This window comes from Globicephala melas, chromosome 14 (genome assembly GCF_963455315.2).
Source record: "Globicephala melas chromosome 14, mGloMel1.2, whole genome shotgun sequence".
Lineage (NCBI taxonomy): Eukaryota > Metazoa > Chordata > Mammalia > Artiodactyla > Delphinidae > Globicephala > Globicephala melas.
Window position 1 is genome coordinate 39952395 of NC_083327.1, and position 504813 is coordinate 40457207.

Sequence of the window (504813 nt, forward strand, 5' to 3'; positions counted from 1 at the left end):
AAGACCCATATATGCTGCCTACAAGAGACCGACTTCAGACCTAGGGACACATACAGACTGAAAGTGAGGGGATGGAAAAAGATATTCCATTCAAATGGAAATCAAAAGAAAGCTGGAGTACCAATTCTCATATCAGACAAAATAGACTTTAAAATAAAGACTATTAGAAGAGACAAAGAAGGACACTACATAATGATCAAGGGATCAATCCAAGAAGAAGATATAATAATTGTAAATATTTATGGACCCCACATAGGAGCACCTCAATACATAAGGCAAACACTAACAGCCATAAAAGAGGAAATTGACAGTAACACAGTCAGAGTCAGGAACTTTAACACCCCACTTTCACCAGTGGACAGATCATCCAAAATGAAAATAAGTAAGGAAACACAAGCTTTAAATGATACATTAAACAAGATGCACTTAATTGATATTTATAGGACATTCCATCCAAAAACAACAGAATAGACTTCCTTCTCAAGTGCTCATGGAACATTTTCCAGGATAGATCATATCTTGGGTCACAAGTCAAGCCTCGCTAAATTTAAGGAAATTGAAAACGTATCAAGTATCTTTTCCAACCACAACGCTATGAGACTAGATATCAATTACAGGAAAAAATCTGTAAAAAAATACAAATACATGGAGGCTAAACAATACACTACTTAATAACCAAGAGATCACTGAAGAAATCAAAAAGTACCTAGAGACAAATGACAATGGAAACACGACGACCCAAAACCTATGGGATGCAGCAAAAGCAGTTCTAAGACGGAAGTTTATAGCAATACAATCCTACCTTAAGAAACAAGAAACATCTCAAATAAACAACCTGCCTTACACCTAAAGCAATTAGAGAAAGAAGACCAAAAAAACCCCAAAGTTAGCAGAAGGAAAGAAATCATAAAGATCAGATCAGAAATAAATGAAAAAGAAATGAAGAAAAAAATAGCAAAGATCAGTAAGGCTAAAAGCTGGTTCCAAGAGAAGATAAACAAAATTGATAAACCATTAGCCAGATTCATCAAGAAAAAAAGGGAGAAGACACAGATCAATAGAATTAGAAATGAAAAAGGGGAAGTAACAACTGACACTGCAGAAATACAAAGGATCATGAGAGATTACTACAAGCAACTCTATGCCAATAAAATGGACAACCTGGAAGAAAATGACAAATTCTTAGAAATGCACAACCTCCCGAGACTGAATCAAGAAGAAATAGAAAATATGAACAGACCAATCATAAGCACTGAAATTGAAACTGTGATTAAAAATCTTCCAACAATCTAAAGCCCAGGACCAGATGGCTTCACAGGCAAATTCTATCAAACATTTATAGAAGAGCTAACATCTATCCTTCTCAAACTCTTCCAAAATATAGCAGAGGGAGGAACACTCCCAAACTCATTCTACGAGGCCACCATCACCCTGATACCAAAACCAGACAAGGATGTCACAAAGAAAGAAAACTACAGGCCAATATCACTGATGAACATAGATGCAAAAATCCTCAACCAAATACTAGCGAACAGAATCCAACAGCACATTAAAAGAATCATATACCGTGATCAAGTGCAGTTTATCCCAGGAATGCAAGGATTTTTCAATATATGCAAATCAATCAATGTGATACACCATATTAACAAATTAAAGGTGAAAATCATTGGATGATCTCAATAGATGCAGAGAAAGCTTTCGACAAAATTCAACACCCATTTATGATAAAAACCCTCCAGAAAGTAGGCATAGAGGGAACTTTCCTCAACATAATAAAGGCCATATATGAGAAACGCAAAGCCAACATCATCCTCAATGGTGAAAAACTGAAACCATTTCCACTAAGATCAGGAACAAGACAAGGTTGCCCACTCTCACCACTCTTATTTAACATAGTTTTGGAAGTTTTAGCCACATCAAGCAGAAAAGAAAAAGAAATAAAAGGAATCCAAATCGGAAAAGAAGAAGTAAAGCTGTCACTGTTTGCAGATGACATGATACTACATATAGAGAATCCTAAAGATGCTACCAGAAAACTACTGAAGCTAATCAATGAATTTGGTAAAGTAGCAGGATACAAAATTAATGCACAGAAATCTCTGGCATTCCTATACACTAATGATGAAAAATCTGAAAGTTAAATCAAGAAAACTCTCCCACTTACCACTGCAACAAAAAGAATAAAATACCTAGGAATAAACCTACCTAAGGAGACAAAAGACCTATATGCAGAAAATTACAAAACACTGATGAAAGAAATTAAAGATGATACAAACAGGTGGAGAGATATACCATGTTCTTGGATTGGAAGAATCAACATTGTGAAAATGACTCTACTACCCAAAGCAATCTACAGATTCAATGAAATCCCTGTCAAACTACCACTGGCATTTTTCACAGAACTAGAACAAAAAATTTCACAATTTGTATGGAAACACAAAAGACCCCAAATAGCCAAAGCAATCTTCAGAAAGAAAAACGGAGCTGGAGGAATCAGGCTCCCTTACTTCAGACTATCAAAAGCTGCAGTAATCAAGACAGCACGGTACTGGCACAAAAACAAAAATATACATCAATGGAACACGATAGAAAGCCCAGAGATAAACCCACACACATATGGTCGCCTTATCTTTGATAAAGGAGGCAAGAATATACAATGGAGAAAAGACAGCCTCTTCAATAAGTGGTGTTGGGAAAACTGGACAGGTACATGTAAAAGAATAAAATTAGAACACTCCCTAACACCATACACAAAAATAAACTCAAAATGGATTAAAGACCTAAATGTAAGGCCAGACACAATCAAACTCTTAGATGAAAACATAGGCAGAACACTCTATGACATAAATCACAGCAAGATCCTTTTTGACCCACCTCCTAGAGAAATGGAAATAAAAATTAAAATAAATAAATGAGACCTAACGAAACTTCAAAGCTTTTGCACAGCAAAGGAAACCATAAACAAGACCAAAAGACAACCCTCAGAACGGGAGAAAATATTTGCAAATATTTGCAAATGAAGCAACTGACAAAGGATTAATCTCCAAAATTTACAAGCAGCTCATGCAGCTCAATATTAAAAAAACAAAAAACTCAATCTAGAAATGGGCAGAAGACCTAAATAGACATTTCTCCAAAGAAGATATGCAGATTACCAACAAACACATGAAAGAATGCTCAACATCATTAATCATTAGAGAAATGCAAATCAAAACTACAATGTGATATCATCTCACACCGGTCAGAATGGCCATCATCAAAAAATCTAGAAACAATAAATGCTGGAGAGGGTGTGGAGAAAAGGGAACCCTCATACACTGTTGGTGGGAATGTAAATTGATACAGCCACTATGGAGAACAGTATGTAGGTTCCTTAAAAAACTAAAAATAGGGCTTTCCTGGTGGCGCAGTGGTTGAGAGTCCGCCTGCCGATGCAGGGGACATGGGTTCGTGCCCCGGTCCGGGAAGATCCCACAGGCCCCGGAGTGGCTGGGCCCGTAAGCCATAGCCGCTGAGCCTGCGCGTCCGGAGCCTGTGCTTTGCAATGGGAGAGGCCACAACAGTGAGGGGCCCACGTACCGCAAAAAATAAATACATAAATAAATAAAAATAAAAAACTAAAAATAGAACTACCATACGACCCAGCAATCCCACTACTGGGCATATACCCTAAGTAACCATAATTCAAAAAGAGTCATGTATCACAATGTTCACTGCAGCTCTGTTTACAATAGCCAGGACATGGAAGCAACCTAAGTGTCCATCGACAGATGAATGGATAAAGATGTGGCACATATATACAATGGAATATTACTGAGCCATAAAAAGAAACGAAATTGAGTTATTTGTGGTGAGGTGGATGGACCTAGAGTCTGTCATACAGAGTGAAGTAAATCAGAAAGAGAGCAACAAATACCATATGCTAACAGATATATATGGAATATAAAAAAAATGGTCATGAAGAACCTAGGGGCAAGATGGGAATAAAGATGCAGAGCTACTAGAGAATGGACTTGAAGACACGGGGAAGGGGAAGCTGGAGCAAAGTGAGAGAGTGGCATGGACATATATACACTACCAAATGTAAAACAGATAGCTAGTGGGAAGCAGCTGCATAGCACAGGGAGATCAGCTCGGTGCTTTGTGACCAGTTAGAAGGGTGGGATAGGGAGGGAGGGAGGGAGACGCAAGAGGGAAGAGATATGGGGATATATGTGTATGTATAACTGATTCACTTTGTTATAAAGCAGAAACTAACACACCACTGTAAAGCAATTATACTCCAATAAAAACGTTAAAAAAAAAAAAAAAAGCCTGGAACAAAAGGAGCTCCTCAGATAAGGTGAGACAAAGTTTTCCCACGAGGGGAGTCCCAGGGACCTTTAGTAATGTGGTATATGAAGTGGGCAGAAGGGAGGCCTCCCTTGCATGGAATGGGGCTTGGTGAGCTTAATGTTACAGGGACTTAGGTTCGGTTTACCCTTCTCACCACAGCATTGGGCACAGTTGATTGCTGCCTCTGTCCTGAACCATGTCCTCCATTTGACTGGAGAACTCATTCCTGTTTACCTGCCACCTCACTGGCTGCTCCTGATCCCTCCTCTCTGCAGGATCTTTCTTCTCTTCCCCAACTCTGGATGACCTAAGCCTTGGAAGTTCTCCCCTCCTCTCTACCCTCATTCCCTATGTGATCTCATTTACTATCAGGGTTCTCACTATATCTGCAGGCTGATGACTGACGTAGCCAACCACCATCTCAATGTGACCACGTGGATGTCTAACAGGCACCACACACACAGCATGTCCCAGACAGTCCTCCCGGAGTAGATGGTTGGTCCCACCATCAAAGTACATCCCAAATGTGAATGCTTCTCAGCCAGTCCTCTGCTCCCTGTCAAGGCACTGGCACCCCTGCCTGGATTGCGCCAGCGGCCTCCTGAGTTCTCTGCTTTTTGCCCTTGTTCTTTCCTACAGCCTGTTCTCCACATGGCAGCCAGTTATCCCTTAACACCACAAATCAGATCCTATCACTACCTTGCTCAAAACCCTCCAGTATCTTCTGGTCACAGAACAGAAGCTGGAGCTCTTGCCAGTGGCCTCTGGGCCATGATCCGGTGCACCCTCCCCTCCAACGTCCTCTTGACCACCTTCCCTTTTGCTCACTCTGTTCCTGACACACTGGTTTTCTTTCTTTCTTTTTTTTTTTTTTAATGTGGAGCATTTTTAAAGTCTTTATTGAATTTGTTGCAATATTGCTTCTGTTTTATGTTTTGGTTTTTTGGCCGCGAGGCATGTGGGATCTTAGCTCCCCGACCAGGGATTGAACCTGCACCCCCTGCAATGGAAGGCAAAATCTTAACCACTGGGCCACCAGGGAAGTCCCTACACTGGTTTTCTTTGCTGCTTCAAACGTGACCTCAGAGCCTCACACTTGCTGCCACTTCTGCCTGGAACACCGGAAGAGCTCGTTCCCTCTCTCCAAGTTTCCTCTGTCTCATTAGAAACATCCTCCTTGTCTATATTAGTTAACAACACTCACTCCATCCATTCTATCCCTTTGTCCTGCTTTACTTTTCTTTGTCACACTAACCTCTACCTATATTATCACAGGAAGTTGTCTCCCTCAGTAGGATGTGAGATTTTAAAAACAGGGACTTTTTGTTGTAGCTCACTGCATTTCCCCCAGGACTCAGAACAGTACCCAGCACATGGTGGGTGATCAGCAGATATTTGTAAACGAGTGAATAAACACATGCATAAAGGAAATAACCATAATTTGTGTAACATGTTGGCTGTGACATGTAGTGGTTCAATGGTTTTTAAACTACTTTTGATTTTGTTGCTAAATGATCTGGCTCCTGAAACAAAGCAGGCCGTAAAGTAAGTCATTCTGTTGGAGAATTAAACACATCTGGGGTCAAAACATGGTGCTCTCCCATGTCTCTGATATAAAATGGATTTCAGAAATCTAGCTAACAGAGGAGTCTGGATAGAATTAGAATAGGATTTTTGAGCTAGAAGAGACTTCTCTCCTCAAAGGAGATATATACCCTCCTCCTCCAAGAGCAAACACCAGCTGTTCCTCCCACCGTGTGTCCTGTGGGCTCACCTGCCCCAACCTTGCTCACCAAGGCATCCTCCCAATATATGTGCCTCTCCCAGAGGAATCCCTCTTCTAGTTTTTAAAAAAAATTCCTCCATATCATTACAGAATTACATAAGTTTTGTTTTTTTTTGTTTTGTTTTGTTTTTTTTTTGGTACGCGAGCCTCTCACTGTTGTGGCCTCTCCCGTTGCGGAGCACAGGCTCCGGACGCGCAGGCTCTGCGGCCATGGCTCACGGGCCCAGCTGCTCTGCGGCATGTGAGATCTTCCCGGACGGGGGCATGAACCCGCGTCCCCCGCATCGGCAGGCGGACTCTCAACCACTGCGCCACCAGGGAAGCCCCAGAATTACATAAGTTTTAATAGTAGCCACCATGTATTGGGCCTTAACTACTTGCCACACATTTGACATTCACTTGTTTACTCCTCAAAGCAACCTGGTGATGTGGTATTGTTAGTAGTCTCGTCTCACAGATGAGGAAACCATAGCAAGCAAGGCTAAAGGACATGTCCAAGGTTACAAAGCTAGTGTATGGGATACACTAGCTTTGTATGGAGCCAGGGGATATGGAGCCAGGATTCAACCTGAGGTTCTGATCTCAGCATCCATGCTCTTAATGGCCTGCACAGTCTCTGCTCTTAGCTAGAAGAGGCCTTAGAGACCACCTAGTTCAAGTCAAGTTGGGTGACTTGGCTAAGATCAAACAGCAGGTAATGGACAAATGGGGAGGAGGGCGGGTCCAGGTGTATGTTTCCTGTTCTCTCCAGTTGGCTTGAAAGATTTCAGTGAGCTACATCTGCCCCTGGGGAGTGGGCAGCAAGGAAGTTGTACGATGGCACCAGTCCTAACTACTAATTGCTAATTTAAGACCAAAGGAGGAAATTGTCTTGTGTACCCTATAAAAGAGGGTAGGATTTAAAGTAAATATCTGGAACTTTATCTCAGTTTAAGTGGCAGAGTATGCCTTTTGTATTTGAAATATTTTTTCCTTTTTAATCCTTTCACTACAAGGTATTGTGTGATGTCTACCTAAAAAGTACCTTTAATAAAGTTTTTCTGTTGTTCCCAATTAGTAATTATGCTTATCTTAAACCTGGTGCAGACTGTACCCTCTATGTTCCTTAATTTTGCCACATTCAAAGACTACTGTGTGCACCCCTGATGGAGTCTTGGTGGCTAAACAGCATTGCCAGGACTCATCGTAATGTCCCAATCCCCAAGCACGCAAGGTGAAATATATGACCTTGAGCAAGTCAGCCTCTCTGAGCCAGTTTCCTCATCTCTAACACAAGGGATGGGCCTGGCTGGTCTCTATCTTACTGGATGGTGCCTTCTGATTCTATACCTAGAATAATAACAGTCATTATTTCTTTATTACCAGGCACTGTGCTAAGTGTTTTATGTGCATTTCTCATTAACTCCTCACAACATCACTATGAAATAGGTACTATTATTATCTCATTTTTACAGATGAGGAAACTAAAGTTTAGAGGTTAATAAACTTGACCAAGGTCACACACTCAGCAGGTGAGGGGCAAGGTGGGATGCAAAGCCTGGCACTGTGCCCAGATCCTACAGTCGTAACCAGCATGAGGAAGTAGGTGCTCCCTCACAGAATCACAGAGAGCAGAGGTGCCACAGAACATCTCCCCTCACAGTACAGATGGAGACACTAGGGCCAAGAGAATCTGAGTGACGTCCAATGTCACATTACCAGGCAGTGGCAAAGCCAACATGAACTCTCTTCTTGGCCACTTACTGTGGCTGTTCCATCAGGTAGATTCTGGAGAATGGACGTCTCTCTCATCAGCAAGCTTTTGATTAGACTCTGGGCCTGGTTTACTCACCTTTTATCCAGGAATACATTAAAAATAGTTTGGGGAAATGGTATGCATCTACCATGCATTAGATTTATACATTTTCATGCTAGACTTAAGCCAGATCCTATATATCTATCCTTTTTTTTTTTTAACTTTATTTGGAATTTGTTTTCAGAATCCAATCTGGGTTTCACAAGGATGCTATTGGTTGTCAATGTGCTGTTCTAATCTTTCTCCACAGGAACTTTCTCCACAAATCCACTGCCAGATGGGTCTGCAGAAGGCTGAGGCTGGACTGAACTTGAAGTTCCTGCACCTTCTCCCACATGCTAAGCCCTAAAACAGTGTTCTCCTTCACGTCATCTACCGACTTCTGACCTTTAGGTTGCTTTTATTAGGGCAATGATTCTCAACTCTGCCTGTACATTAGAATCATCTAAGGGAATGAGAAAAAAACTCATAATTTGGGACCACTGAAACCTTTGGAAGCCCCAAACCCACTGAAGGTGTTTGAGCAGCAACACGATGTGGGGAATAGTATGTTTCAGGAAAGTTGTGGTCAGGTTGCCATTTCCATAATTAACTGGAGGGAGATTTTTACATATTTTTTGGAAAGAGCCAGGTCTTCTGTTCTTAACCTCCCAGTTTTGGATTAATCTTGAATCATAGGTTTCCCACGCACCCTATTCTTTCTTCTCATGGTTCCCTGGGGGATTTATCTGACTTTCATTTTGCAGTTCTCACTCCACACAGAGCAGCTTGTGGAGGAGCATGTACCTCTATACTGTTTTCTCCCTACTTTATTATTAATTTTGAAAATATATTTTGTTCACATTACAACATTCAATACAGAGTAAAAAATGAGTCTCCCTACTTTCCTACCTCTTGGCCTTGGTTTTCCTCCCTGGAGCCCAGTTTCCAGCTCTTGGGGTATCCTTGCAGAGACGGTTTCTACATATACAGGCAGATATTATGCATATGGATTTACCTAAATGGCAACCTTCTAAACACTGATCAGTAACTTGCTTTTTTCCCCTTTCTCTTTCATCTCCAAAATTAAGCATGCAGGCTCTTCTTCTAGGTATCTTTTTTTAGGGAAATAAAAAGGGCAATGACAAGGCTCCTAGAGGATCCAGAACCTTAAAAGTTGTCATCATCATATTTCTGAGTTCCTTGCTCAGTAGTACTTGGAGCTTCCCGCTCTCTTCCTTTCTCCTCTGTACCTGACGGTGGAGCTCTCCAAATCTTATTGTTGCTCCCCCAACCTCCTGGGTCCCCGACCCCATTCAGCAATGTTTCCTGTCCTTCCTTCATGAAAGTTTCTTTCACTAGGAAGTGGCCCTGAATTTACAGTTGAGGTGAAAGAAACAATGCTTATGAATAGGAGGCCATTCAGGGGCCTGCCTAATTTCATTTGGGAATTATACATCTCAGGGGAATTTAGGATCCATGGTCACCCTGAGCAACCTTTCTCTTAGTAATTTAGGCAAGTGACAAGGGTCTGATTTATGATGTTAAAAGCTGGAATTCAAAGGAAGGGGTAAACAGAAGAGACCATGCAAAGAGAAATGTGATGCAACTTGATAACTGACTAGGTTCAGGGAGTGGAAAGAAAGTAGTGAACAACTTTCTATGCCTTAGAATTTAAGATTTTAAGCTCAAGCAACCAGAAGAATGGTGGGATCACTGTTAAACAAGACATTCTTTGTAAAGGCTTTCAAAAGCCTTGTTTTTTTTTCTAGGTTGAATACAGTACTCATCAAATTTCCGAGGCGGACCAGACATGGGAAAATCTGTGAGGTAATGGGGTTTGTCTCTGACCCTTCTCTGCACCTTTTCTCCTTCACTCTTCTGCCTGATTCCGTGGCCTATTCTTCCATGCAGCTGCCTGTCATATAACCCTGCCAAAGTGATGAACAGTATCAGGTGTAGGCTGATAAGGCAAAGCTGTGCCCTCTCTCTTGGGAGTAGCTACATTTTAAAAGGAGACTCATGAAGAGATAAAGCCTTAAGACAAAAAAAGAGTGCACCTACAAGAGCGAAATTAATGCGTCCTAGGGTGCGTTTTTTTAGATAAGCTGGTAGTCTTCAAATCACACCAGTGGTTAATCACAAGGTGAATTCTGTTCCATTGGAACTACTTATGTCAAAGCTTTTCTTGCCTGAACAGACTACTGTATACTGATGGAGCTTTAGATCTATTATTGTGTGAGGTACAAAGTTACTTTCTAGCCATCCATTTATTTACTTTAAAAGATAAAATAGACATTGAATATGTTTCTTCCATATTTTCTGACAGTCTGTTTTGGTGGGATTTTTTTGTGGTCCATAATAGGTCTTTCCCTACTGGGATTATGTAATGTTTAATGTCTTGTTGAAGAACAATGATACCTCCATCACCACATCCAAAGCTTTAAGAGAGATACGTTGCTCTTTTTCAAGAGACAATTCCCCACATCCTCAGTTAAGTTGAATGCAACTGAAACAGCTGTGTGAGCGAGCAACTCAGACCAGAGCAGAAGCTCAATAATGCATGCATACAACCAACAGTCACCAATTCCAATCCAGCTGGGTTTACCAGAGGTCCAGCTAAAGGAGATACTGCTTCACCTTCTCCAGGCATCTGATGTTGAAAATATTCACACTGTATAAGAAATAGAATGGAATAATGGTGAAAAGCAGGAGCTCTGGAGCCAGGCTATTTGGGTTCAAATACTAGCTCTGCCAATCACTACTTAGGTGACCTCAAGACATTTATTTATTCTGCTGTGCCTTGATTCTGTAAAATAGGGACCATACTAATACCTATCCTACAGAATGGCTGTGAAGATGAAATGATATAATACATGTACAGCACTTAGAACAGTAAGTACATGGCAGATAGTTAATGCCATATGAGTGTTAGCTGTTAGTGGTTTTACTTACTAGTTCAAACATTTCATATTACTTCAGATTTTGCAAGCATTCCATTTTGCAATTAATTTTAGTTTGTTAAAATGAGACAAAAGAAAAAAAAACAGTATCTGGTTTCTGTCTTTAACCACTTCAAGTTTCTCTGATGTCCTAGGGTCTAGTAATGGCATCCACACGTGGCAAGGGACTATAGCAGTTAGGCCACACACTAAATGGCAGAGATGTCAGGGGACCCTTCAGAGTCATCTCTAAATTCTCATTGCCTGTCAGCATAGATAAACCCTTTTATACCCCTTTACTGTCATACTGTCCACTGGCAGGAGATCCAGTTTCAACTGAATTCAGCCAACAACTTTTCACTTCTGCTTCAAGCAAGCACCCCTGACAATGGAGACAAGGCAGTTAAAAAAGAAATATATCCTACATTCATGTCTTTTTCTTTAAAAAAATAATGTATATGCCAAAGTAAGATTTTTAAAGAGGTGACATGCCAATATTAGTTTCTTCAGCTAAAGGAGATACAAGGTCCATCTGAATATATAATCTCAACGAAAGGCAGATCTGTGATACCTAGAGGTTTGGAGAAAACTGTTACCATCAAGGACTTGGGAACATCTGAAGATATACTGAACGAATGGGTCGTTTCATCATGATGTCTTATTATTATTACACTGTGGAGCTACACAAATATTTGTTGAATATTTATGCTAGGTGGTTTGCCTCTGTATGAAATGCCTTTCACATAAATGTTCATTAATGTTTTTGGTGTGTTGAAAAGTAATGGTAATCTAAAGCATTTAAACTGGATGGTTGAAAATATTTTATTTAGAATTATTATTATTTAGATATCGCATCCTCTATGTTTTGGCCTTTAACTAGGGTATCTTTTTCTACAATACCATAGCAGGTCAATTTTCTATTCCATATTGTTTAAAAAATTCTCTATTTGTGGAGTTCAACAGGATTCCAGAAAAGAAACAAAGTGAGTTTAGTACCTTTACCTTTTAGCTTAGCTAACAAACACCAAATTAAAGCCACAAATAACCTCCAGACAGTTTGTACTGCTATTGATAAAAAATTCACTTTGATAGCAGTATCTTTAGGTATGAAAATGGAGCATATTTGAAAGAACCTCAGAGATTGCACCTTTTCTTTGAGAAGACATATCATTTCCTGCTGGAAATATAAGGCTGAATCAAATACTGATGTTAGAGGTCTAATAAATCTTGTTGATGAATTACACAGAAGCACATATAATATGTCTAAAGGGTAGCTCATGCTAGGAGAATATATTAAATAAAGTTACATGCATAATATGTATTTTCTTCCTTCAATCAACTTTCCAAGAAACTGAATGAAGTATTTTAATTTAAACCAGCCCAGAGACGGCTCTGTTTCATATCCTATTCCATGTTACCTAAACTTTTATTCTTTTCTCCTATTTCTAGAAAGACTAGCACTTATACTGGATAATGGGATACCTGGCACAATTTAATTTATCCAAAGATCTCAAAAGGACATACACAGAACAATGTGAGTTTTACCAAAGAAAAATAGGGTTCTTCAGAGTCACATAACATGTAACACGAGGGCTGGAACAGCTCAGCAGGTAACAGCTAGACTAAGAATGATGTTCCTTACTCTACAGCTGTGTTTGCTGAGATACCACTTAGAGGCTCTCTCTCAGTATTGAAATCACAAAACAACTAAAACATCTCAAGCCATAAAAATCAAACCACAAGCTCAGCTCTTGGGTATGAATTAAGAGGCATCCAAACTTTAAAGATTCTATGGGTAATAAAATAAATTATTCATGATAAACTTTTTCATGATTAGCTTGTTAGCTTACTGATAGTGTATAATAAGCCCATTGGGGAATGGAAGAGAACTGGTGAAGTTTTGGTGAGACTGGGGGTAAAGCATTATGGGTGGGACACAGCGACATTAGGGAGCTGCAGCATTGCCAGCACAGTGGACAGAGGTAGCACTGAGGTAGTTGGGAAGGAATGTGTGGGGTGGGATAAGATGGAAGGGGCCTTGTGAGTGAGATGGAAAATGTATTGTGGGAGCAAAGAATATAAAACACTCTCTCTCTGCAGATATATATGCATGTAGGGTGTGTGTATATCTTTCCTTCTCTCCTACCCCAGGCTTGCTCTGGCTAGTGATCCAACCCAGCACTAGTGTGGTCTTTGGTAGATTTTTTAAAAACTCTAAAATATGGTTTTTAAATAAACTAAATCTTTTTTTGAAATAATTTTTTATGTAGAAAAAATAATAATTTTATGATCTAGAGATCTTTTGACAAGTTTCATCCAAGTGTTCTCTATGTTTATTGTATTTCCGTAACTGGGATTATGCCTATAAGATTTTTAAGAATGTGAATATGTTTCTTTAACTACAAAAAAAAGCATTAAATATTCCCTTCCTAAGGACTATCTTGAATGCTGTTTATTTCCCTGTGATAAAAACTAAGTCCTATAGCATGCCTTCTACTTCCCTCAAACTCCTGCCCTTTTGTCATGGTTTAATCATTTGCTTTGTACTTTTAGCTGTTATTCAGAAGTCCTTCTCCCCTGATCCCCCCCTAAAAAATGGGGACAAGGAAATTTCACCTGAATAGGCCGCTCCCTTGTGTTCGTGATTTTTTACTCTCTTCTTTCAGAGTTGAACCCCATCCATCCCCTTTCCTGTAACACAGCATGACTGTTGTTGGTTGTAATCTTTACTATAGCACAAGACAAATCTTAGTAACTCAAGTGGTTGACACAGACTAAACTGTCTTGTTCAGACCACCCTGTAAATCCCTTCCCTAGTTTTTAGCTCTTGGGCGTAGAAGGGGGCAAGGGATGGGGGTGCTGCCTGCCTGTCCTGAAGGCTTTTATTTTATTGTGGTAACACTGGTTTTTAACATTCTATAAATTTCATGTGTACCACATTGTATTTTTACTTCTAGATACACAACAGCTTGCTCACCACCAAAAATTTAGTTTCCATCTGTCACCATACAGTTGATCCCCTTTACTCATTTTGTCCAGGGCTTTTTAATCCCATGCTGGGTTGACTTCTTCTTTCAGACAGGCTGTTCTTGTTTCTGGAGAAAGAGGATGTTTTCCCATCTGGGTCCAAGTCCATCCATCTCTTTGACATCAAAACTGCCTTACCAGTCTCCTAAGACCAACCTGCCTGCTGTCTTCTGGGCTCTACCAGGAAATCAACAACATGCCTTTCTCTCCTGGCCCTGGGCCTCCAGCTCCTTATCCAATGTACTAATCAGAGCCAAGCATCTCCATTAGCAGATTCAAGTTTATTCTTCCATGTCCTTGCTGTCAAGTTCTTACATTAGTGAGCTGAGTGACCCCAGCCTCTCCCTCTATTCAGTTACCTCACTCTGGTTCCCAGGAGTGTATTTCTACACCCACATCTTCTTTGAAAAGCCTCCTTGTTGCTGCATATCTTACCCCTGTCCTTGGAATATCTAAGTCACAGCAGGGAAGGTCATCCTTCATGAATCACATTGTTCATGTACTCATAGCATGTTAGAAAGTTAATCGTCTTTTCCTGGGGAAACAGAAATTTCATATGGTTCAACCTAATAAATGTCACCAATAGGAAAATAAATAAATTAGTCATAATCTATTAATACTCTGGCTTAATACTGTGCGCAGTGAGAATGAATGAGCTAGAACAACATATATCATCATAGGTAAAACTCACAAATATATTGTTGAAGAAAGAAGGAGGAATATACATAGTATATCATGAATACAAAATTTGAAATCCAGGCACAACAGTGACTTGCCTGGGAGTCCAGTGGTTAAGACTCCGCTCTTCCACTGCAGGGGGCACAGGTTCGATCCCTGGTCAGGGAACAAGGATCCCACATACTGCGCGGCATGGGGGTGCTCCCACACATAGAAAATTTATAAAAAAGAAAGCTAGGCACGACGATACTATATATTTCTTGGGGATATATATACACACACATACACACACATATACATATAGTACAAATATATTTATATATATACATATAGTATGAATATATTTATATATATACATATAGTATGTATATTTATATACATATGTATGAATATATAGTGTGAATATATACAAACATATGTAATATGTATACATATAGTATGAATATATATATACATATATAATAAAAATATAAATAAGTGCACGGAAATAATAAACACACTGAATTCATGGTAGTAATTACGTCTAGCAGGAAGAACACAAGTAGCTTCAACTGTATTGGTTAATGTATATTTCTTAAGATGGGAGAAGATATGTGGGTTTCATTATATATTTTATAATTTTATGTATGCATAACAAATAAAAAGAAAATGCCTTCCAGCTTTTGCTGTAAAAAGGTAGTTAAAATATTTTATTAATGTTAGTTGAAATTTTGATAGAACCATTTATAATTTGCCTTCCCACAATGTTCTGTGTTGGCCAAAAAGTTCATTCAGATTTTTTGTAAGATGTTATGGAAAAACCCAAACGAACTTTTTGGCCAACCCAATAAAATTCTGGTAAGAAGTTGCTGGCTCTATTTTCTTAGGAAGATAAACTTTATGTCATTTTAAGTTAATGTAACACTCTTTCTCTTATTCCAAGCACAAGCCACAGTAGGAATCTTCAATCCTAATTAAAACCAGCTCCTCTCTTTCCTAAAACTAACTGTGGAATTAATGTGGACCTGGCACTAAGTTTCTTAACTGGTACAAGCAAACTGGCTATGATTTCTGCTTATCTCTACTCAGGTTTCAGTGTTATAAATCACCATTGGCCAAAAATAAAATCATATTTTAATGAAATATAACCACCATTAATATTATTCCTGAATTTATGAATTTTTCATTAAGATATTCAGAGAGTATCTTCCACCTTATTTACCTGGCATCAGAGTGGTGCCAAGACCATGGGCACAGCTACCCAGATAATTAAAAAATTAATCTCTGTTATGAGCTGGTTCACGTGTACCTTTTCTTTTTCTTTTTTTTTTGCGGTACGCGGGCCTCTCACTGCTGTGGCCTTTCCCGCTCCGCAGCACAGGCTCCGGACGCGCAGGCTCAGCGGCCATGGCTCACAGGCCCAGCCGATCCGCGGCACGTGGAATCCTCCCGGACCGGGGCACGAACCCGCGTCCCCTGCATCGGCAGGCGGACACCCAACCACTGCGCCATCAGGGAAGCCCGTACCTTTTCTTTAAGTTTCTTTTCTTACACATAATTCTGGTACCATGAGTAGTCACTACAAGCCATAATTAATAATGTTTATATATATGAGCATTTGCAAAGTGTTTTCAATCTGAGATAATCAGTCAGAATTCCTTTGTTGTAATTTTCTGTAATATAAACCATATGCCACCAACATATATAAAATTCTGGAGAAAATTATTAAGTAAATATTAAAAAATCATACATTTCCAAATAACAGTAGAAACCATAAAACTTAAAATTATATCCTATCCTAAGGAAGGAATGAAATAAAAAAACATCTTTAATGGTACCTCTAAAAATATCACACTTTGAAGACAATAACTTATTATTATATATACATATAGAACTATGACATAAAATAGCATAATATTCCTGTGAGGTGAAAATAGTCATGTTTTTAGAGAAATACTAGGTGCCCCAACTCTCAGCCACCAAGTTCCTCATTAAGTTCTCAAGATAATAAAGGTGTCTGAGTACATAGCAACTTCAGGCCAACATTTTATTCACAATAGAATGGAATTTGGGAAAAGATAGATCTCAAGTGTAAGGTTAGATATAAAACTAATAGCCTAGGGGCTTCCCTGGTGGCACAATGATTAAGAATCTGCCTGCCAATGCAGGGGACACGGGTTCGAGCCCTGGTCTGGGAAGATCCCACATGCCGTGGAGCAACTAAGCCCGTGTACCACAACTACTGAGCCTGCGAGCCACAACTACTGAAGCCCGTGCACAGCAACGAAGACCCAACGCAGTCAAAAATAAATAAATAAATAAATAAATTTTAAAAACCTAATAGCCTAAATGTATATAACTTACTCTCAAATGGTTCATTAAAAAGTACACATACGGGGGCTTCCCTGGTGGCTGAGAGTCCGCCTGCTGATGCAGGGGACACGGGTTCGTGCCCCGGTCCGGGAAGATCCCACATGCCGCGGAGCGGCTGGGCCCGTGAGCCATGGCCGCTGAGCCTGCGCGTCCGGAGCCTGTGCTCCGCAACGGGAGAGGCCACAGCAGTGAGAGGCCCGCGTGCCGCAAAAAAAAAAAAAAAAAAAAAAAAAAAAAGTACACATACAAATACACACAAAGTAAATAATAAAGAAAATTCAGTAAAATGTTAATAACAAGTAAATCTGGGTAAGAAGTATCTGGGTGTTCTTTGTATGATTCTTATCCTTGCAACTTTTCTATAAGTTTGAAATTATTTCCAAATAAAATATGTGTAAAAAGTTAATTGCCCTATTTTGGGGTTTAGGGGAAGAGAGCGGACAGGAGGAGGGAAGGAGAAGAAAAGGGGGCAGATTTTAAGTTTCCAACCAAGCACACGGGAGTCCCCTGAGGCCTAGACCCTATAATAAGCTACAGTTCTGTTACTGATTGTCACATTTCATTAATTACAGGAAGAATGATTTTAATATGGCCATATTTTCAGGGAAGAAATTGTCCCTTTCCGGCCTTGGTTCAGAATTCCAAACCTTGGTTTTGAGAGTAAGATCCTCTCGTATCTTAGAGGAGAGCATATCTCCTCTAAGATATGCCCAATTTTCAGAATATTCCTGGAATGATGTAGAGGCTGATAGCAAAAAGGGAAAATGTAATCATTTCTGATGGTTTCATTTGCAGGCAAGTCCCAGACAACTTGATTGGTAGGACAGCCACGGTTAGAGTTCAGTCTGTCAAAACTCATAAAGGGCCTAAGACTGCATCTTACTTGCAAGCTAGTTTCCTGGATGCTGACAGAAGACATGAGATTCCTGAATAAGAAATGAAAGCCTATTACAGCAAAAGCAGTGGCCAGAGTGTCAGAGGTTCGCAGTGGTTCCCTAAGCTCCAATTCCCACAGGTGTGATGTGAATGGGCCTCGATGTAGACGGAGCTGTAGTGGGTTGCATTACAGGAGAGCAACAACAAGCTTGGGGTACCTGCTGTTTTAAAGAAGGAAGCAGGCAAGTTTGCTCTTTGCCAGGGAGGGAGACATTGCCTTATCCTTCAAGGTTGCTCACTGCAAAAACAACCCTGAGAAACAGCCCAGATAAAGAGTGGTCAGGGCCTTGCTGGAGTGCAAGAGTCTTGGAGGACTGTTTTGCAAGCATCTTTTCTCAATAATAGATAGCTAGTGAGTAGCACAGTGCAGGTTATCAGTCACAGCCAAAACATTTTCAGGACGGAGCTAATGGCAAGTGGACTGTGCAGGAAAATAGTAGACAGAAAGGATGGATGGGCAGGCAAGATGTATAGCTTATCTAAGGTCTTATATTTGATTAAGAAGTAGAAGGGGTAGAAGAAGAGAGCAGGTGCCTACCAAATAAGGAGGCTGGAACATTCCAAGGAGGATGGGAAAGGTCTCTTTTACTTGTATTGTCTGTCTTTTTCCCTTAGCAGCTGCTTCCTCCTCCCGAGCCTTCCCTTTTGCCCTCTATGGGATGGCACTTTGGTGGCTGGCCCCGCTTTGGACAGCTTTCCTCTGAGATGTCCTCCAGTCCTAGATATTAGCCGTAGACATTTGCATCTTGACCCTCTTTTGCATCCTAGGGCTCACTGAAGGTTCTGGTTTTACAATAAAACTAACAGAATTTAATTTCTCAAATGTCTAAAAACCTCTCAGTCCCAATATTTCAAAGGAACAGAGACACTACAATGATCAGTTTTATTATTCTTTTAATTGAGAATATTTTACTTTTTAGTTATATATGGCTTCCATCCATTCCACATTTATGTGTCCTGGTACTGTGTTCATGCTAGGGATACCAACTTCAACAAGTCAGTGTGCCTATTTCCAAAGATTTTACAGTCTCTGCCTAGAATATCCAAGAGAATCCATAAACTATTATAATTCTTAGGCAAGTTCAGCAAGGTTGCTGGAAAAGTACCAATATTTGAAAAATATATGTACTAGCATTTAGAAAATATAATAAAAAGACACATTTAATTATAACCAAAAAGATAATAAGGTATCTAGTAATAATCTAACTGTAAACAGGATGTTGATTTGAACTCTTCTGTTTTGTTTCCCCAGAACTGTTAAGACCCAAAGAAAGGACAAGTGACAAGTACACCACCTACAAGAACACTACCACTAACCAACCACAAATGGGACCAGACTCCTCCCTCTAGGGAATGCAAAATTACCATCATCCACATCCACTCCTGCCCAGTGTATAAGGTAGAGCACTGACAAGGACAAAGAAGAAGTGGTCAGAGTGGACTTATGAGGCATGTGGTAATTCATGGTTAACTGAGTAGGGGTAGATAGGGCAGTTGGTTCAAGAAAGAGACTAATAAAGATTGGAGGTGCCTAACAGTGGGTTCTGTAGCTGGTTGTTGGCTCAGCTGCAAAATTTGTAGGCCAACGCTGATTGTCATCTAAGTGTGGAAAGGGAGCTTTTGGGAGTGGCTTGACATTTGCTCCCTGAGATTGGGGTCATATTCTAGGTATACAATCTATGCATAGTCACCAACCCATGGAATTTCAATCAAAATCTCAAAAAAGTATTAATGGGATTTGATAAATTGGTCCTAAAGTTCATGTGGAAGAATACAGGACCAAAAAATAGCCAAGATTTTTTTTTTTTAATCAAAAGAAACAGTCTACCAGAAATCAAGACTTAGAAATCTATAGTAATTAGGAAAATGTATTGTTGTTGTAGAGAAAGACTAATATACCACCAACTCATTCACACATGGGGATGTGATATATGAGAATGGTGGCGTTACAATTCAGTGGAGATAGGAAGGACTGTATAGTTTTTTATTCATAAAGAAAAATGATACCATATTTCCTATGTCATACCCTAAACAAAAAGAAATTCCAGATGGTTAAAGACTTACTGTGAAAAAGCTAACTTCTATAGCTTTCAAAAGAAATTATATGAAAATATATTTTGACCTCAGGGTACAAAAAGATGTCTTTAAAAAGCCACAAAAAGTACAAACCATAAAGAAATATAATAGTAAATATGAATGCATATTAAAATTTAAAACTTCTGTATGGTAAAACTCAAAGTTAAAGGCAACCTACAGATTGGGAGAATATATTTATAGTTCATATTATTAATATAAATCAATAAGAAGAGAAATATTCTAAACAGGCAAAGGATATGAGCAGACAATAGATGAGGAAACTTAAATGGCCAATAAAGATATGAAAAAAATGATAACCAAAGAGATAATTGTTTCACACTCATGTGTGAACTGCAAAGATTGTCAGCATCTATTTTTGTTGGAATATTAGACAGAGAATTTTAAAACAACAATGATTACTATGTTAAAGGGTCTAATGGAAAAGGTAGACAAGATGCATGAGCAGAACAGGAATTTCAGTAAAGACATGGAAATAAGAAAGAATGAAATGGAAATGCTAGAAATAAAAAGCCCAGTTATAGAGCTGTAGATGCCTTTGCCATTAGTAGACTCAACAGAGCCAAAGAAAGAATCAGTGAACTTCAAAGATAAGGCAATAAAAATTATACAAACTGAAACACAAAGAAAAAAGGAATGTGTGTGGGGGTGGGTAATAGAACAGAATCATCCAAGGGCAGTGAGACAATATTAAATTATTAAGCATGTATGTAACTAGAATCTCAGAAGAAGATGAGAAGGAAAACAGGGCAGAAGAAAAATTTAATAATGACTGAGAAGTTTCTAGAAGTTCCACAAATGAACCTGATGATCAGTCAAGTTTAATAACCACTGGGTAATTGGTAGGCAATTCCTCCCCAATCCATGAACTAATAATGCAAGTGAACTGCAAGAGTGGATAGAAGCTTATCAGAGGTATCTGCTTATTCATTGTTTAATGAGGCATCAATCATGCTGACAAGTCAACATAGTAGAACACTAAAGAAGAGGATTTTGTTTAGAGCCAGAAAATTCTCTATGGTAAGGGTGTTTCAGTCTCTGATTTCTAATAAATTTGGGGGGGGGGGAACAAACCATCTTACTCTTCCTAAACCATCTTACCCTTCCTAAAAGAGGTACAGCTACACCAGCTTCACACCTTTATCAGAAAGTGACTGTAAGCTACGTTGTATCTATGTGTTCCTTTTCTTTACAAGCACATAATAGTCATGTGTCTGACATACAACAACTATTTATAAATATTTGTTGAATGAATTTAAAAAATGAGCAAAGAAGAAAAAATGACACCTGGAACTTTTCTCAAAAGAAGCAAGGTTTAAGTACAAGAATGGAAACACTACGCTTTTAGGTTTATACACCACAATCTACAACTATATATGCTTCTATATCTGCTTTTTAGTACCTCACAGCAACTAATAACACTAACTAGTAAAACTAGTAACATTAACTCACTCATTCTTTCATTATTTTAACAAACATTTACTGATAGCTTCCTATGAGGCTAGGGCCTATACTGAGGATGCAGAAACAAAAATGAACAAAATATAGTTCTCAAGATGCTCACACTCTGCGTCCCCTGGCATCAAGCAAGTACTAAATAAACATTTCTTGGTTAAAAAAAAAAAAAGAGGCTCACACTCTAATATAAGGAGATAGTAATATAAACAAATAATTACAATATATTCATAAGTGCTATGTTAGTATCACATTGTAAATGGAAAGAATGCCCAGAATATTCTTTTTTAAAAGGTAGAAAAATTCATAGTAGCTTTCAGTAATATTAGTGATTAAGGACATGGGTTTTGGAGTCAGACAGACCTGGATTCAAATCTAGGCTTTACTCCATATATGCTATGAGACACGGGCAAGTCATAATTTCTCTGAACCTCAGCTCCTTCCTCTGCAAAATGGAGATAATGCCAGTTCCTACCTCATCCTGTTGTTAGGTGGATTAAATGAGATGAAGAATGTAAACTACTTAGGACAGTGCCTTGCACAAAAACAACAGATGGTTGGTGGGAGGGTGGGGTGGAAATGGTAGTAACATTAATACTTCCTTTATAATATATAAAATTTTAACCCTTAATTACCTGTAAAGGGGATTTATCAAGAACTATTTACTTCTTAAGGATCCTAGATAGCTAATATTTTATTTTAACAAACTTATTATACCAAGAACTGGGAGTAAAAAGATAAGTAAGACACAGTGTCTATCCTCCAGCAGAGGTATTATCAGTGATACCTGTTAGGGCACCATTTGTAATCAACAAAGATGCTACAGTCACCAAACAGTTAAAATAGAAATGGAAGTATAAATAAATGCTTCAAACACACTTGCCCTCCCTTAAGCAAGAATGCTTCAAAGTAAAGTGCCACTGGGGAATTTTGATTTATGATGAAGTTTTTACAACTTGTATAACTTCAGATAGCATCCTGTAAGTCCCCAAGCAGTAAACTGCGAGCCATTTGACAGGTCTGTCATTTGCTTTTTCTCATTCTTCAGAAAACTCCAGGGATGCACTGTCTCCACTTATGTAAGCCTTTGTAACTACGCTTTTGAACATTTCCCTTTGTTAGTTAAAAATAACCCGGATTGTTCACAGTTCTTTTTGTTCTGATGTGTCTTTAAATGCAGCTGCATGCAGTTTCACAGCAAACAGTTTAATTGTGAGCTTAAAGAACTCACTTAAAATTTGGAAATTGTGCATTTTATGTAACGCATGTTCAGGATGGAAAATGCTGGTTATTAATTTTTACTTTTTATTAGTACAAAAAATGGACTTAACACTAATTTCCTTTTAGTTGATAAAGGAGGAAAAAAAAAACAGAGAGAGAGGGAGAGAGAGAGAGATTAGGCTGGCCAATCTCTTCTGGTAAAGAGGTACTAGGTAATTTGGATCTACCTTCTTACTGAGGGTAATAAGAAAGTTGGACAAAATATTAATATAAAGATATATGCTTGAAACCACGTGAAAGACAACTAGACCGTAAAGAACTGCCAGGCCAAGATCTGGGGAAACTTGATGGCCAAGTTACTTTCTCTTGGATGACTTTAATGATTCTTGAGGGGATTACTGAGAAAATAAGCAGTCCTTCTGACACCCTCATGGTGCTAGGAGGATAGGAACTGGAGTCTGGGACTGGCCATAGAGGAAGGCCAGGTGAACCTCCTCACTTTAGGTTAGGACCCTTAAGGGCTGTATCCTAGGAGTAAGGTCAAATCAAAAGTAGACAGGGTCTATAAGGCCTGCAATGCAACTTTGAAATATCTCCATTCCTAAAACTGGACTGAAGTAATCCCATTCTGATTGCTGGGCCAGAAAATAGTAAAAACAAATCCTCTCTGGAAGAAGGTATCATTTTTTTTAAAAACCTTCAAATTATTTCTATAATCACAAATAACTAGGTACATAAGGGAAGAAGACAACATAAAGAAAACCTACAGAAATAACAGACATTAGAAATAGGGAATACTTGATCTTTCCAGATTTATTCCAGATACTGGAATTATCAGACAAAGACTATAAAAGAACTATCCTTGGGCTTCCCTGGTGGCGCAGTGGTTGAGAGACCGCCTGCAGATGCAGGGGACACGAGTTCGTAACCCTGGGAAGATCCCACATGCCGCAGAGAAGCTAGGCCCGTGAGCCACGGCCTCTGAGTCTGTGTGTCCGGAGGCTGTTCTCCACAACGGGAGAGGCCACAACAGTGGCCTCTGCGTACCGCAGAAAAAAAAAAAAAAAAAGAACTATCCTTACTTTTTTTTTTCCTATACATCTTTATTGGAGTATAACTGCTTTACAATGGTCTGTTACAATGGTCTGTTTATAACAAAGTGAATCAGTTAAACATATACATATGTTCCCATATCTCTTCCCTCTTGTGTCTCCCTCCCTCCCACCCTCCCTATCCCACCCCTCTAGGCGGTCACAAAGCACAGAGCTGATCTCCCTGTGCTATGCGGCTGCTTCCCACTAGCTTTCTATTTTACGTTTGGTAGTGTATATATGTCCATGCCACTCTCTCACTTTGTCACAGTTTACCCTTCTCCCTCCCCATATCCTCAAGTCCATTCTCTAGTAGGTCTGTGTTTTTATTCCCGTCTTACCCCTAGGTTCTTCATGACATTTTTTGGCCCCTTAAATTCCATATATATGTGTTAGCATACAGTATTTATCTTTCTCTTTCTGACTTACTTCACTCTGTATGACAGACTCTAGGTCCATCCACCTCATTACAAATAGATAAATTTTGTTTCTTTTTATGGCTCAGTAATCTTCCATTGTATATATGTGCCACATCTTCTTTATCCATTCATCCCATGATGGACACTTAGGTTGTTTCCATCTCCTGGCTATTGTAAATAGAGCTGCAATGAACATTTTGGTACATGACTCTTTTTGAATTATGGTTTTCTCAGGGTATATGCCCAGTAGTGGGATTGCTGGGTCATATGGTAGTTCTATTTGTAGTTTTTTAAGGAACCGCCATAATATTCTCCATAGTGGCTGTACCAATTCACATTCCCACCAGCAGTGCAAGAGGGTTCCCTTTTCTCCACACCCTCTCCAGCATTTATTGTTTCTAGATTTTTTGATGATGGCCATTCTGACTGGTGTGAGGTTATACCTCGTTGTAGTTTTGATTTGCATTTCTCTAATGATTAATGATGTTGAGCATTCTTTCATGTGTTTGTTGGCAGTCTGTATATCTTCTTTGGAGAAATGTCTATTTAGGCCTTCTGCCCATTTTTGAATTGGGTTGTTTTTTTGTTATTGAGCTGCATGAGCTGCTTGTAAATTTTGGAGATTAATCCTTTGTCAGTTGCTTCATTTGCAAATATTTTCTCCCATTCTGAGGGTTGTCTTTTGGTCTTGTTTATGGTTTCCTTTGCTGTGCAAAAGCTTTGAAGTTTCATTAGGTCCCATTTGTTTATTTTTGTTTTTATTTCCATTTCTCTAGGAGGTGGGTCAAAAAGGATCTTGCTGTGATTTATGTTATAGAGTGTTCTGCCTATGGTTTCCTCTAAGAGTTTGATAGTTTCTGGCCTGACATTTAGGTCTTTAATCCATTTTGAGCTTATTTTTGTGTATGGTGTTAGCGAGTGATCTAATCTCATACTTTTACATGTACCTGTCCACTTTCCCAGCAACACTTATTGAAGAGGCTGTCCTTTCTCCAATGTACATTCCTGCCTCCTTTATCAAAGATAAGGTGACCATATGTACATGGGTTTACCTCTGGGCTTTCTAACCTATTCCATTGATCTATATTTCTGTTTTTGTGCCAGTACCATACTGTCTTCATTATTGCATCTTTGTAGTATAATCTGAAGTCAGGAAGCCTGATTCCTCCAGCTCCGTTTTTCGTTCTCAAGATTGCTTTGGCTATTCGGGGTCTTTTGTGTTTCCATACAACTTGTGAAATTTTTTGTTCTAGTTCTGTGAAAAATGCCAGTGGTAGTTTGATAGGGATTGCATTGAATCTGTAGATTGCTTTGGGTAGTAGAGTCATTTTCACAATGTTGATTCTTCCAATCCAAGAACATGGTATATCTCTCCATCTATTTGTATTATCTTTAATTTCTTTCATCAGTGTCTTATAATTTTCTACATACAGGTCTTTTGTCTCCTTAGGTAGGTTTATTCCTAGATATTTTATTCTTTTTGTTGCAGTGGTAAACGGGAGTGGTTTCTTGATTTCACTTTCAGATTTTTCATCATTAGTGTATAGGATGGCCAGAGATTTCTGTGCATTAATTTTGTATCCTGCTACTTTACCAAATTCATTGATTAGCTCTAGTAGTTTTCTGGTAGCATCTTTAGGATTCTCTATGTATAGTATCATGTCATCTGCAAACAGTGACAGCTTTACTTCTTCTTTTCCGATTTGGATTCCTTTTATTTCCTTTTCTAATCTGATTGCTGAGGCTAAAACTTCCTAAACTATGTTGAATAAGAGTGGTGAGAGTGGGCAACCTTGTCTTGTTCCTGATCTTAGTGGAAATGGTTTCAGTTTTTCACCATTGAGGACGATGTTGGCTGTGGGTTTGTCATATATAGCCTTTATTATGTTGAGGAAAGTTCCCTCTATGCCTACTTTCTGGAGGAGTTTATCATAAATGGGTGTTGAATTTTGTTGAAAGCTTTCTCTGCATCTATTGAGATGATCATATGGTTTTTCTCCTTCAATTTGTTAATATGGTATATCACATTGATTGATTTGTGTATATTGAAGAATCCTTGCATTCCTGGAATAAACCCCACTTGATCATGGTGTATGATCCTTTTAATGTGCTGTTGGATTCTGTTTGCTAGTATTTGGTTGAGGATTTTTGCATCTATGTTCATCAGTGATATTAGCATGCAGTTTTCTTTCTTTGTGACATCCTTGTCTGGTTTTGGTATCAGGGTGATGGTGGCCTCATAGAATGAGCTTGGGAGTGTTCCTCCCTCTGCTATATTTTGGAAGAGTTTGAGAAGGATAGGTGTTAGCTCTTCTCTAAATGTTTGAAAGAATTCGCCTGTGTAGCCATCTGGTCCTCGGCTTTTGTTTGTTGGAAGATTTTTAATCTCAATTTCAGTGCTTGTGATTGGTCTGTTCATATTTTCTATTTCTTCCTGATTCAGTCTTGGCAGATTGTACATTTCTAAGAATTTGTCCATTTCTTCCAGGTTGTCCATTTTATTGGCATAGAGTTGCTTGTAGTAATCTCTCATGATCTTTTGTATTTCTGCAGTGTCAGTTGTTACTTCTCCTTTTTCATTTCTAATTCTATTGATTTGAGTCTTCTCCCTTTTTCTCTTGATGAGTCTGGCTAATGGTTTATCAATTTTGTTTATCTTCTCTTGGAACCAGCTTTTAGTTTTATTGATCTTTGCTATTGTTTCCTTCATTTCTTTTTCATTTATTTCTGATCTGATCTTTATGATTTCTTTCCTTCTGCTAACTTTGGGATTTTTTTGTTCTTCTTCCTCTAATTGCTTTACGTGCAAGGTTAGGTTGTTTATTCGAGATGTTTCCTGTTTCTTAAGGTAGGCTTGTATTGCTATAAACTTCCCTCTTAGAACTGCTTTTGCTGCATCCCATAAGTTTTGGGTTGTCGTGTCTCCATTGTCATTTGTTTCTAGGTATTTTTTAATTTCCTCTTTGATTTCCTCAGTGATCACTACGTTATTAAGTAGTGTATTGTTTAGCCTCCATGTGTTTGTAGTTTTTACAGATGTCTTCCTGTAATTGATACCTAGCCTCATAGCGTTGTGGTCGGAAAAGATACTTGATACGATTTCAATTTTCTTAAATTTACCAAGGCTTGATTTGTGATCCAAGATATGATCTATCCTGGAGAATGTGCCATGAGCACTTGAGAAGAATGTGTACTCTGTTGTTTTCGGATGGAATGTCCTATAAATATCAATTAAGTGCATCTTGTTTAATGTATCATTTAAAGCTTGTGTTTCCTTATTTATTTTCATTTTGGATGATCTGTCCATTGGTAAAAGTGGGGTGTAAAAGTCCCCTACTATGAATGTGTTACTGTCGATTTCCCCTTTTATGGCTGTTAGTATTTGCCTTATATATTGAGGTGCTCCTATGTTGGGAACACAGATATTTACAATTGTTATATCTTCTTCTTGGATTGATCCCTTGATCATTATGTAGTGTCCTTCTTTCTCTCTTCTAATGGTCTTTATTTTAAAGTCTATTTTGTCTGATATGAGAATTGCTACTCCAGCTTTCTTTTGGTTTCCATTTGAATGGAATATCTTTTTCCATCCCCTCACTTTCAGTCTGCATGTGTCTCTAGGTCTGAAGTGGGTCTCTTGTAGACAGCATATATATGGATATCATTTTAGTATCCATTCAGCCAGTCTGTGTCTTTTGGTGGGAGCATTTAGTCCATTTACATTTAAGGTAATTATCAATATGTATGTTCCTATTCCCATTTTCTTAATTGTTTTGGGTTTGTTATTATAGGTCTTTTCCTTCTCTTGTGTTTCTTGCCTAGAGAAGTTCCTTTAGCATTTGTTGTAAAGCTGGTTTGGTGGTGCTGAACTCTCTCAGCTTTTGCTTGTCTGTAAAGGTTTTAATTTCTCCATCAAATCTGAATGAGATCCTTGCTGGGTAGAGTAATCTTGGTTGCAGGTTTTTCTCCTTCATCACTTTAAATATGTCCTGCCACTCCCTTCTGGCTTGCAGAGTTTCTGCTGAAAGATCAGCTGTTAACCTTATGGGGATTCCCTTGTGTGTTATTTGTTGTTTTTCCCTTGCTGCTTTTAATATGTTTTCTTTGTATTTAATTTTTGACAGTTTGATTAATATGTGTCTTGGCGTGTTTCTCCTTGGATTTATCCTGTATTGGACTCTGTGTGCTTCCTGGACTTGATTAACTATTTCCTTTCTCATGTTAGGGAAATTTTCAACTATAATCTCTTCAAATATTTTCTCAGTCCCTTTCTTTTTCTCTTCTTCTTCTGGAACCCCTATAATTTGAATGTTGGTGCAGTTAATGTTGTCCCAGAGGTCTCTGAGACTGTCCTCAGTTCTTTTCATTCTTTTTTCTTTATTCTGCTCTGCAGTAGTTATTTCTACTATTTTATCTTCCAGGTCACTTATCCGTTCTTCTGCCTCAGTTATTCTGCTATTGATTCCTTCTAGAGTATTTTTAATTTCATTTATTGTTTAATAATAATTTAAATGTTTCTTGCATTTTCTCTATTCTATTTCCAATATTTTGGATCACCTTTACTATCATTATTCTGAATTCTTTTTCAGGTAGACTGCCTATTTCCTCTTCATTTGTTAGGTCTGGTGGGTTTTTATCTTGCTTCTTCATCTGCTGTGTGTTTTTCTGTCTTCTCACTTTGCTTATCTTACAGTGTTTGGGGTCTCCTTTTTGAAGGTTGCAGGTGCGTAGTTCGCGTTGTTTTTGGTGTCTGTCCCCACTGGCTAAAGTTTGTTCAGAGGGTTGTGTAGGCTTCTTGGTGGAGGGGACTAGTGCCTGTGTTCTGGGGATGAGGCTGGATCTTGTCTTTCTGGTGGGCAGGTCCACGTCTGGTGGTGTGCTTTTGGGTGTCTGTGGACTTATTATTTTAGGCAGCCTCTCTGCTAATGGGTAGGGTTGTGGTCCTGTTCTGGTAGTTGTTTGGCATAGGGTGTCCAGCACTGTAGCTTGCTGGTCATTGAGTGAAGCTGGGTGTTGGTGTTGAGACGGAGATCTCTGGGAGATTTTCACCATTTGATATTACGTGGAGCTGGGAGGTCTCTTGTGGACCAGTGTCCTGAAGTTGGCTCTCCGTCCTCAGCGGCACAGCACTGATTCCTGGCTGCAGCACCAAGAGCCTTTCATCCACACGGCTCAGAATAAAAGGGAGAAAAAGTAGAAAGAAAGAAAGAAAGAGGATAAAATAAAATAAGGTAAAATAAAATAAAGTTATTAAAATAAAAAATTATTATTAAGAAAAAAAATTTTTTTTAAAGTAAAAAAAAAGAAGGATAGAACGCTAGGAGAAATGGTGAAAGCAAAGCTGTACAGACAAAATCTCACACAGAAGCATACACATACACACACACAAAAACAGGAAAAGGGGAAAAAATAATAAATCTTGCTCTCAAAGTCCACCTCCTCAATTTGGGATGAGTCACTGTCTATTCAGGTATTCCACAGATGCAGGGTACATCAAGTTGATTGTGGAGATTTAATCTGCTCCTCCTGAGGCTGCTGGGAGAGATTTCCCTTTCTCTTTGTTCACACAGCTCCCGGAGTTCAGCTTTGGATTTGGATCCACCTCTGCGTGTAGGTCGCCAGAGGTCATCTGTTCTTCGCGCAGACAGGAAGGGGTTAAAGGAGCTGCTGATTCGGGGGCTCTGGCCTACTCAGGCCAGGGGGAGGGAGGGGTATGGAGTGCAGGGCGAGCCTGCAGCGGCAGAGGCCAGCAGGATGTTGCACCAGCCTGAGGCGCGCCGTGCGTTCTCCCAGGGAAGTTGTCCCTGGATCACGGGACCCTGGCAGTGGAGGGCTGAACAGGCTCCCGGGAGGGGAGGTGTGTATAATGACCTGTGCTCACACACAGGCTTCTTGGTGGCGGTAGCAGCAGCGTTAGCATCTCTTGCCCGTCTCTGGGGTCTGCGCTGTTAGCCGCAGCTCGTGCCTGTCTCCGGAGCTCCTTTAAGCAGCGCTCTTAATCCCCTCTCCTCACGCACCAGGAAACAAAGAAGGAAGGAAAAGTCTCTTGCCTGTTTGGCAGGTCCAGACTTTTTCCCGGACTCCCTCCTGGCTAGCCGTGGTGCACTAACCCCTGCAGGCTGTGTTCACGCCGCCATTCCTCTCCCTTCGTTCCAACCGAAGCCCAAACCTCAGCCTCCAGCCCCGCTCGCCCCGGCAGGTGAGCAGACAAGCCTCTCGGGCTGGTGACTGCTGGTCGGCACCAATCCTCTGTGTGGAAATCTCTCCGCTTTGCCCTCTGCACCCCTGTTGCTGCGCTCTCCTCCGTGACTCCGAAGCTCACCCCCTCCGCCACCCACAGTCTCTGCCTGCGAAGGGGCTTCTAGTGTGTGGAAATCTTTCCTCCTTCATGGCTCCCTCCTACTGGTGCAGGTCCCATCCCTATTCTTTTGTCTCTGTTTATTCTTTTTTCTATTGCCCTGCCCAGGTACATGGGGAGTTTCTTGCCTTTTGGGAGGTCTGAGGTCTTCTGCCAGCATTCAGTAGGTGTTCTGTAGGAGTTGTTCCACTTGTAGATGTATTTTGATGTATCTGTGGGGAGCAAGGTGATCTCTGCGTCTTACTCTTCCGACATCTTCCCCCTCTCTCCTATCCTTACTATTTTTAAGGAGATAGAAGACAAAATTAAAAGTTCTGACAGAAAACTGGAAAACTTAAAAAGAAATTGGAAAATCTAAAAATGATAAAAATATAACAGAAATCAGGAACTTATTCAATGGGTATAACAGCAGATTAGACAGAGATTAAGTGAATTACAAAGGAGGACAGAAGAAAATATCCAAATTAAACACAGATAGACAAAGAATGGAAAATAGAAAACAAAAATAAAGAGATAAAAAGAAGGGACTTTCCTGGTGATGCAGTGGTTAATAATCCGCCTGCCAATGCAGGGCACATGGGATTGATCCCTGGTCCAGGAAGATCCCACATGCCGCGGAGCAACTAAGCCCATGTGCCACAACTACTGAGCCTGTGCTCTAGAGCCCACGAGCCACAACTACTAAGCCCCCACGCTGCAACTACTGAAGCCTGTGTGCTCTAGGGCCCGCGTGCCGCAACTTCTGAGCCCACATGCTACTGAAGCCCGTGTGCCTAAAGCCCGTGGTCTGCAACAAGAGAGGCCACCACAATGAGAAGCCTGTGCACTGCAGTGAAGAGTAGCCCCCACTCGCCACAACTAGAGAAAGCCCGTGTGCAGCAACGAAGACCCAACGTATACAAAAAAAATAAATAAATAAAGGGAGAGAGTCAAGGAAGAGACACTGAGACAATCTAATATGTAGGTAATTGGAGTTCCAGGAGGAAAAGAAAGAAAACAGACAGGAAGAACATTTTAAAGAAATGATGACTGAGAATGTTCCAAAACTGATGATAGATATCAAGCCACAGATTCAAGAAGCCCTTCTGGATTCCAAGGAAGATAAATTCTAAAAAACTCATAATATCACCGCATAGTCTAAAAACATTAAGAGGACAATAAAGACATATTATGAACAACTTTATGTCAATACACTAAATAATTTAGATGAAAAGGACACAATTAAAAATCTGAATAACTCAATGTCTATTAAAGAAGTTAAATCTCTTATAATAAACCGCCCCACAAAGAAAAGTCTAAGCACATATAATTTCATGGGTGAAATTTATGAAACATTAAAAAAAGAAAATACCAATCTTACCTAAACTCTTTCAGAAAACAGAGGAGGAAACACTTTCATAAGGCCAGCATAAACACATATCAATATGTGAAAATCTGACAAAGACATTCCAAAAAAAGAAACTATTAACCCTCCTGAACAGTGATTACAAAAATCTTTAACAAAGCACTAGCAAATCAAATCTAACAGTATACTAAAAAAAAAATCATGATTAAGCAAAGGCTTATCTAGCAAGGTTGATTTAATGTTCGGAAATCAATCAATGCAATTCATCAAATTAATAGAAGAAAGAAGAAAACTCATCAGTTCAACAGGTAAAGAAAAAGCATCTGACAAAATTCAACTCCAAATCAAGATGAAAAACTCTCAGCAGGGGCTTCCCTGGTGGCGCAGTGGTTGAGAGTCCGCCTGCTGATGCAGGGGACACGGGTTCGTGCCCCGGTCCGGGAAGATCCCACATGCCACAGAGCGGCTGGGCCCATGAGCCATGGCCACTGGGCCTGCGCGTCTGGAGCCTGTGCTCCGCAACGGGAGAGGCCACAACAGTGAGAGGCCCACGTCCAGCAAAAAAAAAAAAAAAACTCTCAGCAAATTTGGACTGGATGAGAACTTCCCTCAGTCTGATAAAAGGCATCTACAAAAACCTTGCAGCTATCATACTTAATGGTAACATCAAACTTAATTAATGCTTTCCTACTAAAGACAGGATCAAAGCAGGGATATCTGCTCTTACCATTCCTATTTAACATTGCACTGGAAGTCCTAGCCAGGGTAATAGAACGAGAAAAAGAAATAAGGGGCATACATGTCAGAAAAGAAGTACACTGTTTCTATTCACAAATAATATGGTTGTTTACAGAGAAATTTCTATGGATTCTACAAAACAGAACTAATAAATGAGTTTGGCGAGTTTGGAGGACACAAAGCAAATACACAAAAAATAATTGTACTTTCATAGATTAACAGCAAACTACTGTAAAGTAAGATAAAAAAATTACTGTCAAAAATATAAGCTACTTTCAGTATAAATTTGATAGAAAAAAATGCAAAACCTCTACACTGAAAATTACAAAATACTGCCAAGAATTAGAGACACAGACCATGTTCACCACTGAGACATGGGAAGACTTGATATTGTTGTCAATTCTCCCAGCTGAGCTATAGATTCAAAGCAACTCTAGTCAAAATTCCCAGAAAAAAGTTTTTGTACAAATTGACAAGCTTATTCTAAAATTCACGTGGGACTATAAAGGACCTAGAATATATAAAACAATGTTGAAAAAGAACAAATTGGAGGGTTTACAGTACCTGACTCCAAGACTTACAAAAGGTACCAGTAATCAAAGCTGTGTGGCACTGGCAGAGGACACACAATTAAAACAGTTAAATAGTAGAAAGCCTAGAAATAGACCTCCACTCATACACTCATTGGATTTTGACAAAGGCAATAAAGCAATCTCTGGTGGCCATAAAAATGCACCATTCAGATCTCCTGCTGGGGGAAGCATACTTGACTAAGGTAAGGCCCCAGCTGCTGCCCTTCTGGATCTACTACTATGTTCAGGCAAAGGCCAAGTTTACCTTTCACTAACCCTAGCCAATGATTTAGCACAGCAGGGTTAGTAATACTGGTCCATTCCTCTAACAAGGCAACTTTGGTGTGAGGAGTCCCCATAGGCCTGGCCAAAACTTTCTTAGAACAGCACTGCAGTTCAAGATACTTTTCAACCAATCATCCTTTCCCCTCCTCTCCTTTTACCACCCAAAGGCCTTCTCTGGCCTCCCTCCCCTTTCTCCTTCATAGGCATTACCCTCAGTAAATATCTAGTACATCTAATCTTGTCTTGGCATATGCATCTCAGAGGACCCTAAACTAACACAGGTGGTAATGGAAGTGATCTAAGAACACAAGTGGTAGGATCGAGTTGTAGACTGGCTTATTAATTACCTGGTAGGCAAAGAGGAATGTCATTCTGAGTAGTATGTGGGGCATGGATAGTCCCTGGCACAGGGTAGTGGCCAAACAGTTAAAGATTTCACCAATGGTGACCTGGGAAAACATGCTGGGGAGGTGATTGCCCTTGCCTGTGTATCGATTCAGGCATCTCAATGAAATGGGGAGAACAATGTCTAAAAAGACAGAGGAATTGGCTGATTACTGCCAAGTTACTATGATGCTCTACAGAGGGAGGGTGAGAAATGAGGGCTGTTGATGAGCAGTTAAAGTCTATGGGTGAGATATTAGTTTGGTAGCTTATAAAAAGGCCCTTATTTCTAGCTGTAGAAGATCAGATACAACTGAGTGGCTGACTGAAGGTCTGTTCATTAGAGCCACAGAGTTCTAGAAACATTTAAATGCTCAGATGGAGGTCTGCTATGCCAAGACCAGGAGGAGTGGCATAAGGGCACATGAGCAGAGTGGCCATGGTGGCAGAAATGAAGACCATGTGATGGGCTTCCACTTACCAAGGCCAATCAAGCCACTTCTGCCTCTGAATGGCCAACATGTTAGCAGCCAATCTGATTCTAAAATTTATATAGAAATACAAAGGGCCAAGAATGCTAAAGGTTATCTTAAAGAAAAACAATAAGGTGAAAGGGTTTGATTTCTTGGCTATCAACACCTTCTATAAGGCTAAAACCAATAGAAAAAACTGTGATACTGGTATAAGAATAGACTAGTAGAAAAGAATAAAGTCTATAAATAGACTCATTTATTTGTACCTATACTGTCATCATTACACAGTCATATCATAAATCATATATCAATATAAATATATATGTATATTTATTTTTCATCTATGTTTATGTATTTTTAATAAATTGGCCCTGTAGAGCAGTGGGGAGAGGACAGTCTTTTCAATAAATGGTGCTAAGTTGATTCCATATCCATATGAAAACAAAATGAAACTTAACCTCACCTCATATGGCTCACAAAGATCAATTCCAGATGGATTACAGATCTAACTGTGAAAGGTAAAATAACAAAGCCTCTAGAAAACAATATAGGAAAATCATATAACCTCGGCATAGGGAAATATTCCTTAAATACGGCACAAAAAGCACTAACCATAGAAAGATTGATAAAATGAACTATATTAAAATTAGTAACTTATTTTCAAAGAGCACCATTAAAATGAGAAGACAAGCCACAGATAAGGAGAAGATATATCTAATAAAAACATGGAAAGATGCTCAACCTTAATAATCAGGGAAAAGAAAACTTAAACCATGAGACACTGCCACAAACCCACTAGAATAGCTAAAATTAAACAGTAATATCAGAAGCTGGCAAAGATAAAGAGCAACAGGAATTCTCAGACTGCTGGTAGGAAAATAAATTGGTACAACTTTGGAAAATCATTTGGCATTACTACTAAAGCTGAAGATAGCATATCCTGTAATTTAGCAATTCCACTCCTAGATATATACTTAACATAAATGCCTGCACACGAACAAGAAATATATGCAAAAATGTTCACACCAGCGTTACTTCTGAAAGCCCCAAACTGCAAACTAAAATATCCATCAACAGTAGAGTAGATAAATTGTGGTATATTTATACCACGGATCACTATTAGCAATGAAAATAAACAAAGCAGTTTACATACAATAATATAGTTGAATTTCACAAATAAAATTTTAAGTAAGAGAAGCCAGACACTGAAAAATTCAACTTATGTAAAGTTCAAAATATAGGCAAAATTATTACATTCAGAAACACATGCTTAGGGGGTATAAGTCTATATAGAAGCAAGGAAATGATTACCATAAATTAGGATAGTGGCTACCCTTGAGGGAAGGGGTGGTAATTAGGAAGGGCATGAGAGAGGTTTTCGGAAGTAATGACAATATTCTATTTCTTGACCTGGATGATGGTTACATTTGTATTCACACTGCAGTAAGATTACTGAGCTGAAAATTTTATGCACTTTTCTGTATGCATGTTTTGCAATAAAAAAGATTAAAAAACCAAACAAAATGAATGGTCTGGTCTTTGATATCAAGATGAAAGGATTAGTATTTGCTTCATATGCCCTTATCTTTGAGTTATTTTATTGACAATGGTAAGTAGTTCACATTGAATTATTCAGATTCTTTTACTGAGACCCTATGCCACACATTTCTAAGATGTTTGGCTAAGGGTAAAAAAACAATTTATTGCCAAAGAGTTGTGGAAAATTAACCAACCCAGTAATCAAATCTAAAAATATGGACTCATTTTAATACGCTCTAAAAAACAAAATTAATAGAATCACATCACACATAGTACTTATTTTTTGAGCTGAGTGTCTTCAAAAGAAAATGGATTCTTACCAACAAAGTAAATGTGGCAGAAGAGATAATATAGACATGAAAGGGGTAGATAAAAAGTCAAATTCCCCAAAGCCTCCCCCCTTGTTGCTGCTTTGTTTTGAATTAGAACCTACACGGCAGAATTATCTTTGACAAAATCCTTAGAAGAAGATTTCTAGATCTGAAAGATAACAGAATAAAGGGTAGCTGAGCATGTTAAAATGGGAATAGAGCAGAGATTCTGCAGATGTAACAGGATAAAAAGGAGAAACTGCATAATAAACTGAGGTAGAAAGAAAACCAAGATGGTGTTGAGCCTAAGGGTGGTGGAATGTAAGGTCTTAAAGACAGAAGATTCATCTGCATGATTTGACAATCCAGGAGAGCCTACTAAGTATACTTAATGAGAAAAGGAGATCAAACTAGTATTATGGTAAATTAGATGAGAAGAACTTCAACATGGAAGTTTAAGCATGGGATTAAGATACTAAGGAGATGGTTCTTCCATCTCACAATACAGTCAAAACCCAACTCTAGATAAATCCAACTGTCTCTTTTTGACAATTGCCTTCAGACTGCTGGGGAAAAAAATTACATATTGCAGACTGGAACCACTATAAATTCATGGTCACCAATCTCAACAATATTTCAATATTGCATGACAATTTCCTATTTCCCTGGAAAGCTCTCTCCCATTTTTCACATGACTACTTCAAACCTTCTCTACTTTTCTTAAAACTGCTGTCACTTCTCCTGCTCCCCATTTACCCTGAGCAGTGTTGTCATCTACTTCAAAGAGAACACAGATGCCGTTAGAAGGAAACTTTCTCAACTTTTTTGGCACCAGAACTTCAAATCTTTTTTACACATTCATCCTTTTCTCCTTCCTGGAGGCAAGGTTTCCTTTTATGAATGTAAGATTAATCCCTCCCTCCAATCATGTCAGTAATCCCTTCCCTGCTTTATGTCCCAAACTGCATTACTCATCCTCCCAGACCTGTTCTTCCTCTTAATGGTCTTTATATCAGTAAGCTAGGACTCTGGAAATTATCCTTTACTCCTTCCTCTCCAATTACCAAGTTCAGTGTATTCCACATCTTAAATATCTCCTGAACCTATTTCATTAACTATCTCCTCTGTCACCATCATCCCCAATTATTATCTGTCACCTACTGTACCTGCCTAACTGGTCTCGACCTCCAAGTGTACTTCTAACTCATTTACCACTTTGCAGCTGCCAATCATCTTTCCAAAATGCTACTCTGATGTCACTTCCTCAATTTTACTGCCCACAGAATATAATGCAAGCTCCTTAACAGGAGCTCCTATTACCTTCTGAAGGTAATATTACCTATTACCTTCTTAGCTCCTAAGACCTTCTCATGGTTTGCTCTTGCTTACCTTTCTAATTTATTTCTAGTTACTCCACTCCTTGTATGCTTTGCATCAAGCATTGCCAGACATGCACACTCCTATTTCCTTTGCCTGGGAGACTGTCCATCCTCACTTCAACATTCGCCTGCCTAGGCCACCTCAAACTTTAAATATTATTTCCTTTTGGAGGCCTTTCCTGACTTCCTAGACTAGGTTTGGTGTCTGTGCTAGGAGCTTCCCTAACATAACATTCATTGTTCTTTGTTAATTTATCTGTATGCTCAGAAAGTAGGACTCTGTCTATTCACTGTTGTATCCCCAATACCCAGCAGAATAACTGCAGGCGTCAAAAATTTTTGCTGAATAAATAGAAATATAATAAATGTAAAAAGAAAAAGAAAAACAAATCATTAATAATAGATGTGCTCCTTTATCTGGTGTGGTCTAGATAAAAAGTTGCTATAGGTTTTCTTTAAAGTCAAGTATAACATTTCATGGCTTTCATAGGTAAGAATGAAATAGATACTTTTAAGTAATATTGGAAGCTGTTACAATAGAAGACAGATTGTGATTTGATGACTCTTGTGTCTTCTGTATTGCTTCCAGGCCAGAAAGCTGTAGTTTTATTACTCCTGGAGACATCAATGTCCTATATCAAGAGAGTAGTATTGAAACAGCTAGCCTAAAGGCAGGATGGATAAATAAGAAATTTATCAAGAAGTCTTTGAGTATTACACAGACACATACACAAGGAACATATTTATATAGACGATAAAATATTCAAAATCATTATCACTAAACAAATTTATCTATTATAGCAAAAAGAAGAGAGTATAAATATCCTGAGGAAAATGACTTCAATACATGCTCAGTTGTCTTTAAAATTTTTTTTTCTAAAGAAAAAAAGTCAGGGCAGCTGGCCTTACAATAATGAGAAAAGATATTGATAACTAGTCTGTAAAAAAAAAAAAAAAAAGTGCCTGAAATGTTCATTCAAGGCTGGTATTCATTCTTTATTCAGAGCCTGGCTGTCAGACTTGAAAAGCAACAGAGATTACTGATGCATTCTACAGCCAAGTCATGGAGAACATAAATAAATTTGTTCTTAGTACAGCAATGAATAAAGGGAGGAAAAGACTTATTCTTTGTATTACAAGGGTTCTATGCCTTCTGTTTGGCTTCAGTAAGATGATTTCTATTAACTACAGTTATATGACACAATTTAGAAATACCATAATTTGATATTTCATTTTCATTAGTTCAATGCAGCAAAGCCACCTTTAAATCCTGATATTGCATGATTAATATCCTGCATTTGTTTATTTGCACTTATTTATTAAGTAGTTAACATAGAGATCATGAATTCCAAAAGGAATTTATTGGACTATTTAGGAGCTTTCAATAATTTATGCTTGCTTCAGTTTAGGGAGGTAGTTTTCAGAAAAATAAAAATATGGGGTCAAGATAAATGTAGTAAAGTGAAAACCAACAAAAAACCCAGCAGCGGTATGTTTACTAAAGTCAAAGTCAAAGCTATGTTTTGAAAGTCATTCATGAGAATTCCTATTAAATTAAAACATTTGATCAATTTTGTTCCCTGCATTAATAAATTACTTCAGAAATATTAATAACTCACCTTTTGGCCAGAAGGGGCGATTCTATGCTTTCCATTTCTTAAATTACACACACACACACACACACACGCACGTGTGCGTGCATGCACAGAGTTTTTATGAAGCTAGGACTAGTTTTATGTCAACTCCATTACTGAGATCAGCAGAGGAAATTTTTTTAAGCAGGAGCAGTGTCTAGGAAGATATTATTTTAAGAGTCTTAGTGGACAGAACAAAAAAGATATTTCCGAACCCGTTTACAAGAAGAGATATTGTGAGTTGCCTGTTTAAGACAGGCAAGATATTGTGAGTTGCCTGTTTAAGACAGCTGTCTTGTGAGTTACTGATTTGGCAAGCTCGAGTAGTTAATAACTGTGATGCAAAATGGCTTAAGTATCACTTGAAGAAAGCCTATAAAAGAATTAGAGAAACTGAAAAGGAATATGAACTGTAGTTGTGGTGATCTGAGAAGACTTCATGAAAATATGGATGTGAGATTGTTGTTGAAGAAAAAGGGTAGGGATTTTTAAAAGTGGAAATAAAGGGTAGTGTCTCATAATTTACAGAACACAACTGAAATGAACATTTTTCTTATTTATCTTTAATACATATTTATAATATGAAAATGCTTCAGAAGTCATCTCATCTGCCCAAATAGATTATAAATTATGAAAAGTAGTAGTTATAGCTTAAAACACCTCATAAATCTGCAGCTTACAAATATCCCTTACTTAGGAAAAGTTATAGACACACTTCCTTTCCCTCCATAGTGACTGAATTTCATCCCAAATTCCACTGCTGCTAAGTATTTTCCTCCCCTTCTTTTGTCCCACCATTATTGGGAAGGGGAAGGAACAGTGTTACAAAAAAAAAAAAAAAGAATGTCAGAGGGACTGACAGTTTCAAGGAGGTAGAGTATATGCAGAAAATGAAGATCAAATAAATTAAGAACTAAACAGTGTTTGTTAGATTTGGTAATATGGAGGTAAATGGGTGACTTCAACCGTAACAAGTGAAGCCAATTATTTCTTCACAATATGTAATTAATTTTTTCTGACTCTATGCTTATGCATGACCTTGTGGAACAGTAACATAATTCAATAAGAAAGAAAATAGTCATTACCCAGTAACTTTCATTCTTCTTAGGGTATTAAAATTAACTACTGAATGATTTGCTCCAAAAGTCTCTCATCAAGGTAAGTTGAATACTAGACTGAAAAGTTATTTTGATTTTAAAATAAATACTACATGTATGGCCTCTTCAGCCTGTGGGCACTTTCTTATCTTCTAGAATGTTCTGAAAAACAAACAAAAAAAACTATCATAAACTATTTAGGATATACACTTCCAGGCTTTACAACAGATCCACTTCTATTGTTAAGTTTGGGACTGACATGTACACACTGCTATATTTAAAATAGATAACCAGCAAGGATCTACTGTATAGCACAAGGAACGCTGCTCGATAGTCTTCAATAACCTAAATGGGAAAAGAATTTGAAAAAGAATAGACACATGTATGTGTATAACTGAATCACTCTGCTGTACACCTGAAACTAACACAACATTGTTAATTAACTATGCTCCAATATAAAATAAAAATTAAAAAAAAAAAGACAAAAAGAAATCCTCAACCATTTCCTTTTGTATCTCCCTTAACTGCACCAATACCAGTATCATTCCCTTTTTAGTTACCTGGCCACAATTGAGCTTTACAAAAACTATCTACTAGCTACTGCTTTTTGATCATAAGCACCTTGGAAAGACAAACTTTAAATTTTGGTATATTTTCTGGAGTTAAGTTCAACAATATACAGTTTTGTAAGGTGGGAAGGAAACTCAAATGGCTATCTAATCTCTTGTTCTAGGTCTAGGCAAATCTACCTAAAAGCAAATCTTTTTTTAAAGCCATTGGGAAATGTTTTTTATGTTCAAACCGTATTGCTATTGGAGGACTTAGTTCATCATTCCTCTTCTACAAGGATTACAGATCATTAGTTAGCTACCTAAAACCCCCTCAAATTAGCAGGTTACCAATGACCTCATGTTTCAGCTATCCATTGCCACAATGCTATGCGAAATAATCCACCTCAAAACTTAGGTGTAAGACAATAAACATTTACTTTTACTCATGAATTTATAGGTCAGCTGAACAGTTCTTCTGGGCTGGGCTAATTTTAGCTACGCTTGCTCATCTGTCTACAGTCAGCCAGCAGGTGAGCTTGCAATTGGCTCATCTAAGTTGGCCTCACTTGGGATAGTTCTCTGCATAAGGTTTCTGAACTTCTAGCAGGCTCGGCTGAGCTTACTTTTTCCACATGTTTTTGGCTAAAACAAGTCTCAGGACACTCAGATTCAAAGCGGGTGGTAACAGAACCCATCTTTTGATGGGAGTAGCTGGGATAGAGGGATCCCTCTATTGATGGGATAGAAGCAAGGATGAAGATTACAGTCACTTTTATAGTCAAACTACCAAAGCCTCATTTAGTCTTTTCTTCATACTAAATAATCTGATATTGATGCTGCTTCTCGTTCATCCCTGAATCTGGACTGTGTAAACATTAACAACTAATTTTATCATTGCAAAACATAATTTCAAGAATGCTGTTAAACTGAAGTCAAGATGTGCTGCAGTTAGAGAGCAAGTTGAGATTTTAATTTAAGAGCATAAGGAGTTGAAAAATACTGACTTTTGACTTTAGGAAAAAATGACATAAAAGCTACCTTATGCACTAGACAATATGAGTCTGTACAATTAAGAGGAAATTATACAGCTTAAGTACTTTTTAACTTTTTCATTGACTATTTAGAGCCTACTTTATATTATTTGATAAACTATCAGAAAGTTTTATTCAAAGAGGTAACACCCATGAACCTTTAAAATGAACCATTTATTAAATCAGACTGTTATTCTTAACAGTTATGTAAGTTACATGGTTTATGTCAGAGTATTTCACATGGAAAATTTTTAAACTCTTATAGGCAAGCAAAATTGTACCACACAATATATAAGTAGGAAGGGGATACTGCTAAACATTCAAATAAGGCAAGTATTTTAAAACAATAAAACAATAATTAAAAATTCAAGCATTCCTTTAAGAGAATTCAATACTACAAGCTAAATGTACTTTCTGAGTGTATTCATATAAAGGTAGTGTTTCTTCTTTTAAAACGTCAGGAAATGGAATAAGGCTCATTAACAGATACAGCTGCCCTCAAGATTTTTAATCTCAGTTGCTCTCTTTAAATTAAAATTCACAAAGTGCACAATTAAGATATATCAAAAAACTGAATCAGCTACTCTAATAACAGCTGTCCATGCTTAATACTTAGTGGTTTATTTGACCAAATGATGCCTTTTCAGGGAAAAATAAAAAAAGATAAGCCACTGTAAAACATTTAGTTTGAAATGTATGCTAATATTTTTCTTAGAAATCAAAAATTATGGAGGAAAAGGGTTATTTACCTTAAGGAAAAGAAAGCAAAACACTGGAATGACCAAACATTTTCAAAGAACAAGCACCACAAAGGACATTTGCATTCGGTTTTGTAATATTTATCAATGCATTTTTTCTTACTCCAACCAATCTACTTCATCAAATTCTGAATCATCTTCTGAATCACTGTATTCCACAGCAATACGGCGGGACAGGATGGTGGCAACATCATTTTCAATGCGTTCGTGTTTAGCTTCCTGTTCACGCTGCTCTTCGACTTTTCGTAGCTGAATACCTGATATAGTAAATCCAAACCATTCATTGTAAACCAAAATACTAGATATTATTAGATATTATTAATCGAATAAATTCAAATACACATGAGAAATACTAACAGGAAAATAAAAAGCAAGATCTATTAAAAAGAATTTGAAGATTTGATGAAACTTACCACATACCCCAGTGGATGTCTATAGTTTATTTAGCCATTATGGTCTATTGTGCTTCCCTACTCACCACCTCCTAAAGTTAACCAGGTGATACATTTCTTTTGTTTGTTACCTCTACGGTCAAATAAATTAAACATCGTTGAGCATATTTTCTGTGGCTTTGTTCTCCCCAGTACTTGAGGGAAAGGCACTATTATCCATTCTATACTGTTACTGCCTGGCATATAGTAGGAAACGTTGGCTGAATAAATAAATGAATGTGACAGGTTGTTCCTTTGTTACTAAGGTAGGAACCTTAATCCTTTAAAGGTATTGGTAAAGCAAGTATCACTTACATATCAAATGGACAGCCTTAACACTGAAGAAAATACCATTTTAAAAGGAGTTATATATATTAAATATAATATTTACAAAGGGTTTTAACTAAATTTTCTATAACATTTAAGTCTGATACTTTTAATTTCTCATTCATTCAATAAACATTTCAAGAACACCTACTAAGTATGAAAATAAAATGATTAATGTGACATATTTTCTTGAAAAAGACTTAAAATATAAATTGAACATAGCTTTACTTTCTAAAGATCACTTGTACAAAAACATGAGCATCTAAACTTTTATAAATGAAGAAAACATTATTGTCTCCAATATTTAGAAAAGTTCTAATGCTACCATTGCAATGCTTTTAACGGCTCTTGAGAAAATTACCTTTTCGTATTGCTTCCAGAAGTACACTTCTGGCATCACTGATTACAGGTAGGGTTGATGGATGACGCTTTGGCTCAGAAGCAGGTATAATTTGTGATGGAGGAGATGGAGGCATTAATGGAACATGGGGACCTGGGGCAGTAGATGGAGTTGGATGTAGCCCAGAGGGAGGATGAGCAAGAGCTGCGACTGAGACAGGTGATGATGGTCGAATGCCAGGTGGAGGCAGAGGAGGCGGTGGTGGGGGCGGAGGCAGCCCCTGGACTTCTCCTTGTGGGAGTGGGTGAACTGGTACAGTCTCGCATACTGGGGCAGCTCTAGCTACCGGTGGAGAGGGCTGTACTAGAGGAGGTGCAATTGGAGGAGGAGCTGGGTGAAGAACTCCAGGGGCAATCTGAAGAGGAGCTGGAGGCGGTGGTACTGCTGGAGCTTGCAAAGCAGTGGTTGGAGGTGGAGGTGGGGGAGGTACTGGTGGGGGGGGAGTCGAAGTCATTGAAGCTCTTAATGAAGAAGTTGACAAGGCAGATGGAAGAGGTGGTGGAGGAGGTGGTGGGGCGGCGCTCACAAACACAGGTGTCCTGCCTGTAGCTGGTGACTGAGGACGATTTTCTATCAAACCTGTAGCAGAACTGAAATGATAAAGAGATCCCAGCAAGTTACTTAAAGAGAAAAAACTAACCACACAAAACATAAATGGCTACCAGTAATTCTATCAAGGTAGAGGCATTAACATGTTCCTATAAAAATTAAAAATTCTTCAGCAATATTTAGAATGAAATGAGAACTAAAAGTACACTAACAAGAAAATCAATACGTGGCGCTTTGATTTATAATATTCTAAACGATCTCATCCTCTCATGCAACTTTCATATCCACTCGAGCATTTTATCCTTCCTTTGATAAAATGCTCAGTTTTACACTGGGATATGAGTCTTCATAATGACTCAACATTTATCATATTACAACATTTGTATTGCTATACCTGTGGCCAAAACAATACTGTATTTGTATTGAAGCTATTAAGACTCATTATATGTCATTTCAGTTAAATCAATGACAACTAATTACAAACCACAAAAGGAAATTTATGCCCCTCTTCCTTGCTGAGGATGGAACATCAAATGAGTCAGTAATATAAGATTGATCTTTTTAACTGGAAATTGTAAAGCTGATCTCTATTTCTCTATGAAAAAAAATTATAATGTGGATAACAGTGGACAAAATGAAACTTCAAAAAGCTTTACTAAAAGATTATTATGAGCAATTGCCTATTCTCTCTCAAATTCTTAGAGTATTTCCCCTAATATTAAATTAACATTTATAATCAAGTCTTTGGTTCCCATTTCTTTGTCCCTAACCACATACCAAAAATTCTTAATTTTTATTAATATATTGCAGATCATGTGCTTGATAACAAAGCTATAATAAAATGAAACACACTTTAATCTTTAAGTTATCATTAGCTAAAATTTCCCAAGAGAATGTGTCAGCTCTTATGAGAGGCTGGCAAACTACGGATCAAATCTGACCCGATCCCTGTTCTTGTAAATAAAGTTTTGTTGAAACACAAACATATTCATTTATTTATGTATAGTCCATGGCTGCTTTCATTCAACAATGGCAGAGTTGAGTAGTTGTGACAGAAGCCATATGTCCTAAAGCCGAAAACATTTATTATATGGGCCTTTAAAGAAAAAGGTTACCAACATCTGAGATGAAACATCATGTGCTTGTTCTGACATACCTGATACAGGTGGGTATGGGTTTTGCATCTCCTGCTCCATGCACTGGTGGAGGTGGAGGTGGTTCATGTGGTCTGACTAAGACCCTTTCCTCAGCTCTCGTCAGAAGCTCACTCATCTGACTAAACGGCAAGGCAGAAAGCGAGTAAGATCCATCCATATGATCCACATATGTCTGCGGTCTAAAAAATACATACAGTATCAGTGTATTTTTCTTGAATTATTGGTGAAGTAAAATGTTCTACATGAGATATTGAAGGTTTATCCTTTGAATGCCAATATTTTAACTACTTTAAGAAACTTCTTTCAGAAATTTATTACATTCATCCTGCTTTTAAAACACAGAATGCTGCTCACAACGCAACCTTTCCTTGCTGATTCAGGTTATTATGATGACCTTCAGTTATTTTATTATTTTATAATATAATACTAATTCAATTCACAAGGGTGAAAAGTATTACTTTCATAATCTGATAAACAAGAAAAGAAAATAACTTTCAGCCAATTGTGTTCAAAGCTATCTGCCTCTATTTAATTTTTTTCTTTACAATAAGATGCCAATGACAACAAGCTAGAATATGAAAACTGGAATTTTCTACCACCAGAATATCCTACTGTTCTTTTAAACCTAAATGACTTCCAAGTGTCTGGCACCCAAGGGAGATAGGTCTGTGATACCAGTAGCACAGACATGGCTAACTACATTGTTTTTGTCTTTTTGCTGTTTTCAAAGGTGCTAGGGTACTCAGAAAATAGCTGCGTAACATAATAACATGTGACTTAAGTCAGATTTAAGCAAAATTTTAGATACCTTGAGCATGTGAAGACATAAATATTTACTGACTGTAGTGCATGCTGGAGACAAAGCTGGATTTAAAAGATGTGTACAAAGCAAGTTAGAAATTATTATATTTACACAACTGGGTAGGCTCAATACCTCAATCACTTAACAGTGATTAGAAATAAATGTCTGTCTACAGATTATTAATTTTTTAAAAAATCAATCCTTTCAGTCTCTTTCTTTCAGTACTACATATGGATAGTACCTTATATGTATATTACTCCTAAAATAGGCCAAAATAATTTACACTTATGACCCAATAATTTACATGTATTATTCGAAAGAAAGTCTTAAGTTCTTTTCCATTCAAAAATCAGTAACTATAAAACATATAATAATAACTATAATCAACTGTACACAAATCTCTTCACAGAGAGATGCTAGTATAATGTTTGTTAGGGTTGCATATTAGTTAGATAGGGTCCCTGGCCACTGAGAGAGGAAAAGGACCTATTGCATATTTCTGCAAAAGGGGATGAGTAATTTTGTTTTGAAAGTCCTGATATATCTGAGGTGGAAGATGTGGCATAGAAAGGAAGTCAGGGGAAAGAAAAAGGAACAAAATATAACCCCCTTCCAACTCCTATTTTATCTGCAGTGAATCAATAATACTTCAAAAAAAAAATCCAGACCCCATTACTCTATTATGAAATTCTAACAGACTCTGCCTGAACTACTGAGAGTGAGCTGAGACCTCATATGAAAGTTAAAACATCGAAGATCATCTACTCCAACCACTTCTTTCTACAGATGAGAAAACTGAAGTCCGGGTACAAAAATGATCTGCCCAAGATCAGACTTCAATAGGCTCACAATGGTCAGGGTTTCAAAATCAACTCAATACTTATAGAACAGAGTCTGTCAATTCAACAGTTCAGGACCTAAGACTTAGACATATAGATATTAGAAATAAAGCCAGTGTTTTACCATTAATTTTGTTTAAAAAAACAAACAAAAGAAAATAAACCTTGTTTCAAAATGAGAGGCTGGGCCATTAGCAACTTCAATATGCTTATGTAAGAGATTAGCATCATCTTCAGCCAGCTCTGGACCTTGGGCCAGCTTCTGCCATTCTCTCCGCCTGTCATGAGGTGCTCTTGGCACTTTTTCTGGTTCATGAGGACGATCTAGATTTTTCTGCTATAACAGATGTATTGAAACAAAGCCAAATGCTGAAGTACTACGTTTTTAAAAAGAGGTTATAACAACGAAAATAGAATTCTAACATCATTATTGAAAAAGACAATGTCATCATAATATAGTAAAAGTAACAGAGATACAGTTCATTTGTGCATTCAGAGTTAAATCTTAGCTAGTTTGTTTGTAATCCACTTTCGAATGCTTTTTTAACCTTTAAATGAAATTGATGTATCAGATAAAAATAGTATGTCTACATAATAAAACTTGAGGTCAGAAAGTCCTTTCAGATGAAAACAGATTCATCAACTCTGCTCCCACATTATTAGTTTTTGCTATAATGAGTGAAATTTCTACAATTAAAGGCACTGCCTACCTCTAGCCAAAACCTGAAAATTTACTAAGGTTATATTATCTGAGAAACGACTAATTAGCTAGCCAATACATTAGAAAAAAATCCAATTACCCAATTAAACCATAATAACTGTCACTCAACAGAAAATAGGGTATTTGAAAAATAAAACAAAAAGTGATTCCAACTGTGGGAGAAAAAGTATAGAAAGAAACCAAAGGGGCCAAGCAGGTAACATATGTGAATAAAAAGAGCCAGATATAAGATGAGGCCTGCACTGAACTAGACGGGTATGTCCATCTAAGGCATTCCAGTTCAAAAATTTAAAAACCACTGTGTTTGTCAAACAAAACTGCTTGCAGGCATAGTCTGGGCTACCAGTCACCAGTCTGCAAACTCTGGCTAGAACACTGGTACACTGTCTAGTGCAGAAAATAATAACATGTAGGCATTTTGGGGAAGAGCAGGGAGAGCAGAGATAGCTATAGAAGAAACAGAGGGATGATAAAGACAAACTTTGCCACCTTCATAATTCTGCCTAAATCCAACTTTGCTTCCTCCTTCTATATTTCTAGTTATCATTAATATGGAATAAAACAGATCCAAGTGAATTTTATTAGAAAGTAGAAAATGATAATACAGCAGACAGGTAACAGGAATTTAGTGAGACTGTTATAAGCTTTCCATTTAGGATATGCTCTGTGGTAAGAAAATATTAACTTAATCTACTTTACCAATATCTGTACAATATTCCTTTGTTCTGCTTTAGCAGAATGCCTTTCTCTTCCCTGGACCACTTAGTTCTTATTTGTTCGTCAAGATTCATTATAAGCTTTGTTGAAGTGTTTATCAGCCCCGTCCTCCCTAAAGCAGGTGCTATTTTGTGCTACTCAAACCCTCCATGCATACCTCTCTGTTAGGTGGGTATTTATCACACCATATTATAATAACCTAATTGTTCATTTGCTCCCCATTAGACTGTGATCTTTCTGCGTGGTTATAAAGACTTCAGTATTTGACCATATGGACCAAATAAAATAAAACTGTCAAAGTACAGAATTAATAAAGTCCCACATATGCAACAAATCACAAATACATGAAAACTAACTTCAATTTTTTGAAATACCTTCTGCTTCCTCTTTTCCTTCCTCTTATCCTCTGTATCTTGTAACATTTTTTCTTTCCATAGATCAAAGAAATATGAAGGATTGGTATAAAACTTCAAACCTTCTTTACCATCATCTCTGAAGTATAAAATATCAATTAAAATATACATTAGTAAGACTTAGAGAGGCAATAGGAATAGAAGTAATTTTACTAAAATTGTTTCCTCTTACATTAACAAAATATAGCATGTGTAAAAATATTGGCAAAATAAATGAGAATATGCACCAATAGAACATTTCTCACAAATCAGACAGGAAACTTCTGGAAAACCAGAAGTTTTTCAGAGTTGGTATTAATAATTTAAAGGTACAACTGGACAATTTTCATCCCTAACTTCCGCTGAATGCCAAGTTTTCTATAAGTCCTGTGGGAAATTCCAGTAATTACAAATGATTCTGCCAAAGAGAAAAGCCTGAAAGGACAACAGAACAGAGAAACTATACAGGGTTTCTGCCAATACTCTAATTTACTTATCATCTTACCAAATCCAAAAAATATCACCAAATAGTCATTCTAATAGTAATAGTTATATCCAATGCCTTGCATACTGACAAATAGTTTCAAATAACTATCCAAATACCATTTTATTCAGGACACGTGTTGTGCCTCTTAAATCACCCATTTAACAATTCATGTGAAAGACTCCAAAGAAAGGCTGAATAAGTCCAGAGTTTTTAAATGGTAAAAAAAATTTAAAAACAGATACTACATATTCAATACACAGATATTTAATGCAAAGATCAAGAGTAGACAAGAACCAGAAAAAAACAATATTTTATTAATGTGGTGGGATTTTGAACTCTTTATTTTTTCTTTTCCATCTAATTAGAAATTAAATTAAAAAGACAATAACAACTCCTTGTCTCTTCATATTCATGTTTGCCATTGGCTTTTCTTAAAAACACCTGTCAAAACAACTCCTTTGAGTAAGTCTTGTTTTTTGTATGCCCAAACCTTGGGAACTCACCTAGTGAATAAAGCAAAGGTTTTCTAAAGGTGGTGGATAAGGAGGGTTCTCTGCATTGCTCAGGAGACCAGTGAAATAAAAAATGTTTGGGGATTTAGCATTTAAAGGTAGACTGCTACATATCTGAACTTGAAGTCTGAAATAAATAAACGGCCTTCTTACTTATTAGCGTACTGACCTGTAAGGAGTGAGTATATTGAGCGGTGGAGGCTGTTCACAAACATCGTACGTCTCCTGTAATGGAACAGGCAAAGTCCTGCGGTCGAAAAGCTGCTGATCTTGAACTGTAGAACTTCGGAAAGCTTTTCTCATGGTTATATCTTGCAAAGACACTAAAACAAAAATCCAAAATGTATTGTTTTATTTTACTAAGATGATTTAACATAAGGACAAATTCATATACCGTATTTGTTTAAAAGTCAGAAGGTCATGACTGTTAGTGGCTTATGAATCAGGAACCATATTTTAAATGTTCTATCACTATATGCCACATCATTTTGTGCTTTATTTTTCCAATTAGATGGGTTTTAATGCAACCTCTGATTTCTAAGGCTCTAATGACACCTGAAGCATATGCTACATTTCCCATCAAGTGCACCTTTTCCTTTTCTCTCCTTGCCATCCCCAGTCCCCACCAACCTACATTTTCCTCTTTTTTTCTATAATCTTTTTTCCATCTCCCTTTATTACTTTTATTTAGCTTATACCAATAACACTGAAGGAACTACTTAGTTATCAGTGGCATTCTGGGCTAAATGCACTATTGCCCTCTATGCTTTAAGTATGCTATAAGTATGATACATGGACTATAAAGTTAAAACAAACTTATTGTAAAGAAAATTAAGTTTTCAAGTACTGGGCAATCTGTACTGTTGTCTATTTCACTTATCTTTTATCTTGTTCTATAAGGGTCTTCAATTAACTACAAGTTCTTGAAGACTGAGGCTATCTTGTACATTAGTTTCTCCAGTAAGTTAACACAGCCCCATCATACATACGAGGATTTAAAATAACTTCATTTGCTCAGTTTCTTTTGGACTGTGCAGCATGTTAAAATAAAAAATTTACCAAAATACTAGATTTTTAACTCTTAGAGTGATTTCTTGATATTAAAAAACTAGGTGATTTTTTAACATATCTAATATGGGTTTTAGTACAAATGCCTTATACCACAGAAAGGTCAGTATTAAATAATCATAACAATTCTTAAATTATTTTTCTCCCTAAAATAGTATCTCTTTCATCCTTACAAATAAAATTCACTCAACATGAATGTTTGGGTCTATGAAATAAGTGGAGCAATGAGGCTGGCTATGCAATAGCCACAACATGACTGCATTCCCAGCAATTCCACTTCTGACTTAAAAACACCAAAATAAAATTCAGAGCAGGAAAAAAGTTTTTTTCCCACTATCACTAAAGAGTAGTATGAGAGATACTTAATGAGTATAAACTATAGTGTTAGATGCTTTCACTAATTTTTACTTAAGCTTTATAACAATTTAATGGGATAGGAATTATTATTCCATTTTTAAACATAAGAAAATAGAAAATATTATATAACTGGCCCAAGGTAAAATGGTTAATAAGCAGTAGAGCCAGAACAGAAAACGCAGATCTGTCTGCCTTTGAGGCTAATCTCTCTGCCACAGTACCACATGCTGTTCCTCTGGCTCCTATCAGAAGTGGCCTCTGTTTTCTGCAATCAAAATGGATCAATTTTTGCCACCCTCCTACCCCACTTATTAACTGTAAGTATGAAACCTAGTGTTTGATTTCCCAAAACTGTCTTAGTAAAGGATATAAAGAACATGTAAAGTAATAAGCATTTTTCTATCTTCAGCTCCTTTCATTTATCATTTCTCTCATTTGTTAACAGACCAATGTGACAAAGCCCCTTCCAGTTGCCAACAATGACATCTGATATTACTTAGTGTTATATAACACAGTAAGTCAGCACAATATGTTTGTAAACATAACTGAATTAAAGATAATGGTACAGAGCTTTGTTTAAAGACTCAGTTTTTTAGCCTTTCTAAATTACTGTTACTTACTATTTAATGGTAATTAAAAATCCCAAAATATTGATATTACATTCTGTAATTTATTATTCTACTCATAATGTTATTTTATGTGAACTTTAACTGAGTTAAAAAATCTAGGTAAAATAACTTTGAAAATTCCTCTATTCAACATCCCCATGACAATTTCAAATTAAGTAGTTCAACGTTTTAGATTCTGAATTCTTTCCCAATGCTCCATATAATTTTAAAGGAAACTGAATAATTCTGATAGTTGTTGGCACATTAAGAATTTTTTAAAACACTTAAACACACCTTAAGTTATTTACTAGTATCTGTATTTTCATTTTCAATTTTAATGGGAATGCTAAAATACCTGTTAAAATTTAACAGTATTTTCAAACTAAATATTAATTTTTATTTGTTACATAAAAGAACTGCCTGTATATTTCTATATTTTTAGATGAAATGTACTTGTAACTTACATGTTTAAATTATTTAAAAAAGAAATTTTGGATATAAATGACATATTTGAAAGTATGGCCATAAATTTTTTTTTAATATTAGCAATGATTTTTATCTCAAGAATTTCATGACGTATAACAATATACATTGTATACATTATAATATACACAAACATGTTTCAAGGGATACCACCAGTAAAAAACAACCGACAGAATGAGAGAAAATCTTTTCAAATCATAAGATTTGGGACTTGGATCCAGAATATATATAGAATTTGCGTAACTCAACAATCACAAGAAAAATAATCCGAATTAAAAATGGGAAAAGGATCTGAACAGATATTTCTCCAAAGAAGATACACAAATGGCCAGTAAGTCATTTAAACCCTGTTTTGTTTTTTTTCTTTTGTTTTTTTAAGTTAAGTTTTATTATTCTTTTTATTAATTTTTTTTTTTACATTTATACATCACTGTGAATTACATTTGACTGTAGTTTTATTAAAGGAAGAAACACATTTTTACTATCTATTTCTGTTAGATTTTTGGTACAATGTAAAGTCAGGTTATAGATCCAGCCCTTTGCACAAAAATAGAATCATTTTTGTCTTAGTTGCTTTTAACTGAACTAGTTGCAGTTGTCAACATTTAAAAACAAGAGGTAAGAGATAAAAATCTAGATACCTGGCTTCTTGGACAAAAGAAAGATCTGGCATGACTACACTGACTTCACCTCATTTCATGTCACCCACATGCCAACAATCTGCTCCCTGTTTTGTACACAGTCTCAAAATCGCGCACTTGGTCCACTTCACTCAGAGTAACCTGGGTGTAAATCCTGGTTTTAAGTCCTAGCTCCACCACTTTCCTGCTTGGAGACTCGATTCTAAGTGGCTTATAAGCCATGAGAAGATGCTCAACATCATTAGTCATCAGGCAAATGCCAATACATTCTACAAAATGAACCAATATTGAAAACATTAGGCTTAGAAAGAAGCCAGTCACAAAAGACCATATATTGCATGATTCCATTTATTTGAAATGTCCAGAATAGGCAAATCCATAGAGACAGAAAGCAGATTAGTGATTGCTGGAGGCTACGGAGAAGGGGAGATGGGAAGTAACTACTGTTGGATATAGGGTTTCTTTTTGGGGTGAGGAAAATGTTCTAAAACTGACTGTGGTGATAGTTGCATAACTCGGTGAGAATACTAAAAACCACTGAATCATACACTTTAACTTCAGACGAGTTAATTGTAGGGTGTATGAAATATATTTCAATAAAGCTGTTTTTTTTTTAAAGTACTGTCTTGGTTTTTTCTCATATCCAGACCTATGAGTTTATATCTTTGCATGTAGAGGAAACTTAGCATAGTTAAGTACTCACCTCTCCTTATTCAGGCATTAAATTATGTCAGAAGTTGGTTCAATCACTAAAACAGCCATCATTATATTCTACCTTTTGCTTTTTTCAGCGATATCCTTTAATTTTTTTTTTTTCGGTACACGGGCCTCTCACTGTTGTGGCCTCTCCCGTTGCGGAGCACAGGCTCCGGACGCGCAGGCTCAGCAGCCATGGCTCACGGGCCCAGCCGCTCCGCGGCATGTGGGATCTTCCCGGACCAGGGCACGAACCCGCGTCCCCTGCATCGGCAGGCGGACTCGCAACCACTGCGCCACCAGGGAAGCCCTCCTTTAATATTTTTACTGTTCAAGTTTAGATCTATTATATAACTTACATTTATAATAAAAATGTTATTCCACAAAAAATATTTTGAACAGAGGATTATAAGAGATTCACATTAAATAATACTCTAGGGTAGATAAGTGAAAATTATGTTCTTAGTAGTTTCAGTTTTCCTTCTTAAAAAATAAACAAAACACAAAGAGGCATTTGAGAAACACCACCACTCAATGTTTTCTATCAAGGCATGAAATGTTTTACCACTAAACTTTCTACCATTATTATTTTTTTAAACCTAATATCCCTAGCTTAATATCTCAGCATAGAACACTTTTGTCCTATATACTGGCAATTTGGGAACTTTTTTTTTCTTTTGGAAATGTTGATTTAAATTGGGAAGTAACATTGAAAGAACGAGATCAGATTCTAGCAGTTTAGCAATATGCACACACACAAGTATATTAAAAGGAATTGCATTCTTAAACAATCAAACCTAAGAATTTCAGGTAATTTTCAAATTATTTCTAAGACAAATGTATACAAACAAATTATAAGAGAGAAAAGACAAAGAAACTGGAGGAAGAGTCTGGCCAAAAAAATTTTATGTCAAAAAATGAAGAGCTATTTAATATACAAAAAGAAGAGGTAAAAAAGGGGAAAAAAAGCTTCCCTGGTGGCGCAGTGGTTGAGAGTCCGCCTGCCGATGCAGGGGACACAGGTTTGTGCCCCGGTCCGGGAAGATCCCACATGCTGCGGAGCGGCTGGGCCTGTGAGCCATGGCCGCTGAGCCTGCGTGTCTGGAGCTTGTGCTCCACAACGGGAGAGGCCACAACAGTGAGAGACCCACGTACCGCAAAAAAAAAAAAAAAAGAAAAAAGAAAAAAAGAGGAGAAAACCCAGGAGACTCATGCTAATGGCATTTATACATAAGCCATCAATCTATTACAACATGTACAACAAAGGTCGTGGGTAAAAAAGTTGTGTAGTAAATTCCTTTTTTTTTTAACATCACTATTGGAGTATAATTGCTTTACAGTGGTGTGTTAGTTTCTGCTGTATAACAAAGTGAATCAGTTATACATATACAAATATCCCCATATCTCCTCCCCCTTGCATCTCCCTCCCACCCTCCCTATCCCACCCCTCTAGGTGGACACAAAGTACCGAGCTGATCTCCCTGACTACGCAGCTGTTTCCCACTACCTATTTTACATTTGGTAGTGTATATATGTCCATGACACTCTCTCACTTCATCCCAGGTTACCCTTCCCCCTCCCCATGTCCTCATGTCCATTCTCTACATCTGTGTCTTTATTCCTGTCATGCCATTAGGTTCTTCAGAACCGGTTTTTTTTTTTTAGTTTAGGATTCCACATATATATGTGTTAGCATATGGTATTTGTTTTTCTCGCTGAATTACTTCACTCTGTATGACAATCTCTATGTCCATTCACCTCACTACAAATGACTCAGTTTCATTTCTTTTTATGGCTGAGTAATATTCCATTGTATATATGTGCCACATCTTCTTTATCCATTCATCTGTCGATGGACACTTAGGTTGATTCCATGTCCTGGCTACTGTAAATAGAGCTGCAATGAACACTGTGGTACATGACTCTTTTTCAACTATGGTTTCCTCAGGGTATGTGCCCAGTATTGGGATTGCTGGGTCGTATGGTAGTTCTAATTTTAGTTTTTCAAGGAACCTCCATATTGTTTCCAATAGCGGCTGTATCACTTTACATTCCACCAGCAGTGCAACAGGGTTCCCTTTTCTCCACACCCTCTCCAGCATTTATTGTTTCTAGATTTTTTGATTTTGGCCATTTTGACTGGTGTGAGGTTATACCTCGTTGTAGTTTTGATTTGCATTTCTCTAATGATTAATGATGTTGAGCATCCTTTCATGTGTTTGTTGGCAATCTGTATATCTTCTTTGGAGAAATGTCTATTTAGGTCTTCTGCGCATTTTTGGATTCGGTTATTTTTTTTTTGATATTGACCTGCATGAACTGCTTGTATATGCTGGAGATTAATCCTTTGTCAGTTGCTTCATTTGCAAATGTTTTCTCCCATTCTGAGGGTTGTCTTTTGGTCTTGTTTATGGTTTCCTTTACTGTGCAAAAGCTTTTAAGTTCAATTAGGTCCCATTTGTTTATTTTTGTTTTTATTTCCATTTCTCTAGGAGGTGGGTCAGAAAGGATCTTGCTGTGATTTATGTCATAGAGTGTTCTGCCTATGTTTTCCTCTAAGAGTTTGATAGTTCCTGGCCTTACATTTAGACCTCTAATCCATTTTGAGCTTATTTTTGTGTATGGTGTTAGTGAGTGTTCTAATCTCACACTTTTACATGTACCTGTCCAGTTTTCCCAGCACCACTTATTGAAGAGGCTATCCTTTCTCCACTGTACATTCCTGCCTCCTTTGTCAAAGATAAGGTGACCATATGTGCATGGGTTTATCTCTGGGCTTTCTATCCTGTTCCATTGATCAATATTTCTGTTTTTGTGCCAGTACCATACTGTCTTGATTACTGCAGCTTTGTAGTATTGTCTGAAGTCAGGGAGCCTGATTTCTCCAGCTCCAGTTTTCATTGTCAAGATTGCTTTGGCTATTCGGAGTCTTTTGTGTTTCCATACAAATTGTGAAATTTTTTGTTCTAGTTCTGTGAAAAATGCCAGTGGTAGTTTGATAGGGATTGTATTGAATCTGTAGATTGCTTTGGGTGGAAGAGTCATTTTCACAATGTTGATTCTTCCAATCCAAGAACATGGTATATCTCTCCACCTGTTTGTATCATCTTTAATTTCTTTCATCAGTGTTTTGTAATTTTCTGCATATAGGTCTTTTGTCTCCTTAGGTAGGTTTATTCCTAGGTATTTTATTCTTTTTGTTGCAATGGTAAATGGGAGTGTTTTCTTGATTTCATTTTCAGATTTTTCATCCTTAGTGTATAGGAATACCAGAGATTTCTGTGCATAAATTTTGTATCCTGCTACTTTACCAGATTCATTGATTAGCTCTAATAGTTTTCTGGTAGCATCTTTGGCATTCTCTATGTATAGTACCATGTCATCTGCAAACAGTGACAGCTTTACTTCTTCTTTTCCAATTTGGATTCCTTTTATTTCCTTTTCTTCTCTGATTGCTGTGGCTAAAACTTGCAAAACTATGTTGAATAATAGTGGTGAGAGTGGGCAACCTTGTCTTATTCCTGATCTAAGTGGAAATGGTTTCAGTTTTTCACCATTGAGGACAGTGTTGGCTGTGGCTTTGTCATATATGGCCTTTATTATGTTGAGGAAAGTTCCCTCTATGCCTACTTTCTGCAGGGTTTTTAAAATAAATGTTGTTGAATTTTGTCGAAAGTTTTCTCTGTATCTATTGAGATGATCATATGGTTTTTCTCCTTCAATTTGTTAATATGGTGTATCACATTGATTGTTTTGCATATATTGAAGAATTCTTGCATTCCTGGAATAAACCCCACTTGATCATGGTGTATGATCCTTTTAATGTGCTGTTGGATTCTGTTTGCTAGTATTTTGTTGAGGATTTTTGCATCTATGTTCATCAGTGATACTGGCCTGTAGTTTTCTTTCTTTGTGACATCTTTGTCTGGTTTTGGTATCAGGGTGATGGTGGCCTCGTAGAATGAGTTTGGGAGTGTTCCTCCCTCTGCTATATTTTGGAAGAGTTTGAGAAGGATAGGTGTTAGCTCTCCTCTAAATGTTTGATAGAATTCGCCTGTGAAGCCATCTGGTCCTGGGCTTTTGTTTGTTGGCAGATTTTTAATCACAGTCTCAATTTCAGTACTTGTGATTGGTCTGTTCATATTTTCTCTTTCTTCCTGATTCAGTCTTGGCAGGTTGTGCATTTCTAAGTATTTGTCCATTTCTTCCAGGTTGTCCATTTTATTGGCATAGAGTTGCTTGTAGTAATCTCTCATGATCTTTTGTATTTCTGCAGTGTCAGTTGTTACTTCTCCTTTTTCATTTTTAATTCTATTGATTTGAGTCTTCTCCCTTTTTTTCTTGATGAGTCTGGCTAATGGTTTATCAATTTTGTTTATCTTCTCAAAGAACCAGCTTTTAGTTTTATTGATCTTTGCTGTTGTTTCCTTCATTTCTTTTTCATTTATTTCTGATCTGATCTTTATGATTTCTTTCCTTCTGCTAACTTTGGGGGTTTTTTGTTCTTCTTTCTCTAATTGCTTTAGGTGGAAGGTTAGGTTGTTTATTTGAGATGTTTCTTGTTTCTTAAGGTAGGCTTGTATTGCTATAAACTTCCCTCTTAGAACTGCTTTTGCTGCATCCCATAGGTTTTGGGTCATCGTGTCTCCACTGTCATTTGTTTCTAGGTATTTTTTGATTTCATCTTTGATTTCTTCAGTGGTCACTTCATTATTAAGTAGTTTATTGTTTAGCCTCCGTGTGTTTGTATTTTTTACAGGTCTTTTCCTGTAATTGATATCTAGTCACATAGCATTGCAGTCAGAAAAGATACTTGATACAATTTTAATTTTCTTAAATTGACCAAGCCTTGATTTGTGACCCAAGATATGATCTATCCTGGAGAATGTTCCATGAGCACTTGAGAAGAAAGTGTATTCTGTAGTTTTTGGATGGAATGTCCTATAAATATCAGTTAAGTCCTACTGGTCTAGTGTGTCGTTTAAGGCTTGGGTTTCATTATTTATTTTCATTTTGGATGACCTGTCCATTGGTGAAAGTGGGGTGTTAAAGTCTCCTAATTTTATTGTGTTACTGTCGATTTCCCCTTTTATGGCTGTTAGCATTTGCCTTATGTATTGAGATGCTCCTCTTTTGGGTGCATAAATATTTACAATTGTTGTATCTTCTTCTTGGATTGATCCCTTGATCATTATGTAGCGTCCTTCTTTGTCTCTTGTAATAGTTTATATTTTAAAGTCTACTTTGTCTGATATGAGAATTGCTACTCCAGCTTTCTTTTTATTTCCATTTGTATGGAATATCTTTTTCCAACCCCTTTCAGTCTGTATATGTCCCTAGGTCTGAAGTAGGTTTCTTTTAGACAGCATATATACGGGTCTTGTTTTTGTATCCATTCAACCAGTCTATGTCTTTTGGTTGGAGCATTTAATCCACTTACATTTAATATAGTTATCTATATCTATGTTCCTATTATCATTTTCTTGATTGTTTTGTTGGTATTTTCCTTCTCTTGTGTTTACTGCCTAGAGAAGCTCCTTTAGCATTTGTTGTAAAGCTGGTTTGGTGGTGCTGAATTTTCTTAGCTTTTGCTGGTCTGTAATGGTTTTAATTTCTCCATTGAATATGAATGAGATCCTTGCTGGATAATCTTTGTTGTAGATTTTTCCCTTTCATCACTTTAAATATGTCCTGTCACTACCTTCTGGCTTGTAGAGTTCCTGCTGAAAGATCAGCTGTTAACCTTATCGGGATTCCCGTGTATGTTATTTGTTGCTTCTCCTTTGCTGCTTTTTTTTCTTTGTATTTAATTTTTAATAGTTTGATTAATATGTGTCTTGGCATGTTTCTCCTTGGATTTATCCTGTATGGGACTCTCTGCACTTCCTGGACTTGACTATTTCCTTTCCCATGTTAGGGAAGTTTACAACTATAGTCTCTTCAAATATATTCTCAGTCCCTCTCTTTTCTCTTCTTCTTCTGGGACCCCTATAATTCGAATGTTGGTGCGTTTAATGTTGTCCCAGAGGTCTCTGAGACTGTCCTCAATTCTTTTCATTCTTTTTCTTTATTCTACTCTTTGGTAGTTATTTCCACTATTTTGTCTTCCAGGTCACTTATCTGTTCTTCTGCCTCAGTTATTCTGCTACTGATTCCTTCTAGAGAATTTTTAATTTCATTTATTGTGTTGTTCATCATTGTTTGTTTGCTCTTTAGTTCTTCCAGGTCCTTTTTAAACATTTCTTGTATTTTCTCCATTCTATTTGCAAGATTTTGGATCATCTTTACTCTCATTACTGTGCATTCTTTTTCAGGTAGACTGCCTATTTCCTCTTCATTTGTTTGGTCTGGTGGGTTTTTACCTTGCTCCTTCATCTGCCGTGTATTTATCTGTCTTATCATTTTGCTTAAGTTACTGTGTTTGTGGTCTCCTTTTTGCAGGTTGCAGGTTCGTAGTTCCTGTTGTTTTTGGTGTCTGCTCCCAGTGGGTAAGGTTGGTTCAGTGGGCTGTGTAGGCTTCCTGGTGGGGGGGGACTTGTGTCTGTGTTTTGGTGGATGAGGCTGGATCTTGCCTTTCTGGTGGGCAGGACTGAGTCCATTGGTGTGTTTTGGGGTGTCTGTGACCTTATTATGATTTTAGGCAGCCTCTCTGCTAATGGGTGGGGTTGTGTTCCTGTCCTGCTAGTTGTTTGGTATAGGGTGCCCAGCACTGTAGCCTGCTGGTCCTTGAGTGGAGCTGGGTCTTAACGTTGAGATGGAGATCTATGGGAGAGCTTTCACTGATATTATGTGGGGCTGTGAGGTCTCTGATGGACCAATGTCCTGAACTTGGCTCTCCCACCTCAGAGGCTCAAGCCTGACACCTGGCTGGAGCATCAAGATCCTGTCAGCCACACAGCTCAGAATAAAAGGGAGGAAAAAAAAAAAGAAATAAAGATAAAATAAAAATAAAATAAAGTTATTAAAATTAAAAAATTATTATTAAAAATAAAAAAGCAGGGCTTCCCTGCTGGCGCAGTGGTTGAGTCCGCCTGCTGATATAGGGGACGCGGGTTTGTGCCCCGGTCCGGGAAGATCCCACATGCCGTGGAGTGGCTGGGCCTGTGAGCCGTGGCCACTAAGCCTGCGCGTCCGGAGCCTGTGCTCCGCAATGGGAGAGGCCACAGCAGTGAGAGGCCTGTGTACCATAAAAAAAAAAAAAAAAAAAAAAGTAATAGAAAAAAGAAAGAAAGAAGAGAGCAACCAAGCCAAAAAAACAAATCTACCAATGATAAGTGCTAAAAACTATATGACAAAATAAAAACAAACAAAAAAAAAACGGGCAGAACCCTAGGACAAATGGTAAAAGCAAAGCTATACAGACAAAATCATACAAAGAAGCACAGACATACACACTCAGAAAAAAAGGAAAAAAAATACATATATTAAGAAAAAAAAGGAAGAGAGCAACCAAATCAATAAACAAATCTACCAATGTTAATAAGCTCTAAATACTAAACTGAGATAAACATAAAACCAGAAACAAATTAGATGTAGAAAGCAAACCCCAAGTCTATAGTTCCTCCCAAAGTCCACTGCCTCAATTTTGGGATGATTCGTTGTCTATTCCGGTATTCCACAGGTTCAGGGTATGTCAAGTTGATTGTGGAGATTTAATTTACTGCTCATGAGGCTGCTGGGAGAGATTTCCCTTTCTCTTGTTTGTTTGCAGAACTCCTGGGGTTCAGCTTTGGATTTGGACCCGCTCCTGCGTGTAGGTCATCTGAAGGCATCTGTTCCCCACCCAGACAGCATGTGGTTAAAGCAGCAGCTGATTAAGGGGCTGTGGCTCACTCAGGCCACTGGGAGGGAGGGCTACGGAATGCAGGGCGAGCCTGCGGCAGCAGAGACTGGCATGACGTTGCAACAGGCTGAGGCATGCTGTGTGTTCTCCTGGGGAAGTTGTCCCTGGATCATGGGACCCTGGCAGTGGCAGGCTGCAGAGGCTCCTGGGAGGGGAGGTGTGGATAGTGACCTGTGCTTGTATGAAGACTTCTTGGTGGCTGCAGCAGCAGCCTTAGCATCTCATGCCCATCTCTGGCGTCCGTGCTGATAGCCGCGGCTTGCGCCCATCTCTGGAGTTCGTTTAGGTGGTGCTCTGAATCCCCTCTCCTCGCACACCCCGAAACAATGGTCTCTTGCCTCTTCTGCAGCTCCAGACTTTTTCCCAGACTCCCTCCCAGCTAGATGTGGCGCACTAGCCCCTTCAGGCTGTGTTCACGCAGCCAACCCCAGTCCTCTCCCTCGGATCTGACCTCCAAAGCCCAAGCCTCAGCTCCCAGCCCCCACCTGCGCTGGCGGGTGAGCAGACAAGCCTCTCAGGCTGGTGAGTGCTGGTTGACACTGATTCTCTGTGCGGGAATCTCTCCGCTTTGCCCTCTGCACCCCTGTTGCTGCATTCTCCTCCATGGCTCTGAAGCTTCACCCCCCCGCCCACCCCCCATCTCCTCCAGTGAAGGGGCTTCCTAGTGTGTGGAAAGTTTGCCTCCTTCACAGCTCCCTCCCAGAGGGGCAGATCTCGTCCCTATTCTTTTGTCTGTCTTTTCTTTTTTCTTTTGCCCTACCCAGGTACGTGGGGAGTTTCTTGCCTTTTGGGAGGTCTGAGGTTTTCTGCCAGCGTTCAGTAGGTGTTCTGTAGGAGTTGTTCCACATGTAGATGTATTTCCGATGTATTTGTGGAGAAGAAGGTGATCTCCACGTCTTACTCCTCTGCCATCTTGAAGGTCTCCCCCTGCCCCCCGAGGTGTAGTAAATTCATGTTTTGTGTGTGTGTGTGTGTGTGTGTGTGTGTATGTTTCTTTCATTAATTGAAGCACATTTCTCCCAGTTGTTTTTTTTTTAATAAATTCATGTATAATAGTGTTCTTAAATATATCACTCATCCCACCTAACCAAAAACATACATATGAAAGAAAATATAACATGAATAAACTTACATTCTTCTTCTTTAGGATCAAGCTGTGTAACACTAACAGATAAACGGTCCACACGTTCTTGTAATGAGTTAACTCTGAAGGAAAAACTATGTGCCTCATTGAATAATTCTCCAAATATATCTTCAGCATATTTACCTAAGCAAAAATGAAGCATATACCATAAAAGTTAATGTTATCTGAGATAAATATCAAACAATTTAACATTTAAAAACGCTGCCCCAATGAATTTGGTATTTACTTGAAAGTAGTTTAAATTTTAAACCCATCCTAAAGTAATCCAACTGTGACACAGTGAGAAGAAAACACAAACCCTGGGAAATACAGTTTTAGATACTAGCTCTACCACTTCCTGGTAGGTGACTTGTGGCTAAGGAAATACTCTCCTGCTTTATCCCTATCTACACCTGTTGAGGGTTAGAGAGGTTATAATGTAAAGTACACATAAATAATACATCTCTAATCCCAATTCAGCAGTCATAAACAGACTGTACACTAGAACCGAATTTCAGGCCAAGTGGCAGAATCCAAGATATTTCATAAACCTAGTAGATGACCTAATCTCAGGTACACCCAAAATACAGATCCTGAAAATTTATGAGAGATATTTTATATTTTCTCTCATTCTAGTTTCTTATAACATCATAAATCTAAAATCACTGAATTCCTCTAGTCATGTAAATTTCCATTACTGTAAAGAATAAGCCAAAATAATCCCATTTTAAAAGGAGAAATAAAAATTTCTATCTAGTAAATAAGCCAGGGAGAAGTTTTAGATGACCTATAATTTTAAAATGTTCAAGTGTATTTAGAACATATAAATAAATGCTCACAATATAAAGATAAGTCAATCACTATCTATACCTTTGAATAAAAAAAAAATTGATGGTCTTCCTAAATCAAGACATTTTAGACCCAAGCGTACAGTCTAGGTTAAATGTAGCTCAACAGTAAGCTCTATAGAGTCCTGTAACAGGGTACTAAATACTTATAGAATGAATTCATTAATCTCACCAGTTTACATTTGAACAATGGCTGTCTTTTTTTCAAAGCACTTCAATATATTATCAGTTAAATCAACAAAGGTTTACTGAGGGCTCACCCTGTGCCTGGTAGGTGTATTTCTTACTGAAGACACCAAGAAATAAAACATAAAATACCTGTCCTAGAAGATTTTATAATCTTTAGGAAAAAAATCATAACTTTAATCTCTCTATAATAAATTAAGAGAAAAAGGATAATTTTGTATATATTCATTCGCTCACATATATTCTTTAAACCAAAATGACTGGGAATGTCTTATGTGCCAGACTGTGTACCAGATCCTGGAGATATAAAAATGATTGGACGAAGTTCTCTGCCACTGACGGGTTTTGAACAGAGGGAGAAACAAATATTTAAATAAACGTGAAAACCAATTTAATAAATAAGTCCAAATCTTTGTTCCATTCACTTTGAGGCCTTGACATCAATTTCCTCACCCATAAAACAGGAATAAAAATATCTCCTTCAAAGAAGTTATAAGAAAAGGAGAAAAAAGAAGGAGAGGATGGGGTGCAATTGTAGAGTACCTGATACAGGATAGGGGCTCAACAACAGGCAGCTCTTACTATAAAACGACGTAAAAGTCACAAAGCACAGAGAAAGAAGCATCTAAACGTTTGAGTGTGGGATGGTATTAGAGACACTTCCAGAGGCACAGAGTTTCTCTGGCAGATAAGGGAAGCATTCCATACATTTATTCATCAAATGTTAGGGATACAGAGATGGAAGAGACAATTTTAAACCTAAAAGAACTTAGTTTAATACACGGATCTTTAAGTTATAGTCTGTATACCACCTGAAATTACATGCAGATTTTTAATGCATTTGCATTTTTCTGGAAAGAGGGCCCAAAGATTTTTCTTTTTTTAAACAGATTTTTTAAAAAGAGTTTACACTTTCCCCACCTCAGGTTTAAGCACCAAAGCACTGCAGTGGGTAAGATAAACAACCCCATCTGTTCTCTTTTCATATTCCTTCTTACTTTCCACATCTACCTCCTCCTTCCCTCCCAGAGACAGGTGAAAGGAATAAAGTTCACAATGTAAAACTAATTGTGTATGATCTGAATTTCAACTAACCTTACATTTATTATACTATGTCTCTACTCAAGAATCTATGAGGTCTCATTACCTCTGATGTTAAAATCTAAATCCTCTCAGCTAACACTGTCCTCCATAATCAAGCTCCACCTTACATGTCTAATATCATTTGTCCCTTTAATCCCCCTCATATATTTATTTTTGCCTCCATTCATCTGCCTACTTCTACATGCAAGTTGAAATGCCCTCCTTCTTCATTCATCTCCAGTTTCCAAATTCTTTTGTTCCTTAAAGGCCCAATTCAATTCATATTTCATTCAGCAAGCCTCCTCTAATGACTTCACCTATGCCTATCTCCCTTTTCTCAGTTCCTATAATCTAAAACTCCTGATTTTAATTATATACATGCTCACACTGTTTGAAACTCACAGAATTCATAATATTAGACTCTTCAACTAAATGGGGTATGTTCTTTTTGGACAAGAAACATGTACCTTTATCACACAGCAAAATATTCAGTGTTATCTGTCCATTGTCTATCTATTATCTAATTAGTCTTATAGAGCCAATCTATTTATCCACCCTCTCACCCATCTACTTTCCTATCTATCTGTCAAATTTTCTATGATTGAGAACAAGAAGTAGGCTCTATCAGCTCATCTTGGTAGCATGAACTGACCATATTCAATAAGAGAAAGGCCTTGGGAAAAGAAAATGTAAAAGATCTCTCAGGTAATTAGAGTCCCAATGGTTGTTAAATAAGATGGCAATAAAATGGGGAAACTTTTGGTATAGCAAAAGAAATTTAAATAAAGTGAATTCTATGTTTTCAGTAATTATCTATTATAAAACAGAATTGTGTTCCACTAGGAAAAACAACTGAACCAGACGCATATTTTTGCAAGGAAGAGGTCAGGACGATGTGCAGCTCCAAGCAATGATGAACTCTGGAGATGACCTTCACTGCTGTGTGCAATAGCACTTTTGGTGTTAGGAATAGTACCAAAGTGAAAATCTGAATTACCTAGAACCATTCTGAATAGCCTAGCTTTCTAAGTAATTCAGAAATTATTTAATGCATTAATTATTATTTTAACTATTTTGGATGGAAACAAATGTAAAATCTACTCTAAGCTTCCCTGTCTTCTTAAATAAAAATTAAACATAATTTAACCTTTTATTGAGGACTTATAGTCATGAATTGATTATGAGAAACAACAGCTTTGAAATGTATAAGAATATTTGCTTTTACATTAAATGGCCTCTTTCCAGTTTTTATGTTGCTTTTTCCCTTATGTCACTTCTTCCTTTGCTATAAACTATATCTTTTGGTTGGCTTCAGTACTGCTTGCTTCTATTATCTCCCCACCCCCCACCCCCGCCCCGTATCTCCTCTTTTAATGCTCTGAAACATTAACGTTTGGAAACCACCTCATAAACCCTGTCTGAATTACCAAAGTAAAAGTAAACAAGTTGGGAGAGGGATCAACTGGTTATTTTATGTGCATGGTCTTTAGTGCTTGGGCTTGTTTATTCTGGCTATCTAGAGGTCTTTTAAATTTAATTCCAGGTTCTCAACTATGTCACGTGGGAAAGCTGCCAGAGAGCTTAATTCTGGAGTGGTAAACTATTGTTACACCTTGCTACAATATTTTATGCTTTTTCTTTTTTCTTTTTTTAAATCTCTACAAACTGCTTAGAACATGCCTCTATAGTCTCTGATTCCAAGTTTGAAGTACCCAAAACCTAATTTAGTTATATCTTTACAATGTATTTCTATTTTCAGTCTGGCTACAACATGACCATGTGCTTGCTGACAGATGTTGCTTATATGGACTTTCTGTATCAAACTTGAAAATTCCTTAAATTTTCACCTTCAGATTATGTAAGAAACAGGTTAGTACTGCAAAACTGACACACATTAGTTCTAAATTCTACATTGAAAATATACCTAAAAGAAGTTGTTTATATTAGATCTAATATTCATTTTAATTTAAAGAAATATTTTAACCAAATTTATTAATGTCATTTCTATGCTCTTAACATGTATTCTAATATTAACAAGCTGATGTACCCATATACATATAGAATATATGAATTTTATATGAAGTTATGTTACGTTAATAGAATCTAACAGATCATAAAACCGATTAGTGCTAGCAAATGACTTTAAACAATATGGATAATCATATATTAATGTACTTTCTAGGCCTTTTCTTTTGACTTGTCTCCAAAGTACACTTTATATTGAATTTCTCAAGGAAGAAACAAGTAAACAATACATTAATGATTCACTGCTGATAACTAACCTGAAAAAAAAACCCCACCAAATGAGACAACAAATACACTTAAACTCAAAGAAACAGTCTTTTAATTTACTCCTACAACTATTTCATAGGCAATGTAGAAATTTAGTGCTCTCACCAAGAATATTCAAATATAACTTTTTATGTTGCTCTGACTACAAGTGTATGTCCAAATGCTCTCACTTGAAACACATCAGATTAACAACATCTTTTTACCTTGTGCTAAGTAGTCAATTATAAAAAGAAAGGACAAAAGTTAAAAGGAAAAGAAAAGAGGAGCTAATCCTGCCTATAAAGCCAACCTATGTGGGTGGGTATGGCTGATAAATCTAGGACTACTTAGAGAAGATATGTAGACTAAAACCATCTTGTTTTATCTTTAAAATGAAATATAAATGTCTAATAAAAAGCTAATCCTTCAATTCAAAAGATAAACTATATTTAAAAAATTTTTTCTAATATTACATTTAGAATAAATGGGAAATAATTTATTTAATTCCTTAACCTAGTAGCTCTGTTATGTAATCTTATAATGGAAACATACTGTCTGTCTCCTCCTCCCCTAACCTGTCCCTTCCACTGGCCTTTATTATCTGACCAACCTGCTTGCCTTCTGTCTGCCATCATGCTGCACTTGACTGATATCCTAATGTCCTTTAGACAACTCACCTGACTAACCTAAATCCTCTGACTAGTTAGTTACTATTCCACATCTTTCACTTTTAGATATTTGGTAATAAAAAAATACTTCCCTATGCTAGTAAGATATATATATATGTATATAAAGAGAGAGATACTAGCAACCCCAAACACAAATAATTTAAGCCTCAAAAAAAGTAAATAGCGATAACAAGCAAGCAAAAGTACAACTTGAGCACCACCTTTTACAGACTGAATTATATTTTAAAAACAATCTCATTAATTCTTAACCATCATGTGATTCTGTTCCTAAAGATTCTATCCTTATTTCCCTTTCCCAGAGGAAACATGCAGGGGAAGAAGAAATGATTCTAAAACGCATTAATTTTACTTAAAATGACTACATTTTTCAAGATAACTTTGTACTCTTCTCATCAACTATCCCCCCCCCTCCAAATTAATCACAAGAGTATCATCTTAATACCCTAAAGCATAACATTCTGGTTTACGAGTAGTATTTTTTTGCAGTACGTGGGCCTCTCACTGTTGTGGCCTCTCCCGTTGCGGAGCGCAGGCTCCGGATGCGCAGGCTCAGTGGCCATGGCTCACGGGCCCAGCCGCTCCGCGGCATGTGGGATCTTCCCAGACCGGGGCACGAACCCATGTCCCCTGCATCGGCAGGCGGACTCTCAACCACTGCGCCACCAGAGAAGCCAGCGAGTAATATTTTTAATTGATGTAAAAATACTTACTTAGGCTACTTAGTTGTCTAATTATATTTGCCAAGGAAATATTGGTTACACATTCCAGTTCATTCTTAATTCCTCTAGGCAGTGCTGTGTGGCACAAGTGCCTAGGATCGATGTTTCTTTTCACTAATGGCATCTTGAGATCAACCTCTATGGCAGTTCACCTGTAGGAAATCAAACAATAAATTAACACTTCAGTTTCGGCCAACACAGAGTGAGACCTTATCTTTTTCATTTAATAATAAAATATTTGCTAGTATGAAGATGGTGAAAATGGAGTCACCGGGCTAAATGAATCAAAGTTGATTTGTTAACCATTTTTATCTTCAATTATTAGAATGTCAACATTATGTAAAATTTTTTTTTAAAAACTTACTTTCAATGTCAATTGCTTCATGGTGAATTCATAATCATCATCACTATTATTCTCCTAAAACCACTGATTTTACTTACTATACAACTAGGGGTTTTGTTCTAGAGAGTTAGTATGAAAGGTCCTCTGTAAGGAAGTATCTAAAAGGATTAAAGAAACTGCAAGAGTAGTATCAAAATTACACTTCCACATAAAATGTATCAGGCATTCAATAGCTCAGAAATCAGATAGTCCAAGTAGCCCTACATCCTCAATCTAATCAAAACCAACCAAATATTTAATTAATCAAATGGCTCAACCTTCTATGTATTACAGTCAGTCCTCACTTCCCAGGCTTCCCATATGCACAAATTTCAGCTTCCACAATTCGTTAAACAGTCCCCCAACAACATGGCTCCAACTTCACTTACCACAGTATACTAAGTGTGAGTAACTACATAAATACGAACTTCTTTGCTGGCACTTCACAGTTCACAGGTCACTATGTTAATAAGAGATGCACATCATTTCAGTGACCAATCACATCACTTCTTTTCAAAGTCTGTTGGTGATAGGTCACTTCTCATCTGTTACTCAGTTCACCTACAGACAGCAAAGCATGTAGCTGGTTTACCTTCTTGCCTCCCAGTGATAAACTCATATGAAATTTTACAAAATGGTAACTGAAAGAGGGAACTGGCCAACAAAGATAAAAGTGTGGCACAGAAAGGAAAAATGATGACACTGGAGTGAAATTCAAATTGAATATAAGTTGAGTAACAGAAAAAACAGCTGATTGCAGGAATGCTGTCACTGCCACTGTTTGAGAGACACAGATATGCAGTCAGAGGAATTTAGTGAAGGTGATATTATTGATGTAAATGAGGAAAGTCGTTGTGACAAAAAGGAAGATGTCCCAGAAGAAGTGACAACAGCAAAAAACTTCACAATAAAGGAATTCTTGGAGATATTTCATGACACTGAAAGTGCAAAGGATAAAGTGTTGGAAGCTGATCCAAATTTAGTAGAGAAGAGTAAGAAAATTTACCATGGGACAGAAAAGATGCTTACTCTACTAGCTCTGTTTTTTTAAGTTATACAAGGAAAAGGCAAAGCACTGTTCAAGCTACTCTTGGTTAAGGTTTTTACAAAGAAATAAAGCACTATAATTCTAATTGTTTCTAATGTTTCATATTACATTATACTAAATTAATACTAGCTTTACTAATTTTTTAATTTCCCTATATATTTATAACCAACATAGAAGAATTTTTAATGTTTTGACAAAAATTTTTAAAGATTATGGAACAACTGTTATTTTTTCCCCACTGATCATTAAGATCATTTTGTACAGTTTTACCTTGTATGGTCATCTTTTCTTTTTGGTCCCACACTACCATACAAAGTGAGGACTGCCTGTACTTACCTATTGGTAAACAATGTTTACTGAAGGAAGGCATTTAGTATTTACTGAGTTTTAATCACTACCAAATGGAAAGTTTTGGATAAATCTCATTGCATTTAAGTGTTACTCATCACCATTCTTTAAAAACAAACTTTTACATGAAATCTGTCCTCTTTGACCTGTTTGCTCAGCATTCTCTCTACAATTTTAAACCTTTTTACAATTGTACAACATGAAACATGTAGGAAAAAAAGTATACAAAATTGTGCAGCTCAATGATTTAAGCACCTAGCAAGCTAACATAAGAAATAAAAACCCCAGAACCGTCCCACTTTGGTCTCCTCCCCAGTCACCCTCGCTTCCTTTCTCCCCAAAGGTAACCATTATTCTGACTCTTACAATACATATTTCCTTGTTTTTCTTTATACTTTCACACCTTAAGCAGATAACTCTAAACACTGTAGTTCTGTTTTTATTGCTTTTTGAAGTTTATGTGAATAGAACCATATGATATGTATTATTATTTTGTGTCTTACCCTTTACAGTCAACATATTTGTAACATTCATCCATGTTGCTTTGTGTAACCGTAGGATGTTCATTTTCAATGCTGTAAGATATTCCACTGTATAACTACACCGCAATTTATTTACACATTCTAATGTTGCTATTATATACATGAGTGTTTCCAGTTTGAAGCTATTATGAATAACATGAACATTGTACATGAACATTCATGTACAAGTCTTACAAATGTGTCTTACTCTACACATTTCTGTTGGAAATATACTTAGGAGAATAGCTTGGTTAAGGATATGCACAGCTTGAACTTTAGGAGACGATGTCAAACTGCTCCAAGAGCGACTGTACTAATGTATACTCCTTTCAGCAGTGTAAGAGGCTGCTGCTGCTCCACATCCTCACAACACTCGGTACTGTCAGTTTTAAAAAATCTAGCAATTCTTGTAGGTAAATTGTGATAACTTACTGCAGTTTTATGTTTTCCCCAGTTACTGAGAGTTTATGCACCTTTTCACGTGTTTATCTTTTGGATTTTTCTCATCTGAGAAGTGCCTAGTCAATGCTCTTGCCCACTTTCTATTTACCATTTGTTGTGTTAGGGTTGATTTGTAGGAACACTGGATATGAGCCATTTAAAGGTTATATATGATGAAAACATCTTCTCTTGTGTCACTTGCTATTTCATTCTCTTGATGTCTTTTATGAGAAAGTGATGGAATTTATCACTCTTTTTCTTTTTGGTTTAGTATGAAAGCATGGGTTTTTAAAAATTTATTTATTTATTTATTATTATTTACATCTTTATTGGAGTATAATTGCTTTACAATGGTGTGTTAGTTTCTGCTTCATAACAAAGTGAATCAGTTATACATATACATATGTTCCCATATCAATTCTCTCTTGCATCTCCCGCCCTCCCACCCTCCCTATCACACCCCTCTAGGTGGTCACAAAGCACCGAGCTAATCTCCCTATGCTATGCGGCTGCTTCCCACTAGCTATCTATTTTACGTTTGGTAGTGTATATATGTCCATGCCACTCTCTCGCTTTGTCACAGCTTACCCTTCCCCTTCCCCATATCCTCAAGTCCATTCTCTATTAGGTCTGTGTCTTTATTCCTGTCTTACCCCTTCATGACATTTTTTTCCCACTTAAATTCCATATGTATGTGTTAGCATACGGTATTTGTCTTTCTCTTTCTGACTTACTTCACTCTATATGACATACTCTAGGTCCATCCACCACATTACAAATAGCTCAATTTCGTTTCTTTTGTGGCTTAGTAATATTCCATTGTATTATATGTGCCACATCTTCTTTATCCATTCATCCGATGATGGACACTTAGGTTGTTTCCATCTCCAGACTATTGTAAATAGAGCTGCAATGAACACTGTGGTACATGACTCTTTTTGAATTATGGTTTTCTCAGGGTATATGCCCAGTAGTGGGATTGCTGGGTCATATGGTAGTTCTATTTGTAGTTTTTTAAAGAACCTCCATGCTGTTCTCCATAGTGGCTGAACCAATTCACATTCCCACCAGCAGTGCAAGTGTTCCCTTTTCTCCACACCCTCTCCAGCATTTACTGTTTCTAGATTTTTTGATGATGGCCATTCTGACTGGTGTGAGATGATACCTCAGTGTAGTTTTGATTTGCATTTCTCTAATGATTAATGATGTTGAGCATTCTTTCATGTGTTTGTTGGCAGTCTGTATATCTTTTCTGGAGAAATGTCTATTTAGGTCTTCTGCCCATTTTTGGATTGGGTTGTTTGTTTTTTGTTATTGAGCTGCAGGAGCTGCTTGTAAATTTTGGAGATTAATCCTTTGTCAGTTGCTTCATTTGCAAATATTTTCTCCCATTCTGAGGGTTGTCTTTTGGTCTTGTTTATGGTTTCCTTTGCTGTGCAAAAGCTTTGAAGTTCAATTAGGTCCCATTTGTTTATTTTTGTTTTTATTTCCATTTCTCTAGGAGGTGGGTCAAAAAGGATCTTGCTGTGATTTATGTCATAGAGTGTTCTGCCTATGTTATCCTCTAAGAGTTTGATAGTTTCTGGCCTTACATTTAGGTCTTTAATCCATTCTGAGCTTATTTTTGTACATGGTGTTAGGGAGTGATCTAATCTCATACTTTAACATGTACCTGTCCAGTTTTCCCAGCACCACTTATTGAAGAGGCTGTCCTTTCTCCACTGTACATTCCTGCCTCCTTTATCAAAGATAAGGTGACCATATGTGCGTGGGTTTATCTCTGGGCTTTCTATCTTGTTCCATTGATCTGTTTTTGTGCCAGTACCATACTGTTTTGATTACTGTAGCTTTGTAGTATACTCTGAAGTCAGGGAGCCTGATTCCTCCAGCTCTGTTTTTCATTCTCAAGATTGCTTTGGCTATTCGGGGTCTTTTGTGTTTCCATACAAATTGTGAAATTTTTTGTTCTAGTTCTGTGAAAAATGCCAGTGGTAGTTTGATAGGGATTGCATTGAATCTGTAGATTGCTTTGGGTAGTAGAGTCATTTTCACAATGTTGATTCTTCCAATCCAAGAACATGGTATATCTCTCCATCTATTTGTATCATCTTTAATTTCTTTCATCAGTGTCTTATAATTTTCTGCATACACGTTTTGGTCTCCTTAGGTAGGTTTATTCCTAGATATTTTATTCTTTTTGTTGCAGTGGTTAATGGGAGTGTTTTCTTGATTTCACTTTCAGATTTTTCATCATTAGTGTATAGGAATGCCAGAGATCTCTGTGCATTAATTTTGTATCCTGCTACTTTACCAAATTCATTGATTAGCTCTACTAGTTTTCTGGTAGCATCTTTAGGATTCTCTATGTACAGTATCATGTCATCTGCAAACAGTGACAGATTTACTACCTCTTTTCCGATTAGGATTCCTTTTATTTCCTTTTCTTCTCTGATTGCTGTGGCTAAAACTTCCAAAACTATGTTGAATAGGAGTGGTGAGAGTGGGCAACCTTGTCTTATTCCTGATCTTAGTGGAAATGAAAGCATAGGTTTTTAAATCATTTTATACACTAAGATCGTAAGTATGATATTATCTCTTGGCTTCGTTGTTTTGCCTTGCACTTTTCTTTTTTTTTCCTTTCAGTACGTGAGCCTCTCACTGTTGTGGCCTCACCCCTTGCGGAGCACAGGCTCAGGATGTGCAGGCTCAGCAGCCATGGCTCACAGGCCCAGCCACTCCACGGCATGTGGGATCTCCCCGGACCAGGGCACGAACCCGTGTCCACTGCATCGGCAGGTGGACTCTCAACCACTGCGCCACCAGGGAAGCCCTTGCCTTGCACTTTTAATCTATAATTGACATGGAATTAATTTTTGTGAATGGTGTTAGGTAGCAGTCAAGTTTCCTACATAATATTTCAACACCATTCACTGAAAAGACTGTTCATTCCTATTGCTCTACAGTGACGCTTTTGTCTTAAACCAAGTGTCTATGTATTTTTAAGGTGGAGCTTTACAGTAAGTCTTGATATTGAATAGGGTAAGTCCTCCTACCTTGTTCTTCAAAAATGCTGTCTATTCTTGGCCCTTTGTACTTCCATGTGAATTTTAGAATCAGATTATCAGGTTATACACACAGACACAAACACACCTATTGGGAATGTGACCAGAACTGTACTAAATCTATAGATCGTATTGGGAAGTAGGGATATCTGTACAACACTGCATATTCCTATCCATGAATATAGTGTATCCCTCCAATTATTCCAGGTTTTTAGAATGTTTCTTAATAATGTTTTATAATTTTCAGAATAGAAGTCACACATCCTTTGTTAGATTCATTTGTATGTATATGATTTTTTTTTACAATACTAGAAATGGCATATTTTGTTTTCTCTTTATTGTATATATAGAAAATAAGTTAATTTTTGAATATTGACTGCATATCAGGAGACTTTCCTAATCTCCACTAACCTATCTAAAATTATTTTGGATTTTTAAAATGTATACAATCTATTATATATGATTAATGATTGTTTATTTCTTCCTTTCTAATCTTCATTTATTTTTAATTTTTTCTTCCTTTTTTTTCCTTATTGCATTAGCTAGAACTTTTAATACAATGTGAAATAGAGTATTATTGTCTTTTCCCTAAACCAAAAGGGAGAGCCTTCAGTATTTCACAAGATGACTGATATAGGGTTTTTGTTGTTATTGTTGCTTTGCCTTGTAGACACTTTTTTTTTCCTTGAAGTATAGTTAATTTAAAATGTTGTGTTAATTTCTGGTAGACAGCACAGTGATTCAGTTATTTATATTATTATATATTATATTATATTATATTATATTATATTATATTATATTATATATACATTCTTTTAAAAATTCTTTTCCATTATGGTTTATCACAGGATACTGAAGACAGTTCCCTGTGCTATACAGTAGGACTCTGTTATCTATTCTACATATAATAGTTAACATGTGCTAACCCCAAACACCCAGTGCCTTTCTCCCCCATCTCCCTCCCCTTTGGCAACCACAAGTCTGTTCTCCATTGTAGACACCTTTTAATAGATTAAGGATGTTCCTATATATTCCTAATTTGCTAAGATTTTTAAAAAATAATGTTGATTCTATAATTTTTTCCTACATCTATTATAATTATGAGACTTTCTTCTTTTATTGTTAATGTGGTGAACTACATTGATTGATTTTTTTTATGTTAAACAGCTTTGCATCCTTGGAATAAACCCAGCCTGGTTGAGATGTATGTGGCAGGGCAAAATTATGGCCCTCCAAAGCAATCTATGTTCGATTCCCCAGAATTTGTGACTGTAGTACATGGCAAAGGGAAATTAAGATAGCAGTTGGAATGAAGGTTGCTAATCAGCTGATCTCAAAATAGGAAGGTTATATCATTTTTATTGTATTGCTGGATTTGGTTCTGGTTTGTTACTAAGTTTATTAATTTTTGCATTTATGTTCATGAAAGAAATTGGTCTATTATCTTCCTTTCATGTATTGTCCTTGAGAAGTCTTTTGTATTAAGGTTATGCTAGTCTAATAAAACAAGTTGGGATATGTTCCCTCTTTCAACTATTCTTTGGTAGAATTTGTATAAGATATGCATAATTTTTTTCTTAAAAGTTTGGTATAGTTCAATTATGAAGCCATTTAGCCTCAAGTTTCCTTTGTGGGAAGGTTTAATATTATGAATTCTTAAGGGAACTCTCCTACACTGTTGGTGGGAATGTAAACTGGTACAGCCACTATGGAGAACAGTATGGAGGTTCCTTAAAAAAATGAAAATAGAGCTACCATATGATCCAGCAATCCCACTCCTGAGCATATATCTGGAGAAAACCACACTTTGGAAAGACACATGTGCCCCAATGTTCACTGCAGCACTATTTACAATAGCCAGGACATGGAAGCAACCTAAATGTCCATCAACAGAGGAATGGATAAAGAAGATATGGCACATATATAGAATGAAATATTACTCAGCCATTAAAAAGAATGAAATAATGCCATTTTCAGCAACTTGGATAGACCTAGAGATTGTCATACTGAGTGAAGTAAGTCAGACAGAGAAAGACAAATATATGATATCACTTATATGTGGAATCTTAAAAAAGGCTATGGGACTTCCCTGGTGGCACAGTGGTTAAGAATTCGCCTGCCAACGTATGGACACGGGTTCGAGCCCTGGTCCAGGAAGATCCCATCTGCTGCAGAGCAACTAAGCCCATGTGCCACAACTACTGAGCCTGTGCTCTAGAGCCCGTGAGTCACAACTACTGAGCCTGGGTGCTACAACTACTGAAGCCTGTGCACCTAGAGCCTGTGCTCCTCAACAAGAGAAGCCACCTCAATGAGAAGCCGGTGCACCGCAATGAAGAGTAGCCCCCACTCACCGCAACTAGAGAAAGCCCATGTGCAGCAATGAAGACCCAACGCAGCCAAAATAAATAAATAATAAAAATTTTAAAAGGCTACAAAACAGAAAAAGAGTTACAGATGTAGAAAATAAACTTACGGTTACTGGCAGGTAAAGGAGTGGAGGGATAAATTGGAAGATAGGGATTGATACATATACACCACTACAGATAAAAGAGATAACTAATAAGAACCTACTATAGCACAGGGAACTCAATACTTTGTAATGGCCTATATGGGAAAAGAATCTAAAAAAGGGTGGATATGTATATATAACAGATTCACTCTGCTGTACACCTGAAACTAACACATCATTGTAAATCAACTATATTCCCAATAAAAATTATTAAAAAATATGAATTCTTTAATTGTCATAGAATTTTTGACATTCTCTATTTCTTTTGTTAATTTTTGGTAAGCTGCATTTTCTAGAAACTTATCTACTTCATTTAAATTTTCAAATTTATTGACATAGATTATTCTTATGACTTTCCTATGATCATAAGGTTGTAAAATATCCTCGCTTTCATCTACTATATTAATTTTGCATGCTCTTTTTTTTAAATCACAGAGGGTTTATTGATTTTATTAATCTTTCTAGAGAACCAATTTTTGGCTTCACTAAATTTCATTATTGCTGATTTATTATTTCTCTCCTGCTTTCAGTGGGTTTAATATGATGCTCTTTAAAAAAGTTTCTTGATATAGATGTTTATTGATATTCAGCTTCATTTCAGACATATGGTTTTAAAGCTATAAATTATCCTCTAAGCATATATTTAACTGTATCCCTCAAATTTTTTAAAAAATAAATTTATTTTTGGCTCCGTTGGGTCTTTGTTGCTGCATGCTGGCTTTCTCTAGTTGCAGCAAGCGGGGGCTACGCTTTGTTGCAGTGCATGGGCTTCTCATTGTGGTGGCTTCTCTTGTTGCGGAGCACGGGCTCTAGGCACGTGGGCTTCAGTAGTTGTGGCTCATGGGATCTAGAGCGCAGGCTCAGTAGTTGTGGTGCACGGGCTTAGTTGCTCTGCGGCCTGTGGGATCTTCTTGGACCAGGGCTCGAACACATGTCCCCTGCATTGGCAGGCGGATTCTTAACCACTGCGCCACCAGGAAAGCCCCTATCCCTCAAATTTTGATATGTAATAATTTTGTTATGGTTTACTGCAAAATATTTTCTAATATGCACTGTGATTTATTTTTGCTCCATGGGTTATCTAGAAGTATATTATTTTGATTAACAAACATATGGAGATTTTCCAATTATTTTTTGTTACTAATTTCTAGCTTAATGGCATTAATAGTCAGAGAGCATATTCTGTATTATTTCAATCCTTTAAAATGTATTTGTGTTTACAATAGAACTACCATATGACCCAGCAATCCCACTACTGGGCATATACCCTGAGAAAACCATAATTCAAAAAGAGTCATGTACCAAAATGTTCATTGCAGCTCTATTTACAATAGCCAGGAGATAGAAACAACCTAGGTGTCCATCATCGGATGAATGGATAAAGAAGATGTGGCACATATATACAATAGAATATTACTCAGCCATAAAAACAAACGAAATTGAGCTATTTGTAATGAGGTGGATGGACCTAGAGTCTGTCATACAGAGTGAAGTAAGTCAGAAAGAGCAAGACAAATACCGTATGCTAACACATATATATGGAATTTAAGAAAAAAAAAAACCTCATGAAGAACCTAGGGCTAATACATGAATAAAGACACAGACCTACTAGAGAATGGACTTGAGGATATGGGGAGGGGGAAGGGTAAGCTGTGACAAAGTGAGAGAGTGGCATGGACATATATACACTACCAAACGTAAAATAGATAGCTAGTGGGAAGTAGCCGCATAGTACAGGGAGATCAGCTCGGTGCTTTGTGACCACCTAGAGGGGTGGGATAGGGAGGGTGCGAGGCAGGGAGACACAAGAGGGAGGAGATATGGGAACATATGTATATGTATAACTGATTCACTTTGTTATAAAGCAGAAACTAACACACCATTGAAAAGCAATTATTACTCCAATAAAGATGTAAAAAAAATGTATTTGTGTTTACTTTATTGCTCAGCATATAGTCAATTATACATAAAGAATGTATACTTTGTTGTTGGTGGTTACAGTGTTCTACATATGTCAATTAGTTGGATTTGCTAATTGTGCTCAAATCTTCTATAGTCTTAATGATTTTTTTGTGTTCTGGTTCTGTCAGAGAGATGTGTTAAGATCTTCCACTATGATTACAGATTTATCGAATTCTCCAGATGATTTACACATTTTGAGACTATGTTATCAAGTACATTTATCACTATAAAGTTCTCTTTATCTCTAGTAATACGGCTTTTGTTTGCATGATATAGCTTTTCCCATCCTTTTCCTTTCAACTTTCTTGTATACCTACCCCTATGGTTTATACATGTCATTTCATAGCATACAGTTGTTTCTTTTTCAATCGTTATTTTTTTAACTCAGTTTGACAACCTTATTAGTATGATGCTGATGTTCCCTCTGCCCGGGATACTCTTCTTGCCCACATTCCCTCTCTTCCCTACTCCTACTAGTTCTTCAGATTTCAACTCAAATAAGAGCATTCCCTGATGCCCCAGCCCCAGACTAGATCAGGCCCTTCTGTTAAAATTTTCTCATAGGACCTTATAATGTTTCCTTATAGCATTTGTCTCAGTTTGTAATGACATATCTTCATGACTGATTTCTGTTTCTCTCCTTTATTAGTTTTAAAGCAGATATCGTGTAGTTTGTTCCTCACAGTATGCTGGATGCTGGGTACATCACTGGCACATAAAAATTCAATATATATTTATCGAAAAGCTCAACAATTCTTAACTCCAACTCAAATCTCTCTCCTAACCTGTAGATGCATTTATGCAACTATCTCCCGGACATCTGTACTTGGAAGTTCTGTAACATCCCTCAAATTCAATATGTCCAAAACTTAACTCATTATATTTCCTCTTCAAATCTAGACATCACCGAATTAACTGTCCTACCACCACAGTTCCCAACTATATCCAATAGGAAATAAAGCCTTACTAATTCTATCTCATAAACATCTCTCATATTCTATTGTTCCTTTTCTATTCTAACTTCTGCTGCTTTAATTCAAGCCCTGGTCATCTCTCACTTGGTTGAACTAGACTTTCTGTCTTGAGGCTTACAGCTTTTTCCTGCCATGCCATCTATATCAGCACTCCCATCACAGCATTAAGAATATTGTCAAAATTTTGAAGCTGGTAACGTCACTGTCCTACAGAAACAAACTCTTCAATGGTTCATTGCTGCCAGGATAAAGTCCAAACATTAATATACCAAGTTCTTCAGGATTTAGTCCCTCCCAATGTCTCCTAGCTTCATTCATACTACACTCCTTCTACCTCATGCTCTAACACACCTTGCTGCCTTATAGTCCTGCCTTTTCTCATGCTGTTCTCTGTCTAGAATGCTTTTCCCTTTTTATCCTCACAGAGAATAGCTGTTCAAGACTAGACTCAAGCATTACCTCTTTTCTGAAGCATGATTTAAGCCCCAGGCAGATGTAACTACCTACTCTTTGGTGCCCTCAACTCTGACCCACATATGCATCTATCCAAATACTACCAATTATACTCTTCTGTATTATACTTATATGTTTACATGTCTATGCTTGAATAAGAGCTCCTAGAGGACAAAAAAATCTTGCCTTACTCAGCTTGTGTTTCCAAGATCTAAGAAATGGAAGATGTTCAATAGTTGATGATAAATAAAGGGAAAAAGGAGAAAACCATTAACTGTAAGGAGGCAAAAAAAATTCTTTAGGTTACTGAGTGGAGAGGACACACACACACACACACCTTTCTAAAGCAACTATTTAATTATGATTCTAGGGAGGTGCTCTTTTCTATGTGCATGGAAAATACATTTGAGAAAAATAATATCTTTCTATTCTATTTGTATTGTGGAATCACAGGCTTACTTGTTTCACCCTCCCAAGAGAAAGCATGGACCACATAGACCAGTTATATATTTTATATATATATATAATATATATATAATACACACACACACAGACATGCACATAAACACATACATATACACAAAAGTATAAATATGTAAAGTGTTAAAAATAACCCAAGATCAGGTATCATAGCAATTTTATGGCTTTAAATATTAGAAAAATAAATTATCATTTTCAGAACACAAAAATAGCCCATAAAATTTATTTTAAATATTTAAAGGACTCCTTCAGTTAGCAATTCCAAGGAAAATAAAATAGCTGCTTTTTAAAAGACTGCCATAAAGTAATTACAGTTAATAATTGTTTTGCAGGTTATAGAAAGAGCATAAGAATTAAAAGTATTTTATTATGTCATCAATGACAGGTATTAATTCCTTATATTCACTAATATATTAATGAAACAACTAATCTATGATTGTTTAAGGGTATTTCTGATTTTTTTAAATGACATATTAAATAAGAAAAGCTTTATGTTAAATCATGGAAATATAATTTTCAAACTTTATAAGGATTCAAACTAAAGGATTATATTGTATTATGTAACCTAAGGGAACAGGTTAGAATAAAATGACCATTCTAATAAAAATAAATTTCAGTATTTTAAATACTTTAAGAATTTCTGAGGGTGCAAATACTTTTTAAGAAATTTCCTACCTCCTTAAGAGTAGAAGCCACTTAATTATGCATAACAGAAGAATTAAATAAACTTTATATATTCCTTGGGAATATATAAAAAATAACAAATTTCCCCTTTGTTATGAGCAGTAAACTTTAAAACTACTCACTACTCATGAATCTCTAAAATTCTACACACGAAGAGATGACAAAGCCAAACTAGGCACTCACAGGATTAAAGAACTATTGATCATGCAGAACATCTACAGTTATTTGACTGTTTTGAGGTGCTCTGGCCCTTGCTTAAAGAATGTGCCCTAAGAAGAGTGCTATCTTTACGAAAAAGAAAGTATATTTTTCACCTCAAGTCACAATAGCAAAGTATTAAATTTTGGTTGAAAAGAATACACTGCTATATGAACTAAAGCAAAAAAGAAATGAAGAAATAAGCTACACACTGCAATTCATTACTGACGTTACTGTTAGATTCAAAAAGAAAAGTGGATGCTAATGAAATAATTAATATTGTTAAACACCTCTAGAGTGGAAATGAGATTCAGTGTAGTCAAATTTGATTCCATGTTACTCTCAAAGAAAATATGTATTTCTTTTAAATTAATACAACCACTACTGAAACTCACTTGGATAAATCATACAGGCATAAAATCGCTCCAAGGTTATTTTTAGTGTTTTAAGAGATGTTAATTTGAAATTTGAGGTATGTAAACCACAAATGCAGATTAAATTATTTGAAAAACGAGATCAGGTGTTCTTTATTCTATTGGAAAGTAATACCTCTAAAAGCAATAATTACCTATATGTTGTACTTTATATGAAAATGGCAATACTGACACACTGCCATCCATCCATTCATCTAGACATTCAATTACTGAACACCAATGGCTCAAGCACTATGCTAACTGCTGAAGATAAAAAGGTAAGCAAAAACAATCTCCCAGGGATTAGCTAGAATTTAGTATCTAATTATACTTATGATAAGTGCAATGAAGTAAAAAGTACTAGGTATTATAAAGAGATCTATTTCCTCAAGAAAATGACATTTAAGTTGGCACCAGAGGATTATTAGGAATTAGCTAGCTAGGTTGGGGGAGTTGGAGCATGTGTGTGTATGTTTTTATTCTAACTTAGAAGGTGCATCACACGCAAAGGCCCTTAACCGCTAAGGGGTTTAATGTACTGGCAGCTATGAGAGCAGGACAGTGGACAAGAGTACAGTGAGCATAGACTGAGAGTCAGTAGGGGGTCAGATCAAGTAGGATCTTGAAGGTAATGTCAAAGATTTTCAATGTATCCTAATGGGAAGTCACTTAAGAATTTTAAGTAAAGAAGTGCCAAGATCAGGAATTGCTGTTCATTCTAATTGCTGCATGGAGACTTGGGGGGGTGAGTGATAGCAGAATAAATGCAGGTGGACCAGTTAGAAAACCCAGGTACAAGATGACAGAAGTTGTCCTGATAACAGAGATAGTAGTCATTTGGACTAGATGATGGTGACATAGAAGCATGTCAATTCAAGATATATCCTGAAAGTAGAATCAATAGGACTGATGATGGATTAGATGTAGGGGTGAGGCCCAAATTCTTGGCTTAAGAAAATTTCTATGTCAGCCAAAACTGAAAATTATTTCTAAATCACATCAATTATATGATATATTATTCCCTATCTACAAAGTCTACGAGATTAGGAAGAGATTTATGACCAATACTAGTAATAAATATAACCAGGTAACTGGGATCACAGAGAGAGTAATTTCATGGTATTTGCGGCATAGGGTTATGGGGGAATGATGGTTTTTAAAACCAAAACTAATTGAGAGGATAAAGGAGCATTTAGTGACTTTCTTTTTCCCTTTTTATTTCTTTATAATTCATTATTCTCCATATGTCTTCTTTTATCTATTTCAGCCCCAAAGGAGAAATCTTAGATACACTTAACTCATTTTTTTTCCTACACTGTTCCCATCTCCGTACCCTGTAACTTGAGTTCACTTGATTTCTAGAGTAGAGAGCCTGGGTAAAACAATATTCCTAGCATTTCACCTTCCAGTTTCCCCACTCATATGAAATTTCCAGCCATCTTCTTTCTGTAGGGAACAGCACAGCAAAACATGGGTTTCTGCGTTAACAATTTAATTTCTCCAATGTTGAACTGTACCTTTCTCTTCATGTGTACTATGAAACAGAATGGATGATGACCATTGACAATAACAACAGCCATATTATTCTGTGGAACTGTATATCCATAACGGGACGAATTTCATTTCTCTGTTTTGTTGAAATTTACTAAACAAGAGTTTAAAAGATCTCCTTAAATATCTTAAAGTTAACAGTGAAGTGATATATAGTATAGGGAAAATTTTAACGTTTACACATCAAAAACTAAATAATGTATTAGCCATTTTTTTTTTTTTTTTTTGGCCGTGATGTGTAGCATGCGGGATCTTAGTTCCCTGACCAGGGATCTAACCCATGCCCCCTGCACTGGGAGTGCAGAGTCTTCACCACTAGACCACCAGGGAAGTACCACCTTAGCACTTTTTTGGAAGAGAAAAAAATCTTTCAGACGCTTGATATTAGCTTAAATTATTTTTAATGTAATGTTACTTAGCAGTATATGGATGTACAATCAGATGTAAAATCCTTATGCTTATAACTCTTATGCCAAATATATATATAAATCTATGAAACCAAAATAGATTTAAAATAAATTCAAGAAAAAACCAATAAAATTCAAAATAACAGTATTAAATACAATGAAACCATTTTGCTTTAATTCCATCCTGCTTGCTATATGAATCTTGTACTGACTGCTCCAAAAACCTCCTTTATTTTGTTTATGCCTATCCTACTATGTATAAGAGCCTTTTCTCTATTTAAACTGCTGTGAAATTTTATTCATTCATTACCTGATTGACACTATTTAGGCTTTACTATTTACAAATACAACATTTATGTAGCAACTGTGCCCCTGTGATATCATTATTAGATTGAAATAATTAAAGCTGTACTATTTGGCAACAAAATTATGCTAAACATAATCATAAACAGAGATACTAAAATTACTTGACAGGACTCACTAATTCCTTTTTAAAATAAAAATAAAAAATTATAATTCTCATAGAAAACTCACAAACATCCAAAAATATTCAGACTGAGAACCATAGGCCAAGCCAAAGACATGACTCAAAGAGGTGGAATGAGTGGCTCAAGAGTCAGGGCCAGGGGTATTATTTAAGAAGAGACCTGGAAGATGGCGGAAGAGTAAGACGCGGAGATCACCTTCCTCTCCACAGATACACCAGAAATACATCTACGCGTGGAACAACTCCTACGGAGCACCTACTGAACGCTGGCAGAAGACCTCAGACCTCCCAAAAGGCAAGGAACCCCCCACGTACCTGGTTAGGGCAAAAGAAAAAACTAAACAGAGACAAAAGGATAGGGACGGGTCCTGCACCAGCGGGAGAGAGCTGTGAAGGAGGAAAAGTGTCCACACACTAGGAAGCCCCTTCACGGGTGGAGACTTCGGGAGGCGGAGTGGGGGAGCTTGGGAGCCGCGGAGGAGAGGACAGCAACAGGGGTGAGGAGGGCAAAGCGGAGAGATTCCAGCGCAGAGGATCGGGCCGACCGGCACTCACCAGCCGAGAGGCTTGTCTGCTCGCCCCAGCGGGCGGGCGGGACTGGGAGCTGAGGCTCCGGCTTTTGTCGGAGGGCCGGGAGAGGACTGAGGTTGGCGGCGTAAACACAGCCTGCAGGGCGTTGGTGCGCTGCGGCTGGCCGGGAGAGAGTCCGGGGAGGGGTCTGGACCTGCCGAAGAGGCAAGAGACTTTTACGTCCCTCTTTGTTTCCTGGTGCACGAGGAGAGGGGATTAAGAACGCTGCTTGAGAGAGCTCCAGGGAGGGGCGCGAGCCGCGGCTAAGAGTGCGGAGCCCAGAGACGGACATGGGACACATGGGACGCTAAGGCCGCTGCTACCGCCGCCAGGAGGCCTGTGTGCGAACACAGGTCACTAGCCACACGCCCTTCCGGGGAGCCTGTGCAGCCCGCCACTGCCAGGGTCCCGGGATCCAGGGACGGCTCCTCCGGAAGAACGCACGGCGCGCCTCAGGCTGCAACGTCACGCCGGCCTCTGCCGCTGCAGGCCCGCCCCCGCACTCCGTGACCCTCCCTACCCCCCGGCCTGGGTGAGCCAGAGCCTCCGAATCAGCGGCTCCTTTAACCCCGTCCTGTCTGAGCAAAGAACAGACGCCCTCCGGCGACCTACACGCACAGGCGGGGCCAAATCCAAAGCTGAGCCCCTGGGAACTGTGAGAACAAAGAAGAGAAAGGGAAATCTCTCCCAGCAGCCTCAGAAGCAGCGGATTAAAGCTCCACAATCAACTTGATATACCCTGCATCTGTGGAATACCTGAATAGACAACGAATCATCCCAAATTAAGGAGCCCTGTGGATGAAAGGCTCTTGGTGCTGCAGCCAGGAGTCAGTGCTGTGCCTCTGAGGTGGGAGAGCCAACTTCAGGACACTGGTCCACAAGAGGCCTCCCAGCTGCACATAATATCAAACGGCAAAAATCTCCGAGAGATCTCCATCTCAACTCCAGCACCCAGCTTCACTCAACGACCAGCAAGCTACAGTGCTGGACATCCTATGCCAAACAACTAGCAAGACAGGAACACAACCCCACCCATTAGCAGAGAGGCTGCCCAAAATCATAATAAGTCTACAGACACCCCAAAACACACCACCAGACGTGGACCTGCCCACCAGAAAGACAAGATCCAGCCTCATCCACCAGAACACAGGCACTAGTACCCTCCACCAGGAAGCCTACACAACCCACTGAACCAACCTTAGCCACTGGGGACAGACACAAAAAACAACAGGAACTACGAACCTTCAGCCTGCAAAAAAGGAGACCCCAAACACAGTAAGATAAGCAAAATGAAAAGACAGAAAAACACACAGCAGATGAAGGAGCAATATAAAAACCCACCAGACCTAACAAATGAAGAGGAAATAGGCAGTCTACCTGAAAAAGAATTCAGAATAATGATAGTAAGGTTGATCCGAAATCTTGGAGATAGAATGGACAATAGAATGGACAAATCGCAAGAATCAGTTAACAAGGACCTAGAAGAACTAAAGATGAAACAAGCAACGATGAACAACACAATAAATGAAATTAAAAGTACTCTAGATGGGATCAATAGCAGAATAACTGAGGCAGAAGAACGGATAAGTGACCTGGAAGATAAAATAGTGGAAATAACTACTGCAGAGCAGAATAAAGAAAAAAGAATGAAAAGAACTGAGGACAGTCTCAGAGACCTCTGGGACAACATTAAACGCACCAACATTCGAATTATAGGGGATCCAGAAGAAGAAGAGAAAAAGAAAGGGACTGAGAAAATATTTGAAGAGATTATAGTTGAAAACTTCCCTAATATGGGAAAGGAAATAGTTAATCAAGTCCAGGAAGCACAGAGAGTCCCATACAGGATAAATCCAAGGAGAAATACGCCAAGACACATATTAATCAAACTGTCAAAAACTAAATACAAAGAAAACATATTAAAAGCAGCAAGGGAAAAACAACAAATAACACACAAGGGAATCCCCATAAGGTTAACAGCTGATCTTTCAGCAGAAACTCTGCAAGCCAGAACGGAGTGGCAGGACATATTGAAAGTGTTGAAGGAGAAAAACCTGCAACCAAGATTACTCTACCCAGCAAGGATCTCATTCAGATTTGATGGAGAAATTAAAACCTTTACAGACAAGCAAAAGCTGAGAGAGTTCAGCACCACCAAACCAGCTCTACAACAACTGCTAAAGGAACTTCTCTAGGCAAGAAACACAAAAGAAGGAAAGGACCTACAATAACGAACCCAAAACAATTAAGAAAATGGGAATAGGAACACACATATCGATAATTACCTTAAATGTAAATGGACTAAATGCTCCCACCAAAAGACACAGATTGGCTGAATGGATACAAAAACAAGACCCATATATTTGCTGTCTACAAGAGACCCACTTCAGACCTAGAGACACATACAGACTGAAAGTAAGGGGATGGAAAAAGGTATTTCATGCAAATGGAAACCAAAAGAAAGCTGGAGTAGCAATTCTCATATCAGACAAAATAGACTTTAAAACAAAGACTATTAGAAGAGACAAAGAAGGACACTACATAATGATCAAGGGATCGATCCAAGAGGAAGATATAACAATTGTAAATATTTATGCACCCAACACAGGTGCACCTCAATACATAAGGCAAATACTGACAACCATAAAAGGGGAAATTGACAGTAACACATTCATAGTAGGGGACTTTAACACCCCACTTTCACCAATGGACAGATCATCCAAAATGAAAATAAATAAGGAAACACAAGCTTTAAATGATACATTAAACGAGATGGAGTTAATTGATATTTATAGGACATTCCATCAAAAACAACAGAATACACATTTTTCTCAAGTGCTCATGGAACATTCTCCAGGATAGATCATATCTTGGGTCACAAATCAGGCCTTGGTAAATTTAAGAAAATTGAAATTGTATCAAGTATCTTTTCTGACCACAACGCCATGAGACTAGATATCAATTACAGGAAAAGATCTGTAAAAAATACAAACACATGGAGGCTAAACAATACACTACTTAATAATGAAGTGATCACTGAAGAAATCAAAGAGGAAATCAAAAAATACCTAGAAACAAATGACAATGGAGACACAACGACCCAAAACCTGTGGGATGCAGCAAAAGCAGTTCTAAGGGGGAAGTTTATAGCAATACAATCCTACCTTAAGAAGCAGGAAACATCTCGAATAAACAACCTAACTTTGCACCTCAAGCAATTAGAGAAAGAAGAACAAAAAAACCCCAAAGCTAGCAGAAGGAAAGAAATCATAAAAATCAGATCAGAACTAAATGAAAAAGAAATGAAGGAAACAATAGCAAAGATCAATAAAACTAAAAGCTGGTTCTTTGAGAAGATAAACAAAATAGATAAACCACTAGCCAGACTCATCAAGAAAAAAAGGGAGAAGACTCAAATCAATAGAATTAGAAATGAAAAAGGAGAGGTAACAACTGACACTGCAGAAATAAAAGAGATCATGAGAGATTACTACAAGCAACTCTATGCCAATAAAATGGACAATCTGGAAGAAATGGACAAATTCTTAGAAATGCACAACCTGCCAAGACTGAATCAGGAAGAAATAGAAAATATGAACAGACCAATCACAAGCACTGAAATTGAAACTGTGATTAAAAATCTTCCAACAAAGAAAAGCCCAGGACCAGATGGCTTCACAGGCGAATTCTATCAAACATTTAGAGAAGAGCTAACACCTATCCTTCTCAAACTCTTCCAAAATATAGCAGAGGGAGGAACACTCCCAAACTCCTTCTACGAGGCCACCATCACCTTGATACCAAAACCAGACAAGGATGTCACAAAGAAAGAAAACTACAGGCCAATATCACTGATGAACATAGATGCAAAAATCCTCAACAAAATACTAGCAAACAGAATCCAACAGCACATTAAAAGGATCATATACCATGATCAAGTGGGGTTTATTCCAGGAATGCAAGGATTCTTCAATATAAGCAAATCTATCAATGTGATAAACCATATTAACAAACTGAAGGAGAAAAACCATATGATCATCTCAACAGATGCAGAGAAAGCTTTCGACAAAATTCAACACCCATTTATGATAAAAACCCTGCAGAAAGTAGGCATAGAGGGAACTTTCCTCAACATAATAAAGGCTATATATGACAAGCCCACAGCAAACATCATCCTCAATGGTGAAAAATTGAAAGCATTTCCACTAAGATCAGGAACAAGACAAGGTTGCCCACTCTCACCACTCTTATTCAACATAGTTTTGGAAGTTTTAGCCACAGCAATCAGAGAAGAAAAGGAAATAAAAGGAATCCAAATTGGAAAAGAAGAAGTAAAGCTGTCACTGTTTGCAGATGACATGATCCTATACATAGAGAACCCTAAAGATGCCACCAGAAAACTACTAGAGCTAATCAATGAATTTGGTAAGGTGGCAGGATACAAAATTAATGCACAGAAATCTCTGGCATTCCTATATACTAATGATGAAAAATCTGAAAGTGAAATCAAGAAAACACTCCCATTTACCATTGCAACAAAAAGAATAAAATATCTAGGAATAAACCTACCTAAGGAGACAAAAGACCTGCATGCAGAAAATTATAAGACACTGATGAAAGAAATTAAAGATGATACAAATAGATGGAGAGATATACCATGTTCTTGGATTGGAAGAATCAACATTGTGAAAATGACTCTACTACCCAAAGCAATCTATAGATTCAATGCAATCCCTATCAAACTACCACTGGCATTTTTCACAGAACTAGAACAAAAAATTTTGCAATTTGTATGGAAACACAAAAGACCCCGAATAGCCAAAGCAATCTTGAGAACGAAAGAAGGAACTGGAGGAATCAGGCTCCCTGACTTCAGACTATACTACAAAGCTACAGTTATCAAGACGGTATGGTACTGGCACAAAAACAGAAAGATAGATCAATGGAACAGGATAGAAAGCCCAGAGATAAACCCACGCACATATGGTCACCTTATCTTTGACAAAGGAGGCAGAAATGTACAGTGGAGAAAGGACAGCCTATTCAATAAGTGGTGCTGGGAAAACTGGACAGGTACATGTTAAAGTATGAGATTAGATCACTCCCTAACACCATACACAAAAATAAGCTCAAAATGGATTAAAGACCTAAATGTCAGGCCAGAAACCATCAAACTCTTAGAGGAAAACATAGGCAGAACACTCTATGACATAAATCACAGCAAGGTCCTTTTTGACCCACCTCCTAGAGAAATGGAAATAAAAACAAAAATAAACAAATGGGACCTAATGAAACTTAAAAGCTTTTGCGCAGCAAAGGAAACCATAAAGAAGACCAAAAGACAACCCTCAGAATGGGAGAAAATATTTGCAAATGAAGTAACTGACAAAGGATTAATCTCCAAAATTTATAAGCAGCTCATGCAGCTTAATAACAAAAAAACAAACAACCCAATCCAAAAATGGGCAGAAGACCTAAATAGACATTTCTCCAAAGAAGATATACAGACTGCCAACAAACACATGAAAGAATGCTCAACATCACTAATCATTAGAGAAATGCAAATCAAAACTACAATGAGATATCATCTCACACCAGTCAGAATGGCCATCATCAAAAAATCTAGAAACAATAAATGCTGGAGAGGGTGTGGAGAAAAGGGAACCCTCTTACACTGTTGGTGGGAATGTAAATTGATACAGCCACTGTGGAGAACAGTATGGAGGTTCCTTAAAAAGTTACAAATAGAACTACCATATGACCCAGCAATCCCACTACTGGGCATATACCCTGAGAAAACCATAATTCAAAAAGAGTCATGTACCAAAATGTTCATTGCAGCTCTATTTACAATAGCCCAGAGATGGAAACAACCTAAGTGTCCATCATCGGATGAATGGATAAAGAAGATGTGGCACATATATACAATGGAATATTACTCAGCCATAAAAAGAGACGAAATTGAGCTATTTGTAATGAGGTGGATAGACCTAGAGTCTGTCATACAGAGTGAAGTAAGTCAGAAAGAGAGAGACAAATACCGTATGCTAACACATATATATGGAATTAAAAAAAAAAAAAAAGTCATGAAAAACCTAGGGGTGAAACAGGAATAAAGACACAGACTTACTAGAGAATGGACTTGAGGCTATGGGGAGGGGGAAGGGTAAACGGTGACAAAGCGATAAAGAGGCATGGACATATATACACTACCAAACGTAAGGTAGATAGCTAGTGGGAAGCAGCCGCATAGCACAGGGAGATCAGCTCCGTGCTTTGTGACCGCCTGGAGGGGTGGGATAGGGAGGGTGGGAGGGAGGGAGACGCAAGCGGGAAGAGATATGGGAATGTATGTATATATATAACTGATTCATTTTGTTGTGAAGCTGAAACTAACATACCATTGTAAAGCAATTATACTCCAATAAAGATGTTAAAAAAAAAAAAAAAAGAGTCAGGGCCAGGAACATAACCTGTCTGTATGCATGTGTGTCTTATCATACTCTATTGCTTCTATTATATTAAGATGAATTTATATAACACAGACTTTATAAAACCATTCTAACAGTTCACTATTCAGCAACTGACCAAAATTTCACTTAAGAGGAGAAACAAAATGATTCTTTCACCAACCGAAACAGATTAACACATTTTTTTTAAAAGTATAAAAGTACATCAGTATGTACCATGGATGAGAATAAGCCCACCCAGCCTCCTGCATGTGATTTATGCCAAGATATGGAAAATTTTATTCCCCCTTCCCACTGTCTTTCTCTCATTCTCGGGCCAGTGTTTCTCTTATCTTCAGATATGTATTTTCAGATACTGTTTACTCCCTATGAATAAACCTCAAAATCAACAAGCCCCAAACCAAAGCTGCTATTTTTCCCCAGCAAAAAAACCCTATCTCTTTCTTATTTTAATTAACAGTTCCATTGGAGAGTAGAAGGTTAGAAACAGATTTTTCTTTGACTCCTTCCAGTCTCACCATATCCAACCTGTACAAGAATATCCATTAAATTCCTAGCAGAAGACTTGTTGACAAAAAACTTTTGGTATATTCCTTAATTTGTTGAAATATTGACCAATAACCTTCTAAAAATTTTCTACAAATTATATTTCCATATCCTCGCAAACACCAGGGAAAAATGCTTTCTAATGCCCACATTATAGTCTATAAGATTTATCATAATTTATTTGGATTCCCCTAATGCTGGACATTTTGGTGACTTTAAAAGTTTTACTATAATACATACTACTGGAAAATTTTTCATTATATAAATCTTAATGCAAGTTTCAGGTTATTTTCTTAGAATATGAAAAATTCAATGCCTTTGAAGTATTTATTTCCAAATTGCCTCTAATAAAATTATGCCATTTCCATTTTCATCACACGAGGCTATTTTACTACTTTCTCAGCTCCATTATTTACTGTCTATGAGACCACTTGTACTTCAAGTTTCTCATCTTTAAAATGGAGATAATAACAACACCTACCTCAAGGGTTGTTTATGAAGGTTAAAATGGTTATTACACATAGAGCTTTTAGAAAAGTCCTTGGCACTCCTGAACCACCAATGGGTCAAAGAAGAAATGAGAAAATATCTTGAGCAAACAAAAAGGAAAACAAAACAAAGCAAAACTTAAGGAATGCAGCAAAAGCAGTTCTAAGAGGGAGGCTTAAAACGATAAATGTTTGCATTAAGAAAAAAGAAAGATCTGAAATAAAAAACTTAACTTTACACCTCAAGAAATGAGAAAAAGAACAAACTAAGCCCAAAGTTAGCAGAAGGAAGAAAATAATAAAGCTTAGAGAAGACACAAATGAAATAAAGACTAGAAAGACAATAGGAAAAAGTCAGTAAAACTGAGAATTGGTTTTTGAAAAGATAAAATTGACAACCTTTTAGCTAGACTAACCAAGAAGATAAGAGAGAGGACTCAAACAAAATCAGAAGTTAAAAAAAACATTACAAATGATACCAGAGAAATACAAAGGTTCATAGGCAGCTACTATGAACAATTATACATGAACAAATTAGATAACCTAGAAAAAATGAATGAATTCCTAGAAATATATAAACTACCGAGACTAATTTATGAAGAAATAGAAAATCTGAACAAATAAGTAACAAGTAAGGAAATTAAATCAATAATCAAAAACTTCCCAACCAAGAAGAGCCCAGGACCAGATGGTTTCACTGGTGACTTCTATCAAACATTTACAGAAAAATTAAAGCCAATCCTTCTCAAACCCTTCCAAAAAACTGAAGAGAAGGGAACACTCCCAAACTCATTTTATGAGGCTAGCTTTACCCTGACACCAAAGCCAGATAAGGACATTACACAACACTTAGTAGTGTACACCAATATCCCTGATGAATACAGATGCAAAAATTCTTAACCAAATACTAGCAAACCAATTCAACAGCACACTAGAAGAATCATATATCATGATAAAGTGGGATTTATCCCTGGGAAGCAAGGATGGTTCAATATATGCAAGTCAATAAGTGTGATATATCACATTAATAAAATTAAAGATAAAAATCATATGATCATCTCAATAGATGCAGAAAAAGCATTTGACAAAATTCAACACTCTTTCATGATAAAAGCTTTCAACAAATTTGGTATAGAATGAACATATCTCACATAGTAAAGGTCATATATGACAAGCTGACATCTAACATCATACTCAACAGTGAAAAGCTAAAGCTTTTTTCTAAGGTCAGGAACAAAACAAGGATGTCCACTCTTACAACTTTTATTCAAGAGTACTGCAAGTCCAATTAGGCAAAAGAAAAAAAAAATGAAAAGAAATAAAAGGCATCCAAATTGGTAAAAAGGAAGTAAAATTATGTCTGTTTGCAGATGACATAGTATATCTAGAAAACCCTAAAGACTACCAAAAAAATTTGTTAGAACTGATAAATTCAGTAAAGTTGCAGAATACAAAATCAACATAAAAAAATCAGCTACATTTCTATACACTAACAATGAACTATCCAGAAAAAAAATAAAGAAAATAATCCCATTTACAATAGCATCAAAAACAACAAAATACTTAAGAATAAAGTTAACCCAGGAGGTAAAAGATATGTACACTGAAAACTATAAGACACTGATGAAAGAAATTGAAGAAGACACAAATAATGGAAAGATGTCTCATGTTCATGGACTAGAAGAATTAATATTGTTAAAATGTCCATATTACCCAGAGCCATCTACAGATTCAATGCATTTTGAATGCACTGAATTCCTATCAAAATTCCAGTTGCATTTTTCACGGAAATAGAAAATGCAACTCTAAAAATTAATATGGAAACACAAAAAAACCCAAATTGCCAAATCGATCTTGAGAAAGAAGAACAAAACTGGAAGCAACATACTTCCTGATTTTATACTAAAAGGCAATAGAAATTAAAACATTATGGTACTGACAGAAAAATAAGATATACAGACCAATGGAACAGAATAAATAGCCCAGAGATACATGCATGTATAAATGGTCAACTAATATTTGACAAGGGAGACAAGAATACTCAATGTGGAAAAGATAGTCTTTTCAATAAATGGTATTGGGAAAAGTAGATATTCGCATGCAAAAGAATGAAATTGGACCCCTATCTGACTCCACTCACAAAAATTAACTTGAAATGAATTAAAGATTTATATGTAAGACCTGAAATGTAAAACTCCTAGAAGAAAACAAAGGGGAAAAGCTCCTTGACATTGGTCTTAGCAATGATTTTTTTGGATACAAGACCAAAAGCACAAGTAACAAAAGCAAAAATAAACAAGAGGGATGACATCAAACTAAAAAGCTTCTGCACAGCAAAAGAAACAATCAACAAGTGAAGAGACAACCTCCAGAATGGGGGAAAATATTTCCAAACCATTTATTTAATAAGGGGTTAATATCCAACATATATAAGGAACCCACACAATCCAACAGCAAAAAACCCCCAAACAATCCAATTAAAAATTGGGCAGAGGAGGGGCTTCCCTGGTGGCGCCATGGTTGAGAGTCCACCTGCCAATGCAGGGGACGCGGGTTCGTGCCCCGGTCCGGGAGGATCCCACATGCCGCCGAGCGGCTGGGCCCATGAGCCATGGCTGCTGAGCCTGCGCGTCTGGAGCCTATGCTCTGCAACAGGAGAGGCCACAACAGTGAGAGGCCCGTGCAAAAAATAAATAAATAAAAAATAAAAATAAAAAAAAATTGGGCAGAGGAGTGAACAGACATTTTTCCAAGATGACATACAAATGGTCAACAAGTAAAAAGATGATCAACATCATTAATTATCAGGGAAATGCAATTTTTTTCTTATTTAAAAAAATTTTTATACAATTTTAAAGGTTATTTTCCATTTACAGTTATTACAAAATACTGGCTATATTCCCCGTGTTATACAATACATCCCTGAGCCTATCTTACACCCAATAGTTTGTACCTCCCCCTTCCCCATCCCTTTATTGCCCCTCCCCTTCCCCACTGGTAACCACTAGTTTGTTCTCTATATTGGTAAGTCTGCTTCTTTTTTGTTGCATTCACTAGTTTGTTGTATTTTTTAGATTCCAAATATAAGTGATAGCATGCAATTTACAACCACAATGAGATTATCACCTCACAACTGTTATAATGGCTATTCTCAAAAAGACAAGAGATAACAGGTACGTCCCTGGTGGCTCAGTCGGTAAGAATCCACCTGCCAATGCAGGGGACATGGGTTCGATCCTTGGTCTGGGAAGATCCCACAGGCCACGGAGCAACTAAGCCCGTGCACCACAACTACTGAGCCTGTGCTCTAGAGCCTGCGAGGCACAACTACTGAGCCAGCACGCCACAACTACAGAAGCCCGTGTGCCGCAACTACTGAAGCCCATGTGCTCTAGGGCCCGCGTGCTGCAACTACTGAGCCCATGTGCTGCAACTACTGAAGCCTGTGTGCCTAGAGCCCGTGCTCCACAACAAGAGAAGCCACCGCAATGAGAAGCCCACACACCACAACAAACAGAAGCCCCCACATGCCGCAACTAGAGAAGGCCCGCACGCAGCAATGAAGACCCAACATAGCCAAAAACAAATAAAGTGGAGAAAAGGGAACCACTGTATACTGTTGGTTGGAATGTAAATTGGCACAGCTACTATGGAAATGGTATGGAGGCTCCTCAAAAAAATTAAAAATAGAATTAACACGTGATCCAGCAATCCCCCTTCTGGGTATATATCTGAAGGAAATGAAATCATTATTTTGAAGAGGTATCTGCAATCCCATGTTCATTGCAGCATTATTCACAATAGGTAAGACATGGAAACAACCTAAATGTCCACTGACGGATGAAGAGATAAAGAAAATGTGCTATATACAGTATTTATAATGAAATAATATTTAGTCATAAAAATAAAGGAAATCCTGCCATTTGAGACAACCTTGATGGTATTATGCTAAGTGAAATAAGCCAGACAGAGATGAACAATGTATAATCTCACTTATACATGGAATCTAAAAAAGCTAAACTCAGAAACAGAAAGTAGAATTGTGGTTGCCAGGGAATGGGGATTGAGGGAAATGGGTACAAAATCTCCAGGTGTAAGATGAATAAATTTGGGGGATCCAATGAATAGCATAGTGACTATATTTAACAATACTGTATTATACACTTGGAAGTTGCTAAGAGAGTAGATCTTAAATGTTCTCACAATAACAAAAAAGTAACTATGTGAAGTGATGGATGCAGTTAACTAATCTTATTGTGGTAATCATTTCACAATACATACTTGTATCATATTATCACATTGTACACCTTAAATTTATACAATGTTCTGTCAATTATATCTCAGTGAAGCTGGTGGGGAAAAGGCCCTGGCACACAGTAAGTGCACAATGGATACTAATTTATTTGAATTTCTCACCAACATTAATGGTTAGAAGATAGAATTGATAGAGATGGAAGGTTTAAGTTTGGAGAAGAGAATGAAAATGACTATACATAGAAAAGTTTGCAGGTCACAGAGACAGAAGTTCTCTGGAGCACAATGGGAAGATTTGAGAAAGATGGAGAAATGGGTCAAACGAGGAGCTATTCAAAGCAGTATGAAGATGTGAGTTCAGAAGATAACAGAAAACAAGGCCTGTATTTCTGCCAGTTGACACAGGTAAACAGTGATATGAGGCATAGTCAAATTATTTCTAGGTCTTTTGAAAGAGTATGGGTACACTCTTTGGTTTATGCGATGGTCCTGAAGATATCAATAGAGGATGCTATGGCATGCAGAAGTAAATATCCTTTCAATTTTACCACATGCTGCCATATAGCTAACTATCGGCATTGCAGGGATAATAATTTCAGTTCTGGCTTCCAATTCAATGGTTCCTTCATTACAACAAGTTGACACTTTCTCCTAAATCTTATTCCTGGATTTGTAACTAATTACTTGGAATACATAATCATTTAAACATAGTTTTATTTTTCCTTAGTTGTATTCAGTTTGCTACAAAGAAGCTCATTTGCTATTTTCTTGTGCATTGTCTCATTAGATCTTCACATAATTTTTCACTACACAAAGGGATGTACTGGCATTTCAACATGTGCTTTCTCCTCTTGAACATTTTAAACATATAAAACCAGTATCAACATTAATCCCTACTGTTAATAGTTTTCAATTCAAAATAGACCTCTTTAAAGAATCTTAAGGTGGAAGAGATATTAAAAACCATTTAATCTCTCATTTTTTTGGATGAACAAACTTACCTGAGAAAATATTAAAGCTTGTCCAAGTTCACAAAATTAACATCAAAGTTAATACTAGATTTTAGGTTTCCAGATTTTTAATCTACTGCTCTACTCTTAATCTGTTAGTATTTTTTAATTCCATTTTATGTTCTTGACAAATCAGCCTTCAAATTTCACAATACTCTAGAAGATTTTCGATGGTGTTTTGAAGCTCCGCAATTCCCAGGTGACTACCTCTTCCAACAAATATTTTAAGATTATATATTATGATCAAAACACAGGTGGAAAAAGAGATATAAATGAAATAAAATACCTTCACTACCCAGAAGCTTACAAGATAATAAGGAAACAAAGATACATGTCAAAAAATTTAAAACAATAAAAATTAACATATGGCTATGGTCTAAAAGTAGGATAAGACAAATTATTAGGTATGTAGAGAGAATGAAATCAAAACAAGGTAAAGAGATAAGGAAGACAATATTGATATAGACCTGTGCTATCCAATATATTAACTGTTAGCCCCATGTAGCTAAATTAAAAGTAAATAAATAATTTCAAGTTCAGTTTTTCAGTCACACTAGCCACATTTCAAGTGCTCAATAGCCCCATGTGGCTCGTGGCTGCAATACCGGACAACATAGTTATAGAACATTATACCATAACTGCAGAAAGTTGTACTGGACAACACTGATGTCTATGATGGATAAAATGGCAAGGAGACAGGATATTTCAAGTCAAGAATAAGAGAGGAAAAGTAAGGAAACATGCCTGAAAGGAACACAAAGGTATCAATAGAACTAGAAGATAAAATGTAATCAAATTGAAAAATTTGAACTTTGATATTCAATAAAGAACATACGAGTCTTCTTAAAGAGCAAAAGATCACAAACATTTGCCTTTAAAGAATTTTAAAGAGATCTTATTGTTTATTATGGAACATATGTGAAATGACTGGAGGCAGTAAAATGCTGGGCCATAGGGTATATATACACATACATAAGCAGAGCTTTAGTAAATATTGCTAAATAGTTTTCCAAAGTGCTTGAACCAATTTATACCCCACCAGCTCTTTATGAGCATTCCAGCTGTTTGACATCCTTGCTAACACTTGGTATTGTACACTAATAATTTGATGATCCAACCAAGACTAATCACATTTTATTCTAAAGCTTCTAGTCTACAATATTTTTTAAATTTCTAAAATCTTTGGCCATTAAATAATAAGTATAATAAAATATTAAATATATTATTCTTGATTTAATCCTTGTTAGAAAGTAAATGATGAATACATAAAATCTCTTCTATGATATACAAACAGTATTCCCTACATTCTGTAATATAAGAATTCTGTAAACTCAAGAATTCCAAGATTGGTCTAAATAATAAGATCAACAAAATTCATAGCTACATTAATTCATCTATCATACAAGTTTAAATAATGAATAGGGACTTTATTAAATTTATATTGGTAGACATACAATTAAATTATAATATTCATTAATCACAATTTTGAGTCAAGAACTTGTAAAACTTTCAAAATCACCTCTTTTCTATTATGTTTGATTCATAGTTACATCCTCAACATTCTAGTTTCCTCTCATTACAGGTGAAAAAAATACAAATACTGAAAAGGTGCTAGGCATATTATTAATATTTTAGTTCTATTCCCTGGCTTTGACATGGAAATGCTATGCAAATGCTATGCTGAATCAGTGAGAATAATCAATCTACATCTTTTCTAAGTCTCACAATCATCCCTCTGCAAGCATTTATTATAACCATTATTATTATTAGGTCTTTTGTCTTATTTTTAGAAAAAAACCTCATATACAAACTTTATTGAGGTATAATTGAAGTACAGTATACTGTCCTATGTGATAGGCAGAATTCTAAGATAGCCCCCAGATCTCCAGCACCTCCTCCTACTACTCCTGTGATTACATTACATGTTACAAGAGATTATGAAGATGTAATTATGTTTGCTAATCAGCCAACCTTAATATACAAAGATTATATGCATGGGTTTAACCTAATCACATGAGCCCTTTAAAAGCAGAGTGTCTTCTCCAGCTGATAGCAGAAGAGGAAGTCAGAGATTCAAATCATGAGGGAGATACACCATATCATTGCTGGCTTGAAGACAGAGGCCACTTGGAAAGGACCTGAGAGTAGTCTTTAAGACCTAAGAGCAACATTTGGCTGACAGCCAGGAATAAAACAAGAATTTCAGTTCTACAACTGTAAGGAACCGATTCTGCCAATTTGAATAAGTGTGGAAGCTGATTTCCCCCCCAAAGCCTCTGGAAATGAATGTAGCCCAGTTAACACCTTGATTTCAGCCTTATCAGACTCTAAACAGAAAACCAGCTGAGCCCACTCAAACTTCTGACCTACAAAACTGTGAGATAATCAATAGATGCTGTTTTAATCTGGTAAATTTGTGGTAATTTGTTAAGCAGCAACAGAAAATTAAGTGTACATATTTATAACTGTACGATTTAATTAGTTTTAAAGCAGTTTTAACAATTTAACACTGTGAAATCACTACAGTCACTCCTTACATTTTCTTTGTGCCCCTTTGCAATCCTTTCCTCCACTCATGCCTGCAATCAACCACTGACTTGCTTTCTGTCACTATAGATTTGTTTGCTTATTATAGAATTCTGTATATATGGAATCATATTTATACATTTTGCCTGTCTTCTTTCCATTAGCCTAATGATTTTTTTTAGATTCATCCCTGTTGTTGCATGTATCAACAATTCATTCATTACTATTATTGAATTTACTGTTCATGGTATGGATGTACCCTAATTTATCCATTCATCTGTTGATGGACATTTGGGCTATTTTCAGTTTGGGGCTATTACAAATAAAATGACTATGAACATTTTGTGCAAGTCTGTGTGTGAACATATGTTTTTGTTTTTCTTGATAAATAACATACATAAGTTTGTTTTAAGAGCCTGAGGTGGGGCAGGGAGAGGATAAGTGGCAGGCAAAGAGTTACCTTTGCTGCAAAAAACGAGAGGAACTCTTTTGAGTTCCAAAAGTAGATTTCAGGAGAAGCTGTGAAGTCTCCTCTTCTGTACCTGGAAAAAACCTTGGAGGAACTAGGATTCTACAAACAGTTTGAATGATAACAAGGACAATGGGCTAACAGGCAAAGATCTAAGTCTCTTCTAAATTCTACTTTTTTTCAACGTATCTTTCTTTCCATGGTTTTATTTTGTTGTCTATATGCCTAATAAAATACAATATCACACATATTATATACAATGCATTTTCAATGCATTATTACAAAGATGCCTGCATTCCAGATTTCTCATTTACTGTGATGAACAATGTTACTTTGTCCTCTGTCAACAGGCTATGTGACAACAAGAACCATGGCCCAGCCTTAACCTGACCTCTATGGAAGGACCACAGTTCAGCAAGAACTCAGCCTCTATGAGTAGTCTTCAATTAAGAAGTATTACACACATAAGCAAATAAAGAAAAGAAGTCTAAAACAAAACACATAATGGTGGACTTGTTACCGCCAACTAACATTAATAAATCTGAAGTTGATTAATAAGCAATTTTGAAAGAGCACAAGTAAGCGGTGAAATTCATTCTAGCTCTCACGGACATATCTGAGTGATTATTGGGCATTTCAGTGAATATATTTTAGGAAATATATTCAAGTGTTTTTAAAGAGTAAAAGGAATTTGAATTTATTGAGAATGATTACTTATGAAAAATATTTTCTTTTTGGGGGGACAGGTCCTAGAACATAGAGAGCTAAAATCTGCTCCAACTCCCCTTTTTTTCCATGATTCCTCTCCTGTGAGTCTACTCTGACCTAATCACATTTTCACTTTTTCATTGTATAGTATTCTCAAAACAGGTAAAATATAAACTAAGATATATCAGGCAGATAGCACTTGCTTGCTTCAAAAGTCATAAAACAAAGACAGAAGTAGAAGGAATACTTCCTAACTCAATGAAGTTGGCATTACACTAATACAAAAGCCAGACAAAGAAGTATCAGGAAAAGAAAACTACAAATCAACATCTCTCATGAATATAGATGCAAAAATCCCCCACAAAAATTAGCAAAATCAATCCAATAAGATATAAAAAAATTACACACCATGACCAAGTGGAATTCATTCTAGTTATGGAAGACTGGTTCAACAGTCAAAAATCAATCAAACGAATCCATCACATCAACAGGCTATAGAAGAAAAGTCACACAATCATATTAATAGAGTAGAAAAAAACATCTGACAAAAATCCAACACCCATTCATGATAAATTCAGAATGGCCAGCAAACTAGGAATAGAGGGTAACTTCCTCAACTTGATAAAGAACACCTAATAGTTAAAGCTGTTACCTACAGCTAACATCATACTTCATGGTGAGAAAATAGAAGCTTTCCTGCCAAGATCAGAAACAAGGCAAGGATGTTCCATATCACCATATCCTACTCAAAGTCTTAGCTAATGCAATAAGACAAGAAAAGGAAAAAGTATACAGATTGAGAAGGAAGAAATAAAACTGTCATTATTCACAGATAACATGGCTGTCTATGTAGAAAATCCAAAATAATCAACAACAACAAAAAAACTCCAGGAAGTAGTAAGTTATTATAGCAAGGCTGCAGGATACAAGGTTAATATATAAAACTCAACTGTTTTTCTATATACCAGCAATAACAATTGGAAATTTAAATTAATAACACATAATTTACATTAGCACCCCAAAACCCAAAAATACTTAGGTATAAATTTAACAAAATTTGTATGAGAGCTATATGAGGAAAACTATAAAACTCTGATTTTAAAAAATCAAAGAAGAACTAAATAAATGGAGCAATATTTCATGTTCACAGGTAGGAAGACTCAATATTGTCACAATGTAAGTTCTTCCCAACTTGATCTATAGATTCAATGTAATCCCAATCAAAATACTAGCAATTTATTTTGTAGCTACTGACAAACTAATTCTCAAGTTTATGTGGAAGCCAAAAGACCCAGAACAGCCAATGCAGTACTGAAGGGAAAAAAAAAGTTGGAAACTGACACTACCTGACTTCAAGACTTAGTATAAAGCTACAGTAAGCAAGACAGTGCAGTATTGGCAAAAGCACAGGCAAACAAATCAATGGAACAGAACAGAGCCCAGAAACAGACCTATATAAATAGAGTCAACCGATCTTTGACAAAAAAGCAAAGGTAATAATAGACATACCTCAGTTGTATTATGCTTCACAGATACAGCATTTCTTACAAATTGAAGGTTTGTGGCAACACTGTGTTGTCAGATGACAGCATATTTTAGCAATAAAGTATTTTTTAATTAAGATATATACTTTTTTTAGACATAGTGCTACTGCACATGTAATAGACTACAGTATAGTACAAACATAACTTTTATATGCACTGAGAAACAAAAAAATTCATGTGACTAGCTTGATTGTGATATACATTTTATTGGGGTGGTCTGGAACAAAATCCACAACATGTCCAAGGTATGCCTGTACAGTGGAGCAAAGACAGTCTTTTCAACAAATGGTGCTGGAACAACTGGACATCTACATGCAAAAAAGTGAATACAGACACAGACCTTACACCCTTCACAAAAGTTAACTCAAAATGAATCAAAGACCTAAATGTGAAATGAAAAACTATAAAACTTCTAGAAGATAACATAGGAGAAAATCTAGATGACCTTGGGTTTGGCAGTGACTTTTTAGATCCACGAAAAGAATTGAAAAGCTGGACTTTATTAAAATTAAAAATTTCTGCTCTACAAAAGACATTATCAAGAGAATGAGAAGACACATCACAGACTGTGAAAAAATATTTGCAAAAGACTGGAAAAGGGCTGTTATCCAAAATATACAAAGAATTCTCAAAAACAGTTTTAAAAAAAAGGAACAATCTGATTAAAAACTAGGCAAAAGATCTAAGCAGACACTTCACCAAAAAAGAGATATAGATGGCAAATAAGCATATGAAAAGATGTTCAACATCATCTGTCATTAGAGAACTGCAAATCAAAACAATGAGAATTCCCTGGCAGTCCAGTGGTTAGAGCTCCACGCTTTCAGTGCCGAGGGTGCAGGTTCAATCCCTGGTTGAGGAACTAAGATCCCACAAGCCACGTTGCACAGCCATAAATAAATAAATAAATAAATAAATAAAATAAAAAACAACAATGAGATACTGCTATATACCTATTAGACCATACTGACAACAATACCAAATGCTGACGAGGATGTAGAGCAACAGGAATCTCATTCATTGCTATTGCTGATGAGGATGCAATATTTGTACAGCTACTTTGGAAGACAGTTTGGCAGTTTCTTATAAAACTAAATAAACCCTTACCATATGATCTAGCAATCAAGTTCCTTGGTATTTATTCAAGGAACCCTATAGTTGAAACCCTATGTCCACACAAACACCTGCACATGGATGTTTATAGCAGCTTTATTCATAACTGCCAAAACTTGCAAGCAACTAAGATGTCCTTCGGCAGGTAAAAGGATAAAGTATGGTACACACATCCAAACAATGGAAAGTTATTCAGTGCTAAAAAGAAATGAGCTATCAAGCCATGAAAAGACATGGAGGAACCTTAATTGCATATTACTAAGAGAAAGCCAATCTGAAAATATATATTGTGTGATTCCAACTATATGACATTCTGGAGAAGGCAAAACTATAGAGACAGTAAAAAATCAGTGTTTGTCACAGTTTGAGAGTAGGGAAGAGGTGCATAGGCAGAGCTCAGAGGATTTTTAGGGCATTCTTGGATGATACTAAAACAGTAGATACATGCCTTCAGACATTCATCAAAATCTACAAAACATATAACACCAAATGTGAACACCAATGTAAACTATGGACTTTGAATAGTAATGATGTGTCAGTGCAGGTTCATTGATTGTAACAAATGTACCACTGGTGCAGAATGTTGATACTGGGGTAGGCATACCTTTGCAGAGTGAGTGTGTATGTGGGAACTCTGTACTTTCTACTCAATTTTGCTGTGAACTTAAAACTGCTATAAAAATAAAATCTATTTTAAAAAGTCATACAACATGTGAATGTACTTAATGCCACAGAACTGAACACTTTCAAAATGCTTAAAATGGTAAGATGTTATGTATATTTTACCACAATTTTCAAAAAGTCCTAAGAGAGTTCTAGCAATATTAGGAACTTAGAAGGTATTCTATTCAGATGTCTGTGTCTTCTCCATCTCTTCTTACTCAAACCACTGCCTTACTGTTCAGACTATTGTAACAGAATAACACAGACTGGGTGGCTTGTAAACAAAGAAATTCATTTCTTACAGTTCTAGTGGATGGGAAGTCCAAGATCAAGATATCTGGTGAGGGCCGGCTTCCTAGTTCACAGATGTCTGTCTTCTTGCTGTGCCCTCACATGGCCAAAGGGGCAAGGGAACTTTTATAATAACATAATCATTTAAGAATGAGTCTCCTTTAAGGCGATATTTTTCCTAACTACTTCCTTCTGGCTTAGACTTTCCATAGCAGCACTAATTCAAAGTGTGGTTCTTAAACCAGCATCACCTGGGAACAAGTAAGAACTGCAAAATTTTAATACCACCCTGTAACTTCTGATCAGAATCTACTTTTTTAACAAGATCCAGACCCAGGTAATTAGGATGCACAATAAAGTTTGAGTACAGTGTTCTAGAAGACTTAGCTCTTGTGTACACCCCCTTTTACCTCTTCCTTTAGACTCTTGGCAAGAGGCATGAATTCTAGCAATAAAGGAAGCAAGGAACAACAAAAATTTAAAGTTTTTATAAAAGGAGAAAGGGTAGGGATGCAGTCGTGTCAACTTGAATTTAAAAGGGAACCAAGCGTGTAGCTGGGAAAAGAGAAACATTTATGAGAAAAATCAGTGGTATACCAAGCCAAAATGGAATGTCAGTATCAGGGACTAAGCGTAATGGGAAACAGATGAATGCATGTGAAAAGAAACAGTTCGATGGACCAGGAAATTAGGGCAAAAGACTAGGAAGAGGGTTTAATAATGAGAAAAAAAAATGATACCCAACAATAATTCTCCTATTCTAAATTCTCATTTTGACCAAAATATTTCTGAACCCTTTTATCCTGAACAGATTTAAAACTGTAATGTTTTTAAAATACCAATGTCATTCTCAGATTGCATTTACACACCAAAAGTAGAGTTTTTACAGAGAATATTCAGATTACAATAGCATCCTCATTTTATGGAAAGCAAGGCTCAAAGAATGAGCAGAGACCCCAGGAAAGCCGACATGAGATGAAACCTATTTCAGTTTTAGTATTACATACATTATTAAAACAATAAACTAATATTGGCATTTTATACTCCAGCAATAGATGAAACATTTTTATTCGTCCTCTAGCAAAAATATTGCTAGTTGAACTTAATTTGTAAAATTTAAAGGCAGTTTCCTATAATGTTTAGGAATACAGAGTTTGACAACAGAGGAGATGGGGTTTGAATATGGTTCTGCCACTCACAAATTGTGCTAAAGACTTTAACCTCTCTGTGCCTCTGGGATTAATAGTACCTACTTCACTTGGTTGTTTGTGAGGATTAAATAAGCTAAAATGACTAGCAGAAGACCTGGTACATAGCAAATAAGAACTCAAAAATGTTAATTATTATTTCTGTGAAAAAATTCTATAAGTATTTCTTAAAGAAAAATCTTCCAAGGATAAAGGGCTACCCTATCTTATTATAATTGGAATGACTTTCTTTCATTTTAAAGAACAATATTTGAATGAAAGGAACAGTAGTAGTCTGGATTTCTGCCACCTTCCCTTTTATGAACTATTATTTTGCATGTCCACAGAATCCACTATGTATATGCTTGTAGAAAAGTGCTTTGTTGAATCTTCAGACAGACTGGTCTGGTCTTTAACATAATCAATAATCAAATCTGAACGTTAGTTTTAACAGACTCAGAAGAACAGAAGTACTGTGATCTGTTTTTACGCACACCTCACTTCTGACAACAGATGTGTAGATTTTTCCATACCAAGGAGTTCTCCAATTCTCTGTGGACATCAACTGAGTGTCCTACACGTCAATTCAATTCTGACATTAACTACCCAGAGACTGCGCAACCCCACAGGTTGCTCACTCCCGTAAGACTGCCGCAACTTCAGAAGCCAGTCAAAAGTCTTAGGCCTTCCATCCTTCTCACCAACAGGCTATAAATCAGGGTTCCCATGACCCCCTCCTCAGATTTGCTAGAACAGCTCATGGAACTCGGGAAGGCACTTTACTTACTATTACTGGTTTGTTACACAACTCAAGAACAGCCATGTTCTTGAACAGCAAGGTATTGGGAGTGGGTAGAAATCAGGGCAGAGCTTCCATGCCCTGTCTGCGCACATCACCCTCCCAGCAGCTCAATGTGTTCACCAATCTGGAAGCTCTCCAAACCCTGTAATTTAAGAGTTTTTACAGAGGTTTCATTACATAGGCATGGCTGATGAAATCATTGTTCATTGGTGATTAACTTAATCTCTAGCCCCTCTTCCCTTTTTGGAGGTTGGGGAGTAAGCCTGAAAGTTCCAAACTTTTTTTTTTTTTTTTTTTTTTTTTTTTTGCGGTACGCGGGCTCTCACTGTTGGGGGCCTCTCCCGTTGCGGAGCACAGGCTCCGGACGCACAGGCTCAGCGGCCATGGCTCACGGGCCCAGCCGCTCCACGGCATGTGGGATCTTCCCGGACCGGGGCACGAACCCGTGTCCCCTGCATCGGCAGGCGGACTCTCAACCATTGCGCCACCAGGGAAGCCCCCCCAAGCTTCTTAATCAAGGCTTGGTCTTTCTGGTCCCCACCTAGGGGCTATTTAGGGGGCCCCTTGTCACTAGTCATCTCATCTGCATACAGAAAGACACTCAAAGGTTTTAGCAACTTGTGCGAGGAACCAGGGACAAAGACCAACTATATGCTTCTTATTATATCACAATATCACAAGAAGTAATTCTGCAGTTAAAAATGAAGATTAAAAGAAAATTTAAAAAGATAAAAAATAAATTAAAATCAAAATGAAGGTATATCTTAGTCATTTATCCTTGTGTCTATACTCCTAATAGTCCAAAAGTACATTCAATTAAATTGCTTTAGAGGCTATTAAGTCAGAAGGCAGTAATACATTTTCACCTCCTTTTTATATCAAAGGATGAAGAAGGATAGAAAAAAAGAGATCCAGTTTTCAGATTTCTAAAAGTCTAGCTACATGTAATTGTCTTATAAAAAAGATAAAAACTGTGAAATTATTCTTTTTGTGAGGATCCATTCCTTGCAAATAACATTTCTCTTTGCTATTCCATGCCATTTAAGGAAATTACCTTAGACTCCATCTTCTTATCACCTCCCACATTTCCTCAGACCTCTGACTCCCTAGCTTATTCTACCAAATAACATAGGTCAAATTTGTGTGGTAATTTTTTAATAATTGTGTATTATTACCCATAGGTATTGTCCAGTTCATGCAACCTTAAGTGCCTCAGGACCTATGGTAAATTATAAATGACTGCAAATTCTTTGCAACTCTTTATTACATTATTTCCATACTCCTTGAATATGGGCTGGTTTTGTGACTTGTTTTGACAATATCATGTGGTAGAAGTGACACTGTGATTTCCAAGTCTAGGCCTCAAGAGACCTCACAGCTCCTATAAATGCTCTCTTTGAAGTCTTCCACAGATAAGCTCAGATAGCCTCCTGGAGATCTATGGCCCATCCAATATCCAGAACCAACTGCCAGCCACATGAATGAGGTCTTCTTAGACTCTCCAACCCAAACTGGGCCACCAGATAACTGCAGTCATATAAGTAACCTTGACAAGATCAGCAGATTAATTGCTCAGCTGATCCCAGCCCAAATTACTGGCCTACAGAATCATGAACAAATAAAATAGTTGTTTTAAGCCATTAAGGTTTGCAGTGGTTTATTATCCTGTGAGAGATAACAGACACAAGCCCACAACCCCCTTCTAAATAAATGAAATTATCTTTTCGTAGAGTAAAACTGAGTTGTACTACTTTGCCTTCAATTAAACCAAACCTGATAATATGATCACAACCACTGGATTGGTATTTGATCTAAAAGCAGCCACATATTACAAGACATAGGAAAAGCTAGTCATCTATAAAGTGACATGGCACAAAACTCTGCCCTGGTGGACAATTCCATGGAAGGTAGTGACAAACAAATTCACATCGTTTATTAGGTAACAGGAATGCAATATAAACACTGAAAAACTGGTCACTAAAGCTATTATTGCATCCTGAAAAACATAATGTAAATCCTTATCCTGTAAGCACTAGGACCCAAGGGGCTGTATGTCTACTCAGCCTCTTTGTGATCCTACTCTGGAGTGAGCCTCCATTGGCTAAGGAAATCTGAGCATTTTTCTTTACAATCTTAAAGGACCTAATACACTATATTAATTTCATCTATAGTAACATTTTATAGTGTTTTTTTTAAGTTTATAAAACATTTTTAAATAATCTCATTTGAAAGGCAGCATGGCTTACTGGACAGAGCACAAACTTTGGGTCAGGGAGACCTAAGTTCGATCATACTAATCAAGAAATCACTACGAGCAGTTTTAAGGATTAGAAACAAGAAAAATTCATGTAAAAATTTTAAATTATCTGGCAAATAACAGCACCTCAATAAATTCTATTTTTCTATAATTTAGTAAGATTTATTAAGGACACTGATCTTATCAATTGGCTTCTGTTACATAAAAAAATGCCTCAAAAACTAGTAGCTTAAAATAACAACCAATTCTGAGTCAGCAATTTGGGCTATGCTCGGCTGGGCAGTTCTGTTGATCTTGGCCAGGCTCACTCATGTGCTGTGGACACATGCCAGGTAGACTGGCTGGTCTAAGAAAGCTCAGCTGGTATGGTTGTCTCTGTTCTAAATGATCCCTTGTCATCTATCTGGCTAGCCTAGATTTGATTACATGTGGAAACATTCCTCTTAATGCCCAGGCTCAGAACTCATAAAACATCACTTCCACTGAGTTTACTGGCCAAAGCATATCACAAGGCAAGCCAAGACTTAAAAGGATGGAGAAACAAAGTCAAGGAGCTGCTTATTGTGGTCATTTTTGCAATTTACCCAGAGACCTATATATCAGGTATTGTTAAGGTCTTTTTATACATGTAGATGTGAATGTTTTATGTATTTAATCATTACATTAAATCATTATAAAAAGTCCTCAAGAGAGATATAGACTAATCCTATTTTTCCATGTGGGGCAACTGAAGTGTAGAGAGCTAGTAACTAGCCCAAAATATTATTACTTATACATGGCAGAGTCAAAATTGGAAATCAGGCTTCCTAGGTTCTACCTAGTTCAATGTTTTTTCCCTTATATCATCCTATTTGTCTAGAAATTGATTGCAAGATCCTAGTGGTCCTATAACACCTCTATAAAATAGCCTCTAAATAATGTCACATAACAAAATATTTTATAATTTGAGATGTTAGTTTAAGTCATATTTGCTTGATTTCTTTGTCACAGTCTACCTAACCTAACAAAACACCTGTGGGCAACTTTAATGAAAACCAGTTTACATGGCACAGGAATCATCTTGTTTCAGTTTGGTTCTGGGCACATTATTTTTCTTTCAAACAGAATTCATTCAATGAATCTCTACTGAATGCCTGTTGCCTATGTCAGTCACTGTACTAAATACTGAAGGTACAGCAAGATAATCTGCTCTTATAAACTTTATTAAAAGTTTCTCCCACATTATGATGCCTTCCTTGAATCATGAATAAGAAAGAAGTATTAATAAGGGAAGTATTTATTTTCGGAGAAATTTCTGGGATATACTATTTTAATGGAAATATATTCCTTTTTACAGTCAAACCCTGCAATAGCTAATAGGAATACCAAGTTCAATAAATTGTGTCACCTGTATGTATAAACAGATATTCACAAATATGCATTTAATTACCCAAGTCAGAAGCCTATTAATCATTCTGACTCCTATGTCTATTCATCCCCCTCATCTTGGTTGATTCTACCTTCAAAATATATATCAAGTCCATCTACTACTCTCCATTTCCACTAACACTACCTTGAATCAAGCTACTACTGTCTTTTGCTCAAACCATAACTGACACCAATTTGGTCTCCTTGTGTCCATTCTTGCCTTCTTAGAGGAGCTAAACATATTCTTTTTTTTAAAAAAACATATTCTTAAAATATAAGTCTGATCACATTATTTCTCCTGCTTAAAACCCTTCATGACAGCTTCCCTATTCTAAATGTAATCCCTTCAGTGTAGCCTACGAGACCCTGCTTACCTTTCCATCCTCACCTTTAACCCTTCTCTTTGTTGCTCCAGTCACACCACCCTTTTCCTTTCGTACCACGCTCTTTTCACTGTAGGGCCTTTGTATGTACTGTTCCCTCTTGACGCCACTGGCCTCTTTTCATTTCTCAAGGCTCAAACAGGCCTTTCCTAACTCCTCTCACATACATCCCCTTCTTGTCCTATTATAGTGCCCTATTTGTTTCCTTCATAGCATGTTTTCAATTTATAAATACATACTTACTTATCTACTTGTTATATCTTTCCTACCTGGCTGTAAGTTCCCCGAGAGTACAAACTATGTTTCATTCATTACTGTATAAATACTTAGCATACTGCTTGCTACATAGTAAGTGTTCAATAAATATTTTTTAAAATAATCAATATTTAATTTTTTGTATGGTACCATATTGGTTTATTCTCCAATAACTGCAGATAATAAAAGAAGGATGGACAAAACTAAATTTACCACAGGGAATGAAAATGAAAAGATTTCCAAGGTCAACACCCAACATGAAAATAAAATTTATTGCCTAAAATAAGTACCTGTTACCATCATCTTACATTATTAATTGTCCAACAAATAAAACCTAATTCCTATGTGCCCAGAGTATCTACAGGGATAATCATATTACTGCTAGTGTGACTCTTCAGAATAGGCTTTTCTCACCTCTTCTATTTCTCTATAGGAACACTTCTCAGGTTAAATACTAGGTTGCTGAAATATACAGAAATGGAATTTATACATTAATTTCAAACACAGTACAGTGTATTTCCAAAGACAGAATTACACTGTTTCCAGCATAAAAGGAATAACTAATGTTGAAACAGATTTTTAAATAATGATTCTCTGCAGGCAGTTGAAAGAGGGAATTTCTAAGGTCAGTTACTTTAAAGTGGAATAACATATCTATATGGCATGTAAGTTAGTACACTATAACAAACTAAATAAGTTTAGATAGCTCACTAATTTAAAAAAATATATATCAAATAGTAGTTAGCTTCAAATGAAGTGTTTTCCCAACTATATTCAGAAACAACATACCTGTCTTTTTTTTTTTTTTTTTTTTGCGGTACGCAAGCCTCTTACTGTCGTGGCCTCTCCCGTTGCAGAGCACAGGCTCCGGACGCGCAGGCTCAGCGGCCATGGCTCACGGGCATAGCCTCTCCGCGGCATGTGGGATCTTCCCAGACCGGGGCACGAATCCATGTCCCCTGCATCGGCAGGCGGACTCTCAACCACTGCGCCACCAGGGAAGCCCCCATACTTGTCTTTTAATCATGTGAAATAATGTTTATTGCTGCCAGTTATATAATCAGTACATGTTTCTTGAAGACAATTTAGAAAATATTCACATACATGAAAATAAAATTATCTCAAATCCCAGCAACCAGAGAGACTAACAGTTAACATTTTATTTAACAGATAACTATATTTTGGATCAATTACAGTATTATGTAGATAAACTCTTAAAAGAATCTAATTCTCTGAACTTATTCTGTGACTTCTATACAACTACTTCCAGACTTCTGCTCATGCCATTCTCTCCTCAATCTCCCCAATCTCAATCTACTCACCTTTAAGACTGAGTTATTTAACATCCCTGAGCATCTGTTTTATTATAAGATTTTTGTGGGGATTTAGTAATGCACATTAAGAACCTAGTACAGAAGGTGCTATACAAATGGTAGTCATTGTTACAGCTAAAAAGTCCCCTCTTTAGAGGAACTTTCACAGATTACTTCAGTTCTTCTCTGATGCTATTTGTATGTCACTTACATTGGAATGCCTCATCATGAGCCAATACATGTCTTATCTCCCTCACTAGGATCTGAGATGATTTTGGCAGGTCTCCTACAACTTTATACTCCCCACAGTGTATACAAATATTTAAGGTCAATTCAATAATATTTTTTTCACACATATTACCTGTAAGTCATTGAACTGGAGACACAAAGATAAATCTCAATTTCTGCCCTCACTTAGCTTATAGTAATCTTTTAGAGGGAAAGAGACATTATTTAGTGTAAATGACTTTAGGTCCACAAACTCTTTTTTTTGAAACCCTTTGGGGGAAAATGTGTTTCAGAATTTAGAATTTCCCAGATTTTAGAAAGGTAATACAGTATATATACTATATATTAAGAAACCACTCAGCAAGGTCTAGGTCAGCACCCTATGATCCAACATTGTTATTTCTATGATGAAATATATAAATATTTACTAACTGGTATAAATATTGACTATAAATAGCCTCCCATCAGTTCAGGTCAGGTTTTATCACTGTATTAGCTTCCAACTGCTGCTGTAGCAAATTACCACAAAACGTAGTGGCTTACACAATACAAATTTATTATCTTATACTTCTAAAAGTCAGAACTCTCACTGGGCTAAAGACAAGGTGTCTACAGGGCTGGGTTCTTTTTAGAGGATAAATGGGAGAATCTGTTCTCTGCCTTGCCTGACTTCTAGACGCTGTTTGCATTCCTTGGCCCCTGGCCTTCTTTCATCTTCACAGTCAGCAATCCCATTACTCTAACCTCTACTTCTGCCATGACATTTCCTTCTGACTCCCTTGCTTCTCTCTTCCTCTAATAAGGACTCCTGTGATTACACTGAGTGCATCTAGGTAATCCAGGCTAATCTCCCCATTGCAAGATCTTTTTTTTTTTCCTTGTCTATAAATAATGTTTTATTGAAACAGTTATACTCCTTTATTTACATTTTACTGTGGCTGCTTTTTGGCTACAATGACTGAGCTGAGTAGATACAACAGAGATCATATGGCAAATCTAAAATATTTCCTCTCTGGCCCTTTATACAAGTTCCATTCCAAGTTCTTTAATTTAATCATCTCTGCAAAGTCCCTTTTGCCAAATAAGGTAATATGTCCATAGGTTCCAGGGATTAGGACATGGACATCTTTGGGGGGCCATTATTTTGCCTACCAGAGCCACCAATCTAGTCTTTTTTTTTTTAAAAAAAAAGAAACTTCTAGTTTTCAGTCTTTTGAACTTTAGAACTACAGGTAAGGAATTTTGGACCTGTATAACCAAAGGTAGTACAAGGCCAGTGATATAAGAAAAGCACAGGAGAACTGCAGAAATATGATGAATGGAAAGACCACAACCAGCTAAGTATCAGGAAAAGCTCAATGAAATAGATGGAATTTGATGAGAGCCTTCAAAGATGCAAAGGATCATGACAGGTGAACACTAGTACAAGAGGTAATTTTCAGACATACTTGCTCTCAAAATTTTATAGAGACATACAAAATAGCAACAACAAATTTGGAGTCAGGAAACTACAGTATATATTTGGAGAATATATACTGACTGAACTATACAGAATAAAAGTAGAAGAATAGTGAAGGAAAAGAAGGGGAAAGATAAATTGAAGACAGATACAATGGGCTATGTTGCTTGTCAGTATGAAGAGTTTGTCCTTAATTCTGGAGGAAGTGAGCAGTCAGGTGGAAATAGTTTTGAACTGAGAAATGATGTGATATGATTGGTGTTATATTGGAGAAAGATTAACTTGGCAAGAGGAATGATTCAAATTGAGAAAGGCAGAACAGTAGCAGACAAATGACTAATCTAAAGAAGTAATAATGGGGCCTCCCTGGTGGCACAGTGGTTAAGAATCCACCTGCCCATGCAGGATACACGGGTTCGAGCCCTGGTCCGGGAAGATCCCACATGCCGCAAAACAACTAAGCCCGTACGCCACAACTACTGAGCCTGCGCTCTAGAGCCCATGAGCCACAACTACTGAAGCCCGTGCGCCTAGAGCCCGTGCTCCGTAACAAGAGAAGCCACTGCAATGAGAAGCCTGCGCACCGCAACAAAGAGTAGCCCCTGCTCGCCGCAACTAGAGAAAGCCTGCACGCAGCAACGAAGACACAACACAGCCAAAAATAAAAATAAATTAAATTAATAATTTATTTTAAAAAAAGAAGTAATAGGTACTTTAGCGTGATAGGAAAAATAGAATGATGTCAAGGTAGCTAGAATTCGTTAAGAGATTTTCATCAACATGATTTTTAATAAAAGTAGCTACGAATTATAGTTTACTGTATGTCAGGCACCATTCTATGAAAGAGTTTAACTCCATTTTATAGATGAGAAGACTAAGGCATAGAAAGTGTAAGCAATCCTACACTGAGTAAGTATCATGGCTGGGATTTGAATCCAGGTGTATATGACTCCAAAGTCCAAATGAATGTGAGCCTGTAGTGACAATTTGAAAGCTGAACAAATTGATCTGTGAAAAATTCACCATTCCACTTAAAAGTAAACTATGGTAAGTTAAAGATGTATACTATAAACTCTGAAGTAAACACTAAAATATCACAAGGAATTATAGCTATTAAGCCAACAAAGGAGAAAAAATAGAATCATTAAAAAAATTAATCTAAAAGAAGACAAAAAGGGAGATAAAAGATTGATGAACAGTTAAGACAAAAAGAAAACAAATAGCAAAATGGTAGATTTAAACCCTACCGTATCAATAATCACATTAACCATAAATTATCTGAACATGCCAGTTAAAAGGCAGAGACTGTAAGACTGGATTAAAAAAATGAGACCCACCCACACGCTGCCTACAAGAAACATGTTTTAAATATGAATACACAAATAGGTTAAAAGTAAAAGGACAGGAAAAGATACACCACGCTAAAGAAAAAAAAGTTGGAGTGACTATATTAACATCAAAGCTGATTTCAGAGAAAGAATACTACCAGAGATAAAGGGAATCATTCGTACTAACATACAGTTAGAAATTTCAACATATCTCTTTCAATAACTAATACAATAAGTAGACAGAAAATCAATAAGCATACAGATGTCTAGAAGAACACCATCAACCAACTTAACCTAAGTGAACTTTATAGAACATCTTATCCCAAAACAATACACATTTTTTCAAGTATTACAAGTATATAAATAACATTTACCAAGAGAGACCACTTCTGTGTCATAAAATAAGTAAGACTAAATTTAAAGGGATCCAAATCCTACAAGGTATGTTTTCTGACCACAATCTAATTACGTTAGAAATCAACAACAGAAGGATATATGGAAAATTCTCAAATATTTGGAAATCAGGAAGCATATTTCCAAATAACCCCAAGTCAAAGAGGAAATAAAAAGAAAAAAACTTGTTTTGAATTGACTGAAAATGAGAAAAATGTATCAAAATTTGAGAGAAGCAGCTAAAGCAGTACATAAAGGGAAAATTATAGCACTAAAATTTCTATATTGGAAAAGAAGAAAGGTCTCAAATAAATGGCCTCAACTACTTTCGCCTCAAGAAACTAGAAAAAATAAAGCAAATTAAACTGGCAGTAAGCAAAATAGAGGAAATAGTAAAGGTGAGAGCAAAAATCAATGGAACAGAAAACAGAAAAATAATGGAGGGGGCAATAAATCAACAAAAACAAAAGCTAGTTCTTTGAGAACATCAATAAAAATGATAAACCACTAGCCAGGCTGAGGGGGGGAGGGTGGCATTTGAGGGAGATACAAATTGACAATATCTGGAATGAGAGGAGTGCTATCATCATAGATTCTACAGATACTAAAAGAATAGTTAGGAAATATTATAAACAACTTATACCAATGAATTCCACATCTTAAATGAAATGGAAAAAATTCCTGGACAACCACTAAAGCTCACTCAAGAAGAAATACAGAGCCCTCTGAAAAAGAAAAACAATATTAGAGGATTTATATTACCTGACTTCAATACTTGTTATAAAGCTACACTATTCTAGGTAGTGTGGTATTGGTATAAAGACAGACAAATATCCAATGGAATAGAAAAAACTCCAGAAATAATCCAACTGATGGATTATTGGGTCAACTGATTTCTTACACAGGTGCAAAGTTAATATTCTTTTTTTTAATGGTGCTACAACATTTGGATATCTGTATTAAAAAAAAAAAAAAGAACTCTGATCCTTACTTCATACCATGTACAAATAAGTCATAGACCTAAATGCAGAATGTAAAACTATAAGACTTCTAGAAGAAAACAGCCTCGGGTTAGGCAAAGATCTCTTAGATATAACACCAAAAGCACAATCCATAAAAGAAGAAATTTTTGAATTGGAATTCATCATAATCAAGAACTTCTGCTTTTTGAAAGATACCATTAAGGGAATGAAAAGACAATCCACAGGCTGAGAGAAAATATTCACAAATCACATATCTGATAAAGCACATGTATCTAGAATAAAAAACCCTCAAAATTCAATTAGAAAACAAATAATCCAAAGCTAAACATCCAGAGATTTAAACAGATACTTCACAAAAGAAAATATACAAATGGCATATAAAAAGATGATCAACATCATTAGTCTTTAGGGAAATGCAAATTAAAGCCACAAGGAGATACCACTACACACCTATTAGAATGGCTAAAACTAAAATGGTGAGGATGTGGAGCAACTGAACTCCTACCTTGCTTGTAGAAATATTATAAAATGACATAACCACTTTGAAATAGACTTTGGTACTTTCTTATAAAGTTAAACATATGCCTACTATATGACCCAGCCATTTTACTTCTAGGTATTTACTCAAAGGAAAGCATATGTCCAAACAATGACTTCTACATGAATGCTCACAGTAGCTGTATTTGTAATAGCCAAAACCTGGAAACAACCCAAATGACCACCAACAGACGAATGAATAACAAATTGCTTTCCACTGGAATAGTGTTTACAAAATAGAATAGTATTCGGCAAAAAAATGAACTAATGATGGATGTGACAATACAGATGAACTTTAAAATCATTATGTTGAGTGAAAGAAGCCAAACAAAAAAGACTCTATACTGTGTGATTCCATTCATATAAAGTTCTAGAAAATACAAACTAACCTATAGTGTCAGAAAGTAGATTAGTTGTTGCCTAGGGTAGGGATTGGGATAGATGAAGGAGTAGGAAAGACAGGATATAGGAATTACAAAGGAAGAATAGGAAATTGAGGGGAGGGGTTTATTATCTTGATTGTCATGATGGTTTCAAAACTTATCCAAGTGTACAATTCATTGTATGTCAGTTATATTCCAATACAGCTCTCAAAAATCCATTTAATCAAATAGCAATAACCATTTATTCCAATATAGTCAATACTCATATCCTGCTATACAATGATTATTTTCTACCACCTATTAACAAAAAAATGATTTAAATTTATAGTAGTAATATTATACTACTCAACTTCAGTGTGCAGAAGAGTACATTTCTTTCTGGAAATGTGCAAGCAAAAAAATCTTGACTAATGGATTAAAACATAGTGCAAATTCAGTGTACATCAGTGAGATTGCTTAGCTATCTTCTGTCAGCATATTACAATCCTATTCCTGACTTGAAAATAAATGCAGTTATCACAATGGAAAACTGGTAGGTGGCTTTAACAATTTCCATCCCATCACTAAAAATAACCTACAAGTGGGCTTCCCTGGTGGCGTAGTGGTTGAGAGTCCGCCTACCGATGCAAGGGACACAGATTCGTGCCCCGGTCCAGGAGGATCCCACATGCCGCGGAGCGGCTAGGCCCGTGAGCCATGGCCGCTGAGCCTGTGCGTCCGGAGCCTGTGCTCTGCAACGCGGGAGGCCACAGCAATGAGAGGCCTGCATACCGCAAAAATAATAATAATAATAATAATCTACAAGTATAAAATGGTAGATGAGCTGGATTACTACTCATTTGTAATCTGCCTATGTCGAAGTGAAAAATTTCTCCACAGAAACCATTTCACATGGTGGGAAAGTTCCAGGCCAGTTCCCAAATCTTATTTACACAGTAAGGATTAATTATCCCCTCTTTCTCTTCTGCACCACTGTTTTCCCTCTACTGGATCACTGTCATCAACAGAAGGACATGCTATAATTTCATCCATCTTAAAAAAAAAAAAAAACAGAACAGCAACAACAAATACAAACTTCTCTTGGTCCTACTTCTGCCTCTAGCCATTCAACCCCCCATTCCCTGATTTCTCCACCCTCCTTTTTGGTAAAATTCCTTGAATTAGTTCCTGATTTCTCTCCTGCAATTCTCACTTAAATCTGCCCCATTCGGGCTTTCATTTCCAGCACTGTATCAAACCATCTGACCAAGGTCAGTTATGTGCTATATCCAGTGGTTAATTCTGAAGTCTCTTTTCACTCAGCCTCTTAACAGCATCTGACACAGTTGTTCACTCCTCGAAATCACTTAATGTGGCTTTCAGGAAACCTCAAGTTCCTGGCTTTCCTCCTACCTCCTTCTCCTCATCTTCTCTACCTCTAAATATTAAGAGTACCCTAGGACTTAGTCCTTGGGCCTTTTTTCTTATTTTTATCTATACTTACTCCATTAGCAGTTTCATATTAAATTTCCTTAAAGTAAGATACATCTATACCTAACTTAAAGGATTTGATTGCTTCACTGTAATCCTCAAATAAGGTCAGTTATGGCTAATTCTATCATTTGGAGAGGCAGCTGCAGATGAAAAACAAATACAAAAAAATTAAAAAGAAAATAAGTGATTTAATTTTCAATAAATCATCACCATCTTTCTTTAAAATTCAGTATTACTAGTATAGTTACTTAAAAATTAAAAATAATAAAGCTAAATTGATGAATATCAAAACAAACATTATTTATTCTAGTCATTTATTACATTGGAAACATTTAAATACCACATTAAATATTTCATTAAAAATGTAAATCATGACCTTATCTATGGTCCTAGTCCCATATGGGCCTATAACAGTAACAACTTATATTAATATAGACTTGTTTCAAAAGTCTTTTTTATAACAAGTATCTCATTTTACCCTAAAAAGACTCCATAAGAATATTACAGTAAATACTATTTAAGCCAGCAGTTTCTGCTCTTACCATGACTTCTCACATAACAGTCAGACTTTTTTTTTTTTTTGCAGTATGTGGGCCTTTCACTGTTGTGGCCTTTCCCGCTGCGGAGCACAGGCTCCGGACGCGCAGGCCCAGCGGCCATGGCCCACGGGCCCAGCCGCTCCGCGTCACGTGGGATCCTCCCGGACCAGGGCACGAACCCGCGTCCCCTGCATCGGCAGGCGGACTCTCAACCACTGCGCCACCAGGGAAGCCCAACAGTCAGACTTTTAATGAGCAGATTTAATTAACTTAATATTAGTTGGAGGGCTTCCCTGGTGGCGCCGTGGTTACGAATCCACCTGCCAATAGATAGCTAGTGGGAAGCAGCCGCATAGCATAGCACAGGGAGATCAGGTCGGTGCTTTGTGACCACCTATAGGGGTGAGATAGGGAGGGGGGGAAGGAGACAGAAGAGGGAGGGGATATGGGGATATATGTATACATATAGCTGATTCATTTTGTTATACAGCAGAAACTAACACATTGTAAAGCAGTTATACTCCAATAAAGATGTTAAAAAAAAAAAAAAAAGAATCCGCCTGCCAATGCAGGGGACACGGGTTCTAGCCCTGGTTTGGGAAGATCCCACATGCCCCGGAGCAACTAAGCCCGTGCGCCACAACTACTGAGCCTGCACTCTAGAGACCGCGAGCCATAACTACTGAGCCCACGCACCACAACTACTTAAGTCCGCGCGCTTAGAGCCCGTGCTCTGCAACAAGAGAAGCCACCAAAATGAAGAGTAGCCCCCACTTTTGCCGCAACTAGAGAAAGCGTGCACGCAGCAATGAAGACCCAACGCAGCCAAAAATAAATAAAATAAATTTTTTTAATTTTTAAAAATTAAAAAAATTAATTGGAGAACTCATAAATCCATCTCTATTACATGAAATATATATTAAAATTCATGTTCAACTGATGACAGGTCATTAATGTCATCTTTCTGTACTTAGCATAAAATTACAAAAAGAAATTTACATTTTCTTTTTAATGTTAATGAAACTAAGTCCTTTATATACATATCCATTAAGAGATATTCTTTATTTCATTTACTTCCATGACTACACTGATGATAAAAATGATATTAACACTGATCTCCTATATATTAGGTACACAATTGTTGCCTGTCTCTATCACAATGAAAAGACTTATTTTTGCAAGCAAGAAGGGGAATATATTTATAATTGAGCATTCACAAGTAATGCACGATGCTTTTTCTCCCTCCAAAATTCCCACTTCAAATAATGTGGCATGCACTGCCTACTAACCCCAGGGCAACGGTTAGAGGCATAAAGACTAGAGCAAAGCTGTGTAAAGTATACCTCATCTCTCTTGAGGGCTCAAACTTCAATCCTTCCAGTCCTGAGGACTGAGGAGTAGCCCCTTCCCCTCTGCTACTGAGCATACATCAAGAGTCAGTATAGACTCTTACAGTTCTGCCTCTAAGATCTCCATCTATGAAATGTCCCTTTCTGACCTAAATATTCTATTCCACCCCTCCAAGTCCTCATTGTTAAATTTCTTTGTCCTTACCCAGTCCTTGTGATCCTTTCATTCTCCTCTGTTTTCAAAACCATCAACATACTTTGGCTTTGCTTCCCTTCCTACCTCACTAGCATTTCAGATTTCTTTTCAAAGGAGAATTGCCCCAGACCACAGGCCTTACTTTATCCTCTGGTTCCTACTGAACAGTCATATCAGAATGCAACACATTACATCTTCTCTGATCACATCTTCAGCATCCTCTTCTGGCTGTCCTTTTAATTTCCACTCTGTAAATAATGAGTCAGGAATCAACAGTTTTGTTATTCCCCAGTTATACCCCAGTTCATTCTATACTATACATAAATTCTACATACATTCTATACATACATTCTATACATAAATCCATCTATATCCAGATCTTGAACTATCATCTCTAAATTACTGATACAAACAACCCTAACATCCCTGTAAACATTTAGACCTGTGCCGTCTGCCAGACAGCAACACAATAATGTCTCATTAACTCATTTTCAACATATCCAAAATCATATTCATCATCAGTGACTCCCCACTCTCCCCGCAAAGAAAATTTACTCATTCTTTGGACTTCTCTATTTCTAATAACATCACCTAATCACCTAGCATTTGAGGTCATCTTTAAAGCAAAGTACTGGTTTCTTTACAATATCAATTCAGTAAACTTTTGATTGTATGCAAATTGCTGGCAAAATAACTGCATTTTCATCAAAAGGATATGATACAGCCATTTTCATTCAACTCTTTTGATGGTTCACTAATTTGGTACACGATTTTTACTCTGCGCGTGGCTTGAACTCTGGAACCAATCCCCAACACATACCTCCAATTTTGCCACCTAACAAGTTAATCAAAATAATCCCATTTTTCCCCTACATCTAGAGGACACCTGAGTCAGGAGTAAGCATAAGAGATTGGGCAGTTAGATTTTGGCTAGTATTGTGAAAGACTGTAGCTGTCTATGCTTAAACCTTAGTTTCCACCTGATAAAAGTGAGAATTATACCTCCTCACTGGGTTGTTTTGAAGATTACACCATACATATGCCTAGAACAGTGCCTAACACATAATAGGGGCTCAAAAAATGGTGCTACTGTGATTACTGGTGTCACTATTAAGTCAAGAGCAATACAGCCACATGGGAAGCCATTCTGCTTCTCCAGGGGACTGCTTATAGCACATCTTTATTTTAAATCAATCTATGTCTTAAATTTTAGAACAATTCTAATTTTGATCACTGTATTCTAGTCCACTGTTCTTTTAAACCATTCAAATGTTCCAAAAATTCCAATATTCTGTCAATTTAAACCTCATCTTTCAGCCCACTTTTCATTCCCAGAAGTAACATAAAAATCCTTAGAGAGCGTGATGGTAACCATACTTTTGGTTGCCATGTTCAAAACTGCAGAAATACTTAAGATTTATACCTTAAATAAACACCTGAGGATTCTAGGCAAAGTGGAAGCCATAGTCTGTACACTACATTTATGTACCCTTTTTTAAAAAAATATTATACATATCTCAATTTACTTCATTCAGCTCTCTGCTCCCTTCACTCTCCCTTACAACCCTATTTAAAGTAGTGGCCCCTCCCATTACTTACTATATCTATGCCTTGCTTTATTTTTCTTCATAGAACTTACATCTATTACATAGGTATTTATTACTTATGTATTACACAGGTATTTGTCTATTGCCTATCTCCCCAACCAGAATGTAAGCTCCACATGAACAATGATTTTGTTTTGTTCTCCACTGAATACTCAGTACTTAGCAGAGCCTGGCATTTAATAAGTGCTCAATAAATATCTATTAATGAATGAATGACTGGAGAGGTCAAGACCGTCATGTGATATATAGTCTCATCTGGTTTCTTAGAGTGCAGTTAGAAACAACAAATTAAAGGGGGCAGCTGAGAGAAGCAGCCATATAAACACTGAAAGCTGACAGAGAAAGATAGGGAAAGTTCAAAATTGCAAACACAGTAATGTAGGCCAGCAATGCAGATCATTTGTTATATGGATAAATAATCCTATATCCTTTAATAATCAATATCACTGTATTACAACAAACTGCAATAACAGAAGGTCTTCATAATAAGTCAATTCATCAGTTTAATTGAGCATCTATACAGGTAAGGCTTTGGTAGGAGCTAGGGGAATCTTTATTACTAAGAAAAGGTTAAATTGTATTCCATGCACTTTGTTTAAGGAGGCAAAGTCTCCTTAAATTTTAAAACTTTTAAATTTTTTTTAAAAAGTGAATTTTAAAACTATTTCCATGGAAAGTAATTAAAACACAAATTTTACTTTTAAAAGGAAAAGATATAATTTTTTGGAAAAGACATGTAAATGGAATCTCTCAATTCCCAATGAAGTCAGATGAAGAAATCATTACCACATTTGACAAGTTTAAAAATTAACTTAATTTTTCTTTTTAAGAAAAAATTCATTATTGACCTATAGATCATTAGGCTTGCAACAGCCTATCCTCACCTCTGTTAGAAGTGTGTAAGATTTTTAAAATAGATTAGTGCATTCCTCTGTTTAGCATAATTTCTAACAATACTGGTAAAGTTACACTTAACCCAATACCCATTTCTCTCTTTAAATCATAAGCTATTCAGAAATACTACGTAGTTGAAAACCTTGACAAAGGTCTTTCTCAACTGCAAGATTTATGTATACTAAGTCAGAGCTTCTCAAATGTAAAGGTGCATACCAGTCATCCAGGGATTTTGTTAAAATGATTCAGTAGATTTGGGGTAAGCCTCATATTCTGCATTTCTAAAAAGCTCTCAAGATGATGCTGACACTACTGGTCCACAGATCATACTTCTGAGTATCAAGGCACTAAAGACTATATGACCTCAAAAATTACTAAGTCACTTTGGAGAAGAATATTGAAATAAATGAAAAATCAAAATTCTATCTGATTAAGTCTTACCAAAGTTTTAGAACAACATATTGAATGCATAATTGCAAAGCTAAGTTAAAATTAGCTTTGCTTACTTTTCTTAGCTCTTATCTTCATAAAACCTAACGTGGGCTTCCCTGGTGGCGCAGTGGTTGAGAGTCCACCTGTCGATGCAGGGGACACGGATTCGTGCCCTGGTCCGGGAAGATCCCACATGCCGCGGAGCGGCTAGGCCTGTGAGCCATGGCTGCTGGGCCTGCGCGTCTGGAGCCTGTGCTCCGCAACAGGAGAGGCCACAACAGTGAGAGGCCCGCGTACCTCAAAAAAAAAAAAAACTTAATGTATTCTATCATAAGTTTAAGAGTATACTATATCAGCTTCCACCAACATATTATTTCCTCAATTAAGTTTTCAAAGTGTACTTGTTACTTAGCTATCTCACTCAGAATCAACTATGACCCCTGTCTCAGAATCAACTATGCCCCCTTTCTCAGAATTATCAATAAATCAAAGTATCTTCTTTCAAAATACTGTACTAAGTAGCCTGGTCTAAAGCTATTTAATTAACAGAGTGCTTTATTAGTAAGACTCACAGTTTATATCACAACTGGATATACCTAAACTACCCAACTTTTATATAGTGCTTTATAGTTTACAAATGCCTTCTATTATATTATTTAATCCTCACAACAACTCTTCAAGGTAGTTTTTATCATTTACATTTCATAAATAAGGAAACTTATCAGAAGTAAAATGGTCCAAGAGTACATAATAAGTGAAAGTACTAAGAATTAAATTCAGTCTTCTGATTTAAATACAGTCAATTCCTGATTAATTTCTACGTAACTGCAGGAGGCAATATAGATAACTGAAAATAGCCATTAAAATCAAAACAACAGTTTATTCACGGACAGTTACTACATCATGGCTTGTCATATGACAAGAAAGGAAGCAACCTAAACATCTACCAGTGAGGAATAAGTGAAATAAATTTCGGTTTACCTATACAATGAAATACTATGCAGTTTTTTAAAATACATATGATAACTTTCAGGTTCCACTCCAACATGTAAAGAGCTTGGAAGCCATCACTCTTTCTCTCATAACGAAACAAAAGCTGAACGAACTGAAAACCAATGGACTTTTCTTAGATCCATCAGAGACTGAAGTCACAGGACAAAGTGCCACCCAAGAAACTAGAGAGAACAGTGAATCCAGAGAATATAGATTAGCTAACTGAAGCAGAAGCCACGGGAGCCAGGAATTGGTATGAACACTTAAGTTTAAAACTCCTGTTTAAGTTTAAAACTCCTGTGGGTCTCCTCTAAGGAGGTATGGGCTGCTATACTTTCCTGGGCTTTATGCCCCACAAGGTTATCATAGTGAGGATCAGAGAAAAATCACCTCCTGTTTGGCCAGAGGAGGGGGAAAGTAACCATTCTGATATAAGTCCAGAGATTTCTCCACAACAAAAGCCTATTCAGCAAAGGAAAAGACTTTGCCAGAGCTTTATCCAACTTGGGGAGAAGAAAATTACCCAATTCCTGCCCACTCTAGCCTTACTGACATACCTACAGAAAGAAGAGCGGAAGCTGAGAAGCATTTGTGAAGACTCAGGGGCACAGACCCTGCAAAACACTGATATCTTATCATAGGGTTATAGACCACTTTCCATCCCCTACACCTTACCACCACATGAATAGGGCTCCTACACAATAACAGGGTTATGGCTGAAAAAAAAAATGTAACACTCTAACTCTATTTAAGAAGGTGTTTCTAGGGAAATCCAAAGACAACAAGGGAAAGAAAAACAAGGACACTAAAGGAAATTGAAACCTCTGACACCTACTGCTACAGCAAACAGTAATCACAGCCTAATTCCCAGTCAGATAAATACAAAAAAAAAAAAAAAAATTAAAAGTCATGCTAAAAGGAAAGAAAAAGCATAGTCAGAAGAGTCAAAGCAAGCATTAGAACCACACTCAGATATAGCAGAGGTTTTATGATATCAGACTGGGAATTTAAAATCACTATGATTACTAAGGGCTCTAATGGAAAAAGTGGACACCATGCAAAAGCAGATGGATAATGTAAGCAGAGAGATGGAAACTCTAAGAGCCAAGAAATATTAGAAATAAAAAATACTGCAACAGAAATGAAGAATGCCTTTGATAGGATCATCAGTAAACTGGACACAAATGAGAAAAGAATCAGCGCACTTGAAGAAGTATCAACAGAAACTTCCCAAACTAAAATGCAAAGAGAGAAGAGAATGAGAAAACAGAACAGAATATCCCAGAACTGTGGGACAATTAAAGAAGGTGTAACATATGTATAATGGAAATACCAGAAAGAGAAGAGAGAAAAGAGTAGAATAAATACTTGAAGTAATAATGCCTGAGAATATTCCAAAATTAATGATAGGAGCCAAACCATAAATCCATGAAGCTTAGACTACACCAAGAATGAAAAACTGCAGAAAACTAAAAGACAAAGAGAAAATACTGAAAAAGCCAGAGGAAAAAACACTTTACGAATAGAGAAACAATGATAAGAATTACACTGACATCTTGTCAGTAACCATGAACAAGAGAGTGGAGTGAAATATTTAAAGTGTTGAAAGAAAAAGCACCAACCTAGAGAAACTACCCTTCAAAGTGAAGAAGTAATGACTTTTTTGGACAAGTAAAAACTGAGGGAATCTGTCACCAGTAGACATGCCTTGAAAGAAAAGATAAAAGAAGTTCAGAGAGAAGGAAAACAACATAGATGAGAAACTTGGATCTACATGAAGAAAGGAAGAGCAACAGAGAATGAATAAATAAATGTAAAATAAAATATTTTTTTCATTTCTCTTTGATTTTAATAGACAACTGTTTTGTTCAAAGTAATAATAGCCACAAAGTATTGGGTAATTATAGTATATGCATAAATTAAATGAATGGCAGCAATGATATAAGGAATGGATGGAGGAATTGGGAATATTCTGGGGTTTGTTTTGTTTTTACTTTTTTTTTTTTTTTGGCCATGCAGCAAGGCATGCGGGATCTTAGCTCCCCGACGAGGGAACAGACTCGTGGCCCCTGCAGTGGAAGCGTGGAGTCTTAACCACTAGACTGCCAGGGAAGTCCCTGATATATTCTGTTATAAGATACCTGTGCTACTTGTGAAGCAGCATAATGTTATGTGAAAGTGGACTTCGATGAGTTGTAAATGTACATTGCAAACTCTAGGGCACTAAAAACATTTTAAAAAGAAATATAATTGATATGCAAGGAAAGGAGAGAAAAATGAAACCATATAAAATGCTTAATTAAAGCCAAAGAAGGCTGAAAGAGACAAAAGTATTAAAAAAAGAACAAATGTAATGAATACAAAATAGTTACAAATATGGTAGATAGTTATCCAACTGTATCAATAACCATTTTAAATGTGAATGGTTCAAATACAGCAATTAAAAGAACATCTGAGTGCACTAGAAAAAAAAAAAAAAGACCCAACTATATGCTGTCTACAAGAAACCCACTTTAAATATAAAGACACAATTTCAGAGAATGCAGACACTTTTGAGCAGAGGAATATCCCAGGGATAAAGAGGGGCTTTACATAATGATAGGGGTATAAATTCTCCAAGAAGACATAACAATCCTCAATGTATATACCTAACAACAGAGCACCAAAATATGTGAAGCAAAATCTGACAGAACTGCAAGGAGAAATATAGATGGATTCACTATTACAGAGACTTAACACCTCTCTATCAGTAACTGACAGATCCAACAGGCAGAAAATTAATAAGGATAGGGTTGAACTGAACAGAATCATCAGTCAACTGGATCTAATTGACATTTATATAGTACTTCACCCAACAACAAAGAACACACATTCTTCTCAGGCTCACACAGACCATTCACCAAGATAGACCATATTCTGGGCTGTAAAACACCCTCCCCCTAAAAGAACAGACATCATACAATGTATACACTCAGACCACAATGGAATTAAACTAGAAAGTAATACCAGAAAGGTAGCTGGAAAATCCCCAAATATATGAAGACTAAATAACACACTTCTAAATAACATATGGGTCAAAGAAGTCTCAGATAAATTTTTGAATATTGTGAAGTAAGTGAAAATTAAAATACCACTCATCAAAATGTGTGAGATCTATCAAAAGCTTAAAGGGAAATTTATAGCACTGACTGCATATATTAGGAAAGAAGAAAGATCTAAAATCAATCTCAGCTTCCACCCTAGGAAACTAGAGAAAGAAGAGCAGTATAAGCCTAAAGTAATCAGAAGAATTTTTTTAAAAAAAGAGCAGAAATCAATGAAATTGAAAATCAACAGAGAAAACCAATGAAACAAAAAAGGGTCCTTTGAAAATATCAACAAAATTGATAGATTTCTAGCCATGTATTATGGTGTATCACACAAAGCTTTTATTTTGGTTTTCAAAATAAATGAGTGCTAGTTTTCTTCTCCAACTAAAATATAAAATGCTTCTCATATTCCTCCCATTTTGCTTAACCTTTCCACAATTCTCTGGCTTTATATAGAGCACATTTATGTTACAAAAATTTACCAAAAAACAAGCAAACAAAACCCAGATATAAGACAACATACGTCTTATCAAAGAATGGAAAACAAAAAAGCTTACTTTTGTAGCATAACATGAAAACATAACAGACTTCACATTTCTCAGTAGAGGAATCAAATGAGTTAATCCATTCCCTGACACACAAGCTTTTTCTTTCTCTTTTTCTTTTCAAATGAGTTAGTCATTATAGAAAGGCTAACTTTTTAGAGTAGACCTGAGTAACTGTTACTCAACGGAAAAGAATGCCAGGAAGTTTTACCATTGCAAAACATACCCCAAATAAAGCACTGCTGCCATCATCATCCAACAGGTGTCATCACACCCAACACCCACCTCCTTAGAATCACTTTAGAATCATTAATTTAAGGAGTGGTGGCTTGGCAGCATATGGTTATAGGAAAAAATGGGACTTTGAAATCTCTATTCAAGTTCCACCTCTACCACTTTTATTACCGTTGTGACCTTGTACAAGTTACTTAATCTAGGACTCAATTAGTTGGTTGCCAAGCACCAAAAATATCATTCCAACTAGTTTGTGTAACAAAGGACAACTTATAACAAAGATACTAGGGTGCCTCTTGCAACCCAATCTCAGGACCATGGACAAAGTCACTTGAACACAGCCAAGACTCTGTATCTGCTTCTCTTCTTGTTCTTTCTTCAAGATGCCCCTGCTTATCTACTTCACAGGGCAAGAAACAAGGCCATTAACAGTTTCTCAGTTTTGTGTTTTATAGCTTCAGCCACTGGAGAGAAAACAAATTATTCCACCCTCTGGGCACTTAGGACCCAGGAAAAATTGAGTAGCCTGGCTCAGTGCGGGCGTCTAGAACTGGACCAATAAACTACAGAAATGGGCAGAACTGTGATTGGCCTCCCTGGCCCCCTCTAAGCCAGAGCGATCTTTTTAAAGGACAGAACTGATTCAGGATTAACCTGGTTAAAATTCCTCATGGCCTTCCCCAATACACTTAAAGTAGAAATCCATACCTCTCACTGAGCCAGAGCTAATGCGCCTTGCCTGGTCTGCCTCCCGTTTACCTCCAAAAGCCCTCCTGCCCACTACACAGCTCAGCTTCATCTACTCTGGCCTTTCTTTAGTCCCTTGAACCTGCCAAGTTCTTTCCCATCTCAAAAATTGTTTTCCACGCATTCATTACCTTCTATTCTTTTTTCACATAGGTAATGTCCACCAATCTTTCCTCAAAGAAGCTGTCCCTGATTTCCAAGGTAAACTAGGTTACCTGTTCTTGTCCTTTAGAGCGCTCATCACAATTTCTAATGATAAATGTGTGCCTTTCTCTAGTATCAGTCTCTTACCGTGCTGCTTAAGAGAATCAAGACCTCTATTTTACTCTTTTCTGTATCTATCTAGCACCTAGTTGGCCCTCATTAATTATGTGCTGAATGAATAATTGGCTTAGCATGGGACAATCACCACTAGATTATGCAAATGCAGATGAAGGAGAGGTAGCAGGCAGGCAGAATTACTATTATCAAGTTATTAAAATGGCTGCTTCAGCAGTAAAGGGAAGAGAGTGGTGCCCAGGGAACCTGTGCTCCTGCTGAGCAGGATGAACTTGTTTAATTCAGTTAACCCCCTTCTTCCATAAAATCCTCATAAGACTATGATATCAAATAAGTAAGACAATAAATATAACAGTACCTATACAGTAGCTGGCACGCGGAGCAAGCATGCAATGGTACTTCTTTTCCTCTTAGGAGACCACGTTACCCTGTTACCTGTTATTCTTGAATATTATTAACCTCCAAATAAGAAGTTAATTAAAAACCTACAAAATACTCCAGTGTATATGACAAACACAGCTGTGTTTCATAACCCCTTTTCTCACAGCATCTTGATCTTACCACCTTCCTAAGAGATTTACCTGCTCTTCCGTCGTAATTATATCAGCTCAAACATCCATTTAGCTTAAAGAACAAGTACTAGAAACACAAAAATGAATGAGGGCAAAACAAAACAACCAACCAAAACAACAACAACAAAACTGCCCTGTCCTCAAGGAGGACTTTCTCCCTGTCTCCCTCTGCCTCCAACCACCCCATCACCGTACTCTTGCCCGGCCAAAAGATCCACAGCACCCAAGGCAAGGCTGCCAGATTTAGCAAATAAAAATACAGGATACCCCGTACATTATCTGACAACCCTATTCTCAGGTCATATTCCAACTTTTTACCTTCATACACCCACTCCACAACTTTAGTTACAATATTTTTGCCTTCTAAAACAATTTCTCTGGAGATATCTTAATTCTGTTTCTTGGTGGTGCTGGGAGTTTAAAAAAAGAATAAAAACAAAAGCAAACAAAACAGCAACCGTAACAACAACAAAAATTCCTTTAAAAACCTAAAAAGTCTTGCTCCCACGAATAGGCATGTGAGAAAAAGAGTAAGACTATACTCTTTCCAGAGGTAGATCCAGAAAGGAGAAATTTTCTGACAGGAAGTATATAAGCAGTCACATTAGAAAGGGAAAATGAACTCTCAGAAAAAAGGGTTACACTTAGCTTCAAAACGCCTTTGAATTTTATTTGTAACCAGAAGGAACCTCAGAGATCATCTACTTCAACCTTCTCAATTTATAAATGAGAAAACCAAAGACCTTAAGAGGTAAAATGACTTGTCCAACGTTACAAAACAGATCTTAGCTCCTTCCAATTTCTCATTCTCTGACCTCTTGCCCCAGATGATGTAAGGTTGCACCACTCACTGAACTGAGGAAAATCTTCCTCTTCATGTCCAGTGGGTGTCAGAGGACAAGTTCCTAATAACGTTGTTATGTCTAGCACAAGAGAAACGTATTCCTAGCATTTCAAGGTAGATTCTGAATTGATTTTCCCACAGAAAGATTGTTGTACACATTATTTTCAATATAGGTATAGGTATTATACCTATAGGTATTTTCAATGTAATAGGTATTTTCAATATAGTATTTATATTAACTAATAATACAATTTTACAACTCTCTAATAGTATTAGTCTACTCTTAAAATTCAAGTATATTATAGGTTAAATTTGGTGAGTTGTCTGCAAATCTAACCAAGCATATTGTTTCTGAGAACGTAAGTTCCAAGTTCTAAACCATTTTACAAGTTTTAAAATATAATTAATCCTATTGTAAGTTAGGAACTACCACTACACAAAGATTCAAAATTATAAACTGAATATGATAAACTAAAAACACAAGATTCTTCATTTTATAAAAATCTCCACCCTAGAGGTCACTTATTCTTAAAATTAGGTACTCAGGCACATTTAGCACAGGATATACTCTACATACACATTTTTATTAATATTTTACTGGAAAAATGAAAAGTCAAAAAGAATCAAACATATATCTACACTCATCTAATTTAGGGAAAAAAACCTTTAATGTACATTTTCATGAAGTGACCTGTAAGAAATAAGGAGAAAATTATTATCATTTCATAAACGAAAGGTTGACAATGTATGCATTATACAGTATTTAGTGCTAGTTCAAAAAATGTGTGGCTAAAGGAATTATGCCTGAACAGGTAAATGAAGTTCAAAGAACTTCCAAATACATTTTTTTTCTTTTCTCTTGAGATAAAGCTATAAGCTTTATGAATTAAAAATTTATTTGATAGATCTTTTAAAAAATGTCTATATGGTACATTAAATCAATGGATAGTCTTCATTCATTCATTTTATTTGTCCAATAAAAAATTAAACCTATACTATTTGCTAAACACTATGCTAGCAATTTCAGATTTATGACAATAAGCACTGGGTCAGTTCCTGTCCTCAAGAAGCTTAGAAAAACCTTGAGTAAACTGTACTTATCCAAGTAATAATGACAGCTAAATTTTAGTTGGTCATTTAAGAAAACATTAAAAATGTCATCAAATTAATTCTCAAAAATAGAAGCTATACAATAGTAACTTTAAAGACATTTGAATAGTCTTATTTATATGAAGTTTACCCACAAAGTAACTAAAAGCACTGTTTTGGTAAAAGTAATAATAATATATTTTAATAGTTTTTGCTATGAAAATTAACAGTTAATCCCACGATAATAAAATCAAAAGCTACTAGCTACTGTGATAATGAAAATCAAGCACTTGGAAATACCTTAAATTATTCTGACAATAAAGCAAAATGTATAATTAAATATAGTATTATATTTATACACCGTCTCTGAATATATAAATGGTTATTTACAAACCTGAATAATAAACAAAGTAGCTCCATATCACACCTCACAAATGATCAACGTATTTTCAATGTATTACAAAGTCAATGTATTATATTACACTACAAAAATCAATGTATTACAAATTCAAAATGTATTTTGAATTGTGTCATCTGCAAATTTTTCAATGAAAAAGGCCTTAATATTTTCTGGAGATTTTCTTTTTCACAAACTTAATTCAATATTCTACTTGTTTACTACCAAGTCATATAACTTTTTCATGAATATTAACTATACCTATATTTACAACTACATATATGTATTAACTATAATACCTATTAAATTTTCAATTATTAAAAACTTGATAGATGAGAAACATTCTTCAATTTACAGCCATATGTCTCCAAAGCAAAATTCAATGTAAATCATCCATTCTAACATGCCACAGAAATTCCTAATGACATTTTTCACTGTATTTTACACTGAAATATTTTCATCGTTCATTAGCTAAAATATTTAAATTTTCTTTGAAAGCGTCATGAAAACATATTTACTTAATTTATACATACTACTTAGTGGCATAAATGGGTTTATTTCCATTTACATATAAAGAAACCAAGACAAGGTGTCCATTTTGTAAACTGCAAGGTCATTTCCTAACAAGCAACTGATGCTACACCATCAAGTTATATTATATGTGCGCCACTTCCAAGTGCCATAAAACAATTACTGTATCTTAAAACAACTGCCTCTGCAATGTCTATGTGCAATTCCGTTTTACCAAGAGGGTTATGGCAACAATCTTAAACAAGAAAAGCTGGAAAGGGAGGATCACAAAAAGAAAAATAAAACACTTATTTTTGGTCGTGAATCGTTTATTTTTAAATAGTGGGATGTAAACAGTTTTTAACATAATAAATAACCAACAGTTGTTTCTTCCATGTTCAAAAAATATTTCATTTTCCAAGTAGATCGTGCAAAATTGTAGCCTACCCATCCTTGTAGACAGAAGTTGGAAAAATGAGAAGAAATTCTATAACAAGTAATTAAATACATGATATTGCAAAGAAAAGAACTGAATAAAAAGTAAAATTTAGATAAATTTAGGAAATGTTATGGCAGTTAAAACCCCATCTTAAATATTAAGTGCTTCCTTTCTTTCAACCGAAGGCTAGAACTGGCAATCAAATATTCCGCTACTGAAAAACAAATACAAAACTTCCCTTATTCAAAACTTGAGAAATTTTATATCAAATATTGGACATTAAAAAATACACTTTTCCTAACAGAAACTTAGAGCATAAGGGAAAAAACTGTTCCTGAGAGTTCAAAGACTGAGACTGAATCTGTAATTATGATACAGTGCTACCAACAATTAGGAAAATGAAAGTTATCTCCTATACAAATTAAATTTAAAACATTAGACGGGTTGAATAACCAATAAATCAATTACATCAATTACCGGACAGGAATAAGACTTAGCTAATACATGGATCTAACACCGACAACAAAAAAACAAAACAAAAAAACCTATATATAATCCTAGGCACACTTTACATAGAAAAGGACAGAATTAGACTGAGTCGTATTCAAGTATCTAGTCTATCTGGGGATTAGTTAATTAATCGGCTATAGGACAGGTTATGAATGTTCATGTCAGATGTGCTTTCTTTTCACCATTATTCCAGTTCATCATCCGCAAGTGCAAGAGAAGGCGTCAGAGTACCGAAGCTAGGGGGCATGCTACAGCAAGGGGAAAAGAAAAATGGGAAAGGTGCAATGGATGCTGCAGAGTTGAATAATTATCCGGGTGGCACAATGGGCGAGTCCTGCTGACATCGGAGCTGGGTGAGCAGCTCCCTAACTCTGCTCAAGGCACCCCCCTCCCCATAGCAGACATCGGAGGCTAGAACCGCGCTTGGCCTCCTCTTCTAGCGAAGAAAGAGATCCCCGCACTCGCTTTACCGTTGTCTCTTTAGACACAGACGCGCGGCGCAAAAACGCAAACGCACCAGCTGGCTTTACAGAGCCTCGGGCACGTATCTCGAGCGGGGCTTCTCCGGCACCGGGTGCCGCAGCCTCCCCCAGAGCGAGGAGGAACAGGGGCAGGCCGCGGGGGCAGGGGCTCTCAGGCGGTGGCACCTAAGTAAGACCCGCAGTCTCCCCGCCTACAGCAGCCTCGGGGCGGTCCCCGCAACCGAGCCCCAGGTGCGCCCGCCGGCCGCCGTGTCCCTGGGTACCCAGCCGGGCCGGCGGTCTGGCTGCCGAAGCTCTGGAAACCCGCGAATGGGGGTGGGGGCCGTCGCGGTGTAGGCGCGCCCATCCTCGCAACCTTTGCTGGGTTAGTGCTCCACGCACACCTCTCCGTTCTGGCCAGTGAGGAAGAGTTCCTCTCCTGGCACCCTGTCCCCCCCAAAAAAACAATTCCTAAGAGACTCGCGCTCACCGAGGAATCTTGAGGGGCTCTAGCCTTACCCCTTCTTCATGCTTCGGCGGTGGCCGCCGGTCCCTCTCAGCTCCAGGGACTCCACCTAGAGCCTCCAGGATTGTCAGGCTTCCCGGTGGAACCCGCTGTGGGCAGTGGCCGAGGTACCGGGCCACAAGGAACGCCGCCTGCGACGACCGCCGGTCACCGGACCCACCGTGTGCTCGACGCGCGAGCGAACAACACCGCGAGCCGCCGCCGCCGCCCCCCAGCTGCCCCCTCCCAGCGCGCGACTCTCCACAACCGGGCTCGAAGACCCGAGCCTGAAGCAGGGGGAACCGCAGGACTCTCGCCACCTAATCCCCCATCTTTCCCAAAAGGAGCTATTCCCCGCCAGTCAAGGTCTTCCCACTTATGATTCTCACTTTCCTCTTCAGCTCCCAGTGCCCAGGTGCATCTGTGGTGGGAAACTCAGCCCCCACCCACTCACTCATCAGTGGGGGAAATGAATATCTCTCTTCCCCCCCCCCTTTCCTGAGGCTTTATGGTATTGCCCAATCCTCAGTTTGGGGGAGGGGGACGGAGAGAACAGTGCTCGGCCAGGGAATGAGGAAAGATGATAGCCAATTGAATGAACCTACCATTCAGGGGCGGGGTCAAAGAGGGGCCTGCCCACCCCGCCACGCCCCCTTGACCTAAACTACAGTTCCCATCGTGCCTCTCCCACTTCCCGCCGCGCGGCACGCCGGAAGCGTAGCACTTCGAGGCCTCAAGGCATTTCGGAACTCGTAGTCTTTAATCTAGCCGCAAAGGTCCCGAAAGTTATAAGCTATTATAATTCTATTTCCCTAAGTAAATGTTTCAAAATTCCAAGTCCTGTTGTTCTTATTCTAATACTAATTAATCTACTGTAATGATTGTTTTAAAATATAAACGATTTCGTAGGAAAGGAGCTAAATAATGTGTGTCATGGCAATCTGTCAGGACCTGAAGCTACTCCTTCTTCCGCTAGGGCCTGGTCTCCGCAGAGTGTCTGTTGCCGTCATGTCGGCTGCGATCGAATCTCTGGCTGCTTCGTATGGTTCGGGTTCAGGGTCCGAATCGGACTCGGACAGTGAGGGTGGACGGTGTTCGCTGCCAGCCGCGGACTCCCTTATGCACTTGACTAAATCGTCTTCAGATAAGTCCTCTCTGGCAGTGGCGGTGGACTCCGCTCCGGAGGTGGCAGTTAAGGTAAGCGTTTTGGCTACTATTGCGGGGCTGGAATTGTCGGTTTCTGCTCCAGAATCCGACAGTAACTTGTTAGGCCCCGGGTCACCTCGTCCTCAGTCCTGAAAGGTAAGTGGCTAACGCTTGGATCTCTTCTTCTCCCTACATGCATCCTCCTTGGGAGAAGCTGGGAACTGGAAGTTCAGGACCGCCCTGCACTCCCTGCTCTCGCCTCCCACCTTCAGAAAGCAAGCGGGAAGAGGGGGTGAAATTTGAATTTATGGATTAGGATGTGGCCTGGATGGAGTAGGTGTAACAACATAAACAAAGGTAAATAAGGACTTCCCAAACTAGAGTATGTGCCCACACTTGAAGTGAGCTGTGGCCTGGCTTTGTTTTGTTTTTGACGTCAGAACTAAATTCTGATCCCGGCTCCACCACTTGTTTGAACTTGGGCAAGTTGTACAACGTCCTCAGTTTCCTCACCTGTACAATGGAGATATAATTTTAAAAGGACCTATCTATATGAGAGGACTATTGTGACGATTAAATGAAATGATAAAAATAAAGCTTGCAGCAGAGATCCTGGTATCTAATAAAAGTGCATATATAAGTCAAGACAGTGAGAAAAGGCCTTAGATTTAAGAAACAGTGTGCACGATCCCAATTGAGGAAAGTGACAGACGGAGAAATTGAGTTATATAGTTCCTTTAACAAATATTTATTGAACACATGTTACTTGCCAGGAACTGTTCTAAGGGCTGAAGACACAGAGGCAAACAAGCCAGACATCTTTGACATCATGATTGCGTACATTTTAGTGGAAGAGGCAGCCAATAAAATATGAGCAAATAAAGTGGTTACAGATTGGATTGAGTACTGTAAAGGAAAAAGAATTCCGTGAAATAGAGTTCAGTGATGAAGAATAAGCTAGGAGTATGACTTCTGTAGATTGGTCAGGGAAGTCCTCTTGCAAAAGCAGCTTTGAGGAACAGGAAAAAGCCAGCCAAGTGCACGATAAGGCAAGAGTTTCCCAGCAAAAGGAGACAGCAAGCCTTGAGATGGCAAAGAGCTTAGTGTGTTTGAAGAACTGAGGAAAGGTCTGTGTGTCTAGAGCTGGAGAAGAGCATCCACCAGTTGGTAGTAGAGGCCCAGTAGAGCCCAGTGGGGGTGATCAGGAGCTGAAGATGTGGTGACGGGAGGCAGTGTGCAAAAACTCCTTTGTATTTAAGATGTTTCCCAGTCTAGTGATAGTGATATACCTGAGTCTTTTACAGGCTTTTAGTGAGCTATTCATGGATTTTACTTTTTACTAATGTATATCGAGTATGAAAGAATGCTTAGGATCCTCCTACTTTTATAACAAAACAAACTCCCCAAACTTACACCCCTCCTCTAGCAGCCTCCTGAGTCTTCATTCTTTTCACAGCTCAGCTTTTTGGAGCTCTCTCACTTTATCTCATTTTCTCCTCAACTCAATGCAGCCTTGCCCTAGCCTCTTGGGAAACTTACTCTCCCTGAGTAATGTCACTGCCCTTCCAGTTGTCAAGTTCTGTCATCTGAGTTGAATATTTGCATCAAGTGACACTATTAAATAGTTCTTTTTTGAAACTTTCTTTCTTTTTGGCTTCCATGGGGCCATCCGCAGTCTTCTGATCCCCTGTTCTTCTGCCCTCCCTTTCAATATTAGTGTTTCCTGAAACTCTGTCCTTAGTCCCCCTTTTCACCCCTCATACCCTCCAGGCCTTCAACCTGCAGTGCTCCTGATGACTTACAGGTGAACACTGTGAAGTGGTTCGCACAGGCTCTGGAATCAAGACCGCCAGCATTCAAATCCTACCTCCAGCAGTTACCCAGATGGTGACCTTGGATAAATTAGGTGCTCGTGTCTAAGCTTTTTCTCATCTGTGAAGTAGGGATAACACTAGTAACTATCTCATGGAGTTCAAGACTTGTCATAAAGCATGTGCCAGGCACACCATCCTTATCCAATTCTAAACTCCTTGCTAGCTTCAGAACTATTGCCGTCTCTCCCAGAATAGCTCTCAGGCACTTCCAATCCAATGTGCTAAAAAATTGACATTTTCTTTCCCTCAGGATCTGCTTCACCTGTTTTTCCCATTTGGATTAATGACCCCACAACCCACCCATTAGTCCAAGCCAAGAACAGAGGGGTCTTCCTTTTCTCTTCCTTCTTCCTCAGCCCCTGAAGCTAGTCATTCAGCTGGTTCTAACATTTCTGCTTCATTAATTTCTCTCAAATCAACTCCTTCCTTTCCATTTTTACTGACACAGCCTTACTTCATATCTTCCTTACTTCTCTCAGGAGTCATTCTTGACTCCTCTTTCTTTCTGAACCCCTGCTATTGGGTAATGGGTCCTGTTCATTACCAGGACCCATTACCCAATAGTACCAATGATGTTTATCAAATCTCTCTTTCCTCTCTTTCCTCCTGCCACTGTTCAGATTCTTATAATTTTTCTTCAAGACAATTATAATAACCTTCTAACTGGTCTTTCTACTTCCTCCATTCTTGTCTCCCAGTTCCATACCCACTTTTCCCTTCACAATGCACTCAGAGTGGTCTTTCTAAATTACAGTGTTATCATATCACTTCCTTGCCCCAAGACATCCTATTGCCTGCTGGGTAATTTTTGAGTTCCTTATGAGACCTGCCATTCTCCCATGCTGAACACTCTACAAAGCACCCAAAGCCTATTTTCTTTTTTTCTCTCAAGTTTTTGCCCACGCTAGTCTCTCTGCATGGAGATCCCTTGCCTCATGCCTCCCCTCATCCCACCCCCGAAAACTCTACTGTCCTTCAGTCTCAGTGCACATATTTCCTCTGTCTACCGTAGCCCCCTTTCCACATCTCAGTTATAGCACTTGCCACATTGCTGTGATTTGTTAATTTTTTTCTTTCCCCTGGACCAGACCCTGGTGGCCAGAGATTGTTGTGTATATTTGTTTTCATGTCTTCAATGCCTAGTACACAAGATTAAGAGAAATACATTAGGTGAGAAAATGAATGAAAGAGTAAGTGAAAACCAAAGTCTTGAAAAAGCATGTATGTTGAGATTCAAGGTACATTGATTGGGTGGGAGTGAGAGGAAGTCTCTAAAACTCAGTTCAATCACTTCAAGTTATAAGTAAGATAATCCAGGAGGAAAGACTGAATAGGTATCAGAGGTCCATTAGAAGCAGAGCTGGGGCTAAACCCCACAGTGATCTGGTTTCTGTGATGAGAGAGTAAGGGATATTGATCATCGCTCGTTTGTTAATATGCTTTTTAAAAAGCTTACACCCAGTAAATTTAATGACAGAAAAATGTCCAGGGGAGGAGATGTGAAGCATACAAATAAGTTCATCTGTATTTGTCAAATTGTACTGTGACTAATAGCAAGCATTCTGGCAAAGTATGAACTTATGTAATGTTTTTAATCCATATCACTGAATACTAATGAGATTTCACGTACCTTATAGGTGATTTGATTTTATTTTTTGAAGTTATTGTTGGGTTGTCTTTTTCCTTTTGATCTGTAGGAGATCCTTATATATTCTGGATACTATCCCTTCGTCAATTATGTGTTGCAAATTTGTGGCTTGTTATGCATTGTGGTTCCTTTTCCTTGTTGGAGAAATTCTTCCTTTTCCCAAAGTCATAAAAATATCCTCCCATTTTGTCTTTTGAAAGCACTGTATTTTTGCTTTTTCCATTTAAGTCATGACTCCACATGGAATTAAGTTTTGTGTATGGTGTGAACATTTTTAATAATATAGCTCGATCTTTGGTAGGGCTGTTCTACCTCCCCCACCCCCACCCCACCTCCATCCTTTTTTGTTGTTATTCAAGAATGTCTTGGCTATTCTTGTCCCCTGTAACTCTGTATACGGTTTAGAATTAACATGTAAATTCTGCTAACACCGAGGTGGGATTTTGTTTGGAGTTGGGTTGACTCCTAGATCAATTTGAAGACAGTGTTATATCTGTTCATTCATTTAGGTCTTCTTTAGGTTTTTAATTTCTTTGAAAGTTTATAATTTTCTCTATCAGTATCTTGAACAGTTTTGTTGCAGATATTTCTAGGTGCATCTTAGTTTTATGCTATTATAATAATAAATTGTGTTATTTTTTCCATTATTTAATTTTTTGACTGATCTTACTACTTAAATAATGGTATCAGCTGCAAACATGAGAGTATTTTTTTCTTCCTTTCAGTCCTTTTTTCTTTTCTTTTTTTTCTTGCCTTGCCATGATTGCTAAGATCTCCAGAAAGATCAAAAATAAAAAGAGGGGAAAAGAATATATCAGGCAAATTCCAAGAAGAAGAAAATGGCATTGGTTGTATTAGGGTCAATAAAATAGACTTTAAAACAGAAAAAGGATCACTTCATAATGATACAAGGTTCAGTTCACAAAGAGGTACATAACAATTTTAAATTTATATGCACCTAATAATGTAAGCGCAAAATATTTAAGCAAAAGTTTTTATAGGGGCTTCCCTGGTGGCGCAGTGGTTGAGAGTCCGCCTGCCGATGCAGGGGACACGGGTTCGTGCCCCAGTCCGGGAAGATCCCACATGCCGCGGAGCGGCTGGGCCCGTGAGCCATGGCCGCTGAGCCTGCGCATCCGGAGCCTGTGCTCCGCAACGGGAGAGGCCACAACAGTGAGAGGCCCGCGTACCGCCAAAAAAAAGTTTTTATAACTATGAGAGAAACCGACAAATCTACAATTACAGCAGAAGATTTTAATATACCTCTTTCAATAATTGATAGAATAAGCAAAACAATATCAATGATGACACAGAAAATTCAAACAACGAAATTAGCAAACTGTATCTGAAGGGTATAAAGGACATGGCACTCAATGCAGAAAACTGTTTTCAAGCAGTAATAAAACATTTTTAAAAAACTGACCATATACTAGGCCAGGGATTGGCAAACTTTGGTAAAGGGCCAGATAGTAAATATTTGGGGCTGTGCAGGCCACATACAGTCTTTGTCACATCTTAATGTCTGTCTTTCCCTCTTTCTTTCTTTTTTTAAACAACCCTTTAAAATGTAAATATCTTACATTTACTTAGCTTGTTGGTACAAAAGCAGGCTGTGGGCTGGACATGGCCCAATAATTGTAGTTTGCCAACCCCTGTACTAGTCCATAAAATAAATCTCAATACATTTTAAGTCATATAATCACATTCTCTGACCACAGTGCATCTAAGCTAATCAGTCACAAAAAGATAAACTATAAAATTCCCACATTTGAAAATTATAAATTGTACTCAGTAAACCATGGGCCAAATTTTTAAAAACTAGAAAATATTTTGAACTAAACAATAAGAAAACAATGCTCATCGGAACTTACGAGGTGCAGCCATAGTAATAATTTTTTTTTCAAGTATAGTCTTAAATACACATAACAGTATAGAAGAAATGAGCATAGAATATCTTTCCATTTTTTGTATCTTTTCAATTTTTTTCATGAATATCTTATAGTTTTCAGTGTATGTATCTTTCACCTCCTTGTTTAAATTTGTTCCTAGATGTTTTATTGTTTTTCATGCTATTGTAAATTGGATTGTTTTCTTAATTTCTCTTTCTAGTGGTTCATTGTTAACATATAAAGCAACAGACTTTTGTATATTGATTTTGTACCCTGCAACTTTACTGAATTCATTTATTAGTTCTAATAGTTGTTTGGTGGAGTCTTTAGAGTTTTCTCTATATAAATGATGTCATCTGCCAGTAGTGACAGTTTTACTTCTTTTCCAATTTGGATGCTTTTTATTTCTTTTTCCTGCTTAAATTGCTCTGACTAGGACTTACAATACTATGTTTAATAAAAGTGGTGAAAGTGGGCATCTTGTCTTGTTCCTGATCTTAAAGGAAAATTTTTCATCTTTTTGCCATTGAGTATGATGTTAGCTGTGGGTTTGTCATATATGGCATTTATTATGTCGAGGTACATTCTGTCTATACCTGCTTTGTTGAGACTTTTTATAAGGAATGGGTATTGAACTCTGTCAGATGCCTTTTCTATGTCTATTGCGATGATGTTTATTCTTTGTTAATGTGCTGTATCACGTTGATTAATTTGCAGATGTTGAACCATCTTTGCATCCCTGGAATAAATCCTACTTGATCGTGGTGTCTGATCCTTTTATTGTATTGTTGAATTTGGTTTGCTGACATTTTGAGGATGTTTGCATTTAAGTTCTTCAGGAATATCGGCCTGTAATTTCCCTTTTTTGTGGTATCCTTGTCTGGTTTTGGTATCAGGGTAATGCTGGTCTCATAAAATGAATTTGGGAGCATTCACTCTTCTTCAGTTTTTTGGAAGAGTTTGAGAAGGATAGGTGTGAAACGTTTCAATATTTGGTAGCATACTGAAGCCTTCTGGTCCTGGAGTTTTATTCTTTGGGAGTTTTTTGATTACTGATTTCAGTCTCCTTACTAGTAATTGGTCAGTTCAGATTTCCATTTCTTCATGATTCAGTCTCGAAGATTGTATGTTTCTAGGAATTTATCCATTTCTTCTAGGTTGTCCAATTTGTTGGCATATAGGTGTTCATAGTAGTATCTTATAATCTTTTGTACTTTGGTATCAGTTGTAACTTCTCTCTCGTTTCTGATCTTATTTATTTCATCCTCTGTTTTTTCTTAGTGAATCTAGGTAAAGGTTTATCAATTTTGTTTATCTTTTCAAAGAACCAGCTCTTGTCTTTTTCTTTCTGTTGTCTTTTTAGTCTCTATTTCATTTATTTCCACTCTGATCTTTATTATGTCCTTCCTTCTACCAACTTTGGGCTTCATTTGTTCTTCTTTCCTAGTTCCTTTATGTGTAAAGTTACGTTGTTTATTTGAGGTTTTTCTTGTTTCTTGAGGTAATCCTATGTCTCTAATTTCCCTCTTAGAACTTCTTTTGCTGCATCCCATAGATTTTGGTATGTTGTATTTCCATTTTCATTTGTCTCAAGGTATTTTTCTTTTTAATTTCTATTTTGATTTCTTCATTGACCCATTGGTTGTTCAGTAGCATATTGTTTAATCTCCAAATATTTGTGGTTTTTCCAGTTTTCTTCTTTTAATTGATCTCTAGTTTCATACCATTGTGGTTGAAAAGATGCTTGATATGATTTCAGTCTTCTTAGGTGTATTGAGACTTATTTTGTGGCCTAACATATGATCTATCGTGGAGAATGTTCTGTGTGCATTTGAAAAGAATGTGTATTCTGCTGCTCTTGGATGGAATGTTCTGTATTTATCTATTAAGTCTATCTGGTATAATTATTGATTTTCTTTCTGGATGATCTGTCCATTAATGTAAGTGGAATATTAAAGTCCTCTACTATTATTGTATTCCTGTCAATTTCTCCCTTTAGGTCTGTTAATACTTGCTTTATATATTTAGGTGCTCCTGTGTTGGGTGCATAGATATATACAAATGTTATACCTTTTTGCTGGATTGACCCCTTTATCATGATGTAATGTCCATCTTTGTCTTTTATTACAGTCTTTTTCCTCTGTATTTGTTAAGGGCCAAACTCAAAAGATATCTTTATATGAATTTCTATTTTTTTCCTCAGCCAATTAAACTCCCATTATAGAAAGTCTGTTCATTTCTATTTTTTGGCAAAAAACCTGTAACATAAATTGATAGTTTGTAATAATGGTTGATATTTATGTCTTGTTTATAGTTTACGAAGTGCTTTCACATCCATTTTCTTATTTGTATAACAGTAAGAAATGTGAAAAGGACTAAAAGGTAAATATTATATGATTTTATTTTCAAATTACTTTGAATCAACAAAAGGTAACATATATAAACTTATTTGACTCATAGGGTACACTTTACTTACTGCATTTTAATTTTTATGGATAATGAAAGCTGAATAGAAATCCTTTGTAATTCTCTGGTAATTTCAATTGCATGCCTAATTGTTATTGAACTCCTCATGGGTATTAAAACAAGGTTATGGTGTTGTCCAACTTTTTCTAATTAAACATAAAATTAATAACTCTTCATTTTCTGAGGAGTTGTCCAGTTTGTTCTATAATTTTAGGAGGAGCCAGAGATGGGGACCTAGTTATATTTTCATTAGTTGCCACATTGCTTTTTAAGAGTAGTTCTTTTAAAATTGTATTTTGCATTTAAAACTTGATGTCTTGTGGTACTCTGTTCAAAATAATTCAAATTTAGAATATTTAAAATACCCTTAATCAGAAAGATCTGGTAAACCATATTAAAAAGTGGTTCTAACAACTGTATTCTAAAAAAGCCATTGGGGAAGTATGAACACGGCTAAGCCTCTTGTTGTTATAAGCAGTTTATCCTTATAAAAGAGAGAAAAGCATTTAATTTAGTTTTTATGCAGTTTAACTTTGTGGTACTTGGTTTTGCTACTGAGCCCTAGGTAGATACTCTAATCAATGAAGATTGGGGTATGCTTTCTAGGGTAATATAGGTGGCCCAGCATTTGAACCCCCTTCCTTAATAGTCTTAATGTAAACAGCATCCTTCCCTGCCTCCTACCTTCAGAAGCTGGAAACCCAGATTCTATCCTCCCAACTCCCTTTCAGCTAAGGTTTAGGACTATAATTTGGGCTCTCAGGCAGATGCACCCACCTAAATTCTAGTCTAAAGCTAATCCACAAAGAAGCAAAGAAAAAGAATATTTTAAGTGGCAGTGATGACTCCCAACACTAAAAGATTAAAAGAAAATTAAAAGATCATCTATGATCTTTGCTAGCTTCAGATCTATCATCATCTACTCCCAACATCTCCCACCAACTCCAAAATCTATCACCCATCACCCATTCTTGTCTTTGTAATCTCTGTTTCATCTCAGGGAGGATTCTCCTTCTCTTTTCAGAGGCTAGTTGGTTGTATCCTGGATTATCTCCCCTCTCACCTCTTCCAGAATGACCATACCTTTTTGATCATTCCCTCATTCTTATCGTATGTTTCTCGCTACTTGCTCCTTTCCTGTAGCTTATGATTGACTAAATCTTTGGCTTAGCCTTTTCTTTAAAAAGGAAAAAAGTAAACTGAATTTTACCCTGAAAATCCTTCAATCTGGTACCCCATCTTTTCTTCTTTACTGCCAGATGTCTTGAAAGAGCAAAAATATTGATGTCTTTTTTTTTTTTCTAAATCCTCGGTTATACCTCTGCCCCTTGCAACTGGCTCTCCATACTTCACCCTGCTACCAAAATTGCTCTGGCAAAGGTTTTCTGTGACATAATTGCCAATTTCAGTGATCTTTGGTCAGCCTTCATCCTCTTTAATTTCTCTAGGAATTTGACATATCTTTCTTCAGTTTAATTTAACAAATATTTATTGAACATGCACTTCATGCCCTGCATTCTACTGGGCAGTAAGACTATAAAATATAAGTAAAAGTCATGTGCAACAAATAATGTATCACAAGGGCTATTAGGAGTTATGTGTAACATCTCTTAGGACTGTGGATGAAAAAGCATTTTTCCTGAGCCAAGAGGCGGGGCGGTATCAGGGAAAAGAAGAAGATGACATATTATCAGATAGCAAAGGGAAATGCATAAGGAACAAAGTAACATTGCCAACAACACAGGAAGCATGAAAGTGCTTGATATTTTAAAAAGTCAGCAATTAGTCTAATACAGCAAAAATGGGGGTATGTTAAAGCAGATAAGGACATACTATAATAGACCAGGCAAGATATGAAGTCTGAACTAGGATGGTGGAGAAGGGAAGGTGGGAGTAGGGTTGCTAGAGAAATATTTTAGGGGTAGAATCAGTAAGACTCAGTGCCTAATTTGTTCGTGTGTGACAGTGGAGTCATGGGGAAATGGTATCTTGTGTTTTGGACATACCAAGGTGTTTGATGCTGTGGAATATCCATATAATGAAGTTCAGTAGGCTGTTAGATATGTGGATACAGAGGCTAGGTATGGTCAAGGCTGCAGATAAAAATTTGGGCTGGAAATTGAAGTCAAGAGATAAGATAAAGATGTGGAAAAATCTGAAACAAGAGAGGAAGGAAGTTTAAGAGAGTCAGACCTGAAGGACTCTATCTTTGTAAAGTAGAGAAACTAAGTCACCTGCTTTGGTGGGGGGTGTTTTAATAGTGACAAAATTTTGGAACAATAACTGTGTGCCTATAGTATTACTTTTCCTGTCAGTTTTCTATCTTTGGTCATTACCTGGTCTAACTCTATGAGATCTTCATTTGTCAGTGGCATTGCTTCTTCTCCAGCATCACTGTCAACTTCATGCTTTTCTACCTGTTTTGCAAAATTTGCGATGTTACTTTGCATTATCTTTGCATTATGTTTACAGATATATCCTACATCTGCAAGTGGCCAACAAAGATGGTGACATGATAGGAATAGTTCTAGGGGGTTAAGGCCACATTCGTGCATACAAAATCCAACTTCTATAGCTTTTCTTTTTTTTTTTTAACATCTTTATTGGAATATAATTGCTTTACAGTGTTGTCTTACTTTCTGCTATATAACAAAGTGAATCAGCTATATGTATACCTATATCCCCATATCCCCTCCCTCTTGTTCCTCCCTCTGACCCTCCCTATCCCACCCCTCTAGGTGGTCACAGAGCACTGAGCTGACCTCTCTCTGCTATGCAGCTGCTTCCCACTAGCTATCTATTTTACATTTGGTAGTGTATACGTCAGTGCTACTGTCTCACTTCATCCCAGCTCACCCTTCCCCCTCCCCGTGTCCTCAACTCCATTCTCTACGTCTGCATCTTTATTCCTGTTCTGCCCCTAGGTCCATCAGAACCATTTGGTTTTTTTAGATTCCATATATATGTGTTAGCATACGGTACTTGTTTTTCTCTTTCTGACTTACTTCACTCCGTATGACAGACCCTAGGTCCATCCACCTCACTACAAATAACTCAATTTCGTTTCTTTTTATGGCGGAGTAATATTCCATTGTACATATGTGCCACATCTTCTTTATCCATTCATCTGTCGATGGACACTTAGGTTGCTTCCATGTCCTGGCTGTTGTAAATAGTGCTGCAGTGTATATCCTGAGAAAACCATAATTCATAAAGAGTCATGTACCACAGTGTTCATTGCAGCTTTGTTTTTTTGATATTGAGTTGCATGAGCTGCTTGTATATTTAGGAGATTAATCTTTTGTTAGTTGCTTTGTTTGCAAATATTTCCTCACATTCTGAAGATTGTCTTTGCATCTTATTTATGGTTTCCTTTGCTGGGCAAAAGCTTTTAAGTTTCATTAGGTCCCATTTGTTTATTTGTGTTTTTATTTCCATTTCTCTGGGAGGTGTGTCAAAAAGGATCTTGCTGTGATTGATGTCATAGAGTGTTCTGCCTATGTTTTCCTCTAAGTTTTACAGTGAGTGGGCTTACATTTAGATCCTTAATCCATTTTGATTTTATTTTTTGGGTATGGTGTTAGGAAGTGATCTAATTTCATTCTTTTACATGTAGTTCTCCAGTTTGCCCAGCACCACTTATTGAATAGGCTGTCTTTTCTCCATTGTATAGTCTTGCCTCCTTTGTCAAAGATAAGGTAACCGTATGTGCGTGGGTTTATCTCTGGGCTTTCTATCCTGTTCCCTTGATATGTATTTCTGTTTTGGTGCCAGTACCATACTGTCTTGATTACTGTAGCTTTGTAGTATAGTCTGAAGTCAGGGAGCCTGATTCCTCCAGCTCCGTTTTTCTTTCTGAAGATTGCTTTGGCTATTTGGGGACTTTTGTGTTTCCATACAAATTGTGAAACTTTTTGTTCTAGTTCTGTGAAAAATGCCAGTGGTAGTTTGATAGGGATTGCATTGAATCTGTAGATTGCTTTGGGTAGTAGAGTCATTTTCACAATGTTGATTCTTCCAATCCAAGAACATGGTGTATCTCTCCATCTGTTTGTATCATCTTTAATTTCTTTCATCAGTGTCGTATAGTTTTCTGCATACAGGTCTTTTGTCTCCTTAGGTAGGTTTATTCCTAGGTATTTTATTCTTTTTGTTGCGGTGGTAAATGGGAGTGTTTCCTTAATTTCTCTTTCAGATTTTTCGTTGTTAGTGTAGGAATGCAGGAGATTTCTGTGCATTAATTGTGTATCCAGCTACTTTACCAAATTCATTGATTAGCTCTAGTAGTTTTCTGGTAGCATCTTTAGGATTCTCTATGTATAGTATCATGTCATCTGTAAACAGTGACAGTTTCACTTCTTTTCCGATTTGGATTCCTATTATTTATTTTCTTCTCTGATTGCCTTGGCTAAAACTTCCAAAACTATGTTGAATAATAGTGGTGAGAGTGGGCAACCTTGTCTTGTTCCTGATCTTAGAGGAAATGGTTTCAGTTTTTCACCACTGAGAATGATGTTGGCTGTGGGTTTGTCATATATGGCCTTTATTATGTTGAGGTAGGTTCCCTCTATGCCTACTTTTTGGAGAGTTTTTATCATAACTGGTTGTTGAATTTTGTCAAAAGTTTTTTCTGCACCTGTTAAGATTATCGTATGGTTTCTTTCCTTCAATTCGTTAATATGGTGTATCACATTGATTGATTTGCGTATATTGAAGAATCATTGCATTTCTGGGATAAACCCCATTTGATCATGGTTCATGACCCTTTTAATGTGCTGTTGGATTCTGTTTGCTAGTATTTTGTTGAGGATATTTGCATCTATGTTCATCAGTGATATTAGCCTATAGTTTTCTTTTTTTGTGACGTCTTTGGTTTTGGTATCAGGGTGATTGTGGCCTCGCAGATTGAGTTTGGGAGTGTTCCTCCCTTTGCTACATTTTGGAAGAGTTTGAGAAGGATAGGTGTTAGCTCTTCTCTAAATGTTTACTGGTAAAGCCATCTGGTCCTAGGCTTTTGTTTCTTGGAAGATTTTTAATCACAGTTTCAATTTCAGTGCTTGTGATTGGTCTGTTTAAATTTTCTATTTGTTCCTCGTTCAGTCTCAGAAGGTTGTGCTTTTCTAAGAATTTGTCCATGTCTTCCAGGTTGTCCATTTTATTGGCATATAGTTGCTTGTAGTAATCTCTCGTGATCCTCTGTATTTCTGCAGTGTCACTTCTCCTTTTTCGTTTCTAATTCTGTTGATTTGAGTCTTCTCCCTTTTTCTCATGAGTCTGGCTAATGGTTTATCAATTTTGTTTATCTTCTCAAAGAACTAACTTTTAGTTTTATTGATCTTTGCTATTGTTTTCTTTGTTTCTTTTTCATTTATTTCTGGTCTGAACTTTATGATTTCTTTCCTTCTGCTAACTTTGGCATTTTTTTGGTTCTTTTTTCTCTAACAGCTTTAGGTGTAAGGTTAGGTTCTTTATTTGAGATTTTTCTTGTTTCCTGAGATAGGATTGTATTGCTATAAATTTCCCTCTTAAAACTGCTTTTGCTGTATCCCATAGGTTTTGGGTCGTCGTGTTTTCACTTTGTTTCTAGGTATTTTTTGATTTCCTTTTTGATTTCTTAAGTGATCTCTTGGTTATTTAGCAGCATATTGTTTAGCCTCCATAGGTTTGTATTTTTTACAGATTTTTTCCTGTAATTGATATCTAGTCTCATAGGGTTGTGGTCAGAAAAGATACTTGACATGATTTCAACTTTCTTAAATTTACCAAGGCTTGATTTGTGACCCAAGATATGATCTATCCTGGAGAATGTTCCATGAGCACTTGAGAAGAAAGTGTTTTTTTAGGATGGAATGTCTTGTAAACATCAATTAAGTCCATCCAGTCTAGTCTGTCACTTAAAGCTTGTGTTTCCTTATTTATTTTCATTTTGGTGATCTGTCCATTGGTGAAAGTGGGGTTTAAAGTCCACTACTATGATTGTGTTACTGTCAGTTTCCCTTTTTATGGCTCTTAGCGTTTGCCTTATGTATTGAGATGCTATGTTGGGTGCAAAAATGTTTACAATTGTTATATCTTCTTCTTGGATTGATCCCTTGATCATTATGTAGTGTCCTTCTTTGTCTCATCTTTATTTTAAAGTCTGTTTTGTCTGATATGATTATTGCTACTCCAGCTTTCTTTTGATTTCCATTTGCATGGAATATCTTTTTCCATCCCCTTACTTTCAGTCTGTATGTGTCCCTAGGTCTGAAGTGGGTCTCTTGTAGACAGCATATATACAGATCTTGTTTTTGTATCCATTCAGCCAGTCTATGTCTTTTGGTTGGAGCATTTAATCCACTTACATTTAAGGTAATTATCAATATGTATGTTCCTATGACCATTTTCTTAATTGTTTGGGGTTTGTTTTTGTAGGTCTTTTCCTTCTCTTGTGTTTCCTGCCTAGAGAAGTTCCTTTTGCATTTGTTGTAAAGCTGGTTTGTTGGTGCTGATTTCTCTTAACTTTTGCTTGTCTGTAAAGGTTTTAATTTCTCTGTGAAATTTGACTGAGATCCTTCCTGGGTAGAGTAATCTTCGTTGTAAGTTTTTCCCCTTCATCACTTTAAATATGTCCTGCCACTCCCTTCTGTCTTGGAGTTTCTGCTGAAAGATCAGCTGTTAACCTTATGGGGATTCCCTTGTATGTTATTTCTTGCTTTTCTCTTGCTGCTTTTAGTATTTTTTCTTTGTATTTAATTTTTGATAGTTTGATTAGTATGTGTCTTGGCGTGTTTCTCCTTGGATTTATCCTGTATGGGACTCTCTGTGCTTCCTGGACTTGATTTCCTTTTCCATGTTAGGGAAGTTTTCAACTATAATCTCTGCAAATATATTCTCAGACCCTTTCTTTTTCTCTTCTTCTGGGACCCCTATAATTCGAATCTTGATTCATTTAATATTGTCCCAGAGGTCTCTTAGGCTGTCCTCAATTCTTTTCGTTCTTTTTTCTTTATTCTGCTCTGCGGCAGTTATTTCCACTCTTTTATCTTCCAGGTCACTTATCCGTTCTTCTACCTCAGTTATTCTGCTATTGATTCCTTCTAGAGAATTTTAAATTTCATTTATTGTGTTGCTCATCATTGTTTGTTTGCTTTTTGGTCCTTCTAGTTCCTTGTTAAACGTTTCTTGTGTTTTTTCCATTCTATTTCCAAGATTTTGGATCGTCTTTTCTATCATTACTCTGCATTCTTTTTCAGGTAGACTGCCTATTTCCTCTTCATTTGTTTGGTCTGGTGGGTTTTTACCTTGCTGCTTCATCTGCTGTGTATTTCTCTGTCTTCTCATTTTGTTTAACTTACTGTGTTTGGGGTCTCCTTTTCGCAGGCTGCAGGTTTGTAGTTCCCATTGTTTTTGGTGTCTGCCCCCAGTGGGTGCAGTTGGTTCAGTGGCTTGTGTAAGCTTCCTGGTAGAGGGGACTCGTGCCTGTGTTCTGGTGGGTGGGGCTGGATCTTGTCCTTCTGGTCAGCAGAGCCATGTCCAATGGTGCATTTTGGGGTGTTTGTGAACTTAGTATGACTTTAGGCAGCCTCTCTGCCAATGGGTGGGGTTGTGTTCCTGTCTTGCTAGTTCTTTGGCATGGGGTGTCTAGCACTGGAGCTTGCAGGCCGTTGGGTAGAGCTGGGTCTTAATGTTGAGACGGAGATCTCTGGGAGAGCTCTCGCCGACTGATATTACATGGGGCTGGGAGGTCTCTGGTGGTCCAATGTCCTGGACTTGACTCTCCCACCTCAGAGGCTCAGGCCTGACACCCGGCCAGAGCACCAAGACCCTGCCAGCCACATGGCTCAGAAGAAAAGGAAGAAAAATAGGAAAAAAAAAAGAACAACTAACAGATAGAACCCCAAACCAAATGGTAAAAGCAAAACTAAACAGACAGAAATCACAGAAATAAACATACACACACACTCATAACAAGAAAACAAACAAATAAACAAAAAAAACAACGAACAGTCAGAACCCTAGGACAAATGGTAAAAGCAAACCTAAACAAACAATATCACACAAAGAAACATACACATACACACTATAGACCAGGGCTTCAGAATATCTGGTCCTTTTTCAAACTTCTCTCTGTTCCTCTGTGAAAGGACTTCATGGTCAATTTGCTTAGACTTTGGTTCTCAGCCTGCAACTTTGGAATCACGTGGGAAGCTTGAACCAATGCCGGGCCTCACTCGGGAGGAATTAAATGAGAAAATATGAGGTGAGGCCTGGCATGAAACTTCTTTAAAGCTTCCTGCTGGACTCCACCAGTCTATGGAGGCCAGCTTATACTTTAATAGAGGGAGGTAGACAATTAATACATGTCAGGTGATGATAAATATAATAGAGAACAATAAAGCAAGGTAAGGGGAAAGTAGGAAAACTGTGCAGAGACCTGAAAGGAGAGAGAACAGTCATGTGGGTATCCAGAGAAAGAACATTCCAAGAAGAGGAAACAGTAAGTGTGGAGACCCCAAAGCAGGACTGTCTTTTGGTGTATTCCTAGAATAACAAATGAGCCAGTGAGGCTGGAGTAAAGTGAGCACAGGCACAGGGCTAGGTGAAGACAGAAGTTAGTAGGGGCAAGGGACATATTTGGAGGGTAAATTCTCTCAACCAGTTAGATTCAGACTTCTTCAGTTTATAATAGTGATTTTGTAACTTAAGCTTTCCTGAAATACAACCCATAGATGATATATAACTTCCTTAAGAATTTCAAAATATAACTTGAATACCCTAAATTAAATTTTGTAAAGCAACTTTATATCATGTTTGATATGTAAATTAAACATGTACTAATAACATGTTTTTATTAGTAAATGCTCAGGCAGGACAATACAGGAAGATAAAAATGGCTTATAAAACTACCCTTGGGAGCCATACTTTCTGAAAACAACTGGTAATGAGCCCTGTAGTTCTTTGTAAGGCCCCTACCCTAAATGGGGAAGCTACCGGAGGGTTTAGAGTGAACGAGTAACATAATTGGACTAATATTTTAAAAGAATCACACTGGCCTCTGTGTGGAGTGAGGCTGTGGGTAGACAAGGGCAGAAGCAGGGAGACCAGTTAGGAGGCTATTACAGTAACAGGTGCAAAATGATAAACTGGACTGAGGTGATAGTGAAAGAGGACTTGAGAAGTGGTTGAACTCTGGGTGTTCATAGAAGGCAGAGGATTTGCTGATGGGTTGGATATACAACGTGAAAGAAAGAGGAGTCAAGGATAACTGTGGCAGTTTTCGCCTGAACACATGTAAGGGTGGGATAGTGGTTAATTTAGAGGAGGGTAGAAGGAGTCACTGGGGAAGGGAGAACAGAAGTTCCCTTTTTGGATATATTAAGTTTGAGATGTCTGTTAGACATCCTGGGAGAAAAGATGTTGAGTTGAAGCTCAGATATATAAATCCCTAGAGTTCAAGGGAGAGATCCAGGCCAGAAAATTGTTATATTGTATGTATTGCATGTATTGTTTATGTGGTGGGGCTACACAAAAGATAGACTACCAGTGATTCTCTAGTGGAGATGAGATTTTTATGTTCATTAAGTTAGGGGATGAATTTAATAGTCGATGTAGATTGTTAGACTTTAGATTTAGAAGATTTGGGCCCTGCCACCTCCTTTTGTTTCTTCTGCAGTCCCTAAGCAGGTCCATCTGGGTACATATCTAATACGGTCTGCTGAATAAAGGAGTGCTTCTCCTGAATTTGGAACCAGAAGATCAGGTCTTTTGAGTTCATAAAAAAGAGCTGGACTCTCTTACTTTAAGGCTTTGAGTAGTATTAACTTACTTAGAAATTTTAATTTGTTCAGATGGAATAAAGTCAATGTTTTGGGGGGGGTTTTTTTGCGGTACGCGGGCCTCTCACTGCTGTGGCCTCTCCCGCTGCGGAGCACAGGCTCCGGACGCACAGGCTCAGCGGCCATGGCTCATGGGCCCAGCCGCTCCGCGGCATGCGGGATCTTCCCGGACCGGGGCACGAACCCGTGTCCCCTGCATCGGCAGGCGGACTCTCAACCACTGCGCCACCAGGGAAGCCCAAAGTCAATGTTTTTGAAGGAAAGAATTTTTGTTATGCATTCTAACCTCTATAACTGTTTATATTACTTTTATTAGTCTTCGATTATTAGACCTATATATAATTCTATACATTAATATATAGAATTTTATACTAATCACATAGCACTAGTGTAATCTTCATAAAAGTGATGTTAAAATGGCTAGTGTGACCTTAATGTAGTTTCTAAAATACAGTAAATACTTGTCGTATCTTTCTCGTTTGTTTGGTTTTCTTGTAGGAAGATTTGGAGACTGGAGTTCACCTTGACCCTGCTGTCAAAGAGGTTCAGTATAATCCTACCTATGAGACCATGTTTGCTCCTGAGGTAAGAAAACGTATTATAGTTAAGAGTGTCTTTTGCTTTACAGTATTTAAATTATACATACGTAGATAAACAGTTGGTGAATTTTTCAATGTTTTCTGATGAAAGTATACTACTTAAACTGTTAGAAAATATATCCTGTTATATGTTAGTTATATCTCAATTAAAAAAAGAAAGGAAAAGATATCCTTCTCTTCTCCAAAAGTTGAATAGTATGCTTTTGTAAGAATATCTAATTCTTAGATGCAAACTTAATTAACATCTTCCTCTCAATTTTGATAAGGGAGTATTACAAGTTAACCATGAGGGAAAAAATTTAGGTTGATTAGCATCATTAATGCATAGTATATTATGAAACATCTAGTGACAAATGCTGCTGTGTTAAACACTAAAAAGAGGTACCATACTGACGTGGTCACTGCTCAAAAATAGTCACACGGTTTATTGCTTGCTCTGAGTCAGACATCTTATGGATTCTTTTTTCTGATGATGATAAATGGTGATGGAAGCATTTAAAAAAGCTGAAGAAGAAGAAGAAAAAAAGCAGAAATAGTGAAAATTGTCCATTTAGGAAAGTCTTTGTAGAAAAGATTAGATTTCTAGGTATTTAGCCTTTAAAAAGGAGAAAAGAATGCTTGACTGACAAGATACAGATATCAGAAAAAGGTCATTATAAGAAATAATAATATGGTTTCAGTAGCAGCATCTTTAAGAGCACTTTAAAGATAGAGATGAGGAGCTATATCTTATTGCACCCTGGTGGAGAAAGAAGTACTTTTTAATATTTTTCATTTTTTAGCATATAGTCATGGTCTTTTTTTTTTTTTTTTTTTGATAAAGCTGTTTCATGTAATTTTTACCTGCTTAGGTTTCCATAGTCACTTAAAATATGGCAGTGGAAATGTATAGCACAGCCAAGGATGTCAGTGCTAGTGCTCTAGCTGTTCTCCTAAGTGTACAATAAGCAAAAAATTCATTCTCATGCTCTGAGACTGGTACATTTTTTATTTTATTCCATTATTTCCTAAATCCTTATAACCTGTTGAATTATAGGCTGTTTTATATCCCTTGGCACCATTTTAGCGCTGGCACGCTGCATGATTTTTTTTTTAATGTAAAGTACTTCAATTTAAGCCACTAACTTTAGAAAATAAGAAAATTTGGAAGTGGCATGGTGTATGACATTCCTGTGTCAGTGTATTTTCTATGAAGCCTGTTTTTCTTAAATTTTTAGATCCTATGCATAACTAATATATTGCTGTATGATTAGTTTTCCAAACTTTCAAGAAAAATTCAAAAGGTCAAAAAATTTTTGGTGCTATTGACGAGGCAGTAGGTTTATCATTCTCTTTGGGGGATTATCAGTCTAATTTTCTGTTCTTTTTTTTCCCGTGTTAGGGAAGCTCACATTAAATATATCAACTAGTTTATGTCAGGAACATTTCAGTGCTTATTGTCAATTTAAGGAAAGACTGATGGGACTGAAAAGTGAAGAAAAATTACAATTTTTCTAAGGAATTGTCTGTGACATAATAAATTATCAACTTTGAACTTTATGACTAGGGTCTGTATAACTTGGCAAAGTCTGGAAGGGTATTACCAGGAACTTTGCTGGATGAAATTCAAGTTCTCATATTTTGAGAATCCATCATTAGAGACAAGATTTAATCCTTCTTCTTAATCTAGTGTTTACCAGAGAGGACATGCTAAGTGCTTTTTAAAAAAAAAAGATGGAGACCACACTATTTCCTATAGTGCCTCTAAAGCACCAGTGAAGTTTAAGGAGAGACTGCATCTCGTTATAAAGATAAAAGTTCCATGAAAGTATTTGTAACTGGCAAATGTTTTTTGAAATAAGTGATACAGTCCAGGTTAAGAACATGAGATGTGGGGCTAAACAGACCACTTATTAGCTCTTATGTGACCTTAGATTATCTTAGTTTTTTCACAGGTAAAATGAAGATAATTTCTACTTGACCAAATTATAAGGATAAATGAGATAATACGCGATGTGCTTAGGAAACTGTCTGGCACAGAATAAGCATTTAATAAATTATAGCCTTTACTGTTATTTATGTTAATATTATTGGCATTGATGGCGAGATAGGCCTTTGTGAGGAAAGAGTCCAGACAGAGGGGAACAGCATGAGCCAAATCATAAAATCTAAAGAACAGCAGTGTTTTAGTCATTATCAGTAGGGGAGAACGGGATAAGGCTAGAATAGTACTTTGTACAATCGGTATTGCACAGGCTTTAGGGGCCAAGGTAAAGAGTTCGGTCTTGATTTAATAGATGAATTTTTAGGAAGATTAATTTTAAAGGTTTGCATGATGGAAAAGAACAGGGATGGAGACTAATAAAACTACCATTTAGTACACTATGCCAGGTACCACACTGAGGGATTTGTATACCTTATCTCCTTTAGCCCTCACTACAACCCTATGAAGTAAGTACTTTTATCCCTATTTTATAGTGAGGAATTCAACTGTCAGATTATACTGCCAGCAAGTGCCATATTTGAGGCTTTGAGTCCAGATCATTCTTAACAATCACACCATAACTGTAAGACCATTTAGAAGGTGCAGTTTTGACTTTATTAGTTCAGTAAACTAACAAATTGGCTATTTTATTTTATAAATTACTGTTTCCCTCCCAACCAAGGACTTTTCCTAGTTGATCTACCTAGTTATCCAGATAAGCTTTCTCAAATTACAGAAGGAACTTGAAGACATAAGAGCCATTGTTTTAGTCTAGTGATTTTCTTCATTTCACTCAATCCTGTTGGATCCGCTTAGAGAAAAGTCTGTTTGTTAGCTTCTCTAGACTCATATAAAACCCATAAGCCTCAGAGAGAATTTCAGACTCCTTAAAATAATATTACTTTAGGAATAGAAAAACTATAAAAGTTTAGAGGGGGAAAATGCCAGTTACTGTTTAAAATCTGGCCAAAAGGGCTGCTATAAATATTAATGTTAAAATGGACTTTAGAAGTCATATAGATCAGCTCTTTTATTTTATAGATGAGGGAACTGAGGCGCAAGGTCATAGAACCACTAATAAAATATACTATCGTAATAATTAAACTGTGCTTATGTCTTACAAGATTGAGGTATTCTGCCAATAAAATTGAATTGTGGTGATCTTTTCCAAAATTATAGAAAATAACAATTAATATGCTCTTCTCACCTTAAACTTTGTTTATAAATGTTTTATACATTGATTACTTCAATGAATATTAATGGAAAACTTAATACAGCAACTTGAGTATATGATTATTTGTTCAGTAACTTGGGGTTTTTTCCCTATATGTGAATTTATGGTTATGATTTCATATAGTCAATTTTTACTTATATGAATTTTCTTAATTCCTGTGATGTTATACTGCTAAGGCATCAACCCTCAAGTACTCTGCCTGTTGAAGACTTGAGAACCACTGCCTTATAATACATGGATCTCTTAGATTTATCAACTAATGTCTTAAATTAAAAGTGCTTTTCTCCCAAGTTTATAAATAAATCACTACTTCACTGAGATGAAAGAGGTAAGGTTACTTACCTCAGAAACATTTTCGTTTTTGGTGCAATGTCTGAATTAATACTTAAATATGTATATTTTATATAGGAGATTTACAATTGTAATTGACTGTGATATACTTCAATATTATATTAGCCAAAAACTATTAAATACTCATACCTAATTAACTTGAATATGTATTTTAAAAAAATCACTTGTATACAAACTTAGGCTTAACTACCAAAAGTCGAAAAGAAGCATTTAGAAATCAGTTTTGTGTATTTTTAAATATGCATCCTTTTGTTTTTTTAATGGTTAACCCAGAATTAAGAGTTGCATATTCACACAGACCAGGAACATCTCAGAGAGTAATTGGTAAGAGCTGAGTCCTGCTGAATAACATTCTCTGCCTTCCTCTGTTGACATGTAACGTCTTTGAGGTCAGCTCCAATAGCTGCCAGTAACCAGAAAGTTAAGGTGAGCCAGAAGTAGATGAGCCTACCCCAGGCAGCTTCCTATATCAGTGGAAGATTTTTTTCTTGTCTCAGCTTAAATATGTATAAAATATAAGCACGTTTAAATTTTTAGACAGTGTTAGGAAGAGTACCACAAGATATACTTTGCTGTAATATATGGATCTATATTCTTACAGAAATCAAAGTTCTTAACACTGAGAATTTTTCTTTAAAAGATGGAGGCAGGGCTTCCCTGGTGGCACAGCGGTTAAGAATCTGCCTGCCAATGCAGGGGACACGGGTTCGAGCCCTGGTCGGGGAAGATCCCACATGCCGCGGAGCAACTAAGCCCGTAAGGCCACAACTAAAGGAAGCCCACGCGCAGCAACGAAGACCCAACGCAGCCATAAATAAATAAATAAATATTTATTTAAAAAAAAAAAAAAAAGATGGAGGCAGTTTGATATGTATGACCTGTAGAAGAATTATTCCCTTTTTGTATAATTTTAATAGAATTAGAATATGGAAATTATACTTTCCTTTTTGAAATTGGAAATTATAAGCATAACGATTGGTAATTTATTAGATGTGATAGGAGTAACAATATAGGCAATGGGGATTTTTATCATTTTGGAATTTTTTTACCCCCAGAAATATCACATGCTGCTTTGCAGATGTTAACTGACTATAGCAATTAGATCATCTAGTCAACTTAAGTCATTTTATTTTCTTTGATTTTATGGATGTTTTTGTAATAAATTTCATGTAATAAATTTCATGACTGAATGAAGTTAACTGTAACTTCCAGCATTCAGCAATCTAGATTTTTTTCCCTACATTTCCACCCGTCAGCTCAGGAAGAACTAATACGGGCTATAAAGTCTTGCCCTATCCTTTAATTTAGAATAAATAGTAATAAAAGCTTTATATATGAATTAGATATCTTAAGATTGAATCATTTTAAACCTAGAAATGGAAGCTGTCAATAGAAAGGAATATTAATTTATTTTCTTCTAAAGCAGAAAAAATTATAAGGCAAATTAACGTTTAAATTCAGATTTTTATGCATAGCATAATGTTGATATGTAGAGAAGACAACATTCTGGTTAAGGAAAGGTCAATAATTTATATTTATGGCTCTGGAAGTGTATCATGGAAAAGGTGGTTTCAAATGGTAGTGACCTAAGATGTTCTAATGTCAAAATATTTATTATGACAGTCGACCTTCCAGAATTCAAATAAAAATATCCCGTCTACTTCCACTGTTTCCAAAGTGGGAAGTTCATTTTATTCTTTATTTTTAAAACTGTAAAGAAAAGAGTTGGATCTTCCCAATACCTTTTCTAATAGCATTAGTGACTTTAGGCAGGCAAGGTATGTCATCTTGACCTTTTTCTCCATTTCTAACATGAGAAAGAGAATACCTCTTTAACTTTCCAGAATTTTTGTACAGATCAAATTAAATAACATTTGGAAAGCCATTCTGGAAACTCAAAACATTGTAAACCTACAGATAATAATGGCACTATTTTGTGTAAGATTTTCATAGTGTGACTTTTCAGAGTGGAGAAGTTTTATTTACATTTGTAATGTCTTTTCCTAGGGACTTTTTCAAGGACTTTACTTTTACTGTCTATTTCCTATCTTCTGCCCCCAGTGAGACTGATTAATCTTTCCTTCATTAGTTCTTTCTATATGCCAGGCACTATGGAAAGTATTGACGGTTCTAAGTCTCCACCTTTGAGGAACTCATAATCTAGTAGCAGAGAAACATGTGTTTTTTAAATTACATCATGGTACCATTCCAAAAATCCCCCAAATCATCGTTTAGACAAAACTATAGTGTGTCTCAATTATCTAGAGCAACACTGTCAAACAGAACTTCCTGCAATAATGAAAATGTAGTAGCCAGTAATTGTATGTGGCTGTTGAGTTCTTGAAATGTGGCTGGTATGGCTGAGGAACTGAATATTTTAATTAATTTAAATTTCAATAGCCACACATAGGCTTGGGTGAGCTGGTTCCTCTCCAGTCCTGGTGGCTGCCAAACAGTGCTAACCAGCCATTGTCCAGTTGTACTAAACCATGGGAGGTAAGCATGTTCCCACACAAGTTAATGGGCCCCTGATGATTTAGAGTTAAAAATACATTGTACAATAATTCTACTCATTCTAGCTTTATACACTGAGAATTTGGGTTTTTTTGTTTGTTTTTTTCTTATAACATTGTAGTTTGGACCAGAAAATCCCTTCAGAACACAGCAAATGGCTGCCCCTAGAAATATGCTTTCTGGATATGCTGAACCAGCCCACATCAATGATTTTATGTTTGAACAGCAAAGAAGAACTTTTGCCACATACGGTAAGATGATACGCGAGTTTCAGGTTAAACCTTATTAGAAGTGGGGTGTGTGTGTGTGTGTGCGCGCGCAATGATCGATTTTATCTTCTGGCTTTTTAAATTTATTAACCTGGATTCCTTAAAAGGGTAGTATGTTTTCTTATACACATCTATAAATATTTATACAAATAGGAAGGTGCACTAATATTTTTAGCTGTCATTCTAAATCTGTTCTGATTTCTGAGTACTAGAAATATTCTGTGGTCTTAAAAACAGAACATTCTCTGTTGTACTTTTTTTTTTTTTTGCGGTACGCGGGCCTCTCACTGTTGTGGCCTCTCCCGTTGCGAACACAGGCTCTGGATGCGCAGGCTCAGCGGCCATGGCTCACGGGCCCAGCCGCTCCGCGGCATGCGGGACCCTCCCGGACCAGGGCACGAACCTGCATCCCCTGCATCAGCAGGCGGACTCTCAACCACTGCGCCACCAGGGAAGCCCTCTCTGTTGTACTTTTTAATGAACACTTGTTATTGAATAACTGTTGCATGTAGACTGCTATTGAAATTGGTAAATAACCGGATAGTGTTAAGAGGTATATTTTTATCTTCTTATGTACTAGTTGACTTAACTCTCTTTCTCAGATTTTATCTCTGAAAAGTTTTCTGTTGATTACTGAGAGTTATCAGGAAATGGAATGGCCACAAATTCATTGCGTAAAATAATTATATCCTATCGGTGGGATTTGAGAAAGTTAATGTGCATACAAGGCTGGGGATCCCCTCTACAAGAAGATGGTCTTTATAAAAATGTCCTTGCTCATGGTTCCACAGACCATAGGTCTGGTCACTTATATCAGCTTTGTCCATATTTGGTAGTGCCTTTTCTTTCTCTTCCCATAATCTACATCTGTAGGTTGACAGACACACTGATCACCTTCTGCTTTGAAGAGCTTTTTGGTAGGGTGGGTGAGCAAAGTAACTGAGAATGTTTTTATGCCTGTTGTAGTTGTGATCTTTATGAATTAATTATTTATGCTGATGTTCTCTTCCCCAAAGAGTAACTGAAAAAGAAAACTTTGAACTTTTTTAACAAGAGATTTAATAATCACATTTTTAGACATCAGCAACATTGTCTCTCTTATTTTCATTTAGTTTTCTTTGCAGTTAAAATTCTAATACCTCCTCCTTTTATTTCTTATAGGATTTTTTTAAAGTTCTAAACAGATTTTTCTGTCCTATCTATGATTAACTTCCATTATTATAAGATAGCACCCAAAATAAAGTTAAGAAAGCAGTATCATGGGAAATGTTATGTATTCGGTAATGCTTTTTAATAGCAATTGTTTTCACTAAAAAATAACATAAACCAATTTTAAACATTTAGGAAAGAGAAGAAAAAGGTTACCTATAATCCCACTATACTAAAATATCTACTTTTAGTAGATATTTTATTCCTCCAAGTCTTTTTTATTATACATATTTGTATTACAGTGCTGTAATCCTTCTAAACTGAAAATTTTGCAACTTTTTAATTCAATATTCTATCATAAGCATTTTTCAGTGTTACTTTATAATCTCAAAGCTTATTATTTTTAAGCACTATGTAACATCCACTGATGGGTTTATATTACAATTTACATAATTATTCTAATGTTAGAAAATTACTTTTTTCTAGTTTTTAGTGAGCCATGCAAACTGATTCATCGTGAATTAGTTTAGAGGTTTAGTACAGATAGTCTTATTTATTTATCCACAATATGTTCTTGGAAACTGGTTGTAAAATGATTGACATATATTAAATTATATTTCACTGTGGCTAGGTTATAATTGACTTAACAGGTGCCAAAAGTCATAGCAAAGACTTTATACCTCTGAAATCTCCTAAAAGAGTTCAGTGACACTTCCAGTCCAATAAAATGGTTATAAATGCATTGTACCCATTGATTGTATAAGGGATCCCATGTAAATCTAAAGTATATGTGCATTACATAAAAATCAATTCTATTGCATCATGAATTTATTATATCCTAGCCTATAATAAAATGGACTTTTAAAGACTCTGCAGGGTTATTTTTAGACTTTAGAAGGAAAGGCCTTAAGCAATATTTTAGGTAGCTTAAATCTTTAAAACAAAATAAAACAGGTGAAAAAACTATCCTATCGCATTGAAAGCTATTCAGTTGGCTTTAGACCCAGGTTCAGAAACAGCTTACTTGGAAAAATAATAGCTGGTATTTTTTGCCTCTTCCATTAAGAGGGCGTGGACTAGAACAAAGATTGAACTATTTAGTGAGTCAAAGACATAAAAAAGGAATGTGGAGTATATACTATGTTAGGTGGCCTGGAATAAAAGGAGTAGCCACTTGCAAATTAAGTAATGTATGTCTGTCTCCCTTATGAGAATCTTAGAACTGAGAACCATTTATCTGAACTTAAATAAACAAGTTAACCAACCTCAAGTTTAGCAGTCTTTTTTTCTTTACCCCCAAGTACTAAGCAAGTATAGCTTCTGTTAATTTAAAAGTCTTATTTTCTCATAGAAAGTTCTTGTCTAGCTTCTGATAGTAATTCCTATCTGAGTTTTTCCTCTCACTCTTACACTTGGAATGTAATGCTATGAGACCTTTCTGTTACCTTCTGATTTGCAAAGTACCAGGGAGCAAACCTTCCTTATATCTTGTATAAGACACAAGACATGTCTCTCTTACCTACGAGACATGAAGGAGATGGCACAGGAATTCAGCTTTTTTTAAATTATTTTATTTATTATTTTTGGCTGCGTTGGGTCTTCGTTGCTGCGCACGGGCTTTCTCTAGTTGCAGCAAGCCGGGGCTTCTCATTGCGGTGGCTTCTCTTGTTGCGGAGCATGGGCTCTAGGCACGCGGGCTTCAGTAGTTGTGGCACATGGGCTCAGTAGTTGCAGCTCGCGGGCTCTAGAGCGCAGGCTCAGTAGTTGTAGCGCACGGATTTAGTTGCTCCGCGGCATGTGTGATCTTTCCAGACCAGGGATCAAACCCGTGTCCCCTGCATTGGCAGGCGGGTTCTTAACCACTGTACCACCTGGGAAGTCCAGGAATTCATCTAAGTCTCATATTTATCACTCTATAACTCTGCTGGGATATAGAACACTGATCCTACTTTTCTAACCATTTTTAAATGGTTATAGCAGTGTTATAATCTAAGTGTATTATTTTACTTAGTTTATCACAGCCACCTCTATTCCTTAATCTGTAAAGACAGTCTCCTTTACTGTATCATCCCATTTACTTATGCTACAGTTTTGCTTTTAGCTCCCATTTATCATGTTTGTCCTGAGTTCTTAGTCTCTCAATGGTTTGTATGAATTCTTTTGTCCTGTTCTCCTCCCTTTTTGTCTTGGGTTTCTGGCCTGTTCCCTTACTGGTCTTCCTTGGGGATTCTCAGTAAGGTTTCTCCCCTTTGTCCTCCTTTCACTCATGATTTTCTCCACACCAGTCTATGAAAGTGGAAAATTTTAAATAGACACGTTTAAGCTGATTCACTTCATTGTACAGCAGAAACTAACACAACATTGTAAAGCAAGTATACTCCAGTAAAAAAAATTTTTTTAATTAATAAACACATTTAGTTTCACCACACTCATTATTAACTGAGTTTTAACTTCAATATTAACTCTTTATTAAACCCTTTTATTAACATTTTTTAACATCTTTATTGGAGTAGAATTGCTTTACAATGGTGTGTTAGTTTCTGCTTTACAACAAAATGAATCAGTTATATATATACATATGTTCTCATATCTCTTCCCTCTTGCGTCTCCCTCCCTCCCACCCTCCCTATCCCACCCCTCCAGGCGGTCACAAAGCTTTTATTAACATTTTTAAATGATTTTTTAAAATACTCTGCTGAATGAAGATGTCATAATTTATGAAAAAATTCTTGTATCATTTAGATTGCAAGTTGGTTCTAGTTTTCATTATTTAAAATGTGGTGATGTATATTTTAAGCTGCAGTAAAATGCTTTTTAAAATGTGGTAGTGAATTTGTTTGTGCATAAAACTTTATGGGTTGTTTTTCGTTATTAAGATGAATCTCCAGAAGTGGATCTAAGAATGTAAATGTTTTTAAAACTTTTGTTATATATTGTCAAATTGTTTTCCAAAAGAATTCTCCCAACTTTTACTGCCACCACCATGTATAAAAATCCTACTTTTCCTTACTCAAGATCCATATGATTGTTTTTCCTTTGTTTATTTGATAGTCAAAATATTGTATTTCTTTATTTTAACTTTATCCTTTTGGATTACTAGTGAGGTTTGAAGGTTTTTTCATATATTTGTAATCATTCTTTTGCAAATTGTTTACAGTCTCTTCTCATTTACCTATTGAGACATTAATATTACTAATCTTAAGAATCTAACAATAAAACTAATATTATTAGAGCCATTTCAAGTAAAACTACAAAGAAAGAAAGTAAACACTGGGAATTCCCTCGTGGTCCAGTGGTAAAGAATCTGCCTTCCAATGCAGGGGACACAGGTTCGATCCCTGGTCAGAGAACTGAGATCCCACATGCCGCAGGGCAACTAAGCCCATGCGCCACTACTAATGAGCTTGCGCACCTCAACAAGAGACCCCGCATGCCACAAACTACAGAACCCACGTGCTCTGAAGCCCCCTCACCACTACTACAGAGCCCACGTAACCTGCAGCCCACACGCCACAACTAGAAAGATGCCTGCGCACCACAATGAAGAGCCAGCACGCTGCAATGAAAGATCCTGTGTACTGCAACTAAGACCCGACACAGCCAAAAAAATAAAGAAAATAAATTTAAAAAATTTTTAAAAAGTGAACAGTAATTCTATTAAAAAGATAAAATGGAAAATAAGCTTCAGAAAGATAGATAAGAATATTTCAGAACTTAAATATAGATATATTCACTTATTTGAGACATAGGTTGGTAGAAAACTAATTGGACTAAAATTCTGTAGTGTTAGAGTTATATCTTGTTCTGTTGCTGGCTAACTTCTAGTAAGACATTTATCAATAGATAAATATTTAACATCCCTTATTAGTAAAGGGAAAATACTATTATCCCCTAATTACCTGGGTGGGAGGCAGTAGTGGTAATGGTGACAGTGGCAGTAAAGATTTTACCGCAGAGGATGTGGAGAAGGAGGAGAACATAAGTTCCTTTCCTCAGAAGAAGAGGAAATTCCAGGCCAGATGAGCTGGCAATTGGTGCTTACACAGAGACCATAAGAAGAACCAGAGTTCTCCCTTCCCTCTCTGCCTCCTACACCATCTCCCTAAACACATAATGCAACGCCATTTGTGTAGATATATATCTCCTTCAAGACAGAATTACATTTTAGATAAATTTTTATGGTTGAGATGGGGATTTTTAACTTAGGGTATGTTTAAATTTTACATGAGCCTTATGAAGTCTCATTTTAGAAAAGTAATTTATAGAACACTAAACACTATTCTCTATGTCAAAGAGATGAAAGATAAAATAACTCATGGGATTTGAACCTGTGATTTCAGAGGTTGCAAAGCTGCTTTCTGCCATCAAGCTCTCTCCTCAGGCCAAGAACATATTTTAATACTAAAAAAAAAAACTATATGCAAATGAGCTAATACCTAGGTGGTTGGTTCAGTGTTAGCGTATTATGAGGGTGAGTTGAATACCTACGTGCTTAGCTTGTCTGAAAAGTATGTTTAATGACAAATCTTTTTCTTTTTCCCAGAATAAGTTCCCTTTAATCTTCAGCTGGAAAATTAAAATGTAAATAAATAAATAAGAAAATTTAATTGTTAGCTACATTCACTAGAATGTACCGCTAAAGAAAAATGCGCAAGTACTCTTATGTAGTATTTCATGCTTGTTCACGTGGGTTGTAGGCCATAGACTGATTTAATGATCTAGCTCTCTTTTGTGAATATACTGGATTATTACTAAAACTGATTTTACCAAACATTTATTGAAGAAAAACTGATTTCAGTTAATACAGACTTTCTTTCCTGTAGAAAGAAAATTGAAGAAAATTTGAAGAATTGAATTGAAGAAAAACTGATTTCAGTTAATACAGACTTTCTTTCCTGAAGTTCCCATAGACCACTGAAGACTACATTTATATGTAGCTACACACTCTAGCTGAAGGAGTACATAAATATGCTAATAGATATCCTTACTGCTCTTACCAAAGAAATATAAATAATGATTTATGAAGTAGAAATATACTATTTTTACATTGGGAGGGAAGACTATCTTTACTGAGAATAGCATTTGCAAAATAATAGCTAAATTTTATGTAATTCTTCTTACCCTATTTCTTTTTTAAATTATTTAAAAGTTTATATAACTTGATAAACTAAACCATGCATTATCTGTTACCAAAAATAAAAAGATTTCTAAACTCCTGAATGTATGATATACGTATATTTTTAAGCTCTTAGAAAATTTAAGACTAAAGTTTGATATTTTGGCCTAACGGGCTGTTAGTAATGTAATGTCAATATGCTAGATTCATCTGTTCTACTGAAGTCATTCATTGTCCAGCCTGAGATTTGGGTTAATGATTCTAAATAGAAACATAGCTCATGAAAGAAGGATTAGTCCTCAGAGTAACAGTGGACAGTTGAATGTGATAAAGTAAAGTGATAACTCTTTTGGAGATAAGCTCAGAGAGATCCAACACAATGAAAGGTCTTTGAAATTATCTTGCACAAGCAACTTTACAATCGAAAATTTGGTTTGCTTGTGATAGAATTATTGGTGTGTACATCCTGATGATAAAGGAAGCTGTAATACTTTCAGAACATAAGGAAGAAATAAAGTCACAAGAAAACAAACAAAAAAAGAGACCATTTTCAGCATCTGGGAAGGAAAATGTAAAATGAGTAAATGTGTATAGAATCAAAATGAATTGTAAATGGAAAAAAATGGAGTCAGTAATTTGTACTTTGCTCCTTTCAGGTTATGCCTTGGACCCTTCATTAGATAACCATCAAGTGTCTACTAAGTATATTGGTTCTGTAGAAGAAGCGGAAAAAAATCAAGGTAATTTATTTGAAATATCAATATTTAATATCAAATATATATACCTATACTTATTGGTTGTAGATTGACTTTGGACAGTAGGGAAAAACTAGTATGTAATTTATCTCTTGATTTTTTTTTTTTTAAGTTGAGACAATAGTGGGATATAGTTTAGAGCAATGTATAGAAATATTAGTTTGGAGCTTGCTTTTGCCACTTACTAGGTGTGCAACCTTGTAAGGAAGATAGTCGTACCTGTAGTGGCGGGGTTGGGGGGTGGGGAGTGATTTCTTGGCACAGTTCCAGTCCTGTGGAAATCATTCAAGAAATGAAAACTAATGTATATCTGATTTTAGCAGTTTATTTCTCAACACTAATGTCAAGCTCCATTTTAAGAGAGCAGAAAAAAATCTCATCGTGCATGTCTGTGGAGATTGTCTTTCAAGGGTTGCTTTGAAGTCTGAGTTTGAATATGTGTTTTAAAACATATGTTTATACTTGTATTCATTTTGTACTTATTTTAAGACAAAGCATCATACTCTAAATGCTAACTTGCCACAAAGCTCATTGGCCCCTTGGAATCTTATCCATAAAATGTTCGATAGAAAAAGAGTATGCTGTTTGTACGAAGGCACTTAGTAACTCTAGAGCCTATATCAGGGGTCCCCAACACCCAGGCCACAGACAGGTGCTGGTACGTGGCCTGTTAGGAACCAGGCTGCACAGCAGGAGGTGAGCAGTGGGCGAATGAGCAAAGCTTCATCTGTATTTACAGTCACTCCCCATCGCTTGCATTACCACCTGAGCTCCACCTCCTATCAGGTCAGCGGTGACATTAGAGTCTCATAGGAGCACGAACCCTACTGTGAACTGCGCATGTGAGGGATCTAGGTTGTGCGCTCCTTATGAGACTCTAATGCCTGGTGATCTGAGATGGAGCTGAGGCAGTGATGCTAGCGCTGGGGAGCGGCTGCAAATACAGACTATCATTAGCAGAGAGGTTTGACTTCACAGAGACCATAATAAATCAACTGCTTGCAGACTCATATCAAAACCCTATCAGTGAGTGGCAAGTGAAAACAAGCTCAGGGCTCCCACTGATTCTGCATTATGATGAGTTGTATAATTATTTCATTATATATTACAGTGTAATAATAATAGAAATAAAGTGCACAATAAATGTAATGCACTTGAATCATCCCCAAACCATCCCCACCCTCCCACCCCCCGGTCCATGGAAAAATTTTCTTTCACAAACCAGTCCCTGGTGCCAAAAAGGTTGGGAACCGCTAGCCTATATGATGGTTTATGAGCTAGATTGTTGTTAAAATAGGATTTTAACAACCTTTTGTTATAACACAGCTTAAAGGAAACTGATTTGAATTAATATAGGTTAAGCTTTTCTCTTTGTTAGACCTCTACAAGCTACATCTTTATGTAGCTAGATTCTCAGTTAGCAGTTAAATTTTGACTGACTCCCGTAAACCTTTCTTTTTCCAATTTAATGACTACACACAGCATGCCACCTCCTACTGATCAAATGAGAATCCCAACCAGAAACATCCTCTTTCCTCTTTTCTTCTTACTGTTAAGATTTACGGTATTAGAGGTCAAGTTTAGATTGAGATCACCTGGAAGAAGTACCAGATTCTTGTGAAACCTTCTTTAATTTATATTGTTGCATTACAATACAGTGAAGCAAGTGAAGCAAGGAAAAGTTATTAATTATTTAATGTAATTTTATCTAATTCAGCTTTTGAATGAGAAATTTTAGCTTGTTCTTGCTTTCAAAGGTAACTTTATCATTATTCAGCATTATTAAATTGCTATGTTTCTTTCAAAAAGTGGTAAAATCTACTGATAAAGATCTGTGATTAATTAAAAAGATTGTGTACCACTGCAGGATTACATACCTGGGTCTTTTCTTCCTTCACATATACTAGAATTTTCAACATATTGCAGTGTTAGAAAGCTGCTTTGCCCAGAAGGTTGAGTCTCTTTTTATATAGCATGAGTTGGTGTATCTTGATTCATGTAGGTTTCGTTTTGTGTTTTAAATATTTTGTGTTTATAAATATATATAAATATATACATTGCTGTTTCTTTAGAAAATATCCATATTTATGATCTCTGCTTTTTTGTTTTTAATATAGGTTTAACTGTGTTTGAAACTGGTCAGAAGAAAATAGAAAAGAGGAAAAAATTCAAAGAAAATGATGCATCTAATATTGATGGTTTCTTGGGACCGTGGGCAAAATATGTGGATGAAAAAGATGTAGCCAAACCTTCAGAAGTAAGCTGTGATGTTTTTCATTGCCAATTCAGGTGTCTGCTATGTCTCTATGAAGGATACCTATATTAATAAACGAGGTTTCCTTAGAGAACCAAATGACTCATCAGAATTTCTCTGCCTTAGATAGAGAAAATACAATAATTCCTTTGTTTTTCTTTGGAGTAATTTTTGTTTATATTTTTCTGATTTATTATCTTCCATACTTTTTAATTAAAATATAATATTGAACAATTTTTAATAAAAATCACCTTGATAATACTATTAAGGTGCTATGGTAGCTGATTTTCTGATGCCAGATATTCAGATAGTAATTACAGAATCAGCCTTTCTATGATTTTAGAATTCATGATGGGTTTTATTTATTTTATTTTAAAATTTTAACAAAGTAGTATGTCTATTTTTTTTCATAATATTATGAAGTTTATAAAGTAAAACTATAAAACCCTACTTGCCCCTCTCCACCTCCTAATCCTACTGTCTCTATGAGCCAGTCACTGTTCTAGGTCATAGGGATATAGCAGTGGAAAAGATTAAGAAAATCGCATCCTCATGAAGCTTACATTCTAGCTGTATCTCACATCCAATTATCTCAGTAATACATATATGCTGCTCTTTATTTATTTTGACTTCTCAGTTATTATAAGGATTTACTACTACCCCACCTTGCTTTTACTGCTTCTCCCACAAAAGTCGTGTCACAAATCTGTAGTCACTGCTTATATCCTTATGACTATTAAAAGCTGTTTACTGAAGAACATCATCTGCTAAAATTCACTGTCTTTTCTGGTACTAGATTTTCTAATTGCCTCATTTTTTCACTTACATAATTAGCGTAATACATCAAATTACTTTCTAGGTGTCCCAGAAGGATGGGTTTTGTATACAATGAGTTTAGAAGTATTAACTAGTACCCACTGTGTGTTTAGTGCCATTTTGTAGTCTGCCAAAGAGTTGAGATTGTTATCCTGGGAGACATACTTGCGGCTATTGCCTCACCAAAAAAGTGTGCCTCATTATAAAGAATTTACGACCAATGTTGGCCAGGATGGGGTTCTAGAACATCCATTTTAAAAGTTCACTCCTTAATTCCCTTAGGAAGAACAAAAAGAATTGGATGAAATTACAGCAAAGAGGCAGAAAAAAGGCAAACAGGAAGAAGAGAAACCTGGAGAGGAAAAGACAATCTTACATGGTAATATATTTTTTATGCCTCCTCATTTTTATGATAAACTTTCAGATATTTACTCTGTTCACATAATATATGTATTGCCTTTACTAATCAGCTGCTAGAATTCATTTTATTAAGAATTATATTGGACAGTTTGCATCCCAAAGAAATTATAGCAAACCTCTTCTATGTTCTAATTAAAGAGATAGCCACAGATGATTTTTTTTGAAGTGCTAATGAATTTTTTTTTAAAGGTAGATAAAGGAGATTATGGTTCACAGTCTGTTCTTTCCTAAGATAAAGTTGACTCTTTTTGATGTATAACTAGTCTCCCAGTCTTTTTTTTTTTTTTTTTTTTTTTGCGGTACACGGGCCTCTCACTGTTGTGGCCTCTCCCATTGCGGAGCACAGGCTCTGGATGCGCAGGCTCAGCGGCCATGGCTCACGGGCCCAGCCGCTCGGCGGCATGTGGGATCTTCCCGGACCGGGGCACGAACCCGTGTCCCCTGCATCGGCAGGCGGACTCTAAACCACTGCGCCACCAGGGAAGCCCTCCCCCAGTCATTTTAACCTTTTGTTTTTAACCCAAGCCAAATATTCTCCAGGTATGATCACAGTTCGTAACTGTTACTAAATAATACTTTAAAAGAATAAACTTTGTTTTTCATGTAAGTGGACTGGAGATTAAGATTCTCATACTTACTTTGATTTGTAGAAGGAAATGCATATTCACCAAAATAAATTATATTCTAAACTCTACCTGGTTCATTAGTAACTAGTTATATTGGGGAAATTATGTAGTGACTACCAGACTAAAAGAATAATTCAGTTCTGATAGTATTGATTATTCTAATGTTATATCACTTATCAAATATATAGGTTTCACGAGGTCACGTTTAGCTTCTCAAGCTCCAGTTTTATCTCCAAGGAGTCTATTTAGTACTGTGGTGCTTGTGGCCATAATAACAATAATAGCCAACATTTATTGAGTACTTACTCTGTGCAGCATGCTACTAAATGCTTTATATATACTATGTCATTTAATTCTCACATGTGACTTTATTGTAAAATCTGGGTTGAAAGTAGAAAAGAGATTGGAAAAAGAACCTGGAAGGACATAAAGGAGGAAAGCAGGGAAAAGGGTAGTTGATATATTTTTGTTTTGTTTTAACTTCCTTCTTATCCTGTTTTGCTTCTGATTCTTTGCCAATGACTCACAAGGCCCAAGTGTTATCTTTTCTTCTCTCGCTGTAATTGTACTGCAGTGGAGTCTTTGTATATGCCACTAAAATGTGTAACTGGATAAAGAAGTAAGAGCTTATTTAAAGGTCTGATATTCTCTCGATATTTAGGGATTCTAAAATACTACCACTAATTGTAAATAATAGCTATGATTTCAGGCAGTTAAATTTTAGCTGACTCTTGGTCTTAACATCATCAGAGTATTTTTACCAAAACCTTGATATGCAACAATATCCCTATGAATAAAATGTTTGTTATTATTTTAAGAATGTAGATTTCATGACTATGGCTTTTATTTGTTCACTGCTTTCTTTTGCCTTCTTGTTTCAGTTAAAGAAATGTATGACTATCAAGGCAGGTCCTATCTTCACATACCTCAGGATGTTGGTGTTAATCTGCGGTCACCTGTGCCACCTGAGAAGTGTTATCTTCCCAAAAAACAAATTCATGTGTGGTCCGGACACACAAAGGTAAGCAAATTGGTTGTTTTTGTTTGTTGTAATGTATAACAGTGACACCAGCATAACTTTTCAGCTATTGATGTGGGACATTCAATATTTCTAGTAAAGATGTAGAGAAGTCAAGATAGAACAGGGAGGTCAAACTGAAGATAAACCGGAGTCAGACTCTGGCGGTACCAACACATATGAGTCACAAGTGAATACTCAGTCTTCAAGGTCATCTGATTGGGCCGTGACATAAGCATTCATGATTTGGTGTCCTATCCCCTTATGGTAGCCCAGGCCTTCGCCTCCAAGTTCCTGCCATAATATTCTTCCTCTTGGGCACCAAGTCAGTGAGTAATGGGCTGATACTAGCACAAAAGCCTCAATAATTTTACCTTAGCAATTAGAGTTATCACACTTCAAAGAAGATTAGATGCTCCCTGGTTTATACACTATGATATTCTTAAACTGATGCAGAGACAAAGACACTTGAAAATTTTGATGTTACTATTCTTTGTCATCTGCACTGTTCCAACTGATAATTTCCAGCTCTTAGCAAAGAGCAAAGGTACTGAGTAAAAGAAGGAAGAGGAGTGAGGGCATTAGTAACATGATTGACCAAGAATTCCCTTGGGTGAGGAAGTCGGTAATGAAGGTTAAAAAAAAATCTTGAAAAGCTTAGCGTCCAAAGGGCTGCTCTTAGAATACTAACGAAGGTTATTCTAGGGTATGATTTTTAGAATGAAGAAAAATAGTAAATTAGGTGGCTTAAAAATACACTGTCTTTCCCTTCTGTTTAATTTTAGCTGAGATTTCAAATGCTTCTGACATAATTTTAATTCCTTTTTACAGGGCGTCAGTGCAGTCAGATTGTTTCCTCTCTCTGGCCATTTGTTGCTGTCTTGTTCCATGGACTGTAAAATTAAGGTGAGTTTTCAGTAACAGAGTAGGAGTGCTACAAAGCTAGTGCTTTGGTTAAATCTATTCGGTTATTATAGATAAATCTGGGTTTGTTAGGCAATTAGAGGCTAATTATTTTCTCTTAAGCCCTGTGAATGCAGCAGTTTATGAACTGCTTCCAAACACGTTGATTCAGATATGGCTTTGTGGTCCAATTGGCTAGGCTCTTTTTTTTTTTTTAATTTTTTAAAATTTTTATTTATATTTTTTGGCTGCGTTGGGTCTTTGTTGCTATGCGCAGGCCTTCTCGAGTTGAGGTGAGTGGGGCCTACTCTCCGTTCCGGTGCACGGGCTCTAGGCGCACGGGCTTCAGTAGTTGTGGCACACAGGCTCAGTAGTTGTGGCTCACGGGCTCTAGAGCGCAGGCTCAGCAGTTGTGGTGCACGGGCTTAGTTGCTCCGTGGCATGTGGGATCCTCCCGGACCAGGGCGCGAACGCGTGTCCCCTGCATTGGCAGGTGGATTCCTAACCACTGCACCACCAGGGAGGCCCTTGGCTAGGCTCTTTGTAAGCTTAGATAGCTGATTAGGACATAATCAATCACATTGGCTTTAGGCACGTAAATATTTAATCACCAATAATGCATTTTTATAGAGGTTTTAGATATGTAACTGAGTTCATTTGTTCCTTAGTACCTTAAAGGTAGAGAGGACATGTGATAGAAAACCCATTTTTAGAGAGCAGATAATGTAATTCACCCTTTTTCTTCTAAATGCTAGTAGCAGAATTGCTCCCAGCCTCTTCTCACACTTTTTATAGTCTTGGGAAGGTCCAACTTTAGTTGATGTTCAGCTGTAGAATGTGTGGTAGAAAAACTCACTTGCCAATACATGTCAACTTGAATATGGGAAAGCCTTTTAAAAACTTAAATCTGGAAGCATGGTTTTTATCTTTTTTATGTCTTCTGTGTCTGGATCATTATACTGGTCAATAAATATCAACCCTATAGTGCTCTTGAGTCTTGGAAAGTTGACTCATGAAAATTTTATTCTTTGTAAATAATTCATGGGTAGTAACAACATATAAAGGCAGCTTTTTTTGATGAGAGCAACCATTTAGGCATTTACCTCAACTTAGTGGCTTAAAATGACCGGACAACAGTTTGGAGTAAAAAGACTTATTTCCTTTAACTTGCAGTTTATACAGACTATGTTAATTGAGATTAAGGTCTTCTGTTTGACCAGCATAGAATTTAATTTGTTCACGTCTGTAAACATTTATTAGGTACCTATTATGTGCAAAGGACTGAGGATGAAAAATTGTTTAGGGGCTTCCCTGGTGGCGAGGGGTTAAGAATCCTCCTGCCAATGCAGGGGACACGGTTTCAAGCCCTGGTCTGGGAAGATCCCACATGCCGCAGAGCAACTAAGCCTGTGAGCCACAACTACTGAGCCTGTGCTCTAGAACCCATGAGCCACAACTGCTGAGACTGCGTGCCACAGCTACTGAAGCCCACACACCTAGAGCTTGTGCTCGGCAACAAGAGAAGCCACCACAATGAGAAGCTTGCGTACCGCAACGAAGAGTAGCCCTGCTCACCGCAACTAGAGAAAGCCCACGTGCAGGAACAAAGACCCAATGCAGTCATAAATAATAAATAGATAAGACAGATAGATAAATAAAATTTTAAAAAAATTGTTTAGGCACTGTCCCTGCTCTTAAGGTGATTGTTTCGTTATGATGTAAATGATCATTGTAGAGGCAGATGCAAGGTATTCTGGTTTCAGAGAGGAAGCATACCTCAATAGGAAGGTAACTAAGTAAGCAGGGGAAGGGCATAGGGAGTAGAGTATGTCTGAGAGGAGTAAATAGAATGAATCAGCATGGTATGTGCTGAAAACCGCAAGTGGTGTGACTGCTAGAGTCTAAAATCTGAGAGGCATAGAATGACTACAATCAAGGCAAAGGACCAGGACCTAGGGTCCTTTCCTGGTATGCTATGGGAACTGAGACTTTATCCTGTAGGCACTGGGTGGCCAGGAAATGCTTTCTATTTTAGATCATTAGCAACACTGTCAAGGATTGGATTTGAGGCAGGCAATAATAAAGGTAGTTTCAAAGCTATTGTATTAATTCGCTTTAGATGTGATCAGAATTATGAACTTGTTATATTTTAGTCTAGATTATCATTTTCATAACAGCTTTTATAAGTTAATACTTCAGAAAAGTTAAAAAAAAAACCTCTCAGTACCAAAATGTTATATTTTAATAACATAATTCTTTTAAAAGTAGTTCATAGTATTACATAAGTAGAAACTTTTCATCATAGAAAATATATCAAATACAGAAAAGAACAAGAAGAAAATGAAAACCACCTGTATAAGCTCCATCTAAGTTCTCTTGATTTCAGAGTTTAGCTTTAAAGTGTGTGTGTATGTGTGTGCACATGCGTATGTGTGTAGTCCAAATAGTGCAGGTCACTAACAGCACTGAACAATATGTTTAATGATATATAATGCCTTTGGTTAAATAACCTGTACACACACAGATATGCACATACATAGCTGGCATACGACTATTGTTAGTGATTGATAGTTGTCATTTTATCAAAGTCTTGTATTAAATTTAATGTTTCTGTGTGTTGTTTTTTCTCCAGCTATGGGAGGTTTATGGAGACAGGCGCTGTCTGCGAACATTTATTGGTAATACTTCTTTTCTCTCTGGCTATAAATCTGTTTGGAAAGACTTTTTAAACTACAATAACATTAACAGTAATTTTACTACACTGATATGAAGGAAAGCCTTCATGGACTTGAGCTGAGTCTTGAAGGAGGGGTAAGTCTCCCCATGTAGACAAAGAACTAGGAAGAGACAGCAGCAGAAGCTAAAGCAAGAGTGGAATGAGAAAGCATACTGCTTTGAGGGAACCACTTATACTTCAGAATTGTTAGCCTGAGGGATATAGTACGAGATGACAGTGGAGAAAAGCAGTAGAGGAGGGCAGAGTATGGAAGACCTTTAGACTGTCCTGGGGGCCTTGGGAAGCCAACCACTGAACTGTTCTTGCAGGAAAGCAACGTGATCAGATTTGAAGTTTACAAAGATCACAGTGGCAGTATGGAGGATGCTTTGGTGGGGCAGGCCTGGAGGCAAGAAAGTGATTTACAAGGTTATTTCATTGGTCTGGGTTAGAGATAATGAGAGCCTGAACTAAAGCAGCAGAGAGAGAGGAAAGAAACAAGAGTTAGGGAAGAGATATGGGAACATATGTATATGTATAACTGATTCACTTTGTTATAAAGCAGAAACTAACACACCATTGTAAAGCAATTATACTCCAATAAAGATGTAAAAATAAAAAATAAATTTTAAGATAGAAATTAAAAAAAAAAGTTAAAACCAATGGGACTTGGTTAGCAAGTGAGTGATAAGAGTGAGGCAGGAATCTAGAGTGACTCTCAGGTGGCTGGAAGAATGGTGGTGCTACTCATCATAGGAAGATGATGAGATTTCAGACTAATGGAATTTGAGCTGCCTTTGAGATACTGAGATAAAAATGTCCAGTAAGCAATTAGATAGCCAGATGTTGAGCTTTGCAGAGAGGTTAGGAATTGGCAACAAAAACAGATAAAGAGATAAGGTTGAGAGAATTCCTTGAAGGAAAGAAAGCCAAAAAGAGGACAGCCTTGTTGGTAGATACTAGTTTATTGTCTTTGTCAGATTTTGTGTGAAGGCTAGTTATGTTTTGAAATTTAACTGTACCAAATTGAAATGGTATTTGTGTGAATTACATTGGCTTTGTTTTTAGATTTAAGTGGGGGTCCATTTGCCAGTGCTTTGTTACGATTTTAGGGCCTCACTGCACAAATGCGGCCTGAGATGCCAGGGCAGCCCAGAAGAAGACTTGTGGGAAGGCTCTCAGCAGTGTACAGGGAACAAAATGTCTCCTGCGACACAGGGGATTTGATCTCCATCTGTCTCCCCTGCACTGGCAGTTTTTCAGTGGAAAACTGAAAATTTCCTACTTAGAAAGATGATAGCAGCTCTGACTGGGACTCCTGCTGTACAAAAGAATGCCTAATTGCCATGACTGGAGGTCATCGGTGGTAGTGGTTCAGGACCCCTGGGTACGGCTGACAATTTGTGCCATGCACATCTTGCACAATTGTGCTTGGCAGTCTTTGTCATGGTGGGATGGTAAAGAGTAGGAAAGTTTCTGCTTTCATTTAATCATATTTTATTTGCCTCTGTAACTTTCAGAAGAATTCACTGGTCAGGCAAGATTGATTTCCAAGGAAAGCACCTTAACATTATTGTCAAATGCCATTTTAAAACTAAATAATAGTTAATATTTGTTTTCAAAAAGGTTTAGTTTCTGAGATTCTGAATCCATTTCTATGAAATTCGGGAATGTGATCACAGAAATAGACAATTATTGAACAAAGGCCACAACTTCATGAACCTTAGGTTTAGGTCACTTTGTTTTCACTTCCAGCTTGGCAAGTAATTCTCAGAGTGAACCTTCAAAACGTCACCAGCCATTTCTCTTTCATTGGCAATAACTGGACTATTATGTTTCCTTAAATTCTTTTGACTGTTTAGTCATCAGCTGTATGTATAACATATTAAGAGAGTGCATGAGAGACTTTTTAAAACAAAGTTACATCTTTTCTTTTGGTTCTTACCTAAATTTTATGCATCAGAATCACCAGAGGAGCTTTTCAAAGGGGAAAAAAACCACCTACATTCCCAAGCCCACACATAACATATTCTGAGTCAGTAAATCAGCATGTGGGGTTCCAGTGATTTTGACTCACAGCATGGCTTGAAAAATACTGTTTAATGCTGTTTCTCTTATGGTGCTTATATTTTAAAAGAACATACTTCACCTCACCTCCATTTCTATTGTTTCTGCCTTTAGGTCACAGTAAAGCTGTTAGGGACATCTGCTTTAATACTGCAGGAACACAGTTCCTCAGTGCAGCTTATGACAGGTATCTTAAGCTCTGGGACACTGAGACAGGTAAGAAAGAGCTCACTTATACTAACATCTATTTACCTTATAAATTAGTGTTTTTAAATGAAACAATGTGAGTGGTCTTCTGTGGTAAAATGATACCTTCCCTAACTGCTGATTCTCTTATCATTGACTATCAGCTAATATCACAAAATGTTTGTAGAGTTGAAACTCAGCTATATAAGTAGCTCTTTTACTATGAAATTTCTTTTCCACCAAATATTTACAATTTATAAAGCAAATATATTGATAGACAAGGAAATTTTAAAATTTCCGTAGACTATTTAATTGATCTTTTTGTTCCCCTACATAACCTAGCACACTGCATTGCACAACATAGAAGCACAATAAATAACTGATGAGCAGAATTTAATTTAATTGCCCCAATTGGTTAAAATGTAGGTCTAAACTTCCATGGAAAGATTGGTTTTATATATTCACAGACATATTGATTACATCAGCACGTTGTAGTATAATTTTATATAATTTTATATAATTTTATATAATTAGACAACCATCTTTCATCCTACTGAGTTTTAAGGATAAAGAAAATAGGTAATAGTTATTGAACACTGTCTACCAGGCATTGTACTAAGTGCTTATATTGCAGTATCTTGGTCAATCCTTAAAATATCACTATGAGATTAAATACTATTATTGTTATAGATGAGGAAACTGAGGCTTAAGAGGTAACTTTTCTAGGGTCACACAGCTAGTAATGGTCGAATTGGGTTCAAACCAAGGTCTCTGTAATGCCAAAGCCCATACTCTTAACCTCTTTGGCAGTGGTCCTCAACTCTAGCTGCATTTTTTTTTATAAATTTATTTATTCATTCATTTATTTAATTTTTGGCTGCACTGGGTCTTCGCCGCTGCACGCGGGAACGCGGGCCTTCCCTAGCTGCAGTGAGCGGGCCTCTCATTGCAGTGGCCTCTCCCGCTGCAGAGCACAGGCTCTAGGCACGCGGGCTTCAGTAGCTGTGGCTCGCAGGCTCAGCAGTTGTGGCGCACAGGCCCAGCCGCTCCGCGGCATGTGGGATCTTCCCGGACCAGGGCACGAACCCATGTCCCCTGCATCGGCAGGCGGACTCTCAACCACTGCGCCACCAGGGAAGCCCCTTGAATATACTATTTTTAATCATTAAAAATCCTTGAAAAGGAACAATGTAGTTTACAGTAAAGAACAAGCAGGTTGCCATTCCTCAAAATTTATTAGCAAATGATCTCTAGATCTTAATCCCAGGGTTATCTTTAAATGGTCAAATTTATTTTACCTACTTTAACTTGGGTCTTTGGTTTTAGGACAGTGTATATCAAGATTTACAAACCGAAAAGTACCCTATTGTGTCAAATTTAATCCTGATGAAGATAAGCAAAATCTCTTTGTGGCTGGGATGTCTGATAAAAAGATTGTGCAAGTAAGTCTTTTCACAATATTTTTATTAAGATTTCTGAGCTTTACACTATATGAGGGGCTAGAATAAGGAATATTAACTTGTTTAATGTTTGCTACTTCTAGGGAGTGCTGATGCTCTAGTCTTGGAAGCAGTAAATCTATAAAAACACGATTTTGGAGATCTTTTTTCCTTCTCCATTTTCCACAGTTATGATCTTTGTTTTCATAAATCTGCTCTTTGCCATTTCTCTTATTTGATATACAGTGGGACATTCGAAGTGGAGAAATTGTACAGGAATATGATCGGCATTTGGGAGCTGTCAACACCATTGTTTTTGTTGATGAGAATAGGAGATTTGTGAGCACATCTGATGATAAGAGCCTAAGAGTTTGGGAATGGTGAGTTTTTATCAGTAGAAAATCTAATTAATATAAAGCAAACAATTTAAAATTTTGTAGTGAAAGGCTTTCAGTTTGAATATTTTCACAACTGTGATCTCTGGCCTGTCAGTCAAACTGGTTTAACTATTTAGGTATCCAGAATATGAAAATAAAAATTTAAACATGCTACTTTTCATAGTCTTTAGATAATCTTTCTAAAGAATATGTATTTTGAGTCCTTTTTCTTGCACTAGTAAAAAAGCTTATATAGTGCCATCTTACATTCTTTATTAGGTATCTTATTCATCTTTGCAAAATGACTGACGAAAAGTAGGGGTCACACACGTATAGACTGTGTTCCTTATGCTAGGGATTGAGCATAACATCCTAGCCTTAGAACCAACCCAAAGAAAATATTTTTTAAATCTCTTAATTTTTTAAATGTCTGCATTTTGATTATTCAGTACTGAAAATTGCCCCATGTCATCACCCGTGTCCTGCTGTTTATAGCCCATAATGTTTTACTTGTAGATTATAATCAGAATATATTGCTTAATTTTGCTTTCCTAGAGAAAAAAACACTTTTCTAAAGTCAAGAAATACTAAAGCTGATTTCACTAAGTATCTATCATAGATCATGTTTTATAGTTGATTTTCAAAGCAATGCATAATAATCTTTTTTTTAGAGTTAATGTTTGGTTGGAACCCAGCTTGTTTTGATAGTCAATTATAAGGCACAACTCAACTGTGGTTACAGCCTTGCGGGGACTAGAAACTATCTCCCTACCCCCAGAAGTTGTTCAGCTGTAGGAAGTGAGAAGCCTTGAACTACAGGCAGTAGTTTCCTCCTGAAACTGAGTCTGTTTGGGGACCTGAGCACGTCCCTAACCATTGTCAGGACAGTTTGGGTAATTGAAGATTTAATGTAATTTAACTGCTGTTTCTCCCATCACCAGTATACCCCTCCAAATTACCCCCAATTAATGGAGAGTTGACTGTACTTTACACATAGTCTTAACATCATTCTTAATGTCCATGGTTTGAGACTATCTCATAACTAAGATCTCTTCTACTTCAGAAATGATGTTACATGCAGAGGACCTGATAAGGATATAGTTTTATATGAGCCATATAGACCATTTGCACAACAAGCTAGATAGTTTAGTGTACATATAGCTGTTTTGTTTTATGTACTGTAACAGTTTGATTATACTTAAACTTTCAGGTGTTTCTATCAGATATTTTCGGCTCCATTTGAAAATGGGAAGTAGTATAAAAGAAATTGGTAAATGTTTGAATGATGCACCAGTTACAGGGCTTTTAGAACACTTGTGTATGTTTTCTAATTAGAGCATCGGTCAGTAAAATATTTTGATTAAATGATCATGTTTCTTTTTTTTCCTTCTCAGAGCTTAAGAAATACTCCTAAGACTCATGATACTGTTTCATTATAAATGATGACATCCTGTAGATTTTAGTTTAATTCTCACTTGCTATTCGAGCCTTCCTAACCAATCCTCACATGAGATTAGGCATCTTCTCTATTATCCCACAGACAACCCTTTGCTTCTCACAGCTTTTTAGTTCTTGCTTATTTATTCTCTTCCCTGCTGAGTTCTTTATTTTTAATTTTTTTTGAAGTATAGTTGATTTACAGTGTTGCATCCTGACGAGTTCTTAATCATGAGAGAAAGAACTGTGTCAGTCAAATTCTCCATCTGTCTTCAACACCAGCACAGTGCCTGGCATGTAGTATGCACTGAATATCTAAGGAACTCATTGTCATGATTATTAATGATGTTACATTTATTGAGCTCTTTCTATGTCCCAGGCACACTAAGCATTTTACATGAACTATTTCATTTAATGGGCAAGTAATCTTACGAGATAGGTGTATTTCCTATTCCTGTTTTATAGATAAGGAAACTGAGATAGATTAAGTAATTTGCCCAAGGTTCCACGAGAAACGAAAGAGCCAGAATTCAAACTCAGATCAAACTGATTCCAAAGATTTTTTTGTTTTTTTTTATAAATTTACTTATTTAATTTATTTATTTTTGGCTGTGTTGGGTCTTCGTTGCTGCGCGCAGGCTTTCTCTACTTGCGACGAGCGGGGGCTACCCTTTGTTGTGGTGCGCGGGCTTCTCATCGCGGTGGCTTCTTTTGTTATGGAGCATGGGCTGTAGGCACGCGGGCTTCAGTAGTTGTGGCATGCAGGCTCAGTAGTTGTGGCTCGCAGGCTCTAGAGCGCAGGCTCAGTAGTTGTGCCATACGGGCTTAGTTGCTCCGCAGCAAGTGGGATCTCCCCAGACCAGGGCTTGAACCCGTGTCCCCTGCATTGGCAGGCAGATTCTTAACCACTGCGCCACCAGGGAAGCCACTCCAAAGATTTTTCTTTTCCTTTTTTTCTCCCCAGTTTTATTGAGGTATAATTAAAACTGAGATATAAATAAAATTGTAATGTATTTAAAGTGTACAACATAATTATTTGATATACGTATACGGTGTGAAATAATTCATTAACCCTTAATTAATATATCCATCACCTCACATATTTACTTTTTTGTTTGGTAAGAACACTACGTTCTACTCTCCTAGCAAATTTCAATTATGCAATACAGTATTATCAACTATAGCCACCATGGTGTATACACTAGAACCTCAGACCTTATTAATCTTACAGATAAAAGTTTGTACCCTTTTACTAGCTTTGCCTAATTCCCTGCCCACCCCTCCACCCAGCCCCTGGCAGCCACCATTCCACTCTCTATTTTTATGAATCTGACTTTTTTTTTTTTAAGACTGCACAAATAAGTGATACCATGCAGTATTTGTCTGACTTATTTCACTTAGCATAACACCTACCCTCCAGGTTCACCCAAAGGAACCTTGGTTTTCTTAAACAATACTATACAAACTAAGACTACTATACAGTTTTAAAGAAGAACAGGAGATTGTAATTAGATATTGAGCATCCTGTGGTATCCTAATTGCCTAAATTCTAAATTCATGAGATATTATAGGCATGTTTTCTCCCAAAGGCATTTATTTTTCTTAAAATGTTTTTAAAAGAAAATTTTACAGTGGTTGGCACAAATGTCTCTTTTATTTTTAAAATTTCATAGGTTTTTGTTAGGTTTTGTTTTTTTGATGATCTCATTTCCAGACTGAAGATTATTTGTAACATAAGTTACTAGCTTATTATACTGATTTACAATTTCTAATTAGAATATAGTATTATGTTTATTAAATAGAACTATGCCTAGCATTTTTACTAGCAATTATGAAGTTCACAGGTGTTCAGATTCTTTTCATGTTATAGAGCTCATTGCACCAAGAGTCCTTGAAGTAAGGGATCTGTTTGAATTTTAGTAAACCATTGATTGATATGAACCTGAACTATCATTAACTTAATTTAGAAAATGTTCTTATTTTTTAATTCATGTTATAAAATTATCAGCCACTAATAATGAGAAGGGAAAAGTAGTTGAACCTTTTTAAGGTTGAGGCTCTTCTCAATACATTTGGGTCATTCATTCTGAATGTCAGTTCTCATTGGTAACTTAGAGGTATTAAAGGGTTGGAGATTTGATAAATGATACTGTTCTTCAGGTTATACCTGAAAATGTTTTCCTCCAACCAAGACTCTGATAGAGTTTTTTCCAATCATTTGCTTCTTCTTCCGGGTTGATAGAGAGATGGTTAGAGAAGATGCTTACTTAAAAGGCAAATTATTATTATTGTTCTAATTAATCAAAGTCTTTGAACTTGAACCATGGTTTGACATTGAAATTGGTGCTTTATAGTCTGTATTATTCATCAGATTACATTTCCCACACATTACTCTATAAAAAACAATTCTGATGTCTCATGGTCTCTGAAGGACCAAAATCCTTCAGAATTAGTAAAGAATTTTTTTATCATGGAGAATATTAAAAATGAAAAGACACTTAGAATTTTGGATAGGTCTAGATTTAGGTGACTAGTTTTGGATTTTTGTTGTTTTTGTTTTATCTTTTGTATCACTCACAAGAAAAAAATTTTAATGCTTTTTCTCCTACACTGTACACATTTGGAATACTTTACAAATAAGCTGAAAAACAGAAGATGTCCAGGTACCAAGCACTTAATCTACCTTACCCATCCCTTACCCATCTGGATGGGCTCGACCTGCTTGCAGATCCCTGTACATCTTTGCCTACCATCTATCTGCTTGCATTGCTGAAAGCTCTTTAGCACTCTCACCTGCTTGCAGAGTAACAAGTTATGGTTGACTGGCAGGTAAAATAAGAATATTTCCCTGTAGGCTTGCTCAGACATCTTGCTTCTGCCTACCATGGTACATTTTTAGATGAGTTCATTATTAAAGAACTTATAGTAACAGATTTTTTTTAAACATAAAGGCCAAAGTTTAAATCAAATAGAGATAGAAAACTAAATCACTGACACTTGTAATTATCATGGAAAGTCATTTGTAAAGTAAAAGCTTTATAATAATCAATAGAATGTCATTTTGTGGTTTTCCTTCTTCCAGGAAGTTTCATGAAAGGTTTATTAAATATATAATTTCAAGAGCATCTCTTTTGTTTCAGAGATTATTATTCTAAAAGTACTTTTAGAAATTACTATTCTGATATGCTATTTTTAATTTTTAGGGATATCCCTGTGGATTTCAAGTATATAGCAGAACCCAGCATGCACTCAATGCCTGCAGTGACTTTGTCTCCAAATGGTAAGTTAGTAGATAGTGTTTTTAAATGAGCTCTGTTTTCAAAAGAGCCTTGGCCATTCCCTCCTAGGGGAAGTCTGTCACAGTGCCATACTTATATAAGGAAATCTTTTCAATATTAGAAATAATCACTGGTTTTCATGTGTGAGTCACCTCACCCATTCTCTTGTTATTTTTAAAAGGTAAATATAAAAGAAATGATGATTTGCAACTAACATTGCCCGAGCATCTAAGGATTTCTATCTGAGAATCAGGATTTGTTTTTTTATATGTAATTATCCTTCCAACAGAATCATGTTCAACAGCTCAGTGATTTATTGTGAGCTCTTTTTCTTTCAGAGAATAGGAAATTTTGTTCTGGTTCCTCATAGAGAACACCTTAGCAATTTACTGTAAAAGATTTTTTCAGGCAAAAATTAAAAAGATAAGTCTAATACCATTTTCTATTTAATAATTCATTGCCTTTTAAGTACAAGTACTACAGATATACTGATATAATTCTACATGATGATATTAAAGTGGAGGATCCGATATTTGGGCAGCATTGTGAACTCAGTAGCTACTGTGAGTATAGAGCAAGGAAGAGGGGACAAGAAAGAGTTTGCTTTTCTAGTCGGGGCATCTGCCACAGGCAAATCAGTGATATTTGTCAAATGCCCTATGATTTTTATGAGAAGAGCAACCTCACTGGGTGCTGTTCTGATAATCACTATATTGTATACAGTCACATTTGTCACTGTGCACCTGAATTTCATATAGTGTATTTTTAAACCATCCATTACAAATACTGTGCCCATCTTGAACAAGGCCATTTACCCAGTCAGACTGTGAGCACTGTTAGAGTCATCCCTTAGTTAATCATGTTTACAAATATATAGGATGTAAAGATACTGCAGTTAAGACTCTAGTGGCTTTGGTGGATCCTGGGTAGATAAAAGCAAGGTGGCCCAAATTGAAAAATGGGCAGAAGACCTAAATAGACATTTATCCAAAGAAGACATACAGATGGCCAGTAGGCACATGAAAAGATGCTCATCATTGCTAATTAGAGAAATGCAAACCAAAACTACAATGAGGTACCACCTCACACCAGTCAGAATGGCTGTCTTTAAAAAGTCTACAAATAATAAATGCTAGAGAGGGTGTGGAGAAAAGGGAACCCTCTTATACTGTGTAAATTGGTGTAGCCACTAAGGAAAACAGTATGGAGGTTCCTCAAAAAACTAAAAATAGAGTTGCCATATGATTCAGCAATCCCATTCCTGGGCATTTAACCAGAGAAAACTATAATTCGAAAAGATACATGCACCTTAGTTCATAGCAGCACTATTTACAATAGCCAAGACATGGAAACAACCTAAATGTCCACTGACAGATGAATGGATAAAGAAGATGTGGTACATATATACAATGGAATACTACTCAGCCATAAAAAAGAATGAAATAATGCCATTTACAGCACAATGGATGGACCTAGAGATTATCATACTAAGTGGAGTAAGCCAGAAAGAGAAAGACAAACACCATATGATTTCACTTATATGTGGAATCTAAAATACAACACAAATGAACATATCTATGAAACAGAAAGACTTAACACAGAGAACAGACTTGTGGTGGCCAGGGGAGGGGGGAGGGGAGGTGGGGGAGGGGGAACTGGGAATCTGGGGTGAGCAGATGCAAACTATTATATACAAAATGGATAAACAAGGTCCTACTGTATAGCACTGGGAACTATATTCAATATCCTGTGATAAACCAGAATAGAAAAGAATATAAAAAGAATATATATCTGTATAACTGAGTCACTTTGCTATACAACAGAAATTAAACACAACATTGTAAATCAACTATACTTCAATAAAAAAATTTTTTAAAAACAAGTGTGGCCCACAACAACAGTTACTAGAATTTTTTTAGTCATATCTTTCTTTGTACAGTTTTATTTAATAATCCTAGGTTTTCTCACCTGGAGTTTATCCTTCCTCTTTCCATAATTAACATAAATAAGTCTCTTTCTCTCCATGGTTCTATTGTTTATACTTACTACAAATTAATTTCATTTCATAAAATTTAGTTTTATTAATGCTAAACTCAGAGTTTTTGTATATCCTAATTTAAACAAACAAGAAAGCTTTTATAGGAAAAGTGCTAAATGATATAAGATTGTATGAGCAAAATCCATTACTTTATATATAAATACCTCTCACCAGCAACAAATTTGTAACACTTTACAGGTGGTATGGTAAATTAATTTTCCTACTATTATGAAGTAGTTGGGAATAAAACAATATTAATGATTGAACATATTTAAATAAAGTCTTTTTAAAATTTTCAGTCTTCCTCTAAAATGTCTCATTTATTGAATTTACAGGGAAATGGCTAGCGTGCCAATCAATGGACAACCAAATCTTAATTTTTGGAGCACAGAACAGATTTAGATTAAATAAGAAAAAAATTTTTAAGGGCCATATGGTAGCAGGCTATGCTTGTCAGGTAGACTTTTCACCAGACATGAGGTAAGTTTAAACCTTCTCATGTATTCCTATATTCATATATAATGATATAAACTACTGCTGTACAAATAACACTGTACAAATCACTTTTATATATGTAATTGTATGAGAATTGTTCAGATTGTCAAAGTGCCAGATAAAAGGCAAGAACAAATTAAGACAGCTACATTTGGCTTTTTTTTAAGTTCTTTAGTCTGTCTCTTTATATTGTTTAGTTCTGTGCCCTTTAACCACATAATGAATCCCTGTCTTTATAGGCTATGTCCTACTTTCTTTCTGCGTTTCTAAGCAAGGCTGGAAGGACTGTAATCTCTATATTGCTGTGATTGAATGAGCACCAGAAGAATTAATCCTGTATTGCAGGGTTGAAGTTAACAGTTTCACTACAGCTTTTCTGTGCTGAAACCTCAAATCCATCTTCTGGTCACACTAGATTTCTGAAGCCTATAGCCTTCCTAAGAGTGAAACTCTGCATTCATTCCCCTATTGTTAAGCTAAAATGTATGGGTATCACTAATTTAGAAATCCCTATAAACTTGTATGTTTAGCCTGGTAATTGGGATTTAGACTCCTACCTCTGAGTGAATCTTGTATATATTCAGAAGCTGTTGGAGCCAAAAATAATTATGAAGGTGGTAGAGTCCACTATAGTTGAATGGGTCTACATGTGTTTGCTGGCTCTGTATGAAATTGGTTCCCTTACACTGTTTCTGACTGTCTAGAGAGTGATTGTGATACCGCATTCACTGTGGCCCCTGGCTCTCCCAATCTTCCAAGTTAAAAATAATTTTTCACTCTTAGATTGGTCACTCAGTGGGGAGGTTTCCTGATAGAAGTTTAAATTATAGACTGCTTTATACTCTACCTTATTATTCTAAGTATTATATAATTCACAGTGATTTTCTTACGTTAAGGTGAAAAGGTAAATTATTTCTCTGTTCCTCACCCACTTTACCAGTTGAAGGTGTTTGAATAATTTGAATTTATTTTTCTTCTCATTATAGCTATGTGATTTCAGGAGATGGAAATGGAAAATTAAACATCTGGGACTGGAAGACCACAAAACTCTACAGTAGATTCAAAGCTCATGATAAAGTGTGTATAGGTGCAGTGTGGCATCCTCATGAAACATCTAAAGTCATAACTTGTGGTTGGGATGGTCTCATTAAATTGTGGGATTAATGGGATTAATCCTTATACTATCTGGGATCATTTTTGATCCAGTATCATATTTAACTATATTTAATTATTAAATGTGTTAAATGACAACTTGATTTACAGATTATGATTTTCTTACGTGGCCTTTTGAAGTTGAACCATTGTTTTAAAAGAAAAAAACTTTGTAAATTTGGCTCGTATAATTTCATTGGCAACTTCATTTTGTTCTTTATAGATGTTATTTATACAGAGAATGACCATTAACTTTATATTTGACAAGTAGTTATTTTTGGCAGGCAGTTTGGGTTTACTCCCATGACGTACTGAAAGGATCCCTTTAGAGCTAAGAAGGAATCCCTAGTGGATTACCTCTTCAACAAAAAGGGAAGAACAGGGATGGTATAATTTAATGTGAATCTGAAAGAAGGATAAAACCACCCACAGTTACTGTTCCCTTTATTTTCAGTGGGTCAAGTTCTAATCTTTCGGATTCACGAGTTCCACTATTTTTTATGACATATGTTGTGTCTGTTTAGTTGTAAGCCAGCAATCTTCTCTGACTGCAGCATTCCTCTAATTATTAAACAGTGTAAAATAAAAATCAGTCCAGAGTTCTTTCCTTGACTTTCTTCCTGATCAGTATAGACAGGATTGTATATAATTAGAGAATTACATTATTTTTGAAGATGGAACTCAAGAGGATGAATCAAGACTTTGAACTGTATTTGTATTTACTGTCCAATAAAGACCTGGCTACACTTTCAAAAATCAGGGTCTCCTAGGTCACTCACCTCTTCACTGTTGTTACTACTGAAATACTCCTCATAGGAGATTGGATGTGAGGACATAGTTCAAAATGTCAACTTGTAATTTCTTTGAAGCTGTATGTTTTATCTATTAAAATTAATCTGATTCTTCTTATGAATATATTCAATAAAACTTTTTAAGATTAGAAAAATTTTAAACTTCTTTCCAAATCTTTGGGTAAAATTGACACTCCAGAAAGATGGCTAGGTTTCCCAGTTTGAGAAGCAGGGACTGTGATTGGTTAAAAAAATTTTTTTTCAACTTCAGATTGTGAAATCAAGATAGCCTCTTAAATATAGTAACCAAGAGCACTTTAGTTTGACAAGACATTTCTCCTGTTTTTTTACAAATCTATGTTAGATGTTTGAATGTAGTGTGAAATATTTCAATACCATGCTGTAAAAGATTGGTTCATAGCTGCTCAGAGTGCTGACTTGGAGACCAGAATCATGTTGAGTGTTGATATCCTAGGAACATCATTATTAGCTCTGAGTCCTGTGCTATCAAGAGCAGTTCATACTCCATACCCTTAGAACTTCCATTTTTAAACATTAAATTTAAAAAGACCTGGTATAGATGACCAGGTGCTATAGCCACATATAAATAAATTTCAAAGAAGAAAATAGAAAAAGAGAATAAAAGTGGTAGAGATGTATTTTTGGACACACAGGCACTCAAAGAAATAAGAATACACTGCCTGGCTGCTGTGATTTCTATTTCTTTATCTGCTGGGAAGGGTGCCTACCATTTCCTGGAGAGGAAAAAATTCAGACAGGAGCTTTTCTTTAGTCCCAACCACTGGTTTTAACAAATGTGAATTACTGAAATATGATGGGACAAAAAGTTAATCATACATTTGAACTATCTTGTTCAGCACCAGTATTGTGTATGTTACAAATCATAATTTCAAAATATGGGTCTACTTTATTGTGTTTTTAACTGTTTCTAAACTAAGGAACTGTATATAAAAGTTGTCGCTTTTTTTTAAAAGACTATTTTTAAATAAAGCACTTTTGTAGAAAGTGTTATCAAAATTTTCGTTCTTAGTCTCCTTTTAAGTCTTAACTCTGAGACACCACGTTAAACCATTTGCATATTTTAAATGGGTCATTTTGATTTTCTGGGGAGAAATGATGCTTTAAAGGTGAGTATAGTATATTAATGGGTTTATTCTAAATAAATGACAAAAATACAGGGCAGTGTCCTCAGAGCACATAGATTAAGTTTAACACAGTCCATATTTATCCACTTGGTGCCACTGAGTCATGACTGCATCCATTTTAGAGGATACAAATGAGTGGGGTTCTTTTCCAGCATAAGAAAGTTTACAGATTATGTTGTGACTGGAATTAAGTGGTTACCATCTGGCTCCTTTTCCTCACCGCAACCCTTTTGTCACACCCAGGACAGATTTCCTTCCTAAAAGTTAGAATAAAAGTGATGCTTTAGTGAAGGTTTAATGAATATTTCAATACTGAAGCACAGGCTGAGAATATGTTGTCCTAAATAGGGAGCCCGTTTTAAGATAAGGAACAGGGCGTAGCCTCAAACAGGCACTTCTCTAAGTAGAACAGTATAGAGTGATTTTTGAGGATACATTGTGAGGCTGGTTCATGTCCTCAGCATGTTTATTAATTACCTGGAAGAAAACATGGACAATGAAATAGCAAACCCTTGGATGGTAGCTGTAAGAATTGCAACACTAGCAACAATTATAGAGACTCTACTTGAAGAATACTGTTTCTCAGAGTGTAGACTGAGAACCACCTGGAGATGGTGTCACTTACTGAGATACAGAATTCAGAAGAAAGTAGTGGTTGGTTGAGGAAACCATAATGAATTCAGGTATGGAGAAGGGAAGTGTGAAGTGCCATCCAGGCCAAAATATCCATCAGCAGTATTAACTTTGGGTCTCAAAGTGAGACCTAGGGAACACTGATGCTATATTTCATCAAAGATGCAGGTTTTTCACATTTTTAACATCTCTGAAATAGGGCTATGTCTTAAAATCAATGATGTGTCATAGTTTAATTGGCGGCATTCTTTCTCAATGGATCATGAAATAACTGATGAAATACAGTGTAAACAAGGCAATTACTAAGGGACCTAAGAAGGAGAAGAGAAGATCCAGAGGAAAGAAGATTCCATCTTAGCAGCTGGTTCAAAATTTATGTTATCAAATATTTATTTGATCAGTGGGTAAATAAAGTGAATGAACTAGCAAAAGACTGCAATTTTACAAATACTATATATTCATTCCCTGGTTCAAAGTCAGCACTTACTATAGTAAGTTCCCCAGATGATATGCACACTAAGAATGAGAATTAGCGGAGTCTGAGTTTATCTTGAGTATTTCAGAAACTACACTGTTTAGAGTGTGTAAACTCAGAGAAATGTAGCTAACCAAAAATATATACACGTGTGTGTATGTGTGTGCATGTATTTATATGCATGTATGTATGTGAATATGATATACATTTTACATGTTTATATGTACACCTTCCCTGTTCAAAGTCACTTTAATAATTGTAGAAACAATTTTCTCAATCTAAACACTGAAATTTTATCTGAAACTTAAGTCACAACTTGCAGCCAGAGTCCTTAGAGTGGCTTTATTTTTAGTGACAAAGTGATAACTCCTTTGCTTTTACAGCTTCCTGTAACTGCAATAACTGTCTTCAGATGATTTTTTAGCTCCCCACATCCTACTCTCCAACCTTCAGCATTTTTGAGATCTGAGGGACTAACTCAAATCTCAAACATTTTGTATTTAAGTATGTGTTCTAGTATAGCACTAATAGAAATACATGAGCCACATACATAATTTTTAATTTTCTAATGGCCACATTAAAAAGGGGATATTAGTATAAATAATATATGATCCAAAATATTCTTTCAACATTCAATTATTTTTAAAATTAATATTTTACTTTTCTCATACTAAGATCTGGTGTGTATTTTACGCTTAACAGCACATCTCAATGCAGACACTAAATTTTCATCAAATATTTTATCTGTTTCACACAAAGTAGATTTACACGCCTAAGTTGTTCCAAGCAGACCTACTAAGAGTTTTCTAATAATTGAATCAAGTATAAGTTTTTAACTTAATTAAAAGTAAATAGAATTTAAAATTCATCTCCTCAGTCATACTAGCCACATGCTAGATGCTCAGTAGCAACATGTGGCTGCTGGTTACCATACTGTCCATACAATTCTAGTACCACTTTTTACACACAGTGGCTCAAATACCCAGCTTTACTGCTTCATCTTCTGAAAGACATTTTAAGGTTCAAACTACTCATAAGATGTCTTATTTAAACAATATAAATGTTCATATTTTTCTGTACTACATTTTGGACAGTTTCCTCAGGTTTATCTTCCAGTTCACTTTTACAGTCTCTTCAGCTGTGTCTAATCTGCTGTTTAATTCATTAAACTCATTCCAGTGACTATTTTTCCTTTGTGGTAGGTCTATTTGTACTTTTTTATATCTACCTGTTCTTCATATGTCTTATTTTTTATGGTTTCTATATAGTCTTTTATGCCTTTAATCACATCAAATAATTTATACTTTCTTTAAGATTGTTATTCTGTTATCGCAAATTCTTGGACTGAAAATCCCAGTGTATAATGTGTCTGTTAACTCTATCTCATGGTGGGCCATTTCCTTGTCAGTTGTAATTTTTTATTAGGAGTTCATCTTACGTGGGTCGGAAGAAATACTTTGTAGTCCAAGTTGAAGAGTCCCTTTGAGTGGTTTTACATTTGCTTCTGCCATGTACCCCTGAGACATCACCCCCTAGAACCAGTTTTATATCTAAATTTTTCAGCTTATGGATTTCTTAACCACGTGATTATGGATTCAACTCTTTAAACAGGCTGAAGTTTTCAAATTCTCATGAGAAAATTTGATTTTCTCCAGAGCTATAGCAAGGGTAGACTTCCTTGTGCTCGGAGGAAGGGGGATAGGGGTAGTTTTTAGAACCCTCTTCCATCGAGATTGTAGCCCTCCAAGGGTCCCACTGCTTCAAGTATCTCACTCAGTTCCAATCCTTTCCCCCAACATAGCAGGCCTTATCTCTAATGCTCTAGGCCACTGGCCATCACTAGTATACCGAACTAGGACCACTGCAGTGTAGATTCCTGCTCTACCTCTCTGGTTCTAGGGTCCCCCGGGCTTTCTGTGCCTGAAGATTTTTCTTTCTTGGGCATTCATATATGTACATAAACACATAGACATACATACATAGATAAATGCATACATACATATTCACACATATACATACAGAGGATCACCATAAAGATAAATACTTAATCTAGTATCTTTGGATATTGCCACTTTGTTAGGATAGTCTAAAAACACTGAAGTGTAAACAAGTGCAGTCTGAAACATTCTGATTTTTAGAACCTTGTGAGGTTAAGTGTGTTATCCTAAAAACGTACGTTACCTAAGGGCACTTCACTCGATGACTGGAGAGGCATCATAATGGATTCATCTTTTATCTGGGGCTTGTCTTCTGAATAAACATATCATTTGGATTCTCCTGAATTTATCCTAAGACTTTATAGCACACAAATCAAGAAATTACCTAACCACTGTCTAAGCCTTCTCTAATTATAAAATGCTAGAATAATGAGATTTTCAAGCTAGAAGAAACCTTAGAAATCAAATATTCCAACCTAAGATAAGAAAATAGGCCGATGAGGGTGATGAATTGCTTGGTATCACGCAGCTGGTTAGCAGCAGGGTCAGAATCTTTCTCCCTTCATCCTGCTATCCTTTCTCTTCTACATACTGCCACTTAAGTGTGTATTTTTAAAACTGTCAAGATTTGTGTTGTAATCTTTGTGACTTCCAGCTTGCTTTCACTGAGGTAGTTTTAAAGACTGTATTTATTTCATCTTTTAGTAAAACAGAACCTATAGCTAAAGAGATTCTCATAGCCTCTTCCTTGAGAGTTAGACCTAATGATAACTGCCCGAAAGGACTTTTCTTGGTCAGACTTCAAATATTCTGGAGAACATAATACCCTCTCTCACCTTGTTTGTACTCTTTGAACAACTACCTTAAATTTTTTTGTCCTAGAAAAACAATGTGATTTTAATCATTTTTGTAGAAATACCAGCCCCTGTCCTTTACATCATACCTTCTTTCTCTCATAAACTGAAAAATATTCTCCATGCTACTGTGAGTTGTGACCAAATACACTGACTCTAAAGTGTGTTTTCTGGGAATTGGTTAAAAAAAAAAAAAGGACAATGAGGAATGAGAAAGGAAGATTGAGGTTTTATATCCTAGGGTACCTTCTACCAATACTTGAGCCTTTAATTATTATTGTATTTATTCAATTCAATTATTATATAGCTCTCAAGTCCCTGAGGTCAAGAAAGATCTTCAGGTTAGCATCCTTTAATCAGGAATGAGGACTATTGCAAGCAGTGCAATAAACAACCATGTCAAGAAAAGGACAAATTGTGCCTAAAATTAAATTAACCAAAATGAGAAATATTGGTCCATCTAAATTCCAAAGACATTTTTAATACCAGAAGAAAAGTCAATAACAAATGATGATGAAATAATTTCACTGAAAAATCCTTTGTGAAATAGCTTTCTTTATATTCATATTCAACAATATTTATTGAGCACCTTTGACCTAGCAGGCTCCATGGTAGGCACTGGGAATACTGACATGGTGTTTACCCTCATGGAGCTTACAGTCTGCTGGGAAAGCCATTACACAAGCAGATCCATTAAAGTAAAAGGAGTGTGAAGCGGGGGAGAATAGAAGACATTGTAAGGAAACATAGCTGGGGGCCTTCAATATGGGAGTCCCTGAGAAAACGATGTTCGATCTGACACCAATCCTTGAGAAGTAATACTTTCTTGTACAGATAACTAATAGCTTATTTTTATTGATACATAATTGTGGTTTCTCAATAATGTTATGGAACCCACTTGGACTTTTGGTTATTATATATACCCACCTAGGGGCGATGTCAAAATATCCAATGACCGGTAACGCATGACATAGAGCAGTTAGAATAGAACCTAAACACAGGAACGGTGCAGGGTCCTGGAGGATGCCTATTGTGCTGTGCATTAATTGCTTGATCTTGGGGCGGTCTGGGGGTCTTGTGGGAGGCAATGCAGTGGAGGAGAACCTCTGGAGGACTGAGGACCACAGTCATTCACCAACTCTGCTCCCTGGTACACACTGATTGCATATCTGTCCTATATATACTGAGTTTCTATATTAAAATAGTCTAGATTAGAATCCAAACTTAACAGGAAAAAAAACCCTTATTACTTCAGACAATCTTATTGCATAAAACCAATCACTAAGAAAAACTTATAATATTTTATATGAGAATATAAACTGCTAGTTCTACACAGCAATTAGTTTTAACAAGTGTTGGGGACTAGCATTTCTCCATACAGCGCTAAATATAAAGTGTGACAATATTAAGCTTGCTTGATTTACTTTTCTTAAGGACAGAAATACAATAAAATTATAGAATTTCTAAATTTAAGCAGTTTAAGAATATCCTGAATCTTTGGATTACGATTTCATGTGATAAGTAAAGTTCAAATACCTCTTTAAATGTAAGAAAAAGGAACATATTTTAGCATACAATTAAATGCACTGAATTCACAAAGAACCAGCAATTGGCTAGTACAAAAAAGAATTATGGTATTGCTTAAAAGGCAAAATAAGTTTATCTCCAAAAGAAGAGAATTATATTATGTAATTGAGCTTGTAGGTACCTACCATTGTATAGTCAAGTAGAATAATCTGTTTAAATGAGGCCTTCATTTTTCATCTGGAGAAATATGACAACGAGGCCGGCTCCCTGGTATTAATTCAAGCTTTGCAAAATCCAAACATGTAACACGTAGGAAATGCAAATCTTGTACTGTATTTACTATATACTAAAATCTTATAGTCAAAGCAGAAATGCTTACATGAATAACTGATTTGGACTAAACACTGTAAATTCATGAATTTGCTTTTGTTCCACCCTGATGTAAATACTAGCGGACCTTCAGTCAATTCTAACATAAGTTTGTTTATCTCTTCCTGGCTCACTTCATTTGAACTATGTCAAATAGTTACAAATATTTATATGATAACCTATTATAACTGTGTCAAATACAATCACTCTAAGAAAAGGGAGAATGGGAAAACTGCTTTTCTTTGACTTTAATCTCAAATCGTGATTTAGCACAACCTTTTGTGCTAAAAGGTTGACCTCTGAATCTCTTACATCCTCATATGTCTTTCATCCAAAAAGGAACAGTTTTTAAAATCATCTGAGAAGAGCATTATTAAATTTCTGTCTTCAGATTCATTTATGAGCACTGCTCTGGTAGGAGTTAATTAAGAGATGTATGTCACAGATATTCACATCTGAGCTCATATATCTGCAGGTCAAAGGCGAGTTTGAAACAAAGGAAACTTAAACTACACTTCCAAGTGACTGGGCCTTCCCTAAAATCTAGGAGCAAAGTGCGGCATATTGGGACCAATGAGGGCCAAGGGTCATTTCCAGGACTTGCAAGATCTTTCCTGGCAACCTGAATATATTGACAGAGAAACTGTTGGGACCCCATATTTTTTCAGTAAGCCTCCATTTGGTGGGCACATTTTAATTAAGTAGACTGTTTAAATTAAACCTGCATGCTATAAAAATGATCCCAACTCTAACAGATTTGCAGGTCTGGTATTAGTAAATTTGTAGGCTTTTCTTCCCATTTACTAATCGGGAGGCAAAAATATGTCCTTACGTTTGTCAAAGGCTATTGAAGCAGACGGAGGAGGGGCCCTGCATGGGCTTTGGGATCTGGCAGTCAGAGATATGGATTCCTACTTCACCATTTGAATAATCTGAATAAGGTATTTAACCTCTCAGAGTTTCCTTACCTGTATAATTGGGAAAATTACACTTCCTTATAGGACTGTTTGGAGAATTAGGAATAATCTATGCACAGTACTGGGCACATAGTAAGCTCTCAATGAATAGCAGCTCTTGATTTTGTATGTTTGTTTTTTGTTTGTGTTGTTTTTGTGGTGCTCCTGGCACCTAGGGGGAGGGCCAGGGATGCTGCTAAACATCCTACAATGCACAGAATGGCCCTCCCTCCCCCAACAAAGAATTATCCAGCCCCAAATGGAAATAATGCTGAGGTTAAAAAACCCTGGCCCACACAATAAACATAATAATTCTAGAGGCAGGGAAACCATAGCAACAGTCAGAATATTCATCACAAATTTCAAACTCTCCATGAAGGGAATGAAGGACAGTCTTAGAAAAAATATCATAAAATAAGTACAAATAACAATTGAACAGGCTGCCTAGTAGGTGGGTGTGGGTGGGTGTGTTTGGGATTTATTTTGAGTTTGTCTTTATTTTTTTCTTAACAGTACTTCCATTCTTGCTCAGATATATATAGTGTGATGAAGTCAATGTTCTGCACCACCAATCCAGAATCAATGGTAACCTGTCCTGTACAAAGGGGGCTTTCAGTAATGCCATTAATCTTCAATCCCATGAGTTAAAAATCTTGGTATGAGTGTGAATACATCTAAAACCTAGTCACACTAGATACTTAGGATTAGTATACTTCATACCTTGGTATATAAGAAGGGTTAAAAATTTTAATGTATAAAAAGATCTGTGTTTACTTTAGTGTATAAAATTTTTATTAAAAAATGAAAGACAATCTGTGATATAATCCAAACAGGACTGAAGTTAACTTTGTTTTGGAGGCTACACCATGCAAACTAACAGTAAAAACCACTTTTGAGTTTGATAAACTTTTTGTACTTTTGAAATACCTAGGGACATTAAAAGCAACTAAACTGTTATTTCAAATCAAAGTTATTCAAGCTGGTCCTCTCACTTCAATGACTTTTATTAGTGTACTATAAGTTTTAATATAAAAAACCTCATTTATATTTTAAAAAATCATCACTACTAATTCAGAAAGTCTTATTCCCTTTTGAACCCAAGTTAGTAAGATGATATAACTCTATTGTATTTTGGTTTCTCACCTGAGGAATGGTATTTTCAAACCACTGCAAAAAGCAAAAAGCCAACCCAGGGCATGTCTAGGGTGGAAGGAGGTAAAACGATGGGGAGAAGGAATCGAGGTCTAGTAGTAATCAGTATTTTATGCTCTCCCAAAATTCCTTAAATGAACAGTGTATGTATTCCTGCTCTCTTGGGATATAAAAAATACCAGAAGATGTACTTAATTTATAATAAGATAATAATTTGATGTATTTTTATACTATTTAATTAATTTATTTGAAATAGGATTTTTGAAAATCATTTGTAGGGGGAAATGTCTAATCCTCTAAATAGAAATGATAGAGATTGTTTGAACTACTGAGAACATGCATTATCTGCTTAATTAAAAAATATATACAAAAAAGGATTGGTATTACCAAAACACACTGTACCTGTCCCGGGAAAGAGAGAGACTCTGGCCCTCAGGCCACAGGCTTACAATGAATGCCAACTGGCAGCAAGGAAAAACTTAATCTTGGAGATAATTAAAAAAAAAAAAAGATTTGACACCATAGGCAAGTCAGAGGTTGAGAAATCAGGTTTGAAGACACCCAAGTTCTGCTTTGTGTTTAGTTTCATAGGAACAGAGGGGATTTAAGGCTGAGCATGAAAAGAATCCTGAGTTGAATAACTTGATACTCTAGTCTTTTAAACTCAGTTACAGAATTTGGTGTGTCTGAGTTCCCAGAAACCAGAATCAGTCGTTCTTATAAAGTCACGGCATGGCCTCAACAAAAACTGAGGAAGAATAATTGAAATCTACAAGGCTGTAAAGAATGTTATTGACACAGTGGACAAGAAAATCCTAGGAAAAGGTGAGTTAACATCAGATGAAAGGCCCTATTTTAAACAGCAGGCTACACACTTAAGGAGCTCATCAACCCAGTAAAAACAGAAATGTGAAATAATTTCTTTTTCATGGTGGTAAATTCATGGATTACAGATACATAATTAATTTTAGGGAAAACTGAGATAAGTGTGGGATTATCTTCCAAGCTGAAATGAAAGAGGACAAGCATCCCCACTCTGTCAGAGGCAGACAGGCAAAGAGCCTGGGTTTGGGCAGATGGAGATTGACTACTGTGGCACTCCTGTGTCCATCCCCTCAGCAAGTGTTAACTGTTCCCCTACCATGTGCGAGATGCCAGGCTACGTGTACTACAAAGGCAATAACACAATCCCTGCCTCAAGCAGGTCACAGGCTAGTGGGAGACTGGACAAGTAAACCAGAATAACTAGAACCATGGACATGATCCATGCTGCAAATACTTCCTTGAGTTGTTGATGAGCTCCTGCATCCTATTTCCATCTTGTATTCACCCAACTCAGAGTATAACAGCTACTCGCATTGAAAATATCTTTCTTCAGGAATAGCTGAGGTTTAGATAAATCTTTGTAACTGTGAAAAAGCCTGAAATCCTGTAGTTCTAACTCTTTGAGGAGGCTGTACCAGAACCGCACAACACTGCTGTCACTGCCACTGACCTCAAACCCGGGCCAGTGGAGATGGATCTCAAAGATGAGCTGTCCAATTTGTTCAAGGACATCTTCCAGAATAAGATTTTCCAAAACTTTCCATTCTGCGCTTTCCAGATCTGCTTTGAGAACATCAATCTGTAACAAAATGATGAAATGAGATTAGCAGAGTCAATAAACATTGTTAAAAATACCACTGATATCAGAAGCATCACTGTGTAGCTACCTTCCAAGAAAGCAGAATTTTTCAAATTTTAGAGTTAGAAGTCTTTTTCAAATGGTCACTTATGACATGAATTCCTAACCTCACACCACACCAAATGTTAATATACAAATAATGAAATACCAGTCAGAAATCATGATGGACCTTCTTACTCTCTGCCCAGTGGGAATGGATGTCCAAGAAGGAGATGCTGGAGCATGTATATCACAAAGCACCATGTCCACAGCCTCTCCCCAGCAACCTATATGCTGCTCAGAGGAACCCAGCCATGTCCTGGCAGAATGGTAGCCTGCAGGGAGGGACTGACAAAGGGCCACTGCCTACAGGAACCATCTCAAAAAACCTTACCCCCCCACCAACTTCATCAGGATTGGAAGCCAGGGAAAGAGTTCTCAGGTATCTGAATTCTGGACTTGAAAAAGAAAATTATTAACATTATTCCATGATTGCTTTAAAAAGTATATACCAGTACAGTGTTCTAAAAAAATTTCTAATAAAACCATTCTCTGTTCATTTAATGAATACACGTTCACATTCCAGGTGAAATGGAACATAGGAAGAAGAGTAGGATGGGAGAGATTTTGCAATTAATCAAGCTACGAGAAGCAGCTCCTTTCTGCTGACTTTGCACAAAATCCGTTAGAATAGCAGAATACCAAATACTTCCAGAAAGCAATGAAAGCTAATTACTTTGCTCCTGGCACTATGCTAAGTGCTTCACCTCGCAATATTCATTTACTCCTCTCAACAATTCTACAGCGGTGTATCCCTATTTAAAGCTGAGAAAACCAGACTCAGAGATTAATCCATCCTCAGTCACATAGCTTGAGAGACAGTGGTGAACTCTGAACTGAGTCTGTCTACATGGCCCATGTTCTTAACCACGACATGATGTTGAATTCCCATAAACCACAAGAGGAAAAATGGTAACTCAGAGTTCCTAAAAGGCTTTGGTTTGGAAAATAAGGTGCTATTGGAGCGGGAGTAAGGGTCAGTGAGTACAAGTATTGTTATCAGCATCGCCATTTTACACTGGAAAGCAGAGCACCTTCCAGCTTAAAGAATCACTTTCCACATACATTATCTCAGCAAAATAGCCCTATCGGTACGCAAGGATTTGGTAAAAATGACTTTTCTGCTGCCAAGAAATGGAGGGAGACGTTAAAGGGGATAATTTGACCACACAGAGGAAGGCTGGCACATTCAGACACAAACGGGAATAATCAACATGCAGGGAATCACTGCAATAGAGCAAAGCCTATAGTTCCAAGAGATGACAGCAAAACCCTAAACAGCTCTTCAGGAAGCTGCTAACTGAAGTCACCAAAATCCTACCCATGAAAGTGAAGTATCTTTGACTTTTCAGAAGGATGAATAAGAACCAAGGCCAATCCTGCCCCAGCCTCTCCTTTCTCTCAGTGCATGTCTATTTGACAAGCTTCTCATTTGCAGCTGAGATGTGAGGCTTTCAGTGAATGGTAAAATTCCTTGTGTCATTTCAGAGTTGACTGGAGGAGATGCATAGAATTCAGATATAATTGATCCAAGAAAATGGCCTTTGCCCGGCATACTGAGACCCTGCAGGAGAGACTTTCACTCACTTGCCTTGGATAGTACCTCCTGGTCCACCAGAGAAAGAGTGATAGTAACAACCCCAAGAATATCAGGAGGCCTTAGAAAAGGCTAGATATCCATAAACCAGATTTTTTGTTGTTGTTGTTGTTCAATGCTTCCAAAATCAAAGGGAAAAGTTTAAAGAAACAAAAGCAACTTTCTTTTCTAAAAGGAAGCGAGCAAAGGCAGGTTTCATGTGAACATATACAAGGCTGAAATAATTTTTGTGAACTGGACACAATAGAGTTAATTCACTCTTTTCTTATCTCTGCTGCCCTGGAGCATCCTTGGCTTTGTTTAATCTTCAAAGTTTTAAGCAGAATATTCCTGAATTAGGGTAATTAGGCTGCCAAAAGAAATACTAAATCAAAACTTCACAGAATTTTTTAACTTATACAGAAAATATTCAAAATCAACATTTGTTGTGTCAGTTCACATAGTCAAGAATATCTTAGGTTTCTTACAGGTTTATTTTTTACTATGGCTTTCTGTGAGTTTGGATATACTGAATGTGATCAATAAATCAAAGTATTAGAGGGGCAGAGTAAACTTAATCAGCCTAAAATTGGCCTAAAAATTATATTGGTGAAGTGTAGAAGAATATACTTAACATATTTTTTCAATCATATTTTTAAAACAAGCCATCAATCAGAAGTTATGAGCAACTGGACTAGAGCCCGCAAGCCACAACTATTGAGCCCGCATGCCACAACTAATGAAGCCCACGCGCCTACAGCCCGTGCTCCCCAACAAGAGAAGCCAGCCCAGTGAAAAGCCCACGCACTGCAACAAAGAATAGCCCCCGCTCGCCGCAACTGGAGAAAGCCCGCGCACAGCAACGAAGACCCAACACAGCCAAAAATAAATAAATAAATTTATATAAAAGAAGCTATGCGCAACTGGAAAAAAACAAATTATTAGGCTAATTCATAGCAAATACATGCTTTCTTTAGAAATGCAATTTTCATTTACAAAATGCTATTCCAACTAAAGAGCAAAAAGTATTTCAAACATGACCACACTCCCCCACCCCCTTTTGAATCCAGTGACTGAAAATTCTCCACTTCAATCAGAATTATAAAGGTTGATCTAAATCATGCAGCCCAGGGGTAGTACAGCACTGAGGAAGACATAGCTCTTTCCTATCTTCCAGCCTTAGCGCACAGACAGCCAAATGCGGTGAATAAAACACGGTTTTCTCTTCCAGTGTGCTTTTTCTATTTCTTGCATTTCAGAATGTTCTATTACCACAGCTATTTTGCAAGTGTAATTTCTATTATTACTGCGTAATGCACCCAATATTATTGTTATTATAAGGTGCTAAACATCTCTGAATAAGGTATGCCACTCTTAAGATTCTAATATCAGCTTTCAACAATTATGGCACTAAAAATCATGCAAATTACTATATCGGAATAATCAAGTGTCAATCCTAATACAGTTAGGTTAAATCAGGTTTCTTGAGAAAAACAACTAAATGTTAGCTCTCTGTAAACTCTGGAATAACTGAGGACATATTCTCAAAGGAAGTAGATGAAGCAACCTATTTGGTATAAAATCAGAGGCATTAAAGTAGTCCTCCCATCAAAGTTATCTCCTTTTCCTTGTGCCTGAAATATATAATAAATCACCTTTTATAGAACTTTTTGAGGAAATGAGAATTTTAATTTTAACTGGATTAAGATGTGAGGCCACCTGGCAGCTTCCTCTTCATGGGCACAGTTTATTCTGTGTTCATCCACCCAGAAATGCAGAGATGAGAGGAAAGGAGGGTAAGGTGCACTGGCATGGGTATTAGTTTGCTAGGACTGCTGTAACAAAGTACCACAGATTGTGTGGCTTCAGAAACAGAAATGTGTTGTCTCATTTCTGGAGGCTAGATGTCCAAAATCAAGGTGTCCAACACTGTTGGTTCCTCTGAGAGCTATGAAGGATACTCTGTTTCATGCCTCTCTCCTAGCTCCTAGTGGTCTGCTGGCAATCTTTAGCATTCCTTGGTTTCTTCATCTCTCTGATCTATGTCTTCATCTTTATACAATGTTATTCCTGTGTATGTGTCCAAATTTCCCCTCTTTATAAGGACACCAATCATATTGGATTAGGGACCCACCCCCATCATTATGACCTCATTTAAACTAATTAGGTCTGGCTTGACTCTGACTCTATTTCCAGTTATGATCACATTCTGAGGAACCAGGGGTTGTGACTTCAACATACGTATTTTGGGAGGACACAACAGTGTTTGAAGTAACTACTGCTATAGAGCTTTGGCAAGTATGTGTCAGGAGCCAGTTTTCTGGGGCCAGTGCCCAGGGAAAGTGTCCTGTACCAGAGATCCAAGGGCAAGCAACTACCTGAGGGAATTATGGATGTTGTCCTGATGGTCCCCTACATCAGCCAACACTGACAGCTCCAATCTTGCTAAATGTCAAACCCAAGGCAGATCAACAAGCCTCCAAAGCCAATTAAAACCATCATCATGAAACCCCTTTGCTTCATTCCCTGGGTCTTTCTTGGCCACACAACCAGGCCCAGCAGGTGTGGCTCCTGTTTGGCACCCTCCTGTTCCCTAGCCCATCCCTCTCCCTCCTCTGGAACTCCTTCAGGCAGTCAGTGTCCTCATGCCTACAGCTCCCCACCTGAGCCTTTTCCCCTTTGAGGGGGTTCTCCAGCAGGATAGGAAGATTTTGTTACATGCCTGCTAACTTTCAAGAGGGCAAAAGTGGAAGCTGCAACACCAGCATCATTTCTGCTGCATTCTATTGGCCAAAGCAAACCACGAGGCTAGCCCAGATTCAAGGGGAGATGAAATAGATGCCACTCTTGAGGGGAGGAGTGGCATACACAGAAACGAGGAGATAGTCATTGTTCACAGCCATGTCTGCAGATAATTGACCCCAATGATTGAAAACAATATTATTTTATATACAAATCCATGAATGAACTACAGTATTACCATAGACATGAGCCTTAAATGAACACAAGCAACACTCCAGGAAAAATGAATAATAAAGCCTTTATTCATCAGAATATTATTAAAGAAGGGACATTAGGGTATTCCCTGGCAGTCCAGTGGTTAGGACTCCGTGCTTTCACTGCCGAGGGCCCGGGTTCAATCCCTGGTTGGGGAACTAAGATCTCACAAGCCTCGTGGTGCAGCCAAAAAAAAAAGAAGGGACATTAATTAAAACATGGTATTTTCTGTTACATCTGGCTTTCCTTGGAAGTTGACAGAGAACATGGGATATCCAATGGATTAAAGATGACTAATAAAGAAAATTCTGAAAAGAACAAGTAAACATGTATAAGTCCTAGATATATTAGTCTACTAGGGCTCCTATAACAAAATACCACAGACTGAGTGACTTAACAACAGAAATTTGTTTTCTCACAGTTCTGGAGGCTGGAAGTCCTAGATCAAAGTGTCAATAGGCTTGGTTTCTCCTAAGGTCCCTCTTCGTGGCTTGCTGAAGGCTGCTTCCTCACTGTGCTCACATGGCCTTTCCTCTGTATGAGCACTCCTGGTATCCCTTCCTCTTCTTATAAGGACACCAGTCCTATTGGATCAGGGACCACTCTTACAACTTCATTTTAACCTTAATTACCTCCTTAAAGGCTCTATGACCAAACACAATCATATTGAGAGTAAGTGCTTCAATTTGTGAATTTGGGGAGGACACAATTCAGTCCATAACAGATATAAAACAGGTATTTTTGCTGTACTTTATTTAGAGGCAACCAGTATCTCTGCACGAAGAGTTTTAAAATACATCCCTGTTACTGCTATGGCAGCCCGGTTGCTGGAGAGGGCCAGCAGTTCTTCCTGCATAGCTAATGGCTACTCCAGTTCTGGGTAGTAAAAATGTGAGCCATCTAATTAATTGAAGGTAAGTCATAGACACTGTGGCAGATTTTATTTTCCAAAGGTGGTCTCACCATTAATGCCCATTTCACATGCTTTTCTACAATATGGCCTTGATCTTCCTCCCATCAAGAGATGAAGTTGATGTCCCCTCCCCAGGGATAGCTTCTTGGGATGCAACCTACACAGTCACACCAGGCCCTGCACTTAAAAGGGCTCAACACTTGGTTTAATGCTCTGTTGTCACTGACTTGAATTTCTTAATACATTTTGAACAAAAGACCCTACACTTTCACTTTGTACTCAGCCCCACAAATTCTGTATCCTGTCCTGTTATCCTCCCCCTGAATCTTGATGGGCTTGTGACTAGGGACTACTAAAGTCTGGTAGAAGTGACTCTAGGTGACATTCAAGCACAGGCCATAAAGGTGATGCAGCTTCTCCTTTGTTCACTGGTACTCTTTCTCTTGAAAACTTTAGCCAACATGCAAGGTGCCCAAGTGCCCTGAGGCCACCATGCTATGAGTCCGAACTAGCCCTTGCAGAGAGACCATACGAAGAGACTCAATCAATATGAAGAGAGTGATGCCTGACTGACCCCAGTTGCTCCAGCCAGCATCTGACTGCAACCCGATAAGACATCCTGAGCCAGAACTGCCCAGAAAAGCCCTTCCCAAACACTGACCCCCAGAAACTGGGAGAGATAATAAAATGATCAATTGCTGGTGTTTTAAGAAACTTTAAGTTTTGAGGGTGACTCATTATGTGACAGGAAATAACTACAACAGAGACCAAGTGCTGTTTATGCAAGTCTTCTTTTGAAACATTACAAGTTACTTGTATAGTGTCAAATACTATATTTTCCAAAGCTATGACTTCTAGAAATTAATGTATATTTAACCAAAGATATTTTCTTATTAAAAAACCAATACATAGTCATTATTTAAAAATTAAGGCTACAGATAAGCAAAAAGAAAAAGAATTAAAATACACATCATCTAGAGTTTAAAAACAATTCATTTGAACACCTGGTATATTTCTTGTTAAACATTTTTCTTTGTCTTAAACACACACACATACACACCCCACAGATTACAGCCTACATGGGCATAATTCAAATACACATGTTGTTTATAAAATTAGAATTATACTGTTTTAAAATCTGCTTTTTAATGTAACAGGCCATGAATATTTTTCCAGGCCAATAAATTTTCATCTAAAACGTTCTCTCAAATAGCATCCTTGGGAGCTTTCATAAGAATGTGATGGAGGTGAGTAAGGCCCCTGCAGGAGTGAGGGAGATGTGGAGGAGGCCCCAGACCTTCTGCCTCGATTCAACAGGAGCAGCTCCCCTTTTCCCTCTTTTATATGCTTGGAATTCCTTGTAAATTTTTGCTTAAGAAAGAGCTTTCCTGCCTAAGAAAAAAAGAATTTGGAAGCCTCCAGCTATAATTGTTTTTTTAACAATTTTTATATTGGTTTAATTTACTTAACCAAATTCCCCTTCTGATGGTCATTTAGGTTCTTTCCAACTGGATGATGTTACAAACTGACATGTTCAACCAACTTGCAGCTAAATATTTAAGTGTGTTTGATTCCTTCCTTAGAAGAAGAACACTCCCAGAAGCAGAGTAGCAGGTTCAAAGCATAGGCACAGTTTACACCTTTAATAATTTTACTAACCAGCAACCCCTTCCTGTCCCTGCTCTTGAGAAACTGAGGACAAACCAGGTTGCCCTAAGGTGGGAAGCATGGGCAGGCAGACCACAAAAGGCTCCTCCACTGTTATCAGCCCAGTCTACACTCGCTTGTTTTCTTACCCTGAAGACACATGACACTCTGGAGCATTCCTAAACAGACCTATACTTTTATGTCCCAGTGATTCTCTAGATAAGACAAAAACCATTTAAAGAAAGAGAAAACAAGACAAATCAATTTTAACTAAGTACATGTTAAACTCTTTTTATATAACTTTTTATTTTAAACATTTTAATAAAAAAATGCTTTATCTATTGTTCTATATTAAATCTTTAAAAGAAGATAGATTCTTTTTCCACCCAGAAAATGTGTATTAAAGCTTCAAACTGGCATTACCATCCCTCATAAAGCTAATTAATCATTATATTAGGCAAAATCCCTGGCTAAGAGCCAAAACTACATAACACCAATAAAATGTCAATATTAACCATACAGCTTATCAATCGACTAACACAGAACAAGGGATTTCCCATTCATACCAGAATTGACCTGCAAACACAGCTGCTTGCCTCACTATGGGCAGTCTGGTTCTGAGGCAAAAATCAGACACTACGTATATGGCATTTACAGATATATCTCACATTTTGTAAAAGATAGATTCCTGAAAAAGTGTGGAAATTGATTTTTGTAATTAGGCTCTATTTTTAAAATTATTATTTATTTCACCACTCATTGAGTTATTTATAAATATTTTTAAATTAATTTCTCAGCAATTACTTAGCACCCCAACAATACATGCTGCATTCATTCTCCATATTCACCGTGGTTTAGGTCAATATTCAATCATAATTTTAAAATTATTTTATCAATACAACTTCTTCCTGGCTTTTAGTTTAATTATGAAAAGTTGTTATTTAATGATTGAAGCAAGGTAAATCCAGGCTTTTATATATTGTCTGCTTAAAGCAAGATATATCTGCACCTACAAAATTAAAAGCTGAACACATTAGAAAGAGGATCTTGTTTTTGTAGAAAAATACAAGAAATTTATCTTAAGTGAAGAAGAGGATTAAAAGTCTCCTTAAAAGCCTTAAACTTCAAACACACTAAATCAGGCCCAATTATCATTGTTGGCTGGCAGAAATGTAACATTACAGGATTTTTGCTACCACTACAGAAAGGGGGAGATAAGACTTGCCCTGCATAGTATGGGAAATATGAAGGGTCACTCTAAGCTAATGTAGGAGCAATTCTGAACTAATAATAAAAGAAAATGATTTGTATGTAGTAATCGGCTCACAGAAGTGACCTCTGCAAGGAGCAACACTCTGTAAATGAATTTTAAAGGAATTAAGGGAAACATTTACAAACACTTTTTTCTTCTGCCAAATCTCTAGCCTATTCCAAAGGAGTTAACCTGAAGCTGCCGGGCAAGAACATTCTGGGCTGGGTGAGGTCATATAACATGTAACCCTAGAAACCTAGGTCAGAGACAGGAAATGGGTGAGCTGGTGACAAGTCAAGAAGTCAGCAGGGCTACAGGTGGCATGCAACAGCAAGGAACCAAGCAGTGCAAATTTAGGCAGGATTGAGGTGGCAGCAAGGGACCTGGCCCAGGGCAGAGTCAGGCAGCACCAAGGACAGCACCAGGCAACTCCTTTAATTTCCATCAGCACAAAAAGTTCTATTGGACAGTGCTGCTCAGAGTATCACATGCATCAGAATCAGCTGGAGGGCTTGTGAACACACAGGTTCTGATTCAGTGGATCTGGAGTGGGGCCTGAGTATTTACATTTTTACCAGGAGCCCAGCTGATGGTGATGTTACTGGTCCAAGGATGACACTTTGAGAACCACTGGGCCACACATCGGACTTGGCCGATGACACTGGGTGAGCTTTTCATGGTGTGTTTGCAAAGAACTCAGCCTCAGCACAGGCTGGGTTCTCCCCCTTCTCATAAGCAGATGCAGAAAGTATCTACGCACTGGTAGGGACTTCCCTGGTGGTCCAGTGGTAAAGAATCCATCTTCCAATGCAGGGGACATGGGTTCAACCCCTGGTTGGGGAACTAAGATCCCACATGCCGTGGGGCAACTCAGCCCACATGCCACAACTACTGAGCTTGTGCACCTCAACAAGAGAGTCCACGTGCCACAAACTACAGAGCCCATGCACTCTGGACCCTGCACACCACAACTACAGAGCACACATGCCCTGGAGCCCGCATGCCACAACTAGAGAGAAGCCAGCACGCCACAACAAAGAGCCCGTGCCACAACGAAAGATCCCACACGCCTCAAGGAAGACCCCGAGTGCTGCAACTAAGACCCAATGCAGCCAAAAAAGAAAAAAAAAAACGGGAGAGAGAAAGAAGTATCTACACACTGGTCATCTTTGGCTTGGAAGGTATATGGTGGGCTTCCAACACCAGATGTTTTCTTTACTAGGATACAGTTAGGTCAGGGTTTCCTAAACATATCACCAAGGTGTTGATAAGGCTTGTACTCCTTGACTGTGTACAGAAAAATGTGTGTTTATTTCCATGAGCACTTTTCTAAGAAAATTCTAGTCCCTGGGACCTTGGCTCTGGGGCCAATTGCCTTATCACATGGGTCTAGGGCAGGTTGTTTAGCCTCTCCCACCACAGGGCTCTCTTGAGGTTAAAGGAGAAATGCACATAACTCACAGAAATGCACGGCACCTAACAGAGAGTATGTGCTCTGTTTGTGGCAGCTGTTATTATTTTCACAAATTCTCAGCGTGGTCCATAACCCCTTCATTAGCCCTGCCTCAGTTAAGATTATCTTGTTTAAGCTAATATTAAAACGTGCCTGGGCTTCCATGGTGGCGCAGTGGTTGAGAGTCCGCCTGCCGATGCAGGGAACACGGGTTCATGCCCCAGTCTGGGAAGATCCCACATGCCGCGGAACGGCTAGGCCCGTGAGCCATGGCCGCTGAGCCTGCGTGTCCGGAGCCTGTGCTCCGCAACGGGAGAGGCCACAACAGCAAGAGGCCCACGTACCTCAAAAAAAAAAAAAAAAAGTAAAAATAATTGATAGGTAGATAGATGGATGAATGGACAAGTGAATAGATGGACAGGTGGATGGATAAGAGAATGGAGAGATGGTTAAATGGACCTTCCAGGATCCAGGTTCTGGAAGATTAGAGCCAGTAATGATACGTGAATATCTGGGCCTCATTTTCTAGACAAGGAAAACTGAGGCCTAAGAGGCTAAATGATTTGTCCAAGATCACAAATTAATTAATCAGTGGCAGATATTCTACATCTCAAACATCACTCTCTGCTCTGAGTCTTAGATACACATACACATACATACACATACATCCATTAACATTTATCACGCATTAATACAGCTTTGAGACAAGTCTACAACTCTAAGCTTTATTTTCCTTGAGACTTAAGGACTAGCGAAGTGTTTTATTTCATGACTGCTACAATATTTGAGAAAGAAGCATGATTCCTTTCTTCTCTCAATATTCCTCTCTGCCAAGAATCACTTTGCACCAGAAGTGCCCAGAAAAGCACAATCTGGCATTTTCTAAATTTACTTCTGATCAATACCAGCTCACCACTAAGAACATTAATACAAATTCAGATCCTATAAAATGCTTTTCTCTTAGTAGAGAAAAATAGCAACATATACTATTGTTTAAAGGGAAATGTAGCATGGCAGAGGTATCACTTGCACACATATCCATTCCTTCTTCTTTCTCAATAACAAAATCCTGATTTCTAGCTGATCACATTGCTGCCCAGATAAAAGACTATATCTCCTAGTCTCTCTTATGGCTATGTGGCCACGTGGCTAAAACCTGACCAATGATATAAAAGTAAAATTGTCATGTGGGATTTCCAGTAAGTTCCCTTAAAGGAAAAGGCTGTACTTAGTGCTTCCTCCATCCCTTTGCCTGGAGTGAGAATGTGATGGCTGGAGCTGCAGCAGCAATACTGCACCATGAGGAGAAAGATTACACCCTAAGAAGAAAGACGAGCTGGTTGAAGCTCAGATCCCTGGTGACTATGGAGTCTCTATACAAGACTTGTACTACATACCTCTAGACTTCTCTTATATGAGAGGAAGAAAATTTTCCTACTGTTTAAGCCACTATAATTTTTTTTCACATGTAAGTCAACCTAATTTTATTTTATTTATTTATTTATTTTTTGCAGTACGCGGGCCTCTCACTGCTGTGGCCTCTCCCGTTGCGGAGCACAGGCTCTGGACGTGCAGGCTCAGCAGCCATGGCTCATGGGCCCAGCCGCTCTGCGGCATGTGGGATCTTCCCAGACCGGGGCACGAACCCGTGTCCCCTGCATCAGCAGGTGGACTCTCAACCACTGCGTCACCAGGGAAGCCCCCAGTCAACCTAATTTTAAATACATTCAACATATTCTAGTATTCTTAGCTGCTAATAAAGAGTGGTGTCCCTGTTGAAAAATTTATTTAGAATTGAAATCTTCTGTGAAGAAGTAGTTAGTGGCAGTGAAACAGACCAGGAATCCATGCCTGCTGGAAATTAACTTATTCAGCACTTCCTGAATTGGTAAGCAACTTTCTAATTCTGGAATTACTACTCTTCCTCTAGATTCCCTACATATTTCTTTCTGGCCTCCTCCTCCTTTGCTCCAAAACCATAGCATTTCCTCTCCTTCCAGAATTCTTATGACCACCACATTGCACTCTCCCTTCCTCTCTTAACGCATAAATTTACAATGCATTAACAAAATGGATCTGCAAAATACACCTGGTCAGTTCTTTTAGCCTGAAAAATCTAGGTTTGAGTCATCATGTTAATGAAGTTAGTACTATTCTTGATCTGTTCTATACATTTGAAATTCTAGTATATGCTTAAGAAGCCAGATACTGACTTATTATCTTGACCATTCAATGAAATCTACACATTTGTATATTTTTATTGAAAGCACAGATGCTTTCTCTTGAAGAATCAAAGCAAAACTCAGTCAGTCCTGAACTGGAGCAAGAAAATAAAGATATCTTTAGTCTTATAACGCTCTCATAATAACATTCACTTTAGGCAATTTTAAGTTGAATGTGTCAAGTCTTTCACCTGCAAAACAAATGTAACTTCTAATTGGGGTATATCCAGGTTTTGTGAAGCTTGAAGCTTATTTAATTTGAGGACCCTTTTTAAGAAAAAGAATATAAAATTACAAATACAGAATTAGGTTAAATCACTTCTGCTTATAATCAAGACATATGTACAAGTCCCAACTCAAGAGAAAAGAGGATTAAATGATAGCAAACTATAAACAGATGTATGGCTAAAAGCCAGAAAATAAGGGAAAAAATAAAAAGAGTTTTTTAAAAACCTACAAGAAAAAAATTCAAGCAGTACCAGTTTTGAACCTCCTGTTAAATTTATGTAGCAATTTCAATGAGGGGAGAAAAACTTTATACACAGAAATATCAGTGCCGACTATCACATATGGAAATTATCAATAAAATACCCAAAGAAATCTGCTAGATATTCAGACACAGCTTGTATCTAAAGCCTCATCTTAGGGAAAATGTTAAGACAATGATGGAGAAATAACCACTCATTGGTTCTCACTGGATATTACTTAAAAGTCCCTAACATTTGCTCTAGATGCGCCATCCCTCAGAACATACCTTTTTATCTTATACCTACTGGTAATAAAAAAACAAATTAATAGCCTACTTTAATCAAGCACTTGCTATATGCCCACTCAAGCAGCATGCTAAGCACTTTTCATTCAATGCCCCCAATTCATCTCCCAACAAACAAATGAGGTGTTTAATTATCCTCATGCTACAGATGGGCTAACTGAGGCCTAGGTAGGTCACACAACTTGCAAGAGGTGAAGCCAAAGCCAAACCCAAGCAGTTTCCATAGAAACCTGAGATTCAGAGAAGTTAATCAACCAACCCAGGTCACACAGCTATTAAGTGGTAGAATCAGGAATCTAACTGGGTCTGACATCAAAACAGACGTTCTTAACACCATATTTTTATATCCTCAGAATGTTAAGGAAACCAAGCACAAAATATGATATTGTGGAGGGTTTCTGGATTTACAGTTCCCTTTGCAAAAATGACAGACAGGTGGAAAGCAAATATGGAGTGTTTATTAACCTAATACATCTTTGTTGAGCTCCTAGCATGTGTATGGCCCCCTTGCTGCCATTCTTGGGGGTAAAAGGTAGCAATTAGGCCTGGCTTTAGACAAAACACCCACATTTTAGCAGTTGTATCAATAGCTTATTTTATCATTGGAACTAGTGCCCTCTCCCCTTTGTTCCACGTACTTTTTCTAGAATAATAACATTGTCACTATATTCATTTCATAACTTTTGTATGACCAAAAGGCATAACTTGGGGCTGAGACATTTTCTTTACCAAGTCATGTTTTATAAAGTTCCATACAAAGTAATATAAATACATAATAATAAGAAAACCACCATTTGCATCTGTGGAGGCTGGAACAACAGACACAAGACTTGTGTCCCTTAGCTAAAGAGGGGTTTCCTCCCGCTAATTCATCCCCTCCACACCAAAAATGGATTATGTATTTCCTTTAATTCCTAATTTCAGATTCAGGTCCAACCAGAAAGGGCCAGGTCTATAGCCAACACCATGTCATGTGTTAAATTGTCCAAAAAAAAAATTATTTGAACCCTAGCATACCAAGAAACAAATATATGACATTCCATCCACCTCAGGCCTCTCCATTCCCTAAAGGGCAATAATTTGGGATGCTGTTTGTTTGTTTCTGTTTATAAAAATAAGACACGAATTTGTTAAAAATTGGGAAAGTACAAAAAGATATAGAGAAGAAGGAAAAAACTGTTTAAAATCCCAGTCCCAAGTGGAAATAACTATTAACATTTTGGTTATATTTCTTGTAGTATTTTATCTACCTTAGAAAATAATTGAGATCAAACAGTACATATAATTCTGAAATCTCTTTCTAATGGGGAGTTTTTGCTTTGCTTGTTTTTTCACTTTAAAAGGTCATCTGCTTAATACTCATGTACGGAGCCCTTTTTTACAGGCAAAGAGCATTTCAACAGCTTGACTGGAACATTCTAGAGACATCTGAAAACAGGCCAAGCTTTTCTTAGACATAATTCAGTAGGCTGTCCTGGGACTTTCTGCTCCATAGAAGTGAAGATGCGCCCTCACAATTTACCCTCCATAGAGTTACGTGACAAGATGGGAACTGACCTTCCTGAAAAATAAGAGTTGTCATTCTATTTTCATGCTAACATGAATTTAGTGAGAAATTTGTATTTTTTCATGTTTTACAACATCTACTGATTTACACCTGGCACTCTCTGAATTACACAAGCAGGAAAGATTGCAAATTCAGAAGAAAGGAAGCACATATGGAGAAGTGGAGGAGTCATTTAAACATTTATCAAGATAAAAGTGTGCAAGAGCCTCATTCGTTTGACAAGGAAGAGGTGAAAGAAGAGGGTGTGAAGGAGGAGGAGGGGGGAGAGGAGACTCAGCTTCATCCTCCAACTGCCCTGTGCCTTGTAGAGGACTTCTGGTTGAGATTTCTCCTTTCCAACAGCCCTAAAACCTTTCTTATTCCTCAGTCTCACAGCAAGTAGAATGGCTGCCCAACAGTTAAGGTGAAAAGATTCCTTTACTACTTTGTTTGCTATGAATTGACGTGTGGGACATTTGGCAGATGATCACCTGAAAATCACCCAAATCTATACACTTCTAACTGAATCAAAGAGATCAATACATATAATAGATTTTTTTTAAGCCTGTGTGTTGGCCCAGAACAGAGAGAGTGGAGGTAATCATGAAAGTTTTATGGGTTGTCAGCCAAGGACTTCATCATCTTGCTTGATTTCAGTGGTAGCTGTTTTTATAATTTTTAAATTGAGGTTCCCAGGATTCTCTATCCTCTTATTCATCTTCCTTTATTTTTTAAAAGAATTGCTGATGCCTGGGAGGTTTCAGCCATGAGGCAATGCAGTTTTATTGGAGCTAGAGGAGTTTTCCAAATGGCATCTTTTCAATAGAAACAAAAGGAAGGATGTCGTTTCCCTAACGTGTATACATCCACTTGTGGAGCTTGGCGGCCAGTCCGTTGTTAACCTGTCACCACGAACAACACCTTCCCTATATTTCAGGGAGTGAGTGGTTTCAGGCAGACATATTTCAGGCACCAAGGTTAGCTCTGAATCATGTTAAGTAGAATGACAGCCTACTGGCTACTTCCCTGAATAATGTAGTAATAACACATAAACTTCTTGGAAAGCCAAAACTCTTACAAGACATTTTACTCAGCAAGTTTAAATTCTTTCAGTTACTAGTGACCTCATACCAGTGTTTTCCATAAATGTCTAAATGGAGATAAATGTGTTCTAATTGTCTTGTTTCTTATGAGAGGAGGAAAAGCAGTACCATCTTGGTTCTTCTGAAGTGAGTTGCCAAATTTAGTTGAGTTCCTTACTAACTGGATGTTTAACTAAAGAATTCATGCCAAAAACAGCTTCTTAATGTCTTTAGTTAAGAGCATACATCTTTAATTTGTTGTTTCAAAAAACTGAGCGTGGTGTACTGTATCAGATGCGAGCTTATTGATCTATGTGCTAGAAATTGTCAACCAGATACACATTTGAAATTGAAAAAAAAATTAACAGGGAAGGATTAAAAGGAGTCCATAGTTTATTGTAAAAAGTCTATATAGCCTATATATTTTTTGAAGTCAGTTCTCAGTTATCTATGGGGTAATTTCAAAACCCACATTCAAAAAGCAGTTAGACATGTACACTTCATAGCTAAATATCAAATATTTATTTTTAGTTATATACAATTTGGATTAACCAGATCCCTGGAGGAAAATAATAAATTGTTGACAGTGCACAACCAGCTTTCATTATTTGTGGGTAATGTGACTTATTTCTATTTTCTTCATAGACAAAACCCAGTTCAAATTTGTTTATAGCAAGCCCCAGAGCAACTTTAAATGTTTTAGTAATGAATATTTCTTTTAAAATGAATTCTTAAATAGTTTTAAAATGTTTCATGCTGTAGCTTTAATTTTTATTTTATTTATTTATTTATTTATTAACATCTTTATTGGAGTATAATTGCTTTACAATGGTGTGTTAGTTTCCGCTTTATAACAAAGTGAACCAGTTATACATATACATTATGTCCCCATATCTCTTCCCTCTTGCGTCTCCCTCCCTCCCACCCTCCCTATCCCACCCCTCTAGGTGGTCACAAAGCACCGAGCTGATCTCCCTGTGCTATGCGGCTGCTTCCCACTAGCTATCTACCTTACGTTTGGTAGTGTATATATGTCCATGCCTCTCTCTCACTTTGTCACAGCTTACCCTTCCTCCTCCCCATATCCTCAAGTCCATTCTCTAGTACGTCTGTGTCTTTATTCCCGTCTTACCCCTAGGTTCTTCATGACATTTTTTTTTCTTAGATTCCATATATATGTGTTAGCATACAGTATTTGTCTTTCTCTTTCTGACTTTGTAGCTTTAATTTTTTATTGCAGTAGGATTTGACTTTTTTTTCAAAAATAAATTTGTTTTATTAAAACGGTTGTAAAAATGCAACTGGGATAGAAATGTATAAAACAAAAAGTAAAAGTACCTTATTCCTGCCCACATTTTAAATTTTGGTAGAGACTGATAGATGTAATAGCTATTGCTAAAATGCCAAGGCTGACTGATAGCACCTTCACCAACACTGGCTCTTATCAATCTTTTTAGTACTTGCTTGCCCAATATTTCTAATGAACTATGCCTTCTCTCAAGAGTTCACAGCCTTGAATTGTCCCCCTTCCACAATGTTTCCAGAATTATCTACCTAATTTTAAACCTAATTACAGTAAGTCCCCTACACATGAACGAGTTCCGTTCCAAGAGCATGTTCGTAAGTCCCATGTGTTTCTAAGTTCAACAACGTTAGCCTAGGTACCCAACTAACACAATCAGCTATACAATACTGTACTGTAATAGGTTTATAATACTTTTCACATAAATAATATGTAAAAAAAAAAGACACAAAAAATAAAGAAAACAATTTTAATCTTACAGTACAGTGCCTTGAAAAGTACAGTAGTACAGTACAACAGCTGGCATACAGGGGCTGGCACTGAGTGAACAGGCAAGAAGAGTTACTGGCTGGAGGAGGGAGAGGAGGTGGGAGATGGTAGAGCTGAAGGATCATCAGCAATAGAAGATGGAGGGCAAGCTGCAGTTTCACTCACGCCTGACGTTGACTGCACGGTTCTGGTTCCTTGCTGGATTCAATTCTATCTACCCTCTTAATAAAATGATCCAGCGATGTCTGGGTAGTAGCTCTTTTCTTCTCATCATAGATGACACTGTAGCACTGGATTGCATTCTGAACGGCCGCTGCAACCTTCACGTACTGTTCTATGTTTGGGTCCTATGCCTCAAAAACTAACAGAGCCTCCTCAAATAAAGACAATCCCCTTGCCATTTCCTGTGTCATGAATCTCTTCAGTTCTTCAGTTACTTCTTCTTCGTCCACTTTTGTTTCCATCGTTATCTCTTGGCGCTTCTTAGCAGTACCAGCTACATTACCACTGCTTTTACACTTGCTTCTGGACATCCTGGGCTTGAAATAAGGATACCGTACTACTGTACTCCATACGGTACTGTACAGTAAAGTACACAAAAGCACAACCACTTGTAGAGGATGCACGAACGTGACAGTGTATGCCAGACATGTGAACACGTGAACTTATGTGACTGGACATGCGAACACACGTTCGCATATTTGAAAGTTCTCAACTTGAAGGTTCGTATGTAGGGGCCTACTGTATTTTAGTCCCCACTTTCAGGGCCTCTGCTAGCTCCCTGTAGCTACAAAATGAAATCCAAGCTCCTTTACAGGGCTCACTAGGGCCCTCACGGCCTGGACTTAACCTCCTTTTTTTTGCCTCATATCCTTTTTCTCTCCACAGATCACTTTTTGTGCAAGCCACGCTGAATTTTTTACCTTTTTGCAATTCACGATTCTTTCTCAAGTCTCCACCCCTGCACTTACTATTTCCCCTCACTCCTACCTCTGACAACCTCCCATTCCACTTCTAAGAGCCAGTTGAAGTATCACCTCTTCTGTGATATCTCCCTGACCCCCCACCTAAAAGGAGCTATACATCTCCTCTTCTGCTTCTCTTGCATTAACACTTAGTACATTTCAGGATAATTTTTGCACAAATGTTTGTCTCCCCCTACAGACCATGATGTCTTTGAGGGAAAGGACCCTCATCATTGCTGCCCTTCATTGGTTGAGTTCCTGATTTACAGGAGAGCCTCAAAAAGTGTTTACTGAACACCTAAAAAGTGTTCAACAGTATCCAGCAAAACTGAAAAACAACAACAAAAATCCAGGCTCTCTTCTTTGCCTGTGGCATGGAATATGAAATAATTCAGAGTGCTTAGTACATAACAAGCATTAACAACCTATGGCTGCCCTGCACAAGGAAAGCATGCTAAGAAACTGCTGTTGGGCACTTCCACAGCCACAATCGAAATGACCAAGAAGGAAATCTATACCTAAGTATTTCTCCTTCCTGCCCTCCTCTGCCTTCCTCTCTCACCTCCTGTGACTTCACACCCATGGCATTCACTCTCAGATGCCCTCTGGCTGGACAAAGCTCTTTACTACAAAATGTTCATCAAGCCAGACACAGAAATTTCCTACTTTTCCATCTCGGTCAACTTCCACTCCCTCAGCCAAGTGTTATGAGACACCTACCCGAGAAACAAATGAGGTCATATGGTTTAAGTAGCTGATGTCCAGGCAAGAATAAGCTCAATCTTCCAGAGAGAGATGGCTTTTTAAAAGATTAGCTAATTGGGACTTCGCTGGTGGTCCAGTAAAGAATCTGCCTTCCAATGCATGGGACACGGGTTCGATCACTGGTTGGGGACCTAAGATCCCACATGCTGTGGGGCAACTAAGCCTTTGCACCACAACTACTGAGCTCGTGTGCCTCAACTAGAGAGCCTGCGTGCTGCAAACTACAGCGCCCACACGCTCTGGAACCCGTGCGCCACAACTAGAGAGAGAAAAACCCGCACGCTACAATTAGAGAAAAGCCCGCGTGCCGCAACAAAGACCCCACGTGCCATAACTATGACCTGAGAAAGCCAAAAAAATAAACAAAATAAATAAATATTAAAACCGGAAAAAAATAAAAGATTAGCTAATTAACTCAAATGAATCTAACCAGCAGAATGTACTTAAGAGATATTTTTATTGGAAGGCATTCCTGAAGTCCCTTGGACTTTCTGGGTATTTAGACCCTACCAGCCCCAAGACGGAAGAGATGGTGTCAGCAACCAGACCCCGTATTTCTGAAAGGTTGCCCACATCAGGCACATCTGCAGGCATTTCTCAGTGTACCTTCTTTAGAGGGTCAGTGCTCAGAAGATCACAATCGCTCAGTGTATACACTTTTGGTCTGGTAGAAAGAAATCATTAAAAAACAAATAAGGGGCTTCCCTGGTGGCACAGTGGTTGGGAGTCCACCTGCCGATGCAGGGGACACGGGTTCGTGCCCTGGTCCGGGAAGATCCCACATGCCGCGGAGCGGCTGGGCCCGTGAGCCACGGCCGCTGAGCCTGCGCGTCCGGAGCCTGTGCTCCAAAACGGGAGAGGCCGCAGCAGTGAGAGACCCTCGTACCGCAAAAAAACAAACAAACAAACAAAAAACAAATAGAATTAAGGCAAGAGAGCAAGGAGGGAAAAGATTGAGAGAAGAGTGACAGATGAGAAAGGATGTCAATATTGGGAGAATCACATAGGAGATAAAAAGCCCAAACAGATGACACTGGGCACTCACACAAAAAAACTACTGAAAACATCAGAAATGCATCCATCCCATCATTAAAATGCTTTTCCCCTAAAAAAGCTGAATGTCCTATAACATATTAGCTAAAAAAAAGAAACAAAAACAAAAAGACATAAAAGACTGAGTGGATTAGAAAACCACAGAGTACTTTTCTTCCTGAAATTATGAAAGCCTGCTGAATGGCTGAAAGTGTCTCTGCTCTACCCTCACTTCTCGTGATATTAGTTTCCATCCCCAATTTGATCTGATTTCCAGGGCGGCCATTTCTCTTATAGCCACACATGCTGAGATCAAAGGATGGAGAGGTTGTTATATTCAAGACTAATGTTATAGAGAGAAGAGTTGGAAAGGGCTCAAAATTCATTATATATATAAAAAAGTTTTCAAGGCATAAAAACCATTTTCAGGGGAAGCCAAAACCAAAAATAGTAGCAACTTTAAACTTCATTTCAGGAGCATGAGGGATGTTATACCCCTCCATGTGGTTGCCTAGGGAACAGGATTCATTTATTCTTTGCTATTCAATAATATCTTGGAAATTTCTACCCTATATTATACCTATGATTGTTAAATCTACTCTAAATGGAAAGGCTCCTCAAAAACTGCACTTTAAGTTACAGTACAGGAATCTTTGTCAGGAAAATGTCATATAAAGCCAAAGTTCCTTTAATATCTCTTGCTGTTCCAATACATTAACATTCTTCTACTGGGATAGGAGATTTTCTTATCCACAGTATCTTATTCTTCATTTTGATTACTGAATGTGGAGTCTTCTTATACGTAACTGAATTTGCCTCAATTAAACACACTTATATGAGCCTGTCAAAAAATATAAATAGGAATATTCTGGTCTGAACTAAAGCATGCAAAATTATTCTGACTTTCCCCTAAACATTAATGAAAGAATACCCTTGATAACAATGTGTAAGAAGCAAAAGTACATTTGGTTTTCTGTACATGACAAATGTTCTTCAGCTTTTGTCTGTTATAGGCCCAACCATGAGGGAGAAAAGTTCGAGTAACTGCCATGGGGACACTTATAGAAAGTGCCATCCATGACATTAGCACATGTTTGTTTTATGTAAAAACCACACTGCTGGCCAAATCCCTGTCCCTCTACTTCCTGTACCTCTCTGAGCCCTAAGTAGTTATTTCATTGAGTGTGCTGGGTCTTCCATTTCTGGTTCCCTGTGTTGTTAAATGAACAAAGGGCATTCTGAGAGCAGACTCTGCAGTGGGTAGAATATTCCTTCTGTTTATGTCCCTTGCTCATACTTTTTTTCCTTTTTGGCTGCGTTGGGTCATCGTTGCTGCCTGTGGGCTTTCTCTAGTTGCGGCGAGTGGAGGCTACTCTTCGTTGTGGTGAGCAAGCTTCTCATTGCAGTGGCTTCTCTTGTTGTGGAGCATGGGCTCTAGGTGCACAGGCTTCAGTAGCTGCTGCACACTGGCTCAGTACTCGTGGCTCACGGGCTCTAGAGCTCAGGCTCAGTAGTTTTGGTGCACTGGCTTAGTTGCTCCGCGGCATGTGGGAATCTTCCCAGACCAGGGCTTGAACCCATGTGCCCTGCATTGGCAGGCGGATTCTTAACCACTGTGCCACCAGGGAAGCCCTTGGTCATGCTTTTGGCTTCTCCACACATTAGCACTTTTTACAGGAAAACTAGATGAGGTTAAAGTTTAACTCTTTACTTTCCTCTTTGAAACAGCTTGTGTTAAAACCTACATTAGGGAAGAAACTGAGACCAATGGCTAAAGAGGGGGGACTTCGTGATTTGGCAAGTTCAATTTTCTATGAAGTTTTAAGATCCTGGCTGTCCTGTACCTAAAACAGAGACTTTGTACCTCAAATACATATCTTCCAGTACAACCATCTCTGAAATGATAGCTATCAGCTGAACAGCAAAATCTCAATTAACCAGAATCTAACCACAGGAGAAAAATTTCTACTTGTCATAAAGCACTGTCTTGGGCAATATGGGGCTGAAAAATATGCCAAAATAACTTTTTCTGCAGATCAACTTTAAGGGAGTTGAATGATGAAAGAACAAATTCATATAAGAAATCTTGTTTTTAAAAAATGAAAACAGTCCAGTGGTTAAGACTTCACCTTCTAATGCAGGGGGTGTGGGTTCAATCCCTGGATGGGGAGCTAAGATCCCACATGCCTCACGGCCAAAAACCCAAAACATAAAACAGAAGCAATACTGTAATAAATTTAATAAAGACTTTTTAAAAATGGTCATCAAATATATCTTAAAAAAAAAATGAAAACAGGGGTTTCCCTGGTGGCACAGTGTTTGAGAATCTGCCTGCCAATGCAGGGGACACGGGTTCGAGCCCTGGTCTGGGAAGATCCCACATGCCGCGGAGCAACTAAGCCCGTGCGCCACAACTCCTGAGCATGCGCGTCTGGAGCTTGTGCTCCACAACAAGAGAGGTCGTGACAGTGAGAGGCCCGCGCACCGCGATTAAGAGTGGCCCCTGTTTGCCGCAACTAGAGAAAGCCCTCGCACAGAAACGAAGACCCAACACAGCCATAGATAAATAAATAAATTTTTTAAAAAAATGAAAACAATTTCCAGGGAAGGTCCTAAGATAAGTGCATACCCAGTTCTATCTTCTACAGCTAATTTCTATACCACAAGAGTGAAGTTCAGAGTGACTTTACAGGATTGTCAAATACCTCACTTTGCTCACTTTATTTTTTTTTTTATTAACTAGGGCCTATTAATGACTTCTATGGAATACTGGATACAGATGTTTGAACATGTAAATGCTGAAGTGGATTAACAATCAACACAATTTTATCAGTTTTAAGTTTTAAATTGTTTTATTTGAGAATATGCAGTTCTGCTACAGAAAATGAGAAATCAAATGGGATAGGTGAAACTTGTAAGATATGCTAAGTACAGATAAGTAACTTATGAGACATTAGGCATAAATAAAATACATAGATGTGCTGAACATAGAAAGAGACAGAAATGCTGGGTAAACACTAAAATTGTCACTAAACATTACACATACATGATGTATGAGACACTTAATATTTATGAAGTCTTAAATTGGTCACCCATTGGTTACACCCATTCTAGCTCCACAGAGAGTCTGCCAGATAAAATCCATAGCTGCTCATAGACTAGTTGGTGAGCTTACCATTGTGGCCAGACACACTTGTCCCTGTATCTCTCTAATTGAGCTTTCTTGCTCCAAACCTCAAGTCTGTTCCTTGTAACCACACCATCAGCAGGGAAGGCTGATGAGAGAGGAAGGGTTGCAGGGGGAGAAAGTGGGGGGGGGGGAGGAGGCAGAGACTGACCAACTGACCAAGACTCATGCAGTGTGGTCCTTCTACCTCACTTGCACCCAAACCTAAGTACATAAACCTACTCCATCTCTTTCCCCTTACTTCTCACTGTGTGTTTTTAATTGATTCAATAAACCATGTGATTAAAGCATCTTAATTTGTGATGCATAACCCATGGGATAGTTTACCTGGTAGTATATGTGAAGGCTATATTGCATCAAGGTAATTTCCCACATGACAAAAATCATCAGTGTTTCTTAAGCCTTCATACTGTCTGCTAATTGTCTGCCACCAAGGGCCAATAGAAGGAAAATGAATGGAAGGTGGCAACCAATTATTAATTGGCTAAAGTAGTTAATCCTGCTTAGTCCTACAGCTTGGTTACACGTGGCCTTTGTTCTGAGTTTATATTACATACATATAAAGAGTTATGTTTTCTCCCGGTGAAATTATTCCTAGCTCAAATCATTACATTACAGATATTGGTATTTCACGATGTTCCACAATGAGTATAGTGGCCTAAAAAGGGGGTTATGAGCTCAGGATGCTCACCCAGCTGAAGTTTCACTACCATCACTGTAGAAAGATGCTCACTAACAGTGTGAAACTAACTCATTTAACTGCACCTGTACTTATTTGTTACATATTTCACATGGGCCAGGCACTATGTTGTGTGCTGCAGTGGAGAAAAGGTGAATATGATAGAGTCACTATCTCAGAAATTTCATAGTGTATCATAGAGAAACAATGTATCACAAAGATACACTACATATCCAGGTAATTATGATACAGGGAGCTAGCTACATTCTATAAAAGACATGCAAACAAACCTTTAGGGACCTTTCTTTGTTTCCTGGTGCGTGAGTAGAGGGAATTCAGAGCGCTGCTTAAAGGAGCTCCAGAGACGGGAGCAAGCCGTGGCTGGCAGCGCGAACCTCTGAGACGGGCATGGGACGCTAGGGCTACTGCTGCCACCACCAAGAAGCCTGTGTGCGAGCACAGGTCCCTATCCACACCTCCCTACCGGGGAGCCTGTGCAGCCCGCCACTGCCATGGTCCCGGGATCCACGGACAGCTTTCCCGGGAGAACGCACGGCGCTCCTCAGGCTGGTGCAATGTCGCGCCGGCCTCTGCCGCTACAGGCTCGCCCCGCATCCGCACCCGTCCCTCCCCCAAGCCTGAGTGGGCCACAGCCCCCGAATCAGCGGCTCCTTTAACCCCGTCCCGTCTCAGCAAACAACAGACGCCCTCCGGAGACCTACAAGCACAGAGGCGGGGCCATATCCAAAGCTGAGCCCTGGGAGCTGTGAGAACAAAGAGAACGGGAAATCTCTCCCAGCATCCTCAGGAGCAGCAGATTAAATCTCCACAATCAACTTGATGTACCCTGCATCTGTGGAATACCTGAATAGACACCGAATCATCCCAAATTGAGGAGGTGGACTTTGAGGGCAAGATTTATTATTTTTTCCCCTTTTCCTCTTTTTGTGAGTGTGTATGTGTATGCTTCTGTGTGAGATTTTGTCTGTATAGCTTTGCTTTCACCATTTGTCCTAGGGTTCTATCCATCCGTTTTTTTGGTTTTGTTTTTTTTTTTAATTAAAAAAAAATTTTTTTTCCTAATAATTATTTTTAATTTCAATAACTTTAATTTATTTTATCTTACTTTATTTTATTTTCTTTTATCCTCTTTCTTTCTTTCTACTTTTTCTCCCTTTTATTCTGAGCCGTGTGAATGAAAGGCTCTTGGTGCTGCAGCCAGGAGTCAGTGCTATGCCTCTGAGGTGGGAGAGCCAACTTCAGGACACTGGTCCACAAGAGACCTCCCATCTCCATGTAATATCAAACAGCAAAAATCTCCCAGGGATCTCCATCTCAACACCAACACCGAGCTTCACTCAACAACCAGCAAGCTACAGTGCTGGACACCCTATGCCAAACAACTAGCAAGACAGGAACACAACCCCACCCCTTAGCAGAGAGGCTGCCTAAAATCATAATAAGGCCACAGACACCCCAAAACACACAACCACACGTGGACCTCCACACCAGAAAGACAAGATCCAGCCTCATCCACCAGAACACAGGCACTAGTCCCCTCCACCAGGAAGCCTACACAACCCTCTGAACCAAATTTAGCCACTGGGGACAGACCCCAAAAACAACGGGAACGACGAACCTGCAGCCTGAAAAAAGGAGACCCCAAACACAGTAAGTTAAGCAAAATGAGAAGACAGAAAAACACACCGCAGATGAAGGAGCAAGATAAAAACCCACCAGACCAAACAAATGAAGAGGAAATAGGCAGTCTACCTGAAAAACAATTCAGAATAATGATAGTAAAGATGATGCAAAATCTTGGAAATAGAATAGACAAAATGCAAGAAACATTTAATAAGGACCTAAAGAAGAACTAAAGAGGAAACAAGCAACGATGAACGACACAATAAATGAAATGAAAAATACTCTAGAAGGGATCAATAGCAGAATAACTGAGGCAGAAGAACGGATAAGAGACCTGGAAGATAAACTACTGGAAATAATTACTGCAGAGCAGAATAAAGAAAAAAGGATGAAAAGAACTGAGGACAGTCTCAGAGACCTCTGGGACAACATTAAATGCACCAACATTCGAATCATAGGGGTTCCAGAAGAAAAAGAGAGAAAGGGACTGAGAAAATATTTGAAGAGATTATAGTTGAAAACTTCCCTAATATGAGAAAGGAAATAGTTAAGTCCAGGAAGCACAGCAAGTCCCATACAGGGAAAATCCAAGGAGAAACACGCCAAGACACATACTAATCCAACTGTCAAAAATTAAATACACAGAAAACATATTAAAAGCAGCAAGGGAAAAACAGCAAATAACACACAAGGGAATCCCCATAAGGTTAACAGCTGATCTTTCAGCAGAAACTCTGCAAGCCAGAAGGGACTGGCAGGACATATTTAAAGTGATGAAGGAGAAAAACCTGCAACCAAGATTACTCTACCCAGCAAGGATCTCATTCAGATTTGATGGAGAAATTAAAACCTTTACAGACAAGCAAAAGCTGAGAGAGTTCAGCACCACCAAACCAGTTCTACAACAACTGCTAAAGGAACTTCTCTAGGCAAGAAACACAAAAGAAGGAAAAGACCTACAATAACGAACCCAAAACAATTAAGAAGATGGGAATGGGAAGATACATATCAATAATTACCTTAAATGTAAATGGACTAAATGCTCCCACCAAAAGACACAGATTGGCTGAATGGATACAAAAACAAGACGCATATATTTGCTGTATACAAGAGACCCACTTCAGACCTAGAGACACATACAGACTGAAAGTGAGGGGATGGAAAAAGATATTCCATGCAAGTGCAAATCAAAAGAAAGCTGGAGTAGCAATTCTCATATCAGACAAACTAGACTTTAAAATAAAGACTATTAAAAGAGACAAAGAAGAACACTACATAATGATCACGGGATCAATCCAAGAAGAAGATATAACAATTGTAAACATTTATGCACCCAACATAAGAGCACCTCAATACATAAGGCAAATGCTAACAGCCATAAAAGGGGAAATCGACAGTAACACATTCATAGTACGGAACTCTAACACCCCACTTTCACCAATGGACAGATCGTCTAAAATGAAAATAAATAAGGAAACACAAGCTTTAAATGATACATTAAACAAGATGGACTTAATTGATATTTATAGGACATTCCATCCAAAAACAACAGAATACACATTTTTCTCAAGTGCTCATGGAACATTCTCAGGATACATCAAGCCTTGGTAAATTTAAGGAAATTGAAATTGTATCAAGTATCTTTTCTGACCACAATACTATGAGACTAGATATCAATTACAGGAAAAGATCTGTAAAAAGTACAAACACATGGAGGCTAAACAATACACTACTTAATAATGAAGTGATCACTGAAGAAATCAAAGAGGAAATCAAAAAATACCTAGAAACAAATGACAATGGAGGCACGATGACCCAAAACCTATGGGATGCAGCAAAAGCAGTTCTAAGAGGGAAGTTTATAGCAATACAAGCCTACCTTAAGAAACAGGAAACATCTCGAATAAACAACCTAACCTTGCACCTAAAGTAATCAGAGAAAGAAGAACAGAAAAACCCCAAAGTTAGCAGAAGGAAAGAAATCATAAAGATCAGATCAGAAATAAATGAAAAAGAAATGAAGGAAACGATAGCAAAGATCAATAAAATTAAAGGCTGGTTCTTTGAGAAGATAAACAAAATTGATAAACCATTACCCAGACTCATCAAGAAAAAAGGGAGAAGACTCAAATCAATAGAATTAGAAATGAAAAAGGAGAAGTAACAACTGACACTGCAGAAATACAAAAGATCATGAGAGATTACTACAAGCAACTCTTTGACAATAAAATGGACAACCTGGAAGAAATGGACAAATTCTTAGAAATGCGCAACCTGCCAAGACTGAATCAGGAAGAAATAGAAAATATGAACAGACCAATCACAAGCACTGAAATTGAGACTGTGATTAAAAATCTTCCAACAATCAAAAGCCCAGGACCAGACGGCTTCACAGGCGAATTCTATCAAACATTTAAAGAAGAGCTAACACCTATCCTTCTCAAACTCTTCCAAAATACAGCAGAGGGAGGAACACTCCCAAACTCATTCTATGAGGCCACCATCACCCTGATACCAAAAACAGACAAGGATGTCACAAAGAAAGAAAACTACAGGCCAATATCACTGATGAGCATAGATGCAAAAATCCTCAACCAAATACTAGCAAACAGAATCCAACAGCATATTAAAAGGATCATACACCATGATCAAGTGGGGTTTATTCCAGGAATGCAAGGATTCTTCAATATACACACATCAATCAATGTGATACACCATATTAACAAACCGAAGGAGAAAAACCATTAGGTCATCTCAACAGATGCAGAGAAAGCTTACGACAAAATTCAACACCCATTTATGATAAAAACCCTACAGAAAGTAGGCATAGAGGGAACTTTCCTCAACATAATAAAGGCCATATATGACAAACCCACAGCCAACATCGTCCTCAATGGTGAAAACCTGAAACCATTTCCACTAAGGTCAGGAACAAAACAAGGTTGCCCACTCTCACCACTCTTAGTCAACATAGTTTTGGAAGTTTCAGCCACAGCAATCAGAGAAGAAAAGGAAATAAAAGGAATCCAAATCGGAAAAGAAGAAGTAAAGCTGTCACTGTTTGCAGATGGCATGATACTATACATAGAGAATCCTAAAGATGATACCAGAAAACTACTAGAGCTAATCAATGAATTTGGTAAAGTAGCAGGGTACAAAATTAATGCACAGAAATCTCTTGCATTCCTATACACCAATGATGAAAAATCTGAAAGTGAAATCAAGAAAACACTCCCATTTACCACTGCAACAAAAAGAATAAAATATCTAGGAATAAACCTACCTAAGGAGACAAAAGACCTGTATGCAGAAAATTATAAGACACTGATGAAAGAAATTAAAGATGATACAAATAGATGGAGAGATATACCATGTTCTTGGATTGGAAGAATCAACACTGTGAAAATGACTCTACTACCCAAAGCAATCTACAGATTCAATGCAATCCCTATCAAACTACCACTGGCATTTTTCACAGAACTAGAACAAAAAATTTCACAATTTGTATGGAAACACAAAAGACCCCGAATAGCCAAAGCAATCTTGAGAACGAAAAACGGAGCTGGAGGAATCAGGCTCCCTGACTTCAGACTATACTACAAAGCTACAGTAATCAAGACAGTATGGTGCTGGCACAAAAACAGAAATATAGATCAATGGAACAGGATAGAAAGCCCAGAGATAAACCCACGCACATATGGTCACCTCATCTTTGATAAAGGAGGCAGGAATGTACAGTGGAGCAAGGACGGCCTCTTCAATAAGTGGTGCTGGGAAAACTGGACAGGTACATGTAAAAGTATGAGATTAGAACACTCCCTAACACCATACACAAAAATAAGCTCAAAATGGATTAAAGTCCTAAATGCAAGGCCGGAAACTATCAAACTCTTAGAGGAAAACATAGTCAGAACACTCTATGACATAAATCACAGCAAGATCCTTTTTGACCCACCTCCTAGAGAAATGGAAATAAAAACAAAAATAAACAAATGGGACCTAATGAAACTTCAAAGCTTTTGCACAGCAAAGGAAACCATAAACAAGACCAAAAGACAACCCTCAGAATGGGAGAAAATATTTGCAAATGAAGCAACTGACAAAGGATTAATCTCCAAAATTTACAAGCAGCTCATGCAGCTCAATAATAAAAAAACAAACAACCCAATCTAAAAATGGGCAGAAGACCTAAATAGACATTTTTCCAAAGAAGATATACAGAGTGCCAACAAACACATGAAAGAATGCTCAACATCATTAATCATTAGAGAAATGCAAATCAAAACTAAAATGAGATATCATCTCACACCGTCAGAATGGCCATCATCAAAAAATCTACAAACAATAAATGCTGGAGAGGGTGTGGAGAAAAGGGAACACTCTTGCACTGCTGGTGGAAATGTGAATTGGCACAGCCACTACAGAGAACAGTATGGAGGTTCCTTAAAAAACTACAAATAGAACTATCATATGACCCAGCAATCCCACTACTGGGCATATACCCTGAGAAAACCATAGTTCAAAAAGAGTCAGGTACCAAAATGTTCATTGCAGCTCTATTTACAATAGCCCGGAGATGGAAAGAACCTAAGTGTCCATCATCGGATGAATGGATAAAGAAGATGTGGCACTTATATAAAATGGAATATTACTCAGCCATAAAAAGAAATGAAATTGAGTTATTTGTAGTGAGGTGGATGGACCTAGAGTCTGTCATACAGAGTGAAGTAAGTCAGAAAGAGAAAGACAAATACCGTATGCTAACACATATATATGGAATCTAAGGAAAAAAAATGTCATGAAGGACCTAGGGGTAAGACAGGAATAAAGACACAGACCTACTAGAGAATGGACTTGAGGATATGGGGAGGGGGAAGGGTAAGCTGTGACAAAGTGAGAGAGTGGCATTGACATAGATACACTACCAAACGTAAAACAGATAGCTAGTGGGAAGCAGCCGCATAGCACAGGGAGATCAGCTCTGTGCTTTGTGACCACCTAGAGGGGTGGGATAGGGAGGGCGGGAGGGAGGGAGACGCAAGAGGGAAGAGATATGGGGACATATGTATATGTATAATTGATTCACTTTGTTATAGTTATAAAGCAGAAACTAACACACCATTGTAAAGCAATTATACTCCAATAAAGATGTTAAAAAAAAAAAAGAATCACAGTCATATCTCAAAGACATTTGTCACTCTTTTCCAATATCTAAATATTAATATTCTAGTATCATTTTTTACTCACTGAATTACAGCCTCTAGTAAATGTGGAATTATTGTGTGAAAAAGAAAAATTAAAAAATTTTGGGAAACTCAAAGAGGTAAGCAATCACATTCACTGTAAGAATCCCCGTAAAGTAAAATGGTACAAATTCTCTTGAGGGTAATTTAGCAATATGTATGAAAAGCCTTAACACTGCACAGTTTATAGTAGTTAAAAACTGGAAATAATCGACATGCCTAACATTTTGGGAGTGGTTAAATAAACTCTGATACACCTATTAATCAGAATATATGCAGGTCTTAAAATTTACATTGCAAATATGTATTTCATTATAGGTTATAGAAAAAGTATAAAATACACACGGTAAAAAAAAAAAATGTTCGGGCTTCCCTGGTGGCGCAGTGGTTGAGAGTTCGCCTGCCGATGCAGGGGACACAGGTTCATGCCCTGGTCCGGGAGGATCCCACATGCCGCAGAGCAACTAAGCCAGTGCACGACATCTACTGAGCCTGCACTCTAGAGCCCGCGAGCCACAACTATTGAAGCCTGCGTACCTAGAGCCCGTGCTCCACAGCAAGAGAAGCCACTGCAGTGAGAAGCCCGCGCACCACAATGAAGAGTAGCCCCGGCTCGCCGCAACTAGAGAAAGCCCATAGGCAGCAACGAAGACCCAACACAGCCAAAAATAATAAATAAATAAAATAAATAAATTTATTAAAAAATAAAAAAATAAAGTACACACACATACATATGTATGTAAAACTCTTCACGTTTATTCAAATAGTGGGTAACATACAATTTGGATCTTTGTTTGGGGCCTTTAACATTTATCTCAGATACCTTTATGTATTAGCAAAATATAGTTCTATAGCATGTTTGTAAATAGTCACAGAGAACGCAATTGTATGGATAAATATATTATTATATATTTATATATTATGTATGTATTATATTATATAATATATTAAAATATATATTAATATATAAATTTATACATTAATAAATGTTTATTTATATATAAATATTTGTTGTGTTTATAAATATACAACATATAAATGTATGTTTTATATTAATATATTAATATATACATTTATATATAATATATATTTATATATTAGTATATATTTATATAATAAATATATTTAAATATATATAAATCCAACAAAATATGTACAAGATCTATATGAGGAAAATCACAAAACTGTGATGAATAAAATCCAGTAGGAACTAAATAAATGGAGAGATATTCCACATTCACGGTTTGGAAGACTCAATATTTTCCAAGATGCCAGTTCTTCCCTGTTTGATCTATAGATTCAATGTAATCCTAACCAAAATCCCAGCAACTTCTTTTGTCAACAAATTGACCCGGAAGTTTATATGGAGAGGAAAAAACCAGGAATCATCAATGCAATATTGATTGAGAAGGACAAAGTTGGAAGACTAACACTAACTGACTTTAAGACTTACTATAAAGCTATGGTAATCAAGACATTGTGGTACTGACAAAAGTATAGACAAATAGATAAATGGAACAGAATAGATAGCTCAGAAATAGACCCTCATAAATATAGTCAACTGATCTTTAACAAAGGAGCAAAGGACAGCATTGGAAGAAAAACAGTCTTTCAACAAATGGTGCTAGAAAAACTGGACATCCCCTACAAAAAAAAAAAATGAATCTAGACCCAGACTTTATACCCTTTACAAAAATTAACTCAAAATGGATAAAAGACCTAAATGTAAAATACAAATCTATAAAACTCCTAGAAGATAACATAGGAGAACATCTAGACGACCTTGGATTTGACAATGATTTCTTAGATACCACACCAGAGACATGATCCATGAAAGAAATAAGATAAACTGGACTTCATTAAAACTAAAAACTTCTGCTCTGTGAAAGAAAATGTCAGGAGAAAAAGATAAGTGACAGACTGGGAAAAATATTTGCAAAGGATACATCCAAAAACAGAGAAAAAACTCTTTGAATTCAGCAATAAGAAAACACACAACCAGATTAAAAATTAGACAAAGACCTTAACACACACCTCACCAAAGAAGACACACATATGGCAGTTGAGTATATGAAAAAATGTTCCACATCATATGTCAGTCATCAGGCAAATGCAACTTACAACAGCAATGAGATACCACTATGCACCTATTAGAATGACCAAAATTTGTAACACATTAAATGCTGGCAAGGATGTGGAACAATAGGAACTCTCATTCACTGCTAGTAGGAATACATAATGGTCTGGTACAGCCGCTTTAGAAGACAGTTTTGCAGTTTCATACAATATTAAACACTATTTTTATAAGATCCAAAGGAGTTGAAAACATTTCCACACAAAAAACAGCAAATGGATATTTATAGCAGCTGCATTTATTATTGCCAAAACTTGGAAGCAATCAAGATGTCCTTCAGTAGGTGAATAGATAAACTGTGACACATCCTGATAATGGAATATTATTCAACACTAAAAAAAAAAAAGAATAAAAAGAGCTATCGAGCCATGAAAAGACATGAAAGAAACTTAAATGCATATTTCTAAGTGAAAGAAGTCAATCTGAAAAGGCTACATACTGTATGATTCCAACTGTATGACATTCTGGAAAAGGCAAAACTATGGAGACAGTAAAAAGATCAGAGGTTGCCAGCAGTCTGGGGCAAGGGGGCAACGGGAGAGATGAAGAGGTAGAAACAGAGGATTTTTAGGGTAGTGGAAATACTCTGCATGATAGCATAATAATGATACATGTCATCACACATTTGTCCAAACCCACAGAATGTACAACACCAAGACTGAATCATAACATAAACTATGTACCACTCTAGTGGGGAACATTGATAATGGGAGCTCTGTGTGTGTCGGGGGCAGGGAGTATACTGGAAATCTCTGTACCTTCTGTTCAATTTTATTGTGAACATAAAACTGCTCTAAAAAAAATAGTCAATAACAAAAGAGCAGATTATAAAATAGCATATACAGTATGATCCCATTTTAATTTTGTTAAAATATATTTACTATACAGAGAATAATCTGAAAGGAGTGACTATATGTATTAATAGTAGTTATCTTAGAGGTAGAATTAAAGGTGATTTTAATTTTCATCTTTTTACTTTCTGTGTTCTCTATTATCTAAATTTTCTACAATGAACATATGCAATTTATATAATTAAAAACCACTAAAATAAATGTTTTTAAGAACAGCTTTGTGGATGAGACAGCATTTGAAGCAGACCTTGAAAGATGAGTGAAATTTTGGCTTGTTCAGATACAGAGAAAATATGAGTGACAAAAGGAATTGTGACTGAAGTTATATGGGGTGAGGAAGTTTTGGCAAGTTGGAAATAAAATTGTCTAGTTAGGTTAGAGCATAGAATATCTGTAGAAAAGTGGTGGAAAATAAAGAAGTTGGAAACTGAATTGAGACCTTGCACATCAGATGAGGTGTTTATACTTAACACAGTAAGTAGCACAGTAGAGGAACAATAAAGACAGAGGTGGGCAACAGCACATCTTTCATTTAGTCAGAAAATCTAGTTATTCAGAATATTCTTGAGCACTTAGTTCAGCCAACAGTTGGTGCTATACCTGATGTGTCTCCAAAAAGGAGTCAAAATTATCTAACAGAGGGTTTCAGAGAGAGAAAGATCAACCTAGAGGAGATTCAATGTCATAAGGCAAATGTAGTGGCAAGTATTAAAGAGTTATTACTATATAAAATACCTTCGAAGACATCAATACTCACCACCCAAATGATTCCACAATGGTATACTCAATAAGCCTGTGGGGCTTATACCCAAGACATGGACATGGGAAAAAATGACTGAATTACAAGCTTTCTACCAATGCCATGAAGCAGGTGAACTATTTGAAATGCACACCAACCATATTTATTACTGTCACTGCAGAAAGATTGATCCCAGGGACACTGAAGGCATGTCTGGACATCAGATTCACATTGCTACTGTTCTAAGCACTTCCAAAATCCAATCCAGGATACTGACTCTCTAACGTTTTCTAGAGTAAATGGCTGACCTATCGGAAATACCCCACTATCACTAAGAAAGCAGAAGAACAATGAAATACACCAAATGGTCCACACCATAATATTCCATTCCAAGTATTTGAATATCGGCCTAAAACAATTCAAATCAATTCAACCCAGTAACTATTAAATACACAGCTATCATCTGGGGATCAACAGCCCAGGCACTGTGTGCTAGGTTCTTTATAGACCTTTTGTCTTTAATCCTAACAATCTCACACAAAAGGTATTATCATCTCCATTTTACAGAAAAATAAAGCATGGCTCAGAGGGCTTAATTTGCCTATGCTTTTCACACAACTAGCAGGAGGGAAAGGCAGCATTAGAGCCCTTTTCGCTGAAAGCCAGTGACCCCTCCACTGGGCAACCTGGCCCCATACTCCCACCTGCCCCCAAAACAGCATTCGGAAAATGTCATCAACGTTTGTTTTCCTCTGCCAATACTGTGTGCAGGGCAACTGTGAAAAACCCTCAGGACTCATTTCAGACAGATAACTGGATCTCTCTAGCCCATCAGAATAATAATGCCATAGCAAACAGCAAAAACAATCTAAGTTTCTAAGGAAAGAGCTGTGCCAAGTATTTTTGTAGCCAGCCTCTTCCTTTGCCTCAATTGCTAACAAAATTAAAAACTGGGCAGAATAATAAACATGTCTTTCGTTGGTTTGGGGATCAGATAAAAAGATTCCTTTTGTAAAACCAGGATCAAGAAGTTTAAGTCTCCAAATATGCCTATATATCTTAAATATCAGACAATCCCTTGAAAAATCTCAAAAATGAAATTTCAACTGAAAGTATCTATAAATAGCACAGGATTGAGAAAAATGTTACTGGAATGAGAAAATGAGCGAGAGGCCCTTTTGCTATCTTGATAGAACAAAATTTTCTAGGGAATACAGGCAGTGTTCTAAGAATAGAAAGAACATTTTCTCCCTGAATACCCCACGACTCCCTAACATCACTACACTGTCATCTTACATACTCAGGCAGCTTTCTTTTTTCTCCCCCAAAGAAGAGGCAGGGACATATCTGCTGGAAACATCTCAACATCTCTAAGTATTAGACGAGGTACAGAATAAGAAAAAGAACTTTACTGGGAAAATGTTTTCCATAATCTTGCAAAAGAGCCATAGAGGCAACCAAGGAAAAGCTAGTAATCTATTAACAAATGCTCTCACTGACCTCCATTACCATTCCTGCAGTACAGAGGGCAGCTGCATAGCAGGAAGGAAACAAAGGAAAAGGGTCGCCATGGCCTACCCTCCCACCCACCGAACACTTACCGAGTCTCCACTATCGACTAGGCATCAGGAATACAAAAATAAATGGCATATTAGATTGGATTTCTCTGTTAAACACTCCCCACAGCACATCGCACTTCTCTGTAGCACTCACTACAGATTCACATTTCTGCCTTTTTAGAAATGTGTTAAATCTTAAGACACTTGTTTGTAGAAATGTAAAGTGGTACCGCCACTATGAAAAACTGTATGGCCGTTTCTCAAAAAAATTAAAGATAGAATTACCATAGGATCCACCGATTCCATTTCTGGGTATATATCCAAAAGAACTAGAGGCAGCGTTTTGAAAAGATATTTGCACACCCTTTGTGAGCATTACTCACAATAGGCAAGAGGTGGAAGCAACCCAATTGTCCACTGACAGATAAATGGATAAACAAAATTGTGGTATATACGTACATGGGAATATTATTCAGCTTTAAAAAGAAAGGACATCCTGTCACATGCTACAACATGGATGAATCTTGAGGACATTATGCTAAGTGAAATAAGTCACAAAAAGACAAATAGTGTATGATTCTATTTATACGAGGCACCTAGCATAGTCAAATTCATTGAAACAGAAAGTAGAATGGTGGTTGCCAAGGGCTGGGGGAAGAGGGGAATTGGTGTTTAATGAGTACAGAGTTTCAGTTTTGCAGGATGAAAATGTTCTAGAGATTCCCAACAATGTGAACATACATAGCATTACTGAACCACACTTAAAAATAGTTAAGATGGTAAATTTTCTGTTATGTGTATTTTATCACAATTTAAAATTTTTTCAATTAAAAAGAGACTTGTTTGCCCCTACATCTTTATTATTTAAGCACAGGTCCTTGCATATAGAAGATGCTTAATAAATATTTATTAGATGGATAGATGGATGGAGGAATGGATAAATGGATGGATGGACTGGACAGATGGGAATGTGAACAGAAATGTAACATATAAACCAATAATTACTATACCATGTGAACATTGAGAAATGGGCCCTGTGAATGTGAAGAAGTGGAGAGTTCTTGTTACGGTTGGTTTGACATACTATCTTTCATATACAATTACTTTGTTTTACCAACCAACACCACAAAAACATTTTTATATAGATTCAGTTCTATCTAGTTGAATAATTCCTATTTTTTCTCTTATTTCTCTTCACTACAGTATAATCTGTCCTCTGACCTACATGACATTAAAACAGAAAAATCCATTTTCTGTCACCTTTGCTTTTTCCAGCACCTCTCTTAATCCGAAAGGGTAATGTGAAATAAAGCTTACACTCAACACTGCAGAAGATGAAAGAGGGTGATAAGTTGCTTGCCCACAGGTTATTAATCAGCTGTCCTCCAGGGCATAGTGTTATGAAGCTGTGTCGTGTAATAAACAGTAGGCGAAAGGAATAATCTCCATTTTCTGACTCTGAAGTGCAGGCATGTGCTATAAAACTAAATTGACATCTGTTAGCAGGCTTGTCACATGAACGGTTTTTTCCCGCAGAATCTGGAATAAATTAGATCTTAAAACTTGGAACAGAGAGGCTGCTTTACATAATTCCTTCTAATGGTGTGCTGTGAACCCATCACACTGATTTTAAAGAGAAGTTCTTATGAGAGATGTTTCATTATCATTTTAATTGCAAAACTGTTGAATGCCACTCCATGCTAGGAAATTTGTGTTTTTTAAAAGGTCCTTATATTTTTAACTTAAAAGTGGCAAATGACATCTTCCTTTTCTAATATTTTCATGGCTGAAAAATAAATCAGCTTTTACCTCCAAGTGAAACTGCGACCACCTTTCCCCATGCACTTGGAGCCTGCTCTGTGGGCGGTTTATTATGCATGGGCACCCCAGAGGCTGGCATGGCTGAGCTCCCGAGGCAGAAACAGCCGGCCTAGGCGTGACCTCACAGATTTGTTCAGGAATCTCTCCCTCAGAGGATTCGCTAATATGATAGCAAGTTCTTGGGGCTCTTAATGTCAAAAGGCATTAAGCATTTTTTAACACACATAAAGGAACTTGCAGAGCTGCCTGACCCAGTGAATCTGAGCTGTGTAGCACTGAGCATAGCATCCCTCTATCGGCCCACCATCTCCTTTAGGAAAGAAAGTCACAAAAAAGGAAACCTTTAGAGGCACCTGGAGCTTAGAGACCCCCTCTGCTCCCTCAGGATTCATTTGGCTCTCACGCCCCAAAGTTTGTCAAAAAGGAAGATTCTCAGACAAATACACCCAGCCCTGGTACACAGCGACGAAGAAAAACAAATGCCAGCTTCCTGGAGCCTAATTTCCTCCATTTGTGAAATCTTCCTCTTTGGTAATAATACTGGACCCCTTGAAAATCTCAAAGGAGTGAGAGTCAGTCACAGTGCTCTATAAAATAAAGTTCCAATTCTGGTTCCATGAATACTCTTCATTCATCACTGTCACCAACGTGAGTTTATTTGCCTGTACAACCTTCTCAAATGGCAGAGATCCATATCACTCACCTTTTAGTAGGGAACACTGAGGCACAGAGGACACAGAGACTTTGTGAGGAGCGAGGGAGTGAGGCTACAGAAGCTGACAGCCAGGCTCGGGACTCCATTCCTGTTTAACGGGTTTTATGCACAGCAGGGGATGAGGGATTTGCAAACGGAAGGCTGAGCCACTGAAGTCCTCTCTACACAGGGAGGTTCCTCAAAGGGTGATGCTTATATCACCTGGGGCAGAGCGGGGTGGGGTTGGTTAAACATGCAGGTTCCTGTCACAAAAATAAATGGCATATTAGATTGGATTTTTATTACTGTCACTGCAGAAAGATTGATCCCAGGGACACTGAAGGCATGTCTGGACATCAGATTCACATTGCTACTGTTCTAAGCACTTCCAAAATCCAATCCAGGATACTGACTCTCTAACGTTTTCTAGAGTAAATGGCTGACCTATCGGAAATACCCCACTATCACTAAGAAAGCAGAAGAACAATGAAATACACCAAATGGTCCACACCATAATATTCCATTCCAAGTATTTGAATATTGGCCTAAAACAATTCAAATCAATTCAACCCAGTAACCCATGCCAGACTAGTTAAATCAGAATCTCTGAGGTTGGTCCTGGGCTTGACATTTGAATCAATCTCCCTAGAAGACTGGATGCTTTGACGGTGGCCTGATGCTTTGACGGTGGCCTGTTGCTGTTATTTTTGGTTTGTTTTCTGGTGTTCTGAATTCTAACACTGAAATCCGAGAAGCGCTTGGTTGTACAGGTGGGAGTGGGTCTCTGGATTCCAGGGCACTGTTCACACACAACCTTTCCGGTCATGGCTTTTGGCCATGGAAAACCAAGGGGAGGACACATCTAAGGAAACAAAAACTGTAGCTCAATGCAGAGGCACTGAACGGTTTGAAAATTATTAAGAAGAGCCAAGCCTTTTTGTTTCACAGCAAATCTCACCATTACTGATGCGTGAACAGGGTAAAAAAAGCCAAAACTCATTTCCTAAATGTTGAGTGCACAAGTGCTTGACTCATGTTCTCAAGATGGCTTGTCCTTAGGGTCCACTGCAGATTGATGGAGACAGAAAGATGTCTCTGCATTTCAAATTACAATTCAGTACCGTGAATGACTCATGACTCTTAAATTGCCACTGGCTTATTTCACAGAAACACAGCACCATCATGATTAAATAGCAATTCTGTGAGATGAAGTTGCCTTCAAATATACAGAAAGATACATACCTCTCTTTGAAAAAGGAATATAAACAAGTCTAAATAGAAGATTCCACTGGGCCCTAAAAGAATCACCTGGACTTCTACCTTTATCACAGCATATCTTGTTTTCATGCAGTTTTCTACCCAAATGTTCGTCTGAAATACCAGTGACTAAGGCCTCTGGATGCTCATGCTGCTGCTGATTAATTCCACGGTAGGGTGTAGGAAAAGGTGAAGTATTCAAACTTTGATACCCTGCACGTTTTATTTAGAAAGGTACCAGGGACAAAGTCAGGTGGACAAGCATGTATTTCCTGAGCTCCTCACTGGGTAGTCAGGATGTGACTCCATACGATAAAGAGTCTCTGGTCTTGAGGCACACGCAGTTTAGTTGGAAGCACACATCTGCGAAGCAGAGGTCCAGCTACAGGGTAAAGCCATTAGTCATCCAGGACTCAGGCATGTCTGGGCCTTGCACTGGTGTGGCAGATGACCAGGGGATATTTTTATAAAGGAGTTTTCCTCCTGAGAAAAAAAAATGTCCCAGAAAAACAGCAAGTCTAGTACACAAAGCTGGTGCAACAGGCTGGCACATGAATAGAAAAATGACCTGAAGCACAGCACAGCATCTGTGCCTTGCTCCACCTTTGGTAAGGACTCAGGCTAGAGGCAGAGGACATCAGGAGAACACAAAGTGGCCCAGTGCTGGGCCTCTGGGTGACACCACTTAAGTTCAGGTCCCAGCACTGACAATTACTATTAATATCCTCTGCTCCTATGCTTCTCAGACTGTGGTACACACCTAGCTGCTAGTCATTGTATGGTCCCCAACCAGAAACATCAGCATTGCCTGGACGCTTGCTAGAAATGCAGAGTCTCGGGCCCCACGCTGAACCTCCTAAATCAACATCTACATTTTCATTAGATTCCCCAGGTGGTTCACATACACAGCAAATATGAGAAATATTGGTAAAGAATATGATTTAGGGCAAGATAAATAAGGATTTCAAAATCTTTCACGTAAGGTATTTTTAATGTATATTGGAGAACAGCCAGGACAGTTGACTCATGAGTCCATGGATATTATTTCTGCAAATAATTCTAAGGAAGAAAGGTGAATCAATTTAAAGAAAAGTATGAAGGAAAGATGCACATCCTCCCCATTGTACCAAACACAAAGTGAAAAAGAGAATGATGAGGGAGGGGACAAAAAGATCAAAGCAGGGCTCAAAAACAAGATGAACGTCTCCATGGACCAGAACATAGTGCAGTGAGCAAGACTGAAGCCAGGACATGCTGGGTTCTCGACATAAAGCAGGTATAGCAGTGGTCCTGGGGGTGCATCTCCTGCAGAGAACAGGAACTAAAAGTGCTCCCATGAGAGAGCAGCTGGGCCACATTCACTGATTAACACCAAAGTCTGTAATGGAGTACCCTGGATCCAGAAAGGAGCTCAAAATAAACTGCTGACAACCACTGATGCGGCTATGGCTTAAAACCAGTCATTGGCCTAGGGAGGTGAGAGAGACTCACCCCTGCAGACAGCAAATAAGCCAGACCCCAGATGGTTCAGTAACTGAATATTCCCAGTATCACTGGAAGAAGCAGGAGTCCCCAAATGCTTACAAAAGACCAGACCCGAAGGCTATTATAAAATCACTAGGCAGAGAAGGGTGGAACCAAAAACGAAAGAAAAAAGCAAAACCAAACCAAAAACCTTCCACTGAAAATGAACTAACAAATGAAACTCGAAAATACACACAGAAATTAAATGATGAGAAACAGCCAACCAAAGCCAATAACTGGAACATTACTTCATTCCGAGATTAAATTAATTTTGTTGAACAGTCTGACAAAAGTTTAAAACAAGTATGTTTAGGGCACTCAGAGCAATCAGTAAGAATAATATTTACTTTCACAAAGACGGAAGTAGTGGCAATACACTTTGAAATAAAAACATGCAGAACTAAAAAAGAACGGACGGACAGGCAAAACACCAATTAAAAATCTTGGAAGTGAAAAATACAATAATTATAATTCTTAAAAATATCAACAAAGGGTATGAACTCTAGACTGGACATAGTTAAAAAGAAAATTAAAGAACTGGAAGCCAGCACGGAAGAATTCACCCAGAAGTAGGCCAGTGACTGAGATTTTAAAATATGAAAAAGCAATTGAGAGACAAGGAGGAACCTCTCAAGACTGAGAGGTTCCAAAAGACATCTAAAGGGAACACCAGAAGTAGAGAATAAAGGAAATTGGAGGAGAAGCATTGAAAATATTTTAATTTTTCAAATATTCACAAGGTGTAAAATTAAAAGATATAGAAAGTAGAGTCCCTTCCCCATCCATTCAGTTCTCCTCCCTGGAGTCAACTAGTATCACCAGTTTCTTGTATATATTTTCAGAGAGATCCTATATGTATAAAAACAAGTATGTGAATGATAAAAATCTACATACATTCTTCTGCAATTTGTCTTTGAGATATAATTTATATACAACAAAATTCATATTTTAAGTATACAGGTTGATGAGTTTTGACATACGTATACACCCATGTAACCACCAACACCCCAGAACATTCCCTTGTGACCGTTTCAGTAAATCTCCTCCATTCCACCACCACATGCTTCAGGCAACCACTGGTCTGATTTCTATCACTATAGGATAGTTTTTCTTCTTCACTGAAGAGAATCATACAACATGTAATCTTTTGTGTCTCACTTCCCTCATTCAATATGAGGTCTGTGAGATTTGTTCATGTTGATGTATCACTATACTTGTTCCTTTTTACCGCTGAGTGCTATTCCATCATAGATGGATGGAATGGTGTATGGTATATTGTATATGGTATATTCAAACCATAACTTCCTTAACCATTCACCTATTGATGGACAATGGGGTTGTTTCCAGTTGGGGTGATAATGAATAAAGCTGTTATGAACATTCAAGTACAAGTCTTTGTGTGGACATATGTTTTCAACATTCTTGGGTAAATACCTAGAAGTGGGTTTGCAAGGTCAATTGGTAAATGTAAGAACGTAGTAAGAAATTGCCAAACTCGTTTCCAAAGAAGTTGCCTTCCCACCAGAAATGTTTGACGGTTCCAGTTACTTCACATCCTTATCATCACTTAGTATCATCAATCTTTTTAATTTTAGCCATCTTGGTGTTTGTGAAGTGGTATTGCATTGTGGCCTTAATTTTCATTTCCCTATTGATTAACAAAATCGAGTATCTTTTCATGTGTGCTTTGCCATCTGTAATATCTTCTTTGGTGAAATGTTTGTTCAAATCTTTTGCCTATTTTTTAGTTGAGTTGTTTCATTTTTGGTTGTACAGCTCTTCATGTATTCTGAATACAAGTCAAATAATCTGCTTAAACACTTCCACAATGGTAAACATGTAGATTATTTCCTGTCCTTTGCTATTACAAACAATGAGGCAAATAATAATAACCTTGTTCATATATCAGTTCACATATATGGGAGTATGACTGTACGGCAAATTCACAGAAGTAGAATTGATGGATCAAAAGGTACTTACATCTGCAGTGTAACAGATATTGCCAAATGGCCTGGCATAAAGACTGTACCAATTTATGTTCACGCCACTCTTTATCTTTGATAATCTGATTCCTGAGAATACTGTATCTAAGAGTAGTTTCATTTCCATTTCTCATACTATGAGCAAGTTTAAATACTTTTTCATGAGCCATTTGTATTTCCTTTTATGTGAACTACTTTTTCAGTCTTTATCAAATTTTCTGTTAAGTTGCTAACCTTTTACTTATTGATTTGTTAAAGCTCTTACATACCAGTGAAATTAGCTCTCTGCTTATGAAATGAGTTGTAAATACTTTTCAGTTTTTTATTTGCCTTTTAATTTTGCTTTTGGTATTTTTACTGTGTAGAAATTTTATATTTATAGGTAATCAAATTAATCATTCCTTCTTTTATGACATCCTTACTCCAGGATTTTTTACATAATTTTTTAAATTTAATTTTATTTATTTTTTATACAGCAGGTTCTTATTAGTTATCTATTTTATACATATTAGTGTATATATGTAAATCCCAATCTCCCAATTCATCCCACCACTACCACCATTCCCCCCTTGGTGTCCATACATTTGTTCTCTATATCTGTGTCTCTTTTTCTGCCTTGCAAACTGGTTCATCTGTACCATTTTTCTAGATTCCACATATATGTGTTAATATACAATATTTGTTTTTCTCTTTCTGACTTACTTAATTCTGTATGACAGTCTCTGGGTCCATCCACGTCTCTACAAATGATCCAATTTCATTCCTTTTTACGGCTGAGTAATATTCCATTGTATATATGCACCACATCTTCTTTATCCATTCATCTGTCGGTGGGCATTTAGGTTGCTTCCATGACCTGGCTATTGTAAATAGTGCTGCAATGAACATTGGGTTGCCTGTGTCTTTTGGAATTATGGTTTTCTCTGGGTATATGCCCAGGAGTGGGATTGCTGGGTCATATGGTAATTTTATTTTTAATTTTTTAGGGAACCTCCATACTGTTCTTCATAGTGGCTGTATCAATTTACATTCCCACCAATAGTACAAGAGGGTTCCCTTTTCTCCACACCCTCTCCAGCATTTGTTGTTTGTAGATTTTCTGATGATGCCCACTCTAACCGGTGTGAGATGATACCTCATTGTGCTTTTGATTTGCACTTCTCTAATATTAGTGATGTTGAGCAGCTTTTCATGTGCTTCTTGGCCATCTGTATGTCTTCTTTGGAGAAATGTCTATTTAGATCTCTGCCCATTGTTTGACTGGGTTGTTTGTTTTCTTAATATTGAGCTGCATGAGCTGTTTATATATTTTGTAGATTAATCCTTTGTCCGTTGATTTGTTTGCAAATATTTTCTCCCATTCTGAGGGTTGTCTTTTGGTCTTGTTTATAGTTTCCTTTGCTGTGCAAAAGGTTTTACGTATCATTAGGTCCCATTTGTTTATTTTTGTTTTTATTTCCACTACTCTAGGAGGTGGGTCAAAAACGATCTTGCTGTGATTTATGTCAAAGAGTGTTCTTCCTATGTTTCCCTCTAAGAGTTATATAGTGTCCAGTCTTACATTTAGGTCTTTAATACATTTTGAGTTTATTTTTGTGTATGGTGTTAGGGATCATTCTAATTTCATTCTTTTACATGTAGCTGTCCAGTTTTCCCAGCACCACTTATTGAAGAGGCTGTCTTTTCTCCATTGTATATCCTTGCCTCCTTTGTCATAGACTAGTTGACCATAGGTGCGTGGGTTTATCTCTGGGCTTTCTATCCTGTTCCATTGATCTATATTTCTGTTTTTGTGTCAGTACTATATTGTCTTGATTACTGTAGCTTTGAGTATAATCTGAAGTCAGGGAGTCTGATTCCTCCAGCTTCATTTTTTTCCGTCAAGATTGCTTTGACTATTCAGGGTCATTTGTGTCTCCATACAAATTTTAAGATTTTTTGTTCTAGTTCTGTAAAAAATGCCACTGGTAATTTGATAGGGATTGCATTGAAACTGTAGATTGCTTTGGGTAGTATAGTCACTTTCACAATATTGATTCTTCCAATCCAAGAACATGATATATCTCTCCATCTGTTTGTGTCATCTTTGATTTCTTTCATCAGTGTCTTATAGTTTTCTGAGTACAGGTCTTTTACCTCCTTAGGTAGGTTTATTCCCAGATATTTTATTCTTTTTGTTACAATGGTGAATGGGATTGTTCCTTAATTACTCTTTTTGATATTTTGTTGTTAGTGTATAGGAATGCAACAGATTTCTGTGCATTAATTTTGTATCCTGTAACATTACCAAATTCATTGATTAGCTCTAGTAGTTTTCTGGTAGCATCTTTACGATTATCTATATATAGTATCATGTCATCTGCAAACAGTGACAGTTTTGACTTCTTCTTTTCCAATTTGTGTTCCTTTTATTACTTTTTCTTCTCTGTTGCCATGACTAGGCCTTCCAAAACTATGTTGAATAATAGTGGCGAGGTTGGACATCCTTGTCTTGTTCCTGATCTTAGAGGAAATGATTTCAGATTTTCACCAATGAGAATGATGTTTGCTGTCGGTGTGTCATACATGGCCTTTATTATGTTGAGGTAGGTTCCCACTATGCCTACTTTCTGGAGAGTTTTCATCATCAATCGGTGTTGAATGTTGTCAAAAGCTTTTTCTGCATCTATTGAGATGATCATATGGTTATTCTTCAATTTGTTAACATGGTGTATCATATTGATTGATTTGCATATACTGAAGAATCCTTGCATCCCTGGGATAAATCCCACTTGATCATGGTGTAAGATCCTTTTAACGTGTTGTAGGATTCTGTTTGCTAGTATTCTGTTGAGGATTTTAGCATCTATATTCATCAGTGATGTTGGTCTGTAATTTTCTTTTTTTGTAGTATCTTTGTCTGGTTTTGGTATCAAGTTGATGGTGGCCTCATAGAATGAGTTTGGGAGTGTTCCTTCCTCTGCAATTTTTTGGAAGAGTCTGAGAAGGATAGGTGTTAGCTCTTCTCTAAATGTTTGACTGAATTCACGTGTGAAGCCATCTGGTCCTGGACTTTGGTTTGTTGGAAGATTTTTAATCACAGTTTCAAGTTCATTACTTGTGATTACTCTATTCATATTTTCTATTTCTTCCTGGTTCAGTCTTGGAAGCTTGTGCTTTTCTAAGGATTTGTCCATTTTTTCCAGGTTGTCCATTTAATTGGCATAGAGTTGCTTATAGTTGTCTCTTAGGATGCTTTGTATTTCTGCGGTGTCCACTGTAATTTCTCCTTTTTCATTTCTAATTTTATTGATTTCAGTCCTCTCCCTCTTTTTCTTGATGAGTCTGGCTAAAGTTTTATCAATTTTGTTTATCTTCTCAACGAACCAGCTTTTAGTTTTATTGATCTTTACTATTGTTTTCTTTGTTCCTTTTTCATTTATTTATGCTCTGATCTTGTTTTTTAAATTTATTTATTTATTTATTTTTGGCTGCATTGGGTCTTTGTTGCTGCGCGCGAGCTTTCTCTAGTTGTGGCTAGTGGGGGTTACTCTTCGTTGCAGTGCGCAGGCTTCCCATTGCAGTGGCTTCTCTTGTTGCAGAGCATGGGCTCTAGGCATGCAGGCTTCAGTAGCTGTAGCACACGGGCTCAGTAGTTGTGGCTCACGGGCTCTAGAGCGCAGGCTCAGTAGTTGTGGCACACATGCTTAGTTGCTCTGCATCACATGGGATCTTCCCAGACCAGGGCTTGAACCTGTGTCCTCTGCATTGGCAGGTGGATTCTTAACCACTGTGCCACCAGGGAAGACCCTCTGCTCTATCTTTATGATTTCTCTCCTTCTACTAACTTTTGGCTTTGTTTGTTCTTCTTTCTCTAGTTCCTTTGGGTGTAAGGTTAGATTGTTTGAGATTTTTCTTGTTTCTTGAAGTAGGATTGTATTGCTATAAACTTCCCTCTAACACTGCTTTTGCTGCATCCCATAAGTTTTGGATTGTCACGTTTTTGTTGTCATTTGTCTCTAGGTATTTTTTTATTTCCTCTTTGATTTCTTCAGTGATCTCTTGGTTATTTACTAACGTATTGTTTAGCCTGCATGTGTTTGTGTTTTTTATGTTTTTTCCCTATAATTTATTTCTAATCTCATAGCGTTGTGGTCAGAAAAGATGCTTCATATGATTTCAATTTTCTTAAATGTACCAAGTCTTGATCTGTGACCCAAGATGTGATCTATCCTGCAGAATGTTCCATGCGCACTTGAGAAGAAAGGGTAATCTGCTGTTTTTGGATGGAATGTCCTATAAATATCAATTAATCTGGTCTATTGTGTCATTTAAAGCTTGTGTTTCCTTATTAATTTTCTGTTTGGATGATCTGTCCATTGGTGTAAGTGAGGTGTTAAAGTCCCCCACTATTATTGTGTTTCTGTTGATTTCCTCTTTTATAGCTGTTAGCATTTGCCTTATGTATTGAGGTGCTCCTATGATGGGTGCATATATATTTATAATTGTTATATCTTCTTCTTGGGTTGATCATTATGTAGTGTCCTTCCTTGTCTCTTGTAACATTCTTTATTTTAAAGTCTATTTTATCTGACATGAGTATTGCCACTCCAGCTTTCTTTTGATCTCCATTTGCATGGAATATCTTTTTCCATCCCCTCACTTTCAGTCTGTATGTGTCCCTAGATCTGAAGTGGGTCTCTTGTAGACAGCATATATATGGATCTTGTTTTTGTACCCATTCAGCGAGCCTGTGTCATTTGGTTGGAGCATTTAATCCATTCACATTTAAGGTAATTATCGATATGTATGTTCCTATTACCATTTACTTAATCGTTTTGAGTTTGTTTTTGTAGGTCCTTTTCTTCTCTTGTGTCTCCTCCCACGTAGAGAAGTTCCTTTAGCATTTCTTGTAGAGATGTTTTTGTGGTGCTGAATTCTCTTAGCTTTTGCTTGTCTCTAAAGCTTTTGATTTCTCTGTCGAATCTGAATGAGGTCCTTGCCTGGTAGCGTAATCTTGATTGTAGGTTCTTCCCTTTCATCACTTTATTTTTACTTTTATTTTTTTGCAGTATGAGGGCCTCTCACTGTTGTGGCCTCTCCCGTTGCGGAGTACAGGCTCTGGACGCGCAGACCCAGCGGCCATGGCTCACGGGCCCAGCTGCTCCGCGGCATGTGGGATCTTCCCGGACCGAGGCACGAACCCGTGTCCCCTGCATCGGCAGGCGGACTCTCAACCACTGCACCAGGGAAGCCCCCTTTCATCACTTTAAATATATCGTGCCACTCCCTTCTGACTTGCAGAGTTTCTGCTGAGAAATCAGCTGTTAACCTTATGGGAGTTCCCTGGTATTTTATTTGTCATTTTTCCCTTGTTACTTTTAATAATTTTTCTTTGTCTTTGATTTTTGTCAATTTGATTACTATGTGTCTCGGCATGTTTCTCTTTGGGTTTATCCTGCCTTGGACTCTCTGTGCTTCCCGGACTTGGGTGGCTATTTCCTTTCCCATGTTAGGGAAGTTTTCGACTGTAATCTCTGCAAATATTTTCTCGGATCCTTTCTCTCTCTCTTCTCCTTCTGGGACCCCTATAACGAGAATGTTGGTGCATTTAATGTTGTCCCAGAGGTCTCTTAGGCTGTCTTCATTTCTTTTCATTCCTTTTTCTTTATTCTATTCTCCAGCTGTGAATTCCACCATTCTGTCTTCCAGGTCACTTACCTGTTCTTCTGCCTCAGTTATTCTGCTACTGATTCCTTCTAGTGTATTTTTCACTTCAGTTATTGTATTGTTCATCTGTTTGTTTGTTCTTTAATTCTTCTAGGTGTTTGTTCCTTAATTCTTCTAGGTATTTGTTAAACATTTCCTGCATCTGCTCGATCTTTGCCTCCATTCTTTTTTCCAAGGTCCTGGATCATCTTCACTATCATTATTCTGAATTGTTTTTTGGAAGGTTGCCTATCTCCACTTCATTTAGTTGTTTTTCTGGGGTTTTATCTTGTTCCTCCCTCTGGTACATAGTCCTCTGCCTTTACATTTTGTCTGTCTTTCTGTGAATGTGATTTTTGCTCCACAGGCTGCAGGACTGTAGTTTTTCTTGCTTCTGCTGTCTGCCCTCTGATGGATGAGGCTATCAAAGAGGCTTGTGCAAGCTTCCTGATGGGAGGGACTGGTGGTGGGTAGAGCTGGGTGTTGCTCTGCTGGGCAGAGCTCAGTAAAACTTTAATCCGCTTGTCTGTTGATGGGTGGGGCTGGGTTCCCTCCCTGTTGGTTGTTTGGCCTGAGGCAAACCAGCACTGGAGCCTACAGGCCCTTTGGTGGGGCTAATGGTAGACTCTGGGAGGGCTCACACCAAGGAGTACTTCCCAGAACTTCTGCTGCCAGTGTCCTTGTTCCCACAGTGAGCCACAGCCACCCCCCCACACCTCTGCAGGAGACCCTCCAACACCTGCAGGTTGGTCCGGTTCAGTGTCCTATGGGGTCACTGCTCCTTCCCCGTGGGTCCTGATGCGCACACTACTTTGTGTGTGCCCTCCAAGAGTGGACTCCGTTTCCCCCAGACCTGTCAAGGTCCTGCAATCAAATCGTGCTAGCCTTCAAAGTCTGATTCTCTGGGAATTCCTCCTCCCCTTGCCAGACCCCCAGGTTGGGAAGCCTGATATGGGGCTCAGAACCTTCACACCAGTGGGTGGACTTCTGTGGTATAATTGTTCTCCAGTTTGTGAGTCACCCACCCAGCAGTTATGGGATTTGATTTTATTGTGATTGCACCCCTCCTACCATCTCATTGCGGCTTCTCCTCTGCCTTTGGATGTAGGGTATCTTTTTTGGTGAGTTCCAGTGTTTTCCTGTCGATGACTGTTCAGCAATTAGTTGTGATTCCAGCGCTCTCGCAAGAAGGAGTGAGTGCACATCCTTCTACTCTGTCATCTTGAACCAGTCACCCCCTACACAATTTTTAAAGTTACTTTCCATTTACAATTATTACAAAATATTGGTTATATTCCCCACATTGTACAATACATCCTTGAGCCTATCTTACTCCCAGTAGTTGTACCTCCTACTCCCCTACCCTTATATCACCCCTCCCACCCACTGGTAATCACTAGTTTGTTCTCTGTATCTCTGAGTCTGTTTCATTTTTGCTATATTCTAGTTTGTTGTATTTTTTATTTTCCACATATAAGTGATATCATACAGTATTTGTCTTTCTCAGTCTGATTTATTTCACTTAGCAAAATGCCCTCCAAGGTCAGCCATGTTGCTGCAAATGGCAAAATTTCATTCGTTCTTATGGCTAAGTAGTATTCCAGTGTGTGTGTGTGTGTGTGTGTGTGTGTGTGTGTGTAAATATATATAACATATCTTCTTTATCCATTCATCTGTTGATGAACACTTAGACTGCTTCCTTATCTTGGCAATTGTAAATAATGCTGCTATGAACAATGGGGTGCATGTATCTTTTTGAATTAGTGGGGTTTTTTTCCGAATATAACCAGGAGTGGAATTCCTTCCAAATTGGAAAGGAAGAAGTAAAACTGTCACTGTTTGCAGGTTACATGATACTATATGTAGAAAATCCTAAAGATGCCACCAGAAAACTATTAAAGTTCATCAGTGAATTCAGTAAAGCTGCAGGACATAAAATTAATATACAAAAATCAGTTGCATTTCTATACACTAACACTGACGTATCAGAAAGAGAAATTAAGGAAACAATACCATTGTAGCAAAAAGAATAAAATACCTAAGAATAAAACTACCTAAAGAGGCAAAAGACCTGTACTCCAAAAACTATAAGACACAAACAGATGGAAAAATATGCTGTGTTCTTGGATTGGAAGAATCAATATTGTTAAAATGGCCATACTACCCAAGGCAGTCTACAGATTCAATGCAATTCCTATCAAAATACCAAAGGCATTTTTCACAGAAATAAAACATAAAATTTTTAAATATATATGGAGACACAAAACCCCAAATAGCCAAAACAATCTTGAGAAAGAACAGAGCTGGAAGAATCACACTCCCCAACTTCAGACTATACTACAAAGTTACTGTAATCAAAACAGTATGATACTGGCACAAAAACAGACACGTAGATCAATAGAACAAGATAGAGAGCCCAGAAATAAAGCCACACACTTATGGTCAATTAATCTGTGACAAAGGAGGCAAGAATATACAAAGGAGTAAAGACAGCTCTTTCTAGCCAGCACCGAGTGATTGGCATCTCTCGGGACAACTGGCACAAGCGCCACAAGACTGGGGGCAAGAGAAAGCCCTACCACAAGAAGCAGAAGTATGTGCTGGGACACCCCACTGACACCAAGGTTGACCCCCCACTGCATACACACAGTCCGTGGGTGGGGAGGCAACAGGAAGTACCAGGCCTTGAGGCTGGATGTAGGGAACTTCTTCTGGGGCTCGGAATGTTGTACGTGCAAGACAAGGATAACTGATGTTGTCTACAATGCATCCAACCACGAACTGTTCTGTACCAAGACCCTGGTGAAGAACTGCATCATGCTCATTGACAGCACACCATACGGACAGTGGCACAAGTCCCACTATGCACTGCCCCTGGGCTGCAAGAAGGGGGCCAAGATGACTCCTGAGGAGGAAGAGATATTAAACAAAAAACAATCAAAAAAATTCAGAAGAAATATGATGGAAAGAAAAAGGATGCCAAAATCAGCAGTCTTCTAGAGGAGCAGTTCCAGCAGGGCAAGGTTCTTGCATGCATCGCTTCAAGACCAGGCCAGTGTGGCCGAGTAGACGGCTATGTGCTAGAGGGAAAGGAGCTGGAATTCTATCTGAGGAAAATCAAGGCCTGGAAAATCAAATAAATCCTCCTCCCTCCTATCTTAGCTTGTGTAATGAATGTGTTTATTGTTCTGAAAAAAAAAAAAAGATTCTACCAGCAATTTTACTGGGATCATGTTAAATGAATAAATTAACATAAGAAAGATTAAATCATTATGATGATGAGTCCTTCTACCCAAGAACATGTTATGCTTTTGAATTTGTTCAAGTGTTATTTTAAATTCTTAAATAAAGTTTCCTTCTTATAGATCTTGCACATGTCTTAAGTTTATTTTTATCTTTTTTTTGTTGCTTTTGTAAATGGTGTCTTCTCTGCCTTTATATATTCTGGTTATTCATGAAAGTGTATGTTTTTAATTTTTGTACACTGCACTCAAACAGTTCCTTAAATTCTCTTATTGTTTGATAGTTTTTCATTAGATTCTCTTGAGTTTTCCAGTATGCAATCATATTATCTACCAATAATGAGTGCTCCAATAATAATAATACATATGCATATAATAATAACAATTTTTACCTCCTTCTTCCTAAATTTTACCCCTAAGATTCTTTCTCTTTTCTAATTGTGTTAACTATTATCTTAGGAACTGTGTTAAATAACCGTGACTATACACTGTACAATTTTGTTTATATAACAGTCTTGAAATGACAAAATTATAGAAATGGAAAACAGGTAAGTGGTTATCAGGGGCTAGGGAAAGAGGTGGAGAAAAGGAAGGTAGGTGTGGCTATAAAAAGGTAACATGGGGGCTTCCCTGGTGGCGCAGTGGTTGGGAGTCCGCCTGCCTATGCAGGGGACATGGGTTCGTGCCCCGGTCCGGGAAGATCCCACATGCCACGGAGCGGCTGGGCCTGTGAGCCATGGCCGCTGAGCCTGTGCATCCGGAGCCTGTGCTGCATAACGGGAGAGGCCATAACAGTGAGAGGCCCGAGAACCGCAGAAAAAAAAAAAAGTTAACATGATCCCAACAGTACTAGAAATGGTCTGTATCTGAACTGTATCATTGTCAATATACTGGCTGTGATATCATACTATAGGTTTGCCATTGGGAAAAGGGACATGGAATCTCTGTATTATTTCTTACAACTGCATGCAAATCTATAATTATCTCAAAATAAGATTTTTTTTAAAAGAGCTCTAATCCAGTTTTTTTTAATGATAATGACAGGTATCCTTATTTTTCCCCGACTTTAATAAGGATATTTTCATTGTTTCAACGTTAATCGTGATGCCAACTGATATAACAAAGATGCAATTAATCCAAATATATCAGCAATCACGATAAATACAAATGGATTAAATTCACATACATAGATGTATTATAGAAGTATCCATCCATTCCTTTCCATTGAGTTTTTTAAAAATCTGCAGAGACAACAGTCAAATGCAAATGTAATATTTGTACAAATGAGAGAGGGCAAGTGTGGCAAAATATTAACAATTGATGAATTTCAGTGATGAATATATGAGAGTTCATTGTATTATTCTTATTCTTCCAACGTTTATGTTTACATCTTTTCAAAAGAAAATATAAAAATTTTAAAGAGGTAAACTAAAACTCCAGATAATAGCAATGCGGGGCTCATATTCAATGGGTAGTTAAGTTGCTAGGATCCTTGTTGTGTTTAGGAGGAATATAGAAATACTGACTAATTTGATACGTTGTTTTAAAATTTTATAGTTAATAATATACATTTAAAATTTAAGGGTAACCAAGACGAATTTTAAAAAAATAGCCCAATTTAAAAGAATTGAAATTTGTCCAATATGCCAGTAATCACAATAAAGGTAAGTGAATTAAACACACCTGTTTAAAGACAGACTCTCAGATTGGATTTAAAAATACAGTCCAGGCCTATACTTAATATGTCACTCTTACAGGCTACACATAAACTGAAACTATATCCAAAAAATATAAAAATAAAGGACTCTAGAATATCATTTAATATAAAACGTATTTCCCCCCCGCTAAAAAAAAAAGCTGGTATGGCAGAGCTAACAGCAGACAAAACAGAATTTAAGGCAAAGAAGATTTCTAGAAATAAAAAGTGACATAACTTATACACATGGTCCGATGTTCTTCCTGAAAGAATCTTATCATTTTCCATTTCCAGCAGCAAAGTGTGAACAGTATTCCCAACAAGCATTTCAATGTAGGGCAGTATCAACATGTTGTTTATATTTGCAAACTCGATAAGTGAGAAGAAAAAGGAATCTTTTTGTAGTTTAATTTCAAAGCTCATATTCTCTTAAACACAGCACCAAGCATACAACAGATGTTTTGCAATTAATAGCGGGCTGGCTGCCCAGGAAAGCAGAAACTGGCATTCCTTTCAGAGTCCAAGCGGGCACTCAGCCTCGGGGGCAACGTCCTGGGCGAGGGAGGACCTGCCCCCCCAGGGCTGAACAAGCAAGAAGTCAGCTGCACCTGCATCACCTGACCAGCTGCCCCAACCCCCATGGTCTACATCTGCTCTGAATTAACTCTCAGCAGCTTATTTCACTTCTATACAGCACAGGATTTACTTTCTATACAATCACCACAAAGCTGTTCAGTGCCCTGAGGAGGCAAACAAGAACAGTTCTTCTATGACCAAGTCTGAACGACCAATTCCCTTCAATTTCACACAAAACTTTCATTAAAAACTCTTGACTAGAATTAGGTGCAGTTAGCAATTTCCAAAGAAATTGCCAATATATTTTCCCTGGAAACAAAGAGAAAAAAGAAAACATTTCTATAAAATTTAGTAAAAACTTACTGAAATTGTTAATAAAAATTCTTTGAATTTACAATCAAATGACAAATTGACGCCAGGCACTCTGCTGAAGGCTTTCACACTGTGTTCTCTGACCCAATTCTCAGAAACAATCCATTTAGGTGGTATCATAATATCCCCATTTTACTGACAGTCAAACTGAGCGTCAGAAAGGTTAAATGACTTGCCCAATGCCAAAAACCAACAAGAGCACCCATGCCTCAAACCTAGAGTAATGAGCTCACAGAGGTAAGCTCTAATGCAGTCAGTCCTGTTATTCATATTATCTCCAGCATGGTTATGACTGAAAATAATAATTCTCATTAACCAGCCTGGATCATTTAGGATACTCTGTGTAATAAAGTCTTCAGAAGAAAGCAACCATTATGATTAATATGAGCAGAAATCTCAGATTCGATATTTCTAGTCATGTTCTGGAAAAATTCTTATGCATAGTTACAGCAACAAGCACTTCAGCCAAGAGAAGACAGTTAATCATTCCAAATAATGCTGGACCCAGGTGATATTATTCCCTGACAGACTGGGCTTCTCGTGCACACACTTTTGCTGATACAGCTGCTCTCACTTGATGCTCTAGAAAGGTTTTCTGATTTACGGCTTGAAGTTGAAATTACCCAAGAGTTTTAAAAGCAGTAAGAAAGCCACATGCATTTTACTGTCACCATCTCAAAATTCTGCCTTTCATTTTTGCCTACATTTTTTTCCTGAGTTGCTGGAATGTACATATGGCTAAAGAGAAGAAGAAAAATAACTCCTTAAAATGGAAAACATCGCAAAACTATATGTGATATTTTAAAGTCATGAAGTGAAAACAAAACAACAAAACCCCTTTGGTCTCTATGGTCACTTGCAGGAAAAATAAGTGAAGGAGGCAAGGCAAACACACTGACATTTTTTAGTGTGTTTTTCCCATTTGTTTTCCCTGCCAGAACGCTACATCGTATTTACCAGGGTCTGTACACATGCAGAGAAATGAAAACAGACCTTGCCTGCTGCAGGCCAGAAATGAGGTTTCCTTTTATCTGGCACCACGTAGCTTCTAGCTAGAAGCATGTTCCTAATGGAAGCAATCACTCACCAATGGCTTTAGATTTTGTTGTTTTTGTTTTAAAGGATTCACCCAAAAAATCTCTATGAAAGAATACCAGTATCTTTTCGATTTTCAGCAAGGGACTCTTTTTTAAGCGACAAATACATACTTGGCAATTCTGAGCCAGATCACTTTCACTATTTATGGGGTTCTTTCCTCCATTTTTTTTTTATTATGGTAAAAATCACGCAACATAAAATTACCATCTTAATCATTTTTAAGTGTCATTATTAGTGTTTTCAATAAAATAATAGCCCTAAGAATATAAAAAATCCTTTAAAACATTTATCCCTTTTAAGTATCACTGTAAATATTTCTGCTGTCTCAGGAGCAGTGTTGTAAAAGGCATCACGCTTCAGCTACAGCATAAAGGTTCGCCCACTGCAGCTCCCATGGAGTTAATTAAACAAGCACAATTCAGGTGCCTACCTGGTTATCTGAAAATACGTTTTTCATATGAAATGTGGCACAGATAAATTATATCCACAGATCATTTTTTCAAAGTCAATTTTATCCTCACATTTTCCAAATCTTTGGCTAAAATATTATCCAATAAAAGCAAAATGGCTTTGTGTTTTTCACCTCTTTTCTCTACTCAGTCTTTCTTTGAAGAATGGGGGTGGAGGGCCAGGATGTAAAGAGCATTAAGGGGGAGCAGCAAGACTCCTAAATGAACACAAGGAATCAGTAGTTAGCTCTTTGAATAACCTAGAGTTGACATGCTAAAAGGGTCAAGCCTGTAATTTTCAGCTACAAAAAACATGTCTATGAAGGTAACATGCATCAAAAACAAAACAATATTCTGAAAAAAATGCTCTCACTTCTTTGGGTTCTGTTCAAAGATTTTACGCAAAAACCCCTATACGTGTTTCATTAAGGCTCCTAACTATTAAATGCTAGTTACTCTGAATGGCAAGTCAAAATACAAATCAAAATAAATACAAAATTCAAAACACATGTTAAAAGAACACCAAATTCTTTGAAGTTGTTCTTGAAGAAGTTCCTGTTGTCCAATTAAAGGAAGTTTTTGTTTTCTGTTTTTGGATTTTTTTTTTAAAAGGAAGAAGAGGAGGAGGAAGGGGAGGAGGGGGAGGGGGAGGAAAAAGAACAGTGCAGAGGAAAAGTCTTTTTATTAAAGTTCAAGCAGCCAACTCAGATTTAAAATTGAGTTCCATGTACACTGTATCTCAGGAACACCCATTCTGGCATGTCCTAAATTACATGTCATCTCTGGCTGGGAATAATAGGCCAAGATAGGCCAAGCCCAAGAAGAGCTGGTAATCAAAGGCAAGACAACTACACTCAGGAGAATTTCTCTAGTATCTACCTACAGAATGCAATTAGTCACATCTAAAAATTGCTTTCAAAACATGCAGTTCAAAGACTGAGTTTCCTTTTGCTATCCATTCACAATAAAATATTTGTAGAGATTTGACGTCTTTTGACATAATTATATCAGTTGCAATACATATAATGTCCATTCAATTTTACAAAGTACATTTTAATCAAAGCTACATGTATCTTCTGACCTTTAAGAGACTCAAAATCATTGTTACAACAGTGAGAAACAAGCGATCTCTTATCAAACACAAACCTGGTTCTGATTACTTTTTGTATTTGAAGCTGACATAAGTAGTTTGCTCTGTCTGGAAATTTAAAATCAATTCCCAAATGGAAATGGTACTCTTGAGCCCACACCAGAGTAAGTTTCTTACTCTCCTTGCCCAGTCTTGGTCAAAACCTTAGCACTACTCAACAGCAACTAAAATCTTGAAATCAATTTAAAATCTCTATCCTTGCCCAAACGTTATATCTACAGAGCTGACTCAATAAATAATGATAAGTGATCAGTAAGGTTAAAACTGGACCTTCAACTATCCAATCCTTGGTTTGCATTAAAAAAAAAAAAAATCTTATGAGTTTGTTCACTTTAACTATGAAATCAAATGAAAAATCTGACCTTGTGATGCCCAAATTCATTCAAAATGGTTCTCAGTTTTCTGGTGTTGCTATATGGTTTTCGGGCAGCAACAGCTGGATGGGAGTCCCGCCAGTCGACGGACAAGCGGTGATACCAAAAACGCTCACTCTCCAGAACATGAGCTGATTTAACAGTAGGATCAAAACGATGCACTTCACATCCATCATTGGCCATGCTGACCTCAAAATGGGTATCATCACTTCCCAGCCTGTAAAGAAAGAGGATGAAAATCAACAACAAAAAAATATATGGAGCAAAAGTGTTGTATTGACAAAAATGACAGTGCCAAGGTCAATTTTCTTAGTCATATCAAGCCTTCTCCTGTTTTAACACATGGCTTGTTGTACACATTCCATAAACCTTCCTTCACAAAAAGCATTAAAGCTAAAAGCTGGATAAAAGAAAGGAGAGAAATTATGTGCTAAATGCAGACCAGAGAACCACATGTTCAAACATGTAGAAGCGTATCAAATTGATTTTTTTAAAAAAGATATAAATTATAGTAGCAATGAAACAAAGAAGACTATCTAGTCGTCTTAAGAGATTTTCTCAGAATATGTCAAAAATATAAGTCTGAGCAACAGTTCCCTTAGGGAGAGGTGCATGGCTATGGCGCTGTGCATGCAGTTTGACTTAAAGACAACAGCTGTTTTCTTAAGAACAGAGTGCATTTTAAATAGTACAGTTAAAGAAAAAAGGCAGACGTATGTGGTTCTACTGGATCTAGTACTCAAGAAGCAAGAGGTATATCACCTAAATTCACATCAGCAGGGGGTAGAAATCATGAATTAGTTGTACTTAAGTACCCAGTTAGGTAACACATATTGTGGAATATTCATAGTTACAAATTTTTAATTTACTCATAAATATTCCTTACTTGGTGATATAAGATTCATAACTTTGATTAAAGCATCATTTTGAATGAAAAAACATGAAATTAACCGAGAAGATGATTTTTTTTTAAAAAAAGGTGATTATGACTTTTCTGCCCCAAATACTATAATTAGATGTGCTTAAAGATACCAAAATCCCAGAGTATCTATAATGCATTGGCCAAACCTGAACCCAGGGCAGAAATGCTTCATCCTCTTAGACTCTACTATTACAGACTATTTTATAATTTGGAAATATACAAGCTTATTGGGTAACAATTTAGTTAACTAAAGTAAGTCTTCACTACAGAGATCTTCCACCTAAACATTCTTAATATTCTGTTTGCCTTGTTCTCTCCCTTCACTCCCACTACATTCTTTTAATCTCACCGGACCCATGTCATGTTAGCCCTCTGCTATTCTTCAGCTGTAATTCTCTTGACACTTTTGGCTAGAAAAAGATTCAGCACTCTTCTCACAAACATTCCCATTCCTTCTACCCAAGAGATCCTGTTTCCTATTTTCAACCTCCTATTGAACCCACACAGCTCAGACCATTGTAATCTCTATCCAAGCTTTCCCCCAATTTGTTCATTATCTAATCTGGTGTTGCAGATTGACTTGCTGGCCCTAACTCTTCACCCCTTCATCCACACTACTGCCATGCTCATCACGTATGGAGTGTCCTTTCCTGTCCCTTGATTTTTTGGCTTGGCTATGTGACTTGCTTTTTGGAAGAAAGGGACATGATACCAGTCCTGATCCTAGGCTTCGAGCACTTCAAGAATGAACAATGGTTCACTCTTTTGTACTATTATTGTGACAAAAACATACCCTGGATAGCTTGCTGGTCTCAGGAAACTAAAAGACATGAGGAGCAGAGGTGTCCCAGACAATCCACTGGCCTTCTATGAAACACACAGCTGCCCTTAGCCACCTCAGCCTGAAGTAAAGTCTCTCAGCTGAGCCTGACGTGGATCAACTGAAGCTCAGCTGATCTGCAGACATGTGAGCAACAATAAATAATGGTTTTAAGCTACTGAGTTTTAGAGTGACTTGTTACATAGCAACAGCTAACTGATAAACCTGGCATTAAATGTATATCTAAGAGTTGCAGTAGACGCTGCAAAGCACTTTTTAGTACACAGATTTATTTCTTTATAGATCAGAATGTTATAGAACTCACCCGTCCCAAGAGATTTTTCACTTAATTGAATTTGTTGAAATTTAGGGAATTCCCTGGCAGTCTAATAGTCAGGACTCCACACTTTCACTGCAAGGGCCTGGGTTTGATCCCTGGTCGGGGAACTAAGATCTCGCAAGCCGTGTGTCATGGCCAAAAAAAAAGTTTTTTGAAATTTAGATGAGCAAAACCTGTGTTATCATGGAAACATGGAACCCAGTGGAAAAATGGCAGTCCTGTAGCTTTACTAAGAGAACAAAACACTAGTCAAATAAGTACTCATTAAATATAATTTCCATATAAATTTTCTATGTAAAAAAGTGAATGATTTCTCCATGAATTTTCAAAATATAATTTCAAGAAAACACTTTCCACTGTAAAACATGTATGTATTTTAATCAAGCCCTCAGAAATTTTTAAGAATTAACCACATAACAGCTGTGTAACTAGTTTTTTTAGTAAGGCACTATATTATGTATTGATATGTTTTCAATTTAAACTAGCTTCTTACAATTAAAAAAATAACAAACACACTTAGAAAAAGTTAAAGTTGTATATAAGTATATAAAACAAAAAGTTTCCTACCACGAGAATTTTAGCCATCAATTTCCAGAGATAATCAGTTAGCAATTTTTTGTGTATCCTTCCAGAGATTTTCTACACATGTACAAGGATTCTCTATTAGAAATATCATAAGTACACATACACATATATAAGTTAATCATTAGATGAAGGGGAACTATTCTGTATGATACACTAAATAACATGAAACTACTGAAATTTGTAAATTTTCTGTTATGCTTTTTTTTTTTTTTTTTGCGGTACGCGGGCCTCTCACTGTGTGGCCTCTCCCATTGCGGAGCACAGGCTCCGGACGCGCAGGCTCAGCGGCCATGACTCACGGGCTCAGCCACTCCGCGGCATGTGGTATCTTCCCGAACCGGAGCACGAACCCGTGTCCCCTGCATCGGCAGGCGGACTCTCAACCACTGCGCCACCAGGGAAGCCCCCTTCTGTTATGCTTTTACTAAACAAAATCCATTTAATCTAAATGTATAATATGTACTGTATTAGAAAGTAATAAACTACATTTATTTAATCAAGGTCTGTAATTCTTACTTTCATTTATTCAAAATGGTATTGCTACTTCTTCACACTTAGTTTAAATTAGTCAAGTTTGTGGTAGGTGTAAAAAGCAACAGGAAGAACAAATTTAATATACGTAAGTGTTGCAAAAAGTGGCCCAAAGGGGTAAAATCAGGACTCAAATCCAATCCAGGTAGTTCCAAAGCATGTGCTCTTTACACTCTACCTCACTGCAAGTAAGGGTAGGACACAGAATCATGGAAGGAATATTTGTGAACTTAGGGATCTAGGAAACTGTCAGCTACTAGATAGTAAAGCTCCATGAAGTAAAGGGCTGTGTCAATCTTGCTTATTTCTATATCCCTAGTGCTGAGGAGATAGATGAATGATGACAGACAAACCCACAAAATGCTGCACTAAGTAAAAGAAAACTATTAGGTAGGGTCTGGAATTCCCAGAATATACAGTACAATATCCAACACAGCATGGAATGGGCTACATTTCACTGACTTATTCATGTTTATTAATAAATATTTACAGAGCACTTTATATGTTCAAGGCAGTACCCTAGACACCAGAGACAGATAAATTAAACATGATCCTTGATCTGAAGAAACTCAGAAGTAGTAAAGAAGAAAGATCTTTGAACAAATAACTACAATAAATTAAGTAAAAGAAAATTCTTTTTATAGCAAAAATCTATTTAGTCTATAAGGAAACTATTTTCTGCACTTATTTAACTGGAAAGAGAATTCGCTGTAGAAAATTTTACTTTATAGAAATTATCTGTCTATCTGTATCTATATATATACATATATATAGATCATGATCATATGGCTTTTACCTCAAAGTCTAAGACAGTTGTTCCAGTTCCTGCCATCACAACTGCATTCCAGCCATCAAGAAAAGTAAAAAGGGAGGTGAAGGTCACATCCTTTCCTCCTAGGTGCATGGCCTAGAAATTGCACACATCACTTGCACTCATATCACATTGCTCAAAGTTAGTCATATGGCCACTTGTAGCTGCAAGGAAGGCTAGAATATGCAATCTTTGGCAAGGTGGCCACGTGCCCTGCTAAACTCAGGAGTTCCGTTACCAAAGAAGAATGGAAGAATGAATACTGGGGGACAATTAGCAATTTCTACTATAACCCATTTTTGAAATAGTTAAGCTGTTAATACATATATTCAAAGGTATAAGCCTTCATGAAGACTGTAACCTATCCTTCTATGTGGCAGAGAGATAAATTATATAACTCATGCTTATAAATATTACGCTGTATATGTTAATGGAGAGGTTTGAGATCACAAAAACTCTTCAGTACAGAAAGGTCATCAAATCTGAGGGATTTGTTGAAGAAATAGGAAGGGGGCAGATAACAGGACTAAACAGCCAAAGGTAGTAGAATAACAGAGTAACCATTTTTGCCCTCCTCTCCTGATGTCTCAGAAAGCAACAACTAGGATCCCTAAGTGTGGGTGTGCAGGATGTGCACTAAACAACTCTAGGGGGCACCACGCCTAATCACTATAATGATTATGCAGCAGATAAGTAAAGGTTCTTGAGAGAGCAAATGCCTTTCCCATGTTGTATAAAAGTGTCCCTTGAACTAGCTACAGTGCTGGCAACTGCATCCCCTTTAGTGTTACTGAAGAGTAGAAGGGATGGATGTGGCACTGTTTCAAGTCCTTGGTTATTCTTTTAAAATATTTCCAAGAGTATTGAGGTGACTATCCTTTATGTTCCCTAAGAAGCAAAAGCTCAGAGTATAAACACATGAAGAGATGCTCAAGATCGTTAGCCAGTAGGGAGAAACAAAATAAAACTATAATGAGATACCATTTCACATCTACTAGGATGGCTATAATCAAAAAGACCAATAATAGTAAGTGTTGATGACAATGTGGAGAAATTGAAACCCTCATACATTGCTGGTGGGAACATAAAATGGTATATAACCAAGAGAAATGAAAACATATGTCCACACAGAAACTCATACATGACTGTTCATAATAATATTATTCATAGTAGCCAAAAAAGTGGAAACAACCCAAATGTCTATCAGCTGATGAATGAATAAATAAAATGTGGTATATCCATACAATGGAATATTATTTGGCAGTAAAAAGGAATGAAGTACTGATACATATTACAACACGGATGAACCCTGAAAGCATTATGCTAAGTGAAAAAGCTAGTCAAAACACCACATATTATATGCTTTCATTTATCTGAAATGTCCAGAATAGGTGAATCTATAGAGACAGAAAGTAGATTAGTGGTTGCCTAGGACTGGGAGACAAAGAGCTGAAAGAGGGTTGGAGGGAATTGAGAGTCAGTGCTACTGGGTACAGGCCTTCTTTCTTGCGGTGATGATAATGTTCTAAAATTGACTGTGGTGACTAAAAACCATTGAACTGTACCCTTTAAATGGATGAATTGTGTGTTATGTGAATTATACCTCAATTTAAAGCTGTTTAAAAAAATAAAATCAGAGCAGATACAGGGAAAGTTTTTAACTCTCATCACTGAAGACAGAAAGGTTGGAAGAAGTAAGACAATTAGTGTTTTTCCCAGGAGGAGTTTCAGTCGTCCATTCCTCATCCTAGCAGAAACCAGAGAATCTGGCCAAATAATTATCTAGATCTGTAAACTGCCAACTACTAGAGAAGGAGAAATAGGTTTTCCAAAGCATAAATGACATTGAAGAGTGGATTAAAATATTTTATAATTATTAATTTTTATTAAATAACATTGCATAAAACGGTAAGACTTCATCTAAAATATATTCTTAACAGGGATGATATCACACCTAAGCAGGCAAAAATTGATTCTTGAGGGCCAAAAAAAATCTTCTTGTTTTTATGTCTAAAGCATAGATAATACATATGTTACATAAATAGATATACGGTGTATCTATAGTATTAAAATTTCATGGGGAGAGTGATTAGGAAAAAAATTGTCTAAAAAGGGTCCTTGGGTCCATGATTTTCTGATTCCTCATTCATATAGAATATGAGCTCCTGGGCTTCCCTGGTGGCGCAGTGGTTGAGAGTCCACCTGCCAATGCAGGGGACGCAGGTTTGTGCCCTGGTCTGGGAAGATACCACATGCCGCAGAGCGGCTTGGCCCGTGAGCCATGGCCGCTGAGCCTGCGCGTCCAGAGCCTGTGCTCCGCAACGGTAAAGGCCACAACAGTGAGAGGCCCGCGTACCGCAAAAAAAAAAAAAAGAATATGAGCTCCTGCTGTGCTAATTAAACTATTAAAAGATAAAAATTTTGGCTCTGAAGCTCATTCATTCCTCTTGAAATGCTCAGGGCAACCAGAAGTCCCAGATTTTCTGCCTAAGATATTGGCTCTTGTTGCCTAACCATGTATCAGTATCAAATTTTCTTCTGTCTCACATTGAGAATCTGTCTTCAAACCAAGTGGTATTAACATGTCAGAGAACTAAAGGAGAGATGAAAAAGATTTACCTATGTATTATCCCTTCTCAAGTTTTCTCTTCTATTCCCACTCCTACCCCTGAAATATAATCTTTGACATGAAGGATAAAAAGATGATTTTCCCAATGCACTTTAGCTACCACCCTCATCCCCACCCCATCTCCCCACCATTACCCCTCCACCTCCCACACAAAAAGACTTTCAGGGCAGGCCCCATCTAAAGTCATGCAGTAGACAAAATACCATCATGTGAACCCACATCCTCTCCTCCTATCTCTTCTCTTTCTCTTTCTCCGTAACATAACCTTCCTTTTCAGTGCCTTCCCCTATCTTAATTGGTCTATTCTATCCCTTTTCAAAATTGAAAAGGAGCTTCTTTAAATTTTCAACTGAACTTTACTCAGAGTATACTCTCCTAGAAAAAGGTCTTTTACATTAACTACAGAATAAAAAGCTTTGATTCTTAGTAAAGAAATTTCAGACATCAGAGAGAAGGTAGAGGTGACGGCTGCTTCAGTTCTTGGGAGTGGAAGAAAGGTAGGACATGGATCAGAAGGAGGGCATTCAGCCTCTGCTTTCTGATCAGTATATCCTCAGATCCCTTCTTCCTCTCACCCCCAGAAGGCCACCACCCCTCCTCACCCCTCCGTTGCAGCTTCATTCATTATGCTCAGGATAGGAATGGCTGCCACAGCCCTGAGGTTTGGAGCACATACTGCCTGGATGTGGGTGCCCCGTGACCCACCTGCCACCTGCCCTCCCCACCCATCTCACAGCTATCCCAACACGCCTAAATGCTTGCACCTCAGGACCACCACTTCTTCCCTCAGCATCAATTGAGGTGTTGTCAGTTGGCTATTTACCTGCCCCTGAAGCAAGCAATTCACCTGAGAAGATTCTCAATCCTGAGTAACAGGACAATCAACATAAACATCCACAATCCAAAGCATCCTTTTTTAGGACATAAGAAATATTTTCTTTAGTTTCCAGTTTTCAATTAAGCATTGTTAGGTTTTAAATCAAATGTTGGCACTTAAATCTATTCACTTCTTTTCCCAGTGGAATTCAACTGCTCCTATCTGCTCTTTACAAAGTTGATTTTGAATAGTGAACATTTAAATGAAAATAAGAAACTACCTTTTTACATGTAATAATCTGAAATCTCACAGCAGAACCACTTCATCTAATGGCTCTGAAGTATAAGGAAAGCAAAAAGGAACGTGAAAAATTTCCCCCAAAACAGCTTTCACAGTTTTGTTTTACACAGTTGTATGCTTTAAATGAAATTATTCCGGGGTGTAAAATATTAACCAAAACATAAAGGCAGTTTGGAGCAAGAAAACAGGACCAAGCTGAGATCTCTAATTTGCATGTAGTACTGTGCAATTATTTTTATGACCTATTTTCATACATTGTTAATATGATATAAAATAAACTTTCGACTCTCACAAGTTCCCATTCTTTATACAATCTTGCATCATAGCTGGTGGGTTCCCAGAAAAAGAGCTCTGTTCTAATCAACTGGCTGAGCAACTCATTTCCTAATCTTCAGGCTCCTAGTTTAAACCATGGCAGAACCAGCTTCCCTCTTTAGTCTTCTTGCCTCAAGCAATCTTTATGTAGCAAATATATATTTAGTGCCTACCGTGTACCACGCTCCACTGATAATATACCATGGCTCTTCATTTAACCCATAGAAGAATGTGTCCATTATCCTGAAACTTATTTCAAACTTGTTGTTTTTGCTTTTGTTTTAATCCACAATGACTCTAAGAATTCTTGTTTGGTGAAGTTTGACAACGGTCGTGATCCTCCGTGCGTTAGCACCTTTTGGTGGGTCTTCACAGCACCCAAAAATCAGCTCTGAACCCTTATCATTTAGGATTCTGGGTGGCAGCTGTCACTCATGAGCCTGAATGTAAATCATAGAGGAGATGAAACCTATCGGTGAGGAACAAGCAGAGGACACTTGTGAGGGTCCCCAGTATTTTGTAAAGGACTCCAGGGATCTTGCCTGAGAACCTAACCACACAGCTTCTAGAGTCGATGCAACAGAGTATTCCAAACAAAAATAACCCTCTCCTACCTTTTTTTTGAGACACATATAATTTGAAAATTCTCGGGACTGTTTATATGAATACTGATGCGTTTCGTATATTTTTTATATAATCTCATTATTTTATATTCACCCTTTTACAAAAAGCTCTCTATATCTATGCGTACATTTAGGTCATTTTCAGCCTGAATAACTGAATATCAATAACTTCCCACAGTTTTGACAAAATCTCATTATTTTCATAGGAGTTCCCTCTTCTTTCTTTTTACAGTGTAAAAGTACACACAGATTTACCATTGGCATTGAACATAAAATAAACATAAAACATAAAAATCCAACAGTGGCCATTTGTCTTGGGTCACTCATCATAACTGAGCATAAAATTTCTAACATACTCACTGTTCCTTTTTTTTCTAGGTGCATTCTTAATACTTTTCTGTTTCTAATAAGAATGCTCTAATTCTAGCTGAGAATCATCGGCTTCACCAAGAGGATCATCATCATGCTGAAAATGGAAGTTGTCAACTTACTACCAACAGAATGGGAGAGAAAGTGGCCCTGGCCACTGGTGCTCTGCAAGTGCCCACAGTTACATAACAGAGAGATGAGTCTGAAATGATGGCAGGAGAAGAAGCATAGCACCCGTTATACCCTGCAACCATTCATAATTTGTGTTGCTGAAAAAGCGTTGGCTGCCTGCAGGAGCGTTTTTTGTTTTCTGCTGTAAAATGTACTTACCCTAAAGAATAGAGGCGGCACTGCTTGTTGCGAATTTGATGACCTAAGCCAAACCTGTCATCAAGACAGACAGACCAGGGCTTTTTTGAAGGGCTGGAGTCAGTAGCCAGGCTGTCTGTGCTCACGTGATCACACGCAATCTGTAAGGATTGGAAATCAATGTGAATAATTTAAAGCACCGGGTGATAGATGGTAGGTAGAGATTTAACTGCTTTCCCAGTCCCTGAAAACCGTAACGGGAGAGTTATGTCCTTCACTGATAACTACTCCCCTCCCCAGGGAATCACAAGACTGCTGTAAAATGTTTGGAGGAATTCCAAATACTAGATTATAAGTAACCTCGTGGAGACTAGAGGCAGGTTTGAAGGGAAGTTAAGAACTGCTATAGCCTTGTGCATGGAGTATACAGGGGAGAACAAATCAGGAGCAAGGAAGGCAGGGAGGAAAAGTCAGGAAAGCTCTACAGAGGTATGTCAGTCTTGGAGGAGGAACAGAAGTTGACTAAGAGGCTGAGACCAAGAAGGGCATTCCAGACATGGAGAACGGTGCTCCCAAACCACAGAGGTCTGTTACCCACAGCATTCCTATTAGAAATTGTGAGATATGACCAAGAGCATAGATCTTTGAAGGATACAAGATTATCTACTCTTTATCTCAGGCAGATATGGTCGGGCCACCATGGTCTGACCAAGCATGTGTTAACCAACGTAAACAGCATGGGGTCAAGTGAGACTAATGCATAGTTCCTACTAACAAAACAGTACTCTCTGGGTTACACTGGTCCACTGAAATTCCTCCTGGGGGGAAAGGGCAAGAGCCCCAGCCAGGAAGGAGGTTTTCCAGAGCTAGCCAAAGCAACTCTCTTAACTCATCCATCAAAATTAGATAAGAAAACCAAAAGGAACATGTATCTAAGTCAAGTGGAAGGAAGCCAGTCTCTAATTTCAAATGCACATTAAGTAAACATACTTAGTGAGGAATTCTGACTTGTGTTGGAGGCTGGCACTGTGTGCACAACTGAGGCTGTTGGAACCAAAGAAAACAAGTTCTGTGGCCAAGGTATTTATCTTACTGAGCAACAGTATTTCCGCCTAATCCCTCAAAACTCTCACAGTCGTCATGATGCTCCATGAATCATGCAGCAGCTTTTGCTGTCACATCACAGACAACAGACCACTCCAGATGCAAAGGATGTTTTGAGGTTCATTGCTTTAATGCATTAGAAAACATAACAGGACAATTTTCTTCTTAAGAAGGTACTCCAGACTTGCCCAATCCTTTTATTTAACTGATTTTCCAAAATGTTAATCTGAAAAGAGCATATTACATGGAGCCAGCATCTCCCTTATTCTTGCTGTAATCTAGGGCTGGCCTGGCAAAATTATCCTGGCACTATCTATCAGTGACTGAGAGAGAGCCTTCTGCTAGAATCTGGACATTTTATAGGAAAGCTTAAAAAGTGAAATCCTAAATATTTATCTGTTCTTTTCTTTTGATGAAATAAAAACTCACATTTTAAGGCAAGAAAAATTTAAACATGAAATTTTATAACCCACCACACGCCTTGTATGTGCAGACATCTTTGGTGAACTTTATGTACAATGCAAATACATCTTTCCCCTTAAAGATGAGAGACTGGTGCAGAACAGACTGGGTCAGATGACCTGGGGAGATACTGGGCCTCAACTAATGGAAATTCTTAGCTTAAATACTTACTTAGGACCTTATTAATGTTACTAGCTGTATTACTTGCAGTCTGCCTATTTTGCAAGATAACTGTTTCTTGTAGTACTACCATATGTGTGATGGAGCCTTCAATAAAATTAATGATGATTAGATGACTTGAAACAACTAACCAAATATATAGTCCTGTAAGATCAAAGATTGTAATAGTGTAACTTTGGACATGAGAAGCAACAAGAGCAAGCATTTCCTAGACCATAACAGACTAGAAAGACAGATGGTCCAGAGGCTTTTGACTATACTTAACAGGGCCAAGTCCAGTAATAGCACATTAAGTAGCCTATCAATGCAATCCTTGACTGACCTGGGAATGAGCATTCCTAGTGCCGTGAGACAAATTGATCATAAAATGCCTCCCAAACCTTGGTCAGAATTAAGACCAAAAGGGAGGGGATTGTAGAATAAAGAATGTTGCCCACCACCTAGTTCTACAAGAATCTCATTAGCCACTGCAGTCACTGACCTACAGTACACCCTGAAAGGAATTCAGGGCAAAAATCAGGATGAGACATTCTGTGCTCTGGAAAAACTGGCAGAATAGGCCTTCAGATAGTTAGATATTTTCAGGGGAAAATGTATGAATCCTGTTTCTTGCATCTGCCCATACTTAGAAAAGCACTATAACTATTAACTAAGATACCTGTTCCTTGCTATTAATAGTAACTTTCTACCAAGATGTGTTATTGATTGCACGGACCCCTTTGTCAAAATCATGTATCTACTAACCTCCCCCCAACCTCCTCAGAACAGTCCTCAGAGCTGAGAGACCATCTCCCAGGTAATAATCCTCAGTTTGGCCTGAATAAAATTTTCCATTTCTTTCTCAGATTCACTATTGATTAATTTTTGTCAACATCCTCAACCCAGTATCTTGCTCTCAATACTTCTCTATCCACAACCATGGTTTAAAGAAAAAAGTGATAATAGAAAATGGAATTGAATCTTCTCTCAAGCAACTAGTACAGAACACACTTATTAACTGGATCCATCAACATGTTAATTTGTATAATTCATTTCCTACGATTCTCCCACAAATAAATGGAAATTATGCCTCTGCCTGCCCACTTCTTGCCTCCACTCACCCACCCAAAGGAGAAGCTGCTAATCTAATTAGTCAAAGCTCAATGTTCATCTGGCTGGTTTTCACTAGTAGGTAGATTATGATGCCTTCAACCTTCACTGGAACTTGGTTCCACGCCCTGGCTCCTGCAGGCAGTTAGTTAAGCCCAGGCAGTTTGGTGGGCCCCAAAGACGTGCCTGGATCTCGTAAGACTGAACCTTTTGTTCTAGGGCAGCTTCCTGGGGGTATTTTTATTAAAGTGGTATGATGATTTATTTATTTATTAAAATGGTATGATGATTTGCTATTGTTTCTTTGTATGTACTCTCCCTAAGAGCCTCCAAAAGACAGATCAGGAGACTGACATTCGCAGGTACTTGTTCATAGAACCCTCCCAACACCATTTAAACCTAACTCTAGCCTCTCCCACTGCGTTTCTCAAGGTGTGGCCCACCTACATTCTGATGGATGTGGGAGTACTTAAAAATGCAAATTCTTGAGTCCCACTCCATTCTATAAAATCAGAATCTTTGAGGCCGATGCACGTGAACATGCATTTTAATAAGCTCCCCCAGGTGATTGTTACGCAGGTGGTCCTGTGAGTTTCCTGGCAGCCTTTTGTAAAGTCCCACTGAAATGTTCCAGCCTGGCCTCACCTGTGCCTTAGCAAATTAAGGGAAGAGGCTACACTTGGGCCAGAGCTTGCAACTGAAAACAGCAGCCTCTCCAACCTCACCCCTAGCAAAGGGCCAGAGAGGCGGCCCCTACAATTAGCCAGAGGCCCCCCAAGAGTCCGCTAAGTCAAGATAGAGGGCTTTGAGGTTCAGCTGCTCCTCCACTGAACCTTGAGGAGTGGGGTTTTATTCTATTAAAGTTAACACTTTAAGCATTTCTTCTTCTTCCACAGACTTCATCTTGCACAGATATCCCTACTGGAAAAACATTCTTTTCCATTCAATCTCTGCTAATGTTCCCCTTTCCTCTCCTAGCTCAAAAATAGAACACAGAAGTTTTTCCATTTTAACCATTTATTAACCATCTCATTAATATACATTAGCTTTTGAAAACAACTAGGAGTAAGGACTCAGTAAAATTCAGCTCCTAAAAATTAATTAAATATTGATTTTTCAAACTTTCTTGCTAAGATTTATGGCCAGGGCTTCAATGAACTCTCTTGTGAGCAAAATCAGCGAAGGCAGTAACTCCTAGCTAAGTTGTAACTTAGGTAATTATGGGTTTTTTTCTCCCTCTCTCTAATTCCCCTTGTAATTTTAGCCATATAAACAGAATTAAGCCTGGACAAAGGAAAATAGACTCCAGGAAAAAGTGTTTTCTGAAATGCTTTTTAGTTATTTAACTTGAAGGGATCTAATTTATTTTCATTGCATTTTGTATCCCAAAAGCCTGAACAGCATTTCTGCCAACCCATAAGTAGAATCTGGCAAAGGGAGGCCTTAAATTTTGGGGACTTGGCAAGAATTACTTCAATAATCAAACTGTATGTTAATGAAATACATTATTTTGAAAGGTAAAATATCAAGGGAAGAGTTGTATTTTTGTTGCTTTTATCCTGGTTTGTGTGTGTGTGTGCATGTGTGTAGCAGTAAATATAATAGAAACTTCTTGTAAAAAAGTTTGTAAAATTTGTAAAATCTGAATCTCTAGATCCATAGGTTCTTATGTCATTCTCACAATCAGTTAGATGGGCAGATGATTAGATAGATAGACTGACTTTAAAACGTATTTTTTCTTTTTAAAACAGCAACTGTTGCTTAGATTAATTTCATACTGCAAGCCATGCTTCCTGAAGGCATATGGTTCGGGGGTTGCCATAAAAAGCTGGATCTGGAGCCTTCCTTTAGAACAGAGCACTGGGTTTATGATTTAACTGTTTCTTGTTAGCAGCAGTGTATCGTCTACTCCAGAACTCAGAGATGTAACCATGGCCTTTCACATTAGAAAACAATACCTAGTAAAACTGAGCTTGATGTTATGCCCACTCTACCCAAATATCTTGCTCTGTGCTTCTGTTCCCAAGCTCCTTTGGCCTGGGGAAGTTTACCCACCCCATCTGTCCACCCTGTTAGAGAACACACAGCTCTCTTGCATCCTAGCCATTCACCACTGTGGGCCGGGGGTGGGGGGGCAGTATTTAATTCAGGTTTGACATCCCAGCCAGTGCCTAGCACAGCGTCATACACAGAGCAGGTACTCAACAAATGCCTGCTGAATTGAGGAATGAATAAATCAACTGATAAACATATCAAATGCTAGGACTTGCTGTACAAGCTTGAACACGGATTTGAGGGAAATATATATATATATATATATAAAAGCAGTGTAAGAGGATGGAGGTGGAATTTGCTTAAGTACCTACAGAGGGTTTTTTTTTCCCTTGCCCATTATGACTCACTACTGCTAACTGTGAAAATTTTAGGTAATAGTGACTCTAATATTCTGCCAGCTTTGCAGGCTTTCATTGTCAAGATGAGTTCTAAATGAGGCATAAGCTCCCAAAGCAGCCAAAAACTCTGCATTACATAGAGAGGGGGAGGGAGCACTGGTCAGTAGGATTCTGATTAAACCAGTTAGTGTCATCTCTGAAGAGCTCCCACCTGCTGGTCTAGTGACTCGGAAGCACACAAAAGCACAGGACTTTAACTGGGTAAAATGACCTCTGATTGCAAAGCAATTGTGAGGTCTGGAACTTTATCTTGTTCTTTCTAGAGGATGAAAAAGTCTTCTAGCGAGCTTTAACAAGCAACTCTCTATTATTATACTCATCAAGGTGAATAATAATTATATGTCCATTTATCTACCTTCCCGACTAGTTTGTTAGCCACTTGAGGGCAGAAACTGTATTCCCAAGGCCTATGCTCCTGGCACATAGTAGGTGCTCAGTAATACTTGGTTAATAACAATTCTACACTAGTCTTAACAAAGTACAGGCTCACGGAGCTGGGAGGAACCTTAGAAATAATTTGATACAATCTCTTCGTTTTCAAGATCAGAACAGCCAGAGCCAAACAAGCAAAATAACTTGCCCAGGGTCACAACATTGAACTACATCACAGGATGCTTTTTTTAAAGAATTTTTTCCCTCTCAGCCCATAACTCATGGGAAAACTCCAAGAGGGGCTTGAAACAACACTTTCATGCCTCAAGAGCTTCTTCTAAGTTAACATGCATTTTATAAGTTACAGAACATTAACCTAAAATACATATAAAATAGAATTTAGAGGCTTTCATGTGGTCAATTTATACTGGGGGGTGAAGCTCACAATTCTCAAATTCAACTCATAAATTTAACACCTCTCATTTTTCTCTAGGGCTTTTAAGGGCTTCTTATAGTCATAGTTAAGAGATCCAGCTTCTTATTCTTCGTGTAAAACCAAACTATAAAATTAAAATTTCAGTATTTTAATTGTCTGTGAGTCCACCAAATTAATTTGCAGCAGCAAAATAAGATGAAATTATGTAAAGCACAGGGACCAATTTATCATCCCATTACTCATGATGAATTCAACAAGCTTTTACTTCCATGTCTAGGTGACAAATATTAAAATTCCTGGTTGTCTGACTGCATCATATGAGAAATGGGACTTTCTTTTACCCCTAAACTAGCCTTCTAAAATTCCAGAAATATATGCTCTCCCATGGATGAAAAACGGGCTTGGCCGCCAGTGAGGTTTGGAAGGGGAAGTGGGTTGCCAAGAGCGAGTGGGCCAAAGGGAGATCAAAAGACCCAGGGACCCAGGGACCCCCAGTGCCATACCAGCTCCATAGTGCAGCCTCCTCAGCTGCAGCTTCACAGGCAGTCTGAGTTTCTAATTTACTAGCACCTCTCAGTTCAGAGCGAAGTTTCCCTCGGGCCTTGATTTTCTTTTCCGTCTCTCTTTCCTCAAGATCAGGCTACTTGAGAATGGAACCTCCTGATTAATGTGTCAAGAGCCATAGACTCTCCTTAAGGGAGGGTCTCTGCCTGCTCGGGTCGCCCGGGCAGGAGCTGCCACAATGTGTTAAGTCACTAATGAAGGCCAGTGCTCAGTAATGATTTAAAGTGCCTTAAGAACAGAGAGTCTTCGGATTCAGTAGCTTCTCTTCCTGCTGCCTGCAAAGCCTCCTTTACTCTCTGGCCTAACGCATCCCTGTCTGCCAAGCTTCTGTGGCAGAAAAGCGAAAAGGCAGACTTCTCCAAATACAAAATGGAATTTGAACCTCCAGATGATGGTTTTGGTTTGTGACACACTGGACTGCCTACTCATGGGCACGAATCTGTCGCTTCACATGGTTTTCCAAAACAATTTTCTAAAGTGGATCTTTAAAACACATCGGGATGAATCATTAAAACATCTCAGGGTGACGATACTCCTGGAAGGGATAAGATGCCGAAGCAGATGGAAGGCATCTATTATATGCCTCTAAGTGAGTGAATATATTTAAGCAGCTAGGCATCAGAAACTCTATCAAGTCCCTATCAGGAGGCACTGAGAAACTCCCCAGCCTTGTTTAAAAGGGAGTAATTAGTGGGACTTCCCTGGTGGTCCAATGGTTAAGAATCCGCCTTCCAATGCAGGGGACTCGGGTCCAACCCCTGGTTGGGGAACTAAGATCCCACATGCCATGGGGCAACTAAGCCCGTGCGCCACAACTACAGAGCCCATGCACCACAACTAGAGAGAAGCCTGTGCACCACAACTAAGACCCGACGCAGCCAAAAATAAATAAATAAATAAAAATTTTAAGGGGGCAATTAGCGTCTTTTACAGAGTCTCCATACCCACTTGTGCCTGAAACACAACCTGAATGGTGCTGATGTATCTCAGGAACCTCAAGGCTTCTTCATCCAGGGACCGAGCAGGGCCTGCCCAAGGCTGGAGGTCTATATGCCACCGGGGACCCTGTAAGGAGAAAACATAGGTCAGTGTGTAAGGTATCAGGAGCTTGGGATGGGGGTGGGCAGGATGCAGAGCATCAGGGAGGCAAGACTACTAGCCGCCTGCAAAACAAACACGGCTGCACTTTGCGGCAGGGAGTTGGTTCGGAGCTGCTATAGGTAAGGCCACATCAATCACAGGGAGACAAATGAGGCCTGAGAAAGCCCGGCTACCAGATTAAGCAAGAGACTGCAAAAGCTAGAGAGGATGTCTGTTTCGAGCTTCTGATCAAAGGCAAACTCCACTCGACCCCGTCAGGCTCTCTCAGCTGCGGCTTTGTATTACCCAGAGCCGCTCCCCGTTGTGGAGAAAACCTCCCCTGCGTACTATGGTTTCCAAGGCTTAGAGCTTCAGAAATAGGTGCCTCCTAGGGGCCAGTTTTGTTGTCATGGTCCCATAATGCCTGAATCCTCAGGGCGCTTGGGCACCTTCCCCCCGAGCAAGCGGGGGGCGGCACCCAGAGTTCTGGACCTCAGTGCACCTGTCATCTGGACCATGCACCTGCCAACAGTCCCTGGAGCTGGCACTACCACGGCTGGCAAGGGTGGCCTTCTAGCACTGTGAGACAACCTCCAGCTTTCAGCTGAGGACATGAGGAGCTCCAGGAGCAGGGGGATCAGAACCCTAAGCCCCCTTTTACAGCAAGGGTAGAGTGGATGAAGGGTTGGAGGAAAGTAGTGGTGATCTAGAAGAATAAAAAATGGGGACCCCTCCAATCAAAAGGAAGCACTAGTCATAAAATCCTTGCTAGAGCTCAAGTTCCCCGCCTACAGCTGTCACCACCTGGAAACCTCTGGAGGCTCACTGTGATCCCAAAGGCAGAGTACTGCCCAGAGTGTATGATGCGGAAGGGCAGGGGCCTGGGCAGGGAGAAGCCCCAGCAGCTGGCAGGGTGAACATCTAGCGTCAGGAAAGACTCTGGGGGTCTGGGCACAGGGGTTCCTGCAGAGTGGTTAAGATGGGCCCCTAAACCCCATTTTAAGGTGAGGAAAGGGGCAGGGGAGGGTTCTGGGGACAATATAAAGGGACTGTTCACGTACACACATTGTTCTCCAGTCAGGTATTGCAATGGTCTGAACGTCTGTCTCCCACCCCAAATTCCTATGTTGAAATCCTAATGCCCAGTGTGATGATGTTAGGGGGTAGGACTTTGGGGAGGTGCTCATGTCATGAGGGTGGAGCCTTCATGAATGGAATTAGTGCTGTTTTAAAAGAGACTCCTCATAGCTCCCTAGGCCCTAACACCATGTGAGGACACAGAGAGAAGTCAGCCATCTGCAGCCCAGAAGAGGGCCCTCACCAGAACCCAACCACGCTGGCACACCAATCTTGAACGTCCAGCCTCCAGAACTGTGAGCAATAAATTTCTGTTGTTTGTAAGCCAGCCAGTCTGTGGTATTTTGTTATGGCAGCCAGAATAGCCTAAGACAGGTATTATGGCAAGAACTGTCTGTCACCCACAAAGAAATATCGAAACAGGCTAGCCCTGAGGCACTTTAGTACATTTATGGTTTTTTTGCCCCTAAATGGGGTGGCCTAGGTTACTTGAGGTTAAACGGAAAGCAAGGAAGAGCGGGGGGCAAGCAGGTTAGTCAGTGTGGAGCCAAGTGTGTGGGCTTGGGGAAGAAGAGTACACTCTGGCACGAGGGTCAGAGATAAATGCAGACACTCTGTACGTGGTAAGGCGTTATTCCAGGTTAGGCATTATGAGACTCATATCACTGCACCAAGTCCCGAGAACCCACAGTCTTATTGGCTAGTCAGGTCTGTACTGCCTTACGGTGGCGGAGACCCCTGCAGTCCTCTGGACTGAAAAAACCCTCACTGATTTCCCACAGGCTGTCTTTTCCTCAGGAATCCTTAAGGCAGGGACAGCTTCATGGGCACGCAACCTGCACAGTCTTAGAAGGGCTTGTGCTCGGCTCAGTGCTGACACCCTTAATAATTTTTTAACAAGAGCCTCCACATTCTTATTCTGTGCTGAGCCCTGCAAATTATGTAGTCAGTCTGCCCTGAGGGGCACCTTTTTTTGGGAAACAGGCTTTTCGTATAGCTGTTCCTGTTCTGTGAAGGTTGAGTAGGCAAAGAGACTCCAGTCAGAGAGCCTGAGAACATTAAGTAATGTATCTTCCCAGTTAATGGCTCCCACCCCCTATTTCTTTGTTCCTTCTCTAAATTAGCTGTTGACTAGCATTCAGTCAAACAATACTTATTGAGCATCAGCCACTCTGTGCCAGGCACTGGTCGGCACACGTGGGAACAACACCTGGAGGCTCCTGGGAGGTGCTCACAGTCTGGTGGGGGAGACAGATACATACAAGATAAGTTTGACAGAGAAATACTGAAACGTTAGGGAAAGTCATTCTTTCTGGGAAATTACTTAATTATGAAATCATAAATTATAGACACACTTTAGTACAAACACCTCTTAGTTTTGCTTGGTCACACTCCTTTTGCGTCTAATGACAAAGAGTGTCTTCCCAGGTTGCCGCTGCTGTCAGCACAGCAACACAATGCTGCATGCAAGCTTGTCCAGCCCTGGGGTTTAAAACTCCCCACATGATTGTCATGGAACCCTGGCAAGTACGCTGGCACCTGGCCCAGGAGCGTCTTGATGAAAATGATAAAGTTCCCACATTATGGTTTTCCTCTAAATCAGGGATCTGTAAACTTTTTCTGTAAGAGGTCAAACAGCAAATATTTTAGGCTTTGCAGGCCATACAGTTTCTGTTGCAATTCCTTACCGCCTGTTGTAGCTCAAAGACAGTAAGTAAACAAATGGTCAGGACTGTGTTCCAATAAAACTCCATTTACAAAAACAGCCAGCAGGCTGGATTAGGCCTGCAAGGCTGTAGTTTGCTGACCCCTGCTCTACTTGATTCTCATTTGGTTGTAGACCAGCCTAGAGGAGAGTGTTTACTTGAAATAATGCAAGAGACACAGATTATGATATCTAGGTTACAAACAACTTTGTCATCTGGGTGACTGGGGAAATATCGGCCAGGTCCCAGCAGGATACAGTGGGAAGAATTTAATAGAGAGACTATTTATAATACGAAGGTATAGGCAGAGTTTAGGAAACAAATAAGGAGTAATGCAATACCTGTGGCTGGTAGCACCAGGGAGCCCTTACAAACCCTGAGCCTGAAGGAGCAAGGAGGGGGAGGAATCTGTGGAACCCAGAGAGGGAAACTGCACGGAGAAGGTGTTGCATAGAAGAACACAGCCAATCCCATCACATCCAGCCCTATTACATACCCACCCTAACTGTCAAATCGAAGGGGAAGCTAGAGAAGAGGGAGGCTGTGGTGGGCCCACAGGTCAGCCTAGGGGGTGCAGAGCAGGAGGAGCAGGATGGAGAGTGGCTCTAGACAGGCAAGTGGAAGGCCTCCTGCACAGCATCTCTGGAAAGAGGCACTGAGACTTGACCAGGGAGTCATTCATTCATTCAGTGGCCATTTGTGCCTCGTGCCAGGCTCTGGGTTACAATTTAATATAGGACAGAGCTGTGTACACCAATAAATGCAATGAAGTTCTGCAAGAGCTTTGACTGAAATCTCTACAGGGCACAATGGGGTCACGGAGAGAAGTACCCAAGTACCACTCCAAAATAAATGCTAGAGAATCCAAATGTAGATTATAGGAAGTAGTCTCCAATGTGAGAAGTCCAAAACTCTCATTAAGGAGACAACTTAAAAACAGTAGAAGCACTTAACCTGGGCTAACACACGAAAGGAATGTCACAGATCAATAACAGTGAATCCATACGTGACTCAACATGACAAAACTATATAATTATCTTAAGAATCCACAAGCAGTATCCATCTTGCTACCTGATATTTCTCAGTTTCACTGAGCATTGACCACGACAAAGCTAAACGCGACAGCTGGAATGGTGAATAACGTAAGTTGAGGGGCCTCAGGTGGGGATATAATAGAAATACACAGCAGACAGATGCCCTCAGAAGTGCTCTGGCTTAATGCTTTGGTTGAGCTGTTTAAAAAACATTTCACATAAAGTAATGTTCTCATCGGCATCAGTGTGACAGCAGTTTGTGATTATTTCCCCAAGGAAAGCACTAGCTTTTATCATCTCTTTCAATTATCACTTGTCTTGATTCTCTAGTGCACACATCAATATTTGCCCTTCAAAGATCCCACAAACAGAATTCTCTGAGCACCTTAAAATACCCATGGTTGGTGTTTACTAGTACAAGGCAAAAAAACCCATCTTTTTCTTTTAAAAAGATTTTATCATTATGATTTTACCCTCAAACAGTTCTCTAAAATGCCAGCGTCCACTATTAGCCATGTGGTCCAAATATCAAGTGGCCAGGGCAAGGCTACCCCCCTCACTCCCAGGAGGTGGGAAGGTAGATTCCCAGTCCCTTCTGTCACCCCCACTTCCTCTTCAGGTGGGTAAAGGAGCAGCTTAAGCAGAAGGTGGTGGAGGTACAGTCACTGGGGTCATTGGGGGCTGGTCTGTCTGTCCCTGGCAGGCTGGAGCTGAAACGTCAAATGGAGCATACACAATGCGTTGCCACAGAGAAGCGGCCAGGCTCCTGAGCCCCTGCAGGGGCGGTGGGCAGGGGCGGGGGGCGTTGTCCAATTCCTTTGCAATCTGTGGTCCGGCCCCTACCTAAACCACCAGGCCAGTCGTTCAAAGGAGCCCCTCCCACAACAAAGACAGCCATCCCAGAAAAGGCAGGGTCCCAGGTTTCTGAGGAAAGGCAGCAGCCCCCACTCCTTTTCATCTGTGAAGGATTCATCCTGCACTTCCTCCAGGAAACATGCGTTGCAAAGTGAACTGGTTTCTAACGAGGGGAAATGTTTTGATTATACAGAAAAAAATTCCAAAAATTAACACTAAGCAAAGGATTCTATACACAACTAACTCATGTTGTTTGGGGGTTATTTTGCAGACATCTGAGCATCTCTTCCCAAAGGGTAAAAAGTGATCGCTGAGTCAGCCCAAGTTGGTGCACAGAGATGATGGATCTGGCTCTAAAGACCGCAGCAAGCACAGCCGTGCGGCTTCCACATATTTTTATAATTTATGACTTCAGCATCAAATTTGTTTCTTGAAAAAAGAAAATGATTCTTTCAAGCCAGAGAAACTGAATTCCAAGATTTTACTAATAAAAGATAATGCAAAAAATAAAGCAATCTTTTAAAATACTCTTTTGCCTACCAGCCTATATGTATGCATATAATAGAAATATATTAACTCAAGACCACAAGCCCCAAGCAAAACTGGTTGCATTAAAAAATATGTATATACATAGGTACATATATATATACACACACATATAAAAGCAGAGCCACCCATGACCTGAAAAGAGAATCATCGATTCTGCCTTGTGCAAAAGCTTTCTTTGCCTTGAAATTTGGAACTGCAGCTTCCTTCTTCAGAGGCCGTTTTCCCCACACCCATGAATGACCTCATGCAGGCCACACAGAAATTGTCCAATTAGCAACAGTTCCACCATCAGTTGTACAAGCAAGTTTTGTACATGCATGTTTTTTACTTTCTTTTAAAATAAGAACCAAAGAAGAAGTCTAATGGTCCCACTCCTCTGTGTTTCAACGCTACAGTTCTTTGGGGATGAAATTGTATGATAAGTGATTTAAATAATCAGTTTCTTTATTGTGATGGATAATTGGTAGAGTGTCTGGGATATTTTTACGATGTTTCAATACTCTCAAATGCGCATTCCCACAGCTACTAAGCTCTTGAATGGTTTTAGAACCAGCAATTTTCTGCTGGGAGAGACGGCTAACAATTGATTTTCTGTGCTGTGGTTGTGCCTGTGGAAAAGAACAAGGTTGTGAGTCCTTGACTCAAACTAAACAATACGCTGAGCCTGTGTGATGAGTTGATTTTGGGAAGCCTAAGCTTTCTAGAAAAAAAAAAACAAACTCAAAACAAGCAAAATCTATTTATTTGGCAATTCTGCTGCAATTCTGTGCTAATTAAGAACATCTGTCAGTAGGCAGGAAACAATGATTGAAGGAAATTGTTTGCTCCTTTTTAGAAGGAGAAGGGGGGCTGTGGGAGTTGTTGGGGGAGGCGGAGGCACAAAATGGTACCTGGGCAGAGCATGAATCTAGGTAAGCACCACCACTGTCTTTCTGGAATGCCCTGAGATAACCACAGTTTCTAGGACTTCGCTCGAGTGGGATTAGGGGCTCCCAGAGTCTGTGGGTGGCAGCTCACATGTCTCTCCCCACCAGTCTCATGTAACAGGACTTTCTCTCAGAATCAGTCCTGCTTTGGAAAGAGCAGGGGTCAGTTACACACTTATGGTAACATTTAAAATTCAGGTACCCCATGCAAAAATTTCATTAAAAAAATTATCTCAGTTTCAGTTCTGGGTAACATGGATAAGCACGCCCGCACCCTGTGTCTGGCACTGAATACGGCAATAAAACCTGGACAGAATGCAGAGGGCAGCCATCTGAGGAATCTGAAAAGTAAATACTGGCAGGCAGATTGAAGGCCAGAACTCAAAAGTACCAGGAACCAGCAGTGAGGTCACCACTGTTTTTCTCCTGGTATCCCCCTCAAGCCCCAACTCAGGCAGCCGCACACTGGATGTGGACATCATTGCAGACCGAGAGCTCCAGGAGAAGCCCTCAAGGGCTCAAGGAGGGAAGGGGTCTCCTAATGCTCAGAGAAAGCAGGGGGCTTCCCCATTTCCCTCTCTCATTGCATTTCTTTTCCTTCATTCTAGCATCCCAACTCCCAGGCAATCCCACTGCAGTGGTGGAAGCCACAGCAGGAGTCCGCAAGCACCTAAAACTCTGAGGAAAGGGAAGTTTCTTCTCTGATCTGAGGTTGTGGCCCCAAACCCTGCTGAGTATTTTCTCTCTTCTCGGGCAGCTTGGCCTTGGACGTGGACATAGTCATGGGAAGGGTGCCATAAAACACAAGCAGAGCAAAGAGTAACTAAAGTCTAGCCTTTCCAGCCAGAGGTGCAGAAATGCAGGGAGCTAGATAATACGGTCAACCCTCGGTATCTGTGGATGCGGAACACTGGGGATACTGAGGGCCGAACGTACTATGCCATTGTATAAGAGACTTGAGCATCCACAGATTTTGGTATCAGTGCACGTGCTAAAAACAATCCCCTCCCCACCCCAGATACCTAGATACTTGCATCTGCACGTGCATCTGAACCATTAGCGTATCAAAAACTTTGAGAACCAAGCTAACAGACAGACTTCCACCAGGTGCCAGACTGGCCCCTGGTGTCATGCATGTGGGACAGATCTGAAGAACACTGTAAAGATTTTGAAAACAGAACTGATACTGAAACCATAATCCATAGAAGGCTGGCTGGAACTTAAGACCTGAACCCAACCAGGTCAAGTGCCTGTAGAAACAAATATATGGACATTATCTATAGTATTTAAACATGACTCAAGAGTCTCACGATATTACATACAAAATACCCAGGATATAACCCCAAACTACTCAGCATATGAAGAATCAGGAAAATCCCAATTGGTGTGGGGAAAAGACAATCAACATATGCCAATGACATGACACAGATACTGGAATTATTTGACAAAAACTTAAAAGCAACTATTACAGAAATACTCCAAGAAGTAATAGTGTACACTCTTGAAACCAACAGAAACATAGAAAGTCTCAGCAAAGAAATAGGATATATAAAGAGCCAAATGGACATTTCAGACCTGAAGAATACAATAAACAGATGGACTCAATAGCAGAATGAATATAACACAAAAAAGAGTCAGTGAACTTGAAGATAGATCAATAGAGAGTATCCAATCTGAACAACAGAGAGAAAACATTATTTGAAAAAGAAATGAGGGCTTCCCTGGTGGCACAGTGGTTAAGAATCCGCCTGCCAACGCAGGGGACACGGGTTCGAGCCCTGGTCCGGGAAGATGCCACACCACAACTAAGCCCGTGCGCCACAACTACTGAGCCTGTGCTCTAGAGCCCGCGCACCACAACTCCTGAAGCCCGTGCGCCTACAGCCCATGCTCCACAACAAGAGAAGACACCGCAATGAGAAGCCTGCGCACCACAAGGAAGAGTAGCCCCCGCTCACCACAACTAGAGAAAGCCCGCACGCAGCAATGAAGACCCAATGCAGCCAAAAACAAAATAAATAAATAAATTTATTTTTTAAAAAAATGAAAAGAGCCTCAGGGACCTGTGGACAATATCAAGAGATCTAACACTCAGTTACTGGAATCCAAGAGGAGGAAGAGAAAGAATGCAGTGCAGAAAAAAATATTTAAAGGTATAATGGCTAAAAGATTCTCATATTTGACATCAGACATAAACCTAAAGATTCAAGAAGCTCAGCAAACCCCTAACAGAAAGACACAAAGAAATCTATGCCCATACACATCTTAATCAAACTGCTGAAAACTAAAGACACTGACAACAACAAAAAGCTCAGTCTCTTTAATCTTGTGATAGACTTAATAGTGGGCCAGGGTCCAAATGGCTAGATGGGAAAGGCAGAGCCAGCTGAGCTCAAAAGGGCTTCTTACCCTGAGGTCCCCTCCCTGTCAAGGCCCAGTCCCACCTCCCCAAGTCCATCTGCTAAATGTCTTTGGCAGCAGAAAGCACACATACTGAAACCCAAATCCAGAGCACATTGTGAATCCCTTCCCCATCAATCTGCCGCCTCTGCAACATTACACAGAGCGTAGGCTGGGAAGCAAGGGAACCAGAAATCAAGTCAACTCTGACAAGAAAAAATGCACTATCATTCAAGCAGATAACTTTTAGGAAGAAATTTTTTAAATAAAATAAAAAATAAAACGACAAGGAGGAATAAATGCTCAGCTCTGGATTTATTCTCTAAGTAATCCTGGTAAGTTGGAAAGAAATGCCAAACTAATTTGAGTTGGGTTTTGTTCTTAAACTGACATCTTTAAATTCACTGTGTTTTCTGTGTGTGGCAAAACAGTTCAAGTCTGGGTGAGATTGAAACACACAAAGGGATGGTGAAGAGAATAAAATATATAATGTATTTTAGGTTTTTATCACTGACAACAGAAAGAGAAGCCAAATTCCTGGAGTAGATCCAGTGAAATGCAGAGGTTTTCATTCATTTTCATGATATAGAAACTATATAACATCTGCATACACAGTAGGCACTCAAATGTCAAATCATGGATCTCACTAGGGTTACACATCAACCATGAAAGGAAGGGAGGAGTTTCATTTGTCTTATGAAAGTAAGCTTATACAAGATTGTTTGCCTAAGAAAGCAAAAAGGAATGTAGAAACAGCACTTATCACATTTTTAAGGATTCTCTCTCTCTCTCTCTCTCTGGCACACACACACCCCTCCACATACATGCACACTGTATTCAAAACATATAAGTTACCCAGACTTGGGACTCAGAATCTTAGAAGCTTAACATCATCTGAATCAACATCAATCTGTTATGAGGTCATGGATTTACTTCAGTTTGAAAACTCCAGCCAGTTAGTATCCCCCAAGTTATTTACCAGTTCCCAAAACATGACCCTCTCAAAATGGAAGGTCTGCAGGACCCCTATAAACCCATTTCAAGGATTCTTTTTTTTTCTTTTTAACATCTTTATTGGAGTACAATTGCTTTACAATGGTGTGTTATTTCAAGGATTCTTGAATCCTGAGAAGCTGCCAAAGCCAAAGGAGACATGGAGTTAGCAGAGGGCAGGGAGGACAGGAAAACCACCAGGAGGGAGGGAGAGGAATAGAGAAGGGAAACAAGAAAGTGGGGGGCATGAGAGGAAAAGGGGTTGCTCCCCCAATGCCTGCTCAGCAATCTCCATCCTCCCCACAAGTTCACCTGGGACCCAGGGTTGTACAATAAGTGGTACCCAGGACTCTTTGGTGGCTCTCATGAGCCACATGAGTCCTCAAACCTCATGCCAAACCACAAGTCCCCCCCATGGGTTCCCTCAGTGTGATCCTGAGGCTGCCAGTCACGTCCATGCAGATGCCTCCCTAGCCTCTCAGCCTCCGAACCTCTAAAGAGGCTCTGTGGCACAATGTTGAGCAGAAAGCCTGTCAGTGGCAAGGCTCAGTGCTGCTGAGCAGTTTCACAGGGAAAGTGTTTCAGTTCTACAGTCTAAACAAGACATGATTTTTATTACCAAAAAGAATTAAAATGCGTCATCCAGCATCACCAAGTGCAGGGAGATGGGGATCATGGCAAAAAGAATGCATCCCAGAGGCCACATCTGAGATGCAGAGCTGCAGCATCCAATAGCCACCCCGCAGGCTGACAGGGGGAACAGCAGCTGCATGTGGCACAATGCATAGATGGGACACAAAGCCATCCCTGGAAATCAACCAGACACACTGGATGATGCTTGGGTAGCCTCCTTTGAAAAAGGACGTAGCAAGCAAGACAAGGTGCTCTGCCGTGAGTAGGACAGCCGAGGGTGGGTGGGACAGAAAGAGGAAAATGGGGTTCAGGACCCCAGAAAAACCACACACCACGGTTCAAGGGTATCATCAGTTTCCTGATGAGGCTGTCATATCCCACTGACTATAAGCCATCGGTTGCACACAACTATTTATGTATGTATATGTGTACGTGTGTATGTATGCATATATGTGTTTCTCAGTTTTAAGTGTCTGTTCATTCATTATTAACTGTCACCTTTATATTGTCCATATATACCGTCCATATTGCCACTCTGTGGCCCTTCGGTTCAAACCTCACTGAACCCACAAGAGAAAACAGGTTTTGTGACCTCAGTCCATCCCGCAATTTGTCACCATCCAGCAGAAGCAAAATCCTTCCTGAAAGCCATTAATCAAAGAAAGTGGAGTCATCAGAGCTTAGGATTTATGGGATGTGGGGAAGCTAAGAGGCTACAGGTGACACTGTCAGCCTAGTTAGAAATGGGATCTAGGACACAGGCTCAAAGGTGGATAAAGGTACAGATGATAACATTGCCTATACTTTCACTTCCCCCTCCTCCACCTCTGGCAACCATCCATCTACATTGTATCTCTGGAGCTTTACCCATTCTGGACATTTCACATAAATGGAATCATACAATGTTAAAAAAAAAAAATTCTGTTAAATCAAAAGAAAAAATTTAGAGATTCTGAAGGTAAAAAAAATTAACAATTGTTTTGATAGAAGGGTAAGCTGGGACAAAGTGAGAGAGTGGCACTGACATATATACACTACCAAATGTGAAATAGCTAGCTAGTGGGAAGCAGCCGCATAGCACAGGGAGATCAGCTCGGTGCTTTGTGACCACCTAGAGGGGTGGGATAGGGAGAGTGGGAAGGAGACGCAAGAGGGAGGGGATATAAAAAAAATTTTTTTAATTAACATTTGTTTTGATAGATTAAAAGGTTAATTAATATTTATATACTGGTTATAAAATTTAAGTTAAATCTGTACATCTTCTATATCTTGAAATCAGTTAGCTTTTATCCAAATCTATTTGTTAACAAGAGCACAGAGCTTTTCTATAAAATTGAACGTTTTTTTTCATAATTCTAAAGATTGTTGGCATGTAACCTTGAAACTATAAATATTTGTTATTGTAAATTTTGTTAAATGCAGAAAAATTAAATGCTCAGGTAAAGGTGAAAACTATGTTTGCCATGGGAGGTTGATTCCACAGAGCCTTGTAGAGATTGACCTTCTGCTCATAACTGCCCTGATCTAGTTCTAATCATTCAATCTGTACAACAATGCTGTGTAGATCCTCTTTTTTTAAATTAATTTATTTATTTTTGGCTGCGTTGGGTCTTTGTTGCTGAGGGTGGGCTTTCTCTAGTTGCGGCGAGAGGGGGCTACTCTTTGTTGTCAGTATTTACTCTACCTGTGTACTCCTGCTGCTACCAGTTTAGTCATATTTTTACCAGGAGTCATTTGATTTGTTCCCAAACCAGTTTATATCAGTTGTACAAGTTACTGAAATTATATAATTTAATTAAAATTTAGGTAAAATGATGAAATTGTGCACAGAAAGAAAACGGGTTCTCTTTTCTATAAAAACCAAGTCGAGAAAAGCTAGGTGCTCTTTTTAAATACTGTTGCGGGTTAGGCATGGGTGAAGTAACTGTAAAAGAGAATAACAAAATCACTAAAACCTAGAGATGTTCGGCACTCAGATTGCTTCACAAGTGTCAAATTCTTGCTCTACTTTAAAGAAACCAAAACTGAAAATGGTGGGTTATGCAGTTCATGGGTTTTTGCAAGAGACCAGAACTCCAGCAGGGGCTCATACTCAGAACAAAAGACTGGCAAAAGAATGCACTTGCATATGTTTTAAGTTAAAATAGGCTGTGTGTATACTTTTGGGGATTCTCTATTTTAACCACCTTCTATGTAACTAACCAATTACTGTGAACTGGTGACTATGGATATGGGCCCACTTGCTAATTATATCGTTTTAGAGATTCCATAAGTGCATAGTTAGAGAGTGCAACGTTACCAATTAGCTTAGATGCTGGACTAACGATGGTGAATAGCTAGAGAAATATAAACATAAAGCAGGACTGTAAACAAGGCAGAAGACTGGAAGAGATGACCCATAACATAATAAACATAAGCTTCTCAAGAGGCTATGAATTTTTCTGCCTTAAAAATTTTTTTTAGCATTCAATATTTTAACAGCATGGAACATGCACTTATTTACAAATGAAAAAACATAAAAATCAATACCAGGGAGGAACCATTGGCTGCTATTCTGAAAACAAAACCTGGCTCTTCTTCAAGGTGTAGCCTGAGACCCCGGAGAGCAGAAGAGGCCATCAGTAGGATTGGTAATACCTCTCAGCACCATATCTCAACACCAGGCCTCACCTGGGCTGGTCCCGACTCTACAGGCTGTTAACCAGGACTCCGAGTTCCACCTTCTGAGGAAGCTCAGCCCAGCCAGCAGTGAGATGATTCCAGCAGACAAAAGCCCATCACACGGGGGCACCCCTCAGTTAGAGACGAACACTAGTTATTGAAACATTTATCCCAACTTTAGGAATCAACCGTCCCAACCATAATGGAACCTGTCTTAACCCAGCACTCACACCTCCCTCAGGGAGGAGGTCTGGGGTATGGGAGGCTGAGGCATTTGTATTCTGAAAACGCCATGAATGATTCTGATCCACTCTCAAAAGAAGAATTTTTGTGAGGCCCATGAACCCCCTGAAATCAACTGTAAACAAATGTGTATGCAAACAGATATTCAGTATTCTGGAACGCTTATCCATAGCTTTCATCTAATTGTTTTCATCAAATTTTCATAACTCAAAAATTGTGAAGACTCATTGTTCTGAACTTGATTCTAGTCTTCACCTCACTAGTTGTCTACACAATCCTGAGGAAATCTGAGAAGCTGAAGACAAGCATTCCCTGTACAGAGCCTTCCTGTTATATTTCTCTTTTTTGCTCTAATTTTTTTTCCTCCAAACTCCAATCTGTTCCTATTTCTTCACTTCTATTTTTAAATTGAAAATTTTTGGCTTCAAAATAACTATAATCTAAGAACTCCTCCAATAAAAGACACAGAAAATTAAATTTCCAATTTCCCTTACTCCACTTCTCCCACTCTTTTTTTTTTTTTTTTTTTTTTGCGGTACGCAGGCCTCTCACTGTTGTGGCCTCTCCCGTTGTGGAGCACAGGCTCCAGACGCGCAGGCTCAGTAGCCATGGCTCACGGGCCTAGCCGCTCCGCGACATGTGGGATCTTCCTGGACCGGGCACGAACCCCTGTCCCCTGCATCAGCAGGCGGACTCTCAACCACTGCGCCACCAGGGAAGTCCTCTCCCACTCTTGTATGGTTTTGTTACTGAAACTTTTTTTAAAACCTTAAGAGAACTTTTGCTCTGTTTTTCCTATTAGGTTAATGACTTGACCAAACATATGTGCCTTTATTTTAATTATCAGCATCCTGGCTTGCCTATATTTTTAAAATAACAAATTATACATAGAGATAGTACTCATAACAAGGAAGGATACAATGTTGTATGTGTTAAACAGGCTCCGATCTGTGCTGGTGGTTTGCTTTTATAAGTAAGAACATTCTCTGTCCAGGAGGAAGGCCTAGGCACTCAGATTTTCCAAAACAATTCTCTGTATCCAGGGTACCCAAAGAAATTCAAGCACTTCAGTTTCAAAACTCAGTTTCAAAACTCAGGAGCTGTCTGCTCCTGACTGAGGTTAATGTCCTCTAAGTGCACATTAGTTAAATAAGCCATTTTTTACTATTTCTGTACAAAATGAATATTCACTATTCAAAAGAACATGACCTATCATAATTATATAATCAGTTCAAATTTGTTCTTAAGTAATGTAAGGCATGCTTGAAAATTCCAACCTGATAAAATAGCTAAAAGTAAGCTTTAAAATACATTATTTGGGGCTTCCCTGGTGGCGCGGTGGTTGAGAGTCCACCTGCCGATGCAGGGGACATGGGTTTGTGCCCCGGTCCGGGAAGATCCCACATGCCGCGGAGCGGCTGGGCCCGTGAGCCATGGCCGCTGAGCCTGCGTGTCCGGAGCCTGTGCTCCGCAATGGGAGAGGCCACAACAGTGAGAGGCCCGTGTACCGCAAAAAGAAAAAAAAAATGTTAAAATACATTATTTGACTTGGAAAATATCTAAGAAGTCTTTGTTTCAAACTTAACATCTACAATAGTCAACTATTTTTCTGAGATCCAGACTTCAGCATGGAGGTAGCCATAGTATATAGTAGAAACAATACTAAATATGACCTCAGCCAACTTGGGTTATAATCTCTATTTACCTTGAACTAATTATTTAAACAGATTCTTTCTTGGTGGGATGGAAATAACAGCCATCTCACTTATAAAGCTACTATGAGAGCCACTTGGGGTAACATCAGAGCAAGCCTTTGGAAGGTGGGGAGAGTTGTATAAAAGCAAGGTATTGGTATAACTGCTGTTCCCTTTAACACAAATGCCCTCCAAAATGTATAAGATGCTCCCGGCACACAAGTCATTATGAATGAGGTGACAAGGGTCCTGTGGGTGAAAGTGAGAAAAAGAAAGAGCCAAGGTAACTGAAGTCCTAAGCAGAAGAACTCACTCCTAGAAGAGGTGCAGTGGGCTCGGTGCAGGTGCTCCCGTGCTCGGCCACCTCTTTTGACAAACCCCTGGTGCTCTGGGTCAGAGCTCTGCACAAAAAAACTGATGCACTAGGAGGCCAGCAAGCTCACAGTGATGGCAGCTTCAGCTTCCCCCTTATCTGGCAAACAGCCGGCTCCTGGATTCCTAATGTACGGCTGCTTGTGTCTGATTCTGCAATGCGTCTGCCACGCCTGGGGAGCTGATGGGAGAGTGAGCACCATGCAGTTCACCAGTAGCCAAGTGACCACTCCTGAGAGGCCAAGCCAGGTACTTCCTAGAGAAGCAAGCATGTGGACTCTGCCCTTCTGTTGAGCACACCCATGCCAATTAGTGAGCACCATCAGGCTGGGGTCCCAGGGCTCTCTCACAGTTAATTTACCTTTATCCAGACAGAGCAAAGCATGTGGTTTCACACCTGCCATTTATTCCATGGGCTTCTGAGAATTTTTTTTAACTGAGATATAATTCACACACCCTAAAATTTACCATTTTTAAGTGAACAATTAAGTGGCTTTTAAACATATACATGGATTAGGCAACCATCACCACTAATTCCATAATATTTTCATCACCGCAAAAAAAAACCATTTCCAGTAGCAGCCATTTCACATTCCCCTCTTCCCCCAGCCCCTTAGCAAACACTAATCTACTCCTGTCTCTATAGATTGGCCTATTCTGGTTATTTCATTAAAATGGAGTGATGCAACATGTGGCCTTTTGTGACTTTTTTCTCTCACTTATCATGTTTTCAAGGTTCATCCACATCATAGCATGTATCAGGACTTCATGCTTTTTATAGGTGAATAATATTCCACCATACAGATATACCACATTTTGTGAATGCATTCATCATTTAATGGAAATCTGGGTTGTTTCCAACTTATGGCTATTATGAATAGTGCTGCTGTAAACATTCATTTATACTATTCAAACAAGTTTTGTGCAAACATGTTTTCAATTCTCTTGGGTATGTTCCTAGGTGTGCCATTTCTAGGCACTCTTGAACCCTAAAGTTCAAGTTAGCACCCTCTATGTAAACTAATTTCCATGGCAGACAGAAGGAAATATAGTTCACCAGGGACCCCAAAAGCCAAAGGAAGTAATGAAGACACGTATGAAGGAAAAAGGAAGTTCTGCATGAAGCAACATATTACTGTTCCCAAAATGTCACTAGTAATATATTTCCCCTATATCACAAAACAGCAGTAGCCACAGCCAGGATGAGGGGACCAGCACTGGACATAAGCTGGCACAATCAACAGGTAATGAGTGCTTACTACATACATCCAAGGCACTGTGCTGAGCACATTATACAGACTGTCTAATAGTAGAGAGGATGTAGGAAACATGATTTTTGTTGTTGTTGTTGCTGTTGGTTTGCGGTATGCGGGCCTCTCACTGTTGTGGCCTCTCTCGTTGTGGAACACAGGCTCCGGACGTGCAGGCTCAGAGGCCATGGCTCACGGGCCCAGCCACTCTGCGGCATGTGGGATCTTCCTGGACTGGGGCACAAACTCGTGTCCCCTGCATCAGCAGGTGGACTCTCAACCACTGCGCCACCAGGGAAGCCCAGGAAACATGATTTTTTAAAACAAACACTGATTGCAACCAATTCTGCTTTCCTGCCAGAGTGGTATAATTCATCTCTATGCCAGGCCTGGAAGGAGAGGAGAAAACTAAACTGCCTGAGTAAGAAAATGACATGCATTTGGGATTTGTTTGCTGTAAGTTCAAGAGAATAGGATGGGAAGTGATGGTCTGAAGGCTTGAAAAATGGAAGAAAGGGACTGATGTGTAGATAAGAGAAGGCAGGATCGATGGTATAGGAGCCTAAGAAGAAAAGACAGCCAGTAAGAAATTCCCAATGGGCAAGAAATCTTTAATCAATTTTAAGTTGAATTTGTTTGGAACTTCACTGACATCTCTATTACCCTAAGACCTTCACTAATGCCTGCATCATTCTGGGGGATAAAAGAAGTGGGCAGAGCAGAACAGAGAGGAGACAGCAGTGGCCAGAGGTAAAACACTTAGCTAGGAGAGTGATCAGAAAATGTAAGCCCCAGATATTATCAGAACATTGAGGGGAGGAAAGGTACTGGACCTCTCACAGCACACGGCTCAAACCATTTTAAGTATTAAACAAAGAGTGAACCCAGAAGCTGGAAAAAATATGGTCATCTGACTGTCACAATATAATCTCAACAAATCTACATGTGTGTTAGAAAAGGTGGGTAACAGGCAGTAGTAAGCAAACACCAGGATTTAAACCATTTTAACATTCACTGCATGGCAGTGGTCTCAAAACAAAGACCTTGGATAACTATGATGACATTCCCATGAATGGTTACAGAGGACCAAAACATATTCTCAGTATCCCTGTTGGAAGCTAGGACCATTCTTCTCATGTTGAGGATGGCAAAACTCTAGCACAAGAGTCTTCTGGACTCGACTGAGGCAAGTGTAGGTTGCCCTGAGGCTATTTCCACAGCAGGGGTTGGCAAATGTTTTCTGTAAAGAGTCAAATAGTAAATATTTTAGACCTTGCGGAGCCAAGAGGCAAAATCAAGGATATTAAGTAGATTCTTACATAATAAGAGAGAAGATAAATTTCTACATTTTTATTGATAAAATTCAACATATAATAAAAATTGTGCAGAATGTTTTGTAACATAGATATACTATATTACTTTTGGATAGTATTTTGCTTCATTGGGGTTCAAAGTCAGTGTTTCCTAACATCAAGTCAACTGAAAATGTTTATCTTATAAAAACCATTCTTTACTCATGGGCCATACAAAAACAGGTGCAGGCTGGATGTGGCTTCAAATCTCTGTAGTATAGTCACTGTTGTCTGAAGCAAAGTCAAGACTGGGAGCTCTGTTCCAAGAGTCTGTGGTGTAAAACCCTGACTGAGAAATTAAGAGATCTGGAGGGGGCTTTAGAAAAGCTCTTGAAAGATCCAAATGTTCCTCAAACACATTGGTCTAGTACCCCAGCGGATTGAAATAACCGTTTTTCAGCCCTATTTACTAAGCACCTGCTTTGTGCTAATGCTATCATAGTCTCTGGGGATAGAGTGGTGAGCAGAACAGATGAGCCCCTACCTTCATAGGAGATGAAACTGCAAACAAGAATTAGAGAAGGAAAAAATATCAGAGAGTGGGAATGCCATAGAGAAAATAAGAGAAGGTATTAGAAGAGCAACTGGGATAGGGAGCTACTTTGGATAAAGTAGTTTAGTAAGGAGTTCCTTTTCCTCGACATTCTTATCAATCTTTGTTTTATCAGACATTTTGCACTGTTCCAATATGACTGGGGGTGAAAGTAATCCCACTGTGTTTTGATTTGCTTATTCTGCTTATTGGTAGGATTTATCATCTCTCTGCACTCACACTCTCTCTTTCCATATTATAATTATATTATATTATATTGTTATTTGATAGTTATATATGTGTTATATATGTATGTCTTCCAGGTTCCCTCTTCTGTTAACTCCTAGTTAATGCCCTGTTTGTTTTACTGTTCAGTTGTTTATCTTTTTTCTTATTGTTTTGTTGGGTTTTTTTAAACTTTGAAATATTAATCCTTTATTTGTGCCTCTCCCAGCCTATGACTTGCCTTTTAACTCTGTGGTGTCTTTTGTTTACATGAAGATTTTAATTTTCAGCTGGTAAATGATCTATCTGACGTGAGACTTGGTTGTTAGCTGCCCATTTCATTGGGCAAATTGAAAGAGTCACGGATTGTGAGTTTAAACCTTCATCCCATCCCTTTTAGTTATGTCTTACTCAACATTTATTAATGTCTCTAGCCTCAGCTCCCTCATCTGAAAAATAAGGACAATTCCTACCTTGCAGATTTTTTGTGAGAATTGAGTGAAAGAATACTAGCATTGGGCTTCCCTGGTGGTGCAGTGGTTGAGAGTCCGCCTGCCGATGCAGGGGACATGGGTTCATGCCCCGGTCCGGGAAGATCCCACATGCCGCGGAGAGGCTGGGCCCGTGAGCCATGGCTGCTGAGCCTGCGTGTCTGGAGCCTGTGCTCCGCAACGGGAGAGGCCACAACAGTGAGAGGCCCACGTACCGCAAAAAAATAAATAAATAAAAATAATAAAATGCATACAAAGTACCAAGTAGAATAATACGCACTTAATTATTAGACTAAAATGTGGAAGACAGAACCAGAAAAACAGTTTAGCAATTAGCTCTTTCACCCACAATTACTCCAGTGGCCCCTCCTGAACTAAAGAAGCAGCAGAGTTACAGTAAGCGGCAGTTAATAGGAGATTTGTAAACATTCTTTTGAGTGAAAATTGTATTTTGAAAGCTTGGAAACACATTTTATACAGTCAACCCTAACATGGACGAAAATTATTTAACAGAGCAATGTTGTAAAAGATATTTGTAACTGGATTTAAGAGAAAAAAATCACAAACTTATATGAAAAAGTAAGTCTTAACAATTTTATAATAAATGAGTTACATGAGGAATAAGTTTATAATAAAAATGCTAACAAAAATTTAATATTTACTTTAGCTTTTATTTAAGATTAAAAATATTCCAGCACCTCTGATGGCTCAGGATATTATATATGCTTTAAATTTCAAGAATAATAAAAGAAGTATTAAAAATTCCAATGAATATTGTGCTTTACACCACACAGACACACGTGCCTATACCTTTTTGAGATTCAGGGGCTAGTGTCACAGCCAGCAATACGAGGCTGAACAGAGACAATCTTCATTTACAGGACTATTTCCATAGGCCAGGTGTTTTCACCTACTCACTCTCCTTTAACCTTCATGAGTTAAGTACTACTACATTTTTACAGAGGAGGAAACTAAAGTTCAGACAGGGTATGCCACTTGTCCACATCCAGTAAGTAGGGGAGCAGAATTTAAACTTCTGACCTCAAGTGTAAAATTACGAGCCCATCTTAGAGGTGAGGATGCATCATAATGAAGTGTTTTCATGACATTTGCAAATACAAGTAAATAAGTCTCCTAGGATCTCACGCGTTACTTGGCTTCTCTATATTCTACCCCAAAAATTGCTGAAAGAAGAGGTCTCCTTCCATATGTGACTGAATCCTTCTGCACTCAATGGGCATGTGTTTTGCTAATTAGGGTTTTTTTTTTTTTTTTTTTTTGGCTGTACACGGGCCTCTCGCTGCCGTGACCTCTCCCGTTGCGGAGCACAGACTCCGGATGCGCAGGCCCAGCGGCCATGGCTCACGGGCCCAGCAGCTCCGCAGCATATGGGATCTTCCCAGACCGGGTCACGAACCCGCGTCCCTTGCATCGGCAGGCGGACTCTCAACCACTGCACCACCAGGGAAGCCCTAATTAGGATTTTAAATTGATTTGTTGTGCTGCACTCAAAGTAGATGGAAAATAAACTAAAAATACTGTTGTCATTGTGCGCAATAGCAAACACTATACAACATGAATACTGCCTCTGATTTGTGGCCAGATTCTGAAAACAAGCTTGGAAGTCTTTCAGCTTGCTCTAACTAAAAATGAGTAAGCGATTGCCATGAAGATGCATTTAAACATGGAGTTTGATTCATCTCACCAGAGGCCTTCGGTTCATTTACACTCATGGCTTTATTTATTCAAATAACTTGCCCTTTTTCTCCGCAGAACTGCAGACCATCATCCCATCATTGCTCTGCACAAAGAATCTAACATAAACACGTCAACGAGAATCACTGTACTTAACAAACTCCAGGACATGCCACAGCACTGTTTATAAGATGTAAATCGCGTCTTGTTTTATTTCACTGTTCTGCTAAATTCAGATGTCTGCTTCATTTCAGATCTACATCCCCTGAAAAGAGCCTCGCATGCTTTATTCAATACTGCCAAATGTGCAGATTCAGTGAGGCACTGGAAATGGCAAGCATGAAACATGACCTAGACGATGTCCATTTAGATACGGATGATTGAAGTGTTACCATAGTGTGGTGCCCGTAAGTGCTGCTCACCAAACAGTTCCTGTCTCTGACTTCTGAGCACATGGCAGACCCCTGGCCTCCTGCACTGGGTAAGGCCCAGCAAACAGCTCTGGTCATTGGATTGTGAGCAGGAGTGTTATATCTGGCTTCTGGTCAGGGCATTTAACAATGCCACGCAAGACTCTCTAGAGCACTCACTGCTCTGCCGAGGTGACAGGCAATGTTCCAGACTGGGGTCCAGAGAGAGGATGAAGACAGCATAGAGCAGCACCCCACTCCTGCCAACCAGCAATGGATACGCAGCATAAGCAAGACAAACCTTTGTTGGTAAGCGCCCTGAGATTTGAGGGTTGTCTGTGATCACAGCATAAACTGGCCTCCCCTGCCCGATACCCTAGACAAATGGTGCCGTGAAAAAGGGTTTGGTGTTTCTAGTGATAAGTCAGCAGATTTGTATGATTTAGTATCTGGTGCTAAATGTTATTATCTTGTCAGGGAAAGGTCCCTTAGCCCATAGTTCACTTGGACCCCAATCATCATGTTCCAAAATCTGAATTAAATAGAGCAAGCAAAATTGAAGAGGGAAAGCTACAGCTGTAACCTTCCCAACTGCCAATTCTAATTTATTGATCTGCCAAGGTTCTTGGTTGTAAACAACAGAAACCACTCTGGCTAGTTAAGTAGAAAAGGAATTAATTAAAGATTTATTAGCTTACAGAATCTCAAGGGCAGGAGGAACACCACCGTGGACACCAGTGTAGACCGCACTACCGCACCACTGGGCACAGACTCCATGGCTCATTTCACCACCCTAGGCACTGGATGCCTCTGCTAGAACCTGGAGCTCTGTGATCCTTGTGCTGAAGCTTGCTTCTTCAAATCTCTGAAGTACAATCCAAACTCTCACGCGGGTGTATGTGAATGGTAAAGCCCAGGTCACAAGAATGCCCTTTAGGGCCAAGGAAATTTATTTTTTACCTTTTTCTTAGAAAGGTGGAGAATTCCTCAAACACAGGAAGGGAATCCAAAGGTGTGGCCAAAAAAGAATGATAAATACCCATTACACCTTTGGTAATGGGTAATACGGATAACTAACGTACTCAATACTCATTTTAGTCCATAATCAAGTTCCGAGAGCTGTCCTGGTTTCTGCAGCTCTTTCTTCAGTTCTACCCTAGTACCCTTCCGATGAATCCGTTTTTACTAGTTTCAGTTGGGTTCTGTCACTTGCAACCTAGAGAGTCCTGATACAGAAGTAATCATATGTTAAAGAATCCCAAACCAACCAGTTGCAAAAAGGGCTATAAATATTCAGATGCTCTGAAGAATTTTTCAGATCTTTTTTGCAAAGTAACTTTCTGAACTGACAGACAAAAAATCAAAGAACATAAAATTCTAATAACTTTGGTTTGAGAACCCTAATGGGGATCACGGGATGAATACTGATTATATTTACCTTCTCCACAAAAGTCCTCACAAATAACGTTTTACTGGTGGTCCAGTGGTTAAGACTCTGCTTACAATGCAGGGGGCGCCGGTTTGATCCCTGGTTGGGGAACTAAGATCCCACATGCCACGTGGCACGGCCAAAAAAATATATATTGCCTAAGTATAGATCTTGTGTATATATACCAAACTGAATAAAAAATCAGAAGTATGCACAAGGTACCAACTTATTGCTGAGTGCTACTTGGAAGTAAGGCTATCTTTAACAGTTTTAAATAGAGAAACAGTTAACCAATAAAGAAATACACACACACAGAGGCACAGAGGCTAAGCTCCGAGATTATTATTTTTAAAAAAGACCTACACTCTATTTCCAGGTGCTCAGAAAGTCTCTCCTTTCTCTAAAAATGGCTCCCTGCACAGGGACAGGGGCTGCTGGGCTATTTGTGGCCTGTGGTTAGTGCTGGCTGACCCAAGGTGAGTATCTAAGAGACCAAACCCAGGAGTTGAGGGAGGTGAGTCTTACTGTGGTGGACCTGGAGGGAGAAGCCCAAGGAAAGCTGGGAATTCTAGAGTAACCTATTCTTTCTCTCCTCAACAGTATGATCATTTAACTCTTCCTCCAATTCAGTGGTAAATTCCAAAGTTTCTATACATTTATTTAATTCTTTTTTTTTTTTTTTTTTTGCTTAAGCTAGGCCAGAGTCCATCTTTCTTGTTTATAATCAAAAGAATATTGTATTAACTAAGTACACTCCCCTATAATCTTACTCTCCCCAATAGCCAACTCTAGCCTTAGGTAACTCAACTCTCTTGACTAGGAATGACTTAAAAGACCTTCAGCTTCTGTGTATTTAAGTATTTATGTGCCATGCTACCATTGAGCTTAGCAGCATTAACCTCGCTTGTCACTTTTTAGGAAAAACAATTGCAAATTTTTTTTAAATAATAGTTTTATTTTTTTACATCTTTATTGGAATATAATTGCTTTACAATGGTGTGTTAGTTTCTGCTTTATAACAAGGTGAATCAGCTATACATATAGATATATCCCCATATCTCCTCCCTCTTGCATCTCCCTCCCACTCTCCCTATCCCAACCCTCTAGGTGGTCACAAAGCACCGAGCTGATCTCCCTGTGCTATGCGGCTGCTTCCCACTAGCTATCTATTTTACGTTTGGTAGTGTACATGTCCATGCCACTCTCACTTCATCCCAGCTTACCCTTCCCCTCCCCGTGTGCTCAAGTCCATTCTCGATGTCTGCGTCTTTATTCCTGTCCTGCCCCTAGGTTCTTCAGAACCTTTTTTTTTTTAGATTCCATATATACGTGTTAGCATATGGTATTTGTTTTTCTCTTGCTGACTTACTTCACTCTATATGACAGTCTCTAGGTCCATCCACCTCACTGCAAATAACTCACTTTCATTTCTTTTTATGGCTGAGTAATATTCCATGGAATATACGTTCCACATCTTTTTTATCCATTCATCTGGACAATTGCAAATTTTGACATCTGGCTCAGAGGTTGAAACTTCAAATGCCTTCACAGATCAGACAGATAATATAAAGGGAGACAGTGCTGAACTGGACTCCACTGGACACTATATGTCATATCTGAAGATATTTATGTTTAGATACTTAAAAACACCGTGTGGCTCAAACAAAATTCTTCACGGGTCCAATTTACCACCCTGAGCCATAAACTAACAAGCCACCTTGCTATTAGTTTAAATTACATGTGGTCCTAGACTAGAAGGCTAAAACTCAATTTTGTTTCAGTCATTCGAGCAGAATAAAAATGCTTCTTGGACAGCAAATTTTCCCACCCTGTTTTAGCAGAAAACTCTATAGGTCATTAATGGGATTGATGTGAGGTATCTAAGAGGACTCAGGGGCTGCTTTTAGAGAAGCTTATCAACGCTAGCATCTCATGGTAAATGAAGCAGGCACCTGTTACTTTCTATGAATCACAGAATAAAGAGCCAAACTCCTTATAAGGACTCCAAAGGTGTCATAACACAGATGGAAAAAAATCAAATGTCTACCACTCTTAACAGTCTCCAGTTTAACTACACAGCTCTGATTCTCTTCACAGACCAAAAATGAAATCCAATTCGAGAAAACCAATAAGGCTTTCTGTTCCTTGGAGAAAATGAACTGGACAAATTGCACACAAAAAAACCTAAAATCTCCACCACCAATTGTTGAAAACAGTGGGGCCTCCATTAGCAGTTTCTTTGCCCACAGAATGCTCTCTGAGGAACTGCGGGGTTTGGAAGGAGTGCAGAAGCCTATTCTCCACCTACAGCACATCAAAGTTTTCATCAGAATCTGCTTTTCTTTGCGAAACTAAGCAACTGCTCTTTCACACCCACATATTGCTGGAGCACATTCAATTACCCTCAACGACTGCTTAAAATGAAAATGCTTTGCCTCCTGAGGACAATGTGAGAGGATTAATGAATGTTGTTCTTGAAGGACAGAAGTGTAGGGATACAGCAGAAACCTAAGTAGCTGGAAACTACTGCTGGGCCATATTTTACAAGCAATTCAAACCTACCTTCAAGTATTTTGTAAAGAATAATAATGTTTAAGGCAGTTGGATATATCAAGGGGCATACTATGCCATTTTTCCTCCTTCTTGATGACCATCATGGAATTAGAAAACTAAGAGGATAACAAGAAGTGATGCAGAAAGACTAACTTTTGCCATATGGTTTTTCAGGAGAAGAGGAAACAGCACTTTTTTCCCCTGACACATTGTTCCAAAGGATCTGTAACTAACAAACCAAGCCAGCACATTGCTGGGTTCTGTAGGCCTGTGACTCAGAAGTCACTTTTCTACCCAACATATTAAATGTCAAGCAAAATACATCCGATAAGAGAGAAGAAAATTTCTTCAGGAAGCTTGTCTCCTGTATGAATACTAATGAAACAAAATTCATATTTTAAGGCAATACGAGAAAAATTTAAACATAAGATTCTTTTCTCTGCCTGTTTGGACCTCGTCCTTTCCTTCCAGTGTGCACTGTGCATCTGCATTATACATTAACCAGACCACCTCAATGGCAGAAATATCCGCTTAACCATAAAGATCAATTTTTCTTCTTCTGGAGCCAGCCATGTAATTCCTTAGAAGTTAAACTTCCTTTCTCAATCCTGTAAAAGGTCACGATGACCCACCACTCACCTTATACATGCAGACTTTTTGGTGAACTTTATGTACAATGTTAATATATCATTTCCCTAAAAGATAGCAACTGGTACAGAACAGACTGGGTCAGATGACCTGGGGAGATATTGGGCCTCAACTAATGTAAATTCTTAGCTTAAATACTTACTTAGGACCTTATTAATGTTACTAGCTATATTACTTGTAGTCCGCCTATTTTACAAGATAATTGTTTCTTGTACTGCCAAATGTGTGATGAAGCCTCCAATAAAATGAATGATGATGAGGCAACTTGAAACAAATGCCCAAATATATAGTCCTGTAAGATCACAGATTGTAATAGTGTAACTCTAGATATAAGAAAAAGCAACAACAGGCAAGCATTTCCTAGACTATAACAGCCTAGTAAGACAAGTAGTCCAGAGGCTTTTGACTATTGTTAACAGGGCCTACTCTAGTAACAGCATGTTGAATAGCCTATCAATGAAATCCCTGACTGACCTGGGAATGCGCATTCCTAGTGCTGTGAGACAAATTGATCATGAAATGCCTCCCAAACTTAGGTCAGAATTAAGACCAAAAGGGAGGGGATTGTAAAATAAACAATGTTGCCCACCATCTAGTTCTACAAGAATCAAGTTATTAGCCACTGCAGTCACTGACCTACAATACACCCTGAGAAAGGAATTGTGGGCAAAATCAGGATGAGGCACTGTGCTCTGAGAAAACCGGCAGAATAGGCCTTCAGATAGATATTTTCAGGAGAAAATTCATGAACACAGTTTCTTTCATCTTCCCATACTTAGAAAAGCACTAAAACCATTAACTAAGATATCTGTTCCTTACGAATAATAGTAACCCTTCACCAAGTTGTGTGCTTGATTGCACTTAGCCCTTCTCTAAAATCACTTATATCCTGGCCTCTCCCTTTACCTCTTTGGAACAGTTCTCAGAGCTCTCTGAGAGACTGTCTCCTGGGTTATAATCCTCAGTTTGGCTCAAATAAAATTTTCCATTTCTTTCTTAGATAGACCACTGATTAATTATTTTGTCAACAGTACTTCTCCTGTGCATATGAGACATATATTTTGCTGCTGTCTTTTAGGTGGATTGCCAACGTGTAAAAGAAACATCTACCCAAGATTGTAGAAAAAAGCATAAATCATGAAGACCATCATTAGTCCTCTATTAACGCCCCCTAGAATAACTTTACCCATGTAATCATAGTAAACGTCTGTTTAAGAAAGAAAAACCATAAAGAAACACAGACAGAAAACAGAGAGAAAGGAAAGGAATGAAATAGAATTATAGTGGTATTTGTAGGCTTAAAGCCTCTGTAATATACAAAAATATATGGGTTCCAGGGGAGTCGTAATCACATGAGACACTATTTATCCATCATGTCTCATTTGTCCTCAATTCATAATGCTGTAAGATTAGAACCCCTGATGTGAAAGAAGATTTACTATTTAGAGCTATTTCTTTCTTTCTTAGGTTGGTGAAAGAAGGGGATGAGAAAAGAGGAAAAGAATTATACCGGAACTACACTTCACTTCTCTTTTTTATAATAGATTATTTTCTTTGAGAGAAGCATAAGCTATGATTAAAGTGGCAATATAATTGCTAAATTTTTGAGCCTCTAACACCTGCAAAGGAAGCATGTTGACAAGAAACACTCAGCAACCCAATTATTTCATGCAGGTTCTCATCCACCCAGAAAGCCATCCTCAAAATAGAATGGAACTTTTTCTCCTTCACCAATCTGGTAGGTGCCTACGGCAAAGTAACCAAGAACCTAAATAACATTATTTATCATTATCCACAACAAACAAAATTTAAATAAAATAGGATCCAAGGAGTTTAACACATAGCTTCCAAACTTTAATTATATCAATTATTTAACTGTGCATTCAGTTTATATTACACCTTGTCTTGATGGGAGGCTAAAAAGGAACAAGACTTGTTCCCTGAGAGATAAGGGACATTGCACTCTGTTCCCAGAAGTGGGAGAACAGATTAGATAACTGGTCTTTCCAGTTTTGAGGAACATTTTAATTCAACTGTGAAATAATGGAAAAATGAAATAAATTCAAGATTTCTACTATCTAGGAATTTGGGAAGCTTAGAATGTATACCTTGAAAATAAGAAAATAAATAACTAAGTAGCTAGGGAAAAGAAAATCCAGGGAATTTTTTTTCTTTAAGAGGCTAAAAACTAAAACAATACTTTAAAAATAGTAATTTTTAATTGCTATTTTCACTCAATTCTTTCTTATATATTTTTAACCAAAGACACTTAGAGTTATACGTCATAGGTTGAAATAATAAGATTCTTATTTGTTTTACTCATTGGTGTCTTGGGAGTAAGCATTTACTAAGGGTCACTTTGGGAAATGTGATCCTTTCCATCACAAACAACTGTGCAGACAAAACATTCAATCTGAAATAGATTATTAGGTCAAAACACGTACAAAGCAACTCACAAATCAGAATGCACTTCTGTTGTCTCCCAAACTGGCAAAGATAAGCAAGGAAGTAGGAATGATGAGTAAAGGTTTCCAGGCCACGATCCTTGACCTGAATGTTCAACGGTGGAAAGGGCATGAATCATAGGAAAGAAGGATGGGGGTAAAAGCATCAGTGTAAACCAAAGGAATATAAATAGGTTATAACAAAGGACATTTAGCAAATGGCTGAGGCTAAAGACTTGGGACAGATTAGTGAAAATTAAAGCTACCATTATTGAATGCTTACAACATGTAAGGTTCGATGCAAATATTTCCTTTTTTGGGGGGGAGAAGTATAGTTGTTTTACAGTGTTGTGTTACTTTCTACTGTACAGTGAAGTGAATCAGCCATATGAATATTTCTTTTTTTTTAATTTAATTTTAATAAAACTGAGCCCCAGGGCTCAGACTCAGATCTCTGTCTTTGTTAGCCACCCTCACTGCCCAGATGATCTCCTGCAGTCTCATGGCTTTAAAAGGACCACTTGTACACTGATGACTCCCACACCTCTATCTTCAGCCTGGACATTTCCTCCACCTCCAGACTCATATGTCCAACTGCCTATTTGACATTTCCACATGGATGTCCAAAGGATATCTCAAATTCAAGATGTTTAAAACAAAACTCCTGATTTCCATCCACTCCACCGAAAACACAAAACTAAACAAACAAACAAAAAAAAAAAACCTACTCCTTTCTCATCTTCCTGCAAAATATATCCAATATTGGACCACTTCTCACACCTCCACTTCAACCATCCTATCTAAGCCACCACTATCTCCTGCAGGAATCACTACAACAGCCTCCTAAAGGAGGTGGATTTGAACTTACTCTCCAGTAGCCCTCTGAGTCTATGCATTTCAAACCTTTCCATTTGTAGGACAGGCTCCAGTTATCGATTCTGTTATCTGAAGTGGAGACTGAGACTAATCATTTAAGAATGATTCTTGAACAGGTGAAACGGAAACAACGGAGGCTGAGAGCAGATGTGAAAGGGCAAGTGCAAGGTGGGATTGAAGGTGCCAAGGATGGAACATTTGAGGACATCCAGAGGGACAAAAAAACCTGAACTCCTAAGAAATATCAAATCCTAGGTCAAAGGTCCCCTCCGGGTTAGCCTTTCTTGACTCCCCAGGCAGAGTTCAACACCTTAAGTATAGCAATGGTCACAGTACTGGATGTCTGTGCTGTGTGCCTCCCCCACTAGACTCTGAGCTCATATTGTGTCCCCAGCACCTGAAGCAGCACTGGGGACCTGGTAAGCCCTTGGCAAAAGAGCGTTGAAAAGCCTTTAACAAAACATGGTATCATGGAAAGTGCGTTAGGATCATGAAGAAGTGACTACATTCTTCTAGAAAAGCAAATTAGGACTTTACATAGGAAATGACGTTTCAGATATATATATATATATGTTTATCCAGGAAGATAAACACTGATGGCCTAGACAGGGACAGCAGCGGTGTGGAAAGACAGAGGGCAAGGCTTGGAGAGGAAGTGAGGGAAAGGAAAACTGTAGTAGAAATTGGTGGACATGATATTGAAAAGTAAGGTAGAAGTTAAAGAAAGCAGCAGAGTCCAAGGAAGAGTTTTTCTTTCTTCCCAATAGTGGGGTGGTGGGGAAGCTGGAGGGATGCAGGGAGAATGTTTCAAAGAAAAGAGGGAAAGCAAGGCAAAGGACGTTGTTAGGGTTGATGGGTATAAAGACCAGGCAAGCTCATACCTGCAGTTCTTAATCTTTTCACTCCCAAATACCAAGTAAATTATGGAGCTCCAACAGGTGGATAGGAGGCCAGAGGCTTAACAATCAGAGGTTAAAATTGAGTAAGATAAGGACTAAATGTGTGAGCCAAGAAGTTAATGAGGGAGTGAGACCAACACTGTTGGTGTTGTAAGAAAAACCCCGGTTATTACTACAGTCCTCCAAGTTCCAATTAACTTCCCATTAAGTGGTGCTGGGGGCTCGACTTCTCACCCCACACCCAACAACCTGCCAAAGTCTGCGGTGGAATTCAAGGAAATTTCGACTAAGTGTATCTTCATCACCGCGACGAAGGTAGAATGGAAAAGCAATTCACAGTGGATACCCACCCAGCTTTGTCCAGGCCTCAAGGAGAAAACGGGGAGGGGCACAAAACATCAACAAAACCACAACTTTCTTTTCCTGGCCTTGTAAATCGTTCACGCCCTCCCTCCCCAAAAGATAAGCTCCTTGAGAGCAGGGCTTGGTCCTTCCCTCCTGGATGCCCGCATAGCAGGGGGCCTGGCACACAGTGGGCGCTCAGCAAATACTGGTTGAATATTGAATGAGGGCTCTGTAGCGAGGACCGGGAGGGGGATCCGGGTCTAAAGCCCAAGACTGTATCTTTTGCAACTGACCTTACGGCGGGGACGCCCGCGCAGAGGGCAGCAGCCCGGCTCCTGCGTCCCGCTCCCGCCGCCCCCCGGCGGCACTCGGCGCCCGCTGCGCACGTACGTCACCTGCCTCCGGCTGGCACCGCGCCGCTGGGTCGGCGCGGGCGGTAGGGGCGGCTCGGGCGGTCGGGGGGCCAGGCCCGGCAGGCCGCTGCGGGCCGGGGGCTGGGCCCCGGCGCGCCGCAGCTCCGTGCAGAGCCGCAGGCCGAGCAGCAGAGCAGCGCCGAGCAGACAGCGGTGCAGGGCACCGCAGCCCCTTCCCGGTAGCCTCTCCCACGCCATGGCGGGCCGGGCCCGGGGCTGCGCTCCGCCGCCCGCACGCGCCGACCCGCAGCCCGGAGGTGGCCCCTCGGGCCGAGCTGCCAACTGTGGCGACTCCCACGCGGGCCGGGGCGCGGGCTCGGACCCGCCTCCCTTCCTCCGTCCAAGGAAGCCTCGGCGTAACCTTATCCAGCCCGGTCGAGAGCGCCCGGCTGGCAGGGGAGAGGGACGACGGGCCAGGAGGGGTCCCGGCGGCGCAGGCGACGGCAGGCGGCACGCAGGCGGCTCGGCTAAGCCAGACTCCGGGCCCAGCCCCACCTTGAGGGTCCCGGAGGAGGCGACCCCCAGCCCGGCCCCCGGAGCCTGAAAGCTACATAGCCAGAAAAAGCACGAAAAAAAAAGTCCTAACGGGATCCTAGGCTATAACTTCATTTTCTAGTATTAGTGTTGTTGAAGAAACACAGGAGGAGGATAGGTGAGCTGACAGGTTTTGCTACAAGGAACAAGTTCTGATTGTCAAGCAGTTTGTGCCATTAAGCACATTATAAAAATACGTCACACTTATGCTCAGGTTTACAACTTCTCTCCCTCAAGAAAGAAGGGAAAGGGGGAGGAGACAATAGCGCTGGATGCAGAATAATCAAATTAAAGTTATTCCATTTCTAAATTCTGCCCGAAGCCAACCCGTGCTTTCTCCTCGTGTTATGAAATGTGTAGGAGGTGAAGGAAGGGGGGGGGCGGGGAAGCCAGCTAAGATATCTGACAGCAGGGAGAGAGAACAGAAGTTACCATGGCATGATGTAAATCAAATTAATTTAGCTCCAAACACACACCTCCCTGCTGTCTTGCAGAGAAAAACAGGGACAAATTTATCTTTCGGCAAAATGCTCCCCAGCTGGTATTTCCATCACCACCTTGACCTCAATTAATCAGCCTGAACGCTCACAGCCTGAAGTCCAGTGTTGGCTGATTCCGTTTTCAATTGTTAGTAAAATTCTTTCTCACCACCCGTTCGAGGTTTGGGTTTGGGTTTGAGTTTGCTTTCTTTAGCTGGGGCTACGTTTTTTTCATACTCTACGCTTGCATTTTCCATGCTTTCATGTTAGATTACCCCTGCCGAACAATCCTCTCCCCCTGACAGCCTATAGCAAGGACAGCAGAGAACAAATACGGAAACCCCACCTCCATTTGAATTTTGGGAATTTCCCATAGAGTCCGCCTTTCTAAAATCTCCTTGGCTTAAGAAAGATGTGATTTAATCTTTGTCACTCACAGAGCACTTGGGCTATTTCTCTACATGTAACAAAACTTCTCAACCTGATCTAGTCCACTCCCTGGGCACGCTAGGTCCTCAGGCTTCTGAGTGTTTCATTATGATTTTTGTATTTTTCATAGATGTAGCCCTCTGGCTATTGCACAATAGATGGGCTCTGTTTTAAAGAATCCAAGCAGGTACATTTTTCCTGACACAAACTCTCAGAGAAAACCTCATTATTCTGTGACTGTTTAAACAGCATGAGCTGTGGTGTTACACTTGAACTGTGTGCTGAATCAGGACCCTGCCTTTCAGAAGCTGTGAGACTTTTGCCAACCTCTATGAGCCTCAGTTTTCTCACGTGTAAATAGACTTGTATATCTGGTAGAATGACAAGATTGCATAAAACATTTTATGTTCAGTACCTAAATAATGCATGGTTACAGAAGTTATTCAATTAATAGTAACTGTTTTTATCATTTACCATTAAAAAAATCCTGGATGTTATGAAAAACAAAATTTAAGCATTCCAAGGTAGATAAACATAAGAAAGTAGAAGGGTATTTGTATATCCTTAAGATATTTATCTTACACAGTATTCTCTGGATTAGGAGTACCCAACAGCTGCAGAAACAACCACTAAAAGTCAAGATCCCACAAATGCACTCTATTAAATAATTGTGTGAAGCTTTTGAAGATATGATGTGTATTGTGCTTGTGGATCACCAATGTCTGATGCGGACTTTGCCAGAAGTTTTAATTTCTATGCAACCAACATAGTGCCACTAACTAAAGAAGTCATCTTTTGAAGATTATGATACCACTAAATTATACCCTCTGCTCATCTGCTGAGTTCCTCTCCAGGGGAGAAACATGAGGAGTATCCCATATTATTAAAATGAGACTCTGAACTGGGGGTAGAGGAGGGGAACACAGAACAGTGTAGCTCTTGAGAATGGGCAAGAGGCAAGATGACCTCATGTTTTCCCTTATCTCATTTCTGTGGTTCTCTAATATTTCCATTATGCAGGGGAAAATCCAAATAAAATGTAATATTTAAAGGCCCTTTTTCCTTACCATTTGCAAATGTCTCATTTGTTTATTATTAATAAAAAGGAACTGTTTATATGTATGTAGCATCATTAATTTTCTAGGAAAGAATCTCCTATTTTTAACTTGCATGCATATTTCCATGTGTTGTCAATGGTAATGAATCAGGAAATGGGTCAGTTGATAGAGGAAAATCTAACTGATCACTGTGAGAGCTGACAAGCAATCTTTCATTCACGACCTTTGCTTTTCTTATAGACTTGAACTTGTCTCAGTCATTTCTGGATGTTTCCAAAATGCAGATAATCATTAACCACTGAGTCGTAGGTTGGTTAAATGTGCAGTTGAGTAAACCACAAAAGCAGCTTTCATCAGATCACAAATTACATCCTCCTTAAGGTTTCAGCCAACAAAAGGAGTGAAACCGAAAATTTTTACTACTAATCTCCTAGACACCATACATTTCAACTTGCACACATGCTGTAATGCAGTGGTTCTCAATCAGGGATAATTTTGCCTCCTAGAGGACAAATGGCTATTTCTGAAGACATTTTGTTTGTTTGTTTGTTTTTACTTTGTGGGTTTTTTTAAAATTTTTGTTTATTTTTATTTTTGGCCACACCATGTAGTTCCCTGACCAGGGATCGAACCCGTGCCCCCTGCATTGGGAGCGTGGAGTCAACCACTAGACCACCAAAAAGTCCTAGCCATGGATGTTAATGTACCAACTTTTAATTAGAGGCTGTCCAGAGAGAGAACAGAAGCTGACAGACTAGGATCCTCACCTCTACTAGGTGGTTATTTCTGTTTCACAATGTGAAGTATCCAAACTGAATTAAAGTTATCAAACTTAGAAAGGAATGGAGCTGTCATTAACATCTTCCCCTAAACCCCATTCTCTTTTCTCCACGTAATACCTGTTCATTGTGGAAAATATACACAAGCAAAAGAAGATATCAACAATCATTCATAATATCACAATTCAAATAGAGCTATATTTTGTTCCTATTCATATATATATATATATAAAACAAAAGTGAACTCGTATCATGTGTATTTCTTTATAATCTGCTTTTGTAACATAATGCTATATAATTTACATATTAAATAATAAAGTATATTATTTAATATATAATTATATTATTTAAATCATATTTAAATACATAATTTATCATGTATTACATAATATGATGTCTGGGATTTGCTTAAAAACAATCCAGTGGGGAGGTGGGAGATAAGCAGGGGTATAAATGAAGCAAGAACAGCTGTGAGCTGATAATTGTTGTAGCTGGGTGATGGGGATTCACAGCTCTCTACTATTGAGTATGTTTGAAATGTTCCATAATTAAAATGTCACTAAACATTAACATATTAACCTACAACATCATTTTTAATGGCTGCGTGTACCACAATTTAACAGATCTTTCACTGTTGAATGATTAGATCATTGTCAAGTTTTCGTTTTATAAACAATGCTGTGATAGACATCTTTGTAGCTAAATCTGATGAATCAGAGGTAGACTGAGAAAAAGAAAGAAGTCAAGGATGAGTCCAAGGTTTTTCCTCAGTAACTAGAAGAATTAAGTTGCCATTAACTGAGAAGGGAAAGGCGCAAGTAAGAGTTGTCTGGGTGAAAAATCAAGGGTTTGATTTTTGTGGTCATGTTAAGTTTGGGAAACCATCCAAGTGGAGATGTCAAGTAGGCAGTTGGATTTAAAAGACTGGAATTCAGGGGTGCAGTGAAGCCTGGAAATATAAATTTGGATCATCAGCATATTGATGTTGGGAGTGAGGGAAGTAATATTTGAAGGCTTAGCTCTGGGGTTGATCAGTTTAAGGTCAAGAAGATGAGGCGGATCCAACAAAGGATTTGTAGATAGATAGGCAGAAAAGTAAGAATGTGGTGTCCCAAAAACCAAGTGAAGAACGTATTTCTAGAAGTAAAAGACTGAGAGGTCTAATAAAATGTGGGCTGAAAACTGCCCATGAGATTTGATAACACCATGCTTTTTTATTACCTGTCTCTTCCAACTAGAACGTAAACTCCATGAGGTCAGGGACTTTGCTTTGATTATTGCTATAATCTCAGTTCCTTGAACTGTACCTGGCATGTAGTATGTGCTCAATAAATAATTGTTGAATTGAAGAGTGAATCAAATCTGTATTAATAATTATGTTAAATTTTTAAGGGCAGAATTGATAAGTTAAAGCAAAACTGAAAGTCTTTCGATGTGAAGAGCTATTATTAATTTTTCAGTCCATCAAAAAAGACTGTATTAATCCCATTTAAAGCCCATCAAATACTCCTTTGTTATCAGTGGGAAACCTCAAAGGATAGCTTGAGCCAGCCTCTAAGATAAACTAATCAGTTTATTTTTAGTTCCCTCCTACTTCTCTCACTACACTTGAACCAACTTGATTTCCCCTCCAATGCCCATCTCAAGCTGCATCTTAGATGGGATTGTGTTCACTGAACTGTCAATTAGTTTCCTCCTCCCCACCCTAAGGATGTAGCTAAATATTAAGATGACTTCAACACGACTTAAGTCCCCATCAGAAGCATCCATGTTAAAGGAAGAACTCATCAAGATGAAAGCTTTCAAGACCTAGAAGAACAAAGTTATAATAGAATGACAGACACTGGAACTGCTATTTGGGGCTGGGAGCCCTCCCTAAAATCACACCACTGCCTAGTCTACAACCTAATAAAGCCGGCTTTGGGCTAGTCTTATGGAAAATGCTTGGAGGATATCTCCATTTCCCCGGCCTGCTTGGGAAAGAGCTCTTTCCTGCCTCTTTTGAATCCCCTAATGCTGTGTTCTCTCATTCTTGGTGTTTGTCTTACTCAAGCATTTGTGGACTTGCTTTATCCTTCCTCTACACAGGCTGTTTCTCAAGCATGGGATAGGGTCTTACTCACCTCTGCAACCCTGCAATGCCTTTTGTGGATACGGCCTCAATCAGACCTCCAGAAGTGTTGACAAACAGCAGACATCACACCCAACCCCGCTGAAATCAGACCCAAGATAACACATTTCTTCCAGCAGATCCTGGTGCTCATCCACCCTAACCAATAAAGAATCATGCTCAAACCCGTGCTGGATGGCTCACAGGTAATATTTCCAACCTGGTTCCTTTCTTCCCCTCAAGGAACTTGGGAAGAATCAGGGAATGCTTCACATAAGCCACTGGGAAAAAAGAAAGATGTGGGTGTGGGGAGAGCAGTACATGGAATGGGTGAAAATTATGAGGGCTGATAGCTCTAGGCCTGGAAAGGAAGTTCATAAAAGACACATCACACACACACACACACACACACACACACTCACTCACACACACACACTTTCCTGTATTCTGAAAACATATCTGAATCATTGTTAGATAGGTTTATTTATAGACATCAACTCTCATGATGAGACATTCCTGGATTTTATGACAATAAAGCAGCTTAGCTTAAGAACGATCAAAACATTGCCTCTTGGGCTTCCCTGGTGGCGCAGTGGTTGAGAGTCCGCCTGCCGATGCAGGGGACACGGGTTTGTGCCCCGGTCCGGGAAGATCCCACATGCCGCGGAGCGGCTGGGCCCGTGAGCCATGGCCGCTGAGCCTGGGCGTCCGGAGCCTGTGCTCCGCAACGGGAGAGGCCACAACAGTGAGAGGCCCGCGTACCGCAAAAAAAAAAATTGCCTCTTTCATAGGACCAGGACCACCTACGGAGCATTTCCCCTCCCTCACCCTCAACTCATCTTATTAAGACACATGCCAGAAATAATCTCCCCACTACAGATCACTTTGAAGTCACAAACATTCCTGGTTGAAACTTTCCCAAAGTCAAGGGCTTAAGAAACCTTTTAAGGTCAGAAAAGATCACCAGGGAACTGACAGGATAAAGTGAAGCACAGCATGTCCAAAGGCAAACATCTCAGGGCTCTGTCATTTCAACTTAGCTTGTGAATATATTAAAAATCCTGGGGTCAAAAGCCATTTTGCTTTTTCATCACATCACTGCTCTAGCCCTAGAGAGAGCAGAACTATACTATTTTTAATCATAATGGAGAGGCTTTCATACTTAAGTGTGTGTGAGAACCACCTGGGAGTTATTGAAAATGTAGGTTCACAAGCCCCACCTCCAGAGATTAAGTCAGAGGTGAGTCCCCAAAATCTTTCATTTAACAAGTTTCAGAAGGTCTGTGACCAAACTTTTAGAAGCCTTGACATGGACCCCAGCCATGTTGATGGTTGAGGGGGATAAAGGGGTTGCAGAATGTAGGAAGCAGTTATTACAAGGTGTCCATGTATCCATGGGTGCAAATGTTCTCCTTCAATCCTCTAAGTACAGTTACTAACAAACTTTCAGAAGTTAACAAGGGATTCTCATATTCAAAAGTTCAGGGTCTCCCTTGGCAGCTAATCTATTCTTCCCTATGACACCTGACAGGAAGGTGAAGGGAGTACGAGAGGAGAATTTCCTTCCCTTATCTGCTCTGGGAATTTCTCAGAGATCTGGAATGAAAGGGGAAGGAGCTGGGGGCACCCACAGGAATATTGTATGGGCAGAGCTGCTCCTTGCTTACTCAAAGTAAGGCAGTAGCACCTGGAAATCTGCAAAGCCCTCGCTGAGATACAATGCCCTTCAGCTCACTAAAGGACCCCAGAGAGTTAAACAGAGATGGACTCAAGAAGGCAGGTAAAGGAAACAAAGTCAAAAGATCAGATGAAGCAGAAGACCCTAGTCTAAGCTTGGCTTCTCTGAAACTACTCACTAGCAGTGTAGCCCTGCACAAGTTACTTTACTTCTCTGTGCTCCAGTTTCTTCATCTATAAAACAGAGATAATACTAGTACCTTCCTCATTGGGTTGTTGTGATGATTAAATGAGTTAATGTATTTAAAGAACTTAATGTGCCTGGCCCACAGTAAGTGCTGTCATGTGTAATGTGTTATTGTCACTCACTGTAAGTCAGAAAGGACGTTTGTTTTAGTTTTGCTCTAGATTATATTCCTTTTGCCTTTAGGTTGGATTGTTTGGGGTTTGAGACTGGGTCTTGACTGGCATAAGAGGGGAAATGAAAACCACGCCTCTGTTTCTGGTGTTACCACCCAGCCCACAGTCTTTTTCTTTCAGAATCAACACATGCCAGGGTGTATCTTCCTAAGGTTTCCATTGTTTCTGGGAAAGCACCTTGATCCAATTTAACTAGCAAGTCTTTTCCTTCCCACTTTGACCTGCAGTATTCTAAACTATGTCCTTTCTTCCTTTTATTTCTGATTCCTATGGGTTTGGTGTGCCATAACCCACACCACTCTTCTCCCGTACCTTTCTTATTGTGTTTGCTTGCTCACTTTTACACTTTCTCTTTAAAGCATGCTCTTCATACTGGGCCAGCTCCATCACCTTTTCACCTGCCCCTCAGAACAGCCACAGCCTTGATCACTCGACTATGAGTTTGCATCATCAATCAGATACAAACCCCGTTGCAGAGAACACATCTCCCCACACTTCCTTCAGGAATGTTCACAGTGCAGAAGCCTGCTGAGAATTTCCAAAGAGCAGCTCTCTCCCAGAGGGGAGAAGAAGGCCAGGAACTACTATCCCGCCTCCCACCCACTCCACCCCACCCCCACCCCCACCCCGTGACTTAGAGGATTGCTCAGAGAGGTAGACAAATGCTGTCTGAAAGAATGTTGCTGTTGCTAGGAGAGAACGAAGGAGAAATAGTTCCCGCCACAAAGGGCCTCCAGGAGAAAAGAAAAAACTGGATGACAGAGTGGGGATGAGTTTCTGTGTCTTGCTAATATTGTGGGTGTGTAGCTACCCTTAGCTGCTTCAACCGCAAAGTATGAGGTCACTGGAATGGGTTTTTAATAGCTGCAGTTCTTCTTTTAATGTCTTTGTGGGTTTACATACTATTCCCCCACATTGTTGACCTTTAATGTGGGAAAATAGTATGTAAAAACCAGGAAACAAATTCCCATTATTGCCATAACTTTGGCCCATCAGGTATCATAGCACTTAACTGTCTCTGCAGTGCTTGTTTACCAGTCTAAGTCCCACAGTAGATGCAGGGATGGGGACATGCATGGTGAATTATTCATTTTTGCCTCCCTGCTGTAACCAGTCTCTGGCATGGAGAGGAGCTCAGTAAAATGAGTGTATGAAGAACCCTGCAATGCTGGACTTCGTAAAAATGGACCCAACCTTCAGGCACCCCACATTCCAGCCAGGAACCCCGAATGGCTATACCCCAAACACCACTCTGCTTTCCTGCCTCTGGACCTTTTCTCGTACTAATTTGCCATGTCCTAGAGATGGGAAGGTCCTGGGCAGGTTTGGAAAGAAGCTAGCTGAATAGTTAGGTTTTCAGTTAATGGGAAATGAGGAGTTATTGATGGTTTTTGGGCAGAAGACACTGGTATGAATTCAAGGTAGAGCCTGATTTAGACCTTCATAGACCCTAAGAATGCAGATGGTGGCTCTCCCAAACCCCCATCTGTATACTTCAAAGTGAAAACAGTACCAATCAGTAAAACACAAAAGATCAGATACATTGACAATGAAAAAGTTTGATTCTACATCTTCTGAATGTAAAATTCTAAGTGCAAAAAGAGAACCCTTTTCTAGGTCTTTCTCTGCTTCTCCTTATCACCCAAGACTGAGATGGACCTCTTTCTTTACTTTAGATCATGCTCCCAGAAATGTATAGAATTTTATCAGTTTCAAACACAGAGATATAAGAAAATAAAGTGGTCATTGTCCAACTATACATTTCCTTCACACAAAATTAGATAATGGTGTAGCATAATTATTTCAGAACAAATCCTCTCACTTTTGCTGCAGCCTCTCAGAATGCACTGAGAGTAACCTTAAAATACATCTCATGTGTCTTTCTTGAAGCTCTTAAAGGCAACACTGGTGAAGTTTTAAGGAAATCTTGATTTTGTATATTTATTACATTAGATTAGAGCCTTCCCAAGTTTTGTGGACAATAATGAAAATAGTTTGCAAGTCACACAGTCGTATTCCAGCATTCAGTTTCAGCATAAAGGGGGAGCTAGTCAGCACTGGGCATCTATATGAACAATCAAATCCTTCATTTTGCCTAACTCTGCTTTAAAAGCAAAAGGGTGTTGTTTCACAAGGGTCTTTCACCCCTAAGCTTTTTTTTAACAGTGAAATTAAATATGAAAAGGAGATAGCTTAAGGTTTCATTGATAGGAAATTAAAATCAAAACTAAACTCACAGTCTATCTTTAAAACAGAGAAACACCCCTTTAACACAAAGGTCTGTATCCTGTTGACCACCAAGCTGTAATGTAATACAACAATTTCTATGTAGCCTGTTTCAAATCCTATGTTAAAGAGAAGTGTTTTCATTATCTTTCAGGCTTTAACATCCCAGGATAAATTGGCTGTTCGTCTATTATTCATCCGGTGTTGTTAGAAATTAAGTCTCTGTTACTGACAGTGGTAAAACTTAGTGGAGTAGATCAATAGAATTATTTCTGCAATAATAGAAGGTAGGAAGATTATGATGAGCCATGTCTTTTTTTTTTTTTAATTCTGCCTTTCATTAGCAGTTCATACTCCAGTAAAGGCTTTTTGAGTTGCTGAATAAAAGACAACTCCTAAGGTTCAACAGCTTCATGTACCAGAGAAATTTTCTGTAGCCCTGAAACCTCTCTAAAACCTAGCAAAAAAATTAAAAAAGAAAGAAAAAGAAAAGCATATTCTGTGCACAGTCCACTCTCAGAACCAGAGGAAAGCCTTCATAATTAACACACTTATGAATCCATTACAAGTCAGTGCTAAACCCTGCATTACTACATTGAAGGCCACCAATAGCCGTAAGATCAGAACAGAAAGAAGAAAGGACACACTGAACAAGATGCTTCGGCAACAAGAAAGACAGCTCTGCTTTCAGAAGACTGACTGTTCGGACTGGTTTCACACTTTGGCCCCATGTGGTTTCTTTGGAAACTACTTGTCATGAAATTTTATGATCTGTTAAAAAAAAAAGTGTAAAAATATTTCTTACCTACCTCACAAGGATGTTGAAAAGATTGAAATTAGATAGATGTGAAAGTGTTTCTAATTCTCCTAGGAAAGACTGGAGAAATGCTTTGTGGATAAACTTGTTCCTTGGAACTTTAAAATAGTCATAATGATCCCATCTCACAGCCTTCTCCCATTAAAAGCCCAGGATTCTGCTGACCAAGCAATCAGTAACCTTGCCTCTAAATAGCTCTTTAAAAATCATTCCACTTGGGGGCTTCCCTGGTGGTGCAGTTGGGGGCTTCCCTGGTGGCGCAGTGGTTAAGAATCTGCCTACCAATGCAAGGGACACGGGTTTGAGCCCTGGCCCAGGAAGATCCCACATGCCGCAGAGCAACTAAGCCCATGCGCCACAACTACTCAGCCTGCGCTCAAGAGCCTGCAAGCCACAATTACTGAGCCCACATGCCACAACTACTGAAGCCCGCATGCCTAGAGCCCGTGCTCCACAACAAGAGAAGCCACTGCAATGAGAAGCCTGTGCACTGGAACGAAGAGTAACCCCTGCTCACCGCAACTAGAGAAAGCCCTCGCACAGCAACGAAGACCCAACGCAGCCAAAAATAAAAAACAAACAAATAAATTAATTAAAAAAAAAATCATTCCACTTGAAGCCCAAAAGTATTTAATATGTGACTGACAAAAAGAAAAAAAGAATTGCACCACCCCCTCCAAACCCTTCCTGGATTAGTCAGAAGAGAAATTCCAGCAGCCCTGCCTTGTCTCAGACTGGAAATACTCCCATTACCCACTCCCTTCCTTTTCTCTAAACACATTTTCCTTTGTCTACTTCCAAGTATAACAACTAGCAAATGCATTCCCCACTGTTTACACACCCTCTTCTCATCTGTCCATATCAGCATATACTATTCTCTCACTTAAGCTCTAATGGATAAAGGCATGACCACCCTCAGCAGATGTATCTTCAATACTTCCATGCTCTGCACACCAAGCCCTTAGGCAACAAACACTTGCAACTCCAGAAGAGACCTGATATATGTGGATTTCCCAAACATTTTCACCTTTTACTCCACAACCCTCCCCAGCTCTGATTCTACCTAATCAAAAGCAGCTCTCAGCTGAGACGAGCAACTCATTCACATAAGGTGTAAATCAATAATGTCTGCTTAAGGAGCTACACCTTCCTGAATATTTTTACTTTGGTTGCCTCTCCTTTTGACTATAATACAACTTCCCTCCCCATCCTTCATGTATATTCACTCCCACAACCTATCACCAGTGAACACAGCAGAGAGGAAATCTCACCACTGTTAAAAATCACTATAAATAATAAGAGATGGTCCCACACGGGTGTGATGCACATAGTTTAGAGGAACAGTTTAGAGGAAGGGGAAAAAGACCTTAAATTAAAGAAATTTAATACTAAGAGTAGAGTTTCAGGTGAAATTTGAGGTCAATAAACTCAGGGAACAGAGGGGATCCCCCAAAGTCACTTGACTTGGGTGCTACCTATTCTATCTACAGGCTAACCTAACCCTGGTCACAAGACTGCATGGGTCCAAGCACTGAGAACTGGGTGGTGGAGCATATAGCTTCTCAGGCACCTGGCATGGTTATTATATAGCATTCAGTTGTAGACAACAGATTCTACTTGCAATGTCAGCAGAAAAGTATTTATTTCCAAGTATTATGTGGCTTCCTAAACCATGGAAAAGTAGAGGAATGGGTACTAACTGAGCTACGGAGAACAATGCCCAACTGCCTCTGCCATTTTGGGAAAAGCAGTTGCCATTACTATCAGATGCAGCGGAACCAGGAAGTGGCTGATGTAGAACCGCGAAGCCTCTGCCATCATCTACTTCACTCAGTTTAAGTTTCCACACTTAACTCAGTTTCAAATCCAAGGTTCATGCAAATACACAAGTCCAAAGGAATCTTAATCACATATGGAACCCTACCTGTAAGACAGTCTAGGAACTGTAGGTCCGCCCCTCCACTCCCACCCTCGTGCTGCACGGCTTGCAGGATCTTATTTCTCTGACCAGGGATTGGACCCGGGCCCTGGCAATGAAAGCGCCGAATCCTAATAACTGGACAGCCAGGGAATTCCCGAGGAAATGTAGTTTTTAACTTTCCAGACTCTACATCACAGAAAAGCACATTATAAGGACATGAGAATAAATTTTGACCACTTCACGGAATCTGTCACTGGCAAAGCCCATTAACAATTCCCAGGAAATAAAAATAGAATATGGGTAATAAAATAAAGTCTAACCTTTTTTTTCCCCCTTTGTGCTCAGTCTAGTTTCACTTGCTCATAGCGTACCGTGTGCAGAGGCCTTGCACCCGGAACTTCCGACCCAAGTTCATAGCGTGAAACGTCTGCGCCCAATACCTCAGCTAGACAGGCTACACACTCCACCTCAGGCCAAGATGGCGGCGGCCTGTGGGCAGAGACACTGCACCCGGCACTGGAGAACTCCGCCCCCTCCCCTCCCCGCTGATGCTGCCGGGAAGGCTATAAAGCAGCCCCGCCCACGGCCTGCGGGGAGAGCTTGTGCTCTAGAACAGAGGTCCCGAGCCTTTTCGGCACCGGGGACTGGTTTCGTGGAAGACAATTTTTCCACAGACGGGGGGAGGGGGGGATAGTTCAGGCGGTAACGCCAGCGATGGGGGAGCGGCAGATGAAACTTCGCTAGCTCGCCCGCTGCTCACCTCCTGCTGTGCGGCCCGGTTCCTAACAGGCCTCGCCCGGTACCGGCCCTCGGCCTGGGGGTTGGGGACCCCTGCTCTAGAGTACAGGTTCGAATCTCTCCATTCTTTGATCCGAAAATAAGGCTTTCCGTTGCTTCAGAACAGAACTCAGTCTCATTCTATTGGCTCCCATGACAGCGGGCAGAAGGACCCATGCTGGGGCCTGACTCAAAAGGGCTGTTAACAAATCTACTACATTGTATTCCTGACTAGTGAAGTTCCAATTAAACTGAAGACCAACCTTGAAGTATTAAAATACATTTCTTTTAACTATTTTCTGTGAAACGTTTTTTCAAGTGCTTTCCACTTTTCCCAGCCTCAAAAAAAAAAAAAGACTAAATGCAATTTATTTTTTGTCAACGACCCCAAATCATAACCATAAACATTAATTACTGTGCTGCAAATAGCACACACACATACACACAAACATATTCATAACAAAATAAAGAGGAATACTCATGATAATTACAGTCCTTGTTTCTGTTAACTGTTCACATGGTCATAGCTGGTATTTTTAACTACCTTCTTCCACTACCGACTCTGTACTCCCTTTACCTTCAGCAAGCACCTCACCTGGTTGTGGTTCTTAACCTGCTGGGGTGACCCAAACCCTCGTTCCTGAAGAGTCTGTGCCATTAGTAGCCCTGCCTGGATGGGGTTGTTGTCGTTTTCCATTGACCTTAATCGCAGGGTGTGGTAATCATACCCTAAGGGATTTCCTGTACTTCACACATTCTTCCTTACGTCCATTGTGAAGCGTCCGATTTCCCCATCTTAGTCAGGACCAATCACCCCAGGCAACACCAAAATTCCTTTCTTTGTCTTGTTAATTCAGAGGCATGAGGGGCCCAAAGTGAGCAGGCAGCAGTCTTTACTCCCAGTTCAATGGAATCACTGTTGTATCTGCAGGTGGAAGCATTACCTCACGAAGGAACTAAGACCTCCCGGCTAGCAGAGCATAACGTTGTGGGACCAGGAAGCAAATATTTTCCTCAGGGGTCACTAGGGGGTAATAATAAGTGGTGCCACTTCCATTTCCACCTCTTGATTCCTGGACCTGTTACTAACCTTTTAAGTCAGGCCCCAACAAGGGGTCCACCTGCCGGATGTCACTTGGGCCAGTAGAAGGAGACACAGTTCAGTTCGAAGCAAAGGAAAGCTTTATTCTTTGGTGAAAGAACAGAGCAGCAGGATCTCCTGCTCTGGAGTCCACGCTCTCCTGACAGACTGTGGGCGGGGCAGCTTTATAGGGTTCGTGTCAGTGTCAGTGTCAGCCTCAGTCATCAGCTGGCGGGCAGTACAGCTGCGCTGCTCGTGGCTCCAAATTGCAGTGCCAGGCGCAGCCTCTCTGCACCCGTCCTGCTGCCGCCATCTTGAATTGAGGTGTTTTGCACACAGCCCCAGAAGTTGGGGTGTCAGGCACAGCGGTTCTGTGCTGGGAACTCTGATCCAACCTGTCAATTCCAAGGCCTCTGCACACGACACCCTATAGGTGAGTGAAACTAGACTTAGCACAAAAGAAGAGGTTAGACCGTATCACCTAGATTCCATCTTATTTTTTCCGGGGACCCGAGTGAGCTTTGCCGGTGACAAACCCTTGAATGCTGGCTGTCAGAGAAACAGCACCATACACTGGATGCTGATTCAGAGCATACACAGCCTTCGGGAGAACACATAAGAGTCTTCAAAAGGCCTTTGCATCGTTCCATCAAACCAGCTGCTTCAGGGTGGTGGGGAGCATGGTAAGACCAGTGAGTTACATGAGCATGGACCCATTATCATACTTCTTTTGCTGTGAAGTGAGTTCCTTGATCAGAAGCAATGCTGTGTGGAACACCATGACAGGGGATAAAACATTCTGTAAGTCCACAGATGGTAGTTCTGGTAGAAGCATTGTGTGCAAATCCATTGCACACAATTGACAGCAAATTCATGTGTCCAGAGTAAGTGCTTATTCCAGTAAAAACAAAACATGACCCTTCCATGATGGAAGTGGTCCAGTGTAATCAACCTGCCACCAGGTGGCTGGCTGATCACCCCAGGCAGTGGTGCTACATCAGGGACTCAGTGTTGGTCTCTGCTGCTGGCAGTTTAGGCTCTCAGCAGTGGCCACAGTCAGGTTGGCCTTGGTGAGTGGAAGTTCATGTTGCTGAGCCCATGTATAACCTTCCTCCCTGCCACAAGGGCCACTTTGTTCATGTGGCTGGGGAAAGAGGTTGATTGATATCACAGAACAGGTCATCCTATCAACTTGATTATTAAAATCCTCCTCTGTTGAGGTCACATAGGACACAAATATATTCATGTTTTTTCCCATTCAGAGAGTTCTATCCACATACCTCCTCCCCAAATATCCTTGTCCAGTTTTCCAATCATGTTCCTTCTTAGTCCCTGACCATCCAGCCAAACCACTGGCTACAGCTCATGAATTTGTATATAATCACATCTGGCCATTTCTCCTTCCAAGCAAAGTATACCACTAGGTGCACTGCCCGAAGTTGTGCCCACTGGGAGGATTTCACTTCACCACTGTCCTGCAGGGCTGTCCCAGGAAGGGGCTGTAGTGCTGCAATTGTCACTTTTTGGATGGTGCCTACATATATTGTGCAGAACCATCTGTAAACCAGGTCTGAGTCTTCTCTTCCACTGATCATAGAGAACTCCCTCTGAGTTCACAGATGCAGCCTGGGAGAGAGAAGGCAGTGTTGCAGGAGTGGGGACCACGGGCATTTGGGCCACTTCCTCATGTAACTTACTTGTGTCTTCGGGGCCTGCTGGGATCCAACCACATACATACAGCTCCCATTTGATGATGGAGTGCTGCTGTGTATGCTCAGATTTATGGCTTGGTGGGTCAGATAACACCCAGTTTACGTTGGGCAGCTCAGGTCATATGGTAGTTCAGCGGCCCACAGTCATTTGTTCAGTTTATACTAAGGCCTGGTAGCAGGTCAATAGCTGTTTCTCAAAAGAAGAGTAGTTATCTGCAGAGGATGGCAGAACTTTGCTCCAAAATCCTAAGGGCTTGTGCTGTGATTCACCTATAGGGGCTGCCAAAGGCTCCAAACAGCATCCCTATCAGCCACTGCCACTTCAAGTATCAATGGATCTGCTGGATCGTATGACCCACGTGACAGAGCAGCTTGCATGGCAGCCTGGACCTGTGGCAGAGCCTTCTCTTACTCTGGGCTCCTCTCAAAACTAACAGCTTTTTGAATCACTTGGTAAATGGGCCAGAGCAACACACACAGATGAGGAATATATTGCCTCCAAAATCCAAGAGACCCATTAGGCATTGTACCTCTAATTTTTTATAAGAAAGGCCAGATGCAACACTTACCCTTCACTTAGAAGGGATATCTTGACATGTCTCACGCCACTGGACCCCGAATTTTTGTCAGACTTATCTCACTCTCGGACATGTAAATGTCTTACCAGTAAATCTAGAGTAGTTGCTACTTCTTGATCACCAGGTCCAGTCAGCATAATGTCATCAATGTAGTGAACCAGTGTGATACGTTGTGGAAGGGAAATCATGATCCCTGCAAACTAAATGATGACAGAGGATTGACATCAACTATGCCCCTGAGGTAGGACAGTGAAGGTGTATTACTGGCCTTACCAGATGAAAGTAATCTGCTTCTAGTAGACCTTATGGACAGAGATAGAGAAAAGGCATTTGTCAGTTCAATAGTTGTATACCAAGTGACAGGGAATGTGCTAGTTTTCTCAAGCAATGAAACCACATCAGGTACAGCATCTGCAATTGGTGGCACCATCTGGTTAAGCCTACGGTAATTCACTGTCATTCTCCAAGATCCATCTGTCTTTTGCACAGGCCAAACAGGCAAGTTGCATGGGGATGTGGTGAGAACCATCACCTCTGCCTCTTTCAAGTCCTTGATGGTGACACTAATCTCTGAAATCCCTCCAGGAATGTGGTATTGCTTTTGGTTTACTATTTTCCTAGGTAGAGTCAATTCTAGTGTCTTCCACTTGACCTTTCCCACCATAATAGCTCTCACTCCACATAACAGCAAACCAACATGGGGATTCTGCCAGCTGCTGAGTACATCTGTTCCAATTATGCATTCCAGAACTGGGGGGATAATCACAGGATGGGTTTGGGGACCTACTGGGCCCACTGTGAGACAGACCTGAGCTAATACTCCATCGATCACCTCCATGAGCCCCTGCTCTGACTGGTCATTCACGTGATTATGGAGAAGGGAGATTACATCTCTCTTTTTGCTTTCTTGCCCCTCCATTCCGTTTATTCTCCACACAGCAACCGGAGTCATACCAGATCATGTCATTCCTTTGTTCTCAAGTCTCTGATAGCTTCCCATTGCACTTAGTACAAAATCCAAAATCTTTACTGTGGCTCCAAACCTGCAAGCTGAGGCATTCTGCAAACTGGAATCCCAGGAAGGCCAGTGGTGTCGGTTTAAGGCCTGGGAGTCAGTGGTGTAAATTCCAGTCTCAGTCTGAAGGCCTAAGAGCCAGGAGCACAGAGGACAGAAGAAGACTGGTGTCCCAGCTCAAGCAGCCAGGCGGGGAGAAAGCAGTTCCTGCCTTCTTCTACCTTTTTGTTCTACTCAGGCCCTCAGTGGATTGGATGAAGCCCACCCATACTGGGGAGGGCAATCTACTTTACTGAGTCTATGGATTCAAATGCTAATCTCATAAACATACCCAGAAATAATGTTGAACTAGTTATCTGTACATCCCATGATCTGGTCAAGTTGACACATAAAACTACCTTTGGAGGGATGCAAAATGAGAGGGGCATGAGAGACCCTTCTAGGGCATTGTAAATATTCTATATCTTGATCTGGGTGATAGTTACCTCTGTGTAGTTTGTAACTTATACAAGTATGACTTGTACATGTCAGTGTATATAAGTTGTACCTCAGCAAGGAAGGAAGAACGGACAACAGGAGTTCATGTGCTTCAGAGCCAGGCAGAACCAAGTTCAAATTCTGACCATTTGCTAACTGTGTGACCTTGGGCGTGTTATTTAACCTCTTGAATTGCAATTTCCCTGGATATAAAATGGGAATTTTAATATCTCAGGCTTTTGAAGATATTTTAAAGAGATAGTACATGTAAAAAGCACCTAGCCCATAGTAGGTCCTCAGTACATGTTAGTTTCTTTCTCTCCCCACTATTACTTTGTCTTCTAAACTTCTTGTTTCCTGGTTGTTCTTCCTCATTCATCTTGGTATCACACTCCGATTAAGAAAGCCATTCTCAATGTTGCAGTATAGACTTTGACATCAAATGCTTTACTTCTTTGATTCTAATTTTCCATGTACTTCTCTCTGACCACAGTGTCCTATCTCTCTGGTTCCCTTACTTCTTTCCTCCTAAGGATCATGGTTTTGCCTCCTTGGCCATCCAACCCAGTCCCAGGGGGCTTACTTTAGCCATTCTGAGCAGCACCCTGGATGGTTTGGCCTCCCATCCCCCTGCCGCACCCATTCTGCAGTCCCCAGCCCTGAACTGGTCTAGTTACCATCTTGCACGCTACTTGCTGAGGCTGCTGGAGAACATCTCACCAAATCTCTTGGAGCCACCCCTTCCAGCCACCGCCCCCTTTCTCTACTCCCTTTTGTTGCAAAAAACTCCTTAAAGCAGTTGTCTTATACTCAATATTTCCACCTCCTCTCTTCCCACTCTCTCTTGATCCTACTCCAGTCAGACTCTCTCCCTCACCACTTTAGAGAAACTACTTTTCTCAGGCCACTAGTGATTTCCACTTTGCCAAATCCAATGGTCAGTTCCCAGGTCTTGCTTTATTGTACTTCTCAGCAGCATTCAACACAGGTGATCACTCCATCCTTCCTGACAAACTCTTCATTTCACTTCTGAGACACCATATTCTCCAGGTTTTGCTTCTACCTTACTGGAAGTTCCTTTGCTATCTCCTCTTCATCTTCCCACCCTCTCAATGCTGACTGACTGCAGAGCTCGGCCCTCAGGTATTTCTTTTCTTTTCTTATAGTCACTCCCAAAATATCTCATCGACTCCCATAACTTTAAGTATGCTAATAGCTCCCCAATTTTTTTTTTTAGACTATTTGATTCTTCCTTTATTTCAGGGAAGTTTTACATTTGTTTTTTAGGTTTTCTATTTTAGAGACTTCAGTTATTTTTTAAACATCTTTATTGGAGTATAATTGCTTTACAATGGTGTGTCAGTTTCTGCTGCATAACAAAGTGAATGAGCTATATGCACACATATATCCCCATATCCCCTCCCTCTTGCGTCTCCCTCCCGCCTTCCCTATCCCACCCCTCTAGGTGGTCATAAGGCACGGAGCTGATCTCCCTGTGCTATGCAGCTGCTTCCCACTAATAGCTCCCAAATTTATACCTCCATCCTGGTCCTGTCCCTGAACTCCAGAAAAATATATCCAGCTGCGTACTCAACATCTCCACCTGGGTACCTAATAGATGTCTCAAATTTAACATACCCCAAACTTCTGATTATTTCTACCTCCCACCCTCCAACTAAACCTTCTTCTCCCTCGGTGTTCTCCATCTTGAAACACAGCAGCTTCATTCATCCAGATGTTCAGACCAAAAGCCTTGGAGTCAGCTTTATCTCCTCTTTTATTTTCACATCCCACATCAGATCCATTAGTGAATCCTGTTGTCTACCTTCAAAATATTCAGAGTCCTGCCACTCCTTACCACCTGCACTACTCTAGTCCAGCCCACTCTCCTCTTTGCCCTGGACCCCTGCAATGGCCTCCTTGGTACTGTCTCCCTTTTTGCTTCCTCGCCTCTCCATTCAGTTTATTCTCCATCCAGGAACCAGAGGAACATGAGATCATGTGATTCCTTTGCTGTCAACTCTCTGATGACTTCCCATTGCCCTTAGTACAAAATCCAAGATCCTTACCACAGCTGCAAATCTGACCCCCGTCTACACGGCTGAGCCAATCTGCTCCCACTCTCCTTCTCGCTCACAGCACCCCACCACACTCCACTGTGTGTGCTGCTCCGTACACTAACCAAACCACTCTAGATAAAATAGCAGGCTTTGAGCCTCCCAGTTTTTTTTAAACAAGTTTTTTTTCATAGCACTTAAGACCTCTGAACACGAGTGTATGTACTTATGTACTCTACCTCCACTAATTGAATGTAAACTCCATGAAGACAAGACCTTTGTCCAGTAGAATAACACCAGTGAGATATACAGGCTTGAATGGGGGCACAGATATCATGGCTTTGCTCCTAAAAAAATGTTCTTCGTCCTGGTCCTTCTAGCTGGTTAGGTAATTCAGCCACCTGAGAATCCAGGCCATGAATGTATTCTCTGTGATATTCTTTTTTTAAAAAATAAATTTTATTTATTTATTTATTTATTTAGGCTGCATTGGGTCTTCATTGCTGCCCGTGGGCTTTTTCTAGTTGTGGCGAGCAGGGGCTACTCTTCGTTGCAGCGCGTGGGCTTCTCGTTGCGGTGGCTTCTCTCGTTGCGGAGCACGGGCTCTAGGCACACGGGCTTCAGTAGCTGTGGCACGTGGGCTCAGTAGTTGTGGCACACGGGCTCTAGAGCACAGGCTCAGTAGTTGTGGTGCACGGGCTTAGTTGCTCCCTGGCATGCGGGATCTTCATGGACCAGGGCTCAAACCTGTGTCCCCTGCATTGGCAGGCAGATTCTTAACCACTGTGCCACCAGGGAAGTCCTCTGTGATATTCTCAAACTGTGAGATTTTAGTAATAGATAGATTTTCACAATTTTTAAGGAAAATCAGTGAGAAAGCCAACAGGAAAGACAAGTTTTTTCAAATTTAAGCTGGAATAATCTGTCCATTGATGTCACATTGATAGTTTACTCACTAAGTCATTCAACAAATGTTTACCAAGAAACAGACCTGGCATTTGGAGCTGGGTATAAACTGTTCAACAAATCAGATATGTCCCTGCCCAAATGGAGCTTATAGTTTAGTACAAGGCAAACTACAGCCTTTAGGTCAAATCTGGCCCTCTGCTTGTTTTTGTAAATAAAGTTTTACTGGAACCCAGCCGTGACCATTGTTTACACGTTATCAGACTGCTCCCAGGCTATGGTGGCTGAGTTGAGGAGATAAGTTGCAACATAGACTGCATGGCCAGCGAAGCCTAAAATATTTACCATTGGACCCTACCATTGGACCCTTTACAGAAGCAATTTGCTGCCCCTGGTCTAAGTGGATAGCTGAAATCTGTTTTTTTATCCCAGGGATCCACTCATTTTTTATAAGCAGACTTAGACAAAAGTTTTTGGTTGAAAGGAGAGGATCTACTTAATGGGCTCAAGGAGAAAAGGGGATTATGGTAAAATATTTCCCCATAGAATCCACAGACAGGAAATGAAATACAGATATTACTCCTACAGTCATACAAATTGGCCATAATTCAATTATACTAATTAAAGGCCAAAATATGCACTACTAAGAATACCACTGATTACAATAGGATCTTGACCAGGGACTGATAATGTATTCAGGAGGTAGGGTAACACCAATGTTAGAACACAAGAGATTTATTTGAGTAGTTTAGACTTTGTCTATCCTAACAAAGGGTGATAACAACTATAAAGGAGATAAGGATATAAGGATATATAAAATGTCCCTGTTTAGGAAAAGAAAGGACAAGATTTTTAAGTAAAAGCTAGAATTCAGCAAATGCTGGATTTGCTTCATGATATTAAGATTTTACTCTTATAGCTATAATATGTATCATTAATAGCTCCAGGAAAAAATAACTTCTTTTGGGGGGAATCTGAAACTCTCCAGCTCCCATACCCTTTCTCTTCTTAACACAATAATTTCTGAAAAGCAATTTTTAAAAACATGAGGTTTCTGAGGAATGCAGAATTGACTGTCCAGGCAGACAGCATGAGGAGTGGAACTGGATCAGGACCTGGGTCATTCTTGATGCTTCCCCCGAAGTACATCCCCTTGGGCTTTCTTCTCTCCGTTTTCTGCTTTTCTTTGCCTTCTCTCTCTTGCCTTGCTTCCTCTACATAAACCTGAACAGCCTGCACTGTTGCCCCAAGTCTACATGCCTCCAGAGCCTGCCATTACCAGGAAACAGTTTTAGAATCCTTTGTACAAATTCTTAAGAATCTGACTAGCTTAACCCAACTTACTTTTAGCAGAGCCTGCTAAAACCTTGACTTTTACATTGTTCACAAAGTCAAAAGACTACATCCCCAGCTTCATTTGAATCTAGTGTAGGCTTATGCAATAAGATATAAGCAAAAGTATTGTGTGAGTCTTCTGGAAAGTTTCATTGAGGGTGGATTAATGATGCGATGGCTGGAGCTCCAACTGCCATCTTGGAACCATACCCTTGAGATAGCAGAACATGAGCAGGAAGAGCCTGGGTCACTGATGAAGTCCCCACACAAGCCCAGAACTGCCTAAATCCAGGCTTCTACCAAGTAAGAGAGAAATGCATGCCCATCTTATTTAAGCAGCTATGTGGGAGAGTTTCTGTTACGTATAACTGAACCTAAACCTAACTGAAAGTTTCCTCTGATCCAATAACTATAACCAGAGAGGCAGCGTACCGGGGATGCTGCCCAAATAGTGAACTCCCAGGTTCGAGCAGATGTCCCAGAAAAGGGGTCCTGGGTAGAGCAGGCAAACCATTTGGAGTATTCACTATAATAGCTGAGTTCCATTGCCAGACCATACATTACATTACATTACATTACAATAGCTGTGTTCCATTGCCATACATTGGATTTGTATGGAAGAGAAATACTAGGACGCATGAAAAATTGGGGGTGGACTGATAGCTCAGAACATGCATCAGAGTAAAAACTGTAATTCAAGGGAAATTTAGGCTCTGAGTGGTGGAATTATAGGTAACACGACTGCAGGCCAGGTCTGCAGGTGCCCTGACCAGATGCAAGTCAATTGTTCTGCTAATAATTGAAGAAACATTGGTTACATTTTTTCAGGCATTTGGTTAACTCATTCCCTTTAGCCACTTAGTGCTGTGATTTATAGGCAGCAAAGTCGCTCAGGATAATAAAGCCCCCAGGCCTGGTGGCAAACTGCAGAGATTTTTCAAGAAGAAAGAGACCACTTAAACATCTCCCTCAGCTTTTCCTCAGTGAATGATACCCAGAGGAAACAGGTTTCAAATGTGTTTCCATTATTCACACCCTCAAGAAGAAAGATGAGAGGAATCAAGAAAAAAATACTCTAAGTGCTACGTTCATTTCAAATATCTGACAAGTTATGAGAGTCCTGGAACAGGTTTCCCAGAACTACAACTCCCAGAGGACACAGCTCCCACCATCATTTTCTTCTTTTTCTCTAAAAGCTCTTAATGGATTGAGGAAAAAAAGATAGTTCAAATATCAATTAGGTTGAATGCATGTATTCAATAAAAGGAAAAATCTATATCATTTTTTAAAATAGCCTTTCTTCTGTACAACCGTGTCCTAGTGGGCTATGGCCTTTCTGTTTAACTTTTTCTTCCTAAGCAAATAAAATCCTAAAAGTCTACATAACCTCTGTCTGCTGAAGAAGAGGTTCAGCAAAGCTGCTGTGTCCCACTGGGTCATGGCTGCAGCAGGTCCTAGCTCAGCCACAAATGTCAGACCCTTGAAAGCAGGGATTTAAGAAGGAACTCGGTTGTTCTCCATGTTATGAAAAAGTTTTTAAATGATCTGTAATAGAAAATGGGAGCCCATTCTCGGGCTTTAGCATAGTGATCTAAGACTTCAGCTTACAAAAACAGGAAATCTTTGTGGAAACAAACAAACAACAACAACCAAAAAAAGACCAGCCAAATGAGAAAAGCAATGACTATTTATTCAGAGCTTGCTATAGTAAGGGAGTTCAGCCACCGCAACTCCAAGGCAGGCAGAAGAGTGGGAAAGCTTTATAGTGACAAAAGAGAAGACTTCAGGTGTGCCCTGAATGGATGCTCTTGGCGTGGGGAAGCTGTCGGCAGGCTATTAAGAAGTGGGGCATCCTGTGTGATTGGTCAGGGGTGCATATTTGGCTTTCTCTGGTTGGTCCTAAGTTGGAAACAGGACAGAAATTGGGGCAGCTGGCAGTTATTAATCAAGTACTGGCCATTTGGAACCAATTGTTCCAGAAATGATTGTTTAACTTTCTGGATTGTTACTAGAGATAGCAATTTAGCTTCTTACAAATCTGACCTATAGCAGACTGGCTCCCTTGCTGGCTACTGTAAAGAAAGAGGTTAGTTTCCCAGGCAGGTTGCTACAGACCATGGATCAGAGTTCTTTTATATATAGTCTGGCCACTGTCCATTTGTATATTCAGCCTCTCATCTTTCAGACAGGCAGCTGTCTCTGGGCAGCTGACCTACAGCCAACAATGTGGTTCCCAGCATTTCTAGAGAGCCACTTTGGGAGACAGCTAATTCCTACCTACCACCTTGCCCAGGAGTGCCTAAGAACACACCTGCATATGTGAGAACATTCCTCTTAGCTCAATGCCCCAAGATGGTGAGGAAGGAAAGGGAGGCGAGTGGTTATAGAAGTGGCAGAGCCCCGTGAGTAGAGGAGTAAAACAGTGCTCATAACCTTCAGTCCCAGCTATTGGATAGAACTCTGCGGGTTATGAGTAAATACTGTTGCCGGGGCCCCACCCAACCCCCAACAAATGCTAATTTACTAGAGCAGGGCTGGGAATGATTAGTTTTTCAAACTTCCCTGGTGACTTTACTGTGCAACCCAGGTTGGCAGGTACTGATCGAAATGAATTAACCTTTAAGAGAAGGAGCAAATATTTATCAATTAGTAAAAATGAAATCAGGGCATGCCCCCATGACCACTTTCCCAAGAAACCTCTAATCTTTCAGTCTTGTATAAAATGCAGAGTTAAATTGAACTAGAGTAATTGCTTAGACCATTGCAAATAGGCAATAGTCATAGAGTATGAACCTACCTACAGGAAATGAAAATGCTGCAGGATCTAAACTGTGGGCATAAGAAACAACCGAGTACACTTAAAACTGCTGTAACAATGACTGAAATACACCTATTCTGAAGATTTTCATTTTTAACCATTAAAAAATGTATTCCCCCTCTTCAAAATGCCATTTGTCTATAACATATTATTTCTCACTGGTCATATGTAGTGAGTGCATGTGTGAGTGTGTGGATGGATGTGTGTATTTTCAGTCTATCTGAGCTTGTACATTTCTCAAATACTTTAAACAGAATTCAAAACAATTGCATTTGGGGCATATAAACTCCAAAACCTCAAAAGAATCACCCACATACTCCACACACCTGGTATCCAATTTTTATTTCTAACCATTTCTAAATTTTCCAATGTACCAATTTATCTGAATTTGATACACCACCACCCCCTGGTGGAAATCTATAGAAAAGAATCCACGCGATTTAACTTGGGAACCTTAATACTGCAAGGGATGATTAAGGTCCTTTAGTACACTGGCATGCACGCCCGCTCTTTCCATCTTTCTCTCTCCCAGCACAACATTCTCTGCAAACAAAATCATATGCAGTAGGGACAGGGGGAGGGAGACGCAAGAGGGAAGAGATATGGGGATACATGTATATGTATAGCTGATTCACTTTGTTATAAAGCAGAAACTAACACACCATTGTAAAGCAATTATACTCCAATAAAGATGTTAAAAAAAAATCATATGCAAAAGCTCAATGAACAAAACAGCAAGAGTGGACCTGTGCTGGGGGCTTTCTCTTTCCCATTCTCTTTGCCAGTTCCACATCTCCCCCCAGGATGTCTAAAATAGAACTTATCGTCACTAAACATAAGCCATATCCTCCAAAAATTAAAATTACACATATTTCTTTTTTTTGACCCTCATGTATCTATTTTCATTCACCTTTTCAATGATAGCTGTACTTTTTTTTTTTTGGCCACACCACAAGGCATGGGGGACCTTAGTTCCCCAACCAGGGATCGAACCTGTGCTCCCTGCAGTGGAAGCGTGGAGTCTTAACCAATGAACCACCAGGGAAGTCCCGATAACTATAACATAAACACCATATACATTACATCTTATTAAGGCCTACTATTTAGGCCTATATTTAAATTAGAAATATTCAAACTTAGAAATTCTCCAGTCCTAGAAAATGTCAAATAAAACAGACTATTCTCATAAAAAAATAATTACATATATTTCTCCCAAGCTTTCTTACCTCAATGAATAGCATCTCCTTTACCATTCACTCAGCCAAAAACCCTCCTAAGAATTCACAATACACATGAACAGATTAAAGACCAAGTCAAGAATCCAGATTAGATTTATTAATTCAGCAATTCCCAAACTCATTTTATCATGAGATACATTTCCACTCCTCCCCAGTACCTTTTAACAACTTGCAGAAAACTCTTTGTTTATATTTTATTCAGAGTGATTGTTCCATTTTAATTAGCAAATTAGCCCTTTGACTGCACATACTATTCAATCTTCAAAAATGCTCAGGCAAAGTCAAACATCCAACAAACCAGCTCTCAATCATTTGTGGTAGTGGAAAGTACGCCCCTCAGGTGATTGACCCCAGACGGCAATTGAGTTAATGCCACATCTGTAGGCAACATCATCCCTATGTTCTACCATCAGTACCAGCTGAGAGTAAGTAGAGGTTGCCACTAGCACTAGCAGGAATCATGCTTTGTCTTCCACTAAATGGAATAAGCCTGAATTGTATATCACTGTAATTTTAAAGGATTATGGTGTTCACTTGACTGCAACCTATAAGCGTCATGGGCAGCTCTGCAACCAACATTGAGTTAAGTGTTTTCCATACATTATCTCCTCCTCTGGATTTATGAGCCAAAAAAAATCCCTGCAACCGTGTGAATCGGCATAGATCCTTGGACACAAGATCTAAAAGAAATCTTACTTTATAGCAAGTTTTTTTTAACAAAAATAGAGCTTTATGCCCTATGTCATTAGTACTAGACTTAAGTCTAGTGCTAAGTTAGATTAGTACTAATCTTACGTCTACTGATACATATTGCATCATTTCTAATTTTGAAAGCAAAGCCATGTCCAATTAAACTTTCATTCAATGGAAAAGTTATTTGAATCTCTTCTGGTACTTAAATTATATTTTGATTAATAGTTCTGGGGCCATTTGCTGTCACTTCATGCCTATAGCTTTGATTTGGGAGCAGGGGTCCTGAGGGCTTGGGCACACTCGCTCACCAGCCTGGCGGCCTCCAGAGCAGTGCCCCAGTGCATGGCTATGCCCCCACTACCGTGGCCATAGTGATGGACCACAGGCAGCCTCCGGCTGCCCTGGGCTAAGAGCTCTTTCTCCAGCCGCACACCTGGCCTGGAGGGCCTCAAGCCCACCTTCTCCCTTATGTCACAGGCTCCATGGAGAGAGGGCTCGAGGGCACAGCATCGGGAAAGAATCCCTTTGCTAATTTCTGCATCTGGGGACAGATTCCAGTCTCCTTTTTGCCTAGTTCCACCCAGGGTTACATTGGATATACCTGGGTAAATGTATGTCAGCCCACTCCCATCTCGGATAAAATGCTTCACCCAGGGAGCCTGCACTTTGAGCACTTGACCCCTCACTGGGAAAATCTTTGGGTCTCCTGCAAGCTGCCTGCTTCCAAGGCCTGAACAGTTGACCACAATGTCGAAGGACGGGTGAAGCTCCCACAGGTCTTCTATTCTTCGGGTGAGTATCAGACCCCCACTTCCTTTTAGCCTGGGGAGAACGAGAGACCATGAAGTGAGCCATAGCAGTTTCCTGCTCAACCCCTTACAGAAGTGATGGACAGGAACTCAGAAACAAAACTGAGGAGACCATCAAATGATCAAATACCTCCAGAGCTTCCAGGGCCCAAGCAGGCCAAATTCTAGCTGACTGCCTCACATCCTTGGAAACCAGGGATTCCTAAAGTTGAACCTAACTAAATAAATACCTATTTCAAAAACTCAAAGCAAACTACCTGCTTCATCCTTTTTATGTTTAATGGAGTTCCTAAATCATTCTAGATGCGAAATAAATACCAGGTTAACCTGGTATTTTAAAACCCCCAAGCACTTTTTGTTCATGCCATTTATTTAGCACTTAAATTTACTGCCTTGGGGGCTTCCCTGGTGGCGCAGTGGTTGAGAGTCCGCCTGCCGATGCAGGGGACGCGGCTTCGTGCCCCGGTCCGGGAGGATCCCACGTGCTGCGGAGCGGCTGGGCCCGTGAGCCATGGCCGCTGAGCCTGCGTTTCCGGAGCCTGTGCTCTGCAACGGGAGAGGCCACAACAGTGAGAGGCCCGTGTACCGCAAAAAAAAAAAAAAAAAAAAAAAAAAAAAAATTTACTGCCTTGGACGTTCTGTCTCATGTTGTTAATTAACTCTTGCATGTTCTGGTGTACTACTCTGTTCTCCCTAACCAGATGGTTGGGACAGAGCTCACATGCACTCCTCCTTATGTCTACCACAGGGATGCTAGCATAAGAGGAACACAAAATATTTGCAGCTGATGGACTAAATAACAGTTGTGGTTGCTAATGATTTTTTGGACCAAATACCTCAAGAATGAAAAGAAATGGTTTATCCAAGTTCTGTAATCTTATTTTTTAATAGTAGTAAAATACGCATAACACAAAATTCACCATTTTGACCATTTTTAAGTGTACAGTTCAATGGCATTAAGTTTAATACATTCACATTGTTTGCAACCACCATCATCATCCAACTCCAGAAATTTTTCACCTTGCAAAATGAAACTATGTACCTATTAAACAATAACTCCAGGTCCTATCATCTTATTCATAGGTCACTTGTAGAATATAGGAGACGTAATATGAGAAAAAGACTATTGGCAGCTCTCTACACCAGGGTGCAGGTTGAATGCCTGTGTGCAAGGTACTGCTTAGAGGCAAAGGGCCCTTCCTCAGGATTGACAAAGGAGTTGGGAGACAGAGTGTAAATACTTGGCAGAATGAAGCAAGTTCCAGATGAGAGGTGATGTAGAATTGGAAAGCATGGGTTTAGGTCCCAGTTGCCTCACATTAGCTTAGCTTTGAGGTCTGGGCCAACTCACCTCTTGTCTCTGACCCTCAGTTTCCTCATCTGTGTTATGGGGATGACACCTCCCTTGCCTGTTTCAGAGATGGCTGTGAAGTTCAAGTTCAAGTGAAATAATAGGCATGACAGTGCTTCACAAGATGTGAGCACAACAAATTCTAGGGGACTGATATCAATAAATTATAAATTTCTCAAGGGGAGAGACTACGTCTTATGCTTCTCACTACACCTATGACCCAGCTCAATGCCCAATACCTAGTGGACTTGACATGAGTGTTGGCCAATACTGAAGACAATATGAAATCCTAGTTTGGGTATATGATGATTAACTCTATGTTTTGGCTTGACTGGGCCATGGGGTACCCAGATATTTAGCCAAACATTCTTCTGGGTGTTTCTGTGAGGGTATTTTTGGATGCAATGAACACATAAATTGGTAGACTGAGTAAAGTAGATTGCCCTCCTTCACATGGGTCTCATCCAACTGGTTGAAGGCCTGAACAGAACAAAAAGGCTGACCTTCCTCCTGCCAGACTGCCTTCAAACTGGGATATCAGCTTTTTCCTGTCTTCAGACTCAGACTAAAACATTCGCTCTTCCTGGGTCTGAAGTTTGCCAGCCTTCAGACTGGAATTACAGCCTTGGCTCTCCTAGGTCTCCAGCTTGCCAACTCACCGTGCAGATCCTAGGACATGTCAGCCTCCATAACTGTGTAAACCAATTCCTTATATTAAGTCTCTTTATATATATATTTTTTTCTATTGGTCCTGTTTCTCTAGAGAACCCTAAAAGCTAGAGAGTGGCACCACATTGGCATCCTTGCTTCAAACCTGAAGCAGGGTACTTTATTAACAGCAATCAGAAAATTAACAATTTTTAGTCCATTTGTCTGAAGAAAAGGAGAAAAAGAAGAAAACTAACTGAAAATCTCAGTTGGCAAATAATGCTATGCATAGAGATTCAGGGGGAAAATCCACTGTTTATTCCTAGTGACACTTAATGTAGCTATACTTAAAATATCATAGTTAGAATTTTTAAAATGCATTTTAGGTTTACAAAGCAACTAAATCTCTCTCTCTCTCTGTCTCTCTCTGTCTCTCTCACCATATAATTTTAACCTGATAATTTTAACCTCATCTGATGACCATACTGCTCACTCGTTCTGCTGCAATGCATGTTCTAATAAAATAAACTGCATTCTATTTCCCACTTCTCAGAAGATCCATCTCTGCCTTGTCCACTGCACGAACTTATTTTAATCGGTCTAAGCCCTGTTCAGTCACAGAGCAGCTTCTGTTCCCTTTGGGGAGGAGGTGTGGATGAGGCCTGGGGTTTCTATGGGCAGAGTGGTCCGGAGGGGAGCAGCCGTGCACCCTTAGTCAGTCCAGCAGGTGGGGTTCCCCTCTTCCACTGCCTTAGGGCAGCAATTGGAGCCCCAGTGGAAGCCCCCAAGGCCATTGCACCACAGCCAGCCTCCATCTATTCCCTACTAACCTTGTTGCCATCCTCAGAAAAAATAGGACTTCCCTGGTGGTGCAGTGGTTAAAAATCGGCCTGCCAATGCAGGGAACATGGGTTCGAGCCCTGGTCCAGGAAGATCCCACATGCTGCGGAGCAGCTAAGCCCATGCATCACAACTACTGAGCCTGTGCTCTAGAGCCCGCGAGCCACAGCTACTGAAGACTGGGCGCCTACAGCCCGTGCTCTGCAGCAAGAGAAGCCACCGCAATGAGAAGCCCGCACACCACAACGAAAAGTAGCCCCCACTTGCCACAACTAGAGAAAGCCCAGGCGCAGCAACAAAGACCCAACACAGCCAAAAATAAATAAATAAATAAATTGAAAAAAAAAATAAACACCATCATTTTCCACTTTCCTGGCTGGTGCCCTCCTGCCTCATCCTTGTGTAACCAGGAAGAAAGTGGGGAGTTCATATTAGACCTGTGTCTAAGGCCAACTTTTGCCCATGGCTCCTCTAGTTAAGGGCCAGGGGCCAATGCTGGGAGTAGGAGGAACTCTCTAGGGGCCTGGAAAAGGAAGGCTGTGCTCTGGTGGGCACGGGGTGTGTTGGGCATGGGGGAGCAGGGGTCTACTGTGCACAGGAAGGGACCTTTGCAAGTTGGACATTTGTTAGGCAGGGATGACCTGTCACACGCCTGATGTACAATCCATATTTCTGTCCAACTGTCGAGGGAGTGGCATAGACACTGCTGTGAGTCAGGCCAAGTAGGAGAACAGAAGCTATAGGAGACAAGAGTCTGGGACCCTGCAGGGAAAGTAACAGGGAGGACTCATTAGATGAGTGGGAAGGAAAGTGCAGGGAGAGAAGCTCAGTGTGGTTAGTGCTGTGCTCATTGCAGGGCCCTTATCAGGGCCACAGAATAAGGCGTGGCCTGCTGGAAAGAAGGCAACGCACCAACGTTACAGGGCCCCCAGCACCGAAATGGGGCACGCCTCTTTCTGAATGTCTCCCAAGGCAGGACCATCCTGCTCCAGCCGGGATGATTTATTTAGGTAGGATGCCTGGTGAAGAGACAGGCTCAGTTGACTTATTGCCTCTGTGATTCATTTCCTGGAAGGGCAAGTACAAAGCAGCAGAATATAACTCCACTGGCCAAAGATATAAAACATGATCTGCATGGCTGATTAACCCTCAGGGGGTTTTGTTTATTTGTTTGTTCTGGGTATTATTGGATTTTTTTTTTTTTTTTTGAGAAGCGGATGATTCCTTCTGTTCTTTGAAAAATGCTAACGATCTACTTTGTGGTTATAAAGTTTTTTTTTCTTTCCTGGAAATTAATATTATTTCAGAAGGATAGAGCTTAAATTGAAGGCATTGTTATGCGGCTTGCTAAGTAAAATGCCTGTTTTTGAGTCAGAACGCTGCAGGCTGAACACTCACACTGTGTAGAAGGGGCGTAGGAGGCAACATAACAGACCCTGGGTGTGAGGAACAAGCAGGGATTGTATGGCTCCCCAGCTGGGTCATCCGAGGTGGGAAGTGGGTGGCAGCCTACAGAGGGAGCCCCAGGGGTTCCACGCTCTCACCACCATGCTGCCTGGCCTCCCACCTGGCCTGAAGTCCTTGCTCTGAGAGGGTTGCCTTGGGCTTAAAGGAGTCCCAGCCCTACAAAGCCTTCCTCAGAAGTAAAGGGAGCGGGTGACCCTCTTCCTCCCCCACATTGGCCTTCTGGTCAGGTGCCAGGGCCTGAGGGAAGGGGGGCTGACCAATCTTACAGAGAGGAGGCCCCTGCATACTGTCTGTGCAGGCCCCTCACTGGGGGTTAAGAGGAAGCACGAAGTATCAGGGACCTAGGGGGGTACCAAAGCAGGAGGTGGGGCGGGGGTGGGACAGCTAGGACGAGGGTCTCCTCGTGGCTTCCCTGCAACAGTGTGTACTGTGGGTACTGTCTGTCTGAGGCACACATGTCCCCACCCACTGTCATGGTGGACATGTATATCAAACAAATGGACCTAAAAAGTCCTCCCCGGGACTCTATGGGGACAAAAGCAGCCCCTCAGACCTCTTCTCCTTGACTCTGTCACCTAAAAACAGACAGGAAACAGCATGCTCCAAGGCACGACTCCAGCTGGCTGGTCATCAGGCCCGATGGCGTTGCACCCGGGAGGTGGCTCCCACTGGCACAAAGTACCACTCGCTCAGGGTTATTTTAAGTAAAGTAAAACGCTGACAGCAGGCTTCCAACTAATGAGAGAAAATCAAGACTTTTCCCAGGTCTTCATCCCACAATTAGAGATTAGGCTCGAAAATAAGGTTATCATGGAAATAAGGGGGCTGTTTTCTAGAAGGTGATACTTGAACACATTGTTCAGGTAATACATGTTCTCGTGTGAAACTGGCTGAGGGTGGCCCAAAATAAATATGTATATATTTACAACAGAGCTCTCCCACTTATGGCTTGCCTAATAATTTCCCCTTATCTGAATTTTATTAAGATATATGATACCCCAACTACATATCAATAGCATTAGCAATTCCAATGTTCTTTTTCCAGGCATTTTTATAATATAAAGACAAAAATGCAACACCACACAACCTTGCCACTCAGAAAAGATGGTGATGCCCTGAAACTGGAATGTTGGCTGATGGGTAACTCCATCACACGATGGCTCAAATGTTCATTTATCAGCTGATATACAGTGGTTTAAATCTGGCATACAAACAGGGGTTTATGGGCCAGCAACAAGGCACAAAAGTGTAGGTTTTATGAAACTGGCACTTTAAGAAGAAAAAAGTCCCATATAAATTGCTAAGAGATAAAAGTGAAAAGAGCACTTATAAAGCTACAAAAATATATCATGGTGCTCCCGGCATGTGCCTAACAGACTTAGGTTCCTTCCTCTGCACTCCCAATCCACCTTCATAAATTTGTATTTAACCCTCATCACATGTGTTACTGCAATTGTTAATTAACATGTATATCAACGTGCACACACATATATACACCATCATCCCCAAATAGACTATGAATTCCTCAAGAAAATTGATCATATTTTATCCTTCATTTTTGACTAGCTTCTAGCACAGTGCTAGGTATACATAGAAGTTCAACAAAGAATTGGGGAATTAATTAATTATTCCAATTAATTATCCTATCTCCTACATCTGGGACCAAGCCATTGCTGCCACTGCTTACCTGAAGTCACTTTTCCAACATTTACCCGATAATTTGCATTGTTCCTATTCATCTACCAAATATACAGACTTGGGGATTGAAAGGGCCAAAGTTTCACAACCTTCAACATGCTTGCAATTTCAAGATGAAACTGAAGAGAGATTTATTGATGTGTCTTAAATAAAAATACCCTTGATGTGTTTCCTAACCAACTGGAAACAGAAAGTCCTGAAAACCAAGCCAAAATGCAAGTTCATGAAATTTGGGGCTGAACTTGGTAAGGAAGCAATTACCTAATTTAGATAAGCCCTCACTTTTAAAGTTCTTGCTCATAACAAAATAAAATAGTGGGGTTATTTTCTTTTTCACTAATGAGAAAAAAATTCAAAAATAACTTATAATAAGCCTAAGATTCTCGAAAGAACTAGAGTAAATCATATCATTTTACAGCTGGAAGCATATTCTCCAAACATCTCACTTTACGGATGAGCAAAGTAAGATACTGTTTCAACGAGGGGGTCTTACTGGTGCGGAGAGAAGGACCAAATCGTGCATCAAGGTGCACAGTGAAGCAGAAGATGGACGTGTTACTAACTTGGGTATGACTCACTCCTTGTGGCACGGTGTCTTCAGAATGTTGTACAAAGCCCTAGCCACTAATGAACAGCAAGACACAGTGCACAAGAGCTCTGAGGAGCCACAGAGAAGCTATGAAGTTATTTATGGGTGTGACAGACAAAGAAAGCAGCAAAGAGCCACTTCAACTGACCTTTTCTCCAACCACGGGAGGTAGACAGGGCCTTCACATTTGAGTGTAGTAAAAGCCTGACCGAACACATGTTGGGGGAATTTCTTCAGCTCATCCTCAGTCATCTTTCGAAATCCCAGCACCACATCAGCCCAGAATGGCACTTCCTCAGTAGGAATGCTCCGAAATATCTGCCAACTCAAACACATAAAGTGGAAAAATTTCCTGAAGTTCTATGAAATTTCTAGTGAACTCCATGTTACATTCTCTAAAGCATTTTTAAAACACGCTTCTTATACCCATACAGAGAAAGAAATTATTCTTCAATTCTCTCAGGTTCAGATAACTCAGTAGCTAAATTTAAAATGTTCATGGCGGGGGTGGGGGGTGCGGCATTGGAATAAGACATTTAAAAAGTTGTGTGCCTTTTAAAGATTGAATTTAACTCTCTTTTTCTAAAAAGCTCTTGCCCAGATTTTCTTTATTTACTTATGATGATGCATTTTTGAGGAAAGATTTTTCTGTTTTGCATAATGCTTTACATAAAGTGTAAGTAAACCATCAAAAGTTTAACGGTTGGCCTCAATTCTGAACAAAATATCTAAGTTAGAAGAAGCAACGGTGGTGGTGCAGGAGACAGGGCTGTGAATTATGAATTAAGTTGTAGATCATCACGTTACATTCTTGATAAGAGAAGCCAGGAGTTGTCAGGACAAGCCCTGTTATCGTTCAGTCATGGCTGGGGCTGATGAGGCTAGAAAGATATCAGTTGTTAACAAGAAGCCTATAACTTTGCTATCAATAGCTGCTAGGCATATGTTTGGATTTATAAGTATCGGGCTCTTTACATCAATAGGAATAAATGTTGCAAAGCATGGCTGCTCTGAAGTAGCAAGGGAAGTCATTTGAGTGCTATACATGGTTGCTAATGCTATGGTAATTAATGTACTGGAATTTATATCTCTAAGTAATTCATTCTATACGGTTCCTGTGGAAGGTATAAATGTTGTTTGCTGCAGGTCTCTACAACAGGCCCTCTTGCTGTCTCATGCTGCACACTCTCCCTGGGCTAGATTGTCCTCTTCCCTGTCTTCACCATCATACTATAGGCCAAACACTCAGAAGACTATATCTCCTCTTCTCTCTCCTGAGCTCCAAAACCAGATCCAGACCCATGTTGCCTACTCTCTACTGGAGAAGTCTACCCCCATGTCTCAGACATTTACCCCATGCCCACTGCTCTTTCCCTCCCCCTTTCCCCATCCACCCAGGTGCTAACTCCAGAAACCAGAGAATCATCCTTGACCTTCTCTCCACTCTCACCCGCTACATGCCATCAATTATCAAGTCCCATCTAATCTCCTCATAAGCATTTCTCAAATCCATCTGTTCTCTATGCCCACTATCAACACCTAATCTATCCCACCATCATCTCTCTTTGCACAAATCTGTTCTCCACACTGCAGACAGAATGTTTTTGAAATGCAAATATGATCAGTTACTTCACTGTGTAAATCCCTCAATGGATTTCCATTACCCTAGGCGTTTTTCAGTCCCTCCAACACACCAGAGTCACCCTAGATTCAGGTCTATGCATGTACTATTGCTTCTACCTGAATGCTGCCTCCTCTGCCCTGGACCCTATCTCTGTCCCCTTCACCTCTACAGGGTCAGCAGACTAACCTACACTCATGTGGATGGTCTCCACTGAAACATCACTTTTTTTCTGAGTGGCTTCTCATAACTTACCAGAACAAGTTTATTCTCCAGATAAATGCTTCCATAGCACCCTGTACTCTTCCCTTTGTGACTCATGTCTCATATGTAACTCATTAGATTTAGGACATTCCCTACAGAACATAAGCTACATGAGGGCAGGACCATGTCTGTCTTTCCTAAAAAGTCACTCAACACATATTTATTGAGCATCTACTATATGCCAAGCAATATGTACTAAGTTGCTCATTTCTATTTCCCTAATTCCTAGAAGAGTACCTGATACTGGTGAATGCTGAGTAAATTGTTTTGAAGGAATAAATAGATGAATAAAGTTTATACTTATGCCAAGGTGCATAGGACATTTGTGCCCTTATCTTCACTTGACTGATTCAAATACTTTTTGGAAGCAAGTGGGATAAAAATCATTCATATGAGGAAAATAAATAACTCTTTTTTAGAATGGCTTAAAGTACATTCCTTTTAATATCTTCAATAGTGGCAAAGTCTTGCTCTTGAAAGGACATTTGAATCTTGGACACAATTATTTCCAAAAATTACTGAGAGCTGATGTTTGTGAATTAGACTGGGTCGTGCTGGGTTTGGACAAAAACAAAGTGTGACCATAAATCAATGACAACGATGTTTCTATGTGGCTTATCAACTGGCTCTGGAGAGAGTTACAGTTTCAATCCATCTTCAGAAGGTAGAGAAGTAAAGCTGCTCCTTTGGGTAGGGACTTTGAGAAATTAGTGATATCAATAGCGTTTGGTGTTTGTGATGGTGAGGGAGAGCAAGAAGCGGAATAGAGTAGAAATCTGCCTGATGCAGGTACGTTCACCAGCAGAAAATGTCAGCAGACAGCCTGAACTCAAAAGAGGAGACAGGGCATTTTTTTTTAAAACAGCACAAAAGATGCAGTGGTTTTGAGAACTTAGTAAAAGGCAGACATCCCTCTGTTCTTCAGAAGGCTGTAGGGCATAGTTGTGTTATCACATAGAATAACACAGACAATGTATGTGTTATGTCGTAACTTAGAAGTGACAGTATGGTTAGTGATTTCTGTCTGAGAAGATATAGAAAGGTATTGTCATATTTTAAGTGCCAGTTTGTGTTAGAAATGTTTAATATTTTAAACTCTTTTATTTAATTTTGCATTTCTTCGGAAATTGGATGTGAAAAATCAAATGAAGCTTGCTAACCATTTCAGAAATATTTTTTCCCAAATGGCATTTTAAAAGGTAACTTTAGTGACCTATAATAGTTGCTTTTTTGGAACACTTCATTCTCCATGGACACCAAATAAGAAAGATGTGCCTGTGCCTTGGGCCTCTGCACCCATTCCCATATCAATCACACCTGTTTGCTTTCCATCAGCACCCCCCCCAACAGCCCCATATAACCCAAACTCAGTGTTTACCTGCTATATATATTTTTAGCCATATTTGTAAATCACTGCATATTCCCTGAGGAAACTCAAAATAGCATTTGTGATGAGAAACTATAATGGTTGTTTACTGTTTAAAAGTCTAATGCTATAACTTGTCTTTCTTGAGTTCTTTGGAGTAAAGCCTAAAATGTTCTTCTAAATCCTCCTACATCTAGTTCAGCACTCTGCTCATAGCAGGTACTCAGTGATATTTTCTGTTGAACTCTAAAGTCTGTTAAGATCACTCTAAATTCTAAAATAACTTCAGATTTCCTCGCTTACCCAGACACCAGGAGAACACCAGCATCTTCAGCTTCTGCAGAATTGGCAATTGCAAACAGGTGATCAAAAGTCTCTTTAAACCACTGCTTCTGCTTGTGAATGGGTGTGTCTGTGATGGTGGAGAAAAGCAAAGCAGAACAGAAAGGAAAATAATGACAATGACTATCTTCAGAGAAGCTCCTTCCTACAAACTGGGAAAAACTAAAGAGGCAGGGAGGAACATTCAGATAAAGTACCACACTGTGGCGGAGGATCAGTCAGCCACCAGAGTTTTGAATGTTGACACTTGCTGTCAGGGTCGGTTCATATAATTATTAATCAACAGAGGGGAAATCAACCGATGAGGGAAAAATCTAACATATGGGCCAGCTGGAAGGGGCGTATTGGCCTTTGGCACTAGGCATATTTCAGAGGTCCTTGAAAGGTCCATAACCAATCTGAGCCAAGTTAGCCAATCTGGCTGAGGCATCCAGCTGGCCACACAGTCGAGATGATAGGAGAAAGAACCCAGGGCCTCTTTCCTGAGGGCTGAAAACATGGCAGGAGATAAGGGGAGATCTGTGGGGCCCAGATCAACCAGGTCGAAGAACAGACTGAACGTCAGTGGGAAGCCAAGGTTGCTCACCCTTCTGATACAAGGAAACAAGGCCTGCATTGTGGAACTGAGCTCCCTACAGCCCCATCCAAGGCTGCCATTACCTCCATTCCCCTCCATTCCATGGAATCATAGACCAGCTTGGAGTAGCATTCCTGGGGTCACCAGGGGTGTGCAGGGACCACACCTCTCTGTCAGAGTCCTGTGGAACAGTGCCCCCTATCCCCCAGGCATCCCTGCCTGTGTACAGGAGATTGGATCTGGACATAGCTCTGGAAGGGTTCCAGGCCTGCCAGGGAGAAAATACGGGTCAGGGTTCAAGCCCCAAAATAATAGTGTCCAGTGTAGGCACAGAGAGCAAGCATGACACAGAAGCACTGACAAATCCAACTGTGGATGAAGTATTTGGCCGTCTGATCCCTGTGGGAAGGTCATGAGAAAGAGTCCAGGGTCAGGCCAGGGACTGGGGAACAGTAATCCTGAGGGGCTGCTATAGGGGGAGACACAGAGGAGATGGGGGAACTGAGCAGAGAGGATACTGGGTCAGCTTTGCTTGGAGAGATGTCCCTAGAGCTCACCGTAGAGATGAAAAGCCCCTGGAGGCATCCTGCTTCCAGGTGAATGAGGGCATTTCAGTAGCAGGTTTTAAAGCAATTCACTTGTTCAGGAGCCAGTAAATATTTCTTTAGTAGTGGATCTGTGCTGTTGTCTTTAAACATATGCCCGTGTGAACTCAACACTCCCAAAATTGCAGACTGGGTCTACTGGTTTACAAATAAGGAGGAAATAAATAATAAACTGCAAAGAACTAAATTAGACCTCATATGGATTATACCCCAACAATCTAAGACAGTGTACGAGGCTGTACTGAAATGCACACCCCCGTTCCCACTCCAAACCTTAAAAAACAAAATAGTGACTGCTATTCACACACTGCAAAAGTCACCCCAAAAGAATAGACAATTCCAGTTCAACAGTGGGTAAAGCAAGCCTGGAACCTAATTCATGTTCAAGTGCTGGTAAAAGAAAACTGTAGCCAGAGTAGCGGTAATAACAATAGCAAGTGCTGACATAGCACTTACTATGTCCAGGCACTGTTCTAAATGCTTTACATGTATTAACTCATTTAACCCTCACAACAAACCTATGGGACAGTATAGTCCCCATATGGTATTGACATTTATGGGCACAGAAGATTTTCATCACTGGGGCTGGTCTGAAAGAAGCCCAGAGAGAAAACCAAAGTCTATCTAGCAGCACCAGAGAGAAAGACCCTTATCCAGGGGCCCCAATCACCCAGCCAAAGGGTGAGCTGGGCCTCAGTGGCCTGAATGAACTCTCAGGTGAGCCTCCTTATTTGAAGATGATTCCATGACTATCAGGCAGCCTTCTCACCATTCACCTGGGCCTGAGGCATACAAGGGGATGCCTGGGAGATGGACACAAGGACTCTGGTCACAAGAAAGGTGTCCAGTGTGAACTAGCATTCTGCAAACACACCAGGCTCCTGTGCTTGTTTCCTGCAAGGCAGCTCCCAAGAGGTACACTAGCATCACGGGTGCTGACAAAGCCAATTTCCTGGACTGCAATAGTGAGGCGACTGCCCTTCCCACTCTGGCAGAAAATGGGTTTATCCTCTGTTAGGTGAAGCAGGGGGTGTCTCTGGACTAGGAAAACACCAAGTGCAGGCAAAGGCAGGAATACCCTAGTGAAAACAAGAGCGTTAAGGAAACATGTGCAAACCACATGCTAAGACCTCAGACCTCTTCTCCCCCTCCTTCTAGAATGCTGCCAGCCAGGCTTTCACCCACCCCAGCCAGGGGACTGGAAGCCTCTTCTCTGGGAAACATGACTTGCCCAAGAAGAAAGACTTAAATATAATGACATCAGAGGTTCTCCAACCAAGCAGCACTCCCATCTCACTCCAGTGAGCCTCAAGGCAACGAGCCCTATGCAAGGACCCAGAAACTCCCATCAGCTGTTTAGGATCCTGTTCTTAAAGGTCAACAGACAGGTAAAGATGGCCAGACCACATGGCCAAGGAAAACCTGTAACATGAAAAATGAGCACATCAAATAAAAAAACACAACTTGGAGACAACAGAAGCTATGCAGGGAGGAAAAACTTTTAAAACTATTATTAGTGTCTTCAGAAAGATAAGACATTGCAACCACAGAACACAAATAGTATAACAAAGGGAAATTCAGAGAATAAAAATGATCTTTGGAATATTAAAAATGCTACGGTAGAAATAATAAATCCAACAGCAAGGCAAAAAGAAAAAATTGAGAAAATCTCCCAGAAAGTAAAATAGAAAGAGAAAAAGATAGAAATAGGAAGGGGAAAAAATTGAGACAATGGGAGGACTCGTCCAGGAAGCCCAGCAAAACAGCAATTCTGGACAGAAAGGCAGAGACGGCAGGAGGGAGGAATCGGCAGTTGGGTAACTCAGAGATTGTATCTTGAACTGGAGACATGAGTTTCCAGATTAAATAGGCAGGGCAATTTTCAAAGTCCAGATTGCTGTTTTTTTTGTAATAACATAATCATGTGACTGCTTAAACTATGTCCATGTATAACTTTGATACAAAAATAAAAACTAAAATTAAAGGGGAGAAAGGAGAGTGGAAATGAGGAAGTGAAGACACTGAGTATAAACTTCATTAGCTGCAAAGTGATTTTGTTTCCTATTTAATGCTATTTCCTCCTCTTCCCATTTCGTATGACGAATACAGAATGGAAAGGACGCATGAAAGTGTTTTTAAAAATCGATGCATTGGGACTTCCCTGGTGGTGCAGTGGTTAAGAATCCGCCTGCCAATGCAGGGGACACAGGTTCAAGCCCTGGTCTGGGAAGATCCCACATGCCACGGAGCAACTAAGCCCGTGCACCACAACTACTGAGACTGCACTCTAGAACCCTTGACCCACAACTACTGAGCCCACGTGCTACAATTACTGAAGCCTGGGCACCTGGAGCCCGTGCTCCACAACAAGAGAAGCCACGGCAATGAGAAGCCTGCACAATGCAACGAAGAGTAGCCCCCGCTGGTGGCAACTAGAGAAAGCCCACACACAGCAACGAAGACCCAATGCAGTCAAAAATAAATAAATAAACTAATTAATTAATTTTTTAAAAAAATCAATGCATTTTTAGTCCTGAATACATATTGACTGATTGTTTTTAAACTGGCTTAGAAGTGAGGATAATGTTAGTCCCATTACAAGTATTTTCTGACTTGATGGTCACTACTGGTATCAGTAGAAAGACTTCGAGTTACCAGTTACCAACTGCGGTAGCCATTGGTGCTGTTTACCAAATACTCTGGCTGTCTACCTTCTGGGAGCCTTATAGACTTGCACTTCCTGGCCTCCTTCTGAAGGGTGGGAGCATGTGACTAGCACTAGCCAATGAGCTGTCACCAGAAGTGATGAATGTTGCTTCCTGACCATGAACCTTTAATTGCTAAGGCAAGACCCCTCAGGGCTCTCAATCCCCAGCTACAGGTACTGACCACATTCAAGGCTCTGGCTGCTTCATCAGCTTAGACCCCTGAGTGATGAACAGAACCCTTGCTGATGCTCAGTCAACATACAGCATGAGCAAGAAATAAACCTTTGCTTTTTAAGCTGCTAAGATTTGAGGTTCTTTCTGTCTTGCTGCATAACTGAGCCTTCCCTAACAGATGAACCAACAAGATGTCAAAAGTGCACACTACCCTTACGTGAACATCCAGCTGTCTTTGTCAGCAGAATTCCACCAATGTCATTCTATCTAACGTCCATCATATCTGACAGAGGAGCAGAAATCTCTTTCTCACCTGGATAAACAGGAGGAATAAGCATTCCGGCTGCCACATCACTCGTGGTCTCGGGAGTGAACTGCTCTGAAATGACTGTAATGGAGCATCGCGGGACTAGTTTGGAAATGCACACAGCAGTGGAGAGTCCCATCACACCAGCTCCCACAGTTGCAATCCGTACTGTACCCATGGGCCTGTGAGGAGGCACAGTGTGAGCTACAAACCTTGTTTCAAGAGTTATTCCGTCCAGTACAAAGCTTGGCCCTGAAGGTTCTTTCCTTAGGTCCACAGTCTCTCCAAATACAACCTTTCTTGCCGGCATTTCTCATGGGATAAAGAGAGCTCCCTGTAAGCCCTCTTTCCATTAAATGTCAGGGTACGGACAACAAGGTCTCCATGGAGTTTAGACATGAGTCCCAAACCTGGGACTAAGTTGCCTTTAGAACAAAGGACAGCTGAGTAAGTCTGCCCTTGGGGGTGGATTTCTACTCATTTCATTCCTAAACCCTTTTCCCTGTGGACACGGCCTAGGGAAGGTTGGTGAAATAAGCGAGGTGGACAAGAGCAGCAGAGCTGCTGCATCTGCTCCCAGAAACCTTCCGAGGAGCAGCCACGGAGAGGGCACGACCCAGATCCTAGGGCACTTTAGAACTCAGCTGCTACTGTTTACAAACTGCTTTTTAATTATAACAATGTGACACAAAGTCCGAACAACGGAACTCAGCATCTCTCCTGCTCTTCACTCTAACTGGAAACCCACTCCTCCCACAAAAACCTCTGTCCTGAAACCCCATCCTCTGAGAGCAGGCTTTCCAGGTAAGGAGCCTGGATTCCTTCGTGGACTCAAGTTCTGATTCCGTAACCTGGGGAGCTAGCCATGGTCTCCTCGCCTCCACTCCCTCATCTGTAAACCAGGCCGGGTGAATTGTTTATTAGATCCTGCGGGTGGTAAATAACAGAGATGCACTGAGGTTGTCTTGTAAAGGGGGCTTCTTCTGAGAGTCCATATGGAAATGCAGGAGACAGACATCCGGGGGTCTGGGCTGGGCATCCTGAGACCGGCACCCAGGGTGGAAACCAGAGGGTTGATGAGGGTTCAACACTCTCCCACCGCCTCACCTCTGAGCACCAGGAGTCCACTGAGCCCTCTCCACTGTCAGCTCCCGTGTCCCCTCAAGCTTCCCTGCTTATCTTTCCACTTCTGGTTCCAGCTAACTTCCCCTAATAGGTCTCAGGTGGAAACTCTAGAGAGCGAAAATGCAATTATTCCAACTGGTCGTCACCAGCCCTATTACACAAAGCTCTAGCCCCAGCCCAGCTTGTTGGGCTGACAGAGCCTATAAATCTGCCCTTGGCACAGGTGCCCTTCCTTGTCCAGTCAGCAATAGCCAGGGCATCGGGTCATGTGGTACAAAACACGGCCACCTGCACGTAAAATTCATCTTTTCTCAGGAGGGAGTGGCATGGTTCGCTCCACTGTGAGTACAGCAAAGGCAGTCAGCGCTCACTTCCATCTCTGAAGGTCTCTGGCACTGAGATATTGTAAAGTCTTCCAAAGTGGTTTAGTGTGTGTTATTTCCATTTCTCAAGCAGTATACAGTTTCCTCAGCCATAATTTTATCTGACTGCTCCCCAGTGGGCTGGCTAGCTGAGAAGGAACAGGATTGCCAGGGCAGAGGGAAGAGAAGGGAAGGGTCCAGGGCAAGGAGCAGACCAGTGGATGGGGGGCAAGCTTGAGGAGCGTAGTCCTGTGCGTGGCCCCTAGAGGTAGAAAGCAGACACCTATCCCCTTACTGGCTTTCCTATTTCACAAGGCCTCCCCTTCCCAGCAACTTTCTCAAAATAGCTTGAATAAATTAAGTTGAAAGGGAAAGTAGCCTGTGGCTGAGAATATCCAGCTACCAGGGAAGAGAAAAGTGACCCAGCAAAGGGGGTACATTCTGGTCCAGTGACCTGTGAATCTCTGTCACCTGGTCCCCCTTAGACACACCCCCCAAACTCGTGGAGTAGGTCCAGAACCACCCCTGAGCGGAAAGCAGGAGCATTCAAGTACCTGTCTCTGAAAAGGCAGCCTTGGAACCCACCGAAGGCTCTGGCACCAAAACTTGTTTTCCCAGTGAGTGGTTGGTCTAGTGCCCTAAGAGACAGAAGAAGCAAAACTGCTTCCCATTGGCGGATTTATTAAGGACATTCCCTCTAATCTTAATCTCCATTGGCCCACACGCCTCTGTCTCTGTCACTTATTACCCTGGAGAAAGGAGCGATTGACCTCATCTCGTCCGTGGAGCTGCAGCTCTGCTGATCCCCTGGAAGCCGGTCCGTGCTTGGCAGCCCTCGCTTCTCTTCCTGGTTTACAAACCCTCTGTCTTGCCACAAATCTGGGATTTCTCCAACTGATTTGTAAGCGTGGTAAATAAGGGGTGAACCTGTCCAACTTCCAGCACGTTCCATCCAGAAGCAGACGCGTTTTCCTCATTTGGCTGCCCCGAGTTAGCGGCCCTCTCCTGGTGCCTGGCTCTGCTGAGTCAGCTGATGGGGGTGGGAGTGGGGTTGGGTGAGGGCAGAATAATGTTGTTGATCACTAAGATGATGACCTGATTGCAGCTGGAAAAAATGATTCAGGAATTAATCTAGGATAAGAATCAAATGATTCTTTAGCCCACGTATTCAAATATTTGCTGAGTGTCCACTGTGTGGTAGACACTTTACAGTCAGTGAGTCTGTTTATAGGGAAGCAGTTTGAAGTATCAGAATAATGATAATAATATTGTAACTAATATGTATTTAACATTAACCCTGTGCCAGACACATTCATGATACCATGTAACACAATCACCCTATGAGGTAGGTACTGTTATTATTATTCCCACTCTATAGATGAGCAAATTGAGGCTCCAAAAGACTAAGGACAGGCCCAAAGGCTCTTAAGTGGCAAAGCTTCATCTGAGTGTTAGATTCCAAGGCTCAAAGTCTTAACTAAAGCACGTACTTTGGTGTCAGGAGACCTGTCTGTTTTACTTTGAACAAGTCACCTTGCTTCTGAGTTTCAGTTTCCCCATTTGAAAATTGGAAATGAACTAATTTTGTGAGCACCTGCTGAAGTAAGATGTGTAAAATTCCTTCTACAAATAACAAATGCTGGAGAGGGTGTGGAAAAAGAAGAACCCTTTTACACTGTTGGTGGGAATGTAAACTGGTACAGCCACTATGGAGAACGGTATGGAGGTTCCTCAGAAAACTAAAAATAGAATTACCATATGATTCAGCAATCCCACTCCTGGGCATATACCCAGACAAAACTATAATTTGAAAAGATGCATGCACCCCCATGTTCATAGCAGCACTATTTACAATAGCCAGGTCATGGAAGCAACCTAAATGCCCATCGACAGATGAATGGATAAAGATGTGGTATATATACACAATGGAATATTACTCAGCCATAAAAAAGAATGAAATAGCACCATTTGCAGCAACATGGATGGTCCTAGAGATTATCATACTAAGCGAAGTCAGAAAGAGAAAGACAAATACCATATGAAACCACTTATATGTGGAACCTAAAATGTGACACAAATGAACTTATCTAAGAAACAGAAATAGACTCACAGACATAGAGAACAGACTTGTGGTTGCCAAGGTGCTGAAGTCCAGGAGTTGATGTGATCTCCCTGAGACTGCAGGTGAGCTCAGCTTCACACTCCTCTCCAACAATTTTTCAGGAACTTTTTACTTTGGGCTCTGGAGGTCCCCAGAGGCTCACCTGTGCAGTGTGTTGGGGTCCTCCCTGCCCACCAGCCCCTCCTGCTCTGCTCTCCATGGGCGTCAATGGCTCGAGACATGTTAGCCTTGCTGGTGTGTTAGTTTGCCAGTACATCAAGGGCCTCAAGCCAATGGAACTTGAATAGCCTCTTCAGAGGTTATTGAGGAAGCAAGGCTCATGGGACCAGGGATTCAGCAGTGTATGGTTGCAGGTTGGGGCAGGGAAGCATGGGAGGGGTGAGTTCAGGGAGATTCGAGTCTGTGATACATTGGCTTAGCTCCGACTTGGGACACAAAAGTAGAGCAGAGTCTATAATTGAACACTTTCTTCCTTATAAAATAAGACTTTTAAGACTTACCTGTACAGGGACTTCCCTGGTGGTCCAGTGGTTAAGAATCCACCTTCCAATGCAGGGGACGCATGTTTGATCCCTGGTCAGGGAACTAAGATCCCACATGCCACGGGGCAACTAAGCCCACGCACCACAACTACTGAGCCTGCATGCTCTGGAGCCCGCACACCTCAACCATAGATCCCACATGCCACAACTAAGACCCTACACAGCCAAATAAATAAATAAATATTAAAAAAAAAAAAGACTTACCTGTACATCCAAGAAAATCTCTAATGTTTGGTCCCTGATGGGATAGGTGGGCACAGGGAGAGGCAGGGAATGAAGGAAGAAGATGAAGTTACTTAGGGAACAAGAAGCTGTCAGTATATACTGGTACAGTGTGGGCTTCAGAGATAAAATGAGCAGCCATTACTGACCCTTGGCAAATTCAGATAAGACATGAACACCAACAACTCCCAGACACTCTGTTGGGGGGAGATACCACAGACTGGTTTCCGCAGTCAGAATTCACAATCTTAAACAAGAAAATATTCCTCTTCACCACCACAAGAATTTATGTACCCCCTTCGCATAATGCCATTTTACAGAATGAACCCTTTGTATTGAGTATGTGGTAAGTATTTGATAGGAGTGATCAAAAGGGGACAGGTCAGCCCCTCAGAACTGACTGTTCAATTGAATATGTTCGGAGAGTATATTTTTAATATGAACTTATACCTAACAACATAGCTATTAACAGAGATTCAGGGGGTGGGGGGAGGAGGACAGATTCAGTTTTTATGGGATCTGAAGTTATACAGGTTTAAGCCCTCTTTTGTGTGTGTGTGTGTGTGTATATATATATATATATATATATATACACACACAAAATCATGAAAGAACAAAATGTCTGTAACTACTTTGATATCATCTGACAGGGGATATCTTACAGAAGGAAAACAGAGTAGAAAGAGGTAGTGGTCTTAACTGATTGCAGTGAATAGATCTTACTTTTGCAAATTTTTTTACAAAATTTACCAAGATTTATAACCAAATAAACCAATTGCTAAGGTCTTTCTCAAGAGCCCGTGCAAGTGAGGGAAGTGAGTCTGAAGTTTGTGCCTCATTAGCTTCACAGTAAGTCTTCCCTGCAGCTATTATGGGCCAAAACTATCACCAGAACAATCTAAATTGCAGAGTCCTCAAGGGAGAAACATATGTTGTAGGACACAATCAAATTGGACAGAGACAGCATGATGGGCTCCAAATGCCAGCTGGCCAAGACCAAGACTGGACAGGACAGCTGCCACACTCTCCTTGACTGCATGGTGGAATCGTATAAAGTGCATGGAGAAACAGCATGGTACAGTATCTGGGTTGTGCAGGGTGGCACTAAATGATGTAGATATAGTATCTCATCTTTTCAGTCCTGTGAGCGACATTTTATTATGATCCTGAATTTTCAAATGAGGAGACTGAGGTAAAGAGAGGTTGATTTGCCCAAGTGAGAAGGCTGATAGCCAGGTTTTTTGTTTGTTTGTTTGAATCCACGTGCTTCCACTGCCCCTCACACTTCATTGCCTGTTGAGGTCAAGTTGATGTATGGTCCACAGTTAAACAGAACTGGTAACAAGGTCATCTGCCTGAAGTTTACCTACTTGTATGTGGGTTGTTTTCTGAGCTTTCCAATGTGGTGGTAAAGCACTCCTTGAAATGTTTACAACCAGAGACGGGTTTGATGTGCTACGTATGACTAGCTTCCAACTATTATAGATATACAACATCACTGTTTTTCAAGTATAAAATCAGAAAGCTGTGCATACTAAGAAATGCTAGAGGAACAAAGTATGTTTGGTTTCCTGTATGACATATCTGTGAATTGTTATGCTGTAAAGCCCAATTTTTCTCCCAATAAAGTGGGTTTTTTTTCCTTTTGAGTTAAAAACACTCTTTATCAAGGTTGCTGGATATAGGAGCAACATAGAAAAATCAAGCACCCTCCTTTATGCCCAAAATAAACAGTAGAAAATATATTAGAAACTTAACATCTCTAATTGTAATAAAAATAGTTACCTAGGAAAAATACAAGAAATGTGCATGATTTATGGAGAAAATTATACTTCATTGAAAGACATTAAAGACGATCCAAGTAAATGTAGAGATAAACCACAATAATGGCTAAAAGGAGGAGACCTTCAAGATGGCGGACGAGTAAGACGCGGAGATCACCTTCCTCCCCACAAATACATCAGAAATACATCTACATGTGGAACAACTCCTACAGAACACCTACTGAACGCTGGCAAAAGACCTCAGACCTCCCAACAGGCAAGAAACTCCCCACGTACCTGGGTAGGGCAAAAGAAAAAACAGGGGCAAAAGAAAAAACAGAGACAAAAGACTAGGGATGAGACCTGCACCAGTGGGAGGGAGCCATGAAGGATGAAAGGTTTCCACACACTAGGAAGCCCCTTCACTGGAGGAGACTGTGGGTGGCGGAGGGGGGAAACTTCGGAGCCGCGGAGAAGAGCACAACAACGGGGGTGCGGAGGGCAAAGCGGGGAGATTCCCGCACAGAGGATCGGTGCCTACCGGCACTCACCAGCCCGAGAGGCTTCTCTGCCCACCCGCCGCGGCGGGCGGGGGCTGGGAGCTGAGGCTCGGGCTTCGGAGGTCGGATTCCAGGGAGAGGACTGGGGTTGGCAGCGTGAACACAGCCTGAATGGGGCTAGTGCACCACGGCTAGCCGGGAGGGAGTCTGGGAAAAAGTCTGGACCTGCCTAAGAGGCATGAGACCATTGTTTCAGAGTGCGCGAGGAGAGGGGACTGAACCGCCTAAACGAGCTCCAGAGACGGGCACGAGCCGCGGCTATCAGCGTGGACACCAGAGACGGGCATGAAACTCTAAAGCTGCTGCTGCAGCCACCAAGAAGCCTGTGTGCGAGCACAGGTCACTCTCCACACCTCCCTTCCGGGAGCCTGTGCAGTCCGGCACTGCCAGGGTCCTGTGATCCAGGGACAACTTCCCCGGGAAAACACAGGGCGCGCCTCAAGCTGTTGAAATGTCACGCCGGTCTCTGCCGCCGCAGGCTCGCCCCGCATTCCGTACCCCTCCCTCCCCGCGGCCAGAGCTCCCGAATCAGCGGCTCCTTTACCCCCATCCTGTCCGGACGGGAACAGAAGCCCTCAGGCGACCTACACGCAGAGGCGGGGCCAAATCCAAAGCTGAGCCCCTGTGAGCTGTGAGAAAAAAGAAGAGAAAGGGAAATCTATCCCAGCAGCCTCAGGAGCAGCGGATTAAATCTCCACAGTCAACTTGATGTACCCTGCATCCATGGAATACCTGAATAGACAACAAATCATCCCGAATTGAGGCAGTAGGCTTTGGAAGCAACGATATATATAATTTTTTTTTCCTTTTCCTCTTTTTGTGAGTGTGTATGTGTATGCTTCTGTGTGTGATTTTGTCTGTATAGCTTTGCTTTTACCATTTGTCCTAGGGTTCTGTCTGTCCTTTTTTTTTCTTTTTTAGTATAGTTTTTAGCACTTGTTATCATTGCTGGATTTGTTTTCTAAGTTTGCTTTCTTTCTTCCTTCCTTCCTCCCTTTCTTCCTTCCTTCCTTTCTTTTTTTCCTTCTTTCTTACTTTCTCCCTTTTATTCTGAGCCGTGTGGATGACAGGGTCTTGGTTCTCCGGCTGGGTGTTAGGCCTGTGCCTCTGAGGTGGGAGAGCCAAATTCAAGACATTGGTCCACCAGAGACCTCCCAGCTCCAACTAATATCAAACGGTGAAAATCACACAGAGATCTCCATCTCCACACCAAGACCTAGCTCCACTCCATGACCAGCAACCTACAGTGCTGGACACCCTATGCCAAACAACTAGCAAGACAGAACACAACACCACCCATTATCAGAGAGGCTGCCTAAAATCATAATAAGGTCACAGACACCCCAAAACACACCACCGGATGTGGACCTGCCCACCAGAGAGACGAGATCCAGCCTCATCCACCAGAACACAGGCACTAGTCCCCTCTGCCAGGAAGCCTACACAACCCACTGAACCAACCTTAGCCACTGGGGGCAGACACCAAAAACAACAGGAACTACAAACCTGCAGACTGAGAAAAGGAGACCCCAAACACAGTAAGATAAGCAAAATGAGAAGACAGAAAAACACACAGCAGATGAAGGAGCAAGGTAAAAACCCACCAGACCAAACAAATGAAGAGGAAATAGGCAGTCTACCTGAAAAAGAATTTAGACTAATTATAGTAAAGATGATCCAAAATCTTGGAAACAGAATGGAGAAAATACAAGAAACGTTTAACAAGGACCTAGAAGAACTAAAGAGCAAACAAACAATGATGAACAACACAATAACTGAAATTAAAAATTCTCTAGAAGAAATCAATAGCAGAATAACTGAGGCAGAAGAGTGGATAAGTGACCTGGAAGATAAAATAGTGGAAATAACTACTGAAGAGCAGAATAAAGAAAAAAGAATGAAAAGAATTGAGGACAGTCTCAAAGACCTCTGGGACAACATTAACTGCACCAACATTCGAATTATAGGGGTTCCAGAAGAAGAAAAGAAAAAGAAAGGGACTGAGAAAATATTTGAGAGATTATAGCTGAAAACTTCCCTAGAATGGGAAAGGAAATAGATAATCAAGTCCAGGAAGCACAGAGAGTCCCATACAGGATAAATCCAAGGGGAAACACGCCAAGACACATATTAATCCAACTATCAAAAATTAAACACCAAGAAAAATTATTAAAAGCAGCAAGGAAAAAACAACAAATAACATATAAGGGAATCCCCATAAGGTTAACAGCTGATCTTTCAGTGAAACTCTGCAAGCCAGAAGGGAGTGGCAGGACATATTTAGAATGATGAAAAGGAAAAACCTACAACCAAGATTACTTTACCCAGCAAGGATCTCATTCAGATTCGATGGAGAAATTAAAACCTTTACAGATAAGCAAAAGCTAAGAGAATTCAGCACCACCAAACCAGCTTTACAACAAATGCTAAAGAAACTTCTCTAGGCAGGAAAAACAAGAAAAGGAAAAGACCTACAATAACAAACCCAAAACAATTAACAAAATGGTAATAGGAACATACATATCAGTATTTACCTTAAATGTAAATGGATTAAATGCTCCAACCAAAATACATAGACTGGCTGAATGGATACAAAAATAAGACCCATATATATGCTGTCTACAAGAGACCCACTTCAGACCTAGGGATACATAGAGACTGAAAGTGAGGGGATGGAAAAAGATATTCCATGCAAATGGAAATCAAAAGAAAGCTGGAGTAGCAATTCTCATATCAGACAAAATAGACTTTAAAATAAAGACTATTAAAAGAGACAAAGAAGGACACTACATAATGATCAAGGGATCAATCCAAGCAGAAGATACAATAATTCTAAATATTTATGGACCCCACATAGGAGCACCTCAATATATAAGGCAAACACTAACAGCCATAAAAGGGGAAATTGACAGTAACACAATCATAGTAGGGGACTTTAACACCCCACGTTCACCAATGGACAGATCATCCAAAATGAAAATAAATAAGGAAACACAATAAATAAGGAAACACATTTCTTTAAATGATACATTAAACAAGATGCACTTAATTGATATTTATAGGACATTCCATCCAAAAACAACAGAATATACTTTCTTCTCAAGTGCTCATGGAACATTATCCAGGATAGATCATATCTTGGGTCACAAATCAAGACCCAAGCAATGCTTTTTAGCCCAGCAATGCTTTTTAAACAACAGTATCTCTACGATTGTCTTAATCTTTTACTTGCCTCTGCAGATAACACTAACGCTTCATCAATTCTAATGTACTGGACATAAGACATATCCAACAGCTAAATTTCAAGAGCAAAGGAAAAAATAATGAACTTCTGATGAAACCAAGTGAAGAAAATACCCAAAACCTATGGGAAACTTATGTAGAATGCAAACTCCTCTAACAGATAAGGTTATGCCATAATTTTGCTGCTGAAATGTTCAGAAACTTAATCTATTTTTGCGAGATAAAAGTGAAGTTGAGGGCTTCCCTGGTGGCGCAGTGGTTGAGTCCGCCTGCCGATGCAGGGCACATGGGTTCGTGCCCCGGTCTGGGAAGATCCCACATGCCGCGGAGCGGCTGGGCCCGTGAGCCATGGCCACTGAGCCTGCGCGTCCGGAGCCTGCGCGTCCGGAGCCTGTGCTCCGCAACGGGAGAGGCCACAACAGTGAGAGGCCCGCGTACCGCAAAAAAAAAAGTGAAGTTGAGGAAACAAAGTTTATTACTTTACAAAAGTAAATCTTTCTATAAATTATGTTTAAAAGGCAAGAATACTTAAAAAGTTTTTTTAATATTGGGAACAGATCCAGATGTCAATTTCCTAGATGATCTACAAACTTAAAATATTTGCGGACTTCCCTGGTGGTGCGGTGATTAAGAATCCGCCTGCGAATGCAGGGGATACGGGTTCAAGCCCTGGTCCGGGAAGATCCCACATTCCTCAGAGCAACTAAGCCAGTGCACCACAACTACCGATCCTGCACTCTACAGCCTGCGAGCCACAACAACTGAAGCCCATGTGCCTAGAACCCGTGCTCTGCAACAAGAGAAGCCACTGCAATAACAAGTTTGCACAAAACAAAGAGTAGTCCCCTGCTTGCTGCAACTAAAGAAAGCCTGCGCAGCAATGAAGACCCAACACAGACATAAATAAATAAATAAAAATCAAGTTCCCTTTTTTTTAAAAAAAAAGTTTGCAATACACTAAAATGCCACAGCTTCTATGTACAGGGAATGAGACTTATGGAGAGAATTTGGTAAATTTAGGAAAAATCAGACTGTCAGGCTAGAAAACTCACTCCTGGCCCCTAGCAGATGTGTGTCCCTTAACTGGGCCAAACACAAGCACATGTGTCTGCATATTCAAGCCCTCTTCCTTCAGGGTGCTGGAAAGCAAGATATCTTTTTGTGTAGCTATAATTTTTATGGTTAGACAAGTGTTTTTTGATGGGGCATTTCTGAATGACTTGAAAACTTGAATTTAGAGCTATGATCCTCCTAAGAGAGGAAGGAATATCAGAAATAGAATCTTCGAGCGGCTTTGTCAAAAGAAACACACTTTCACATGCCCCCTCCTCTTCCCAGTCGACAGTCCCGGTGTTGGGGGGAGGGGATCCTGATACTGAAGGGAGTGTGTAGCAGTCCCTCAGGGCTGCAAGAATCAGTGACGCAGAAGAACAAATACGGAAAAATATTTTGTGGCAATAAGAAAGCAGTGTAAAAAAAATGCGAATTCTCATCTTGCTTTTTATTTCTCCTACTTTTACCAAGCCATTGTTTCAAAACTTTCTTACAAAATTAAAAAAAAAAAGACACATACACGTGACATGCAGGAGATGAGAATAATGTTCCTCTAATACAAAAGCATTAAACAATATTTCAGGTGCTACACAGCACGTCTGGCACATTTATTTATTAAGACCGGAATCCTCAGAGTTAACCACTGTGATATTTTCTAACGCAGTATTATCGGTTGTGGAAAGTAATTTGCCTGAACTGCTCTCTTTTTCAGTCTCCTCCCAAGTAGTTGTCAGAGGCTTCCCGAGGGTTTCTGGAAGCATGAACGTTAGCACTCCACTCACGAAGGCTGAAGTCCCAACAAGCAGCTAGAAGGAATTAAAAAAGGAATAAGTGACATATCGAGAAAGAAGGGTATCCTTCAGAGAATAGTCATTTCTGAACCTTTTTCAGAGGGCAACAGAACTGAATTTGACCTAACAGTTGTCATTTATTCCTTAGTGAGACCTTTTGGTTACTTATGCTGGTCCAGGGGTTCTTTAATTTGTTGACTAGGCTTAATCTGATCACTCATTAACCACCTACTAAATAAATCCCAGTTACTACCTGCATTATTACTCATGTAGGCACTGTCCTAGGAGCTACACAGGGGAAAAAAAGTCCCTGCCCTGTCTTCCCAGACTCCAGAGTCTCATGGGGAAACCCAGAGTCTTGGATTTGGACTTGACGGCCAGGGACTGTCTTAGTCAACCCTGCCCTGGCCCCAAAAATTGACATGCTATCAGCATCCAATAAATGGTGGGGAATGAATGAATGCATGTATGTACAAATGAATGTTTCAATGAACCAAAACCTACAGAATTTAGGGGGAAACAAAACAGAGGCAATGGAAACTAGCTGCTACTGTGGGGGAGGGGTGGGTCCAAGTGATTTCCTGTAAAAATTCAGTATTTCTTAACTTTCCAGGTTTTGACACATAAAAGGCAACCTTTTAGACTAGCACCAAGCTGTTTGCTTTTAAAAATGCAAATCACATTAAAAACTAAAGTCTGCACATCTATTCTCTGTTGATCACTATGTAGATTTTGGGTGGATTTTAGAACTAAATCTCTTTATGGTCTGTAAAAACTTTGTCCTTATATAATTTAAACCCCTTTAGCAAAAAATACTGCCCAGGAAGACCCCATAAAAATAAATTAAGGCACGGTTTTTCTGATAAATCTGCATACTTATGCTTTTACAGCCTCTGAGACACAGTGCAACTGTGACGCGCTGTGAGGCCACATCACTAACAGACGTGACCCGGGAAGACGGTTCCTTACTTTGTTTGCAGAACGCTGACAACCTAAATCTAGAAATACATGAGTAAGCCTAGAAGCAGTAACAGAATCTAAAGTGACATTGCAAAGGACGTAGAAACCCCAGAAGAGCCCTCTGCCAGGGTGTGAAAAACACTGAATAAGTCTAAACAAGAAATAGAATCAAATGGAATATCCAAGACAAGACTGGATTTACCTTTTTAACTTGGTGGTAAGAATAGTCAGGCACTAAACAAACTCAGAACCCTCCATCTCCTCTCTCACTCTCAGCAGAAGACCTGGTCTCCCACGGCCGTTGGCCAACTCCCCCAACCCCACTACAAGCATCCCCAAAACCTCCCCCTCCCCCCAACCCTTCCCACTCCCCCCTGCCCCCTCGCCCTCCTCCCCCACCCCCGCCCCTGCCTCCGGCAAGGAGGAGCCTTTGTCACCTCTCACCTCCTCCTGCGGGTGGGAGGTGGAAGGGTGCCGGTGGGGTGGGGTCTTCCTCCATCAGTAGACCTCCCTTCTTACCCGCTGATTTGTTTTTTTGGAACGCATCAATTGGATCTAACTTTTTAAAAGATCTGTATTGGAGTATAGTTGATTTACAATGTTGTGTTGGTTTCTGCTGCACAGTAAAGTGGATCAGTTATACCTATACATATATCCCCTCTTTTTTAGATTCTTTTCGCATATGGGTCATTACAGAGTATTGAGAAGAGTTCCCTGTGCTATACAATAGGTCCTTGTTGATTATCTACTTTATATATAGTAGTCTCTATATGTCAATCCCAATTCTCACTGATGTTTGATCCTTTCCTTTCCACTGGCTAGCTTCCCTCGGTAAAAATAGAAGTTCTTGAGCCTCTTATAATTTCTGTACCCACTCTGCCCAGGAACTTGTATTTGCGACCTGTATGACCCTGGGCAAGTGACTTAACTTTCCTGCTCCTCAGTTTCCTTATCTGTAAAATGGAAATAATACTACTACCTGCCCCCAAAGGACTGTTGGAAGGATAAAATTAAGTGACACATTTAGGGCACTCAAAACAGGGACTGGCTTATGTTAAGGAGTCAATAAATGGTAGCTATCATTACTACTCTCGAGTCTTTTGAAACAAGCAAAAGAGGCCCTCTGCCTCAGCCCACACCCACTGCAGCCCCCAGCCCATCCTCTCCACAGCGCTCACTGCTTCTCCTTCCATCCTGCTCCCCACAGCATGGCCCACTCCCACCACCCACAGAAGCTGCTCTTCCCAGGCCACAGATTCCCAGCTGCCAAACCTGATGCACGTTTCCCTGTTCTGCTCTTTCTTAGCCGCTGTCCTGTCCTGCCTTCCTCACTTGCCCTCCTCCTTTGGGGTTCTGGTCACCTCCCTGTCTCCCCGGCTGTTGCATCTCAGTCTCTGCCCTGGACCCCTCTTCCCATCAGGCTTTAAATGCCACCGTTCCCAGGGTTCTGCTCTTCAGTCTCCCTCACCTCTTCATAAGCTGACTCCCAAATCTGTACCTCCCATGGGGGTGTCCCCTGAGCTCCAGACCTGCCTCCTGGATGCCTCCCCCAGCCTCCGCCGTCAAGCAGGTACCTCACATTCATCACCCACAATTCAAGTGCACTGTCTTTCCCCACCTCAACCTTGTTCCCCCTCTGGGTTCCCTCCAGCCCCGAGAACAAGCTTCCCATCCTTCCAGCTGCCCCCCTCCACCATATGCAAACTCATCATGGGTCCTGTGGATACAACTTTTGCATCCTGTCCTCTCCAACCCACCTTTAGGTCTGAATGTTCTTCTGTTCTGCTCTCCTTTGAGATCCTGCCCATCCTTTCACCCATATATCCTGGCTCCCTCAACCCACCCTGGGTGTTAGCAGTAATGCTTGCACCCAAACTCAAACTGGTCAAGTTCCTTTTCCCTCTAAGTTTTTGCCTTCCTGTTTCCTCGGCGTGGAACTCCCTTCTCTCCCCCTCCACCTTGCTGACTCTCACTGGCTCCTCCAGACACAGATTAAAGCCCCCTCCTCTGGGAAACCTCCCCTCTGGCCCTAGCCTCGGTTGGTAGCCCTCGCCTACCACCCCATAACCCCAGCATTTCCCTCTTCTCTGGGGCTTCTGCCTTCTGCACCAGACTGGACATCTCTCAGGACAAACGCTGTTTCTTTCATCTCTGCTGCTTATCACCTAGCAGGGAGGCTAATTCAAAATCAACACTCAACCTTTGCCAAATGAGTTCATGAATACAAACAGGATATGAATTAGGTGTCCACTTTTTTTCCTTAGATTACTAAAAAAATGATGGTTGATAATAAAAGCAACAGAAGGAGTGATTTTCATGTGCTTCTTTTTGAAAGAGAAAATATAAGCTTATCTTCTAGATTACCATTTCTATTCCTCAAAATGAAAATACTGGCTCCCTAGGCAGTTTGACACCCATAAATAAGCTTAATGAGAAATTTAATAATTTATTTTTTTACTCATTAAAAATAACAAGTAACATCTACTACGTCCAAAGGAAGTACCTTCACAGAATAATTTTGCAAATATACACAAGACCCTGCTGACAGAGGTTGTCCTGGGGAAGGGGGGACCAGGGTCAGGGTGGAGGAAAAACTTATTTCTCTGTATCCCTTTTAGGACTGTTTGTTTATTTGTTTGACCTATGCAAAAGGCATGGTATTTGGGTTTGAACCCAAGTTCTGTCACTTAAATGGGGATAACAAAAACAGTACCTGCATTCTGTGAAGACTACTTCTTGTAAAGCACTTAAAATAGAGCTTGTGGGCTTCCCTGGTGGTGCAGTGGTTGAGAGTCCGCCTGCCGATGCAGGAGACGCGGGTTCGTGCCCCGGTCCGGGAAGATCCCACATGCCGCGGAGCGGCTAGGCCCGTGAGCCATGGCCGCTAAGCCTGCGTGTCTGGAGCCTGTGCTCCGCAACGGGAGAGGCCACAACAGTGAGAGGCCCGCATACCGCAAAAAACAAACAAATGGAGCTTGTTACATAACAAGCACTATTTAAGTACCTGTTAAATAAAATTTAAAAACCCCTTTTACCTCTGTAGTCCATAATGAACCGTTATGGATGTCCTTTAAAAAAAAATCTTTATTTGGTTTTAGTGATTTTACAGCAGTTTCCTTTTATAGATTTGTCTATCTTCTTCTGTGTCTTAGCTTATTTTTAAAAACATCTTTTCCATTTTTATCTTTTATTTATTTAACAAAGAACATAAAGTGCTAGCACAAAGGAGATGCTTCTGGAAAAGTCTGTGACCTAAAAAGAGTGGTGGATTCTCCAAAACTCCTTCCTGTGTAGGCCAGACCCTACGCCCCCAATTAAGCAAACTTGACTGAGTGCCTGTTACTGGGGCACGAGAGAGAACCATGCTGAGACAATGATTCCCAAAGAGCAGACGCATACCACCTGTGTATGCCAGGTGATTTTTTTTTTTTTTTTTAAAGGACGTCTCAAACAATTTGTTTTACTACTTATGAGATTGTTAGTGTATTTTAGAAAAACATGTAACTAGTATAACACCCATGATTTCACTGTTATTGTAGTTTAGGGCAAAGCTAAATTTTAAAAGCCATTCTATTTGATTTAAAATATTAATTAATTATAGCATGAATGGCACGCAAGGTGAGAGAAATGCTCCAGTGGACTCAGTTGTGGGTACACAAAATGCCCTATCCTGCAAGAGTTCAACAATTTAACTGGGGGACAAAGACATACATGTGAATATTAGAGCCAGACTGTGACAGCGGGCTGTGGAAAGGGTACACACGAAATGCTATGCAGACCTGGGAAAGGGAGAGGTTGCATCACTGGATCTGGGTGGGCTTCTTAAAGAAGTGGTGTTTGCTCTGGTCTTAAAAGAGGTTTAGCTGCCTCATCTAAACCCCTAGAGCTTTGGGCCTTCCAGTAGTCGTCCGGCAGAGGCAGTGCAGCAGGATGAACTAGGAATGAGGCAAGTGGGTCCAGCTCTGGTCTCATTTCCCCAGCAATGCAAGTCACAGCCACTAGAGCTCCAGGACATCCTCATCCAGAAGAACCTGGTGAGGCCGTTGCTCTCCACGAAGCCCAGGAAGACCCTGTGAAAGGGACTTCATAGACATACTGGGAAGAAGTCACTGCCTTAACGCATCTTACGGTCCTGGGAGCCCTCAGGGCTCTGACCCAGATGGAGTGCAAGCTTCTGAGGCAACCTGGATCCTAAAAGTTCTTGGATTTACCTCTCAAAAAGGAAAAAAAAAAAAAGTCTATATCTATCTACCTATCTACCATAAAATGACATCATTCTTTTAAATGCATAAAACAAATGCAGTTTAAGAAATAATTATAAAGCAAACACATCATGGTCTTGATCACCCACAAGAAAACACTGCTTGTACCCCAGAAGCCTCCCCTTCTCTCCTCCACAGGTGGTCCTGATTTAGTCAATAAGCCTCATCTGCTTTTCTGGTTTTAACATTACTTTCATGGCTACAGAATGTATAAAACTGGTCCCATTCTCTTAAAAAAAAAAAAGATACATGAAGTTTGTTGGGGGAGGAGCATTCTCTGCAGAGGGGATGTTTGAGCAGAGGACGCCGGTGGGGATGAATGAGAACAGGGTGTGGAGAGGAGGGGGAAGTGTGTGAGGAAACAAAACAAAATAGGGAACATGGGCAGGGGGTCAATCTGGAAAGGCCATGAGTATCAGGCAGAGTTTGGGTTTTGCTCTGAAGGTGAGGGGCAGTTGGACCAGAGCTCCGGTTCGGCAAACTACTCTGATGGGGCCAGGGGCGTGTGCAGGGAAGGAACCAGAGAGGCAGGCGGTGATGAGGGGCTGGACGGGAGTAGGTGAGTAGGCTGCTTGTGAGAGAGAAGGAGAGGACCCGGTGTCGTGGGTTGGAGGGGGTGGGAGAATAAAAAGTTGGTGCTCAAGGGTCACGCTGCAGGCCACGGACTCCTACCGCAGAGCGGAGACGGGTGGAGAAAATGCAAGTCACCGGCCGGCTGGGTTTGGGAAACGGTGAAGCTGTTTAGCCACCCAGGGAGACTATCCATGGGGCTAGTGGGTCTGCTGCTTGGAAGAGAAGTCAGAATCAGGAGAGGTCACCCGCGCAGGGACTGAGAAAGACAGCCAGAATGGCTCTTGGAGAATGAAGCAATCAGAAGAAGACAGGAGCACAGGAGGAGCCCCAGAGGGAACAGCCTAGAGAGAACGAGGACCAAGAAGTCCCGGAGAGGGAGCCTGGAGGGGGAGGGAGGGCCGGCACACCCAGGGCTCTCCCCTTGGTGGTGCAGCCTCTCAGGCCACCCCCCACATTCCGCACTGTCCACATCTCCCTGCCCCCTCCCCTCCCCCCATCCTCTTCCTGACCCGGGTGTGTAACAGTGGTCCGCGTGGTTTCCCAAACTCTCAGCCCGGCCACGAGGACACGTGCAAACTGCACAGAACCCCTCGCACACTTCATAACCAGGAGGACAGCTCACACTGCCGGAGCCAGGAGGAAGCACGCAGGCAGCCTTGCCTGTGAAGAGCCCCTCAAGTTTCGGGGAAGCTGGAAACCACAGATCCCTACACCTCTCCGCCAGACACCACTGGGTCCTTCCGGGAGCAGCAGCCTCCAGAACTGGCCTTGACCAGCCGTCACACGGTGGGAACACAGAGGCAAGCGCTGGGGGTGGGAGGCAGCCTGCGGATCCAGACAGAGGGGCGCAGGCTGAGAGACCAGAGACCAGAGCTCTCCCTGCGCAGTCCCGGCTTCACGATGTGCTGAGCAGAGGCCCTGCTCTGGCTGGCAGAGCTGCGATTAACAGCTCACGGCCGGAGGCGGGGCGGGATGGGGAAGAGGGGGAGAAGGCAATCAACGAACAAGAAAAACAGCAACCCACCACCCTACTTACCAGCTGGTGAGCTGTTAATTAGGTTTCTATAAACCCCCATAACCAAATTATAAATTGGCTTTCAATAAATAAAAACAAAGGAGGCAGTCAGCTCTTCTGCCTCGCTGCTATCTCAGTAAAGTTCTATCAACTGATGAACACCTGTGGCATGAAGATCCAAACGCTGGAGAGGTAAATGCAGAATGGGGCCGCGATGCTCCCCACACGGCCCACCGTGCTGCCACTCCCCACAGCCAGTGACCTGGAAACGCAGAGAGGATTCAGACAGCAGCAAGAACAGAAGACGAGAAAGGCACAGGTTGCAGAGAGTGAGGGAACAGCTGCCCAGAGCCCCTGTCCACCCTTCTAGCAGAGAATAAATAGTAAAACTTAACTTAGCTTAATATACTTGGAAATAATTTTACTTTGATTTTTTAAGAATCATTCATGATTTATATTCTCATTCTGTGAAACAGCAGTGTGAACAAACATGCAGATAATTCAAGACAATTCAACACCAAAAAAGCAGGGAAACCAATCAGCATCAGCTATGCAGATGAGGCCCTTACATACGCTCATTGAGTCTAATATTGCGGATGACATCAGTCTTGTAGAGCAGGAGTTTATTTGGGGTATGGAGTGGGGATTTGGGAAACCGAAAGATTTATATCTATGGAACATCCTATTTCAATTTTTTAAAGTCAAGCAATATCTTAACGTGCTTTCCTTTAAAAGTTATTTAAACCTTATAGAATGTCTAGTAGGAAGCAAAGAATGTGCCTTCAACAGGAATAAGTATCTCTTATTAAGCCAAGGAGAAAGGCCCCAGGAGAAACCAAACCTGCCACACAGCTTGATCTCAGCCTTCTAGGCTCCACAACTGTGAGAAAATTCACTTCTGTTGTTTGAGCCCCTCAGTCTGTGGTGCTTTGTTATGGCAGCCCCGACAAACTAACACAACTAACATCAGGACATCAAGAGATACAACCTGAGAAAATTAGCCTTGAGTCCATGTAAGTCGACTGTATTTGAGACTTAAAATGGTTTTAGGATAATAAGAGTGTTATTTCAAAACAAGTTCTCTAATATCCTTGCTAATGACGTATAGACAAAGCCTCAGATTCAGAATTAGCGTCATCATGTAACCCTCCCATAGCTCGGAGCTCTAGTAACTTCTACGGAAAGAAAGCATTTATACTCAAAGGCCAGATGTAATCAAATGACACATAAGTGAAAGATACCAAGAAAACAACAGAAAAATAAGTAACTCTTACCTTACAATGGTTGGATACAGCTCTGCTGTATAAAGGTATATAAGGCCAAACGCTGCCCCTATGGAAAATTTTCCAGCCATAGTTGCCACCACACACCAAACATGGTAATCCTGAAAAAATATATATTAGCAAAATAGACCATCATTTTGTCATCAAGTAATATTTTTAAAAGAAAAATAGAAAATCCTTAAAATTATTACTTAAAACTTTCTAATTCTCCAGTATTTTTCAGAACAATGAAGAGTTTTATTTTGTAAACTCGACACATGGTCTGCAAAAGCTTTCCATCTTTATGAAATTTAGAGGAAAGTTTTATTGTGCCTCCCTGCAGCCTTGGAGATTTCAAATTACCAAATAAGAAAAGCTATTTGGGGAGAGACACTTTGGAATGAGACCCTCCCAGATGGTTTCTGCTGTCGTCCCTGACATGTTCTATTTCCTGCAGTGGTTCTCAGAGACCTCCCACAGTCGATCTTTTCTCTCCTCCTCTGTCTGCCAGCTGGGTGTTGAGACCCAGGTGACCTTGGAGCTCATGTGTGAGGAGTGGCAGCACCTCTGTCAACCTGAGTCCCTGAATGATTCCATGGAGCCAAACACCCCCTTCACCACTCCCACAGCCACCAACGAGGTACACCCACATCGAACTTTCTATGAGCAAGAAATAAATGTCTATGATGTGAAGTTACTGAGATTTGGTGGTGCCTCTACTAAGGCAACCAGTGTCACCTTGTCACCTTAATTACTATTGTAGACGATATTTGTTGAATGAATTAATGGGACTTAAAAATTTTGTATTGTGTTGACATTACCATTTGGAGAGAAGTTTTATTAGAGGGGAAAAATTTGTGGCTAAGGGTTAGTACTCTGTTTCTAGAAATCCCCATCAGCCACTTTCCTGTCTTCCACATTGCCGCTGGGGCTTAACCACCGTAGAACCTGAAGGTTCTAGGGTTTCCCTAAATCTTCACCGCTCAAAGACAGCTGCCATCAACTCAACAAATATAACTGCAAGCTACTTAAAAACACAAACAAAAAGGGTGTGGATGAAGCTCCCTCAAATTGGCAGAGACCTCCTTGTCTTAAGCAGTTTTAACTGATGTGTATCAGTCGTATATATCAATCACCTGGAAACGTCAATACATTCACCAAAGTGAAGCGTTACTATAAAGGGAAGTCACTGGTTAGCTTAAGTTAAATTTCAAACAATATGCAAAACTTAAAATGCCTTGATCTAAATGTTGAGATACTATTGTTTAATAATTATTAAATCGATTTAAAACAAAGTATTTTAAAGTATTGTTATAGTGACCACATTTTCCATATTGAGAATGAAAATACAGGTTTTCCATTTTGGGGGGAAAGAGGAGAGCACTTCTGGGTGCAAGAGGTATTCTAGGGGATGGAGTTTGCCAAAATACAGGAATGTGAAAGTCGTTTCAGTAGTTTATGGCACTGTTTCTCACTAAGAAATTGAATTTTAAAAACAAGCTCCTCGGGGGATTTATGCACACTAGAAATTGGAAACTACTAATCTACCACAGTGGAAAAAAAAAAACAAGACTACTTAAACTGGACCAATCCTGAACATAAGACTCATCATATCTTTCAGCTGTCTCCATGGCTTCCTCCCTCCTTCAGGTTTCTGATCAAATATCACCTTCTCTGCGAGGCACACCATCCTCAGTCACCTTAGATAAAATAAAATAGTTCACATGTGCGTTCCCCCTCCATACACAGTCATTCTCCATCCCTCATCCTATTTTGCTTTTCTTTATTATACTCAGAGAAACTTGACTTACTGCACATCCTCAGCACCTAGAAAAGAACCTGGCACATACTAGATGCTGGATAGATCTCTCATGAATGAATAAAAGTTTAAGATGACGATAATTACTGGAAGGTGCAATCTACTCTTCTCACTCAGGATGATCATGTTGGCAAAATACAACCGTGGCCATCTCTCGGAAGTGGGATTATAGGCTTTTCCCCCTACCCCCGCCCCACATTTCTTTTTTTCCTTAAATTTTCAACTATCTGTGTAACAGAGAAAGAATCACTTTTAAAGAAAACATTTAAAATACTATGTACAGCATATACTCTATCCATATGTCTTAATTCATCTTCATATTCCTAAGCTGAAAATGCTCCCATCACACCGTCATAGTATAAGTAACCATTCCCTAAATAACACATAAAGTAACTCACCTTGGGGATCACCATAATCACACCATTGGTCACTGCACTTGAGAGAAGGGAGAAAACCAGAATGCTTCTTCTCCCCACGTGGTCCATCCCGAAGCACACAAAGATGTAGGCAGGAATTTCCACTGCACCTGTCATGGAGCAAAATGATACATCTCAACAGCCACAGTGTCCAACTGAACAAGGGGACCCTGCTTTCTAACAAGGGGACCCTGCCTTCTAACACGGGGACCCTGCCTTCTAACAAGGGGACCCTGCCTTCTAACACGGGGACCCTGCCTTCTAAAGAACTTCCCTATGCCACCCAAAAGGAATGCTCAGCCCTCTCTCTGCTGCCAGGGGCTTCTAAGAACTAACAACTGCCTGAGAGGCAGCAAGCCCCACGACTTTTAAACTCACTGGAGCGGACAGGATGTTTGCTGTGACGTGCACTAATGCTCACATAATCTGCCTAGCACTTATCACCTGTCTTCGGAATCTTATCCCGGACTAGGCAGGAAGCTCCCCAGGACACAGCACAGTGACTGGAGCATGGGCTGGTTGAATGAATAAATATGTAAATGAATAGGCAACATTGATCTTTTTTGACCTTTGGCTTCTTCTGCTTGGCAGAACTATGGGGAAATGTTTGTACTGTAACTTCGAACATAGCAATTAAAGTAGAAAATTCAGTGCCAGCTTTACATCTATCAGCCAGAATGCATCAGGGAGCAAGCAAGAAGTTCTCTCAGCAAAACTGACGAAACCCAATAATAGCCTTTGAGAAACTGTCACTGTTTACTAGCCCAGCTTGTCCACGTAATTCAAAGGTCCGTTCTTTCGACCCTCCAGAGCTTGCCTAATCCCAGGACACTACCCACCACTGCCTTTTAGGACTGATGTGCATTTTCCCATTCAACTACAGAATGCTGCAAGCACCTGGACCGGCAGGTCTGGGTCTACATGTCTCTTACAGTTTTGGGAACATATCTCTGCAGGTGGACACATATTTTCTGAGTTAACATTCTTAGCAGTACATCAGCAATTAAACTCAGTTGCAGCTGCTCAGGAAAAAAAACAAAAAAAAATGGCTGGGCAAAGACAAAAAAATAACATTCTGAGCCCCATTGGAGAGACAGCCTCCCTCCTTTTCATTAACATGGAAAATAAACAACTCCAGAGAAAAGGCCTCCCTTTCACAGACCCTGCTGTGGGGTCCGTGCCTCCAGGCCCGAACAGTAGGTACATCTATTACTCTACTCTTTTTTTTGCTTGTTTGTTTATCAAACACTTTTCAAGGTCAAATAAATCAATGATTCTCCAAAGAACCTCATGGGAATAGGCCTGGATTATTACCCCCACTTTCCAACTCAGATTAAATGACTTGAGCCCAGTGAGTAAGTGACAGCTCAGGGACTGGTCTTTGGGAGCCAAGGCCCCTTTCCTGCAACCTCCCTCCCTCAGGTCTGGTTCCCTCCACGTCTGACTCAGGGCTCCCCTCTCTACAGCACTGTGTGCAAGGCCACCAACCAACTTCCTGGAGTCTAGCAAAGCTGCACAGCAACTGGGAAACAGCTGAAGAGACCTTTTAAAGTATATTCCACCTTGATGTTTCTTGAGTTGTTGTATAGATGCTGCATCTAAATTTTGACTTGGCTATGTCTGGGATAGAAATGGTGCAACCAATGAGGCCCAATCTGTCTGGGATTAGGACCATGTGCCCTTATCTTCTTTACTTTATAATGTATAACTCCATTCTGCTCCTGTCTCCACATAACCTCAAAGATATGCCTTCAGGCTACTGTAGCGCTTATCACCTGCAAGTAGCACAAAACCTAAGCTGAAATTCCCACCAGCACCAAACCATCTCAGGAGGTGAAAACTTGTTCAAAAATTTCACAGCTCGGAAGTGTTGACTAGAATCGCCTGTCAGGCAGAGGGCTGCTGGCAAGGGTAATGACATGAAAAATCAAAGGCAGTGGAGACTATAAAACCATGGTATGTGTCTCGGAAAGATTTTTATATTTACGAGATTGCCCGGTTTCTTGAGAATTTACATCTCCATCAAAATTAAGACTATAGCATAAAGATCTAAAACTCCAGTACTCCTAAGCTTCCCTATGCCACACCCCACCCTACTTCATTCTCCTACCATTTGCTGCTCTGTTCTACGAATACTGCATCCTTTCTCCAATTGACACATAGAATGTGTTTGAAGTCAAGATAGGCTCTTTTTACAAACTTGTTGGTCTGCCCAAAAAAAGAGTAAAGTTTTTTTCTTAAAATTACTTATCTCATAATTTCTGTTGAGCTATAATAAACAAAAACAGGTGTCTCATTAGAGCACTTTAATGAGAAGGGATGTTAGTTATGTATAAAAATTTTAAAGCAAACTTTTCTGGGGATAATATCAAATACAAGCAGCCTACATGGAAGTAACCAGCTGGACAAATGCATTTCTGATAATTCTCTCGTGTCTGGTATGAATTTGGCTTACCCTAGGAGTCACGCCTCAAGCTATCACAGCAGTATCTGAAGCTATTTTAACCTGCTACTTAATTAAAAGAAGCATGACAACATAAATTACAGTTGCATGTATTTAGGTTATTTTACTGACTAAAATTCCTAAATTAAGGACATTTGAAGGTAGAAAGATACCAGAAGGTCTCCAAGACATGTTAAATATTAAAAGGAATGCAACTTGCAAAGAACAGTATGTAGTGAATAATCTCATTTATGTTAAAATATAAAACGTTTATCTGCACAAATGTATGGAGATACATAAAAAGAGATCTGAAAGTACAAGCCAAAGGTTATAGAAGTTACCTCTGAAAGATAGTTCTGAGATGGCAATGGGCTTAAAGAAAGGAAGCAAACAAGGAGAAGAGGCAGAAGAGGAAGGAGGGACTCAAGTTTTCTAACTGTTTGCATTTTTTTAAAGAGAATATATACATGTGTAACACTAAAAGAGACCATAATCACGTAGTTGGCAGTATTGTTCCTGGTAGAAAAAAAAGACAATAGAAACACTCTCAAAACTTGGTAGAAATTTCACTTCATGGCTACAACTTAAATGTAATTTAACCACTTACCCATGAGGAAGAGATTTAAATATTCATTGCCTCCCAAATTAACAGAATTCAAGGAGAAGGTGTAGAACCCAAAACAACCCGTGAACCAAATCAGCCAAACAATAAGTGTCCTTGTTCCAATTCTCCAGTCATAAAACAGATCTGATAGGGTGTGCTTCTCAACTTGAGAGGGCTTATTACCAGCAGAACCATTGTGATCCAGTGATAAAAGTTCTGACAGTTTACAGGATCTCGTCCTATTCCACTTGGCCATCGTATCAATTACTTTTTGTGCTTCTTCATATTTTCCCTCTGAGAGAAGCCAAAAAGGTGTCTCTGGGAGCATCCAACAGCACAGGACGAAGGGGACAGTCACTGTGGAGAGGACTATCTGATAGATCCACCAGGTCCTGACCAAGTAGCCTGTCAAAGCCACCACCATGGTTCCAAAAGCAAAAAAGGAATGCAAGTGGATGGATGCCCACGTCCGAGACTTCATGCCGACAAATTCTGTCACATAGACAAACACCACCACGAGATAGCCACTTCCAGACTGCAAAACAAAGCAGGGAGGGTGGTCCAGATTTAAGGTCACACACGTAACTACTGAGTCCAATCTCTCTGCAAATCACACATAGGCAAGAAAGAAAATGACAAAGCATTGTTTTCTGAAACCCGTATCATATTTATACAATGGCGTTTAATCCGATCCATCCTTCTTCTTTAAATGGGTCCTTTCATCTTCCCACACCCTGTCCACCCCAAATGGCAAAACTTGACTGGTTATGCATGATATAAATGTCAGACACTGCCTTTTGCTTCATTTAAATATTCCTTTACAGTGTGAATTTATGTCTCAGTTCCTTGCAAATGTGTGTATCAATTTATCTATATAGAGAAGAGCCTTATTATCAAATCCTAAATTTTAAATGGGGACAAACAATTTATGGTAACTAGTGGGAAGAAAAAAGATTTGATTGAAACTTCATTTTGACAGGCAATAGCAATAACAACAAAAAAACCAGACAAACTGCACTTCAGGGAAATTCAAAATTTCTGTGCATCAAAGGGCACTATCACCAGAGTGAAAAGCCAACTTACAGAATGAGATATATGCAAATCATGTATCTGATAGGAGACTACCATCCAGAATATGTAGAGAACTCCTAAAACTCAACAATAAAACAAACTCTTACAGGATATTTGGTTCTGTCAGAAACATCCACAAAACATTTGGTCCACACCTAAAGGTCCTTGAAATTTGCTCCTATCCAAAACATCCATGAGCATGTTTGGTCTATGCCAAACGGTTTTGGACAGGACCAAATATCAAGTACCTTTTGGCCTGGACCAAATGTTTTATGGATGCTTTGGACAGGAACAAACGTCTGCTAACCAAAAAATCAAATTCAAAAATGGATTTTTCCAAAGAAAATACAGGAATGGCAAATAGCACACAAAAAGATGCTCAGCATTACTAATCATTAGGGAAATGCAAATCAAAATCACAGTGAGATGCCACCTCATGGCCATTAGGATGGATAGTATCAAAAAAACAAACAAACAAAAAATAACAGGTGTTGGTGAGTATGTGGAGAAATCAAAACCCATATGCACTATTGGTAGGAATGTAAAATGGTACAGCTGCTATGGAAAACAGTATGGGAATTCCTCAAAAAATTAAGAATATTATTACCATATGATCCAACAATCCTATTTTGGGAATATACCCAAAAGAACGGAAAGTGAGAGCTCAAAGAAATATTTTTATACCCATGTTCATAACAGCATTATTCACAGTCGCTAAAATGTGGAAGCAAGCCAAGCATCCATCAACAGATGAATGGATAAGCAAAATGTGGTCTATACGTACAATGGAGTACTACTCAGCTTTAAAAAAGGAATATTCTGACATATGCTCCAACGTGAATGAACTTTGAGGACATTATACCAAGTGAAATAAGCTAACTCCAAAAAGACAAATACTATGTGATTCCATTTTTATGAGGTACCTAGAGCAGTCAAATTCATAAGACAGAAAGCAGGATGGTGGTCGCTAGGGGTCGGGGGGGGGGAAGAGGGAATGGGGAGTTATTGTTTAATGAATATAGAGTTTCAGATTTGCAAGATGAAAAGAGTTCCAGAGATGGATAGTGGTGATGCTTGCACAACAATATAAATGTACTTAATATGTACTGAACTGTATGCACTTAAAAATAGCTAAGATTGGGGCTTCCCTGGTGGCGCAGTGGTTGAGAGTCCGCCTGCTGATGCTAGGGGACGCGGGTTTGTGCCCTGGTCCGGGAGGATCCCACATGCCACGGAGCGGCTGGGCCCGTAAGCCATGGCCGCTGAGCCTGCATGTCCGGAGCCTGTGCTCCCCAATGGGAGAGGTCACAACAGTGAGAGGCCCGCGTACCGCAAAAAAGAAAAAAGAAAAAAAAATAGTTAAGATGGTAAATATTGTTATGTGTATTTTACCACAATAAAAAAAATGGGGGAAAAAACTTTATTTTGAAAATAGGCCTATCTTTTTTTTTTAATAAATAAATAAATTTATTTATTTATGGCTGCATTGAGTCTTTGTTGCTGCGTGTGGGCTTTCTCTAGTTGCGGCGAGCGGGGGGCTGCTCTCTGTTGCGGTGCACTGGCTTCTCATTGTGGTGGCTTCTCTTGTTGCAGAGCACTGACTCTAGGCACACGGGCTTCAGTAGTTGTGGCTCGCGGGCTCTAGAGCGCAGGCTCAGTAGTTGTGGTGCATGGGCTTAGTTGCTCTGCAGCATGTGGGATCTTCCCGGACCAGGGATCAAACCCGTGTCCCCTGCATTGGCAGGCAGATTCTTAACCACTGCACCACCAGGTAAGCCCCCCAAAATAGGCCTATCTTTAATTTAACAAAATTTAGATTATAATAACAATGTGTGACCCCTAATGGAATAAACAAAGAATGAAACAAATGATGGATTTTTGTGTGTGTGTGTGGAGGGGGGTGGTGGTGAAAGGATTAGAATTTTTCCTACAAAATTATTTCACATTTGACTTTTATAAAACAAATCGTAAAATTAATTTTTGCAAAATTATTCTAGAGTGCCACTGATTTCTCCAAAGGCCTCTCTTAATCCTTTGATATTTGAATCATACTCTTTTGAAGGCTCATCTTGTCATTATCCTTGTGGATGCTAATTTCTTCAAAAGTTAACTGGTTTCTATATGGGAAAAGAATCTAAAAAGAGTAGATATATGTGTATGCATAATTGATTCACTTAGCTGTACGGAGGAAATGAACACAACATTGTAAATCAACTATACTCCAATAAAAATTAATTTAAAAAAAAAGTTAACTGGTTTATCTCTGCCAGATCCCACTTGGTCAAGGGATCTGTGTAGGATTCAGGCAGTTTTCCCCCACTGCTTTCAAAGACTTTCTGTAATCCAGAATCTTTGGTAAGATCTGCAATTTCACTTTGCGTCAGAGTCGCAAAGAGGCTGGCCTGCTAGCAGTAAGCAGAGAGGTGCTGGATGGGGACTATTGTATTAATGGTCAGTTTCATATTCTGTGGCAACAGCTTTTATTTCCCCCGGAAACCTTGCAATTGCAAGACTCAGTTAACGAACCCTGATAATGAGGACTCCCAAACTGAAGAATCCAGTTGTTTGGTAAATTGAAACCTTCAAATACTACAAATTTCCCCATTAAAGTAAGTTATAACATCAGTCCCCAAAATGTTTTTTTCAGTGCCAGTTCTTTTTGTGTTCACTCCCACTTCCTACTGGTTACTTCTGTCACTGGGTTCAAACAATCCATTGCACAACTGCCTAAATAATTCCAGAAGCCTCCTTGACACCATTCATACCTGTCACCTCCACTGATAACACTCTATTCTTCACATCTACCCTGACCCCACCGCCAACATAGCAGCCAAAATGACCACTTCACCCCTGAATTCACTGAACTCCTTCAGGGGATTCCCATTGCCTTTAGGAAACCAGGCAAACTCTTTGTCATCCTACAAGGCCCTGCCTCATCCTCTCTCTCTCCTTCAGCCTTATCATGTATTTCACCTCCTCTCTATTCTCCAGGCATCGGCACCTTCAGTTTCTTCACGTCTCAGGGCCTTCTCACTTGCTGCTGCCTCTGCCTGGAAGGTTCTTCTCTCACCCACCCCTCAGACTAAAAAGCCCCTGACTCTCCAGACTCCCCATCCCATCCCCCGCTGCGGGACCCCCTCCACTGTTAGTCCTCCATCGCCAACATTGTATGGGTTTTTAAAATGGCCCGTCAGTGTCTTGACTTGCTCTACGATGTAGGGATATTGAAACAGCCTGGTCAGGTTTACTTAGCATTACACTCTGTAGGCAGATCCATAAATGTGCCGAGTGAATGAATCTGCCTGCATCTTCCCTACTCAAAATTGTATCACAAATACATTTCCCATAAAAACCAAAGGAAGGAGCCACAGAAAATTAAGGCCACATTTTACAGATGTATTCTATGGGTGGCCTGTCTCATTTTCTTGGCTCTGGAAATCAACTCATGGTATTTTGCAAGACTGAAACAGATATTTTTAGAATTATCCTCTTAAATCTTCCAAAAGAGGGCTCCACACCCTCTCAAGTCCTGTCTGTGCCTCTGTTGTACCATCATTCTCACCAGAAGGTCTCTTATCAAATCTCACTCTGTAGCTACAGAGCCGTTTCCTCTTATTCCATCCTCAGTGGAGACAGAACTGCTGGTTGTTATTTTTTGTATTAAAAACTCTCTACATACCTAGATATATGTACATTTTTTTAAGATGCAACACCTTCAATTCTCCTAAATTTTTTTTAATGCATCCTCCTATCCTTGGCCATCTGTGTGGTTTTCTAGGAACCCTTCCCAGCCATCGATGAAGACTCCAAAAGAGAATACACCACCTTGCCCTCTGAGGGGGTGCAGTGACCTCTTCTTCTGAGACTGAAGTCCTTGGCTTCTCTCCAGACCCTTGGATCATCCATTCTGGTGAGAGGGGATGCATGACCTGCTCTGTGTTCAGCAAGATCACAAGCTCTCCCTGAAGATAAAACTTCACCTGGTTATCCTTGACCAGTGACCTCCAAACAGAACCACTGCTGCTGTTGTTTGGTAGTTTGGAAGCTGTCTGGAAGCCTCACCAAGTGTGCAAACAGCTTCCTCACTCTCTGGTCCACTTCCAATAATAGCACCCTTGTCGGGAGTGCCAAGTCCGTGCCAGGTACTGAACTGTGGATGCTTACATGAATCCTGGTAACAGCCCAGTGAAGCAGGTATTATTTTCTACAGTTTATAGATCAGGAATTAAGGTTTGAAGAGGATAAGGTGTTTGCCCAAGGTCATACAGTTGAGAAGCCAATACATGACAAAGCTGGGATTCAAACTCATGCCCTTTCCACTCTACTACCCTGTTCCCCATAACAGAAATGCCCGATGCCTTCTTGTTCTCATTCTTCCTGCATATTATACAAATGACTTTCTTAACAATACAACTGAAACTTCTGTTTGGCTCATGCATACAAAGCCTGACTAGACCCATACAATTGCTCAGAAGTAAAACAATTTGTAGCAATTATTTGTAATGGCTACAAATGATGACTTTTTTTTCCTTTCTTTCCCCTTATGCCTTCCTCTCTCCCTCTTGTTCTCCCTGTCTCCTCTCTCTCTTTTGCTTTATAGTATCAGCTAGAATCCCCAGTACAATGCCAAGTGGAAGTGATGTTCCACAAATCCTTGCTGTTAGTAATCGTGGAATGTGGATCACCTGTCAGGCATCGAGTCAAACGTAAAGTTTCTGCCTACTAAGCAACAATTTTTCATTTGAATGAGTTCCATTCTAAGCATAGGACATTAATATTCTACAGAAAGACTTCTGCAGTGGAGTGAACAAAGATTAGTCCTTGATCTCTCTCACTAGATTCTAAATGAACAAGACTAAGAGAGTTAAGGTTTAATATAAAAGTCCTGCAGTGGAATTAAAGAGGCAAAACAAAACGAAACAAAACAAACCAACAACAACCCAACTCACGATAGCAAGAAGGAAGCGTGCGACTATGAAGCTGTAATAATCAAACGTGAACGCCGCTGCTATGCCAAACAAAAATACACCGGTGCTTGTGGCCCACAAGACAAGTCGTCTTCCTGCCCTGAAAAATAAGAATTACACAGAGGAAGGAGCAAGGTGTGGCTGCAACAGTTTAAAACATCCACTCTAATTCATGAAAGATAAGTGCTACCTATATTTTAATAGCTTATGTATCAACATTTGATTGTTGTTACTCATTCATTTATTTTGAGCAAATGATGAGGTAACACATGATTTCTTCAAGAGGCCAGTTTTTCAGTGACTGGTCTCCACCTGAGCTGCTAATATACACACTCGATCACTCTGGGTGGTCCCCAAAGGACCACCTAACCTGAGATTGGGAGCAAGGAGAGGGAAGATTTGTTCTTTCCCTGTCAGGACCTGCTCTGTGACCTGCTGGATCATCTTCTCTGTTGGGCTGGCTCAGCCCACCAAGGGGAGACAACTCTTACTAAGCCCCTCTAAAAACAGAAGTCTTGCTACATCCTGCTACTAGAATAAGCTGCTTACTTGCCCTATATTTTCATAATTGGGAAGTGCATTTCTTTGCCTAAAAAGCAAACAAATAACAATTATATGCCTGCAGACTTAAAAAAAATGAGATGTAATTCACATGCCATAAAATTCAACCTTTTAAAGTACACAATTCAGTGGCTTTTAGTGTATTCACAGAGTTGTACCACTCTTACTACTATCTAGTTCCAAGGCATTTTCATCACTCCAAAAAGAAACTGCACCCAGGAGTCACCATTCCCCATGCTCTGCTCCCTCTAGCCCCTGACAGCCCCTAATCTGCTTTCTGTTTTTACAGAGTTGCCTATTCTGGACTCTCTATATATAAATGGAGTTGCCCAATATATAACCTGGCTTATTTCACTAAGCATTATGTTTTCAATCTTCAGCTATGTTATAGTCCTTCATTCCTTTTTATGACTAAATAACATTCCATTGCATGGCTAATACCACCTTTTGTTCATCCATTCATCAGTTGATGGACACCTGGATTGTTTCCACTTTTTGGGCTATTATGAATAATGCTGCCATAAATATTTACGAACAAGATTTTGTGTAAAGTTATGTTTCAATTCTCTTGGATATATACCTAGGGGTGGAATTGCTGGGTCATAAGCTACTTTATGTTTAATTTTTTGAGGGACTGCCAAACTGTTTTCTAGGATGGCTGCCCCAGTTTGACAATCCCACAAATTTCTCCACATCCTTGGCAACACTTGTGGTTGCCTGTCTTTTTGCTTATAGCCATTCTAGTGAGCAGGGGTTATCCCACTGTGGCATTGATTTACATTTTCCTAATGATTAATGATGTTGAGCATTTTTATATGTGTTTTTTGGCCATTTGTATATATTCTTTGCAAAATATCTATCCAGATCATCTGTCCATTTTTAAATTGGGTTATTTGTCTTCTTATTGTTGAGTTATAAGTGTTCTTTATATATTCTAGATACTAGACTGTCATTAGACATGTGATTTGCAGATATTTTCTCCCTGTGAGATGTCCCTGACAGATAATTGTAAGGCAAAAAAAATACAGTCCTGAGATTCCAACCAACAGGCTTGCCCAGTGCAGCAGAGGGTATGCAAGCAAACTGGAAACAGTCACTTTCATGGCCTCAGCCTTCTCTGCTCCCACATGCATTAGTAGGGATTGTTGGCCCTGCACATAAATGTTCCCAATCTCATTTGAGTCCTGAATGCCATTTAAAACTATTTTTCATCCATCCCTGATCAACCCCCTGTACCACCCACAAAGTCTTCACTCTCAGCAGATGAGCAGCCCTCTCCTGCAGAGAACAGAGACCATCAAAGAGAAAGCCCCACAAGTTCCTTGTCTGCCCACCTGCCAACATGACCTGCATCTGCCTTCAGGCTTCTCTTCTTTCCTCCTCTCTAGAGACCACACCCTTTTCTCTACAAATACCATTTTGCAGTCTTTGTATAGGATCATGTCTCTTCCCACCTCCTCTGAGGCCTTATTCTACCAATTACTTCTTTTTCCTCTGTCTTTCGCTCACCTCTGACTTCTCCCTTTCAGTTTAAGTCTCTTCCAGTCAAAGACAAGAACCTTCTCTGGACCCCATCACTCTGGTAGCCACCTTGCATCTTGCAGTTCCTCCACTGACAGACTTACCAAAAGGGAATATCTGCCTCTTCATCTCCTATTTTGTTCCTCTCCCCACTGACACCCTAACTTCCACACTTCCCAGGAAGACAGTTATGAAGCAGAAGATTCTTAAACACTGAAACATAACTTCAATCACCAAATAATAACTAGACTCCGCTTCTGCTCCAATTTCATTATTCAAATGCCACCTCCTGGAGGGGATGTGTGTGTTGGGGGGAAAGACCTGGGTACTCCTCCCTTTAGGCTTCCACAGTCTTTGCCTCCATTGCTTTTACTTCTAGTATGGCCCTGGACAAAACAAAGCCCTATAATTTTTATTTGGACATGTTTGTTGGCCCCATTTGACTAGCACACCCTGAGGGCAAGGATTTCTGACCTAAGCAGTTGTTTTTAGGTTCCCAGTGCCCAGCACTTACCTGTAAAACTCACAACTATGGGGACCAAATAAATAAGTTCATCTCTGTACTTTAGCATAGATACGAAAAGTGTGGTCCATGTCCATATAGAGATGAACTTTGCTTTATTTTAAGAGCTACATATTCATTTTAATGTGTATTTCTTAAAAATATGGCTGGTATATCACACAATTTCATAGATATTATTGCTTAGGACCAGACTATCCTCCTAAAAAGCAAATCTATTTAAAGAAAAAAAATTCACTACTGAGTGGTTATGTGTCCAAGGTACTTTTTCTGTATTAATTCTGCAATAACCCTCTGAGGTGAGCACTATTATTTTCATTGCCAGCTTACACATGAGATTCTAAAACACATGTTAGGCAATTCACCCAGGTCCCACAGCTAATAAATGGCAGAACACAGGCAGACTGTCTTCAGAACCCATCCCCTAAACACTATGTTATTTTGTGTCTCTAAATAACAGATCAACAAGGAATTGAGATATGAGGTATGAAAATGACTACAGTTTTGAACATAATTCCCTGTCCCCTAAGAAAATCAGATAGGAAAATGAACCCTACACTGATGTAACAATACTAAACATTTCATTTTACCTGTCAGAAAGGTAGCCGAAGATCACGGCTCCCAGCAGGACTCCAAGCATAAATGTAGGCTGGATCAGCCTTCCAAACCATTCTCGGTTACACACCAGATCCCACTCAGTCACCACGGTGCTGCGCCACTTGCTCTTGTCATAGATGTAGCCATCCAAGCAAGGGAAACTACTCTTACGGCCGTTATAATCATAGTTCAAACTCGACTTGTCATCCCTCCGGAACCTGTGACAGCTTGTGAGCTCCCAAATCTCACCGTCCTGTAGCTGCACTATGATGTGATCTTCACGGCCGATGGAAAACTGGGTCCAGATGTCCTCCAACCTCCAACTAGAGATATCTTGGAAAAGGACCCGACTCACATTGCCTGGGGGCCTGCAAGTATGCTGTGGGGACACTGACAAGAACACAGAAGCCAAGTAATGGATACCACAAGAGACGTTCTGGAAGGCACATACAAAATAGAGGAATATCTGGTATCTGCAAAGAGAAAAAAAAATCAAGTTATTATATCTGGCCTATGGGCTAAAAAAAGACATATGCAAATATGAAAGGTCTCCATTATGCCTTAGCTTGGATAAAGGGATAAACACAGAAATAATTATAGATATGTGTGTATACATATGTGTATATATCTGTCAACAGGGCCTAAAAGCGATGATATCCCAAGAGCAACAAGCACATCGGTGCCCAGATCTTGGGCTCTAGATATCATTCTCCTATAAAAGGAACCAGGAAAATTGTCTGATTCTAAGACCAGGACAGGGAGAATACAAAATAAGCCTGGAGCATCTTACAGTATCAGAAAGTAAGGAAGTACTCAAAATACAGAAAACGTGGTGGCGTGTCAGGGGGACAGAGGAACCAGTATGAGCTCTCAAAGGGCAAAGCTGAGACGATCTGAGCAACAAAATAAATAGCACAGTATAATCCAAAGTATAAAATAAAATAAAACATTTTTAAAGAATTCCATGAAGTAGTTTTTATTTCCATTTTACAGAGAGGGAAACTGAGGCTCAGGGAAGGCCAGTGACTTGCTCAGAGCACAGAATTAAGAGCTGGGAGATAAATTCAGTCTATCTTAAGCCAAAGCAAGCTCTTTCCAAATGTCAAGCTAAAACCTGAGGTAGCACTGTAATGTGAAAGTGCCATTCACTCACTAGCTACATTAATAAAATTAGTTTCACAACATTTAAAGTTATTTGAACTCCAGCAGTACACATGCTGATAGCTTTTGAATAAAATGTATTCACAACTATGTCATTCAGAAGGCAAATCAGATCTAGTGAGCATTCGTGTCATATATATTTTTTTAACCTGTTGAAAGATAGCCTGCACTGACAATCCTTTTAATACTTTGGGATATATGATATATGATATGATATGATGTCATATGATATGATGTCCTATACTATGTTGTTTAATTTTACATGTCAACTTGACTGGGCTAAGGGATCCCCAGACATCTGATAAAACACTATTTCTGGTGTGTCTGTGAGGGTGACTCTGGAGGAAATTAGCATGTGACTGAGTAAAGAAGATCACCCTCACCAGTGGGGTTGGGCATCATCCAATCTGTTGAGTGCCTGAATAGAACAAAATGTGGAGGAAGGGCGAATTTGATCTCTCTGCTTGGGCTGAGACATCCGTCTTCTCCTGCTCTCCAAAGACACTGGCATTCCTGGTTCTTGGGCTTTTGGACTGAGACCAGGACTTACACCATCAGCTTCTTGTTCTCAGGCCTTTGGACTTGGACTGAATTATAGCACTGGGTCTCAAGCTTGCAGACATCACATTGTGGGACTTCTCACCTCCAGGACCACATGAACCAATTCCTACAATAAATCTCCTCTTACCTTTATCTATATCTATCTCTTACTCATTCTGTTTCTCTGGAGAACCCTGACAAATACACCATACTTATATAAGAAAATGACTGAACAAATAAAGAAAAAAGAAAGAAGAAACAAATCTTTCTTACAGTAGAATTTCAACTAATACCTGTAGATATTCCCTCTCTACAGAAGATGGACCTTAATTCCCACTCTTTCCCGCTTGGCTAGACTTAGAGACTCATTTCCAAAGAACACAGTAGGAAAAAAGGAAACTTCACAGTGGGGAAATCTGGCAAACACACCTTAACCGGATGTTGACGGTTAACATCCTCAGTGATGTTGTATGGATGATCACATTCCCCCGCATGTGATGTGATGAACAGGCACTTCACCTCCGTGGCCTTCTTTCCAAAAACCATAACCCCAGTTTAATCATAAGGAAAACAATAGATAATCCCAGATTGGGGGACATTCTATAGGTTGTCTGGTCAATACGCCTAAAGAGTGTCAAGGTCATAAAAAACAAGGAAAGACTGAGAAATTGCCATAGACCAGAGAAGAGTGGGATAACATGACAACTAAATGCAGTGTGGTACCCGGGATTGGATCCTAGAACAGGAAGAGGACATTCCTGGAAAAACTGATGAAATCTATATAAAGTCTAGAGTTTAGCTAATAGTAACGTACTAATGTCTGTTTCTCAGTTTTGACAAATATCCCATGGTAATATAAAGTGTTAACAATGGGGGAAACGATGAGGGTCACACAGGGACACTCCTTACTCTCTTTGCACCTATTTTGTAACTCTAAAATTGTCCAAAAATTAAAAGTTTATTCAAAATTTTAAAAGTAAATGTAGGGTCTGAAATTTACAGACTGAAACCGACAGTGACCTGAAGTTTGGTCAATCTTTGCTTAGCAAATTACTCATGTAAATAAAGTGGAAAGCTAATCTTACTTAAGAAAAGAGTTCAGATTTACTAATTCTTTTTTTAAAATCAAGCACCTAAGCATCTCTACTACACTAGAAGATATTAGACTAATGGGTATTACCATCTGCCCTTGAAAGTAAGTTTTATTCTTTACTTCCCTGGAGTAACAAGTACTCAACATCATAAAGATATCAACTCTCCCAAAGTTAATGTACAAGTTTAGTCTGTAACTGGAAAACACTGGAAATTTAAATGTCTTCCAGCAGGAGATTAGTTATATAAATTATGGTAAAAGTTATAAATGCTGCCTGGGAGATGCCAGAGGAAAAGGGCAGCATGGAGTCTTTCCCTAAAGGCAAGCTCCTGGTGTCTAGAACAGAGGGAGAATCACCCTGTCTAGATCATCACAGACTGGAGTCTGCGGTGGGCCCGTGTCTAACTGCCAGACACCGAGGCAATGAAAGACTTGGGCACCAGATCCTCTTGCAGCCAAATCCTGTTTGGGACCTAAGAGGCATCCTATATGAATATGACTGAGAATGTAACATACATCATTGTTATAAGTCTTTCACTCCTTCCCACCCCCCAAATTCCAACACTGCAAAGTACAACACAGCCCCCGCAAGCAGCAGACAGATTTTGTTTGTCTGAAGTTTACCTGCCCCTGAAGGCGTTTGGGTTTGGTTCCTAAGTAGTCTCATCACCTGGTGCAGCTCCACTGCTGAAAAGCTCACATTTTGCCCTCTGACCACGGCCTCCCATCCTCCCAGCTCCCCCTGTCCCTCCCACTCACCCCACCTCCTGCACCGTCCAGGGCTCCAGTCTTTGAATCCCACCAGCTTCTCTAGTTTGTCACCATATTCCTGGCCTCAGGTCCTTCCCCAGCCAACCTGAACCCCACAGTTGTCACTAGAGTTCTCTACAGAGTCACACAAGTGTTCTATTCTCATTCTCCATTCACACACAGTCCCCGCAACAGAGTACCTACCCTGGCAGGCCTCTGAAGCTAGGATTTGTCTTCTCTGCCCCACCCTCAGGAGGCCTGAGGTGGGATCCAGGACTCTATACAAGCTTAATAAGCTTCCCAGGAGAGGGGCTTCCCTTGTGGCGCAGTGGTTAAGAATCTGCCTGCCAATGCAGGGGACACGGGTTCGAGCCCTGGTCCGGGAAGATCCCACGTGCCGCAGATCAACTAAGCCCATGCGCCACAACTACTGAGTCTGTGCTCTAGAGCCCACAAGCCACAACTACTGAGCCCACATGTCACAACTACTGAAGCCCGTGCACCCTAGAGCCCGTGCTCCACAACAAAAGAAGCCCACGCAATGTGAAGCCCACGCACCGCAAGGAAGAGTAGCTCCCGCTCGCCACAGCTAGAGAAAGCCCACGTGCGGCAAAGAAGACCCAACACAGCCGTAAATAAGTACATAAATAAATAAATAAATAAGCAAGCAAGCTTCCCGCTCCGAAAAATTGAATTCCCTGGTTTAACCATATGCTGACACAACGTCTGGCATTCAAAATACTTAACAATTGTTGTGGAGCCACTGGAAGTCTCATAAACAACTTGCGAGGGTGTCATTTATTACAACCACCTTGCAGAACTGTTTGGCAGCTGACCACATGCACATTCAGGTAACAGAGCAATTCCTTTCCTAGGAAAATACCCAATGAAATGTGTACATGAGCTCCGAAAGTCATATACAAGAAAGACTATTCATAATAAACCCAACCTGGAGACAATCCAAATCTCTGTTGACAGTAAATGAATAAACTGTGGAATATTCATGCCATGACATACTACACAGCCATGAAAATCCACAAACTACTGTGACATACGATATGTGTGAATCTCACAAACACAGTGTTGAGCAAAAGAAGCCAGACAGAGAGTACGTGATTTTTTACTCCAATTATACAAAGTTTAGAATCAGGCAAAACTAACCTATGGTGTTAGACGTGAGGATAGTAGTGAGTTTGGGGGAGAGAAGGGGGCATGAGAAGGGGTGATCTGGGGTGGTAACACGTATGTGTTCATTTCATGATGATTCATCAAGTTGTAGATTAGGGTACACACTTTTCTGTATATACATAATACATCAGTTTAGAAGTCTTATATTTGCAAGACCCAGGGAGAGGAAAAAGTATTCAGCAACGCCCCTGCTGAGGTGTGACTGGAATGGCTGCCGAGGCACACCCAATCTGTCCACAGGGTGCGTATCGTCTAGACTGCAGCCCTGGTTGGCCACCCAATCCATGCTGACAAGAAGGTGTCTTCTAGAGGGGTGGGAGGGAGATGCAAGAGGGAGGGGATATGGGGATATAAGTATACGTATAGCTGATTCACTTTGTTATACAGCAGAAACTAACACAACAGTGTAAAGCAATTATACTCCAATAACGATGTTTAAAAAAAAAAAGACTGGCACTTCTAAATTTTAAAAATTTATGTATATCTATTATGACAACAAAAGGGGTATAATTTGTGCCATGAAGAACTTTAGTGGTGCAAGATTCTAACAGCAGCATACACCCACCACCTCCATGTTAGCTGTTTTTTCTTTTCAATGTGACTTGCAGGAATAAACTATGGCCCAACATTCAAAAAACAACACATATATAGGAATGTGTAGACATATACATTATGAGCATTTCTAGCTATTCAAAAACAATGATTACAATGATAAAAGTGTCAAATTGTGTCCATCAAGCCTCTATCATTAATGTATCAATGTAATACCACTTATTGGCTTCTTATTGGAATTCCCACAATGAATTTGCGTTAAGAGCCTCCAATGGGTCTCAATACCTAAGTTCCAAGCCTGCCCCACCTGGAGTGTAACTGCTTCTGAGTTTAGGGCACCACCATCCACACAAACCAGAAATATGGGGTAGGGGCAGGGCATGGGGGGCCCTCATGGTCCATCCCACTTCTCCTTCATGCCTTAGGGCCTGGAGGACCTATCAATTCCACTGGTTAAAACTATCCCATCCTACCTGCTCACACTGCCCCTGCTCCGGTCCAGACCCTCATTATCTCCCACCAGGGCTCTTACCTGGGTCTTCTCTGGTCTCTTTGCCCCAACTCCTGCCCCTCCAATGCACGTTTCATTCTCCACAGTGATCCTAATACCCAAACTGTTTAGCATGACATCGAAAATATTCTTGTGGATGACTGTTAAGTGTACCCCTCACTGGCCTTCTCTCACCCTCATACTTTATACTCCATAAATAATAAGCCACCTAGCAGTCCCCAAACAAACCATGCTAGTTCATATAATTATACTTTCTACATGCTGGGAAGGTCTTGAGCGCTCTTTCAATTTGAATTTCCCTTTCCCTGTTACAAGGATAACTTCCTGAAAAAAACAAAACCCTACTTCCTTAGGTGTCTAGCATTCCAACATATCACTTTGTCCCTTATAAAGATTGTTGTCCATAAGGTGTCCCCCCCAGCCTAAGGCCCCTTCAGAAAAACAGACTTAGAGACTCCACGCTTCCACTACAGGAGGCTCAGTTTCCACCCCTGGTCAGGGAACTAAGATCCTACAATGCCACGTGGTGCAGGCAAAATAAATTTTTTTTAATTAAAAAAAAAAAAGAACAACAGAGACACAACATATCACTGTGCCCACAGCTGGAGAGAAACACTAATGGAAAAAGAGTCATACAGACACAATAGACAGGAAACCCAGAGGCAAGGAAAAGCAAAGATGATCAGAACCCCCAGGAAACAGACTCATGCTATCTGGGTGACAGGTGAAGAAGATTATTTTTGGTCCTAGATTTATATAATTCTGTATAATGGTCCTAGATTTATATAATTCTGTATAATTCTGTATAATGAAGCATAACTAGTGTCATCCCATTGTGGTTAAGAGCATGGATCCAGAGCCAGACTGCCATGGTTTGAATCTTGTCTCTGGTTACTTACCATCTGGGTCTTTGGGCAAGATCCTTACCCTTTCTGAGCCTCAGTTTCCTCACGTGAAAAATGGGTTGTTGTGGGAATGTAAAGAGTTAATACATGGAAAGCACTATGGCATACTGTAGGTGCATAAAAGTGCTAGTTATTATGATGTTCATAAGGTGAAGTCAAAAAAGAACCTAAGGGACTTCCCTGGTGGTGCAGTGGTTAAGAATCCACCTGCCAATGCAGGAGACAAGGGTTCGATCCCTGGTCCGGGAAGATCCCATATGCCACAGAACAACTAAGCGCATGCGCCACAACTACTGCGTCTGTGCTCTAGAGCCCGCAAGCCCCAACTACTGAGCCCGCGAGCCCCAACTACTGAGCCCATGTACCACAACTACTGAGCCTGCGCTCTAGAGCCCACGAGCCACACTACTGAGCTTGTGAGCCCCAACTACTGAGCCCACGCCGCAACTACTGAAGCCCACGCACCTAGGGCCCATGCTCTGCAACAAGAGAAGCCACTGCAATGAAAAGCCCGCGCACCCCAATGAAGAGTAGCCCCCGCTCACCACACCTAGAGAAAGCCCGTGTGCAGCAACGAAGACCCAATGCAGCCAAAATAAAAAAAAAAAAAACCTAAAAGGTTCATATATTGGCCCCGGTACCTACATCCATAGATTAAGTCAGTCACAAGGCTCAACATTCCAACTCTGAAATTTTAAACCATCTCTCCCTTTATCCCAAGATAACTCAAAGATCCAGGTTCTTAGATCCCCCAACACAGATGCCTGAATCTTGGTTTCCTCAACTCCCTCTAACATGGGACTTAAGCCATGAAGTTTTTGTAACTTCAATATGGCTTCAGGACGAGTCCTGGAAACCTAATTCTTCTTAGGTGTCCCGCTTTCCTCTCTTAAAGGTGATTAGGATAGTGCTTCCCCACCTTAGAAATGACTAATGAGAAATGAGAGATAATTAGGGTTTTCTACTTAACACTTTCACTAGGTTTCCTTAAGACTAAATAATAGAGTCCGCCTGCGGATGCAGGGGACACAGGTTCGTGCCCCGGTCCGGGAAGATCCCACATGCTGCGGACCGGCTGGGCCCGTGAGCCATGGCCGCTGAGCCTGCGCGTCCGGAGCCTGTGCTCCACAACGGGAGAGGCCACAGCAGTGAGAGGCCCGTGTACCGCAAAAAAAAAAAAAAGACTAAATAATAATAATACACAATAAACTAGGTTTCCTTAAGACTAAATAATAATAATACACAATAAACTCTCTGCTTATAAACAATAAAAAGACCAATTAGAGCAAATGCCAAAGAAAATAAGGGTACTGTGATATTTTATAGTATTTTACACTATTTTCACCTTTTGCTGTAAGCATTGACTTGTTACCCTTTTCCTTCCTATAAGCAGCTTTCACAATCTACCCTTCCCACTAGGATGGGGACTCAGGTAATAATAGCCATGATTTATTGAGAGCTCACTGAATAATAAGACTTTTGCATACATTATTGTGGCTGGCTAAGAGCTGTCTCTCAAAATCCATTCTCCCCTCTCCCACCATGGTGAGCCACATTTGACCATGCGGGTAAGGACATGGAGCAGCTGCCCCCGGTGCCACGGATGGCAGAGCTGCCTCACCCACTTGGGTCCCTGGACAGCCCCATGGAGCACACCCTGCCCTGCACAGTTACCAGAGAGGAACAAACTCCAACTGAGGGATCTTTTTGTTATAGCACCTAAGTATCTTAGTTAATCCCTAAAATACATGGGGAAAGAATGGCATTAGTAACTACTACCTCATAGGGTTACTGTGAGGATGAAATGAGAGGCTGAAGGTGGAGTGCTTACAATAAACATTTGTAGTACTATTATTACCCCCATTTTACAGATGAGGAAGTGGTAAGTCAAATGTCCAAGACCATACGGTTAATAATTGGTAAGTTAGGATCGGAACTCAGACATCCATCCCCGGAGCTGATTTTGTAATCCTCATGCTATTCTTCTTCAAGGAGTCTAAGATGAGATAATATTGGGCGAGGGGTCATACAGCGTGCAGATCAGAGGTTGGGAGCTCAGTCTGAATCTTGGCCTGCCACTCACTGCTAACATGATCCTGGGAATACATGAAGGGCCTGGCTGAGTCCCAGGGCTGTGCTCAGGAGAGCACCATGGTTGACAGCATGGACTGTGAAGGCCAGTGGACGTCCAGTTCTGCTCTGCTACTAACAGATTTGTGATGTAGGCGCAAGGCCTGGTTTTCTCATGTGTGAAATGAGTGATGCCACCCATACCATGGGACTGTAGTGAAGGTTAAAGAAGGTAACATATACAAAGAACTTATGACAGAGCCAGGCACAGCTCAGCATTCAATAACGCAGGTGTCAGGAGGAAGCAGGGGAGAGCTGGCACCTCCTGCCCCTCCTCTACCTGCTCCACCACTTCTTTTTTGTGGACACTGAGAATCATAACCAACTTTTTGTGCAACTTTCCACCCTGGAGAACAGCACATCATCATCTCTTCACCACAAGCCTGGGAGGGAGCTAAAGGCAGGAATGATTATAATTCTCACTTGGCAGATAGGAAACTGAGGCACAGTATTCCCATGGTCACGTTCGCAGTGAGTGGCAGGCCAGGATTCAGACTGAGCTCCCAACCTCTGATCCGCACGCTGTATGGCCCCTCACCCAGCTACCTCTCCTCCCAAAACGTTCCAGGTAAGACAGAGAAGTGTTTTCTCCATGAATGAATGAATGAATACACTTTAAATTTTTAAAATTAACTTGACAAATGAAAAGAGGGTGACAATCGTACAAAGGTTAAACCTAGGTCCCACCTTGCCGTAGCTTTGGGTCCTTGACCCACAGACTGAGGGACCTGTGGGTCCCTCAGTTTCCCAATCATTAAGATAAGGATTCACCTCCTTTGCAAGATTCCGTGGGCATCAAATAAAGCACTGTGTAGCTGGCACATATTAGGTTTCTATAAACAGAAACAAAACAAAACAAAACAAAACAACAACCGCTAAAGGTTGTTTCTGGAGCAATTCAATACCTGCCAGGCACTGAGGAAGACTCTACCGCGGGGCGGGGCGGGGCAGCAGTCGTCTGGGGAAGTGAAAGAGGAGCCCGTTTGGCCGATTAGAGAAATGAGCCGCCAAGAACCGGCATTCCTCTACTCCTGTGAGCTGGCTTTCCAGCCGGGGCTCCGGACGCCGGCACCCGCAGACGGCGCGCCCCAGGTTCCACCTGTCAAGCGGTAGGCGCGCCGGACGAGCCCTGCACCCACCACTCCCGAAGCGAGCCCCAGAGCCCACTGCTTGCTCTGGGGAGGTGCCGCCGCCAGAGTTCGAGAGGATGAGCCCAGCCAGGGCCAGGAGTCAGGACGCAGGCCTCCCGACTTCTCTGGGAAAGGAGGGATGGAAATGTTTTCGGATCGCGAGCTCAGCGCGAGAAACCCGTCGCAACTGGAAGAAACAGACCCCACCGGCGCCTCCCCCGACTCGGCTCCCCCTCCGCCCCCAGGCACCGACCTCCCTCCTCACCCCCACTCCAACTCCCTACCTGCCAAAGTGCCCCACGCTGTCAAAAATCAGCTCCAAGTTGCCGGACCCCACGCTGCCGCACCCCATGCTGCCGCCGTGCCCCGCGCTCCTAAGCAGGACGCGCGAGGCTCGCCTAGAGCCGGGGGCTGCGGGCACAGCGCCCAGCCCAGCCCAGCCTAGCCCAACCCAGCCCGGCCCCCGCCCGCCGCGCCTCGGCCCGCCCCGGCTTCTGCGTCCCCCGCGCGTCAAAGTGCTCGAGCCGCGCGCGGGGCCAGGCTTTGTTCCTCTCTCTTCCCATCGAGCGAGTCCCCGCCGCCGCGGCCTCTTTCATAGTGCGCTGTGCTCCCGGAGCCCGCAGTAGCACGGTGCGCCCAGCCCCGCCACTTCCCGCGGCCTCCCCGCCGCCCCATCAGACTCTGGACACTTACCACGTCCGTTTGGGTCGCCGCTCGAGGGAAGCGCCGGTGCCTGGGTAAAGGTTGTCGCCCGACAGCCCAAGGCGGGAATGCGGAGGCCGGGGTTCGGTCTGGAACCGCGCGCCTTACCTCCGTGGCTGTCAAACTTGTGCGTGAGTCTACCCCAGCACTTGGTTTTATATGCACATTTCTGGACGCCACTCTTGGGCACAAATATCGCTTTCTCAGAGAAGTCCACCCTTTTGAGGGCCAGGACAGGGATGTACAAGAGCAGGGCATAGAGAATGGATTCTCATGACCCTGAGAAGTGGCAGGATCTTGCAGAGCTGTGTGAAATATCTTATGTTAACCAAAGGGCAAAGGGAACTCCCTGGGTAGAAACTTAAGCAGAATAGTGAAAATAGCAAACTTGTACTTGAAGAGGATTTGAAAAAGAGGAAAGCGCATCTCCCAAAGTACTTCCCTTACCTACTTGTCACAAAGCCTGAAATAACACCATTAACGATTTATTTATTTTTGCTATGAATAATTCTATTTTCTTTTGAAATGCAAATGCTCCTGGAATGATTAATCCATTAAGTAATAAACAATTTGGAATGGATTTTTTTTTAATTAGGTAGATTCTTACTAACTAGAAAGTCTTAAGGTTGGAAATGCTGGGGAGGTACACGTGGTGGGGGAAGGGGGGGAGATATGGGGAAAGTTGAACTTTTATCTGCTATTCTAATTACACCAAATAGAAATGGCACAACATAGATAAAATGGACAAATTCCCTGAAAGACACAAACTACTAACACCCACTCAAGAAAAAAACAGATAACCAGAATAGCCCTATATCTATTAAAGAAATTGAATGTGTAGTTAAAAACCTTCCCGCAAAGAAAAGCCAAGGCCCAAACATTTAATGAAGAAATAATACTGATTCTGCACATAACACTTCAAGAAAACTGAAGAGTAGGGAATACCTCCCAGCTCATTCTATGGTCCAGTATTATCCTGATACCAGAACCAGGCAAAGACATAAGAAAACCACAGACCAGTATACCCCATGAAGATAGACATAAAAAATTCTTAACAAAAGTTTAGCAAATTGAATGCATCTTTCTATATAAAGGACAATACATCATGACCAAGTAAGGTTTATCCCAAGAAAGCAAGAGTGGTTTAACATCTGAAAATCAATCCATAAAATTCACCATACTAACAAACTAAAAAAGAAAAACCATATGATTATCTCAATAGATGCAAAAAAAAGCATTTGACAAAAAACCTAACGAAATTTCGTAATAAAGACACTCAACAAACTAGTAATAGAAGGTATTATGATCTGTTTCTGCCCATAGAACACTTATGACATGAAATGTGTGGGTTTTTGCTCATACCAACAACCAGTTCTCCAACTCTCCAAATACCAGTTGGGTTACCTAAATGTAATTCAAATCTGACACTAACTATTGGAGTTAGCATCAGATCCCACAAGTTGAGGGCTCAGTCCCACAATACTGTCCCCTATTTCAGATGCCAATCGCAAGTCCGAGGCTTCCTGTAATTCTGATAAACTGACAAAAATCAGGGTTCCCACTACCCCCTCCTCAGGTTCAATAATTTTCTAGAACAGTTTATAGATTCAGAAAAACACTTTACTTACATTTACCTGTTTATTATAAAAGGCTACAGATGAACAGCCAGATGAAGAGATACATAGGGCGAGGTACGGAGGAAGAAGCACAGAAGGCACGCCACCTTTCCAGCACCCCATATGTTCACCAACCCAGAAGCTCTCTCAATCTCAATAGAGGTTACATTACACAGGCATGGTTGATTAAATCATTGGCCATTGGTGATTAACTCACACTCCAGCCCCCTGCCTTCCTGGGAGGTCAGAAAGTAAGACTGAAAGTTCTAACTTTCTAATGCCTGCCTTGGTCTTTCTAGAAACCAGCCCCCATTTTTAAGTTATCTAGGGGCCTCCAGCCACCTGTCATCTTACTACCAGAAAGACACCTTTATCACTCTAGAGATTCTAAGGGTCTTAGAAGCTCTTGTGTCAGGAACTGGGAATTAAGACCAAATATGATAACAATAGATCCTCCTATCACCCCTATCACTCAGGAACTTACAAGGGCTTTAGGAGCTCTGTATCAGGAACTGAGAATTAAGACGGCATATGTATTTCTTATTATATTACAATATCACAGAAGGGAATTTCCTCAATCTGATGAAAGTCATCAACAAAAAACTCATAGCTAATAGCATACTTAATGTCTGAAAGACTGAACGCTTTCTCCCTAAGATCAGGAATAAAATAAGGATGTCCACTCTCACTGCCACTATATTGTACTGGGGGTTCAGGCGAGAAAAGAGAAAAAGAAAAAGTTCTCCAGATTGGAAAGGAAGAAGTAAAACTGTCTGTATTCACAGATGATATGATAATCTATGTAGACAATCTGATGGAGTTTACAAAAAAAAAACACACAAAACAACCTATTAGAAAAAGTGACTTTGGCAAAGTTGCATGATAACAAGATTAATATACAACAAATTAACTGTATGTCTCTATGCTAGCAATGAACAACTGGAAATTGAAATTAAAAAAAAAAACATTTTAATAGCACTGAAAATATAAATATTTAGGGATAAATCTAACAAAAAATGTGCAAGATATATCACTAAAATCTAGGTATGTGCATGTACTCTGCAACTTGATTTTTCCTCTGAATGTTTGTGAAATTCATACATATTAATATGTGTAGCTCTAGTTCATTTCTTTTTCATTGTTATTTAGTACTCCATTGTTCCAACAAACCACAATTTACTTAACCATTTTCTAATTGATGGACATGCAGATTGTATTCAGATTTTTACTACAGCAATACTGCTATAAAGAGTGCCTATGTACATATATTAGAGTTTTTCTAAAGTATACACCTAGGAATGGTGTTGTTGTGTTGTAAGGCACATACATCAACTATTAAATATTGCTGAATTGCTCTCCAAAGTGGTCATACCAATTTGCCTTCCAACTGGGAGGCTATAAAATTCCCCACACCTTTGTCACAATACTTGTTTCATCAGACCCTTAAACATTAGTCAGTTTCAGAGATGTGAAATGGTATTATGTTGGAGTTTAAATCTGCATTTCCCTAATTAGTACTGAGGTTGTACATCTTTTCATATCTTCATTGATCATTTGGTTTTCCTTTCCTGAGAATTGCTTATTCATATTCTTGCACATTTTTCTATTAGGTTATTTTTATTTATTTTGATTTGTAAGGGCTTTTTGCATATTCCAGACACCTTTGTCAGTTAAGCATTAGGAATAATTGTATTTTCAATCTCTTTATGGTGTTTTTGATGATCAGAAGTGGTACTTTTTTATTTTAATTAAGTCAAATCCATAAATATTTTCCTTTATAGTTTGTGATTTTGTATTTTGTTTTAAATTTTTGTTCTTCCATGAGGTCACAAAAATATTCTATTTTCTTCTAAAAGTTTTAGCCTTTGGCTTTTCTTATTTAGGTCTTAAAGCCACTGGAACAGATTATTTGATTTGAGGTAAAGATCCAATTTTGGTTTTTTCCATACATGTAAAAAATTGTCCCAGCACCATTTATGGAATATATTCCATCCTTTTCTCTGCATTTTCACCTCTGCCATCTATAAAGTTTCTATTTACATGTGGGTTTGTTCTGGACTCTTTAAATCTGTTCCATTGGTCTATTTACTTTTTCCTGTGCCCATGTGTCTTTATCATTTAGTTTTATGCATCTGCTCCAATCTTTTACTACTACTTCTCCAAAATAGCTCTTACCAAAGTCACCATGATCTCCATATTGCCAAATTCCATGGTCAGTTTTCAATCCTTATTTTACTCAATGTCCACCGTTAAAAAATAATTTTAAAAGGTAAAATCATGGACTTCCGGGAAGATGGCGGAAGAGTAAGACACGGAGATCACCTTCCTCCCCATAGATACTCCAGAAATACATCTACGCGTGGAACAACTCCTACGGAGCACCCACTGAACGCTGGCAGAAGACCTCAGACCTCCCAAAAGGCAAGGAACCCCCCACGTACCTGGTTAGGGCAAAAGAAAAAACTAAACAGAGACAAAAGGATGGGGACGGGTCCTGCGCCGGTGGGAGAGAGCTGTGAAGGAGGAAAAGTGTCCACACACTGGGAGGCCCCTTCGCGGGCGGAGACTTCGGGTGGCGGAGTGGGGGAGCTTGGGGGCCGCGGAGGAGAGCGCGGCGACGGGGGTGCGGGGGGCAAGGCGGAGAGATTCCAGCGCAGGGGATCGGGCCGGCCGGCACTCACCAGCCGAGAGGCTTGTCTGCTCGCCCGCCGGGGCGGGCGGGGCTGGGAGCTGAGGCTCCGGCTTCTGTCGGAGCGCCGGGAGAGGACTGAGGTTGGCGGCGTGAACGCAGCCTGCAGGGCGTTGGTGCGCCGCGGCTAGCCGGGAGGGAGTCTGGGGAAAGGTCTGGCCCTGCCGAGGAGGCAAGGGACTTTTTCTTCCCTCTTTGTTTCCTGGTGCGCGAGGAGAGGGGATTAAGAACGCTGCTTGAGAGAGCTCCAGGGACGGGCGCGAGCCGCGGCTAAAAGTGCGGAGCCCGGAGACGGACATGGGACGCTGGGGCCGCTGCTGCCACCACCGGGAGGCCTGTGTGCGAACGCGGGTCGCTAGCCACATGCCCTTCCGGGGAGCCTGTGCAGCCCGCCACTGCCAGGTTCCCGGGATGCGGGGACAACTCCCCCGGGAGAGCGCACGGTGCGCCTCGGGCTAGCAGCATCGCGCCGGCCTCTGCCGCCGCAGGCCCGCCCCACACTCCGTGACCCGCCCTGCCCCCGCGGCCTGAGTGAGCCAGAGCCTCCGAATCGGCGGCTCCTTTAACCCCGTCCTGTCTGAGCAAAGACGCCCTCCGTTGACCTACACGCACAGGCGGGGCCAAATCCAAAGCTGAGCCTCTGGGTACTGTGAGAACAAAGAAGAGAAAGGGAAATCTCTCCCAGCAGCCTCAGAAGCAGCGGATTAAAGCACCACAATCAACCTGATGTACCCTGCATCTGTGGAATACATGAATAGACAACAAATCATCCCAAATTAAGGAGCCCTGTGGATGAAAGGCTCTTGGTGCTGCAGCCAGGAGTCAGTGCTGTGCCTCTGAGGTGGGAGAGCCAACTTCAGGACACTGGTCCACAAGAGGCCTCCCAGCTGCACATAATATCAAACAGCGAAAATCTCCCAGAGATCTCCATCTCAACGCCAGCACCCAGCTTCACTCAACGACCAGCAAGCTACAGTGCTGGACATCTTATGCCAAACAACTAGCAAGACAGGAACACAACCCTACCCATTAGCAGAGAGGCTGCCCAAAATCATAGTAAGTCTACAGACACCCCAAAACACACCACCAGACGTGGACCTGCCCACCAGAAAGACAAGATCCAGCCTCATCCACCAGAACACAGGCACTAGTCCCCTCCACCAGGAAGCCTTCACAACCCACTGAACCAACCTTAGCCACTGGGGACAGACACAAAAAACAACAGGAACTACGAACCTTCAGCCTGCAAAAAAGGAGACCCCAAACACAGTAAGATAAGCAAAATGAAAAGACAGAAAAACACACAGCAGATGAAGGAGCAAGATAAAAACCCACCAGACCTAACAAATGAAGAGGAAATAGGCAGTCTACCTGAAAAAGAATTCAGAATAATGATAGTAAAGGTGATCCAAAATCTTGGAAATAGAATAGACAAAATGCAAGAATCAGTTAACAAGGACCTAGAAGAACTAAAGATGAAACAAACAATGATGAACAACACAATAAATGAAATGAAAAATACTCTAGACGGGATCAATAGTAGAATAACTGAGGCAGAAGAACGTATAACTGACCTGGAAGATAAAATAGTGGAAATAACTACTGCAGAGCAGAATAAAGAAAAAAGACTGAAAAGAACTGAGGACAGTCTCAGAGACCTCCTGGACAACATTAAATGCACCAACATTCGAATTATAGGGGTTCCAGAAGAAGAAGAGAAAAAGAAAGGGACTGAGAAAATATTTGAAGAGATTATAGTTGAAAACTTCCCTAATATGGGAAAGGAAATAGTTAATCAAGTCCAGGAAGCACAGAGAGTCCCATACAGGATAAATCCAAGGAGAAATACGCCAAGACACATATTAATCAAACTGTCAAAAATTAAATACAAAGAAAGCATATTAAAAGCAGCAAGGGAAAAACAACAAATAACACACAAGGGAATCCCCATAAGGTTAACAGCTGAAACTCTGCAAGCCAGAAGGGAGTGGCAGGACATATTGAAAGTGTTGAAGGAGAAAAACCTGCAACCAAGATTACTCTACCCAGCAAGGATCTCATTCAGATTTGATGGAGAAATTAAAACCTTTACAAGGACAAAAGCTGAGAGAGTTCACCACCACCAAACCAGCTCTACAACAACTGCTAAAGGAACTTCTCTAGGCAAGAAACACAAAAGAAGGAAAAGACCTACAATAACGAACCCTAAACAATTAAGAAAATGGGACTGGGAACACACATATTGACAATTACCTTAAATGTAAATGGACTAAATGCTCCCACCAAAAGACACAGATTGGCTGAATGGATACAAAAACAAGACGCATATATTTGCTGTCTACAAGAGACCCACTTCAGACCTAGAGACACATACAGACTGAAAGTAAGGGGATGGAAAAAGGTATTTCATGCAAATGGAACCCAAAAGAAAGCTGGAGTAGCAATTCTCATATCAGACAAAATAGACTTTAAAACAAAGACTATTAGAAGAGGCAAAGAAGGACACTACATAATGATCAAGGGATCGATCCAAGAAGAAGATATAACAATTGTAAATATTTATGCACCCAACATAGGAGCACCTCAATACATAAGGCAAATACTGACAGCCATAAAAGGGGAAATCGACAGTAACACATTCATAGTAGGGGACTTTAACACTCCACTTTCACCCATGGGCAGATCATCCAAAATGAAAATAAATAAGGAAACACAAGCTTTAAATGATACATTAAACAAGATGGACTTAATTGATATTTATAGGACATTCCATCCAAAAACAACAGAATACACATTTTTCTCAAGTGCTCATGGAACATTCTCCAGGATAGATCATATCTTGGGTCACAAATCAAGCCTTGGTAAATTTAAGAAAATTGAAATTGTATCAAGTATCTTTTCTGACCACAACGCTATGAGACTCGATATCAATTACATGAAAAGATCTGTAAAAAATACAAACACATGGAGGCTAAACAATACTTAACAATGAAGTGATCACTGAAGAAATCAAAGAGGAAATCAAAAAATACCTAGAAACAAATGACAATGGAGACATGACGACTCAAAATCTATGGGATGCAGCAAAAGCAGTTCTAAGAGGGAAGTTTATAGCAATACAATCCTACCTTAAGAAACAGGAAACATCTCGAATAAACAACCTAACCTTGCACCTAAAGCAATTAGAGAAAGAAGAACAAAAAACCCCCAAAGTTAGCAGGAGGAAAGAAATCATAAAAATCAGATCAGAAATAAATGAAAAAGAAATGAAGGAAACGATAGCAAAGATCAATAAAATTAAAGGCTGGTTCTTTGAGAAGATAAACAAAATTGATAAACCATTAGCCAGACTCATCAAGAAAAAAAGGGAGAAGACTCAAATCAATAGAATTAGAAATGAAAAAGGAGAAGTAACAACTGACACTGCAGAAATACAAAAGATCATGAGAGATTACTACAAGCAACTCTATGACAATAAAATGGACAACCTGGAAGAAATGGACAAATTCTTAGAAAGGCACAACCTGCCAAGACTGAATCAGGAAGAAATAGAAAATATGAACAGACCAATCACAAGCACTGAAATTGAGACTATGATTAAAATTCTTCCAACAAACAAAAGCCCAGGACCAGATGGCTTCACAGGCGAATTCTATCAAACATTTAGAGAAGAGCTATCACCTATCCTTCTCAGACTCTTCCAAAATATAGCAGAGGGAGGAACACTCCCCAACTCATTCTACGAGGCCACCATCACCCTGATACCAAAACCAGACAAGGATGTCACAAAGAAAGAAAACTACAGGCCAATATCACTGATGAACATAGATGCAAAGATCCTCAACCAAATACTAGCAAACAGAATCCAACAGCACATTAAAAGGATCATACACCATGATCAAGTGGGGTTTATTCCAGGAATGCAAGGATTCTTCAATATATGCAAATCAATCAACGTGATACACCATATTAACAAATTGAAGGAAAAAAACCATATGACCATCTCAATAGATGCAGAGAAAGCTTTTGACAAAATTCAACACCCATTTATGATAAAAACCTTGCAGAAAGTAGGCATAGAGGGAACTTTCCTCAACATAATAAAGGCCATATATGACAAACCCACAGCCAACATCGTCCTCAATGGTGAAAAACTGAAAGCATTTCCACTAAGATCAGGAACAAGACAAGGTTGCCCACTCTCACCACTCTTATTCAACATAGTTTTGGAAGTTTTAGCCACAGCAATCAGAGAAGAAAAGGAAATAAAAGGAATCCAAATCGGAAAAGAAGAAGTAAAGCTGTCACTGTTTGCAGATGACATGATACTATACATAGAGAATCCTAAAGATGATACCAGAAAACTACTAAAGCTAATCAATGAATTTGGTAAAGTAGCAGGATACAAAATTAATGCACAGAAATCTCTGGCATTCCTATACACTAAGGATGAAAAATCTGAAAGTGAAATCAAGAAAACACTCCCATTTACCATTGCAACAAAAAGAATAAAATATCTAGGAATAAACCTACCTAAGGAGACAAAAGACCTGTATGCAGAAAATTATAAGACACTGATGAAAGAAATTAAAGATGATACAAATAGATGGAGAGATATACCATGTTCTTGGATTGGAAGAATCAACATTGTGAAAATGACTCTACTACCCAAAGCAATCTACAGATTCAATGCAATCCCTATCAAACTACCACTGGCATTTTTCACAGAACTAGAACAAAAAATTTCACAATTTGTATGGAAACACAAAAGACCCCGAATAGCCAAAGCAATCTTGAGAATGAAAAACGGAGCTGGAGGAATCAGGCTTCCTGACTTCAGACTATACTACAAAGCTACAGTAATCAAGACAGTATGGTACTGGCACAAAAACAGAAATATAGATCAATGGAACAGGATAGAAAGCCCAGAGATAAACCCACGCACATATGGTCACTTATCTTTGACAAAGGAGGCAGGAATGTACAGTGGAGAAAGGACAGCCTATTCAATAAGTGGTGCTGGGAAAACTGGACAGCTACATGTAAAAGTATGAGATTAGATCACTCCCTAACACCATACACAAAAATAAGCTCAAAATGGATTAAAGACCTAAATGTAAGGCCAGAAACTATCAAACTCTTAGAGGAAAACATAGGCAGAACACTCTATGACATAAATCACAGCAAGATCCTTTTTGACCCACCTCCTAGAGAAATGGAAATAAAAACAAAAGTAAACAAATGGGACCTAATGAAACTTAAAAGCTTTTGCGCAGCAAAGGAAACCATAAACAAGACCAAAAGACAACCCTCAGAATGGGAGAAAATATTTGCAAATGAAGCAACTGACAAAGGCTTAATTTCCAAAATTTATAAGCAGCTCATGCAGCTTAATAACAAAAAAACAAACAACCCAATCCAAAAATGGGCAGAAGACCTAAATAGACATTTCTCCAAAGAAGATATACAGCGTGCCAACAAACACATGAAAGAATGCTCAACATCACTAATCATTAGAGAATGCAAATCAAAACTACAATGAGATATCATCTCACACCGGTCAGAATGGCCATCATCAAAAAATCTAGAAACAATAAATGCTGGAGAGGGTGTGGAGAAAAGGGAACCCTCTTACACTGCTGGTGGGAATGTAAATTGATACAGCCACTATGGAGAACAGTATGGAGGTTCCTTAAAAAGCTACAAATAGAACTACCATATGACCCAACAATCCCACTACTGGGCATATACCCTGAGAAAACCATAATTCAAAAAGAGTCATGTACCAAAATGTTCATTGCAGCTCTATTTACAATAGCCCAGTGATGGAAACAACCTAAGTTTCCATCATCGGATGAATGGATAAAGAAGATGTGGCACATATATACAATGGAATATTACTCAGCCATAAAAAGAAACGAAATTGAGCTATTTGTAATGAGGTGGATAGACCTAGAGTCTGTCATACAGAGTGAAGTAAGTCAGAAAGAGAGAGACAAATACCGTATGCTAACACATATATATGGAATTTAAGAAAAAAAATGTCATGAAAAACCTAGGGGTGAAACAGGAATAAAGACACAGACTTACTAGAGAATGGACTTGAGGCTATGGGGAGGGGGAAGGGTAAACGGTGACAAAGCGAGAAAGAGGCATGGACATATATACACTACCAAACGTAAGGTAGATAGCTAGTGGGAAGCAGCCGCATAGCACAGGGAGATCAGCTCGGTGCTTTGTGACTGCCTGGAGGGTTGGGATAGGGAGGGTGGGAGGGAGGGAGACGCAAGCGGGAAGAGATATGGGAACATATGTATATATATAACTGATTCATTTTGTTGTGAAGCTGAAACTAACATACCATTGTAAAGCAATTATACTCCAATAAAGATGTTAAAATGAATTTAAAAAAATTAAAAAAAAGGTAAAATCATGACTCGCATACAAATATACAATGAACACATCAATGATTTTATTTTATTTTTAAAATTTATTTATTTTATTTATTTTTGGCTGCGTTGGGTCTTTGTTGCTGTGTGTGGGCTTTCTCTAGTTGTGGCGAGTGGGGGCTACTCTTTTTTTTTTTGCGGTACGTGGGCCTCTCACTGTTGTGGCCTCTCCCGTTGCAGAGCACAGGCTCCGGACGCGCAGGCTCAGGGGCCCTTGCTCACGGGCCTAGCCGCTCCGTGGCATGTGAGATCTTCCCGGACCGGGGCACGAACCTGCGTCCCCTGCATCAGCAGGCGGACTCTCAACCACTGCGCCACCAGGGAAGCCCGGGGGCTACTCTTTTGTTGCGGTGTGTGGGCTTCTCATTGCAGTAGCTTCTCTTGTTGCGGAGCATGGGCTCTAGGCGTGCGGGCTTCAGTAGTTGTGGCTCGTGGGCTCTAGAGCGCAGGCTCAGCAGTTGTGGTGCACGGGCTTAGTTGCTCCGCGGCATGTGGGATCTTCCCAGACCAGGGCCCGAACCCGTGTCCCCTGCATTGGCAGGCGGATTCTTAACCACTGAGCCACCAGAGAAGCCCCTCTTTTAATCATTAATTAATGAGGGAACTAATAAGGTGTTACAATCAGTTCAAAGAAGAATTCAATGAAGCCCAAGTATTAAAGCAATAAGGAATGCTAGAACAGATTTACAAATAGATGCAGAACTGGTCTATCCACAGGGTAATTGCATTCCACCAGCGCAATCAGTTGCATTCCACAGGATGCAATTCATTTCTGTGGACAAGAATCATTGGTTATGATCAGTTTTCCACAACTTAAAAAGTTATAAAATAGCTCAAAGACAATGAAAGATGAAGATAACCCTAAAGGGTATACTAGACAGACATTCTATTTGGCAGGTGGGGGCGGGGGGGGCGCTCATTTCAAAATCTTTCACAGTGTTTACTGGCACCACAATATCATATTGTCCTTCTTGAAACATCTTCCTTTGCTTCTGTGCCAGCCCCATCTCTTGATTTTCCTCTTTCTTTGCCACTTTCTGTATCTCAGTCTCTTCTATCCTCCTCTTCCTCCCATTTTCTCTATATGTTGGAGAGCCCCAGGGCTCTGAGCTCTCTCTTCTCTTTTTACACTCTCCCTAGTAGCATCATGTAACCCAAGAGTTAGTAAACTACAGTCCATGGGCCAAATCTGGCCTGCCACTTGCTTCTACAAATAAAGTTTTATTGGGACATAGTCATGCTCATTCATTGATAGATTACCTACAGCTGCTTTCATACTACAGTGGCAGACTTAAGTAACTATGACCGACTGTATGACCCACAAAGCCCAAAATATTTACTATCTGGACCTTCTGTTTGCCCTTCTGCTGGCAAACAGAAAACAGCATACCAACCCGTGATCTAGTCCTATGGCTTTCAAAACTTACATTAATGACTCCCAAATTTATATGTCCAAGCTGACCTCACCCCAGCACTCCAGACTTGTTAATACCACTACCTTCTCCATGTCTCCATCACCTATCTAAAAGCCACCTCAAACTTACCATGGCCACCCTCAATCCTGCTTCTCTCCAGAACTTCCCACCTCAGTAAATGGCACTACTTTCACCCAGTTGCTTAGGCCAAAACCCTTGGTATCTTCTTTTACTCCTCTCCCGTTTTCACACTCCACATCCTTTTTCATCAGAAAATTCTAGTTGCTCTGCCTTTATAATAGAGCTTGATTCTGAACACTTCTCTCCACCTCCACTGCTAACCTCTTTATCCAAACCATCATCCCTTGCTAGATTATGCAACATCCTCCTAACTGATCCCCTTGCTTCCTCCCTCGCCCCACACAGCAGGCAAGCGTTCCTGAAAAATATAATTCAAGTTGACACTTCCGGAGGGGACCAAAGTGAGGTGGCGGGGCAGGGACTGACACCTCCCGCAGCAACCATGGCGTATACTGGCTTCAAAGTGCCTCTCGTCGTGATGAGTGTGTTCTAGGGCTTCCTTGGCTTCTTGGTGCCCTGGGTTCATCCCTAAGGGTCCCAACTGGGGAGTTATCATCATCATCATCACCCTCTTGGTGACCTGTTCAGTTTGCTGCTATCTCTTCTGGCTGATTGCAGTTCTGGCCCAACTTAACCCTCGCTTTGGACCACAGTTGAAAAATGAAACCATCTGGTAGGTACCTCAAACATCATTGGTCTTGAGGAAGAAGACCTGCTCGCCAGGGCTCAGTCATTGAGGTCACGAAGAGAACTCCTTTAGATGCAAAAGCACCTCCATACCCAGACCACCTTCCCTGACTTGCCTGCTTTGGCCGTCAGCTGCCTTAAACATTCACACCACATTTGAATATCTTATTCTAGAATGCAGTATTTTTTCCTGTCTCCTTCTTTACATTTTGATGAATGATGTGTCTATTTAATCTAAACTGTGCTGCCTCCACAAAATGTTTATGTACTCTTCCGAGATAGAAAGTACCATCCTTCTGAGAAATAATGTTACTGTGTCTCCTCGGATCCTGTGGGTTTGAAGGTGGCTGCTGCCTGCTCACAACATGAGAATGAGGGAAGCGTTTGAAAACTGTTATACACGGTAAGACTGCAGTGGGGCAGTCAGTAGGAGAACATGTTCAGAGGGAAAATCTGTCTCACCAGAATTATACCAAAAATATATACGAAAGTATATTTTCAGGATGAATTTCTTATTTCTGCCATCTTTTGGAATAAATAATTTTTCTGCTTTCTATGGGGAAAAATATATATATATAAATAAAATTCAGATCATGACACTCCCTTGCTCAGCAGCTTCCTAGCACACTTAGCATAAAATCAAAGTCCTTCCATGACCCTGGCTGCTTCTCTGACTCATCTCCTACCTCTCTTTCTCAACCACTCTTCACTCCGGCCACACTGGCCTCCTAGCTCATTCCTCTAACACAGCGAACACATCCCGGTCCCTGCACTTTACACTTGCTATTCCCTCGACTTCAGAACTTCTTTTTTTTTTTTTTTCACTTTGACTTTCTTTTTATTTTTCAATTTAAGATTATGTCCCAAATAAAACAGCCACAACAATAAAACCAAACAGGGAATTCCCTGGTGGTCCAGTGGTTAGGACTCCACGCTCTCACTGCCAAAGGCCTGGGTTTGATTCCTGGTTGGGGAACTAAAATCCCACAAGCCGCAAAGCACGGCCAAAACCAAAACCAAAACAAGAGAAAAAAAAAAAAAAACCACGCCCCGCCTGCCACAGTCTGGAAACTTTCCTGTAACTTTTATTTTCCCTGCTTTACTGAGATATAATTGACATATAACGTTGTGTAATTTTAAGGTGTACAATGTGATGACTTGATATATGTATAAATGGCAAAATTATTACTGTAGTAAGGTTAGGAAACACATCCATCACCTCACATAATTTTTTGGTGAAAACTTTTAAGATCTACTCTCTTAGCAACTTTCAAGTATACAATACAGTATTGTTAACTGTATTCATCATGCTGTACATTAGATCCCCATAATTTATTCATCTTATAACTGGTAATTTTACCCTTTGACCAGCTTCACCCATTTTCCCTACCCCTACCCCCACCCCCTGCCCCTGGTAACCACAAATCTAGTCTCTGTTTCTGAGTTCAATTTCCTCTACCTGAGACCTCTTTCCCCAAGAACCATATGGCCACTTCCTTACTTCAGTCAGGTCACTGTTCAAATGTTGCCTCTTCTGAGAAGATTCCTCTGCTCCTCCTCAAGTATCAGTCTTCATCACTCTCTAGCCCCTTACCATGCCACCTTGTTTTATTTTTCTTCAACCTTATATATATATATATGTATATATAACTACTATATTATATATATATATATATATATATAATCACTGCTATAGAATATAATCTCCATGACGGCAGGAACTTTGACATATAGCAGGTGTGTTGAATGACTGAATACAGTCAGTATGTATTGAATGACTGAATGGACATAATCCAAACATAGGGAATAATGAAACAAAATTTAAGCAGTTTCCTAAGGGCACCAGTTTCTCCACAAATGAATGGAAGAAAACTAAAAGGGCCTGGCTCAAACATTACCCACCACTCAGACAAGTCTTGGGTTTTCCTAAAGAGGAGCCCACTAACAGCACACTTTCCATCTTAGAAATACAATGAGGTTATTTTAACACAAATACAGTGCAGATGTATTTCTGCCAGTGGGTGGAAGGGACATGGGCAGATAGGGAGGGGATAAAGGAAGGGGCCTAAGAGAAAACAGTGTTCGTGCATCCTTCTAAATCTAAGAGTAGTTGTTAGATTGGGTGACTTAGGGTCCCTGGCATGTGAGAAAATATTCTGATGTCCTGTGGTCCCACAGCCTCCAGATCCCAGCCCTCATCCCAATGTGGACCGTCTTGTTCCATGTGGACCATCAACCATGCAAAGATAGATGGTTTCTGGGCTTCCCTGGTGGTGCAGTGGTTGAGAGTCCGCCTGCCGATGCAGGGGACACGGGTTCGTGCCCCGGTCCGGAAAGATCCCACATGCCGCGGAGTGGCTGGGCCCGTGAGCCGTGGCCGCTGAGCCTGTGCGTCCGGAGCCTGTGCTCCGCAACAGTGAGAGGCCTGCATACCGCAAAAAAAGAAAAAAAAAAAAAAAAGATAGATGATTTCTGTTCTCATCACCTACCTATAGACTCCCCCAGCCCACTGCTCTCCCATAGCTCTAGCCCCTTATCCCAGCTCTCTACTGGACAACTCCACCCATCACGCCTCAGATTACCAGAATGACCTCTCTAAAATTCCCATGTAAATAGACCATGCCATCAGTAAAATCCTTCCATGCCCCCTGGCTTTCAGAATTGTTTGATCTCCTCAGCATGGCCTCCAAGGCCTTCCAGGACTGGATCCCTGCTTACCTCTCAAGCATCACTTCCAGTCATGTCCCTCTTCTCCAGAATTGTAAGTTTCCATTGGATCCTGTGATGAGGGATGTTCATTCACACCACCATCCCTTTGCTCATGCTGTTCTTTCAGCCTAGAAATCCCCCCCACCTCCCCAACTTACTGGCTAAATCAATTAATTCTTCGGGACACAGCTCAGGTGCTGCTTGATGTCTGATCCTTGATGACAATCAAATGAAGTTCCAAGTCCTTTCTCCAGTTTAAAAAAGGTGGAGTCAGAACAATCACTTAGTACCTGTGTGATCCTGGGCAAGTCATTTAACCTCTCAAAGTTTTCTCTTGTAGGTAATAATAGTGCCAACTTGGTTATGAGGGTTAAATGAGATCTGTGTCTCCTCAACTTTAGTATCCAGCCATGGGTGATCATCTTCATGATAATTTCCATATCTATATATCATGTTTATAAATATATTTTAAAATAAACTTTAAATTGACTAACATTTTAAAACTAATTTTAATATGCTGTTTTAAATATATTATATGTATTAAGCAGAAGTTAGTGCTGGAAACAGAAACCTCTCTAGGTATTTCAAGAAGAGAGGGATACAATAAAAGGGATTATATGCTTTAAATATTGTTGGAAGGGCTGGAGGAGGAGTCAGGGGCCACAGCTTGAATATTTGTTTCAAGGTCACACCACCATAGTTGCAGCCCAGAAGTCAGCAGGCTGCTGCAACTGCAGGTGCAGCTGCTGCCACCACTGTAGCACGACCGTCTCATGCCCACTTATAGGAGGAGGATTGAACTGGTAATGCTGCACAATTCCAAAAGATAATGGAGCCTATGTCATTGGCTACCTCACCTGATGTCCACTGAGAGAAGACAAATAAGGGATGAAGGAAGGGGTGGTCTAAGGAACAAAAATAATTCCGGTTTTTGATTACCTTCGCTGCTCTTATAATGCTCTTTTTTTTTTAAGATTTTTTTTTTGATGTGGACCATTTTTAAAGTCTTTATTGAATTTGTTGCAATATTGCTTCAGTTTTATGTTTTGCTTTTTTGGCCACAAAGCACGTGGGATCTTAGCTCCCTGACCAGGGATCGAACCCACACCCTCTGTGTTGGAGGGTGAGTCTTAACCACTGGACAACCAGGGAAGTCCCAATACTCTTCCTTGAAAGGGGCTTTTATTTCCTGACCCCCATCTTCCCTCTTCCTTCCCACCCCACCACCTCTATCCTGCTGCTTCCAACTGTCTTTCATTTCCTCAAGCAGCTGTAATTGGTCATTTGCTGTAGAAGCCTGGGAGACGGTTTAAGGGAGTGGATATTTGTAAGACTGGTCCTTCGCTTAATAAATACACGTTTTACTTGTGTCTGCTCTGTATGAGGAGGCAACATGAGTAGAAGCTATGATCCCTTACATAAAAACTTTAGATAGATAGATAGAGATATATGCTATATGCCAGATAGTATGCTAAGGCCTTAATGTTGGTTATCTCATTTACTTCTCACAGCTCTCTAAATCAATGCTGTTCTCATCTCCGTACTCAGATAAGAAAAATGAAACACCCAGAGAACAAGCAATCTGTTTAAGGTTGCCGAAGCTTGAGAGTTACAGAGCCAGGTTCCAGCCCAGCCCTGTACACTCTAAAGCTACCACTCATGACCACAACACTGGCACTGCTTGCTACAAAACATGTGGGTTTTGCAGAGTTACCGTTGAAATGACTGGAGTGGAAATCTGGTGACTTCAAACCACAAGTCCCCTCAACCTCCATAAGAAATGCCCACAAGTTACTGTGCAGTAAGCCCCGGAAAACACCCATTTGGCCCTGTGTTCAAGTCAAAGTCTTTAAAACTCAAAGGAGGAAGTAATTTCTTCTGGGTGAGGCCTTTGAGGACAGGCCTCCAGAAGGATTTGACATTTGATTTCAGATTTGAAGGCTCAGTATATATGGCCGGGCAGAGGTGGGGTAGGGAGCATGCTCAGGTGGAGAAGATAGCCTGAGTAAAGATCCAGATGTAAAAAGTCAGGACCTGCGTGAGGCCATAGTGTGCAGCACATGAGCAGATGGGATGGGAGCAGGCGTGTGTTGCACTCAGCCTCCTACCTGGCACACAGGAAATACTGGGCATGTCTTCCTGAAGGGCCTTAGAACACACCGTAAGAGCTCTGTAGTCGGACGCCTGGTCGTAAATATCTCCGCAATAAAAGCTGCGAGACCCTGGGAAAGTCACATCTCTCTAGTGTCACTGACTCATCAAAATGATTGAAAGTGACAGTCCTACTTCACCGGGCCATGGTAAGGGTCTAATGAGCTAAGTCCTGTAAAATGCTCTAGTCATCGTTTCAGTTGCAAATAACAGCAAACCTAACTCAGAAAAGCTTAAGTAAGGAACGGACTTTTTGACTCATGGTAAAAGGCCGGACGTATAACTAGCTGCCTGCGTGGTGGGATCCAGAGGGACAATGTCATCAGGTTTCCCCCTCTCTCTCATTCTCCATCTCTTCTCCTCTCTGCTCTTCTCTGCTTTTCTGTGTAGATTTCAACCCCAGAAGAAGAGAGAAACCCACTCTCTCTCGTACCTTTAAGTCAAATTTCCTACAGCTGGGCTTGGAGATGGGGGAGAGTAGAATGCTCTGATTGGCTGGCCTGCGGCTTGGGGTGGAAGAATGCTCTGATTGGCTGGTCTGTGTCACATGCTCAGCTCTCGTTAATGGCCACGCGACGGGATCTCACTAACGGGGGGACAAACACCTTTCCTGGAAAGAGATTGCAACTAGACAAACAACATTTAGAAGCTTTTAACAGCGTGCCTGGCCCTTGGTAAGTGTTTACTAATAGCTAATGCTATGAAGCTAGGCCAAAAAGAATAAGTTAGGGCCACATGCATGGGGCCTTGAATTTTAGGCTAAAACTAGCGAGCTTTAGTTAAACGTCTGTGGGGAGCCGCCAAGGCTTTGTCCAATGTGGTGGACAAAGTATGTTTTAGGAAGATTGGTCTGATAATGGGAGTGTGACAGAGGGTAGAGAATTTGGTGGTAGGAAGGTCAGCCGGGAAGCTGATAAATTGGTCCGCTGGGAGGCTGATATACTCCGAGCTCAGTGTTCAGGATCCCGGTTAAAGATGTGATAGTAAAAACAGAATGAAGGAGATTACCACTTAAAAGGCAGAGAAGGAAGAATGGCAGGCTTTGGCAGCTGGCTGCCTGGGGAGGGCACATAAATGTGAAGAGGTGAGAAGTCCCTGAGGTTACAAACCTGGCTGACTGGGAAGGTGGTGGCCTGGCCCCTCGGGCTCCTCTCTTTCCTCCTTCCTCTTTTCATCTTCACCCTCCCTCCCACACTCTTTCGTGAACTACGCAATTTTCTCTTATCCTAGACAGCACAATCTTTCTCTGGTGCATTTCACTTGCACACCCACCAAGGGATCTACCTGGAGCAGCTTTAAAAGGATTGACTTATAAACAAATGCAATGTGTTAAGAAAGACTCAGGTGAATGCAGTGTTCCCCCATTACCGTAAAAGAAAACAAGCAAACGAGGGAATTTGTAAAATGGACAAAAGATTTGGAATAACTTAGGTCTCTTTTAAGAACATGAAATGAATTAGAGTTTTGGGTAGGAGCCCTGAGTATTGTATCTGTGTCAGAAATGTAAAGAGTGTAGCAGAAGATGGATTTCACCCACTTCAGGAGAGAGGTACAAGAGGTCTGTATATATGTGTGTGTGTGTGTGTGTGTGTGTCTGTCTGTCTGTCTGTCTGTCTGTCTGTAAGTGAGCTAAATGAGAACCACTGACATGTCAGAGACAGATGTATGTCAGAGTGATACTGACCCAAGTGGTCAAAAATTGAGGAGCAAACGTGAGGAAGGGAAGAGAGAGACTTCCTAGTTCTACTTCCAAAGTGCATTTCTGGGATGTTAAGGGGAGGCTTGCACAATGCGGTGTCTCAAAGCCAACTGGTAGCAACCTGTCCCGTTCCAGGAGCCCTCACCCACGACTCCAGCTGGCCCAGGCAGTAGCCTTGATGGATTTCTTCTTTTAATCAATGATGAAAATTTTGTCTTTGTCCTTCACTTGTAACCTGGGTGTGTTACTGAATCTTGTGAAAACTTCAAGGGTGATTCCAATCCCCTACTCCATAATCTGGGAAGTAAAACTAAGTATAAAACAACTGAAGAAGTTATGGCGTGGTCAGTTATTCGTCTGTCACTTTTCATCCTCTTTCATAATATAGCCCCTTTAATAAAGGACCACATAGGGATGGCAGAGGAGCCAGTTAGAAGGAGCCTAGGACCCCAACAATCTGGCACAGACCTGAACAAGGGAATGACAAACGATGTTATCCAAAAGAAGCTGAAAGGTCCCTCTGCCCCAAAGTTTCTCTCTGACAATCTGCTGCAGACAACTCACTGCACCTTGCGTCCCACTTTAAGGTGAAATCTTTTCTCCTGAGAGCACTGGCCCTCCCTTTCTTTATGCCAAACACCTGCTCATCCTTCCGAGTTCAGCTTCAGCGATGTGCCTCTCCTGTGAAGCTTTAGCTGATCCCCACTCCCAACTCTCCATCCTCCCATCTATCTCTCTCTCCAGCATGGAGCTGACCATGTGGCTAGGTACTTATCTTCTCCAATGGCGGCCAGACCCCAAGAGGGCAGGAGCCTCATCTTTTCAATTTTGTATCCCAGCACCGTACACTGTAGTAGGGGCTCAAAAGATGAAGCAACGAATATGATGTGGAAAGGTCACTGAACCTGGACTTAATGATCATGTCAAACAGGCTCCTTGCCTGATGATCTTGGACAAGAGACCCAACTCTTTCGAGCCTCAGTTTCCTCATCTGACAAGTAAGAAAAACAATCCCCTCTCCCCTTTTCACACATCCCAGTTTTTCCATGGAACAAACGAAATAAGGTATGTAGCAGAGCAGTATTTAGGAAGAAAATCTGAGGCGACACTGGTCTAGCCCACTCATTTTACAGATGATAAAACTGGGCCTTAAAACTTTGTTTTTTACCGAAATTTACTATCCTTAGTCCCATTCCTCTAGGAGCTTGCTCTTGGAATCTGACCTGGAGGTAGGAACCTAATAAACTCATTTTTTCAGGCGGAGTTAATAATGGTTGTTCAGAGTGTGAGAGTACCTCTCTTAGAAATATTTGCATTTCTCTTAAGAGGTTTACAGTAGTAGGATTTCTTTCAGGTCTTTGAACAGACTAGTAGAGAGGTATTTTGTATGGGATGGTTTCCAAGTCTTCCCCAATTTGCATGATATAAAATAACTGTCTCTGTATATTATGTCTTGCACTGATCATTGGAGAAAAACTACATTAATGTTGATCTCCCACAAGTGTCCCATGCCCCAAAGTCTGGAGGACTCACCTTTTTAAAATATGAAAACTAGAAATCTCAGACCCCTGAAGTCACAAAAGCAGTAAACATCTTCAAAGAGATGAAAAAATAATCATGACACATTGTAAAGAATCTTTAAATAGAAGTAAGGAAATCTGAGGCCCAGGTCTCACCCTAGCAAGTTATGTGAACTTGGTTAACTCAGGCTTTTTGAGCATTCCCCCCTCTTCAGTATTTTAATACTATTTTGTGTGTGTGTGTACATAGGTCAAAATTCAAAAGGTATTGTGGGGGACTTCCCTGGCGGTCCAGTGGTTAAGACTTTGCCTTCCAATTCAGGGGGTGCAGGTTCGATCCCTGGTCGGGGAGCTAAGATCCCACATGCCTCACGGCCAAAAAAACCCAAAACATAAAAAACAGAAACAGTGCTCACTTCAGCAGCACATATACCCAAATTGGAACAATACAGAGAAGATTAGCATGGCCCCTGCACAAGGATGACACGCAAATTCATGAAGCGTTCCATGTTTTTCCTTCCTTCCCCAGGTGATGGTGTAATTCAGTAACGGGTGCAAAGGCACAACTGCTGCGGTCCTGGTAGACCATTCAGGGCCTAGACTGGCCCTTTGTGCTGCCCTTTGGACCTTGTGAGGATTGGGGCGGGGGTCCTTTCCTTACCCCCTAGAAGTGATGAATTTCAATTCTGTCTCCGTCGTCAGCCTCAGATGTAACCTTTCCGTACAATCATTTCCTCTGAGGTTTGAAGATAAAAATAAGTTAAGGAGAAAGGGGGTTTTAATCTTCAGGAAATTAAGAGTTAAATACAGCAGAAGCTGGAAGGAAAATATTAGGGAAGTAGAGATAAAACCGTACATTTTTTGAAAAGCACCAGGTAATTCAGCATATTCCTAGTCCTTTATTATTAGTGTATATAAGATCGTTTATGTGCATAATTAATATATAATCAATTTGACATATTTTTCAAAATAGAGGGTTTGAGATGTATAGTAATGGGCAAGAATCATCCATAAACTATTGGGACCTGAATGGGGTTTGTCACGTGCATGAAATGTTGTTAAATGCTTATGAGAAGTGTTGCGATTTTATTCACCAATTCAATCAGTGAGTGACTTGATCAGCCAGTTCTAAAACCCATGTGAGCTGGGTGCTGGCGAGATGTGGAGAATTCAGATGTTACTCTTCGGTTCTTTACCTTTGTTTAAGGGGTTTAGTTCCTTCCCCATGGGCCGAAAATCTTCAAGGGGGCATCTTGGGAGACTTCTCTGTTTCCTCCTTTTTGCAGTCTCTGTTTTTTCAGCAGGCAAACTACTTTAAGCCATTTCAAGATAATGAACATTAAGTATGTCAGTTTTTCTGCTTTGTCTCATTTGGATCTCACTGTTTTGCTAAAATGTAATGTTTTACCAGGGTAGTTCATTTCTTCTCTTTACACTTTCTGGTGGAAAGTGCCTTGAAATAAATAAAATGTGAGGATATTTTGGTAAAAAAAAAAAAAAAAGAAGCAATATTGTAACAAGTTCAACAGAGACTTTAAAAATGGTCCACATCAAAAAAAATTTAAAAAGAAAAGGTATTGTGATATTATAGGAAATATATATTTGGTCTTTGTGTCCCCCTCCATGCCCTTCTTGATACAGAACTCCTAAAACCCTTGGAATTTTCTGAGTGACAGAGTGTCTTTTGTTATTCATAACAAGCCCCTTTCAACCGTGTCTGAGTTCGTGCGAATGAGGTGATTCTTGGTGGACCTCTAGATAGCTTCAGGATCAGGAGTGGTCTCCAAAAAGACCAAGCCTTGATTAGAGGGTTGGAACTTTCAGTCCCACCCCCCAACCACTGGGGAGGGGTGAGGAGAGGGGATAGAGATGGAGTTCAATCACCAATGGCCAGTGATTTGATCAGTCATACCCTTGCAATGAAGTCTCCATAAACATCCCTAAACAGGGTTTGGAGAGCTTCCAGGTTGGTGAGCACATCCACATGCTGGAAGGATGAAGCGCCCCAGCTCCACAGGGACAGATACTTTTGCACTCAGGACCCTTCTGGACCTCTCCTATGTGCCTCTTCATTTGGCTGTTCATTTGCCTCTTTTATACTTAACCAGTAAATGTTTTCCTGAGTTCTGTGGGCCATTTTAGCAAATTATCATACCTGAGAAAGGGGTCATGGGAACCCCCAATTTATAGCTGGTTGGTCAGAATTACTGGTGGCCCAGGAGTTGTGATTGGCATCTGAAGTGGGGGCAGCCTTGTGGGACTGAGCCCTTTCACTTGTGGGATCTGACACTAACTCCAGGTAGATAGTATCAGAATTGAATCAAATTGTTGGACATCCAGCTGCTGTTGGGGAATTACAGAGGTATAAAGAGCAAACAGTGAAAAATCACCTTTACTGTCCTATCCCCTAGCTCCTGTTTCCCTCCTTGGGCCAAGAGACAGCTGCTATTATCAGTTACTTAGTGCTATGGACTGAATTGTATCCCCCCCTCCCAAATTCATATATTGAAGCCTTAAGTCCCCCCACCCCAATGGGATGGTATCTTGAGATGGAGCCCTTGGGAGGTAGTTAGGTTTTGATGAGGTCATAAGAGTAGAGCCCCCATAATGGGATTAGATTAGTGCCCTTATAAGAAGAGATACCAGAGAGCTTACTCCCTCTCCACCATGTGAGCACACAGGGAGAAGAGAGCCATCTTCAGCCAGGAAGAGAGTCCTCGCCAGGACGTGAGCATGCTAACACCCTGATCCCAGACTTCCAGCCTCCAGAACAGTGAGAAAATTCATTTTTCTTTAAGCTATCTAGTCTGTGGCATCTAGTCTAGTTGCAGACTGACCTAAGATACTGGGGATCCACTCAGAAATACTTTATGAACAAGCAAAACTAAATATATTTCTATTAGTTTCCTTTTTTCACACAAATGGTTCTGCACCTTGCCGTACTCTATCTTGAAGAATAATCCAAGTCACCACATCTCTTTTTTCAATAGTTGCATGACATTTTTTCCATTGGATGAATATACAGTAGTTCATTTAACCAAACTTCTGTTGCTGAACATTTAGATTGTTTCCAGTATTTTGTAATTACAAATTATACTACAATGAATAACTTTGCACGTATAACATTTGCATATATGAGAGCTATTTGTTGGCTAATTTCCTAGAAATGATTGCTGGGTGGAAGTATATTCATATCTATAATCTTGATAGATATTGCCAAATTGCCCTTCAGAGTCATTGTGCCAATTTACACTCCATTCAGTATGTGTAATAATGTTTATTTTTCCCTCACTTTCACTTGCATAGTATGTTAGCAAACTTATGAGATTTGCCAAATTGATATATAAAATGTTCTTTTTAGTTGTTCTTCTTTTTATGCATTTCCTTATTATATGTGAGATTGAGTATCTTTCCATATATTTAAGAGCCTTCTGTGTTTTCTTCAACAGTACATCCTTTTTTATTTATTTATTTATTTTTAACATCTTTATTGGAGTATAATTGCTTTACAATGGTGTGTTAGTTTCTGCTTTATAACAAAGTGAATCAGTTATACATATACATATCTTCCCATATCTCTTCCCTCTTGCGTCTCCCTCCCTCCCACCCTCCCTATCCCACCCCTCTAGGTGGTCACAAAGCACCGAGCTGATCTCCCTGTGCCATGCGGCTGCTTCCCATTGGCTATCTATTTTACGTTTGGTAGTGTATATATGTCCATGCCACTCTCTTACTTTGTCACAGCTTACCCTTCCCCCTCCCCATATCCTCAAGTCCATTCTCTAGTAGGTCTGTGTCTTTATTCCCGCCTTACCCCTAGGTTCTTAATGACATTTTTTTTTCTTTTTTCCTTAGATTCCATATATATGTGTTAGCATACGCTATTTGTTTTTCTCTTTCTGACTTACTTCACTCTGTATGACAGACTCTAGGTCCATCCACCTCACTACAAATAACTCAATTTCGTTTCTTTTTATGGCTGAGTAATATTCCATTGTATATATGTGCCACAACTTCTTTATCCATTCATCAGATGATGGACACTTAGGTTGTTTCCATGACCTGGCTATTGTAAATAGAGCTGCAATTAATTTTTTGGTACATGACTCTTTTTGAATTATGGTTTTCTCAGGGTATATGCCCGGTAGTGGGATTGCTGGGTCATATGGTAGTTCTATTTGTAGTTTTTTAAGGAACCTCCATACTGTTCTCCATAGTGGCTGTACCAATTCACATTCCCACCAGCAGTGCAGGAGTGTTCCCTTTTCTCCACACCCTCTCCAGCATTTATTGTTTCTAGATTTTTTGATGATGGCCATTCTGACTGGTGTGAGGTTATACCTCGTTGTAGTTTTGATTTGCATTTCTCTAATGATTAATGATGTTGAGCATTCTTTCATGTGTTTGATGGCAATCTGTATATCTCCTTTGGAGAAATGTCTATTTAGGTCTTCTGCCCATTTTTGGATTGGGTTGTTTGTTTTTTTGTTATTGAGTTGCATGAGCTGCTTGTAAATTTTGGAAATTAATCCTTTGTCAGTTGATTCATTTGCAAATATTTTCTCCCATTCTGAGGGTTGTCTTTTGGTCTTGTTTATGGTTTCCTTTGCTGTGCAAAAGCTTTGACGTTCAATTAGGTCCCATTTGTTTATTTTTGTTTTTATTTCCATTTCTCTAGGAGGTGGGTCAAAAAGGATCTTGCTGTGATTTATGTCATAGAGTGTTCTGCCTATGTTTTCCTCTAAGAGTTTGATAGTTCCTGGCCTTACATTTAGGTCTTTAATCCATTTTGAGCTTATTTTTGTGTATGGTGTTAGGGAGTGTTCTAATCTTATACTTTTACATGTACCTGTCCAGTTTTCCCAGCACCACTTATTGAAGAGGCTATCCTTTCTCCACTGTACATTCCTGCCTCCTTTATCAAAGATAAGGTGACCATATGTGCGTGGGTTTATCTCTGGGCTTTCTATCCTGTTCCATTGATCTATATTTCTGTTTTTGTGCCAGTACCATACTGTCTTGATTACTGCAGCTTTGTAGTATTGTCTGAAGTCAGGGAGCCTGATTCCTCCAGCTCCAGTTTTCATTGTCAAGATTGCTTTGGCTATTCGGGGTCTTTTGTGTTTCCATACAAATTGTGAAATTTGTTGTTCTAGTTCTGTGAAAAATGCCAGTGGTAGTTTGATAGGGATTGTATTGAATCTGTAGATTGCTTTGGGTGGAAGAGTCATTTTCACAATGTTGATTCTTCCAATCCAAGAACATGGTGTATCTCTCCACCTGTTTGTATCATCTTTAATTTCTTTCATCAGTGTTTTGTAATTTTCTGCATATAGGTCTTTTGTCTCCTTAGGTAGGTTTATTCCTAGTTATTTTATTCTTTTTGTTGCAATGGTAAATGGGAGTGTTTTCTTGATTTCACGTTCAGATTTTTCATCCTTAGTGTATAGGAATACCAGAGATTTCTGTGCATTAATTTTGTATCCTGCTACTTTACCAGATTCATTGATTAGCTCTAATAGTTTTCTGGTAGCATCTTTGGGATTCTCTATGTATAGTACCATGTCATCTGCAAACAGTGACAGCTTTACTTCTTCTTTTCTGATTTGGATTCCTTTTATTTCTTTTTCTTCTCTGATTGCTGAGGCTAAAACTTCCTAAACTATGTTGAATAATAGTGGTGAGAGTGGGCAACCTTGTCTTATTCCTGATCTAAGTGGAAATGGTTTCAGTTTTTCACCGTTGAGGATGATGTTGGCTGTGGGTTTGTCATATATGGCCTTTATTATGTTGAGGAAAGTTCCCTCTATGCCTACTTTCTGCAGGGTTTTTAAAATAAATGGGTGTTGAATTTTGTCGAAAGCTTTCTCTGCATCTATTGAGATGATAATATGGTTTTTCTCCTTCAATTTGTTAATATGGTGTATCACATTGATTGTTTTGCATATATTGAAGAATCCTTGCATTCCTGGAATAAACCCCACTTGATCATGGTGTATGATCCTTTTAATGTGCTGTTGGATTCTGTTTGCTAGTATTTTGTTGAGGATTTTTGCATCTATGTTCATCAGTGATACTGGCCTGTAGTTTTCTTTCTTTGTGACATCTTTGTCTGGTTTTGGTATCAGGGTGATGGTGGCCTCGTAGAATGAATTTGGGAGTGTTCCTCCCTCTGCTATATTTTGGAAGAGTTTGAGAAGGTTAGGTGTTAGCTCTCCTCTAAATGTTTGATAGAATTCTTCTGTGAAGCCATCTGGTCCTGGGCTTTTGTTTGTTGGCAGATTTTTAATCACAGTCTCAATATCAGTGCTTGTGATTGGTCTGTTCATATTTTCTCTTTCTTCCTGGTTCAGTCTTGGAAAGTTATACCTTTCTAAGAATATACCTTTCTAAGAAAGAAAGAAAGAAAGAAGGAAAGAAAGAAAGAAAGAAAAAAGTTATTAAAATAAAAAATAATTATTAAGAAAAAACTTTTTAAGTAAAAACAAACAAACAAAAACGAACGGACAGAACCCTAGGACAAATGGTGAAAGCAAAGCTATACAGGCAAAATCTCACACAGAAGCATACACATACACACTTACAAAAAGAGGAAAAGGGGAAAAAATAATATATCTTGCTCTCAAAGTCCACCGCCTCAATTTGGGATGATTCGTTGTCTATTCAGGTATTCCACAGATGCAGGGTACATCAAGTTGACTGTGGAGATTTAATCTGCTGCTCCTGAGGCTGCTGGGAGAAATTTCCCTTTCTCTTCTTTGTTTGCACAGCTTCCGGGGTGAGCAGGCCTCTCACTGTTGTGGCCTCTCCCGTTGCGGAGCACAGGCTCCGGACGCACAGGCTCCGGACGCGCAGGCTCAGCGGCCATGGCTCACGGGCCCAGCCGCTCCGCGGCATGTGGGATCTTCCCGGACCGGGGCACGAACCCGTGTCCCCTGCATCGGCAGGCGGACTCTCAACCACTGCGACACCAGGGAAGCCCCGTTTATTTGTATTTTGACTTTCCTTATGGTAATATTTTTCATACTGAACTTTTTCATTTTTATATAGTTCAATTTATCATACTTCTTTTCAAGCCTTCCAGGTTTCATGTCATACTTAGAAAATTCTCCTACTCCAAGATGAAAATATCTCCATACTCCTTTCTACTTCTCTTTACTTCTTATAGTTAAGTCTTTGACCCACCTGAAATTTATTTGGTGTAAGGTATGAAGTATGGGTCCAACGTAGTTTATTTCCAGAGAGTTACCCAATTTGTCCCAATGCCATTGACTGATAAATTTATTTTTCCTCCTCTTATTTGAAATGCACCTTTATCATATACCAGAGCAACAGTAAATGTCATATACTATGTCATATATAAGTTTTGGTGTCGAGTCCAGGACTTTATACTCTGTTCCACTGAGCTGCTTATCATATGCCAACACTGCACTGTGTAAATTGTTTTGACTTTAAATGTTTTAATAACTGGGTTGGTTTTCCCCTGTTATTTTTTATAATTATCCTGGCTCTTCTTGCCCATTTATTTTTCATATTAACTTGAGAGGTATCTTAATTGGTCTCAAAAAAGTTCCTTACAGTATTTTTACTGAGATTGCCTTAAAGTAAGGAAAGGTTTTTGTTTGTTTGTTTTTTAAACCTTTTGTTTTTGTTTTTTTGTCTTTTTTAAAAATAAATATTTATTTTTGGCTGCATTGGGTCTTCGTTGATACATGCGGGCTTTCTCTAGTTGTGGCGAGCGGGGGCTACTCTTTGTTGTGGTGCGCGGGCTTCTCATTGCGGTGGCTTCTCTTGTTGTGGAGCATGGGCTCTAGGAGCGCGGGCTTCAGTAGTTGTGGCACACGGGCTCAGTAGTTGTGGCTCGCGGGCTCTGAAGCGCAGGCTTAGTAGTTGTGGCATACGGGCTTAGTTGATCTGCAGCATGTGGGATCTTCCTGGACCAGGGCTCGAACCCATGTCCCCTGCATTGGCAGGTGGATTCTTAACCACTGCGCCACCAGGGAAGGCCAAGTAAGGAAAGTTTACGTGACTCCAATGTTAAGTCTTTTTACTCAAAAGCAGAATATGCCTTTCCATTTGTCCACATTCTCTTTTGTATCCCTCAGTGGTGTTTTAAGTTTTTCTTTAATTAGAACTTCCGTATTTCTTTTCAGCTTATTTTTTCAGTTACAATGCAAGTAAGGTCTTCCGTTACATCCTGTAATTGATTATTGTTTTTTATTTAAAAGACAAGTTTTTCAAAATAAATTTATTTACTTATTTATTTATTTTCAGCTGTGTTGGGTCTTTGTTGCTGTGCATGGGCTTTCTCTAGTGGCAAGCAGGGACTACTCTTCTTTGCAGTGCATGGACTGCATTTCTCATTGCGGTAGCTTCTCTTTGTCGCAGAGCATGGGCCCTAGGCACGCAGGCTTCAGTAGTTGTGGCTAGCAGGCTCAGTAGTTGTGGCACACGGGCTTAGTTGCTCCGTGGCATGTGGGATCTTCTCGGACCAGGGATCGAATCCTTGTCCCCTGCATTGACAGGTGGATTCTTAACCACTGCATCACCAGGAAAGTCCCAAAGGACTGTTTCATTCTGTTGGGTTTTTTGTTTTTGTTTTTTACCAAGCCAAATTACTTCCCATATTGTTTGACATCATTTTTCATGTGACTCAGACTTTCTAGGTATAGCATTACCTCATCTGCAGATAGTGATTGTTAGCTCTTCTTTTAAAATATATATATATATATATATATATATATATATACCTCTGGTTTCTCTCTTTTATCTAACTGAATTAGTAAGTACCTGCAGAATAATGTTAAATAATTGCAGAGTTACTAGACATCCTTGCCTTGTTTCCGATTTTAATGGAAATGTGTATTGTTTCTCCATTAAGCTCAATTCTGGCTCTTAGACTGTGATAGATATATTTAACCATTTTAAGAAAGTATCCACCTATTGCTAGTTTACTGCATCTTTACCAAGAATGGATATTGAATTTTATCAAATGCCTTCTTAGTTCCTGTTGGAAAGATAATATTAATTTTCTCCTATCATAATAATAGAGTCCCAAATATTGAATGGTCCTTGCATTCCTGGAATTCCTAATTGTTAATGTTGTTCTTTTAATGTGCTACTGAAATCTGTTTGCTAATATTTATGTTGGATTGCTGTATTGATATTCATAAGTGAGACTGCTCTATAGTTTTCTTGTACAATAATTGTATATTTTTATCAGTGTTAGCTTCATTTAAATAATTTGGATGCTTTATTTCTCTTTCTTTATTCTGGAACAGTTTAAATAGCATTAGAGTCATCTGAATCTTTCATAAAATTCCTCTTTTTTTTTTTCGATTCCTTGCTTTACCGACTTTTTCAGTTAATCAACCATCTGTTGGTCACAGCTGCCTCAGAAAAAAATGTTTTTAGGGCTTCCCTGGTGGCGCAGTGGTTGCGAGTCCGCCTGCCCATGCAGGAACGCGGGTTCGTGCCCCGGTCCGGGAGGATCCCACATGCCGCAGAGCGGCTGGGCCCATGAGCCATGGCCACTGAGCCTGTGCATCCGGAACCCGTGGTCCGCAGCGGGAGAGGCCACAACAGTGAGAGGCCCATGTACTGCAAAAAAAAAAAAAAAAAAAGTTTTTATTATTTCTAAGTTTTATAAACACACATTACCCTCATAAACATAAGGATATAAAAATATCATTAAAATAAGGAAATAACCATAGAAATGTGAAAATGTCTATATGCAAAATTTTTCAATACAGTGTTACTTATAATACAGGCAAAAGATGAAGCAACTTAAAGGCTAAATGTTCACAGGGGACTGGTTAAATTATGGTGTTTTCTACATAGTAAAATACGCTGCAGCTATTAAAAATGATGTTTTGGTATGGGAAAATAAGACTTTCTTTTTTTTATTGATGTATAGTTGACTTACAATATTTTATTTGTTTCAGATGTGTAACATAGTGATTCAGTTATTTTTTTTTTGCAGATTATGTTTCATTATGGGTTATTACAAGGTATTGAATATAATTCCCTGTGCTATACAGTAAATTCTTGTTGCTTATCTATTTTACATGTAGTAGTTTTTATCTGTTAACACCATGCCCGTAATTTGTCCCTCCCCCACCCTTTGGCAACCATAAGTTTGTTTTTTATGTCTGTGAGTCTGTTTCTGTTTTGTATATAGATTCATTTCTATTACTTGTTAGATTCTACATATAAGTGATATCATATGATATTTGTCTTTCTCTGTCTGACTTCACTTAGTATGATAATCTTTAGGTCCATCCATGTTGCTGCAAATGGCAATATTCCATTCTTTTTATGGCTCAGTAATATTCCATTGTATATAAATACCACATCTTATTAAGCCTGTTGTCTCTTGATAAGCACTTGGGTTGCTTCTATGTCTTCGCTTTTCTCAGTAGTGCTGCTGTGAACATCAGGGCACATGTATCTTTTTGAATTAGCGTTTTTGTTCTTCCTGGATACATACCCAGGAGTGTATTGCTGGATCATATGGTAGCTCTAATTTTATTTTTTTAAGGAACCTCCATATTGTTTTCCATAGTGACTGTACCAATTTACATTCCCAGTATAAGGGGGCTCCCTTTTCTCCACACCCTGTCCAGCATTTATTATTTGTAGACTTTTTGATGATGGCTATTCTGACAGGTGTGAGGTGATAACTCGTAGTTTTGATTTGCATTTCTCTAATAATTACTGATGTTGAACATCTTTTCATATGCCTATTAGCCATCTGTATGTCTTCTTTGGAGAAATGTCTTTTTAGCTCTTCTGCCCATTTTTTGATTGGGTTGTTTGTTTTTTCAATATTGATTTGTATGAGCTGTGTGTATATTTTGTGTATTAATCCCATGTCAGTCACATTGCTTGCAAATATTTTCTCCCAGTTTGTAGGTTGTCTTTTCATTTTGTTCATGGTTTCCTTTGCTGATTAGGTCCCATTTGTTTATTTTTCCTTTTATTTCTTTTGCCTTGGGAGACTGATCTAAGAAAATCTTGCTACAATTTATGTCACAGAATGTTTTGCCTATGTTCTCTTCCAGGATTTTTATGGTATCATGTCTTATAGTTAAGTCTTTAAGCCATTTTGAGTTTATTTTTGTATATGGTGTGAGGAAGTGTTCTAACTTCATTGATTTACATGAAGTTGTCCAGCTTTCCCACTTGTTGAAGAGACTGCCTTTTCTCCATTGTATATTCTTGCATCCTTTGTTCTAGATTAATTGACCATAGATGTGTGGGTTTATTTCTGGGCTCTCTATTCTGTTCCATTGATCTATATGTCTGTTTTTGTGCCAATACCATGCTGTTTTGATTATTGTAGCTTTGTAGTGTATTCTGAAGTCTAGAAGGGTCATGCCTCCAGCTTCGTTCTTTTTCCTCAGGATAAGACTTTCTTTTTTATATGTTCCTGATTGTCTGAAGCTTTTACAGTAAGAAATTGTTACTTTTATAATCAATAATATATCATTTTAAAATTAAAATTATGGCATAATTGTGTATTTATTAACATGGAAAAATGTTCACAATAGATGGTGATGCATGTTTCAGAGCAATATGATCTCATTTTTGTAATCTGTGTTTCTATAGTTGTCAAAAAAACATTTGGAAGTGGTTTTCTTGGGCTAATTGAATTTTCGATGTTTTTCATTTTTGTTTACATCTATTTTCCAGTTTTTCTAGGGTACTTATGAATTATAGCTGAATGGCTGGGCAAATAGATAAATAGATGGATGAAAAGCCATATTTCAGGATTAAACAAGAATCTTTTTATAATTAACTGGATGGAAGGTCAGGAATGCTACCTGGCTCCAGTCCACCCAAATAAGAAGTCTCCCAGTACAAACCACTGGTGAAAAGAAGAAAGTATTGTCTGGTCCCCCTCCATACTTAAGGCCAGAGATTAAAAATTGTGCACCCACCATCTGGCTGGGCTGCCTAGTATCACAGACTTGAGTTTCCTGGCCTGCGTCAGTACGATGTGGTGCAGGGAGAGAAGAGGTGTCTTTAGGGAAAAGAATATGTAAACCACATCCTACATAATGGCCACAAACCTTAAATGTCCTCCACCCTTCAAGGGAAGGGTCAACTAAGTGGGTGAATGCTGTAAACCATTGGTTCTCTAAGTTTGGTCCCGGACCAGCAGCACCAGCATCACCTGGAAACTTGTGGGAAATGCACATTCTCAGGCCCCACCCTAGACTAGCTGAACTATAAGCTCTGAGAGTGCATACCAGCAATCTGTGTTTAACAGACCCCCAGGTGATTCTGAGGCCTTCCAACCACTTCTGTAAATATTCCCAATCCAAGATGATTTCTGAGGCAGGGTGATGTAACTGCTGATGGGAAAGAAAAGTCTCCTCCTTTCTAAAATATCTTGGAGAACATTACTTGTTCCCAGAAAATTTCCAGAAAAGTTTAAAGTCAATACATTCACAATATGTTGAAGAAGATTCCTGAGTTTCATGGAACTATTTCCCATGTTAATCAAGTCTTTAACATTTGTCTGAGTATATATAGAGTAGGATCCTAGAATAAAAGAATGTCACAACTGCTTAGACCTCAGAGATCGTTCTGGAACAGCCCCCTTGTTTTCACAAATGAAGATGCTGTGCTGAGAGAGGTGACTTGGCAAACGGCAAAGTACAAAAGATAAATGCAGGCTTGTTTGGATTTGTTCCCAATAGACCCTAAGAAACCCAAAACTGTGGTTATTTAATAATGTACCAAAGTGTCACTCATAACTGACAAATGAAGAAGTTCTGGAAGAAGCCACAGATGCTGCAGGAATAAGATATTCCCCTCTCCAGAGCAGTGACAACAATCTCTAGACAAAACTGACAAAATTCATTCTCACAAACTTTCTCACTGAGGATGAATTTCAGTTAACGACAAAACAACATGAATCCCAAATCTCTCCTGGAAATGCTAGGGTGAACAGTATAACTCAAATATTTCCTTCCTGAGTAATTTCACATTAACTCTTTCCTAAAATGCATTTTTCTAGAGCATCCTCTAAAGTAAACATATGCTGGGGAATTCCCTGGTGGTTCAGTGGTTAAGACCACATTTCCAGTACAGGGGGTGAGGGTTCAATTCCTGGTCAGGGAACTAAGATCCCACATGCCGCGAAGCACGGACAAAAATTTTAATAAATAAAAAATAAAAATAAATAAAATAAACATATGCTCTTCAAGGATGCTGGAAAGCACTGGGTTACATTTAATACTTCTCGAATTTATAAGAATCTTATCTCAGGCAAGGTTTCTTACTTCATTTAAAGCTGTATTTCAACAAATACCAGAGACATAGCTGATAGATAATTATTCAAAACAAGTAAGTCCATGGACAAGGCTTAGGTCATTGTGTTGTTCTATAAAAATGTTTTGCTATTGTTATAATAGTATTTCTATATAGGGTTTTTTGAATTTATGGTTTAACTCCTCTGTGGAGCTTGGACTTTTGTGTATGTTCAAATAAAAAGAAAGTATAATCATTTTGGAATCAGAGTACTGGAAAGAAGCATTAGTAAGTCAGTATGTTTTTACATACAAATTACTTTGCTGATCACTGGAAGTACAGCTAGACAAGGTTTTAACACATAGTCCCTGCTTTTAAATAGCTTCATTACCAACAAAACATTTATCAGACTCATATAGGCAGAATTGAAAGCTAAGAAAGTTGAAATTAGGGACTTCTCTGGTGGTCCAGTGGTTAAGAGTCCACGATTCCACTGCAGGGGGTGTGGGTTCGATCCCTGGTCGGGGAACTGAGATCCTGCATGCTGCGTGGTGCACCCCACAATTTTTTTTTAAAAAAAAAGGAAGTTGAAAACAGATTTAAAACTTTAGTGGTCATGTTTTTTCATTAGATGTCCTTTCACCCTCATTTTAATAACATATTTTCTTCTGAGAGCAACCTTCTATCCTCTCCAGCAGGGACAGATCCAGGTTTTGTGAAGCTTGAAGTTTATGCAATTTGCAGAAACCACTTTAGAGGATAAAAATAATGAATACAAAATTACTTAGAGTAAGAAAAGATATGACAATACCTTACGATTTTCAAAAAGCTGACTAATACAGGACTTCCCCAGTGGTCCAGTGGTTAAGAATCTGCCTGCCAACGCAGGGGACATGGGTTCTATCCCTGGTCCAGGAAGATCCCACATGCCACAGAGCAACTAAGCCCGTGTGCCACAACCATTGAGCCCACACTCTAGAGCCCACAAGCCACAACTACTGAGCCCACGCGCCACAACTACTGAAGCCCATGCACTCTGGGGACTACGTGCCGCAACTACTGAGCCGACGCGCTGCAACTAGAAGCCTGTGCGCCTAGAGCCTGTGCTCCGCAACAAGAGAAGCCACCGCAATGAGAGGCCCGTGCACCGCGACGAAGAGTAGCCCCCACTTGCTGCAACTAGAGAAAGCCCATGCACAGCAAAGAAGACCCAGCACAGCCAAAAAATTAAAAAATTTTTTAAATAAATAAAGCTGACTAATTAAAAAAAAACTCACAAAATCTGGAAACCAACCTAATGTTTTTTCCTGAATGTTCTGACACTCTCTAAAATTCTTTTCATGACATTGTTTGCGGGACCAAACCTTACCTGAAGCCAACTACCTCTGGACTTTTCTGTTACATAAACTGACATTTCTCTTTATTGTTTAAGCTACTTTGAGTTATTTGCAACATAGAATCCAGAATCATAATTCATACAAAGATATTTGGAAAGCTCATAATAAGCTTTAAGGATAGATGGACCTCAGCTGAGGAAGAAAAGCACTGGAAGATTTATCCCAGCTTGCAAAATATAGAAGGTTTGTGCAGTCACAAAGAAATTCCCTGTGTTGACTGAAAAAAAATGCACAACCTAAAAGTTGAGAATTATGTTTTATTTGGCAGACTTTCTGAGGACTTCAAGCCCAGGAGGCAGCCTCTGAGAATAGCTCTGAGGGAACTGCTCTGAAGAGGTAAAGGAGGAGCCAGGATATATAGGGGGTTTTGCCAGGAAGACCAGGTAGTTGGTATATCAAAATATTACCATTAATTAAAACTAGAAATCTCAAGTTAATGAATTCAGTATTTTTCTATATATGGGAAGATGCAAGAGTCTGGGCTCACTGAAATCATTCCTCTGATATGCATTTACCTGTCTAGGCCAGTATCCTGTTCTTTCCCATCCTGAGTCCCCTCAAGGTGCACCGTTGGGGGCGGCTGCAGTGGCTGAGGCGATAGGCAGCCCATTTGTCTCCTTCTTGAGTTCCCTCATGGCTCACTGTCAGGGCGGCTGTAGTGGCTTGATGGCTGCAACATCCTTTGTTTACTGATATGGCTGGTAACATCTTTCACTCACACCTCCAATTGCAGAAGGAACTTAGAATCGCTTAATTTTTAGCACTGTGTGATAAATATAATTGAGTCACAGAAGAATATGGGAAAATAAAAACATTTGTTAGGTCAGAATAAAACAAAAAGATTATTACTGCCTTTACTAAGTGTTCAGCAATTAGCCCTGAATGGGAAGTGGTTACATGGCTCCTTTGATGTGATTGCCTAAAATTAATCATTACCTAGAACTTCTTTGTTTCCAGTAGAATAAAGAAATAATTAACCTGTATAAAGATGAAAAAAGGTGGAGCAAAGTTTAATTAGCTAAAAACTGTATTTACTTAAAATCCATTAAGAAAGGGCATTTGAAAGAAGTAAATGGAAATCGTAGCATGCAATAAACATCAAGTGATGTAGCTTTGAGACGTAAACGTGCCATGGGAAAACAACAATAGATCTGAGATAGAAAATTCTGTACAACTTTCTGTAGTGTGGAGAAACAAATGGTCATTTTGAAAGTGTGTGAGCTCAGTGTGGTTCTCTTTGGAATAATGACAGAAAGAAGCCAAAACAATAATTACATTTGGAACAGAATTGATTTAGAACAGAATCCTGCTATGATTGATGGTTTTATTTTTGGCAGCTAAGGAGCAGAAAAGGCCAAGCCCACTACGCTTTAGCGTATCTTTTACAATTGTGGTTTATTCAATGATGACCTCTCAGGATTTATCTGGAACCATAAGAGAGGAAAGAGGCAGGATGACTTTGATCTTGGGGGTGGGCTGCAGCGTGTGGTGGCTTGAAGTGGGCTCTAAGCTCCCTGAGTGGGAATTGAACCTGGACCATGGCGGTGAGAGCACCAAATCCTCACCATTAGACCACCCAGGGACTAGTGGCTAGAAGCAGGGCCCTGGCTCTTGTCTTCTTTGAAAAAAAAGAATTTTAGCAAAGAGACAGAGAATAGTGAAATAGGTAAAGTGTTTATTAAGAGACAGGTACATGCAGATAGGCACAAAGGCAGGCTCGGAGAGAGAGTTGCACCTTTCGGGTGGCTTAAATCACATATGTGGAGGCAGTTTCCCAGGGTTCCTCTGACCAGTCATCTTGCTTTGTCTGGCTCTGGGTCCATATTTAGTCTGACTCAGGGCCTTTCCCTGTGTGCACGTGCGTCTTTTAGCCAAGATGGATTCCAGCAGTAGGGTCTCTGAGAGGTTGGCAGAACATATTATGGGCTAGCGCCCCACCCCCCCGAGGAATCTTGCTGCACATGTACAGTCTGGGAGGTCTTCTTGACCCCAAGAATGAGAACTATGTGGCCTCTTTATCTTTTACCTAAGCAGGGCTTAGCCCATCTCTGTTCCTGCCATTTCCATTATCTTGAATTGTCCGCAGGAGACAAAGTCAAGCTGCTTATCCTATTCCTGTTATTATCTTTGTCTCAAAGCGCAAACAGGAGGCAAATTGTAAATGTCTAACCTGAGGCCCATCTATCTCCTTCCTCAAATTGAGAGGCTTACAAAAACAGTTAATATTTTGGATGGATTTTCATTATAGTTTGACAAAACACCTTCCCTTTGCTACTCATAATGGAAAAATAGTTTCCGTGACAGAATCATGGCACTGTTGCGGGGGCCTCAGAGAACAACTCATCCAGGATACTTTTGCCCATAAATTAAGAGACTTGTTGAAGACCACACCATCAAGCTGATGGCAGAGTGGGCAGCAACTAACTCTGCGTAACAGGTAAAAAGGAGAGCCGAGTCTGAGGAGGAATGTTTGTGTCTGTTCCGAGTTGTAAAATGTATGCCTCCCCTCCCCCTGCCTTTGCATTCGTCAGTTCTCACAACCTTCCTTCTCTGCACCTACTCTCACTAGATACCTGAGACCATCCCTTTGTCCCCCATTTACTTCACTGCTAAAATTGAGACTTATTCTTACAGAAAATTATACTTCCATAGGTTATATGATCCATGAGGGATCTCTTCCACAATCACATCCTGACCTCCTGGTCTGGTGTGGGCTCTCAGTCAGTGTTTGTTGAATGAATTCAGTGCCACAGAAGGTAACAATTGCTCAGTAAAGGCCCACCCCACATCTCCCCACCCCTCCACCCGCTGCTCAGCTGTCCTTAAACTGCTTTGGTTTTCTAAGACGGCTTACCAGCCTGCCTGGTCGGTAGGCATGATGGTCTTGCAAATTCACTTATCTTTAATGGCACAATTTGACCAGCTGTCCTCCATTACAGGCAAAACTTCTCCCTCACCTCTTGTGTGGCTGCCTTCAAGCAACCAGTCCTCAGTCTCAGCTCTTACTCTTATTGCACTGAGAACATAGCAGAGAAAAATTAGAGAACTTTCACCCACGGCACCACATCTAACCTCTCTTCCGCTTTTACCCCTGCTTTTCCACCATGTGAAAGATAAACTGTTCTAACTCAGGCAGCCCAGCAATGTGTGTGTTGGGTGCCCATCTCCTCTCACCTACTCAGGAACATCAATCATGCAGTTACCTCCTCTCTCTTCTGCATTCCCCTCTCTTCTTGGGATCTCCCACTGGCATACAAGAAGGTTGTGATATCTTGATCTTAGCGTCCTCACTTGATTCCATATCCCTTCAGGTTAATGTCCCTTTTTTCCTCCTCCCTTTTAAGGCAAAATTCCTCAAAAGACTGATTATAAAATCAGTCTTCAATTCTTCTCCTCCCATTCTCTCTTGATACCAGTCCTGTCGGGCTTTTGCCCACATCAGAGAGCTCCACACTGTCAATTCCTATAGTCGATTGTAAGTCTTTATGTTACTATTGGATCTGTCAGCAGCATTTATCAAACTGGAAACCAGGTCTCCTTCTGTCTTGATGGCTATATCTTCTTGGTATCCTTCTCTGGATCTTATTCCTCTTTTCACTTTCTAATGCTGGAATGCTCTAAGAAGAGCCATGAACCCCTTCTGTCTCTGCACTCACTCCCTCTTGGTCTCATGGTTTTAGATACCATCCTTATGCTGATGACTCCTAAGTCAGTATCTCTGGCACTGAGCTTTTCCCTGAACTCCAATTTCTTGACATCTCCACTGGGAAGTCTGATGGGCACTTAACCTTAATATTTCCAAAACAGATTTCATGATATTGATCTTGTCCCTAAAGCTGCTCATCCCCCAGTGACCCGTATCTTAGTGAATGGTACCTTTAATCTCTCAGTTGTTTAGGCCCCAAACTTTGGAATCTTCTTTGACTCTTCTCTTCCCCTCACATGCTATGTCTAAGCATTGGCAGGTCATGTTACCTTTACCTCCGAAATGTATCTCACTTCAAACACTTGTCACCACTATCCTTGCCACCACTAAGCCACTTAACCCCTCATCTGGACTATTTCAATGGCCTCCCAACCAGTCTCCCTGCTTTTGTTCTTGCTCCCTAACCCAAGTCTACTCTCAACACAACAGCCAATATTATCCTTTGAAAATATGAGAACTTACCTTCGAGAAACTCTCACAAGAGGACATGGGCTAGAAATTTTATTGTTTGTAATAGGGAAAAATTGGAAACAACCTGTCAAGGGATAAAGAAATTTTGGTCATGAGTATATGTATGCATGCACACACAAAGGCACACACATACTTACATATGTATGTTTTCTTCTGGCATTTTAAGGTTTGCTGGTTGGTTTGTGTTTTTCTCTTATATACAAAGCTTCATTGGAAATTTTCATCAGTATAAAGAGTGAGATAAGGCTACTACATTCTTCCAAATGACTGACAATTGTCTCAAACCTATCTACTGACTAATCCACTTTTTCTCCACTGATCAAGTGCTACCTTTATTATATACAACATTTCTACTGTTACTATTTTAATTATTACCCCCGTCAGCAAGTTTTTAAACCCCAAGTTAATTACTAGTTCAAATTTTTTTCCTTGGATTTGTGCTACACACTTATAAAAAAATTATTGGCCCAAACACACTTATAAAAAAAATTATTGGCCCAAACCAAACCATATGTATATACAATGCCTCAATTATGTATTATTTTTGTTTTAATAAAAAATGTGTCCCAAACTGTAAAGAGATTTGAGCGTAAATATTGGCCTTTTCCTTAAAAAAAAAAAAATGCAGGGGAGATCCTCTATTTCTTTGATAGATAGCCATGTTATTAATCCTAGAAACTGTGCCCACCCTGCTTATTGCTGCCTACGTGCTTTCCACCCAGCACTGTGGGTATATAATCCTGTGTTTAACAAGCACTCATCTGGATGTATACAGTCATCTTGTATGAAACTGCCTCAGAACCAGCATGTGGTTAGGATTGTTCATCTCCCATTTAAATGCTGCTGCATATAGCACTGCCCAGCTGGGAGCTAGGCTTACTGCTCACAAGAGGTACATTTAAGGGTTGAAAAGGACTTGGAAAATTTCAGGTTTATTGAGTTCTGAGCACTTCTCTTCTTCCCCAATATATTCAGAAGGCAAAGTCTTCCTTTATTTCTTCCACCTCTCCAAGTAGGAAAGTTCCATCTATGTTCTGTGGTGCGATTGCACTGCAGAGAAACAATTTGTACATTCCATACAATTAATTTATAACTATAATGGTAACAGGAAGAGGTTAGTGGCAATCCTGGGATAAAAAATAACTGCAGACTTCTGTTTCTGGTAGTATTGCAGACTTGATTCCCTGGACAACCCTCCCCCTACAAAACAACTAAAAATGCTAAATGAAATTATTTAAATGCTTTAATTTATCTAAATTTAAATGTATAACAAAATGTTAAATTCGAAGTTTGAGTAAGATGCCAAGATATAACTATCAGACATATAAAGCAAGTTATGAGACAGACCAAGATGAAGATGTTCAACACAGCAGGCCAAGAATACAACCCACACTGAAGGCATAAAACAGTCCAGTGACTCTCCACCTGGAACTCCACTGAGTGGGCTGGTGGATAGGGTTCCTTGTCAAGAGTGGCTACTACGTTGAGAGGGACAATGGCACCTTCTCACAACCCTAGTAAGAGGAGCTTCCAGGAAACCTCGCAGAGAGCTTTATATGGGTGCCCTGAAATTGTGAGACACAGAGGCAAGTAATATAGGGCTGGGGAAGCTCCAGGCAGAGGCTGTGGTTTTTGGTGCGGGACAGGGCATACTGATGAACCTGCTTTCTAATGTTTATATGGAAATGCAAAGCACCTAGAAGAGCCAAATTCTTTGCAAAAAAAAAAAAGAAAAGGAAGTTGGAGGAGTTGCAACTTTCTTTAAGAATTATTTATATAGCTACAGGAATTTAATAATTATTATATAGCTACAGTAATTAAGACAGTGTACATTGGTTTAAAGGTAGACAGAGCAACTGAACAGAAAGTTCAGAAATAGACTCACATATATATGGTCAGTTGTCTTTTGACAAAGATCCCAGGGCAGTTCAGTGGACAGAGGATGATATTTTCAACAACTGGTGTTAGAATAGTTGGATTAGTCATATGAAAAAAAAGAAAAGAAAAAGAAAAAGAAAGACCTTTACCTTACACCATCTATAAAAATTAACTTCAAATAGATTAAAGACCTAAACATGAGAGTTAAAATTATAAAACTTCTAAAAGATAACTGTACTATTTATCTATTGCAGAGTAACAATATTACTACCAACTTAGTGACTTAAAATAACACACATTTTGTTTGTGACTCAGAATAACAAAATGTGGTCAGGAGTCCAGGAGTGGGTAGGTGACATCTCAGCTTAGGGTCTCACAAGGCTGCAGTCAAGATGTCAGCCAGGCTGTGGTCTCATTCGTGGCTTCACTGGGGACATTTATTGACAGAATTCAGTTTCTTGTAGGACTGAGGATTTCATATCTCGCTAGCTATTGGCCAGAGGCCGCCCTCAGCTTCTAGATGCTGCCCATAGTTCCTTACCACATGGGGTTTCACAACATGACCATTTGCTTCCTCAAAGCCAGAAAGAGACCCTAGCAAAATGGATGCTAAAGTCTTAAGTAACATAGTCATATAATCACACATACTCGTGAACATCCCATCAGCTTAGCCATATTCTATTGGTTAGAAGCAAGCTGCAGGTCCTGCCCGCACTCAAGGCCAAAAGCAATAGCAAAAGCAATTGAAGAATGTACATAGCTTTTCTGCATTGATGGGGAAAAATGTACACGACCATACAAATCCTTTGTTTAAAAAATAGTTCTACATAGATACTCCTTGTATACTGCATTGTATGGTGGCTTCTTTTCCATGTATGTTTTTAATCCCCTATTTAGGCCGTAAATTCCTGAAGAATGGAGCGTATCTTACACTTTATAAGTCCCAGGGAGCCTGGCAGCAGTGTCTCGCATGTATTAAGTACTCAAGAAAAATTTGGCTAGAGAGTCAAGTTGGCACAATGGAAAACGTGCAGGCTTATGGAATCAGGGGAAGATCAATTCAAATCCCAGCTCTGCCATTTACTAACTGGATAAACACAAACAGTTACTTAATATCTCCAAGCCTCTGTTTCCCTATATAACCTCAGAGTTTTGAGTCAAAATGAGATAATGTGTACAAACTGCCTGCCACGTTTGCTAAATGATAGCAGTTACTGTTGTTTGTAGATGTGGATAACTATAAAATGTTAAAAGTGAAAAAATTTTAATATCAAAATTTAAACTCAGGTTTCTGTGATGAATATTTCTTTGCATCTGTGAAAACATTGGGGTTCCTTTCAACTGCTGCCCGCCTTGTGTAAGGACAGTCTCACCCAGATGTACATGCTCTCAAGTGCCCTAGAAATGACTCTTTTTGCCAAACACCTTCTGTAAACCATCTTTTCCCTTGAACAAATTTCCCAAATGTATCTGATCATTACTATATAAAATACAGCAGGGTGTGTCTTCTAAGTTCTAGTTGTAATAATACTTTTGCCACAAGAGGGCACAGTGTGACTGTGTATACTTCACAAAACAATTTACAATCCTAAAAGTTAATATTACAAGGCAGGATAAACTGTGCTCCAGTAACTTTTCATTTGAAGACTGTTGTTTTGTATATTTGAATTAATTTTATTCTTTAAAGCAAGAATAATTGAAAGCAGGAAATTTCCACCATTTCCTTCTGGAAGATCTTTTCCAAGGCTATAACTGGTTAAGCACAAACTTAGCATCATTCTTCTCTGTTTAAAATACTGCAATTCATCTCCTTTCTGGGAGTCATTTCCTGTAGGTCCTTAAGCGGCCTTCTAGCTCCAAATTACTGTACATTCCCAGTTCTTGGTATGTTTCCTGCAGGCCATCAAGTTCACGGGTTTTATTATAGCCTTGCAAATTAGTAGAAAAATATTTGCTAGCCCATAAACATTTTATCAACCTTACTTGCTCCTGGGGTCAGATTGGTAACAAAATAGCTGAAAGCGCTGTTATGAATAACTTACTCAGCTATGAAACTAATCATTGTCATGCAAACAGTTTCTAGCTATTTATTTTCTCCTGGCGAAGAGTGTGCATGTACACTGGATGTGGGCATAAATGTAACGAAGTAAACCTGTTGTGCAACACCACATGCAACCTGTGGCATGCATGGCAAGCATGACACACACAGGCAGATTTCACTGACAGATGGAAGTCACCCTCCTGTGAGAAGTTGCACTGGCCCCTGCTCAAGTGAATTACTGGCCAGAATGTGCTTGTTCCCTCCTCCTTCTTGCCCCTCTGCTCTCCCTGACCTCCCCTGGATGCCCAGTGGGAGAGTGGGCAGGACGTTGGCACATGATCTTACAAAGATTTCTGATGTCTGGACTGAAACGGATGCCTCTGCACTCAGGAAGTTGGTGCCTGTGTGGCGTGATGCAGTGGTCCAAGTCACTGTCTACTTTTCCCCCTTTGCAGAGTCACATGTGTTTCTTTGTGGTTGCCAGGGCCATTTCAATTTAGACTTCATGTTCCATGCCAGCCTAATGTGGCTAAGGGTAAATGCCCTTACCCCTATATTTTGGGAATGCCTGCCCCTTTCTGTAAGTGTAGCTGTGGTTCATCATCCTTCTCTTTCATACCAATTATGGCTCTGCCCACCACATAGAACAAGGTGGCAGATAGAGCACGCAATTACTAATAATGGAAGCAGGTACACCACAAAAGAGAAGCAGCCCGCAGTAAGCAAGAGGGCAGGTGAGGACAGCAATGCAGAAGGAGCAGATTCTTTATCAACCACTGGCACTTCTCCCCTCTTAGTTCAAGCCTTAGAGAAGTCAATGGGAATCTGACTGACACCATTATTGGGTGTTTGCTCCTTATTTGAACCCTGCCCCATAAGCAAAGGGAGTTGGTGAGGTCAGTGGAGAGGTGGCAGCAGGAGGATAGGGTGGCTGAAATCAGGATTCCTGGTGGTTCCTAGGCCTGGGCTGCCAAGCAGAATGTGAGGATGCCAGCAACGTGAACTTCACGACAGATTTCAGAACCAGTTTTTCCCAGTGGATGTACTGAGAGAGCTTAAGAGTTGTCCCGTGAAAATAGAGTTTCATAAAGTTTCCTTAGTACAGGACTTCTCAGAGTCTTTAATATATCAAACTGTATCTCCCAAAGAGGGATATTATTTATTACAAATCCTGTTTTTGAAATAATGTCATACAAACCTAGGGTTTGGAGTTATATACATGGGAACTGGTTTTCTAATCATCTAATTTGGACCAATTATTCTAAAAGAAAAAATCCTAATGTGTTATTCCTTATTAAATAAGAGCAAATATTGTTTAATTATATGTGACAAAAAGTAAGATTGAGGAGTACCTTTAGGGGATTATTAGGGGATTGGAGGTAACAGTATCATTGTAGATTTGCAAATACCTAGGGTCCAAGTGAAGGGTACAAAGATTGTCTTTCATCCAGGTGCATCTTTATTTCAACAAGCTTACAATGCTTCGCGGATGTCACCTTGTAAGAATTCCTGAGTTCTAGACACTGGGTTAGAGGTAGCATGGCCCATGGTGTGATGAATGAATAAATGAAGGAGCTCAGTGTTCATTAGGCAGAATTTAAATATCTGATATCTCAGAGAGATATACCCAGCAACTGTCTATTCTTGGTGAGGTATAGGATGCTACCCTTTCCAAACATCGTAGGCTAGACTATTCTCTTGCACAGAGTCAATACAAGTTGATGACCTGAAGAAGCTAAACTGATTAAAAGGAAGCAGGCTGTGGGCAAATAAAACCCCAGGAAAACCTGAAATAACATGTAACTTGATGTTGTTACCATTGTCTTATGTGAAAAGAATTGCTATGGTAACACATGAGATGAGGATGCAAGAAGACGTTTTGACTGAGTCCCTTTGCAGGCCAGGGTGTGTTTTTCTCTCATCTACAAAACTTCCCCCTGCTGATCTTGCTTTGCTCTGGACAGTGGGGGTGATGATGAATGACGGTGACCTTAGAGCATGTCCAAAGAAGTGGGGATTGGCAGGAATTATCTTCTGAATTACAAATAGTGGAAACCACCCATCAACGTTTAGGGGTGAAGAACAGATGACAGTCACTGAGTCCATAACTAATTCTGTTCATGTGATTTCGCCACAAACGATCAACACTTTGCACCTAAAGAAACTTCCTCTAGAGTGTCTGCTGTGAGTACTTGTGTCAAGTTGGTCCAAAAGTTGACCTGCAGCGTTCTGACCTGATACCAAATTCAGCCATCTATCCTGAGAAACCCAAGTCTGAATTTAAAACAAGAAAACCAGACACGAGAAAAAAAGGGGAAAAAAACCCCATAAAACCTTAATCTCCTCCAGAAACCTAGGGAGAGAGAGGAGGTGCATACCAATACTTGTGGCCACACGGAGAGAAGACTTAAATGGCCTGAGAAAAAATGTGCCATTCTAAGTGGAGAAGAAAACAGCTATTGTCTAACACTTAAATAAAAAATACTGTATAAACAGCTAACAGCTGTTTTTCAGCCTTTGCTTTTTAGAGCAAAAGCCAATAAAAGAAAAGACATACTCTTTTAAATGTGGTTTTTGTTCAGAGCCCAGATTTTTTCTTCAATTAATTCCCAGCCCAGAAGCAGGCCCTGTTTCAGATCATTCTGTTTTGAAGGCTACAAAGTTCAGTAGAGAGCTGCAGATCTGGGCAGAGGCAGAGCCAGACAGACTTTGCTGTACCAGGGGGGAAGGTGTATACACATCAGAGGGGATTTTAGTGATAAAAACCGAAACCAGTCCTCTCAAAACCTTCTTCAATAAGTGGATATTGAAAGGAAGAAAACGTTAACTTTGCATGCAGAAGTAGAAAATAAGGTGCATCTCTTTGAGCTATTGTTTGATTTCAGCACCCTTCACTACAATATCATTAAGGAGAGTAAATGACATGGTCCATCCGTTCGTTGTCCAGGGATAAAAGCCACCTGATAAGGCCAGGAGGACTCTAATGAGCACCCATCTTGTAAATAAGGAAATTATAGAGGACTTTCAAAAGGGATATTCATTTGAAAATTACTAGCTAAGTCATAATTATGAAGCCAAAGGGATAAAATAACAGTAAGGCAAGGCCTGGTTTATAAACAGAGACTCAAAGATAAGGTCTTACTGATTCCCTCTTGGTGCCTCTGTTTACTCCTCTCTGAATACCAGTTGCTGTTCCTTAAGTTAATACTTAACTTCACGTATCAGCTCTTCACCCATCTCTTGTTTATTATATATATAAAAATATATGTGTGTGTTATACATATATGCATGTATACACATACATACATATATATGAAGAGAGGCAGAGAGAGCTTTGAAATTTTCTCTAATTATTTCTTATATCTTTATCTTAAAATTTTGAAGTGCAGGCTAGGCCTCCTTCTGCATGTGCATATATTGCTGTTGTGTCCAAATGCCCTGAACATTATGAACACGTGACATCCATTCCCAGCATTACAGCAGAGCCGATCATCTGAAGACCCTCCTGCCACAATTCAATTAGATCCTGAATACAGTGTGGTTTTTAATGCGTGCTGCTGGGCTTGCAGGTAGCAAAGAAACCCTCCAGAGTCCAAAGAAACAAGCAGTGAGCTGCAATCCAAGTAGGAGGTGGGAAGCGCAGACCAAACTAGAACGCTAAACCCTGGGCCCGTTGCAAGGGACAAAGGCTAAACTAAGTCTCCCGCTTTAAGCCCTGACACTTGAAGGGGGCTACATTGGCCCTCTGGGTCCTGGAGGAAGCAAAGGGAGACCTCTGCTGAAGTAAACACCTCCAAGTGAGACCTTCAGGATTCCCACAGATGGAGCAAAGTGAGCTCAGAATCAAAGATCGCCAAAGAGCAAGAAAATAAGCCACGACAGGTAAGAGAAAGCAGAAACAACAAGCAACGCATTCATACTCCCAGGACTTCGGTACTGGAATTGTTAAATACAAAGTTTAAAATATTGTATATGAACTATTTAAAGAAATCCACGATGGAATCATAAGTGTGTGCACGTACGGAGAGACTGTGGACAATGACCAGGCAGATTTGAAACAGAGCCAAGTAAAACATTTATAAATGAAAAATATAATTGTTGAAATTAGGAACTCAATGGCTAGATTAAACAGTAAATAAGACACACTTGAAAAGAGAATCAGTTAACTAGTGTGTCTGAAGAAATTACCCAGAATACAGTACAGAGAGACAAGAAGATAGAAAATATGAAAGAGTGACTAAGACATGGAGGATAAAGTGAGGTTTAGTATACTGATCATAGGAGTCCCAGAAAAGACTGGAGAGAATAGGTGAAAAGGCAATATTCAAAGAGATAATGGATGAGAATGTCCGGCACTGCTGAGCAATTTGAATCCACAGATACAGAAAGCATCATATATGTATACCTTGCAGGATAAATGTTTGAAAATCTACACCCAGACACGTTGAAGTAAAACTGCAGCATGCTAAGCTCAGAAAGGAAGATCTTAAAGGCAAGAAACAGAAAAAGAGGCAGATGTCCTACAGAGAAACAATTAGGTTGTCAGCCAACACCTTTGTACAGCAATAGAAACCAGAAAACTAGAATAATATCTTCAAAGTGATAAGAGAAAATAACTGGGAAAGCATGTGCAGCAAAACTACTTTTAAGAATGAGTTGAAATAATCTTCAGATAAACATTATATTTGAACAAAAAAATGAACAATATGATGAGTGCTATGCTTAAGCTCCTTTTTGGGCACCATACCAGGAATGCTTTTTCGTGAAGAAAAAGAAAGATTTAAGTATGAGATTAACATTTACTTAGTTGAGTGACAAAGAGGGTTTTTCGTGTTCCCTCACTCTCTGGGAATTCAGGAAACAATTGAGTTATGGGTGGTTTAAAATGTCAGAGAGGGCTTCCCTGGTGGCGCAGTGGTTGAGAGTCCGCCTGCCGATGCAGGGGACACGGGTTCGTACCCCGGTCCGGGAAGATCCCACATACCGCGGAGCGGCTGGGCCCGTGAGCCATGGCCACTGAGCCTGCGCGTCCGGAGCCTGTGCTCCGCAACGGGAGAGGCCACAACAGTGAGAGGCCCGCGTACAGAAAAAAAAAAAATGTCAGAGAGCAGTAACCACAATATGCTTCCCACTCAATTACTTAAAGCATTGTCAGATTTTGAGGCTATTCTTGAGAACTAAAATGTTTTTCTAGTATATATTGCGTAGTTTCCACGCTCTCAGTATGACTAATGCATTAGTCACAAGTTACAATATGAGAGACCCAAGAAAAGACAGTCTTGGTCTCTGGAATGACTTTCTTCCCAGTGCTTCCCACTCCAACCAGTTATTGCCCCTGGTCACTGAGACCGGTTCTGTTCCTGGGAGGAGTTACTTCCTGAGTAGAATCTGAAGCCTTTACTTCAGTAAAAGCTTCATCCTCCTTCTTGGGCAGACATTCCCCCTGTATTTCTCATCCCTTTTCCTATAATCTGTTGTCTACCAGTGGCAACATGTGTGAGCCCAGCTGTTAGAGAAGTCAGCAAGGGAGAGACAAGAGGAAAAATCACATGAGGCTGATGCAACTTGCACAAAGATATTTCAAGCTGTGCTTTTTGTAACATGGAAAAGCAGGAACCAACCCAAGTATCCCATGATCAAGAACTAGCTAAACAGATTTTAGCATATAGAAAAATGGAATATTATATTGCCATGAGTGATGATAAACGCAAGACTATGTGGACAGTGGGTACATGTGGATTATGGGACTACATCAAACTGTTTAAACTGATGTCAAACTGGTAAACATAGAGCACAGACTCAGTTGTGCACAAGGGTTGCAACCATGTAAGAATCATGCGGGTATAGAGCTAAAGGTTGAAAGAGGACACAGAGCCTTCTAACTTATTAGTAAATGTATTATTTAAGCATTGGTATTTACTGTGCAAGTGTTTTTATGTTCTTATGTTGTTTTTGTTTCTTCCATGGTTCTTAAAGGAGGCTACATTTTTATTTTAAATTGTGGACTAAAAAATATAGTGAATGTATTAGTTAGAGTCCAAACAGGAGACAGAAACCACACAGTAATTTCTACAAGGAAAGTTAACTCTAAAGAATTATTGAGGGAATTCCCTGGCGGTCCAGTGGTTAAGACTTGGCACTTTCACTGCGAGGGCCTGGGTTCAATCCCTGGTTGGGGAATTAAGATCTCACAAGCCGTGCCGCATGGCAAAAAAAAAAAAAAAGAATCTTTGAAAGGGAATTAGAGTACGTGAGTTTGGCTAGTAAGTGGTAGAGATAGCACTAAAGAAAAACAGAAATAGCAAACACAGAGAGCAGCTATCACCCCTAGGGCTGAGATAGAGCATTCACGAAGAGGCCATCTCCTCCCAGGGCTGAGATCTAGACCTCATTGGAGAGGGTATGGCCACGGCTCTCTGGATGGTAGAAAAGTTCATAGGGGACCAGACCGGTGAAACGTTGCAGAACCTACTCTCTGGAGTGCTGAGGAAGCCATCCATAGAGTGGGATACCAGGCCCCAGAATTCACTGCGAAGCTACCCGGTGGGGTGCCAAGGAAGCCATCCACCCATTTTGGCGCTCTACTATGAAGCCTCCTGTGGGGATTGCCCCAGAAGTCATTCACAGGGAGGTGCCCAGGGAAGCTACCCACAGAGGGCACCACTGCTGCTGGCTACCTGGCACTGCAGGAAGAGCTATGCCCACTGCAGGAGCCTGATGAGCAAGGCCACTGGAACCAGGAAGAGAAGCCCCTTCTTCTCACGGTGTCCCTTCAGGACCCTCTACTGACAAAACTTAACACCACACTAGCTGTCAAAGAGAACTGCTTTTCCATTATTGCCAAGCAGGTAATGAAGGGTCAATTTGGAGCCAAGAGGCAACAAAATGATAAATGTCATAATGAATTAAGCAGATGGGTGGAGCTTGAGCTATACCCATGTTCATTCCAGGTCAGAAGTCCCAGATTTTCCTGTCAGAGATCTAAGCTCATGCCAGAAGCTTGAGCTGCTGATCAGGCAGCTGAGTGAGCTGGTCTTCACCTTCTTGGGTGCAGTATCTTTTATGCAAGCCCACTGGCTTTCCATAGTAATCATCATGTCTTGTCTGCCCCAAGGCAGGCTGGGCCACATGGGTCTGCTGGGTCTTAAGATTTAAAATATGCACCTTACAATACAAAAATGTCGTTCAGGTATATTAAGGTAGATCATGAGTTAAGAATACTGCATATATGTATAGTAGCTAAATAAATGCCAATCATGGTTTAAAAATTTCTGCAACTTCCTCTTTGACGATATAGTGACCAAGGGCCTGGGCTCGGAGCCATTTACTAACTGTTTAACCTTGGGCAAATCATGTCACCTCTCTGTGCCTCAATTTCCCCATCTGTAAAGTGCAGATAATGAGAGTACCTATTTCAGAGGATTGTTGGGAGGATTAAGTGAGTTACTACATGTAAAGCTCTTAAGACAGGATAGCACATAGCACATAGTAAGCACTGTATATATTCGGTATTATTATTAATATTTGAGAACAGTAACACCTAGACTCATTTATGCTAGACTCTTCAGTACCCTACAATGTCTCCCACGCTCCTTCCTTAGAATTTTGACCTTCCTCACAAATGCTGCTCCTAAGGGGCACATGAGCATGGTACAACAGCTGAATCCTGCTGGGTAGCCCATCAGTTCCACTGGTCAGTAGGACACAAGCTTCCTCTTCTATCATCAACGCTGGACAGAAAGGCTGAAAGCCAAAACAAGTAAACCTGCCCCCACATAACTGATCCAAACAGCTTGGGGCCTGGCAGTACCAGTGGAAGAGCTTGAAAAGAAAAACAACCAAAAACAACGCACAGACTTGTCTTTGTCATGGCTGACCCAGCTCGCAGCCAGGCACGGAAACAGAGCGGCTTTATGAGAAAATGCCTTTCTTTCCACGCGGTAATTGAATCCAGTTGTGGATTGAGGTTGTACATTAGTGGGGTTTAAGAAAGGTTTGCTTCTTAGATACATCTACTCCAGCTAAACAATCATTCATTTCTGTTAAATTCTTGTTAATCAGGGTGCTAAAGCATCCATGAGCAATATAATTCTCTGGAATCTGGCTCTCACAACTCATCCTACAGATATGCTGGGAATCTTTTAGGCTCTTCAAAAACTAAAACCTCTTGGGTGGAGTCCAAGACAGCCCCTCTGGACGGTGAATTCTGCTTTGTAGCATACAGCGTTTGCAGCAGTTTTAAGGCAGCTGATTGTTCAGGTCACTTTAGATTGACTTCACCATAACTCCTCTTCAAGGGGGCCCTCCTTGTGTGATTCCCATCTTTCTCCTGGAGAACCCGTAAAGGGGAAGAGTTTGCCTGTGGCTAGAGCAAGATGGATCAGTCAGATTTGGTTGCATCTTGTACCGTGGCTATTGCTGCCTGCTGAGAGCATACTTCACTGTGTTAATGAAATTAAACAGTCCCTGTTCTAACAACTGCCACCCACGTCAGGACACCAAGGCTTACACCACCCAGCTGGAGTCCCGCCCTGGAGCCTTCAGGGGCACAGATTCAAAGGCCTTAGCCAGCAGCTCTTCAGTAAAGCATGGTTTTAAAAAAATTTTTAAATTACTTTGGTAGTTTTGTAATGATGAAACACTCCGTGTGGGAAGTGGAGTGGGATATGGGTTAAGTTAAATAGAGTTAAGTTTCTGCTATAGATGTAAAAACAAAAGACGTTACTGGGCATCCACTGTGTGTGTGGGACTCCAGAGTGCCAGGCTATCTCATGTGGCACAGTCTCTCCTGTCCTCAGGTACTTTATGAGCTTCTGCTTTCCAGCTTTTCCCTGGGAAAGGCTTTTCCACCATATATATCAGCTTGCTCGGCAGGGAATAAATGGCTCATTCAAACACAGAGGAAAGTTGACTTAAAGGGACAGTCATCTCTCCCTGGTTGTTAAGCGCCCACCCCTCAGTGAGGCCCTCTCTGTCACTGGAATTTGGAAGGATTGGGATGTCTAAGCAACTAATACGCATAACATTTATGAGGGGAAGGCCTGTCTCCAGGCCTCCGCAGGGCTCCACCCTTCGCCACCTGCCGCCCAGCTCGATCGCAGGCCCCCAGGTCGCTTGGCCTGTGCAGATGAGCATGAGATGTAAGATCCCAGGAGAGGTTCCCCCTAGAAGCCCCTGGGGACCATGCTGGCTCCACTGTCACAGCTGAAAAGATGAAAGGTGGAAGAGAAAGACATCAGGACTGTAAGATCTTTGTTGATTTTTCTAAAATTGAGAGGGAATGAGAAAAGAAAAAGTGAAGACAAAGGAAAATGATTTCTGTGAGTGAAATTCTCTTCTGTTTATTTGAGCCCCAAATTTCTAAACGAATCACTGAGCACCTAGCTGTGGTCTCCCTGGGCTCGGCACAGAACACTAAGATGCCTGAGACACAGCCCCAGGTCTGTTTCAGGACCTCAGACTGTGGCCAAATGCCTTCCCCACCCCTGTATAGTTTTCTAGGCTGCATAACAAATAATCACAAACCCGGTGGCTTAATATAATAGATATGTATTCTATCATGTCTGGAGGGCGGAAGTCTGAGATTAAGCTGCGGGCAGGGCCATGCTGCCTCGAGGAGTTGTAGGGAAGACTCCTTCGTTGCCTCTTCCAGGCATTCCTTGGCTGTAGCTGCATCACTGCCGTCTCTGCCTTTGTCTTCACATGGCCTTCTCCTATTCTCCCTGTGTCTTCTCTTCTGTCTCTTATAAAGGCACTTGTCATTGGATTAGGATGCACTGGATAATCCAGATGAACCCAAGACCCCCTAATTACACCTGCAAAGACTCTCTTTCCCAATAAGGTCACATTCATCGTTCCGGGGTTGGGACATAGACAATCTTTTGGGACATCACCACTCAACCCACTACATGCCCTCCCCCCAGCCCATCTTCATTCTCTCCCTGCCTCTGGATCCTCACACTGAATCTAGAAACATGTTCAAGCTGCCTCATCAAAAGAAAAGTAAATTCTTTCTATCTCATTAACCTTATCAAGCATTGCCATCCATCCTTTTGTTCCTTCACTCAGCTATCAGACTCTTCCAAAGAGTCATCTGTATTTGCTACCTCCATTTCTGACTTACCACTTAATTTTTTCTCCACTTACTTTTTTAAAAAATAAATTTATTTATTTATTTGGCTGCACTGGGTCTCGTTGCTGCGCGGGCTGACCCAGGCTTTCTCTAGCTGTGGCGAGAAAGCTACTCTGCACTGCAGTGCATGGGCTTCTCATTGCAGTGGTTTCTCTTTGTTGCGGAGCACTGGCTCTAGGCACGCAGGCTTTAGTAGTTGTGGCACGTGGGCTCAGTAGTTGTGGCTCGCGGGCTCTAGAGCGCAGGCTCAATAGTTGTGGTGGTGCACGGGCTTAGTTGCTCCGCGGCATGCGGGATCTTCCCGGACCAGGGATCGAACCCGTGTCCCCTGCATTAGCAGGCGAATTCTTAACCACTGCACCACCAGGGAAGTCCCTCCACTTACTTTTTAAAGCAATTTATTATGATGTATTTCGAGCATAGAAGTGTAGAGAGCAATATGACTTTTGAGATGTTTAAATTTTTCTCCCACTTTTTTTGTGGTAAAATATGACAAAGTTTGCCATTTTAACCATATTTAAACGTACTATTTAATTTTAATTTCTGTTTGGTACAGTAAATACTTAGAAATTATTTATTTAATTAATTTAATTTAAATATTATATTTAAATATACATTATACTATTACAGTGACATTAAGTACGCTCACATACTTTTCAGTGCTTTATAATTTGGCTTTGACCCTCACCACTGTCCTTAATGATTCTCTCAAAGATCACCAGCTTCCATCCTCCACCTTCTCAGCCCCTTTACCGAAGTGGATACTACTGACCACCTCCTTCTTAAAACTCTTTCCTCAGCTTCCCAGACCCCTGCTCTCTTCCTGTTCAACTGTTTCTCTAACCCCTTCTCCCCCTGTTCCCGAAGTCAGGATTCTTCAAGGACCTGCCTGGTACCCCTTAGTTTTGATTGCTCCCTTGGAAACCTCCCATGTTCTCATCCCGTGTTATGGCTTCAACGAACTCAATTCAGATGACTCATTTAAACTGAAGCTTGGACCAAAAGCTTAGCTAATAGCTTAAGCCTCCAAGGCTTTGTTGTCTTCTGATCTCCACCTACATGTCCCATTAACCCCTCAAACTCAGTATGTCCCAAAAGGGGACTCATGGTCTCTTCTTTCAAACTTGTGCTTCCCTTGCCCCATGTTCTCCCCAGATCTCTACATGGCACCACCATCCTCCCACTCACCCAGTGCCTTCCATAGCCACTCTGACCCTGTAACTTTTACCTCTACAGTAGCTCTACCACCTCACCTCACCCCTATGACATCTTTTCCATCCGACATTCTCCTGCTCCCCTTCTTCAGCCTGGGAGACTGTAGTGGACGTCTCTTGGGTTTCCCTGTACCCACTCTCTATCTTCCACTCCATTTCACACATTGTTAATACATTATTCTCCCTAAAACACAGTTCTTATCAAAAACCCTCAGTAACTTCCACTACTTTGAGAAAAAAGCCTAAACTCCTCAGCTGAGCCTTCAAGACCCTCCCTGAACTGGCGCTGACCCTCTCCTGACCGTCACATACCCTTTGCTCCAGCCAAAGGTATGAACTGTCTGTCCTCTGGACACATCCCACGCTTCCTTTCTTACCTTTTCCCATTCGAAATATGGGTTTCATAGTCTTCTAAAAGACCTCTTTTCTTTCTGTTAAAATATGAGTAACAAAATAAGAGATACTGACCAAAGAGATGATTGCCAAATTCCACAAAGTGGAATCACCCACCTCTCATTTCCTGTACCAAAGACAAAACACACTGCAGAGTATTCTTATCTGACAGGGTTACAAACAGAGCTTTGTTTGCTCATGAAATTCACCAGCTTGGAGTTGAACCATCACCTTTTGGGAACTCAAACTTTTTCTTGGTAACTCTCCTGTTGGGGAAAGCATCAACTTTCCTGCTCCGAATTTCTATAACAGAAAAGGGGCTCCGGTAGCAGATAAGGTGGTAACAAAAGCTATCACTTCAAACCTGAAATCTTGTGACTGAGAGTTCCAGGAAGTCAAACTGTGCTAAAGATGTGATGCAAAAATTAAAAGGAAACTTCAGCCTGTAGAAATCATTGGAGGCACAGAGAGGATACACTGTAAGGTACTTGTTTCTCATGTATTTCAGTTCCCAAGCCCTTGACCATACCAGGAGATGGCATCAGAATGCTTCTGAGTAGCCCACACATGCACCTCACCAGTCCCAGCATGCCAAAAGGAAATAGCTCTTTTGGAAAACCTAAGTGTGGCATCCTTTAACCCATTTGAAAAGACCCAAGTAGTATATCTTTCTATCGATGCAATATCTGAAACTTTAGTCTCTTCTTTTGGATTTCTTCTGCCATTTAGTGCTACTCTGCCCCTGTGGCCATTGAGATGTTCAAAAGCAAACTGAAGCTGCAGCTTCTGAAGGCACAAAAGCACTCTGGGCACTAAAAGCCCTCAGAAATTCAACTGAACACAAGTTTAGGGAACTTTATGTTTTCTTATCAGAGAAAGATGTGCTGGTATATACAACCTGGGTTTGAATCAATTGGTGGGAGCTACTAGTTGTATCACCTGGGAAAGTTATTTAACCTCCCTCAGCCTCAGTTTCCTCATCTATAAAATGGGATTAGTAAGATTACCTTGCAGAGTTGTTGTAAGGATTAAAAATAATAATATTTTTATTATTATAATAATAAAAGCACACACGCTTTAGGGCCTGTGCTCCACAACAAGAGAGGCCACCACAATGAGAAGCACGTGCACCACAACGAAGAGTAGCCCCCGCTCGCCACAGCTAGAGAAAGCCCGCGTGCAGCAATGCAACCAAAAATAAATAAATAAATTTATAAGAAAAAAAGAAGATTTGCCCCTATGTTTAAAATAAATAAATAAAAAGATATTCTTAAAAAAAATTAAAAAAATAAAAAGCTCAAGACCTGGAATGAAAAAGTTCTCATTAATAGTAAAATTATTTTTAACACTGTAAATTTGGGTGAAAAGGAAGACTAGGTTGTTCTTCAAGTAGAATCCTTTTTGTGTTTACAAGAGACAGGAGAGATTTTTTTTTTAAGAAACAAAAAGAACCCTGTAGTATTAGATAAGCTACCGTGTACCCTTCAGACTTGTGTCCGTTTAATATTCTTATTTATTTAGTATTCTTTTCAGTCACTCTTTAGACATGACTCTAGCACTTATTTCATTTAAAAGCAAAATAAAATGCAAGGAGCATTTCACTATTTCCTAAGATAGATGTTCCCAGCATAGAGCTAGATTCCCAGAACAGAGCTTGATTTTCATCTAAGGGTCTCCCTCCCCCACTTTTAGTTCCTGTGGGCTGGGTGAGGCTTCACCCCAACTCCAGGGCTGCAGCAAGTGGCCCAGATATAACCAATAAAAACATCATATTCTTCAGCCACAGTCACTGGTTCAGAGGTGAGCATGTGACCTATGTCAATCCAATGAGAGGTTCACAGAGGAATTAAGGGAGCCACTGGAAAAGACACTCACTCTTCCCTGCAGGTCTGTCTAGACCCAAAAGGATGTAAAGCTGAGGTTGCTGCGGCCCTGTTGTCACCACATGGCACTTGGCCAGGAAGCCAGCACAAAGGCAGGCAGGCTGAGCAATGGAGAGAGCTCAAAGCCCAAAAACAGAATGGGATTTGAGCACAGAGAGGAAAAAGTCCCGAGCTGAAATGGCAGAAGGGGCAAAGGATGAAGGAATTAAAGGGTGAAAGGGGAGAGAGAGAAGAGGGGAGCCTGGAGAGGGGAAGGGCGGATACAATAGGTAAACAGGAGGAAAGGACAGGCGCAGCTTCTCTAACCTATGGGGTCCAGCTTCTCCTCTTCCTCTACCTTCTTCTCAAGGTCCTCCTCTATCACAGAAATCCAGTTACTTGTGTAGAGGAGGAAAAATCATTTTCCCTCTACCCTTCTAGGTTCTTGGCCGAGACCCCCTGTAATAAAGGAGAGATTAACGAGAAAAACTAATTTAATTATGTACATATATACTAACGTGAGCCCGGCAAAGATATGAGACTCAAAGACTTGACCAAAGCAGGAAGCTTTTATACCTTTTAGACAAAGAAACAATAAATTTGTGACCAATTAACAAGACAAAGGGATTTGAGCTTGGGATAGTAAGTTGGTGATGAAGTAACGAGGTTTGTTTATATAGCCTTCTCAGTCCTAAATTCCCCATCTCAGTTGACAAGAATGTTTTCTACCTTCCTGGTCAGGGGAGGTACCTTTCACATGGGAGATTTATCTCCTGCTTTCAGGAGGACAAAGGAGGTTCAGAGTGTCCTTCTTGTCCTGGCTGTTTCTCAAGTTCCTTTAATTCACAATAATCAATCTGCCAAAGTGGTATATTGTGGGGTGGCGTATTCTGAGCCACCACTACACTACCTGTTAAAACTCTGCCTGTTAAAATACTACCTCCTTGGCACAGCTTTCTTCTTGGAATTTATTCAAAGGAAATTATAAAGAATATGTGCAAAGATTTGTGTGCAAGGGTGTTCATTGGACATTATTTAAGCGAACAGAAAGTTGTGAAGAATATAAATGCCCCACAATATATGTGCATAATATTTATCCATTTTGTGTTTGTGTGCCTGTATATATATATTATATATACATATGTACTATATATTATATATATATATATATATATATATTTCATACACTCACCCAATCTGAGAGGAGATACTCAAAAATGTTAGTAACTATTTGGTGATGAGATTATGGGAGGTTGTTCATTCACTTACCTGTATGTTCTAATTTATTCTATTAAGAACATGTATTACTTGTGGAGTGAAAAAGAAAGAAAATAACCAAGTGTCAAGGTTTCAACCAGGGTAGAGCTCAGCTTCTGCTGACTTGTTGCCAAGAGCTCTTCCCAGGAGAGCCAGGTAGGATGTGCCCATCCCATCCTCAGGCAGAGACAACACCTGTGGCCTTCCTATGGGACCAACCTGGACTGCAACTGCAGAGCTGAGCTTGGCCCCAGAAATCATCCCTCTGCTGAAAAGGGACACATAGCTCCTGAGGCTTTTACTCACTGGGCCAGGTCATCACTCTCTCCTGTTTTCCTTCCAGTCAAATAGACCACGGCCCAAGGACCAGATGTGCTGGGAGTGAGCCTACCAGGAACAGGGTGGTGACAGTGGGGGGCTCTCCTGAGTGCCTCCCTGGCCTCATTAGCACCTCACTCACTTCTGGGGATCAGAGCACTAAGATGAAAAGCATCTTCACAGAAGTAATTGTACCTGTGGGGGAAAGACAGGGTTTTTTTGTTTTTTAAGACATAAAAGCTTTTTATTTTTCTTAAACACTCTTCCCAAATGTACTATACCAAGTCTACCTTCCCCAATGGTTAGTAGCTCTCTTAATGGCATCTTAGGCAGATCCATAACTTTCCAGTTGTTTTCAGATACTAAGTCTCAGTGCAGTTGAAAACATCAATTCCAAACTTGATTCTATTCTCACTTCCTTCCCTCTCCCGCCCTAAGCAATGTAAGCTTGAACCTAGACCCTGAGTGATTGGAGGTGTATTTCCAGGAGCCCCTGTCGCTACTTTACCCTTCCAGTGCTGGTTCCTCTAGTTGGGCTACGAGGTAGGACAGGGAAGGGGCAGTGGGCCATATAATTGCTATGCCTGGTAGTAGCTGCTGCTTCTCTGGCCAGCCTGGACTGACTGCAGATGCTCTCTGGAAGGCAAGCACCTGAATGCTGGCTTCCTCTGGGTGATACATGTAGGTTCTTTAGAAGGACTTACAGAGCAGAGGTATGGCAACTCCAGGTTCAGCCCATCCATGCCCCCTTAGCTCCTGTCACCTGTGGATGTATACTCTACAAATTCTTTCTGCTTAAGCTTCCTGGGGAGGAGGGGAGAACTGTCTTAGGATGGGGATGGCACAAATCCAACTACTTTCTAAGCAGCACGCATTTGAACCACAGGGAACTCCTTCTCCAGCCTTGACAAACTGGGTGCGTTCAGACTACCTCCTGCAACCCTTCTTTCTCCCTTCTTTTCTTTCTTCAAGATTCTTCTCTGCTCCTAATGATGTACTGGTAAATCAGAAAACCCTTTTCCTAATTAAATGTCCAAATGGGGAACTAATTTACACCCTATCTTTATGAATGATTTTCTTAGAACCCCCTCACCAGAGACCAAGTATGGCTACTTCCATTTCCCATCCTCACAGGAAGGGGAGGAATAGCATCTCCTCATAATCATTACACTCCAGACTTTTAGACTGATTTCTCTCTCTCCTTCTCTCCTTCCTAGTCTTGTTAGGTAGAAGATGGTGGTTGGTGGAACATCGATCTCCTCGTATGAATGCTTGGTTCTCTGGTTCCTATGGATGTCAGCTCAGGGATAGAGAACTTCTCTGTCTTTACTCTTTGTGTGTGTGTGTGTGTGGCCGTGCCGCATGGCTTGTGGAATCATAGTTCTCCAACCAGGGATTGAACCTGGCCCCAGGCAGAGAAAGCAACGAGTCCTAACCACTGGACCGCCAGGGAATTCCCCTCTGTCTTTACTCTTGAGTCCTAGTAGTCAAACACAACACAACAAAAAGAGTCCCACTCAATAGCTTGTAATGTGTTTAAAGTAAATAAAATTCCATTTCCGGAGCTCTTCATTCCTTTGTGTCAATCCAGAATTTTATTTGGTATCATTTTTCTTCTGCCTGAAGGACTTTCCTTCTTTCATTTTTTTAAAATTGAAATATAGTCGATCTACAATATTGTGTGTGTTTCAGGTACACAGCATAGTGATTTAGTATTTTTGCAGATTATACTCCATTACAGGTTATCACGAAATAATGGATATAATTCCCTGTGCTATATCCTTGTTGCTTATCTATTTTATACATAGTGGTTTGTATCTGTTAATCCTATACCCCTAATTTGTCCCTCCCCACTTCCTTCTCTCCTTTGGCAAACATAAGTTTGTTTTCTGTATCTGTGAGCCTGTTTCTGTTTTACATATACATTCATCTGTATTTTTTTTTTAGATTCCACATATAAGTGATATCATACAGCATTTGTCTTTCTCTGTCTGACTTATTTCTCTAAGCATAATATTCTCTAGGTCCATCCACATTGCTGCAAATGGCAGTATTTCATTCTTTTTAATGGCTGAGTGATATTCCACACATATACATACACATGTACCACATCTTCTTAACCCAGTAGTCTGTTGATGGGCACTTGGGTTGCTTCCATGTCCTGGCTGTTGTAAATAGTGCTGCTGTGAACACTGGGATGCACATATCTTTTCAAATTAGTGTTTTTGTTTTTTCCGGGTATATCTCAGGAGTGGAATTGGTGGATCATATGGTAGTTCTGTGTTTAGTTTTTTAAGGAACTTCCATACTGTTTTCCATAGTGGCTACACCAATTTACATTCCCACCAATAGTGTATGAGGGTTCCCTTTTCTCCACATTCTCTTCAACATTTGTTATTTGTAGATTTTTTGATGATAGCCATTCTGACAGGTGTGAGGTGATACCTCATTGTGGTTTTGATTTACATTTCTCTAATAATTAGTGATGTTGATGTTGAACATCTTTTCATGTGCCTGTTGGACATCTGTATGTCTTTGGGAAAATGTCTATTTAGGTCTTCTGCTCATTTTTTGATTGGGTTGTTTGGTCTGTTTTTTTTTTTTTTTTGATATTGAGTTGTGTGAGCTGTTTGTGTATTTTGGATATTAACCCCTTGTCAGTCACATCATTTGCAAATATTTCCTTCCATTCTGTAGATTGTCTTTTTGTTTTGTTGATGGTTTCCTTTGCTATGCAAAAGCTTTTAAGTCTGATTAGGTCCCATTTGTTTATTTTTGCTTTTATCTCTTTTGCCTTAGGAGACTGATCCAAGAAAATATTGCTATGATTTATGTCAAACTGAAGGACTTTCTTTAACATTTCTTATAGTACAGGTCTACCAGGGAGCAGTTATTTCAGTTTTTGCATGTCTGCAAAAGTCTTTCTTTTGCATTCATTTTTGAAAGATATTTTGCTGGGTATAGAATTCTAGATTGACAATATTTTTCTTTACATACTTCAAAGATTATTGTTCCTCTGTCTTGTCACTTGCTTTGTTTCTGACAAGAACTCTGATGTAATCCTTATCTTTGTTCTTCTTTTCATGTCATAACTTTTTTCTCTACTTTTAGATTCTCTCTTTATCACTGGTTTTGAGAAATATGATTATGATGTGCCTTAGTATTTTTTTCATATTTCTCTAGTTTGAATTTTACCTTGTTCAATATTTTTAAAATATTCTTGTGTGTTGTTCTGGGCATCATAAGTTACTTGGAAATAGTTTGATCCCTTCAAGACTTGCTTTTAAGGTTTGTTAGGAAGGACCAGAACAGCTTTTAGTCTAAGGCCCCACAATTGAAACAATGCCCTTGTGAGTACTCTACTCAGTGCCCCATGAATTATAAGATCTTCAACTCTGGTTTGGTGGGAATGGGGTCTATTCCCTGTCCTATGTGATCTCCAGGGACTGTTTTCTCTAATCCTTTTGGGTGGCTCTTTCCCTGACCTCATGCAGTTCCCTCATATGCATGCACTGATCAGTATTCATCTGAAAACTCAAAGGAGTTCTGTAGAACTCCAGAGTTCTCTCTCTGTGTAGCTCTCTCTTCTCCAGTATTCTGTTCTGTTAATTCTAGCTTCATTGGTCTCTCTGGGATCCCAGCACCATCTTCTCTATGAAGGAATACTGCTGGGGTCCACCCATATTCCCTTTCCCAATGCTATGGCCTGTAAGTTCTCTCCAGGCAGTAAGCTGGGGGCAATCATAATACTCACCTCATTTTTTTCCCCCACTCTCAGGAATCACTGTCATGCACTACTGTGGTCCAATGTCTGAAAATCGTTGGTTCAAATACTTGGTCTGGTTTTTCACTTGATTCAGAATCCTGGTTTTAGTGTGCATTTCCTGGAATTCCTGGAATCATGAATGTTAGCTCTTAGGTGAGCTTTTTAGAAATCATCTGAGTCCATACCTCCCATTTGCCAGGGAAGAAACTGAATGGGAGAAGGGAGCAGGCTGAGTTTGTGGCAGACTCTGAACTGGGCCAGGTCTCCTGACTTCTGATGGAAGTTGTTTTCAAAGAAGTAAGCTCGTGGGAGAAAAGAAGGAACTTGGGGAACTTCAAATAAAGACTCCTTTGTGTCAAAGAGAAAGTAGAGTTAGTTGCTCTCAGTGTCTCACTGTCTTCCTCATTTCAACATTTGCCATTTTTTGTGCCTTCAGTGTTGGCCCCTTACCTCAATTTCTGCATTGATAATGTAGAGGCTTCCGTTCCCTCCAGATGTTCTCTATCAACTCAATCTCTTAGAAAAATTGCAAGATATTATGGAATCTCAGAACCAGGAAGGAGGCAGGTAGCAGAACTGGAATTTAAGCTCATACCCCAAAGACTTCCCAGGGGAGCCTGAAGAGCATCTGGGCCAACATATCATCTTATAAACAAGGAAACTGGGATAAGATAGGTTCACTGGTGCACCCAGACAGGGCTAAGGTCTTGGTTTTGCACTCAGATGCCCACCTCTGAAAGATGATGTGCTTAAGTGTTAAACAGTCAGCTCTTAATGGTGTTGAATTTATAATATACATTCAGCTCACTACATCATTTACCCACAAGAACTACTCCAAACCCAGCTGGAATTTTGTATCAGAAACTTTTCCAAGTCTTTTTGTCCATGTTTTCAGAGGACATATGATAGTTTGTTTTGCTTGTTCATCCACGCAGCAGGGTGAGAATTCCCAACAGGAACCTGGGGTCACTATGAGAGGAAGTTTTTGGAAAGGCAGACAAGTGTCCCAGAGAAGGAGGAGGAAGAAGGAAGGAAACAATGAAAGCAATAGCCCATTTTTCAGGTCATTTAAAAAGCCTCCAACTTGGACACAGCAGATAAGTAGCTATTTTTCTTTGCTTTAAGTACTTTTAAAGGAAATGCCCCCTCCCCATTTACTTGAACACAATACTAAGCACACACTTCTCAGCACGTAAAAAGGCAGGACGTTCCAGGTTTTGATGCACAAGGCAACCTTGGCTTTGCCTTGTTGATTAGTCATTACAATGGGGGCCTTTCACTGCAGGACCACATGGTTCCGGCAACGTGACCCAAGGTCTGGCAAAGGCTCCAGGCAGCACAAAGGAACGGAACTTGTCTTTGTGCTGTGAGTTCAGTGTTGGTGTTTGGAGTTATTTGCGATTGCTCCTGGGTTCAGAGCTCAGTTGCACTTTTTTACCTCTCTCCTACACCTGCAGTTCCTCAGTGGCCAGAGCTAAGCCCGGCTCCCAGGGCAGAGGAGGAGGCGGGGCCAGGACGAGGCCCACCTGGGGAAACACACAATATGTGCATATAAAGATATTTGATAGCAGTCCAAAAACACCCCTCTGGACATACCTTGGTAATTGTTTTAACTTCTTTTGTGAACTTGTAAATTTTTCGAGATTGTTGAATTAAACACAGTCTGAAAGTAGAGCATTTTCACATAGGTAAAACCGTGGGAAAATGAAATCGTTTACTCAGGAAGAACCTCATATCAAAATATACCTTGCATCCAACTAAAGGAAGAACGATTTCAACCATTGTCTTTAAGGCAGATTCACTGTGTGTTACTTAATACTCCCCACACTGCCCGTACAACCTGAGGTGATGCCTCCAGAGAATTTTTATCTCAATCCAGCGGTCCCCAATCTTTTTGGTACCAGGGACCGGTTTCGCAGAAGACAAGTTTTCCATGGACTCGGGGGTGGGGGGATAGCTCAGGAGGTAATGTGAGCGACGGGGAGCGATGGGGAGCGGCAGATGAAGCTTTGCTCCCTTGCCCGCTGCTCACCTCCTGCCGTGCGGCCCGGTTCCTAACAGGCTGTGGGACCAGACCCCTGTCTCAGTCCATAGGAAAAGCCTTCAATTTTGGCAGGAAGGAGGGAGCAGGGTACAGCTGGGCTGGCGTGGCATTCTGTCCATTGATTAGTCTTCGCCTCTTCACGAGGGCAATAGAATGCTACCCAGACGTTTTAAAACAGCAACCCCAGAGTATGGGAAGGTCGTGATGTGCTTTCCAAACCACGAACAATTCCTTATGTTCAGCACCCTTTTGGGGGCTAAGTGAAAATGGTATTCATCATGTGGAGTCTATTGAACCATGTGTACTCCGGACACACTGCTGTCCTCCATTATCACAGTTTCACTGAGGACCAGTCACCAAAAAAATCTAGAAAGCCATGAGAATATTAATGATAAGATAAACCATGTTTATCAAATTCTTATTCTGTTCTCGGCTCTTCACACATACAGTGTCTCATTTAATGCTGAAAACAATACCCTGAGGAGGGGACCAAGCACATCCCCTATCTTACAGAGGAGGAAACAGGCTCAGCGATGTTAATGAAGTGGCCCAAGATCGCAGGATGAAGACCTAGGATTCAAAGCCAGGCGATGTGGACCCACAGACCATGCACTTATCCACCAGCTGTTGTGGGTATAGTCAGGGAACAGAGCAGGAGGCAGAAAAAGGAGGAGCATAGCAGGTAGGGTTGGATAACATGCCCCGTGAATGTCCCGAAGCCGGGGTGGAGAATTCCAGTCCACTTCTACAGACTGAGAAAATGCAGAGAAAATTAAAAAAAACAAAACCAAAAACCTGCTCCAAAGGAGGGGAGAGAAGAGTACGGATGTAAAATATCAATGAGATGCTGTGGTTTATGCTCTTTGTCTTTTCTCTCTGGCTCCCCTAGCAACAGTGAAGTAGCATCAGTGTTAACGCAAGTAACGTGCTGACTTTGTTCCTCCAGGCAGCATCGCTGCTAAACAGAAACGCATGCTGATTTCCACTCTGTTAAGCAAGGGAAACATCATCAGAGTCCGCCCAGTGGAAAAAGACAAAAAGCAGACAGAAAGATGTTTAAATTTCAAGGTTATGCAAGAACAGAGGAGAAAGAACAGATTGTAAATTAGTTTTTGAAATAGTAAGCTACTAACAAAATCCTAACCCCAATACAGAGAGCAGAGGAAGTTAAGGCGGAGGAGAGTCGTGACTGAGGCTGTTTTGCCACGGCATATTGCTGCTGCCACATTTTTCTCGAGTGTCTGAAAATATCAGGCTTTAAAATACACATGCATTAGTTTTTGAGACGTGTGTGACTATAGCCTCAGGGTTGAAAAACAAACAACTCTATTGCCCTGCGCTCACGCTGGAGTTGGTGTAAATTGTTTCGCCTCCTTATGTATAATGTTTCTAATTAGGACAATTACGGAGGATGAGCTTTGTGTGCTGTTGAATTGGCTCTTTGTGCTAATTGCGGAGGGCTCTGTACCGGCCTGTGCTCAGCTGACCTGCTTCTCAGAGGCATCACTAGATGGGGAGGGTGACCTCCGATCCCACTCTCTGACGTCCCATATTGAGAAACACCCGAGGGGGTGTTGTCTCATCCCCTCACCACACCTGTCATTAAAACAAGACATCTTTCCAAGATACATGAATAGACAATGACTGGTATCTAGTTTGCCCTTTTACTCCTATAAGACCTTTATGTTATGATGTGATTTCTTTTGCATTGTGATTCCTGCTCATCTCGTGCAAAACATAGGATTTAAGCTACATTAAGTAGTTCAAAATGGAGTCACAGTGGCCAGCGTGAACTTGCATGTTAGTTGTTTTGAAACGTCTGCTGTAGGACTGCTAGCATCTTTGATAAGCTAAGAGTGTTACTTTAGGTAAGGAATTTATTTGGTAACATTTGCAGAAAGATTTCACTGGAACAGAAGGAGCAACTGATAGAGATAAGACCCTGGGGTGTATCCATTACACCCTACTGGCAGACTCCTTAAAAAGAGACCACTGAGGACTTCCCTGGCGGTCCAGTGGTTAAGACTCCGCACTTCCAATGCAGGGGGTGCAGGTTCGATCCCTGGTCTGGGGATTAAGATCCCACATGCCGCGTGGCCCGGCCAAAAAATAAAAAGAGAGAGACCACTGAGCCTAGAGATTGGAAGCCTCTTCACTGGAGGACCCAACTCCATGATGCTGAGAGCCATTGGAGGGGACACTAGCGAGGCTCTGTTGGAGCCGAGGGTGACTTCTTCCCACTCACACTTATCATGGACCCGCTGCCAGGCTGGGGCTGCTGAGATGCCTCCTTCCCGGACTTCTCCTTGGAGTGGTCATTTTCCTCTTTTCTGTTTCCCCTACTTTGACAATCCTGTGTTGTGTGCTAATTGTGTACAAGAAACCGAGTGACTTGTGAATTGAATGTTGGCTACATTTCTTGGTATCTCCGGTTCTGGGATTCTCACCTGGCCTCACTGCTGGGCCCTATGACAAACACTTTAATTAACAAAAGTCCAATTTGAGATCATTTCTCTAAGAGGGAACGATTTACCTAAAAGGAATAAGGTCAACAATAAACCCTGGCTCCTCCCTCTGCATTGAGTACTTGGGAAATGTCCCTCTTCACCGTTTGTGGCGTGAAAGTGGGCTAGGCCTCTGCTCTCCGAAACACTAAGGCCTTGGAGCAGGGGGTGACCCAGAGGGTATGGGCCTCCCTGGCTGGCACTCTCCTACTCCCCACTTGTGACATGCTTGTCTGTGCAGGTCAGAGACACTAGGGAAATCAGTCCTCAACCACCTGAGGAGCTGGTTGTGAGCAGGTGACTTCCTTCCACAGGTCAGCCTCAGTCATCCTTTTAAGAACAGCCTCATTGATGCCAGGCCCTCTGCCCTTCCTGGGTCTGGCTGTGGTGGGAGAGGCAGAAAAACAGCATTGACTTGGCTCAGAGGTCTCCACATCCTGGGTCTCAGAAGATCAAGTAAAGGTCCCTTGTTGATCTAAAAACACATTTCCACTGTGGAACCTGGAGACACCATAGTACCCAGGGGGTGTCGGGATTTCATGGAGGGTGGGGGCCGGTGCTGAAAGTCTCCCCCAGGGATTCTGCTAAGCTCAGACGGGGTGATGGCAGAGGCCTCAGGCAGGCTTCCCACATCTCGGGCTGCTTGTATCACTGCCTTGTCCAGGCCTGCGGCGTCAGAAGAGCCCAGCTCACAGAGCGAAAGCCACATTGGAAGAAGCCCAAGATGGGGCCTGAGAGCCTGACACTGCCAGAAAAAAGCCCTGTCATGGAGGCCCCAAGGCAAACCTCAGACAATAGGCAGAGCCTTCTGCCCGCTTGCCCGTTGGCAGCTCCCGGAGGACTGGAAATGGAATAGGGCGGTAAGGCTCCAGAGCCAGCAGGACACAGGGTCGTGGATGTCTGGCTGCACACCAGGACAAGGGGGTGGCAGTGGACTGTTGCTCTGAACCACAGAAGCACTCGTGCCTTATGCCTGGTGGTTTCCCAAGACCCATCTGGATGCCCTATCCATGACCTAGTTTTCTAACCTAAGCTGAAATGAGAAAAACAAGCATAGCATAGTAAGTTTTTCACTAAGCAAATTTGCTGAATTTTAAAGAACTGCCATTTGCTCTGGTACTGTGTCCTTTCTACTTTTTTGGTAGAAGAAAAGTATTTTTAAGAAACAGATTGAAGATGTTAAAAAAAAAAAAGAAACAGATTGGATAATATACTACATGATAACACTTTTGGTTTTGCTTTTTCATATTCCTGTTTATCAAAATAAAATATGACAGTACTATGCTATTCCTCCATTTTGTTTGTGTGTTTGTTTGTGTGTGTATGTGTAGTAGATTAATGATGGTCACAAATTCTTTGGCGCTTCTCCCCCTGAGAGGTGCATCTAATTTTCTTCCCCTTGAATCTGGGAGGGTCTTAGAGACTTACTTGGCTAAAAATATATATAAAGTAATAAACTTACTTTATTAAAAATGTGATCAGTGTGACATTCTAGAACTTCTGAAACGAGGTCATAGGAAGCTTTGCAGCTTCCTCCCGGGCCTCTTGGAGCCCAACTGACATGCTGTTAGGAAGCCCAAGCAGCCATGAGAAGAAGCCCATAGAGAGACGAAGCAAGGCCCAGGCCAATAGCACTGGATGAGCTCGTAGCTGATAGCCAGCACCAACTTGCCAGTCACTGAGTGAACCCTTCTGGAAGTGGATCCTACAGCCCCAGTTAAACTGCCACAGCTGATACGACATGGAGCAAAGATGACTCCCCACTAAGCCTTGCCCAAATTACAGGTTTGTGAGGGAAATAAATGATTTGTTTTTTTTTTTTTATTTCTGTTGTTTTAAGCCACTAAATTTGAGGATGATTTTGTTACATAGAAATAGATAACCAGACAGCTTGTTTGTTTAAATGGTTTGTGAAATTCAAAAGTCAGAGAAATGCTGACTCGCATTGTTTATTTAACATCTGTATTAGGCAAAATAATGCACCCCCCCCAAAGATATCCAAGTCCTGATCTCCAGAATCTGTGAATATGTTATGTTACATGGCAAAAGGGAATTAAGATTACAGATAGAATTACAGATAGAATTGCCAATCAGATGACCTTGAAATAGGGAGATTTTCTTGGATTCTCTGGGTGGAGCCAGTGTAATCACAAGAGTCCATAAATGTGGAAGAGGGAGGCAGAAAAAGAGCACAGAACGATGCAATGTGAGAAGAACTTGACCTGCTCTTGCTGGCTTTGAAGACAGAGGAAGGGGGCCACCAGCCAAGGAATGCGGATGGCCCCTAGAAGCTGGAAGAGGCAAGAAAACAGATTCTCCCGTAAAACATCTAGAAAGGAACATAGCCCTGCCAACACATTGATTTTAGCCCAGTGAGACCTGTGCCAGACTTCTGACCTCCAGACTGTAAGAAAATAAATTTGTATTGTTTTAAGCCACTAAATTTGTAGTCATTTGTTGACAGGCATAGAAAACTAGTACAGCACCTAGCCTACTCTGCTATATACTATTGACCTTTTAGAGTCAGAATTGATGGTTAAAGCTGTCTAAGAGCTTGTATGGTGTGAATTTTAAAGATGGGAACATGTAAGTCCATAGATTCCAAGGTCAAACAGCTAATTTGTAATATATACAGGAGTAAAACTTAGGTCTTCTAAAATTTAAACTCCATGAGGAAAGGAAATTTGAGGCAGCATCTGTTTTGTTCATCATTGTATCCCCAGTATCTAGAACAGTGCCTGGCACATGGTAGGTATTTGTTGAATGAAAAAAATGAAAACTAATTCCTAACTTCTGGTTTAATCACTTGCTCTAGTAAGGTTACCAAAGGACAAAAACTACAGCTTTTTTAAAGGCCCAAAAAAATCACCATTGTATCTTATAATTTACATCCGATTATTTGGCTTTTAACAATGTTCTTTTTTTTTTTTTTTATGCTGTACGCGGGCCTCTCACTGTTGTGGCCTCTCCCGTTGCGGAGCACAGGCTCCGGACGCGCAGGCCCAGTGGCCATGGCTCACGGGCCCAGCCGTTCCGCAGCACATGGGATCCTCCCGGACCAGGGCACGAACCCGTGTCCCCTGCATCGGCAGGCGGACTCTCAACCACTGCGCCACCAGGGAAGCCCTAACAATGTTCTATTTTTAAATCTCACCATTTGTTTTATTTTAATTATAAATTACTATATTTGTATACAGATACATGATACAGATTCAATGATACAGATACAAGTTCAAAAAGTATGAAAGAAGACAATGAAAAATAACTTCTATTTTCATCCCAGCCACCCAGAGGTAACCACAGTTACCGCTTTCTTGTGCATACTCCCAAAGATATAGAGCATTTCTTTGAGAGTTGAGAGTCTGAACAGTTTTAAATATGTCTAATGTAGTCATTGGATTTTTACACTACCCTCAGCACCTCTGTCATGATTCATCACTCTGGGCTTCAAGGCACTGTAAGAGTCTGAAATATTCCCCATAAATGCTCGGGACCCATCCAACAAGGCTCACCCCACCTGCTGCAGAGGTCAAGGTCTCCTCAGGCGCCAGGGCTCCCACAGACCTCTAGGAGTGGGGCTTATGGCAGTTAACTCCAGAGCTGATGAACTGAGGCCCAGCTGAATGGGAGCTCTGTCCCATGTCGTATAGCTGGTGGAAGAGCCATAGTATGTTTTGCTGACACACTATGGTGGTTGGTGTTTATACAATCACCGGGCACTGATTTAGTTCAATAAGCTACCTGGCTCCTTTTCATCAATCACAGTCGAAGGGGTGGCCAGTGTTTATTTCAAGATGCCAGGTGAGAAGGTGGGATCAAGGAAATAAAGTGCCCTTCGTCCTTCCTCACACATCTCACCTCTCCCCGAGTGAGACTCCTCATCATACTCTCTTAGTACTACACACCTCCTCTCGGCAGCACTGTTTCCTGTTACTCACATTTATAATACATTTTCATCTTTTATATTACATGTAAAATGCATTTGCAATAATTACATTGTAATATTTGATTAGAGTCTAGACATCCCTCATTTAGACTGGAAGCCTCCTGAGGGCAAGGACAGTGCTTCCTTTTACTCACCTTGTATCTCCATCACCTAAGACAGCATGTGGCTGGCGGGCGCTCGATACAAATGTGTTGAATGACTAAATAAATAAGCTAAAGCCAATTCTTGTGACCCATGCCAGGCCTTAGCAAATGCTCTTTCAATTCTTGTAACAACCTTAGGTAAACAGGTTGCGTTATTATCCCCCTTTACATATAGGGAAACCAAGACAGAAAGTGCTTAAGTGCCCATGATTGCACAGTGGATGGCAGTCTGACACCAGAGTCCACCTGCTTAACCACCACATTACGTCACATTGCATTTTGATAAAATTTTAGGTGGGCACCTGGAGAGTGACACTCAGATGCCAAGTAAAGCAACAAGAGCCTGTGGAGCCCAGCCAACAGAAGCATGTGCAAGACCAGGGATATGGGAAGTGGAGGAAAGCGGCAGACAAGGCATGGCTCTGTGAACAGTGACCCTGGAGCTGTGCCTCATAGGTGGGAATCATAAGACTTGACCTTCAAGCCTTAAGGGGGTTTCCTCTCAGGTTCCTCATGTATGTCCTGGCCCTGGCCAAACCCAAGCAGAGCAGATTCTGAGGTGAGATGGGCAGGGGTGGTATTTTGGGTTTGCAGGGAGAGCACTGAGGCAGCCTCAAGGGAGTCAGGGCCTCACTGACACAATCAGCCTCAGGGGAAACTGCTGACACTCAGGCACACTGGTGACCCCAGGCCCTGCCCTCAGTGGGCTTCTGCAGCCTCCTCTAAGGCCAATCCTCATCTACCTGTCCCAGGCTGCCCTCAGCCACCCTGCACACTCTCCCCTAGCCCAGGGCTTCTCACACCTCTGATTCTTGTCCTGTAAATGGACTGCTCTCACCCTCAATTTCTGTCTCATGTCCTCTTCCCAGTCAGCCAACCTCCAGCCTCCTGCTGTACTTGTCGGAAGCTCGCAGCCCAGTAGCAGCATCCTTCATAGAATTATTCCTCCTGATAAATCAGGCCTGGCACCTTCTCCTTTTGATTCGAGATACACTGTGTGTGTGGTGCTTCTGGCACTTTGTTGTGTGCCCTGAATGAGAGCTGCAATTTGGTAATTATTTGTGTGAAGTCAGCCATGTTGCATCATAGAACTCTTGGTTATGTTATTTAGCTCAGAGACCCCAAGGATCCGAAGCTGTTCTCTGACAAGAATATAGAGGCAGTTTTCAGGTCTGGTGGAGAGATGGCTTCCAAACATGGGCAAAATCCTGTGGGAAGAATCCTCCATTCCTCCTTTCAGGGACCTTGAACTCTCAGCAGTCAGCTCTCTGACACAGCTCTCTATCAGTCATTTGCATTTTAGTTTGAATATCAGCCCATGGTTGTCCTTTCCTACAGTTATTAGCATTTTGGACCTTCTGTCTCTAGTGTAAATGCTCTTTTTAAAGGAATTTGGGGCATTGTCAAATACGTGGGGAGGTTTTTGGGGCCCAAGTAGAGAGGGATCCCACGCATCTCAGGCCCGGGCAGGCCCAAGGGTGGAACCCTGCTCCGTCGCAGCACTGGTACCAGCTCAGTGGGTCTGCCTCAGCTGTCTCAAGATTTAGTCTCCAAATGTGCCACTCTGGTCCAAACTGAGGGAGAAGAAGTTGTGTCACCAGAGCTGTGAACCAGAGCTTCAGGGAAAGTGGGAGATTGATAAGGAGAGAAATTGCTCTGTTTATCAACCACTGTTTCCTTCTGCAAACTGCAAAACGAAATATAAAATGAAATAAAATTACATTTTAAATCTCTGCCGGTGCTTTCAGAGGTAGGCCAGTTCTGGTCTCCCATCAGCAGAGACCAAATGCACAATAACCTCATTCAGTACCTGGTGCTAGAGCAACTGTTTACTTATAATAATGTTCAAGTTCCCAGCTAAGAACAGGGAATGAATTAATACTTAGGAATTTCTCTTTTCTGCACATGACATGCCATTTTAAAAAACTGCCACTTTGATGACTTCGTCATCACATTTCCTTCAAAGAGGAGCTAAGTGCCATGCAAATTACAAAGCCTGATTCATGTTCACATGCAAAAGCCCCCATCTGCAGGGAAGGGCTTGGGGGCTGAGGCCCCTGGTTTTCACTAAGAACTCTGCTTGACTCCTGCTTGTTTGTAGGAAAGGGGAGGGGGCATCACATATGTAAACATTTACTATTTTTTTGTTTCATGCTTTCATTTCATCTTTTCCTTTGTAGAAAGTGAGAAATGTTTTTACTTTGTGACTCTTTCACCCAAATCAGTGTTTCTTCCACTTCCTATATACTCCAGGAAATACTGGAGGAAAATTCTTTGTATTTCTTTAAAATAATAATATTTAAATTCTTTTTTTCCCCTTTTTATTCCTTTTATAGCAATCTAAACCAACAAGAAAGGAACTTCCTAAAAAAATTTATGAACATTAATTTAATGAAACAGTAACTTTTAAAAACCAAAGACAGAAAATGCAGCACACATTGCTTTGGTAAAAAACTGAGAAACAGAATATTAAGCCATTAGTATTAAGCCATTAGTATATTAAATAAAAACAACTTTTAGTCCCCCATACCTTATTGCTATATCAACTAAAGATTCTTAAAATAATTTAAAGCACTTGGATGTCCTTGGAAAACAATATTAAAATGTACAATAACATTTTTGTATTACATTTTCATAGATATTATTAGAAGGAATAGTAAATTGCATATTTCATTCAAAATATGGAAATCTGAAATACTAAAACAAAATTGACAAAATTATAATTGTAACCGTAACACAAATCGTGATTTTTACTACATGTTACATACATTTGAGGGTATAAGAAACATATTTTTCTTGATTACACAAAATGCTTAATTGCAAAATGCTTAAATACAGCTAAGAACATTTCCATGTTCTTATCAATGACCATAAAGTGAATACAAGGCATTTTTCAAAATTTTGAGTGTAAGTTTAGGGGAAAGCAGGATGGAAGGTGACTGAGATCCAGTGTTTAGGTGACGTGGCGAGGTCGTCCAAGTAGCAGGCTGCAGAGTTATGGATGGGACCCAGGATTTTCTTGTCTAAAAATGCTGCAGATTAGTGTACTCAAGCAGAAGGGGAAGAGAATCTAATTACAACTGTAGAAACTTTTAATTTTTCAAAACTCAATTAGGTGTCTGTATGGTCCGTTGGTGTCGAGCTTTAACACCTGTTGCCGTAAGTACCGTGTTCCACCACAACCCCAGCTTCGGCACACTTGCTGTTAGCAGCTAATTCTTTTTTGGAGAGTCACAAATTGGGAATAAAGTTCTAACCCCTCTTCTTTTCCAGAGTTAGAGTGATACGGCATGCTTCTTCCTTTTACTCTCCCCCCAAGGGTGGCTTGAGGGTTGATAAGAATGTTGCCAGGTAGATCCGATACAGAGACACGCTTGCCATTTTCTGTTTCACTTAATTTCACATTTAACAGTGTATTAACCATTTTGGGAAGAAGCTCTTTATCAGCTCCCTTGAAAAAGCACAGGTGGATCACTAATCCTCTCTGGACCTCCACCCACTGGGCCGCGGCGTCCCCTTCGGCGGGGCGTACTTGCAGCCGGGCGTGCAGGCACTGCTGCAGGAGGGCCCGGGCCTGAGGTGCCCGGCCACTTTCAGCCATGGCTCAAGCTCGCGCGGATATACCCCAGGTTCCAGCCACGCGCCGCACAGGCCCGCCCCCGGCGCTCAGGGAGCATTGGGCGGGGCGGGACGCCTTAAATTCTTGTTGAAGAACTAAGCCATGTTCATTATTGAAAATTTAGAGGAAAACAAACTACCCATAATCCCAGGATCCAGAGACAATTATTATTTATAATTTTGATTACCAGCATAAAACCCACTAGGTTGTGATGTATTATCCTTTTATATATCCTGTTGGATTTGATTTGCTAATGTTTTGTTAAGGATTTTTGCACATATATTCATGAGGAATTTGAGTCTGTAGTTTTATTTTTTGTAATATCTTTTTCTAGTTTTGTTACCAACCCTCTCAAGTTGGTCTCCAACAAGGGTCCTTCTGCCCGGTGTCCTTTGTGCCAATAGAACGAGACTGAGTTTGGTTCAGAAGCAAAGGAAAGCTTTACTCTTTGGTCAAAGACAGGAGAGGCGCGAGCTTGCGCTCTAGAGCACGCGTGCTCCTCACAGGCTGTGGGTGGGGCTCCTTAATAGGGTTCTCCTTAATTGGGAAGGGGGCAGAATTCTCACGGAGCCTGCGCAGCTGCTCACGTTCTAGATCGCAGTGCCGGGCTGGAGCAGCGTCTCTGCACACGGCCAGTGGAGCTGAGGTGTTGGCTGCAGGCATTTCGCAGGAACCCTGGTCTGATGTGCTGGGTGCAAGGCCTCTGCATGCGGCACCCTGTGAGCGAGTGAAACTAGAGAAGCCCAAGGAAAAGAAAGAGACAGGTTAGACTTTATTTTATTTCCCAGCTTCTATTTTTATTTCCCAGGAATTGTTAATTGGCTTTGCTGGTGAGAGTTTTGGTATCAGGGTAATGCTGCCCTAATAAATTGAGTTGGGATGTGTTTCCTCCTCTTCTTTATTCTGGAAAAGATTGTGTAGAATTGGTATTATTTCTTCCTTAAATGTTAGTAGAATTCACCAGTGAAATTATTTGTTTGTTTGTTTATGCAACTTAAAACAAAACTCCTTTGCTAACTCCCAGTTCTGTAGGCCAAACATCTGGGCATGGCATGGCGGGGTTCCCTGCTCAGGTTCTTATAAGGCTGAAGTCTAGGTGTCCTCATCTGGATGCTGAGCTTCTCTTCTGAGCTCAATTGACTGAGTCAGAATTCAGTTCCTTGCAGCTATAGGATGGACCTCCGTTTCCTTGATGGCTGTCAGCTGGAGGCCACTTTCCATACTCCTCGTCACATGACCCTCACAGTCTTCAAAACATGAAGTGGAGAATATTTCTGTAGTAGTCTGCTAGGGCTGCCACTACAAAACACCACAAACTGGGTTGCCGAAACAGAGGAAATTTATTTTCTCACAGGTCTGAAGTCCACAAGTCCAAGATCAAGGTGCTTTCTGAATTGGTTTCTGGTGAGAGCCTCTCTTCGTGGATTGTAGATGTCTGCTTTCTTGCTGTGGCCTCACATGGCCTTTTCTCTTGAGTGTGCAGAGAGGGGGTGGTCTCTGGTGTCTCTTCTTATAAAGACGCTAGTTATAGCACATTAAGGCCCCAGACTTATGATCTCACTTAACTTTTATTACTTTCTTATGGGCCCTGTCTCCAAATATAGTCACATCGAGGTTAGTGTTTCAACAAAGGCGTTTTGGGGAGACACAGTTCAGTCTGTAATACTTCCTTATGTCAAATTCCTCTCATGCTTCAAAACTCTCTCACCAGGGAAAGTCTATCGTCGTTTAAGGGCCCATATGATTAGATCAGACCCACTGAGAATATCTCCCTATCTTAAAGTCAACTGATTTGGGATCTTAATTACATCTGGAAAGCCCCCTCACAGCAGCACCTAGACTAGGTTGTTTTGGATTTGTTTTTTAGTTGAAGTATAGTTGATCTACAATATTATATAAGTTACAGGTATACAATACAGTGATTCACAGTTTTTAAAGGTTATAATCCATTTATAGTTATACCAGTGAAATAATTTACTAGAGTTTACTGAAAGGTTTAAACATCAATAGTTACTTTACTTGTTATAGATTTATACAGAATTTCTATTTCTTCTTGAGTAAGTTTTGGTAATTTGTGTCTTTTATGTTATTGCCATAAAATTCTTTTAATTTTTATCAGATTGGTAGTGATGTCCCCTCTTTTCATTGTTGATTTTGATAATTTGTGTCTTCTCTCTTATTCAGTCTAGCTAAAGGTTTTTCTTTTTTTTTAATCTTTTCAAAATACATACTTTTGGTTTAATAGAATTGATTTTGTTTTATTTTTGTTTTTTGTTTTATTGATTTCTACACTGATCTTTGTTGTTTCCTTTCTTCTGCTTAATTAAGGTTTAATTTATTCTGCTTTTTCTAACTCTTAATGTGAACATATGTAATTGACTTGTAATATTTCTTTTTTAATATAGCTATTCAGTGTTATGAATTACCCCCAACCACTGCTTTAGCTGCGTCTCATAAATTTTGATATATTTTGTTCTGTTGATTTTAAACTCATGTTTTTAAATTTCCTTTTTGATTTCTTTTTTTGTCCATGAGTTATTTAGAAGTGCATTGTTTAACTTCCAAATATTTGGAGATTTCCCAAGTTTCTTTATGTTGATGATCTCTAGTTTAACTCCATTGTGGTTAAAGAACATCTTTTAAATAATTTCAATCATTTAAAATTTATTTAGATTTGGCTTTTGGCCTAGCATATGATCAATCCTGGAGAATGTTTCATATGCACTTTAAAAGAATGTGTATTCTCCTCAATTTAAGTCTTCTCTACCATTATTCATTTTCTGTCCAGTTATTCCATCAGTTATCAAAAGTTGGGTATTGGAATCTCTATAGTTACAGAATTGTCCATTTTTTTTCAATTCTGTCAACTTTTGCTTCATGTATTTGGGGCCTCTGTTGTTAGATGGGTATACACTTATAATTATTATATCTTTTGGATGTATTGACATTTCATCATTATGAAATACCTCTTTGTCTCCAGTGTATTTCTTGTTTTAAAGTCTATATATCCTGATATTAATATAGACATTTCAGCTCTCTTATGGTTATTGCTTACATAGCAAATATTTTTCCATTCTTTTACTGTCCGTCTATTTTTATCTTTGAGTTGTGTTTTATAGCCAGTGTGAGAATTTCTGCCTTTTCATTGAATGATTAATAATGTAATTTAATGAAATTATTGATAGGATTGGATTACGTCTATCATTTTGCTCTTTAATTCCTATATATTGCAGATTTGTTTTGTTCTTCTGTTGCCCTTTTACTCTCTTCTTTTGTGTTAAATATTTTAAGTGTAACATCTTTATTGCTGATTTTTAAACTATTTTTAAAATGTATTTTATTAATGATTGCTCTAGGGATTAAAATATACCTCTTACCTTGTCACAATCTAGTTCAATCTTAATTCCAGTAAAATACAGCAACTTTGCTCCAATATAACTCCATTTCAACCCTTCCTTTATGCTACTATTGTTTATATATTATATATATGTATAAGAAGCTTAAATATAGTGTTATAATTACAGCTTTACAAACCATTATGGTTTTTAAAGAAATTAAGAGAAGAAAATAAATATATTTATAAGAACTTTATATTTACTGACGTATTTACCATTTCCTGTGTTCTTCATTCCTTCTTTGGATTCAAGTTACGATCTGGTGTCAGTTCCTTTCAGCCTGAAGAACTTCCTTTAGTATTTCTTGTAAAGCTGGTCAGCTAGCAACAAATTCTCTCAGTTTTTATCTGGAAATATCTTTATTTCATTTTAATTATTAAAGAATAGTTTTACTAAATATAGAACTCTTGGTTGACAGGTGTTTTTCTTTCAGCAATTTGAATATGTGATTCTACTCTCTTTTGGCCTTCCTGGTTTCTGACAAGAAGTTGATCATTAATCATATTGTTCTCTTGTACATGATGAGTCATCTTCTCTAAGTGGTTTCAAGATTTTCTCTTGTCTTTGCCTTCCAGTAATTTGACTATGATGTGTCTAGATGTGGATCTCTTTTTATTTATTCTCCTTGGGGTTTGTTGAGTTTCTGTGGTCTGTAGATTGTTGTTTTCATCAAATCTGAGAAATTTTCAGCCATATGTCATTAAATATTTTTCTGCCACTTTCTCTTTTAGCCTTCAGGGACTCCAATGACATGTATGTTGATATGCTCATTGTTGTCCCACCAGTCTCTGAGGCTCAGTTTATTTTTCCTTAATCTTTTTCCTTTCTGTTCTTCAGATTGAATGATTTCTAATGAGCTACTGGGCTGGCCAAAGAGTTCGTTCGGGTTTGGTCTGTCAAATGTTATGGTAAAAGCCCGAACGAACTTTTTGGCCAACCCAATATGTTCAAGTTCACTGACTCTTCTATGACCTCCTCTCATAGATGATTAAATTTCGGCTATATATATTTCAACTCAATTTCCGTTAGCTTCTTCCTTTATAATGTCTGTTTCTTTGTTGAGATTCTGTTCGTTGAGTCATTGCCATTACCCAGTGCTTTAATTCTTAAGCATGGTTTCCTCTAGTTCTTTGAACCTATTTATAATAGCTGCTTTAAAATCTTCACTTGCTAAATCTAAGTCCTGGGCCCTCTCAGAGTTAGTTTCTGTTGTTTGCTTTTTCCCCTGAGCATGGGCCATATTTATTTTGGAGTATGAATCAGATTTTGTTTCTTCACATCTCATAATTTTTGTTGAAATCCTGACATTTTAGATAATATACTGTAGCAACTCTGGACTCTGATTTATTTTCCTGAGGTGGTTATTATTGTTTTTATTAACTTGCTTGTACTTAATCAGCAGAATCTGTGTCTCTGCAGTGTGATGCTGAAAACTTGGCCTCTGTGAACTGGTGCCAAATTGAATCTTGGAGACAGAGTTTTGGGTGAAGTAGAAAAGAACAGCTTTATTGCTTTGACAGGCAAATGGGGACACAGCAGGCTCGTGCCCTTAAAAACTGTGTGTCCTAACTTAGGGGGATTTGGTGAGGAGTTTTATAGCAATGGTTCAAGGGTGGGGTTGTTGATAAGGATCAGGGTGTGTGCAGGGCCTGCATCCCTTTAATTAGGCCTCAGGTGGTCTCCTGATGAGCTTCTGTGGTTCTCAAGATTATCGAACTGTGACCTTCTCTCTGGAATGAAGAATGCTTCATCAAGGAGTTAACATCTTCCATTTCTTGGGGGTTTTAGTTCTGCAGAAGAGCTCAAAGATATTGTTACGTGTGTCCCTTGAGGGGGAACCAGGATCCTGTCCCAAGGCTGCACTGTTGTTTCTTGACTGCTCCTCCCTTGTCTCTGCATCCCCTCCCTTCCCTGATTAACAACCATTTGAACCTGCCCTTTGGAACTCAGGGAAGGTCTAGAAAGGGGGACCCAGAAAGGCTTTCATGCCCAGGAGCCCCACAGGGTCCTGCTCGGTTTCAAGTGTATGGCCACTAATGTCTCTGCTCAGTTGTTTTGTTTGTTTGTTTTAAGTTCTTATATTTAATTTTTAGCCTGGCTGCCTAGGGGTTGTCCCCTGTGTCTGCATAGTTTAGTGGTCAGCCAATGATTAGGCAGAGATTGTGCTCAAACACCATAAGTTTATAAGATCCATCCTCTGCTGATGGACGTGTGTGTGGGTTAAGGAATTCATTCAGAGTTCAGTCAGTTTTCAAGGCTGCCTGACTTGTACTTTCTTCCAGGCTCTCTTGACTCTCCCTTGCATAGACACATGCATAGTTTCCTGGTCAGCCAGGGATGCATGGAGAGATTATATAGCTTTTCTATGGCTCTCTCATTTCTAGGATTTCCCCTTTACATTTCTGGCTCGTCAGAGGCTCACTTCAACCAGGACTGCAATTTCAGGCTAGGAGAGCTGTGCGTTTTCCTTTTCAATTCCTACTGAGTTTGCTACTTTTACTGACAACACTGCTGGTTGTGGGTTTTCACCTTCCATTCCAAATCAAATCCACTCCACCTCTGATAGTGAGGCTGCTGGTTTTCACAGCCAGTATTGCCCTGGTAAAATCATCAGGCTAAATGTGCTAGGGGCACAGGGGAGAGAGCAGCTCCAGGCAGGAAAGCCACAGACTCATCATTCTTTCATAAAATTTTATGCAGCTTTTCATGACAAAATGTTTCTCAATTTGTTATTTCCCTTTGGTTGATTTCCAAAGCCTTGAAATTGTTTCTTATAATTTTGCCCAGTTTTATATTTTATTTTTGGGGGTGAGAATTTGCCAACCTCTTCATTCTCCCACAGCCAGAAGTCTTACCCAATATATAGTTTTAAAATGCAATCACACTGCACATCCTGTTTTCTACACTGAAAAGTCTAACTATTCTAGATTTTTAGTTTGATTTGTGCATTTGATAATTTGGCTTCTTTTTATTGATTTTCTAAATTCCCAAATTGGACTTTTGGGATCATTCCCTCCTTTGACCCAGAATCCCTTTAAAAATTCAAAGAAATCTTAAATGATCATGTAGTCAGGAGATTCCTAACTTGGGCACCTTAAACCCTAAGGGTGGGAGAAAGTAGTAACAGAGACAGGGAGGAGCAATCAATACATTATTTTCAATGTTTGAAAAACTCCCCAGGGAAATTATACAATTATCAGAGATAAGGCTAAGCTAACCACAATGTCCCATTTCTAAGTTTTGGGCTGAAATTACTTCAACTCAAAATAAGAATTCTGGTAATCTTATGCTGATCAGAGGTTTTTGTTGGTAGTTATAAATAGCACCGGTTGTACCGGTTAACAAAAGTGGGATGGTAAGCCAATTATTACCTAATAAAGCAGTTTATTTTAAACTTGGGTGTGGGTCCAAGGGAACAAAGTAACAATCAAAGGGATCCTTGGAGATAAAATAGGTGGAAACCTATGATGTGGCCCAGACCCGCCCTGGTACAGATGAGGGAACCTGAAGCCAGTCCAGTAGGCAAGTTGATGGCAGGACCCAAACCTACATCTATGGGCAACTCAACTTACCCTTTAAGCCTGCAAACATATTACGGCACACGGTACCCGACCACTGTCAATTAAGTCCTATGATTTAAATAATATAAACCATAGACCAGTGCTGTCTAACAGAACTTTCTGCAATCATGGAAATGTTCATATTGTACTATCCAAAATAGTAGCCACTAGTCACACGTGGCTATTGAGTGCTTGAAATATGGCTAGTGAAATTGAGGAACAGAATTGAATTTCTAAATTTAATTTAATTACAGTGGCTAATGTTTTGGAGAATAAAGATATAGACATATGTGTCATTCGTAAAACTAAATTCCTCCTCTAAGCTATTCCAAGTATAAAGCAGTTATTTTCAAACTTTAAATCACAGAATACCTTCTTAAAAAAAAAAGTATATATATATATATATATATATATATATATATATGGGGGTGGGCACCTTGGGCACCTCCTCAGAACCCCCAAGACTGCACTGAGCACAGTGTGAAAATCAACAAAAAATGCAGGAGACTAGAGCAGCAGCAGGTATTTCCCTAACAAATATTTACTGAGCAGCAGCTGGCACCAGACACTGGTCTAGAGGTTGTAGGAGGAACCTACACAGGAAATATGACCCCTGCCGTGAAGAAACCAAAAAGACAACAATGTTTATCAATAACATCTCAGCCAGGTGCTGACCACACCTTATCTCATTTGGTCATCATATCAGTCCTATGAAGTAAGTGTTATGATCCTCATTTCACAGCTTAGTACACAAGGCTCTGAGAGAGAAATTATTCACCCGAGGGCACACACACAAACTGGTCAGGAGGAGTTGGGACCCACGTCGGCCTGACCCAACCCTGCGTTATGCCCCTCCAGAGCTCATCATCCAGGTGGGGAGGTTGTCTGTGCCTGGAGGCTCAAGTGAGCTCTCTTGGGAACTGGAAATGTGAGAAATAATATTACTCTATGGGGGTTAGACTGTCAATGGATCAAAGAGGAGATATTTACAAAATAGGTCCCAGGCCCAGAAGCTTCTGTGGAATATATTCAATGTCCAATAAATAAACTCAGGTGGGGCTAGGGGTGGGTCAGCCATGAAAGAACAGAAAAGGAGAGGCCAAGATAGATTAAAAAACAAGACAGACACAGGCATAGTCAGGGACCAGAACTTGGCCGAGGAGTTGAGTATTTCTAACCCAGACACAGGCTCCCAGGGCATCCAACTGTGAGATGAATACATCAGTGTGATATTGTGATGTAATAAATATATATTTGGTCTTCATTCTCAGTTCCTGGCACAGAGCTCCTAAAACCCTTGTAGTTTTCTGAGTGATAGGGGCAATAGTAACATCTTTTGTTATCATACTTGGTCTTAGTCCCTGGTTCCTGAAACAAGAGCTTCTGAGAACCTTGGAATCTCAAGAGTGATGAGTATCTTTTCGTATGGTATGAGGTGACAGATGGCTGGGGGCCCTTAGATAGTTTCAGGTTAGGGGCTGTTCACCAGAAAGACCGAGGCATGATTTCTGCCCCACTCTCCAACTTCTGGGGAGGGGAAAGAGCCTGGAAATTGAGTTAATCACCAAATGTCAGTGATTTAATCAATCGTGCCTACATAATGGAACCTTCATAAAAACTGAGCAGGAGGGGCTTCCCTGGTGGTACAGTGGTTGAGAGTCCGCCTGCCGATGCAAGGGACACGGGTTCGTGCCCTGGTCTGGGAAGATCCCACATGCCGCGGAGCAGCTGGGCCCGTGAGCCATGGCCGCTGAGCCTGCGCGTCCGGAGCCTGTGCTCCACAACGAGTGGAGCCACAACAGTGAGAGGCCCGCGTACCGCAAAAAAAAAAAAAAAAACTGAGCAGGGTTTGGAGAGCTTCTGGGTTGGGGAACACACCAAGGTGTTGGGAAGATGAGGTGCTCAGAGAGGGCATAGAAGCTCCACAGCCACCACTGCTCCTGCGCCAACATACCTTGCTCAGTGCTTCTTTTCTGTTTGGCTGTTCCTGTGTTGTATCCTTTATAATAAACTGGTAGTAGTAAATAACAGTTCTGTGAGCTGTTCTATCATATTATCAAACCTGAGCCCAGACATTCAACCGGCCCTGAAGTGGGGACAGTCTTGTGGGACTGAGCCCTCAAACTGTGGGGACCTCACTAACTCTAGGTAGTTACTGTCAGAATTGAATTAAATTGTAGGACACCCAGTTTGTGTCTGCAGAAAATTGAAGAATGGCTTGGTGTCAAAAACCTCCCATTTGGTGTCAGAAGTGTTTTGAGTAGAAATGGATCATAGTTTCCAGCCTCTTGAGCTTGAAGTCAGGGAATCCTCTGTGTCCAGGCTCACTGTACCCTCTCTCATGGGTCCCCTGCGAGAGGAGGAAGTGCCAGAGAGGGGACACTTTCTTTTCTCCTTGGGGATGCTGTCATTGCAGTTCTTCCGGAAGACCCTGACGGCTGACTCAGGCTACTCAGCCGTGGTTCACACGTCCTTCTCCCTCTAGGGCCCTCTCTCCTTAGCCGTTCCAACCCCAGAGGAGAATGGGAATTGATAAGTAAGGCCTTAGCCTGAGAGGTTTCTATCCTTGGAGAGGGAGTTCTCATGGTGAATTTTAAAGGTAGCTACTTACAATGACATGGTTTCCCTTGAAGTTTTGACCACAAGGAGCAAATATCCTGATTGAACATTGAGATGTGAGATTCAGGTTTGGGTAGTTGCCAGAGCTCATTGACTCTGAGTGGGCCCAGAAGTTAGCAAAGACTTCAAAGCACCTATTACGAATATGTTCAAAGAATTAAAGGAAACTATGATGATAGCGATTCAGTACATAGTGAGTCTCAATAAAGCAGTAGAAATCATAAACAAGAACCAAATGGGACATTCACTTATGGCATGGAGTGAGGAGGTCAACACATCTTCTCTCAGAAATTATAAATCTGGAAAAAAAACCTGTCAAAACATATATAACATTAACTTCCTAAAACTAAGGAACCCTTTGTTCAAACAGAAGAATACATGGAACTCACCTGGTAAATGGAACAAATGGAAAACACCTGAGAAAGAAGCAGACCGACCACCCTCGACTGCGCCCCAGGCCCCGACTTGCTGCCTTCTTTGATGGGTCTGCAGCTCCCCCTTGAGAACCATGGGGTGAACCAGTAAACTGGCATCATGGGGTTAACTCAGGCTCTCAGGGCCTTTAAAGCTGAGGGTAAGATTCTGGATTATCCAATAATAATCCCATCTTCAGCTGGCCTTGGTTTAGCTCAGCAGATCTCACTAGAACCAATACCTCCCAGAGGGCTTTTGAGAAATTTGTGGGGATTTTAGGGGTTATCTAATGATTGGGGCTTATTGCTGGCCTGCAGTGGACAAGAGCCAGAGTTGTTGTCCTGCTAAAATGTTCAGGACTGTGCCCCACAATGAAGAATTGTCCTGCATCCCTTGCAACTTTTGAATATCCTTTCAGTCATTCATAAGGTGAAAAACCTGTTTATAATTATTTGAACTTAGAACTAAACTTACTTTACATATAAACAGAAAGTATTTTTGCATAGTTTTAATACATGCTGAATTCCTAAGATTGAGCCTACCACATACATCAAGGTAGGTTGTGTTTTGGCTTTTTGTTTTTTAACTTCAGCAAATTTTGTTCATCCTTTCAGAAAGTCACATCACTAATAGCACCATGATGTGTGGTATTTGAGTTGTAAGACATCTTGTATCAGTCTGCATTTTCTCCATAATTCATTGTGGCTTCTAATGCAATGCAATCATGTCAGTCATTTACATATTGAAATAGATATTACTTTATCATAAGTTACTTTCCTATTCTCTTTTAAACTACAGCTAGGGCATTGTATTGATATATTTTGAAATTATATGTGTAGGTCAGTTACCTTATCTATGAATTTCATAGATAAATGGCATTACAAAAGTATTTCATATAAAAAGGGGGTGTTGGGTCTGACAGTTGAGAACCATCAACTTAGACAATATTCTTATCACTTCCACCTTCTCTCTATTACTTTTCATTCAACAGAGGGGCCCAGATAAAATATTAACTAATAAGAGAAACTATGGGGTGAGTACAATTAAATGCCAAAGTACATGGTTCAGACTGGGCATCTAGGAATAATTCTTTGAGAAGGTTGCTTAGTGGAGGCTGCAGGAATTAGGGAGGTTTCACAGAAATGAGACTCAAATAGGACTTTAATGGAGGAGTAAGGCTTGGAGGACAGGGGAGGGGAACCTCACCCAGAGCTTTGCACACAGGGAGGACTCTACGCAAATGTGTTGAACACAAAGGGGAGAACAGTCTTAGCCCTCACGTGGTGCAGCACACACCAGGCCACCACAGAGAGACACGGGGCTGTTGTGCACGTTCTGCTCCCTAAGAGGCTCTGAGGGATTTCATCGGTTGGTTATGGATTTCGTTGTTGCAGCACTTCCATGATTAATTATCATCATAGCCCATTGCGGTTGCTAAGGAATAAATGTTTAATTTTCTAATTTAGTGACACTAAAAATGTTGATATTAGAGTCATTCATTTAAATATAAAGATTTCAAATCCCAGTAATAATGGTAGGAGATACTTAATTTGAAATAAGCTACTGCTTTTCAACAATTAACATTTCCAAACACATATTTTGAATGTTCTGTACTTGTGCCAGTGGTATTAAGGTTCTGACTTAGGTTTAGACCCCCATACCTGGATGATTTTAACTGCAAGTATTTAAAACAAACAAACAAAGTGACTTTTAAAATAAGGACATTTATAATGTCCCAGAAGAGAATTCCAAAGATAGAACAGTTGCAGAGCTGGTAAAATCAGTGATTCGATCCACTCGAGGATTCTGGCTCTTTCCATCTTCTCAGTGATCTTGGGTGTTTCAGCGTGCCTCTGAAGCTGGCTCTCTCCATGGTCCCATTGGTGGTCACAGTTGCCAACTCATATACAGAAGTCCAGACAGAGAAAATGGAATGTTAGTGTCTTAGTTTTTGTTTTTTTTTTAGTTTGAAACAAATCCTCCTAGAAAACTCCCCAAAAGGTTTTCCCTCAAATTTTATCAGCCGGAATTGCATGACATGCTCATGCTTGAACCAAAGGGAATGAGATCAAATGTGTTGGTTTTGGTCTCATCACTGTCCATCCTCTGGAGCTGAGGAGGGACCCAGCCTCTATGGAAGGCTAGAATGAACCAAACAGGCTTCTGACAGCAAGGAGAAAGCAGGGGAAGGTTGTGGAGGAGGCCCGTAGTGTGTCACTACTAGGGATTTCCAAATTGTGTTCTATAGAGCATTCTTCGGAGGTGCAGGAAAAAGGAGTTCTTTGGTCAAATAAGCATGGAAAAGGGTGCACTATATCAGTTCCTGAAAATTCACAACGTCTTCAGCATATGAAAGCCTCTGAGAAAGCCTGTACTTTGTGTTTTTTTTTTTTCTTTTCTGCTGTTTCCCCAATATTTGGGCAACGAATTAAGTAACCTGTGTGTATGGTCAGGCTTCTCAAGATGGCTGTTCTCTTGCTCTCTGTACATCTCCTGCCTGAACAGTGCCTGTTTCACCTAAACCTTATACACAACTGATCTTCCTTTGTTCTTGTCCTGGGCCCCAGCTGGTGACTGTTCTTATCAAAGGGGCGGTGAGGGGCGTGCCATTCCACTGGTTTCCCTCGTAACTAATGAGCCCACCTGACATCAATTCCCCTATAACTGGTAATCTTCCCTCCCCCGCTCACCAAGCAAGACTGCCACCATGTCCTGCCCACCGTCAGCTGCACACAGTGGGGTGTCACTCCAGGACTTCGCTTCAGACATGTAAGATTCCTCTATCAAACCATTGATGTCTCTGCTTCTGACTCTGGCTCTTTCTTCAGTCTTAAAGCTGGACAAGTGCAGGCCTTGCAGGCCTGTGGCGTGCAGCCCAACAACGTGAGTAGGCATCAAGGGCCCCTTTCACAAAGAAGAAACACCTGGCCTCAGGTGGGTAAAGGGCCTTGACCTCAGCTGGTGATGGGAGGAGCCACGGTGTATCACCCACCACTCCACCATTCTCCTTCCTTTCCCCACTTACCCAAAGTTTTCCCTGTATACGTAGAATCAGGAGGCTGCAGGATGGCTGAGAGCCTTTCCTTTGGTGGCTAAAGGTGGGGCACCAGTGACTAAAGCCCTGAAATTGAACTCCAGGCGTGCACCCACGTTCAGCAAATCCAGGAGGTAAAAATTTAACTTTGCATTGGCTTTTAATGGCTTCGTTAACCCAGGATTTAACCAGGTCTGCTGCTTTTGTTTTTCAGTCTTTACTTTGGGTTTTTCCAGTGATTGTTTCCCTTTATGATGGGAGAACGGTAGAAAATAAGGATAACAATCCAGTTTATGAAAGAATCACATCAGCAAGCGAATTTTCTAGCATCGCGTTTGCAATCACTCCTAAGAATGCATCTACCAGATGAAAGGCTAGCGGGCTGGGGTGGGCGCGGAGCAAAGCCTCGGCAGCATCTAGGTAACCCGGTCCATGGTCCTCTAGCGCTCTGCGCCGGGGGTTCCTCCCCTCCTCCCGCTGGTGCAGCACGGAGACGCGCCCCCGGGTAGCTCCGAGCGGCCGTGCCTGCCCCTGGGGGTTATGTAGACCCCCCCCCGCAAGTGCAGCCTCAGCTGGGGAGGATGGGGTTAGGGGCTCCCGCGCAGCGCCAGGCGGAGAACCAGGTACTTAGGGGAGACAGGAAAGGGTGCTGATGTTCAGGGAGAAGCACCCGAGTGTTTTCCAAGCATTTGGCCATCAGATCGTGCACTCACCCAGCGTATAAAATCGTAACGTGGGGCGGCGCTTGTATCCCCGACTTGGCTGAGGATGTGGCGGCTGTCTAGGCGCTGTTGTTCAATGCAGGCCACTCCTCCCGCCCGGAGGCCCAGTGCCGGTATCCCAGCCCCGGCCTGGCTGGCCTAGCGCAGAAGCTGCTTGCAGAGGGCAGCGCCAGCTGTACTTCGTGTTTAACCTAGAATTTTTCAGGTGTATTTGACCACGTACGGACATGTTTTGTTTGTGAAAATCTACGAAGTAGTGTTCCATGAAACACTGTTTGTGAGACACTGAGTTGAATACTGGACCTTCATTTGGCTTTTGTAACTATTTTAAGTTAGGTGTCAGTAAGTTTTATGTGCAGGTACATTTAGAAGAAGAATTTTAGACAGCTTTAATTTGGAGCGTTTTGCTACTTTTTTTAAGAGCATAAAAACGTTGCAGAATTCATTTGTTCCCTTCTCTGAATTAGAAAGGGTTTGGTGACCAGGGCAGGCTGGAGACTGACTTGTTTGCTGAAACTAGATCTGGTGAAAAGATCTAGATTCTAGGTCCGTTGTTTTCATTCCTTAGCCTTTGGAGCAAACAAAAGTTAATTCTGTTGGCCAGGGTGAGTTCCAGATAAGATGTCCAGCCTTTCTATTATTTTGTTTTCCCACAGGACACAGGGACAGGAACAATCCGAAGAGACTATCCAAGTCATACGGATTAAACCACCCTAAGGGCAATGTAATGGTTAATAATGTCCAACAATAAGGGTGTGTGGCCTCACTTAGGTCACTAACCAATTTTAAAAGTTTCCACTTAGGAAGTTATTCCATGTGCCCAACCTGAATCTTCCATAGCTCACTAACAGTGAAATTGGACATTCCTTATATTGACAAGCCCTGGGAGATTCAAAGATGAACAAAATCAGAAACGTGGTCCTTGCTTTAACAAGCGTTATTTAGCTGGTGTCAAGATACAAGTCCAAATGTTAAAATAATAGGAGAGCAAAATGATGTAGGGAAATTTTAGAAGAAAGTCACCAGATAGTATTAAGGCTGCATGAGACAGACACACTCTGAATTTCTGCTTTTAAAAACTGATTTTCCTTTGTCCAACCCTCACTAGAAAAAAAGAACATGTTACAAACAATCATACAAGAACCGTTCACGTAATTTAGTTGGCAGGAGCCCGTACTTAACTGGTGGTTCTCTTTTGGATTATCTTCTTCAATGAAAGTTCCTATGAATTGCAAATAAGTAATTATACACACACATATATTACAATCAAAGCTAAGCTCCTTGTTCATGACAAAAGAGCTTTTATATACATAGTGTGCGTGGAGAAGCAAATATAAATCTATTCCTTATACAGAAAAATGTATGGAACTTTTAAAACCAATGGTACATCAACAAGGTGGGTATTTTAAAAAGATTTTTAGATACGTGAGTGGAATTGAAATGCTCATCGTTTAAAAAGCTTAAGTTTCGGGCTTCCCTGGTGGCGCAGTGGTTGAGAGTCCGCCTGCCGGTGCAGGGGACACGGGTTCGTGCCCCGGTCCGGGAAGATCCCACATGCCGCGGAGCGGCTGGACCCGTGAGCCATGGCCGCTGAGCCTGTGCGTCCGGAGCCTGTGCTCCGCAACGGGAGAGGCCACAGCAGTGAGAGGCCCGCGTACCAAAAACAAAACAAAACAAAACAAAACTTAAGTTTCTACAAATAGGTTAGGGAAAAAAAATTACTTTGGATTTTCTGGACCCACCTCTCCTGCTCCCTCCCGTTTTCATTTGGACCTGCTCTTTCCTTTGGCCTTGCTGCCCCTGCCTTGTTCAGTTTGGATGATGCTTCCAGCAGTTCCTCCTAAGTGCAGGAGTTTTTGGAAGGGAACTTTGTTTTATTGGTTTGGAGCTTGGGCCCAGACTGCTCCAACTCCATCAGCCCTTTTCGCAATGGCACTCACTGGCAGGCTGGAGTTCTGGAATGGCCAGACTCACCCACTACGGGCTGCTCTTCTCAGAGGGACTCCCTGTGTGGTCACAAAGAGAGGATCTCTTTCTCTTTATTGCTCCCCTCCTCTCCCCTTAGTGGGCCGGACCTTCCAAACCTAGCCTATAGGGGCTAAAAGGCAAAACTTAGGAGTTATTTTTGTTCCTGGAGATGTTTCACATGTGAATGGTACGAAAGTATTGGTAGTTGAGTTTTGCCCATTTCTGGACCATGTCTTTATGAGATTTGATCACTCGGGAGTTGGAAGTACAGGTGCTAATTTATGAGAACCACAGTGGAGAAATGGAGGAATTATGTACTCTTTGGATCCAGACTGGGTGGGTGGCTTCTGCTTCATGTTGCAATTGCTTGTCCAGAAATGAGAGTTGCTCTCATTGGTATAACTACAGCTATAAATGGTATGGAAACACAATTTAATGAACTTCTTGTTGAGGTAGAAAAAAAAAAAGAGGTGATGGGTGAAGTTACCAAAACACAAGGAAGGAGTCCCTCATTTTTTGATAGTTTCATTAAAGAAGCTAAACCCTGGTGCCCGTTACATAACCCTCTGCTTGTAAGAGCGCTCCTTGGCATGAAGGGTGGTGTCCTTCTTGACCTGCAAGTGGCCGACCTAGTAGTCTGCACAGATGTAGATGGCATCTCTCAAAAGAGAGATCATCAAAGGGTATTAAACATATCATTTACACTAGAAACACACATTCAAGCACAGAGAAATTGCAGAGGAAAGAGAAAACCAATGGCATCCATTTATTGAGCGTCTCCTATGGGCAAGGCACTCTGCTGGGCACAACACATATTATCTTATTTAATCCTTAAACTGTGAGATAGGTGCTATTTTTGGCACTTTATAGATAATAAAACAGGATCAAAGAGGTTCAGTAACTTATCCAAGGCCACACATCTCAGAGGCAGAAGGGCTGGGTTTCAAGCCTAAGTCTGTCTCCAAAATCCATGTTTTTTCTGTTATGCTGTGTTGATATGGCTGATGTGGAGGTGAATATTACAACTCAATAATTATTAGGGACCATAGTAGGATTAGCCCTGTGAGATTTAACCAGCTCAACGTCTATGTGCTTTTCTGCAATGTGGTGAAAATATAATGGGAAACACCATGAAATCAATTCATGGGAACCCTTGTTAACCAAGAGTTTTCTGCTCTTGGACATTAGAAAGGTATCCTCTCTCAAAAAAAATCTTGAGATTGGGGATTAGGTCCCCCAAACACTTTTGAAGCTATCACTTGGGGTGACTACAGATCTTTGCTGCTCCTGTATCATCCCCACTGCTGCTCAGCACACTGGCACCATGATGCAAAGTATTAATTTACTTCCTATTTGCTTCTCCCTACTCCCAAAGAATGAGATCGACTTAGGACTCAAGCTAAGCACCACATGGTTGCCTGGCAAGGTCAGAACTGTTAGGGTTGATAACCCCCCAAAATGGAAGGTCAGTAGAGCCAGAAGCCATGCAGAAGAAAGGAAGCCCAAGCAGAACAGGAGAAGGGGCAGAACCTGTCTGTCTCATTGGAAGGAGGATTGAAATACTTTTTTAAAGAGACAAGATACTACTCTTTGTCTATCAGACTGGTGTATAAAGATTGCTCACAGTGAGGTTGGTAAGGCCGAGGGATATGGACACTCTCATTCACTACTGGTAGAAATAAATTAATAGCCTTTTCGGAAGGTAATTTGGGAATATGTGTGAGAAGAGTATGGTATAAGTCAGTGGTTCTCAAACTTTTGCATGCATCAGAATCACATGGAGGCTCATTAAAACACAAATTGCTGAGCACCACCCCCAGAGTTTCTGGTATTGTGATATGGGGTGGAGTCTGAGAATTTGCATTTCTAACAAGTTCCCAGAAGATGCTGATGATGCTGGTCCAGGGAGTACATTTTGAGAAGCACTGGTGTAAGTGGTTAGGAGCTTAGCTCTGATGTTTATCAGCTGTGTGACTCATACAAGTTACTTAACCTCTCTGTCTCACCTGATTTTCATTAATTAGAAATGGGGACAATAATAATACCCACCTCATACAGTTGTTGTGAGAATTAAATGAGTTAATATATGCAAAGTGTATATAGCAATGCTCACTAAATGTTAGCTCAATAAATGTTGTCATAATTTAAAACACTCATTCCTTTTGACTTGACAGCTCCATGTGTAAGTATACATCTTAAGAGAAATAGTTACAACTTAGATGAAATAAATTCATTGAAAAATACAACTTAAAACTGACTCAAGAAGAAATAGAAAATCTGCACAGCTCTGTATCCTTTAAAGTAATCAAACTTGGGATTTAGCTGGTGGTCCAATGGTTAAGACTTTGCCTTCCAGTGCAGGGGGTGCGTTGTTTGATCTCTGGTCAGGGAGGTAAAGATCCCACATGCCTCACGGCCAAAAAACCAAAACATAAAACAGAAGCAATATTGTAACAAATTCAATAAAGACTTTCAAAAAATGATCCACATAAAAAAAAAACTTAAAAAAAAAGTAATCAAGTTTATACTTAAAATTCTTCTCATAAAGAAAATTCCAGGCCTCAGGCCTCACTAATTTCTTCTACCAAATATTTAAGGAAGAAATAATACAAATATTGTACAAAGTCTTTCAGATAACAGAGGAAGAGAGAACATTTCCTAAATAATTTTATGAGTCCTGCATAACCCTGATACCAAACCTGACAAAGACATCACAAGAAAATTATAGACCACTATCTTTCATAAATATAGATACCAAAATTCTTAACAAAATATTAGCAAATAAAACCCAGCAAGTTATAAAAATGATAATACATCATGAACAAAATCTATAATAGTTTCCTATGATTGCTATAACAAATTATCACAAACTCAGTGGCTTAAAACAACAAGAATTTATTCTCTCTCAGTTCTGGAGGCCAGAAGTCTGAATTAAGATGTCAGCAAGGTCACATCCCCTCCAGATGCTCTAGAGGAAATTTTATTCCTTTCTTCTTCTAGTTTCTGGTGGCTGACAGCATTCCTTAGCTTGTGGCTGCATCACTCCAATCTCTGCCCTCATCTTCACATTGCCTTCTCTTCTGTGTGTATCCCAGAAGTGCAAGGTGGTTTTAACATCAAAAATCAATCAACGTAGGCCCCAATGTACACACCTTGTATAATTCCCTCACTTGAGCAGGACTTGTGAATATGATGGAATAATCATATCTGTGATTACATTATATAAAACTCCATTGTAGCAGACTAGAGAGAAATTTTCCTGATGGCCTTGAATAAGCCAACTACCATGTTGTTGAGAGGGCAAGATGGCAAGGTACAGTGGGCAGCCTCTAATAGCCCTCCACTCACTGCAATCAATTCTACAACAACAGGAGCTGAATTATACCAACAATTAATGATCTTGGAAGAGGACCCCAAGCCTTAGACAAGACTGAAGTTCCAATTACTGCCTTGAGATCTGGTGAGACCCTGAACAGAGGATCCAGTCAACCCACATGACCACACTCTTGACCCACAGAAACTGTGAGATAATGAATTTGTGTTGCTTAAAGCCAAAACAACAACAACAACAATAACAAAAAACAATGTTACTCATTACATTAACAACACAAAGGGAATAAATCATATAATCATCTCATATACAGAAAAGTCATTTAACAAAATTCAGCACCTGTTCATGATTAAACTTGTCAAAATAGGAACAGAAGGAACCTTCTTCTATTTGATAAAGGGCAACTATGAAAAATTGTATCTAACACCTTTATCTAATACTTTCTCTCCAAGATTGAGAACGTTGTGAGGTATTCACTCACACCAGTTTTATTCAACATTGTATTGGAAGTGCTAATCCATGCATTTAGGCAAGAAAAAGAAATGAGAGTTAATCAGATTAGAAAGGAAGATGTTCAACTCTCTTATTCACAGATGACATGATTGTATATGTAGAAAATCTAAAGGAATCCTCCCCACCCCCTGCCCCAAACAAAAACTACTAGAACAGTGAATTTGGCAAGGTTGCAAAATATAAAGGCAATATGCAAAAACCAACTGTATTTCTATATACTGGCAATGAATAATTAGAAAATGAAAAATTTAAGGTGCTATCTATACTAGCAAAAAAAAATTTAACAGAGATGTTCAGATTCTACACTGAAATTTGCAAAACATTGCTAAGAAATGTTAAGAAGAAAAAAAGACCTAAATAAGTGTAAAGGTATATCATGTTCATGGGCCAGAAGACTCAAGATACTGACTCATCCCAAATTGATTTATAGATTCAGTGCAATTACAATTAAACCCAGCAGGTTTTGTAGAAATTGACAAGCTAATTCTAAAATGTATATGGAAATGTATAGAATCTAGAGTAGCCAAAACAATCTTGCAAATAAGAACAAAGTTATAAGGTTTCTGCTACCTCATTTCAAGATTTATTATAAAACTCTAGGAATTAAGATAGTGTGGTATTGGCTAGGATAGACAATAGTTAAATGGAACAGAATGAGGAGTCCAGAAATAGATCCATATATGCACAGTCAATTGATTTTTTTGACTAAGACACAAATGCAGTTCAGTGAGGGCAAGAAATTTCTTTTTATCAGATGGTACCTGAATAACCAGATATTTTATTAAAAAAAAAAAGATCCTTGACCTCTACCTCACATCTTACACAAAAATTATTTTGAGATGGATCACAGACCTAAAAATAAAAGCTAAAACTAAAATCTATTAGAAGAAAATAAAGGTGACTATCTTCACACCTTGGGGTAATCAAGGGTTTCTTAGGATATATATATATACACACACTAAAAATGGAAAAATTGGAGCTCATCAAAATTAAAAATTAAAACAAAAAGTATTTGTGATGCATATATCTGACAATGGATTTATATTCAGACTATATAAAGAAGGCATAAAACAACTTAAAAGTGGAAAGAAGTCTTAGACACTACACAAAAAGATGATACTAATGATCTTTCATGTATTAATAAGCACATGAAAAAATGTTCAACATCATTGGTTAGCTTGGAAATGCAAATGAAAGCCATAGTGAGATACCATTGCATATATATTAGAATTGCTAAAATTTTTTAAAAGATTGACAATATTTTAAATATATGTTAATTGAAGTATAGTTTATTTACAATGTTGTATTAATTATTGCTGTACAGCAAAGTGATTCAGTTATACATATATAATATATATGCATTCTTTTTTCTATATTCTTTTCCATTATGGTTTATCATAGGATATTGAATATAGTTCTCGTTCTATAGAGTAGGACCTTGTTGTTTATCCATTCTGTATATAAAAGCTTATATCTGCTAACACCAACATCCCACTCCACTCCTCCCCCAACCCCCATCCCCCTTGGCAACCACCAGTCTATTCTCTATGTCCGTGTTTCTGTTTCATAGATAGGTTCATTTGTGTCATATTTTAGATTCCACATATAAGTGATATCACATAGTATTTGTCTTTCTCTTTCTGACTTCACTTAGTATGATAATCTCTAGGTCCATCCATGTTGCTGCAAATGGCATCATTTCTTTTTTTTAATGACTGACTAGTAGTAGTCCATTGCATATATGTATCATATCTTCTCTATCCATTCATCTGTCAATGGACATTTTTATGTTGTTTCCATGTCTCGGCTATTGTGAACAGTACTGTTATGAACATAGGAGTGCATGTATCTTTTTGAATTATAGTTTTGTCTGGATATATTCCCAGGAGTGGGATTGCTGGATCATATGGTAATTCTATTTTTAGTTTTCTGAGAAACCTCCATACTGTTCTCCATAGTAGCTGCGCCAACTTACATTCCCACCAACAGTATAAGAGGGTTCCCTTTCCTCCACACCCTCTCCAGCATTTGTTAGTTGTAGACTTTTTAATGATGGCCATTCTGACTGGTGTGAGGTGGTACCTCATTGTAGTTCTGATTTGCATTTCTTTAATAATTAGTGATATTGAGCATCTTTTCATATGCATATCGGCCATCTGTATGTCTTCTTTGGAGAAATGTCTATTTAGGTCTTCTGCCCATTTTTTTTAAGCTAGTTAAGATTTATTTAAGCATTTCATGAGTAAAACAAATCAAATTTAGTCATACCTTGAGAAGAGGGCATGGTATTTGTTTTTGTTTTTTAAAATTTTTATTGGAGTATAGTTTATTTATAATGTGTTAGTTTCAGGTGCACAGCAAAGTGAATCAGTTATACATATACATATATCCACTTTTTAAGATTCTTTTCCCATATAGGCCATTACAGAATATTGAGTAGACTTCCCTGTGCTATACAGTAGGTCCTTATTAGTTATTTGTTTTATTTATAGTAGTGTGTATATGTCAATCCCAATCTCCCAATTTATACCTCCTCCCCTTACCCCCTGGTAACCATAAGTTTGTTTTCTACATCTGTAACTCTATTTCTGTTTTGTAGATGAGTTCGTTTGTACACTTTTTTTAGATTCCACATATAAGTGGTATCATATATTTGTCTTTCTCTGTCTGACTTATTCACTCAGTATGACACTCTCTAGGTCCATCCATGTTGCTGCAAATGGCATTATTTCGTTCTTTTTTATGGCTGAGTAATATTCCATTGTATATATGTACCACAACTTCTTTATCCTTCTTCTGTTGATGGACATTTAGGTTGCTTCCATGTCCTGGCTATGGTAAATAGTGCTGCAGTGATCATTGGGGTGCATGTATCTTTTCGAATTATGGTTTTCTCCAGATATATGTACAGGAGTGGGATTGCTGGATCATATGGTAGCTCTATTTTTAGTTTTTTAAGGAACTTCCATACTGTTCTCCACAGTGGCTATACCGATTTACATTCCCCCCAACAGTGTAGGAGGGTTCCCTTTCCTCTACACCCTCTCCAGCATTTACTGTTGTAGATTTTTTGTTGATGGCCATTTTGACCAGTGTGATATCATATCTCATTGTAGTTTTAATTTGCATTTCTCTGATAATTAGTGCTGTTGAGCATCTTTTCACATGCCTATTGGACATCTGTAAGTCGTCTTTGGAGAAATGTCTATTTAGGACTTCTGTCCATTTTTTGATAGGGTTGTTTGTCTTTTTGTTGTTGAGTTGTGTGAACTGTTTGTATATTTTGGAAATTAATCCCTGTTGGTCTCATCATTTGCAAATATTTTCTCCCATTCTATATAGGTTGTCTTTTCGTTTTGTTTATGGTTTCCTTTGCTGTGTAAAAGCTTGTAAGTTTGATTAGGTCCCATTTGTTTATTTTTGTTCTAATTTTATTGACTTGGGAGGCTGACCTAAGAGAACATTGGTACAATTTATGAAAAGATTGACAATATTAAATGTTACTGAAAATGTAAAGCAACTGGAATTCTCATGCACTACTCACAGAGTAGAAAATGATACAAAATTAGAAGACTCTTCGGCAGTTTCTTTTAAAGAGAAAACCTATCCTATGACCTAACAATTCCATTTCTAAGTATACCCATGAGAAATGAAAATGTATGTCCACAACAAAACTTCTACAAAAATATGAGTAGCTTTACTCATAATAACCACAAAGAGAAAACCACCCAAATGTCCATCAACAGACAAATTACTAAATAAATTATGGTATATTTATACAGTGGAATATTATTCAGCAATAAAAAGAAACAAATTAGTGATATATCAAATATGGGTGTTTCTTAAAAACATTATGTAGTGTCAAAGAATCCAGACACAAAAGAGTACAAACTGTATGATTCCATTTAAATGAAATTCTAAAAAGACAAAACTAATACTTGTTGATAGAACAGTGGTTGCCTCTGTGAGTGTGGGGTATTGACTGGAAAGGAGAATGAGGGAATTTTCTGTAGTGATGGAAATGTTCTGTTTCTTGATTTGGGTTTTGTTACATAGATACATACAGTTCTCAAAGTTCGTTGAACTATACACTTAAGATCTCTGCATTTTACTGCTTACAAATTATGCCAGTAGAGATTTAATCATGCATTTTCAACTCAGATATGGCACCTGCAGCTGAAGTCAGTCAAATCTTGAACATCTTGTTTATAATTTAAGATCTATAGGTTTCAATTAATTTAGGTTGATCTTGCAACCAAAAGAAAAAGCTTGGTACATGACAGCATTTTCTTGGAGGACCAGATCTTTCAAAGGTGGGTGACCAGGACCAACCAATGCATGTAAGAAAATGAATGCAGAGGACAAGACCAGAGGAAGACAAAAGTCTGAAGATTTTTTTTAATTTATTTATCTTATGCAGATTTTAATTTATAATATGTAATTAAGTTATAGAAATACAGTAACAAGTACACAGGCATAAATTGGTTCTGAAACAAGCATGACTTTCAGAGAGTATTCTCTACTTCCTTGGTCTGAGTTACGTGCCCTTCTCTATATTTATTTATTGTTGGTTGCGTCGGGTCTTGTGGCACACGGGATCTTTTGTGGTGGCACATGGGCTCCAGAGCGCATGGGCTGTGTAGTTGCGGCACATGGGCTCAGTTGCCCTGCAGCATGTGGGATCTTAGCTCCCCAACCAGGGATTGAACCTGTGTCCTGTGCCTTGGAAGGCAGATTCTTAACCACTGGGGAAGTCCCCGAAGTGTTTAAGGTGCGTCTTCTTCCGCCTCAGTATGCCTTGCAACATGCTTTCTGTGTGTTGGACCTACCCAGTCCATCTTCCCCACCACCGCAAGAGAGAGCTTTTTTTTTTTTAACATCTTTATTGGAGTATAATTGCTTTACAACGGTGTGTTAGTTTCTGCTTTATAACAAAGCGAATCAGTTATACATATACATACGTTCCCATATCTCTTCCCTCTTGCGTCTCCCTCCCTCCCACCCTCCCTATCCCACCCCTGCAGGTGGTCACAAAGCACCGAGCTGATATCCTTGTGCTATGTGGCTGCTTCCCACTAGCTATCTACCTTACGTTTGGTAGTGTATATATGTCCATGCCTCTCTCTCGCTTTGTCACAGCTCACCCTTCCCCCCCACCTTATCCTCAAGTCTGTTCTACAGTAGGTCTGTGTCTTTATTCCTGTCTTACCCCTAGGTTCTTCATGACATTTTTTCTTAAATTCCATATATATTTGTTAGCATATGGTATTTGTCTTTCTCTTTCTGACTTACTTCATTCTGTATGACAGACTCTAGGTCTATCCACCTCATTACAAATAGCTTAATTTCGTTTCCTTTTATGGCTGAGTAATATTCCATTGTATATATGTGCCACATCTTCTTTATCCATTCATCCGATTATGGGCACTTAGGTTCTTTCCATCTCCGGGCTATTGTAGATAGAGCTGCAATGAACATTTTGGTACATGACTCTTTTTGAATTATGGTTTTCTCAGGGTATATGCCCAGTAGTGGGATTGCTGGGTCATATGGTGGTTCTATTTGTAGTTTTTTAAGGAACCTCCATACTGTTCTCCATAGTGGCTGTACCAATTCACATTCCCACCAGCAGTGCAGGAGTGTTCCCTTTTCTCCACACCCTCTCCAGCATTTATTGTTTCTAGATTTTTTGATGATGGCCATTCTGACTGGTGTGAGATGATATCTCATGGTAGTTTTGATTTGCATTTCTCTAATGATTAATGATGTTGAGCATTCTTTCATGTGTTTGTTGGCAGTCTGTATATCTTCTTTGGAGAAATGTCTATTTAGGTCTTCTGCCCATTTTTGGATTGGGTTGTTTGTTTTTTTGTTATTGAGCTGCACGAGCTGCTTGTAAATTTTGGAGATTAATCCTTTGTCGGTTGCTTCATTTGCAAATATTTCTCCCATTCTGAGGGTTGTCTTTTGGTCTTGTTTATGGTTTCCTTTGCTGTGCAAAAGCTTTGAAGTTTCATTAGGTCCCATTTGTTTATTTTTGTTTTTATCTCCATTACTCTAGGAGGTGGGTCAGAAAGGATCTTGCTGTGATTTATGTCATAGAGTGTTCTGCCTATGTTTTCCTCTAAGAGTTTGATAGTTTCTGGCCTTACATTTAGGTCTTTAATCCATTTTGAGCTTATTTTTGTGTATGGTGTTAGGGAGTGATCTAATCTCATACTTTTACATGTACCTGTCCAGTTTTCCCAGCACCACTTATTGAATAGGCTGTCCTTTCTCCACTGTACATTCCTGCCACCTTTATCAAAGATAAGGTGTCCATATGTGCATGGGTTTATCTCTGGGCTTTCTATCCTGTTCCATTGATCTATCTTTCTGTTTTTGTGCCAGTACCATACCGTCTTGATAACTGTAGCTTTGTAGTATAGTCTGAAGTCAGGGAGCCTGATTCCTCCAGTTCCTTTTTTCGTTCTCAAGATTGCTTTGGCTATTCGGGGTCTTTTGTGTTTCCATACAAATTGCAAAATTTTTTGTTCTAGTTCTGTGAAAAATGCCAGTGGTAGTTTGATAGGGATTGCATTGAATCTATAGATTGCTTTGGGTAGTAGAGTCATTTTCACAATGTTGATTCTTCCAATCCAAGAACATGGTATATCTCTCCATCTATTTGTATCATCTTTAATTTCTTTCATCAGTGTCTTATAATTTTCTGCATACAGGTCTTTTGTCTCCTTAGGTAGGTTTATTCCTAGATATTTTATTCTTTTTGTTGCAATAGTAAATGGGAGTGTTTTCTTGATTTCACGTTCAGATTTTTCATCATTAGCATATAGGAATGCCAGAGATTTCTGTGCATTAATTTTGTATCCTGCCACTTTACCAAATTCATTGATTAGCTCTAGTAGTTTCCTGGTAGCATCTTTAGGATTCTCTATGTATAGTATCATGTCATCTGCAAACAGTGACAGCTTTACTTCTTCTTTTCCGATTTGGATTCCTTTTATTTCCTTTTCTTCTCTGATTGCTGTGGCTAAAACTTCCAAAACTATGTTGAATAAGAGTGGTGAGAGTGGGCAACCTTGTCTTGTTCCTGATCTTAGTGGAAATGCTTTCAGTTTTTCACCATTGAGGATGATGTTTGCTGTGGGCTTGTCATATATGGCCTTTATTACGTTGAGGAAAGTTCCCTCTATGCCTACTTTCTGCAGGATTTTTATCATAAATGGGTGTTGAATTTTGTCAAAAGCTTTCTCTGCATCTATTGAGATGATCATATGGTTTTTCTCCTTCAATTTGTTAATATGGTTTATCACATTGATAGATTTGCGTATGTTGAAGAATCCTTGCATTCCTGGAATAAACCCCACTTGATCATGGTGTATGATCCTTTTAATGTGCTGTTGGATTCTGTTTGCTAGTATTTTGTTGAGGATTTTTGCATCTATGTTCATCAGTGATATTGGCCTGTAGTTTTCTTTCTTTGTGACATCCTTGTCTGGTTTTGGTATCAAGGTGATGGTGGCCTCGTAGAAGGAGTTTGGGAGTGTTCCTCCCTCTGCTATATTTTGGAAGGGTTTGAGAAGGATAGGTGTTAGCTCTTCTCTAAATGTTTGATAGAATTCGCCTGTGAAGCCATCTGGTCCTGGGCTTTTGTTTGTTGGAAGATTTTTAATCACAGTTTCAATTTCAGTGCTTGTGATTGGTCTGTTCATATTTTCTATTTCTTCCTGATTCAGTCTTGGCAGGTTGTGCATTTCTAAGAATTTGTCCATTTCTTCCAGATTGTCCATTTTATTGTCATAGAGTTGCTTGTAGTAATCTCTCATGATCTCTTTTATTTCTGCAGTGTCAGTTGTTACCTCTCCTTTTTCATTTCTAATTCTATTGATTTGAGTCTTCTCCCTTTTTTTCTTGATGAGTCTGGCTAGTGGTTTATGTATTTTGTTTATCTTCTCAAAGAACCAGCTTTTAGTTTTATTGATCTTTGCTATTGTTTCCTTCATTTCTTTTTCATTTATTTCTGATCTGATTTTTATGATTTCTTTCCTTCTGCTAGCTTTGGGGTTTTTTTGTTCTTCTTTCTCTAATTGCTTGAGGTGCAAGGTTACGTTGTTTATTCTAGATGTTTCCTGCTTCTTAAGGTGGGCTTGTATTGCTATAAACTTCCCCCTTAGAACTGCTTTTGCTGCATCCCACAAGTTTTGGGTCGTTGTGTCTCCATTGTCATTTGTTTCTAGGTATTTTTTGATTTCCTCTTTGATTTCTTCAGTGATCACTTCATTATTAAGTAGTGTATTGTTTAGCCTCCATGTGTTTGTATTTTTTACAGATCTTTTCCTGTAATTGATATCTAGTCTCATGGCATTGTGGTAGGAAAAGATACTTGATACAATTTCAATTTTCTTAAATTTACCAAGACTTGATTTGTGACCCAAGATATGATCTATCCTGGAGAATGTTCCATGAGCACTTGAGAAAAATGTGTATTCTGTTGTTTTTGGATGGAGTGTCCTATAAATATCAATTAAGTCCATCTTGTTTAATGTATCATTTAAAGCTTGTGTTTCCTTATTTATTTTCATTTTGGATGATCTGTCCATGGGTGAAAGTGGAGTGTTTAAGTCCCCTACTATGAATGTGTTACTGTCGATTTCCCCTTTTATGGCTGTTAGTATTTGCCTTATGTATTGAGGTGCTCCTATGTTGGGTGCATAAATATTTACAATTGTTATATCTTCTTCTTGGATCGATCCCTTGATCATTATGTAGTGTCCTTCTTTGTCTCTTTTAATAGTCCTTATTTTAAAGTCTGTTTTGTCTGATATGAGAATTGCTACTCCAGCTTTCTTTTGGTTTCCATTTGCATGTTATATCTTTTTCCATCCCCTTACTTTCAGTCTGTATGTGTCTCTCGGTCTGAAGTGGGTCTCTTGTAGACAGCATATATAAGGGTCTTGTTTTTGTATCCATTCAGCTAATCTGTGTCTTTTGGTGGGAGCATTTAGTCCATTTACATTTAAGGTAATTATCGATATGTATGTTCCTATTCCCATTTTCTAAATTGTTTTGGGTTCGTTATTATAGGTCTTTTCCTTCTCTTGTGTTTCTTGCCTAGAGAAGACCCTTTAGCATTTGTTGTAAAGCTGGTTTGGTGGTGCTGAACTCTCTCAGCTTTTGCTTGTCTGTAAAGGTTTTAATTTCTCCATCAAATTTGAATGAGATCCCTGCTGGGTAGAGTAGTCTTGGCTGCAGGTTTTTCTCCTTCATCACTTTCAGTATGTCCTGCCACTCCCTTCTGGCTTGTAGGGTTTCTCCTGAGAGATCAGCTGTTAACCTTATGGGGATTCCCTTGTGTGTTATTTGTTGTTTTTCCCTTGCTGCTTTTAATATGTTTTCTTTGTATTTAATTTTTGACAGTTTGATTAATATGTGTCTTGGCGTATTTCTCCTTGGATTTATCCTGTATGGGACTCTCTGTGCTTCCTGGACTTGATTAACTATTTCCTTTCCCATATTAGGGAAGTTTTCAACTATAATCTCTTCAAATATTTTCTCAGTCCCTTTCTTTTTCTCTTCTTCTTCTGGAACCCCTATGATTCGAATGTTGGTGCATTTAATGTTGTTCCAGAGGTCTCTGAGACTGTCCTCAGTTCTTTTCATTCTTTTTTCTTTATTCTGTTTTGCAGCGGTGAATTCCACCATTCTGTCTTCCAGGTCACTTATCCGTTCCTCTGCCTCAGTTATTCTGCTATTGTTCCCTTCTAGAGTTTTTAATTTCATTTATTGTGTTGTTCATTGTTGTTTGTTTCATCTTTAGTTCTTCTAGGTCCTTGTTAAATGTTTCTTGCATTTTGTCTATTCTGTTTCCAAGATTTTGGATCATCTAAAGATTTACTATCATTATTCTGAATTGTTTTTCAGTTAGACTGCCTATTTCCTCTTCATTTGTTAGGTCTGGTGCGTTTTTATCTTGCTCCTTCATCTGCTGTGTGTTTTTCTGTCTTCTCATTTTGCTAATCTTACTGTGTTTGGGGTCTCCTTTTTGTAGGCTGCAGGTTCGTAGTTCCTGTTGTTTTTGATGTCTGTCCCCAGTGGCTAAGGTTGGTTCAGTGGGTTGTGTAGGCTTTCTGGTGGAGGGGACTAGTGCCTGTGCTCTGGTCGATGAGGCTGGATCTTGTCTTTCTGGTGGGCAGGTCCACGTCTGGTGGTGTGTTTTGGGGTGTCTGTGGACTTATTATGATTTTAGGCAGCCTCTCTGCTAATGGGTGAGGTTGTGTTCCTGTCTTGCTAGTTGTTTGTCATAGGTTGTCCAGCACTGTAGCTTGCTGGTCGTTGAGTGAAGCTGGGTGCTGGTGTTGAGATGGAGATCGCTGGGAGATTTTCGCCGTTTGATATTATGTGGAGCTGGGAAGTCTCTTGTGGACCAGTGTCCTGAAGGTGGCTCTCCCACCTCAGAGGCACAGCACTGACTCCTGGCTGTAGCACCAAGAGCCTTTCATCCACACGGCTCTGAATAAATGGGAGACAAAGTAGAGAGAAAGAATTAGTAGAAGTAGGAATAAAGAAAGAAAGAAAGAAAGGGAAGGAAGGAAGGAAGAAAGAAAAAAGAAAAGGAAAAGAAAGGAGGGAGGGAGGGAGGGATGGAGGGATGGTGGGAGGAAGGAAGGAAGGAAGAAAGGAGGGAAGGAAGGAAAAAAGAAAGAAAGGAGGAAGATAAAGTAAAATAAAATAAAATATAATAAAGTTACTAAATTAAAAAATAGTTATTAAGAAAAAAATTTTTTAAAAAAACAAAAAAAATGGACAGATAGAACCTTAGGACAAATGGTGGAAGCAATGCTATACAGACAAAATCTCACACAGAAGCATACACATACACACTCACAAAAAGAGGAAAAGGGGAAAAACTCATAAATCTTGTTCTCAAAGTCCACCTCCTCAATTTGGGATTATTCATTGTCTAAAGGAGGAAAGGAAGGAAAGAAAAAAAGAAAGAAAGAAGGAAAGTAAGATAAAGTAAAGTAAAATAAAGTTATTAAAATTATTAAGAAAAAAATTTTAAAAAAAAGGACGGATAGAACCCTAGGACAAATGGTGGAAGCTAAGCTATACAGACAAAATCTCACACAGAAGCATACACATACACACTCACAAAAAGAGGAAAAGGGGAAAAAATCATAAATCTTGCTCTCAAAGTCCACCTCCTCAATTTGGGATTATTCATTGTCTAAAGGAGGAAAGGAAGGAAAGAAAAAAAGAAAGAAAGAAGGAAAGTAAGATAAAGTAAAGTAAAATAAAGTTATTAAAATTATTAAGAAAAAAAATTTTAAAAAAAAGGACGGATAGAACCCTAGGACAAATGGTGGAAGCTAAGCTATACAGACAAAATCTCACACAGAAGCATACACATACACACTCACAAAAAGAGGAAAAGGGGAAAAAATCATAAATCTTGCTATCAAAGTCCACCTCCTTAATTTGGGATGATTCGTTGTCTATTCATGTATTCCACAGATGCAGGGTACCTCAAGTTGATTGTGGAGCTTTAATCCGCTGCTTCTGAGGCTGCTGGGAGAGATTTCCCTTTCTCTTCTTTGTTCTCACAGCTCCCAGGGGCTCAGCTTTGGATTGGGCCCCGCCTCTGCATGTAGGTCGCTGGAGGGCGTCTGTTCTTCGGTCAGACAGGACGGGGTTAAAAGAGCTGCTGATGCGGGGGCTCTGGCTCACTCAGGGCGGGGAGAGGGAGGGGCGCGGAGTACGGGGCGAGCCTGCGGTGGCAGAGGCCGGTGTGACGTCGCACCAGCCTGAGGCCTGCCGTGCGTTCTCCCGGGTAAGTTGTCCCTGGATCTCGGGAACCTGGCAGTGGCGGGCTGCACAGACTCCCCGGAAGAGGGGTGTGGATAGTGACCTGTGCTCGCATACAGGCCCCTTGGTGGTGGCAGCAGCAGCCTTAGCGTCTCCCGCCCGTCTCTGGGGTCCGCACTTTTAGCCGCGGCTCACGCCAGTCTCTGGCGCTCCTTTAAGCAGCGCTCTTAATCCCCTCTCCTCGTGCACCAGGAAACAAAGAGGGTAGAAAAAGTCTCTTGCCTCTTTGACAGCTCCAGACCTTTTCCCGGACTCCCTCCCGGCTAGCCGTGGTGCACTAACCCCTTCAGGCTGTGTTCTCGCAGCCAAACCCAGTCCTCTCCCTGCGCTCCCAAAGCCCAAGCCTCAGCTTGCAGCCCCGCCTGCCCTGGCGGGTGAGCAGACAAGCCTGTCGGAGTGCCGGTCGGCAACGATCCTCCGTGCGGGAATCTCTCCGCTTTGCCCCCCGCACCCATTGCTGTGCTCTCCTCCGCGGCCCGAAGCTCCCCCCTCCGCCACCCGCAGTCTCCCCCCACGAAGGGGCTTCCTAGTGTGTGGAAACGTTTCCTCCTTCACAGCTCCCTCCCACTGGTGCAGGTCCCGTCCCTATTCTTTTGTCTGTTTTTTCTTTTTTTTTTCTTTTGCCCTACCCAGGTACCTGGGGAGTTTCTTGCCTTTTGGGAGGTCTGAGGTCTTCTGCCAGCATTCAGTAGGTGTTCTGTAGGAGTTGTTCCACGTATAGATGTATTTCTGGTGTATCTGTGGGGAGGAAGGTGATCTCCGCGTCCTACTCTTCCGCCAACTTCCCCTCCGCCCAAAGAGAGATCTTTTAAGAGCAATTTCGTTGCTCAAAATTTCTACCTCCTACAAAACACTAGAGCACAGTTCAGCTAAGTTCTTTGCCACTTTGTAACAAGGATTGCCTTTTCTCCAGTTTCCAATGACCTGTTTCTCATTTTCATCTGAGAGCTCAGCAGAATGTCATTTAATGTCCATGTTTCTACCAACATTCTGTTCATGATTATTTATGTTCTTTATCCTAAGAAGATGGAAGTTTTCTCTCCAGCTGTCTTTTCTTTCTGAATTGCCTTTTCTTTGTGTTTTTTTTGCGGTATGCGGGCCTCTCACTGTTATGACCCCTCTCCCGTTGCGGAGCACAGGCTCCGGACGCGCAGGCCCAGCGGCCATGGCTCACGGGCCCAGCCGCTCCGCGGCATGTGGGATCTTCCCGGATCGGGGCATGAACCCGTGTCCCCTGCATCGGCAGGTGGACTCCCAACCACTGCACCACCAGGGAAGCCCCCTGAATTGCCTTTAACACTTTATATTTCTAGCATGCACATCTTTCAGCTTCTACCCACTACCCAGTTCCCAGGCCCCTTCTACATTTTTAGGTGTTTGTTACTGCAGCACCCTACTTCTTAGTCCAAAATATGTATTAGTCTGCTCAGGTTCCTATAACAAAATACCATAGACTAGATGGCTTAAATAACAGAAATTTGTTTTCTCACAGTTCTGGAGGCTGTGAAGTCCAAGATCAGTCTGGCAGGGTTCAATTTCTGGTGAAAACTCTTCCTGGCTTGCAGATGCCACCTTCTTGCTGTGTCCTCACATGGTGGGGAGGGGTGGGGTTGGTGGGAGAGAGAGGGAGAGAGAGGAGGGAAGAAAAAGAAGGGGAGAGAGAAAGAGTAGGGAGAAGGGAGTGGGGAGAACGAAGGGAGAGCATGAGCGCATTCTCTTGTGTCTCCTCTTACTGGGATACTAATGTTATTGGATCAGGGCCCTACCCTTGTGACCTCAAACATGGACCTCATGTTTATGTCCATAAACATCCCATCTCCAAAATAGCCACACTGGGGATAAGGCCTTCAACGTAAGAATTGGGGGGAGGACACAAACATCTAGTCCTTAATAGCATCTTTGTGTGACAGAAATTCAGCAGTACTTTGCACAAGTCTGAAGAGCAGAAAGTGTGAAAAATCAGGAGGAATGTGCTAAATATATATTAATGTTTTAAGTCAGTATTTTCATTTCTTTCCCCTATATTCTCTCATTTAGATCAAATGAACAAACTTTCCTGTTATGTTTGTGTGTTGCTTGTCCAAGCTGGCTTTCCGCTGCCTGCTAGATAAATGCTATGCGAGGCTTTAAGATGCCCTCCTCTAGGAGGACCAAAGGAAAGATGGCATCTAAAGAAGATGGCAAATATGACTAACTTGGCCTAATCTTTTATTCAAATGCAGTTTGAATTGTTTGTTCCTCTGGGGTGATATTTTATTATGACTTTGCAGCCAAAAAATATAAGAAATGAACCTATTTTAAGAAAGTAATGCCCCAAGGGAACCCTGTACACTGTAAATTGGTGCAGCCACTGTGGAAAACAGTATGGAGGTCCCTCAAAAAGCTACAAAATAGAACTACCTTATGATCCAGCAATCCCACTCCTGTGTATATATCCAAAGAAAATAAAAATGCTAATTCAAAAAGATACATGCACCCCAATGTTCATAGCAGCATTATTTACAATAGTCAAGATATGGAAGCAACCTAAGTGTCCATCAACAGATGAATGGATAAAGAAGATGTGATATATATACACACACATATATATCCCATTATATATATATATATATATATATATATATATATATATATATATATATATATAATGGGATACTACTCAGCCATAGAAAAAGATGAAATTTTGCCATTTGCAGCAAAATGGATAGGCTTGGAGGGTATTATGCTTAGTGAGACAAGTCAGACAGAGAAAGACAAATTATGTTATCACTTATATGTGGACTCTAAAAAAATACAACAAACTAGTGAATATAACAAAAAAGGAAGAAACTGACTCACAGATATAGAGAACTAGTGGTTACTAATGGGGAGAGGACAGGGAAGGGGAGAGGACAGGGAAGTGGCGAGGGGCAAGACAGAGGTAGGAGATTAAGAGGTACAAACTACTCTGTATAAAATAAATAAGCTACAAGGATATATTGTACAACACAGGGAATACAGCCAATATTTTATAATAACTATAGAGTATAACCTTTAAAAATTATGAATCACTACGTGGTACATCTGAAACATATAATATTATACATCAACTATACCTCAACAATAAATAAATAAATTTTTAAAAAGAAAAAAAATAAAGTAATGCCTATTTCTAGCATTTTCATTATTCATGGAACAAAAATATATTGGTTCATCCCTGTCCATATACAAATACAGCATATCAAGGAATTCTGTGCCAATGTACAAAACTGATGCTAATGACTCACCATGTTAATCGTCTGCTCTGTGCTGGGCATCATGCCAGGTGCTAGGAGTGCAGGAGGAATAAAATCCAGACCCTTCACAAAGAACTTACAGTTGGCTAGGGAGATAGACCCATACTTTCAAGCTATTTTCCCAGGAGTGGTAAGGGGTTTGTGCAGTCGTCTGCTTTCTCTTACCCAGGTGGCTGCTTAGAAAGGCAGCTGTGGTCAAAGAGGTCTTCCAAGAGAAGCTCTACCCTGTAAGTATCACAGTATTAAATATACAATCTGTGTCAAGCAGTGAAGCATTTGGACATGTGCAATATCTATTTTAAATAGAAATGAAGTTTTGTGTTTATGTCACTTAAACATTCTTCAGTTCACTCCATGATGCCTTTAACCATTGGAATAACCATAGAAGATTCATCAAGTAAGTTGTAAGAAGAGGCAGCCAGGTACAACAGAATGTCCTTATAAAAGGAGAAACTCCCATTGCCATTCTACCCACAAAATGCTGCCTACTTGTTTTTTCTAAAACATTCTAATTTTCT

General features: G+C 39.7%; 5 protein-coding genes, 1 non-coding gene and 3 pseudogenes across 14 annotated transcripts; 4 read left to right on the plus strand and 5 right to left on the minus strand.

Moving 5' to 3' along the window:
- Positions 1-41962: 41962 nt before the first annotated feature.
- Positions 41963-136249, minus strand: WASF1 (WASP family member 1). Of its 4 annotated transcripts, XM_060283566.1 has the most exons (10): positions 135694-136248; positions 121704-121809; positions 68506-68666; positions 62728-62862; positions 50069-50222; positions 48883-49000; positions 47235-47407; positions 45429-45608; positions 43685-44313; positions 41963-42822 (listed from the first exon to the last, which is right to left on the minus strand). In XM_060283566.1, the coding sequence occupies exons 3-10, from the start codon at positions 68636-68638 to the stop codon at positions 42665-42667; spliced, it is 1680 nt and encodes a 559-aa protein (XP_060139549.1). In that variant the 5' UTR covers positions 68639-68666; positions 121704-121809; positions 135694-136248; the 3' UTR covers positions 41963-42664. The 4 variants fall into 4 exon arrangements, with proteins under 4 accessions (XP_060139549.1, XP_060139551.1, XP_060139550.1 ...); XM_060283568.1 differs by lacking the exon at positions 121704-121809 and having other exon boundaries at positions 47235-47404; positions 135694-136249; XM_060283567.1 differs by lacking the exon at positions 121704-121809 and having other exon boundaries at positions 135723-136248.
- Positions 136250-136690: 441 nt separating this feature from the next.
- Positions 136691-191544, plus strand: CDC40 (cell division cycle 40). Of its 2 annotated transcripts, none has more exons than XM_030882836.2 (15): positions 136691-136905; positions 155048-155134; positions 161332-161461; positions 168401-168484; positions 170617-170756; positions 171852-171948; positions 173497-173636; positions 174465-174539; positions 177169-177214; positions 179434-179535; positions 180832-180947; positions 181191-181324; positions 185962-186038; positions 188410-188554; positions 189556-191544. In XM_030882836.2, the coding sequence occupies exons 1-15, from the start codon at positions 136717-136719 to the stop codon at positions 189731-189733; spliced, it is 1740 nt and encodes a 579-aa protein (XP_030738696.1). In that variant the 5' UTR covers positions 136691-136716; the 3' UTR covers positions 189734-191544. The 2 variants fall into 2 exon arrangements, with proteins under 2 accessions (XP_030738696.1, XP_060139553.1); XM_060283570.2 differs by lacking the exon at positions 136691-136905 and adding an exon at positions 137104-137211.
- A 7868-nt stretch (positions 191545-199412) lies between these two features.
- Positions 199413-307291, minus strand: METTL24 (methyltransferase like 24). Of its 2 annotated transcripts, XM_060283827.1 has the most exons (5): positions 306974-307291; positions 276275-276373; positions 268670-268809; positions 259266-259494; positions 199413-201205 (listed from the first exon to the last, which is right to left on the minus strand). In XM_060283827.1, the coding sequence occupies exons 1-5, from the start codon at positions 307289-307291 to the stop codon at positions 200891-200893; spliced, it is 1101 nt and encodes a 366-aa protein (XP_060139810.1). In that variant the 3' UTR covers positions 199413-200890. The 2 variants fall into 2 exon arrangements, with proteins under 2 accessions (XP_060139810.1, XP_060139811.1); XM_060283828.1 differs by lacking the exon at positions 306974-307291 and having other exon boundaries at positions 276253-276355.
- On the plus strand, positions 251466-253460 carry LOC115866872 (small ribosomal subunit protein eS8 pseudogene; annotated as a pseudogene).
- A 26100-nt stretch (positions 307292-333391) lies between the features above and the next one.
- On the minus strand, positions 333392-352113 carry DDO (D-aspartate oxidase). Of its 4 annotated transcripts, none has more exons than XM_060283550.1 (5): positions 351854-352108; positions 349603-349778; positions 345187-345295; positions 341781-341957; positions 333573-335052 (listed from the first exon to the last, which is right to left on the minus strand). In XM_060283550.1, the coding sequence occupies exons 1-5, from the start codon at positions 352033-352035 to the stop codon at positions 334485-334487; spliced, it is 1212 nt and encodes a 403-aa protein (XP_060139533.1). In that variant the 5' UTR covers positions 352036-352108; the 3' UTR covers positions 333573-334484. The 4 variants fall into 4 exon arrangements, with proteins under 4 accessions (XP_030738644.1, XP_060139534.1, XP_060139533.1 ...); XM_030882787.2 differs by lacking the exon at positions 351854-352108 and adding an exon at positions 351638-351721 and having other exon boundaries at positions 333577-335052; XM_030882784.3 differs by lacking the exon at positions 349603-349778 and having other exon boundaries at positions 333392-335052; positions 351832-352113.
- Positions 352114-361034: 8921 nt separating this feature from the next.
- SLC22A16 (solute carrier family 22 member 16) lies at positions 361035-394332 on the minus strand. The gene is made up of 8 exons (XM_060283608.1): positions 394215-394332; positions 383964-384443; positions 380754-380871; positions 374737-375268; positions 371669-371796; positions 369464-369573; positions 368352-368451; positions 361035-361394 (listed from the first exon to the last, which is right to left on the minus strand). The coding sequence occupies exons 1-8, from the start codon at positions 394280-394282 to the stop codon at positions 361197-361199; spliced, it is 1734 nt and encodes a 577-aa protein (XP_060139591.1). The 5' UTR covers positions 394283-394332; the 3' UTR covers positions 361035-361196.
- A 12992-nt stretch (positions 394333-407324) lies between these two features.
- On the plus strand, positions 407325-407584 carry LOC115866877 (V-type proton ATPase subunit e 1 pseudogene; annotated as a pseudogene).
- An 8472-nt stretch (positions 407585-416056) lies between these two features.
- Positions 416057-416163, plus strand: LOC115867028 (U6 spliceosomal RNA). Its single transcript, XR_004044936.1, has one exon. It is a non-coding gene; the product is annotated as a U6 spliceosomal RNA (small nuclear RNA).
- Positions 416164-469080: 52917 nt separating this feature from the next.
- Positions 469081-469581, minus strand: LOC115866881 (D-aminoacyl-tRNA deacylase 2 pseudogene; annotated as a pseudogene).
- Positions 469582-504813: the final 35232 nt, after the last annotated feature.

Excerpts from the sequence above, each read along its gene's own strand:
- DDO (XM_060283550.1), bottom strand. The coding sequence starts at position 352,035 with ATGGAACGTGCTGGAAGTTGGACAGGTTCACCCCTTATTTACCACGCT. Across the intron at positions 349,779-351,853 it reads AGCTCCACGGACGAGATGAG|GCCCATGGGTACAGTACGGA; the intron begins GTCAATCGCTCC and ends GCCTCCTCACAG. Across the intron at positions 335,053-341,780 it reads CTCCCGTGGTTGGAGAAAAG|GCTAAAAGGAAGTGGGGGTC; the intron begins GTCAGTTGAAGT and ends CGTTCTCCCCAG.
- METTL24 (XM_060283827.1), bottom strand. The coding sequence starts at position 307,291 with ATGGCGTGGGAGAGGCTACCGGGAAGGGGCTGCGGTGCCCTGCACCGC. Across the intron at positions 259,495-268,669 it reads TGCCGCCTCTATTCTTTAGG|GCTGGGAAGTGATGATACCC; the intron begins GTAAGTACATTT and ends CTTTCTTTACAG. Across the intron at positions 201,206-259,265 it reads ATGAATTTGGGCATCACAAG|ATTGATGTTCTCAAAGCAGA; the intron begins GTCAGATTTTTC and ends ATTTTGTTACAG.
- WASF1 (XM_060283567.1), bottom strand. The coding sequence starts at position 68,638 with ATGCCATTAGTGAAAAGAAACATCGATCCTAGGCACTTGTGCCACACA. Across the intron at positions 49,001-50,068 it reads AATATACTCACTCCTTACAG|AGATGATGGTAAAGAAGGTT; the intron begins GTCAGTACGCTA and ends TTTATACTTCAG. Across the intron at positions 42,823-43,684 it reads TCTGGAAGCAATACGAAAAG|GTATTCAGCTACGAAAAGTC; the intron begins GTAATTTTCTCA and ends TTACTATATCAG.
- SLC22A16 (XM_060283608.1), bottom strand. The coding sequence starts at position 394,282 with ATGGGGTGCGGCAGCGTGGGGTCCGGCAACTTGGAGCTGATTTTTGAC. Across the intron at positions 371,797-374,736 it reads TTTAAATCTCTTCCTCATGG|GTGCAGTGGAAATTCCTGCC; the intron begins GTAAGTGGTTAA and ends GCTCCATGACAG. Across the intron at positions 368,452-369,463 it reads CTGTATCCAACCATTGTAAG|GTCACTGGCTGTGGGGAGTG; the intron begins GTAAGAGTTACT and ends CTGCGTTTCCAG.
- CDC40 (XM_030882836.2), top strand. The coding sequence starts at position 136,717 with ATGTCGGCTGCGATCGAATCTCTGGCTGCTTCGTATGGTTCGGGTTCA. Across the intron at positions 179,536-180,831 it reads GCTCTGGGACACTGAGACAG|GACAGTGTATATCAAGATTT; the intron begins GTAAGAAAGAGC and ends CTTTGGTTTTAG. Across the intron at positions 180,948-181,190 it reads CTGATAAAAAGATTGTGCAA|TGGGACATTCGAAGTGGAGA; the intron begins GTAAGTCTTTTC and ends TTTGATATACAG.